The 576,716-nt window shown below is 45.7% G+C and overlaps 1 protein-coding gene and 1 long non-coding RNA gene across 2 annotated transcripts; one reads left to right on the top strand and one right to left on the bottom strand.

Moving 5' to 3' along the window:
• Positions 1 to 123,086: 123,086 nt before the first annotated feature.
• DACT3 (dishevelled binding antagonist of beta catenin 3) lies at positions 123,087 to 458,444 on the bottom strand. The gene is made up of 4 exons (XM_085625667.1): positions 458,157 to 458,444; positions 224,822 to 224,933; positions 132,873 to 133,031; positions 123,087 to 130,633 (listed from the first exon to the last, which is right to left on the bottom strand). Exons 1-4 carry the CDS (start codon positions 458,352 to 458,354, stop codon positions 128,844 to 128,846), a joined length of 2,259 nt encoding a protein of 752 aa, XP_085481793.1. The 5' UTR covers positions 458,355 to 458,444; the 3' UTR covers positions 123,087 to 128,843.
• LOC146798406 (uncharacterized) lies at positions 255,978 to 257,623 on the top strand. Its single transcript, XR_014968684.1, has 5 exons — positions 255,978 to 256,026; positions 256,213 to 256,312; positions 256,393 to 256,584; positions 256,726 to 256,835; positions 257,412 to 257,623. It is a non-coding gene; the product is annotated as an uncharacterized LOC146798406 (long non-coding RNA).
• Positions 458,445 to 576,716: the final 118,272 nt, after the last annotated feature.

Genomic DNA, 576,716 nt, shown 5'->3' with positions numbered 1-576,716 from the left:
TCTGTTGTGTCTCTGAAGCTTCATTCTCTTCAGTCTATAGAACTCTTTCTATTGTGACTCTATAGCTCAATTCTCTTCTGTCTATAGAAAGCTTCTTCTGTTCTTCCTCTAATGCTCTATTCTATATTGTCTTTAGTGTGCCTCTTCTGTTGTGTCGCTAGAGCTCCATTCTCTTCAGACTTTACAGTGCCCCTCCAGCCTCTATAGAACAATTCTTCTGCTGTGTATCTGGAGCTCTGTTCTCTTCTGTCTACAAAGCACCTCTTGTGTTGTGTCTCTGGAGCTCCATTATCTTCTGTCTGCAAAGCACCTCTTGTGTGGTGTCTCTGGAGCTCCATTCTCTTCTGTATACAGAGCACATCTTGTGTTGTGTCTCTGGTTCTCCATTCTCTTCTGTCTACAGAGCACCTCTTGAGTTGTGTCTCAGGAGCTCAGTTTTCTTCTGTCTACAGAGCACCTTTTCTGTTGTGTCTCTGAAGCTCCATTCCCTTCTGTCTACAGAGCACTCTTCCAGTCTCTATTGACACTTCTTCTGCTGTGTATCTGGAGATCCATTCTCTTCTGTCTATAACGTACCCCTTCTGTTGTGCCTCTGAAGCTTCACTCTCTTCTGTCTACAGAGCACCTCTTAAGTTGTGTCTCAGGAGCTCAGTTCTCTTCTGTCTGCAGAGCATTTTTTCCGTTGCATCTCTGGAGCTCTGTTCTCTTCTGTATAGAGACCACCTCTTGTGTTGTGTATCTGGAGCTCTGTTCTCTACTGTCTACAAAGCACCTCTTGGGTTGTGTATCTGGAGCTCCATTCTCTTCTGTCTACAGAGCACATCTGGTGTTGTGTCTCAGGAGCTCGGTTGTCTTCTGTCTACAGAGCACCTTTTCTGTTGTGTCTCTGGAGCTCCATTCTCTTTTTTATACAGAGCACCTCTTGTGTTGTGTGTCTGGAGCTCCGTTCTCTTCTGTCTACAAGACACTCTTCCAGCCTCTATTGACGCCTCTTCTGCTGTGTATCTAGAGCCCTATTCTCTTCTGTCTACAGAGCTCCTCTTCTGTTGTGTCTCAGGAACTTCATTCTCTTCTGTCTACAGAGCACTCTTCCAGCCTCGATATATGTCTCTTCTGTTGTGTTGCTGAACTCCATTCTCTTCTGTTTTGAGTCCTCCATCTGTTGTTTCTCTGTAGCTCAATTCTTTTCTGGTCATAGAGCGACACTTCTATTGTATCGATAGAGCTCCATTGCCTTCTGCCTATACAACATCCCTGCTGCATTTATGGAATGTCTTTTCTTTTGTGCCTCTTGTGTTGCCTCTCTAAAGTTCCATTCTCTTCCATCTATAAAGCCTCCCTTCTGTTGAGTCTATAGAGTGTTGGAAGGTGGAATCTGACTACATGGTTGCCCCCACTTTTTTCCTGGTGTTTTGATGGTTTTTGACTTAGTTTGGCTGGGAACCTGCTATTCAGGTCCCCAGCCTATCTGCTTTCTCTTACAAACTGATTCCATGTTCTTTAGGTACACACCAGATTGGATTCGGGGATACCCTTGTGAGAACCTAGTATATGGTATACTATGTACTCAGGGTATAGGTACCCCAGAGGCCTACCAGGGGCTGAAGCATGTATTGTGCCACCCCTGGAAAGCCCTTCAAAATGATACCACAGGTCTGCTACTGCAGCCTGGGTAAGGTGGTGCATGCACCCCTTACTGAGCTATAGGTTCACTATACCTCACCTAACACTGCACATAGAAACCTATCAGTCACCCCTATGGCAGGCCTTATCAATCCTAAAGGCAGGGTGCTTGGTTATATGTGAGAGGGTGCCCAGGCATGAGCTGAGCCCCTCTGCAGCCTTCGGAATCTCTTCTCCGGGGTTGTTAGTGGTGCAGCCTGACCATATACTCTTAAGTGCATTATAACTAAAACGGTTAATGCTAACTTTGGACTGGCTACACAGAAACATGTAGTGTTTGGTGTCAAACACCTTGGAATCATACCCCCACATCAATTCCTGATGTGAGAATATGATCCCACCCTTCTAGAGGGAGAGACATGGCAGAACTGATATACCCGGTAAAAACTTAACAGAGCCCTGGCATCACAAAATGGATGCTGCAGCCACAGACACGGGTCTGGCCTCCTGCTGCTGACCGAAACTCCGGCAGTGGAGGCCTGGACAAAAGGTTTCCTGTCACAGGAGGGTGTAACCACCTCCCAGGCAGGATGATGTGTATTGGGGCTGGGTGGGAGCACTCTCAGAGTGCTTTGAAGTCCTGCACTGGGGGCACATTTGGTGTCCCTGTGCATAGTCCAGCTCAAACCAGTTCAGGAGCTTCCAGCCCCTGCTCTGGCGCAAAACTGGACATATAAAATGGGTGTAGCCACCCCTCTTTCCAAACCCTCCCATAGGTGGGTCCCTAGAGCTAGTCCAACCCCTTCCTTAGGTATAAGTAAGGAACCCCTGGCAAAAGGACTTTATATATCCCTGGATGAAACTCTGAAGCTGAATCCTGGAACTCCAACGCTCTATTAACGACTAGAGGACTGAAGAAATCTCCCTTGGGGTCAAGGAGTGACTCCCCTGCTTGGTAGGCACCAACAAAGCATTTTGCCGGTCTGCATCTCCAAAGCTCCCGCCGGACTCCGAAGTATTTGCAGCCCAGGAAGAGGATTTCCAGACATCTCAGAGGCCGAACCGAGTCCCCAGCAAAGTTAAGACCCGCAGCCCTCGTGAGTAGCGTGGAACTGAAACTCCTGGTCACCGTGCACTTTTGCAAGTGCATTGACTTCTTGACGTCTCTTGAAGTCGTGCTTGGGGTTACTTGTAGCCCCTACCTCGAGCAGGGAATCCACTGAAGATTGTCAGCCTAGTTACCCCGAGTGACCCGTGGGCCGCCATTTTGTGTTTCCTCGCAAGACTCCTTCACGATCCCTCGTCCATCGAATGGTGGGTTCCTGAGAAGGCAAATTTGATTTTCCTTGGGCTTCCCTGGTTGCTCAAAATGTGCCCTGACTCCCTACCAAGTGGTGAGTCCCTCAGACCTTGCTGGTCTGCACCGAAGCATCTTTCTCCTTTCTACGTGGGTTGCTGTTGCCAAGGCTTGTTGGGTCCAATATGGGCACCAATGCAGCAGCACTCGACATCCTTTGTGGGACAGCTCGAATCCAGCTCCTGGCCGTCCTCAACGCCTCCTGGTCCTCGTGGCTGAAGAGTCAAGCTTCACCTTCTTCACCTGAAATACCCAACATCGGTGGGCATTCATCTATCGTGCCCCTGGTCACTGGCAAGTGACCCAGACTCTGTCCCCTCTGCTTTCAGGTTCTTCTCGACTTCGATCCAGGCTTGGATCTCTTCGGACACTTCTCATCGTCCCGGCAGCAGCACTTCTTTGCCAGCTCCCATTGAAAACGACGATGCAAGCCGACCCGACACCATTTGACACCTATGCACCCGGCTTCCCTGGGTGAGGTAACACGAGTACTCTGATGCTCCCATGAGTGTTGACCATCGAACTTCCTAAGTCCCAAAGGGTTTGGTCCTGACTCATTTCGAAGTGTCCCTAATCTTTAAAAATCTACTCAAACTACACACGGCCCCCGTGGGTCCCCTGTGTCACTGCCTTGGGTGGTTCCTTGGGGTCCCAGCAATTCTACAGGCTCTAGACCTTGTGTCTAGTTAAGTCGTGGTTGTTATACCACTATTTTAGTATATGGTTTGGCTCGCCCCTAGGGCCTGACGTGTATTTGTGCTATTTTACTGTCCTATTTGAAGTGTAACTTATGTGTTTTGACCTCTAGCCTCATAAAGAGACTAGGAGGGTGTGTTTAGAAATAAATACATATATTTTATATATATACCTGGTGAGGATGTCTTTCATTTAGCCATTCAAGAGATTATAGACTGGTAAAACAAGCTCCTTTACATTCCTTCAAGACTTAGCCTGAAGGCTGCTCTCCATAGCCACCACTAGTATAGCTTTCAATAAAGGTTGTCTTTAACCTATCATCAATAAGGGGTTGTTTGGACTGGTACAGGGTGCCCACTATAATTAGTGGACAGCATATACCAGGCCAACTTCTCACATAGAGCACCTCATCTGTTGTGTCTTTAGAGCGCCTAGCTGGCATGTAAAGAGCGCCTTTTCTGTTGTGTCTGTAGAGCACCATGCTTGCTTCTAAGAGGGTCTCTTCTGTTGCGTCTACATAGCACCTCTTGTGTTGTCTCTTTAGGATCCATTCTTATCTGTCTTTAAAGAACGTCTTCTGTTGTGTCTCTATAGTTTCATTCTCTTCTGTCGATAGAGTGCTCCTCCTGCATCTAAAGATGCCCCATCTCTTGTGTCTGTAGAGCACCTCGCTTGGATCTAAAGAGTTCCTCTTCTGTTGTGTCTAAAGACCACCTCTTCTGTAGTGTCTATAGAGCACCTCTTTTGTTGTGCACATAGAGCAACTCGCTTGCATCTAACGAGTGCCTCTTCTGTTGTGTCAATAGAGCACCTCTTCTGTTGTGTCTATAGATCACCTCTTGTGTTGTCTATAGAGCACCTTGCTTGAATCTAATGAGTGCCTCTTCTGTTGTGTCTATAGAGTACCTCTTTTGTTGTGTCCATAGAGCACCTTGCTTGCATCTAACAAGTGCTTCTTCTGTTGTGTCTATAGAGTACCCTGCTGGCTTCTAAAAAGCGCCTCTACAGTTGTGTTTATAGAGCGCCTCGTGTTGTCTTTCGAGAATTCTAGTCTTATCTGTCTTTAGAGAGCATCTTCTGTTGTCTCTATAGAGAGCTCCTTCTGTTATGTCCCTATAGCTCCATTCTCTTCTAACTATAGAGTACTCCTCCTGCAACTAAAGAGCACCTCTTCTGTTGTGTCTGTCGAGAAAATCTTCTGTTGTGTCTATAGGGCATCATGCTTGCTTCTAAAAAGTGCCTCTTCTGTTGTGTCCACTGTGCCTCACTTGCATCTAAAAAGTGCCCCATCTGCTGTGCCTATAAAGCGCCTAGGGTTGTCTGTCCAGACCATTATTCTCTTCTCTCAAACACTTCGCTTGCATCTAGAGTGTCTCTTCTGTTGTGTCTATAGAGCGTCTTCTCTGTTGTGTCTATAGAGCACATCTTCTGTTGTGTCTACAGAAAGCCTCACTTGCATCTAAAGAGCCCCTCTTCTGTTGTGTCTATAGAGCGCCTCTAGTGTTGTTTCTCTAGAGCACCATTCTCTTCTGTGTATAGAGCACCTCTCCTGCTGTGTGTATATACCGCCTATTCAGTTATAGCTATAAAACACCTTGTTTGTATCTTCAAAGCGCCTTGTCTGTTGGGTTTATAAAGCACCTCATTTGTTGTGTCTATAGTGTCCCTCTTCTGTTGTGTCTCTAGCACGCCTTTTCTGTTGTGTCTATAGACCGCCTCTTCTGTTGTGTCTTTAGCGGTCCTCTTCTGTTGAGTCTATAGAGCACCTCTTCTGTTGTGTCTCTGGCATGCCTCTTCTTTTGTGTCTGTAGAGTGCCTCTTCTGTTGTGTCTTTAGCACACCTCCTCTGTTGAGTCTATAGAGCGCCTCTTCTGTTGTGACTCTATATCGCCTTTCCTGTTGTGTCTCTAGAGCACCTCTTCTGTTGGGTCTTTAGTGTGCCTCTTCTGTTGAGTCTCTAGAGCACCTTTTCTGTTGTGTCTATAGAGCGTCTCTTCTGTTATGTCTACAGAGCGCCTCTTCTATATTTTAGCACGCCTCTTCTGGTGTGTCTATAGAGCGCCTCTTCTGTATTTAGCACGCCTTTTCTGTTGTGTCTATAGAGTGCCTCTTCTGTGTGTCTTTAGCGCTCCTCTTCTATTGTGTCTATAGAGTGCTTCTACTATTGAGTCTCTAAAGTGCCAGTTCTGTTGTGGTGCTAAAGCTCCATTCTCCGTCAATAGAGCAGTCCTGTTACCTCTATAGAGCGCCTCTTCTGTTGTGTTTTCAGCACACCTCTCCAGTTGTGGTTATACAGCGCCTCTTCTGCTGTGTCTATAGAGCGCCTCTTCTGTTCGGTCTTCAGCGCACCTCTTCTATTGTGCCATCAGCGCACCCCTTCTGTTGTGTCTATAGAGCGCATCTTCTTCTTTGTCTATAGAGCGCGTCTTCTGTGTGTCTTTAGTGCGTCTTTTCTATTGTGTCTATAGAGCATCTCTTCTTTTGTGTCTTCAGCGCACCTCTTCTATTGTGCTTTCAGCGCACCTCTTCTGTTGTATATTTAGCGCGCCTCTTCTGTTGGCTCATCAGCGCACCTATTCTGTTGTATCTTTAGTGCGCCTCTTCTGTTGTGTGTTCAGCGCACCTATTCTGCTGTATCTTTAGCGCACCTCTTCTGTTGTGTCTCTAGAACACCTCTTCAGTTGTATCTTTAGCGCGCCTCTTCTGTTGTGTCTTCAGCGCACCTATTCTGTTGTATCTTTAGCGCGCCTCTTCTGTTGTGTCTTCAGCGCATCTATTCTGTTGTATCTTTTGCGCGCCTCTTCTGTTGTGTCTTCAGCGCATCTATTCTGTTGTATCTTTAGCGCACCTCTTCTGTTGTGTCTCTAGAACACGTCTTCAGTTGTATCTTTAGCGCGCCTCTTCTGTTGTGTCTTCAGCGCACCTATTCTGTTGTATGTTTAGCGCGCCTCTTCTGTTGTGTCTTCAGCGTACCTATTCTGTTGTATCTTTAGCGCGCCTCTTCTGTTGTGTCTTTAGTGCGCCTCTTCTGTTGTGTCTTTAGTGCGCCTCTTCTGTTGTGTCTATAGAGCGCCTCTTCTACTGTGTCTTTAGCGCGCCTCTTCTGTTGTGTCTATAGAGCGCCTCTTCTACTGTGTCTTTAGCGCGCCTCTTCTGTAATGTCTATAGAGCGCCTCTTCTGCTGAGTCTCTAAAGTGCCTCTCTTGTGGTCGTGCTAGAAGAGCTCCATTCTGTCTATAGTGCGATCCTCTTGCCTCTTTAGAGACCCTCTTCTGTAGTGTCTCTAAGTCACCATTCTCGTCGTTCTCTTTAGGGATACGTCCTTTCTCTAGAGTTCCTTTCCCATTTCCGTCTCCATAAAGCACTCTCAGGCACACACATCCGCTCCGTAAATAAGTCGTGCACAATGCACGACAATAAAAGGCTGCTTTGTTGGCACGTCTAAAGGGCATAAATGTTTCCCTAGCCAGGCTGTACACAGCATTTCTTTCACACTGTCGGGAACGTTGCACACACACACACTCCCCTAGCGACCCTCACCCACCACTCCAGGGTTCCGGTCCAGGGAAAGGGGTTTTCTTGCCTCCAGGCATTGCATTCCAGAATAAAAGGGTCTTGTGTCAGCCCAACATCTGGGAGGAATTAGGGCGAGGCCAGAGCACCGCTGCACAGACAGGATATCCAGGAGGAGAGGCCCGGGCAGGGAGAGCCGGGTTTGCTTGTGGCTCCTTCCTCCTCCATCACTGGCAATGCACCACCCGCACTGGACTCGCAACAAGGCCCTCCCCACTCACCAATGTGCGCTGCATTCCCCATTACTCAGCTCTGGACACCCACCAACGGGCAGTGCCCTCTACTGGTCATTGTATCTAGGGCCTGCTCTAGGGCGGTGGCACTGGGGACTGACCTGGAGAGGGCCACTGACCGGGGGGGGGGGCGGCGCTGTGTTTAGCAATAACATACCATTTAAAAGCACCTATTGCAGAGTTCCTTGTGGTTCCAGTTTTCAGGCAGAAATACAAATGTCAAGATACCTCTTGTGATTAATGTTCACGTAAAGAGAGAGAGATCCTCAACATAAAGTAACGCAGAGGGTTATTATGCCTGCTGCAAAGAACATATCTGTATTGTATGTGGATAGCTGAGAGGATTAGTTAATGCAGCCTTTACCAGCGCATTAAAACAAATGATATGTATGTGAGAGAGACGAGGGGCACTTTTGATAGGTGGTACTGAGGGAATCCAAGTTGGAGGTCATGGAGGGGTGCCAAAAAAGACTGTTGCATCGGGGGCCACCAGAGCTAAAGCTGGCCCTGATTGTGTCATTGATCTACAGCACTAGGCACTGCACTGTAGCACAGTCTCCTGCAGCCCAACTTGACAACTTGACACTGCACATCACAAGCACTGGGCTCTGTATCCAAACCACTGGGTCAGATGTCATAACAACATCCCTCGAAATCCAAGGTGGTTTTAGTGCTGCATCACTGGCTGCTATTGCCTAAACAGTGGGTAGCAATCCTACATCACAGGGCTTTCATTAATTGCTAGTTACTGCACCCTTACTACTGGTACTGACATCATCTACAAGGAATTAATCCCCTTCTTCTCCAAATAATACTGCATATTCACTGCTGGGCTGTTAGACCTGTCAGCCTTAGGGTGGTCTTCCTACAACTTTTTGCCTTCCTCCCCCATTTTTCCTGATGTTATTTTTTGCTGGCCTTAGAATTCTACACATTTTACCACTGCTAACCAGTGCTAAAGTGCTTATGCTCTCTCCTCTAAACATAGTAATATTGGCTTTTCCCCAATTGGCACATTTAATTTACTTATAAGTCCCTAGTAAAGTGGTACTACATGTACCCAGGGTGTGTACATTAAATTCTACTAGTGGGCGTGCAGCAATGCAGGCCTGCTATGGCCTATGTGTACAGTTTTAAACTGCCATTTCAACCTGGCAAACTAAACCTTTTGCCAGGCCCAAACCTACCTTTTTATTGCTTAGAAGCCCCTGGCGTAGGCCCTGGACAGTCCAGAGGACAGGGTGCAATGTATTTAAAAAGCAGGGCATGTACTTTTAAGTTTTACATGCCTTGATAGTGAAAAACTCTTCAATTCGTTTTTTACTACTGCAAGGCCTATCTCTCCTATAGAATAACATTGGAGTTGCTTTCTTACATTTTATAAGTGCAATTTCCAAATGGGAAGAGATAGCCAGTTCATATTTGGTACCTCTAGAATCACAAGCTAAAATCCTAACTTATAGTGAAGTCAGATTTAAATTGCAATTCTGGAAATGCCACTTTTTAGAACATTGGCATTTTCCTGCCTTAGCCATTTAGTGCCTGTAGCCTGTCTCTGGTCACATGACTGGGGGTAGCTGACACTTGAGCTTTGTGTATTCATCCTAGACAGCCACACACAAGAGGGAGCTTAGGTGTGCCTGGATGGGCCATCAATGACAGGGTGGGAGGGAAGAGTTGGGCACAGCCCCACTTACACCTGAAGAGGCTGTGTTCTGCCTCCACACAAAGGGCTGTGTACCCCCTGTAGTTCGTCTGGAGCCTGGGCAGGGAATGCAGCATGTCTGGGAACTTCAAAAAGAAACCTCTAGAAGCCCTCTAGAAGCTTCTCTCCCACTTCAAAGGCACAACGGGGTATAAATACTATATTGCAGACACCAACTCCTTAGTACACTTCTGGACCGGTGGATACTCTGCCAGAAAGAAGGACTGCTGTGCTGTTGAAGGACTGCCACTCTGCTGGAGTGCACTCTGCTGGACTCCTGCTTTGCCGTGCTGACCTGCTGCCCTCTTGTCTGGGTGAGGAGGCCTGGACCTCTATCTCATTAACCCAGAGCCCAGAGTGACTCCATGCGGTAGTTGGTTGGTCTCCTGATCTGAAGCCTAAGCGACATAACTGGCTTCCCAACAATCTTGCATCTACACCTGGACTCTGCCATCTGTGAGTCTACACTGGCAAGTGGGGCCACTCCAGTCCTGGACCTGTGGAAGGGGGCTTAAGGTGCTTTTCTCAGCCTCAGTGGATCCAGCGAAACTGATGCATATCTCTGCTATATGGTGCAACCCCGAGCAGAACCGATGCATCTTTGCTACTATGCGGATTGGACCCGTCGCAAAGACTCAACGCCGCTGCAGCATGCATCACCTTGGGACCCCCCGCTGTATGACGCATCCTTGGTGCAGGCCCTTGCATCTCTCGATAATGGCAGCCTCAACGACAACAAACTCATGGACGCATGGAGGTTGAGCATCGCAGCCTTGCAACTCCTTGGAACCGATGCATCGCCTGACTGCAAGATGCATCCCTGACTCCGGACTTCACGTCGCAAGCCCTCGTTGAGGTATCCTCAAACGTCACTGCAACAGGACCTTGCACTGCAATCTCACCGCATCTTGGAACCGACACATCGCCTTGGCTGCACGACCCATCTCTGATGTGGATCAACGCAATACTTCACAAACCAGGATATAAGATACTCTGTTCAGCAGTTCTAACTGGGTCCCTGTTGCAGGCCTGCACTCCATCGCGGTAGGCCTGAACTTGTGGCTTTTTCCCAGCCCGGCACTACTAGATATCCACATTTGGTGCTCCAATCCTTTTGGCAGTTTTTTCAGTGAAAACTTTAATATTCAACATCTGCGGTTCTACTAATTGGATTTCTTGTGTTTTGGTATCGCTTTGTTTATTAAATTAAGATCTATTTTTCTAAACCTGGTGTGAGATCTTTTTGTGTGGTATTCTCACTGTTTTGCTGTTTGAAATGTTGCACAAACACTTTACACATTTCCTCTAAGTTAAGCATGACTGCTCTGTGCCAAGCTACCTGGGGTTGAGCATACATTAATTTGGGGTTGCTTGTGCCTTACCTTGACAAGCATTATGGTTGTTCTTTGACTAGGGCTCACACCTCAGTCATCCAGTAACCCAATTTCGTACACTGGTGTTTTGCGGTGAGGATTGGACTTGTGTTTGTGCAGTGCCATACAGTTATTTGGGGTACATTACCATCCCATATGTAAGACCAATTTGAGTTTAAATTCTCCATGATTGGCTTTTTTGATTTTTCAAAATTGTCTCCCTGTCTCTTGTGCCTGAATCCACCTCTACAAGCATGGAGTTTGAGCTGGCAAACATTGAGTCCTACACTGTGGCCCAGCTAATGGAGTTCTGTAGAGAGAGGGGACTTCCAACCAAGAGCACCACCAGGAAGGTGGAATTGCAAAAGACACTGAAGGCCTTAGCGGAAGTTCCCCAGTCACTTGCTACAGCAACTGAAGGAGATGAGGAGATGGACGGCCAAGGAGAGGATTTGGAACTTAGTCCTAAGGGCCATCAGCTTTCTGACGAAGATAACTTGACCCCTAATCTGGAAGTCCCTGCCACGGCATTGAGCAGTGTAAAGAGAATTGATTGAATGACTGACTATGGATTATCAAATGATGGTTCAGATGGATTGACGGTCCTAAAATGTTTATAACATCCTTCTTTTCACTTCTGTTAACATAGCAGACCCCATCAAGGTTTTTGTTGTCAGATAATTGTCAAGAGGACATCATTGTCAGTAGACCGTCATCTTTTGCACTTTATTTCCAGCATATTAGATTGTATGACATTCTTACCTGCTGATTATTTTTGCTTTTATGTGTTTTTATGGTCAACATTGACCAAATTAAGATATTTTGATGATGATGAGCCCTGTGTCTTCCCGTGCCCTATCCCCAGCAGAGCTGGCGGAGAGGAGGGAGGAGAGAGAGTCCAAGCTGGAAATGGTCAGTCTCAAGATGAAAGAGAAGAAACTGGCCATCGAGACAGAATAAAAGAAGGCTGAGGCTGAAAGGGCCTTAGAGGAGAAAAAGTTAATACTGGCTCATGAGCTAAGTTTGAAAGAGCTGGGTCTCAAGTCCACACACATACCTGCAGTGCCTGAACGAGAAAACAAGGTTTGCATCACCAAGGATTTGGTGTCCAATTATGTCGTGGGAGATTACATTGACAAGTAGTTTCTGCCTATGAGGTAGCTCTGAGGGTTCACAAGATCCCTGAAGAGCACGGGGGGGTTGTGGAAACACATGCCTACAGTGGGGCTGGACACACTTTATAGGTTGAGGACCTAAGTAGGTACTCTTCCATGAAAGCCATCTTGATAGCTAACTTTGGGCTGACCCCTGAAAATTACCGCCAAAGGTTCAGGGACAGTCAGAAGCTCCTCAACAAATCCTGGGTAGATACTGTGGACTACTCCAGCAATGCACTGAATGGTTGGGTGCGGGGCAGCAAGGTTAATAATTACAATTGGTTGTACAATCTACTTTTGAGAGAGCACCGGGTATGCCCGGATACGGGTCCTGGTCTCACAATGCCACGGGAACCAAGCTATACCTGCTGAAGAAGCCCTAACTGGGGATGAAAACGGTCCTAGGTTGCTTGTGTTCTGGTTCATGGAGGACCTGACCTGGCAGTTAAGACTAGACTGTCCCAAAGACTGATTTGCATATGGCTGGGTCCAAACTCAGGTGGCAGGGTGGGCAAAAAACAATGGATTGGGATGTGGCCGAGTGATTGCCAGTGACTGAGATTAATTAAAGCATTCCATCCATCACCTGGTAGTTTTTGCACTTTTAGAAAGTTGGCTCTTTCTTACTGTAGTTATTTAGTGCCTATAGCCTGTCTCTGGTCACATGACAGGGTGTAGCTGACAGTAATCTTTGTGTATTCCTCCTTGACAGCCTCACACAAGAGGGAGCTTAGGTGGGCCTGGATGGGCCATCACTGACAGGATGGGCGGTAGGAGCTGGGCAGAGCCCCACTTACACTTGAACAGGCTGTGTCTTGCCTAAACACAAAGGGCTCCCTGTAGTTAGTCTGGAGCCAGGGTAGAGAAGGCAGGACACCTGGGGACTTCAAAGGGAAACTTAAAGAAGCTTCTCCCCCACTTCAAAAACACACTGGGTATAAATACTGGACCTCAGACATCAGCTATTCAGTACAGTTCTGGACCTGTGGATACTGTGGAAAGAAGGACTGCGGTGCTGCTGAAGGACTTCCAATCTGCTTGACTGCACTCTGCTGGACTGCTGCTTTGCCATACTGACCTGCTGCCTGATGCAGTCTTGCCTGGGTGAGAAGGACTACACCTGCATCTCTTGAACTCAGAACCCAAAGTGACTCCAAGGGGTTGTTGGCTGGCCTCCCGACCTGAAGCCTTAGGGACATAACAGTCTACCAGAAACCTTGCATCTGCACCTGGACTCTGCCATCTGTGAGCCTACCCTGCCAAGTGGGGCCACTCTAGTCCCTTGAAAGTGGGCTTATGGTGCTTTGCCAGGCTCTGTGGATCCAGCGGAACCAACGCATCTCCTCTGCTGCACGGTGCACACCCTAGCAGAACATTTGCTGCATGGATTGGACCTGTTGCAAAGACTCACATTGCGGCTACAGCCCGTATCCCTTTTGGAACCGCCGCTGCGTGATGTATCCTCGGTGCAAACTCACGTATCTCTTGTCCATGTCATCCTCAACAACAACGGCGAACTTCGCATCACAGCTCCTCAGAACCGAAATATCGTCCTGACTACAAGACGCATCCTCGACTTTGAATCTCAAGCCCTGGTAGATGGAATCCACATTGTCTGCACAACAGGACCTCACACCGCAACCTATTCACATCTCTGGACATACACATCACTTTGGCTGCGCGACACATCTCCAACGCGGATCCATGCAATGTTCCACAAGCCAGGATTTAAGGTACTCTTATCAGCGGGTCTAACGGGGTCCCTGGAGCCGGCCCGCGTTCCATCATGGTTGGCCTTAACTTGTGACATTGTCCCAGTCTGCCGCAACCAGATAGACGTAGGTTGTCACTTTACACTTTTTGGCGCTATATTCCCAAAAACGTTAAATTTCAATATCTCCAGTTCTACTAATTGGATTTCTGTCGTTTTGATCTTGTTTTATTTAATAAATCATGATCTATCTTTCTAAATCTGGAGTGGGATCTTTTTGTGTGGTGTTTTGAAAGTTTTACTGTTTGAACTGTTGCACACATACTTTACATATTGCCTCTAAGCTAAGCCTGACAACTCTGTGCCAAGCTACCAGGGTGTTGAGCACAGTTTAAATGGGGATGCTTGTGCCTTACGTTGATAAACATTATGGTTGCTGCTTGACTAGAACTCACACCACAGTCAGCCACTAACCCAATTTCCTACACAGGCACTGCACCACACCACTAGACACTGTGGATAAATGACCTCTCAACACTAACAAGTACTGGCCATTTCGCACCATGCCTAAGCACAGCAGTACTAGCACTGAGCTCTGCACGCCCTGACACCTGAGTTTGCAGACAAACCAAAGTGCACTGCACCTTCACCAATAGCTGCTCGACACTGCAATTGTGCCACTGGATACTACAATCCCACCACTGAGAAAACACTTTATTTGTAAACAGGGGGCACTTCATCCACCCACTGGGACACTGCATCTTACTTCTGCATAGCCTTTCAGAGCCAAATATCTGGGCACTGCACCCAACCTTTGAGTGCTAAAGACTCACAATTGCAAACAAATGCTGGCCCTTGTGAAGTGCAGCCTTGCCAATGTGGAGGGAACAACATTACCGAACACTGCTCACTAAACTGTTGGTGGTGCAAAAGCCACCACTTGGTTGTGCATCCAAGTAACCACTGCCGGCTGCCCCAGGGGGCACCATGGCATCAACCCACTGCCTCCCACTACTAATTGGCATGTTACAGTTTTGAAATGAAAACAAACGATCTCATTGATAGTTTGTTTGCATGTTAAAGCTGTAATATTACCGTGTCAGCAGAAGATCGCTCCATTAGTTCTATTGCCCATTTGTCAGGTGGGGGCTGTTAAAACCTGGCCTCACACATACACAATACATATCTGACATGCTACACTAGCGCCATGTAGTTCACCATGTCAGATAGTGGAGCTTCAGGGCTTGTCAATCACGAGCCCTCTTGCTCTATCAGAAGCTGAAATAGGGAAAAAAAGTTTACCTCTGTACCTTCAACCCTATTCTAGCATCTGATTGGGTGGAAGCTCGTGGGTCTGCTTCCAGCATGCTATTCACAGGCGGTGAGTCAGAAGTCATGGGCCTCACCCATGAAAGACTGTGTGTGTGTGTTTCAAAGCCGGAGTGTGTGTTTGTGTGCTGGGGAGTGCATGTGTATATCTGCGTGTATGTCTTTGTGTGTGTGTGTGTGTGTGTGTGTGTGTGGTGCTGGTTAGTGCTTTGGGGTTTCTAGGAGCCCCACCAGTTTCATAATCCACCAATCGCCACTGCAAGTAACCCTGGACATTTCAACCCACCATGGGACACAACATCATCTCTGTGACTGTACTGTCCTGTGGAACCATCAAACATTTGGCAATGCATGTCCACCATTGGGCACTGTATCCTACCACTGTAGCCCGTCCACAAGGTCTGTCTGTCAAATAGTTTATTAAAGAGATCTGCAGGTTTTTGTTAAAATAATTTAGTGATTTTGCAAGTCACATCGTTCAACACAATAAAGATTGCATGTGCATTGGAAAATGGCAATACCCGACATCAGCATGGCAAGACAACACAAAATCAGATTGATAGAACATAATAATCTTTCCAGTGCCCCCAAATACAGCCATGCTTCTGAGGACGACTAGGGGCTATGAAAATTGGTTTCTCCTGGTGTCGCACATCAGTCTACCTCCTTACGCCAGCACCTGATAGTTGGTGGTGCCAGCTGTTTCCAGGCACGGGCCACATCCCACTTGGCAACTAAACAAGCCAGCCCCAAAAAGGTACGCTCTAACCTTGGTCCCCCCAATTCCTCTACTAACCCCAACAGCAGGGTATGCGGGGTAAATTCCAAGGGGCAGCCCAGGACAGCAGAAAGTCCTAGCCCCACTCCCTCCCAGAAAGGCCGAAGCACTGGGCAATCCCATGCCACGTGGAAGAAGTCTGCAGCTGGTGACGCGCATCTAACACAGGTGGCCGGGATTACGGGAAGAAGGTGCTGTAGATGCTGTGGGGCAAGATAAGTTGCCTGGAGATAATTGAATTGGATCATGCACAATCGCGCTGAACTTGCCAATTCCCACGGCACCATGCAGGCCTCTCTCCATTCATATCTGTCCAACTCACCTTCGCAGGCCTCCCACCTCTGTTTAGCCTGTTTCAGGTCATCTGAAGCGTGAGTCACCAATGAGCGGTAACGCCTTGAGGTAGCCCATTTGCCCAGGTGCACCGAAGAAGATCTTCGTCTCCAGCGGATCATATTCAGGAAGTTGCTCATCCAGGGTAGCGTGTGCCTGCAGGTTATGATGGAGCTGGAGATACTGAAAAAATTGAGAAATAGACAATGAGTATTTGTTAGACCTGTCAGCCCTAGGGTGGTCTTTCCCTGTATTTTTGCCCTTGCCTCATTTTTTCCACCCTCTTTTTCGTTGGCCTTAGGTCTCCGAGCGCCTGTTCACTGCTAATCAGTGTTAAGGTGCAGGTGCTCTCTTCCCCCAATATGGCTGCCACAGGCCCCTGCTACTGCGGAGTGGCCTTTTTAGTAGCACCCTAGTTGCCAGGAGCTGGCTGGGACCCTACAACAGTGTTGTGACACCAGCCCGCCTTTGGGTCCTATAGCTAGAGTGGGGAAGCTCCTGGAACTTGCTGAAACCTTCTAGAAGAAGGGTGGGGGTTTACTTTTGCCGCCTTAGAGGGTGGTCACCTGACCTAGGGATACTTAACCCCTTCGGTGCTCATGACGGAACGGTTCCGTCATGAGCCACGGTTGAGCTGTGCTCATGACGGAACCGTTCCGTCATGACCACGCCCGCGCAAGATTCCGTCAGCACAGCGGCGGAATCTGCGCAGCATGGAAGGGGTTAAGGAAGGGGGGAACATTTTTAGTCAGTTGGGGCGACGACGACCTGGGGGAACCTACGCAGGAGTTTTAGGCGGTAGGGCCTAGTCAGGGACTTATGCCACTGAAAGTGACAGGGCTTAGGTGCTTCCTTTTAAGTTGAGTGAGGGATCCTGAACTAGCCCACTGATCTGGCCCAGCGGGAGGGGAACCCAGGGGCAACCTACCAAGCCTGACTAAGAACTATCTAGGCACCAGCTCAACCTACCCCCCCCCCACCCCCCGCCAAGGAACCAACCTACCAAGGGTGCCAGAACCGGCAGGCGCTAAAAGGACAAAGAAACTTACCACAAGAACTTACTACAGAAACTTACCACAAGAACTTACCACCGAAACTTACCACAGAACTGCTGGGGGATCGACCAGGTACCTGCGCTGTGCCACTCCAGCGCTCTCTGACTTAACCTAGGCCCCCTTCCTAGCTTGTTCTGCCACTGGCGTGTGGCCTGCCACCTCCCAGCCCAACTGCCCCGAGCTGGGGCGTCACTGTGAGGAAAAGGGGGCGCTGGGCGTCAAATCAATCGCCACCCCCCACACTGCAGGCCAACCCTTAATTCCTACCCCCCACCCCCGCTGAGGGGGACCTGAAGAGTGCTCACCGTTGCGGCCCGGGGCCGGAAAGATTGCCCCCTCTGTCACCGGGGCCCGCGGAGAAGCCCGGGGCCCCCGTCGCGGCCGTTGCCGCCGAGCTAACGCGGCCCCCCCCAGGGCGGAGAAGGCCGCTGGAAAGTACCGAAGGCCTCGTTAGGCCGAGACGTCTTGCCGCGGCCGCGTAGGCCCGAAGCCCAAGACTCCAGTCACCTGACGGAGGCGGACTGCCAAACGCAGCCCCCGCCGTTGTGCCATTCGTTGAGCGAGCCGCGCCCTCGCAGACCGCGCTGTCATTGGCGGCTGCAGGCGCGGGCCTCTGAAGCCTGCAGGGAGTCCCCCGGAGCCGTCTCCAATCCCCGCGGAGCTCCCCGGCCACATCTGGCCCAGCCGGGAGCCCCGTACCTCAACCCCAACCACCTCGCTGGCCCACCGCTGCTGGGGAGGCCCTCGGTCCGGACATCGCCGGGAGGCCGGAGATTCCGCCGCGAGGTCCCCGCCGAGTAGAGTGTGGACTACCGGGAGACTCGTGAGGAGGAGGGATCCCCTCCCAACGTTGAACCCGGCGCAAGGGCCGAGAGAAGGCCGAAGACACAGGTAATCCCGGGGAGGAGGGCTGGAGGCCCACGAGGCCCGGAGCACGGCCCTCCCCTGAGGAGATCTATCGTGAGGCCCCCACTGCCACGGAGCGTGACTGAACTGGGCCACGGCCCCCTTCACTAGCTGTCTCACTGGAAGAAGGGACCAGGGTTAACACCCACAAGTAAAGGCCAGAACTGAAACGCTATTTTGGAATGTCATGACCTGAAGCGCTATTGATTGGCTATGAGCAGCGCTATGGTTAGATGCCAGTTTTGAAGCGCTAATAATTTGCTAGGGGCAGCGCTACGTTAACATGCCCTATTTGAAGTGCTAATGAGTTGCTATGTGCAGCGCCATGTTAACATGCCATATTTGAAACGCTATGGAATGCCATATTTTGACGCTCCCCAGGATCACCAGGTGTCGCGCTTGGTTGCACTGCCAGGTTTTGATGTTTTAATGGACTGCCAAATATCTTTGTAATGAAATGCTTTGATCCCAATGCTGAGCTAGATAAAGCTGTTGGGTTTTAATCAACCTACTGGTGTGGTGTTAATTATTGCGTGCGTTTCCTGTCTCAGTGGATGTGTGTGCTGTATGGTCCCTTTACAAGTATGCCTTTGGGTGCCTACCTGCTCGAGTCACGCTACCCCCATAGGGCCTGGTGAACCCCGGTCCTACAGTATTGGATCTGCAGATCCTGAAACGTTGCTAGTTTATCCCCCTTGTAGACATCCCCCAAACAGAAGATCCCAATCTGAACCCAGGGTACGAAGCCCCGCAGGGTTGACAGCTGACAGAGCCATGTTCCGCGCCACAGAGGGGTCATTCCAGCAAGCCGGCGGTCCCATCCCATAAGTGGGTGAGCCTTCTTCCAGCAGGTTAGAGACACCTGGGTACAAAAGGGCAGTGTTGCAGGCAGACGCACCCCGTATAGCAGGTCTAGCAAACTTTCTAAGCCCTGTAAGTAAATCTCCAGGCGGTATGCCTTGTCTTACCACCCGGCTGTAAACCATTCATTAATCGGCACCATCTAAGCCGCGAGGTAGTAAAGATATATGTCTGGTAGGCCATCAAAGGGAAATTTGCGCAGCAGCTGGAAAGCTACCCTTTATCTACCGTACAAGTTAGGCAATAAGGATAGTTACTGAGATCGAACAAATAGCGCGGCAGACATTTCATTTTAAAAAGGGCGGTGCTCCCAATGAGATTCAAGGGGGGCACCGCCCAACGACCCAAATCACAGTCGAGTGTTTGGGCCAGCCCTCGAAAATTAAGAGTCCAATACGGATCCGCGAGAGGGGACACATGGATTCCTAGGTATTTTAAACAGTTGCGTCGGACAGGGATGTTAGGACACCAGATCCACCTGTGGGCGTCTCTCCACACCTTGTCCAGGTGGGATTTACCCTCATTGACACAGAGCCAGGCGCATCACCATATAGCCGAAGGAGGAACATAGATCTGGGGCCAAAATGCAGCAGGTTTTTCAGAAATAAAAGGATGTGTTGCGATGCGATCTTCGAAGCCATTCCTCCACTGTCAGCCCCAATTCTGAGCATCGTATCCTATAAGTCGTGCCAGGGGCTCTATTGCTAGGGCGAATAGCAGTGGGGAAAGTGGACAGCCATGACACGTACTGCACACAATGGGAAATGGAGAAGACAGGACTCAGTTAATCCTAACCTGGGCCGTCGGGCGTTGTAGAGACGTACCATGCGGTGAATCTCTTTTCCCAGTCTGGCCCATTGTAAGACTCCAACTAGAAAGTCCCATGAGACGGTGTCAAAAATCTTTGTAAAATCCACAAACAGAAGCACTAATGGGCTGTCGAGGATCTGCGCCTGAGAGAGTGCTGCATGGACCCTCCTTATACAGTGGCATGTGCTGCAGCCCGGCATGAACCCACATTGACTTGGATGAATCGGATATGGCAGGGCCTGTGCCAGCTAAGTCACCAGGATTTTGGCATAGATTTGATGTCTGTATTAATGAGGGAGATTGGGATAGGCTAAACATTGGTCTCTGGAGAGGCCCTCTTTGGGTAGGACCACAATGGTGGCACAGTCTAGGTCAGGAGGAAAAGACCCCTGTTGTATGGCAGCGTTGTAAAAATTCAAAAGAGGAGGACAGAGGATATTGCAAAAACGCTTACAGTATTCAATAGGGTACCCATCTGGGCCAGCCGTCTTCCCGGACTGAACTGGCGTCACCACAGAGTGAACCTCTTCAAGCTGTAGATCCTGGTCTAGGTCCTTAGTTACCACAGATGGTATGGATGGCAATGGTATTCCATTTAGAAGACGGTTCGCGACCTCCTCAGGTGTTGTCATTGTGCTGCAAGTACAGCTCCTGGTAAAAAAAAACACGAAAGTTTGGGCAATGGTCGGCAACTCCTCCTGGAGTCATTCCAATCTGCAGTTTTTTTTACCAATCTGCTGATGTTCTATGGTCCTGAAGGCTTCTGAGGCCTGACACTTTTTGCCTTTTCAAAGTTCTCCATGTGAAGCGGGGGCTGTTTGACTGAAGAGCCTTCTAAATTCTAAAGTAAGGTTGGGTGGCAGGGGCGTAACGAAACTTGAGGGCCCCCCCTGCAGGGTACGTGGAGGGGGGCCCCTCCGGACTCAATCTGGAGCTCTCCAGCCAAAGTAAAGTGCTACGGGGGCCCCCCGCACCGCTTGGGCCTGTGTTACGCCCCTGATTGGTAGCATCCTAGCTCAAAGGAGATAGTGTATGCTTGAGCCGGGGCACTATCTAATACAGTTATAGTTACAATACTGTTCAGCCCCCTTCCAGTCTCACCAGAATGGAAGGTGGCTGATTGAAGAAAGTGGGTCTTAAAAGAGCAAGTGAGCGGAGCTGTGATTTTACTGGCCGAGCACACTCCCTATCTGCAATGAATTTTATTGTTTTGTTCTTCATCTACCCTGCCCTTTGTGTTGCGGTCAAGCATGTTACTGACTACCCAAAGCATAATACACAATGTAACTGTTTTTCAGGGCTACACTGTGCTAAAACCACACTCCTGAAAATGGACACTGTATGCTGTTTGTGATCATATATAACCTGGAAAACTGAAGCACTTCTGAACATGAGAAAGAATATATAGTTCATAATGGCAGATGCCCTGGTTTATCACTTGTTAGACCTGGCACCTTGGCGTGAGTCCCCCTCCCACTTTTTGATGGTGTGCCTCGACTGTTTTGCTGGTGTTGTCCGCTCAGGGCACTGCGCCACGGCTAATCCGTGCCGCAGTGCAAGTGCTCCCTAAGTAAAGTGTACCTGTAATTGATGTCCATGATTGGTTTATTGGATTCACTGTCAGTCCCCAGTAAAGTGCACCAGGGGTGCCAGGGCTTGTGAATGCCAATGCTGCTGGTGGGCTTGCAGCGCTGGTTGCGCCACCCACGGAAGCGGCCGTGTAAAGTGTGTCTAGGGTCTGCCACCGCAGACCCTGTGCGCGGTCCGGGACCGTCGCGCTGACTGCGCGAGTGCCCCCACTTGCCAGTCCCTAAACCTTCCCTTACCTACGTATTAGCCACCCCTCTGGTAGGCCCAAGGGCAGGGTGCATTGTAGGCATAAGGTAGGACATGCCCTGATGTGTGTGGCATGTCTTAGTAGTGAATTACAGCCATTTTCGTTCTTCACTATTGAAGGCTACCTGCTCTCCATAGGCCAGAATGGGCTGCCGGGATCACGCCAACGCTGTGACCCCAGTGGACTCAGAGAGCATGGTAGAAGTGTCAAGTTTAGTATGCCTGAACTCAGGATGATAAAATACGTCTTGTAGTCAAGTCTATTTTAATATCCTGGGTTTGTAAATACTACTTTTAGAAAGTTAGTATTTACTGACCTGACCATCTCAGTCCGCCTCTGCTGTATGTGTGTGTGTTCTGCCCAGCAACAGTAAGGAGCAGGGTTGGGGAATCCCCAGAGACAGGTTGGCTGCCAGGTGGTGGGTAGATAGATTATACCTGGATGGGTGGGAGGAGTACACCTTGACTCTTGAATAGACCTGTGCTCTGCCACCACAAAGCCGGCGCCACCCCCTGTGGGGCGGCTGATGTCTCTGCCCTGCTGCTGAAAGGAAAGAGCAGAGTCACCATAACAAAGTGCTCCAGAACTGGACTGAGCCAGGCCTAGGCCCCCTGGCGCTAAAGAACAAAAGAATCATGGTATAAAAGTAGGAGCCTGGCTCCTAAGAAATCAGAATCCTGTTTACCACAAAGAACCTCTGCCCGACTAGAAGGAGAAGGAGACGCTGGAGGAGCTGGCCTGCTGCCTGCCTTGCTGAGAAAGGAGAGGAAGAGACTTACTGAAAAGACTTTGCTACTTTGTGCTTGAAACATTCTCCAAGGGCTTGATCTGAGCTTGCCCCCTGAACTGAACCCCAGGAACAGTGGGTTCTCTGTGCTTCTTGCTCGTCCTCCAATTCGAGCCGTGTGGGCATCCCGCTGGAAAAGAGACTGCGCCCCTCATCGCCCCTCCTAGGGCCGTGACACTCAGAAGCTCGCCTACCTCCAACCCGTGAGAGCCCCGCTCCGTCCCGAGCCGCTCTCTGTTCCCGGGCCAGGCCGCCTGCATCCCTGTCACCGCCTGCTACTGGAGCGCGCTGACCGCGCTATCACCCCTCCCGCCGGAAGCCGTCCGACGACTGTGATCTACGCCGGGTCATCCAGCTGCACTGACTGTGCCCTGTGACCCCGCTTCGCTATCCCCGGACATCTCAGGCCGCGCCGCCCCCGCTGTGGAGACCCTCCTGCACCGCCGTGCTAAAGGGTCGCTGGCCGCGCCTGCCTACGTGCCCACACCTGCTGATTGAGGACCCAAGAACACTTCTTAAGCCGAGAGTCGCACCGACCTGTGCCGACTCTCCACATCACGAAAGAAGTTCCAGTATCGGGCTCGGGGCCCGCAACGCCTTATTTCCCCGTTCGCAGGAGCCGATCTCTGTGAGTACTGGAACTACAAGTAAAGAGACTACAAAGTATCCATTTGAAACTACGAACCCAGAACATTTGCCGGCTGTATAACCTGGTGGCATAGCGAAAACGTTATTGGTCTTGTGATAAGTCTGTTGAGATATATATACCTTATTTTTACATAAAGAATCGTATTTTTATATATATCCAAGTCTGGTGTCCGTTTCTGGGAGGATTGATGTATTTACTGTGTGTATGATTGTAAGTGCTTAACCAACAACGCCTGAGGAATCGCCTTGGCTGCTCACGCCACGCACCTAGAGGGTGAGCAAGGGTCATTCGCGAGGGGTTATCCTGCGCCCTGACGTGGAGGAGAGGGTTCCTGCTTGACACAAGGGCAACCTTGTGCCAACCAGAGATCCCCGACTCTAACATTGTTGGCAGCGGTTGGGATTTCGGATTTGCACTTGTAATTTGCATACAGTGAATTATTAATCACCAGATAGTGAGAGCAGACCAAATAACGCAGCCACAGGTTTTTAATTGTTGAACTTTGTTGAGACATCTGCCATTACTGCAACCATGCCTGGCTCGCACTCCGCTGGAAGAGCACTCTCTGTGATTTCTGGAATAGATGAGGTGGATTGGGAGAGACTGGAAGGCTACACGATGGAGCAATTGAAAGGCTACAGTGTACAATTCAGAGTCCCCCATGCTGGATGCAAGAGGAAGCCCCAGTACACCAAGGCGTTGAGAGCCTGGAAGGAGTCACGAGACCTACGGAATGCGGGGGACATCGTTCCACCCGACAACCTTGAGGAGCCCAGCAGAGTCCGGTCGCCAGAGGAGCTGGCAGACAGGGCAGCCGACAGGGCGCATGCAATGGAGATGGCAAAGTTGGCAGGACAAATGGAAATGGAGAAGCAGAAGTTGGCCCTGGAGGCACAACAACGCCAAATGGATCATGATATAAGATTGAAGGAGTTGGAGCTGAAGGCGAAAAGTTTGGACACCGCTCCTTCTGGTGGCAGCACTCCACCAGCGCAGGTAGAGTCCAAGGTGTACATCCCCAAAGATGTAGTAAAGGAGTATTTTAGAAAGGATGACATAGGGCAGTGGTTTAGAGCCTACGAGGTGGCCATGTCCTCACACCGGGTCCCTGAGAAAGACTGGGGAGCGGGGTTGTGGGGAAGGTTCCTTGCGGAAGGGCGGGACACACTGTTAGATTTGCCCTTAGAAGTCCAGACCTCATACCCCCATATGAAGGAAGCTTTAATGACCAGGTATGGGTTAACTCCTGAGCTATATAGACAGAGGTTCAGGGAGACCAAGAAGATCCCTAAGAGTACGTATGTGGAATATGTGACCTTTTTCTGCAGAGCGCTGGATGGTTGGGTGAAGGGTAGCAAAGTGAATGATTATCAAGGGCTGCTTGATTTAATTGCATGGGAGCACTTGTCCAGTCAATGTTTTCCTGAGCTACGCCAGCACCTGATAGATAGCAAGCTGTCCAACCCGAGGAAGCTTGCTGAGGAGGCGGACCGCTGGCTCAGCACCAGGGTCCACAAGGGTCAAGTGGGAGACTCCGCCAAAGGTGGGCAGGGTCCCCAGCAGAAGAGTGGGGGGGACAAGGGTAAACAGAAGGGGTTCCAAAAAGGCCCCTAAAGTAATTCCCAAGGGAACCAGCAGAAGGGTTGTCAGCCTCCCCCACCCCCGCAGCAGAACGGGGCCCCGACAGGTAGACCTGTTCCGAAGGGGCCCTTCAATTGTTATAGGTGTGGTGACCCGGGTCACATTGCCTCTGATCCTAAGTGTCGCCTGTTTGGTAAGACCGCACCCACTGGTGCTCCACCCCGGCAAGTAGCTAGTGTTAACTTTGGGGAGGAGGTAGCAGTCCAGGAGGGTGGGGGTCCCGGGCAGATGACCCTAGTCTCGCTAGGAGACAGTGAGATGGTCCCTGTAACCTACCTACCCTCTAACACTAAGAAATATGGGCAAGTAGTGACCATCAATGGAAAGAGGGTTGAGGCTCTTAGAGATACAGGAGCCAGCGTGACCTCGGTGAGGCAACACCTGGTGTCTCAAGAGCAAATTGTACCCAATGCCTACTGTAGGGTTGTCAATGCTGACAACGTAGAGAGTCGTTGTCCAATGGCTCAAGTTCCCTTTGAGTGGGGGGAGGTCTCTGGTACTCTACAAGTCGCTGTGAGAACTGACATGCCTGTAGACTGTCTGCTAGGGAACGACCTGGAGAGTTCCCCTTGGGAAAAGGTGGAGAAGACCACGCATCTGAGGATGGTGGGTCTACCCGACTGGGCGTGCGTGACCACCCGGTCCATGGCAGCCAGTAGGGGTGTTGAGAGGGTCCTGGAGCCTGAGGGAGAGGTCCAGGAACCGGCCTTAGGGAGAAGGCGCAGGAGGCGCGGGAAACCGGCCCCCGAAGTTCCCACGGCCCAGGAGGAAGTAGACCCTGAGGGGGATACTCTGGAGCCTACCGGGGAACAGATTGCCGAACTGGGAGATCTGCCTGAGCTGACCCATTGGCAGCAAGAAGGAGGTCCCTCCAGGGAGGAATTCTGCAGGGAGCAGAAAGAATGCCCTTCTCTCGTGGGTATACTGCAACAGGCTGCAGACCAGGCCACCGGTGTTCAGGCCAAAACACACTACGTGTACTGGGAGAGTGACCTCCTGTATTCCGAGCCTAAGGCTGCTGAACCTGGGTCAGCCCGTGTGCTGGTGGTACCCCAGAAGTTCAGAACCTTCCTACTGGGGCTGGCTCACGATGTGCCGTTAGCAGGACATTTGGGGATGGACAAGACCTATGACAGGCTTGTCACCCACTTTTACTGGCCCCAAATGCATAAGAATTCAGATTCCTACTGCAGAACCTGTCAGACTTGCCAGGCAAGTGGTAAGAGCGGAGGGAAGCACAAGGCTCCTCTGCAACCTTTCCCTGTGGTCGGTACGCCATTCCAACGAGTGGGTATTGATATTGTGGGGCCTCTGGACCCCAAGGCAGCCCTGGGCAACAGGTTCATCCTGGTCTTGGTGGACCATGCCACCCGGTACCCTGAAGCCATCCCTCTGAGGACAGTGACGGCCCCCGTGGTGGGACGGGCACTGATGGGAATTTTCTCCCGAGTGGGATTCCCTCTAGAGGTGGTGAGCGACAGGGGGACCAATTTCATATCCACGTATATGAAATCCCTGTGGAAGGAGTGTGGGGTAACTTACAAGTTCACCACTCCTTACCACCCCCAAGGAAATGGGTTGGTTGAGAGATTCAACCGAACCCTCAAAGGCATGATCATGGGCCTGGACGGTCCAATGAGGCGTAAGTGGGACGTCCTCTTGCCATGCCTGCTCTTCGCTTACCGAGAGGTGCCACAGAAGTCTCTAGGATTCAGCCCCTTTGAGCTTCTGTATGGTCACCCGGTAAGAGGACCTCTGAGTTTGGTAAAGGAAGGCTGGGAGCAATCTCCCAGGAAACCTCCCCAGAATGTATATAGTTACATGCTGGCCTTCCGAAACCAGACTCGGCGTTTCAGGCAACTTGCTGAGGCAAATCTGGAAGCCAGCCAGGAGGAGATGAAGCGGTGGTACGACCGGAATGCCACTCTGGTAGAGCTTCAACCTGGACAAAAGGTGTGGGTCTTGGCCCCAGTGGAGCCTTGTGCACTTCAGGATACGTGGACAGGTCCATTTGAGGTTGTGGAGCGCAAAAGTCCTATCACCTACTTGGTGGACCTGCAGACTCCCAGGAACCCTTTGAGGGTCCTACATGTTAACCGCCTTAAGCCCCACTTAGAGAGGACCGAAGTGGGCATGCTGCTGGCCACTGATGATGGAATGGAAGAGGAGACCGAGCCTCTTCCTGACCTCTTAGTGGCCTCTGAGAAAGATGGGTCAGTGGATGGAGTTAACCTCTCACCCACCCTGACGCCCGAACAACAGGAAGACTGCCGCCACTTGCTGGGACAGTTTTCCGACCGATTCTCCCTGGTTCCTGGTGTCACAGATTGGTGCGTCCATGATGTGGACACAGGAGACAGCTTACCTGTGAAGCACAAGGCTTACAGGGTAACTGACAGGGTCAGAGCTTGCATCAAGGAGGAGGTCTCCAAAATGCTTGCGCTAGGGGTGGTTGAGTCCTCCAGCAGTCCTTGGTCCAGCCCCGTGGTCTTGGTCCCAAAGGCTGCTGCGCCGGGAGCCACACCTGAACTCCGGTTCTGTGTGGACTACAGAGGACTCAATTCAGTCACGAAGACTGACGCGCACCCCATCCCCAGAGCTGATGAGCTCATTGATCGGCTGGGGGCTGCCCGGTTCCTCAGTACGTTTGATTTAACGTCTGGGTACTGGCAGATCGCCTTGACCGATGGGGCCAAAGAGAGGTCAGCATTCTCTACACCAGATGGGCACTTCCAGTTCCGAGTCATGCCATTTGGGATGAAGAATGCCCCTGCCACCTTTCAGAGGTTGGTCAACCAGGTACTGGTTGGGCTGGATGCGTTCAGTGCCGCCTACCTGGATGACATCGCAGTGTTCAGTGCCACCTGGCCTGAACACCTGCGCCACCTCTGGGAAGTGTTGATGGCGCTGCGCCGAGCGGGCCTCACGATCAAGGCAAGCAAGTGCCAGATCGGGCAGGGTTCCGTGGTGTACTTGGGACACCAAGTGGGGAGTGGCAAGGTGGCACCCTTGCAACCCAAAATTGAGACCATCCTGGCTTGGGAACCCCCCAAGACGCAGACCGCAGTGAGGGCCTTCCTGGGGCTCACTGGGTACTACAGGAGGTTTGTCAAGGGCTATGGAACGATCGTTGCCCCCTTGACAGAGCTGACTTCTAAGAAGCAGCCCCGGAACGTGATTTGGACTGACACCTGTCAGAAAGCTTTCGACACCCTGAAGACTGCCATGTGCACGGCGCCCGTGCTCTTGGCCCCTGACTTCTCCAAGGAATTCCTAGTACAGACAGACGCTTCAGAGCATGGTGTAGGGGCTGTTCTCTCACAGATGACTGAGGAGGGCTGGGACCAACCCGTAGCCTTCATCAGTAGGAGGTTACTTCCACGGGAAAGTAGGTGGAGTGCAATTGAGCGAGAAGCATTTGCTGTGGTCTGGGCGCTGAAGAAGCTAAGACCCTACTTGTTTGGGTCTCACTTCCGGGTTCAGACGGACCACAGGCCCCTCAGATGGTTGATGCAAATGAGGGGTGAGAACCCGAAGCTGTTGAGGTGGTCCATCTCCCTACAGGGTATGGACTTTACGGTGGAACACCGTCCTGGTACAGATCACGCCAACGCTGACGGTCTGTCCAGGTATTTCCGCCTTAGTGACGAGGAACCCCCTGGGCAAGGGTAGTTCTCCCCACATTTCAGCTGGAGGGGACACGTGTTAGACCTGGCACCTTGGCGTGAGTCCCCCTCCCACTTTTTGATGGTGTGCCTCGACTGTTTTGCTGGTGTTGTCCGCTCAGGGCACTGCGCCACGGCTAATCCGTGCCGCAGTGCAAGTGCTCCCTAAGTAAAGTGTACCTGTAATTGATGTCCATGATTGGTTTATTGGATTCACTGTCAGTCCCCAGTAAAGTGCACCAGGGGTGCCAGGGCTTGTGAATGCCAATGCTGCTGGTGGGCTTGCAGCGCTGGTTGCGCCACCCACGGAAGCGGCCGTGTAAAGTGTGTCTAGGGTCTGCCACCGCAGACCCTGTGCGCGGTCCGGGACCGTCGCGCTGACTGCGCGAGTGCCCCCACTTGCCAGTCCCTAAACCTTCCCTTACCTACGTATTAGCCACCCCTCTGGTAGGCCCAAGGGCAGGGTGCATTGTAGGCATAAGGTAGGACATGCCCTGATGTGTGTGGCATGTCTTAGTAGTGAATTACAGCCATTTTCGTTCTTCACTATTGAAGGCTACCTGCTCTCCATAGGCCAGAATGGGCTGCCGGGATCACGCCAACGCTGTGACCCCAGTGGACTCAGAGAGCATGGTAGAAGTGTCAAGTTTAGTATGCCTGAACTCAGGATGATAAAATACGTCTTGTAGTCAAGTCTATTTTAATATCCTGGGTTTGTAAATACTACTTTTAGAAATTTAGTATTTACTGACCTGACCATCTCAGTCCGCCTCTGCTGTATGTGTGTGTGTTCTGCCCAGCAACAGTAAGGAGCAGGGTTGGGGAATCCCCAGAGACAGGTTGGCTGCCAGGTGGTGGGTAGATAGATTATACCTGGATGGGTGGGAGGAGTACACCTTGACTCTTGAATAGACCTGTGCTCTGCCACCACAAAGCCGGCGCCACCCCCTGTGGGGCGGCTGATGTCTCTGCCCTGCTGCTGAAAGGAAAGAGCAGAGTCACCATAACAAAGTGCTCCAGAACTGGACTGAGCCAGGCCTAGGCCCCCTGGCGCTAAAGAACAAAAGAATCATGGTATAAAAGTAGGAGCCTGGCTCCTAAGAAATCAGAATCCTGTTTACCACAAAGAACCTCTGCCCGACTAGAAGGAGAAGGAGACGCTGGAGGAGCTGGCCTGCTGCCTGCCTTGCTGAGAAAGGAGAGGAAGAGACTTACTGAAAAGACTTTGCTACTTTGTGCTTGAAACATTCTCCAAGGGCTTGATCTGAGCTTGCCCCCTGAACTGAACCCCAGGAACAGTGGGTTCTCTGTGCTTCTTGCTCGTCCTCCAATTCGAGCCGTGTGGGCATCCCGCTGGAAAAGAGACTGCGCCCCTCATCGCCCCTCCTAGGGCCGTGACACTCAGAAGCTCGCCTACCTCCAACCCGTGAGAGCCCCGCTCCGTCCCGAGCCGCTCTCTGTTCCCGGGCCAGGCCGCCTGCATCCCTGTCACCGCCTGCTACTGGAGCGCGCTGACCGCGCTATCACCCCTCCCGCCGGAAGCCGTCCGACGACTGTGATCTACGCCGGGTCATCCAGCTGCACTGACTGTGCCCTGTGACCCCGCTTCGCTATCCCCGGACATCTCAGGCCGCGCCGCCCCCGCTGTGGAGACCCTCCTGCGCTGCCGTGCTAAAGGGTCGCTGGCCGCGCCTGCCTACGTGCCCACACCTGCTGATTGAGGACCCAAGAACACTTCTTAAGCCGAGAGTCGCACCGACCTGTGCCGACTCTCCACATCACGAAAGAAGTTCCAGTATCGGGCTCGGGGCCCGCAACGCCTTATTTCCCCGTTCGCAGGAGCCGATCTCTGTGAGTACTGGAACTACAAGTAAAGAGACTACAAAGTATCCATTTGAAACTACGAACCCAGAACATTTGCCGGCTGTATAACCTGGTGGCATAGCGAAAACGTTATTGGTCTTGTGATAAGTCTGTTGAGATATATATACCTTATTTTTACATAAAGAATCGTATTTTTATATATATCCAAGTCTGGTGTCCGTTTCTGGGAGGATTGATGTATTTACTGTGTGTATGATTGTAAGTGCTTAACCAACAACGCCTGAGGAATCGCCTTGGCTGCTCACGCCACGCACCTAGAGGGTGAGCAAGGGTCATTCGCGAGGGGTTATCCTGCGCCCTGACGTGGAGGAGAGGGTTCCTGCTTGACACAAGGGCAACCTTGTGCCAACCAGAGATCCCCGACTCTAACATCACTGTATTAATGTTGCACTGCTGTTGTATTGCTCTTTACAAATTGAACCCCATGCCTGCTTGAGATGTACACTTCCATAAATATATTAATATATTTATTAGGTACTATCACACCATTATCAATTAAAATACCTATGGACTCGTGTTCTGATATTAGTGATCATTACGGCAGCACTTATACACATAAACATTCAAACAATAGTAAACATGAAGGGACCTTCATCTGCTTCAAGTTACTGGACTTAATTTACAAAGGAAAACTAGCAGGTTACATCCCAAGGTAAAGCTACTACGTTCAAAACTAATACAAATCATTGCCAGCAACAGGCCCTGTACAGAGGAGACAGACTGGGCTTCCACAACTACAGGATGGGGAGATACATGAACGATCTGTTTGTCGTAAACCACACTAAAGAGTATACCGAAGGAGCATCATAGTTGGAGTTTGAAAGGTCCCTTTGGATCAGAGCCCCACGAACTCTTGTCAAAAGCAAAAAGACAGGTACTGCAGAGGCGAATGATGAAATGCAGCAATAATAAAGCTGCATCAGTGGTCGGGTACTTTTGTCCTTACATACCGCCTTTCTCGGGTTAGAATGCACCAGGAAACTACTTGCCACCAGGTCTGTTTATCTAATCAGCTGAACTTCCCTGAGTCCATCCACATTCCCACGGGATGTTCAGCATGACACCTCAATTGCTGCCTAGATAATAAACTCCGGGTAGCGGATGCCCCCATGTGTTTTTGACTCCTCCCATGGAGTTGGGAGAAAACCCAATATAAGTGAAGATCAAAGGAGTCAGCTTGGGCAATCAAAGGTTGCCAGAAGTCCGGTGCCTCACACAAAGCTTTTCAGGTGACCAAAAGCTCCTCCCGGGATGTCAGAGCTACAAGCAGAGAAACAATATAAGCATAGTTCTCCATGAAGTGCTGGCCATACCTACGGATATCCAAGAATGAGGAAACATGTCTGGGTGGTTGGGCTCTCCCAATTTAAATCTTGGAATTAAGAGCCTCCACCCTTCCACCACCCACATGGGGACCAAGGTTGCACAATATGGGCAAAGCTTACGTCAGGCACTTGGTTGTTTTAATTGTGAGGTTAGCTCACTTCAGCAACCACAACATCAGCTTGAGGGGAATCTGTTAATTGGCCCAGTGGTCATTCAGCAAATATGTTCTAGATAGGCAACACAAATGTTATGCAGGTCATTCAAGACATGATTCTCCAACTACTGGAAAAAATATATAATTTTTAATCCACAAGGCAAGGGTCTTATATAGCCCAGGTTCTCTGAAGTGGAGGTTAAAGTCTTCTCCTTGGAACCAGAGTTTCAGGCAATCTGTCAAAAGCCACTAATCAATGCATAGGCAGTCAAAAAATGAGCAGCACCCAACTTACTTATGAGCTTATCACGTAAAGGAAGAAGGTATGGCAACATTTAGCGCTCTCTAGTTCATTCAAAAGTGGAGGTGTGTTGAGCCCTACTCAGCACTAGTACAACAGAGTTTATCAACTGGTTTGAAGAGAGCTCAATGACTCCCAAGTTCAGCATTTTAGAGACTTCCACTTCGATGCAATCTGAAAAAGCCTGGCCCAGGTCTAATTTTTCTTCTTTAACCTCTCCATATGGTGTCACATTACTACCCGTACAGTAGGTATCATCTATCCACCCAGCTCTTATGGTGGTAGGTCCGTTTTTTCTCCAATGACATCAAGAAAGATGGACATCAGGGGTGAAGGAGGGCGGCAGGTCATTTCTCAATTCTCTCTTCTACACATACAATTATTTCCATTGACAACTAAAATGGCTACTAATGGCCAAAGACCTGCTGCATGTTCACCCTGAGATTCTGGCCACCTACTGTGTAGCTGCCCACCTACCAGTACCATGCAAGCACATGTCAAAGTAGTGTACCCTGTTAAGACAATGTTTTAAGTGCTTCTATGGTGTTTAAGTGAATGCCACATATTGTGGAGTTCTTACTGGGGAAATTTGTTCTTGGAACTAAGGAACACTAAGGAACTTTACTTAAACAGTTCAAATGCATCAAATAGGGAACTACTTACGCTGGCTATTTCTATTAGGGCTGGGAATAATATCAATCGTGCTGGAGTAATCAAACTAGTTTTGTTTAATTCCACAACACTTTTTAAGGAGAAATTACCAATAATAACTAGATTATGCCCGCTTACGTAATTAAGAGTAATTTAGGGGGGATCCTATGGCGACAGCACATTTAGAGAATGTGAGCAGCTGCTTGCATTGCAGTTTATGTTCTGTTGCATTTATAGCTATTTTCTTAGCGCAAAATACCCCCTTGCATCCATTTTGAAAGTGATGGTGCATTTTGTGATAGGAAACTAGCGCTAAATACCTTGAGTCCGTTGGGGGAAAATCTTTCTCCACTTTCACATTTACCGAATGGTAGCTCGCATTGTTATTAATGTTCTGTTGCAGTTAGTGCTATTTCTTAGAGAAAAATGCATCCTCGCGTGCATTTTGAAGGCGAGTGGGCATTTGTGCCCAAAGAAAATTGTGCTAAATGCTAAATTACACTAGCGTGATTCTGCGTAATCTCGCTGAATTTTTAGGTAATTCGGCAAGATTACACTACACAGAATTATGTGAGTTATGCCCACCCCTAATTTCTACATGCTTTATCATAGTTATTGAATTCCTTGACAATTGTCCATGTACAAGGGCCTTGCAATTTTGTGCCTGTGCTAGTATTTTGAAAGTTTGCTCTTCCTTGAACTCTGACACTGCTGGGTGAAGACTGGTGGGTTGGGTGGTCAGTGGATAGATGGTAGAGCGTATCATGCAATTTTTCTCTGACAGCTGTAGTAATGCGAAAATGTGGGGCAATAACCAGTTCTGGACTGCGGGCTAGCCAACTTTCTCCCATGTATATTACCTTTGTAGTGGGCACGAATGCTGTGGACCATCAACAACACCTGGCTGCATCAATCAGGGGTGATTTTATAATGAAACTGTGTCTCTCTTGTGTCTCGGATTACCGTTGGGCATTCCGTTATACTTGTGGTCACATTCAAGATCCTGGATGACACTGGCCTTGGGTAACAAAGCGTGACCCACATTCTGATGGAAACTCACTGGCTCCTCTTGTAGGTCAGCACTATCTTCAAAACCAGATGCATCATTTACAAAGTCATCATAACCAGCACCCATGCATATCTCGATAACAATCGCTCAGTCTCTGGTAACTCTCGGCACATCCGCAGCTAGGGCACCATCATACTGAAAGTAAAGATGTGGGGGGGGGAAAACAGCACGTGTAGATGGATCCATGCACTTCGGATATAGAAATACATTTCATATCAATCAGGATCGCCTCAGCTCTTCTTTCATTTAGTAAAGCTCTGTCTCCCCAACAAACACGTTTGTCAGAGTCGATGAAAAGATTCCATCTTTTCGTGATTCTACTACACACAAAAAAAACAACATTACATTAAAATTCCTGCACCTTCAAAGTTACAATGTATGAAACGTAGGCATCTGAAAAGCACACAACGCTGCATTTACATCCGAGGTAGTGATATAATCTGGAGAGGGAGGCCTGGCAATGGTTATTGACATAAAGTGAATGCTTCTATCGAAAGTGTTGACACTTTTCCTATCACCTTAATTGGAATTACATTTTCGCAGCACATAACTGGCACTAAACACCACTACATAATAACCCGCCAGCCCAGGCAGACTCCTCCACAAAAACGCAGAGGCCTGGCTTCCATTCCCAAACATGGACGTTTTAGGAACAGTAGTCGTATAGAATGTGGACTGTACAAGTGATGTACGGAATCCAACTGAACCGTCTGTTTGAATAAACGATATTCTACAAAATAAATATGTTGCCTTTGAATTGTCTTTACATAAATGTAACTTTTTATTTTCATTAAGGGGTCTTACCTTTAACTTAGTGGGGGGCGAGTCCCTGGCAAAGGAAGTTTAAAACATGAGGCTTTTTAGTTACTTTCTTATTCTTCATGCCCATGAAAAATTAAAATTGGACTGAAGTACTTCCAGAATACAGAAGGTGAGGCTAGTCCAGACACATAGTGGTACTGCTGGTGGAGAAGGGAGTGCACACAGAGAGAGCCACAGAATCCTAAACCCAGGTCTGGGAGGGGGCAGATTTTCCTCGTGTGTGGCAATCAACACGTCCGACACCGCCAACACTAAACACAGCTTCTGCAAATGCATCGGAGAGCTTCTTAACTTCCTGACAGAAAAAGTCAATAGGTGGACGGCTCTGAGATTTACTCCAGTGAGACAATCGTGCCCTCACACCGACCACTTGCAGCCCCTTTCTGCCGGAGCCCTGACCCCAACACACAATGTTGAGGCCTACTTATCCCTGTTGAAGGAACATTGACCCCCAACCACCCTATTCTCCCCATTCTAAAGAGCAGCAAGGGGCATGCTGCACAATGCCAGCCTGTGACCCCGCCTATCCACCGTCGCTCTCAGTCGAGAAAGTCGCCCAGACTGACTGCCAAATACAAGTGGAGCTCTCCGAGAAGCCCCTAACAAGCCCGGAGCACTGACTGGCCCCCTGTCCTGAGCCCTACTATGTCACAGCCATAAGACAATCTGTCACAATAAAAACACTTGTATCCCTGCCAGGACTTTGACCTCAATTAAGTTATGAATTTCAATCCGATAGACTGCCCCACTTACCCTGCTGCTCTCCCTGACTGGATTAATTAGCGTTGGCGGCGGCCAGAGCTCCCCCATTTACCACGGCACGATGCGCATGACACCAGCCCCACCTTAAGGATGAAGAGCTGGCGCAGACTTGGAGACAACTGCGTGCCGCGCACCATTTAATTTAAAAAGAGACCACGGCGAGGTGCAAAGACGGCAAGCGTAACGACGTAAGTTACGTAACCTATCACATTGAAGCATGACTAATGTGTTGTGCTTGCTGGCTGCGTGGCTGTGGAAGGGGCCCCTGGAGCGAGGGCCCCTCCGCAACACAGGGACTGCGGGGGCCTGTGTTATACCCCTGTTGGGTGGTAAATTCTGTTCTGCCGGGGGAGTTCACAGAGTTTTGTCTCTCCGCGATCCGCTTGGAGCTCAGAGTTCAGCACAAACTCCACCTCCGCTGTGTGGCGGAGTTTTACTGCACCCACACCTGTTAACCATGTCCCTACAAGACACCACTGACAGCCATGGTTGTGTTTAATTAACCTCACTTCGGCTTCCCGCCAATTTGAGTTCAACTTTGTCACATCAATGACCTCAGGAAGACTACATCTCCCGGCAGGTTTAGTGTACACTAAGGCTGTGGGCGGCCAATGGGGAGGGCGCAAACAGGTGAACGGCATCAGAGTTCGAAATGAACCAATCAGAGTCGGAGTTACTCGTAAGAGTTGCTCTGAAGCACAGTGTAGACTGTGTAGGCGGTGCAGTGAGAGCTCGGGCAAACCTGCATCTCTCCAGTCCAGAACCGGCCATGTCTGTGCATACAGAGCCCCAGCCTGCAGCCTCCCCAATCCATCCACCTTCTATCAACACACAGCAAACCGGGGTGACCGTCTCCCTTCTGTACAAAGGGGCCAAGTACCGGGGCCACCAGAAAAACAAGAGTAATCCCTATGATGTGAAGGTGGGACTACAGGTGAGGGGGTCATGGAAGGGGCATCAAGGGTTCACAGTTTAGGTTAACAAGAGATTGAGGTACCCAGTAGGCAATGACAATGCTTGGTACCAACAGAAGAGATGCTACTTTCTGTTATCCGCGCACATACAATCATGGCTCGTTCTTGTTACTAGTTATTTTAGTAATCATCCATATTTCGGAAGATCCCATCGCAAGAGTAAGAAGGAAGGTTATCAGGGCCGCATTGCAAATCACTGTAGATGAGTTTCATGATGATGACATGAACATCTCTACTTTTTGGGTTGCAGATTCACAATGTTTTTTGAAAACTTAAATTTTTTTGGTAGGTAGGATGTCTGCCTCAAATGCCAAAACTGGATGATGAAATTGTTATTTTACAAAAGAACAGGAGAGGAAGGAAATGTAACTGGTAATTGTCCCTTTTCCTGAGTAATATACAAAAAACACCGTGGACAAGTCTATAACAGGTTCAGGTCATGGTTGTCGACCTGTACCTTGGAAGAGGAATGAAGACAACAAGTGGTTGTCTTAGGAAACCCCTCACTCGCCTACCTAGGATGTGGCATTCTTCAACATCGGGGTCCAGCTGGATTGCCGAGTGCAATCCAGCTGTGCTTCAACGCCTGATTTACAGCGGAGCACGATATTTTGTGTTAAGTGAAGTGCTATGTGAAGTGAAAGTAAATGATAAAAATGCCTCTAGGAAATACCCTTATAAAAGTTTTAATTGCAGGGTCCTAGGACATGAGTAAAAACATAGTCGGGATACGTGTGAGGTAGGAATGTGCCTCAATATCCCTTAAAAAGTGTAGGTCTACTAGTTTCAGCCTTCTGCGATAATTGTGAGGCTTTCTTCAGGACCAATGGAGTGAGTGTGGCCAAAAAGGTTTTTGCGGTCACTGTGGTGTGTATATCAGCACACACCCTAAAGTGCGCTGTGAGTGTAGTGGGAACTTGTTGCTTACAGATACTGCGCAATGAGTATCTGAAAAGAAAAAGTACATTGCGATATGTTTACTTATATACAGTAATTCCGTAACATGCATGTCTTACGTATCTGCGCTCCTCCATGGTAGAGTGTTGGAGACATGGCTATAAGATTCGGATGAAGGCACCATGCATGTGACATCGTGGTTGCATGCATGATTGCTATCTGAAAAATAACCATGCGTGGCTACAATGTGCCGTGGGAGCACATAATTAGATGCGTGTCGTGGTTTTGCCCAGACTATTTCTTAAATTTTAATGCACGTTTATCAATATATGTCGACTAGTTTATGTCAAACAATATCGCGTTATGGCACATTAAGTGAAGTTTAAAACTTTTTATGCAGTGATTTTGGTTGCGCGTGATTTAAAAAGAGAACACATTGAACATGAATCAGTACACGGACGGGACAAACAGACAAACAACACATATGCAGGCTCACATTAACTCAGCGTGTGTATGGATTCATGGATCCAGTCACGCAGCGGAACTTCCTGTAATGGGGACCCTGCGGGGATAGGAATATGCGTGATCAAAGTTGCGGTAAAGAATATCACACGCACCGCGACTCGGGCGCTGTGGCATAATTGTGGATGTACTCACATTTGTCTCAGGATAGTGCCTGCTGTAACCTACAGTATGGACCGGATCCCGCCGATGTGGCGTGTTTCACGGTGCTTCATGTTTGTAGTTGCAGCGGGGGGCGTGGTCACAACGTAGTCGGTGACGTGGCCTCCTTAAGGTGCGTGAAAGACTAGAGTGCTGACTTAGCAGCGTCGTGTCCCTAAGGAGCATAACATGGGAATGTGCATGCGCACATTACAAATACTACACAATGTGTGGCAAAGTTGTTATTAATTCATTAAAGCAGCAGATAGACATCTAATGCACGAAGCTTAAAAATAGTTGAGCCGCTAAAAGAGCCAACCCAATGAGCAGAATATTAAGACTGGTTTGACTGCCGGAGGTCAAAATTAACGGGATAGAGGATCAGGGCATTACAAGAGTGTTAAAGAGAGTACCTTATATGTTATGCCACAGCTACCAAGTATTGCATTAAAGTAGTGGACATATTACGCTAATCATTGCGTGTCTAAGGGATTTGGTCAGTATACTAAGAGCAGCCAGTGGGCCAATTTGGTGATTTAATATTAGGCCAATATACTGAGGATGTCTAGTGGGAACCCCGATATATGTGTGTGCCTAAGCTCCCTGTATTGTATTCCATGGAACATTGTCATTAAGACCTGTGATATGAGTCAAGAGTCTGTACACCCAACGTTGCTCTTTTTCTAGGAGTAGATTCTGCAGATTATTTGTATGCATGTCTAATTGTTCTATGACCACCCAGGTCATATCGTTGGTCGTGTGTCCAGCAGTGAGAAAGTGATCGGTCATTTTAGTGGTATTGCGTTTGCACCGAATGTTGCTCCTGTGTTCGCATATCCTGGTCTTTATTTTTCGGCTGGTCATACCCACATATCTGAGGTTAAATGGGCACGTGATGCGATAAACCGCATTGGCTGAATTGCAGTTAGTGTGTCTTTTGATGTGCCATGTTGTTCCTTGTTCAAGGTTTAATGTTTTTGTAGTTTTGGTAAGATGGAACACGTTGCAATTGCCACAGGGAAAGTGGTCAGTGATATTAGGTAAACCCCATGCGTTTAAAACCGTGTTGTTTATAGGGATTTGTTTCCTGGGGCGTGTAAATACCAAACTGTCTCGTAAATTTTGTGACCTTTTGTAAGAGAATAGTGGCTTTTCCCATTGCAGTCTGCCCGATGTCACTATTCGCCAGTTACTTTGGATAATTTTGGTAACTTTGTTTGAGATAGAGTTATACGTAGTCACACAGGTAAGTGGGATGGTAGATTCGTTCTTTTCTGCATTCTCCAGTAGGCTCTCCCGGTTCTGATTTCTGGCTCTTTTTTGGGCTTTTTTGATGACTCTGTCAGGATAGCCCCTGTTCTTCAGTCTTCTGGAGAGTGAATCTGATTGGGATTTGAAATCCTTGCCTTCCCTGCAATTGCTTCTTAATCTGAGATATTGGCCGTAGGGCAAGTTTTCCCTTAATGGTCTAGGATGAAAACTCTCAAAGCGCAGATGTGAGTTTTTTGCTGTAGGTTTGAAATGTGTCTTAGTGGTAAGGATACCTCTGTGTGCCTCTATGTCCAGGTCAAGGAAGGTGATGCCCTACTACCACTATGCCCACAAGTCAAAGAAGCTCACTATAAAAAACATAATGACATCCTTTACAAAAATAAAATGCTAAATACACACTAAAAATGTATATGCATACCTTGTAGGAAACTAACTACTTTCCTACAGCAGAGTTTCTTAATCTTTTGACTTTTGTGGAGCCCAGCTCTTTCACGCCCAGGCAATTTTTAGAACTCGAACCTCGAAATAATAACCACAAATATAGAAACTATTATACATCTAACAAATCCACAAATCATTAATATTTTAATAAAAAATATGCAAAAATTAACATTTTAATTTTAATGGGAGCTTTGGAGCTTTTCAAAATGAAGTTTTAGTTTTAAAACACTGAGCAGTACTCAGTACTTACATCTATCCCTTTATCTTGTTTTTTGCACATAATGCATCCACTCTTTTAGTTGGCGCTTACCACTGCTTCAATTGAGGCCATCAACAGTGCATAATAGATTCCTTTGCTGTACTTGGGCTGCTTTCACGAATCAAGATTCGGACAGCAGCTACGCTTTTAGCCCCTAATTTCAAATTCTTTTACATTTACAGTGCGTTTTAAAACTTTCGGTTCCCAATTTTTCTTTATTATGAATATATACCTGCCGCGGTGAGTGCCGGTAAGCACGGTGGGGCGGAGGGGGATATAGACGGAGGATGGAATATGATTTATTTATTTAATTTTCCCTATTCCGTCATCTGTAGACTTCCTCCCCTTCCGCCTGCTCGCCCCACTACGCTTACCTGCACCGGCCGCCACTGATATATACTTCATTAATCTGTTAATATTGTTTGATGTTCTAAACCGTTGAGGGCCCATGAGCTGGTGTTATGGACAAAACGAAGTCCATAGACACCAGGTTACGAATCGCTGTTCTGCAGCACTCAACACTGTCAGTATAAGCCCACGCCTGAGCATTACCAGCTTCATAGAGAGGACAACTGAGACACAGACTTCACCTCTCACGCCACCATAATGTTAAGGTCTTCAATGTCACCCACTTGAAACGGCTCGGTTCCACCAATTAGAGCATACTCCTCTGTTTAACCCAATTTCAGAGCAACTTAGGGTCCAGAGTGAAGTGATAGAAAGATGTCGTAGGACCTCATTTACATGCTGGTGGATGCACAGCTTTGAGCAAAAAAGAACAGCTTCTCTGGCTTTCAACCGTGCGGTTTACCACCCTAGTTAGAGGTGAGGGAACTGTAGGGATCTGGAAACCCTCTACTGGGCAGCCTGCTCTCCACTGGACAACCAGGTCATTGCATTCCACTGCTGGGACCATATGTAGGGTATGTCAGTCCTGGGCAGGGAAAACAAACAACGCATTGGTGGATCCACCGAAGGCACAGAGGTCCCTGCTGGGCACACGGCATTGCTGTATATTCCGGAAACACCAAACAATACATGAAAAAGACCCTCTTCGTGCTCTACAAAACAACAAACATAAATAAAAACCAATGCATTTGAATTCCATTCATTTTCTTCTTTAAATCCTTTAAAATAAATTCTGTCCCCTAGCTACTCTGTATCTTCTGCTCTTGCAGTAGAGTACACTTTATCACAATTCCAAGCTTACTTAACTTTAAAATCGACTTTCTCTACAACACTACGTATTTATAGCAGCCGACCATAACGTGCATCCTATTTTCCATTTCCCTCAAACCACACAGGCATACATTAGAAGCTGGGACATGTTTGATCTAAATGTAAGTGCTGTCCTGCATAAATAATAAATTTAATCCCCGCCTTGTACTCCGGATTCTGCGTCTAGAAGCCTACATTTTCCCTTTATGCTAAATGTCCTGGAAGGGAACACAGAATGCTGCACAAATCTACAAAATGATGGTACGTCAGAGCCGTTTCGTAGTCTTCCAATGGGCCCTGTAGAAGAATTTTGCTTATTTACATCTTTAATGAGCTTGCAAAGTTTCGTTTTCAAAATTCTGTACTTGAGTGAGGTCAAAAGTGGTTAACTTAGCCATGCACATCACTCCTTGAATCCCGTCCTTAATATCAGGTCACATTTATGATACTGTTACTTTGCAAATCTTTAGTGTATTATGTACTAATAGATTTTAATCCCCACCCTGCACATCGGATAAGCAAACTGCACAATGCAAAAGCACCCGCACACCCACCCACCCCCACATGGCCTCAGCCTTCAGTAAGCAGGAGAGTTAAACTTATTCAAGCCCTTCCCACCACCCCCACCAAATCAGTCAGAAGCGGTCCTGCGTTGCAGAAAGAAAACAAGCATTTGCAAAGCAGGTGTCGCCCATGCAAGACCTATTGGCGTTGTCAATGTGTATTTTAAACATGTTGCACAGCAGAGCAGGCTGCTGTGCAACATGGCTAAAGTAAATAAAAACAATGCCCCATGGCGTGGCCAGCATTGTCCGAGTCATAGCGCATTTTTTGTTTACTTTAATGCATTTTGCACAGCAGCCAGTACTGCTGCGGCGCAATATCTCTACAAAACGTTAACAATGCCAAATAGCTCAGTTAGAGCTATTTTTCTTTGCTACCGTTTTTCTTGTGGTGGACACGTGGGCCAGAGGGGCATGTAGGGGATGGACAGTGGGAGGGGGAGTAGGGCAGGACAGGGAAGGAACACTAGGGGGAGTGAGAAAGGGAGCTGTTGGAGGACGAGGAACTGAGGTAGGAGGGCACAAAGAAAACAGACAGCGGGAGGGGAAGCGGCACAAGCAACATGAGGTGGGTGGAGAGGGAGGTATGGGCAGAACACATATGGCAGGAGGTGGGAAGGAGTCAGGAAAAGCACGACGGACAGTGGGGGGAGGGCGGGCAGACAGACCGCAGGCACATGCTCTCTTAGAAAGTGCATGTCTAAAAGTAAAAAGAAGTACCTCGGTAAACATGCGGCCAGTGGAAGGACAATGGCCGCAGACGGGAAACTGTAGTTGGTGTATGCTCCACTGCAGGAATGGAAACTAGAAGTCTAGGTGGAAGCAGAGTGCACCTGAACAATGAGAAGCAAGAAAACAAGAGCGATGTGCAAGCCAACCTATGGAAAGTAATGGACAGGCTCTAAGCCCCATTTAAGCTTTTTGTCTACAAGAGATTTCCACTATGGGCAGCGTACGTGCAGCCTGCAGGCAAAACCTAGAATGGATGCAGCAGAAAGGGCAAATGAGGAAGGATTGATGGAGAAGCCATTTCTTTTGGTACATAATCAGGTGGAGAACAATGAGAGAGCTAGGGAAAAGGGAGAGGTACGTCCGTATCCCCTGGATGTAAATAAGTTTTGTCAATGGTGGACGGGCCCAATGTGGTGTGGTACGATCACTGTGAGACAGTGTTTGGGAACCCACAAGGTAGGTTAAAAGACCCCTCACACACCAACCTGGTTGGTGTCATGCTTCATCATTGGGGCCCCAACCGGGTGGCCGAATGCCCCCCGGTTGTGCTGCGACGCCTGGCTACAGCGGAGCTGGTGTGGTGCAAGAGTGTGATGTAGTGATAGTTAAAAACATATATCTCTGAGAATCCTTGCCTTTAGGAGATTTATTACTGGCGGCTCAGGATATAGACTAAAAAGCAGGGTATGTGATGCAACTACGGAATAAATAATTATCTACTATTTGTCTGTGTTGTAGGTCTACATGTTTCAGCTCTCATATAAAAATGTGGAGCTTTCGTCAGGACCAGTGCAGTAAGTGTGTGGCAAAGTGCGTAGTGCCACGTGGTAAGTGAAAAATTAAAAAGGTTGTTTACCTCCACACTCGCTAAGGTGTGTGGACACAGTGTCAGCGCAATTGCGGACACTGCATCGCAAAACCTGTGGAAGGAAACAAGACAGCACAAAAACATATATGAGACTACCACTTGGTGCCGTGGATTTATAGCAACTATAAAATGCAATCTTAAGTGCTGTGATAAACCAAACCTGTCTTCAAGGATCGTACCGTGTTACTTCTTTCCTCTACAGAATTGACGTGAGGAGCGCCCCCCTCCCGTTTCCTGAACAGCGCTCTCACTCAGCCATAGTGTAATTATCCTTATGCCTTAACTCTTCCTTCCCTGCATTGCGCAATGTGCTTCTTTTTAGTAAACAGCGCCCACCACGAACTTCCAGCGCTTTACTCATGGCTCCATTCAGCCTCGACCTACCAGCGCTCACTGGGCCACTCACTGTGAACACACCTCGTTTGAGGTCTCACGGTTCCTCCTTAACCAGATCATTGCCGGTAAACTCACCAGGCACTATTTGTGTATAATTCACCATCTGCTATTCACTGTAGTAGTGCCGTGTTATTTACCACCTGGCACACATAGTTCACAAAGCGCTTCGCGTTGTACCTAGCATCTCTAATTGTCTTGCCTCCGTTCTTATACGCTTAGCAGCATGATACACCTCCATAGTGTGTGTGTCACCTTCGGTACGATCCTTGAAGACAGGTTTGGTTTATCACAGCACTTAAGATTGCATTTTATAGTTGCTATAAATCCACGGCACCAAGTGGTAGTCTCATATATGTTTTTGTGCTGTCTTGTTTCCTTCCACAGGTTTTGCGCTGCAGTGTCCGCAATTGCGCTGACACTGTGTCCACACACCTTAGCGAGTGTGTAGGTAAACAACCTTTTTAATTTTTCACTTACCACGTGGCACTTCGCACTTTGCCACTCACTTACTGCACTGGTCCTGACGAAAGCTCCACATTTTTATATGAGAGCTGAAACATGTAGACCTACAACACAGACAACTAGTAGATAATTATTTCTTCCGTAGTTGCATCACATACCCTGCTTTTTAGTCTATATCCTGAGCCGCCAGTAATAAATCTCCTAAAGGCAAGGATTCTCAGAGATATATGTTTTTAACTATCACTACATCACACTCTTGCACCACACCAGCTCCGCTGTAGCCAGGCGTCGCAGCACAACCGGGGGGCATTCGGCCACCCGGTTGGGGCCCCAATGATGAAGCATGACACCAACCAGGTTGGTGTGTGAGGGGTCTTTTAACCTACCTTGTGGGTTCCCAAACACTGTCTCACAGTGATCGTACCACACCACATTGGGCCCGTCCACCATTGACAAAACTTACATAATCAGGTGGAACAAGCGGAGTTCTGCCACTTCAAACGGCACCGCCATGTGTCACACAATTGCAGCTCTCTTCACACGATCAACAGGTGAAGTGTCAATATCCCACAGTGAGCACAGCGGATCTGTAAACCACTGCAAAGAGTTGGTTGCAGTATGTGCATGGAGGCTCTGCAGAGCGCAATCCATTAGAAATTTTGCACACTCCAGGGGAAATGTGTTAAGAAGATTTGTGTTTCTGATTGAGGCCTCTATCTGGTTCATTAGAGGTTTAAGAACGTAACCAGCTAATTATAGACAAATAGCTCTCCTTGACACCTCCGGGAATATTTTTGCAGCCTGCGTTCTGGAGCAAAAGACTGGGCTATTTCTAATATTGTGATCCCCATGACACAGGCCGGATTTCGCCCAAAACATTCAACGTTGGATAACATCGCTGTTCTTCAGACATTTCTTGATAAATATGTTATGTTAAATGCTCAAATACTATATTGTGCATTTATTGACTTTTCAACCGCTTTTGATAGCGTAGATAGACCGACTTTATAGAGAACATTGGAGGGAATGGGGATTCCCATTGATCCTATAATAATAATCTCCTTACATACGGCAACATACGGTTCACATCTCCTGAGGCGGAAAGCCGGGAGACGCTCTTTTTAGATTGTGTATTTTGTGTATTTTAAACTTTACCTGCTGCTATTTGCTTGGTTGCACCTCGAGGGCTCCGTGTAGCGGATCAAGCGCTCACGTGACGCCCTCCTGCCGGCTGGCCACGCCCACCTTCAGGCCACGCCCCCTTCCCGCCCTTCTTAAGCGCCAGTTCTCGAGCGCTCACTGGGTTCACATCTCCTGAGGCGGAAAGCCGGGAGACGCTCTTTTTAGATTGTGTATTTTGTGTATTTTAAACTTTACCTGCTGCTATTTGCTTGGTTGCACCTCGAGGGCTCCGTGTAGCGGATCAAGCGCTCACGTGACGCCCTCCTGCCGGCTGGCCACGCCCACCTTCAGGCCACGCCCCCTTCCCGCCCTTACGGCCACCTATAACAATGTGCCATTTTAGAACGCGCAGCGGACGAGCGCAGCGGGAGCGCCGACTTCGCGCCGAAGTCGCGCATAAGTCAAGCCCGTCTGCGCCCGTCTGCGCCCGTCCGCGGCCGATCGGGGCCAGGGGCACGACACCATGCCAAAATCCTGTCCTATTCGCCCAAGGACCTCATCGCCCTTCAAGGCCCTTGGCCACTCCCGGATTCCGTCCATAGACTCGTCTCTTCACTAGGCCTTGCCCCTACCCTCCCCACACCTCCGCTACCCCCGCTATGCACCCCCCTGTTACCCTGCCCCCCCCTCGCCGATCCCTGTCCCACGACCCCAGCACTGTCTGTCATCCTACTTAATACCAGGTCAGCGGTCAAGCACCACCACGAGTTGTACGCCCTACTCGACACCGAGAAACCGGACTTACTGCTCCTGACCGAAACCTGGTATTGTGACTCCTCCCTCCCCGCCCTCCTGGCTACCCTTCCGCCTTCCTTCGTGGCCCTACGTGCCGATCGTTCGGCGGGCAGGGCTGGTGGAGGGGTCGCCTTAATCGCCAGGTCAGATTTGCATTTTCTATCACTTCCTTTTCCCCCTATGCTCCCTGCTGACTTCTTAGTAGTCCGCTCCCTCTTATCCTCCCCTCCCATCACTTGCCTTCTCGTGTACCGCCCTCCTCAGCCCTCACCTTCATTTTTACCTGCTTTTCAAGACCTACTGGCCAATCTGGTGGTCAATTATGCCTCGGTTCTGGTGCTGGGGGATTTTAATTACTGGCCCTCAGACCCACACGAGTGCCCTGCCTCAAAGGAATTTACAGAATCCTTACTATCTTTCAACTTCGTGTCACATATAACTGTCCCCACTCACTCTCACGGGCACACACTCGACCAGGTCTGGTCTCTCAACCTTCCATTGGCCTCGGTGGCTGTCTCTCCATGCCCCTGGTCTGATCATGCCCTCATCTCCTTCTCCATCCTCCACAACCCACTTTCCAAAACCCCGCGTGCCAAAAACACCTGGGCGCGGAACTGGAACAGGCTGGATCTCCCCTCCTTGACCTCCCTGCTCCGCAATTCCATTCCCTCCTTCTCTGGCCTATCATCTGCCTCTCAAGCCAAGGCCATTAACACCTGGCTGGCTGGAGGCTGCGACTTAGTGGCTCCCCTACGTCGCATTTCCATTCGCCGACTCTAGGACTCCAATAGATGGTTTAACGACCACCTAAAAGAACTCAAACTGAGCGCCCGACGGGCGGAGAGGCAGTGGAGGAAAGATTATAGCCTTTCATCTAAAACCCACTTCCTGGCATCACTGGCTAAATATAAATCAGCAATCCTGGCTGCAAAAACCGACTACTTCTCCACGAAAATAACGTCTGCCGACAACAAACCCAGGGTAATCTTTGGCATTGTGAATGACCTGGCATTCTCTGACCGAACTTCGTCCCAAATCCCTCCCTCCCAGCCCCTCTGTGATCAACTCAATCACTACTTCTCGGACAAAATCACAACTATCAAGGCTAATATCCCATTACCCTCGTCTGCTTTTGTTGATCCCTCCCCCCCCACCGTCCAGAACCCTCTCACCCTCATCCCTCCCCTCACTCAGGAATCTTTTCTGGCAATACTTCCCAAAGTAAAGTCGGGGTCTCCGGCGGACGTCTGCCCCGCACGCATCTTACAGCAAATCTACTCTAGCTGCCCTGATCCCCCTATCGCCTTTCTTAACAGCTCCTTGGCTCAGGGTGTTGTGACCCCTGCACTAAAGGCCGCCACCATAGTGCCTCTGCTGAAGAAACCCGGCGCGGACCCTTCCATCTCGGCTAACTTTCGCCCCATCTCCCTGCTGCCCTTCCTGGGCAAGGTGATGGAACGCCATGTCACCGCGGTACTGAGCGCTCACATCGAGGCGAATGGGGGGCTGGCCTCTCGCCAGGCAGGATTCCGCCCCAGGCATTCGACCGAATCGGTCGTAGTCTCAGTCCTAGACAACCTCAGAAAGGGTATGGATGACAACAACCACCAGGCACTGGTCCTCCTTGATCTCTCCGCCGCCTTTGACACGGTGGACCATACCATCTTACTTGCCCGTGTCAAGGCGGCCGGCATCGGGGGATCAGCTCTGGTCTGGCTCTCCTCCTTTCTGAGGGACCGCACTCAGGCGGTCCGACTAGGCGATTTCACCTCCACCCCTCTCTCTGTCACCTGCGGTGTTCCCCAGGGCTCCTCTCTCTCTCCCTTACTCTTTAATCTCTATATCTTTCCTCTTATCTATGCACTCCAGCAGCTGGAGGTCACTGTTTACAACTACGCGGATGACCTCCAGCTCATCTTTGATCTGTCCCTCTCTCCTCTCTCGGTCTCTAATTTCCAGTCAACTATGACATTCATCAGGGACTGGATGAACCACAACCATCTTAAACTGAACCCTGACAAGACCGAGCTGGTTCTCACTGGCGGTTCATCCAGCCCCTGGAACTCTCTTTTCTGGCCCCCCTCTCTTGGCCCGGCACCATCCCCCTCCACCGTGGTCAAAACACTGGGTGTTAAAATGAATAATCAGCTCACTCTTCACTCACAAATCAGTTCCGTGGTTTCCTCCTGTTTCCTCACTCTCCGAACTATCCGCTCTGTCTCCCGCTTCTTCTCTCCCCAGGCACTTAAGATCATCATAGCCGCCCTGGTAATCTCACGATTGGACTACGCCAACGCCCTCTATCATGGCATTCCAGCGTACAGCCTGCGTAGACTCCAAACCATCCAGAACCAGGCGGCCAGGCTGATATACAGCCTTCCACGCTACCACCACTCCACCCCCCTTCTAAAAAAGCTTCACTGGCTCCCCGTGAAACAACGCTCCCTTTTCAAGATCGGATGCATGGTTTTTCAGGCCCGCCAGGGCACTGCCCCCGCTTTCATCGCCTCACTAATTAAACCCTATGTCCCCGCTAGAAATCTCCGGTCTTCCTCCAAGTCCCTTCTCCAGACCCCCCGCTTCTCACGCAAAAAGTGGGGCGGTTCTAACTTCTCAACTCTGGCCCCTACTTTCTGGAACTCACTTCCAGACAATCTCCGTTCTGCAACTCAGTATCTCTCCTTCCGTAGAGACCTGAAAACTTTCCTTTTCAGCCAGGCTTTCCCCGCCTAATACTTACTCCACCCTTCCATGGTCCTTTTTCCTCAGTTACTGAACCTCCAGCGCCAAGAAACCGCAAGGTGTAAGCCGCGCTCTACAAGTGTTTTAAATTAGAAATTAGAATTAGAGTCCAAATGGGGGGAGAAAAGGATTTAACTAAACCAATCCCCACTAAGAACGGTCTGAAACAGGGATACTTATTAGCTCCCTTACTTTTTTCTATCTACAGTAGTGACCTACCGGGGCACTTTTTCCAAATTAAGAACTACCCGCTGAAATTAGCACAAGTCAACATACATTGTTTAATGTATGCTGATGATATTGTCATACTGGACCGTACCCCAATTGGCCTGCAAAGAAATTTAAATGAACTAAATCAATATGCAACAGAATTTTTGGGGTTCCAGATACATCTAAAACTAAAGCTCTTCCTTTTAGCGGAAGAAGGAAACCTCTATCTTTTACATGGTCATTGGGAGGTAACCCCATCGAGACAGTAAAAGAGTATGTCTATTTGGGCCGCATCTTTAAGCATAATCTACAAGATAAAGCCCATCTCCAACATCTAGGGTGGAAAGCAGAATCCTGTGTCGGGGCTTTACAGAGATTTTACCACTCCATAGGAAATATACATTTTAATTCTCTATTGGAGGTTTTTGGTATGAAAATCCCACCGATATTATCTTATGCCATGGAATATACACAAATTAAAACATGGCAACAAATAAAAATAAAGGAAGGAATTATCCTTAGAAAATTGGTAAAAATATCTCCTTCCGTCCCAGTTCAAGCTCTACGTCTTGAGTTATCTCTTTCGGGAATAATCGCCCAAGTAATCTCCAACATTATAAGGTGGGCGTATAACCTTTTACACGCAGCTCCAGATACTTTAAGACATATGCTAAAACTGAAGACTTATAGAGTGGAAGCGCCTCAGTATACTTTTAATAGGAATCTGCTAAAAGCCCTTGAGGTATCACAATGCACTATAGCCCTTTTACAAGTTTGGTCCCCAGCGCATCTGAAGCTCTTTCTAAAACATATGGCCCCGAGAATCAGCTATGAAAGGGATAAAGAATACTGTATCCAACTAAAGCACTATAACATTTTTGCAGAAAACATAGCATTTAAAACCCCTGCTTCTTACTTACGGTTTCAGTTAGAGCATGGGGTAAGACGTTGTAGCCTTCTTTGACGCCTTGGTATTCTCCCATTAACAACATTTACAGCTAGATGGGATGACACAAATAACTTTAAAGGCATATGTGATCTGTGCAAAGGTGGACAGCAAGATCTGCATCATGTTTTATTAATTTGTCCAAACCAGAGATTGGTAGAGACCCGATGGCGATATATATTACCAATTCGCTTAAGACATAATGCTATTTTAGCTCAAGATTTAATCATGTTGTGTTTCTCTCCCGCTAATGAATTTTTATTAAGTGTATGTTGTACATGTAGATCAGACAAAATTACTACTTACTCATCTTATAAAGCGTTTTAAAAGTTTTATTATTATAATCTAACAATACTAATTCTATATGTCTGTATTTGGTGACCTCAGGTGAGGTCTGAATCAAATAAATAGTTATATATCATGGTCCATTAGAGATAGGCTGAGGCTAAATTCATGCCTGGAATTAAAAATTAAGTTTTCAAAGAAAATTATTAAGTAGCCTTTGAAGGAACAGATGGCCATTTGACAAATAATGAACTTAAACCTAAAAGACATACAGGTCAATGGATGTGATTTAGAATGCTAGTGGGATGATTGACTATGGGGACCATGAGGAGCCAGGTCAAGACTGACTTGCTGGGTCCTAACCGAGGTGACATAGTGAGCAAAAGAACCATGGATTGAATCCATATCTCTTGACTGCGGGTGAGTGGTTCAAAAGTTTCCACACTCCGTCCATCATCTTCTTGTGTTTGCTATGTTCGCCCTAAGTGGCCATGGGTATGCCCAGACAAGGGCCCTTGCTCGCTGTGCCACTGGATTCAAGCTAGCCTAGCTGATGAGAAGGTGATACCCCAAAACCAGTCCTTGGATGCTTGTTGCTAGTCCAGGGAGGACCTAGCCTGGCAGTTCTGGCTGGACTGCTCCCATGAGGCGCAGGGTCAAGACTGATTTCGATATGACTGGGTTCAAACTGGGGTGGCATAGTCAGCAAAAGAATGATGGATTAAACCCAGATCTCTTGACTGGGGGTAAGTGGTTAAAAAGTTTCAGCACTCCGTCCATCATCCTGTTGTGTTTGCTATGTCTGCCCTGAGTGGCCAAGGGTTTGCCCAGAATGCAGGTCCCTTGTTCTCTGGGCCACTGGATTCAAGCTAGCCTGGGTGATGAGGGATGATACCCTGAGGCCGGTCCTAGGGTGTTTGTTTCCAGTCGAGGGAGGACCTGGCCTGGCAATTCAGGCTGTGCTGCTCCCATGAGGAGCAGGGTCAAGGTTGATTTGCATATGGCTTGGTCCAAACTGGGGTGGCATAGTGAGCAAAAGAACGATGGATTAAACCCAGATCGCTTGACTGGGGGTGAGTGGTTGAAAAGTATCAGCACTCGGTCCATAATCTTATTGTGTTTGCTAGTGGGATGATTGACACCACCTTCTAGTTAATAATAGTTTACACATTAAAACTTTATGAAACAACACTAACTCTGAGTAAAATAGGGACTTAGAGACACATCTAAGAGAGTAAAGTTAGGAGTCCTAACTTTACTACTACTAAATGCTCTTTGTTAATACCAAAAGTAGTAAATTTAGGATTCTATCTCAGATTAGTTCTGTGAATCAGCCCCTAAGTGTATATTGTCGATAATTTACAAAAGTGCAGGCTGAAAGAAGAATTTGACTTAAATGCACGAAAGACTAATTGATGATCAAATAAGAGATTAAGTTAGTTCTAGAGGCTTTCCTTCACCAAGCATAATAAAGTATGAGTGATTGGTGTGCTTGAATAGGTATATTTTGTAATGTTTTTCTACTGTGAAACATCTTCAATAGATGTGCTATGAAAAAATAAATTATTAAAATATTGTTGATATTGTTTAAGCTTGATAAATAAAAGGCTGTATATAAAATCTTGATTTGTTAAAATGAAAAATTGATAGTTAATAATATATTTCTTGTCAGACCTTGATTGATTCTCGATCTGAATAATGGTGTAAAGTTGGAGTCAGTTTCAATTCAAAACTACAGATGCAGCAAAAACCTTACTAGAATGAAAAATATATCTTGGTATCATAAATAGCCCTAGAAGCTACCCTTAGCCCAGAGGTTCCAAAATCACTAAAATCAAAAAAGTACAAGAAAACCTACAATGGTATGCTAACAAGCACTGGAAAAGTCAGATGGTCTGACTCAGTTTCAGGAGTTTTTAAGTATTTTCTACTAGTTGGGTGACTGTGCGTGCGTTACCCCAGTTGCCCTAGAACAAAAATCCTGTAATGAAGCAACATCTTTGGGTAAAACAATATGGACCCTGGGAGTTCCTTTAATTAACAGATTTCAGTAGCAAAGTTAAGTTGTACTATCAAATAAAACAGTAAATAAATGGAGTCAGAAGATACACTATAAAAGGTCACATTAAAATACATACATAGCACACTATTGTTCCGTAAATACTGTTGGCTAAAGGGTATTGCATTCCTGCATCTTTAAGAAAACATATGTGGAAACACGTATCAATTTGCAAATAAAAATTTAAAAAAGCTGTTAACCTAACTCTATCATGACAGAACAGTAACAAGCCTTTGCAATGCAATAGGTCTCGCATTTATGTGAGTTTAAGCCATTGGCATTGTAAATGAGAATGACTTTTATTTATGTTTTAAAAACGAAAACAAAAATGAAAGGCATTGTCATTTGCAATGTCAATAGCTCAAACTCGTGTAAATGTGAGACCTATTGCATTGCAAATGCTTGTTTAGGTAAAAATACCTGCCTTTCACCACAACAGAACCAAACCTTGCGTGACCTGCCTGGCTCTAGCCCCGACTGTGCCCCTCAAGCAGAAGAAAACAGCAAATTAATTAAATAACCAAGCAAACAAAATATTTACTATGAAAACTGGGACGCGCCACAATAAAAGTACACATTTCATCTGGGACGTAAAAATGAGACACTACTAAAAGACATTGCTGTACACCTCTTGTGCGAAAGGCCCATGTGTGTGCCATCTACCCCCTGTTAACGAGTTTCTCTTTTTCTGAATTGGTTTAACCGGGAAAATAGATAAAAGGCAAATGCACGCACTACAATCGGTAAAACATGATGTAGAATAAAATCGAATATTAAGTTAGACATGAGGGACTGAGGTATCCTGAAGTCTGTTTACATTTGGTATACGCCTCTGATGTAGCGCCTAAAGGTTCGAAAATTGTAGGGGTGCATTATATTCACTGTTAGTCGGCACCCGCACATAATCAATGCATATTCAGATGTATCGTATACAATGTATTAAGAAAATGTATCAGTTATATTGTAACATAAAAGCATTAGAAATGTGAAACTACATTGTGAGTATATTCGGTGAAATGCATAACGATTAGTTCTTGTTTAATGCAATGTATTAGGCTAACGTGTAACCTGATTGAAGTAACTCATGTGGGTCGTTTATTCATGTATGTGAAAGTAAAAGTACTAAGGCCTAGGATGTGATTTAATAGTGTGTTTAACCCGGTGTTTCCTGAATGCACATATATCGTTAGAGAAGAGGCCTGGTATTTTCTTATGTTAGCTGAATGCGGTAGGCCGCAATGATTCATTTCGTTAGAAGTTTTAGGCCACAGTAAATTGTAAAGTTAAAAGATGCGAAGTATTTCTCCATCCCATGATCTCACCGCAGGTGCAAGGACAGTTGCTTCGTTAGTAGAAAAGGTCTTTGTCTAAGAGTTGAATTATGGAGAAAGCCAGACATGGGAGTGCATTGGAATGTGCCAATCGCAACTCCTCGGGCCGACGGTGTCTGGGACTCAAGGCCAAGCTGATGGACGATGGAAGATGGACAGCACGGAACGGAAAAGTACTGGAAGAAGACCTGATCGAGGAGGTGTGCCAGAGGGCGTGGTCTATGTTTTGGGGTTTCGTATTAGGGACAGCGCCCCGAGGGTTGAGCAGTCGAGAGTAGGGCAGCCCGAGCAGAACAGAGTAGTCCAGAGCAGAGAGAAGAGGGGGGGCGAGGAGCTAGAAGGAGTGCTTTAGATCGAACTCTCACTGAGTGAAGACTTCTTAGGGAGTTTCACTTCTGACACCATTCCATGATTTCTCGGGTCTCAAGGGAACGCTAAGTAGGGATGCCATCTAGCATAGAGTAGGGACAGAGATGTTTGGGTTTAATGATTCCTAATATCGACATTGGCTTGGTAGTGATCTACTTCATGCTTTTAGAATTTGTACTTTTGTTTATATTTAGTCGTATGCGGTTTCTTCATAGAGTAGCATTTGTGTTAGTGCCCATTTACCTGTTGAGCCTTGTATTGAGGTGCCTTTATCTGCAGATGTTTATGTTGATAATAAAATCCCGAGAACACTAGAGATTGGGTCTCGAGTCCTTAATTATGTCAAATTGTGGAAAGTACTCTCTGATAATTGTGTTTGCTCCCTCGACGCTATTGGGCAGGTAAAAAGGTTTAATCAGCCAGAGTGGGTTCTTGGAGATAAACGGTAAACAAGAAAATTGGGCCCCAGCAGTTGGTAGCAGAGACGGATGGTTACTTCCGATAGCGAGGGACGATTAGATTAAGATAAGTGATCCTTGAGACCCATATATGATAAGAGATGGTGAATCATCAGATGGTGAGCAGCAGATGACGGCAGATGGTGAACATTGACGGAGAGTAGCAGTGCGGCAGGAAGCAGCAGTCCTTGGAGTGAGTATGAATAGGATGAGATGTTGTAGATTGCGGTGTTGATTTGTTGTGTGATGTCTTGCGGAGTTGGAGTGAATGTTGAGTGTTTGTGAGATCAGGCTGTGAGCGCGCGCAGCCTGGGAATTGTGGTGTAGAAGACACCCGTGGTAGATTTTGTTGACCACCCAAAGGAGATCGTGAGGTACCATCGATCACCTGGACCGAGATAGGGGGAGCGAATGTGTGAGAGTATGACAACTCTACGCTGGTCATGGGTTGCTGTATGTGAAGTTGAATACTTGTAACCTATCAGAGGCGATCTGTCTGGTCGGACGGGGACAGACAGTTGCCAACCGAGGTCAACAATTTCGAGAGATTGTGGACCGACAGCCAGAGAAGTAACTTGTTTGGGACAAACGGTTATTTCAGCGTATGAATGGGACGAGTGAAGGCGTGAGACGCAAGCGTAAGGACAGGGAACTGCTGCGAACGAAGGAAGGTGACGTCAGAGAGTGCCGCGCTGTGATAGGCCGGTTGGTGTTAGTCGCGCTGTTATTGGAGGGTTTGACACCGAGAGGTAAAACAGTGAGTGGAATCGAATTTTGTTAATCATGAAGTGTTTTAAGGTTTTTCGAGAAATGTGTAGGGGCGACAAACATGTGGTTACTCGGGAGGGAGAAGAGGCTCCTCCTGAGGATACGCCAGCACATTATATGGCAAAGAATGTGGGACTGCATACGATAATTTGGCTTGAGAATTGGCATAAAATGACACAAGGTGAAGGGGAATTAGCATTCCCGAGGTATGGTTCGTTCAGGTTAGCAGTGTTGTACCAGTTGAAATCTGTGATGGCAGGGTTACGACCTATGCCAAGGCCAACACAGTTTGAAGCACTTCATGCGTGGATTAGAGCAGCGCATGATAGGGATAGAGGAAGGAATCAGGAGAGGTTGAAAAAGTCGATCAGGGCTTACCAGGATGCCAGATGGGACGCAGCGGAGAAAAGGTGGAGAGTGCAGGCGATAGAAGGAGATAGACTGTACCCCTTATTGATCACATCAGAGGGGGTAAAGAATGTAAAGCCAGAAGAAGAGGATGAGAGTGAGATAGATGATGATTTATTGGAAAGATTGTTGTCAGAGAGACCACCTCCGTATAACCCAGAGGTCCCAGAAGGGACATTGATTCAGATAGAAGACACTAGAGGAGTAACAGTCCACCCAGAGATGAGAGTAGAAGGAAGACTCTCGATAGGAACAAAGGGTACAAGGAGCCCGTCTGAGGCAAGCATAAAGGTCGAGAGAGATGTGAGGTTACCGGATGCCTTCAAGGTACCGGTTTACCATTGGACCCATTGTTTCAATTTACCACCCAGATACAGAGGAGGGCGAAAACCCAGAATGGACAGCCGAGGGGGTTAGGAGAGAGGTCGCGGAAAGTGGCCTAGCGGGTGCAATGGCCCAGACTCCGAACCCTATAGAATGGAGTACACCATTGCCAGCCATGTCAGATTCATCTAGCGGACAAGGAGAACAGAGAACGGAGAGGTCGAGGTCTCTGAGAGAGTCGGAATCAGATTTACGATCATGGGTACCACCCTTGAGGGTCCAAGACCCCAGAGTAAGGATAGCAGAGAGAGAGACGGTTATTTTTGGAGATCGACCCGCTCCCAGGGATATGTCAGAAGAAAGGAGGTCGCAGGACCAGGAATGTGAGGATGACGGTAGAGGAAGGGTGGTCTGTCGAGAGGTGTTGAAAGGAGCCCTAGGAGCTCGGATGATAGATGTAGTAAGGTTAAAGGCAGAAGTGGACGAGATAATAAGTGGAAGCTTACCCCTTGAGAGAGAGTGGTAACATACGGACCAGATGAATTACTTTTTGTAGTGAAGGATGTGACTCGGAAAGCACGAGTTGCACATGAGAAATTGTCAGAATTGGCTAGGCGATATGAGGTAGATTTGTCTAAAACTAAAACCTTGCAAGGAAACCATAGGTTGCAGTATAGTGACCAGGAATTGGAGGAGAAAAGGGTCGTCGGATTGAGGGCCCATAGCAGAGAGTTGATCCTAGCCATGCGTATATGGATGACGCTCGATAAATGGGAGGAAAAATGGTCCAGGAAGAAAAGCTCTAGGGGAATGATAGGAGGGACCCCACCTCCAGGTGGACGGCAGGTAAAGATAGGAAACTTCCCTTTGAGGGAAGTGCAGAATGGAGGATATGTGCATGTACCTTGGAGCAGGGGCAATTTGGCGGCGTTTACGAATGATTTCCCCCGGCTTAGGGAGAAGCCCGCAGAGTGGTACAAGCAGGTTGATCGCTTTGTAAAGATCTCAAAGGTATTGTGGATTGACCTGAATACCTTATTTGATATTGTAGTTCCGGGAGATTTGTGGGCAGCATGCAAGATTGCCGTTGATTGGCCGACTTACGAGCCTGAGAGAAACGCATACACAAATGGCCCGTCACCAGCGGTAATGAGGATGTATGATCGAGTGATCGCCTGGTTGAAGGAGAAAGTTTCACTCCAAGATATCGATTGGGTGAAGATAGACAGGACAGTGCAAGAACCTAACGAGACGGTGCATGAGTTCTACGAGAGACTTTTACAGGCTTTTAAGCAATATAGTGGCCTAGATGTCTTGGAGACTAAGGATATGGGACAGTTCGTCTCAAAGTTTGTGTTGGGATTGAAACCAGAGGTTAGTCTCATGATACAGCAGCATCTGATTTGTTGGCAGAACAAGCCCGTCGATGAGATTTTGCGGTACGCCCGATATTGCACAGATGAGATCGAATCAAAACATAAGAAGTTGAAAGATAATTTGCTGCTTCTTCAGATGCAAACCGCTCAGGGACAGCCTAGTGGGGGAGCGTTGGTGAGGAGACAGGGAAATTATCAAGCGGGAAATCAGAATGTTCAGGGGCAGGGAAGGCCAAGGCCAATAGACCCTAGAACAGGCATGGATGTGGCGACATTGAAAAAGACTACAGCATGTCATCAGTGTCACCAGGTCGGACATTGGAGACGCAAATGTCCCCTGAACCCATGGAATCAGATACAGTCGGAAGGGGAGATAGTTCAGGTCCCTGGTACGGAAGCGATACAGACAGTGATTAGACCTAGAATGGTAAAAGGGGGGACTGGTGTTCCGCAGGTGCAAGATCCCCAGCCACCCAGAATACAGAATGTACAGCAGGGAGCTCGAACTTATTTGCAAATGCCAATGTTTGAAGTGAGCGAGGAAAACGAGATTAGTCTGTCGGCATCGAAAGGAGATAAGGATTGTATCCTTAGAGCCATTCTAGAGGTAGATCAGAAAGGACCTTTTGTGGAAGCAGATCTTGACGGTCACCCTACAACCTTTTTGGTTGATACGGGGGCTACCAGATCGACTATAAGGTCGGCAGTGGTTCCACTGTTAGCTCTTTCCGGACAAAGCATCCAGGTTGTTGGTGTAGCAAATAAGAAACTGATTAGTCCACTGACGGAGCCAATTCTGATCAGGATAGGAAATTTCAGTGATCGACATCAGTTCGTGGTGTGCGATTCTAGTCCGGTTTGTTTGTTAGGAAGAGATTTATTGTGCACGCTCAACTGCACGATTTACTGTACCCCGAAAGGAGTGGAGGTAGAAACGAGAGATGATGACGCGACATTTAAGGTTGCAAATCAGCATGTGTGTGTGGAAATGTATCCAGCATTAACGGTGGAGGAGCTTCCACTTGACTTGAGGGACTCAGTGTCTATTGACGTATGGGACCTTAGTGGAGAGGAGATTGGTTTAGTCAAAGGAGTAGACCCAGTGAAGATCCAGATTAAACCAAATGTAGAGTTTCCGAGGACACCACAATATAAATTATCTCCTGAAACAATTGCAGGGATTAAACCTGTGATTGAGTCTATGATCAGGCAGGGAATACTGATGGAGATTATGGGTAGCCCATGTAATTCGCCTATCATGGGACTACAGAAGCCAAGTGGGAAATTTAGGATTGTGCAAGATTTGCGGAAAATAAACGAAATAGTTGTTCCATGTTGTCCAGTGGTACCGAATCCATCTGTGATCCTATTTCAGATCCCATGTGAAGCTGAATGGTTCACAGTGATTGACTTGTGTCAAGCTTTTTTCTCGATTCCCCTACATGAAGAAAGCCGATTTCTTTTTGCATTTCGGCTGGAAAGTCGTGTGTTAACATGGTGTCGTATCCCACAGGGGTATACAGAGAGCCCATCTATCTTTAATCAGATCTTGAAGAAGAACCTTGAAGGTCTTGTGTTGCCACAAAACTCTGTTTTAGTGCAATACATTGACGACCTGCTCGTTGCGTCCGAGTCGGAAGACGCCGGCAGAATTGATACTGTTGCTCTGTTGAACTACCTAGGAGAGAATGGTCACAAGGTGTCTCCGAACAAGCTGCAATACTGTTTAAGTGAGGTACAGTATTTGGGGCACCGAATTCAAAAAGGTAAAAGGAAGGTGTCTCCAGATCGCATTGATGCGATCCTGAGAATGCCGGTTCCCTCGACTCAGAGGGAAGTCAGAATGTTCTTGGGAATGGTGGGCTATTGCCGCCAGTGGATCCCAAACTTTTCCTTTGAAGTGAAGCCTTTACAGCGGCTGACGCGAAAGGATGTGAGCGATCCGGTACCATGGGACGAACACTGCTTAAAGTCGTTCTTGAGACTGAGGGAAGCTTTATGCAGTGCACCAGCTTTGGGAATGCAAGATTATAACAAGGCATTTGCTTTATTCTGTTGCGAAAAGGAAGGTTGCGCATTAGCAGTGTTGACTCAGAGTCACGGAGGTGTCCGTAGACCAGTTGACTATTTTTCAGCTACTTTAGATCCAGTAACATCTGCGTTGCCCCGGATGTCTCAGATCCGTTGCTGCAACAGGTGTCAGTATCGAAAGATGTGAGAGCATTGTGATGGGTCATCCGCTTACGGTTCATGTGCCACATTCTGTTGAATTGTTGATAACTAGGACTAAAACCCAGCACCTCACTAATAATAGGTTGACTCGTTATGAACAAGTTATCCTTGCTGCAGATAATGTGACGCTGAAGAGGTGTTCTGTTTTAAATCCTGCTACACTGTTGCCTATTCCAAATGTAGATGTAGATGAAGATTGTGAGGACCATGATTGTCTCGATGTGACTGAACTATGCACCAAACCGAGACCTGACATTGTCGATGAACCGCTCCCAGTTTCAGATGAGATTTTCTTTGTGGACGGTTCATGCTTAAGAGACAGTGTTGGTCGACTGAGAGCAGCGTTTGCTGTATGTACCATCACAGGGGTGGTTGAAGCCGCTTGTCTAGTAGGAGTATACTCCGCTCAGGTGGCCGAGCTTATTGCTTTGACTCGTACCTGTTTGGCCGCTGATAAGATCCGTGTAACGATTTACACGGATAGCCAATATGGATTTGGTGTGGTTCATGATTTCGGACAGCTATGGTCCCAGAGAGGGTTCATGACATCTTCTGGTTCACCTATCAGAAATGGGGACTATGTGCGACAATTGTTGGAAGCATTGCCAGGCCCAGATGAAATTGCTGTTGTCAAATGTTCTGCACACACTAAAGGGAATGATTTTGTGTCATTGGGTAATAATTACGCAGATGAAGTTGCTCGATTTTGTGCAGAGCAGGGATGTAATTTCACAGAGAGCTATGTTGTGGAAAGCGAAGAGATAACAGATTATGATGTGATGTTAGCTATGGCAGACTCATGGGAGGAACTGAAACAGTTGCAAGATGGAGTCTCTAATCAGGAGCGGGACAGCTGGATAAGAGCTGGATGTGAGAAGGGAGATGTAGATGTATGGGTTTCGAATGATGGACAAGCTGTGTTACCAGAATGTTTGTTGAACCCCATGGCGAGGTTGATACATGGTGCTGTGCATCTTGGCAGGGACGCGATGATGCGAGTGTTTCGGCAGATGTGGTACAATCCGAAGTTTCGGACAGTGGCTGAAGCTGTGTGCCAGAGGTGTGTCACATGTCAACAGATGAATGTAGGAAAGAGGACCGCTGTAACGTTGAGTCACACAGGTAGGTCAGGTGGTCCCTTCAATAGGATGCAACTAGATTTGATTGAGATGCCGAAGTTTAATGGGATGAGGTACATATTAGTAATAGTATGTGTCTTTTCCAGGTGGGTGGAGGCTTACCCGACACGTAGGTGTGACACACTCACTGTAGCCAAGTTACTATTGAGGGAACTAATCCCGAGGTACGGTTTCCCGACCTCTTTTGAATCTGATAGGGGAACGCACTTCCACAGTGAAATTATGAATCTGCTTTGTGCTGCTTTGAATGTAGATCAAAGATTGCACTGTAGCTACCGACCAGAGGCTTCTGGGATTGTGGAGCAAGTTAATGGGACTCTGAAGGCCCGAATGGCAAAAGTGTGTTCTTCGACATCCCTGAAGTGGCCAGATGAATTACCTTTGGTTCTTATGAGTCTCCGTAGTGTCCCTGATAGGAGGACTGGATTATCACCCCACGAGATCCTTATGGGAAGGGCGATGCGCTTGCCAGCAATACCTGCTACTGCTTTGATTAATATCTCTGATGATATGATACTGGACTATTGTAAAGGCCTGGCTGACGTGGTCCGTTTTGTGTCTCAGCAAGTGCAGACAGCAACGGTTCCAGCTGTAAGTGACCTGTGCCACGACTTGTGCCCAGGAGATTGGGTACTGGTGCGCAAACACGTGAGGAAGAGTTGTCTGGATGCTCGCTGGCGCGGACCATTCCAAGTCATATTGATCACGAATACAGCAGTGAAGTGTGGAGGACTTCCGAACTGGATACACGCCTCCCATACCCGTAGAGTTCCAGCACCCTTGGAAGAAACAGCCCCTCTCGAGAACGAAAACCCAGCTGAGGTGGCAGAGCCATCTGAGAGGGCAAGTCAAGCTGTAGGGGTTGCTGACGCAGCTGGCTGTGCACTAAACCAAGCCGAAAGAGGACGTGAAAGTAATACAGAAGCTGACTCGGAAGCAGAAGAAGAAAGGGCTGCACAGGGCAGTGCCGAGTCACATCCTGCAGAAGGAGAAAGTAGTGCACAGGTTACCAGTAGGGAGACTGGGGGTGCCACCGAAGCAGAAAGGGTTTGGCCCGTGAGTCAAAGACGGGTAAACTTGAGATCGGCACCAAGAACAGATCTCGCCCCAGTTTCTGAAGAATCGGAGGCAGAACAAGGTGACGAAGATCAACCCCAAGGTGTTTTGAGGCGATCGAAAAGAACAAGAGTGCCGTGCCAGAAGTACGCCTCACCAGAGTGGGCATATTTAGTGACTGGCGACAGGTTTACTGGCCACGGGACGGCTGAGATCGATCACACTGGTCAGCAATTCTCCGTTTCCAAGAGTAGAAGTGTTGTTGAAGATCCCAGGATTGGAGATCGAAGGAATCTTGACCATCAATATTCCGAATCCGCAACTTCTGAGCATCATCCGTGGTCTGATTTTGGAAACGCTGGACTTCCCGACTTATGCAGTTATCCCAGCTCCCCAAGAACTGACAACCCTTAAACTCGAAATCTTGCAAGGGGTCCTACAGCTGTTGGGACCCACAGTTATTCTGGATTGATTGAAAATTTGGCGTATATAGTTTGAAAAGAAGATAACCTAGGCCCGAGTGGAAGAAGAATAAATTTAGGGATTTTCCGTTGGAGGGTAAGGAAGAGTTAGGGAAGTCTTTCAGACCGAAAAGACAAGTGATTGGACTTTGCTAGAGGTTCCCCGATTGAAGAGAGTAGCTGAATTGAGCATTGCTGGATGAGAAAGAGACTTGTGTTAACAGAGACTGTACTTAACATTGAGAACATTTCCAAGATGGCGGAACCTGGAAATACACACCGTAGGGCTAAAAGAGTGATAGGCACATTGTTGGGGGTAGTGATAGCCGTTATATTTGCTGTAGTAGTAACTTCATACATGGTGGCCCATAGACAGGAGAGGGAGGTTCAGGGAACACCCACACCTACCACTCCGAGACAGGGAGGGGTCACTGGCAGAGATCAGAGAGCTCAGACGCTTGAGGAGAGTCGTATGTTCCATATAGATTTGTCTCAAGCTGATTTCAAACTCAATGCGTATGCGAAGCTGCTGTATGAGTATGTTGATGCGATGGATGCGAAGGATTGTTATGTGTGCATGCAGTTGCCTGCTTCAGTAGACGAAGGTATTAGGTATCATCATCTTCCATTGACATATGGGATTTCTTGTAGCTTATTGCTTAGTTTGTTTTATGACCGAAGACAGTTTGAGTATTTCTTTTCAAATTATGATACAGTACTTCCTGAAGTTCCGCCATACAAGCATTTGAATAGGTATGATTACTACAAGTCAGAAGATAGGCTTCGGAAGTACTTCATACCAACTGTAAAGCTAGATACAGCTTATGCTCATAGACATAATTTGACATGCTGGTTGTCCGAGACAGAAAAGAAGTTTATAGCTCAGAGAGAGGATAGGTACAGAAAACTGACTCAGACACGAAATACAGGAGATAGTCCAGTGGATTGGACGGATGACGAGAGATTGAACAGATCTAAGGGAAGTTATGGACCAATTGCATTAGATGAAGTACAGAAGGGGAAGTTGTGTATTGCTCGTCCTCAAACATATTATGAGAAGGTTCCAGTGGGACAGAGTACGTGTGATCATACTTTTACCAAGGAGGACTCTGCTAAGAATTTCTTGCAAGCTCCGGTACAGGTGATTCCGACCGTGTACTTTGTATGTGGGAAGAATGCCTATGTGAGATTGCCTGCGAATTGGTATGGTTCATGTTACTTGGCTATCATCTTCCCAAAGATTTATTATGCTGAGGATTTGAAGATGCTAGAGACGGGACGTCATTCTAAAGTACGTAGAGCTGTGAGTGCAGGAGTTGTGATTGGTGATATATATGGAGCGACTATACCTAGCTTGGGCGTGGTCCTGAATGACGTGAAAATAAGAAGGTTGGCGACAGTGGTGAATGAATTGGCAATGAATTCGGCGAGGTCACTGTTGTTGGTGAATGGAGAAATGTTATCGATACAGAATATGGTTTTGCAGAATTGCCTTGCGTTAGACGTGTTATTGGCAAAAGAGGGCGGAGTCTGTAAATTGTTGAAGGTTTAAGAATGTTGCACGTATATTCCAGACAATAGTAAGGATTTGGAGAAATACATTGTCAATATCACCACAATTCACAAGGAGATACAAGATCTGACAGAAGAGAATGTGTGGGAAAAGATCGGTCAAGGATTTGGTCGCGTGGGAACCTGGTTTGCAAATTTGGGGATGGGATTTCTTGGATCTGTGTTGAAGCCTATCATAATTGCAGTGGTATGTGTGATCTGTTTGTGGGGATTCGCAAGAGCGTGGAAATGGTACAGAGGGAATAGAGCCGAAAGAGCCCTCAGAGCGAATGAGCAGAGAATGGCGAGATTACAGGACCATCAATATCAGAATCTTAAAAGAATGGAAGGGATCCGACATGGTGGGATGATAGCAACTGCAGTATAGATCAGCTTCATTCCAGGAGGAATGAGAATGGTGGTGTGATGACAGTTGTCATCAAAGGGGGGGAACTGATGTAGCGCCTAAAGGTTCAAAAATTGTAGGGGTGCATTATATTCACTGTTAGTCGGCACCCGCACATAATCAATGCATATTCAGATGTATCGTATACAATGTATTAAGCAAATGTATCAGTTATATCGTAACATAAAAGCGTTAGAAATGTGAAACTACATTGTGAGTATATTCGGAGAAATGCATAACGATTAGTTCTTGTTTAATGCAATGTATTAGGCTAACGTGTAACCTGATTGAAGTAACTCATGTAGGTCATTTATTCATGTATGTGAAAGTAAAAGTACTAAGGCCTAGGATGTGATTTAATAGTGTGTTTAACCCGGTAGAGGCCTGAATGCACATATATAGTTAGAGAAGAGGCCTGGTATTTTCTTATGTTAGCTGAATGCGGTAGGCCGCAATGATTCATTTCGTTAGAAGTTTTAGGCCGCAGTAAATTGTAAAGTTAAAAGATGCGAAGTATTTCTCCATCCCATGATCTCACCGCAGGTGCAAGGACAGTTGCTTCGTTAGTAGAAAAGGTCTTTGTCTAAGAGTTGAATTATGGAGAAAGCCAGACATGGGAGTGCATTGGAATGTGCCAATTGCAACTCCTCGGGCCGACGGTGTCTGGGACTCAAGGCCAAGCTGATGGACGATGGAAGATGGACAGCACGGAACGGAAAAGTACTGGAAGAAGACCTGATCGAGGAGGTGTGCCAGAGGGCGTGGTCTATGTTTTGGGGTTTCGTATTAGGGACAGCGCCCCGAGGGTTGAGCAGTCGAGAGTAGGGCAGCCCGAGCAGAACAGAGTAGTCCAGAGCAGAGAGAAGAGGGGGGGGGGGGAGGAGCTAGAAGGAGTGCTTTAGATCGAACTCTCACTGAGTGAAGACTTCTTAGGGAGTTTCATTTCTGACACCTTTCCATGATTTCTCGGGTCTCAAGGGAACGCTAAGTAGGGATGCCATCTAGCATAGAGTAGGGACAGAGATGTTTGGGTTTAATGATTCCTAATATCGACATTGGCTTGGTAGTGATCTACCTCATGCTTTTAGAATTTGTACTTTTGTTTATATTTAGTCGTATGCGAATTCTTCGTAGAGTAGCATTTGTGTTAGTGCCCATTTACCTGTTGTGCCTTGTATTGAGGTGCCTTTATCTGCAGATGTTTATGTTGATAATAAAATCCCGAGAACATTAGAGATTGGGTCTCGAGTCCTTAATTATGTCAAATTGTGGAAAGTACTCTCTGATAATTGTGTTTGCTCCCTCCACGCTATTGGGCAGGTAAAAAGGTTCAATCGGCCAGAGTGGGTTCTTGGAGATAAACGGTAAACAAGAAAATTGGGCCCCTGCACCTCTGATCCTTGCTACGGTTCCAAAGCTGGGCCAGAAAAGTTTGGAGAAACCCCTGGATTTCCAACACCACCCTTTCATTCTGCCTGAAAACAGCTCCAACGAAAACTTATAACATAAACATTCAGGGATGTCTCAAGCCACCTCACTGTGGATGTCCCGGTCGTTCGGGCCACCTCGACTCTTCGTTAAACTTTTTTCTAACGAACATATTTGCCCGTGTGCCTTTCAGTCCCGGCCGATGACCCGAGCTGGCGACTTTGGAACTGGGGACTAAGTCCCACAGTCGGCTCGAAATAATGTGAAATCACTTAAGATTGCTGTGCCTAACAAAATGAATTAATCTGGCCTTGTGTAACCTTAACTTTGTGCTCTTGGAAGGTTCTCCAGCCGAGTTCACGCTATACGAAACTGCCCAAAAAGAAGCACGTATCACAAGGATCGACGCTGCAATGGTTGCATCAAGCAGAGCAGCTTCCAGTGGTGAAAGACAGACTGTAGTACTGCAGACCTCTGAAGGATGAACAGCTGCGAAGTGCGACCCGGCAGTCAAGGCGCATGCAGGGAAGCCTCGTGTAAACAAACTGGCGTAACCTCCTACCTCATAGCTAAATTGGTTTACATTAACAACAGATACCCGCACCCCTGACAGCTTTGGAAGACACAATACATGTATGTCATTGCGCACTGAGCAATTGTTTAATAAAAAAGATTTCCAAAAAAATACAAATGAACATGGAATGGTGATTCGTGAATATCTGTCTTTATGACCTAAATCATCCAAACGTCAAGCATTTCCTTAATAAAAATGTCATAGAATGTTATTCTGAAACCAAAGTGATTACACACACGGTCTCTAACTGATGCCTCATCACCAAAATATAATAGGAATACAAATGGGTACTTGTAACCATCCACAAAATATTATTGTACTTATTACTGTACTTTTCTGAAGAATTTATGGCATGGAGTCTTCCCAACAGCTATGGCTGTGTATAGTCCCTCCTAAAATGATGCAATTCCACAAAATAAATATATACTTCTTGAATGTATTAGACACCAGTGTGATTGAGAGACAACTCGAAAGAGGGACCTATAATTTCAATTTTCAAAAAGAGTCAAATAATAGCAGGCTAACTAAGAGTTGTGCTGTTGGAAGCTCAGTCCAATATCAGTGGGGAAGAAAGCATACATCTGCAAGATCTAAAACAGTGTGGAAGAGGACATAGATGTGTTCAATCAATTCCACACTGGCATTGATGTATCTGCTGCATTTTAGGCACTTCATCCCTATGGCAGAGATTTGTGAACTAAATCTATAAAAAACACTTTGTCAGCACCATGAAGGTGTCATTTATGTGGTGAAAACTTTGATGTGAATTCTGCCAAGGCCAGTGCTGGATATTAGAAATGTGCCTCCTTCTGGTGGGGAGTGTATTATGTGTCTTCTTGTAGGTAACCAAAATAAAGAAGCATTTCTCAACCTGATAGTGTAAACTTAATTTTAACACTACTTTTCACTGCTTTATATATGATGTCCTCAAAAATGTCCTTATTAAGTAATCCCTGTGCAGGCCATCACATTCTGCTTTCCTCCTAGTGAAAGGAATTTCGAGCATACCTGGGTAATGCACTCGTTGACTTAGTACAGCGGTACTGAACCTTTTGACTTCTATGAACCCTTAAAGAATCAACCTCTGGAAGCTGGGGATACCCGCCTATAGAACTGATAGGATTTGAACCTCAAAGCAATGCACAAAAATACTGAAACAAGTATAGGTCAAACAAATATACAAATTATTACATATTATATTTAATTTACAAACAAAAATTACAAAAATCAAAATCGGAATTTTAATGCTATGGTTGGAGTTTTGAAGCTTTTCAGTATTTGTTTTTGTTTGTAATTGACTAAATCATATGCTAGACTCTAGCATATGCCTTTGTCTTTTTTGCTCTTATGCAGGCACTCTTTTTGTCGATACACAACAGTGCTTTATGAGGTCACCAATCATCCATACTAGAAACTGTTTGAGGTACTTGTGCTGCTCCCACAAATCAAGTTTAGGATACCAACTCAAGTTTTATCCCCCAATTTCAAATTTCTTCACATTTACAGACCATTTAAGAAATTTCAGTTTTACATGTTGCTGTTTTATGCATATATACTGTATTAATCTAATAAAATTAGTATTCTAAACAGTTGTGGATCCCCGAGTAAGGGTTGTAGACACCCAGGGGTCCGCGGACCACAGGTTAAGAGGCGCTATCTTAGAACCCAGTTTCTAGGCTTCATACTTTTAAGTACACCAGGATAAGATTAAGTAATTCAGCTAAGGGACTCCATTATTTAAACAATACTGAGAAGAATATTCAAGAAATTACCATTTTTGAATTATGAGGCTTCCCGGTGGGCCCACAAACTGCCCAAGAGTGGTCTCCAGGTGCCAGGGGAAGGAAACAAAATATATTTTATGTTCCTGCAGCAGGAGAAAGAACTCTAAGGCATAAACACACAATCTAGCTTCTTGTGAAAGCTGTGGGAAGTGACAGCAGTAAACCTCCTGGACATTTAATTCTGAGGTCCAATTGGCTCCTGGGCTCTGCACGCTGACCCATCAGACCGTCATACATAGACTTTGTATTTACAACTCCTCCTACTTTCTGTAAATAGGTTGTTTCACAAATCTGAATTGTAATTGTCCAAAGTATTGCATTTTATCACTTAACATGTAGTAACTACGTTGACCTTTTGCTTTGCTGGGCTCAGTGTATCTTTAACAAATAAATTAATGTAAGGGGTGATGCAAGTGATCAAAAAACATTCATAAGTTGCGACGGAGGCTGATAGCATCTGCAGAGGGGCTACAAACTTACCTCGAACAGCATTGGCAAAAGTGTAAAAAGAGACAGAACCTGGTGTGGTGTTCGATTTAACAGGAACACTTGTTAGAGAGACAAAAATCCAATTGGTCGCACACTGCTCGTCCTGCCAGCGTGTTACCCCAAGTGCCTGCCATTGAGCCGGTTACTACACAGCACATTGTTGCTGAGGACAGAGATCTCCATTGCTGTATCTCTCCACAGCTTGGACTGTAACATATCAGTATATTGAAGCAATACCTTGGCGCATTGAAATGTGGCCCATCTGCACCACAGTCTAACTACCCAACAGCCGATCCAGGCAAGGAGCAGCACGCTCCAGCGCCCACTAAGTTTTATAGAAACCTTAACTGCAAGCGACCAAACCAAAAGCAACAACGCTGTTCTTCATTGTCAGTTTCCACTCTGACCTGCCATATGTGATACCCCTATGTCCTCAATTGGGGCGTTAAAAACCAGGCAAATGTTATAAATTTAGTCCTGAAGATGATCCCGTTAATCAATGAGCTTGGGATCGAAACGTCGACTTTTTAAAAATAGTGCCACAAATATCCATTGTGCTTACTCGTTGTGGTCTCTATTTTGTCAAACTTGCTACAACTTCATTTATGCCTGCAAGTTGCAACGGCTCTCAGTCTTTGCCTGTAACTGTTGTTTGTCCTAAACTGTCTGCATTGTTATTCCTTTTTTCCCCCCGCACGTTCCCCATGCTGTAGGGTGCAGGATTGTGCCCCACGATAAATGTAGTGTTTTCATTATCCTTGACCATATCCTTTAGTATCTGAAAAATAAAAATCCCCTGTCCGGCTGGACATCGGATGTGTATAGTAACCCATTGTGGTCTATATGTAATTTTATGTAAAATTTAGTGTCTGCTCAGGATCATTGTTTTCTACATATATAATTGATACCCGTGGTCCTTAGCCAGTTTTCGGGTTCCGTTGTTTGTATAAAATAGCGTGTTACCCCAAAGCATTGTGGTCCATGAAGTAAGCATCAGCGAGTGTGCCTCTGCCAGAGTCTTAAGCAAAAATCAATGTCGCGTTGGCCATCCCTGGACACGTGTTTCGAGGTTGTTACCTCTCATCAGCAGGGAATAGGCATGTGTGTCGGGTTGCTGCGTAGACTGCCAAAAAAATGTTCTCAGGTTGGGTACCACTCGTGGCATACTTGTTAGAGAGACGCCTCCTGAAAAACTTTGGTAACAGAGGGAAGAACACAACTGTAAAAAGAGAGGACTCTATCCTATACAGCATGGTTCTCCAAAGTCAGTCCAGGAGGGCTGGATCCATGCCAGATTTTAAAGATAACTTTCATTTATCTAAATGGGGATATGCTAAAAGTCTGGCATGGATCTGGCCCTCCAGGACCGACTATGGAGATCCCTGCTATACAGCATGGTTAGTACTTATTAGGATGCACTTGCCATCCAAAGGAAAGTGTCCCTGTACTGAAGGTCTTACATGGAACCAACCGTTACTGACAGGACAGTTGATCCAAATTCAAGGTCCAAAAGAGACTTTAAAGCTCAAGGACAGACACACACACACATTGTCTACGTCAGGAGGCCCATGTAGAGAAAATATCTGAGAACGAACTGCTATCCTGGTGCCTTCCTATCCATTGCCTGGATTTGTTCCAGGAGATGAAGTGTGGACAAGTTACACAGATGAAAAGACTGTGACACAGGCTGCCCAAACTCCACCTGTCTAGAGAAGTGAGTGAATATGCAAACTGATGTGCTAGTGAGTTTCTTAGTAAGAGAAGCCTCTTTAGACAAAAAGGCAGTCGTACCTGTATAAGCCCCAACTCTTGAAGAATAAAGGACAGAGTTTTCAGTAGTTTAACATCCAGCAGAGGGGCAGAAGCCCAGAGTGGTACTCACTTTTGTCATTATTTATATGTGTTGACTTATTTCAAGGGATGGCACTTTGGATGTGGTTCACAGAAGCATCAGTGTTACTGAGAATTGGGACAACAGACTCTGCTAGTGTGAAGGGTCAGAGTAGAAAGAATGTGCCTAAAAACTATCAGTGTATTGTTCAGTGACCCATGACCTAAGACAGGGTGAAAAGTTATGTGTAGTGTGGAAGGGGTGCTACACAAATCAATGCAGGATGACATTTGCTGAAACATCCAAACAGTTCATCCTGGAACATGACACCATGTCCTAATAATAAGCATAAGATGACTAATCCCTATCAAGAGCCCTTGCCCTCTGTGGGTCTCTCTAGTCCCCTGGGTCTACTAACTCTAGTGGGAAACTGAACCATTAAGTTTAAAGATTCTTCGAAAAGCAACTACCAGAAAGCTGGTGATCCCTGAGTAAACTAGCAATGGAATTGCACTGAGAATGGAAAGGCAGACAAGCTAGTGTCCAGCCAGATGAAAAGATGTACAACGGTGGGTGTGTCAAATACAGGCTTAAATAAGGATTCCACAGCAATGTGGTAACATCACAAAGTGGCAAGTCTTAAAGATGATTAACATATACTTCTGGGCATTGCCTGCTTCAGAACATTTTAGAATGTCAGTAAGACCCCTAAGTGGACTTTAGGGGGTTGATTACATTCGCTTTGGTATCTAAGGACTGCATCTCCCTGGAGACCACATTATAATCATACCCCTGGCATCAGACAGAGTGGAGCTTGAATTGCTGCTAGAGCATTAATCAAAATCTGTAGAGTGGCATGATCTGCCCACTTTATTGAAAAAGGATCCATGTATACAGTACAACTGGTCACAGTCCACAGAGATCACTCATGTGCAACAGATCTCAATGGATTGGCTACAGTGCTAGAAAAGGCCCTGGTTTCATGAAAGACACAATAACCGCTAAGCTTTATCTCGAGCTGGGCATGGGCAGAGAAGAGGAACACACTCCTTGCTCTGGATTAACATTTTGAGTCAAGCGATCTAGTGACCTCACAGAATTCTTCCGGAGCAGTAGAGGATCACCAAACCCTGCAGTTAGGTGGTCTGTTGATGTCATTAATCATCTGGGTAGGAGGCGTGAATTCTGTGTTGTGCTCAGACCCCTTTTCGATTGCATAGTCTGTTCTGCCCGAGAACAGTCACTTCCGGCTCACAGTCATGCAAGCAATGACTAGGGTATATGAGAACCATGCTACCGAGGTTCTCTTTTACCGCTGTGCACTGGGATAGAAAACTGGAGGACAGCTGCTGATGCTAAGGTTTGTAAACCTAACCAGGCTGCACCAACTACTGCACTCAAGATCTCATGAGATTTGGACTTCTTTAGGTGGTGCATTAATCCCTGAACCTGCACTTCCTCAGTGCTGGGAACCCAGAGATAACTGGTTCTCCAAAGTAATGTGTGGTATCTGTCCTCGCTGAACCTGCATCATTTCATCAAAGGTATACTGGCTTATCCTAAAGGACATGCCAGCATTTTTCCAGATTTATTGCCACCTTGAAAGAATCATTGGCTGTATCTCATGCTGACATATTTTTCCAATCTAGTCCAGGTCTCTCTCACTTGTCTTGTTATTTACAGGAGGAACTGGGTCGATCCTGTCGATCCTGGATCCATCCGCACCTTATGCTGTAGGAGGGCCAGCTGACCCTTCAGGTCAGTTAACACCTGTTCGAGTTGCCAGACCATCCCACAAAACTGTGCTACGCACTCCATTCTCAGTGCCATCTTATAGACTTCCCATTCCATCTCCCTCCTGCCAGTCATATTAGCATTTTGGTAAACAAAAAGACATAGCATACTCTTGGATATGAGTCCGGAACGCCTCATTCGTCAGGGCATCTACCAGCAACTGTCACAGCGGGATCCTAGGCCTATGCCACTACCGGCCCCAACGTCTCCAATAATGGGGAGTGATCAAAAAGGTACCTATTAAAATAGGCTGAGGACTTGTAAGCCTCAACATCCATTTTTCTCACTAATATATAATCTACTCGGCTACTACCGATGTGGACATGGGAATAAAAAGCATATGCGCGCTCCTCCCTGTGATGGTGTCTCCAAACATCCAGCGTTAGAGATCTTCCTTTGCCTCCTCTAGTGCCCTTTTAATGCCGGGTTTATGTCCCGGCTTCTGGTGGTGCCTATCTACCCACTAGTCCTGGACACAGTTAAAACCCCCTAGCCATATGATTTGCATCTCCATGTAGTGGGATATGGCCTATATTTTGTCAGGGAAGAAAGCTTTGCCATTCTCATTAGGAGCATATTTATTAACCACGCAGGTTTGAACACTGTCCAGGACCCCACTACCACTACATAGTGGCCTAGTGCATCTGTCAGGACCTCCTGTTCTAGGAACAGGACCCATCACGGCTATCCAGGTGTCCACCACCCGGGCATAATTAGAGTATGCTGCCGTGTACATGTGACCTCTCCATTTCTTACCTAGCTTGATTGCCCCTGCCCAAAGCAGATGGGTCTCCTTTAGCCTCGCAATCTGTACTTTGTATCTACGAAGGTGAATATACATTTTAAATTGCTTAGACTAGTCGTTCAGTACCCAGACATTCCTGGTTTCCAACTTTCTAGTCGCAGGAAAGACACCCCGTGGCTTCTCAAGTCGGGGTACAGAAGCTCTTACTCTTTCCATCAGCTGTGTCTGATGCAATGCTTTCACCTACAATCACCCGAGCTCGCTCACTTAACTGTCCCATCCAACAATTCTCAACTACCTGAAACCCACCCACCCATCCACTTCCTCTATGGCAGCACACGACCTCTCCCCAATTGTAGGACTGTCCAGGCGTAACATAATCTCTCTCACCTTGATATGTAATCAAGCACAATGTACCCTCTCGCCACCACATTATCAACTTGTAGGAACAACTCTGACTAATCAACCCACACAAATTAACAGATGTGTGTAATGCAATTGTGTGTGTGGGTGGGTGGCAAACCCAATCAGCTCACCACTACTGCTCCCAGCTCCCAGCACAGTCTATGATTGGGAGGGGGAAGGCAGTCGCTGCTGCACCCCAATAATACTAGCCGCCGAGACGCTCTGTCTGTTGGTGCCCTCTACCTCTGCCCCATATGTCAAAGATTCAACCCAGTACCTTGGGGTTCCGAACCCCTGTAACATTCTCACACCTCTAGTTTATCCTCTCAGTTACAGGTCCCAGTTGGTCTAGGCCTCCGGCAATGACCCATATCCAATTGAGTCCAGCGTGGTGGCCGGATCCTGAGAGGCCCCAAGCTCGTGCATCATTTTTCAGAACTCGGCCCTCCTCAGCCGAGTCAGTATTGTCCACCCCGGAGTCCTTCATTCGGAACATTGTACCATCCTTCTGGATCCTTATCTGGCCTCTCTCCTGGAATGCCACCTGTCGGGCACCCAGCTGGTGCCGGTCCCTTCTGCGCCTCACCTCTTGCCACTCTAAGTCTGTCTTATGTGAGCCAGCTTCTACAGCATGGCTAAGGGCAACATTATCCAATATCTTTATGCACGTCTATACTTCCTCTGGCCATTCCAAAAAGTCAGTTTTACTGTACGCTACTACTTTCAGGCAGGCTATAAAAGCAGCATATATCCAAAGTCCATGGCTTTGAGCTTCCACTTCACTTCAGCACATGACTTGTGCTGGGCCTGGGCCCTGCGGGTGTAATCTGGATGGATAGACATGGCATGATTTTCACAAGGACAGTTAGGTGCACCATGAGCCACCGCCAGTATGAAGTCTCAGCCTTTGTGGTGGAAAATCCAGGCTAATAGGGCCGATTGGGGTGCCCCTGGGAAGGTTGAGCAAATAGTTTTCTCAACCCTTTGGGCCACAGCACTTCCCAGGTCCAAGTCTAAAAAAATATCTCCAAGTTGCTTCCTTACGCTTGCTCTAGGAATCCCAGGAAACGTAGATTGTTGCTGCAGGAGCAGCTCTCTGCATCCTCCATTCTGTATTCCAATACCTGAGCAGCTGTGGTTAGGTGTGTCATTTGTGTTTTCAGCGTTCTACCTCTTTTTGGAAGTCTGACACCGGAACTTAAACTGTTTGCACCTGGTCCACCACTTTTCTCAAATCAGCCATCAACATGCTCACATCAATTGAGACTGCTCCATTATTCCTTTTTGGGTGGAATGTGACCCATGCATGGCCTCCAGAAGGGCCTCCCTGGAGTGCTCCCGTGTCCGGTGTGTCTAGTTGTCCTCTGCGGGTGGACAGTGGCATATTGTGCGATGATATTGTTTATTATGGTTCCATCCCAGTCTTTGCCCATGTCAACTCTGAGCCTGGCCACAGGTTTCACAGCCGCTTCTAATCAAGCTTTTTGTTCAACCAATGCAGGGCAGGCCCCCAGCTGGGGGGGGGGGGCACTCTCTCTCACTCATAAGGTATCAAGCAGAGAACAGTCTCTCCATGCACCATATTGGTGTGCCGTCTCCAGGAGGTCGCCATATCCCAGACACCTTTGTTACCTCAACGGAGCAGGGGAAAATTAGTCTCCCCCTTCACAGTCACATGCCATATGCCACTTCCTTACAGGTCTCTCCAGTTCTGTCCTGCCATTGGTATCTCAATCAGCGGCTCAGGCTGCAACAGTCGCCCATTTCAGTGCTCGGGCTGGGCCGGGTGGGTCTGTATGCTGCTGCAGTATGGTTGCACTCATAAGTCAGTCCTTGGGCATTCCAGACACAACGAGGGCCTGTTCTGTCCCCTAGGGCCTCCCTTGCTGTGGGCCACTCCCCACGCAGCGGCTGCTCCAATTCCTCGAGGTGAGCCTTCCCCACAACCTCATCCCGTGCGCCATTTGCCATCAGGTTACCTTACCTTCCGTCCAGTACGTTTTCGCAGCTGGTGGCGAGGCCTGCACCCTGCCGGGCATCCTCCTCATCTAAGATGCAGCACCGGTAGTGTTGATCCTCTTAAGTGCCATTTCTGATCTGGCGTACCCCTCAGTGGGGCCGACACGTTCCTGTTCCTCACTGGCCAATTCAGGTGAGTTCCAGCACCGCATCCACAGGTCCAGCATGCTCCCAAGGTAACTCACACTCATTGGGCCCGTGCAGCTCTCTAGGAAAAATTCGCACACCAGGCAAAGGTCCTCCACTAGCGCCCTGCCTGCACACGGCTTCTGCTACTGCATTCGGTCCTCAGGGGCCACTGGTGTCTCATCTCAGGTATCACACTCTCTCTCTGCTGTGTTTCCTTCGTTTGTCTCTCTTTCGACTCCCAGGTGTCAGGGAAGGGCTATCAGGATTCAGCATGGGACCAAAAAAATCACCAGGAAGTGTCCAGAAATCAACAGGATTTCTGCAGGGCTGGCAGAGCTCCAACAATTTACTCCTTGTTGGCCAGTTTGCCAGCCACACTTCCCCCCCTCAATTCTTGAATTCTGCAAGAAGCTGAAGACCTGGCTTTTTGAGTAGTCCCACTAGATGTGCCTAGACTCACATATTCTTACCGCCAAGATACACTCCCAAAGTGATAGTGCACTCTACAAATCTGCACAACGTAATATCCAATAAGAGGGCTGAAAACCCTGTACAAACTCTCTAGGCTGCACTTTTCTTTCAGCTCCTTTTCTCCTAACTCAGAATGCCTATCCATGCTTGAATCATTGATCCAAGTCATCTCCAGGATGGCTTTGGCAAGATTACATAGAGTCTACCACCGAAATGCCAATGTCTTCATGTCCAGCTATCCTGTACTAGCCTCCAACCTGTGTCCAGACATAAAACCATGTTATATTACATTACATTACATGGTTAACACCTGTGGACTGATTATGCCCTATATGGCAAAAGAGGTGGTATGCTCCATGTTGGGCTTTCTCTCTGGCTGGGTCTTAAACAAAATGTGTGACCTATGTGTGGATGAGGTGTTTTAAGGTGGTCTCTGCTGGGAGCACCACACACAGTTTTTTGACGATCTGCTAACCAATGTCAGTCAGTACGTCTGCCTAGATCCTTGGGAAATCTACTTCACACAGTTAGAGTGCTCTTTCGTGTGTTTTAGTGGCATATGCAAATGGATGTTTGAGCCTGATTGTGTTGCTGATAGTGTGCAAGTTGATTCTAATATTAGTATGTTGGGTTGCTGATAAGAATAATAAGAGAGTAAGGGTTTCACTTTGTTGCCTAGGTCTATCAATTCAAGTAAGCCTCTCTCTCTATACATATATATGATAGTGATTTGCCCAGAACAGCACTATCCAGATAATCTACCTCACCTAATATTGCTTGATCCAAGGGGGGGCGTGGCCTGGAGTCTGCCAAGATGGCAGCTTGGAGAGAGGGCTCCGCCGAGGTTGTGACGATAGCCCAAAACATCCTGCATTTATCATCAAGTTGCAGCGCTACAATTATCTGCAAGGCAGCAGGAAGCTAAAGGCTGTGGAATGTGGTCAAAAGTAGGGAGTTGCGCCCTGTACCTGCCAAGTTCGACGATGACAAAGCCGGAGGAGCGGATTTATGTGGAGGCCTCCGGAGGGGCCGGGAAGTGCTCGAGTAGCATGTAGCCGGAAACCAGAACATCCTGTTGCGCGAGGCTGGGGTGCCATCGTGTGGAACCCGTGGGCTCTCGAGCTGGGCTCCGAAAATCCTGTGCCATGCTGCCATACCCGCCCGGTAAGAATTGAGGTGCCGGGTGGAGAAGGGAGTTAGGCAAGGTTGTGTACTGGCCCTGTTCCTCTTCACATTATATACCAACACTTTGGAAGAGGAACTGGTGGCCAGGGTGAACGATTCTCCGATAATAAAGAACCAACAGATTGTCTCCCTTCTCTACGCGGATGATGCAGTGCTAATGGCTAGAACCCAGCTTGGCCTACAGAGGGCCCTGTCAATTTACATTGACTTTATGGACAATAGGAGCCTAAAAATAAATGTTACAAAGACTTTTATGATGTCCTGAGGGAAAGGAAAGAATAAGTGTAGAACTTTAGTAACAGGGGACGGCAGAATTGATTCAACTAAAACATTTTCTTATCTTGGAATTTATTTGGAGGACAGGGGTTTCTGGGGACCAGCCGTTAAGAGAAGAACGCTCCTATTTAAAAGGGCAGCTGCGGCATTGATGCTTTTCTCAAGGAAAATGGGGAAAAGGCCCCCGGGAATACTATTGAAAATATATCAAGCAAAATGTATTAGCATAGCCACATATGGGGCAGGGATTTGGGGTTTCCAAGACGTTGCACCAATCCAAGTGGTTGAAAATTATTTTTTAAGGTTCATTCTAGCCGTTCCTCTGAGTTCTTCCATTTTTAATTGTCATAATGAGCTGGGAATCACCCATATTTCCGACTTGATTAAAATCCAACCAGTCTTACTTTGGCATAGGATTTGGACCTCTCCTAGTTTAGGTTTGAACCGTGAGATCATAAAGGACTCCATGGGATTAGATCAGGCCAAAAAAATCCCCTGGTTAAACTACATAATTAATTTATCCCACAACTTATGCAGACCTGATTTTTATTCCAAACCAGACACTATGTGCACTTTATCGAGAAAGGAGCTTAAATCCTTATGTTTACAGCACTTTGAGTCCCTTAGATTAATGGTAGAGATAAGTAAATACTCTGTGATCCAGCATCAACTGAGCCTGTCTAGCTATTCCATCCAGCTCTATTTAGTATGCTGTCTACAAGAATTTGACAGATATATATTGACTAGGCTCAGGTTTGATTGTTTCCATCGCCTTGTTTCTTTTCCTTTTGTAAATGACTGGTCTAGGAAACTCTGCCCTTGTGACAACACTGCTTCACAAGCTACAATGCATGTTGCTTTATTCTGTAAATTTTATGTTAAAAAAAGAGCTAGATGGATTAAGCCTATTTTAAAGCAGGGAGGCTGGCAGCAATGTCGTCCGGCATTTCTTTTTTTTTAATTATTGGACAATGTGTACTGTATTGAAGCTATGACGGTGCTCTTGAAGAGTATAATGAGGAAAAGAAAAAGCTTAACCTGTTAATCCCTATGCTGTAACATTATGTACAATTGGAATAGCTATATTTTATCAAGATATTTTAATGCAATTTTTAAATGACCTGATTTTATTGAATTTTGTGCTTTTATGATTTTATTATCTTTTAAAATCGAATAAAGCATTTATTGATTGATTGATTTATTGAGGTGCCGGGTGGTGTCGAGTGGCTGAGGGATTACGACGTGACCAGCGGGGGCGGTAGCCCCCTGTGAGAGACCCGAGCATGCGGAGTGGATCGGACCCTCCGCACGAGGACTGCAATCTCCAGCGATGTCTGGGGTGAATGCGTGGGGCGGCCCAGCTATTGTGACTGACAGGGGGCACCCATCGATAGCGGGATATTGCCCCCGTGCTGCCTGGGCCTGTGAGGAGAAGAAGATCTGGCAGAGCTCAGCCACACCGGCCCGGTGGGGACTGAAGTGCCAGGAGGCATCCAATGGCGGCTGACCGCGGCGAGTGGCCAAGAAAAAGATATTTGGCTGACCCATTGCTTTGGCTCTGGGTGGGTGGGGAGGAGGAGCCTCCCCATATAGACAGTGGCCCCAACAACACTCGCGGAGGACAGCCAAAGTGCTGAGTGGCGTCCTCTGCTTCTGTTACAGTAATTGTCCTGGGGTCCTGAGCCCATGAGTGGGAGTGTGTGATCGTTGGGGCGGTGACCCCATCCGATGGCCTGCATGAGAACAGTTGGCGATTACGCCAAGGGCCTCCCTCGTAAGATTGGCCCTAGCGTTTTATTTCTTGTGTGAGCCCTCCCGTTTTACTTCTGACGACATTGCTCCGTGGCCCTCCTCCTTGGGTGGTACCCAGTTTGATCAGCGGGGCGCTGGCCCTATGTAAATAAGTGCTCAGCAGTGTGGACCTTGTGGCCCCTATACCCCGCGGTTATTTTGAGACAGCTGTGCCGATACCAGCAGTGGACGGGGCCCATCTGCGTATCCGGCCCACGTGGCGCACCTGAGTTTGCGCCCCGGCAACCTCCTCCAGGGGCCCGTTTGCCCGGTGTTGTCACCCTTGGTAACGCTGCAGCAGAAGGTATTGGCACTCTTGGCAGCACCATATCTGCCCCAGGAGGCGGACATCTGGGTCTGGTAAACTACACGGTACGGGGGAAACGTTCTCTCCCGCATACAGAAGCGGCACACTCCACTCTGTGGAAGGAGGGACTTGCCCCACACACTGCTCCGTTAAGTGATCATACTTAGTCTGCACTTTGTGGGGCAGATACCTATGGACTTGATATATCTGGAGGGCGTGTGAGTTCTGTGGTGGCCCCCCTCCTCCTGGGGTCTATACCTAGACGGTGGCACACCCTCGCAACCAGTGCCGTTCAGGGCTGTGGAGGGAGACTGGGCTGCGCTGGAGGTTTACTATAGGATGATTCTACAGCGTCTGGGACCTTAACACGACGAAGCCGAAAGGAGCCCCACCGGTGCAGTCGAATAAGTTGGACAAGTACGCGGTCCTGAAATAGTCACCTACGGAGGAGGTTGTTACAGGTGGTCAGGCTGAAACCTCGGAACCGTCTCTAAGTTCAATCATGTCAGCCATTCAGGTTCTGGGAACGCCACTGGAAACAAAGACAGCTAAAATTTCGAATAAAATGAATCTTCTCAGAGCTGATATGAACAAGACTTCGGAGCGAGTTACAGTGGCGGAGACAAGTATCATGGAGCTTCAATCTACCACACGTAAACTGGAGGAGAAAGTTCAACAACTGGTTCATCAACACCGCCAGGTGGCCCTGAAGTTGGAAGACCGAGATGGGTGGGCCGCTGGAACAACATACATGTGGTAGGGGTTCCAGAGGGGGCAGAGGGGCCCAGTATGGACCTTTTACTTGAAGACTTAATACTGAACCATCTTAAGCCTAAACAGCTATCCACCTTCTTTGTAGTAGAGATGGCCCACAGGGCCCCGGTCACTCCACCGAAACCTGGGGCTACCCATAGAATGATCATTGCCAGGATCCTCAACTATAGGGACCGGGATGCCATCTTGCAAGCGGCTCAACAATATGGTGACCTCCAGTATGAGAACACGATTGAGGTTTTTCCCAGACTTTAACTTAAAGGTGCAACAGGAGTGACACACTTTCGACGGAGTGAAGCAAGCCCTAAGGGATACAGGCACTAAAGACATGATGTTCTTTCCGGCAAAACTTGAAATCATCGCTAATGGGAGCTCCTGGTTTTTCACAACTCCTTCGGAGGTGCAGGCGTGCCTGGATGAGGGGCACTCACACAAAGACAATCTTCGTGTGGTGGATGGCTGGAGAGATACCCGTGAGCGCTCACCAGGCTCCTCAAGTGGGCGTGAAGGAATGGACATACGTGACCAATGTTCCCGGTGATCCAGATCAATGAGCCCTGTAATCTTAGAGACTCGCAGAAATTGACCACGCCGCCATAGACGCCTGGTCTCTGGGACTCATTGCTGTACCAAGTAATGTATATTGTCTGAGTTGTAAGTAGGAGATTGTACCCTTTATGATGATTGATTCTGCAGACTTGCTAATACACTGCAACAACATTATCCTGGACTTGGGATGGGGTAGGGCCTCCCGGAGCCTTGGGAAGGCGATGCTCGGCAGCCCCCTCATTGGTTGACTGTTTTTGGGCGACAGGCATTCTGCTAGTCGGGGGGATACAGTTCATGTTTTTTTTCTATATAGTTGTGTTCTACTTGCTTCAGATCATTGATAACATTTGCACTGACCTGGGTCCTAGGACACATGGTACTATACGGATACATGGGGTTGGGGGATGGCCGTATGCAGGGAGGGTAGGAGGGGGAGGTGATTCGACAGTTGTTCCTCTCAGATGACCTCACAGCATACTAAACACCTGAAGGTGCTATCATGGAATGTGAATGGTCTGGGTGATAAAATTAAACGGACTATGGTGCTACAATACATACGCAGACACTTTCCAGACGAGGTGCTCCTACATGAGACGCACCTGAAGGGGAATGATTATCTTGCTCTCAATAGGTTTGGGTACGCTTGCCATCCATGTGGGGTTTTCAACACGTTCCAGGAGGACTTCGATTTTGCTTAAAAATACGGTACCTTTGGTGATTGTTCGCTCATGGACTGATCAAATGGGGCGTAATGTTGCACTGTCAGGGACATGAGAGGGTCTCATCCTTAACATTTGCTCAGTGTATATCCCTCCTAGATTGCACGGGATTACATTCCCAGACTTTAGAGACGTCCTCCTAGATATAACAGTGAGCACTCTCAACCTGGGAGGGGACATGAATGAGACTATGGCGTTGGCCCTGGACGGCGACACTCGTTCCCACAGGGAACCGCAACCGCTAAAGGGGGGGGCCGCAACCGCTAAAGGGCTTTGCGACTGCAATGGGGTTAGTGGACCTCTGGAGATTACACAATCACGTGGCCAGGCAATATACTCAGATCTCCGCGGCGCATGGTAGTGGGTCAGGTTTAGATTTTATCTTTACAAATGCTGCTTCGACTGGTCTCTTTCAGGCGTATTGTCATAGGACCCGTGGAATCCCTGACCATTCCCCGGTGGAAGTACTCATACGTGGCCCGGCGAGTGACTGGACTCTACATCCGCGCTTAGACCCCTACCTATTTAAAGATCAAGAGTTAAGGGAACAGTTCGAGGAATATACTGAACTTTATTTTACTGAAACTACGGAATCTGTGTGCTCTCACTGCATATTATGGGAGGCATATAAGACAGTGGCCAGGGACCACGTACAAGCGGCAGCCGAGGTTAAGTGAAAGGAAAAAAGGGCGAACTGCAACAGTCTGGAACTGGAGATAGCACTACTCGACTCAGCGCTGGGACTGACTCGGGGGGGCGAGGCCTAACGCCTGCATGCACACAGACTCAAACAGAAAGAACTTGGAGATGTAGAGGAGAATACAGTCCGTACCTATGCCATAGCCATGCAACGACGTATTTACGACCCCGGCGATAAGGCAAATAAACGTATTGCACGGTTGGAAAGGAGAGACAGAGTTCGTAATTGGGTCTCTGAGATCTGGACTTCAGACGATGTGGCGTGGGGGACGGACACAGTTATAGCCGAGGTGTTTGCCAAATACTACGAAGGGATCTACCAGTCCCAGACGGACAGGGGTGAAGAGGAGTGTGCGGAGTTCTTGAAAGATATAGTATTGCTGACACTAACTGGTGGGGACCGGGAGGCGGCGGACTCAGACTTTACGATAGAAGAAATTGAGGGCACCATGCGAGATCTTCAGTCCGGGAAAGCAGCGGATCCTAAAGGCTTCCCTGTGGAATTTTATAAATGCGTGGCAGGTCAGCTGGCACCTCATATGCTCAACATCTTTCGCGAGGCAAGGACTGAGGGCCAGTTGCCTCCGGACTTGAGGACGGCTACAAGAGTTGTCATTCCTAAGAAGGGGAAACCACAGGATCTCTGTAGCTCGTACTGACCGATCTCGCTCCTGAACTTTGAGGCCAAAGTACTCGCTAAAGTGATCGCAAACAGATTGACTCCCATAATACAGTCTCTGATCCACCCGGACCAGTCTGGGTTCATGCGTCACAGAAGCACCAGATTGTATCTCCGTCGACTATACAGGGTTATGCACATGGTACGACAACGGCCAGATGATCCGGCAGCACTCTTGTCACTTGATGCCCATATGGCATTCAACAGTATCGACTGGCCATACCCATTTGCTGTTCTTGCTAAGTTTGGATTTGGCCCGGATTTCCGAAGCTGGATCGAGCTCCTATATGCTGCCCGATGGCACATGTCCGGGTTAATGGGTCGGTATCTAGAATTTTTTGACTTCATAGGGGCACGCAACAGTGCTGCACGCTCCCTTTACGCAGGCGATATCCTATTGTATGCCCATAGACCCAGACCGACCTTCCATAGACTTATCCATATTATACGATCGTATGGGCAATATTCTGGCTACCGTATTAACTGGGATAAATCCTTTGTATTCACCTTGACGGGGGAGCCACCAGCTCTGACGTCGGCATGCAGTGAGCTGGTCCACAAACATCTATTTAAATACCTGGGCATATGGTTTACTAAAACGAAAGAGGAGTTTATACAATTGAACGTACACTCACAGCTAGAACAGTTGAAAGGGGATGTTGCCCATTGGTGGTGTTTGCCGGTCTCCCTTATGGGGAGAGCAGTTTTATTTAAAATTATGGCTCTACCGCGTCCCTTGTATGCCATACAAAACACCCCATTCCAGATTTCAGAAGTTTTCTTTCTTGAGGTTGAGTCCGAACAGCTTATATTGGGGGGTATGGTTGCCCTAGGATAGCTCTCAAGAAACTGTAGAGGGGTGTTTAAGAAGGAGGGCTGGCGGTACCGGATATAAGGAAGTCTACTGGACATCGCAGCTGGTTAATGTTAATAGATGGGTCTTCTCACCAATCGAGGAACCGGCTTACCGGGTTGACTGTCATGCTATGGACAGGGGTATCTTTCTCTCGATCCTATACAGGGGAGAAAGGTGATTTCATCCCTCCCGACCCACACACAGACCGTGGTTATGGCCTGGCCGAAGGCGACCAAAATGATCGGATGGGAGGCCCAGTTGACTGAGGAGACCCCCCCCCCCCCCCTCTAGGGGGGGGGGGATTTCTTGAGCGAGGTTAGACGCCTTAGGGGGTTTCATGGCTGGAGCAGCATTGGCATTGATCTACTGGGAAATATTTGGAATAAAGGGAAAATAATTCCGTTTGATAGTCTCCAAGTGGAATTCCAAATGAAAACGACTGAGCGCTTTCGGTATTTACAGTTGCGGCATGCACTTCATTGTCACCTAAAAGAAGGAGTCTCGCTGCCGGTGTACCCACCACTTGGAGACAGACTCCTTCTTGACCCAACGATTGACAAAGCAATATCCCTTACATACAAAAATCAGACGTGGGTCTCCTGGAGGATGATGATTGGGGGGAGGCCCTACAAAACCCTAGAGAAATAGCTGTACAAGCACGATTCAGGCTGATCCAGCTCCGCATTCTACAAAATCTTATGCCTCACGGTGAGTACAATACTGCATGGGCCACTGTATGTCAGCGCAGTGTGTACGGGGCTGTGGGGAGACAGGAACGTTCTTTCATATATTGTAGGACTGTCCCAAGATTCAGACATTTTGGAGGCAGGTGGCTCATGTAATGGCAGCGGTAGTGGGTGAGTAGGTCCCAGTAGAGACGAGAAGGCATATCCTGGGGGTGACAGTAGGGTTACCAGGCGTCCCGGATGTGCCAGGACGGTCCCCGTTTTTCACCAGCTGTCCGGGCAGATTTGGAGAAATTTAGCTCATGTCCCAGTTTTTGGAGAGGGTCGACTTAAAACGTGTGGAGGTATTTTTTTATGTTTTACAAAGCAGGAATAGTTAGCAGTTGTTCCAAGAAAGCAATTTAATTCACAGGCAAGCTACTGGGTTTAAAAATTGCATTTTATGTGTGTTCTTACTGGCTGTTTTGTAATTTTCTACTGAGGAGCGCTGTCATTCTGTGCACTCGGTTGACGTAAAATTATAGTCCTTCTTCTATTTTTGTGAAATGTCCCTTTTTTTGCTTTAAAGAACAAGTTACTTACCTTCGGTAACGATGTATCTGTAAGAAACATTAGTTAGTTAGATTACTCACCTTAGAATATCCCCAGGCGTCAGACTGGATCCGGAAGATTTTTCGTCAGCAATACCCCTTGTGCGTCGCTAGGCGTCGTCTGCGGCTCCGCGTCCGTCGTCGGCGTCGTGCGCCGGAATGACGTCGGAGTACTTAGACGCCGCCCTCGCGCGCTGACGTCAGTTCTTGTACATAGCTTTCCGCGCCAGGAACGCAGAGCCATGCAAAGACCGACACTGGTGCCAAAAATAAAATCTAGGGGCCTGAAAAGGATAACCTTAACCCTAGATGTCAGTTCGCAGAACGGGGAGGATGGGTGGGTCGGTGAGGAATCTAACTAACTAATGTTTCTTACAGATACATCGTTACCGAAGGTAAGTAACTTGTTCATCTGAAAGAAATACGTTAGTTAGATTCCTCACCTTAGAATAGATACCCAAGCAATACCATCCCCGGTGGTGGGTCTGCGAACCAAGATCACACCAGAAAGTCCTGGAGGACAGAACGGCCAAAGAAGCCATCCCTCCGGACTTGGCTGTCAAGGCAATAATGCCTGGCAAACGTGTGTAACGAAGCCCACGTCGCCGCCTGACAGATGTCCTGCAAAGGGACTCCCCGTCCCAAAGCAGTAGTAGCCGCTGTGGCCCGAGTAGAATGGGCGCGCAGCCCAACAGGAGGGTCCTTTTTTGCTAAGGAATAGCAAATTCTGATACACAAAACGACCCACCGAGAGATGGTCCGTTTGTGCACAGCTTTCCCCTTCTTAGCGCCCACGTACCCAACAAAAAGCTGGTCGTCCACCCGGAACTGTTTTGTGCGGTCCAGATAAAAGGAGAGCGCACGTTTTGGGTCCAGACGGTGGACCCTCTCTTCCTCTTTGGAAGGATGCGGAAAGAAGGTGGGCAAGGTAACAGACTGCCCAAGGTGAAATGGAGTCACCACTTTAGGAAGAAAGGAGGGACGAGGCCGAAGGACAACCATGTCCGGATGAACAGACAGAAAAGGAGGCTTTGAAGATAAAGCCTGGAGCTCACTCACCCGTCTAGCCGAGGTGATGGCTACCAGAAAAGCAGTCTTAAGAGTCAGAAGACGAAGAGGACAATTGTGAAGAGGCTCGAAGGGAGCGCACATCAGGAATGTCAAGACCAGATTCAAGTCCCACTGAGGCATTACAAAAGGGACAGGAGGGAACGTGTGAGTAATGCCTTTGAGAAAGCGTGTAACCACAGGGGACTTGAAAAGAGAAGGCTGATCAGGAAGCCGCAAGAAGGCGGAGATGGCAGCAAGATAACCTTTCAGGGTGCCCAGGGCAGAGCCCTGCCGGGCCAGAGAAAGAAGAAAGAGGGGCGGAAAGGGGATCCACAGCCTTTGCTGTGCACAATGCCACAAATTTGTTCCACCGGCAGGCGTATACCGTCTTTGTGGAGGGACGCCTGGCTGCCAGAATGATATCACAGACTTCAGGAGGCAAGTCAAATGGCATCAACTGCCGCCGCTCAATCTCCACGCATGGAGGTGGAGGCTGGACAGGTTCGGGTGGAGGACCGTCCCCTGCTGCTGCGACAGAAGATCCTCCCGAAGGGGCAGACGTATCGGGGGATCGGTCAACATACTGAGTAGCTCGGGATACCAGTATCTTCGTGCCTAATCCGGAGCCACCAAGATGACTTGGGCCCGGTCGTGCCTGATCTTCTTCAGCACTCTGGGCAGAAGTGGTATAGGCGGAAAGGCGTACAACAGACCGCAACTCCACTCGTGACGAAAAGCGTCGCCGAGCGAGTGCCGCCTTGGAAATTCCAACGCGCAGAACTGCTGACATTGCGCGTTCTCTTCGGTGGCGAATAGATCTAACCAAGGCTCTCCCCACTGCTGAAAGAGACCTTGCGCCACCTCGGAGTTCAGACGCCATTCGTGATCCATCATGCACCGGCGGCTGAGTTCGTCCGCTCTGGCGTTCAGAGAGACCGCCAGATGTTGAACCACTAGGGTGACGCCCTGGTGTTCCAGCCACGTCCAGAGGCGCAGAGCCTCCTGACAAAGGGTCCACGACCCCACCCCGCCCTGTTTGTTGCAATACCACATGGCGGTGGTGTTGTCCGTGAACACCTGCACGACACTGCCCCTGACAGAGGGAAGGAAGGCTTTCAGTGCAAGTCGGATCGCTCTCAACTCCAACAGGTTGATGTGGAGACGAGACTCCGCCGGAGACCAGAGGCCTCTGATCTCCGCCTCTCCCATATGGCCACCCCATCCCAGGAGGGACGCATCCGTCACTACGACATGCTCCGGTTGGGGAAGGGAGAGGCTCTTGCCCTTGACCCAATCGCGGTCCGTGAGCCACCACTGCAACTGTTGTGCAGTGCCCTCCGAGATCAAGACATGGTCGGACAGGTTGCCGTGATCCTGGGCCAACTGAAACTTCAGGTCCCACCGCAGAGCCCGCATGCGCCGCCTGGCGTGATGCACTAGTAGGATGCAGGAGGCCATCAGCCCCAGAAGCCGCAACACTAGCCTGACCGAAACCCAGGATAGAGGCCGAAAGATGGGAATCAGGGCCTGTATATCCCGGACCCGCTGTTCCGGTGGATGGACCCGGAACTGCGCCGAATCGAGAACCGCTCCGATGAAGAGGAGCTTCTGAGAGGGACTCAGGTGTGACTTCGGCACGTTGATGGAAAACCCCAGCAAATGCAGGAGATCCGCCGTAGCCTGGAGGTGGGAGACGACTGCCTGGGGCGAGCCCGCCTTCAACAACCAGTCGTCGAGATAGGGGAAGACTGGAACCCCTGATCTGCACAGATGAGCTGCGACCACCGCCATCACTTTCGTGAACACCTGAGGGGCACTGGTGAGGCCGAAGGGGAGCACGGTAAACTGAAAGTGCTCTTGGCCCACCGTGAACCGCAGGTAACGCCGGTGGGCCGGCAGGACGGGGATATGGAAATATGCGTCCTGCAAGTCCAACGCTACCATCCAGTCTCCGGGGTCTAGGGCAGCTAGAACCTGAGCCAACGTTAACATCTTGAACCTTTCCTTTCGGAGGAAGGCATTGACGTTCCGGAGGTCCAAGATAGGGCGTAGGCCCCCTTTGCCCTTCTTGGGAACCAGAAAGTAGTGGGAATAACAACCACGACCTACTTCTGGACTCGGAACGCGCTCGACGGCCCCCTTGGCCAAGAGGGCCGAAACTTCCTCGCGGAGAAGATTCAAGTGATCCCCCGAGATACGGTGGTGCTGCGGTGGCATGGCTGGAGGGGTCGTCTCGAAGGGGAGGGAGTAGCCCCTTCGGACGATTTGCAGCACCCACCTGTCCGATGTAATGGACCGCCAGTGGAGCAGGTGATGGCGAACTCTGCCGCCCACTGGCGTGGAATGGGCCTGAAAGCTCGGACTAGGAGGGCTTTGAGGCGGATGCTGCCGGGGTGGAGGTGGGCTGACCACGTCGTCCTCCAGATCCGCCACGGCGGAAACCACGTCCGCGACCGCGCGCAGGTTGGTTCTGCGGCTGGTGGCTTGGCGTACGTGAGGAGGCGCCCCTTCCTTGGCCACGAAAGGGGCGAAAAGCGGAGGTGTGCGCCCGCGGAGCCGAGAGGCCCAAGGACTTGGCCGTAGCCCAGGAGTCCTTAAAGCGGTTCAGCGCACTGTCCGCCTTCTCACCAAACAGGCGAGTGCCATCAAAGGGCATGTCCATGAGGGTGTTCTGGACATCCCCGGAAAATGACGTGGACCGCATCCAGGCGTGGCGGCGGAGCGCCACCGTGGTGGAAATCGCCCTACCCAGCGAGTCCGTGGTGTCAAGCCCACATCGTATGGCGTGCCTTGCTGCATCCCTCCCATCGGCCAAAGCCTGGGTAAGACGTGTCCGGGCCTCCTCCGGACACAGGGGCAGCACGTCCTCCACCGTATCCCACAGAGAATGGGAATAACGGTCCAAGAGACAGGCGGTGTTCAAAGACCGCAGGCCCAAACTAAGGGACGAGAACAGTTTCTTGCCAAACTGCTCGAGTCTCTTGGAATCCCGGTCCGGCGGAGCGGTCGGGAAGGAGGATTGAGAGGTAGAGGCCTGGATAACCAGACTCTCGGGGGTGGGGTGTTGGGACAGGAAACTGGGGTCGCCCGGAGCAGGGCGGTGGCGCCTGGCAACGTACCTATCCACAGGAGGAACTGTGGAGGGCTTGGACCAGGTGCCCTGCAGAACGTCAGTGAGGGCCTCATTGAACGGCAGCAGAGGCTCAGTGGAGCTTGCTGCGGTTTGAAGCACCTCAGTGAGGATGTTAGTCCTCACAGCCACGGCAGGCAGCTCGAGCCCAAGGGCTGCGGCCGCCTTGCGCAGCACCACAGAAAATGCTGCACCCTCCTCCGAAGCCACAGTCGGAGGAGAAGTGAATCCAGTGTCCGGCGAGGTGTCCAGCCCACTGGCCTCCCCCAGTTCATCTGCCCAGTCCTGTGAAAGCTGTGACTGAACAGCCATAGGGTCCTCGAACCCCTCCCAGTCGCCCCCGTCTTCCGATTCCTGATAAACAGGAGAAATGATCGGAGCCGGACTGTAGAGATGATAGGTCTCAAGCGGCGCCGGACGCGGCGTCGGTCGACGCCGTTGCGGCGCCGGGTCCGGAATAGGGCTAAACTGGGGTTGGACGCCGTCCGGAGTCGGCGCCGAAGGCGTCGGCGGCGCCGGAGGTGTCGGCGCCTGCGCCGGCGGCGGCGTCGGTGGTTCAGTCGTCGGCGCCGGTGGAGGAGTGATTAGGTCAACCGGCGTCGACGGGGGCCCAGGCATGGGCCCCGCGGGGACCTGCGGCGTCGAGACCGGAGTCGTCGACGGCGCCGGGGCCGGAGCCGCCGGCAGGCAAGGTCGCCCAGTCGAGTCCGCGGGGCCCGAAGGCGCGCCAGCGGGCGTCGACGGCGGAGCCAGGCTCCTCATGGCCGAGAGGAAGGCACTGACCTCCGCCGGCGTCGCGTTAGTCCCAGGGACCGGAGGGTATGGAGACTTGCGCGACGCCTGCGGCTCCGACGGAGCCGCGGGGGTGGAACCAACCGGACCCTCGGCCGAGTCGCGCGACCGGCGAGGGGAGTCCGAAGAGCGATGTCGCCTCTTGGACTTCTTAGAGCGTTTGGACTTACCCGACGACTTGGAGCCCGACGATCGATGGTGGCGTCGGCTAGGGCTCCGCGAGCGATCCTTGGACCTCCTCCTGTACCGGGATCGCGCACGGCGCAGAGCCGAGTGGCGAAGTTCGAGAAGCTTGCGGGACCGCTCCCGCCGAGCCTTCGAAGTCAGGGCCTGGCAATCGGAGCACGACTCCGCGTCGTGGTCGGGGCCTAAACAGTAGAGGCACCGGCGGTGGTGATCGGTCACCGACATCAGTCGATGGCAATCCTCGCAAGCCTTGAATCCAGGCATCCTACCGGCACCAGATGTCAACAGACAAGGATCAAAAGTGATCAAAAAAGATTTAGTCAAAAAAGACTAAAAGGGACGATTCTTTGTATTCTCCTACCGAAGCTGCCGAACCTCCGGGTTGTCGGCTGAATAGCTGTGTCCAGATTCTTGAAGAAATAAAGGTTTTAATAAAAAAAAAAAAAAAAAAAAGACTAAAAGGGGTAGCTCTCCCGGATCTGCGCTTACTGGCGCGGAAAAAAGAAGAACTGACGTCAGCGCGCGAGGGCGGCGTCTAAGTACTCCGACGACGTCATTCCGGCGCACGACGCCGACGACGGACGCGGAGCCGCAGACGACGCCTAGCGACGCGCAAGGGGTATTGCTGACGAAAAATCTTCCGGATCCAGTCTGACGCCTGGGGATATTCTAAGGTGAGGAATCTAACTAACGTGTTTCTTTCAGATATTCTGATCACCCTAGGTGACAGGAGATATAGTTTGGCCTAAATGGGCCACAACGTGGCTAGCCCTAGCGGGAGTGGTGGCGTAGCGAAATATCGTCCGAGCATGTGGTGCCAGTGTAGCTCCAACACTGCACTCATGGGAGAACGATTTAGACTGGTGCCAGCGGGCTGAGCAGACAGTATACCAGAGTAGGGGTTGCCCACGTAAATGGGAGAAGATATGGGGGGCCTGGATGAACTACAGAACTGATCAGTCCACAATATAATAAGAAAATGTTTTGACATTTTGAGGTACACGGTGTGTGGCTGTACTCTCTGTTTACCTAGTTGGGAGGGTTGGACACTGGGAGGATTGAATTGCTCTGCATTTGTGTATGTCAATCTCCATACTATGTATACCATAATGACTTCCGAAGCAAATGTTCTTGCTTTTTTCCCTGGTTAATAAAAAGAATTAAAAATATATATATATATAAAAAAATATTCCTTGATCCTGTGTCTCGATTTTGTTATCCCGGGTCTCCTTTTCAAGAACATGTGATTTTCTGAAATGCTTGGGGGATTTGCACAGTACAGCGATTCCCCCAAAATTGTTATTTCTGTGAATTCTGTTCTACTCGGGTGAAGCAGGGCAGGGATTTCGAGTTAACCCGATGTAGGTTGTTCTTTTGGAGAAGGATTGAGCGTGGGTCTAGAGACCTTTCCCTGGTTTGAGTAAATACTGGTGGATGGTGAAGTAAGATGAGTGATTTCCTTATAGTGGGATTTCATCAGGTGGATGCAGCGCTTGTGACCATCCAATGTTATCAAGAGTGAGTCGGTTATAACTGCAGGAGCACTGTAAAGGCAGTCGTTAAGGACATTTTGCCTACTGCCTAATGTGGTTGAGCCATTGCATGGTTGCGTAGGAACTCACCAATGGAAGCAATGGGATAGATGGATGGACGGATGAATTCAGGAAGGTGGGCAGACAGAACAAACAAGTAGACCGATCAAAAGATAATCTGAAAGACCGTCATGCCTCTGCCCCAGAGTAGATCAGCCAAGCAAAACATATCTCAACTGTCTGTAACAAATTGGAACTAGCTCTGCTGCTTGTGGCAGATAAGGGGTGGCTTAAGCGACAAATAGCCTTGATATTTACAATTAGCAAGTGCTTCATCAGCTGATCAAGAGCTTTGTCTCTGCCAAAGTGAGGAATAGCAGATTTCTGGGACATGAGGGTTAATTGTGTTGTCTCACACAGGTTAGAGACAGCTCTGGTGTCACCATAGGGTGAGAAACTAATGAACAGGGCCGGCTTTAGGGCAGTGTGACAGGTGCGGCCGCACTGGGCTGGGGGCTTACCTGTGGAGGGACTCTGACCTCGGGAAGGGGGGGGGTGCTGTGTTTAGCTGTAACTTATGATTGAACAGATGAGGGGCATTCTGCCAGTGGTCATGAGGGAATCCGAGGAGGAGGTCATGGGGAGCAAAAATGATTGTCGCACTGGGTGTCACTAACGCTAAAGCCGCCCCTGCTGATGAAAGTACAGTTACGCTTTCAGTAGAAAGTAAACATTTGGCCTATTGTTTCGGTCGGTTTAGATGAGTTTATTCCCTCTCCTAATGCAGATGTGTTCTCAGAATTCTGGCCAGGATGAAATGCAGGGACAGGAAGGCCTTGCTGCTCCCTTCCACTAATCAACGCATTTTACCAGCTGGCAAAGACAGTGCCAGGAAAGCATTCCTTCTTCCTTTCGCAAATCAATGCCTTTATTTGTAGAACCCAGTGTTCCAAAGACTTTTGATGGCTGGGAGATGCAGAGGAGTGCCAGTTGCTCATTTTCCTACAGAGTTTGGGCTTCAGGTGAAATAGGAAATTCAGGGTTCAACACCAGGTTGCTAAGAGACAGACCAGACTTTGGGACTCTAACATACTAGGGCATAAGGACCTCTTCTGCCAGCACTTTCAACCTTACCCTGCTAGTGTGGCTGCTGTTAATTGTCAGCAAATGTTTAAGCCAACCAGGACTGTGAATCCACTATGACTCGTTGGAGATACGACAGAAGGATTGTACTTCGGAATATCGACTCTCAGAATATCTTGGTACAACAATATCGAGGATATCTTGAGGTACAAAATATCGAAAGGTAAGTGCATATAGGGAAGTATAGATTTACTAATCCTAACTCAACATGTACATACAGTAAAGAAATATGTACAGCACAAAAACATACGTGGAGTTAGATATTGAAAATCTAGACTTATCAATATTTTTTTCTATATTTTGTCCTCCATATTGTGACCCATGGATATTCTGGGGTAGATAATCAGGGTATCCACTAATAGAAAATGAAAGGTGAAGAACTTTGCTGCTTTCACTTTATACTTAATGAGAGTAGACATATGGCATGGCTAAAAGGGAGGGATAAAAGTTTGAGGAGGATGTTTGGAAGTTCATCGTAGTCAGAAAGGTTTGGGAAGAGTCAGAGGGAGAAGAGATAGCAAATAGCAAACTGAAAATAAGTCCTGTGACTGTATCAGAGATTCAAGAACTATTTATAGAACTTTTACTTTTTTTAAAAAATGTGAATAAAAAGTTATCAGTGTAAAGACATTATGGATAAAATGTACTGGTATAACAAGTAAAAAGGTTTTTTGAAAGAGGGTTTTAAAATGAAATTATTTTTCAATAAAAGAAAAAGCGAAAAATGTAAAGGTGTATGGGTTAATTAATATGTAGCTAGTTGATAAAGGCTCCCCACTGATGTGTATATATGATGCAAGGAACTGTTTGGGCTTAGGATGAGGGTGACAACAAGAACTGTGGTGAGTGCATGGACTAAGGGAGCAATAACAATGTCATAGTGCTGTCCTACGGCAGTCAATGTTAGTCAATGGCATTATGTTATCCTATGCAGTTTCCCCGGGGAACAACCTTTACAACGCAACTGTTACAACGCACTACACTTACAACGCATTTTTTACAACGCATAATCCATTACAACGCACTACACTTACAACGCATGACACTACAACGCATTTTTAAAAACTACCTTTACAACGCATTCCATTACAACGCCTACCATTACAACGCATAATATTACACTACACTTTCCAACACTTACCCTACTGTTGCACCCCCTGGAGTTAGAATAGTAATTTTTACCCCTATACTATCCAACACTTACCCTACTGTTGCACCCCCTGGAGTTAGAATAGTAATTTTTACCCCTATACTATCCAACACTTACCCTACTGTTGCACCCCCTGGAGTTAGAATAGTAATTTTTACCCCTATACTATCCAACACTTACCCTACTGTTGCACCCCCTGGAGTTAGAATAGTAATTTTTAGCCCTATACTATCCAACACTTACCCTACTGTTGCACCCCCTGGAGTTAGAATAGCAATTTTTACCCCTATACTATCCAACACTTACCCTACTGTTGCACCCCCTGGAGTTAGAATAGTAATTTTTACCCCTATACTATCCAACACTTTCCCTACTGTTGCACCCCCTGGAGTTAGAATAGTAATTTTTACCCCTATACTATCCAACACTTACCCTACTGTTGCACCCCCTGGAGTTAGAATAGTAATTTTTACCCCTATACTATCCAACATTTACCCTACTGTTGCACCCCCTGGAGTTAGAAAAGTAATTTTTACCCCTATACTATCTAATACTTACCTTAAATGCAATGTAATATTATGCGTTGTAATGGTATGCGTTGTAAAGGTAGTTTTTAAAAATGCGTTGTAGTGTCATGCGTTGTAAGTGTAGTGCGTTGTAATGGATTATGCGTTGTAAAAAATGCGTTGTAAGTGCATGCGTTGTAAAAGTGTGCGTTGTAACGTCATACATCCAGTTTCCCCTGAGTGTACAATCAGAGGGATTCTCCAAAACTCGTTCAGATGTCGGATAGTCTTTGAGATGCATATGCTTCCTGGATTTGAAAAACTAAACCATTATAGCAGTCTTGCATTACTCTCAGAAGGTTTTAAGGGTACTTGGCTGAACGACGGAACACCAATCCCAGAATCAAGTCGGTGGAGATGGGCAGTATTGTGTGTGTGCCTATATATAAAGGAAGTCCTATTACCCCAGTGGGGTTAAAGGAACAAGCCCTATTTTATTACATAAGTTTTATATAGCGCTAGCTAGACCCAGGGGTATCAGAGCGCTTTACATACATAGGTGCATAACATAGCCTATAGCCAATTCACTCTGAAAGTGACCTTAAAGTCCTTTAATGGCTTGAACACCATTACTACTACTGCTTTGCTAAATCACGTTAACAAAACAAAAGGAAAATAAAGGAAAAAATAAAAATGTAGAATTAAAATAATAAGAACAAAGACAATCTAATTATTTGTCCTACCACGGCACAATTAAAAATAAGAATGATAGTTTTCATCTTTTGGGGGACGTGTTGTATACTTATGCTAAGACTATATTTTAGGTGGGGGAGAGGTCAGGGACGCCATCCCACATTTGCATGGTTCCTCGCCATGTTATGGTACTGCAATTGAGTAGAGAGCATTTCCAGTTCTGGCTCGTGCGCCGTCTCATGTTAGGGCTATGAGCACTCTCGTAAGGGGCCTGGAGAATGTTCTCAGCCCTGTTGAAAGAACGGGGCTGGCCAGGACTGAACAGGGGTCCGGTTACATCCATGCTTTCTTTTAACATCTGGTTTCTATAAGAAAAGGTCTGCATCAACTATAAACAGTTGAATTTCTCGAGTCCAGTGAACAGCCAGCAGACTACAGTAACAAAAGAGGGGGGGGGGGGCGGTAAAGAGGCAGGGAATATGAGACCGAGAGCAAGTGGAAAGCAAAGGCTTCGAGGGAAGATGAGGCTGTGGGCAGAGAAAGGACAGGCAGAAAGGGAACGGTAGGTACGACTAGGGGAGGAGAAAAGGGAAGGAGGATATTTTTGAGGAAGATAAGATTGTGGTGAGCGAAGGCCAGGAGGAGAGGGTTGAAAAGATACGTCTATAGGAAGGAGGAGAGGAAAAGGATGAGAAGTCTGTGGGAGAGATAAACGCAAAGGCAGAAAAGAAACAGAAGGTACGAATAGAGGAGAAGATGGAGATTTTAAGGAAGAGGAGATTCTGGTGAGACAGAAGTAAAAACAAGCATTTACAATGCAATGGTCTCGGCAATATTATAGGTAGAGCTATTGGTATTGCTCATTATTTTTTTATTATTTTTCTATCCCTAAATAAATGGCATTCTCATTTCTATTGGCATTAGAATTTATTTTGCATATGTGATACCTATTGCATTAGCAGAGAGAGAGTGAGATAGTGAGATAGAGAGAGAGCGTGAGGTATTGAAATAGAGAGTGAGGTAGTGAGAGAGAGTGAGGTAGATAGAGAGTGAGGTAGTGAGGGAGAGGGATGTTGTGAGGTAGTGATATATAAGCATAGAGTGATGTTGTGATGTAGTGAGATAGAGAGAGAGGTACATGCACCAGAGTGAGACAGAAATAGATAACACTCTGTCACGGCAGCGCTCTGAAGAAGTCACGAGCGAGAGAATACGCCTTCAGGCGTTTTACTTCAGCGACCAGCAAATGAATGAGCAAAGCTGCTCCATACTGGAAAGCACATACACACCCTGTGATTGTGGGCAAATCACTAATCTCTCCTTGCTTATCAAAAATGAGTGTCTCCTTGTGTAGTGTAACTGGTGCTCATGTTAAGCGCTCCCTATGCCTTCGGGTCGAGTTTTTGCTATAGAAAACTGCAAGAAATTTAAAAAAAATCTGGATCTGTAGAAATTATAGCTAACTAAACGTCCCAGGAGGGGAAGGAGGCAGCCCAATCAGCCTGTTCGGAGGAGTTGGACGTTTTGAGCTACTGTAACTACCTTATGCAGTTCAAGCATCTCAAAGCCCAGACTTGGAGAAGTGTGGGGATTTGGCAGCCAGGCCACTGCTTCTCTTGGCCCTTTTTGAACAGGGTAGCTCATGCTGGGCAGAAAGTAGGTGGGGGCGAGCTCTCGGCCACGTGTTCAGCAAACATGACCTTGAATGTATATTTGAACCAGTCAGTCATACCATTAGTCTGGGGAGGAACACTAGTGCAGTGAGGATTAGTGACCTGATAGGCATACCAGTGGTTGTGCATAAGGTGGCTGTGAAAAGGAGGGCTTCAGTTGAGCCACCGCTGCAGCCCCCTCTGGTAATCATAGCCTACGCATCATTGGCTGTAATGCATCTGTAAAAGAGTGCAGGCGACTGCCCCATGGGACCTGAGAGCAGAACTGACTATGCTCAGGAAGGATCCATTATTTCTAGAGGATCGAAATTCGAGGGCTGGTGCCCGTCAGATAAAAGATCATAACGAAAACCAATACCCAAGAAAGCCTCTGCTTGTCAGCCCAAACTGCCTAAAGCAATGCAGGGAGGTAAAATATTACAAGCATTTGCAATGCAATAGGCCTCGCATTTACAGGAGTTTGAGCTATTGACATGGCAAATAACAATCCCTTTTATTTTTGTTTTTAAAATATAAATAAATGGCATTGTCATTTACAATGCCAATAGCTTAAACTTGCGTAAATGCGAGACCTATTGCATTGCAAATGCTTGTTTTTTATGTCACTGATTCTTTATTTGCTTGAAATATTTCCCACTCCTGCATGTGACATAGGTATGTCAGCTTGTTTGTAAAGATGTTTTTGCACTGCACCTTTTTGTAATGTGCCATACCCAGGGCCGCTAGAATTATGCGGCAGGGGAGGGCCAAATTATGCAGCAGGGTGAGTATTTTTTTTTTCTCCAAGAAAGGGCAAATTATGCGGCGTAATAATGCAGCACATTTTGTGAGTGTTATTTAAATATTTTGTCATGTTTACACTTAACACTGTCTGGGCATTGGTTGCACCTCCTTGATACCAGTTTAGAAGCCAAATATAGCAATAAGCAACAGAAACGTGGCATGTTAAGCTTTGCAAAGGGCCTTCCACAATCAAGCAGTATGTGTTGCAATGTTTTTTTGTAACTTTTGAACCAGAAACACTTTTTTTTCAGCAATCTTCAGATTAGGTAGCAAATGATCGATTATGTGGTAAATAAGTCAAGCCCATAGTTATGCGGGAACGTCCACGGCGTCGAAATGTCATAATTTCAGTGGTCCTGGGTATAGATGGGCCACGGTGATGGTTTATTAATGCCTAGGCAGGCTTTACACACACAGGTGCATGTAAAGTAAAAGCAAACCCTCTTTCTCTCCTAATAAGCCATCTCTCAGTGCATACTAACATTGTCCATTACAGGAAGCGAGGTTTATTCTCAGAGGATACTCAGTGCGTGTACTAACAGCATGGCCCTCTGTGCTGCAGACAGACGCTGCTGTCGACATGTTGCTGTTTTATTTTCCGGAATCGCAGAGCCTGATTTAGAGGGCACCATTGATTCTTGAAACAATCATCGGTGGTGGGTCGGGGTGATTGTTATTAAGGGACCCAGAGTCATTGCAGTCCTCAGTTGATCAGAGCTATCTGAGGACGCTCTCCAGAAGGACTGATATCTACATAAAGCCATGTCACGGGGCCCAAGGATCTGCGGTCACCACCAGGGGCCCAACACAGTTCAAGAGGCTCAGGCAGCCCCAGGTTCTCCATCGTCTCAGCGGCCAGTGGAGCAGGACTGGCGTTTCTGTGTAATACAGATAAGAGTTAGACTGAGCTTAGCTTCCGGTCACCGTTCTACACGTACACGGCCAGAGTACGAGTCACATTACAAGTCACTATCAAGATTCCAAATATCCCAGCCCGCATATGATCGACTTCCAGTTCAGTGTGCAATAAACGTATATATAACATATTAACATGTGTTCATAAAGCGCGGAGGAGGCATCCATGACGGATGAAATATGTTTGGGTATATATATTTATACACACATACATACATCCATTAATTACTGAGGTACAAACGACGAATTTGGGCTCATCACCGCAGTACAGCAAAAGTGACACCAGAAAGACCCTGTTTTGCGGCCTCTCCACTACCATTGTTGAGGGAGGATAGGGGGGCATCTCTTGAGTCATGAGCCCTCCCCATATTTGATACGATAACAAATAACATTACACTCTGTGCATAGACGTGTGCCTGTACCTGTGTGTCTGCATCTGTATGTGTGTGCGTGTGTCTGTAGGTAACAGTGTTAGTACGTGTGTGTGTGCATGCATGTGGGTGTGTACGTGTCTGTGCATGTCTGTGTGCGTCTGTCTTGTGTATGTGTGTGTGTGCATGCATGTGTGTGTACGAGTCTGTGCATGTCTGTATGCATGTGCGTATGCATGTGCGTCTGTGTCTTGTGTACGTGTGTATATGTGTGTGTGTACGTGTCTGTGCATGTCTGTATGTGTCTGTGTCTTGTGTACGTGTGTGTATGTGTGTGTGTGTGCATGTGTGTGTACGTGTGTGCATGTCTGTATGTGTCTTGTGTACGTGTGTATATGTGTGTGTGTGTGTGTGCATGCATGTGTCTGTAGGTGTCTACAGAGAGTGACGGCGAGACAGAGAGACATGTAAACACAGAAGTGCTGAGTATGTCTGCGTGCCTGCGCAAACATCGAAAGGTGTAGATTACAGTCTGATAACACAGCGGGGTGTTTCCCTCTGAAGCCCGGGGTGCTTGTAAACGATTGCAGATCCTCTCGAACGAAAGATGAAGGCGAACGAAAGATGAAGGCAAAACACGTCAGCCATTATGCACCTTTCGTTATGATTAGAACATGTTAACGTGTCCGTGAGATTGATGCAAAGGCTAGCGCCATTCCTTCGAATGACAGAAGTAACGTAGGTGCCTTGTGTATTTCTTTTAAGGTTGAAGTGACCCCCACATTAAACTTTAATCCTCGTGGTTTCACGCAGCGCCAGGGAGCAGTACTACGATTTTCAAAATATAGCTTTAGGAGAAATGCTATTGGGCCACCGCGGTGATTTAAAGAGACGCTTAAGAATGTACGTTACGGGCTACTACGTCCATGACGAAATCTGTACTGAACAAGCGCGGTACTGCAAAGGCAGCCCCATGATTATTTTCGCATCGCGCAAAAGTGAAAGCGCGATGCGAAAGTAAACACACTACTGACTTTGCTAAAGCCGAATGGAAAGACAAGAGCAAGACGATCATCAGGGGCAGACGAGACGAACAAACAGGCAAAATGCCTTACCTATACGCACAACAGCAAGAAGATCCTCACGGCCAGAGGATAGCGAAAAAATGGCGGATGGAAGCTTCAAAACTTTTTCGGATTCGGGGGCGTGTTCCTGCTGTTCTAAAAGGGCGTGGCTAAAAAGTGGAAAGAACAGCAAGGAACACGCCCCCGAATCTGAAAAAGACGGAGCCTATTTGGAGGGACGGCTCTCTCCTCCAATGGCGGGCCTCCGTTTAGGAAGCCAGCCAATGGAGGAGAAGCAAAAAGAGAGGCGGGCTAAATAGCCACTCTAGGAAACATTAAATCTTCCGACTTCCGGTTCTGCCTTCGGCAGACCGGTAGTCCTCGACCTAAAAAAAGGGGGAGGGTAGGAAACATAAGATATTGGGGAGGGAAAGGAAAAAGAAAAAGCAAACTGAGTAGGAAGGGAAGACGAAAGAGCGCGCCATTAGAAAAGAAATGTCATGAGGGTTTTGTGAAGAAGGAGGATGCTACTAAAGAGCGAGAAATGAAGAAGCAGGGAATAAAGAAGGCATTAGGAAGCAGCCAGCAAGAGATGCCCTGATAGAATTAGACAGTCAGTGGCACATCTCCATGCCAGATATTTTTAATGTACGTTAATTCAGGTCATTTGGCGCCACACATGACTTGGCATTAGTGGGCGACTGTCCGCAACTGGCCTGGGGGCTGTGAGACAGTGGTTTAAAGACAACGCGAGAGATGGACGAAAACAGAAGATGGGAGAGTGGGGGATTCGGAGGAAAAAAAGAGTGGAAGATACACCCTGGTGGAAAAGGGAGGTAAAGAACGAGGAGCACAAGATAATAATTAGGCATTAAGTGAATAAGTGAGGCATAGAATGAAGGCTGGGACACTGGAGTAAGGAAAGGGGTAGTAGCCATGAAGGGAAGGGAAAGATATGATAAATGGGCAGACAGGGAGGTAGAAAGGGTGGGGTAGATACAAGTTAGACAGATATGATCTAGAGAGAAGGGATGATGAGGCATTGGTTAACAAGCATTGGCATAGCCAATAGGTCTCGCCTTTGGGACCTTATAAGTGTTTAGCCATGCAACAGTTGCATAACTAAACACTTATAAGGTCCCAAAAGCGAGACCTATTGGCTATGCCAAGTGGCCGTGCGGCCGCAAAAGTGAAAGTGATCGCGATCAAACGCAAAAGTGAAAGTGATCGCGATCAAACATCAAAGCGGCCGTGCGGTCGCTAAAGTGAAAGTAATCGCGATAAAAGTGGCGCGTGCGCGCGCGCACACATGCACTGTAGCCCTAGGCTGGCCTGGTAGCACTTTTTGGAGCCCGCTCAATAAGTCTCGCCAGAGCAGCGCATGCGCTGGGTCAGGCGAGACCTAAAAAGGAACAAGGACCAGGACACATCACTCACTCACAGAGCAGAAACCAACATGGATAGGGAAACGGGAAGGGTCCAGTTCTATTGAGTGAATTATGCAAAGGAGAAGATATGGACCAAGAAGGGCCAGAGCTGCCATGGAGAACCAGGTTCGAGTCCCTGCTTAATTTTCAACATCCTATAATTCTGGGCAAATCACTTAATTTTACGATGCCTAAAAATGTGTAATGTCATTCCATGCTCATGTAAAGTGCTCTAATGACCTCTGGCCAAGTTCGCACTCTATATAAATGCACACAAAAAAGGGAGAACCCGGAGAAGATGAGGAGGGAGATTAAACCTGCAGGAGTGGTGGGGAGGCACAGGCTATGACTGAAAAGTCGAACTGGAAACCTTCCTGGAAATTCACATCCACGGCCCAGTGGTTTAAGAAAACACGAGAGATATGCTAGTTGAACTGCACCACAAACCAGCCTTAAAATAGGGAGATTCAGACATCTTGCACCTGCTCCCAGACCTCACTCGGGCAGGCTCCAGGCAGCGTGCAATTGAATGATCAGCGGCCTACGGATTGTGTGTTGAAGGCAAGTCCTGGCTGCGGCGCATCACGATCTAAACTCTGAGGGCGGGAGGGGGAATGGCTGGTTCCAGTTAAAAGTGGGCCTTGACGCTTGAATGCGCTGAGAGGCGTTCCTGTGTCTTGCCAGACCTCAATTCCATATGGCAACTGCCAAGACCACTGCGGATGGAATCTTACAGCCCTTAATTTGTGACGTGGCTGCAAATCGTAGGCACTGGCAGTCATTTTTGAGGGCCTCGACTTTGTTTTTTCATCGTCAGACCGACAACAAGAGAGTGGAAGAGAGAAAAGACAGTAAGAAGGAGGAAGGGAAAGGATGGAAAACAGCAAGAGAGCCAGAAGGCAGAGACGAAAGTGATCCAGCGAGATCGAGACACAAAGAGGCAAGAAGTGTAGGAAGAAAAATACACGAGTTGGAACAGGCTTGGACTTCGCCAACCCTGACATCTGGCAGTGGTCTTCTAAGGAGAACTCAGAGCCCCATCACTAATGAACCACCAGAACCCCAGTAGTCACAAGAAGGAGTTCGTTTGTTGGGGAGGAATGTGATCGCAAATACAGTCCATGTTGATGTCAAGAAGATCCTCATAAGCTCGAATGGCTAAGGGAAAATTAATTTGATGGAATACTACCAAATTCGCCCTACGTGCCGGGCCAGTAGTAATGCTCATCGCAGCAACCAAGGACCTATTTCTTTAAACGTTTACATGACAGAAGTCCATGCTTCTCTCAGGTTACCTTGGGGCTGAGACTGAGACCGATTGGCTTAGCCCCGACCTTCACAGCGCCTAGCCAATGGAGATGGTTAACCGTCAGTGCTGGGTGGAGCTTCCTCCATTTTCCAAGAATCTATGATGGGGAGTGCTGACACTGCCAGCAGAGTGGATATTGAACAGGAGCCCAGAGGGTGGCCCGCCTAGAGTCCGCCTTTGTTGGGGGAAGCTGAGGGACAGTTTGTGCATGCCCAGCCAGCTGCCACAGAGCAGCTCCAGGACTAGAAGCCCGCAGAGTGAAATTATCGGGTTTGACACACAAGTAGTATACAATCTTTAGATAATTGCTGTGGACGTAAAGAGACAATCCCAATTGGGATATGAAACCTACAGACATCAGTGGAGACAAATGCAATCTCATAGTGCTTAACTATGTCCCCAGGTAGCCAGCCAGCCAGAATCTGCCCGTTTGCGACCGGCAAAATGCTATTTCCGATGCATCAAGCCCAAAGGCATTCACAATGAAGGAAATCGCAATTTTTTGCGATTTCCTTAATTGCGAATGCAGTTATGGAATCGCAAATTGTTATTCCCTAAATGCGATGCATCATGCATTCACAAATTGCATTTTCACAATTTGGAATTGCAAATTACCATCAACTTCAAGTTAATGGTTATTTGCAAATTCTACGAAAAATGCATTAAATTGCATTTTCTAAGTGCCATGTGGTGCACACATGCCAAATTTGGGGGTGCAGCAGGGTGGCCTTTTGGCCCCCTAGCACCCTTTAAATAGCATTCACAATTTGCGAGTACCTATTTGGTACTCGCAAATTGCGAATGACCTCCCATTCATTCCTATGGGCCTCTAGGCCCATAGGAATGAATGGAAAGGCATTCCTTAAAAGCCAGTCGCAAGTTGCAAGTCGCTATTAGGGAATCGCAGGTTTTTTTTTAGATTCCTACATGCATAAGGAATTGCCATTCCTAAATAGCGATTCCCTAATAACCGCTATTTAGGAATTGCAATTCCATTCTTTGATGCATGTGGCCCATGTAGACTAGATAGGGTGTAGTGGTAGCCGAAAGGTAGTGTGAGTTTTGTCTGAATTTTCACAAGCTAAGCAATTCCTCACTTTTCTTTCAATTTCTAAATCCAACCCAGGCCACCAGTATGAACATTTCACTCAACTCTTTGTTTTTCCAATGCCCAAATGCCCTACATGACATATATCTAGAATTTTAGATCTTAAACATACTGTAGGAACACTCTACCATTTCTCATCACTAACCCTCCTTTAAAGGTTAGCTCATGCCTTAATTCCCAATATGTATGAAAATCCTTATGCACAAATTTGTTCTCAGGCCTAACTTCACAGATCTTTCTGCCCACCTCAACCAACATTGCGACCTCATTCTGGACTTGTGTCCCATCCTCCTCAGAAATACTAGGTACTTCTTTAAGAGCATTAGCTACACAAAAAGTATCCAAATCCGTTTCAGATTCTTCTTTCAAAGGTAAAGGCATGCGACTTAAAGTCTGCAACCTCATACCTCGCCCAAGGCACATACTGTACCTCATACTTGTAGCCTAACAATTGGATAGACATACGTGCAGGGCGGGGAGAAGCATTATGCAACCCTTTAGTAGTACGTATTTTCATGAGCGGTTTATGATCACTCCGTAGAGTATTTTTATGGCCCCAAATGTACTGTCTGATATGTTCCAAACAGAAGCTAGTGCCTCTCATTCTATTACTGAGTATTTCTCCTCATTATGGGTAATTGAATGAGATGCAAAAGCTATAGTCTTAACCATATAAATCGCATCTGGGTCAACACTGCTCCAATACCTCTCCCACTAGCATCAGTGGTGGCTACACTATGTAAGGGCGGATCAAAACCTTGCAGAAGTGGGGTATTGAAATATCTTTTTTGGTATTCACAAATGCCCTTTTACATTTCTCTGATGATTCAAATTTATTTTTCAATTTGGGTAGTTGTCTTAAAATATAGGTTTTCATAAATAAATCTTGAACAAACTTGGCATAGAATTCTACCAAACCTAAAAATGCCTGTACATCATCTTTGTGTTTAGGTGCATGAAGCTTCTTTGATAGCATCCAACAGTCATTTGTTTTGCTTTGATACCCTCTCATGTTATCTCATGGCCTAAGTAAGTGACTTTTTCCTCCGCAAATCTACAATTACTCAACTCAGCTGTAAGACTCTTTTCCTCCAGAATCTACATTACTTGAGAACATTTTCGATCATGTTCCTTTCTGCTCTTCCTCATTATGATGATATCGTCATGGAATATTATATAAAGAAGAAAATGCCCCCTGCGGGTAAATGAGAGTTCCTCCAGGCAAGAAAAATAGAAAATGTGCAAAAAAAGCCTAGGGCAACGCTTAAAGTCCATGATACAATAATGTTCCATAAGGGCTAATGATATATGGCAAAAACTTAAATTCAAAGAGACAGTCGGTGCCTTGGCAATAGAAATTCTTTCATCATCTACACCTGTTTCGGCACAGAGTCCCTTCTTCAGGAAGCCACTAGGAACACGTGTGGTACCAAAATGCCACCTCCCAAGGACTATGGAAGGGAGTCCTAATCTGATAATTAAGAATATGAGGATGCCTTAACGAACTCGCCCAGGAATGGGCAACGATACCACATTTTGAACATTTCTGCTTTCGTGCAGGATAGCTTTTTTCGTTGGCTAGGTGATACTTGCTACCACATCTAAAAAACTTTACCAACCAACATTTTAGATCTGTTCACATTGTCAAATTTACTAGAATTCATCTCCTTTGTGGACCTGCTAGAAGAAGTTTATGTATACTTTACACTGGCTACAACAAAATGTCCATCTTTAGAGCCTTTTGCTTCTCCTCAGTTAAAACAGTCTTAGCACATGCCCCTGTTAATTCAGCATTCTTGACATTATCCATTACTTCTTGAAGGAAAGATTCTCCTTTAGCCAAAAGTTATCTTGTATATATATTAGCTGCCTGCATAACTATCTGATCACAAATTAGTTCATCCTAAAGCATACCGAACTGGCATGTGATAGCCAATTTTTTAAGTGTCCCTACCAATCCTCAATAGATTCCTCTTTTGCTTGCTTCCTATGGAAAAATTAATAACGGTCTACTGCGACACAAACTATGGGCTTGAAATAATTGGTTAAATCTTCTAAAGCATTTACATACACATCCCGGTGGCCCTCCTGTCTTGGTTTTTTAATTTTACGATTGTATACCTTCAAACCACGTGCACCCAAACAATGTAAACGTATCTTCTTCCTTTCCTGCAGTGAGTTCTTCATCCTCCTCAAGCGCAGACATGTAGTTCTCAAAATACTCACGCCATTCTACCGATTTGAGTGTTGATTCACCTGAGGTTGATAAAAATGCTTGGGGAGCAGACAGATTCCATACATTGCCAGAAGCCAATTGAGCTCTTAACACTTCAAAATATGATCAACAACTAGCACAGTGTGACAATCTAATAGGAGTAGAATTACTAAAAATGGGTAATAATAATGATAATGCTCAATGACCCCCAGAAATGAATGCATAAAGAACGTTACCATAAACACATATTAAAGTGCACAGGGAATTAATAGTGGGTGCGTCACATTGCGAAGATGGAAGAATTAACAATAACACACAAGATCCGATAGAAGAGAGTGTGTCACTGTAAACGAAATTCAAATTGCAAGGTAAAGTGTGCGCATCACTGAAAGAAAATGCACATCCATTATACCAACGAGCATACAAATACTGTTAAAGAGAGTGATCGCCTTAAAATACCATGGAAAGTGTGCGCATCACTGAAATAAGACACGCAAAAGGCATTTAAAATCGTGCGCTTCTGTGCGTAAAACCTTGCTTTGAGGAGATAACACAAGATGTCTGCCAATGTAATTGCGTGCTACGTCTCTCCCGAAAGGAATTGGTATACGCTGCGTTCCAATGATGTCGAAATCACGCGCTGCGTTCAAACTAATACTGCAAAGGCTGCCTTGGATGGTTGGGCTCACCATAAGGTAACATTACTTTAAAAAATCTACTTACAATACTCCTTTGCCTCAGCAAAACAGTATTCAGGAACCGTTTGAATAACAGAATCACACAACAGATGAAATGTGAAGATAACCATTCCCTTTACAATTACGCTGCATTGCGTCAATTCCCAATAAATTCTCTGTTGCGCAAGTTCTTCCAAATGTCAGGGTGGAAGCAGTTCCTCACCAATTTTGTAAGGATGTCGCTGACACCATAATACAAAAGTACACTTTGTTCTCCTAACACCCTGACACACCAACTGGACAGTACACGTCCGTCCCGTCAGGCATCCAATCTCATCTCACCTGTCACCCATCCCCAAGCCTCCAATTCGGAACTGACATCGCAATGTCGGTGGCATAAGTGTTCGGCGTCTCGTTAGCTCATACCATTCCCTCAATAATGTTAAGAGGGCACACCATCAAGTACTGCCTATACTAGTGGTTGGGAAGAAAAAGCCGGGGCTCGCATGATGTAGGGTAAGACTCAGAATAATGATAACTGGGAAGCTACCTGGACATTGACACTTTGGAAGGATTCCTCAGCCCTAGCAAGCAGGGCAGCAAACATTAACAAAACCACAAACCACAATACACTGCAACACTCAAAATGTAATTAAACAGTATATGAACCCGCAGTGAGATGCTAATGCAACACAGCCACACCACTCTGAAAAAAGCCAGGGCTATACACATTCAGCTTCTAATTATATATTTAAGTGCAAGGGGTGGCTTGAGTAGCTGCCTTATTTATGTCAGTTACCATCACTCCGTGATGCTTCAACCAGGTAGCCTCAACTGATAAAGAATTATGGGGTCTGGGCAAGAAATCATTTTAGGGATACTCTTGGGAACAATTTTGAATTTTACTACATATCTTCTAATTTAAACCTGCATTGTAACAACAACAAATATTGACGTTAACAAGCTTTCAGAAATGTGATCACACAAAACAGTTGAAATAGGTCTATACCAGTGGCACTAGAAATCCTTAGCATTTAAATCGATAGGAAGACAGAGTAACAGGTAGAGGTAGGCTAAGAGGGAGAGGTTGAGATAGAGATCTATTCAGAGGTGAGATAGCGAGAGAGAGTGATAACTTCTTAGGGCCCTTGGAATGTGGGGGCATTTGACAAATGTCTTAAAACATCTCTAGGCAGATGAATCACGTACTGGGCCCTGAATCCGAATGCCTGTTTATTTGTGAGGTGCATTGTCAGAAGCACTTACTTTCTCAAACTTGCTTAATGCCCATGCAAATTAGCCCAAAGTAATACACACATCCTCTGATTTCCCAAATGATTGATCTAGGTAAATCTTTACCAGCCTCCCTAGATCTAGTTACAATAGGGCCACCTCCAGAGAGCAATAGGAAGGACATAAACTAGGCAGGACAATAAGCCAAAGAAATGTAGAGATAATCTTGGGAAAAAAGTTGGAGATGGAAAAAGGACCATCCCCTCCAGAAGAAACCTGGCAGTGTTACAAAACAGACCCCCTCCCCACAGACAGTGAGGATATATTGTGACCACCATGGATGCCTTCATAACTGTGAGTAGGGCCTATCAGTACAGTTTCACAACTTAACTCTAGGTTCAGTTAGCCTTATTCAGTACGAATTCCTTCCAGTCAAATGTCCTGCCTAAGAAGAACATGATGTCAAGCTGCAGCCAACTGGCTGCCTAGTGTGAGAAGTCTTTCCCAGTTAACCACTCATGAAAGCAATTGATTCATGTGGCAGCATGACAGCAATAAAATACCCACACACCGCCCATTCGTCGCACATCGGAAGCCTATCCTGGTTGTACTCTGGCAGGGAATCAATGGTGAATAAATGGTGAGCAACTGTGAAGCCTTCTACGCAAGGAAAATGGTGTAAGCTCCATTCATTTTGATAACCCAGCTCCCCAAACAGGAGATCACTTACCCTTAATGTACAGGGATCCCAATGTTACACCATCTCCTTAGTTAAGCAGAATGTGGATCAATGAGACAGAACCTTTCTGACTGGTGGGTTCAGATGGAGATGAGCCCAAGGTTCAAATAGCACACCAGGGGTCTAATTACAAATGGCCCGTTGAATTTCGATCCTGGCACAAACAGCTTCTGCAATGTTTATTGCACCCAATAATTACCAGGTGCAATAAAGTCCACATTAATGTGCCAGAATTTTACAGGGGGAAAAAGGCTGCTATTTAACTTCACAGGCCGATGTTGGTGCAGTAAGCACAACAATCAGTATGTCATTCCACAGAAAGTGGGAATAGGCGATAATTATCGCACCCAACAAATTTAGAACACCTCGGTTTCGGATTTTATTGGGTGCAATAATTATCTCTAATGAAAGCACCACAAAAGGTGCTAGTCAGGCTCTCTCCTAGACTAGCTGATCAAGTGGAAGGAGCTAATATCATAAGGGAGTCACTGTTCCTTTTTTAAGAGAGAGAGAGAGGGAGGGAGAGGAGTACTCAAGTCGTGGACTATTCCCTATGTGGGGGACAGTGTTTCCTCATCTTGATGCCCTCACACACAGGATGTCATGCTTCATCAACGGGCTTTTTCTCCTCGTTGGGCCGGAGCTGCAATGCCCTACGGGTCCCCCGAAGGGTCTCTTTATTGGAGATCTTTTGATGAAGCCTTATTGGTGCGTGGGTGTGAGTGGCTGTGAAGAACTAAAGTGTGGTTTAAAAAATGGCTGGAGGGAAAGTCAGTAAATTTATTAGGGTGATCCCTCTGTCATTATTAAAAACAGAGTGTGTGGTGCTGCTCTCAGGGATATTATGTCCCTATGTAGCTAAATAGATAATGGATATATTCACAGGTCAACATGTTTTGCGCTTATTGGTCTCAGGAGGAGATCCAGGGCTTTTCGTCAGGACCAATTAATTGATAGAAAGAAGTGTATGTACAATGACCGGATTCATCCAGTGTCGCCGGACAGTTAGAGGAAGTAATCCTTCCCTTAATTGATAGGGTAAGGCCCCATGAGATAAGCGAAAGTTACTCTAGAGGGCTCCTCGATGTATCAGGGGCCGATGCACCTGGGTGTTTCTCGCCGTTTCCGCCAAGTGGAAGGAGCACCTTTCCTTGCTGCATTTCAAAAGTGTGCTGCAACAAAGTTGGGTCGTCATAACAGGTCAATAGTGACTTTCCAAAGTTAATTGCCCAGTGGTGGCCAACAAGTTGTAGTACACCTTTTGAGTATCCACCACTGTGCGGGGGCTCGAAAAGATGCCCATATTGATAAATGACTTGGTTAGGGATGTAGCTGTAGTTCTGTGATATGCTCCCACTAATGCAACACTGTTGCAAATATTGGACGAGATTCCAAGGCAGCACTGTGAACTCGAAATGCTATCCTTCCGCCATGAACCTGAAAAACGGCTGATATCATTCCGTGATGAGTACGTGGAAATATGCATCCTTTAGGTCAACAGCCACCTGTTACCTTCCTGACATGGCAAAGGGCATATATCATATATTCTATATGTCTCCCTCTAGAATGGGACTGGCCTCACAGTGCTGTTGACTCTTAAGGTCAAAACCAGATTCTAGGTTCAAAAGACATTTAGATTAAATAAGAGGGTCAATAAAAACTGTGGCCTTGTTTGTAAAAGGAAAGGAACAATGTTTCCTTTCCTTTGAAGATTCTAGAACACAGACAGCAGAGCTTGATCTCCACAGAATTCTTGGGAATTTTGAGTTTTGAGTCTGAAGACTATGAGGAAAAGTGGTAGAACTCAATCAGATATCCTTGTCTGACTGTGCCTAGCACCCAGCAGTCTTAGATTTATCCCATGCGCCAACCCTCTCTGGATTCTCTAACCAGAGGCTGTCTTCTAGGAACTTATTGTGTGCTTCTGCCACAATTAGACAGCCCGCTTTTCCTCCATAAATAACAATTCTGTCAATAAACAGTCTTCTTCGAGTTGATCTCAAGCTTTAACAGGATGGTCAGGTTTTGCAGTCTGTAAGACTCATGCTTCAAGTAACAGGCATCTTGTTTCTTCTGAATTTAAAAGCAAGATTAGCATCCCCCACAGTTTGCTTCACCACATTCTCAATTGTGGCCGAACTAACTTTCTAGCTGTTCCAGGAAGAGCACCCAGAAAAAAAGCATTTGGAACATCAGGAATAATTGCTGCAAATCTAATTTCGACTTCCTAATCCATAAAATCAGGTTGGCTTAATTGGCCCCACTGTGGATAGTAGAACCATATTGAAAGTTTCTGTAGAAATGTCTGAAGTCAACTGGGTCTCCTTTTCCAGAAAATACTTTGCCATCTGTACTGTATCCCTGTATCAGTATGAATTGGAAAAGATGCTGCCACATACTCCTCTAGACATGTGTCCAGAAGGCATGGGGGAGTGGCCTCCTCTGGCTCCCCTAGGGTAGGATCAGAGAGACCAGAGAGAATATCAGTTTTCACTGCTTTGGGTAATTCCTGTTGACACCCCTTGATAGCACAAGCCGTTTGCCAAAAACGGGAAGCAAAATCAACCAGATTGATGGGACAAAGAGCATGTCTAACACTGATTACATAGCCTCTTGGATACGTATATATCCCACCGAAAGAGAAGAACGGTGGCCCCTCCTAAATATCCAAGGTTGTTCTTAAGTTGCTGTAGGTCATCAATTAGCTCTATCCAAATGAACGACCAAAAGGCATCTTATCTTTGTGCTCAATCCTCTAATTGCATTTCCTCCTCTGCTGAGACTGCTCCATCCATATGGTGAGACTTGGGCTTTGATTGAAAAGGGAACCATCTTGGTTTAGGCACACTGATTGAGCGTGCCATCAATTCTTTCAGATAATCCTCTGACTGAGCTCCAGCTGAAGGCCCAATTACAGGAAGCCCTGCCAGATTTACAAGGACCACAGGAACTGTACTGGAGGAACTTGGCTTACTGTCCCAACTTCGCAGTCTAGAACTGTGTCATCTGGATGGAGACCTCGCTGATTAGCATTTACAGTGCTAAACTTTGAGGTCCCTTTGAACCACTATAATCAGAGGATTGGGATCCCCCTAATTATGGAAATGAGGATGAGCACCTCTTTCCTTATAAATGCAAAAACATTCAGACGCGAGTCCTGGGCTCACTGTGCCACTGGAATCAAGCTATCCTGGCTGAAGAGGGGTGAAACCCCGAAACCGGTCCTAGGATGCTTGTTTCCGGTCCAGGGAGAACCTGGCTTGGCAGTTCGAGCTGGACTGTTCCCATGAGGCACAGGGTCAAGACTGATTTGCATATAGCCAGGTCTTAACTGGGGTGTCATGGTGAGCAAAAGAATGATGGATTTAACCAAGATCTCTTGACTGGGGGTGAATGTTTTGATTTGTTCAGCATTCCGTCCATCAATTGTGTGTCTTTTGCTTCCTCTTTCCTTATAAGCCACTGTCTTCAATTTCCCATTCAATATTCGCTTGCCTTACGCTCCTCCTTACGCTCCTCAAAGCTCGTGGCAGGAAGCTTACATCACCTTATTGTCCTCTAACTGCCCCCAGTAATTGCATGTGTCAGAGTAAAATCTCAAAGTATCAGCGCTCTGGCCTTGGGTTTGTGGCTCGCTATCCCTATGAGTTCTAGATGGTTAATCCCAGTCTGGCCAGTACCGCGCTCATAGAGCACACTTTTGTCTCAGCCAGCTCAGCAGCTCTTTTCTGGTTTGAGGTACCAAAGAATCTGAAGTACTTCATAAAGATGCTTTAGTCTAAATAGATTTCCCTTTATGAACTGGATAACATGGACATTTAATAATGAATTTTCGATATTTTGACTTGTACCTAAAGTATAGTATCAATTTACAAGCCTATAAAAAATGGAAACAATGGGCATGCCTTTCGACAATCATTTTCATTTAGTTATTTTATCATTCAAAGATGGACTCAAAAGATTTTCAATGCGACAGACCAAAACAATACTTAAATAGTTATTGATATAAATTACCCCATTTGTCAAATTACCGTCTGCTGTTGTGAATTGGACATGAAATATATATTTCATGAAAGTGAAATGCTAAAGCATTTAATGTTGAAATGCCTGAAAATGCCTGAAATCATAAATGTAATCAATGTAACTTTTGAGAGCATAAGTTCCAATAGTGTAACGACGTCCTTGGTGTTCCTCCAAGCTTAGAGGCATTGAAAGGGCTCTGTCTAAAGCCACAGTCCGGAAACTGACGGGTAAATGATGCAAAGCATATACTTATGAGTACACCCTGCATATTAAAGGATCCGGAATGCGGTCCAATTCAAACTATGTGACCTTAAACTGGTTATCAAACCATTGTTTTAAATAATATTTTAATTCTTTTTCATGTTTGATTGTCAATGGTTATCTTGCTTTAGCAACCTCTGTCTAACTCACACATTGTTCTAGCGCTGCAACCAGCTACGGCCGCTGCTGGTAAGAGCGGTGGGCCAGGTGAGGGGGGGATTTCGAGAGATGGCCACGAGGGAAAATTAATTATTTATTTAATTTCCCCTCTTGGTCGTCTCTCGAAATCCCCCCTCACCTGGACCCACCGCCCTCACCAGCAGCAGCCGCGGCTGGCTGCAACTCTTCCACTAATTTGTCACAGTTCATCAAGTAGGTTTTTAGATACTTCCAAAAGTCATTTTGGTTCAGGTTTGTCCTACTCTGGATTCCAACTGAGTGTTTGAAGTTAGCAAAATAAAAAGTCTCTCAAATTATTTTCCAAAACAAAATTCTTATTAGAGTTTGCCAGAGCTCGCTATCAGATCTAGAATTAAGATTCTGAGGCTAATGTTTTCAAAGGGCATGCAGAAATGCCACATGGCTCATATACATGATATCTAAAGGCATGTGGCACTGCAACGTCACTCCATAAATCTTGACCGATATAGCATGGAGATGAAATGCCTATATGAAACAGGGACAATACCATGAGCGATAGAATCCTTGGAAGTAAGTTTTGTAGGTGATCAGAAAGTGAAAAACCTTTTAAGAGTCCCCACTGCATAGTGATGGTATAGTGATGGCACTTTACAAGCTTATCTGATAGAGGCCACTGATAGCACAGAAATAGGTTTCTATGACACCCGTTTGCTTTCAATAGTAGCTAAAATACTTGTGAGACCACACTTATATTAACAAATTAAGATGCCAACATAGATGGAGTATTCTGACCGGAGGGTGCAGGTGCAGAAGACCCACAACTTGAACTTTAACAACTGTAAGAACCAGATGTTAAAAAATTCTTCAAGCCCCTGTAAATAAAAAGGACCTTGAAGGGTTCGCTTAGATAAACGAATAAGACATGTGGTACAAAAAGAAAAAGCCTTTCTTCATGAAAGAGAAACAAGTGAGTACTGTTTTGTCAAGTGTCTACAGGATGCACTGAGGCCTGAAGGAAAGACAACTGATGCTTGCGTAATTTTCAGGTTTTAGCCTAAAATCTACAAAAGACCTCACAGTTGCTGCTCAGGATCCAAGCAACTATACTCAACAATGGTAGGGATGGATGGAGAACTTGCTCTTCATTCAGAGATAGTATGTCCCCTGAAATGTTTGAAAAATTGGACAGACTAGGGGTGTATGAGAAACTAGACTCTGTGATGTCATGTTGGCATTCTTCCCATCGCACAAGGTTGCTACCGACTGACTTTAACGTTCGGTGGGGAACCGTTGAGAACTGACAGTTCTGCTGCGGCTTGATGAGCTGTGCGACTGACGCTCTTCCTCTTGTGGAAATAAAGAACTTCCCTTTTCACACCATGTCAGAGCCGTATCTACCACATTTTGGCGACGACTGGACCGCCGAGCTTTGTGTACTCTTCATTCGTTGGTTCCAAGTGCTGCCTTGCTACGGCCTAGTCTTCCTTCGTAAGAGCTCTGGCAGTGAGTAACCCGCCGGCAGCCGATCTTCTGGTGTTCGACCGCTGTATTAAGAGGGAGAGCGGAGAGCCCTTTCAGGTACTTTACGTTGTTTTGCGGGGAGGAGTTTGCCTGCTCAACGGCTTGTCGGCAATTGATCCTCCTACCAGCACTGAAGCTAAGCATGCGCGCTCGCTTCAACTACACTCCTGAGGAGAGCCGGCTTCATGTTGAACGAGGGCACCTGAAGTCGAGCTAGTTTCTTCATCTGTCGTGTCATGGTGACACGCACACCCTCTGTAATTCCTGAGGAGAGCTGGCTGCGTGTCACAGTAGCATGGCTGCAGGCAAGCTAGTTCATGCCTCTCGTCACGGTGATACGCACAGCCCAGGGAGAAATTCATTGCTGGTGTTAGCTGGCTGCACCCCGCACACTCTACAACAATTCAGTAATTTATTATTCAGTGTACAGTGGGGCGTATTTACCATTCAGTGACACGCACACTAGATGGTAGAATTCCTTTTAGGAATCTAGCGTGTTACGGTGATATGCACACCTTATTCTTGCTACCTGCCTATACCAGGCATTTCAAAACCAGTGACACTCACACTAGAGGGTATAAATCCTTAGAGGAATTAGGCGTGTCATGGTGATAGGCACACCTTATTGTTGCTACCTACCTATTCTTGGCATTTCAACACCTATCTACTGTGTGTGCCTAAACCCCTATCATTTATACTTAAGTATTTACACTATTGTTGTGTGAACTTTTCTGTACTCTGTCTCCATTGGCAGTTCTTACAGTGTGTTCTGGTTCAGCTATGTGTGACCAAATTGCTTCACTGACCCCTCCCTTACCATTCTTACCTGGGCTTGGGGAACCACAAATGAAATGGCAAGAGTGGAAAGACTATTTTATGAACTATTTATCAGCAATTGAGGAGGAGGTTTCGCAAGAATCTATTTCCTCATGATAAAAGAAAATTTTACTACACAGTCTAGGTGCGGAAGGAAACGCAGCTACCTCCAAATGGAGAAGAAGGCCAGATCAGCAGAGGAAGGAGTTGTTATTGTGAATGCAGTGGATGACTTGGATCACTATTACTTACCCACGGTTTGCGAAGCCATTGGCAGGTTTAACTTCTTCCAGAGAAAGCAAGGAAAGTCTGAGCCGGTTGAAGACTATGTGTCTGCTTTGAAAAAGTTAGGAATTACATGTAAATTTGGTACTTTATCTGATGAATTAATTAGAGACCAGGTCATCATGCACATTAATGAAACCAATGTATAGGAAAGACTTTGGGTGAGCGGGGACTCATGACTTAAGGACGTCGAAGCACTAGCAAAAAAGAGTGAAATATCTAAAAGAAGTGCAAAGCAGCTCAATCCTCGTCCACTACTAGTGAATCTAAGGAGGGAACATTGGTTTGCAAAGTTTCTAAAACTAAGAACTTTAAATCTACAGGCAGTTCTGTGACAAAAAAGAAACCTGCATTTAATTGGAAAAGTAAAAATCTTAGTTGCTTTAAGTGTGGTAGTAGGGAGCACCCAGCCAGTGATAAGAACTGCCCTGCAATTAAAGTGAAATTTTGTTCTGTGGTATGATGGGTCACTATGCCAAAGTGTGTAGGAGGAAGAAAGAAAGTATACAACAGGGTAAATTAGTGGATAACAGGTCAGACTCTGAATTGTCTGACGCTGGCCAAGTAGATGAAGATGACGGGGTGCTATGCATTGAGGGCTCCGTTCTACACCTTTGGAATGGGACTAGGAACACACTGTTGTGCAATGTGGACATTGGAGGTGTAACCATAAGCATTACAGTAGACTCTGGTTCACCTTTTACTTTCGCGAACAAAGCCGTATGAGAAAGTAAATTTGTGAATGTGGTGAATAAGCAACTAATTGAATCTTACATTAATCCTGTCACCTTCACAGGCGAGAAAATACCAATGTGCGGATATTGTGTATTACCCTTTAAATTCAAGAGCAGAATGACAGTGGAAAAACTGTACGTGTCTGAGGTGGGACCTGCAGTGTTGGGGTGGGTGGATCAGAAAGCCTTAAATATTACTTTAAACCCAAACAGCGTGAAACAAGTGCTGGGTGTAGATGACCCTGAGTTGGATTTGGTGAACGTGCTCAAAAGACAATATCCAGAAGTGTTTTGAGGAAGGATAGGGAACCTTAAGAATTTTGTGCATAGGATTGTCTTAAAGAAAAATGCTTTACCTGTTTAACATAAAGTAAGGAATATCCCTTTTTTTTGTATGAGGGCTGAAGTTACTAAAGAGTTGAAGGACTTAGAAAGCAAGGGTATCATAGAGGCCGTGGAGTGTGCTGAGTGGATGGTTCCACTGATTGTGTCCAGAAAAGGAAACGGCAAACTGAGGATATGCATAGATTTGAGGGACCTAAATAAAAATATAGTGTGGACAAATTCCCCCTACCTAAAATAAATGAATTGCTGGCTTTAACGAATGGAGTTAAGTGGTTTTCTAAAATTGACCTGGCTTGACTCTACATCTTGACAGCAGAGATTTCACAGCGTTCATAAAGCCAGTAGGGTGGATTAGATTTATACATATGCCATTTGGACTAGCCATGTCAGCTGCAGTCTTTCAAAGACTTATGCATAGACTTTTGAAGGATCTTCCTAGCGTAGCCTACTTCCAGGATGACTTGTTGATTATGGGGCAACAGCAAAGAGGAACTTGAAAGCAGACTTAACGGAGTGTTAGATAAATTGAAGGCCTGTGGTTTAACTGCCGAAATTAACAAGTGTTTGTTTGGAATAAGATCAGTAACTTAGGACACAAATTGTGTGGTAATGGCATTACCCCTAAAAAAGAAATCCTAGAATCAATTAGGAATGCCCCAGCTCCTACGTGTAAGGATGAAGTTAGGTCATTTTTGGGCTTGGCCGAATTTTTACTAAGTTTGTCGTGGGATTTGCAGAAAAAACGTATTTATTGAGACAGCTCTTACGCACTAGGCAAGAGTTTAAATGGAGCGAGGTGTGTCAAATGCAATTTGAGCTGATTAAACTTTGCATCTGTGGTGCATTACCTCTACAAGGATTTGACCATAGAGCCAAGACATTGATTACCACTGATGCCAGCGGTAATCGAGTTGGTGCTGTCCTGTCCCATTTTTCAGGTGAGGAAGTGGAGGGCATCATTTCTTTTGCTTCCAGGTCCCTAAACCCTCCTTAAGAAACATATTCCGCGATAGAACGGGAGATGTTAGCATATGTATAGGCTGCATCTAAATTCAGACAGTTTGTGTGGGGGTAAGGAGTTCACTATACAAACAGACCACAAGCCACTGGTGAAGGGGTTAATCGCTGAAGAATCAAACACTGTCACTCCCCGCATTGCTAGAATGTCACTTCACTTACTTGATTACACGTATAAACATCCCAGGAAGAAAAAATAGGGTGGTTAACTATCCCAGCAGGTCACCCTTGCAAAGGGATGGTTAAGATGTATGTGAATGGGATGACTACAGTGTAGCAAGTGTTGAACAGAATATGGAGAAATGTACACTGGCAGATTGGGGCACCACTTACAGGAAGGACAGTTTTTTGAGTAAGGTTAAGGATTGCACATTGCAAGGTTGGTCAGACAAGAATACTATTGAGAAGGAATGCAAGATTTTTTGGGAGCTTAGAGATTAAATATCTATCTCCAGTTCCGGATTCCTTCTAAGGAATAACAGAATCATTCCACAACAGTGTCTACGGGAGAGAATAGTAGAACTTACGCATGAGGGACACAAAGGCATTGTTAAGTCTAAGCATAGACTTAGTGTTCATATTGGTGGTCTGGGATGGACATGGTCATGGAACAATTTGTCAAAACGTGCGAACATTTCAGCAATTTGGATAAATCCTTGGTCATGTTAAGACCACCCTTGGGTAGCAGAACTATACCTTTGGGTCCGTGGGAGGATTTGGCCATTGAAGATCTGTGAATCTTCTGAAGCTACAAATGTTGTATTTCTTGAAACTGTATTCTTGAGGGAGGGCATCCCCAAATCGCTTTTGAGCAATTATGGGCCACAATTATGGCTGAAAAATTTACTTGTTTCATAAAAAGAAATGGCATAAAGGAAAGGAAGACCCCTGTGTATCACTCTGCTTGTAATGGTGCGGTTGAGAGGTTTGCCAGAGTCATTTTGGGCAGTATTCAAGCAGGCGTATGTGCTGGTAAGAATTGTGAGCAAAAACTCAATAAATTGCTATGGCTTGTATCGCATCAATTCTAGCGTAACAGGGAACCGCCCTTTCAAGATTCTGAGGGGTAGAGATCCCCTCGCCAGAGACAATTTGGCATGGATGTCTTAAGAATTGCAGTGCAAATGGTCACCAGGAATTGTCAAAACCAATCTTGAAAAAGCCTGCAACATGTAAAGGGAATATTTTGAGAAAAAGAGGAGCAACAAAGTAGTAACCATGGGTGAAGAAGAGTGGGTATGAGTCAAGTCTAATAGGTTGGTGAGGAAAGGGAGGAGCCAAATTTCTGAACCAATGAGAGTATGGAAGGTCTTTGGGTGTTCTGCTGACTTAGAAGATGGCAAGGTTTGGCATTTCAGCAAGCTGGCCAAATGCAACAAAATCTTGTCATGGAAGAGGGGCAATGGTCGCCCTTCAGGTTCATGGATTTGGGATGATAACATTGGTGAAGATGTACGTACTGGGACCAGTTCCAACATGGAGGGTTTTGAGGGAAGATCCTTGGTGCAAACTGATGATACACTCATGGATGGTGTACAGAGGGAGAGTGTGTCCAGCAGTGTGGGTGAGTCACCTTTGCCGCTGGGTACACAAAGAGCTCCAGTATTGGAATGGGGTTCCAAAGTTATGCGTCTGGAGAGACAGATCGAATTGCCTGCCAAGTACAATGATTACATTGTTGATTAATCATTACATTCATGTACCTGTAATTGTTATCTATCTTTTCATGCTATTGTGTTTTATGTTTCCTTCTGTATTGCACCTACATGTATATTTGGTTTGGCACACTATTTTATCTGTTTTTCTCAAGTTCTATTTCATTGTATAAAAAGGGGAGCTGTGTCGTGTTGGCATTCTTCCCTTCGTGCGAGGTTGCTACAGAGCGTGTGGGGAGAATGACAAGACTTTAACGTTTGGTGGGGAACCATCAAGAACTGACAGTTGTGCTGTGGCTTGATGAGCTGTGCAACTGCCGCTTTCCGTCCTGTGGAAATAAAGAACTTACACACCGTGTCAGAGCCGTTTCCACCACACGCGAGCCCACAGTAATCACCATTAACTTCTGAGGGCTCTCCATCTTCTGAGACGAAGAAGGAAGGAATTGACTATCGAGATTTTAAAGAAAAAAAACTACACTTTAATGCACCTTGCATTAGTCAGGACATGGACAAGAAGTCAGAAAGGCCTCCAATCACTTATGACATATTGTCACTATGATGTATATTGTCAATTAGGATAGAACTTAATCTTCGTCTTCTGGTCCCTGTTAGAACTTTTATCTCCTCTGCCCCTAGTACCAGTCCCACAGTCATGATCATAAGTGTTTGGTGGTGAGGACTGAAACAAATGGACACTCCTTGGTACAAGGGTGAAGAAGGTGATCAGGACAGCAGAATGACAGGCACCACCTTGGCTGGATTTGCAGACTGTTTAGTTGAAGTGGACAATGTCAGAGGCTGTGGCTCTGAAGCTGGAATTGGCATACGAGTACTAGAGGTCTCAATGGAGTAGTCAGTCTGAGTAATTATATCTTTTAAGTACTCTAAAGAGGCCTCCTTCATCAGGCAGGGAGAGGAAATGGACCCGGTGGAACAAACCCTTAGGGGTACACAGAGTCACCACCCCAGTGGTCCCACACACAAATTCACTTCATACAGTACTCAATACTTTACCATCCTGGGTGTCAAAGTACCCTGGACAGATGCATCTGCCAGTGAACTAAAATGGTATCCCTATTCAAGAGTTGTTACTCAGAGCCTGCCAACTACAAGAGAGCAGCGATGTGTTTCTGGCTGTCTCTTGTCTAAACATTCAAAGCAGACTATTTCGGGAGTCATGTGTAGTCAGATCATCCTAGCATTGGACAATTGAGAATTTGAAAACATGTCTCGTGGGTAGCCTTCAATTAATGGGATACAATAGTCTCTCTTTATGCAACAGGCCTTAACAGCCACTCGGAGCATCTGCCTATGGTAGGACTACATCTATGCCATACCTTGGAGCAAACCCCGCCACTAACAAATCCTAGTACAGCACAAACCTAGCCTCATAAACCAAGCTCTGGAAGAATTAGGCCGAGTAGGCACCTCAGGAGGACATCACTATTCAGTGTTAAGGTTTACACCCTCCCATTGAATGGGAATTCTTGTCCAAGTAAAACATCTCCAGAATGTGTAGTCAGTGGAAATTTAGTTTACTTACATAATTTGCCTGCTAACTTCAGCCGAAGAATAGAAATTCCAAACGTAGCTGAAATCTCAACACATCAGCCTACTGAAGAAAGTGATTTTTCTGAATGTGTAAATAAAGGGACTCGCTATGTATGCAGCTGGTGACTGCATATGGAAGGACTAAGCACTCCAGTCAGACACACTATGGGTCAAATGAAGCAAATGACTTGCAGCCACTTCAGAAATTCTGAGATCTGAAAGAAGAAGCCGAAGGAATGGAGCAATTTTCTGAAAATGCCACATGGGAGAAAAAGACAGTCATTAACAAGGCACTGAGAGCTAAGCAAAAACACAAAAGACCTCTACCAAATAGAGACAGAGATTTCAGAAAAAAAGCTGGAAGGAGCAGAAGGGTCTGGCCTCTAAAGGACCCCAAATTTCAAATAGAACCCATCTTAAACTGGGCAACAATGCACCTTAGTCTTCTGACTTTTTGGCAGGGACAGCCATTGAATTTGAATACAGAGGACTCCACGTAACAGTGGACACTGTGCTCTGAAATAGGCATTTCTGATCTGAAATCAGGGTCTTGCAGGCATTAGCTTGATGGTTAAGTGCCGGTGACCCCTCAAATCAGTCAAGTCAGTACAAGTGTCTTAAGTTTGTGAGGAGGGTTCTCCTTTATCGCTTGCTCAGTTCCTATAGACGATTAGAGGGTCTGTTTTGGGGAATTCCACCAATCCAGATCAAATGCTTTCATAAGGGTTAGAAATACAGCCACTGCTGTGGCTTTTAGCCGCACTCTGGCAAAACAGAGCTGCTCGGCCCAATCCATCTGACAAACAAGGTCCTCAAAAAGTCGTAAGGAACCTGGATGGTTGTTTGATATCTTACCTGTCGATTTAGGTTTGTGGATGGCACACAGCATGTGGGCATTTGATTGTATTGTGGTTTTGAGAGTAAAATGTAGTTGTTTACTGATGACTGCAAAGACAGAGAAGTATACTAGTCGCTTGGTGTTTGTAGAGTGTGGTATATGGATGGTCGTTATAATTTGAGTGTATGTCTGTTAAGGTGGAGATAGGGTGTAAATCAAATGCTGTACTGCTGCAGAGCTGGGTTTGTGGTTGTCCTACAGGTGTGATAGATGTTGGGCTTGGTTTAGGTTAGTCATGTGGGGGGGGGAGCATATGATTTATGCTTGATATGTAACAGTAATATGGGGCATCTAGTGCTTTCTCCATAATGATTTGTGCGTGGATAAAAGGTATGGTGAACAGTTGGGTATATGTCTGGTATGATGTATTGTTGGCTGTGTTGGTACAAATGGCCAGAATGGTGAAATAGATTTTATCTTGTAGAATTGGGCATGTATGTTTTGCCCGTACAGATATTCACTCACAGACAGATCCCCAATTTCTAGCCTCAATCACCCTCTTACTCGTATCTCACCTAACATGATCAGTGTTGTGCTAATCAGACTGGTGTGAGCTGAGGCGCTCGTAGCATGAGAGGAAGCAGAGTATCAATGTTGAAAATCAGTTGCGTTACCTGGGCTGGTGGGCATAGTGGAATATCCTGGACTCCCAGTGGTTCAAGAAACGTAAGTGCCAGGGCCTGGAGCAGGAGGCCACTGCAGCTTATACCTTTCATTGCCCCTGCCAGCGCTGCCAATGACAGTACCAACACAACCACAAACCCTCACACTCCTACAAGCGTGATAATTTAGACCATTTGAGGCCCCCAAAGCTATACGAATGGCTTGAGTTGCTCGTATTAGTAATTGTTAATGTATAGGGAATCAATAAGCAGCTGTTGTTGTGCTGATCTCTAAATTAGACAAACAACGTAACCATGTGGCAGACTGTCATAATAGTTGGCAATTAAGTGCTGATGCGGAGTACAGGAAACCATTGCTTCAAATTAAGCACTGTTAACTCTGCAGTCAGGCTTTGATTAAATGTTTACCCACTCTTCATATGAGAATTAAAAAAAAGAAAACAGGAGCACATCACCGGTGCACTGAATGCTTTAAACCTGCCACCTGTGGTAAAATCTCAGATATTATGGAAAAGATGTAACAAAATGTGAGGGATACATACAGGAGTGGCCCGTGCAGGTAAGAGCGATGGGGCTGGGTTGTGGATGGATCCGCCAGAAGACCATGAGGAGAATTAAATAAATAATTTATTTTCCCTCCCGATCTGTTGAAATCCCACCCATCCTGGCCCCACCGTTCTTACCTGCACGGGCCGTGGCTGGATACATACTGTAAATCGAATCAGCTTCTCCCAGGGTAAACCTGCACTGCACATGAGGGTTCCTGCGTGCCAGTATACCGGTAAGAGAACCGTTGGGATGGCTATGAAGATGCTTTTCTGAGGTCAGCATGTAGATGTCTGTTAATCTTTGTCCACATACCATACCAACACACTCTATCATCTATCACTGGCCGATTATTGACAAAGAAAATCAAGTTTTATTTACAAATGGGCACAAGATGTTAATACAGACTTGTCCAGAATGCTTTATGTACAGCAAAGTAAGTCCATGGGCCAATGCCCTATCACAATACAAAGTCAGAATAAATACAAAACAAGAAAGTACTTTTAGGTGTCGGCATGACAATATTCTCCCCACCCCTCTTCTTGTTCCCAACTCCCCACCCCAAATCACAGATATGTCGAGTCCTGATTGGGAAGGCAATATGCTTAGACCAACCCAAGAGTGCAGGAGCCACTTCTCCTGCCCCTTCCCACAGTGACCACAAACACTTTCCAAAATGGAGGGCACTTAGGCAGAGCAGACCAATGGTGTTTAAGGATGCAGCAAGTATTTAAACAAAGTGTATGGGTTTGTGTGTGTTTGTGCAGACGTGCACATGGAGACTGATGGATACAGTTGAATGATTCTATGAACTACCATAATATAAGCTTAATCAAGTGTACTCATTTTGAGTCCTGTGAATTTAGTATTTTAAGTCATAAGGACACTGGATGGTTCTTAAATATCTTACCTGTAGATTTAAGTTAGTGGATGTGGGCATTTCGTTGTACTGTGGTTAGGAGAGTGAGGTGTAGCTGTTCACTGATGACTACAGAGATGAAGAAGTACATAGCTTGCATGGTGTTTGAAGAGTTTGGTATTTGGTTGGCACATTTAGGGTGGTCTATATATCTTGGGTATACCCTGTTAAGGTTGGGGTATACAACAAATGCTGTATGGCTGTAGAGCTGGGTTTGTGGGTGGCGTAAAGGTGTCACGCATTTTAGGTTTGGTATATGGCACTAGGTAGGCATGGGGGGAGCATATGATATGTGCTGGATATGCAAATGGAATATGGGGCGTCTTCTGAATTCCCTATAATGAATTGTGTGCAGATATGAGGTACGGTGAGCAGTTGAGTATATGGCTGGTATGGTGGTTTGTTGGCTGTGTGTTGGTAGAAATGGCCAGGACAGCGACATTGATATGTTCTTGTAGAATTGGGCATGTTTCTGTGAATATGGCATGAAGACAGGTTGTTGGCGAAGCATGTATGTGGCTGGAGTGCACAATATTTACATTCTGAATGGATAGCTGTAGTACATTATGGTGCTGGCACGTGTGGATGTGAGATAAGGAGAGGGGTGGCTATGGATGTGTGCATATGGAAGACAAATATGGTATGGCTATAAAGATGTTGGGTATGCAGCTTATGAGGTAGGCATATGGTCGGATTTTAGAATAAGATGTTGGGCAGAGCAGAGCAAAATATGCAAATAATATTTGGAAAGTGGAAAATAAATGCTGCATTAAGGGCTGCACAAAGGAGGGGTATTGTAACTTATATTTTATAGTTCTTTCTGCCGATCTTAAAGCTTCACACAGGTTTAAGTAATATAGTTCAGATCACCCAATTACATAGTGCTCAATAATTTAGAGGGATAAAATGTTAAGGCAATGCACTGGGTTACAATCTGATCCCTTTGGTAAGTACATTAATTTACAACCTTATTGGCACATATGTGGAATATAAATTATGTTAATACATGTTGGATATATGAACATAGGGGAGGGAGTGTAAATGCTTTTAGAATGTGAAAAGCATCTAGTGTTTAGTGCTTGGCAATGGCATGCGGCTGGATTACACATTTAGTGTCTGCAGAGACAAATCTGTTTACAACACTATTTTGTGGACAGAAGTTTGGTGAATAGCTGCACAGTCGGATGTGTTTTGAGTTTTACTAATGTACTGGTGTTGCTCTATTCCATTTGGGTCAGTGTTCAGGAAATGTGAATGAAGGATTCCAGTGGACAGGATGTTACTGAATATCTGGATATTATTCACAAGAGTGTGTTTATAGTATGTGCCATATGGAGAAAGGTTTAGGCATATGGATGTGAAAATGGGCATGATGATGACACACAAGTGTCATGGAGCGGTATTATGGGGCTGACTGTAGGATTGCCTGTATTGGTAGGATGCTGAGCTAAGAAGATGCATTATGGATGTGTATTCTGGGTATATTTATAGTATAACATCAGTGGTATAGAGGCTATGGGGTTGCTACAGGCATGAATGGGTGACTGAGTGAGTGACTAACAGTGATAAGATCGCCATCCACAAAGACACAGAAGGGCATTCAGAAGATTATGTGACTTCATGACCAATCTGCAACTATACCAAAGGGGATGATCGACAAAGCGTTTGAGCAAATCAAACACTCACCCCCAGTCAACTGATCTGGGTTTAATCCATCATCATTCTTTAGCTCACTCCACCACCCCAGTTCAGACATGGCCATATGCAAATCAGTCTGACCCTGTGCCCCATGGGAACAGTCCAGCCTGAACTGCCAAGCCATGTCGTCCCTGGACCGGAAACAAGCATCCTGGGGTGGCGTGGTAAGCAAAATAACGATGGATTAAACCCAGATCTGTGACTGGGGGTGAATGTTTGACAATGTTCAACATTCCGTCCATCATCTTTTTGTGTTGCAATCTGCAACTATCACAACTAAGGAAACAGAAGTATTTCTTGAATGGAATGATCATATGAATTTTTCTCCAAAGCAACCAGGAGAAATCATGATTGGCCATGCTGGGACATGTATATTTATTGTGTGGGAAAGTACAATGGACCTAAGAGTAAATTCTAGTTAAAAGAGGAAAATTAGAATCAACATGTATGGTTTAACATTCAGCATTTTGTATCCTATGCAGGAAGTGAATCTGGTACTTCTGGAGTTGCAACACTGCATGGCTACAATGTCAATGTCAGGAATTCTCCGAAGAATCAACCAACACAAATTAAACTGAAAATGAAAGGCACATTCTAAGGATATACACATAGCTTGAATCATGGAACCACATTTTCTGCTACACAAAATATCTGATGCACACTATTAAATCTTTAAGATTGACTTACATAGGTGTGCCCAAGAAAAGGACATGAGTGTAAACAGCATTTGGAAGGTTAATTAAATGATATCAAGGAAATTGCAGATATGCTCTAAGTGGATGGCAACAATTCTCTGTGTCTGTGGAATGTTGGGCTAGGGATCCATTAGAGTGTGGGATTGGGGAAGTGGGATCTCAATTCAATGCAGGTTGGAGTGTATGTGTGGGTGGGGGTGTGGAATATAGGGTGCTCAATTGTGTATCCTTGGAACCTTACTCGAAGTCTGGAGCAGGTATTCAGTGAGGGCTATGGGCATGACAATCAATACCTCTGGGAAGTCGGTATTCTGTACTCGTGAAGGAATTTACAGAGCTACGGGTGTCCTTTCAGAAAAATAATGTATCTGTTACTGAGCATTTAAAGAGCTGATTGCCAGTAGTGCTTCTAGGCACTGGAGAATAAACATTGGGCCTTATTATGAGTGTCCTGGAGGATGGTTCATTACTATTTGCACCCAATAAAATCTGACACTGCAGGCCTCAGAATTTATAGGGTATGATATATAGCATATATTAAGAGTTTTGCTGGAAAATGGGCACACAATGCAGATTGTAGTCCTTTTCACACCAGACTCCACATGTACCTGGAAAACGTTTCAGGGGTGCCGTGTTTGCTGCAAAATATGTAATTATGATATGTGCGATTAACAGGATTTATTCTACAAATCATAGCTTACATAGGCACTTCTAAGAGGGGCCCTTGTGTTGGGTATTGACATCTATATGTAGCTGCATTTGAACTTGCACAGCTGTCACTTGAGGAGCGTGGCTAGATAATAACCTGCACGCAGACAAACACACACACGGTATGCTAAATGCTCACTCATTCAATTAAGAAACCTAGGTCTGTCACTTTACATTCGAGAGTCACAGCGATCACATTCGTACCAAATTCCTCAGGCTTTAAACTCATCTTGGCAGGACTCTACCTGAAAATTCAGATCCGAGGTGACCCATCAACCTGGCAGTGAACATGAAAATATAGATAGAGTCTTGAGAAGACGCAATTTCTCTACACCTCTGCTAAAACTTAGTCAAGAACTTGGTTCCCTTCTCTATACATTTCCTGACCTCAAATTACCTCTACACTTCTCTTCTATTTACTAACCAATCATGAAAGTTCAGTGGTTAACCTAGGCAACCAGGTTCCTTCCTAGTACTGGTCTTTAGCTTACACCCTGCAAGAGGCTTCCTTGAATGTGCCTTTTGGAAACAGAAAATACAAACTGCCACTCAATGAGACTTGAACATGAGGTTGTTAGTGCTAAGTATCAAGTGATCCAATATTAGCCCATATAGAGCATGTCTTTTGTGAAGAATGCAACCTTACTGTTAGAATACCTGGGAAAGGTCTAGCAGCAAAGATGATCCTACCTATTAAGAGGCTTATCTATCCAACTCTTTGCCAACATCCTCACAGACTTGGAAGAAACTGCTGGTCTACTAAACAGATTTCGATTAAGCAACTAATAGTTTAAAGTAAAGAAATCTTAATGGTTTTACATTCCATGCATGTTTTCTCCCTTTGTTCCCAGAACTGCTGGAAGTCTCTAGGCCATACTGTTTAATGAGATACATGAATATCTGGTTATCTTAACTAAAGGGAGTGTATGCTCAGCTTAGATGGTGAGTGAAGTTTTTATTTGAAGATTGTTCCTAGTTTTGATCATTTTAGGACCTATGTGGATGTTATGAAGAGTGTGGTTCAATCGTTTTCTGGGCACAGTTTGACGTGGCACTTATGCTGCGTGTATGACTAAAGGTGGTAATTTGTAAATGGGCAATAGAGTGTGGTAGCCAGATTTGGTACATCATTAGGGGTGCATATATGAACAGATAATAGGTGCTAATTGAGTGAAGCTTGGCTAAGTGCAAATGGTGTGTTTTTATATAATTATGTGTCGCTGCAGATGTGATGTTGTGATAGTGGACGCTGTGTGTAGTACATAGGTGGTGGGGGCACTAAAGTCCAAATTTAGATGTCATGCACTATCTAACAGGTTTGCAGCTTGAAATATAAATGTTAGATGAATGGCTCAACAGGTATATCATTTTATGGCAAGCAAAGGCAAATAACTGTTGTTTTTTTTAGGATGTGACAGAATGATGCTGGGTGTACAGGTTTGGCTTTATTGAAGTGGATATTATTTTTAGTGCAGTTGAAAGTTGCTTTTGTGAGCTGTGTGCAGCCCTACAGCTGCCTCGGTTAAGGTAGCATAAAGTAGTAGAGTGATGTTAGGGGCGTGATAATGGAGATATATTTGTTAGTGGTCTGTTGAATAGCAGCACTTAGGTACTGGATGTACTGCTGTGCTGTCAATCAAGTACTGTCATCAAGAGGTGGTGGACAATAATTTAGTTGACAGCTGTTGATGTGAGCGGTATCTTTGTGGTGGTAGATTGACACGGAGTGCATGGCTTAGCAGTGAGTTTGTGGCTGCATGGAAAATGTGCAGAAAAGTATAGAAGTGACAGCACTGGCATTCTGGAAACGTGGATGTGTTGCTAAAGTGCAGAGTGTTAGCTATGTGTGGCTACAGGCAAGATGTGCTGTGAATATTTTAGGTGAAACATACTTAGTTTACAAATACAGATCACACGGGCGAAAACGTGAGGCAGATCTAAACCATTCAAAAAAGTGTCAGTTGATTGGAAGATGATGCAAACTGGAGACCTATGACAGGCAATAATATAAAGATAGCAGATGGGGGCTGGAACTTGGCACTGAGAAGCAGGATGAGACTGAGAAAACACTCAAATGTTTAAGGTGGGGCTCACATTTCACACTGTTGTCATAACTTTAAGAGACCCTGTCCGGAACCGAAGAATCTTCTTTTTCAAGGCATGGGAGGCCTTGATCTTGACAAATACTTTTGGCTGGCCCCCATTGTTCCCAGCACCCGTAGTAGACACTACTCTGGGTGAGAGCTGCTGAGGCCACACCAGCCCACCGCTCTCATCTGAGTCACTCTCGTCTGTGTCGCTGGAGCCTGGAGAATCGGCCTCACTGAGGCTGGACTCACTCTCGCCATAACAATTGCCAGTGTATCCGCTTAGGTCCTCCTCAGGCTCACACACGGGGGCCCGTGGCACTGGTAGGCGTTCTGCTGAGTATTCTGAATCACTCCCGGTGTATCCATAGAGTATGTGACGGCCTCCAGGAGAAGCAGACCCTGGTGGGGGTAGCATAGCTTTGGTGGTTCTCTTGCTGCGCTTTGAGCCCCGATATGGGTCGCTGGGGGTTACTTCATCTTGACAAATCTCTGCTGTGGATCTCCATTTCCGGTATGCCCCAATGGGTGGACGGCGCTGCCGTGAACCCCTGCTTTGGGCTACTTCTTCTCGATCCACTGTATGATATTTTGTGACCGTCCTATCAAGTGAGGCCTGCTTGTTCATGAGACTATTCTCGGATTGTGACCGTGGCGTTTTTTTAGACCGGGGTGAGCCTTTCCTTAATCCGTGCTTGCTAGCTTCCCCACCTTCCTCTGGAAACCGACACTTCTTAGGGGCAGTGCCCCTGGTCCTCGGTGGGCACCGCTCTGGTGACAGTTCTACACTTCGAACCTTATTGAGTGGTGGAGGCTTCTTCTTGGCTGGTCGATGAGATGGTTGTGTGCGTGGTGCCATCTGGGCAGGGATGTAATGAGCATTTACCATCTGACAGCCACTGTCCTCAGCAGATATTGGGTGCTTTTGAAACTCGTCTCCATCCTCGTATGCTGGCAAGGGAAAATCCTTATCAGGTGTGGCAAGACGGGGAGATCCAGATAGGAATGGTGGAGGAGGGCTGCTGCTTCCACCCCCATGAGGTGAGGCTTCAAAATGCATACTGTCAGGGTAGTTGCTTGGGGAAGCAGGAGAATAATTCCTTTCATAGTGGTCCATAGACAAAGATCGAGGATGGGCCGAGGCCACCTGAAGTTTTGGTGGCTTCCTTAGGGAGGAGTGTGGTTGGATACAAATGTTGTTTGGTTGAGAATTCTCTTCTTCCATTCCACACTCCCAGGGAAGCCACATCTTGTTTGTCATTGCATTGCTTTCAAAACTACCTTGGGATACACCTGGGGAGGGCTGACTCTTCCGCTCTGGCTCAGAAGGCCTCTTGCACAGGCTGTTCTGCCGAGCCACACCCTTTCCTGGTTCTGTATTTATACTGGTGCGGGGTTTGCTAGCTCTCACCAGTGGCCCGCGCCGGTGGATCAAGTTCAGCATGTAGTTTTCCACCTTTCGCCACTGGGTGGGCTCAGGAAATGTCTGGTAGTCTTCTGGGGTTGTGCTATACTGATCCATCCCACTAGTATGCTTGCCTGAGTAGCCAGGGTACGCAGTATCCTCATAGTGTCGGCTCCGCAATTGAGACTGGCTGATGGTCGGGTTTTGCAGTGACACAGCATGGAGTGGGCTTGGGAAGAGAAAGGGGTCTACTTCACGGGACCGGCGATCACCATGGAGTCTCATGTGCGAGTCAGCAGAGTAGTCCTGGGAGCTGGAGTAAGGTGCAGAGAAGGAGCGGGGAACCATTCCTCGGCTGCCACGGGAGGGACTTGCCCCACCTAGTCCTATGTCTCCTGTGGAAAAATAAAACAAAGGATCAGGAATATATACTGTATCAGAGCTCAGCAGAGACTGAAAATGGAAGAAAACAGTCAGAGGAGAAAGTAAGGTAGGAGGGTCAGAAAAACAAGGAAGACGGGGAGAAGGAAGAAAATGAAGGGTGGGGAAGAAACAGGAAAAATGATGAAAGTGGTAGAGACTGGAAAGAAGGATTGACAGGCTAAAGAGGACTATGGTGAGTGACTCAATGAGACACATAGGGGGAAGATGGACAGTGAGTGGTGTGGAGGGCCACTTTTTTTTTTTACTAAGAATGGGTTCAGTAAAAGAACAATACATTTTACCTACAAAATTCATAATGAGATGTAAAGTGTGAAATTGAGGGTGTGTTGTTTGGGGGCTTGCAGAAAAGAAAAGCGGGGAAGAAGGGGGAAGAAGACCTGAAACTTGAAGAAGTGCAGGCAGGGATTTGGGTGGGAAGACGGCCGTTGATGTTCCAACTGAGGGTCATGGTTGTAGGGTTAGGGTTTATGCAAGGTTGGGGATGGATGGAGGAAGGAACAAGACCATGGTTGAACTGCTTCAGTAGAAGGAGACAGGATCTTGCGGTACTCTCTATGCCAGCCTGTGTGATGCCCACAGCAGCGGGTGGCTCTAGTGGTTGCCTGAACAGAGTCCTTTTGCATGGGGCTGGATCAAGGGATCAGGAGTCTGACGAGGCAGCAGTGACTGTCCATCTTGCTCAAGACAACAGTGGTTATGAGGGTCCTGTTCAAGTTAAGTGATGGTGAGCTGTATTTCATAGACCATAAGCAAGTAGCAGCAGTACAAAGTGAAGTACCATAGAACATTGCCTTGTTTCATTGCCAAGCAAAGATGAATTCTGAGGTTGCTTGAAGAAGGAGAAGAGGGAAATGAGTTGAGAGGATGTGTGAGGAAAGATGGAAAGATTTTGGGTGTAGCGGCAGGGTTGTGCATTAAGTAGAACATAGCCATCCTGTATGGTTAACAGACAGGTACTTAGTTATCGGAGCATGAGCTGACCCAAAAAGGGTGTCAGCAAAGAGGTGACAGGAGAGGCTAAAATAATTCACCTCAGGAGAAGGTGTAAAGGTTGATGAATAGGGTTCTGAGTACAGGCTCTTTGAAGATACCTACTGGTAGGAGTGGGGAAGTGGACTGACCTCCACGGGCCACAAGACTCTGAATAGAGTCAGCTTATTTTGCAAGACAAGCCAGTGTGAAAATACTTGGCAGAGTATATACTGTGGTCAACAGAACTAACGTGGGCAGGCAATCCAAGCAGGGTGAGGATGGGAAAGAAACAGTTGTGGAAATCAGAGATTATTAAATTTAAGACGTGTGTGTGCTTACTGAATATACAGGCGATAGTGCTCGCTTGGCTGCAAGGGATTACCGCATCTTTATCTCTGTGTGTCAAGTTATTGTCTCACTTTGACCAGCATCTATCTCCCATTATCACAGAGGCACTGTCTTGTCCCACAGTTCAAAATGCACTGTTGCTGACTGACAGAGGCATTGTTTCGCTATCAAGTGGGATTGTCTCACTGCAATGACAGCACTGTCCCTTACAGCTGAAGATCTTTTCTCAATAAGCAAAGCAGTATGTGGCTGTCACGTGGAATCACTGGTTCACAGAAGCACTGTCTCCAGTTGTCATCAAGCATCGCTCTGCATTTTCACGTGATGGGCTACGTCATGGTCACTGAAGCTTTGTGTTTAATTTTCATCACAGAACTGGCTTTCACTGCCTTACAGGCAGCCATGCTCGGTGCAGGTAAGAGCGGTGGGGCCAGGAGGGATTTCGAGGGACGATGACGAGGAAAAATTAATTACTGTGTACACCTGCGGCCCCACGCCCCACTGCTCTTACCGGCATGGGCCATGGCTGTACACAGGTGCCCTAAGCAGGGCTCGAGTCGGGGTACCACGCGGGTGAACAGCGTCCCCCCACTTATTTTACAGGGAGCTCGACAACTGGAGCAAATGGAACCGCACATTCACTCTTTAGCCTCTCTGGGGCGAGATCGGAGCTCATTCAGAACGTAGCTCACGCGCTGGCTTTTCTGATGCAATCACATCTAAGGGGGTGAGCGAGGGAGGGAAATGAGTCTGATGGTGCAAGCCACCTTTCTGTTGTGACGTCAGCGTCCCCCCACTTCTTTTTTTAGGACTTGTGCCCTGGCCCTAAGCCTATATTCTTCTCTACTTCAGTTTCCATCAAGCACTCACCTGCTGACTTGGGGCGCTCGCTGGCATACTGCATGCGGGCCTCCACATGATCTGTCCGTGGGAAGGCGTCAGGGACCGACTGGAAGCTGGGAAATCCATTGCCACAGAAAGATGCCGGGGAGTCCGGAGGAATGCCTGGGGAGGCGGGCTCATGGAAACCTGAAAGAGACAAAGGACTCCGTGAGATTAGTATCCAGGTCAAGCAGAAGAGCCTATGCTGCCTGAGGGCACGTGACTATCATGTGTGCATAGCAAAGAGACCCTACCCCCGTATTTACAAGCGTCTGATATCAATTCGAACACTAGGCCCATACTTCTTATTTGATAAGTGAGATATTTTAAGTCCAACAAGTATACCTGGAGTAAGGTCAAGGGCTCTTTGTGTCACTGGACTCAAGATGCACCTCGCTCTTGAGGCATACATTGGCCAAAAATGGTTTGAGGTTGCTTGCGGTGCCGTGAAACAGGGCAATTCTGATTTGTATATCGCTGGTTTCAGTCTAGGGTGGCACGGTGGGGAAAAAACTACAATGGGCTAGAATGTGGCCCAAATAACTACCAGTGGCTAAGTTTAAGTTAAACACTCCACCCTTCACTTTTTTTCCACATCAAAGAAGAGACCAGTAGATAATATACCCCCAGACCAGAGACTCTGCCTCACCTGCATCCAATGAGAGTGGACCAGGAGAGCCTGTATTGCCTGAACAGAGAATATAGTCAGCCATGCACCTCAAAAGAGAGCTGATCAGGCGAACCTGTGCCACCTGAGTTAAAGGCGCTACTGTTACCGGTACAAAGGTGCATGAGTGGGAAGGGGCCAGCAGATCATATGGCACCAGATTTAAATTAAAAAAACACGAGCTCCAGTGAGAAGGGCTTGTAATACTGATGCACCTTCACTGACAGCCATTCACATGACCCCCAGAGGAAAAGAAGAGGACCTGTGCCACCTGAACTGAATTTACTCCCATGAATCTGAGACTCCGTGCCAGTACACGTGAGGCTACTGCCTCACCCTGGCACACCACGGAATGGTTGGGCTACAGTCCCTGCCAGCATGTCTAAAGTCAAGCAGTGCGGTCGCGCCACTGAAAGGAGGGCAGGGCTCACCTGCGACTGTACGGCAGAGGCGGCAAGGTACCTCACCAGAGCCAGGAGATGGTCACCCATCAGTGAGAAAGAGAGAAAAAGAAGGGAGAAGGAGCGAGAGAAGGTGAGAGAGAGAAGAATAGCGAGGTAGAGAAACAGAAAGAGATAGAGGTGGGAGAGACAAGAGGTGGGAGAGACAAGAGGTGGGAGAGACAGAGAAAGTGAGAAAGACATAGCCCATAAGAGACAGAAAGAGAGAGATGAGCAGCGAGTCAAGATCCTACTCCCAAGGAGATCCCCACCTGTGGGAGGGGAAGTATACAAGGGTTCCTTTTGGAGCCTTCATACACTAGCTCAGAGTCTTTCCCCGACTTAAACGACTGCCTCCAGAGGGGCTATAGGTCTACTTGACAGCTATGCTATCAAAACCCAGGGATCCACCAGCAACTCACCGTCTGTGAGGAATTGGCATAGTTTGTTGCGGTAAAAGCAACCAGGAAAATTGTTCATGTTCACAATTAAACACAATCATTTACCCACACAATACGTGCAGTACAATCAAGCTTTAGGCTAAGGAATAAGACCCAGGAAGTTTCAAATATACTGGAATTTCTCGTTTTCCAGAATCTGTTTGGTGGTGAGAGATTGCAGATTTTCAAGCGCTGCGGTCGCGGGAAGGGACAGTCAAAATCCAGTTACGTTATCAAGATAGGTCACCACAATGAAATGATGAAAATGAGGAAAGCGAATACATAATGAGTTTCAGCAGGGATTATGGACATATTTGCGATGGATTCTGAATACACAACATGATTTTAGTATTGGACCAGCCCACCCCTTGATAGGCTCCCTCTGTTCTCTGGAGATGCATGCTACTCTAGGACGGTTCCTTAGTTGAAGAATGTCACTTTGGATCTGTTCTTGGCTGGACCACGTTATTCTAGTATTTTTCTTTCTTTTAACTTTATTTATTCATTTTCCGAAAGGCATACATACATAGATGTAACATAGGCTGGCATTACAAGGCGCGAAATTATCACATAGCGTGCAACAGGTTGATAGTGCTTCATAGCATCGTATTATCTTATTTGGTCATGCAAAAGGGTAACAGTGGTATATTCATATGTGTGTGTAGGAGTGATTCACAACAACAGTGGGGCAGCCCCCTCCATCCGAGCCCACAGGAGCCAGGCAGTATCAGGCGTCCCCATCAGCATTGGACGCGACATTAATATCCCTATCATACATGGGACCACAATCGCATTCATGCGGGTACCACAGCTCCACACACGCGTGCAATCCAAATTCTATACAAGCAGGCCCGACCAAGGCCAGCCCCCCCGGCATCAGCCAGGATTAAGTTGCGGATCCGGTATTAGCATCGTCGGCGAGGTCAGTATTCACCGTGGGATGTGACAGAAGATAGCCCTTCAGGGGACCCCAAATATCCACTGGTTTAGAGGCAGTAGGCAGAAGCTCCGCGTATCTAAGTAGCGTGTCCTGACAGTGTATCATGTCCTGTACCTATTCCTTAAATTTTGGGGCTCTACCTCTCCCCCATCGGCAGGCAACTCGTCTTTTCGCTAACAGAAGAGAAACAGTTATGAATCTACGGTACGGCCTCCTTATTGTTTTGGTATAACCTAGCAGTGCCTGGGTTGGAGATGGACTCAGCGGGGTGTCAATCATTTCGGAAAGGCCTGCGTAGACCTGCTGCCAGTATCCAGCAACACCACTGCATCCCCAAGCCAAATGTAAAAAGTCTGCTGCTGGCGCACGACAACGCCCACAGAGGTCATCCCCCCCCCCCCCCCCCCCCGAGACCAAATCTGCACAGTTGAGCGGGAGTACGTTATTCTAGTTATATCACTTGGTGGATGCGTGATATGCTAGCTTTGTTCTTTGGTTGGTGCATGCCACTCTATCTGTTTCATGGGTGATGCAGCTCCTATAGCTTTATTCCTTGGTTGCTGCATGGTACTACTGCTCTGTTCGCTCGTTGGTGCATACTACTTTGGCTCTGTTTTGTGGCTGATGTATGCTACTGTAGCTCAGTAGCCTTTTTAGGTGAAGCCTAAAGATAGCGTCTCACCGGCCTAGTGTAGTAAAAAATCATCAATACTAAATACAAACATATATATCACTCTCACACACATAAAGGGTCTTTTGGACAGCTCTCTTATTGGTAGGTTCATCTGTCATTCACAATTTGCTTCCACCCACAAAAGCATACAGAAAGGGGCAATGGGCCAGCCTACTTCAGCCACTGGTTCTGTTACACTGTATGAGTGACAGAATTTTACCTTAACACGTCCACAAACGCTTCAACCTAAATGCACATTTGTGCCTGGGTAGTGGGCCTGTGCTTTACTTTGGCAATGTTTTTTCCTTTCCATCCTGTGTCCTTTTTCTATTTTCTTTGCCATCCTAGTATATTTCCACACAGTCTTAAGTTACATGAATTCAAAGCCAATAGATCCATTTCTTTGCACCAATAAGAATATTTTCCAGTGATGTGCTTTACAAAATAAAAATGATTTCTATGCCTGCAAAGGACCTGAACTAGTCTATGAAAATTATGTGGGGCTCTGTCCCAAGATTTTAGTGAGTCTAGACAAGGGGTCTCCAACCTTTCTGTACTAAGTGCTACTTATGTTCAATAAAAAGAATTCCGAGCTACTAACAAATATAATCAGTGTTGTAATAGTGACCACATCAGACAAGAGAACATTGGTGTTCACCCTGTGCAAGGTTACTTATAGTGATGACCTTGGTGCATCAGCAGTGATGTAAAACATTTGTATCTTATTTGGAATGCCTCAATATGGACAATGCACAACAGCCATAGCTGCATGCAAGGCTTGTGGTACCAAGGTACTAATAGTAGAAATACAACTTCATTCTTTATTCTATAGCTTTATTCATATTCTGGAAATTCAACCATTATTCTTTATATACCAGCTTAAGGGTTCTGAAAATACACACATTTTTCACATTTGGTTACACATATATTAATAAAAACCAAGCAAAAGCTTCTAATATAATAGGTTGAGCTGCTAAAGGTAGAGCTACTAACTGGTAACTGGAGAGAGCTACTCTTTGAAAACCCTGGTCTTGACTAATCCCTTACTGCTCCGTCGCCCAACACTGAATGATACAACAATATTAACCATCTAATAAATGCTCCATTTATTTTGGGAGGGGATAAACAAGTGAGATTACTGAAAAAAAAGTGTTGATTGCCCCAAAAGAGAAAGGACTACTAGAGCTCCTTAGCTACATAAAGGACTCCCATCCCAAACATCTATATATTTTTTTGGGGGGGAAAAAACACAGTAGAAAATTGGGATAGGCTAACAATTAAGGAAGACCTCACTGACATTCCTGTCCCCCTTCATACCCTTAAATCTGCCCTTTTCAGTGATGGAGAGGGAAAGGTTTGACAAATGGAAAGTAGTGGAAAGTCTTACGCTAAGCAATATGATTATTAAGGTCAAATTCAGATCCTTTGTAGACTACAAAAGAAACCTTGGAATCACAGAACCTGATCGACTACAATATGCCCAGTTGAGACACTGGGCCATGCACCCACCAATAGGGCGGAGCAGTGGTCAAAGTGGACGGGATCGGCAGGGCACTGTCTGCCCCTACTTTTTCATTCTAATAGAATCCGTTCCCATACTTTTTTATTTTAAAAATGCGTCCAAGCCAAGGCCTATAAATAAGATTCACCTGTTTGTGGCCGCTCGGGGAAGGGCAGCGAAGGAAACAGACTTGTCTCTTCCTTCTTGCCCAAAGAAGACAAGGATAGTGTCCACTTCTCCTGCTCTTCCCATGGCAGCTGCCCCCTTCCTATCCTTCCCTCTTTCTGTCTCGCTCCTCCTCTTCGAGAAACGGCTTTTATGCTTTCTTTCCTCTTATTTCCTTCATTCATTCCCCTGTGAAATTAATCCAAAAAAGAAAGATACACTTTTGCTGGAAATTTCGTCTTTTTCTGACATTTTTCTATTCCAGAGTGCAGTCCCCGGAAGAAGATTAAAAAAAGTTAAAAATACGAAAAAGAACTAAATAAAGCAAGAAAGGCTGGTCGCAAAGAGGCCGCATTGGTGTCAACCTCCCCCCCCTCCCCAAAAAATAGTTTGCCAGTGAAGCGCTACTTTCGTTTTCTTGTCTTTCTTTGAACAACATTGTTTTCCCCAGGTGGAGAAGTGCACCATTCCCGGAAGTACTGCAATACCTGGTTGATGCCTGGAGTGTAAAACATTTTAGGGCCATATGTAGGTAGAACGTGTTTTGCGATTCTCTAATTGCAATTTTTAGGGAATCACAATTAAAGAATAGCAAAACGGAATGTAGGTAGGATTAGCAAATAATTTTGCGAATCCTACATATTCCTTAATTGCGAATTGCAAATTGCAATTCGCAATTAAGGAATACCTCCCCATTCATTCCTATGGGCCTAGAGGCCCATAGGAATGAATGGGAAGACATTCTCAATTTGCGATTCTCAATTAGAGAATCGCAAATTGAGAATGCAATTTCAAGTGTGCCAGGGTGTCAAAAGGACACCCTGTTGCACCCCTGAAATGAGCATGGGTGCACATGTGGCACACATACATGCCCTAAGAACATGTGTGTGCACCACATGCCACTTTGAAAAATGCAAAAATATGCATTTGTGAAAGAAATCGCAAATTACCACCAACCTGCAGTTGGTGGTAATTTGCGATTCCTTAAGGCCAAATTGCACTTTTTTGGTGCTTCTTACATTGCATTTAAGGAATCGCAAAATTTGCGATTCCATAAATGCAATTGCAAAATAAGGAATCGCAAATTTAGCGATTCCTTATTTTGCACGCAGATTTGCCTTCCTACATGCCACTTAGCAAAATTGCGATCGCAAACGCCGAAATTCGGCGAATGTCGGCGTTTGCGATCGCTATTTAGCTTTCTACATATGGCCCTTAATGTGATCCCTATCAGGTGTTTTTCTTTTTTTTTTTTTTTTTTTTTTTTTTTTTTTAAAAACCTTTATTTGTGCATAGTAAAAGAACAAATACGGGCCTACAACCATCAGGCCGGCCACAATACGGTTGAGCACAGAGACAAACAATACATCCCCTGTGCGTCAAGGTCAAGATTAGCAACGATTCAGGATTCATACACTGGAGGGATCCTTGACACCGGGGGAAGGAGAAGTGAAGGTTAATTTTAAGGTTTTCAAAAAAAATTTTATCAGGAAAAAAGTCAGTAAAGGATAGAAACAAGGAGATTCGAGTCCGCAAGTCGGCTTCATACACTGGAGAGCAGCAGCATCATTAAAACAGCCATAGAAAATCTCATACAGTAAGGCGATGCAATTAGATAACAGGATCATCACAGTAGTAAATACGCACCCCCTAAAAGCCGCCCCCACTCAATCCACCCCACACCCGGACCCCGAATCGAAACAAGTATAGCGCAGAGACATGAAAGAAAGAGGCCCATAGAACTAAAAAAGAAACAGTAAATTACCCCCCCACCCTACACCAATGCGGAGGCTATGGCCTACCCCCCCCCCCAGCATAGTGCCTGTCGCCCAATGAACCCGAAATATAGACGAGAGAGAAAGTAGGAATAGAGTAAAGAAACTAAGAGAAGAAAGAAGAAAGGAGGCGGGGAGGAGCCCACGTATCCTCAGGAGCGCCCGACACCACCGGCCAACCAAGCCTCCACACACTGAAACCCCACTACACCCAAAGGCGGTCGTGGGAAGATAGCATGTAACACCACGGAAATGAAGGCAGACAGATCGCGACGAGTGCGCACAACATAAGTAGACAATTCCAGTCCCAGTCCAGCCCGGCCGTGAAGCCATGATGATAGAAAGTAATCTAGCCCTGGCCCGATCGCGGGCGTACGATTAGACCCGCCCCCTCGTGAATGCCCCGCATCCCGAACAGACAAAGACAATATGGCCACTTGGGAGAAGATGGAGAAGTAGAGTCACAAAATGGCCGCCGATCATCTATTGAGGTCCCCTTGCACACCATATAAAATCCAGACCTGGCTTGTAAAGTACATGAGTTCCACATAAAAGGAGTCGTAGGCCACCGTGAACAGTTCCTCGAGGTCGCCAGGTGTAGTTCAGCTGGAAACTCCTGCGGGCACGGTGAGGCAGGCAACAACAAAGCCGGCAGCAATGACCGGGGAAACAAAGTATCTGCCATTGAGCAGGAGAGCGATTGATCCTGAGCGCCGGGAAAGCCAAATGCAGACACCAGTGTAGCACCGTTATACCCAGTCGTTGCTTCCCCGCAGGAGGACCACAGCACTGGCAGACTCACGTCTTGTTGATCACAAACGGGGCGCTCACGGCCCGCAGCAGAGTCGAACCGCTCACTCAGCGTTTGCAAGCCGACACACAATTGCAGACGAAAGTCCCGCAGGACAGCCAGAACGGAGCCGTATGTCAGCGGAAGCTGCGTCCCCCCAACGGCAGCAATCCGGGACGGCACTGGGGAGCTGGAGTCTGGTAGAGGGAGGGCGAAGCGGGCAGCGGGCGAGACCGGAGCATCACCCCCCAGCAGCGAGCAGGCAATCAGCGCCATGTTTTACCGTTGAACGGTACCGTGGCCAGGGGGGGGGATCGTGACAAGGAGGCAATTCCCAACAGGTCTGCGCCGCAACAGGTGAAAGCCAGCAGTCTCTTCCCCTCCCTCAGGCTCTCTTTGCAGCCGACTAGACCATAGAAGAAGGGGGTCTGCAGCCTTCTACAGCGTGGTCCACAGAGCGGGGTAGGAGACCCGCCACACCGGGGCTTACCCTCTGGCTCCAGCCCATCAGATGCAGGGTACAGGAGGTGTCCGGGCGTCTCTCTCCCGGCTCTTCTGGCGACCGTGCGTGGCGTGAGGCGGGATCGGGACCTCGGGCTCAGATTTGCACCAGCGGGTCCGGTGACTGCAACGATTCCAGGGGGCCGGCCGAGGCCACAGTAGAGCAAGGGTCCAGGGCGGGGAACAAAGGCACCAAAAACTCCGGCATCCGGGCGGGCTAAGACTTCGGGAAAGCGGCGGCGCAGTCAGCGCGTCGTCGCACGCGTTGCACCTCGAAAATCGGCAAGGATAGGAATCAGGATGATAGTCCGAGGCCAAGGGCCGACGGAGCCGGGCGCTCAAGCGACTGCTCCGGTCGCCATCTTGGCTCCTCCCTTCAGGTGTTTTTCTTATTTTAGTTTATAAAATGTGTACTGCTTCCTTTTTGTAAGGACATAAGCAATGGACATTGAAACGGGTCCCTTCCTGGCCCTGTAGTCATGTCCTTAACTTTTCAGGCAAAAACACTTGCTGATTTCTGAATAATGAGTGTAAATGCTTTAGGGTAAATGTTGGTTCTGCTTACATTTCACATGCTTTATTTAATTTTGCATTCCCTAGGAGTGTTTGCTTTTGCCAGGATGTTTTAACTTTTTCTTTAGGCAGCATATTACTCTTGTCTACTGCATAACTGGAATTCAGTTGCATCAAGGATTTCATAGCAGGGCACACTTGGGTTCTAGCTGAAGGCAGTGTGAGTTTCTCTCAGTGGGGCAGTATGTTCAGTGGGGGAGAGGATGTGGCACTAAGGCCAGAGGTGCAGAATTTGGAACTGGGAAACCAGGTTCAACCTTCATGACCAAGACCACTGTCTTGAGGGAGCACATGCCTATGCTAGACCTTAGAAGCCCCTGCTACACCTTAGAAGCCCTGGTGTCTTAGCAGTAGCAGGTGGGCCCTCGCGGTGGCAAGTCTGGGTTAACCTTGAAGGCCTGTCCACCACAATCCATACTGAAGTTCACCTCCAGTCATGCAGGCAGGCCTATGAAGCAGCACACCCTAGAGCAACAGTGAATGTCACTGAGGTCACAGGACCCTTGAGGCCAGTTCGTATCACCAATTGGTACCTCCATTGGGCTTGTTTCAGCAGTAGTAGTGCAACTCACCAGGTATCGGTACATGGACATTATTTGGGAGTAGTTAGGGGTTAGCAGTCGAGGGTCACAGCTGTGACCTCTAGCTTGCTCCCTGCTACTCTGGCTGCTTCCTTTGTGACCCCTGGCCTTAGAGGAGGCAATCGCCTCCTCTAAGGCCAGGGGTCGCAAAGGAAGCACCAGGAGTACCAGGAAGCAAGGTAGAGGTCACACCTGTGACCCTCGACTGCTCCCAAATTATGTGCATGGATCCGCAATGCAGGATTTGCACGCACACCAAACTAAGTTCACAAACTTCACGGTCTCTGCTTCATGCACAAGCACTTTTAACATGTGCTGCCTGCTTTGGGGGCACTGGAATTAAGCAGCAGTGGGGGACAAAATTATGTCACAATGTTGACTAAATTATGGAGAAATAAAGGCTGCAGTGTAATGCGGTACATTTTCTGATACTTTTTTTGTTTTTACACTTCTACACATTCTAACAGTCTCTGCAAAGTTTTTGCCTCATGTAACATACAAATGCAGCAGTGACAACGGTGACCAGTAAACCTTTGCAAAGAGCCCTCCACTTCACAGCAACACAAGTCACATTTTTTTTACTAACTAGTTAAAATCGTCAGATTATGCAGCAGATGATGTATTATGTGGCCAATATGGCGGAGCCATAATTATGTGGAAAACATTTGCAAACTAGGATATTTTGCCATTCATGCTTGAATTATTCTTGTGGAAAAAGGGAGGAGAAATGCTGATAACAGAAACTGCGTGGCTGGAGACAAATGGCTTGTGATTACACTTTTAAGCGTATATGGCAGATTCTGTGATTGGAAATGTATCCCACTTTGTGAATGTATTTTAATGTCAATAACTCATATTAAACCTTAAATAAACATGTGTATCCATTTGTTGAATTTACTAACATAGTAAGCTGCAACTGGTCAGTGAAATGACAAACAAATACTAAAAATTGGGGCGTTTTGCTCTTTCTGGCCACACCTCTGACTCCGCCCACTGACCCAATCATTGGGTTATTCCCGCCCTCTGAGTCACCACCCACAGTTCCGCTATTTCCACCCCCCCCCCCCCCCCCCCCTTTGACCACTGGGCGGTAGTCACAAGACAACTCACTACATTGGAAAAATGCTTAAGCATGTTTGACACCACAAAGGGCCTCAATTGTACACTACACTCTATCTTGAATAATGCCAAGACTTCTGATAAAGGGACCTATCAGACAAAATGGGAGTTCAAATTGGGAAGGGAGAACCCCAAAAAGATCGAGAGCAGGGATGGACAATAGTAATTTGAGCTCTAGGAGCTCCAACACACAGGGGAAGCAGAATATAAAGTGATGCAGAGATGGTACCTTACTCGCCAAAGACTACAACAGATCTACTCAAACACATCAGGTAAAAGCTGGGTTGTGGAGTAGAGGATACATTCATGCTACATGCACTATGGAGATGCTCATGGATTCAAATATTTTCAAAAGCTATTCCAAGTCACATAGATACATTTCTGGGCATGGAGACTGATCGCACTCCCGAAAATATTCTACAGCTTTGTTGTCGGGGGGGGGGGGGGGGGGGGGGGGGGGCGGAGGTGGAGATAGATTTCAACTAAATCACAAGTGTCATATGTGGTGGCTGCCAAGAGATTCGAGGGGGGTAAATTGGTTGGATTATAGTAGGGCAGAATAGAATGAAGTGGGGGTAGATTGGGGTAATTTGGAGACAGGCAGATTGGGGTAGAGTGAAGTGGGGAGATTGGGATGGATGGGGTGGGTTGGTGTGGAGTACACTGGGGTAGATTGGATTCGAGTAGGGCAGAGAGGAGTGGAGTAGAGTAGATTGAAGTGTGGCAGTGGGGTAGATTGAAAATGTGGTAGACTGGGGTAAATTGGAGTAGTTTGGGGGTGGAGTAGAGTACATTGCAAAGGAGTGGGGTAGATTGGAGTGGGATAGGATATATTGAGGTAGAGTGGGGTGGGGTAGATCGGGGTAGGGTGGAGTGGGATATATTGGGGTAGATTGGAGTAGAGTGGGGTAAATAGGGGTAGAGTGGAGTAGGATATATTGGTGTACAGTGAAGTGAGGTATATTGGGGAAGACTGGAGTAGGGTAGATTGGAGTGGAGTGAGGTAGACTGGTATGAAATAGATAGGAGTGGGGTACTTTGGAGTGACTGAGCAGAGTGGAATGGAGTGTGGTAGACTGGAGTGGGGTAGATTGGAGTGTGGAAGAATGGGGTGAAGGTGAAGTTGGACAGATTGGAGTGGAGTGAGATAGATTTGGGAAAGGTGGAGTCGGGTAGATTGTGTGGATTAGAGTAGGGTAGATTGGAATGGAGTGGGGTATATTGGTGTGGGGTTGATTAGTGTGTGGTAGATTGGACTGGAGTGGGGTGGGGTAGAGTAGACTGAAGCAGATAGGGTAGACTGGACTGGGGCGTGGTAAATTGGAGTAGGGTAGATTGGGGTGGAGAGAGGTAGGGCAAATTAAAGTGGGTTAGATAGGACTGGAGTGGGGTACACTATAGTGGAGTGGGATAGATCAGAGTGAAGTGAAGTGAGGTACATCTGGGTAGAGTGGAGTGGTGTAGATTAAATGGATTGGAAGTGTGGTAAACTGGAGTAAACTGGTGTAGATTGTGGTAAATTGGAGTGGGGTAGATTGAAGTGGAGTGGCGTAGATTGCGATCGAGTAGATTAAAGGGGAGAGGAGTTGGTTAGAATGCAGTGGTGTGGCAAAAATTGGAATGGAGTGGGATAAATTGGACTGAAGTAGATTAGAGTGGAATGGAGTAGAGTGGAGTGGGGTAGATTGGGATAGGGTGAGGTATACAGGGTTAGGGTGGTGTAGATTGGAGTAGGTGGATTGGGTGGATTATGGTAGGGCAGATTGAAGTGAAGTAGGGTAGATTGTAATGAAGTGGCGTAGATTGGAATGAGATAGATAGGAGTGGGGTAGTTTGGAGTTGAGTAGATTGGGGTAGATTGTAATGGAGTTTGGTAGAGTGGTGTGGGGTAGATTGAGATGTGTGGGGTAGACTGGAGTGGAGTAGATTGGAGTGGGGCAGATTGGATGAGGCAGATTGGAGTAGGATGAGTGGGGTAGATTTGAATGGAGTGTGGTAGACTGGAGTGGGATAGAGTGGAGTGGGGTAGATTTGAGTTGCGTAGAGTCTGGTAGAGTGGAGTGGGGTAGGTTAGAGTGGAGTGGGGTAGATTGCAGTAGATTGGAATGGGGTAGATTGTGGTGGGGTAGATAAGAGTGGAGAGCAGTTGGATAGATTGCAGTGGAGTTTGGAGTGGCATGGCGTAAATTGGAATGGAGTGGGGTAAACTGGAGTGGGGTGGATTGGAGTAGAGTGAAGTGGGGTAGATTGGAGGGGAGTGGGTTGAATTGGGGTAAATTGAATTGGGGTGGATTGAGGTAGATTAGAGCAGAGTCTGGTAGAATGGAACAGAGTAGGGTAGATTTAAGTGAAGTGTGGTAGATTAGGGTAGATTGGAGTGGGTGGGGTTGATTGGGTTAGGTTGGACTGAAGTGTGATAGGCTGGAGTAGATTGGAGTGGGGTAGATTGGAGTCAGGGCTGGCTTTAGTGCTGGTTGCGCCCCGTGCAACAATGTTTGTTGGCACCCCGCCATTCATGGTCGAAGTGTTGACCACCTGTACCACAGATTCCCTCACCACCTCCTTTTAACAGTGCCCCTCAAGTCTCCATAACCACTCTCTTTCAGATGCATGTAATTAGTTATATAGCGCCACTCATACCAGTGTAAGTTCTCAGAGCACTCTATATCGCACACATTACACAGAGACTTTCTATCATACATGTGTAAATCAGTTTATAGGAAATGTTACATAAGCCAGAGGACTACAAGGTGTAGGAGTGACATGTCATCCATACTGGTAGGCAGTATAGTTTAAGACTGCTTAGTCTGGAGAAGCACAAACTCAGAATTGAAAATGGAGCACCATAGTTGGGGTTTCACTTAAATAATAAGAATCAATTTCTACCAAATGAACCCTATTTACAACATTAATCTATGGTCTAATCTATACTTTGCAGTGTGCATGTGGTTCTTTGATGACGGTTAATAATTCACTATTCTATATTTGGATTTTAACTTATAAACTGCAAGAATAAAATAATGTCTGTTAGAAAAGGAGTAACCCACTGACCTATCTACATTATATGCACTTTGTGATCTGCCTGGTACAAGTTCTTTGCAGCAGGCATATTAATCCTCTGTGCTATTTTATGATCAGTCAAAGCCTCAACTAGACAAAACTCCGATCTCTCTCCAGAAAGAATATTAATCACCAGAATTATCTTTACATTTTTATTGTTGCCTGGAAATTGCTGGAGGCAAGGAATGCGGAAGCAGGCGCTTTTAAAACAAAAAATAAATTTGCAAACACAGCGCCCTCTGAAGTCAGCGCCGGTGCTGTGGCACAAGTCGCACCGCCCTAGAGAGGTCCTGATAGAAGTGAAGTTGGGTAGATTGGGGGAGTGTGTAGTAGGCTAGATTGGAGTGAAGTGGAGTGGGGTAGATTGAGTAAAGTGGAATTGAGTGTGGTAGATTGCGTTAGTAGATTGGAGTGGAGTTGGATACAGTGGCGTGGGGTAGGTAGGGATGGGGTTGGGTAGACAGTTAGGGTGGGATAGATTGGAGTGGAGTAGATTGGAGTGGGTGGATTATGGTAGGGCAGACTGAAGTGAAGTGGGGTACATTGGAGTGGAGTGGGGTGGGGCACATTGGAGTGAGATAGATAGGAGTGGGGTAGTTTTGAGTTTAGTAGTTTAGGGTGGAGTGGGTTAGATTGAACTGGAGTGGGGTAGATTTGAGTGGAGTTTGGCAGATTGAAGTGGGATAGATTGGAGTGGAGTGTTGTAGGTTGGAGTGGGGTAGATAGAGTGGATTAGAGTGCGGTATATTGGATTGGAATTGGGGGTAGACTATGGTAGATTGGAGTGGGGTAGATTGTGGTGGAGTGGGCAGATTGGAGCGGAGTGAGGCAGATTGAAGTGGAGATATGCTGGCTAGATTGAGTTTGTAGTGGAATGGCGTAAACTGGAATGGAGTAGGGTTCCTTTGACTGGGGTAGATTTGCGTGGAATGGAGCAGAGTGGGGTAAATTGGAGTGGGTTGGATTGGAGAAGATTGAAGTGGGGTAGACTGGAGTAGATTGGAGCAGAGAGGGGTTAATTTGAGTGGAGTGTGGCAGATTGGGGTAGATTGGAGTGGGGTGGGGTTGATTGGGTTGAGTGGGGTAGATTGGAGTGGAGTAGGTTGGAGTAGAGTGGATTGGGGTAGAGTGGAGTGAAGTAGGTTGGGTTAGAGTCCGGTAGATTGAAGAGGGGTAGATTGGAGTGGGTGGGATAGACTGGAATGGGGTAGGTAAAATTGGGGTGAGGTAGATTGTAGTGAAGTGGGGTCGAGTGGTGTGGTAGATTACAAATGGAGTAGTTCGGGGTAGATTTGAGCGTAGTGGGTGGGGTGGTTTGGGGTACACTGGAGTGGGATAGTTTGGATTTGAGTGGGGTAGAGTGGAGTGGGGTAAGTGGTGTTGAGTGCATGGGAGTGGAGTGGTGTGTTGTGTCATGGAGTGAGTGGCATAGATTGGAGTGGCACAGAGTTGAGTGGCGTGTCCTGGAGTGTCTTAGAGTGGAGGGGCGTGGAGTGGCATGCCGTAGAGTGGATTTTCTATTGAAATTACAATTACGTTTGCACCAAAATACTGTTTTACTGCACACAAACGATAATGTGTGCAAACCTCATCACCTAGTGTATTGATGTGTTTTGATCGTATTCAAATATTTGTTTTCACCACACTTCAGAATTACAAATAAAAATTTATTTCATTTGTACAAATTCTGAAATATTCTGTAACATCACTATAGTTAATTTTTTTGTGCTGTGTTCTACATAAAAACATTCTACAGCCTCTCCTCTTGCATGGATACTCAGCAGGATTATCTCACAAATTCTCCTGCTTTGAAGTCAGAAGGAGAAAATTAAACACCAAGCTCTCAGATGTGACTAGATAAGAACAAGATTTATAGGCCTGTTTACAGGAAGTGAGTTAGTGGAAGAGTACAGTAAATAAGGTTTGGGCAACGGGAGTGATGGACTCAAGCTGGACAGCCAAAAGCAAATAAAGGCAGCAAATGTGAGTTACAAACCTCAAAGTCAATGGTAAACAACGAGCGAAATGCTTTCCTAGGTCAACTTTCTGAATATTCCCATGATGTCTTTAGCAACCTAAACAGCTGCTGCGCTGTCTGGTAGGTTTCGACCTAAAAAAGGTGGAGCCCACTCATAACAGACCTTACAACCCAGGCCAACTGAGAGACTTTCCTCCTAAATTGAGAGCCATGCAACTTTTTGAAATAAATGACGATTACATGACACTCCTGTCCTAAAACCACCTGTGATTGAGGGGGTTGTTAAATTGTTAATGCATGTAGTGCAACAATATATGTTTTACCTTTTCTCATTTCTTTCCCTTATCATATGTATTTCTTCCATTTCCTTTAACCTTTCTCTCCCCGGATGCACGAGGGTGCGAGCTTAGAATATTGAGGATAGAACGTTAAGGGGTTGACAGTTGTGGATTAATATGCGGGAGATGAAGGCTTGATAGGACACCAGAGCTGCCATCTCACACGGTTCCACCATGTGTCATACAATTTCGTCTCCCTTCACATGGTCCCACAGTGAGGAGGAGATATCACACGGAGGTAGGGAAAACGAGTTAAAACCCACAGTAAACAGTGGATTTTCAGATCATTTTCCGAGGCTGTAAGCAGTCAATGTCCATAAAAGGTGTGAAAACACCCCATGACATCGGCGACAGCCTTGATTACGCTTTATTGGGGGGGAAGGCGGGGGGCTTGGTGAGGGGTAGAGTGTCTCTCAACTCTTGGCACCAGGCCCGCCCCCTAAAAGGCCCCATCCCCTCCTCACAAGGTGAAAATATTTTGTACATTGTCAGGTATGTGACACCTATTTTGTCAATCATCCTATTGAATAAGGGAGTTGGGTAAATGTATTTCTGATTACCTTGAGCGCTATCCAAACAGGGGAGGCATTTTATGGATGGGTGATTTTAATATCCCCACCTGTTCCTTTGGCGGGGTGAGAGTGTGTGGGATCACTAATTGTATATACGAGGATATGGCTCATTTTATTCATACTACATATGGGGATGCCTCGACTCAGTGTATAACGACATTTAATTTAAGTTTTGGTTTGGACTTTTTTAATGTTAGTGGCATTGCCATGCCTACTTCTATAGGTAATGGCAAAGGCTCGATAATTATTTGATTATGGTTCCTTCACCTATTGTCCCATTCATTCAAGACGCCTTTTTTGTTCCGAATCTCTTAAGTGACCGCAATTCTAATGTTTTAGTATTGTCCTGTCCTTCTTTAAATCCGCAAAGGTATAATTACCCCTCTGCCCTAGAAGTTTTCAATAATAAGGGCATTCGACTTAAGTGGAATAAAGTGGACCAAAATGAATTTTTACATAAGCACGTATCTAGCCTTCTGACAGGCCGACTGCCCCGCAGCCCCCCCCCCCTCCCCGGTCCTTTGAAATGGTTCAACTCCAGCAGCACTACAATTTTAATACAGCTAAAGCAGGCTTTAAAGGTGTGCCCCCGTGATATGGCTCTAGTTAGATCTCTTAGGGGTTCGTACAAAGGTACGTTGGAGCCCAGAAAATTGGAGATTAGAAAGCAGGCTTGGGATGACCTCCAAGAAGCTGCCACTACTAGGGATTCAAGGGCATTTTGGGGAGTCGCTAGTAGACCTTACTTCTCTGATGACAATCAACCTAAATTAGAATGCCTTATCCCTCCTGATGAATGGGCTGCACATTTTTCTAAAATCTTTAGTGATGGGGATGCACACTGCAGCAGCCCCAATTCTGTCTAGTCAATTCCACCCTTGTCTAAAGTAATGCTATTGATATCAATGCAGTCATCAGAGCCATTTTAAAATCATTTCCAGGGAAGGTACCAGGCCCGGATTGGGTTACTGTAGACATTTTCAGCGAGAACCCCTCACTCTGGGCGTCCCTGTTGACTATTTTCCAAAAAGCGGTAGGTGGAGATCTCCCAAGACCCTGGCAGGAATCAATATTGGTTCCTATTTTTAATAAAGAGAGTAGGAACCCCTCCTGCTACAGGCCCATTTCTCTCCTAGATTCCTCAATCAAGATCTTGGGGCGAGTCATTCTCCAACTTCTAGAGGACTCGGCCCTGGATAATAAGTTCTTTTCTGAGGCTCAGTATGGTTTACGCCCAGAAAGAACCATTGAACAAACATTGAACCTACTTATGATTGGGGGTAAATATGTTCAGTCCAGAGGTGGGGCACTCACTCTGGACTGGTAATTGACAGAGATCAGGAGGCGGACCACCCGTGTGAGTCTCCCGAGTCTCGCTAAGATCGAAATTAGAAAGTAGCCTCTTAAAGTATTTTTACTGTGTTTAACTGTGATTTTAAAACGTGATTTTACTTGCATTTACTTAATCACTGTGTGGGGGGGAACAGAGCTGTGTTCAATGCTCTGAGCGCGCTCCCTTTGCCTCACTTCCGCATCACAGTAGCGCCAGGCAGCATACTAGTGGCTGGACCTAGGCGCCTCCCTTTCCCCTGGAAGCTTAAAATGTGCGTGAAGGCGCGCACAAGGCAAGCCCGTCTGCGCCCGTCAGCGCCCAACAGGGCCCCGGGGCCGGAACCCCTGTCTCTCCTCCACTGGAGCAGCATTACTACTCTTCGTCGCAGCTTAAACAGTTCAACAAAGCCCCTGATACTCGCTGCTTACACTCTATTGCCCCGGAAAGATTTCTTAGACACTGCCCAAATTGTAAATCCACCCTTTCAACTACTCCAGCCGATTCCTCTACTGACACCGCCCACTTCAGATTTTTATTATTAAATTGCAGATCACTCCCAAAGCACTCCACGGAGATTTCAATGCTCCTAACAGATCTCAACCCAGACGCTCTATTTCTTACCGAAACGTGGCTAAATTCCAGTACAGAACCAGATATTATTCAAGCCCTCCCTCAAGGATTCACTATTCAAAGAGCTGATCGCCTAACGGGAAAGGGCGGAGGGCTAGCAATTATTTATAAAGACACCTACACCTGCCGATTGTTGGGCAATCCAGTCACTGACTGTGAGAATATTCAATTTATTATAGAATGCTCGCCTCGTACCTCCTTCTCCGGTATTCTGGTCTATCGTCCCCCGGGACCACTAGGCTCATTTCACCATTCCATCTTAGAAGCTGCGTCCAACTTGGTTAGTTCTACACCCAATCTAACCGTACTTGGAGATTTTAACCTTCACTTCGATGTAGAATCGGCCACTCACGCTACCGAACTCTCCAAGGACTTCACTATGCTGCAACTTACCCCCAGAATTAACTGCACCACCCATGTGAAAGGCCATCTTTTAGATCAGGTCTTCTCCAGCTTAGGAAACCTTCAGGGATCAGATCCCTTGCCTCTTCCCTGGACAGATCACTCGTTGATCGACTTTACCTGGACTATACAAAACGACAAAACTCCTTTATCCTCTTCCTGGAAACTAGGCCGACGTTGGTCCAAACTTCCCTTAGCGGCGGAATGGATCCAATCGCTGGAACAAACCAGGCCGGAATTCAATCCCTGCCCAACCACGGCTAACAATGCCTTTCAGGATTGGATAGACCAATCTCTGGACTCAGTTCTCCCCAAAGTTAAACTCAAAAAAACAGAGGGTTCGCATAACTCACCTTGGTTCACGCCCAACCTTCGAATCCTCAAACAACAATGTAAAATAAAGGAAAGACAGTGGAGGAAAGATTTCCTCCCGTCAAACAAAGTTGAATACCGATCAATTATTCACAAGTATAAAGCCGAGATCAAAAAAGCACAGTCCACTTATTACGAGGACAGGATTCTTAAAGCTCAGAATTCATCAAGGGAAACCTTTACCATAATTAATAAACTTCTGAAATTACCGGCACAGCGCACCATGTCAGACCCTACTGGACAACATTGTAACAAACTGGCACATTTCTTCTTTGACGAGGTTAAAACAATCGTTGATTCCCTTCCACAAAAAGATTTAGACCCAGAAATGCAAAATTTGCCTAGCTTGTGCCCCTTCCCTAACACCGCCCCTTCTCTTGAGTCCTTTCCTCCTTTGTCGCGGGAACAGCTTTTGACCCTTTTAATTTCCATAAAAAGCGGCTCTCCTAAAGACCCAGCCCCTCTGAATATTTTGAAACAGGCAATCGACACACTAGCCCCCATTATACTCCAACTGATTAACTCTTCACTCAGCTCAGGAGTGGTTCCCTTGAATTGGAAAAGTGCTATGGTCAGAGCCCTTCTGAAGAAACCTAGCCTAGATCCTACCGATTTAGGCAATTACCGACCCATATCCCTTCTCCCGGCCATTAGCAAAATAACTGAAAAATTTGTCAACCTTATCCTTTCCGATTTTCTTGAATCCAACAACCTCCTTCATCCATCACAAACTGGATTCCGCCCCCATCAGGGCACAGAGACCGCCCTGCTAGCAGTCACTGAGGAATGTAGGAAAATTCTCTATGTAGGAGGATCCGCTGCTATTATTCTCCTGGACCTAAGCGCGGCATTTGATACCGTAAATCATGCAACCCTCATCCAGCGCTTGAAGAAAATTGGCGTCACGGGTATCGCCTTACAATGGCTTCGCTCCTTCCTAGAAGGAAGATCTTTTCAGGTCTTTGAGGAAGACATTCTTTCCCACCCAATGCCTCTACCTAGTGGGGTTCCACAGGGCTCGTCACTTAGCCCGACTCTCTTTAATGTGTATATGTCACCCCTGGCTGACATTGTAGCCCCCTTAGGCATCCGCATAGTAACCTATGCGGATGATACTCAACTAGTGGTGGCTCTGAATCTTCTCAATCCCCACGCCAATAAACTCCACTCTTGTCTGGAAGAAATCTCCAAATGGATGGATCTATCCCAGCTCAAATTAAATGGGGGAAAGACTGAAATCATGGTACTAGGGAATCCTCACTGCTTCCAGCCACTTCTCATGTGGCCCTCCGTTATGGGTCCCCCTCCTCCTCCTCCCAAGACTGAAATCAAGAGCCTGGGCATTTGGCTCGACAAGGACCTAAGTTTCAGAGTTCAGGCCAGGAAAACTGCAGCCATCTGTTTTGGACTACTGAGAACAGCGCGCAAGGTTCTTCCCCTTTTGCCCCCCTCAGCAAAGAGAGTCATGGTGCAGTCCCTTATTCTCTCACGACTGGACTATGGAAATGCTCTGTATCTGGGCTCCCCGGCATCTGCCATTTCCAACCTCCAACTGGTCCAGAACTGCGCAGCCAGAATTCTTACAGGCTCCTCATCCAGACAATCGGCTAAGCCATCAATTAGATCCCTTCACTGGCTCCCCGTGCGGGATCGCATCAACTTCAAGTCTCTGTGCATTGTGCACAAAACATTACATGGGACAGGCGCTCCCATCAACTCATCCCTTATTAGTCGCTATAAAGCCACTAGGGCACTAAGGTCCGACACTCTTCATCTGGTAAAAGATCCCAGAATATACAAGACTAAAAGGGGAGGAAGACTGTTTTCCTACAATGCCTCCAAGCTCTGGAACTCTTTGCCTATCCAACTCCGGACAGTTTCCAATCATCTAGCTTTTCGTAAAAAATTAAATACTCTGCTATTTACCTAACCGCATCCCCTGGTCACTGATCAATTCCTTAGCGCTGGGACACTTCCGGGTAGCCATGCGCTCTACAAATGTCTTTTCATTCATTCATTCATGGACCTGTCGAGTGCCTTTGACCTAGTGGACAGGGGCACGCTATGGATTATGATGGGGAAGGCTGGGATTAACCCTGCCTTGGTTGACCTACTAAAATGTTTGCATTGGGGAACTACAGTGCGGGTACTTTATAATGTAAATGGAGTTTGTACCTGTGCTTTTAACTCCAACACGGGTGTAAGGCAGGGCTGCATATTAGCCACCTTTTTATAAAAAAATGTATTAACGCCCTTGAGATAGAAAAAGACCTTCCCATATTTGGTAGCCTCGTTGTCCCGGTTTTATTATACGCGGACGACGCAATTTTAATTGCCCGTACAGCAAATTGCATTCAGCTCTTGTTGGATATTTTTTATGATTTTATGGGGGACTCCATCTGAAAATTAATTATAAGAAGACTTTTATTATTATATGTGGTCCCAAGAACACTCGCTCACTTTCCTATCACATTACAGGGATCCCCATGGCTAATGCAACCAATTTTTATTATTTAGGGGGTTTGATATCTTCAGATCTTGGTTGGGGTAACCTTTTGCCCCAGAGAGTAGGCAAATTCGAGGGGGCAATTGATGCCATTTTTAATTTCCAAAAAGACTCGGAAACAAACCCATTAGAGAACTTATTACTCTTTATAACAAGCATTGGCATAGCCAATAGGTCTCGCCTTTGGGACCTTATAAGTGTTTAGCCATGCAACACTTGATGTTGTTGCACCAAGGATATTGTGCTGGGTAACTAAACACTTATAAGGTCCCAAAGGCGAGACCTATTGGCTATGCCAATGCTTGTTACTTGACTGCAAGAGCCCATCAGAGATTGTGAAAAGGGGCAGGTACCGGAGCAGTTGGTGGCACTGACTGGGGAGGGGGGGTTCATATTTGAAGAAGTACAGACTAAATATTTGAGGCCCATATTAGGCTAGTCCACTCGGTAATCCCATGTCATATATGTGGCACTTTAAACTTGTCCGCCCTTTTAAAAGTATAAGTTACAAAATGCAGATGTCTTATTAGGTGTTAAGAAATTTGATAGACTACATGAACATGGAGCGGTTTGGTGCTCTTCTCACAGGTAACATCGGGATTCACTAATATGCCAAGGATACACAAATCTAGTCTCCTCTGCTTCAGACATCCAGTGCCTCAAACACTGCCTGCACATCATTCAAACCTGGATGTTCAGCTCCTACCTGAAGCGCTCTACCCAACCAAGGCAGAATCTCTGTTATTTGCTAACAACAACACGCAAAACACCAGTACAAATCTCTCTCAATTGCATGAACCTTGAAGGTTTCGAACCCCAAGTTGCACTGAATGCCAAGTCACTACGACACTGAATATGAACTTCCCCCTCAAGGAACATATTGCCAAAAAATAAATAAAAATAAATTTGACCCGGTACCAACTCTCTCTTCTAAACAAAGTAAAACCATTTTTTTCAGGAAGCAATTTCAGAACTCCTGTTCAAGCCTGCAATCTCTAGCATCTAGTAGGTGGCAATTCCCTGCGTCATGCCTTCCAGACTCCACACTGACACCTCTTACAAGCATCCAACAAGCTGCAGCATACCTCATACAGAGCCTGAAAAAATATGATCAACTAACCCACATTCTGAACGGCACTCCCTTGCCGGTCTCCACCATCTTTAAAAACAGGGGCATCATTTACACAGTCATCACGACCACACCCTGGCTTAGCTTGCAGACAAGGTCACCGTCTTTGTTGGTTCTCGACACACCCACAGCCAGGGCACCATTAGACTGCAGCCTAAGAAGTGTAAAAATCCCAAAACAGGAAAGAACTGAAGACACACTTCTTTAAAGAACACTACATCAAGATGCACACACTGTCACAACCCAGCTACCTCTTCTAACAGGCACTGACTTTATGCTTGTCTTTGATCCTGGAGAGAGCTCTGCTGTTTTAGTTAGGTGCACATTATAGAAACACCACATTCATACCTATACACAAACAACATGCATTTCTGCCAGTCTGTAGCGCCTATGACTTTTTAGGCATCGCAGTCTCATTCTGAGTGTCACTGTAACTTTGGAATTAAGTACAAATGGGGTCTACGTCAGATTTCAAATCACATGTAAATTGTGCTTCATCACAGGGTTTGTCCCCCCAATTTCCACCAGCTAATAATTACCCTCGGAAAATGGTGTGATTTGTGTGACTAAAACAGTGAGCAAAGTGAATGTGGAAAAGAGGTTGTGATGGCCACAGGTGTATGCTATTCCGAGAGAAGGTTTAGAAATAAGTACAAAGGTGGGCTGGGACCGTGTGCTAATGTTACTTTCCTTTGGTAAGTGTTCCACACAATTGTCTCACAGGACTTAGAAACAGAGAAGGGCTACTTATTTTGACTTCTAACAATGAGTGCCCAGCGCTAAAACGACTGATTTGTACCCCTGAGAGTGCTCCAGGGCTTGATGCACCGACTTGTAAGTGTGAGCATTGCTCCAGCGTTAGATAAACTAACTTCTAACAGAGACAGTGCTGCAGGGCTTGATGTACTGACTAGTAACTGTGAGAGAGCGCTGGCGCTAGATACGCTGACTTACAATAGCAAACATAAACCCAAAATAGCTTCTAAGTTAGATCTGACAATGGAGGGAAATGTGGAGTACCGACTAGAGCTGACCACTGTGGAACTCGGAATCCAGGTTCGAGTGAGTCAACATCCTGCCATTCTGGGCAAATCACTCCTCCTCGGCTAAACTAAACATAAATGTGACCTTGCATTAACTAACTGATGCTCATGTAAAGCGTTCCAGTTCCTTCGGTTGAGTTCCTACTACATTTAACTGTAAAAAATAATAATAATAAATATAACCAAGCTATACCCCAGTGTACTTTAGAAATGTCCTTTCCAGGAGGGAAGAGCTCCGTCTCAGTTATTAAGTGTTTGTTAGCAGTATAAGATATGCTTTGTACAAGATGCAGGAACAGTCACTTGCAAGTCAAAGATGGACGTCAAGAATGCTTGTGTTCGAAGTTTTCAGGAAAGCATCTCTCGCCTGCAATGAATCTGTGCTCGATCTCCAGCCGTCACTTCCAATGCTGTATCCTCGGTCCAGGTCTCCAGTGTCATCCTTGGCCCCCGCCCAAGCAAAGACAGACGCCGAGTGATAAATAGCTCCCGGGAAGCCGAACAAGCTCTTGTCCTATTGCAGAGACTGTTTTCAGATAAGTTAAACGACCCCCCTCGTATGCATGCTTTTGAACAATGAGGCCTCCAGCTCTGCTCTCACCCGGATCATTATCGGCCACTGATAGAATAAACTATGACTCGAAGGGCCACTTTACTGGGGGAATGCCAAGTGCTGGCTAATGTTTAATGCTGCGGGCAAGATAGTTTTATGACTTTGAGATATGATTGTGAGAACTTCATAGGGGAAGCGGACAAGACTGAGCAGCAGGTGGAGAATGTAATGGAAAAGTGTGAGGGAGCAATTGATGCGTTTATTTAGTTCACTGTGACATTTATAGAGACAAGGTGGATTACTCAGGATGCAACTTAATTGAAGAGTCTTTTCAGAGGACATCAGCATGCTGCCAGAAGTCTGCATCAAAGCACTAGCGGAAAATTAACTCCAATAGGTACAATAGAACAAGCATGCGCGCCTCGCGCACAACGTAAAAAAAAAAAAAAAAGTTTGGCGAGAGGCAGCAGGGGGAGGGGAGAGAGGAGGGGGCCTGCACCTGTTTCCCTTACGTTTCCCTTGCGGGGAGCGAGCAGGGCACCATATGTTTGCAAGTTAATTACAAACATATGGTGTCAAAGCTCGCTACCGCAAGGGAATCGCCAAACGTGCACATGTTGCCTTTGAAAGCAATGCAACGTGTGCACGTTTTTAGGGCAAAAACTGAATCGATTCCAAAAGGTCTCCTCCTATGCAGTGGATGCGCACTGCGTAGGCGAGACCTAAAAATAAGTACATTTCCCAGGAGACTTATGGGGCAGACATTTGGGGCTACTCTCGGACGGGCAACCTTCAAACAATTAAAAATCAATTCCTCTGTAGGTTACTCGCTGTGCCAAGGAGTACGGCTACTTTTATTACTCATTTGGAAATAGGATTGGCTTTTTTGGAGTATCCAGTTCAGGTTGCCCTGCTGTTGCTATGGTTAAAGATTTGGCGCTCGCATCACACATTGTTTAGTCAAAAGATTCCCGGAGACTGTTTTAAATTAGATCATGCATCTGCAATCCCCTGGCTTGCTTATGTCCAAAAGACATTTATAAATATAGGACTGTCTTAGTTCTTTCACAAACCATAATAAACTAATGGATGCTCGAAAATATTTGCAAAATCTTATTTCACTTCCTATAGACTGCATTCCAGGCATGTAAAACGTCACTCTATGACCTCAGTCGTCCGTTATTTACATCTAAACAGACTGGGGGCGAGGAATGCTACCTTACCAGGATTACAAATTTGGAAAGCAGATTTTATCTGACTCGTTTTAGATTGAGTACTTTGTATTTCTTGGTAGCCCATCCTAAGCAGGGATTGTCGTTCTCTTTTTTACCTCCCTGTCCTTTTGAGGGGTTTTCTAAGCAAACACTGTCCCATTTTATGTTGTTTTGAAGTTTTTAATCTAGACCAAGGGCGTTTTTTTATGTCCATTGCTGCACTCTTTTAGTTCTAGCTCTTTCTCGGTCTGCTTGCTTCGTCTCCAACTCTTAGAGTATGAATTTTGTTGTGCATCAGTATTGTGTTATATTCGTCAATCACTTAAATCTTGAAGACTGTGATCTCTTTTATAGACTAATGCTATGTTTACTCACTTTGTATTGTTGAAGGGTTTTGATAACAGTATTGTGGATGGCTTGAGATTCCACTGTAATGTTCTATTCACTTTAACAACATGCATGTATGATATTTATTCTTTTATGGCCTTGTGCCTAAAAGTTTTTTGAATCGATGTGACCCCTAAATAAAGAGCTCCTCACTTCACTTTATCGCTGTTTGTTTTCACTTACTTTATTTATAACAAGGGTTATGTACCCTTTCGTACTTCAAAGCTGCATTAAAGAGGGCGTAGTGGGAGGGGAGGAGTTACGGGTGAAATGGGTAAGGGAGGTTCTTTGTGTATTACAAAGAAATAACTCAGTAGGAGAACCACAAGTTCTATATGACTTGTATAGGTTTTGTTTTTCTTTCGTTTTTGTTAAGATCTAAAATGCAGCAGTTGGTTATTCCCTTTGTATAAAATAATAAAATGTTCTTTAATAAATAGATCAAACACACCAAAAAAATCATAAAATGTTTTACACAAAAAAAATATGCATATGGCCGCGATGCTTAGGCCCCGGCATGTTTTCTTTTCTTTTTCTTTATATTTATGTAGTATCTGCAAACGATAAAAATAGAATTAAACCGAGGGGGTCAGATCCTTCGCCTATCTCCAGGACACTTACGACCTGGCGCGCACGGAATATTTTCGGTATCTACAGGTCCGTCACTCCCTCCGAACTAATATCCCCTTGGGCACCAGGCCCCCGCAGGCCTCCCCGTTGGAGGACAGGTTGCTGGATGGCCACATGCCAGAGCACGCCATCTCGCTCACATACAAGAAATTGGTTAACAACCCCCCTGATCCTCTGGACTCCCTGAAAGAGAAGTGGGTGGCGGATGGCCTGGAGATTGATGACGAGGAGTGGACCATCGCTTTGGCATCCCCTAGGGAAGTCGCGATCTCGGCTAGACTCCGTTTGGTGCAGCTTAAAATACTGCATAGGGTATACATCTCCTGCACCAGGCTACAGGCGATGGGGCGGGGAGGGGAGGGGCTGTGTCGGCGGGGGTGCGGAGAAAGGGGCTCCTTCTTCCATGTCTTGTGGGAATGCCCTAGGGTGCAGCGGTATGGGAGGCAAGTGGTGTCCTGCATGGGTGAGGTATGGGAGACTCCTATTCGCACTGAGGCCAAGAGGTGCTTGCTTAACATTTGGGAGCCTACGGACTTGACCCAGCGGGGGAGACTCTGGGTTACACTGGGGCAAATGGTTGCAAAGCGGAACATTGCTCGTCTGTGGGGAGCATCGACACCGCCTAAACTGGTGGACTGGCAAAACGATATGGACTGGTGCATGCTACAGGAAAACGCGGTATATACGGCGCGAGGATGCCCGCGGAAGTGGGGGGAGGTGTGGTCACTGTGGAACACCTTCCGAGGGGACATAGTTGAGCCTCCGCAGGCCCGGCTGTCTGGCCTCGAGATTCCGGTATAATCAATGGCTGGTGCCCGACGTCAAGCATATTGGTTTAGTCCTCCTGCTGTCTCTGTAGGTTCCCGGTGCTGCGACACCCCGGATGTGAATGCACTTTTAAGACCTGTCTTTTGTGACCTGCTTTTGTTATGTTCTGTTATAAAATCAATAAAAAGATTTTACAAAAAAAAAAATTGTATTAAACCAGCTCGCCAAGGCCAAACCTACTGGCTTTACCAATGTGTATTATTTCACAGCAAGGAATGTGACTGGGTGCAGGGAGTCTGAAGGAAACCCAGAGCTTGACACTTCCCCACATTTATAAAAGTGTTTGTATTTGTACAGCCAGTGCGGATCTGTATAAATCAATGGGACTTTTCACACTTGCACAAAGGCCATGTTGTTGACACTTTTTTGTCATGGAAAAAGACATCCTTTGTGCAGAGTGCTTTGGTACAAGGCACGCGTCGTGCCTCAGCCTGGCTCCATTAAAAGTGGAACATTCCATGCTCATATCTTTTTTTATTATTTTATGTGGCCATGTGTACAACAAAGAAATCTGAATAAATAAAGAAGAGCAAATTACGTTCAGATTAAAGCATCAATCTATGACTTTAATGTTGGAACTCGATGGATATTTAGATCGCTCCCTTGTTCTAATGAGGTTTAAATTTGGACCAAGTCCTTTCAAATGTCTTGGAGTTCAGGGAGTGCTGCAAAACTTTCCTCAAAACACTTAACACATACATACTTCATTTCAAAAACGACCAAAATGTTGGTGGTTCCTCATCTGTCCATTTCCCTCTGTCCATTTCAGAGCGAAGCCCCAACAGGCAACAAGCACTGGTTATACCCAAAAACATGGCTGTAGTATCAATGGACAATTTCCAGCCGAGCACTGAAATCGTCTACCGAAAAATAGTTTGTCAATACTGCCCTGCTTTTTTTTTAACCCTGTTTACACTGCCTCATTTGTATAACAAAATGCGGGGACCCTAGGTTTTTCTTTTGACTTTGCCACCAGTTCTGCAGAATGCAGGGTTTCCGGTTACCAACGCTGCGAGGCCGATGCTAGTCTTTATTCCACCTCATGCCTTTTTCTCCCACTTCTATGCTTTCTGTCTTTTTATTTCATTCATGCGGGTTGTTTTTCATCCAGGCTTTCTACGTCTCCCATTGTTTTCCTATCTTTCTCTTACTTCCTTACATGCCTTTCCCTGTCTTGCTCTGGGTCAAAGTTTCATGATGCAGCTACTTACACCAAGCAAGTAATGAACACTTGAAAGGGTCTAATTAAGATATGTAATGTAAGAATAAAAGTTAAATATAGCAAATTTAAAAAAAATTATTACTATTCTCATTTTTGTTATCATCTTCATAATTACACCGCCAGCTCTCAGTCCCCTTCACAATCCATTTAGATATTCCTGCTTATGAGGAAACATGTTGCTTGCCTTGACCTGCTAAAATTGAAAATGAGATGCGGTAGAGATTAATCTAGATTTACCAATAAATGGGTGAAAATGTATCCACTCTATGGTGCTGAGTGATAGGAAGCTCAAGCCACAATTACATTTTGCCCACCCATGTCCGGTTTCATCCAAGATTCCTTGCTATAAGGTTAAGATACAAGCTATCTAATTACTGGGCCTCAGCTGTACATAAAAGGTTTAAAAATGCTTCTGTAAATGGATGGCGCATATCAAACTCCCTTATTATCAAGTATTTTACGTGTAGTGCCTATCTGAGTGATTTACTTAGATGTGTTATTTTCACATAATTAAAAGATTCTACCAAGAGGAGGGATTTTCTGTGTCTTCAGTTGGCATTATGGAATATTGCAGCAGAATTTCAATTAAAACAATGTTGGTCTCTGATAATTGAAGCCCCATGTAAGTGGGAAACTGTAAAGTGTTACATGATTATCCCAAAGAATGCAGACAAACACCTACATCGAATTTTATCAGAAATTGGAAAATTTAAAAAGTGTTTCCCATCTACCAGACTCTATACATATATCAAAGAAGGATGTCCTGAAAACAACAGGCTATAAAAACTACCATTGCTATAAGCAGGCCTTTGAGTGGGCAATATGGCAGTGAAGGTGGAAGTAGGCTGGGAGGTTGGAAGGACTGAGGTGAGGTAGAAACACTGGAGGCAAACAAGTAGACATGGCTATAAGCTGCTGTAGTTGCCTTGTGCCCTCATCATGCTCATAATCAGCGTGCCCTAGGTTTTTGTGCAGGGTATTGTGCATGTTTTGACAGCACAATAGCCAATGACTGTGGTAGACAAATACCTTGATGGAACATGCATGAGTAAAACAGAATGACCTTGGGACATTTATTTAATATACAATGAGGGAACAAACAGTTGATACCATCTGTTCAACATAATTTTAAAACGCCTTTAAATTCAAAACATAATTTCTTTTGAGTGGCCTGGCCTTTTTTGGGTGTAGTTCATTCACAACTTTGTCAAGCACTTTGTTAAATTTTCCTAGAAGCAGGTATCTGATTTAGAGCAACAGCTGTTATTGTATTGTGTTGTAGAATTTGTATAACGCTTCACAACCCTAGTGAAGCCACAAAGAACTTCAATTCTCATCCAACTCCCGGCGAACATTTGGAGTGCATGGTTGATAGGGTCTGAAATACACATTGGCTTGTATGGAGGTGTTGGATGAGGTGCACAGGGTTCAGAGACATGCTCCAAAACTGGCGAGGCAAACTGGTAACTGTGCATATGTATGATGTGTTCCAGCGAAGGGGGGACATATTAGCCAAGACAGCAACCTAACACTACTTTGTGGTCTGCATCACCCAATTATGTAGACAGGAAGAGACAGGTCTTTTTTTAAGGTGATTCACAATTTATCTTCATCTTGGATGAATCAAATTCAAGCGTTTAGCCATCTGACCAGAGAAGGAGCTTACATAGAGATGACCTAGAACAAAGATATCTTGTTTGGTGGTAAATATAAAGTTTTTGTTGAATGAAGGACAGCCCTGTGGCATTGATTACTCCGTATAGAATGTACATTGCTTTAAATGTGATGTATCTGGGAACTGGCAGTCAGTTTAGTATTTTTCAGAGGCAGCGAGATGTGAGGACTGACGGCGGGTTGAGGGGGTGCCTTGCTCTTGTACGCTGAATTCTGCAAAATAGGAGGAGAGGGCTTTGAGTAATAATCCACTGCCACAGATGAGGTTGGAAAAAACATGGTGATTTAATTGTCTAAGGAGAAATATGGGGGAAAATCGACATAGGCACGCTTTACTTGTAAAGATTATTTACTTGCGGTGCATGGGAGGGACTTGAATTCATTATCACTCTTAGATTCCTAACATAGTCCGTGTAAATTAATGGTGGACCTAGGTCATGTGGCCAGATGGCTATAGCTGGTCTATTTCCTGCATGCAAATATATTTGTTTTCAACATGTTTACCCTTAGGTGGTTGGATAGCATCCAATGGCCAACGGCTTGAAAGTATTGTATGATGGTACAAAAGTCAAGTCATGATAGATTTTTCAGTATTATTTGCATGTGATCTTTCTAGTTATCGCAGTCAGTGTGAAGGAAGAGATATGGCAAGATAGGAGGGTAAAGGAGACATTGAAGAGAAGTGTGACAATTGTCAAGCTTTGAGGGGCACTGGCTGCTGAGGGGAATGGTGCTCAGGAGCATTGCAGATGAAAGAGCAGTCTGTCATCAAGGGGGCAATCCAGTGAACAATAGTTTCTTGGACTCCTATCCTGTCAATAGTCTGTGGTGATATAGGGTTATTAACAGTATCATTGGCAAGGGATAGATAAGTACGAGAAGTGTTGCTACTCACTTTGAGTTAACCGTAGGCTTGATCTCATTCCTAGTAGAGACTAATGGTGTGTCCACACCCCTGCCAGCATAGAATCCTGACTGGTACTCGGAGAGAAGATTATGTTCATCTAAGATTACTTTTATTGTCTAAATGTGGATCTTTCATTAGGTGTGCCTAACACCGGTGGGGTCGAGGTCATTTTTTAGAAATAGATTTCATGTAGGAAGTTTTGACTTCACTAGGGGAATTTGCCTACACCAAGGAAAAATGCATCTGGCTGGGATGGCTAAAGAGCTATGAAGGAGAATGGTCTTGAATGTAAAGGCAGAGCATGGGCATGCTGGTTTGAATGATGAGTCACAACCTTTTGAAATGTTGAGGAGAAAAAGGGATGGAGAACAGCAACATGGTGGGCTGCACAGTTTTTTTATGTGAGTTTGGGTAGGTTTATTTATCCTTTTGTAGTTTTGTACCCAAGATGTTTTCCAGGTCTTTAGAGTAAGTGATTTTCCAGAATGTCACATAGAATTCAGAAGTTATTTTGTGAAGTTCCCTTAGTGGATCAGTAAGTGGCTTCTGAAATGAGGGTGTAGTAAAGGAATCTCTGTCTTTTTGATAGTGAATCTAAAAATACTGGTCCAGTTTAGCAGTGCAAGTCTGTAATTAATGTTGAAGGATTTCTTCCAGTGATATCACAGGATCATTTTATGTTTTTGGAGACTGATTTACGTTAAGATGTCACTGAGCAAGATTTTCTACAGCATTGAGTAGTTGAAGTCTTGAATTGGGTAATGTTGTTAAGGACAGCAGTCAGCCCAGGCTGGAGGCGCTCAACTCTTGTTCGGAAAGTCATTTGCAAAGAAATTGGTTGCTTGGAGGTAAACAAAGGAATGTCAAGCTTCTTTGAAGCTCTACCCATATTTTCTAGCTTGAGGGCGTAGTAGTCCTTGGTGACGATGAAATTAAAATGAAGTGAATCAATTGGCGGTTAGCCCAAGTGACTGGATAGTTTCAGATCACAGTGATAATATTAAGACCAGTACATTTAGCATCGTGTATGGGCCCTGCTATATGAGTGGGACTGTACACCAAAGGATGAAAGTTAATCAATCAAATGTTTGAGAGGAGACATTTACTTTGGTAAGTTTGCATTTCTAAAATCAGGCATGGAAATAGCCTTGCATGCAGAGATTGGGGTGCTTTAAGGCCAGCTCAGATACCAGGTCGGGAAAGGTTTTGGCAAATTCTGGGTTGTTTGAGGGATGGTCTGTAGATCAGGAGGAATTAGCAAATAAAGATTGGAGATAGACATTAGTTGAGTAGTAGAGATTGGTAATGTGAGGCCGTGTAGCCCTGTAAATATTTAATTGCAAAGGCTTTTTTAAATTGACAGCTAGAACACCTCTAACCATAGTCAAATTATTTCTGAAGAACATTTTTTGCCTGGGGTTATGGCTTTCTGTAGATATGAACCACATCCTCAGTTAACCAGATTTGTGTGACGAGCAGCAGATGACAGCTGGAATCTGTTGTAGGTACATTGATGTTCAGAGGATTGTTGTTCATTAACCTTGCATTCTGAAGTATACCAGAGAGGACGTGGCTAGATTCAAGAGGTAGGGCTGAGCTTTTAGCGTCTGAAATGTTAGTGATAAGGGAAGGAGAGGGATGGCAAATCACTGTCTGGCATGAATAAGGGTTAGAGTGAAACGAGGGAGATTGCACTTGTCAGAAGGAAAGCTCCATTTACAAGTATGGACAAAATCAATGCATGAAGCTCACGCAGAGTGTAAGGTTGTGGTGGAAAGAAGGAGAAAGCAGAGGCAGCTTGTAGCTCCAGCACAGAGTAAGAAGTAGCTTGCAAGATAGATTGGTGATGCACTGTGACAGTATGAATGGACTGGTAACAAGAAAAAGAATATAGGATAGAGGCGAGGATACTGGTGGTGGGAAGGTGCTGCAAATTACTTGAGGAACAGCGAACTTAAACATTTACATTTGTAGAATGCACACTATGGACTGAGCCCTCTCTGAACACAGGGCATTGATGGAAGAGGAGAGTGGACAGATAGCACAGTTGAAGGTATTTGTGTTGGGGCACAAAATGGAGGAGTGGCTATGAGCTGCGGAGTCTGTGGTCTCGGTTTCTTTTGGTCTGATTTTACAGGGTTGATCTCAGGAGAGCTGGATAGCAGAGGCAAAGTTATGATTCAGACATGGAGATGCTACTAGTAAAGATGGTGGCCAAAATTGGCATTCTGCCTTAGGGTATACCAATGGGACAACATGACATGGACTTGACTGGAGGCATTAATCTCCCTTCAATATGGCACTTGCTTACTGCAGTATAAATATGAATATAAAAATCCCAAAATGGCAGACAACATTATGGTTCCAGTTACAGGTCCCAGGGAGGCAGTGTACACATGCAAAGAGCCCCTTCAGTTCAGTCATCACCAACCACTAAAAGTGTAGGTATGTTCTCCCACAGTTTTCTTTACTTTTCCATAAGGGCCCCTATCTGGGCACATTCATTATTTTCTAATGTTCCTTTTGGGTTTCTCCTTAGTCCTTTCCCCATGAAGAACATTGCCTTAAGAGACTGCACAGAGATTTTATTGGTATTGTGTTTTGGTTATTTCCCGCTGGTTTTCCAATTTGTTTCACTTGTTGCTTCATTGGATGACATCTGTCCTTCTGAAGGCTCTGCCTTTTTCTGTCCTGAAGGCTGCACGTTCCTCAGACGGATGGTTGCTTAGTGACCTATATATTTATATTCAGAGGGTGAAATCTTGCAACATCATTGATTTTTTGGGCTGAGTGTTTTATATGTGTATCTATATCTCAGGACACTGACTAGCAGCTTCCCAATGTTACTACCTCTACTTCCCTTTCTTCTCCGGTGTCCCAAGATCTGATCTTCAAAATGGGAAACTCTTACAGTAATGAGTGTCCTAGACTTGTACGATACATTGGACAATCTTCTCACATTTCTACGTCGCAGAGGTTGGTTGTGACAAGGAGAGACATTGAAGTTCTTAATAGGCATTAATGCTGGGATTTCTGGTGAGGTTTCTGTCTGGATTTTGACATGATTCTATTTCTCTCACATAGTTTCTAGTTGATTTTGCAACAGAGAAAGCACAGCCTTCATGTTCTTTGCTGTAATTCGGTCTGATGGAGGTTCCACGCATTTGTGGTGAACAATTCTGGATCCACACAAGCTCCGCTATCAGGACTGTTTGGTGTCTTTTTTATGAATCAGGAGAAAGGATGTTCCAGTTGTTTTTAGAGTCAGTTCTCTAACTCTGGCGCAATTGGGATTGAGCAACCTGAACTCCTCTGTATCTTTGTTGTAATTTAGCGTGATGGTGAGGTTTCAGTTATTAGTATTACAGTGTTATGTTTTGAATCTGGAGCTGCAGAAGCCCAGGTACAAGGAACTCTTTCATTCTCTGTTGTGATTTGATGATCCAATTGAGGTTCCAGGTATTTGTGTCTGGTTGTGGGTTGAACTCAGTAGCAGCGGAAGCTCAGCTACTTCTTTTGCTGGCCTTAAGGTCAGATTAATTGTCTCTGAGGGGCGTTGCCTTAATTCTAAAGCAGTAACAGTTCAGAGTCCAGTGACCACTAGTATTGTTCACTGGAAATCTTTAAATAGTGTTGCGTCACAGCATGGGGGCAGAATCTAAACTGTAAGGAATTATTTTAAGCTTAGATCTTCTGTGTCTATCTAGGAGCAACAAGTTGAGCCACCCAGCGGTAGTGAATTGGACCTCTGTGTTACATGCTAAGAGGGTACACCCAGGACCGATATAGAGGGACTCCACCAGGAACTCAGTTAACAAGCAGACCTACACTTGGGTTTTTGTCTGGGTACCGTTGAATAATCTTTAAATCTTTCCTTGATTGTTCAAAAATATAATAAGTCCAAAAAAAGGATGTGTCCATCTCGCAGACTAGGAAGTTTGAATTGCACCTAGGTTCCCCCATGTCACACTTGCAAGTTTTGGGTGCTTAACAGGGTTACGCTTGGTTGAGAACTTATGGTCTGTCTCAATGGAGAGGTTTGGAACCCTTAAGCCACTGCATGCCCAGACTTTCCACAGAGAAACTAATGTGCACCAGGAAGAAGTTGCATTAAATTACGTAAAAATGGCTACCTGGGTGCTGTTATGCAGCTTGGAGCCACGGCCGCTGCTAGAGAAAAGGCTGGTACTACATGCTGAAATGGGGAAGCAATGTAACACTGGCTTGCTCGTGAAGCTCCGCTAAAGCAGTTTTTCACTTTATTAGAAATTTGTTTAAAGCGGAACCATCACACTTTCGGCTCTTGGAGCATTCTTGCGTGTAATATCAAGGTGAAACAAGTTATACAAAATAATAATTTTTAATATGCAAATTGATAAAAAATGATAAAATTTCAAACTAGATTAATTAAAAAAAAAGATCACAATACACTAGCTACATCACAATACATTAGCTACAAATGTACAGCAAAACAAGACAAAAAATCCTAAGAAAGTAGGTATTAAGACCTATCCAAAACCTCATCAGCACAGGACTAGAATTTTGATCAACTATGGGCTAGATGTACGACCCTTCTGTGAAGGATGGTAAACTGTGACTGTTTTGCAACCGTAATTGCGGTCGCAAAACAGTCATACATGGCATTAGGGGTAGCTATTAGTAAGTGAACGCCCCTTCCTAATGGCAAATCGCAAAACACTATTTTGCTAGTCGCAAATCTTTGCGACTCGCAAAATAGGGTTTGTACATGGCCAAAGGGATTTTTGCATGCGCAAGCCGGTCTGAGACCTGTTTGCGCATGCAAGTATTGGTCGTAAATCTGGCCCTAAATCCACAGTATACGAGAGTGAGAACATTTTTGCGAGACTGGCAGGACATACGGAGTGACAAGTACAGCTATCTTCAAATGTCAAGCTGAAAGATAACATACCACACCCTCATGAGCAGACGCATTCTGGCCATGCTGGAAAGGTCAATGGCAACATATGATAAAATATCCAGGGTGCAGAACCCCTACCTTCAGGAAATAGAAGCAATGCAAAAACAGACCAGGCAGCATGCCTCGTCCATGCAACCTGCAGCAGATGCTTTACATAAATTCGCAACGTTTCTACAATAGCATGACCATAGACTGGAGACAACAGACAATATCTGCTACTTCATCTCATCCATGAGTCACTAGCAGAGGAAATGGGTAATCCATCTGTGGCCTGCGGGAAGCAACTTGGAGCTGACACGAGAACAGAATGTGATCCACATAACAGAGGCAGAACTTGGAGGCAGTCTCTCCAAATTGAAAAAGTCAAGAATTCATCCTCAAATGTGACAAGGATATTACACCGGGCCTAAAAGCCCGGTCCTCACTGTGACCAGAAGCACAAACCTTTAGAGTTTTAGAAATGGAAATCCCCCCCCCCCCCCCAAAACAAAACAAGCATTGGCATCGCCAATAGGTCTCGCCTTTGGGACCTTATAAGTGTTTAGCCATGCAGCAGTTGCATAACTAAACACTTATAAGGTCCCAAAAGCGAGACCTATTGGCTATGCCAAGCGGCCGTGCGGCCGCAAAAGTGAGCGAACAAACATCAAAGCGGCCGAAAGTGAAAGTAATCACGGTAAAAGAGGCGCGCGCGCCCGCGCACATGCACTGTAGCTCTAGGCTGGCCTCGTAGCACTTTTTGGAGCCCTCTCAATAAGTCTCGCCAGACCAGCGCATGCGCTGGGTCAGGCGAGACCTAAAAAGAAGAAGAAAATAATTGCCCTAGGAATTACAATTTCAGGCATCCAATGCAAAGGCCAGAAAACATACAACAGGAATAAACAGTATGTGGAACAGAAGAACGCATGGCCTGAAAATTCAAGGACTGCTTACTGTGCGGAACAATATCTACATTCAAAGGAAGGACAAGAACATAAGGAAACCGAATAAAGCAGTAAAAGCAATCATTATTTCAGATCCTTTGTACACCAGGAAATGAAAAGGGTGAGATCAATTATACGCCCACAATAGCTACATCAAAAAGTGAACTCAGCAAGATACATTGTTAATTCTTTGCCTTTTCAAAAAAAAAAATTACAAACAAAAGGTGCCAGGTTTGACTTTGACACTGATTACCCTGCAAAATCCATCTTATTACATCAAAAACCTGTCTAAAAAAACCTAACTCCTTCGCCAGCTCACCAAACCGGTGGAGATCAAGAATAGACTGAATCCCTAAGACCAGCATCACACTGGTTAACATACCAATTAAGGAGGACACTGAGTGAGCAACTTGTGGACCCCAACATATTTACTTCACATCAATCTTATGATGTACAGAAAGATCCTGGCTGAACTAGATTAGTGATCACTGGAAAAAGAGTTTTAGATCAGATCAGGATAATCCCACAAAGAGTACAAGCAGACCACCTCAGAAGGAAGATAGCTTTGATCTGGAACAGAAACATAATGTGTGACTTCCTTTTCCCGTCGTCACGCAAGCCGAGAAAACCTTGGGTAGGTTAAAGTTTGACCCTTTGCACTACGCAATGCATCAGGATTTCCAAAATCATTTGTGAATTGTATAGCAGCTCTATCTGGGTCGCCAATGGCTCCAAAAATAGGACTTCCTTGCTCTTCCCAGAAAGGGAGCTTTTGCAGGCTATGAATTTTAAAAGATATATATGAGCTGGAGCACCTAGTGATGTAATTGCCGATAAAAGAAGAAAGGGAACGGCCAGGATGCTATATTCAAGAGACAGTGGTCCTGATGTATTTGGCCGGGAAATTGGCTTCCCTGGGGTTGATCTCGGGGGTCAGCGCCACTTTGCCATCCAGTGACGGACAGGGGCACTCTGCCCACAAGTTGTTGCAGATTTCCTGGTCAAGCGGTTTTCGCTACCTTCTTCCCATATAGATGGCTACTTTTTTGGCTGGGGCCCATTATGAAGAGCGAGGGTAAAAAGATCTTCTGGGTCCAGCATTTCGTACTCCTTGTCACGAACATCTGTATCTTGTGGGGATCCCCACTGGGTGTGTTTGCAGACGGACGCCATGGCTTCTCAGGCTCAGCATCCACGTTGGACCCTGTTGGGGAGTCATCACCATCTGGAGGGAGGAAAACAGGGGGATCAGCACTATGCGAAACAGGCCCAATTAAGGCCGCTGATGGTGGGAGAGGGGAAGGTAAGGGCTCCAACAACGGAGTTTCGCTCATAAATGCCTTTTTTAGTCTGGCAAAGGTGTCTAAATCAACCCTAGGGTCACGTGTGCATTTACGTTTGGTCTCAAGGGCTCATGCAAAAGGGTGACCTACCGGGTGAGGGAGCAGCGGTCTTCCCTCGGAGGCTGAGGTTTAAAGCATCTTTCCGCCAACTGTAATAGCTTCTGCTCTAAGGGCGGCACCTCGTCGGAGACCGCTTTATGGACATAGGCATCCATAGCCTCTCAAAACTCGTCAGTGATTGGAAAGTAGGAGATGGACTCCTCTTCCATACATGAGTTCTCAGACTCTTGCATCCCTCTAGAGGGCAAATGGAAGTTGGAGGGTCCCCGAGATTTTCTTTTTTTTATTGGCCCCAAGGCCGGTTATGGTCAGAGCACAGGGACACCACATGCCCGCTAGGATAATAGGGCTCAACAGCATGTGCATAAACAGTATGCTGCCTGGGTCAGTGTCACTGGCTGTGCTACAGCTGGTTGTTTGGTCCAAACCCCAGTGTACCCGAATGTGGCTAGTTTAGGTCAATTGCTTGCTCATAGTGGTACACTAAGATCTTGTCGGTCTCTGTCCTCTAATACTTGTGTACTTGTGCTAACAATACATTTAAAATGTGTCTACTGAGCTATCATAGCATGTCTTAACAATATAACTCCTGGCACATGTTAAAACCAAAAGGCATGTGTTGACCCAATATTATGGAGGCCGACAGGTTTCACTGCTGCACAGTTTTTAGCATTTTCTTCAGGACAGGAGGACAACAATTCATCAACTGTGTTGTTATTATGCTACTCATGTAAGAAAATGAAAACAGTACAATGACAGTTGTGTACATGTACTGAAGTAATAGACAGCATACTGGTGAGTATTTCAGTTCTATGTCTTTCTTGACAGAATTTCATATTTCACCTTCTTGAGATACCTAGAGCTCTGCAGCCCGACAGTCCTATTCTTGTGACAAGCCATAGACTCTAGACAAACAACCAAGTTGATTTCAATACTTTCTGCATCACCCATTGGGGCATCCGTGGATGCACCACAATGAGACAACAGGCCAGAGACCTCTACCTCTGCACAGAAAACCAAGAGTTGCAAATATCATGAATTCATCAAGTGACAATTTGAATTTAAGGAACTTGTCTAGGCACACTTGACCTGCCGACAAACAGTCTGAAACATGCAAAACAGTTTTCTGAAAAATATGTTCTATCTTTATGAAGGGCCACTGGAATTATGTGGCAGCAGAGGACCAAATTGTGTGCCAGGGTTGACTAAATTATGTATCAAGAAAATGAAATTATGCGGCGTAGTGTGGCCCATTTTGAGAAAGTATTACTTCATAACTTTGTCTAGAATGGACACGTGCAAAAAATAAATAAATAAAAAACTTACTGGGCGAACGCGACATCCTCCGCTCCGGACCTCCACAGGAATTGGAAGCTGGAGCCTGGAACTCCCTTGACCAATCAGGGCGCTGCTCTCATGCTGTTAGAGCAGCGCCCTGATTGGTGGGAGCGGCTTCACCCGGTGCTCCACAGCGCCCTGGAGGCTTGCACTGACTCTAAAGCAGCTGTCTTAAGGCAGCGTGATTAGAGATATTTAAAGTGTGCTTGTGTGGCAGGCCGTCTCAAAATGGCCAGTCAAAAAAGACATGCACATTTTAAACATAAGTGCATACACAGCCCACCCTCCTCCCTGCTGCATTCGCCCCATCCTGCCGCTTGGCTCTGGACGGGGATGAAAAATAAAATGGTAATAAATTACAATATTATTTTTCATGGGGTTTTGAGGGGATTTTAAGTGGGGCGACGCTTCAATGGAGGAGCCGCCCATGCCAGGATTAACAAGAGATTGTTAACAGACCCATAAAGTGGCACTGCAAGATAGTAACACAAAGAACGAACCGAAGACCATGGTAATACTGTTGAGGATCATTAAGAAGACCCAATGGTGACACATTTGCCCCCAATGGAGCCCCATCCCATGTCTTAACCAATATTTTAGGGCGAGCTGCTACACTACCTGAATTTCGGCTTATTTCTGACAGGCAATTTGAATACATCTGTGAGTCCAAGGATGGACCACAGAAATAGGGAGACTCGTGGAAGCAGCAGCAGCCTCCTAATTAGTAGTCAAAGAAATTGACAGATCATTATGCACTGTTAGCACAAAGCGTGCAGTATGTGGGACTGCCGAAGACAGGAATATGCTTGCACGCTGTTTCCCTCAACGCTTTGAATACTTAGGAACATTTGCTATAGCAACAAAGCAGGTTGAACTGGGGATCACAATTTAAAGAAAACATAATATGATACGTAAAAACTCCCAACACTCAAGCGATAAACATAGTAAAAGAAGGACTTCATTGCTTGGCATTCAATTGATAATATATACCCCGCATTATCTAAGGCAGGGTTCATATGAACTATGAGTTGTTTAATTACAGGACAGCCCTATGTGCCTTGAATGTGTTTGGTTTCATTTTAGGAGGATTGTGAGTGACTGTGTTTGACTTAGTGTTTTAGGTCTGCACTGAGAACCAGCCACGTGACCCTGCCACAGACCAGTGCATGTCTCAGTAGAATGATGAGGTGAGTTTAGGATGATTCACTTAGAGGTGGGAGCCAGATGAGGACACTGGTGTAGGGTGTGCTCTTGACTAGTTTCTTGAGGTACTAGGTCGGCAACTCTCTTGGTTTGCAAGGGTGCCCTCTGACTCGTACACGTCTGAACCACGACTGCGACTCAATGGCTTAGTGAGTTCTTCAATGATGATACTCTAAGTGATTTATTGAATCATAATAGGCACTGCTGAATTCCCGAGTACGAGCAAGGACTGATGCATGACAGTGTGAATGAAACTTGGCTGCTCCCTGCTATTTGACAGTGCGGCAGAACCTTACTCAGTGGTAAGGAAGAGATGCGAAACGGTCTTGGTAGGTTCCATCCGCTCAGAGAAGGATTTCCCATAGGTCTGGGAACGGTAATCTATCTAAGGTACCACCAGAGGAGAAGGGTCCATTCCTTTCTACGGGTATTTGTTACTAGAGGTTGCAAGAGGGAACGCCCAAAATGGAGACTAATAAGGTGCCCACAGCTCCAATTAAGGGTTATTAAAAGGATGCGTTAGTAAGGACCTCACTGGTTCCAAGACCAAAGCAATTTAGCAAAGAAAGGGGTTTAGATTCAGGAATGGAAGTAGTGTGGTGTCGCGTATGGTTGTTTTCACTTAGCACGCATAATCCATCAATACAGATTATGATTCCGGGGAGGGATTAACCCCCCCCCCCGATACTGACTGACTGACAGACAGACAGACAGACAGACAGACAGACAGACAGACAGACAGACCGACAGACCGACAGACCGACAGACACACACACACCCCCGTCTTTAGTAATCTTAGAGGTGACTCAAATCGAGCCACTGATGTCAGACAGAATTGTTTCCGGTTTCACATTGAAGGGTGTTTTCAAAGTGCACCACAGTGTTTACATCTCAGATAGGAAGTAATAGGGAAAGGGAATGGCACTCTGAAGGGAGTCAGTGTATAAGTAGAGCAGAAAGAAAACGTAGCAGCCATCAAAATCTCATCACCACCAGAAGACATTTGGCAGACGAATACAAGACTCTGCGATAAAACTTGCCGACACTTCCGCAAACCAAATAGGCCGCGGGTTGCAGTCAATCACAGCGCTCACCTTGTGATCCAACCTCAACTGTGACAAAGCGTCACACATCAATAAGAAAATCTAAACAGCGACTAAAAAACTCAAAATGAATGTGGAGTAATGAGGCTATCGCCTCGGTATCCAAAAACTCACCACTGTCAGATGGAATCTGACAGGCGAAAACAAGACTCACAGTCGTAACATGTTATTGAGAAAAAGCAGAATGCCGCCCTGTGCTCCCGACAATAATCCCCTTATAAGGAGGTAAACAAGCATTTTCAATGCACTAGATCTCACATGTGCAAACGTTTAAGCTATTGGCATTGTACATGACAATGCCTTTTTATTTATGTGTTTTTAAAAGCAGCACATATACAAGAGGCATTGCCATTTCTAATGCCAATAGCTCCAACTCTCGCAATTGCGAGACTATTTGAATGGCAGATGTGCCCCTTTCTTTAGATGCTGCTCGCCGTATTCAGGTTACAGTGAGCAGCGTCTAAAGAAAGGGGCGCAGCCAACATTAAAGTGAAAGCGCGGTATGGGGCACATTCACCCAAAAAGAAAAAAGAAATAACTCAAGAAAGGTTCTGTAGCGCGACCACTAAGGTGAAAGTAGACCGCGCTGTAAATGAAATAAATAAATAAGCGCCTCTGCTAAAGTGAAAGCTGACTGCGCTGTAAATTAAATAAATAAATTAGCGTGGCCGCTAAAGTGAAAGCAGACTGCGCCATAAATTAAATAAATACATTACTAATAACAATATAGAAGTGGGCGGTGGGTGGAACAGAGGAAGATCATTAAAGAAAATAGTGCTCACCGACTACATAGAGCAGACTGTGTAACAACACAAGTAAAAAGTCCAGTCCTTATGGGAGGTTACAAATGCAGACAAGGCGGTACCAAGGAGGGCATACTAAGCTTATTCACGAATGAAAAGCTATGATTTAGAAAAGACAGTAACAGGAGCCAATTGAAAAGATGGGCGGGAAATGAGCGGAGCTTCTATTCCATACCTGAATACAGTTTGCCTCGCAGAGCAGCGCATGCGCTACCCAGGCGTGACCTGAAAAGACACAAATGGTAATTAATTCTTTGCCTAGGGATGGTGGCCTGGAAAGTGCTTAATATGTGACCCTAGGTTTCCAGCTGAGAGAAAGCAGAGTTGTGTGCCTCTGATAAACAAAAACTGTTCAATGTAAATAAAAGACGTAATAATGTAGCCCAAGTAGGCAAGTGGACATTGTGGGAGAAACTTTGTACGATGAACCTATGATCTGGTCCAACAACCCTTAGCCCCAGTACACAGGGCCGGACTGGAGAATCTAAAGCAGCCCTGCCAAAAAAGCTAGCACCAGCCTCGCTCCCTGCATCTCCTCTTCTCTATCTCTGATCACTTTCTCTCTACCTTGCCCTCCCTCTTTTCCTCTCTCTCTCTTAGGGAGCTTCCTTAAGCCTGCCCCAATAACGTTCTGGAGCTGGTAATGTGTTGGAGGCACCAGGTGTTGCGCTGTGCTTTCAAAGCCGGCCTCCCAGGACTCCAGCCCATCGGGGAAAGCCCGATGGAATGAAAGGCCTGCCTGCCCTGCAGCACAGACATGAGGAGGGGTGGAGACACTAAAATTATACAAACAAGGATGGTGTCAAGGGAGAAAACAATTTAATTCTATACCCAGCCCCTACCACCCCCCACACGTGTGTTTAACTGATGGGGTCTTGATAGTCAGTTACACTAATGCAGACAACTGCACACTTGCAAAAGGACTCACGCAGCTGATCTTGGCCATGGCAGGAAAGTGACCACCGCCCTCTCTTAAAGTTCTGAAGCCTATGTACAGAGCAAAGTAGGAGGGCTGGGAAATGCTTGGAGGAATGACCACCATGTAAGGAGCACAAGGTTGCACTCACAACACTTAAAAGGATAGCGAAGTAGGTATGCGTCATTCTTCAAAAATAGATTTGCATTTTAGGGACCTTGAAAGGGCTGTGTATCATGAATCAGAAATGGGACCAAAGAAAACAAAAGCATCAGTGAAATGCTTAAGATTGGGCGATGTGAATGAGACACCTAGGATGGGCATGCACACTCCTTTCAGGAGCCTACCTGGGGCACAGGAGATACAACGACAATCGATTCAGAGTTAAACCATATGCTTTTCCACACACATTTCCCATTGGCTGAAAACAGGTGGAAAAAAAGTTTGCAATTGAGGATTTGCATGTGGAAATGGATCTATTTATTCCAGGTCCTGCACGTTATTCCGCATTCTCGGCCCGGAAACTTGTGATGGGCAACAGCTAGTGTTGGGCTACTGACTGGAATCGGTAGCTCCAGGCCAGTGCTTAATTTGTAAAATATGAAGTGCAGGTGCTCAAATGTTTGTCGGAGGCCACACCCACTTTTCTCTGGCTACACCCACTTCCTCAACTGGCTCCACCCACTTACTATATTAGCTCCACCCACATCTTCAACTGGCACTGCTAAAAGTCAGACCTAATATATACCTGATCAGAATTTCAGCAAGGGAGCCTTCCTCATAGTAAGATTTTGATAGGAGGCTACCCTGCCCTGTGAACATTTTGAAAAACAGTAAATCAAAAGTGCATTTAAAAAATAATATTGGAATATATTAGCTAAAATCACGAATGCATTTAAAAAGGGACAATTTCAGTGCTGTATGAGCTAATTTGGGAAAAGGACAATACTGGGGTAGGGTATGCCATTTTTAACAGAGTCTATAATTTCAAAGACACAACTTTTACATAGCTTATGTGGCAAAACAAACCAAAATGTTGTGAAAACACTCTAAACAGATAAAGTGAATAAAATCATGCAATACACTTGAATGAGTCAGTCACTGTCACTTCCAGTGGCCGAAGGGGTGTCCAGGCCCAGTGACTCTCCCTACAGTTACTAGCCATCTTACAATGAAGCCACCAACGCGAGAGCGATGCCCCCAATGGGAAAGAGAAACATGGGGTCCGGGACAGAAACCAATGGGTAATTGGACATGAGGGCAAGGATTTTCAGTCAGCAGAATATGGACATTTGGTTCGGGAAAATCAGATGCGCACACAGGCAACTAGACATGAATAGAAGAAAACAAGGACAGACCATAAATGGGGAAAAACAGCCTTAGGTCATGGACACACACACACATCAATACCAGGAGGGGCGAACACGGGACATCAGGTATGGTAAACATGGGTATTGAGATGGAGAAATGCAGGAAGCAGCACAGAAGAAACAATGGGTCAGGGACAGGAAAACACAGATACCAGGCCATGAAACAGAGGCACTGGGATTTTAAATACAGGCACCAGGACATGGAAACCCAGACATGAACACTGAGAGTATGGAAAGTGGGGCATGGGACAGGAAAACTTAGGTTCCAGGGTAAGAAAACACAGGAATCAACAGGGGAGAATGTATGCAGGATGGACAGGAAAACACCGGTACCAAGTCAGGGAAACTCAGATACCAGCACTGAGAAACACAGCTACCAGGACAGGAAAACACAGACACTAGAACAGGAAATCATAGGGAGCAGAACAGGAAAACAAAGGCACCAAAAACAAAACAGCACAGGAACATACAGATCCCATGACACTGACACACAGACATCTACATTGTAAGTGGGTAACACGGGACACTCAAAGAAAGTGACAAATCACTAGTACCAGAAAACACAGTAATCAATACCAGAAAACATAGGTGCCCGGTCAGGAAAACACAGACACTAGAACAGGAAAACAATGCACCAGTGAAAGGGGGCATGAAACGGGGAAAGACCGCACGTCCCTCGCAGGAACACACTGATGCTTCGACAGGGAAACACAGCTAGTGGACAGCAGAACTAAATGCCGGGCCAGTCGAACTAGGACTATATTAAAACATGCAACCACCGACAACAAACATTCCCTGTAGGACGAGGTATAACAGACACTGGCACACAGAAAACCATACACTAGAACAGCGAAACGTGCACGCTGGGGATGAGAAGCAGAAACATTTGAGTAGGCAGAAGGGAGGAAGACGACATCCCGCTTTGCAGGAAACACTAACCATGCATAAAAGCCACCGCCACACAGCCAGTGAGGCCACACCGTGCAGAAGTGTGCTACAAAAACACCAAGCAACATATCTTCTCATAACAGCCTTCTGGCAGCGCTCCAGGACCAGGTGGCTTCACTCAAGAACTGCTTCTAATCACTAAAACACCGATTATTCCCCAATCCAGGCTGTGCTCTGACCCCAATTTCATGATCTGAAGAGGTAATTCCTTACCACATGACTACAGGCCTTCTCTATTGTTTCTCTTGAAGCATGAAAAACTATTTTTCTGTTAAACTTCAATTGAACATTTTCACAAAAATAATTGCCAGATGCCTAAAACAAGGCCTCCAGTTTGAAATCCCTTTTTGCAGGCACAGCACTTCCTGTGCTTGGGCGGCGTGGGTGCTCTAGCAGGCTGCACAGTTTGTGTCCAATTCGCCCGAAAAAAACATAATCATAATTGAAAGGCTGCAGCAGCACTTCTCCTTCTGGTTGCATTTTCTAATTTTTGTAAATCTCAATAAATGTTCATTGGCAGACGTGAGGAAGTTTACATTCGGAGACACTTTTAAAAGTCTAGCACGAACACTGGTGGATGGCACACCCTCATCTCATACTTGAGATAAAATGTTTAAAAAAAAATTAAAAAACAAGGGAACAGGCCTTCTCCATTTATGCACCCACGACGTGATACAACATCCCTGTATCCACCAGGAGAGCCCCAACGCTTCCCTGATTTAGAAAGAGTTGGGAGCCCACCTATTTAACCCCTTCGCTGCGGCGCGAATTCCGCCGCAGCGCTGGGGGGGTTTGGGGGCAGCACGGTGGCGCGGTGCTCATGACGGAACCGCGCCGTCATGAGCCACGGGCGAGCTGTGCTCATGACGGCGTGGTTCCGTCACGACTCCGCCCACTCTCTAATTCGCCCGCACAGGCGGGGAATTCGAGCCGCGTGGGAGGAGCGGCCGCTCCATGACGGAACCCCGCCGTCATGAGCACACGGTGCCCGTGGCTCATGACGGCGTGGTTCCGTCAAGGGCACACAAGGGGTTAAAGAACACTCTATAGGGCGACCAGGTTTTGAAAACAAAAACCCGGGACCTGAAAAAACATAGAAGCACTACAGTTTTACATCTTAAAAGGGGCACAGAATGACTGCGCTCTTTAACAAAGAAACACAGACTTCGCAGTACTAAGGAAATAAAATGCAATTGTTAAACCTACCATCTAACGTGTTAATTAAATTGTTTTCTGATAAAAGCTTCTAACTTGTCCTGCTTTAGAATACATAAAAACGTGCCTTCGGCTGTTTTCAATCACCCTCTCTGAAAGCCAGGACTGGTCCAAATTTGTTGAAATCTCGAGGGGCAACTAATGAAAACCAGGGACTGTCCCGGCATGCCCGGGACACCAGGTCACGTGCAGTAACAGTCCGATCACCTCTGCTCTTGGAACTGCCTCTCCCAGCACTCACTGACTGTATGCTGCCCTTTGACCTTGTACAGCGCTTCGCTGCCTTTGGATAGGTTGGCTCTCTACAAGTGTCACATACATAGATAGAAAACAGAAAGCTAGTAGAGAAGTCGCAATAAAGCATGTTATTACTGTTTTCTCTGGCAATACCCCTTTGTTTTGATCGGATATGCTTTAGGATGAAGTGAGTGGACTTGAACGTGTAACATGAAAGGCAAAAGTTTCAATCCCGACCAGCCCACTGACAAGCTCATCCTACCGTGGTCGAGAAAATGGCGACCTTAGAGCTAGGTAATGATGCCAAGGGTTATCTGTGCCTAGTGCTGTGGCACCTTAAGGCAGCCGCTATACTAGTACATTTTGTAATACAAATTAAATGAGACGTGGGGTGCTGCATCAAATTGTATATTTCTTTTAAAGCGATTTAACTGATAGACATCAATAAGATTTGTAGCAGGAAGACTGGGTTGGACAACAGTAGATGATTTCCATCTGTCTGGACTGGGAACTAGGATTCCCTCACCTCCTCCTTGAAGTTTAGTTGGTAGGGAGAGCTGGCTATGTAGCAATGTGATGCCACACTGGTGTCTAAGGCCCCACCAGCAGGGTGAGGCAGAATGCCCCTAAAACCAGGGGCAGCCCTCGTTTCATGTGGGTATGCATGGCAAAGTTACATCATGCCTTAGATGTCATAATTTGTTTTCGCAGATTTAGATTGTTTTGTGAGGGAACCAAAGTAGGAAAAATGGGCATACTTACTGATCAGTAGCTGCTGACAATTTCTTGGTTTAAAAAAAGTCAAATTCTTAAAAAAACTGAGCACGCAAGTGAAACTTGTATGCACAGAAAGTTGTATATGAACCCACAAAAGACAGACCCTGGTTATCAGAATCAGGATAGGCACATTTTTAGGTCAAGCATTCAAGATCTTTTGTATATACTTTAGCATATACTTATATGTGTATGTACTTTGTGGGCTCTGGAGATCGGCCCTAGGACTTGTCTGCCTCCGTAGGGAGTTTTTTTCTGTTCAACTGTCTGTATTTAACGGTTTTGCTAGAAAACGACCAGCAGAGGTCAGTAAAATACCAGAATTGCTTTCTGCTGAGGGACTTTCATTTTTCTGCTAACTGCCTCTATTTAACTTTCTTGATGGAAAACGGCCAGCAGAGGTCAGTAAAATACCAGAATCACTTTAGCATCCTCTAGATTCCAGTCCGTAGACATTGTCTTCCCAAAGCACCCATAGACAATAATATTTTTTTTCAAATCTGGTCTTTTCAGTGATATGACCACCAAAGGCCCTGCTTTTATATTAAAAACAGAGCTTTGAACTATACCATTTCCCGCAGAAAGGCAACATTTCTCTCCATGTGTTCACATACCTGGCGTGTCACGCAGTTTGGTGCTTACTTTCCCTCCATGTTAAAGAACAGTAGGTGTTTCAGCACCCAGGCTAATGTGCTTCAAAGCTAAATACATAAAAGGTCCCAAAGGCGAGACCGATTGCATTGCAAAAGCTTGTTACAGTTGAGAGAGGGTACTGCATCAAATTTGCTCAGGCTGGACTTTCCTCAGTCGTACTCGGGGCTTAAACTGATCAATAGGGGATACCACAGTTGTGCCATTACACAAGACTTTGCCTTATGGTATACACCTACGAAGAAATGAGCCTGAGTATTCATAAACACTTGCTTTGCCTTTTCCCCACTCTTCTTGTACTTCTAAACTCGTCACTTTTAAAAAATAAGACCAAGTACAGCAATAAATGTAGATACACCAATTTTTTTCAAGGGCATAAGGGGGGAGATTTCTTCACAATGAAAAATATTTTTCATAAAAAGAATAAATAAATAAATGTACAACTCCGTACTTCGGCCGACCCGATAAAGTGAAACATCTATAGGCGTAGGAGTTAGTGCTATGCTATTGAAACTCCAAAAGTCGTGGCTTTTGATTTTAATTTAAAATTCCATGCCGATCGGATCTGTACACCCAGGGCATTAAAGATTTATTATTTTTTATTGTGAATCGGCCCCCATTCTTCTACATATACTGTTACGTCATTTACTTTTGAAGACGGATAATAGTAGCCTCTAACAAGCACATAACGAAACAAAGAAATAAACAAACTCTACAAACCAGAACCAGCTTGTGATAATCTACCCGTCCCCTTCCCGGTCTTCTCTTAATGCATAGACCTAACAGTTTTTCTATTGTCCTCACATTACAACTAGTTTTTTTAATCTCTTTTAGTGCTGTTCTGAATAATAATTTTATTATTGATAGTTTTTGTTGATTTCTAATCTGTGTCGATTGCTTGTAGCGTTTGATAGCTCTGTATGATAATCTTAACTCAGTGTCTCATACTCGGCCTCCCACGCTGCATCCACATCACACCACACTTCAGGAAGCTTCACTGACTCCCCATTCACAAGCACAGCCAATTTAAACTTCTTTCGCACACATACAAAGTCCTGCACAATGCAGGACCAGAATACCTGAACGACACCTACGATCTGCCTCACTCGCACGCACTCCCTGCAACCGTATAACCAAGACTGTAGGTCGCTCATTCTCCTACAACCCACCCAAGACATGGAACGACCTCCCTCAACACACCACAGCCTCCTTCCTCTTCACTTCTTGAGTTCCGCAAGAAGCTGAAGACCTGATTCTTTGTATAAGGGCCCTTCGTAAAAGCACCTTGAAGGCCAAACATCTACACACCTGCCCAAGTGCCTAGATACCCTCTCGGATGATTAGTGCGCTATACAAATCAACATAACCTAACACAACAAACCTCAATCAAAATCTAACTTTTGCAATTGTAATGGTTTTTATTAAATTGTCAATACAGTAGAATCATAACGTTGTGTTTGCTCCATGCATGAGGACTTACTTTATATCCATCCATGCCTTTCGCCGAAATTGCTATTGGATTGAGGTTGTTTTTAAATGTAATTTCTTATCTGTAACAAAATCCTCTCTTTTTACTTGAACACACAGTAGCTTTTAACATTGTTCACCACCTTGCATAGACTTAAGGAACTCACAGTCAGTCAAATTCAAGGATCACCTTACTCTGGATAACACTGCTCACATCATCCAAGTCTCGAATTTACAGTTTTCACTACTAAAGCAGACACCCCTCAAGTGTCCACCTTAATGCCCGTATTCTGCAAAGCCTACAGCAGCCCATGCACCCTGCACACATTCAGGAATGACCTCAAGACCTGGCTCTTCGACTGATCGGGAGCTCTCCCCCTTTCCTCCCCCAGCGCCTTGAGACCCTCACGGGTGAGTAGTGCGCTTTACAAAACCCTGATTGAGTGATTGATTGATTCCGGATAAATAACCTCGGCTCCCACCTTCTCCTCCTGCCGGCTCCGGTACTGAGAAATCCAACTGCTTCTAGGCCTATGACTTTGGGACCACATCACCCAGCATAATGAACACTGTTCTGACTCCCAACAGCCAGCCAGATAAATCCCCCCTAAGGTACTCTGTATCACACATCCTACCACCAAGGGAATAGGCTTCCTCGGTTTGAGCATAAGCTCTGGGTATACCATCAAAAGTTGAACCTCAAATCAGTACCCCGCCTCCCTCAAAGATGCGGAAATGTTGGAAGGATGGCCCCGCTTTCTTGGTGCACAGCACCAGAATCTGGAACGTACTCCTGTCCTCGGCGAAGAAACGGGTGGATCAGCTTATATTCAGGAAGACACTAAAAAACATGCTGTCAGTTGAACTCTCTTCACGATTACTAAAGAACATGAAACACACTGGTATTCTTTTCCATCACAGCAATCTACATCACACATGGTGGTATGTATTTAATAAAGCACTACCGTATCCTCCAGACGTTCCTAGCACATGTATGTGCAGAGTCACACCAGGCAAGCCAGTTTGGAGCACCTCTCTTTCCCTCACACACAACCTCAGCACCTCCAACATATGCTACACTGCAAACATTACATCTATCAAAATCAAGCAAAGCTCAACCTTACACTAAAAGAGACAGGGCAAACAGACAACAAGGCTCCAGCTATCACCAAGGTAACCATCCTCAGAAGCTCCTGATTGCACAAAACTCAGGCAAGGTCAACACAGCACTAAAGGACCACACCAGTGGCAGGAGCATAACACAGAAATTCCAGTATGACTATATTGTGGCTGCTGATTTTAGAAGTACTTTTCCGCTGAAAAGAACTATCCTCTTTCAATGCTTATATTCTTTGTAAAATTGAATGTCTTTTTCTTACTCACTATACCTTTATATATGTACTTTTAGGTCTGGCATTGAAACGTCATCATCTGTCACACCAGCCTCATGTTGGGAAATAAAAAAACACATGAGGCTTTTGCTTAGCCCTCTCCATCCATTGTCTGCTAAGTGTTGTTCACATGCTTACAGCTCTCTTCACTGTGAGTGACCGCATTTCTCTCCTGCATGTGCGCACATCCACCTCGTAAGCAGTCCACGTCAGTTCTAGAGCTGTCAATCTTATTCTCCATTTTCCAAGCCGAGCCATGTTTGAGGGCGGGGCCACTGTTTCTGACTGGCAGTAGGGGAGTGGTGATCACTCTACCAGTTGGCCGGCTGTCTTGCGACGGCCAGCCTGACATGTGCACTATAAACCATTCCACTCAGCAGTCTTAGCTGTCTTAAACAGCAGGTGGAATGCAGGTACAGGCCCCCCAGTGCCTGCAGGAGCTTCGAGGCAGCCCACTCCAGCCAATCCCGGCGCTGCTCTCATACTGCTGAACATTACCAGCAGCATGACAGAAGCATCTGGATTGGTGTGAAGGTTGCGCTCTCCCCTCTTTGTGTGCACCACCAGTAACAGCAATACGCACAAAGAGGGCGTTTTGGAAACAACAGTTTTTCCTGACCTTGCAGTGAATGTCCGAAAGAAAGGCATCACTCGGACAGGGGTCAGCGTAAAGAAGAGCTACTGAGTTAAGGCAGCAGCATGGGTCACCAATCCTCCCCCTTTCCTCAAGCTGCTCATGAACCCCCCCCCCCCACGCCCGCCTCCCATCGTGTGTCTCAGCCCGGGCTGCTGAAGCTTGAGGTGTCTTGAGGTGTCGTGGGCTCGGCTGGGTAGTATCTGGAGTCTTATCTTCACCACGACCGAATATTTCACAGGCCTTTAAAAGACCATTCACAAGCCTTTGTGAACTGGTTAACGAGGCTCTGTGCTTTTTCACTGGTTCCAGTACCCCCTGGGTGCTCACTCTGCCTATTCCTTACAATTGTATTTTATTTTTACTGCCACAGTGGGAGATCAGCACATAATTCACACTTCATTATTTCATTCTCACCGCTCACCCTTCACTTTCATGTTAATCCTGCACTCACTGTGATCACACTGCACACCATGCATTCACACCATTCAACCTCCGCCTACCCTGCACTCACATGAGCACCCCACTCACCATGCATGCACATAGCACTCCCCTCACTTGTTACTTTTACCCCTCACCCTGCACTCACCTGTTGCACTGCACCCACAACGTTCATCCTCCTCTTACCCTGCACTCACACAAGCACATCACTCACCCTGCACTCACAGCGAGCACACTGCACTTATGCCCCTTGCCATGAACTCACGCCATTCTCCCTCGACTAACCCTGTGGTCACATCAGCACACCGCTCACCCTGCATTTACAGTGATCACACTGCACTCACACCACTCACCATACACTCATGCTTTTCATCCTGCACTTACATGAGCACACTACTCACCCTGCATTCATGTGACACTTTACTCACCTGTCACTCTCACTGCTCACTCTGTAATCTCACTCAAGCAAGCACATCACTCACCATGCATTCATTCCTCCCACTCTGCACTTTCACCCGCACCCAAACTCATGTCACATCACTTGCCAGGCAGTCACTCCTCTCACCCTACTCTCACACTGTCGCATCGTTCACTGTGCACTCACATAGGCACTCCTGTCACTCACACAACTCACCCTTCAATCACATGGGCACAGCACTCAGCCTGAAATCACACCATGGAAACAAGCACAACACTCACCCTGGAGTCACACCACTCACCCTGTGCTTGCTCCTCTCACCCTGCACTCATATGGACAAACCTACAGCCTGCATTCATAGAGGCACTCTGTTCATTCTTCCTGCACACAGGGAGAATAATCTGCCAGAACTCATAGGGACACACCACTCACTCTGCACTAACTCCTCTCACCATGCACTCACCAGTCACTCACAGATCACCCTTCACTCTCACCGTTAACCCTGCACCACACACACAGGCACACCATTCACCCTGCATTTACACCGCTCATACCACCCTGCACTCACTCCTCTCACTCTGCACGCACTCCTCTCACCCGACACTCACATGGGCCCTTCTCTCACAATGCATTCATGCAGCTCACCTGACACTCACATCGGCACATTTTTCACCCTGTATTTGCACAACTCACGCGGCACTCACTCACACTATTCACCATCACCCAGCACTTACAAAAGCACACCTCTTACTCTGCACATATACAAATTTCACAACTCTCATGAATATACACATGTTTCTACAAAGGCATACACAGAATATCTGCACTTTTCGTAGTTCTAGATGCCTACTTAATTCCATCTGTAACAACGGGGCTGGTGCAAGAGGGGAGAGTAGACTGAGAATGTGGGATGGTGCGAGGAGTGAGACTAGGGCTGAGGTTTTGGGGTATGGTGATGGATTAAGGATTGTGAGACACATTCAGGCATTCTTAGCTTTCCATTCACCACAATGCTTCATTCCGAGACCTGTAGTTTTTTAAATATTGTAAGTTGGGTCTCAAAAACCTAAAAATACAAAATGTTACTGGATAAAAACCATGGTTGTCAAAGAAGTCAAACATTTCTTGGGATCAGTTGAATGCTGTGATATTACATGTTAGAACATGGATTGGTTAATTACTAATACTGTAACTGCTTGAGGCACACGTGAAACTAAATATAAGCCCTGTACAGCTATTTTAAGGAAGCATACTTTTAATTCATATCATACTTGTAACAAACATTGCCAATGCAATATATTATTATTTTTGAACAGTGTATAGAGAATAAGTTTTTATTAAGCCTCACTAAAAGGCAAGACACATATAGCGGAAGCAGCAAGGCAAGCTTTTCTAACACAAACAAGGCAGATTGACTAATGGAAGCGTGAGTGGCAGTCTGTATATATGTGTGCCAGAGTACAAATGTACAAAAGAGTGCAAGAGATATAGTGAGAACTTGTGTGTGTGAAAGAATGTGTGTGTGGTGTGTGTATGTGTGTTATGCGTGCAAGTGTGCGGTTGATCTGGAATACTGGAGGTTATTCTTGCCTCATGGACCAGGGCACTAATAGAATATTGATGGGAGGAGTAACCTATGGCAAACTGCAGGCCCTGACATGCTTCTATTAAGACACCATCATTGGCTCGGGGGACTCGAACTGTCTAACTGAGAAAGTCGCTAGCCCAGTTATTCCCAGCAGCAGGGACGCAGAACACACAACACCACACCTGGCCGAAGGCCCTGACATGATGCATGTACAGCATATGGAGTGGATCCATAGCAAAATGTTGGATCTGATATTTGAGGTAACTCTTGTCATAAGATTTCCTGTATTAATTTTATAGGGGCTGTCAATGGCAAAAGTCTGACCCTTGTATTCCGGAGTGAATTTTTAGAGGTACCCATGGCTGTGGCTGAAGTATCCATGGTAAAATTCTGGCACTGTCATATTGAATGTACTCCTTGACATAAGGGGCTCACGCAAGAAAAAATGATGACCTTGGTATACTGGAAGTAATTTCTGACTTAAGACATTTGAAAAAAACAAGGTCTACTCCTAGGAAAGGCCAGGCTTGCCAGGTGCACCATGAAAGTACTGGAATATTTCAAGAAAGCCCATAAGGATCTGCGGTGTTTTAGCAAATTAGATTGCAAAAAGTTTCAGAAAATGATCAAGGGAAAAGTCAACTCTCCCTTAAATCATCTACAAGAAATCTGTAAACTTGTTTTGCTTGCTGGAATTTGGGGGAAATACCCAGGGCCGGACTGGCTGTAGCGGGCACCAGGCATTACCACGGTGGGCCGAAGGGGTGGGACCGGATTTGTCACTGGGGGACGGTTTTGCAGTAATGCTGCAATATCGGCCCCCTATAATAAAAGCGGGAGAGGTGCTTCTTGCTAGCACCCCCCCTCCTCTGCTCCACACCCCCTCCCAGGGACGTCGAGCAGCAATCTGACAGGGTTGGTTGCTGTTCCCAGTCTGGCCCTGGAAATATCACTCCTCACCACTAAGATCTTTTCCCTCATATAATCGGTATGAGGTTACCTCTCACCTTCCATTTCTGGAAATGCATGTCCTGCCCCTTTGCTGGGAGCAGGACTGGCTTTATGGCGGTTCTACTGGTGCAGCCACACCTGACGTTGACTTTGTAGGCGGGTGCTGTGTTTCAAAAAATGTTTTGGTTTAAAAGCACATGAACTTCCTTGTACATCAGGTAGTTTTCAGGAAACAATAAAAATATCAAGATAACTAGTGAGAGTTCAGAATTTTGTCTAGTTGCAGCGTTGGCTCATCGTAAAGTAGTGAGGCGGGTTAATGTGCCTGCTGCGAAGAAAATGTACCATGCAGATCACACCACTGAGCGTGAGTGAATTATGAGTAGCAATATAAATAAATGAAATGTACGTCAGAGAGAGGCAGGAAACAGCCTTTACAACGAGGTTTTTACCACGTTGTACGTTTACCACGCATGGTTTTAGAACGTACATGCTTTTACAACGTATGCCTTTACCACACATTTAAGGTAAGTTGGGGGGATTGGGGGGGTCTCTCCACACAAATAAATTTTTTATGTATATATAAATATATATAAACAATGCATGGTAAAGGCATACATTGTAAACGCATATGCGTTCTAAAAATAAGTGGGGTGAAAAATGTGTGGTAAAGGCATGCAGAGTATTTCCCTGCGTTGTTCCGTCATACAACAGAGAGAGGCAATGAAGAGATGAGGTGTACTGTTGGAGAGGGGTAGAGAGGGAATTCATAGAGAAGGAGGATATCGGTGTGGGGAGAGCCAAAAAAGACTGTTGAAACGGCCGTCACCAGTGCTCGAGCCGTTAGGAGTGTTTTCAACTAGGATACACTGTGTGTGGCAAACATTTGACTTTTGTAGATTGTGGCAATGTGTACAGTAGCAGTCCTAGTGATCAGATCATGTTCCCTGCTTTGAAGGTTCCCTTCCTTCGGAACCCATTGCCTGGGCTCAGAAGTTCAACCTGTCCACTGTGCAAAGAATGCTCATGCACAAGCTGTGCCAAGGGGCAGATGTACATGCCGCTGCCAAAGAAAGTTGTGAATATGTGCTCTTCTTCGAAGTGCACAGTTCGAAATGTTTGAGGGAAGAACCCCCTTAAACCACCCAAATGACGGTCAGGGTCTCATCCGCAACTTTTACACCCCACTACTTTCAAATGTCACCATCCACCACTGCTTTTATCTACATTCATGCAGACCATATAGCGGCAGTGGCTGCTTATCGAGAGCAGTATTACTACTGGGTATTTCGCTGGGTTCCTTGGGTCAGACGTTTTCCCCTCTCTGTTAATATCACTCTGTTCTTGCACCTGCATGCTATAGGCGGGTTGTCTGGCCTGCTCGACTTTAAAGTGCCCTGTGTGAAGACGCCCCCTGGCTCCCTCCTCTTGCCCCTGTTGTGTGCCAGCTGGGTTCCTTCCAAAGTTGTGCTTCCTTTGATAACTCACAGCTAGGTGTTGGCAATGAATTTTTTATTTTAGGCCTGCTTTATGTCAAACTTTGTGGCTGCTTCTCTGGTGATATGAAGCATTGTTCAGCTGCTTCTGGCCACAGTTTGTGGTCATGTTCCATGTCAATATCTGTTGTAGTTGTTCTGATATAAGTTTACAACTACAACACTCCTTTTTACGTCTAGCTTAAAGACAGCTTTCAGTATCTCGCCACCTTGATGTTTTCAAAAAAAATATTTGAAAAGTGTATACATATCTATGTCACCCCTCTTAATCAACTACTAGATTATAGTGCGATTTACGTTTCCTCTCGCTCATCAAACTCTACAGCATGGGGCAGTTAGTCAGCCCACTTCAGGTTTTGTCTCTCTGCACTGTGAGGGACAGCATTTTGCTCTTGCACATGTGCATGTCCATCTAAAAAGTAGTTCACTTCAGTGCCAGTGCTGGTAGGCCACATCTGTTTTGATTTTTTAATTTCTGCTTTCATTATGTGTTTTTTTTATTGTTTATTTGGGTGAAGCCTCGGGTTTTGTTTTGCAAACATATACTCGTCACCTATAGATTGCAGGGTAGGCCCAGATGTGGTTCCCTTGCTCACTTTGCCACTGGATTCAAGCTAGCCTGGCGGATGAGGGCTGTTACCTCGAAACTGGACCCACAATGCTTGTTTCCGGTCCAGGGAAGACATGGCTTGGCAGTTCGGGCTGGACTGTTTCCATGAGGCACAGAGTCAAGACTGATTTGCATATAGCTGTGTCTGAACTGGGGTGGCAAAGTGAGCTAAAGAATGATGATGGATTCAACCCAAATCTGTGACGGGGGTGAGTGTCTGAAAAGTTTAAGCGCTCCGTCCATCATCTCCTTTAAAAATGTTAATGTTTTATTCCATAAGATTGCAATAAAAATTTTTAAAAAATACTGCAGGATTGTCAAGGTCAGACCCATTGGCTTTGACAGTGGTTGTTTTGGCGCTTTTCAGCCCTCTGCCAAGAGTGCTTCTTAATAGAAAGTCAAGAATGTTCTGGATTTCTTTTTAGGTCTTGGGCAGGCAAGACCTTCTGATCCACTAAACGTATATAAAATAAACTTACATGTAGGGGCTTTCAGCCAGCCCTCTAATCCATTGGTCTGTTATTGTGTCATTCAAACTTTTCTTTTGCCCACTACCGCATACAGAAAAGGACAATAAATAGGTCAGACAACAACCGCCACTGGCTAACTTCACTGTTGGTTACAGAATTCTGATCGCTCATAAGGGTCACATCAAGTCACAAAGTAGTTCCTTTAAGTGGGAGGGACAACATGTACTTTCTGGGACTAAAACTATTTTTGTCTTTTATCCAATATTTTTTTAATATTGATTAAATTATGGCAGTTTCTCACATCTTGACCAACAAACGTATATCCCCAAAATATTTGTAAATGTTTTCTCTACTATGTAACAAGGCACTTAAAACCAAACGGAAACGAAGTGCCTCTGAGTCCGAGCCCCACCGAGTACCAAACATTACAAAAGATCTAGAGTTAATGTTCAGCAGAGATGAACAACTAAAGGTCTTTCACACAAACAGTTGTAACTGCATGCACTCACCCAATATAGCACAGACCCTGAGTAGAAGAAAACTTAGTGGACGAGAAGCAGATGTCAAATGGAAGCCCCAGCAAGCTGCAATGGTAATCCATGGAAAGATGCCAACATACAAGACCAGTCCTAGTTTTAACATACAGCACCAAGCGGACAATAAATTCTTAACTCCACATTGTTAATTGTCCTGCCTAGGCCAAGAGACCGGGGGTAATGTGTTCGAACCGTTAGGCATTCAGAAGAGGTTTTCAACCATTCCTCTACACACGGGGCGGACGCATACCGGGTCGCTTTCAAGGTATTTATTTAATTATGTATATGTTGCAAACACTCTTTGGGTCACAATTTAGGAAACATAAAATATATATTTATTTATGGTTTTGTTGTTTGTTATAGATATCATCCTTGTCCAAGTCCTGAGGAGAATCTGTGAATTTTGTGGATTCGAAACGCGTTGGCTTTTCTGAGCTCGGGGGATGTAGTATAAATTGTGCCTTGAGGAATATAGTAACAAAAATCCTTTCCTCGTGTGTAGGCAACATCGTTTTGAACACATTACCCCGGTCTCTTGGCCTAGGCAGGACAATTAACAATGTGCAGTTAAGAATTTATTGTCTGCTTGGTGCTGCACGTTAAAACCAGGACTGGTGTTGTATTTTCAATGTTAAATGTCATTTTTTATGAAAGTTTGTTACACTTGTTATTTGTTGTGTACATACTTTTTGTTTTCGATTGGAATATAACATTGTGTATAAATATGTTTTTGTAAATGTGGTGTTTGGTGAATGGAAGGTCTCCTTTCCAATACAGGAAAACATATTGAATGGCTTAGCTGATCCAAATGATTTGAAATAAGCAAAATGAAGCAATAAGAACCCCAGAATTGGTAGTCTGGGGAATTCTCTTTAAACCGTGCGAACTAGTCCTTCTGGACACACTCTTTTTCTTGTGTATACAGTGGTCCAGTCCAGGAGGTTTAGGACCCGAGCCTTCTTTTTTCTCAACATTCAAGACCAGGAATCACCCTCAGAACCGCTCAGAAACTATGCAAATAAATGCAAGCGTCAAATATGCTTGTAGTAAATTGCTTCAGACAGGTTCAGTGATAAGAAGAAACGTTTATTAACACATCCCAAAGTGCCTAGCCTGGCGCTCCTCAGTACACCTCTCAACATTCTAAGGTGCACTCCTAATACCTAAACCAGGCTGTACCAAGGTAACCAAAGGGGGGGGGGGGGGGGGGGGGGGGAGGGGAGATACCAAGTGGTGGTTTACAGTGACGCAGTGTGATTATAACAATGTTGTACACCTTATACAACTGATTAAACACAACAAAATATTCAGGAAAGATTTCACAGACATTGCTTGTAATGTAGAATCGTAATTAATGCCTAATTTGATCCAAGCTCATGGACTCTAGAGGAGCATCTTTTTAAGGATCTTTTTCTTCTAATGCTAGAAGCTAATTCAAAAAATATGCTACACATACAGAAAAAAAAGTATTAATTATTCAGAGGAACTTTAAAATTTACACTGAAGCAATTTAAATGTTCATTTTGGATTCCCTTGTATTTGTGGCGGTGCTTTAGAATAGTTTTCTGCCAACTTCTTAACCTCTTGAGTGCCCATGACGAGATGGTCTCGTCATGGGCCGCGGTTGCGCTGTGCCCATGACGAGACTATCTCGTCATGAGCCCCGCCCGCTAATGAAACGCCCGGCACAGGGCGTGGAAAGGGCGGGGCACTCAAGGGGCTAAACAGTGCACGCCTTGACAAAACACTTCCCACCATAACAACCAATGTGTGCCTGCTTTCTCTGATCTTTAGGTAGCTGGCCACTAGGGTGGTAAACTTGAATAATCATGTTTTCTTGAATTCATTTTCCTATGAATAAGCTGGTCTTCTCTAATCATGCTCTTCGCCGTTTACAAAAGTGATGTATTTATTTTATTTAATCAAGACTTCTCAGCATTAAACGTTGGTGTCTAGAAGGGGTCTATGAAGTGTCAAATGGCCATGTACAAAAAACATGTTCGTGCTTCTTGCCTTGGGCGATGAAAAGGTACCAATAAACAGCAGAAATAGTTATTGAACTCAACACAGCAACAGGCAAGATATACTAAATAAGGATGAATACTAGTGAATGACAAGACATGGAAAGGAATTATTATTAATATTACTAAAACGGCTGATTCGAGAAAGAAATGTCAACTTAAACAAATACCATACATATAAGCTTTTTAAAATAGGCACTGCTTATTTTGTAGAAAGAAATGTGTGGGAAACCAAAGGTTTTACTTGGCCACTCTCTTCGGCGCTGCAGAATGACAGGGTTGCTAATTCGTTATTACAGCTCATGCCTCTCTCTATTGCCACCCTACACTTCACGTTCCTTATCACTCACTCTTGCAGGTTCTTTCTCATTTCTTCTTGCTCCCTATGTCACTGTTTTTAGGTCTCGCCTACGCAGCGCGCATGCGCTGCATAGGAGAGAGACCTAATGCCATCGGCACAGCTTTGGGGGCAAAAACGTGCACGCGTTGCGTTGCATTGCTTGCAGTGGCAACGCATGCACATCTGGCGATTTCCTTGCGGGAGCGCGCGGCGCCATATGGTGGTGCCATATGGTTGCACGCTCCCGCAAGGGAATCTCGCAGGCCCCCTCCCCTGCGCGATTATAGCAAAAGTAAACAAGCATTGGCATAGCTAATAGGTCTCGCTTTTGGGACCATAAGTATGTTTACTTTTGCTATAATCATTGCCATAATCGCGGCACGTAAAGTGCGGGTGCCACGATTATAGCAACAGTAAAGAAATAGAAAAAAATATCTATTTCTTTACTTTTGCTATAATCGCGGTGCCGCGATTATAGCAAAAGTAAATATACTTATAAGGTCCCAAAAGCGAGACCTATTGGCTATGCCAATGCTTGTTATTTCGTTGTCTCCCTCCTTTTTAGCTCAAGATAAGACCGATTGTCAGATTACAAGATCTTACAGTGGGCTTAAAGCATGCCCATTACTTACCATTGGCTGCCATTATTGTTACTCAAAAACAACGGGAGAGGAAGGGAACACACCACGACTACTCCCCTCGAGGAATTAATCTCAAAAACAACGAAGTCCGTGTGAATTCAACAGAACCTCTTTGGGTCAAAGGAGCACGGGTCAGCTGACTCAAAGCAACCCTATATATTGTATAGGGAGAAAGGAAAAGCAACCTACATCGGTTTTATAGGTTTGGTATAAAGCCCTCACTCGCCAACCTGGTTGGTGACATGCTTCATCATCGGGCTCCACTGGGTATGGCCGAATGCCATCCCAGTGTGCTACAACGCCAGGTTACTGCGGAGCGGGGTTCGTGTGAGGTGACAGTGAATTTAAAAACATCCAATTGAGTCAAAAAGAGAAATTTTATTAGTTTTGTTAATTGGAAATATTAAAAGGAAGAGTGAGGGTCAAAAATTAGAAGACCGGATTCACTCTGTGGCGGTCAACATGTTTCTGCCTAGATGTATGGTAACAGGCTTTCATCAGGACCAGAGTGGAAGTGCAGAGTCCCGGCGGTATGAGTGCGCTAAGGCCCACCCTACCGAGGACTATAAATGTGAAAAATATATACAGTGAAAAATCCGCCAACAAATTATAGTGGTGTAGAGGAACGAGTTTATTCTTGTAGTTGACAAACACACAATAAAAGACAAAACATGAAAGAATTATAAGTATTGATGTAAAACTCGTAATCAATCGCTGTCAGGTCAGCCAGACAGCCAACAGGGTGCTCAATCGATGATGTGCCATTAAGTAATACCACAGGTGCACTAATTGTGAGATCGGTGCACCTAAAAATATCAGGGCACAAGTGTCAGGCAAGTAAATTAATACTTGTCCTGAATAGCGTGTCTAGTTCGGTATATCGAGACACACGTGAATGCTGTACAATGTGTGAACACTATTATAGCATATGGGCAGGGGGGGAACGGAGAGACGTATCCCGGTGTAAGTCGTAGGTAGCAACTTAGCATAAAGGTGACGTTAAAAACAACCCAATCTTACTCGGAGGCATATCCTTATGAAGCCTCAGGGATCCCGGGAGAAGGGTGGGAGCATATGGCACACCCTGGAATTAGGGAGAGAGAGGAAAAGAGGGATGAGAAACAAAGAGCAAGGTATCTCTTAGAACGCTTACCGTCATAATGGAGAGAGGGGGAAGGGACGGGGGGACAGAATTCTACTCACGCCCTCGTTGCTCGGCACCCGTTTGGTACCTACAGAACGCCTCTCACACCCGGGTCCAGAATAACACAACCCGCGGTGAGGGGCTCCTATATGTGGCAGCCGAGATAACGAGCGTCGCGGTAGGCGACGGAGAAAAGAGAGGGACATGACGATTGGTGTTGCTATGCCCATGCTGATGCGTGATTGGGTATGTTGTAAGCTGGGGAGCCAATCAAATCGTGGTTAGGAAGAACACAATACCGTATAGTATATGGAACCTGGTCGTGGGAGAGACAGGTTTTTTTGTTCAGGCAAAGCTTAATTGAGCGTGGGAATCTGACATAAGCCCCCAGTGAGTGGTTAATATGGAGCTTCGTCTGGGAGAGGAAGGATTTTTTTGTTCAGGCTAAGCTTGATTGAGCGTGGCAATCTGACACTAGCCCCCAGTGAGTGGTTAGTGTGGAGCTTACTTAGGGAGAGGCAGGTTTTTATGTTCAGGCGAAGTTTAAATGAGCGTGGTAAACTGACACCCGCCCATATAGAGCTTCGTCAGGTTAATGACAAATCCCATGTATATAGTTGGGACTGTCTATGAAAGTGGAGCTCACAGCGTATAGTGTACGGAACCAAATCGTGGAAGGTTTAATATGTTCAGTCAAAGCTTTATTGAGCGTGGGAAAATGACACTCGCCCCCAGTGAGTGGTTAATATGGAGCTTCGTTTGGTAAATGACAGGGCCCAAGTAGATAATTGGGACTGTCTGTGAAAATGGAGCTCACAACGTTAACCAACGCTATATAGAACAGTAGGACATGGCGCATGTGCCGGGCAGTAATTGTATAATATCGTGTTGCTCACAACGTTAGTCTAATTTGCTTGGTTCTTATTCAACGGGTTGCCTTGCCAATTTTGTGTCCGCCCATCTGCTAGAGCACAGCCTCTTTACTTGTGTCTGGGCATTTGCTCAATTTTAGGGAACTACTTTGTTCTTTTTGCTTAAGAACTCCACAAGAGTGCATGTGTTTTTTTTAGCTGTCTCCCCCATGTGCTTCTCTCCCTGCCCACACGCGTGTTGCTCTGTCTCACCTGTGTGATTCTCTCCCCGACTGTAGCTCTTTTACGTGTGTGCTACCTATCCACAGCTCCATGTCTCTCGGTTTCGTTCGTCCGTGTGCTTTTCGCTCCATACTACACATTTGCATCTTCCCCTGCCATCTATGTTGCTTCCCCACCCTCTGTGTCGCTTCTGCCTTCCCCCATGTTGCTTCCCCACCCACAATTTCCATGTTGCTTCCACCAACCTGCGCTCACCATGTTTCTTCCTCTTACTCGCTTTAGGGGGAAAAGAAGGAAATGCTTTTGAGTTACTTTTTTTTTTTAATTTAGTGATCTATCACAGATGGAAAATAAAAATAAAGAAAAAAAAGTACCTTTTTACTTCCTCTTAGGCATACCACACAGCATCAGGGATGATGTCCAGTCTTGTTAATATTGGTAAAATCAATGCCGATGTTCATAATGATACATTCATATGTAAGAACGAAATTGCATCTCTATTATCGAATTTGGCCGTCATGAACTCTCCATCAACCCCAACTCAAAAATACATGGTCATGCAGGTGCTGAGACCTAGGCCTAGGCCTGAAGTTACTAAAAGACAGGTCACAGGTGGGGTGGCACGTAGCCGGTAGACAAACGCACGAACAGGAAACTCAGGTCAATTTCTCAGATAAGCACAGCAACATCACAATGGTCTGGGATTTGGCCCCAATAAAGCACATATGGCCAGAGGGGTGCACGCATTCCCAAAAACACGACAAAGACAGATGGAAAATGAAATTAGGAACACACAGCCAATCAGGACACAGCACACACAGTACACGCACCGATCACGGGCCCCTCATGTCAGATATCTGGACACGTTACCCACTGGCCCCCATTGTGTTCAAGCAAGGTTAAGGCTCACCTGCATTTGTTATCAGGGGCCTTATTTATGATTCCAAAGACAAGGCCCACATTCGTTTACCAAAAAAGGATCAATGGAAGCACTTTATGATACCAAAGAAATGTATAAAATCTAGTTCAGATTGATTGTACTTTGAGACAGACCTTAAAACTGCATCTGTAACTGAGCTTCAGGCAAAAGTGTTTGATAAACCAGCTGCTCATGTTTTGCCAGACGCCTCTTGTCTTTTGTTTTTTCCAAGGTAAATTCATATTTGAGCAACAGCCTTACTTAACCAGCATAGGCACAACCAATAGGTATTGGCTTTTGGACCTTATAAGTATTTAAACATGCAAAATATTATCCTGGGTGCTGTGCTGCTAGGGATTGAAGAGCTATATAATTACTACATTATGTTTTTTTAAGGGTGCACTTTTCCAGTGTGTATGGCTTATGCCTGACTGCACTAAGAGCAGCTAATGAATAATGCATTGCTTACAGTCTGGCGGCAATGAGCTTATGATATAGTATTTACTGAGTGTGTATACGGTGCGCACATGATACCAATTGTCCAGGATTAGGCCAATAAACTTTCCACAGGCTTACAGTCTGCTAAATCTGATGGTAGCAGCAATAGGACATATCATCTAAGATACCAACACTTCTACTGGAAATACACGTCACATAGACCACAACATGGAAATGGCAAAACTAAAGAGTATGTTTTGCGGAGGCGCACTATGCCCATCCCCCAAACGTGAAGTGCTTACAGCATCTTCCACTGAGGAAACATTTACCTAGGTAGACACAGAAACACAATAAGTCTCAGAAAAAGCTGTCTATGGTTACATATGCACAAACCAATTGCTTACTATGAAAAAAGAAAAGAAAAACAATCTTAATTACTGAATGTCTATTATAATTCATTGGATAAATCACTGAAAACAAATACAGGTATGCATAGGCTTGCCTACTGATCTGACCAATGGGGAGCTACAATAAAAGAGAAATAAAGGCTTTGTAATGAGCCCGCACATTTGCCTTGTTAAATGCTGTTTTTTTAAGAAAAAGAATAACTCTGGAGTTCGTATAGCAGTAAGTGTTGAACCCCATGGGTCAACATAAGGCAGCTAGAGGATTTTGAGGGGGATGCATGAGGAAGTAGAAAAAAAATGCTGGATGGGTTCCTTTGGGGATAGCGTGAGTGAAGGTGCTGAAGAGTGTTTAGCATCGCTCCCGCAAGACCCAAACTGAGGTCCGCACTGGATGTCAGCTTTGCGTTGCACTGAAGACAACGCCCTACGCACCACTATGCTCTCACTCAACTCCTACACCCAAAAGGATCAGAGTTATCCATCAAGTGATGTAACACTCAAAAGGTTTTAACAATGGATATTCAATGTATTGGCTACACGAAATATACAGGTTGATGTCAAATAGCCTACCAGTCCTTTGGGTGACACAGAACTTTAGCTCACACCTCAATCAGAAGAGCTATCTCGCAGGTAAAGACTTTAGATGTTATGTTAATACATTTATAGAGTGCAGGTATACCCAGAGGTATCTTGGCTGGCTCAGCAGGGACAGAGATGGACTAAATGTTAAAAAGCCAGGTTTCAAGAAGCTTTCTGAAAGTTAACAGAGTGGGGGCAGTCTGTGTAAACTCAGGCTTCAGAATGGCTAATGCGGGTAATAGCACAAAGCGAGGTAGGAGGTGGGAAGAGACAAAATACAGGGTCCATCCGATTCACTAAGACCGCTTTGAATGGTCTATTTACATGTTTCTGTATACCACCAACATCACTATTTCCTCCTGTTACACAAAAGCACACGCAAACACACAAACATTCCACATAATGCATAGCAAAGACGTGGCAACGGGGATATTGGTAGTAACTCCTTCTGAGGCTTTGGAACCCTCTACCACTACAAACCAGAATGAGGGTGAAGTAAAAGCATTTAAACAGACTTGTAAAAACATGTTTCTTCTAACTTCAGGTCTCTGGTACGGTCTGTCCTGCTTAGGTAACGGTGAGCTTTAAAACCCACTCATTAAATTCAAGTGGAATTGACCATTATCCATTGCCTTTCAATTTCAGTGATTTCCTAACTGTTAGCGCGTATACTACCATCTCAAAGACCTCCCAACTCACCAGCAGTTCTATGAGGGTTCTCACCAACTCCACAAGCAGGGAAGCCTACACTGGAAATGTCAGCATGTGAACATAGCACATGAGTAGTAACACGCATGTAGCAGCCCAAGCTTGAGGTGCACATGTGTAAATGCGGGCACTGTCTTTCAACAGCTGGTCATATTCGTGGAGACAAAAACCGTGCAAAATATACATGGGAGATTCACTGTCTTGTCAACTTGCAGACAAAATATAAGACACAGAAAATGTTTTGCATAAATTTTCCATCCAGTAATTGACATAATTATTTGAACCTTTGTAGATATTCAAATTACTTCACAAGTATTGAGTATCAAGTCAAAAGTGTCACTTTCTGAGAAAGAAAAAAATTCTGCGTGGCTCTGATATGTTTGTTTTTAATGTACCGTGGCTACCACCGAGTTTTGCAATGGCCATGCTTAAGCCTTCTTGTGCGTTGATAAAATCGACTAGGGTGTTTCTGTTCAGGTCAGGCAGAGACTGGTCAGGCAGAACGCTGCTTGTTGATTGTAAATAGTGGCCATGTACAGGTCAGGCAGAGATTTTTTTGCAATATGGAACGTTGAAGGCACAGCAACGTTCTTGTCTGTCCCTAAGTTAGCCACTGCTTGTGACTCAGTCCACTTTGGCTGTCCAGAATTGATGAGGTCCTGTGCACAAGAGTGCTGGGTGATGCTGTCGACAGCATCGCACTAAGGTAAAGGAAACCAGCCTACCTGGCATGCATGCTTTAGCTTTCCCGTTGTTTTATAACATTACATTGTCACTGTACTAATAAATGTTGTACATAATATTAAGCTATATGTTAAACCAGCAAATGTGCAGATTACTACGAGACTGACAGTATTCTACGTAGCAGAGGGGGAGGCCGGTGTGTGACGAGAGACAAGCCAAACTTCCTGAAGCCTTTTCTGGCTTTCCGGCACAGAGAGCAGCGCACCTGAGGTTGGCCGGTGTGCACTGGCAAAGCTGCCCCTTCTCCCCCGCACATTTCCTATGCCTGCTGTCTGCTTCCCAAGCAGCCATAACCAATAAAATGCAGATAAATATAGCACGGCCATGCTGAAGCTGTGTTCTCGACACGGGACCAATGCAGTGAAAAAAGAGTGCGCCAAACAAACAAAAAATACAATCAGAGTGTAAGGGGACATGTAATAGGGGCAGTCACCACAGACTGAAAAACACACCCAAAGATGGGCCAAACAGCAACGTTTTACCAATAAGAAGAAAGGACTTCAAAAAGGCACAAGAAGAAACAAATGGAAAGAGGTGGGCGTGGTCTAAGCACCCCGGCTAGATACAGCATGACTTAGAAAGCAGTGCATGCGCGCTGCTAGGCTCGACCTAAAAACATTGGCACAGCCAATAGGCCCCAAAGGTGAGACTTTTTGGCTTTGCCAATTTGCTAATGCCCGTTTCTCCTGTCCTGCATTGCTCTTTGTTGCTCTGGGTCAAAGCCGAATAGTGAAAACTAAAAATACCAAAAATGAGTGCCAGTGCCCATCACCTGCAACCACTGACACAAATTAAGAACTGAACCACAAATACTCACTACAGATTTTAAGGATCATGTGAAATATGGTTTTAGCCCTCTCTGATGAATCCTGTTCACTGAAATGGCCAACTGATTTTGGGTGTGTGAGTACCCACGGGCAAGCTTCCTGCTCTGAAACTAAAGACACTTATTGCCATTTCCTTCCTGCTTGAGATGGCAGGGGGTGGGTGGGACATGCTTTATATTACAGGACACTTTCTGCCCCATCTTCAGGCTGCATTACTACTATAGAGAATGTTTCTCTTCCCTTGATTTTTAGGATTGCTTTAGCTGCCTTGCCAAACATTCGTTTAAAAAAGAAAATCATATATAATATACATATTTAGTTGGGCTTTTGGTCAGCTGGCTTTATCCACTGGTCTGATAATTATCAATCACATTCTGCGCATCACATCAAACTGCATGGAGCAGAGGGTCAGTACACTTTACTAAATGGCTCCCTTCACATCACCTAAAAAGAATTCCTTTCTTTTCATTTGCAAATCTGGTTCAAAGGGCGCTTATATATGTTTTATATTAACGTTAAATACTGGCTAATAATTCAGCATGCAATTTGGGTGTTCAGTTTGATGGTGGTTTATTTTCCCCCTCCTTTCGAAAGTTGCTATTATAGAGTTATAAGCTGTTAATTGGACATTATAACATTGTAGCTGCATGCGATTTGAGTGGTTGATTGGATAGAGACCAATTCTTGTCTCTTTCACAAATAATAATAAGAAAATGCATGGCACTCTAACAAAGGCTTGTTATTCAAAAATGTACACAGGAAAATTGCTGCTTCAGGGAATATAAAAAAAACCATTTTATTACAAGCATATGGCAGCCACCTTTTTTAGATGGTGGTATATTTTCTTTCTTTTTATTTTGTGAGATGTGCTTGCAATAAAAAAGTAGAAGAACAATAAAATCACACCCTCTTGCCAAAATAAAAGACCTACTGGTTTTGCTAATGCTTGTTTAACTGGGCATTTACCCTTAAAGTCAGTTGGGATTTTGATAACGGCCAAGAATAAGACTGTGCTTTGTGGTGTGAGACTCAAACCGAACAAGTAACCTCTGAATATCTGAATAAATAAGACCGCAAGCAGAATCCGAATCCTGCTTAGGAAATCTAAGAAGCGATTATGAAGAATATTGTCAAGCAGCTGCTTACCTCCATTGGGATCATTTTGAGATTTGTCGTGTTGCGGCATCAGTAATTTTCTACCTCAATTGACCAATACTACTGGGATCTGTACTTCCAGGATGAAAAATGACCGTAGCATTACCAGTTATCCCCAACCGAACACTAGTGACTGACTCACTTTGGAATTCTTCAGTACTTGGATTAAAGGCTTGTGTCTTTTGGTGTAGATGCTGTACCATACAGTCTGCTGCTTTTTCATTTATTGTCATAGAACATGTGTCATTCCATGATAATCCCAGGTTGGGCCAGAAGCAACGTCACATGTCCTATGACTAACCATTGACAAGACATGTAATGGACATGAGAATCAAGTCATTAGCGGAGTAGTAATGGAGGGGGTTGGACTATGGCTGAGTCACGGTCTCTCCCTTCTTGTTTGAAACATCATTTATTTATTTAAATATTTATTTATTTATTTAGTGTTTTATAGAGCGCAAACTTGACCCGTTACGGTATCAGAGCACTTTACAAGGATAACAAGTTGTATACAAAGTTCGGAATAGGCGATATAATAAGCAATTACATAGGTAGGGATAGACGAACGTGCATACACTTGGAGGAATAACAGGTCATTTACAATATTCGGAACAGGCGATCATGAGAACACTTTGCAGAGATAACCAACTATCAACACTTGGGGCATGTCTTGTTAAGTATCTTTTCTCAGTGCATTCTTTTTGTAAATATATTGCTTTCATTACATAATACATAAATCAGCTGATATTTTATTGGCAAGGAATTTTATTTGGCTACTCTCTACTGTGCAGAACCTCTTTGTCTTTGATGTAAAGTCTGATGTCAGTGTGTGCTTTGTTATTCAGGATTTCACATAAGACTTTCCTCGGGTTGCTCCTTACACACATTCCCCTGTACATATTGGGAACCAGATATTTGGCGTTTTTTCACAGAGTGGAGAAATGTCACTACAACAATGCTGCTCTCTTTTTCGGAATATTTATTTTCTAAAGTTCTTCTCTGAGCTCTCCTCTCCACTTTTCCAGTGTTCATCCTAACTACTACTCGGTCTAGGGAAATTACCCTTATTCTGTGCTGGCTCTTGTCCTTGCCTCAGCCCCTTTTCCTTCACCATTACCTTTTGTTTTCACACCATTTTCCTTTTTCAACTCTCCTTTCTATTAATCCCCCCTTTCTTTTTTCTTCTGTCTTTACTCCTCACCTTTACGTTCTTGTGTTTGCCACTCTCTCACCTCTTCACTCATCTCCTCATTTCTTCCACTCGCCATTCTCCCTGGATGCCCCCACCACCCTTCTTTCTGTTCACTCTCCGCTCCACGACATTTTTTTCTCATCATTCCCACGATCTCTTCTCATGCCTACTTCTGCCCTCTCTGTTTCCCCTCTTCCCATCTCCACCTCACTTGCTCAACTTCTACATTCCTTTCTTTCCTGTCCTCCTAAACCCAATATATTTTTCACTCATCCACTGAACTGTGCTCCGGTGACATCCTGCATTCACATATCACCATATAGTTTCCTGTATGGTGTGCACACACAGTGTGGTCAGACAGTGTTTTAAAAAATGCTCAGAAATAAATTCGGTGTGACTGCACTGTTTCTATCGACCTACACCCATTGAAGAAACACCATGACACGCCCCTCAAATACCCACTCAGCAACCATAATGAGAGACTAAGTGATACCTACTTCCAAATGTCAGTCCTAAAATCCTCCATGTTACCCCCCTGCCTCTCTCAGGTTTAGGTTCTGAATCATCCTGCCCAGGATCAAAATATTTTGAGACAAATCACATACATTTCTCACACGCATCCCACACGGTCCATCCTCCCTTGTTTGATTCTTCTGCAGACCATGCCCCCACAAACTCATCTATCCCCAGTGAAAGGATGATCAGCACCCAGCAGATAACACAAAAACAGCAGCTCCTCGTCTTGCCTCATTCTGCCCATGGAAGATATGATCTGGCTGTAACAAAGCAGGATTGGGACTACCAACCTTGACTCCCACTCTCTTACCAAGATCCCAAGGATTGCATCACACTGGCAATAGACTGTGAAAACAATAATAACAAAATCACAGGCTCCAAAAACACAGGCTACTAAAATCTTAATTATTCATAAATACCTCCCGGCATAAATAGCAATTTGCGCTTAATCCCAGCACCTGCCCACAATTATTCTAAGGTGGGAGTTAGCATTTAGAATTAGCGGAGTCCTAAAGTATGGGGGGCGTGCGATTGGCTGGTAGGAAGATATGTATGTATTGATGAGATTTTGTCGCTACGGTTTGGAGTCTCCGTTTTTGAAACATATATTTTGCATTTGAGGTCTACATATGGAAACTTCATCCCCAGCAATAATGCCTGCACCCAATGGACTGTGTCTCCCTATTTCAACACATTTTCATCACTGCTTACAGTGATATACTGCTCTCCATGAAACAATTAATCTGAACTCCGTTCTTGAATCCTTTCTAATAAAATCTCCTACAGTGCTTAATTTGGGCAGGTGGTTGTAGGCATTGGTCACGGCACTCACTTTTGAGGACCGGGACCAATTTTATATTATCACACATTGACCAAGATCAAGAGAAAGGCAGAAAAGGGAAACAGGAAGAGAAAGACAATGATAGCAAGATAGTGACAAAGGGAGAAGCAGGGATGAAAAAGGGCCAGCATGAGTCAAAAAGAGACTGAAAGTGTAAGGCAGTTAAAGACCACGGGATGAATTGGAATCAACTCTTGGTATTCAGAAAATCCAATATTCAACAGCATGGGCCCCTAAGAAAAATATTGGGCCCCCGTCGCTATTTTTCCGGTATCATAAATCTTAATCTGAGCAACAAGCATCAATAAACTTTATCATTAAATAAAAATCAGACCCCCTTTTGAGCAGATTAGCACTTAGAAGAAGGGGATCACTTCTTTCTCAGCAGCACTCATTTGGGCCATATCCTTTTCCTGACTTGATGTCCTGAATCGGCCATCTAAATCAAAATCTTGAATGACCCTTAATCAAAGTACGTCTAGAAATGTTTATTTCCAGCACAGATACCATTCATCGGAACTTTCCGCATCTCCCATCAAGCCATCGGCAATTTAGACTCTTTCCTTGCAGGCCTACCTCAAGCATGTATTCGCCTTATTAACCCTTGCTACTTACACTCTGATCAACCCACCAAGACAAGTTACCATCATATCCTGTTACCAGACTGGATGCCTATCTGTCAAAAACAGAACCCTATACGTATCACTGACATAAGAAGTAGGGTCTTGCATGTAAATGTACCCAATTATATCACTGAGACCGCTTCTGGCTAGACTCCTGATAAAAATGTCATCTCTGCTACCTTAAATGTACTTTTCAACCCAAATTCCCATTGAATTGCATTGATTCTTCAGCCTCCTGGGGCTCTTCCACGCACAGTATTTGCTCGATGATCACATGAGCAACCCCAAGGTTCCTCCTGCTTAAGACAGCCCTAAAAATAAACCTCCTTCATTGGGACCCTCACAGCAGCTGATCACCAGAGGACTCTACTTCCAAATTCCTATGCCTTAATCATTTCTTTTTGCATTTTGTTCCAGATAAACATGATATATTTTGGATATTACGATTATATTTATCATATTATACTATGAATGTACCGTATGGCATAAAGTCACTGCTTTGTCTTCCTTCTCCGCCCACTCAGAATGACATCAAGTTGTAAACCCAACGAGATTTTGTCTTTAAGCACCATGCATTACCATGTGCAGTATTTATGGGAGAAAGGCTTGATCGAAATATATAGAAAATACAAATAAATCCCGATCAGAATATGGACTTTCCCACGCGTCCACTTCTCCCAACCCTCGTCCACAGCGTATCAACATCTATCCTAGGGAGATTTGCCCCTCTTAGATCTTCCAATTGGGTGGAGTTTATTGATTTCATCACTGATATATGTTATGACCAATAAATTCATGATTGCTGAATTAAGGCTGTGCAACACTTTGATGACGTTTCCCACATTCCTATCAGTGTGTGAATGTTCTGCCTGTATATTTTATCCTCATGCATTCTTCGCGCACACACATACTTAAGGCCAGCTACTGGTTCAGGGTTCTATAAACTGCCCCTACATCCTGCTCTTTCAAGCTGAATTTCATGCCCAATTATTTTGTTTTTTTTCTGGTGCTCCTCTTCCTTTTTGCTCTCGTTCATCTTCAAACACTTCAAAATGACTTTGGGTGAGGCTTTATATATTGTCCCCACTACTTTTTCAACTATCTTTCTTGTCCTTTTCGGCCCTTTCACTCTTCTGGTCCATCTCACTACGACATTCTCCCTTTTGCCCATCTAACTTCCGCTCGCTCCCTTTATGTCCACCTCTTTTCCACTAAATCACTATCCTTCTTTCTGCCCATCTATCTTTCTACATCGACTCCCTTGCTCTTGTTTTATATGTAACTCTTGCACTCTATGATCACCCTCCATCCTCGTTTTTTTCTTCTCCTCTTTGTCAAGACCGTACCCTACACAAATAATTTGCTTGCGGACCAGATAATCATTGCCAATGGATTTTAACAGAGAGATTGACTACATAAAGTGAAATATATCTGACAATAGGAACATTGCCTTTTTATGCGGATTCCCGTGCATGGTGCCTTCTAGTGATACTCAAATATATTTTACTTCCTTTGCAGTCTCCCGTATTTCCCCAAGGATTAGCCGGTCTTTTGGATTTTTTTGTGTAAATTCCTAAGGAAGCCTTCATTTTCTCTGCAGATGGTAAAGAGATGTGCCAACAATCTTTTGATTTGGGGAGGAGTAGGGAAAAGTGCCTGTGCTTGTTCCAGATCACAAAATGGCAGACTCTAGCCTATGCTTCACTCCGCCATTTGCATTCTCAGTGTGCAGTATGCAATTAGTCATACTCAGGGACACTAGAATTATGCGATGCTGCAGCTGTGTTGGTGTTGTCCCCATAATCATGAATTAGCCATATAATCCATCATCTGCTGCATAATTGGCAGATTTTACACTAGAAAATGCTATTTCTAGCTCAAATGGATGAAAAGCAACTAAAACGCAGCAACACGCGTTGCCGAGCAGCAGAGAATCCTTCAGATGGGTTGACTGGTCTCAGTGTTTACAAGGGTAAAAAAAAAAAAAAAAATCAATGAAATAAAAAATGTATCACAAAATGTGTCGCATTATACAGCATAATATGACTTTTATTGCAGCATAATGTATCTCTCCTTCCACATAATTGCAGTGACCCTGGTCTTACTTCATTTGGTGCACTTTACCTGTAGTTTGCGTTTGGGGCAAAGGCGAGACATTCTGCAAGTTTTAGGTCCCCTATTCTGCAGCAACTGTTGTGTATTGTTATACTGCCTTACCACGGGCTCCTGCTATATTGTGTGATACAACATTGGCCTCTTTTAGGTTCCACAGCATCTAGTCTTGGGGGGGGGGGGGGGGGGGGGGTAGGACCATGACATAAGCAACAGTGGGAACATTCCCAGTTCTGCTCTGCGACCCTTGTGCCACCCTAGCCCCACCCCCTGCCTCGCGACCGCCACACAAAAGCACTTTAAAGCCAGCATGGGTGAGAGTTCCATGAACTCGCCCTTCCTCGCGCTGCCCTTTACCAGTCTCTTTGTTCCCACCGCTCCCTTTCTCTGCCCCCCTCAATGTCAGACCCCCAGTGGGGCGCTCTACGGACAGCCCCTCTCTGTCTTCCTTTCTCAGCCTCTGGCAGCGGGAGCGGGAGCCGGGACACCTCTATTCAGGGTCCGCAGGCCAGATCAGTATGAGGCCCTGGACACATGGACAGACAGCAACAGCGGCAAGGCAGACCGCGGGTCACAGGATGACCCCTGACCTCGGAGATGGGGAAAGCAGGCACCCCTCAACCCCCTTCATTCCTTCAGTTCCGCTCAGACTGTGCCCAGAGCGCAAAAAGCTTGAATGCCACAGCGGGAAAAAGAAAACATTCGTGGTTTCTCGGAAGAAATCCTTTTACACCGGGCAGCATCCCGCTTTTATGCTCGCCTTCAGCTCACGCCGCGGCTCTGAGCGTCACCAGTGAAATGGGGGTAGGTGAGGTAGGTTTATTGCAAAAGGTAATTAAAACTGCGTCATGCATACAAGAACATTATGCTACATACTTAAAATAAGGATTAAAAAGTGTTGTGCACCTAAAGAAATGCAGAGATTGAAAAGGATAATTAGTTACCACGATGTAATCCGGGATTGAAATGGAAAAATAGAGGTGCAGGTACTCTGTAACAGAGTATCTGCGTGTTTCTGAAAAGTGCCGGTACTCTCCAATCAAAAGTATTAGGCCACTCTTCAGAAGTGCCAGTACTCTACCTTTCAAAATAAAAAAGTGCGGGCACTCCGTACCGGACAGTACCGGCACTCCGTACCGGACAGTACCGGCCAATTTAAAGTATCTGCTTCTATACATAGAATTAAAACTGAAATAAAGTACGTCACTACTATTATCAATCACCTATCTCGGTACTTGAACCTAAAACACATATTTATGCCTCGAATTGGGCCTCATAGATTAATTCCCTTGAATAAAGTGGGGATTAAACCCTTGGAATAGGTGAGTAGCCTCAAAGTCCCCCTTTTGATTTGTTTAGCTGTATGACACTGTATGAAGAAACTATGGAGCCTCACACAAAAGTTTTGTTCGGTCACTAACAACGATTAGAATTGCTTGGTGCCATAAAAATGTTTAATATTTACAAACCCTATTTTAGGAGTCAGTAAATTATACTGACTCCTAAAAAGGGTTGGTGACTCCTGCAGGAATCGCTATTTGGAAGGGTATGTTGTAGGCGTCCCTACGAAATACTGATTCATAAGGTATGTATCAATGTTCATGACCGACATTCGGTCATAAAATATAAAAAATTTACTGACTACCGAGTTGAAGTGGTAAGCCATTCGCAAAATAGAAGAAGGTACCGTTGGGACTTCTCCATTCGAATTTAGAAAAACAATATTTTGGGGGGGAAGACAGGGGTCGAGAGGTCCACTGCCAACTCTTAAACAAACTTTAAAAAATACATAAACTTGGCTTGAGCAAATTAAATTAACTTGGGCAAGAGTAGAAAGCTAGGCTTAAGACCATTATAAACTCATTCTATGAGACAGACCAATGTTTTGATTAGTCTGCAGTAGCGGCTGGCAGGGAATGAGGGTGGGAAGGGGGGACGGCAGGTTACAAAATAAATAAAATTTAAAAAATACAACTTACCTTTTTCTACCGGCCGCGCCTCTCCTCCGGAACCAGGAAGCACACAGGATCCCCATAGCCAATCACAACGCTGCAAGGCAGCGTTGTGCTTGGTCTGAGCACTGTGGATCGGCGCTCAGAAGGGGACTGGGGCCTGTGCATGTTCCCCATCAGGCTGTGTAATGCAGCATGATGGGGAACATGCAAAGTGCGCATGACTGTTTGGCCAGGCCAAGACATTTGGTCAAGCAGTCATGGCGCTTGAGTGTGCAAACCACTCCTCCACATGTGCCTCCAACCCCGAACCTACAAAAAATAAAATGATAAGAACATAGTTATTATCATGTTATTTTTCCTGCTCAAAGAGCAGTGGGGAGACGCTCCTCCACCTTAGCGGAGGTGCCCCCCCTGTTAGGCTGAATTCACACACAATAGTGCTCACGTAATGTTAACAACCACAGCAGACTTTTCCAGAGGAAAAAGTCCATCCATTTGATCTGAAGCTGTGCTGGAATACACCGTAACAGAATAATATTCCCTCTTTATTAGCGAGGTAACAGTTGGCCAAGTTGGTTAATGCCATGATGTCAACATGCTGTCTCATCACATCCACACAAAGGATGCTTTGATCCAGAAAATAACACACTCTTGTGCCATCAAGTTTTTCAAGACAAATAAGAAGTGCTTTGTAAAGATCTTCAAGTCTGTGTCCAGCAAGGCTATCCGAGGAGGAGGATCAGTGTTCTCCCCCACTTCCCCACTCCTCGAGAATGCTGGATTCTCCAGTCCTGAGAACCTGATTAATTTCAGGTGCAAACCACTGGCGCAAAAGGTCAGAAAAAATGTCATTGGTACTTATTAGTACATTATTGAAGAAGCAAATATTAGTTCTTAGTACGACTCTGAAAAGAGGGGGTAGATAAAAATATAGGAAGGAAGGCTTCCCTTCAAAGTACTACTCACAAGGATTGGTCCAGCAGAGCCCTGGTTTCCTTCTGTAGCCCTGTGTCCTCTGTGCATGGAGCCCCATGTCATTAAGTCTCCGTGTGTGGATCTCTTCATACCCCCATTTTTCCTGATCTGTACTTCCCAGCAGACAACGCTACCCAAAAATATGAAATAACCTGAGCGTTCGCCCGACCTGTAAGTTACCCAGCAGTCCCTTCTAAGGTGCCCGGAGAGCAGGCTGTACCATATCTCAGGGCAGTGCCTGCTTTGTTAAATAAAACAACACACACAATGTGACTGGGGCCAAAGTTCTTCCTGGTAGCCTGACTCCAGAGCTGAGGAATGATGGGTTTGCTGAATACCAATGGTTACCTAGCCTTGATTTCAGCTCAAGGCTCTTTTTTCCCGCCACCCTACACTTGCTGTCTCTTTATATCACTCTTGCAGATTCTTTTTCATCCATGTTTTCTCACTTTTGTCCTTTTTTTCCTGTATTGCTATCTTTCTCTTCCTTTTTCCTTCCTTTTTAGGTCTCGGCTAGCGAAGGCTGCGCTTGCGCAGTCTCGCTCGCGAGATATAATGACATGGAGAAGAGGGGCTTGAACCCGCCCCTCTTCTCCCCTGGCTGGCCTCTTGAATGCTGGCCAGCCATTGGAGAAGAGGTTCGTCACTCCGAACAGGCCCCGTCCTTTTCGGATTCGGGGGCGTGTTTTTTGCAACTTTTCGAATTATCTCCTCCAGCCAATGGCAAGAGGAGAACACGCCCCCGAATCCGAAATCGCCGCTGCCTTTCTCCAAGGCATTTCTGCTTCGCCTCGGAGAAAGGCAGTGGTGTGCTAGTTTTCTGCCAGGGGACAGGAAGCCGAGCACACACCGGGCAGCTGGTAATACACGGACAGTAAAGCAGGCGACATTTTTTGTACCCCTTAAAACCAGAAATACTTCAAAATTAACCGCCTCGCCCGCGCCACCCTGCTTTGCTTCTTAAGACCCACCATGTCACATTACATTCACGTCCCTCCCGGCTCCCCCGACGTGCCCAGGATGAACCTGACTGTAGATGAGCGCGGGTGCCGCGGCTGCTTAAGGAGCTGAGGCCACATTGGAAGCCGGAGGAAGTGACCACGCAGGTAAAAAAAAAAAATACAAACTATTTGCCGCAGACTAAAACGCAGGGGGTGAACCAGCAGCCCGTTGGATATTTCCGAGTTGGGTTACGTGTAAACTGGAAGTCTCGGGCACAACCAGATTAGGGGCGCCACGCCCATCCCCCAGCAACCGCAGAGAAGTGTCTACTTGGAGGCCCTACCTCTCGAGTTTGCAGCACGCATGTATAGGCAGCGACAGAGTATTTTTTTAAATCATTGTTTTTTTATTTTGTCAAAGGCAATTGTAGAATAATAATAATCTATCCTCCACCGTGGACACGTTATCAATTTTAACCCGTTTTTGTAAAAAATATTTAGGCATTTATCCGGAAGCACCGTCTAGAGGGTACGTGTAAAAAACAAAAACTGTAAAATGTAAGATTAAAGACGGATGCGGTTTCTAATAGTAATGAGTCGGTGTAGCGGGCCGACTAGCAATGTTATGGGCGTGTGAGGGCAGTGAAAAGGAACTGTGCTTTCACTTCCGCCTTAGTAACATGTTGGACGGTGACGTCTTCTGAAAGCCCCAGCCGTGTCTTGGTGTCGATCCCCGTTGTGTTGAAAAACGTTTGCTATGTTAGTTTAGCTCGTCAAGTTTACTGTGTATGAAGTGGCATGTTTTCAATGTATTACGTGTTAAATCACTTTTAAATCCCCGAACTCCGTCCCGATCGTGGGTGCTGGTAGCAATGTGAATGTAATGCATTTTGGTCAAGTAACCTCAGCACCATTTTGTTAGTTATTTTGCAACCATCCGATAAACGAAACGCTTTTATCTAACATAAAGACTAACCACCCTACCTAATTGGACTCTTTTATGGGTACTGGACTAAGGATTTTGTCAAGTGTTGCCGCCAAATTGTACTTTTTGTTGTATTTTTTTTATACCTGTAGCAATGCTTGATGCTGAAATGCAAAACTACAAGCAGATTCTTTGTGTTTTTTTTTTATTCTGATGCCTAATAATCGTACATTGCTCCCCACAGACATGGCTGGCGCTAGGCACTTTAATTACCTGCTGATTTGCAGCAGAATGGTTCTCATGTTGTCCATTTAAGGATGTATGCCATAGATGTTGCAGTAAGCTATCTTACTGGATTGCCTTATTGGGGTAAGATACATTTTGTTTTATTTATTTGGGGCTGTTTTAAAGCGCGGGCTTATTTCCAAAAGAGACTCGAAGAAACGCCAGAACCACCTTATTTATTTATTTTATTTAAGCGTTTTATATAGTGCTGGCAAGACCCAAAGGTATCCGAGCTATTGGCATTGCTCATGACATTATTTTTGTTTATGTTTTTTTAAAGCATGTAAAGAAACGGCATTATTATTTACAATGTCAATAGCTTAATCAGTGTGTGTGTAGGTGGCTCTGTGTGTGGGTGCAAATGCAATAGGTCTCGCATTTGAGAGTAATTAAGCTATTGCATTGTAAATAACAATGCCGTTTCTTTAACCCTTTCACCGCGGCGGGAATTCCGCCGCGGTGCTGGGCGGTGCGGGGGGGGGCAGCGCGGTGGCGCTGTGCTCATGACGGAGCCGCTCCGTCATGAGCCACGGTTGGGCTGTGCTCATGACGGAACGGTTCCGTCATGACTCCGCCCAGTTGCGTTGTCCCCCCGCACAGGCGGGGAAACAGCGCCGCGTAGGTGGAGCGGCCGCCAACGGGCGTGTCATGACGGAACCGTTCCGTCATGAGCACACGGCAACCGTGGCTCATGACGGAGCGGCTCCGTCATGAGCAGGGAAGGGGTTAAATGTTTTAATAACAAAAACATAAACAAAAATAATGTCATGAGCAATGCCAATAGCTCTAACTTTACCAATGCCGAGACCATTGCATTGTAAATGCTTGTCTGCCTTTTCTTTATCTTGCTTTGGGTCCCAGACAGAAGTCGAAGTGGGCGGGATCAGAGGGGCACGACGTGCCCATTCTTTGTTTTAATTGAAGGAAAACTGTTCCCCTGCTTTATGTGAAAAGATAACGTCCTGGGGAGGTTAATTCCGAGACCTGAAATGCTTCAGCTGCAGTGTAAGGCAGGGAGGCTCCTGTGCTGTGTATCCCAGGGAGGGGCAGACAGCTAAGCAAGCCTTCTTGCCAGGGTGCCCGCTTACCTGAAAGAAATAAAAATGTACACAACAGGTCAATCTGCAAATGTAAAGTGAGCTCGGAGGCGGTATGAGCTTTAATTAAACAAATCACTTGACACTTCTTGATGACACCGATTAATTCTTTTTGAGTGGAGAAGTGTGGCTCAATGATTAGAGCGGCAGACCCTGATGCAGAGGTCTAGCCTGGGACCAGGGTTCAATTCCCCGCCTCGGCGGGTTTTGGGCTCAAAAATTCCACGGACCTGATAATTCTCGCCTCGGTGCCTATTCCAATCATGGAGTCCCACTCTGCAACTCTGGGCAATAGCTTGCTTAATCTCCACAACGGCCCCCACAACACTAAGGATGCCTGGCCTCCACCTTGGGGGTGCCCAGGAGTGGACGCCTCACAGGGAAAGCCAGGATGGGTTCCACAGCGGTATTCGTACAAGCGCCTTGAGACCCTTGCGGGGGAGTAGTGCGCTATACAAGTATCAAATTTACATTTTACATTTGAATGGTATTCGAAAGGAGTTACCAGCTGAACGGTGAACTGTGTGCTTTTTAAAGGACACAGGGCCCCTAGCTATTCTCCACTGCTTCAACCAGCATTCAATTCAGTGGTTACATACACCAACCTCTGCAGTGCATTAACTAATAGCGGTTTCATTATGTATGATAGTGAATTTCCCAATGATTAACTTAATTGCATTTATTTTACATCTGAGCTGTGTGTTATTTTATATTTACATACCTGAAGATGAAAGACCTAAAAAAGTTACAGCATATTAAGTTTTTTTAGCCACGCCTTTGACGCCGACCCACGTTAACACGTCCTGCCCCATTGTGCACAGCATCGCAGTTGCCTTACTTTTTCTAATGCACTTCGACCGCTGGTCCCATAATCAGTGCTGGTACTTACCAGTCACCTGTAGCTAATCAGACAAATTAAGTACTGCGTTTATTGTAACCTGATTTGGAGATCTTGCTCAAAATCCTTTAAAAAAAAAAGCGGGTTCTTTTGACGATGCATGGAGGCGCCCACGCCTTCTCCCTGTGCTTTGAATCAAGTGCTAAACGCTTCCCCCTCAAACAGCAGGCTTTGTGGTGGGTCAGCGTGTGTTATTTGCCATGGCCAGCTTGTCTAACCTTCTGTACGTTCCGTTCCAAAAAGCCAGCCATTTTATGCTAAATATTTTCCGAGCGTCCTGCCGTCGCAGTGAAAGCACCTGGCCTCTGCAGACCTGTGCGCAATCTCGTCTCGAGTGCCTGAGAACATTTCTAGCGGCAATAAAAGCCATTCTTGTCAGAAAACGTTTCCATTCCTAATATGTTGTCTGTAATTGTGGGGGTTATAATGAATCTATAATGGAACACTCGGAAAAAGATGACTCCGATTCACAACAGCTCATTTCCTCAATAGGAATCTGGTGGGTTTTTCTTGATGACGTAAAACCATTTACAATGAGCAGAGGCTACACTGGAATAAACTCTTGGCTTCCTGTATGTACCTAGGGGCAGATTTATGTTGCACTTGCGCCACTTTTGCGCCGCCGTTGCGTCACTTTTGTGACGCAGCAGCGGCGCAAATCCTGCGCCATGGTGCGGGGTATTTACAACGTGACGCATCTGGGAGATGCGTCACGTTGTAAAGCCCTGCGCCACATGTAGGCGTTCCAGGGCAGGTGGGGGCGTTCCGGCGCAGGAACGCCTCCTAAAAGTGGCTGAGTGAAATCTACAAGATTTCACTCAGTCACTTTTGAGCCCATGCTGCGTCAAAACCCTGCGCCTGCTTGAAGCCGGCGTAAGGATTGACGCAGCATTGTGCAGATAGGGCCCCCCAGAGCCTTGCTGGAGCTGCGTCGCGCTTGCGATGCAACTCCAGCAATGCGCCACTTTTACGGAACAGATGCGTGACGCATCTGTGCCGTTTTTGCCCCATGGTGCGCCGCATTATAAATGCGGCGCATTCATGATGGCGGAGCTGGGGCGCAAAATAACTGGCGCATCCCTGCTGATATGCAGGGATGCGCCAGTTATTATAAATCTGCCCCCTAGAGTTTAGAGATCAGAAAGCGATATGGTCCATGAAACTACCTGAAGCCCTGACTTGCAGAGAAGTGCAACTCGCTGCATCATGCATCTTCAAGTGTGCTACTCACTGCATTATGTGTTGCCCAAGTGAGCAAATACCAGCTTCATACATTCTCCAAGTGTGCACCTAACTGGTTTATACATTTACGTAGTGTACAACGCACTGCATCAGTTTAAGAATTGAAGAAAACAATAAGCGACTGAAACGTCATCAGTTCACCTTTGTCAATGGTCTGCTATTGTGCCATTTTTTTGTGGCTTTTTAAAAAAAAGTAATTGTTGATCCATTTGAACTAGAAATCATTTCTTGAGCAAATCTGCAAGTTATGACAACACAAAGAAAGAGGGTAGAGGCTATAAGAATCTGCACCCAACAGATGACGAGTGTCTTTAGGTCCACACGATAGCGCAAAGAACCAAGGAGTACTCCCCTCTATACTCCTTATTTAGGAACAAGTCCTACTTTACATCAAATACACAAGGGTTCAGCACTATATAATGTACATTTGTTTGTCAAAGTTCAAGATTCACACCAAAGAATGAATTATCCCAAGTCTTCATTTCTTGAAAAAATATATTTTCTTCTTTATTTCTCTTTAAAATGTTTTCTTTATTTACCACTTGAAAATAAAGAAAACATTTTAAAGAGAAATAAAGAAGAAAATATATTTTTTCAAGAAATGAAGACTTGGGATAATTCATTCTTTGGTGTGAATCTTGAACTTTGACAAACAAATGTACATTATATAGTGTTGAACCATTGTGTATTTAAATCTGCAAGTTATGCAGTAAATGGTGTATCATTTGGCAAAAACACAATCATGCAGAAAATGTCGCCGTCCTAGAATGACATAACTCCAGTCGCCCTGGCAATAAGTGTCAAATGGTCCATAACCCGCTCCTTGATCCCAAAAATCCTAAATTGTTCCAGAAGTACGGCTGATGAGGATTTGTTTCTTGTCCGGGAACAAATATGTAGCAGTGTTTTTAGGTCTCGCCTAGGCAGCGCTTGCGCTGTCTCTTACATGCTGTATTCAGGATATGGGCATAAAGCTACACTCACTTTCTGCGCATCTTTTTAATTGCCTCCTGTCCCTGTCCTTTGTAAATGGTGGCTTTTCATTGGTCAATAGGCTTAGTAGTCTCTCCTTAGTACCGCCTTGTCTCTTCTTGTAACGTCCCCTGAGGACACCCCCTGTTACATGTATTGTTACTCCGTAGGTTTTAATTACAGCCTCAAGGCACTATTTTCTTAAATGGCTTCAGGCAAGACACACACTTGGTCCTAAACTACTTCACTCACTCACGAGAACATCTCACATTTATATGAGACAGTCTATAAATTTCCCTTCATCAGCTCCACACAGAGTACAACCTAATCCGAAAATAATGTATTAATTCTTTTGTCACTTTTCAAAGCTACTAATTGTATATATTGACATAGCTATTTGAATGTACTCTTAGTACTGTCTTGCAACATGGCTAGGTAAAACATATTGCCATTTATAATGCCAATAGCTCCAACTTTGTAGACATGCAGTGCTGGAGACTTGCTCACTAGGGACCTCTAGGAGAAGCTTGCGGTACTGCACCAAGACATGCAGGGCTGGTGCCTTGCTTACTAGGGACCTCTAGGAGCAGCTTGCGGTACTACACCTAGACATGCAGTGCTGGTGCATTGCTCACAAGGGACCTCTAGGAGCAGCTTGCGATACTGCACCTAGACATGCAGTGCTGGTGCCTTGCTCGCTAGGGACCTCTAGAAGCAGTTTGCGGTACTGCACCTAGACATACAGTGCTGGTGCCGTGCTCGCTAGGGACCTCTAGAAGCAGTTTGCGGTACTGCACCTAGACATGCAGTGCTGGTGCCTTGCTCACTCGGGAACTCTAGGACTAGCTTGCGGTACTGCACCTAGACATGCAGTGCTGGTGCCTTGCTCACATGGGACCTCTAGGAGCAGCTGCGGTACTGCACCTAGACATGCAGTGCTGGTGCCTTGCTCACTAAGGAGCTCTAGGAGCAGCTTGCGGTACTGCACTGAGACATACAATGCTGGTTCCTGCCTCACTACGCAAGCATTTGCAATGGACTATGTCTCGCATTACTGAAAGTGTTAGCTATTCACGTTGCATTATTATTTACAACGCCAATACCTCAAACTATCAGTAATGCGAGACCTATTGCATTGCAAATGCTTGTTCACTCTAGTTGAAGGATCAGATAGAATACCGCAGGGCAGTTTCTTTGGCAGTTCTGCTCGGAATTCATTATACTATCGTTAGTTCAATACAGAGTACAAAAGACAAGACTATCTAGCCCTTAAGCTCTAAACAGAAAACCGACCTCTGAGAGGTCTAGAATAAGACTATTCGTGGCAGGAAAAAAGACAAAGCTGTAGTGAGAAAGACAAACAGAGATTACTAGGAATGTAAATAGACAAACCTACTGGCAGTTTGTAACAGAAGCTTTTTGGAAAGAGATACCTGGATCAGAATAAAAAAAAAAAAAATCATATATTGAGATAGGTGAACAAAAACGGCAACCTTTGATCGCTGAGTTATGTGGAGTGATTGGTCTTCAGAATTATTAATCTATTTTCTACTTCTCATTCGGATCGTCTGGCTATCACCACATCCAATATTTCGTCCCTAATTAGATATTTAAATTTTTTTTAGCTCATGGCCAAATTGGATTTTCAGCGCTATCCTTATATCAAAAGGGCCAGCCCGTCTAGCCTATTAAGGCTTTTTTTGAATTACGTGTTAAGTGAAGATTGTCCTGCTTCTTGGTCCAGTAGTAGTACATTAATCCAGATATATAACAAATGTTCAAGAAGTGAGTCAAACTTTACTGGCTGATTGTCATTTAGGATATGGAGGGGAACGTTTTTGCCGAATACTTATTACATTCTTTTGAACACTGGCTACCTAGTGACCATATCCTTCATCGGGTACAGGTACAATTTCTATCCAATCATGGTACTTGTAACTGTCTTATGGCTCTAAATAGGACTATGGGTAAGGAGGTGAATTGAAAAAAAGGTACTGTTTATTGTTTTATTGATTTCAGACATACAGAGAGAGAGAGACCAGGCTAATATACAAGTGATACATACGAAACCAAAGCTATTGTACTTTATTTGTACATTTTATGAGCATTATAAAATACAAGTACAAATTGGCAATGTATCAGAGCTCATACGTCAGTTGAGTTAGGAATCAAACCAGGTTGTATCTTCCTTCCTTGACTATTTCACAGGGTCTGTAATAGAAAGCGCAATACTCTCTCAATACTGCTAGTTCCTAGGGGACCTCAATCTTCATAAAGAAAACTCCAACATTATCTCCTTTCATGCTCTTAAAATGAGAATGTTGAACACATTAATACTTATGCTTCTCATCAAAAAAGCTGAGTGCAGTATCTCATCACATTAGAAATGTGACTTTCTCGAAGATGCCGATTGGTCAAGTCACCATCTTACCTCATTCTCATTCTTCTTCCAACACTTGCAAAGTAGAACCCTAGTAAAACACAAACCATCTGGAAAAGTCTACTCTCAAACCAGATGAAAGGCGCGCTCCAAGCTGAAGCGCTGAAAATGATAAACACAGGCAGTAATAGAGAAGCAACTGACTGCACTGAGACCATACTTGGCGCTGTGACGGACCATGGAATTGTTTAACTTGGCTAATAATCTGCTGGAAAATAACAAGTCAGATCTGAATCAAAGATACATTAAAATTGTCAGAGGGCTGAGAGGACACTCAAGGAGTCAAGCCAATAAATAATTAGTGACTAGGATTAACCACAGTGGAGGCCGCGTTTGAAAAGTAGTGGTAGGGCTGGGGAAGGGGAGGGGCTCGAATAAAAAAAAGAAAAGTTTACTTACCTGGAAGGCAGCTGCCTCTCCTCCGTCCGACTCAGGCACCAGGAAGCACACAGGCTCCCAGACTCCCCAAAACCAATTACAACACTGTTGTCACCAGCATGACAGCAGCGTCGTAATTGGTCTGAGTGGCCTGGTTCGGTCCTCAGACAGGGAGTGGTAGCCTGTGCATGTTCTCCACCCGGCTGTGTAATACAGCCGGGTGGGGAACATGCTATGTGTGCATGAGGATTTGGCCGGCCCAAGATGGCCAGCCAAACTGTCATGTGCACTTTAGTGCACAATATACCACTCTCCCTTCCTCTCCTGTGACGCAACGCAGCCCCACTCTGCCATAACCTGGCTCGAGCTCCGCAGAGAAAAAGAAAATGATAATAATGTAACATTATTAACGTCGTATTATCATTTTACTTTTCGTTTTACACTCAGTGGGGCGACACTCCTCCACCTTAGCGGACTAGCTGCCCCTGATTAACCAGACCCACTAGGGATAGCTCTGATTTATGAGGCATAGCGATATAGACACTTCACCTACATCTAATCTCGTTCTATCCTAAAGGAGCCATGAGCAGGGTTGTGTGTATATATTTTTTATACCGTGCTAAGAGGAAGTTGAGTGCAGCAACAATTTGTGAAATGTTGATGATTTGCTTTCACATGCCATAAATTAAAAACAAGGCAGGAGAATTTGAACAAACAGCCCTGAACCACAGACTGCCACATCTGTTGGTACTTCATGAGGTTCATGCAATTTGTGCTGTTCAACCTGGACTATGCTTTTGTTAGATGAGGAGAACCAGGCAAACTCCACACACCACCTGTAAACACTTGAAATTCACTGTTTCTCTGGTCTGCCTGCAGGACACAATTGGTGGGTTTTATAGACAATTTCACTAGTTTAGGAAATCCAGAATTTTTTTTTTTCCAGACAGCTTTGACAGGAGGAGTATTATTCACATACATCAAGCTGAACCATAAACGTATATGTTAAAAACTATAAGGGAAACCGATAATCCTTAATCAACAACAAAAGACATGAACTCGGATGAAGAACAGTAAAGCTGAAGGTGAAGCTGCTAATAACAAATGTATCCCCAGAAGAATCAAGACATCACAACACTTGTCAGTTGCCTCTGAAAAAGTTCTCCAGACAATCCGGGAGGCCGCATGCCCAATAGTATGAAAAGTGGTGAGTAGAACTAATAACAGAAAAACATGCTGGCCTGACTATGTTCTCTTGCCACAAGAAGCTCCAATCTTTATGTTCCTAAGAGCAGTGTCTATAGAATGACAGGGTCAACCATCAGACCCAAAAGCATCTAATTGGTCATTATTCTCCAATTGTGGGTTGAAATGTGATATTTTCCACAATATGTGCAGGAAAATGTGCGCTAGATATAAGCTACTCATTAGATAGCATCTCTGGCTAAGCCAGATGCATTTTTATGGTGGGTGTCACAATGGCAGGCCTTGGGAATGGTTTTACAACCAACATTGCATTCTAAATAGGATTGGCTAGGCCACTGATTGTTGTCCCAAGCACATAAGTCTAGTCTTTAACTACTGTGGTATGGTGGACATCCAAAGAAAGTGGACAGACTACGTTTTCAAAAGATCCCTGTCATACAACATGTTGACTTGAAGAATCTACATTGTCATGCTGCTAAATAGCTAGAGGAAGCTGGGCTGTTCAAAGCTGTAATGTCGTGGCACTGGGAGAGGTGACTTAGAAGAAAAGGCTTGCCAAAGCAGGTATGTAGCTTTCAGAACCAAGTTTACGCTCTTGCATCAAGGAGGCTTGGCATGCCATAGAAGAGTCTCTTGGAAAAATCCAACGATTCATCTTGGTTTAGTGGACTGGATGGTTAAGATGTTGCTTGAAAATGACAGGAAGATATTTGCTGGAGCATTCCTGGCAGCCCCGCTCTGGAGGTAGATTGACCTCGGTCTACAAAAGGGCTCTATGGTTCGCCATCATAACTGTGAACTTGACACTCTTCAACATTAACAACTGGTGATGTGCTTGGAGGATTGGCTGCATTCCGTGATTGCTGGTGTATTGAGTTCGTTTGGCTTTTTTCGCATTGACAGCGGTCGACTACCCACTTCTTAAATAATCCAGTGCACTAAAATACGTTAAAAAAATTGCTATATTACTTATGCTCTCATTCATACATGTATGCAGGTGATGTGGAGATCTGATTTGTGGATTCATACAATTGTTGCTGGAATCATGCCTGTTTTACCACTGCATTTATTTTACTTTCACAAATTTAGGGAAAGTCAAATAAACACTACCACATTTCTCTTCACTTCAGAATGGGTTGAAGCAGAGCCAAGAACTGGAAGATAGAAAAATGGACGGACGTGGATGGAATGGTGTAACTGATCGTCAACGTCTACGTTTTTAGCCCACTTCAAACCAAGGTTGTGGCTTATGTTCAACAGTGTCCATCCCCTAAGCACACAGAGAAACTGACGTGATGGGAAAACGGGCCTTTCCAAGTTCGAGATTCATATAATGCAATCATCATGCAAGCACAGAAGCATGCTGGAACGCCCTACAAACGAATGCTAAATGTGGATTTGATATCAATGGGGTACTGCTTTGGAAACGATGGAGAGAGTGGGAAAGTCCATTAACTGATCTATAGATGGTCAAAACTATTAGTAGAAGCACCTGCTACCAATTTAAGGCAGTACATAAGTTAGTACAAGAGCTTTATATTAGGACAGCATATAGTATCACAAAGGAGTATAGACCATTAGCAAGTTTGTGTTTAGTGCACAATGTCACTTTCATACAATTTATATATCAAAAGTATTCAAACTACATTCATAGTAAGTAAGGATCATGGAATATAACACCGTTGGCAACTCCCTAAAATCCCAGTCCTTCCATGTATATAAGTCTTTACAGTTTTCCATGCATTGTATTTGTTCTGTACCCCTTCTCATATGGTTGCCAGAAGTAGTCTTCTTCATAGAGCATTATCAGAATACTATTGCCAGAATATTGTCTGAAATAAACATTGTGTCCATAATAAAGTTTACAAATATATTGACCCACTGGAATTAATATTTGAAAATCTACAACCAATGGGTCGATTTAGCAAACAATATTTAGGGCACGATATTTAAGCCAGATTATATTTCTGCATCCAACATCCTGACATAAAGCCCTTTTTAATGTATTTCCCTACAGTAAGATCACCATTTCTCATGTAACAAGCAATTATCTTATCTATGTTCCTTATGCAACTCCAAAAAAGTTGCATCTCTTCACCACATGTAATTGCTAGCCACCCTGACTTTCGTCCAAGGTGACTCCCACTTTGAGCACAGAGGGCGTCTACATAACAGTGAATCTAGTTAAAGCCCTGGAGGCAGCAGCCCTGGCACTCCTTAAGGCTGAAGAGTTTGGTTCAAATTAACAATATGAAATGTTCTAACTTTATTCCTCCTTGACTGCTCAGGAATTTTGTTTTGGAGATGTTTTATATCAGAGCTAGGATTGTTTTACCACTGCATTGTAACTGTGTGTTCTAAGGTTTATAGGTTTAATATAAAAAAAATTATATCCCGAATACTGTTTGAGGGATTGCATGCTTTTAATTAATTTGAGGTTCTTTACATAGAAATTGAGATCGATTTTAATCATTGCACGTGCCACATATGTTTCACAGATTTTAAGTGATTGTATAGTTTTAATTATTTTCATTATAAAATTACTATTATAGTAGGTACCTTTCGAGAAGCCGGTACTCCTATACCAGGGTATATAAATGTTAAAGACTGAAGCAGTAAAAACAAGTGATACTGATGTATTAACTAGCATCTACCAGACAAGGGGTAGTAGGTAACATCTTTGCCATTAAAGACTGGGTGGGGCCTACTCTAGGTACCAGCTGGAATACTGTAACAATTGAAGACACAGAAGTGCACAAAAAAACGAAAAACAAGGTAACAGGCCTTCTTAATCTATGCACCCAGAACCCCCATGTATAGAAGTACCACTCATACCCGACTACAATTTAGAAAAGAACAGAAGACCGCCCTTTCGAAAGAACACTACATGTCCATGCAATAACCATTCACTAACTTGGCTGTATCTATGTCTTTGACAATGTAAAGCACACAACTGCTTTTTGGTTATGTCAACGCTATGCAAGTATTACTTACATACATGCTATTCCATTTTTTCAATATACATGTGTGGCGTTCGTTTGACCATGTGGCAAGGACGTTGCCATATAAAGACCTTTATTCCATGATTTCCCTTACTGTTTTTGATGCACAGCTGTAAGGTTAAAGTACCTGCTGGTGCTCTGAAGCAGCTGCAAGGCTTCATGTTTGCACTATATGAACCTAGCCCATATCCCTTTCCACCTACAATAACCCCTGTCACCGCAACACTGTCACAATCTTGGACTGTAATCTTGGCCACTGGCCATGTTCCGCCGCCCATTGTCCCAAGGCTATGTCCGGGTCCTACAAATACCCACACATGGTAGTCATACAAACACAGCTAAGTATTTGTCTAGGTGGTATCTCTATAATGCAGACATAGCCAAAAGGCAACAAATACACATTCTTCCGAATCATAATCAGAAATATAGGATTTCTGAAATATATTTCTCTTCCATGCTTGTTCGATCCTCTTCTACCTGCTCTGGAAACCTCCTTCCTCGAAAATGACCCAACACCATTCACTCTCACTCACTGTCCACAGTGGTACTTGCCTGAGCTGGGCCAACTGTCCGTCTCTGCCATGTCACTGGAGGTGCCACCACCATCAAGCCGCAGACCGCCAACTTGTTGTTCCAGCTCCCACATCATCTCAGGCAGAGAGTCCTGTAAGGAGAAGAAAGGCAAGGAGGTCTTACGCTGACGCGAAAACAATCAAACCTGCACCACATATACCAAATAAAATCGACAACGGCTCTGAATATTCCAACTAATCAGTGTAATAGAAATTATTTGTTTCACACATTTTCCATGTGGTTGCATCTGATATAAATTACAGTTACACTGTAGTTGCATATAGCGGCTTTATAGGCAGGATCATACAGCCGTGTTCCAATGAAGCCCAGCACATGCACGTGGCCACTTTCAATATTGCCCAGCAACAAACAATACCAGTTTTCATCATAGTCAACTTACGCACATTGCCAGTTTCCATCACGCAGCTGTTCTAAAATGTCCCATTAGTACAACAGGCAACTTCCAAGATGGCCTGAAATGGCTACGTTCTGGCATGCAGAGGAGAGAAATGAACACTAGTGACTACCAAATCAGGTGAAGTTTTACCTCTTGATGGAGACATTTTATGAAATCAGGGGGCTCGTGGACTTAAGTGTTGTGGAACTGTATTATGAAGGACTTATGTGAAAATTTCAGAAGGAATCATAATAAGAGAAATTGTAAAATACAGATTAAAACAATTCACGAAAAAGCTCAACGAGAGATTTACCAATATTTTGTTCCCCCAAGAAGTGGGGAAAGTAACCCCAACATAAGTCTATTAGCTTTGTAATTTAAAATGGTATCTGAAGTTTAGAGGGGCACCAGAAAATTTGGAGGAAAAATTAATGAGTGGCGAGGTGCCCAATTTTCTGCCTTTTTTTTGTTAGTGTATTTTTTTAAGTTTTTGCCTGTGGTACACGTGGACGTCCGTGCATGGAATGTAGACAAAGGTGGGACTGTGCAGACAGAATGTGAACAGGCGCAGAAGTAGCCCACCGGGAAAGGCACGGTTACAGAACTTCTACCTGCGAATCATACAAGATTTAGCATCTGTAGCACTGTTGCAACCAATAGATGTCCACAGAGCTCAAAGGAGTTTCAGTGCGAGCCAACCAGTGAACACCTTGAAGTACAGCAACATTACAATCCCCCTTTCCTCCCCTTAACTCACTAATACACAGCATAAATTGACTGGTAGAACCTGCACCCTCACCCTCCAAACAGAAAAAACACAAAGAGAAAACAAATGTACTCTCTCGACTTCATACAAGGAAAGGAAATATTGCACTGAAAATGGAGTCATCTTCTGGGTCAAACAGGTAGCCTAAAAAAAGTATCTAGGTGCTGCGCCTGAAGTCCACTTTCAGTTTGTAGGTGCTATGTGAGAGCTATGACGCTGGAAATTATTAAAACCATGCTATTTTAGGGTCTTGTGTTGTAATGGCCTTTGCGCAGACCCTATATGAACATTATGGTACTGTAGGATCTACGATAGTTTAAAAAACAAAACTTCTCATCTTCAGTTCTGCTGTCCTCAAACAACCTTTCAGAGCATGCACACAAAGGTCCAACCTGATATGAAAACATTAATAACTGAAGCAGAAATTCTCAAAAGACATATCACTATGCCCCACAGAATATGTTGCACCGTGTGCGGAGACTCAGCCTAGCTGCATCAAGTGCCTAATAGCTTAAGAGACAATTAGTAGAAATATTATAAAGTGTTGGCAGCTGGTGATGCACCCAAAAAAAGAAAATCAGACTGCCTTCCACTTTTTCATATCAGCTCGATTCAACCGAAACTCCCCACAACTAGGAGCCTAAGATTACAGTAAAAAACTGACACAGGCCACACTGCAAAAACTAAATAAAGAGTACTTCAGCTACAAGCTAGGACCTAACCCCAGAACTGCAAAAGAAGCCATGAGTCAATAAGAATTAGTTCAACCTGTGATATGCGAGGACAAACTACTGCGTCTATGCACACAGACATAGATCTAGCTAAATAATACTGGCCCGTCTTGATCGAGTTGGATGTCAAAAACTCACAAGACATTGATTCTTTGCACGAGTTGATGTGCTCAAGTCAAGAACGAAGGATATACAAGACAGAATAGCGAATGGGATCTCAATACATTACCAACGCTAGCAAATATTTACATCAAATCTTAAAAGGAAAGACTTGCTTAAAGCCCTGAAGAAGTCCATGAGGATGAAACGCGTTGGCTAATGTTTTTTAAGAAGAAATTAATAAATAACATGTTTTGAGCTAAATCTCATCATAGTCTTTGAATTTGTATACAATACATGTGCAGACTGACACAATATTTGCGTCATCACTGTTAAAAGTAAAAACTAAAATGAGACATATATTGGTGTAAATTGGTGCTGAACCATTTGAATTGTAAGAAAGAAAGTATGAGTTTAGAACCAAGAATACATGATTTATAAGGGAAGTGTAATTGTGTGTAGAAAAAAAAAGTATGGTCGGCACACATCAGCAGATACTCTGGATAGATTACATTCTGCAGTGGAACATTGTTTTACACTGCTTTTAAATTGCTTCATTTAGCCAGTAAGTTTGGCCCCTGTGGGCCTGCAAGCTTGCGAGAAATTAACTAAAGTAAGCAAATTAGATATCAACTTGCTGCTTTTCCTAAAAAGCATACAATTTAAATATTTAAATAAAGAAATAACTCACCATGTACTTGGGATTTTGGCCCAAACCAAAGCTCACTGCTACAGCTAAATATATGTATGATATAGAGATGAATGCACAAAAAAAACCACACAAAAAAACCATATTAACAAAGTAATTCAACTGTCAACCAAAGGAAGCAACTTACATGCCCAGCCAGAAAGTCTCGCTTAGTCCCAGTCAGAAACAGATAACCTGGTCAATACGTAAGGACAAGACCAAGAATATGCATCACTAGCAATAACTACCGACCAACCCCGAATAATAGTCGGGAATTAAATGAAAGGGGAGGATGAAAAGAAAATGGCAGCATTAACTAAATCTACCAGCAAGAGAAGGCAAATATATGGCAATTATGAGGCACCTCTTTCCATTAAAAAATGGCTCTGCAGCACGGTATAATACATTTCAAATCTATATTGTGCGTATTTAACTAGGGGGTACTTTACTTTTCAAGATATGGGTTCTTAAAAAGAGATTCAACATGTCTGGGTGCCTTTCTGAAACTATTCCTGCTTTCTAAACTGTATAACTTTTACATAATTAGTGAGATAAAAACCTATCATGAAAAACAAGTAATCATTCATCCACCTTGTTTGAGTTATAGGCTCGCATTTAAGGGTTTGTTTTTTTGTTGCAGACAAAAGTTGCTAACATTACCTGGGCAATTTTAAATAGTTAACAGCAATTAGCACCCGAAGGTAACTTTTGAATTTCACAATGGGCCTTGCGCAATACTGCAGCCTGTGTGCAGAAAAAAAGCTTTTGCTTCGTTGAAATTAGAATTTTTTTACATTTGAAATATCCAAATAATGCAGCAGATGATATAATAGAATCCGTGAGTGGCTTATGTACATATATTGCTGAAAACGTGGCAACTGCACAATTGCCTTTTCCAGGACTCTGCGTGTACTCACTCCCTTCACCGACAGGAGCAACATAAATGCATTGCAGTCCAACAACTACGTAGATTCAACTATGAGATAGGACCAAATTCTTAGTTCTCCAAAAATCTTCGCGATTCAAGGCGGACAACCACTTGCCTACACCTACTAACCTAACAAATTAGGCATGCACCAATAAACTAAAATCTCCACACCACCCCTGGCCTAAAAACAAAGAATTCCAGACAGTGCCTATGCAAGAGGAGGGGTTATGGAAGACTAGAGGTTTGGGGTTTGCAAATGTAGGATGGGTGTCTGAGGTGGGGTGAAGTTCTGGCACTAAAGCAAAGATGCAAAACTGAGACAGTTAAAGTGATCAGGGTGAAATGTTCTTCATCCTATTGTGTGCATGAGCGACACTGAATAAATACTGCCCATCAACATCATCAGGGAGAGCGACCAGGGTGAATGCTTCATCCCATAGTGTGCATTAGCCACATTGAGTAAATCCTTGCCATCAACATCATCAGCGGTCTCTGACGGTACATCTATGTGTACGCCGGCACTATACACGCCACTGCAAGGACTTTTACATCATCTTGCCCATTGAGGACTCACATTCCTGTCTCAAAAATCTGTGTACCTTAGCAGAGTGTGCTTCATGTAGACAGTCTTTCAGCCAATCAGTGTCATTAATTGACAAAACACTAAGGTGCAGCTGGACAGCATCTGTGCATTGATGAACAGAAATGGGGTTATCGAGTAGAAGGACCCTCAGTTGTTCCGTGCATAAATTTAATAGGACATGGAACAGGACTAATCTCTAGAGAGAGCCACCGCTCTTATGGAAATAATGGAATATTCGGGACTCAGTCTGAATAGATCACAATAAATCCACAAGAGGAAGGAAGAGGACCAACTCACAATATTCTGCCACAGCCTCATGCAAGCAGAGACTAAGGCAAGTGTGCAATGCAGACCTTCCAACTTACACAGCTCAATTGTGTGGCACACAATATTGACTCCTTCTACAGTTTCCAGGTGAACGGCAGACATTGCATGGTAAAAGGCAGGAAGCTCTGCTGGAAACCCTGGGAAAAGAAGGGTTTCCAGTCTGTCATATAGTCTCTGCACTGTTGAAGTCCATCAGGGGTTTTGCTAGCTCCCTAGACCATTGATAGCAGACTTCGAAGCTTCTGTCAGTGTTTTGGGGGAGGGTCCAGTCAATCCGTCTGGGACCCTAAGCCAGACTTGTTCACCTTGGCCTAAACCCTCCGTTGCTAGAAGGGCAGTGATTGGCTCAAGGCTACGCTACCTCTCCAGATGTCAAGCCCTCTTGATCCACTCACACGATCAAAATATTTTTACGTTTGGCGGATCTGAGAATGGTTGATTAATACTTCGGGGCAATCGGCCACGAGCACACCTCTGGAATCATCTTTGTATAATCATTTAATTGCATTTACAATTTGCCTCATATGTTCTGAAACTTATTTTCTACAACTAACTGTGGATTACCGAGCCATCCGATTCCAGGAACGTCCCCTCAAAGTGCCCCTCTCAGCTAGACCTCAATGTAGTGCAGAAACCTGAGCATAGGCAGAAGTTTGATAACAGGATGCTATAGAAAGTGGTTTTGTCTTTCAGGAAATTTCCACAGTCTACAGCCAACTATAAGAAGTTCATATTGAGAAAACAAAAATAGGGCATATGGAATACAGCCAATGAAAGTACAGATAGAAAAGAATCCGCATTATTTTGGGAGAACATTCTGAAAGGCCTTTCAGTAAGTGCCCAGTTAGCAAAAATGAACATCAATTCTCAAACATGGTGAAATCATTTTCCTTTAATTTATAACAAACAAGGCCACATATGAGCTTAGGAAATATTTCCTTCCTTATATAATTGTGCATGGGCAGCTCTGTAAGCCTTTGCGCTAGTTGAAGAAAGGCCAAAAAATACATACTGTGGTCGGGGTCAGCACGATTCCAACAGACCTATTCTTGCAAGACCTAACATTATGTAGGTCTATTTGGCCATGAAAGTGAATGTCACAGTAGAGCAAAAACAGGCACAATTCCAGAGCCCTAGGGCGCCAAACGAAAAAGCTATCTACAGGCCTATCAACCGCCTTAATGTACTTTTGAAATTACTTGGCAAATTGATAGGCAGCAGATCCAACTGTGGCTAAAAGAAAAAAAGATTATATTTCTGATATTTAAGTAGGCTTGCTCTACAGCGTAAGCACCACTGTGAAATGTTTTTGATTGATTTTTGCAAAAAAGCAATGTATCCAATGCAAAAAGGTTTCATTTTGTTTGGTATTTAGGTGACTAAAGGTTTCTTGTTCAAGCAATCAGATCAAATCATGTACTGCACTGTGGGATCTAGGTCTGGATGCTTAGAGGATCAGACTGCTGCAAGCACTATACCACAACAACACTGAAGTATACAAAAAAGTGATGGATGGAATGCTTGAATTAATCTCAGCCACTGGTAATTACTTGAGTCGCATCTCAGTCCATCGTTATTTTGCACACCATGCTACATCAGTTTGGATGCAGCCATATGCAAATCAGACCAATGGGAACAGTCCAGCCCGAACTGCCAAGCCAGGCCCTCCATTAACTGGGCACAAGCAACCTATGACCAGTTTTTCCCAATTTAGGGCTCATCAGCCAAGTTTAGTTTAGTTCCAGAAACACAGTGAGCATGGGACCCATGGCTGGGTATACCCATCACACCAAAGTATACAAAAAAGAGATGGATGGAATGCCTGAATTAATCTCAGCCACTGGTAATTACTTGGGTCGTATCTTAGTCAATAGTTATTTTGCACACCATACAACCTCAGTTTGGAGGTAGCCATAAGTAAATCAGTCTTGACCCTGCTCCAAAGGGAGCAGTCCAGTCCGAACTGCCAAGCCCTCCCTGAATCCGAACACAAGGAACCCAGGATCTGCTTTGCCTTCGTTATGGCTCATCAGTCAGGTATAGCTTGGTTGCGGTGACACAGTATTCACAGGACACACTTTGGACTAAGTAATTACTAGTGGCTGAGATTAATTCAAGCATTTCAGCCCTGTATGGTAGAAGGGTGACACCACAGTGGTCTTCTCTGCTACTCAGAGCATTAGCAGGCAGGACCAGGAGAGGAAACAAATCAGGCCCTGGCAAAACTGCTAGAGTGAGCCCCATAGTACTCTTTACAAGTGAGTGCACTGAGTAACACCCAACCTCCTACCCCCATCCCTCTCCATTAGTTTTGCTGGTGAGAGCAGCTTTCGTCTATGTCTAAAGAAAACTAATCAAATGGTGCAAACTGGAGCACAATTTTTCCAATACCTTGATGTTGGACTTGATCCACTCTGCAGGGTCACCCCTAAATTTTCCTCCTTCGCCCCTCCTGTTTTCTGAGCCTGTCACTGTTTGCTTTAGGACTTTGTGCACTTTACCGCCTCTAACCAGTGCTAAGTGTGTGTGCTGTCTCCTTTAAACATGGTAAGTCCCTAGATAAGTGGTAATAAAGGTACCCAGGGCCTGGAAATTAAATGCTTCTAGTAGACCTGCAGCACTGATTGAGCCACACACTTATGTATCATTTTAAAACATGTCAGTGAGTGAATCTTTATTTCGATGGTTAAAAATCATCATAAAAATACATTTGATAAAATCATGTAATTTACATTTCTGAACTTCATTAGGATAAAAAGCAAACACCAAACAAAGCTGATACAATTCATGCAAAAGAGGTAGAATATTATGTACATCATTGCTTAATCTCTTGTGTTCCTTAACCTTACTGCTACTTTTAAAAAGCTTATTACAGAGCATAAAGTGCGCGTGTCATTTGCTCTTTGAAGAAACAGTATCATTTTAAAACATGTCCCAGGCCTGCCACTGCAGTCTGTGTGTGCAGTTTTAAACTGCCATTTCGACCTGGCAAAATAAATCTATACAAGGTCTAAACCTTCCTTTTTAATGCATATAAGTCACCCCTAGGGTGGGCTCTAAACAGCCCGTAGGGCAGGGTGCACTGTATTAAACAATTTGGGCATGTACTTTCAAGTTTTGCATGCCCTGACAGTGAAAAACTCTAGAATTAGTTTTTCACTATTGCAATGCCGACCTTACTACATTTAATAAGTGATACCTTTTGATTGGGAGCAGGCAGGAAAGTCATGTTTAGCATCTGAGGAATTTTAATTTTAAACCCTCTTTGATGGTAAAATCAGATTTCAAGTCACAATTCTAAAAATGACACTTTTAGAAAGTTATAGTACAAGCCACAGGAGTAACCCATAAACCCAACAAAGACCTGGGTAATCTTTCTATCAGATATCAATGTCCAAGAGGTCATCAATAGGGAAAAACAAATATATAAGTGCTTACAATACAGGGAAACTGTATAACCCACTGAATTAGGCTACAAATAAAAGGCAGATACAGATATGGCCAGGCCAAAAGAAGTTAAATAAATTCAATCAATTGTATATATGTACAACTAATAGCAGTATCAATTATGGATCATACAATTGCTCAAAGTGCAAGGTGAACAAGTTGTGCTTGTGAAAATCATGTGACTGAAGCAAAATGAAACAAAACAGAACTGAAGAATGGCAACAATAATCAATAAATATTGTGCATGAATATGGTAAGTCAAATATTTCTCTATCATATTATTGCACAATAAGCATCCTTTTTCTGCCGGTGAATGTCAATGGCGTTTTGACCTTCCACAATTTGACACGTCATCATCAGGACAAAATGGGGAAAATGAACATGCTTGCTGCCCGAAGGACAAAAAAGAGAGGAAGCAAATATTCAGCAAGGAATTAGGTTGTAAATGATTGTAAAAATAAAATCAGATGGCCGTACCGGGAACCATTCTAGGAGATCTGCACAGCAGTAGAGGGTAACAACAAGAATTAACAAGGTAAAATGTGGAGTGCCCAGATAACACAGTGGCAACGGAAAACAAAATAAAATAAAAACACTCAAGGTTCACTGCCAATGTATCAGTCCCAATAGGGATGAAAAGGTAGGTGAGGGCAGAAGAAAGGGCTTACTGGAGGCGGCAGAAAAAGGGGTTATTTGAGGTGCCAGAAAAATGAGGGGGTTAATAGTATCAAATAGAGGCAATTATAAAGGTAAACTAATGTAAGCAAACAGGCATAGAGCGTCGTCAACTGATAATTTGCAGACCACCAAAGTATGAAATTTCGGATAAGAATTTCACAGAAGACTGAACATATAAATTATAACCAAAATGGTTTAGTTAGCAATACCTGTAGGGAATCGAATTCCTCCTACAGGGTACGGAGCAACAAATAATGAAGGAACAGTTATTCCGAGTAGGTCACAAACAAATAAGACAAAAAGCAGAAGGTGGACAGCAGGACGTACTGTGTGAGCTGCATCAAAAACTGGATTGCGCACTTCAAAAAAAATCCCTGGACATTGGCGTAGGCCTCTGGGAACATATGGAGACTTATAAAGGGATTATTGACAATAGTGGTCCTTGAAATATGGCACAACCCACGAATAGACCAGTAAATGCCATAGGGAAGACCTGGGAGTTTTTCAGGGTTATAACCAGAAGAACAAGAACTGACAAACCTCATGGGTCTTGCCTTTAAGGACCTATTGGCTTTCCCAATGCAGCATCAGAAAAAAATAAAATGCTTTTTGTGTGCAGATTCGGTGCACCATGAGCTAAAAGCACAATTTTGCCCATGCTGCAAAGCTGCAGCATATCAAAAAAGAAGAAAAAATAGGCCCCATGACATGACTGTTGTTGCCAGTCACATCATTCTGTAGTCACACACACATGCATCACCACATTTGCACGTGGCAACAGAATGAAGCGGTGTCATTTTCATTTTTTTTTACTTATTTATCCAAGATGACAGATGCCACTTGGATGGGAATTTAAAAAACAGAAAATTTGCGCTAAATCAAAACGGGACCATGGTTGTGGGATTGCAACAGAGTAACAAGAGGGGAAGGATGGCAAAACCACACTGTCTGGAGAACACAATAAAGTGCAGGGTGGAAGAAAAGCACATGAAAGAGTGAGAGAGACAAACACATGAGGGAGACAGTAATAAAGGGGCGAGGGGTGCTGGTATTTGAAGGGGAAGAAGCACACAAGAGAGGGAAAACACGCACACTCATGTAGTGCTTAGCCAAAAATAAAAAAGTAGTTCTCTAAAAGTGAGTAGTGGAAGGATATTTCAGTCAGTCAGGATGGTAGCAAGGCTATGCTTTAGGGGAAAGGAACACAAAAACAGCAAGGCAAACCATTGAATAAAAAGCAAGCAAATGAGAGCAATAATAAATCCAACCAATGCTAATCAATAGGCAGGATTTAAGCCCAGTATAAATTCACAATATGTCTTTTCCATCCACGGGCCGTATTATGGAAGTGCCCCAGGAGCGCAATGGGCGTTTCTGCCGCCCCCCCCCCCCTCCCCCCAGGGCACTTTGGTATTACAGAAGGGGGCTGCAGATGCTTGTGCGTCCCCTTCTGTAGTACAGATAGCAACCGACAAAATACGGTGGCTAAGACTTACTACCTGCACATCTACCTCCAGTAATTGGCTTCAATGTGTTCACAGTAGAACATATGTAAATTCGGTGGGGCTAAAATGTAATACACCAAACCACCGTTAGTGCAAATCGCTCACACTTGGAAACAGTGCAGACCTACTAATAATAATATAGAACATTCAAGCGCACACACAGTCCAGTACACGTTTGTTATTGATCTTCTTTACAAGCCAAGCAGCTCCCTCGTGTACATGACGTCCAAAGTTACGTGATAGTCAGTACAGATACTTCTAACAGCAGGCTTATCAGGGACCTGCTTCCTGTGTTACTTTGAATTGTGGTACACAAGTTGACTGCATATACTTCAGCCAGAAAAACATAAAAGTTGGGACTGAAGGCATTAGAAGTCGAGAATCTTCCATTGGCATATACATCATGGGATAAAAGGACAACATCAGAGGCTGGACTGAGGACTACGATCGTTATTCATCATTACTATAATAATACGGCCTTCTTCATTTGGGACCTTCCCTTACTTGCATACCCTTGAAAAAGTCCAGGAGGATGAAACACGTGTTGGCTGTGGGAGTTGTTGGATGATACTGTTTGCATATCTGCACTTGAAATATAAAAAAAAGAGTTTCAAGTACCTGACCTTGTGTCAATTGGATTCATTCCCTACTAGTAACCAAAGAAGATCAATACAAAACTAGTACTGGACTGTGAGTGCTTGAATGTTCTATATTTGTATGTAATGCAGATAGAATTTGCGCATATAAAGCGCCAAGGCTCTCATCAGAGGGTGTTGCCTCATTTGAATAGAGGCATGGCCCCCTGCAAATGAGGAAATCCCTTTGCCTCTGCGCCCATGCCGTATTGCAGATGCAAGTGCAGACAGAGGCAAATAAGTTGTCAGGAGGCACACAGAGTGCGCCACCTAAAAGGTCGCATACTGTTAGAGCTCCCCCTGGCTGCAGCCCTCTGGATGGGGGCAAGGGGGTCCCATGGACCCCCCCAGACATCTACTTGCAGGTGTGTGCAGTCACTTACTGCACCCGCCTGCAAGGGGATCTCTAATCCCCATTAAAGTGCAGGCGGGTTGCCGCCTGCACTGTGAAAAACGGGGCAGATTCAAAGCAGCCGCTCCATTTTTCACATGTTTTGCACAAGTTCGCGGCTGTCCTGGTGGCAGCGCATTCATCCGAATACGGCACATTTTCCTTGTTTGCGCCGGGCTCACCTTTTATAAGGTATGTTCGGCAGAAACAAGGAAAAATGCGCCGTATGTATGATATGGCCCCAGGTGGCATTGTCTGGTTGGCAAAACCTAAAAATGAAACCAAAACTAAGGTGTAATTGCAGCTCATTAAACTACATTTAGAAATGATATGTGATTAGGGCACAAGACATCGCAAGGGTAGTGGCGTTTTCCTACCATGAGATATGATTAGGGAAAACTAATAGGTCCTTTAAAGAACATGACTTTATTACCTATCCACAGGTCAAAATCCTCTATAAATTCCAAAGATAGCATGGAAGTAACTATAAAAGTTGGTCAAGGGATTGGAATTTATTAATTGTATATCCCATACAATGGTTGACAACAACTACTTTATAAATTACACTCTCTCTGCGGAGTAATACCACCCAACAATGCTTGCTCTGGGAACTGAGTATGGGTAAAAAAAAATCTATCATATAGCAAAGCCTAAATCCTCGACAGACAGATGGTTTTATGAAACAAGCATTTGCTATGCAATAGGTCTCGCATTTAGGCGAGTTTAAGCTATTGGCATTGTAAATGACAAGACCTTTTATTTATGTTATAAAAACCAAAACATAAATAAAAGGCATTGCCATTTACAATGCCAATAACTCAAACTAGCGTAAAAGCGAGACCTATTGCATTGCAAATACTTGGTTGGGTCAGCCGCATGTCTCGTTGCGTGCGGCTGCTATTATTTAGCATGTAAATAAAACATTTTTTAAAACGAGTTGGGTGAGCCACACGGCCGCCCTTATTTAGCAGATAAATAACTTTTAAAAAGCATTGGCGTAGCCAATAGGTAGGCACCACGGACAACGGGAGGGAAGGCGGGTGTAAGCTAGACATCATGGGCAACAGGAGGGAGGGCGGGATTAAGAAGGCACCACGGACAAAGGGAGGGTGGTAGGTAAAGAAGGCACTGACAACAGGTGGGAGGGTGGTGTTGTAAAGAAGGCACCACGGACTGAATGTAAGCAAAGCAGTTATTACTGCAGTAAGAGAAACTCGATAAAGAAAACATGCTTACAGACTAAATAACAGGTACCGTGTAACAACCAAAGTAAAAGGGTCAGTTATCAGGGGAAGTTACAAATGAAGACAAGGCGGTAGTAAGGAGGGACTAACAAGCCTATTTACGAATCAGAAGTCAGCATTTAGGAAGGACAATGACACAAGCCATTGACAAATATGGGCGGAGAATGGGCGTGGCTTCTATTCCCTACTCCACTACAGCAAGTCTCGCAGAGAAGCGCATACGCGCTGACTCTAGGCTCGACCTAAAAACACTCAAAGGGCAATATACCTCACTTTTTTAAGAACTGATTACCACAGGCAACATTTGCCAAAGGGAGACTATGAGATCACATACTGGAAACTGGTTGCCACTAGATCATAAGTCAAAGCATTTAGTCAATGATGCTACAGAGAAGATGCTGTATCTTAGGAATGCACAGAAACATAATTTGTTTGGCTTAGTTTGGTCTAGTGAGTAACGTCTGCACTTTACAAAGTTAGTGTAATGCTCCAACCAGCATCTCATGGGTAATAAATCATAGGGTTTGCTAGGATTTTCTCCTGCATAACAAAACTACAAAGTAGATGCATTCACCCCCTTTTTAAAAAGTTACAAATGTCCTTAAGTTTGTGGAGTTAGCAAAATTTTAAAAAGCTGAATTTGGAGCACGCAAAATTTCACAACTTTACCTACTCCCATTTAAAATGGTGAATCACTTCTTCCATTACTAGCAAGGATAAAACTATTTCAGAAAAGAATTGCTACAGCCCGGCGTATCTTTGAGTTTTACTCTCTCCCTTCACCCTTGAAAGGGACCAAAAGAGCTAGCACCTGGGCATCGTGGCAGCACCTATTCATTTCATTTTAACCCTAACAATGCTTTATTAAGCTTTAAACAGATCTGAATAGTTAATAATCTCCCAAAAGGGTAGACCTCTTCATGGGCACATACGCATAGATAGCGGGCTGCCTACAGCACCTAAATACAAGCTGTGTTTCTGTGTTCTGGGACATATTAGATGAGAGGAAGGCACTAAACCTTTACACCTGGAGTATCTCTCCTTTTCTATCTGCCTTTAATGGGATGAAAAAGTGTACACTTACAATGGGACAGGACCCATATTGGAGATAGGATGTACGGCCCCTGTGGTTTGCTCCATTAACTCAGTGCGTATGGCACAGACCATTACAGTACACCATATCATAATGAATATGCTGTCCCTGGTGCAGCAGCTAACTCGTGGCTGCCGAGAGGACAGCAAATCAGTGAAAGAGGGACCAGCTGGTTGAAAAACTGCCAGCCCACTTTTCACTGTGCAGGCAGCAGCGCGGCCTGCCACTGAAAGGAGGGGCAGACCCCTAGCAGCCTCTTTGCCACTGTGCCTACGTGTTTAATACAGCGCGGGTACAAAAGGAAAGTTGTCCCCTATTTGCATGGGCCCTGCTCCCATGCAAATGAGGAAAGGCCCCATTGAGATCACTCCTGTGCTACATTTACAACCTGGTGATTTGTACTATAAAGAGGTCTGCAAACGTGTGAGGCCTCTTCTGTAATACCAAAGTGCCCTGGAGTCACAGACAGTGAGTGCACAGCGATGTGCTGAAGAGCACTTTTTATAATACATCCCCAGGGCTCCTGACCATAACGAAGATTTTCAAGGCAGTGCTTGAAATGGAAAAATAGAAGTGCAGATACTCTGTAGCAGAGTACCTGATTGTTTCTGAGAAGTGCAGGTACTCTCCAATTAAAAGTATTACTTCTCTCTGGAGAAGTGCCGGTACTCTCCCTCTCTAAATAAACAAGCACTAAAATGCAATAGGTCTCGCCTTTGATTAAGTTAAAGCCATTTGCTTTGCTAATGGTATTGTATAGCGCAGCAAATGGCTTTAACTTAATCAAAGGCGAGACCTATTGCATTTTTTTTTTTTTTTTTTGAAAAACCTTTATTGACATTTCAACCAATAACAAGTATGGGCCTACAACCCCCGGGGCCGGCCGCTAAGCAGTCAGAGTAACAGAAATCAATATTTATAACAGGCAGCACCTCGGGGAGCAGAATTTCCATGCTGGTATACTCTCGGCCACTAAACAGCCCAAGTAGGAGACCATGATACAAAAGGTTTTCATTTTATAATAAGGGAGAATGGAAGGATCAGGTGCCAAACAGTTTCCCGGCAGCAAGAAATGGCAGGCAGAACAATAAACGTCCACAATAAACAGCAATTTATCTAGTCAATGGCGCTGAAACAAGAAGTTCAGGATGTGGAGGAATATCACGGCCATTTGCACCTGCAGTCCCCTGCCCTAAAACCCAGAAAACACCACGGAAATTGTGGCACACATGAAAACGCAGCGATCAACGACGAAGGAGTTCTACCATGCTGATCCCAGAAAAGAAAGACAAAGAAGAAATAAGAGAAGAAAAAGGAGGCCATGGAAAAAAAAAAGGGTTAAAGACTAAAGGATCCCCTCCCCCAACCCCCCACCCTGCACCTCTGCAGATGAGTACGGCCCCCCCCCCCCAGCAGCGTGCCTGTCGCCCCGGAACCAGACCCGAAATATAGAAGAAACAGAGAAAGAGGAGTAGGAAAAGAAACCCCACCAGACGGGGGGGTAGAGAGAATATTAATAAACTGGAGGAGGGCCTTCAAAACATGCCCCCGGCTTCTCCCTCCCGCACAATTTGTTTTCCCCTAAAGCAAACATTAAGCAACACAGAATCGACCAAGTCAAAGAAGAATGGGGAGCATTATGCGCCTATTACACTAACAGTTATGCCGTGAGAGCACGCAACCCCTGAACCCGCCCGCCTATTAGATGACCACCTCTGAAGGATCAGCCTTATCCTTGGCCACTCTTTGCGAATCTACCCATGCATACCCATCGACCCAGTGCCATGTCCAATGCTACAAAGAAGAGGAGCGTCCAAAAGAGAACAGGAAGCGACACACACAGGTAGGGTGGAAGTCTCTGATCACCAACACAGTCAGCAGTATGGAGAGTCGTCTTTCCCAGTGCTGCCCCAGGATCTGCACCGCACACAAGGTCCAAGAAAGCGAAATCAGCCAGAGCAGGCGACCGTTGCTTGAATGTTGCCTGGGTTGCCGGAGGCCGCGCACGGGACAAGGCCACCACCCCCCACTCAGGTCCAATACCTCCGGAACAGACCAGACCCACAGCCAGCCGATCACACGTTAAGATACTGTCCGGAGTTGCCAGCTGGTCACTATCCACAGGGGCGGCCACGACACTGTCCTCCTGTGTGCGGTGTAGGAAGTCCCCGTGTACCTGGGGACAGGGAGGCAGCAACTGTTCCAACGCTGATGTCACCCCATCAAGCTTACTCCCCAATACCCAGGCGCCGTGAACCAAGGTGGAATGGAGGGCACCGAGAGCCTCGAGAAGATCACCATACCCCAGCACAGCTCTCGGCGCTCGCTCCGCGACGCTCCTCATAGTCGCACACTTCCAATCGTGCTGCGACCCAGTGTACAGGATAGTAGACTTCGTCCTGTCAAGATGGCCGCCGGGTAGGTCCAACCCAGATTGGGACCAGGACTCAGGGACAAGCGCCTCAGGTTCCATGTCACTGGAATCAGGGTTTCGGGGGCAGGCAAAAAATACATCCGGCGTGTGGTCACGGGCAACAGTCATCCCCTCCACGGACCTGCGCCCGCGAAAATCCGGGAGCAGTCCGCAAAAAACAGGGGGCGAGTTACGGGCGGCGGCCGGGCGGCTCACCGGCGAAGGCTGAGACAATCACCGGGGAATCTTGGATTAGCCACCTCGGGCATGCACTCGTTCCGCTACGCGTAGTGGTAGGAATGACCACGGCGAAATGTAGGCCGATATTCGCACCGCTCCGGTTAGGCCGACTCCACCCAGTCATCAAAGGCCGCTGTTGTTGAACTGCCGCCCGGCCATGTTGTCCACTCGAGGTCCCGGTTCCAGGGTTGCACAGGCCGCAAACTTCAACTGGACATTTCTCCGGCGATACCGCCGCCAGAAACTTCGGAGTCACACGGTCGGTTGCCGCTCTCATTCACCAACACGGGCATATAGCGCAGGCTAAGGATCTCATGCAGGATATCTGTGCGGGATGCGGAGGTTCACAGAGCCGGGAGCCTACGCTGCCGTCCCGGTCGCCATCTTGGCTCCTCCCCTATTGCATTTTTAATGCTTGTTACTTATGCTACTGGTAGTATATTTTTGGACAAAATTTTTTCAAAAAGAACAAATATTAACATATGCAATGCTTATAGCTCAAACATTCACTTAGACCTATTGCATTGCAAATGCTCGTTTTCATCTGCTGTCAGGATGAGTTAGATTATGCGCACCGGGCACTCTTTGCCACTGCTCCTGTGGGGGAAGATTGTCAAACAAGTGATTTTTTTTGTGTCCGTTAGTCAGACGGGGAGGGCTCCTAGACAACACAGCCACAGTGAGAGCCAGGTGTAGGGTGAACCAGACGTCCCGAATTTCCACACAATCGCAGTTTTTTTCTAACTTCTGTCCGAACTTCCAATACTTTAATCAAAATTAAAAACAGATCCCAGTTTCGAGTGATAAAGCTAGGGTTAGCATGAACACTACAAACAACATGTTGCACATGCTTTCATCCCCATCGGACCCTCTCGCATGCAGTGTGATACAAAGATCTCCTCTCTATATGCATCGCTGCTGCATTTTCTCACCTCCTTCACCGGGGAAGTAATACCATCCCAGCTTGGCATGTGCTACAGTTTCTTTTAGTTGATCAAACTTTTGTGACCTGTTTGCATAGATGTATTTTATTGCATCCAAAGCAAGTGCAATATTTATAGAAACAAATGCTGTGTGTGTGGCCGGTAGTTTCACCAGCTCAGCATCTCCACATTGCCCTCGATCACGATACTAAACCTTTTTCCTTCTTTCTCTAAACCTTTTTCCTTCACTCTGCAACTCGTTGCCATAGGTCTTGGCCAAACTGCGCATATTTAAAGTGGACCACAAAGTTTACATTTATTGTTTAGCATGGTATCTTACGACATAAACATCAGTATTATGTGAGCTGAATATATTGTTAGGTTTCAAAAGTGGTACACTCATGAATTATAGATGCACAGATGCCCTGTCGTTCGTCTCTCTCTCTCTCTCTGTATAAATATATATATATATATATATATATATATATATATATATATATATATATATATATATAATTGTTTTGATCTTTAAAGTTTTTATATCGCGCCAACTTGGCCCAAGGGCAATAGAGTGCGCTTCAGGAACACCAGATTGCATGGTCATATATATATTTTTTAAATATAGGCAGGGAGAGATTACGTTATATGCCGGCAATCACAGGTTGTTGAGCCGACGACGGGACTTCCAACTGGTTCCGAGGTAGCCTGCTCTGGTCTTAGTCCACCTCTCCTGCCCTGTTGGTTCCTTTCTCCTGCCCTGTACATGGTTATCGAGTCCCCCTCGACGATACGTGAATTGCGCGCCACCCAGCTGCGCAGCAGGAAGCTGACGACACAGGGAACATATATTTTTCGTGTAAAATAAAAATACGTAATTGGTCTGTGTATTTTACTCTGATGATGCTTTTGCATGATTCGGTCGACATTCAAAAACAACTCGGACTTTGGCCTCAACGGTTTACGCTTGCGTCACCAAACCTCATTCGTTGCATCATTTCACAGCAAGACACACTGAGCCGTTCTACATCCATCCTTCCATTCATCCATGCAGGACCCCACCCATGGATTCCATAAGTCCAATAGTTCATGCTTTTTTAATTTTCGCGCTTTTATGTGTGCTGCTTTTGTTTAGTCTGATATCGACGTGAAACTGTTACGGAAGAGTCTATTGCATCTATGATAATCGGATTGCGATGAGATGTGTTTAGCCTCGAGGTAGCCAAGACTTCCACCTGACCGCTGTTGGCTTAAACAAACCATTGTTTTGCCTGAATTGTGCATTTCTTGAGAGGGATAAATGTGATGCTTTTTCCTCCCAAAACGCCTTTGCTTGAAAACAAACCCACCTTTTATTTCCTCGTTTCGGTTTGGAAGCCTTAAGTGTCCTCCCTTTTATTCTCCCTCGCCCGCGCCAGAAAAGGCAATTGATAAAACAAAACAGATTATGAGATTAGCGCCGGGCATTTATTCATATTAAGGCCAGCGGAGAGCATCTAATGGGTTTGTAATTGCAGAGCCTTTTTGGGACGGTGGGGTGGAAACTGTAGCCTTTCTACACCAAAGGACCCCCCCCCCCCCCGGCAAGGTTTTCACATCGGAACTTGGAGTAAAAAAAAGTAATTACGAAGCCAGCGCCATTTAAATGTAAAACCTCTGGTCTTTATTCAAGGACTGCCATTTTAACAAGTGATTGTCATTGAGGGAAGGCAGCCGCTTTTTATTTTTGCAGCGCGCTTTCACGCGTGGCGCCCTGTCTCCTTTTGGGACGGCCCATCCGGACTGGATCTCACGGCTTGTTTAAAAAACAGGCCTCCTTGAGATAAGAAACTGCTTCACGACAGCCTTGAAGCAGGCGATCAAGTCTGGATGGGCCGGACCAAAAGGCGAAAGGGAGGCAACGCAAACAGCTCAGTTCCAATGGCAGGCCACCGTTTAGCAAAAACGGTGACGCCAGCCAATGGAAATGAGGTGCGGGGCTTCAAGCCCCCTTCTGAAATCCCTCTCTCACAAAATCTCTCGCCGAGGCAAGCAGAGCTTTGTGCTGCAACGCCACGCGAGACCTAAAAAGTGCCAGTACTCAGTACCAGCCGTACCGGCCCATTTAAAGCACTGATTCAAAGGTAAACACAACATTGGTCTCTATGGGGCAAACATTCTCTACCACCAAAACCCTGGAGAAAATAATTAAAACACAGATTTGATGCATTGAAAATCAAATTCGAAATGAGCAGAAAAGGTGCTAGATGCAACTTGTAGCTTGTTGTCCTTAGCTTGAACTAGACACAGTGTTCACAACAGACACCAATTGAATTGAATTTCATCGTAGTTCAATCTCATAATGATGTGTTCACTTTGACACTGTTCTTTAACTTTGGTAGAGGATGTAACAATTGGAGTTTGAAAGTATAAGAAAAAGTGAGGGGAAGTGTGAGAGAGATCGAGTGTGGGGTGAAAGCAGTTGCAGAGACCATGAAAAAGAATGGGGGGGGGGGGGGGGTGGAATGAAGGGCAGAGATTTAGTTTTATTTTCAATGTCAAAAGTTGGAAATTAACCTTAAATATTTTAGAAATGTATATTGTTTATAATGAAACGTGTGTGTCTTTTAAATGACTACTATCGACGTAAATTCAATATAACAGCATTTTCAAAATAAGTGATGCAATTGGTCATAAATGATGTAATTGATCAAACGGGACACTGACAACGAAGCAAAGCCTTTGCCACAGAATAAGCATTAGCAAAGCCACTAGGCTTCACCTAAGCGTAAGCTATTGGCTTTGCCAAGATCTTTTAGCAATGTTGTAAAGCAGCGCGGCTCTGCAGCATGGCTAAAAATAAAGGTACATAAAGTGTTCTCTGATGCTATGTTACACTCCAGACTCTGCCCAGCAGAACAGTTACGTTTTCAAAGTTCTGGGACTGAAAACTGAGAATGCTGGGCTCCATCCCAAATCAAATGGGTATTGTATGACCCTAGCCAACTTTACTAGGCCACCAGGTCTCAATAATATGAGCTATACAAGTATGGCCAGCAAGTATGTCAAAGAGTAAGCAAAGTTTTTAATGCCACAGATTTGAGTGCTGTAATGAAAAAGTGCGATTTTCATCCCAAACATCTATGCATACACGCACAACTTCACTGATGTTATCTTGGGTAGAGAACCTTGATTCTACCATAACAGTTTCATGCTTGTAGAGAGGACATGCAGCAGGCTGTTTAACCCATTGAGCTATCTCATGCCTAGTCTTTGCTTTGTGAGACCTCTTACACACGGTGGTCGTCGGTGAGTTAGATGGGATCTGACCACGGTATTTGGTACTTGGGCCTTGGCTGTTGGGTCAAACATTTGATTAGCAGAGGGAGACTATGACACCATGTGAATTCACGCCTGGCACGTGTCTAGTGTTGTGTTCTTTTATTCACCAGTGCCGCTGGGGGTGGGCAACACGGACAACAGGAGGGAGGTTAGGGGATGGTGGCATGGATAACAGGAGGGAGGGTGGCAATGGTAAAAAAGATGCACTATGATGTGGCCAGAACTGGCCGCGTAATTGCACTTTTTTGCTTAGGGCAGACAGGAAGGGGCAACAGAGACAACGGAAGGGTGGGAGGGAAGGGGCAACAGAGACAATGGGAGGGTGGGAGGGAAAGGGCAACAGAGACAACGGGAGGGTGGGAGGGAGGGAAGTGGCAATGGAGACAACTGGAGGGTAGGAGGGAAGGGACAACAGAGACAACTGGAGGGTGAGAGGGAAGGGACAACCGAGACAATGGGAAGGTGGGAGGGAAGACACAACAGAGACAACAGGAGGATGGGAGGGAAGGGGCAACAGAGAAAACGGAAGGGTAGGAGGAAAGGGACAAGAGAGACAACAAGAGAGTGGGAGGGACAAGGCAAAACAGACATGGTTGGGTGGTGGGTGAGAGGGTAAAAAGCAACATGGACGAGAGTGACAGGTGGGAGGGGAAGAAATAACATGGACAGGAAATAAAGAAAAAAATGGTCATAATGAGCAGTGAATAAACAGTAGAACTAGACTAATTAAAGTAAATCAATGAGAACTTGGTCCATGCTCCACACCACAGAACAGGAAGTGACATCGGCAAGTGCTGCAAAAATAGGAGGCAGCAACTAAGAGTGGCAATGAAGCCAACAAATTGTAAGCAATAAGTGGGATCCAAGCTTTTTATCATTCACAATAGGCCTCACAGCCACAGCGCATTCCTTGTTGGTAGGTGAGACCTAAAAAATAGGTGGAACTTAGGTAGCGTAGTTAAAATTGTACTGTTACTATATCACTGTAAAGAGCAGACTACGTACAGAGCTGCATACGTATGAAAAATGAATAATCCACTTAGTGCTTATGTCTTCGTTTTCTAGAAATCTAGGGCCAGGTGTATGAAGCCTTTTTACGATCACAAATGGTCAAATTTGCCGGATCAGGCTAGTTGTGACTGCAAAAAGGCTTTTTGGCATGTATGATACCCAAATTGTAACTTGCTAACACGTTACCGAATCTTAATTTGGGTTTGCATCCAATACCAAGTTGGTATTTGCAAGGGGTGTGTTTAGGGCATCCCTTTAAAAAAAAAAAAAAAAAAAAAAATCGGAATAGTATGTATTAAGCACTCAACAGCTGAGGCTTTTCCATCTCAACGCTGAGCCCTTTTTTGGATCTTTTGGATACTCGGCGCTTATACCTCCATAACTTTTTCCACCTAAGGTATACATGCCAAATTTGCGTCCTTTGTTTGCCAAACTCATAGGGATCATAAGGGTACCCCAGGGTGTCTGGATACTAATGCAGGGGACTGAGAAAATAGCCAAAACATAGATATATTTTGGGGCTTTGAAGAAAAATGGGAAAAGGTGTTGTGCATGAACATGTCTGTTTTTTCCCTAAATATGGCATCAACAAAAAAATTCCTGAGCTAATATCCCCAACTTGCCAGCTTTCAGGAACAAGCAGGGCTAAATTTAAAAAGTCAACGTTCCTAATTTTTGAAATGTTAACCTATTTCCAGTTTGTAGTGGAAACAGGAGTAAAACCCACGGGTGTACATGGAAAGCTATACTTTTCTGAAAAGTATTCAAAATTGTGAATACAGCAAGGGGTCATTTGTATAGATCGCACAATGTTTTCCCATCTGTTGAAATAAAAAATACTAAAAATGAGTAGGAAAAAATACCCAAATGTGGCACCATTTTCATCTCTAACTTCTTGTCATAATGGCCGAATTACAAAAGCAATATACCTTTACGTCCGCTAGACCCTTCTGGTCATGGAGATTTATAGGGTTTATGGGTTCTCCAAGAACCCGAGGTGCACAGTGGCAGCAACTGAGCTGCGCCTTGCAATGGTTTTTCATTGTGTACCAAGCATAGAGAAAATTGGAAGGTAAAATATAAAGGCTGAAAAATGGGCATGAACTTAACCTATGTATTTCTGAAATGTACATCAGATACTTATTTTATAAAGCAATGGTTATTTGTACATCTCTGAAAATATTGGTACACATGCGGGCATGTGACTCAGAAGGCATTTTGCAAAATGTCTTCTTCAAAGCACACTGGCTTAAAGTTGGAAGGCACCAATGCGGAAAAATCTAATTGGTAAAGACAAATGTTCTACTATTCTGTATTCCAACACGTCTTCAGATAACATTTATACCTCACTTGTGTGGCTGGGCATAGCACCTGCAACACAATACATCCCAAAACTCGACTTGGAGACATCATATTTTACCAAACAGAATCCATGCGTTTTTTTTAAATATAGGTAGCTGCGGATTTCGGCCCCTTGCTCAGCCGCCACCTAGCAAAACCTACCATATCAAGACATATCTAAAAACTATACAACCAGGGGCGTCCTGCGCGGTGTCACTTGTGAAGTTCTAACTATGTTTTTTACCTAGAAGCTCTTGCAAATCTCAAACTTTGCCTAAAACCGCACATTTTCCTCATATTTCTGTGATGTAAAGTTTTGGAATCTATGTGGAGCCACAAATGTCCTACCACCCAGCATTCCCACAAGTCTCCCGATAAAAATAGTACCTCACTTGTGTGGGTGGGCCTAGTACCTGTGACAGGAAAAGGCCAAAAACGCAACATGGACAGATCAACCTTTTTCACCCAAAAACCAACCCTTTTCTGTAATATTGGTGGCTGCAAAATTTGGGGCCTAACTCAGTCAGCACCCAGGAAAACCTACCACACCTGCACATTTCTAACAAGCATTTGCAATGCATTAGGTCTCGCATTTACGCGAGTTTGAGCTATTGACATTGAAAATAACAATGCCTATTGGCATTGTCATTTACAATGCCAATAGCTTTAACTTGTGTAACTGCGAGGCCCATTGCATTGCATTGCAAATGATTTTGGGGCCTGTAGAGGGCTTAATGAAATGTCCGAGACGAACAAAGTACAATAGAGGCTCGGGTTCTAATGTTTCAGTTCATACTGCAACTCGTATAATTCTTGTGTCTATAAGCTGCAACTGAGACTCACGTCCTGCGGATTTAATTAACACTACAACTCCCATAATTCTTAGGGTGAGACTCTGGCGCTTGATTGAACATGTCTTAATTTTTAAAGCTACTGAAGCAAGGCGCCATGTTTTGACGTCCTAATTGGAATGAGCCTTGGCAGCGAATCACGGATCTAGTATCAGAGAAGTAAGAGCTTTAACAGTCCTTAGCTAAGCCGTATGTGCGTTTCTTTCACATTAATGTCAAGAATTTAGCTGCACCAGGGTTAAGTCTGCTTATACATTTGAAGTTAACCGGCTGAATAAGACTAACAAATTCAACAGCACGGTAATGAAAGTCTTGAAGTTTTCCCCGTTGTGTGCTTACAAATTTATGACATGTCACGGACTTTCCATTAAAGACTCTAGTTGCGAGTGTATTTGGTCTTTCGTTCACACAGCGTGTGTGAAACAATGTATCAATCTCGTGGACGGTACGAGCTACTGAAATAATCCTGTCTAACAAACGCATGCTGATTACGAAACAAATCTTGAGCCTGCATTCTTTTTCTGAAGCGCGCCTTTCATGAGAGAAGAAACGTCTAAACAAAGCTCCTAGGCAACAAGCAGGAAGGGGGTGGCAAATGGTGTTGACGGGCGCTTTGATGTCCTCAGTGGCCGCGCGGCTCACTGAAAACATCAAAGCGCCCGCGAAATGTAAGTGATCGCAATCGCGATCACACTTCAAAGCGCGGCCGTGTGGCAGGCGAAAGTGAAAGTAGTTTTGGAAGTGCAAACAGTGGCTTTTCAGGCCGCCAAATGGTGCGCGCGCCCGGGGCACATGCACTGTACTTGGAGGCCTGAAATGCCACTGTTTGCACTTCCAAAACTCGCTTACTATAAGTCTCGCCAGAGCAGCGCTAAAGCGCTGTCTCAGGCGAGACCTAAAAACTCCTACTGAGCCTTGTTTGATCTGTTCCTTTCCTGGGCACTAGACCCAGCCACGCAAGCGCGACAGCCTTTTTATGTGAACAAGTGGTGAAATGATGGGTGGTAGGAATTTTGTGGATCCCTGCAGACTTCTGAAGTTTGTCACAGAAATGGAATTAAAATTTGTGATTTTAGGCAAAGTTTGAGGTTTGCAGGGCATCGTGGTTAAGAAACCATCCTGGGATCCACGTGAGGCACACCACACTGGACACCCCTTAGTGTCAACTTTTCAGAAATTTCTGGATTGGGTAGGTTTCCCTGGGTGGCCGTCCAGCCCTGGTCCTAATACCGCTGCTACCCCTATTGCCAATTTCTCCCCGTTTCGTTTGTGGGCCTTACCTGTTGCAGCAGTTAGGGTAAGGCCCACATGTGGGTTACCATTTTTATCAGGACAAGTGGATGAACGTTGTGTGGTAGAACATTTGTGACTCCCCAAGGATTTTGGAACTTTCCTTCAAAGAAATGTTAGTAAAATGCATGATTTTAGGCAAGGTTTGAGGTTTGCAGGGCATTGCTGGTAAGAAACCATTGTGGGATGTATGCAAGGCATACCATCCTGGCATCCCCTGGGAGTCTAGTTTTCAAAATGGCTGGGTTTAGTTGCGTTCCCTGGGAGGCAGAGCACGGTCTCGATTAATACAACATATAACCATGCAATAGAATAAAATTTGGATTTACTACTACTCTGCCGCTTTATATGTCATAACTAAGGTCAAAAGAATCAGCATATCCTCTTGCATGCCATGGGAATAGTCCTAAGGAGAGTTGAAGATTAATTATTTTAAAGGAGCAAAAAAAAATGTTTTTTTAAATTAATAATGTACATAGGGACATAATTCAGTTCATGTGAAACATTTATTTCCACAACAATAGAATTCAGGTGCTCACACAATAAGTGAAAGAGGCGTGACGTGCAGAGTGATGGTGAAGTTTAAAATAACGGGTGAGCAAGCTGAATTGATGCAATTATTCGTAGCGCAAGGAAGAGCAATTGAGGGCTTCGGAAAACAGCTGAGGGTAGACGAGTTCACCCAGATTAATTTGCTGAAGGTACGAGCGTGAGAATAAAATGTGTGTGTAAACTTGTTTTCTGCTTGCTCACCTGTTATATGTCCTGATGATGATCTCGAACAGTTGAGATCGAAACGCTGTTGACCCTTTACAACAAAACTCTTCCTATTCTATAAAGTTGCTTGAGGAGTTTTACACTATTGTTGTCAATGCGATACCGTTATTTTAAACTTCACCATCACTCTGCACGTCACACATCTTTCACTTATTGTGTGAGCACCTGAATTCTATTGTTGTGGAAATAAATATTTCACATGAACTGACTTATGTCCCTATGTACATTATTAATTTAAAAAAAATTTTTTTTTGCTCCTTTAAAATAACTAATCTTCAACTCTCTAACCATAAGTGCTCTCCTTAGGATCACTTTATTATTGGACCTTTTGGCCACACCCGAACCATTGTTTTTTACCGCATATTTCACCCCAGGTTCACGTATTGGGGTACCCTTGTTTTTCTTAAAATTTGCCATGGGAATGGAGCTCTGTGTCCCAGGTGGGCAGAAAGACTCTTGTGGATTTAGGACTGGGGGACAAGTCCCATACCAGGGTGGTCCACACACACGTCATATAATTGATTCATTGTATAGTGGGCTTGCTGACCACACCCTCAGGCATGACAGAATGAGTATGAATGCTCCATCCAACCCCCAGAGGGGCACAAAGACTTATGAGGCCGGCGGGGTACAGGTCCATTCCCTGGTGGGCTGCTGCCCTCATCGCAATAATTATCTTTCGTGTCTAGTCGGTTAATACCTCCTTGGGGATCGCCCTCCTGTTGTGATCTACAAGGAGGGATCTACTAGGGAGGGATATCATTGGATGAGGGCGAATCTCCCCTTTATAATGATACATCTCCAATGCAAATCGGTGCTTGGAGGGGTGAGATATGCCCTCAAGCACAGATTCAGTAAAAGTGAAATGAGCAGATCTTTCACTTTCAGTGAAAATCCGAAACTGATGTCAGCATTTTAAAAGGAAACTCTCTGGTGTGAGCAGCCGTCCCCTCTGTCGGAAAATGGCCGACGGACGCACTGGGGAGGGAGCGCTGGCGTCAGCCAATGGCCTATGACGGCGTCTACAAGTTAAATGTTTTCCAACATAAATCCAGTCACAAAACATTAATACTTTATTAACTGTAAACATGTAGTGGTACCCTATTCCCAAAATGGAATGGGCCCACAAGGAACCCCTTCCCCTTTGTGAATGTTGACAAAAACATTTTTAAGAGTAGCCAGTGGTCCCAGGAACCTACTCTTCAAAAATATTCGATTTGTTTTTTATTTTAATGCATCCTGTTTTCCTTTAAAGAAAACGGGTTGCATTTAAAATAAATTGCTTTATTGCTTTTATTTACCTCAGCAGGCCACCATCATTATGATGGCTGAGATTAATAGTGGGTCGCAATTTGTGACCTACGTTATTAATATTGGGGCCAGATATACTAACATTATTGTCTGAGATTACCAAATAGCTAATTTTTTAGATTTGCTCTTTGATAATCACAAACACTATTGTACTAAAATGTGTTTTACACTTTCAGTGATTCCTAGTGGGTTGCAAATAAATCTACCTCATGAACATTAATGATATCAGTTTCCGGACAATTAGGAATTGCAAAAATCACAGGGATAGTGGCCTGCTTACGTCAGCAGACCACCAGGTCTGTGATTGATTTTAAATACAGCAAACATTTTTTTTTTTTAATGCAGCCTGTTTTCCTTAAAGGAAAACGGGATGCGTTTAAAAAATAAAAAGTTTTATTTTCATTTTTGAGGAGTAGGCAGTGGTCCGTGAGACCACTGCCTACTCTTAAAAAATATTTGTTTTCCATTCTCAAAGCCATTTGTGATTGGGTTACCACCAACTTTGAGCTGGTGGTAAATTGCAAATGTTTTGCGACCGTAATTTGCTTGCAAAACATTCATACATTCGTGAATCGAAAAATAGGAAACTTATACAAAACACACTGAACTCGTATACAAACAAAATGTGATAAATAAGTACAAACATGTATGATGTTATCTCATTGACCAATTATGACCTCAGGAAGACTAAGTTGTTTCTATCCCTTTATTATTTATTTATAACTCTATACATTTGTTTATGGACATATGTACCATCAATCATTTCATTTTTCTCAATATCTTCTTTTTGGTATAAACAATCACTGTTGTGGGTATTCTATCAGTGCATATTTGGTCAACTGGTTACATATTAATTTATATACACACAAGAAGAAAGATTATTATTAAACATGGCTGTTGAATCTACGCGCGTTTCGGCGTTCAGCCTTCTTCAGGTAGCCATGATTTCTTAGCTCCTATAACATAATAAGAAAGGACAACAATAAACTCTATATGTTTGTATACATCAGGTCACTCAAGTGCACAATATATCAGAAAGAAACTAAACTAATCCATATATACATTATTTACATATTAAAAACAGTGTATCTCTGTTAGACCTGTCAGCCCTTTGGGTGGTCCCTCCTCATCATTATTTATTTTGTCCCACTTTTGCCTCAAACCCTGTTAGTATTTTTCCTTTTTGGGAACCACCAGACTTTTTAGTGTTGATGCAGGGTCAGGGAGCCATTTTCCCTACCCCTGGAACTTCTGTCTGAGGGCCTGAAACACAAAATGGTGGCCACCCATTGTCACCTGAGACATAGCTGGAACCTACTAGTACCTTCCAGAACATTCTAGAACCCTGTGACAGTGTGAGGCAGGTTTAGAATGTTGGGAAGCCAGCTCAGAGTTGGCAGTTGGAGTAGGCAGTTGGCACCTGACTGGTGAAGAGAGAGGAGCACAGAACTGAAGGAGGAAGGAGTGAGGCAGCAGGGGTGGAAACTTGTGCCTGGAGTGGGGTCCAGAAACCCACCCTTGATACTAGTCCCTGCTGACTTGAGCCCAGCCTGGAGCCCTGTGTGGGAGAAAGCAAGAAAAACCATCTTAAGGACCTGGACAGCCGGAACAGGCCTTAAAAGTAAAGAACAGCAAGTTCCTGACCTGGTTACTGGTAACTTCCTGAAGTCCGACGTCGAGAAGCCTGGAGACCTGGAGCCCGAGGTGGAGAAGCGGCGCTGACTGGAAAGCAGACGTCGTACCCGGAGCCGCCAGAGGTCGAGAGAGGGCGCCGACGGAGGTCGTGGAGACACCAGAGGTCGAGGAGGAAGTCACCGGAGGTCGAGTGTGCGGCGTCGACGGGGGAGTGAAGTCCGCCCTCCGGAGTCGCCGGAGACCGAGGTGAAGCGTGCCGGAGGTCGGGAGTGGAGATCGCACTCCGGAGTCGCCGGAACCTGAAGAGAATCGTGCCGGAGGTCGGGAGTGGAGGTCGCACTCCGGAGTCGCCGGAACCTGAGGAAAGGAGCACCGGAGGTCGGGAGTGGGGATCGCACTCCGGAGCCGCCGGAAGTCGACATCGAGCCAAGGCCGCCCGACGTCATCGAACCGGAGCCGCCCGAAGTCGACATCGAGCCAAGACCGCCCGACGTCATCGAACCGAGGCCGCCGACATCGAACCGGAACCGCCTCCCGGCGTCGACAAGAACTGTCATTGAGCCGAGGCCGCCGACATCGAACCGGAACCGCCTCACGGCGTCGACACGACTCCAGCGGCGTCGGAACTTCATAAAAAGGGCAGTAAGTGGAATAGAGGGCGCCTAAGGCCCTGTGAAGCCCTAAGATACCATCCTAGAGGCTAGAGAGGTGCTGGAACCAGCTTGATAGTGCCAGGGGTGAGCTGAGACTAATACAGAGGGGTTGTGTAGTGTGGGAGAGCCAGATCTCTAGATTCCCCCTTGATCTACCTCAGTTTAGGCCCCAGCCTTGTCCAAGCCAGGTAGTACACCCCTCAGGTCATCCAAAACTCTACAAGCTGGGATTGGGCCAAATCATCCCATAGTACCTCAGGAATGTGAACTGATTTTCAAGTGTCACTGTTGGCTTTTATTATTTATTGAGAGCACTGTATTTATTGTATTCATCCTATTTATTGCCTCACAGTATTTATTGCCTCACAGTATTTATTGTTTCACAGTATTTATTGTCGCACAGTATTTATTGCCTCGCAGTATTTATTGCCTCATAATATTTAATTGCCTTTTATGTAATGCCTGGATTATTTATGATCTACCTTATTTATTGAATCGTTGAAGTATTATTTATTTGACTTACCCTTCCACAGGAAAAGCCTTGTCTACTGTGATTGTATTATTATTTATTTAATCAGCAACTAAGAGAAAAGAAGATAAAGAGATATATTTTCAGTATAATTTTTAAGGTGCAGTGTCATTTTTGGAACGGATGCACGCATGGTTATTGTGTGGGTATGACGTATGCTTAGCACGGTGCCTGATCCCTGACCACTCGAGCCAAGCTACCACAGTGTATGTCTGGGAGAACACCACCACCCTTCCGGTGTGGGAGTGTTTTTCTAACAATCTCCAACTGTGTTACTCAATACAAGACGCTTCTGAAATCATAAACTGTTAAATCGAATAAGCCTTTCATAGGTCCAATAAACGTTTCATAGGTTCAAGGATCACCTATTTAATATGTTCAATAGTCTGTGTCTCTCATGGTATGGGGTTTAATATAATTGGAACTTACTCGATCGTAGTTACATATTTGATAACTAAATTACTAGAACTGTAACTTCAAAAACATACATTTATAGATGGACATGTTCTAAAGGCAACCTAAGGGGTGACAGGATCTAAGAACTATCCCATAGAGCCGTGTATAATGTTCATGTGGTGTAAAGGACAACGAGTTAAGAGATAAAACAGAATACCAGTATGATCTGATCGCAACTAAATGTCCTTAATTAACTGGGTATCATTTATAGTAACAAAGGACAACCCAAAATCCTACCTTTTCATCTCCGATCGTGAAGCGCCGGTAAGGATTTGTATCATTAGACTGGGGATGTTTAACGTAGTTTGTTCGTTCAAATAAGATAGCTACAGTGTCCCGTAGTACATCTGTGAACGAGAGATCAGTCAGCCATACTTAGTGTTTTTATTACTTGGTGGGCGCATAGATTCCATCTCAGACTAGCTGAAGTTACTTTGTATTGGTTTAATACATTTGTAGAGGTCTACTGGATATTTTCTCTAGACACATATAAAAGAGGGCTCAATAACGAGATCCCATGGAGTCAAGCCATCCGTTTTAATAATTAAGGGACTTCCGGTATTTTCAGGAGCCACACCTCTATAATTATATCAGGACTGTGATTTACATTTTGAGCTTTAGTTTAACTACTTACAGATCTATGAGTACATCAGTAGGCATCTAGTCCTCATATCGACATCATGTTTTACTTATCATCATGCCCATTGAGAAGGATCTTCAATGTGTGTGTATCTCTTTAAGAAAACAAATGGCCCGTATCTTAGGGTAAATATCATTGGATGCATCAGGCCAATGTCCACGGTCATTGACCAACCACCTATGACTTTAGGGACTATATAAGATCCAGTGTTTTAGTCCCGTTTTTGGTTCGACTCTCTATATTGAAGCAAGCGACAACAGTACGAAGAAAGACTAACGGGAAAGGTAAGCTCAGTACGATTAGACCTGGGGTGGATCCTTTAACATTAGAAGTATCCTTAGGCGGGTAATTTTTCAGTAACGAGACCGAGTTACGAGACCCTCGTATTATTACAGGCACCTGCATACTGATAATCTTTTCAGTTCGTATCACTAGAAGGCAGCTTTTATCAAATGCGTGTTTTTCTCCAGATGGCGCGAAGACCTCTATGAAAATGAGTGGAGAATTCACACTCCGAATTATACGGAAGCAGTTAGATGGTTGAGAATTGGTTGTTAGAAGTTAACACCAGTAAGTGCTCTCTATTAGTATTATCTTCGTTCATAGGCCGTATATTATTGGTACTATCCTTTGCCTTCTGTTATTTTCAGCGTTTTAAAGATACCTGTGCCTTTCATACCGCATTGGCCACAGTCCGCGAGTTACATCTGATCCCACGTGACCACAGTCATATCCGCCACTAAGACTGAAGCTTAGGACGTCCCTAGGAAGTATTAAGGATACAGGAACCCGTCACGATTGAAAACGGGAACTTTAAGCTGCAAAGCTTCACAGAATCAAAGGTAACACTTGTAGCACTACAAATTTCTAGCTACAAATGTATTAAACCAATACAAAGTAACTTCAGCTAGTCTGAGATGGAATCTATGCGCCCACCAAGTAATAAAAACACTAAGTATGGCTGACTGATCTCTCGTTCACAGATATACTACGGGACTCTGTAGCTATCTTATGTGAACGAACAAACTACGTTAAACATCCCCAGTCTAATGATACAAATCCTTACCGGCGCTTCACGATCGGAGATGAAAAGGTAGGATTTTGGGTTGTCCTTTGTTACTATAAATGATACCCAGTTAATTAAGGACATTTAGTTGCGATCAGATCATACTGGTATTCTGTTTTATCTCTTAACTCGTTGTCCTTTACACCACATGAACATTATACACGGCTCTATGGGATAGTTCTTAGATCCTGTCACCCCTTAGGTTGCCTTTAGAACATGTCCATCTATAAATGTATGTTTTTGAAGTTACAGTTCTAGTAATTTAGTTATCAAATATGTAACTACGATCGAGTAAGTTCCAATTATATTAAAACCCATACCATGAGAGACACAGACTATTGAACATATTAAATAGGTGATCCTTGAACCTATGAAACGTTTATTGGACCTATGAAACGCTTATTGGATTTAACAGTTTATGATTTCAGAAGCGTCTTGTATTGAGTAACACAATTGGAGATACACTGTTTTTAATATGTAAATGATGTGTAAATAATGTATATATGGATTAGTTTAGTTTCTTTTTGATATATTGTGCACTTGAGTGACCTGATGTATACAAACATATAGAGTTTATTGTTGTCCTTTCTTATTATGTTATAGGAGCTAAGAAATCATGGCTACCTGAAGAAGGCTGAACGCCGAAACGCGCGTAGATTCAACAGCCATGTTTAATAATAATCTTTCTTCTTGTGTGCATATAAATTAATATGTAAACAGTTGACCAAATATGCACTGATCGAATACCCACAACAGTGATTGTTTATACCAAAAAGAAGATATTGAGAAAAATGAAATGATTGATGGTACATATGTCCATAAACAAATGTATAGTTATAAATAAATAATAAATGGATAGAAACAACTTAGTCTTCCTGAGGTCATAATTGGTCAATGAGATAACATCATACATGTTTGTGCTTATTTATCACATTTTGTTTGTATACGAGTTCACTGTGTTTTGTATAAGTTTCCTATTTTTCGATTCACGAATATTTGCTTTAAACCCTGAGATAGGAAACTAAATTAGGGGTACCCTTGATATACTACAAAACATTCATACATCCCATTCAGATTCGATACATGGGAGGGATGTCTTAAACATGCCCCTTCCAAATACCGAATCGTAAACACAAATTGCGATTAAGTAACACATTACTTGTGTTTTCTACATATTTAAAAGCATTTTTGCAGTCGGACACGGCCCAATCGGTCGTTTCCGACCGCAAAAATCCTTTGCAGATGTGGCCATAAATGAGGTAGTTCGAATTGCTATAGGTCTGTTTGCAAACCAGCACTCTGGCCGCAAAAATACCAGTTGCAAATCGCAATCAGTATTTTGTGACCAGTCCTTCAAACATTTGTCACTTATTTCAAATGTGTTACTATTCAACCTACGCTTGTTCAAAAAAAAAAAAGTGCGAGTGCAAAATGAAACTCTAATAAATTCAAATAAAATCAAAAGCTTTACACTACTTCACCAAACTTAAAATGCTTCGTTTAAAAGATTATACTTAGTTCACAGTGCATAGTGAATGTTTTGGCGAACTCCCTAACTTTTGCCATTTGCAGCAGGGCAAACAAAACAATTTGTCACGTACAACTTCGGCCTACTGCATACATATGAGCAGAATTACACTACAGTGTTTTCACAAAAGACGATGCCCAATTTTTCCAGGAAAGTTGTCACTAACTTTTTATTACAACCCCTCAATTCGAGCCTTATTCTCTAACCAGATAGAGCTGCGATGTTTTGTTTTTAAAATCTCTTCGAGCTGTTAGCGTTAGGGTTTGAATTGGTCTAATGGCTTTCACTTGCTGTAGGAAACGGTTTAAAACATCCAAATAGATAGGAACCCCCCACTGTTTAAAAAGAGTTCAGTAGGATTCCAGATGGTTGCGCTATTGATTAATTCTGAACGCAAGCTGTCGCTAGGGGCTACTTTTGATTCAGATCAACCGTTATCACAGTGCACAGATGCCACTGCCTCTTTATCTCGCGTTTGAAAATTCCAGTGGGCTTCTAGTTTAACCACAATTTCGTGTTTTCAGTTTTTTAAGAGTTGATATGAATTTTGTCTCAAAGGGTTCAAGCCTGCTTTGATTTTTTCCGCTGCCCCCGGATCAAATGCTTTAAAGACCCAATATGGCGGCGCGCGCCATCCGTTACTTCCTGTCCTCCCAATCTTTTTCAAGCTGCGCCATCGCTTCCGCATCACGGAATGAGTCACCTGGAAGGTATTGTGTATCACCAGCTTTGTTTGTATATATAAAGGAATGGAAATGTTAAACACTGCATGTACCTTTTGTTAAGCCTCAAAACGTGACAAGTTATGCACGCTCTCGGTTTTACTGAGGTAGCTCCCGCTGGTAGAGCAATTTGTGGTGCCAGGATCTAAGTTTAGCTCCCACCCACGAAACCCTCGTTTTAATCCATCGATATGAAATCAACTCTCTACATCTCAGGGTCTCTCTTTTTAAGCGCTTAACAGTAGGACGGTCTCTCCTTTCCTATCTCCCTTCAGTAGGGCGAGAGAGCGCTTACCCTCAACCTGGTAGGACAACCGGGTAATGTCTGATGTGAAGGGCAGCACACACAATAAGGCAAGTGAAGTTACAAGAAAGTAAACGGAAAATACATTTAGGTAACAACGATGTAATCAAAAAGTACTATAAACAATCCTTTTTTCCTTTATTTTATTTCAATGTCATACTTTAACTCAAAGCAGTCAACAGGTTTCGACTGGACAACTTTATCAAGGCTGCAATGTAGACAATATGAATACAATCTGAATATAAAATATATATCTGTTAGGTGTCTACAGAAAGAAAGTTTAAAAGCAAGACCCCATAACTAGATTTTAAGGTATTTCTTAAAACAATGACAAATGGCTAAACAGTAGGGTGAAAATTGTTCCACAACCAAGGCCTTAGTTACGCAATGTCACCTGCTAAAAGAAAATACACATAACACTAAGACCAGAATTAAAAAACGTGTGTGTTTTGTCAGTTAAAATGTGCATGTCTGCATCTTTATCTCTGTGCCATGATTTGGGAGAGGAGTGATCCCTTCACAAACACCTGCATAGTTGTGTAATGTGCAACTCTTTTGCAGTATAGACTGTGTATTTTGTGCTACACACCTCGTTTTAGAACGAAGCCTACCGGAGAGCACAGTTGTCTAGTTTGCTAAAGACATCTTGGGGACACTCTTAAAGCTTCCCTGGGAATGCATTCCGCCCATTGTTACCATTGGCTTTGTGGTCTGTAACTCACAATTGCTTCATGGCTTGAGTTTGTCCCTTCTCTTGGCCAAACCCAATTTACTGTATGCCTCCACCAGTACAGAGTTGTTCTTATCTTATCACATTTGCTCTGCATTCAAAAACAGAGTTGAAATGTCAGGCTCCATTTTCCAGGAAGCTTGGTGTTTACTTTTCTTTCTTTGACTTTAAAGTGAGAGGATTATTGTGACAATCATGCTGCGTACTTGGGTGTGCTGTACAATTTTTATTTCCTAGCACAAAACAAAATTTAAATGCGTGTAAATGAACTGTGCAGATATTTCAAAATATGGAAAAACACATATTAAGCAAACTTTTGGTAAATCTGAAGTTGGGTGGAAACAAATATTTTAATACGATCAAAACAAATCCTTACACTAGGCGATGACATTTCCACACATTAGTGCTTGTGGGCTGCATACTTTTATCAGTAAAACTGTAGGTCAGTGCAAATGTAATGGTAATTTTAAGTGGAAAAGCCTTGTCTGTAATGGTAGTATGCTACCACACCATGCATACTCCACTTTATCCCACTTTACTCTACTCTTTGCCACTCCATGCCACTGCACTCTACTCTGCACCACTCCACGCTGCGTCATTGCACTGTACTATGCACCGCTCCTCTCTACACCACTTCACTTGACGCCTCTCTACTCCACATTACTCCATGCCAATGCACTGTCCCCAAACTACTCTACTATGCATCACTGCATTCTATGACAATCCACTCTAATCTACTCTGCACCACTGGACTCTAACACTTTACTCTATGCCACTGCACTCTACACCACTCTACGCCACTGCAATCTACCCTGCACCACTCCACTCTACTCTACCCCATTGCACTATGTCATTCTGTTCTACAATGCTGCACTCTACACCACTGAACTCTACTCAAAACCAATTCACTCTACGCCACTGTACTCTTCGCCAATCTATTCTACACCACTGCACTGTACGCCACTATGCTCTATTCAGCAACACTCTACGCTATGCCAATGCACTCTATGCCACTCTACTCTACACTATTGCACTCTATGTAATTTTACTCTGCACCACTCTATGCCACTGCGCTCTACACTAATGCACTTTACATCACTCTACTCTGCAACACTGCACTCTCTGCCTCTGAACTCTGTGCCATTCTACTCTGCGCCACACTGCTCTGGGCCACTGAACTCTATGCCACTGCATATCCTCTGCACCAGTCTACTCTACACCACTCTACTGCACTCTACGCCACTCTTATCTACTTTGCGCCACTGCACCCTATGGCACTTCCCTCTATGCTGCACCACTCTACTCTATACCAGTGTATTTTACCCCACATTACTATGCACTTCTGCACTCTCCATCACTCTACTCTACGCCAATGCACTCTACTCTGCACCACTCAGCTCTATGCCATGCTACTGCACTCTACGCCAATGCTCTGTATGCCACTACTCTACGCCACTCTACTCTGCACCACTCCACTCTACACCACTCTAATCTATTCTACACCACTGCACTCCACACCTCTGCACTCTACATTGCACCACTCCACTCTACATCACTGCACTCTATCCTGTGGCACTCCACTCTGATGCTCCACTCCAATAAATTCTGCTCCACTTTATGCCACTCCACTGTACAACACTCAACTCCACTCTATGCCACTTTACAACACTACTCCACTCTACAATGCTCTTCGCAATTCCCTCTATGCCACTTTACTCCACTCAATTTTACGACAGATTACTCCACACTCCCCCACTTCACTCTATAAAACCCTACTCTACTGTATGCCGTGTCACTCTCATACACTACTCGACTCTACGACAATCTACTTCACTCTGCATCATCCCCCTCTTCAACTGTCTAGCAATACCCACTACACCACTCCACTTTGCTCTGCAGCACTCCAGGATGCTCTATGCCACTCCCATCTACAACACTCTACTCCACTCTGAAACTCTACACCAGCCGCGGTCCATGCAGGTAACGGCGGTGGAGCTGGGTAAGGGGGGACTTCGAGGGACGATGCTGAGGGAAAATTAAATAAACAATTATTTTTCACTTAGCATCATCCCTCGAAATCCCCCCTTACACGGCCTCACCGCTGTTACCTGCACGGACTGCGGCTGCTCTACACCCTTCCACTCTATGACAGTCTACTCCCCCATGACACTCCACACCACTCCACTCTACACTACTCTACACCTCTCCATAACACTCCACTCTACTCTCCTTTATCCCTCTAACTTTTAATCATGCAGAACAGTACCCACACTGGTGTACAAATGTAAATGTAACTGTCCAGTATTTGTAAAGCGCGAACAATTACCTAAGGGTGTCAAGGCGTTGGAGCAGTCGGGAAGATTAAGCGAGCTATTGCCCAGAGTCACATGGTGCTGGGCTGATCTACCACCGGCCCCGGGAATTAAACTGTGAGCCCCCGGGTTGCGGTGTCAGTCGCCCTGCCCGCTGCGCCACACCTCTTCCCCCTACCACATGGCTAAAACATATCAGCAAAGCCAATAGCTCTTCCATATGCGAGACCTATTGACATTGCCAATACTCGGTATTCTTGCTCTCCACTGGGGCTGTCTGAAATGTGTCCGCCTTTGACATTTTCATCTTTTAGGTGACGCTGGCTTTAGATTGACATCATTTAGAGCTTTTTTCAGAGAGTTGAAAATCACCTGCCCTCAAACCTAACCCTACTTAATATCGCTTTTGCCTTGAGGGTGATGCCATGCGGGTCTGTGTGGTGTAATGCTTTTTATGCAGACCGTCAATGTTTCATTCTAATACCATGCCAAGTAGAGGGCTGTGTTGGTTGGAGGGGGGATATGTAGGAGGAGGGCGGGCAACCTATTATTCTCGCTTCCCTCTTCTGACCTTTGGCAGCTCAGGAACCGACACCATTGATCTTGAAATGAAGTTAAAAATCACGCGTTTCCCCGAGTGTCAGCTGTGGTAGCCTGTCTGCGCCATGGCGCGGCTGACGGGCCTGGAGTCAAGATGGATGGATGGGGGACCGTTCTCGTCTAATGCTTCCCCCCCCCCCCCCACGCTCCCCTCTCACCTCCTGTATTACGGGAGACATGCACAGTGGGGTGGGGTGCACAGCCACACCAAAAAATAAGATTAATGTGCGTTACGTACAAAGTGGTGTTCATGTACATAGGAGCTTGTGCATAAGAGAAAAATACCCCCAATCGAAGGTATATGTACAAAAAAATGGGTGCACAAGCAAATACATCTATGGGATCGGCGTGCGAGAGCATGCAAAACAGAGGTGTGCACACAAGTTGCGTGTCTGCTTTTGAACATGGTTAAAACAAACAAACACACCAAACGCACAAATGCAGACGAACCGGGTTTGCACACACCAAAGACTGACTGTTAGGCGCACTTGCACTGCAACAGAGTTGCGAAGATATCCACCCCATAGGGCAGCATTTCATTGACTTGGCACACAGACATGGCATTTTGAGCAATAAGACAGCGCTGTGCACGCATTTCACATGACACTGGCATTTCCATATGTAAAGATTATGGGGCTCGTTTCCTGTAATAACAAAAATGTGTATTCTTAACTCAGGTGATGGTGTTCTAGTAATAAGAACCTGGTTAAGATAATTCCCATTGGTCAACCTTTCAAATACCCGGCCTCGCACAGCTCGTGTCCCTGGCTTCTGCGGGGCACATGGGGCGTTTGGCCCTGACATGGGGAGGGGACCAGCTGGAATATGCAGACGCTCACTCTAGGCTCTGCCTGGGGACGACAGGCTTTCCTGCCCACGAGACCATGGCGGCTCAGCTGGCAGAGCCCCGGGGGACACTGCCTTCAGCAGAGCATGCGCTGTTCTTTGTCTGACAGGAACGTGGATCTGGATTTAAGGCATTTACTTTTTTTCCCTCCAGTTTTTGTTTTATTCGAGACATTTCTCCTCCATGACCCTGCTCTTGTGGTAGCAAAGAAATAAATGCGCTATTACATGACTCACAGGCGCCCGTCTCCCATAAGAGTACATTCAGATGACAGTTTTGCACAGGTTCCTCGGTGCACACATTCGCTCCCTGTCTTTGGCGTGTGAATGGTTCTGTGCTAGGATCAGGACGTTGTGCAGTGACCTAAGACCGGAACCAAGGCCTCCTCTCCGTCTAAACCCCCATCTCCCGATCCCAGGGCTGGGACCGCGGCACCTCCAGTGGTGGGTCGCTGCTCGTCTGCGGCCTGTCAGGGGCCTATTGTCAGGCCCTCACCCTCTCCCCTGAATGAGTCTGAGACCCGCAACTATTGTTTGCGTCCCGCACCCATCTGTCTGAAGGTCAGGGGTCTCTGGTTGGGCCCTGTTTTCTCCCACGGACAGACAACTTCCTTTAGACTCCCCTACGCGCCTCTTTGCTCGTGGCTCATCACGTGATCGGTCCTAGAAACTTCTTCCTCCAGCCACGAGACGTTCATAACCTTTCAACTTAACAAAAGCTGCAAATAATTCTGTCGGTCAGTCAGAGACATCCTTGTTCCCCATCCTCGCCGGCCTCTGTGTAGTTTTCACTGTGGTCTTCACAACCTCTCATCACCTAATTTGCCGCCCCTCATTGCAGCTCTTACCGGTCCCATAGAACACCCGAGTTTCATTTCACAGAGAGAGCTCCCAGTCCTTCGCTGAGAAGGGCACAGCCTTCACCGAAGTACTCACCGCGACGCCGACAGACCATCTCCACAATCCTCCCTGCTCTCACCACAGTCCTCATAGCCCTGGACTGCACTTCTCACAGCCTCTCGGCTTCTGATCTGGACTTCTGTAGTTCAGTTCAAGTTGGCTTCTCTATAGAGCCGCCTGGCTTCTGCTCAACAAAGTTGCATGCACCTTGTAGTACTTCTCGGGGGTGGGCACGCCCAGAGAAGATAAATAAAGGGGCTGAAGACCGCTCGGGGTCGTCACCCACACACAGGGGCGTAACACAGGCCCCCGCGGTGGGGAGGGGGGGGGGAGCCAAGCTCCCGGACCCCCTCGCACAGCACTCTGGCTGGAGAGCACCTGTGAGCTGGAGGGGGCCCCTATTCTTGACTTGCAGGGAGGCCCCCTCAATTTTCGTTACGCCAGTGCCCACACAATGTAATACTGTGTGGGGTCTGTGTGTGCATTATGCGATGCTAGGCCTAGCTGCGCACGAAGGCCAGGCCGGGAGGGTCACCCCGTCCTCTACGGCTTCTTAGCCTCAGGACACCGCGTCACGGGTGCTGCATAAGCTTTCCAAAAGTCAAGCTCACTTTTTTATGACAAGAAACTTCGGGTACCCACCTGGCTTTAGTGGACAAGAGGCGGGCAATTTTTTAATGCAACTAAAGCAGTGTGGTAGCGCACTGTTGTTTACTAACAGAAGATTTTCCATTGAAAAGGCCACTAAATTTGCACAGACATACAACTTTAACGATAAAACTATATTGCACAATGATGATGGTGTCTGGAAATCGTGTTTCAGTGAGTATCATGTGTGTAACACCAAGTAAATTGTCTTGATTTGTTTTGATCCTATCAAAATATTTGTTTCCATCATTCTTCAGAATTACAAAAAACGTGCTGAATGTGTGCAGTTCATTTATTACATTTTATTGTGCATTACTAAAAACGCTGTCCTACAGCCTTTCCTTTCACACTTCTTGTACCCCAGCAAGATAGTCGCATAGTTTACTTTACTTTCTTTCTATGACTGCAAAGTGAGAGGCGTTTGTAAACACCAATCTTCATGTTAAAAAAGCAACAATTTGTCAAAAGACATAGCCCAACACATGACCTGTCTTTGAAGTGCAGAAAATGTGACAAAATAAATACCGAATTTAACCCCTTCAGTGCCCATGACGAGATAGTCTCGTCATGAACCCCGCCCGCTAATGCAACAGCCGGCACAGGGCGGGGAAAGGGCGGGGCACTGAAGAGGTTAAAGGCAGCTCGATTTTTTGCTTTTCACCGTCACGAACCACCACAAATCGGCTTCTGACAACCCTCAGTTTGGGAAACCCGCTCTATACTGATTTTTTTTAAGTAATAGGGGATCACTGTCCCATTTCTGGGTGCTCCCTGCGTGGTCTTCTATGTTGTAATGTGTAGGCTCCTCTATTTTGAAATGTCTGGGCTGCCCTCTGAAGTGCCACAGATTGCCCTCACAAATCGCTGTAAATACCCTAGCGATGAACATAAGTGCCCAATAACGGCCATGAATTGTCCTATAAAAAGAGACTGGGCTCACTTTGTGCCAGGAAAGTATTCAGAATCAACACCATAAAATACTGCTCATCTGCTCAGCATCACGTGACATACCCGTCGTTCTTCAGAACATTGAGTGCAAAAGTGTATGTGCTGTTAAGATACATAGGGAATTGTCCATCAGTGCCTCAAAAAGTTGTCCATCAGTGCAGCAGAGCACATTGCCCAGTGTGCTACAAAATGTCTTCCATCAATATTACAGCATAACTGCCAGTCAGAGTGCCCCTTGTGGCATTCTCAGTCAGTGCAACAGTATTCCTCCCTACCAGTGTAACTGAATATTATTTTCCTGTTTAACAGTAAGCTTTTCTATCACTGCCCCTTAATATTGCCTTCCCTACAACTGTAGCAAGGCCCATCTTTGCAATTCAATATCGTTTTTCAGTCTAATAGTGCGCATGTCCATCCTTGCCTGTGAATATGCTGTTTCAGTGAAACAATATTCCTGTGAATCATTAACCCTCAACATTGCCTTTCAGTGCGACAGTAGACAAAGCCAATCATTGCCACTCAGTTTTAATTTTCAGTGCAATTCACCCCTCATTATCCTTAAATGCTGTCTTTCTGGGAAACACTATATCTTCCTATACTAGTCAATAAATATTTTCATTAAGTGTAACAGTATGCATGCCCATTATTGCTACTGAATATTGTATTTCAGTGCAGTAGTATACCGTCCCCTCATTGCCACTGCAGATTACCCTTCAGGGTAACTATATACCTTCCCATAATTGCCCCAGAGATTTTTATTCAGTGCAACAGTATGCATGTCCCAAAATTGCCACTGAATATTGTCTTTAGGTGAAAAAATTTACTTAGCAAACATGATCACGTACTATTTCCTTTCTGTCTAACAGTATACCTTCCATAATTGCCATTAAATATTGCCTTTCACTGCAACCGTTTGCATGTCCCATAGTACCACTGAGTGGTGTCTTTAAGGGCAACAATGTACTTAGCAAATATTTCCACCAACTATTGCCTTTCCGTCTAACAGTATACCTTCCATCATTACCACTGAACATGTTCTTTCAGAGTAAAAATATGCATGCCCCTCACTGCACCTGAATATTTACTTTAGGGCCAACAATTTCGTGGCAAACATCTGCACCGATACTTGCCTTTCGGATCAACAGTATGCTTCCACAATTACCACTGGATATTGCCTTTCGATGCAGTAGTAGTACACTTGCCCATCATTGCCGTCGTACATTTTCCACCACTGGATAATGTGTCTCAGTGCAGTAGTACACGGACCTATCACTGCAGCCGCACACTTTCCACCACTGGACATTGCCTTTCAGCGCAGTAGTGCACGTGCCCATCACTGCTGCTGCACACTTTCCACCACTGCACATTGCCTTTCAGCGCAGTAGTGCACGTGCCCATCCCTGCCACCGCACATTTTCCACCACTGGACATTGCCTTTCAGCGCAGTAGTGCACGTGCCCATCACTGGTGCCGCACACTTTCCACCACTGCACATTGCCTTTCAGCGCAGTAGCGCACGTGCCCATCCCTGCCACCGCACACTTTCCACCTCTGGAAATTGCATTTCAGCATAGTAGTGCACGTGCCCATCATTGCCACCTTACATTTTCCACCACTGGACAATGCCTTTCAGCACAGTAGTGCATGTGCCCATCATTGCCACCGCACACTTTCCAACAATGGACATTGTCTTTTAGTGCAGTGGTACACATGCCCATCACTGCCACTGCACACTTTCCACCACTGGACATTGCCTTTCAGTGCAGTAGTACACATGCCCATCATTGCCACCGCACACTTTCCACCATTGGACATTGTCTTTCAATGCAGTAGTACACATGCCCATCATTGCCACCGCACACTTTCCACCAATGGACATTGCCTTTCAATGCAGTAGTACACATGCCCATCATTGCCACTGCACACTTTCCACCAATGGACATTGCCTTTCAATGCAGTAGTACACATGCCCATCATTGCCACCGCACACTTTCTACCACTGCCACCTACTGCTCTGTGCACATCCTTCTTTCATGAGTGAAGCATAGTCCTTCCGTCTCCCACCTGTGCAGCTAGACAACAAAGGACTTCTGCCCAGCAGCTGCCTGAGCCTCAGGAATGGATTTGTAGAACAGCAATGTAGCTCCCCCTATCGCCTAAAGCAAGTGCCATGAATTTGGTATGCGCGGTTACAATTTTCCGCACAACAACAGGCGACTAGATCACCCCCTTTTGGCTTATCTTGCAAAGACTTTTTTAGGCTTCCAATATTCACAGATGTTTACTTGGATGCAAATAAATAAAAGAATCTCACCTAATTCCCATCTCTTGCCAGGTATGTTTCATTATAAATATGTGTGCTAGGAAGACCGGGCTAAACAAGGCCTCTTTTCCCACTCCTATCGGGGTTGGATTAAGATAAAAAAATCGGCCCTGGCACACCAAAAAAAAAAAGTGGCCCACATTTGCGTATTGCATTTTCACAAAACACTGCGTCAACGAAGTTTTATGAAAAGAAAGGGGTGGGGGGCATGCTTTATTAACTTCACTTGGATAAAAAAAAAATGCGCAGATTAGTTCACACTGCTGAGCCACACATGAATGCAAGTGAGACCACTTCTGCTCAGGCTCCCTGCCCCCGCTCAATCAACATACATTAATGGGCCGGCCCAGGGAGAGAAAGAGAGTGATACCTCTGCCCAACTGCCGCTAGAGAGGCCACTCAGGCACCCACTGGGCAGCTGGCGACATCCTAACAGCACAGACAGCCCCCAGGCTGCCCCAAAAAGCGGCCCACAGCTAGAACTCTGCTACCGGCCCTTCGGCTATTTCCCAGGGTGCCCGCGTAACCAATCCAACTGTGCCTTCTATAGTAATTGTAATTGCATTTATATAGCGCTTACTACCCCTGTCGAGGCGTCAAAGTGCTTTTTCGTCGAGTAGCACACTACTCTGGAACCCAAAAAGTATTAGTGGTGAATTGGTATTAGGAAATATATGCTCTCTGGGGGTTCAGATTTTGTTTTATTCATGTGAAAATGAGGGCGACTCAGCCGCAAATGTCATTCAAGTGATGTAAAGTAACATGCAAGACTTCACTAGTGGTCGTCACTGTTACGATGAAGTGAACAGAGGCTTCTATGCGCTACGCTATAGGAAAAACAGTGATGCTCATACTGGACGCAGAAGTGGAATAGTCTTGGTATTGGTATTTGGTAAGCGTGTAGATCACCCGTAGGTCTCATAGCGCTAGCAGATACTCAGAAAACCAGAAGAGGTGGCGCGACAGAGCTAAAATAGCCAGGTTTTAAGGGCTTTGCGGAATCTCTTATGGTCGGATTCCGATCGGAGATGTAGAGGCAGGGTATTCCATGTTTCAGGGGCAATTTTGGAAAAGGATCTACCCCCGTTCCTTACTGTGCGGACTTTTGGTACCGTTAGGAATTGTTTACTGGTGGAGCGAAGGGTTCTGGCTGGTTGGTATTTATCAGTTTCTTAGCTAGATATTGTGGCCCTTTGCCGTTAAGGGTTTTGTGGACCAGACAGCAGAGTTTGAAATTGATCCGCTTTCTGATGGGAAGCATGTGGAGGGTCTTCAAACTGGGCGCGGAGGGTGTGCAGGGGAAAGTTTATGGCTAGCCTGGCCGGAGTGTTCTGCAGGACCTGGAGTTTTGTCAGATGCTCTTCATTTATGGAGGCAAGTAATGCATTTCAGTAGTCCAAACGGCTAATGATTAGTCCCTGTACTAGAGGCATGCAAGAGGATAGGGGAATCCATTAGAAGATTTTCCTGAGATTACGCATTAGACCGTAGCTGGTATGTACTACATTGTTTATGTGGTCGGCCATGGAAAGTTTCTTGTCTATTATTATACTAAGATTTTGGGCTGCTGGGGGGCAGGGTCCCAGAGAAGGCGGCCACCAGTCATCTGTCCACAGTTTCTGTGCATCACCGAAGAGCATGATTTCAGTTTTGCTTGCGTTGAATAATAGGTGGTTGTTTGTCATCCAGTCATTTATGGCCGTCATGCAATGTTTGTACCTGTGTTTAGTGTCAGTGGGATTGTCCAAGGGTGATTAGTAGCGGTGTGTCATCAGCGTATGACACCGTTATAAACCCATGTGCTCTGATTATTTTTGCCAATGGGGACACATATAAGTTAAAGAGTGTGGGGCTCAGTATGGATCCCTGGGGAACTCCCTTATCAATTATCTGTCTCTTAGATGAAAAATCTCCTGTTTGGACCTTGGAAGACCCATCCGTCAGGTAGCTCTTGAGACAGTTCAATGCAGGGCCCTCGACACCAAACTTCGATAGGCGCTCCAAAAGGATGTCATGTGAGATGATGTCGAAGGCAGCCGATAAGTCAAGTAAAATCAGGATGGCGGATTGTCTTGCTTCAAGAGAAAGCCTGATGTTGTCAGCCATCTCTTGTAAGGCAGTTTCGGTGCTGTGAAAGGCCTGAAACCCAGATTGAGATGGTCCAGCAGAATATTGCTTTCTAGATGTTTATATAGTTGATTGTTGACCAACGATTCCATGATTTTACCAAATAGGGGTAGGAGAGAGATTAGTCGGTAGTTAGCAAGCTATTTAGGGTCGGCTGTCGGCATTTTTAGGATTGGTCTGATTATGGCTTCTTTCCAGTGTAAGGGTACGGTGGATTGCGATAGTGAGAGATTGAAGATTCTGGTCAGATTGGGGAGAAGGGCGGGTCCGATTTTGGATGGAATCTGAGAGGAGGCCGGGTCGTCCGTTGATCTGGATTTAATCTGGTTTAAAGTGAGGAATACTTCTTCCTCTGCGACAGTGTGAAATTCTCTGAGGGAGGTTGTGTGCCAGGGAGGAATCTTAGTATGTATCGGTTTAGACGGTGTGTCAGTTGACTGGGGAAAAAGTTTATGAATGTCGTTTGTCTTGTTTACAAAAAAGGATGACAGGGAATCGATCCACTCCTGGAAAGCAATATGCGATTGCTGGCATGCGGGGGGATTGGTGAATTCCTTCACTATTTTGTACAGCTCTTTATGGGAATTGGTGGCCTGATTTATTCTATTTCCCAGGTAGACTTTTTTAGCTGTGGCTATATGATCCATATAGAGCCGATGTGTTGTTTTGTAATGTCTGTTGCGTTTTTTTGTATGTCTCCATTTGCGTTAAACCTTTCTGACGGCAAGTTTATAAATTTTTAGGTCTGGGGTGAACCAGGGCGAGAGTTTATTAGGGCATCTAATTGTCTTCTTAGGGGCGATTGTGTCTAGGGTCGTGCTGATAGCTAGTTCAAGATATTTGTCTGCCTCGTTTGGTTGGGCTATCTCCGAAGGGGAGAGGGGAATAAAGTGAGTTGAAAAGGATTCTAAGTTTATCTTTTTCCAAGGTCTACTTAGTTTAGGTTCTCTCCTGGGATGAGGTTGAGTCGATATTCCGTGTATGAGGAACCTTATTACATGGTAATCAGACCATAGAACTGGGAGTAATTGGTCGATCTCTACATTGGGAGAGTTTGTGAATAATAGGTCTAAGGAGTGACCAGCGATATGGGTGGGTCCTATCAGCAGTTGCTTTAGGCCCAATGTATTTAGGCTGGTGATGAGATGGTTTGTGTGAGGGTCCGATAGCGTGATAGTTAAAATCCCCTCGTAGGAGGGAATTATACGCGGCCAGGACGTGTGGCGCAATTGTCTCAGTAAGATTGCTAGTGAAGTGGGCTTTGTTACCGGGGGGGCTGTAGAGGAGGGCACCTTTCCAGGACTCCTTGCTGATGTGCTCTATTGTGAAAATACAGATTTCGCCCCATTCTGCCTGAAGGGATTCTACAGTATGTGTTTTAACCCCTTCGCCGCGGTACAAATTTTGCCACGGCGCTGGGGGGTTTGGGGGCAGCGCGGCGCCCCCATGCTCGTGACGGAACCACTCCGTCATGAGTCACGGGCGCGCTATGCTCATGACGGAGTGGTTCCGTCACGACTCCGCCCACTGCGCTAATCGCCCGCACAGGCGGGGAATTAGCGCCGCGTGGGCGGAGCGGCCGCCAACGGCCGCAGCATGACGGAACCACTCCGTCATGAGCACACGGCGCCCGTGGCTCATGAAGGAGTGGTTCCGTCATGAGCAGGGAAGGGGTTAATATTTGCTCTGAAGGCAATCGCTATTCCACCACCTCATGGAATCTACAGACTGAAAGGGCACACTCAGAAGGTGGGCCCCGCTGACAGCAGGAGCTCTTTCCAGCACTAGCCCACCGCTGTAAAAGTGGGCAGGAGTGCCGCTAACAGGGGGCAGAGGGGTGGGCGCCACCACCTCCCCTCATTTCTTGTCGGATGTGCCGCCTCTCCAGCGCCTGGCAAGGTCAATGCCATTAAATGCATTTTACACGTGAACTTAAAGCAGCATTTTATTTGCATTAGCATAAACAACTAAGAGGCAGCGTGACTGTATTTTTCCAGAAGATCTGTTTTCATTACAAATGCAAAATGCTTCACAATTCATCCTGTTGGCCTATTTGCAAGGAGGCTCAGACAGGAGTTAATATCAGTGGCAGGGAAATGCTGGCAGAGATGCAGCACTGTTCTGCTTCTGGAGCACGACCCTGGCAGGTCACCAATCACTGCTTTCAGGCTTTGCTCATGGTGGTTTACATGCTATGCTTTATTTTGCACAGAAATTACAATTTCTCCATGTTTTCGATGCCCTTGTGTGCTTCTTCGATGACAGGAGCATCTCATGTGGACATGGAGGAGCCCGCCTGCTCCACCGGTGAGCACTAGATCACACAGGGGGCGAAATCTGTGGGCGAACTGAATTTCATAAATTTATATACACTTATGTTTGAGGCTCAAACAGGTAAAACAAAGTTATATTTATGGTTAGGTTACCTTCAAGGAACACTCAGACTTCATTCACTTGCTAAACTTCTGCCAGTGCTTCATATCAATGGGACTTCATTAGGGCAACAGAGCATGCATGGATCTGGGTAATTCATTTAAAATGCTAAAAAATATTACACCTCAGCAGTTCAGTGTCATGAAATCAGGAGCGAGGGTGCCCCCAAAGACAACAAAAGAAATCCACTAATGCTATGACCACGATCCATCCTGGGGTATTTTGCAGGAAATAATACCGGTGTTCCCTGCTTCCAACCCCTCAGGGTCTAACAAACGGTTTCAAAACCAGACTCGGTATTCACAGCTGCATGACCAGCACTGATTGCCACTGAGACATAGGGGCCCATTAGGATGTAGGGCGGATCGCCACCACCCGCACGGCAGTGGCGATCCGCCCTACATCCTTCACCGCCCGCCACCCATTCCCCCCGCCATATTAGTATGGCGGGGGTACCGCAGCGGACGGGAAGACCGTCCGCCGCTTTTCCCCCCGGTCGACAAGTCGACCGGGCGGAAAAGGGTTTAATATAGTGGTGGTGTTTGCTAGACACCGCCATCCATATCAGGATGTAGGCAGGAGGCAGCCTTTCCTTGGTGGCAACGCTGCCACGGAAAGGCATGCAGATTTTCAAGTTGGGGGCCCTTTGCGGGCCCCCAGGATGTTGGGGGGGGGGGGCACATGGGGGGTACCTATGGTACCCCCCTGCATGTGCATGCACAACATGGCAGGCACCGCGCGGTGCCTGCCACGTTGTGCATGCATATGCACAACATGCACTTTTGGCATTGCGGCAGGTGCTGCTGAAAGCACCGCCTGCCGCAATGTTAAAAATGCGCGATGCGCCCGCCAGTGTGGCGGGCACATCCTAATATCCCCCACGGGACCGCCGCACATATGGCAGGCAGTCCCGTTTTCCGTGAGGATGGCGGGCGGACATCCTAATGATGCCCAAAGAGTTTCAAACATGCACACACAATTAGCCCCCCCAAATATTAAAGTTACATGCCATCTGTTACCTAAATAACATAATTCTCAACTAAACACAACCTATGTGTTACACAGATGCCTATCCTAAAAAGTGTACGACGAGGGAAAATAAAACAAAAGAAAAAAGAAAACCACTTACTCACCTTGCGCCCACCGCATCGACGATGCGGTGAGTGCAAGGTAAGTGGTTTCCTTTTTTTATTTTCCCTTGTCGTAGTCTGTTGACTCTCCTTCATGGCTAAACTGGCAACCCAAAGCAGCCTTAGCACATTTTTCAGACCAGCCCCAGTACGGTATATTAATCACCGGAGTTATCTGAGCACTATTATTGTTGCCTGAGAATTACTGGATTTACCAGGAACTCTGCAGCAGGTGCTTTCAAAACTGCTGCACTGCTCAAAAACGACCCTCTAGTAACAAAACCGGCCCCCAACCCTCTAGCCTACTGGGGAAACGCCCGCTGCCCAACACAGCCAGCCCCATGCTCCCCTTCATGGACTTCGGCAGTTGAAAGCCTCCAAAAGAGCTGAAAAGCCACAGTTTGCATGGGTTTTTCAGCTAATTTCCCCTGCCACCCTGTGATATCAGTTCCTCTCCGGGTGACCATGTGAAGGGAGCCGATACCGTGTCACATGGTGGCATCGTGTCAGCTGGCAGGTCTGAGAGAGGAATCCTGCCATGACAAAACAAGCATTGGCATAGCCAATAGGTCTCGCCTTTGGGACCTTATAAGTGTTTAGCCATGCAACAGTTGCATAACTAAATACTTATAAGGTCCCAAAAGCGAGACCTATTGGCTATGCCAATCGGCCACGCGGCCTCGAAAGTGATCGCATCGCGATCAAACATCAAAGCGGCTGTGCGGCCGCGAAAGTGAAAGTAATCGTGGACTGTAGCTCCAGGCTGGCCTGGTAGCACTTTTTGGAGCCCTCTCAAAAAGTCTCGCCAGACCAGCGCATGCGCTGGATCAGGCGAGACCTAAAAACCTGTGAAGTAGGCATTTGTTACAATGCTGCTCATTTTCATGTGACTCTCACAATTAGTGCACCATCTGAACTAACACGTTAACCCTTTATAAATCAGCCGTTGAAGGCCTATGAGAAAGAAGGATCCACTCTGGGCTGCACGTGCTAGCCCGCCAAATCCCGGCCTTCCACTCGACCACCTCTTATGGCACAGGGGGAGCATGTGTAAATGCTCCCCTCTGGCAAGTCACAGCTTTCCCTACCCACCACTCAAACGAGCCCATCTACTAACTACATAGGCCAGGAAGTAAATAGGAGAGTTAATCTACTGGAAAAGGGAACACCACGCAGAATTTCACCAGAAAAGGACAGATCCGCATGGTTATTCCCCGTTCTGTGCTGATTAACTCGGAAAAGGCAAATTTATTTTAGATTTAGAGATACCAGCCAGAATTATTCATTTCGGCCACGTGGTATCTTTGCACAAATTGTGTCCGAGTCCCAAATGTAGGCGTGTACAATTTATGCTAGAAAAATGTAGTGTTCAATTAGGGTTGTAAGCTCACTCAATGTATCCCAAAACAATATGTATCTAGTCCTTGGTTTGAATCAAAAAAATGCACACATTCTGGGAGGTCTAAATTTTGTTGCAGTCAACTGACACAATTGAACTAACAGATTTGATAATGATTTGTAAATCAAAAACTCTTGACTGGATACGTGCTCTTTAGAATAAATGGAAAAATCTGGCAACTCTAACTGCAACATATCAGACAGACTTCGACACAGGTCACGGATTTCAGTACAACATGTATAATTGGTCACGAATTTCAATACAACATGTATAATTATATTAAAAAGGCCAAGGATGGAATGAGCATGTACAGGTGACTGCATTATTATAGATTTTCTCCACAGCAAAAGTGATTACCTCCAGAGTGGGGATAAATATTAGGTGAACAAGTAGACAGAATTTCCCCAGCACCAGTTAAGTATGCACTCTTCAATCCGTCTGTCAGTTTGTGCAGCTGTCAGTCAATGAATTCCTGCCTCTATACTCTCTACTTGAGCGCTGTCGGTGACTGTGCGATGGTCTTTGTTGCCACTTTCCGGCAGGCCATATGCTTGTATATTTCTTTGTGTATTCGTGGCTGACTGCTTGTCTGGCAGTTGGTGTATATGGGTGCACATAAATATGATGGTCTGTGTACATGATTTGTGTATCCGGCACAGGTGTGTCTGCTGGCCTGTGTGCATGTGTATGTGCATGTGTATTTGATGACGTAGGTGACTGTACTTCACTTGATTTGTGTGCCGGGTGTATGCATGTAGGTCAGGTGATGTGTGCACAGGGATATCTGTAGAGCGAAGTTCGGCTGTGTGTGCACGGATGTACGAGTGTGTGTTGGTCTGTCTACATATGTGCGTCTTTGTGCATATCAATATTATGTGCCCTGGTTGCATGAAGTGTACTAAAGCTTTCCTTTCATTCCCCATTCAAATACAAGCATTGGCATAGCCAATAGGTCTTGCTTTTTGGACCTTATAAGTATTTAGTTAGGCAACTGTTGCATGGCTAAACACTTATAAGGTCTCAAAAGCGAGACCTATTGGCTATGCCAATGCTTGTTCTTTCTAATTGCGGCACCGGTGCTTTACTTTTAACATTAAAAGTAAAGCACGGGTGCCGCAATTATAGCAAAAGTAAAGAAATAGATGTTTGTTTCTATTTCTTTACTTTTGCTATAATCGCGGTGTGGTAAATAAAAATTCCTTTACCGGGACTGAATGTGATACAGAAACATTATAAAATAGCTCAGTAAAATGAGAGGCAGAATCCGTGATATTAGAGTTTCGGAATGGGCTTTATTCCAATGATCGATTATAATCGGATGCTCCAAGTTCCATCACCTCGGGGGTTCAGGAAGTGAAGTACATACTTTATTGACAAGAAGTAACTTTTATAGTACATACATTATAATGAAGTGAATACAGTAGGCGTAACAATTGATAAAGAAATTGACGTTTGGTCTGCGTAACCGAAAATGGGTGTAATAATGAGTAAAAAGGAACATGATTGGTTATGATGTCATACATAGGTGGATCTATAAGATAATACTTGGCCTAAATGCGCGCGCAGCAGTATGACGTGTAATTGACGTGTAACTAGGGGGTGACGGGGACTTGACATTTAGCTCTATATGTGGAGACGAGAAGTCTGGGGGGTCAAGTCAACCTAATCCCAAATCATATCTAACATCCTATGTTTAAAGAACTATGTTATCCACAAAAGAAGGGCTCTTAGACAGAATCTATTCTATACTGACTGTGCGTGCGTGTACAAGCGTCTAAGTGTCTACACTGAATGCGAGGGGGTAGGAATATTCCATGGTAACAGGGCTATGAATTACTTGCATGAGGACAGAGAAGCTGGGCCTTTTTGCTTGGTAACTGGAAGAATGTTTACTTAAACTACTAGGCAGGAATGCATCGGCTGAGGGGGAGGCAGATAATTCGAAGGTGAAATACAGTTCTTGGCAGAGAATAGACTGATGTCAGGCTTCGTGAGCCGCGCAGTGAATGAGACAAAGTTCATGGTCACAGATGCAGGCTCGGACTGGAGCTTTCAGAGGCAGAAGGCAAGAGGAGTTTTGATGACAGAATCAGGGCCTACTTGCCTGGACTGTAAAGTGGCATAAGTGAACCATATAAAGCCGGTGGCCTTTCATATTTAGGAATGGAATATCCGGCCTATTCATGGCGGATCTGTCAAAGGACATGTTGACGGTGGACGCACATGTATTTGCGTCTTCATAACTGGAACTGGAGGGAACATACATGTACTTGTGACATGCACATGAAACCGTTGGGGTCCAAGATAGGGGACATAACTGACCAGAAAAATCCATATTTCCACATTCCCTCCTTGTCCCCTACTTGCCCTTCAAGAGATATCAATCTTCATCAATCCATTGATCTGTTCATATAGCATCATTTGTTCTTCTTTCTTCTTCCGGGATCTTGAATGAAAATCTTGATGTGGAATGCACGATGTGGCACACAGACCACAAATCGCTGGTCCACATTGTAGACATAGACAGCAACTGAATAGTATGAGAAGGCCAATACCTAGGAAGGATAAAACTCTCCATCCCCAGGCTGATACCGCATTCCAAAACCAACTGGACCAAGTCCAAGTGCCTGGGTTCTGGTGTATCTGGCTTACAATCTTATGAAGGCGAGTGATGGCTTTATATACAGATGGCGAATTTTCTGGTATGAATACGCAGCAGCTTGATCCGATGACCCTACAAGCTCCGCCCCTATCAGCCAGGATGACGTCAAGGACAAGACGATTTTGAAGCACTACAATCCGCATAGCAGACTGCTCTTCCGTTAAATTGCCTAAGGCGGAAATAGTCTCATTCACTACTGCTTCAAGGGTTCTAGTTAATCTACGTATCAGCTTACTATTAGTAACAGTACCTATATAGGGAAAGATGCCTTTATTAAAATCTACATACTTGTCCCATGCCGTCTCAGTGTAATCGACAATGGGGAGATCTCTCCGTTCTCTTTTGTGTACTAAATGAATATTTCTGTAATAATCAGGAGGAGCTAGGAAAACAGGTGGCAAAAGGAATGCAATGTAGCAGGTACCATCCCAATCTAGAGGTAGACGCATATATGCAGTCTGACCACATATAAAGTAGGAGTGGCGAGAAGCTCTAAATGAAGATTTGCCTTGATCACTGAATTCTACTATAGAAGTGCATTTACTATGGCCCATATGTATGGAACCAACCTTTCTTACACACAATTCACCCTTCGCTGGGAATACTGACATGGTGGGTAAGACTAGTTCAACTTCGGATACAACATTTAGAATCATGAGATTAGGTGTAAAATTTCCTAATCCATATACTTCATTTTCTAGATCAGTTCCTGTTCTTTTGGGGCGACCCTCCTTGTCAGGATAGCAGACCTTGAGTAAAACTAGGTTCAGGTTTCCCCATACCCAATGATCTTGGTAAACTGCGGTGTCTGAGTCCATGGAATTGATTAAACTAAACCATGCTCCACAGGAGCCATTATGTGTAAATGGATGTGGAAAGAAAGGCAAGACTCCTTCATAATTCTGATAGGGAGGGAGTCGGCCACACACCCAACAATTGGTGGCATTACTAGTCTGATGGGAATGATGTAACATACTAATGAAAGTGTTATTGCGCAGCGCAAGTCTATAAGACAATTCATGCGGAGGTAAGTCACTAAAAGAATGTTCAGCAGCAACATTATAAACATGTCTAGAAATAGGGTAATATATGTGCAACAACATACTTGTAATAATTATTAAAAGACTCAATAAAAACAAAATTAATAATGTCACTATGCAGTGGCTACGCAGTGATTTACAATACGCCTGTCGTTTCAACATTTTACGGGTATTTTCTCTACTCAGGTCCAAGGGATACATGTCAGAGACAATTCAACCGCTTCACCTTGGAGAGGACTTAAACAATCAAATTGCTCGACTTATTGGGCCTAAGCTTTAGTTTGTAATTTTCAGATTTGTTCTGTTCAACAAAAGGGAGTTTTGTATCAGTCTGTGAGGGAGTGCAGGGCACAATGTCTATATCCGAGGATAGTCCATGAAATTTCTTGATATGGCTTGAATGAATCCAGCCCTTGCGGCCCTCGATCTTCACGGCTGTTCTTGTGGTCAACAGGACCAACTTGGGTGCTTTCCACCTGGGCTCCAGCTGAGTCTTTCGGTCGAAATTCCTCACAAAGACAAGATTACCCGGAACAACGTCATGGGGTTTCACCTCAGTGTTGTCGGGAAAGGCTGCAGCTACCTGTGAACGAGAAGATTGTAGTGCAGACATCAAGGAAGCCAAGTAATCTGTCAGCATATTACAGTCAATATCAGTTATTTTGCGTGGTATAGGCGTCCCCCACATATTTGGTGGTCTACCGAAGATCACCTCATACGGGGATAGCCCTGTTCGAGAGTGTGCTACCATTCTCATGTAAAAGAGTGCAACTGGTAACGCTACTACCCAGTCGACACCTTTCTCTCTGCATATTTTGGACATTCTGATTTTCAGTATCTGGTTATGTCTTTCTACGAGACCTGCTGCCTCGGGGTGTCGGACACAGTGGAATTTCCACTGATATCCTAACAGAAGTGAAACGTGTTTCATTAATTCGGATGAGAACGGCTGGCCGTTATCTGAGTGAATAGCACGTGGTAAACCGTATCGTGGGAAGAATTCTCGAACCAACTGTTTGGCAGTAGTCGGGGCAGTGTAATCTGAAACCGGGTATGCCTTCGTCCAACGGGACAGAGCGCAGACAACTACGAGAACATATTTGAATCCTCGACATCGTTCCATCTGGATATAGTCCATCTGGAGTACTTCAAAAGGATGATTAGGAGTATGAAATCCACCCTGTTCTACGGGAACGCTTTTTCCTGGGTTGAACTGACAACAGATCATACAGGTACGGACCTTTTGTTTTGCTGCTGCTCGTAAATGTTTATTGAACCAAATGTGTTGAATGCTGTCTAGCATAGCTTTTTCTCCTAGATGTGCTGGACTATGTATAGTGTTAATTATAACTTGGACCATTGAATCAGGAAGGAACCATACAGACTTTTCCTTCATCATCCATCCTTGGTCCGTTTGGATCCCTCCTAATTCAGTCCATTTCTTTATTTCGTCTGGTGTAGCATGTGTCTGTATGTCAATTACGTCAAGAGTAGGATCTTTAACTGTCATACAATGTGTCGGTGTCGGGACTATTGTCTTTGTCATGTCGGGGGTTTGAGTTTGAGCAGTCAGTTTAGCTGTTCTGTCGGCTAGATCATTGCCTTGGGAAATGATATCAGTAACCTTCGTATGGGCCTTACATTTCATAATTGATATTTCAGTGGGTAGATGTATTGCATCTAATAATGCATGAATGAGGGGTCCGTGCTGAATGTGGGCACCGTGGGAAGTTAAATAACCTCTCTCTCGCCACAGCACGCCGAAGTCATGTACAACTCCGAATGCATAACGTGAGTCAGTGTATATGTTGACTTTTTTATTCATGGCTTGAATACAGGCTTGTGTCAAAGCGATAAGTTCTGCGGCTTGAGCTGACAAAGTATTTATACGATTAGTTTCAATGACTTCAGTATCTGTTGTGACTGCGTAGGCGGCTACTAACTCTCCTGTACTTGTTCTCATGCATGAACCATCTACATACAAGGTCAGGTCTGGATCTGACAATGGGACATCGGTTAAGTCTTGTCTGGGTTTTGTTGTTATTGTAATAACTTCAATACAGTCATGAGCTAGTGGGTCTGTTCCGATTACAGGTAAAAGTGTGGCAGGATTCAATGTGTTACAGCGTCTGATTTCTATATGTGGCTGAAACAATGTAAGCTCGTATCCTGTAAGTCGCGCTATAGTCAAGTGTTGTGTTTGCGTTCTATTTACAAGAACCTCTACTGCGTGTGGTACTTGAACTGTCAATGGATGTCCTAACACTATGGCATCGCTTTGTCTGATTGCTAAAGCTGTCGCTGCTACTGATTTCAGGCACGCAGGCAAAGCCTGAGCTACGGGATCTAATGTACTAGAAAAATAAGCACATGGTTTGTGTGCTCCTGCTTGTTCCTGTGTGAGTACTGACAAGGCAGTACCTTCGCGTTCTGTAACAAAGAGTGTAAACTGTTTTCTGTAACATGGCGTTGCTAAAACGGGTGCTTGACATAAAGCTTTCTTTAGGCTTTCAAAAGCTTGTGTGTGTTCCTGAGTCCAAGGGAGAACAGTCGATGTGGCTGCCTCCTGTGTGGTTAACTGAATGAGTGGTTTTGCTAGAAATGCATACTGAGGGATCCACTGCCTACAATATGAAGTGAGGCCTATGAAAGCTCGTACCTCCTTTTGTGTCTTGGGTATTGACATGTTAGCTATCAACTGAATGCGGTCGGGTGTAAGCTGCCTTCCCTCCTTGGACAGCGAGTGTCCAAGATAAACAACTCGCTGGACACAGAATTGCAGCTTAGAAGGGGACACCTTGTGCCCTTTTTCGGCTAGAAATTGTAAAACTGTCAGTGATGCTTTCTCACATTCCGGTTCGCTTCTCGCGGTGATCAGCAGATCATCGACGTATTGAAGCAAGGCGGTGTTAACTGGCATGTGGATACTGTCAAGTTCTCGTTTCAGTGCTTGGCTGTAGATGCTGGGGCTTTCTGTAAATCCTTGAGGTGCGCGGGAGAATTTAAAGCTACGCCCATTTAAACTAAATCCGAACAAATATTGGCTTTCCGGATCTATTGGGACGCTGAAAAAGGCATTTTTGAGATCAATTACAGTAAAGAATGTTGCTTCGGAATCAATAGCTGTCAATAATGACGAGATATCTGGGACCACGGGAAATTGTGGCACAATACATTTGTTTAACTCGTGCAGATCAATAACCAATCGATATACTGGCGGAGCTGTAGGATCTGTTCGTTTAAGAATCGGAATTATCGGTGAATTACATACATTGGAGTCTGTTTCTACAACTACTCCTTGGGCAATAAGCTCGTCAATGATTTGTAGTAAAGCCACTACAGCATCTGGTGGTAACTTGTATTGTCGCATTCGTGGTAGCACCACTCCTGCCTTTAGTGTGACTCGATATGGTGTAATATTCATGCAACCAACATCAGTAGGGCCTTGTGCCCATAGATGTGTAGGTAAAGTCTGCAGTCGGGGATCCATGTCTCTAGATACATAGTGACCTTTAAAATCACGTAAAAACACCCTTACTCCTTCCGGAGAACAACATATTATGGCTCCTAGGGCTTTCAGGGTTTTAATTCCTAACAGATTTTCTGGGCATGATTTAGTAAGCAATAAATCTGTAGTTCGGGTCAGAGGTCCTATCGTAAGTGGAAGAGGCTGTGATACTTCATTAACAATAGGTTTTCCTGAAAAACCAAGGGAAATATTCTGAGAGCCTGAGAGGGGTGCCCCTGGAACTTCACTACGTTTTATAGTTGTTCGACTTGCCCCTGTATCGAGTAAAAATTTTCTATCTTGACCTAATAATTCACTATGTACATAAGGTCCTTCTTGATCTACAGGAATCTCGATAAGGGGTAAGTCAACTTCCCTCTCTAGGCTAGTTCATGCGTAACGCTGATACTCGGGATATTCATACTGTGCGGTCTGATACATTTGTCGTGTTGTTGTCTGTGTGGCAGCAACAGGCAACGGTGGTGCAGCTGGCACAAACTGTATTGGCTGTTGTGCGGCTGGCATGGCCTGGGCAGGCTGCATAGCTCCTTGTTCATTCTGATCTTGTCTTAGTGGCCGTGATCTTTCTTGTGTTTTACCTATGGCGATATTATGTTTTAGCACTGGACAATCGTGTACGTAATGACCTGGCTTTTTACAATAATTGCATGTCCCTTTTACAGGTCCTGCTGAATCGGAATGTGTCATACCCTTTTTATGTCCTTCAGCTGGAACTGTCTGGGAAACTAGCATTTTCATTTTCGTGTCTTTCATGCGTCTGTGTTCATGTTCTTGTTCCTCTTTAATTCTATTGTGGTGATACTGTAACATTTGTAACATTTGTGTTGGAGTGTTACCTTGCCAGGTACTCTCGAATTTTAATACTCTATTCTTTACTGGGGGCAGGGCATTTTCCACTAATTTTGTTACAAACAGATGCGGGTATGATTCGCTACTTGCTTTTATGCCACTATTTATACCAAAACATTTCTCGAATCGGGCATAGTAATCGCTAGTGTCTTCATCTTGCTTCTGTTTACAGGCTGAAATTGTACCCCAATCTTCCTTTTTCGTAGTTAATAAACGTGGCAGTACCTGTACTAGTAGACCTGGTAGTGCTTTAGTTTTGTCCCCAAGCCCCGAACCTGGACCTCGGGCCCTTTCTTCTGCTTCTAATGCTGACCATTCTATCTTTTGATCTCCTACCTCCCACTCTTTTTCCTTGAGTTTCTTATAAATGCCAGCAGGCATCAACACCTTTAATATTGTCATAATGTCGGGGTAGGTATACTCTCCCATGAGTAACATGTCTTTAATTTCTCGGTGAAAACCCGCTGGGTCTTTGTCATGACTGGGTACCACTTTCTTCATTTCTAACAATTCTATTTTCGATATGGGCGTATATACAAATACACGTTTAAACTGATTGTCCTCGCCTTTTATTGGGTGTACTTCTCGTAAGGGATTCTGTCTATCCAGGTGATACGTGGTTCTTTCCTTGACAGGCAATGAGACATGCTCTGAGCATACAAAAAGAATATACTGCTTTCTTGATACTAGAATTTCTTTAATTAATTTAGTACCTGGACCTCTCCATTTATTCATAAGCAATTCAGTCAATATGTCAGGTAAGGGACCAGGGTCCGAATGCTGACTCTGATATAGTATAATGAGTTGTTGAATCATATAAATCCCAGCTAACCTCTGCTCATCTGGGGTGAGATACAAAAATGTGCGTACTACTGTAGCATCACTATATTTTCCGGGACTGTCCACCCAGTGGACAGCTGCCCTGGCTAAATCTTGTTCATCCATAGAATCGAGAAAATGATAACCCCTTCGTTCTCGGAGTAGTTTGTCGGCAGTTTGGAACGAATGCTCGTTAGACCTTATGTTAATTATAGGTATTTGGAAATTCCTGTCATTATCTGGACATATTGGACGTATTGAGTCAGTATGACATCTAGTCTGATCCCTATTACAAGATCTTCCTCTACCTACATAGGCTATGGTGTCTGACTGTCCGGCGGGCAGTCCTGACCCTTCTTCCTCGCTTTGTTCGAACTCATCTGCCTCTAATCTCTCTTCGTGTAGGCGTTCTATTTCTTTACGGATCTTTCGGCACATGGCTATTATACAATTTTGCTTATCGTGTCTCCCTTCTGATATATTCTGGCTCCATTTTGTAAGAATTTTCATTGCTTCCGGATCTACCCCCGGTCGGTCTTGATTTCTGATCACACAGTTTATGAGGAAACGTAACAGTTCCCCCTGTATCTCTACTTTCTGGTATTCCATAGCTCTGTTAATACATTCTGGATCTCGCCCTGTTTGAACAAAATGATATATTTTATCTAGATGCGCTTTCATTCCTGGTAGCTTCGCTAAATACCCTGCGGCTCGTCTGATACGTAATGATGCCAGGATCATTTCGTCCTCTTTACCGAGCACCGGGTCATATCTACAATCTATAAGAAGTTCCTTAAGCGTACGATCACTTACGAATTTGGGTGTACGAGAATGCGCTGACTCTTGAAAAATAAGTTTATTTATTCTAGGTGGCGTAGAAAAAATATTGGTAGCACCTCCCGTGGCCCCGTCTGGGGCGTCGGGTGTGAAAGGATTCGTCGAACGTGACACAGCAACTATAGGTGTGGACTCAGCTATAGAAGTACCTGTAGGAACAGATGCAGAAACAGATGTGCTTGCCGGAACTTGTGACTCGATTTGTTGCTGTAGGGATACGGGTGCTGGATCTTGGCGTTGGACCTCCCTGGTATGCGGTCTACGTGGGGCGGAATTAGCATACTCGGGAGCTGCGTCATCTAAATATGAGGAAAGAAAAACATCTTCTGCGGTTCTAGGATGCCCCTTAGGATGTACCTTGATTGGGAATAATGGGGGTGGCAAGTCTTTCGGTATCTCTGGAGTAGCCTTAGGTAATCCTTCGGCCAGAAGGGGATACATACCATTCATAAGGGCATTTCTTTGTCTGTCTACTTGTTCTGATTTCACTCGGATACCTTCCTCAATTAATAGATTTTCTTGAATTTTGCTTGAACTTTCTTTACTCTTCTCTTCCTGTCTACGTGCTTTTTCCGTACGTCTATGAGATTCTTTACGCCATAACTCAACGGCGTCTTTCTGTGACTGTCTGACTTTCCTTTTCCATAACTCTTCCTCGACTTTCATGATGCATTCTGCATCCCAGGTTCCCGCTGCGGGCCATCTCTGACTTTCTGGTAATCCCTTGGTGTAGTCTGCCCATAAATCAAGAAATAATATAGCGTCTAAGCCATGTTTGTGATACATGAAGTGCCCTGGAGTATCCCTAGGAGGAATAGGGACGGCTTCTTCAAGTACCCCTTTTCTAGTAGTGATCTGTCTTAATTTCGAAAAGAGCGGCATATTGACAACTGATCTGATACTTAATCTTGAACACACTTAATAAAAAAGCACACTTAATGAACAACCATTCATACCACAATATGCAGGACGTTTAACACATTAAACATTGAACATTAAGCATTTTTAACCTTTAACATAAACAACAATGATGATCGTCTGCATAACTGACCACCAAGCATAATTCTTGACAATAACTAGATACTTCGGAATACTTGATATACTGCTAAACAGCACAGATACACTGCTAAAACAGTGCAGACCGGATTTGTGTACCCAAACCCGTCTTGACCGGCACAACCTATGTGCACGTCAGAAAATGCCTCCCCAGTAATGGTACTCACCGGGTAGCTTCGGAAACGGAAGGCCTCGGTAACTTGAACTTGAACCGGACTGGACTCGACTCGCCTCGTCGGAAACTGGGCTTGACTTCGAACTGGTGGGTCTCTGTATACCTCGGATCTTGCTCTCTCAGCTAGGCTCTGGTCGGGATACTTCGCACTTCTCACCGCCTCGTCTGGGTGTTGATCGCAGTCTCAGTCGCCCCCGCTTGACCGGAGGGAGATACAGGAAATCCTGCTGGTACGCGTTATTGTCCGTCCAGCTGTGGCAGGAGACCGGGCCTGCTACTCACCGCCGGCGCGTGAGATGAGAAAGTGTCCCTGTTCGGGCGCCATCATGTGGTAAATAAAAATTCCTTTACCGGGACTGAATTTGATACAGAAACATTATAAAATAGCTCAGTAAAATGAGAGGCAGAATCCGTGATATTAGAGTTTCGGAATGGGCTTTATTCCAATGATCGATTATAATCGGATGCTCCAAGTTCCATCACCTCGGGGGTTCAGGAAGTGAAGTACATACTTTATTGACAAGAAGTAACTTTTATAGTACATACATTATAATGAAGTGAATACAGTAGGCGTAACAATTGATAAAGAAATTGACGTTTGGTCTGCGTAACCGAAAATGGGTGTAATAATGAGTAAAAAGGAACATGATTGGTTATGATGTCATACATAGGTGGATCTATAAGATAATACTTGGCCTAAATGCGCGCGCAGCAGTATGACGTGTAATTGACGTGTAACTAGGGGGTGACGGGGACTTGACATTTAGCTCTATATGTGGAGACGAGAAGTCTGGGGGGTCAAGTCAACCTAATCCCAAATCATATCTAACATCCTATGTTTAAAGAACTATGTTATCCACAAAAGAAGGGCTCTTAGACAGAATCTATTCTATACTGACTGTGCGTGCGTGTACAAGCGTCTAAGTGTCTACACTGAATGCGAGGGGGTAGGAATATTCCATGGTAACAGGGCTATGAATTACTTGCATGAGGACAGAGAAGCTGGGCCTTTTTGCTTGGTAACTGGAAGAATGTTTACTTAAACTACTAGGCAGGAATGCATCGGCTGAGGGGGAGGCAGATAATTCGAAGGTGAAATACAGTTCTTGGCAGAGAATAGACTGATGTCAGGCTTCGTGAGCCGCGCAGAGAATGAGACAAAGTTCATGGTCACAGATGCAGGCTCGGACTGGAGCTTTCAGAGGCAGAAGGCAAGAGGAGTTTTGATGACAGAATCAGGGCCTACTTGCCTGGACTGTAAAGTGGCATAAGTGAACCATATAAAGCCGGTGGCCTTTCATATTTAGGAATGGAATATCCGGCCTATTCATGGCGGATCTGTCAAAGGACATGTTGACGGTGGACGCACATGTATTTGCGTCTTCATAACTGGAACTGGAGGGAACATACATGTACTTGTGACATGCACATGAAACCGTTGGGGTCCAAGATAGGGGACATAACTGACCAGAAAAATCCATATTTCCACAGCGGCACCGGCGCTTTACTTTTAATGTTAAAAGTAAAGCACCAATGCAGCGATTAGCAAGCTAAAATTGCTACTGCCGGCCACATCTTGCAGTGCATGTGCGCGAGTGGTGCGCGCGCAGCAGTAATCACGCCATATGGCGCCTCTGCTGAAGCATGCGCCCGCGCACATGCACTGCAAACTGTAGCTGGCGGTAGCATTTTTTAAAGACCTTACTAAAGTCTCTACGAGCAGCGCATGCGCGCTGACTCAGCGAGACCTAACAAAAACTGGTGGTTACTGCGCTCGAAGTTAGATTATTGCAATGCACTTAATGTCCACCTACAGCTGAGACTTCTAGACAAGCTGTAAGTCTTTCAAATGCTGCTGCTCGATTTGTCCTAAGAATTTCTAAATACCATTCAGGTTCACTCGCTCTAGCCCAGCTTCACTAGTTGCTGATACGTAAGCGGATAATTTTTAAATCCCTTTGAATCACCTTCAAAGCTATTAATGGTATTGGCCCTGAATACCTGATACAAAAATGTATTCAGTACTGTCCATCTAGAACTTTGCGTTCCTCATCAGCATGTAATGTCATGGTTCCAACAAGCATTTACAATGCAATGGTCTCGGCAATGTTAAAGTTAGAGATATTGGCATTGCTCACGACATTATTTTTGTTTATGTTTTTGTTTTTTACAATGTCAATAGCTTAATCTCTCTCAAATGCGAGACCTATTGCATTTGCACCCACACACAGAGCCACACACACAAAGCCACCCACACAGAGAGCCACCCACACATAGCCACCTACACAGAGCGAATCACATAGAGCAACCGACACACAAATAGAGCCACCTACACACACAGAGTTACCCACCCACGCATAGAGCCACCTACAAAAAAAGCCACCCACACAGAGCCACACACATACACACACATAGAGCCTCCCACACACACACAGAGCCACCCACACACACACAGAGCCACACACACAGAGCTACACATACATACACAAAGCCACATACAGAACCAGACTTTAATGAAAAGATCCAGGCTATACCTTAAAAAGAAGTACCTGCCTGGGAGGGAAGCTGGAGAATTTGCATGAGGAGCTCTGCACCTGATGTGTGTGGGGTGGGACACCCTGCAATTGCTGCTCTGTCTGGAGGAGATGAAGGACTGGGGACTGAGTTCAGTCCGAGGCGCTGGTGTGTAAAAGCGGTGGTACATGCATGTGTTCAAAAGCAAATCATTATACTTGCCTGGGGATGTTGAAAACAAAATGTGCATACCGTACTGCTCACTCTTTCTGACGCGTGTGAATCACGTGCATTTTATTTTTAAATATTGCACAAAATACAAATTGGTTGTATGCATGTCTGTTAGTGAAACCGTTAGATTGTGCATTCTTTAACACTGGTCGACGGTGGCAAAAGCAGTAACGGGCTAGGTAGGGGTGACTCCTAACTCTGGTAGCCCAGGGCGGCGCATTCGCCCCTCAGGGGGGAAGCAGCAAAGGGGCAATAGAACATCAGCATCTCTCAAATCCTGGGGACCACTTAAGACAGGAACACTATACACACCCTTCAGGCGCACACTGTGGCAGCCCCGGTGTGGGACTGTGCTGAAGCCTCACCTTCTGAGAGTCCATGGCGATGGACACCATGCTCCGCAGTATCCTCCAGTGACTTGGGTAAGTGACTTCAGCTGGGTGAGGACTAAGGAGCGGCGGCCGAGGGCCTGTCACCGCGCCCCGCCCCGCCCTCTGCTGCTGTCAACCGTCCCTCCGCCCTCAGGGCCGGGAGCCAGAAACAGGAAAGAAGGACTACAGAGGCAGGCAGGCAGGCTGAGCGGGGGGGTGGGGGGGCTCGATTCAGTGAAAGAAGGCGACCATTGCGCAAATGTTTTTTCTCAGTATGATCTGCCAACTCGAGGCATCAAATCGGTAAAATATTGAGTTTGTCCCACGTAACTGCTATTACAGTTTCAGTTGCTAACTACTAATAAATATAGGTGGTCATCACATTGATATGTATTGATGTCATAAAAACAGAGTTATACTCACACTTGTTCAACTATGCGAACAAAGCTTTATTTATCAGTTCTTACTTAAACCTAACGATCGTCCCTGTTCACAGATCCAAAAGGAACGCGTGTATGTATATAGAAACAGAAACTAAGCTCTAAGGGCGGTCCAAGAACTGAAAAGACAGGAGTATTCCATAGTGTTCAAGTCTTGGTGACCTGTGACTCCTATACCACCTCATCATTTGATGTAACATTTCCCATAGCCCGATTCACATACGTACGATTAATTGGCTGTGTATGATGGTAAGTGCTCTGACACCCTACACTGGTATGAGTAGCGCTATAAAACCAAATGACATGCATGTGAGAAAGAGGCAATAGAGAGAAGAGGGCCAATAGTGGCGTTTGGGTTTGGTTGTGTGTGGGGGGGGAGGGGAAGAGAGAGAGGGCAACACAGCTTGTCGCACTGGGAGCCACCAGCGCCAAAACCGGCTCTGTCCTTAATTGAAGGTTTCCTATTCTGTAGACTTGCCGTCGACCTCTCAAACTAGTCCAATCCCTATAAAGAAGACATCAACACACTCATTCAAAGAAGTCCCTCTCTGCCGACTTCTACATGGGGCGAGCAGATGACTAGAGGAAGCATGTTTCCGCGACATCACTTGTCCTGTCCAATGCGTTGGTTTACCGAAGTAGTGCCTGCTGGGAGATGTAGTCTTGGTTCTCTTAATTGCATCCATTTTACAAAACATTTTCTCCAGAGCAATGAATAGAATACCGTATCTGCACTGATGGTGCCCAAGTGAAATGGGACATTGCAAACACACGTGTATCGGGGGTGACTTACCTCGGACTTGAATGTCACCGTTTCTGCCATGAGAGTGGCGTCCTCCGAGTCTTCCTTCCTCGGGCCGGTAAGAAAGGGCGCTCCTGCCGTCAGCACCCTGATGGGGAGTCGCCGTGTGCCAACTACCCTGCGGCCTCCCTCCCTCTTTCTAAACTGAGCCTGCCCTCCTCGGGTGCTGATCTAAACTCTGTGGGGGTTACTCACCCCTCTCCCCGCTGTGTGAAGAAACTTAAGGGTTCCTCCTCTCAGCTGAAACCGCCGGAGGGCCTTCCCGCTCTGCTGGCCTCAGTAGTTCATACTGCCCTCCCTCCACTCGCCGCAGCGCTAAGTGCACCAGAAACCACCTCTCCCCGCTAGCTTTCGAGTGGCTCTCCACTCCCTGCTCTATTCAACGCCCCAGGCGGAGTTTCTTCTCCGAGTACCACCGGTATCACTTCCTGCCTCTGACGGAGTGTCTCTCTCAGGTGAGGTCGGTGGTCAGACAGGTTTTCCCGATTTCACATTTTTGTCCCTTAAAGGCACAGAGCCATTTTCAAAGACTCCATCATCCTGCGTGTGAGGAGCACGCCTGTCAGTTTGCGGAAATGAGAGATGGCCCGGGGCACCCGTGGCCACACATCACCTCTGTCACGCCCTTAAACCAGGGCCACTGGAACCATGCGAGGGCAAGAGTGGGTAACCCGTGGTGCAAAGGTAGCTCGCCGACTTTGTAACCATGTTTCTCCGAGGTCAAGCAGAAATGCCTCAGAGAAACAGCGCGTCTTTTTCGGATTGGGGGGCGTGTTTTTCTTTCTCTCCTCTTGCCATTGGCTGGAATGTTTACATTCCAGAGGAGAGAAAGAAAGTAAAAAACACGCCCCAGAATCCGAAAAAGACGGGGCTTGTTTGGAGAGAGAATGCTCTTCTCCAATGGCTGACCAGTATTTCAGAGTCCAGCCAATGGAGAAGAGGTAAAAAAAAAGGGGCGGGTAAAAGCCCCACTCCTAACATTAAATCTCGGAGCGAGACTGCGCAAGCGCAGCCTTCGAGCCGAGTCCTAAAAATCAAAAAAGGTAACGGAGGCGCGCAGAAGTTTAATCTATTGTACTGCTAAAAGATGGAACTCCATGCCTCTGTCCCTTAAGGCCAGTTCAAGCCTTCATGCTTTCAGAAAAGACCTGAAATGTGGCTTTTTAATCAATGCTCTCTTTTAGGACCGGTCCTCTGCTTGGTACAGTTGTCTTTTTCATTTGTTTCCTCTACAGCAGGCAGTGCCTAGATGCCCTCGCGCAGTAGTGGTGCTATATAAATAATTATTTAATTTAATTGATTTTATCCAAAGCTAAATCTGTTGGTTTTACCAACACTTGCTTCCTCTCGGTTCATTTTTCACCTATTTTCGCTACCATGCCCCCATTCCTCAGATGCCCTCCTTCTCCCCATGCTATTCCCCCGCTAGACCCATCTCTGTCTACCATCTACTTCTCTCTACCTATCTATTCCCTACTCCACCTCACTCACTCTAGCCCCACTCTTGTTTCTGTGAGTTGCCCTCTCTCTGCCGGTAAACCCCACCATCTCTTTTGCTCTCACGCTGTTTTCCTCTCCTCACCCACCATTGTTCGGCTCTATTTTTCTCGGTCGCCTTCTTTGTTCCCATTTGTTCCTCTCGCTGCTTCAGACCCTCAACATCCATTTGTCTCTCTGACAGTCTCCCAGTCGAGACCTCCATTCCTAGCTTCACTGCATCACCCCCTTTGTTCCTTTTACCAGTTATTTATCTTACTACATCCTATTTTTCCTTTTTCTCTAGATCTCCATTCCTTTCTTTGAATTTGCAATTTTGCTGATCCTCTATTGCCATCCCATGTTCAGCATCTTACCCCGCCTTCCTCTATTGTTCACTTATTAGTTTTACTGTTTATTAAGATAATTGGAAATGTCATGATAGTTCATCTAGCACAGCAATTGTTGTGCCAAGCATAAAAGAATTAGTATTAATTCATGACATATTCTCCCCATGCTATTAAAATCAGTGTGTTGCTTCTGCCTTCATCTGCTGTCCAAGTAGGTTTATCTCACTGTGTGCTTCCTCCTTTCTCTTTGCTTCTCTGCCTTATTTTAGGCCTAAGACAGCTGCGTGCCTCTGATAGATGTATTGTTAATCATACTAAAGCCTTAGTGGGCTTAAAGCCCACCTATTGCTTACCATTGATTAGGTTTATTCCCACTCTCTTAGGCTTGTTTCTTCTTCAATGGCTTGCATTTCTGTTCTCGCGTTTGCTCGGCCCTAGAGCATAGCTTCTTTACCATCCTTTTGATTGGCTGACTTGTCACCCTTCCACTGCTCACATACGGGGAGCTACTTTTTTTGTTAAGCTCTGCCTGAGTGTGCATGAGTACACTTACTCTTTTGTGTGCTACTCCCCCGTTAAATACTTGCCCTTGGCGCACTTAATGCTACACCCTCCTCCCCCACCCAGACGTTTGCCCCAAAGGGCTTTTTTCATGCATTTATTTAAAATTCATTTTCCCTACCCCGACCTCCCCTTGTCCACACCCTTGTGCTTCCCACTACCTGCTCCTCTGCTGCTCCCCCCTACCTCTTGCCATCTTGGGATAAAACACTACAATATTTTATAATTATATGGAAGGCCCTGGCTGTTGCCATTTGGCTAATGGACCATTCTGTTTTCACAAAAGCACTTTCTCAAAAGTAATTTTTTTTTTTTACCACTTAAAGTAGCTTCCGAAAACTTGGAACAACAGATCAAAAAGAAATAGCACGCCCCCCTTGTTTTTCCATAGTTGCGCGCATGCAAGCAAATGTGTCTTGGAGTGACACAGTACCATTGGATGGAATGGAATGGATGTGGATTTATAGAGCGCGAATTGCTGCCCGAAGGCGTCCAAGCGCTAGAATAACCAGGGACCTGCAGAGGGGCCTAACTGGGGTTAGTGGGGCAGATTAAAAAGAAAAGTTTTTAACTGTTTCCGGAATGTGGGCAGATTGCAATTGGCTCTCAGGTGCAGGGGGAGGTTGTTCCATGCCATGGAAGCGTTGTAGGCGAACGTCCTGCCGCCAGATCTGGATCTTTTTATTCTTGGTATCGTGGCCAAGAAAGTCTGGCTGGAGCGGAGGTTTCTGCTGGGGAGGTAGTGGGTAATTAGGTCCCAGGTAATCCTGGGACCCGTATCCCAGAAGGCCTGATGTGCAATGGGATTCCTGAGTAAGTGTATGCATAATTCGGTAAAGGTTATTTCAGTGCCTCACTAGACTTCTGTTTAGATATATTCACTCCTACCAAGGCTTTTCCATTTGTAAGTCAACAAAATAGGAGGGTTGAAGGCAAAAAGTTAGGAGAGAACCACGCCAAGGGTGCCTGGTCTAACAATATACATACACAGGAGGGCTTTCATGCTTTGCATCTGCCCACCACACAATGCTGCATGGGACAATAGATGAACCCATGTATCAACTGGCTCACGTCACTTTAATAATAATTGCACATAGCCTCTGCACATGGTTTACTTCTGCCTTTAAAAAATAGTTCCTTTCTCTTCAGTGACCTTGTCGGTTAGAAGTGATCCTCTTATATTAATAACTTTAAATACTGGCTATTTTGCCTGCACTTCAGGTGTCCAATTAAACGGTGATTCAGTTTCTGCCTACTGTTTTAAAGCAGCACAGATTGTCATTCGAACATGGTACCTGCCTGCAATTTGAGTGCTCATTTGGCTGGTGAGTCAGGTGATGAAAGCTCATTATTTTTTAAATCACACTTTCATGAACATAAATCAAATTGCCAAATCAGTGAATCATTTTTACATTTAAAATTTGTATTGCAAGCATATGGAGGCCATGTTTAGGGGATGGCATTTTTTGGTATATGCTTGCCAAAATTAACCATTGCACCAGCTTGCCAAGGCTTGAGCTATTGGCATTGTCAAGGTTTGTTCTTTTCTCATTGTCTAGCCTGCATACTCTACTTCTTTTCATCTCCTCTTATCTTCTCTTTTTTCCCCCCTCATGCTAAGTAATTATTTACTTTCTATCTCGCGCTCTATTACACACAGTCTTTAAGCATGTACATGTGTTGGCGGTGTCTGAGCCTATGTACCCCTCTATCGCAGTAAGCGTGCCTTCACGTTGGGGGGGTTTCCCTGCCCTCTTAAAGTGAGAGCGAGTGAGGGTGTATTCCTTGTCTCTTTTAACTGGTTTCCAAATCTACATTTTATACACCTGCCTGTCCTGTGCATAAGGGTCACTGCCTCCATTTTAAAATTTTCCCTGCCTAATACGCATTTTTCCTGGTCCTACAGTCAGTGTATTCCCTCTCCCATTGAGTTCCCTGTCCCAATGTCAATATATAGTCCCACTGCCAGTGTGTTCCCTGTCCCAGTGTAGGTGCATTCCTTGTCCCAATGGTGGTAGGTCTATGTCCCGGTGTCAGATTATTTCTGCCCCAAAGGAACAGTTCTTCCCATCTCAATATTTTTGTCTGCCGCAGTCGCCGTGAATCCCTGTTCCAGTGTACTGTCTTACAATATCAGTGGCCTTGTCCCAGTTACTGTCATATTAATTTGTGTGCCTCAATCCCCCTTTTCCCGACACCATGATAATTTATGGGATGATGTACTCTTTACCGTACATTAGAAGGCTGTTGCAGTCCCCAAGGACTTCTCTGACCCTATAGGTTCCTTCATAAGACCATGGAACTATGAGGTGACCTACAATATCCTTTTAGTGTATGAATGGCAGAGTGTATTTTATTCCTTCTAGTACAAGATCATACCACTACTCTTCCCTTATGGAACTCTAAATCCTTGGTCTTTTGCTCGTTTATATAGAAGAGATAATGTAGTTGCTATTATGTAAAATAAACAGGGATTCTGAAGAGCGAAAATACACATACCAATATGCAGCTAGTCATTTCTTGAAGTAAAAAAAATATAATGCATTTTAACGTCACTTATTAACCATACACCACTGTCTGCTGGGCTATGTTAATTGACCAATGCATGTAAGATGATCTATAAATTCTTGCAACTGGTGCTGGTTCTGGCCAGGGGCAGAGTGGTCATCTCCTGGATGGGTCAGCAAGCCCCAGTGGTTGAACAATGGCATAGGGATGTACATGAGTGGGCACTGGCCGAAAAGGTGCACATGAAGCTGAGTCAGCGGAATGCTAAACTGGAGGAGGAGGAGGACATCCTGGCTTGGAGGGATGTGTGAGACACCATTCTAGACCTGCGTGAAGACACAGAGTCTGCTGACAGTGATGGCACGAGGGAAAGTGTGGGTGATGATACTGGGGGGGGAGGGGTTGGGGAGAGGTCTAGGCGCAGCAGTGCTAGGGTACTTATGCAGCCTGCCTGGTGTATGGTCTGGCAACACGGAGGGATGGAGAAAGATCGCCCAAGCGTCAGTTATTTGAATTATGAACCCTTTCATCAGGACCTAATGTGTCCAATGTATAATGCTGCCCTTAATGCTGTCTGTTGTTTCGTAAAACTGAAAAATAAAGGTTTTAAAAAAAAAAAGTCACTTAAAAACAGGTTTCGTTAATAAGGTGGGCAAACATGCAAATACATTTCTACATTCACGTTTTGTACTCCAGCAGTGAAATAATTTGTAGAAGTGGCCTTTTGAATGAAACCGTGGAGAAGGCCCGGAAATGGACGGTTTACGTAGCCAATCAACAGTCGTACCAGCCCCTCTTCATGGCCTGAAGGACTACTGATGGAATTATCTTCCATATATTTTTTAATGAAAGGGAGCCATATTAAAAACCAGTGAGACCTAGCGTACCACTTTAATTAGGAAACGGACGTTAATCCGCAGGTTTTAAACTTTGTGGACCAGAGCTGCTTTTATGGGGACTGGATTTTTTTAAACCAAACTCTAAAGGACCATGCACCACCGTGACCTCGAAGGGGGAGAGGAGGCGAGTTGTTTTAAAATAATTATTAACCATATAGTCCTCTCAGGCCAAAAGACAGGTGGAGAATACAATTGTTTCTTCATGGGAAGGGGAGCTAGATAGCCTGTGAAACCAGGTCTGACGCAGTGGATTCTCTTCCTAAAAGCAGGGCCATTCTGACGTTTGGCCGGTCGGCTGAGCATGGAGGCGGTTTCGGACCTGGATGGCTCACAATAACCCTTTCATGAAAGGCCCAACTTTTCCATTTTATTCATGGCTTACAGCAGTATGTGGCTGGTTAGATCAATTTGTCAGAGTTGATTTAGTTTTCCACGCTGTGTTTAAGAGGCCGTAAATTTTTTTTTTAAAGAACAAACCAAAAAAAAAAAAAAAAAGAAAGAAATTCAGCCAGCTACAAGTGTTTGATTCCCTGGGAGGGCTGAAAGTGGGGGCCCACGAATGGAAATGGGGTCCCCGTACTGCAGGGCCAGTAGGGTGTCTTGCCCCTAAAATGAATATGGGGACAGTGGTGCAGACCCTAACACTGACTGAGAAGCGATAGGTAGTGTTGTATTTACATGAAAAAATATTTGGCCCTGAAGGTGACTTGTGACAACCTCACTTATTGTTCTGGAGAAATCAACTGCAGGTCGCAAAATACCCTATAACTGTAATAAAGCGAATTTCATCTTAAACAGGGAAAAAGGACTATCTGTTCCTTTCAAAAAGAGAGATGTGCTCCCAATCAAGTGTAGTGGTCTGGAAGGTTTTAAAAGGGACAAAAAGGAAAAATACACAGAGTTTTTAATTATGCAAGGTATTTTCGCTTTATGCTTGCTTCTTTCAAATTTGTGTAAAATGACATCTGGTGTTTTGTATTATTTTAGAAATAGAAAATTGTTATTTCGTACCTGATCCCATGATTTGTAAAAGGTTCACAAGTTTCTTGAACTTTATGGTTATCAATAGTACACTCAGTATTGTATTTGATTTTTGACACTATTCCAGTGACCTTCACAGCATGAAAAGGTGATCACTGAGCCACAACTTGGTTTTAATTACTTTCCCAAATGTCAAATGGTTTGTGAGTGGCAGAAATGGAAGGAGGTGACCGTTCCACCATGTGGATCTCAACATCAAGTTGTCCGGTACTCTCCTAAGTGGTTTCTTAAATCTTTGAATGAGAGCTGAAGACTAACTACAAAGATCTGGATATGGTATTTCTAGCGCCAAAGTGGGCAGCAGGTCTAGAGATCTATGTATCATAACACAGTATCCTATGGAAGTAAGAGATGTTATCAGTCATTAAGAGGGATCCTACAAAACCCACAAATTGACCCCTGGATTCAGAACATCGCTAATTGAGCAAGAGTGAAAAAAGTTTAACTCAGACTCAGTTGTCAATTAGAATCATCTAACCTAATTTGGAAGGAGTGTTTAGAGCACTATAATTATCCAAGGATCAACTCTGTAGAATCAATATAGTTACTGTTAAATCATTTATTATTCAATTCAATTCAAAATATCTTTATTCGAATATAGAAGATCCATAAAAGCACAATAAAAAGAATAAAAACAATCCGTACATAGAAGCATATCAAGGCAAAAAGGTACAATTCATTTACAACAATGACTAAAATGGTCCACAATTTACGGGATGTATCATATATTCAAAATCGATAGGGTGCGTTTAACAACATTACGAAAATATACAGTTCTGACAACCTTCATTGGGCACACATAGATCTGCGTGACCAAACAGCTGACTTCAGGGATGAACCAACGAGGAAAATGAATTCATCATCCTCCAGTTTGAACACTTCCATGTAGGCTGCCCTGAAGTCGAAAATAGCGCGTTTTTTAAAAAGAGGTATCAAAAAATCTTTTGTGAATTTAGAATAAAAACTACAAAAGAATAAAAAATGCAACATTGTTTGATTATTATGTGCGTTGCATGGGCAGGGCAGTACATCGAGACCAGCAGTATAGCCCAGAGGTAAACATAGTAAATATTTCATAGTGCCTGTCCGTAAGCGAAATAGCAGCCCTCTTTCCCAGTGTCCTATAGGTTTTAAAATGTATCTGGGAAGCAAGTGAGAACAATCCTTTAAGGGTATGTACCTTGCAGCTGAGGTTTTCTTGATCTCTCTCTGATATCTTTCATCACTATACTTTTTATACAGTGCCTCTTGTATCATCTTTTTATTAATTAACTCGGATTGAATTGGGTTTAAAAAGATGCGCAGGTGGTTCACGCTCTTATGGCTCTTTTTTACAACAGCGAGCCCTTGTATGTCCCCACCCCTCTCACATCTAAGGCAATCAATTATTATGTCTCTGGTTAGAGTTGCTGCACTGTTCTTCCAAATTGCAACCCAGAAAAGTGATGGACGCGCCCTAATATAATCTTCCATGTAGGAGAGTTTAAGTTCTTTGTGACACATATACAGAGGAGGAAATCGGAGCTCCCAAAAGTTTCCTGCATAGTCTGTTTTCTTCACTTTGGATGCTACTACATTTCGTAAAGCCCCAGATGTCTGCTCTATAAGTTGCGGGGGGGGGGGGGGTCACACTGTAATTCTTAAGGGCTAAACTACTTCAGACCTTTTGGGTTGGGGTAAACCCAAAATTGTGTTAATACTACGTGACAGCTTACTTCTGCTGTGTGTCACGTGGTCGGACCAGGAGCCATTTTTAGCGTAAACTAGCCCAAGATAAAAAAAAGTGCAAGTGCTTTGTAAACTATCCGAATTAACAGTGATTTTATTAATAGGGAGCTTTTTCGGGCCGCAAGCCATTAAAAACAATTTTTTAAAATTAGTCCTCAAGTCTAAGACAGCCATAAAATCTACGAAACCTCGTACTAAAATGCGTAGGGCATTTGGGGTGCGTGCCATTAAAACCGCATCATCCACGTACAATAAGTCGGGGAGTGTATTACCGTTTATTCTCGGGACATCGTGGGTGAGTTTTACAAGTGAATCATGTAGATCATTAATATATAAAATAAAAAGAAGGGGTGCTAGAATGCACCCCTGTCTAACTCCTTTATCAATTTTGATGTCACTTGATGCGTCCCCGTCCTGGCTGATCCTCACCCGGGCATGCAGATCTCTGTGCAAATACACTAAAAAGTGGACTAGAGCTTCATCCAGGTTTTGTTTTAAAAGGAGTGGCCATAGTCCTGACCCTATTGACGAGGTCGAACGCAGAAGTAAGGTCCATGAAGGCGAGATATATAGGGGATTTTTTGCAACAGTGTATTTGCTAATAATCAAATTTAGATTTAGGCACTGTTGCACTGTGCCTACTTTACTTCTAAACCCCAGTTGACACGGCCTTAAAATGTTATCTCCCTCTGCCCATGACCTTATCCTGTTATAGAGAATTCTTCCCAGGATTTTCAGGGTGTTATCGATGAAAGAGATAGGTCTATAACAACTGGGGTTAGAACGATCGCCCTTTTTAAAATTCGGTACAATGATACTCATAGACCACGTACTCTGAATTGTAGCGCAAGTTAAATTATTAAAAACATTCAATAAAAGAGGTGCCCAGAAATCTGGTTTGTTTTTAATAAGATTGAAGGGCAACCCATCAGGGCCCGGGGCTTTATTACCCAAAGTTTGTTGGATTGCATCCTCCACTTTTAGCAAAGTTATTTCAACTGGGGTGGGAGCATGATCTTCATATGAATCCTCGTTTCCAATTGGGACTGAGTAAATTTTGGAAAAATCAGCCACCCATAAGTCGCTAGATATATTGCAACTAATAGTGGTCAGAGGATGTCCCAATGTCCTAAGCTTTTTAACTTCCGCCCCAAAGCCATTTCCATTTTTTGAAGATTCACTACACGCTAAACTATCCCAGTGATTCTTTAGGATTTCATCTTTCCTTTGTGTGATTACTGTCTTGTAGTAGTGCCTCAGAGATTTAACAAGAGCCCGGTCTCTAGGGGTCATTGACAGTGCCTTGCGAAGCTCTCTATTAGCTAGTGAGCAGTCTCTATTAAACCATCTCGGTCCCGTTCGAGGTTTTGTAGTAGGCCTTGACAAAAAACGTTTAGTACCTTCACACAGTTGGGTAAAAGCACCGATTACATCAGGGTTATGGTCTTTAAAAGACAAACAAGTGGCGAATAAGCAGTTAACATATTGACAAATAACTTGTTATTGTCAATACCTCGCCAAACTAATCTCAGATTATCTGTGGAGGGTAACAAGTTCATAGCGCCACACTCCTTATTGTTTACAGGCTTAGGAGCAATTTTCAATAATATTCTGATAAGATTGTGGTCGCCATGATTGGTCGGTATGACCTCTGCACTTAACAGGCAGTCTTCTAAAATGGAGGAAATAAAATCATAGTCAATAGTAGAGGCACAACCCCTGCCTCTATATGTCGGTTCGATACGATTATCTTTATCGGGACGGCAGCAATATCCATGACGTTAACTAGGTTATGGTTATGTAGATAATCTAATAGTTCTGTCCCCCTAGTGCACCGAGACAAACTGGTAGTCGGGAATATTGTTAAGTTGTTACCCATTGGAATCCTAGTATTAAAATCTCCCCCCACACAAATACCGACAACATTAGTTAAAACCTTGAGGTTTCGTAGGGTTAAGATAAAATTAAACAAATTATTAAAATTTATATTTGGCACAGAATAAAAATCATTATTATAAAAGTTGATTAAACATATGGAAATTCCCCTTGTATAGATCAGCGCTTGTATATTATCATTTCGTGTGTCTAAAACATTTACAGTACCTCCCGTTAAAATGTTCACCCATATCGAAAGTCCACCAGATGGTCGTCCTACCTTGGGAACCGGCACAACAATATTAAAACATTAGAACCCTTCTAAGTGAAGATCCTGGGTGGCCCAGGTTTCCTGCATCATTATAATATCCTGATTTTCAACTATTTCAAACCAGTCTGGTAAATCCATTTTAGACGCCAGCCCGGCAACGTTTCAGCTAAGTATACTAAATTTACAATCGGTATCAGTCCTAGTTGGATTTGAACGTCCTCCCTGCATCAGGTAGCCTATTGGCTTTATTTAATAACCTTATGGGTGCAAGTCAGTCTTGGTTATCTAAAGTAGACAAAGGCAGGAACCTATTATGCCTCAATAAGGGTGCACCATCATTCGTCTGTGGGCTAAGAATTGGTTTATAAAAGTATCCCAACCACAGCAAGCAAATATTACTGGGGCCCATGCATACGACTTCCTGTACCTTTAGTAGGAATTTGGCCATTGCAGGGTTTCGAAAGTTAACAACAATACAGTCCCCCTCTATATTTTTGACCGTGAAACCACCCCAGCTTACCCTACGAACCATGATGATATTATTTGCGTCAGCCACCTTGTATCCAATCAACGCATTTGTTGCGGAGTTGGTACCATGTCTCAGTTTGATTTTTCTTAAGGGCGTGTACACCTGCAAGTACGCAGACAAATGGGCAGGATGCAGGTGGGAGGTTCAGTATGTCTTAACTAGGTTGGGTATTTACAGTATTTGCTTGGGTTGGGGCCCCCACAAATGTGTTACCGTCCCTCAGGTTAGGTCTCTCTGTATCAGCGTGCAGTGTGCAGCTAGGAACTAACCGTGTGTGTGAAGGTATAGCTTGGAGAGTGTTTGACCCTGCAGTATTAGGTAAATTCCCTGGTGTAACAGTAACTTTTACTCTAAGACATTCTTTTACCTTCTTGCAGGTGGGACATGACCCAAAAGGTAATGACAATGGGACTGTTGGGGCAGAAACATGTGATTGGGGGGCAATGTCATCTAATGTTGGACTTAATTCCTACCCCTCTGATGTTGCAGGTCTTACATTTTTGAGTTGGGAACACAGTTTATTAGACATGGTGTCCAGCCTATCGAGCCGTTTCCACAGAGCACAGAGTCAATCAGGTCTTTGATGCGCCCAAAGATACTGTTCATGACAGTGTCAATAAAAGTCTCGCCCAAGCTGTGATATGGGAGTGAAGACAATGTGGTGCCAGTCTGGGTACTAACGGTGTTCCTTAGCTCTCCATGGTGCGTAGAATCTACAGGTGCAGGATTCTGAGCCTGAGTCTGTAGGGGTGTGTGTAACCAAGAACTCATAACAGAGCGGGTAGAACCAGTACGGGCGGTTGTTTTCTCTTCAAAGGGGCCGGCTTTGCTGTTTTCCAATTTCCACTTTGCACATGCAATGGCGCTAGCCATGGGAGAATCCTGATCAATTGCAATTCTCGTCTCCTTCAAGTTCTGAGTGAGAATAACTTCATATCCAGGGATAAGACCTGGCCTGGAGGTTGATATAGTGGCAGTCAGTGTTCTGAGCGTTCTGGAACAGGGAATGGCCAGCTGTGTTAACTGATTCAGTCCCTATCATAGGACCATCATACAAAGCCCCAATACCAAGGGACAGTCTCCTCTCCATAAGATCAATTTCATTAGACACATGTTCACCACCCTTTCCAACATGCTGTCAATACTTGTAATGACTGGGCGGGACGGTATTGTATCTGTTCTCTTCCCCATAGTTGAGGATTCTTTGGGCAGCTGGTATACAAATATTCAAAGGGCAATGCTCACCTGGTTAAATGTCACCGGCGAAAGAGATGGCCTGGCCTCTATCGGACACGGACGGGCCCGCCCTTGGCCCGGGCACTTCCCACGTTGTGGGAGGCTTGCGGCGAATATATTGCGCCTCCAGGCGTGCTGGCCTGCGTCAGATCGGGCGACAAGGCAAGGTTTGCTGGGGGATGAAATTCGGATGAGCCATTCCCCTCATGGCATAATATTTTTGATATTTTGCAACTTTGAATTATTTAAGGGGTAACAAATATAACTTTACGTGCTTACATTTCTTATGAATTATGTCACGCTCTTGTCCATCCTATGAGTATTTCTTCAATTTGTTTAATTATCACTTAACTATGTTGGTGGAACCTGAGCCTCTAGAGGTATTTGATTTCACACTGCTTGCTTCATTTTAAACGGATATATTTCTTGTACTTGATAGAATGAGTTATTTTGAGCAGTGAAGAAAGGATCCCGACAATCGTCCACTACAATACTAACAGCATCACCTACAGCACCATTCCTGCAACCCAAAAGAGCCTGCAACAAAAACCAAGACAGGCACGATGAAGCAGATGGAGTTGCATGGAGAAGAGTATATCCTGGAGTAGAACAACAGCTAGAAAAATCGGATTCCTAGGCATAGCAAAAGGATAAAGGAGGAAAAACACAGACTAGGTCATTGGCCAGGATTAGGGCTTTCAAGATTGTACAATAAGTTAGCCAATATTATGCGAATTATACACCGCAAAACAAAGCACCAGAATACAACAAACGTAATAGCCTGCACCGGAAAGCAATAGACAAACTGAATATACCAAGACAAATCTAAGCTTTCATTTCAATCATTTAGGGCCCATGAGCAAATCAATGTTTTCTTGGCTTTCAACCTCAAATAGAATAAGTCAGGAGACTGAACCGAGCAGTAATCAAATCACCTACTGCAATAACAATGGCACAAAAACCAGGCTCCCAGTACGACTACAGCGAAAAGTAAGAAAATATAATAAAGAAGGTGCCACAGCAAAGAATGTACATATTGTTATACTGAGGGCATCTCAGTAGTTGCCATTAGTAGTAATTTGTTGACAAGAGGGTGGGCTGAGAGGTGAATTTGTTTCACTTACTCAAATTAAACCTCCAAATCAAACTATGCAGTTCCTTTAATAAATTCTCAGTCCTCAAACAGCAGAGGAGGAACTCATAGTAATAACTCCTTATACTCTCTGATGTCATGAAGAGAGTTGATGGGGTTTGCATGGAAGCAAAAAATACCAGATGGTTTGCTGGTGGACAGGCTGAAGCCCAGGCTCTTATAAATGTACGAGGAACGAAAGAAGGGACAGGGAATATCACTATAGTATTCAGTCAGGAGTCGGGTCTCGTAGGGAATCACCCTACTAAGACCACAATCCAGTGCACCGGTTACTTTTAGGGGTACGAGTTTGGCATGATAGGGAGTCTTGACTGAAGTGGTTTTGAGGGGCTGGTCTGTCATTCTGTGGTGATTTTAAACATAGTGCGGCCCAACGCTTATCTTTTTCATTAAAAAAAACTATTTAAAATGTTTTAAAAAGCCTAAAGCCTTCTGATGGGCTCTCATGGGGTTTCACATGTGGAGGCAAACTAGGAGCCCATTGTGAATTAATCTTTGACAAACGCTTGCTGAGTGGGGCGGGGGATTCCAGAATAGATTAGCACCAAGAGATACACCTGTTGGCCACCTTGCAATTGTGCTTAAATGACCATGGGGTACGTCAATTTAAATATCAGTATATATAATGCAGGTTAATGAGCTTTTCTCTCTCCGACTCTTACTCCTGTAGCGTGGCCCAGGCGAGGATGTTGATTTACAAGAATGTCTCTGGGATAGGGAAAGTGACATTATAAACCATTTGATTTCCCTGCGACCTTGCCTTGACTTAGCACGGCTGACCCATGTCCTACCTCAAATACCTACCAGCCTCATGTCTGCTGCTAAGAGTCTGGAGAATGGCAAGTAGATAAAGTTAGGGATTAAAGTACAACTCTCTTACAGCCTGGTTTGCTTTCTGTCTCTGGTGCAACCTCCATGACCCTTGAGAACAGTGGTAGCAACAGCATGGCTAAGGGTGCCAAGGAAGAAGCTGTTGTCCCTGGCTACCCATAGTTACTGTTGATGGCCACAAGACGTTCAGCTTAACTACTGTTTCAACTTTCAAACTCATATTTACAAACTGGTTAATGCCTATTCTATTTGGGATTTCCTCCCTTGGATAGTTTCGCCTTGGCTGTTCCACGACTAGACATGAAAGTATGCAAGTGGCTCCTCTGTCTTTCTCTACCCTTGTTCCTCTTATAGGTTTTTCCTGTTCTGTGACACCATTAACTGCTGGTGCATGTACATTTTATCACACAACCCCTGTCTTCCACCAGTTAGATTGGCTCCGTTTAAGAAGCCAAATTATGTTCAAACTTGGCTGTATATCCAAACTCCTTTTCAGTAACCTGGGTCTTGTTGTGGCAAAGTGAAACATGGCCAGGTTCTGGAGTGCGTCAAACCCCCCCCCCCCCCCACAGTGCACGAATGGGAAAATGCGATGGACCCCTATATGGCAGCCAAAAGGGTCACACATAAGGCTAGAGGATGTCCAAGGAAGTTCACTAACGTGTGGGGTTCCAGGATACAGTACTACGGTATTGACATGGGGAGCAGCGAGGAATAAACACTGTTTATACATCACCTGTAACAAAAGACAGATCAAGTGTAATAATACTGTCCAATAACTGTCTGGTCATTACACTTGAATGGCTATTGAATGTATTGCGGACATTGAAATGATAATGCTTTCCCTCCCATGTGTCTATGCTTTTTGGTGTATTCAAGCTTGTTGCATTGCTTATAGAAAATTACAATAAAAAAATATATATATGTATGTTTTAAACTTGCCTCTATAGTCTTCGACGCACTACTAGGCAAACGCCCCAGGTTTCGAAGGTCCACTCAGAAGCATCCCCAGCATTCAGCGTTCAACATAATCAAGCAAAACATTACCATAAAAGTATCTGTGATAAAGAAAAAGCCCTGGGCACCCTTTTTTCTTACAAATGGCATATAAATAATGTATTTCACTCAATGGCCTTCTGATAATGTACTGCAGAGTCTGCCTTTTTCGATTTAATATTCTTCTTTTCACTGCCAGTTATCCTCTATTTTTATATGAACTGTGAATTTCATATCCTTAGTTCCTGAACTCTCTCGCAGGTCTTCATTTTTATTATATCAATATATATTTTATTAAATTTCACAGCACACTACTATTCCTGTCCCAGGGTCACAGCTGCAATCTTTAAAAAAACACTTAAGTAATGAAAACAACACTTCTCCCTCACAATTAAATTATTCCACCTATGATCTCCACAGAGAAGCAATGGTTTCCCACATCAACTTGTTTAACTATTGCCAAGAGTTAGGTGTAAAACCACGAAGATAGACCTTGATAGTTTTTGAATATGCTTAAGAAAATATAAGGTAACAAGGACTGCGCTGGGAGCGAGCTGCTCACCTTCCTTAGCTTTACCATTCTTGCAACGACATTATTAGAATGAATGAGAACGATCTGTGATTTCAGACGGACGGAGCGTTGGCCCAAGATCACACTAGATGTCAGGGTTGAACTCAGACAGTATGAGTGCTGTTGTTACTCTTCCCCTAAGAGCTTGATGATGTCTGATGATGTGAAAATGACTTCAGAATTATTTTTTAAAACTGTATATTGTTGCTCACCTGTGAAACATCGTGTTGGTGCCCCCCTGGTCTGTCACGGCCTGTGCCAATTGCGCGGAGGGGACAAGCACCATCTTTGCTTTTAAAAACTCACTTCCCCCTGACGTTGGGTTAGTGCTCCACTCACGCTGCTGCGGTCCCGCCCACTTCCTGCCTTAAAAGCAAGTGCACCGAGCGGACGCACGCAGCAGATCTCATTTAATCTATCGCCGGAACCAAGACAGGTCATCGAGAACTGACTCAGTCAGAATTATTTTTAAAAACTGTATATTGTTGCTCACCTGTGAAACATCGTGTGTTGAGCAGCCCTGGTCCGTCACGGCCTGTGCCGATTGCGCGGAGGGGGCAAGCACTATCTTTGCGTTTAAAAACTCACTTCCCCCTGAAGTTGGGTTAGCTCTCCACTCACGCTGCTGCGGTCCCGCCCACTTCCTGCCTTAAAAGCAAGTGCACCAAGCGGACGCACGCAGCGGCGCACCGAAGGCAAGCTCGTACGCGCCCGATCGTCGCCAGACACTCTGCCCATTTTACCCACGAAGACCTCCTCACTTGCCCCTGATGGCCATTCTCCAATACACCAGCCAGGAACTCCGCTCCTTAAACAGAGCACTCCACAGCAAACCAGGCTATGCCCCCACTCCTCTCACCGCGGATCTCACAGTTCATGAGCTCCCTCCACTCAGCAGGCAACGCCAGACAGTCCACTGCAAAACCAAATTTCCACAAGTAAATCTCACAACATCAAAGTATAAAGACCTGACTTGCTTATACTGTAATGCATGCTCCCTCCCTAAACACGCATTAGAAATCTGGTCCCTACTGGACTCCGGAAAGCCTGATCTACTCTTTATTGCTGAAACATGGCTCCAAGTCACGTCACTACCGGACATCGCTGTGGCCCTCCCCCCGGACCACCAGCTGACCAAACTAGACAGAAACAGAAGAGGAGGGGGAGTAGCAATCGCCTTCAGAGCAAATACTAAAATACATATTACAGATTCCCACCAGGCAGAATGGGGGGAAATCTGTATATTTAAAATTGAGCTCGCTAGTAAAGAGTCCTGGAAAGGTGCTCTCCTTTATAGGCCCCCTGGAAACATAGGGAATTTCACCAACAAAATAACTGAGACGATCGCCCCGCACATCCTGGGCGCAGGCAATTTCCTCCTATTAGGAGATCTTAACTACCACGCCGATCTAACATCGTATCCCCACACAAACGACCTTATCTCTAGCCTAAATACATTAGGCCTAAAACAATTGGTGATAGGCCCCACCCATGTCGCTGGCCACTCCCTAGATCTTTTATTCACAAATTCGCCCAATGTAAAGATCGACCGGCTACTTCCAGTCATATGGTCTGACCACCATGTGATTAGGTTTCTCATACACGGCACACCGACTCAACCTCAACCCAGGAAAGAACCCAAACTGAGGAGACCGTGGAACAAGATAAACTTAGAGTCTTTTTCCACTCACTTTATCCCCTCTCCCCTGCGGAGATAACCCAGTCTAACCAAGCAGCACTAGATTTGGAACTTGCAATCAACACAACCCTATGGACAATCGCCCCTAGGAAGATAACAAAATGCCCTAATAAACTCTCCCCCAGGTATACCCCTGATCTAAAAATCACTAAACTCGCCGTCAGGAAAGCCGAACGCAAATGTCAACATACAAAAAACTTACAACACATTGGCTCTATATGGCCTATATAGCCACAGCCAAAAAAGTCTATCTGGGAAGTAGAATAAACCAGGCCTCAAACTCACACAAAGAACTGTATAAAATAGTAAAGGAATTCGCCAATCCCCCTTCATGCTGGCAACCATTTACTGCAACCCAAGAGTCGGTCGACTCCCTCTCAGCCTTTTTTGTAAACAAGATAAACAACATTCACAAACTGTTTTCCCAACCAACCCACACACCACCTGAACAGACAGTTAATAAGCCTCCTCCCTTGCACACTAGTGCCCTCAATAAATTCCACGCCATCACAGAGGAAGAAGTAGGCCTTGCTCTAAACAAGGTTAAATCAGGATCCCCAGCCGACCCGGAATCCTCTCATACTCTATCCAAAATTGCACCTGCCCTTCTCCCAAATCTGACCAAAATCTTTAACCTTTCACTACCGTAATCCACTGAACCATCCCACTGGAAGGATGCTAAACCTAGACCAATTCTAAAAAAGCCGACAGCAGACCCAAAACAGTTGGCTAACTCTGACCAATCTCTCTCCTGCCCCTATTTGGCAAAGTCATGGAGTCACTCGTCAACAAGCAATTATATAAACATCTTGAAGACAACAACCTATTGGACCCATCCCAATTTGGGATTCGGGCCTTTCATAGCACTGAAACGACCCTACTAGAGATAGTTGACAACATCCAGCTCTCTCTTGATGCTAGACAATTCACCATCCTGATCTTACTCGACCTGTCGGCTGCCTTCAACACCATCTCACATAGCATACTCCTGGATCGCCTAGCAGAGTTTGGCGTCGACGGCCCAGCCTTAAACTGGATCAAGAGCTACCTGACAGATAGGTCCTCCAAGGTCCAAATAGGAAAACTTTCATCTAAGAGCAAGAAAATTGACAAAGGAGTCCCCCAGGGATCCATACTAAGCCCCACACTCTTGAATCTATATGTGACCCCATTGGCAAAAATAATCAAAGCACACGGGTTTGCAACAGTGTCATACGCTGATGACACGCAGTTGCTGATAACCCTTGGACCAGATCCCACCGATACTAAACTCAGGTTCAAGCTGTGCATGTTGGCCATAAACAATTGGATGACAAACAACCACCTAGTACTTAATGCCAACAAAACTGAAATCATTCTTTTCGGAGATGCACAAAAACTATGGACAGATGACTGGTGGCCGCCTGCCTTGGGACCCTGCCCTCCGCCAAAAACTGCAGCCCGAAACCTGGGTGTAACCATAGATAATAAACTCTCTATGGCGGACCACGTCAACAATGTAGTACGCACCAGCTATGGGTTTATGCGTAATCTCAGGAAAATCTTCAAATGGATTCCCCTATCCTCGCGCATGTACCTAGTACAGGGACTAATCATTTGCCATCTGGATTAGGGAAATGCACTACTTGCCTCCATAAATGAAGAGTATCTGACTAAACTGCAGGTGTTACAGAACACTGCAGCCAGGCTGGTCCTGAACCTCCCTTCTCGCACCCCCCTCCGCGCCCAGTTTGAGGACCCTTCACTGGCTCCCCTTCAAAAAAAGGATCACATTTAAACTAGGCTGTTTAGTCCATAAAACCCTTAACGGCAAAGGGCCAAAATATCTAGCTAATAAACTGATAAAATACCAACCAGTCAGAACCCTCCGCTCTACCAGTAAACAACTTCTAATTGTACCAAAGGTCTGTACAGTAAGAAATGGGGACAGATCCTTCTCCAAAATTGCCCCTGAAACATGGAACACCCTGCCCCCATATCTCCGACTGGAACCGGATCATAAAATATTCCGCAAAATCCTTAACACCTGGCTTTTCTAGCTCTGCCTAGTCACCTCCCGTGGTGTCTCTGAGTATCTGCGGGCGCTATGAGACCTACGGGTGATATATGCACCTAACAAATACCACAAAAATTCAACAACAAAAAATACTTCTACAGTAGCTGGATGGTCATCCAATGACTCGGGGATGGCTTCTAAAGTAATCCGGTTTGATACGAGTAGTCTGTACTTAGGAGCCTGCTTGCGTTTGCTGATTCATTCCACCCAGTGCGACAGTTACCAAACCCATATGTGGGGAAATAGAATTTGTGCTTCTTCCGGACCAGCCCATAAATAAACTGCTCTGACGTCTCTCCAAAAACCGCATAACTACACTAATACACCATCTGCGTTCAGGGTAGTGTACGTAGTCCAGTTAGGAATCCATATTTAAAACTAAAAGTCTCTCTCACTCATTCAATATGAAGTGCTTTGTCTACACAGTGAGGAAATCTGCTACTGGCTGACGTTAGCATGGGGCAGATCGCCATTTTGAATGACACCAGTATTGCAAATATGCAGATTGATTGACTCGGACAAACGGCTTCGGAATCCACCAAACACCACATGCGTTTATTCCTATCTTTGTTTGAGACCAGAACGCAGCAAGAGCTTCAGGCAAACAAACAGGCAGTCCCACTGGATGCAAAGAGACTCCTTGTTCAACCCCTCTACTCTGGGGCACAGAAGGCCCAGCGGTGGGGTGGATGGGGTACTTATGGGAAGCCAAGGAGCAAAAGACAAAGGTCTGAACAGGTTGCACACTCCTTTCTCCAGGGATGATATAGGGAGGAAAGTGGCACAGGGCAGATGGTGGCTGCCCCAAGTGACGCCACGCCAAGCTTTGAGGAAAGGAAGGAAAATCAGTTTTGTTTCACGATTCAAGGGAGTAACAGCTTGGGGGCATCTATCATTCAATAATAACTTGTGACAGCAACCACATGGTGTCTAGGAGAGAATCACAGTGCACTGGACAAGGATGCAGCTACAGTATCATGAAGAGCAAGGAAACGCGGATTCGCTGCTACAAGCTAGCATTATGGACATGGGGCAGGCAGTAGAGAGCAGCAGAAAAATATTCGACAATCTTTGGAGAAAAAAATTCACATTTCTGTAGGAAAAGGAGGGGAGGTCACAGGAAAAGGAGATCAAATTTGCAGAAATAACGTCCGAGAATGCTTTTTAGACCAAATGCCAAAGTAACTGAGAAACTTACTTGAAATAGTACATATATTACTTCTTTCCAACATTCCTGAATGTGTAAATATCAACCTAACTGAAATATGTAGTTTGTCTATCTACCCCAACCTCTCCTGATGCCAAGGTCTCGGTTTCTCTCAAAGATGTCCCCTGTGCACTCTGCAAGCTTTCTGTTTCCTGATCACAAAGACCCTGCACCCTTACACACCCTTTTCTCACCTTTTCACCCCCTGGGGACCCTCCTGGTGATCGTGCGCTCTACAAATGTGCATAACAACACTAATTATTCCAGTGCAAAGGCCAAATACAAGTTTATTACACCAGTACAAAATTGTACTAAAGTGTATAAAATTGACAAGTAAACATAAAAAATGCACGTAAACTTGAATCTCGCGAAATGGTGAACAGGTACACGTGGGGGGGGGGGGTCAAAACAGGAGTTGCATGTGTGGAGAAGCAACACAGGGAAGGAAACAACACAGGAGGGGCAGAGAAGCACACAGTGAGGCAAACCAACACCAGGGAGCATAGAAGCACACAGCGAGACAAAGCAACACTGAGACTGAAGATGCCACATGGGTGATGGAAACAACACAGGAGGGGCAGAGAAGCACACAGTGAGACAGAGCAGCATGGAGACGGGAAGCACAGAAGCACAGGGCGAAACAGATCAACATGAAGACTAAAAGTGAGGTGGAGAGAGAAGCACAGACTGAGACCAACCAATATGGAGAAGGGAGGCACAAAAGCACACAGTGACACAAAGCTACAAAGAGACGGCGGCACAGAAGAACATGGCGAATTAGAGCAACATCGACTCAGTGGCAGAGAAGCAACGTGGAGACAGTTGGAAGACACACACACTCTTATGGAGTTCTTAACTAAAAATAACAAGAATTTGCAATGCAATAGGTCTTGCATTTGTGAGAGTTTAAGATATTGGCATTGTAACTAACAATGCCTTTTATTTATCTGTTTTGATAATTAACACATAAATAAAAGGCATGCTCATTTATAATGCCAATAGCTCAAACTCTTGTAAATGCGAGACCTATTGCATTTCAAAGAAGCAGCCGCCATTGTCCCAGGCTGCTTGGAAAGTGAAAGCGCACATGGAGTGCTGAATGTTGCAGGAAAGCATATCGTGCCTGCAGTAGCAGAAACTCATTAAAGAAAATAGTGCTTCTAGACTAAATACGATGTACTGTGTGACAACCAAAGAAAAACAGCCAGTCCTCATGGGAGGTTACAAATGAAGACAAGGCGGTACTAAGAGGGACTAACACGTCTATTAACGAATCAGAAGCCAGCATTTATGAAGGACAATGACACAAGCCAATGACAAATATGGGTGAAGAGTGGGTGGGGCTTCAAGTCCACACTCGAATACAGCATGCCTCGCAGAGCAGCAAATGCGCTGCCCAGGCTCAACCTAAAAAAGAAGTATAAAAAATAACGAGCAGTGTAAAGACAATGTGATGTTTCCATGTTCCAGGGGAGGGACAAACTCATGACATCGAAGTAAAGGCCACACAAGTCATCAAATAAAAAGCAAGCAAATGAGAGTGACAATGATGCCAAACACTGGTAAGCAATGGGCGAGCTCAAAAGAAAACAAACCAAATGTCTTGCAACAGACCACACATGCTCTATCTTAGATGAGATCTAAATAGTGGATATAGGATAGAGTTACCCTTAACTCTAATTCTGATGTTTTAAGAATATTCGAGATTTTTTTTTCATTTTACTTAGGTTAATGAATTATAAACAATATATACACTGAGTTATGGTTTCTGGCTCAAAAGCGTAAAACTACTGAACTTCCGCAATTAAGGTTACGAATCCATACAACAAATCTCATCCTCATCAAAATCCCTAAACAAGTTTCCTATTTTATCTGTTAGCGCATAGGGTGTACTGAAAGCCCTGTCCTGGCCAGGTTCCATTTGATGCAAATACAATGTAACTGACCTACAGGAACAGGCCTCCGTTTAGAGCAGCTTTTATTTTTCAAGAAGGTCCATCTTGAAGTACCACATATACCCCTTTAATTTAAATGTTGCGTCACTTATTCAATTAAATTATAGATCCTAAAAGAAGAGCGTAAAATACAATTCAGAGCTGCAGGACTTTTAGATTACAATTCAGAGGAGGCGAGGTCATTTAATAAACTGATCTCACTGTGCATGGGAACATGCAAAGCACAGCCAGAATTAAAGTATTCTGAGATGCAAAAGAGCAAATCCATGTAACCTTAAAAATTGTAAAGGAAAATATATGGTACAATCAGATAATATATCAAACCAATATTTGTCAGTGTTATTCAGAAGCTCCCATTACTTTCTGCCTTATTTAGATTCCGAGATATTAATTTCTGCCAATCTGTCTGCTACAGGAGCGCGACAAATAGGCAGCTATGCATGTTTTAAAATGAGAACATCAAAAACAGCGATTTAACGTACTGCAAAGTTTAGAGGTCCTTCAAAAACGCCAATTATGCATCAAGATGGCAGAAGAAAAGTGTGCAGTCGAAATAAAAGACACTTTTCGAAAGGATAAAGGCAGACTCAGTCTTGTAAAAAGGGAGTGACAGAGGTGGGGTTTTGAAATGGGACAATACTCATTCTGAACAGTCCCAGTATCCAATGTGAAGCCCACACATGCTTCAGGGATGAACCATGACCACCCGATCACTTCAAGAGCTAGGCGCTGTGCAAAAGGGTGATGAAGCATACAAAGAGATGACACTGGAAAATGAGCACACACTTCCATTCTTTTCACACTCTCTCTGCCATACAAAAAGGACTTTGCGGCGCAACAATAACAATAGAACTCCTGTCCACAAAGAACCGGCACTAGAACTAACTCTAGAACTGTCCAAGGAAACAGGGGTGCTCTTTAAAGAACAAGCAGCTGCCGGGTAAAACGTGCATTGCTAAGCAAACGTCTGAGTGGGCATAGCTACCAGCTGCAATCTGTGATGTGGAGACACACTTCTTCACTCTATTTTCCTGCACTTCTGTTTTCAGCATGAGACCTTCAATAGAAAGAATTTGGGTTTTAGATACTTTCAACCCCTAAATCTGTGGGAGCAATGTCGCGAGAAAATGGAAATTCTGGTTATCATTTTGGTATGCCTCGGAGAGAAGAATTTAAAAGACTCACTGATGAGGGACGGAATGCAAAGCAAATCAAACATTCACCCCCAGTCAAGAGATCAGACTTAAATCCATTGTTCTTTTGCTCACCATGCCACCCTAGTTTAGACCCAGCCATATGCAAATTAGTCTTGGCCCTGTGCCTCATGGGAACAGTCCACCCAGAACTGCCAAGCCAGGTCCTCCCTGGACTGGAAACAAGCACCCTGGGACTGGTTTCGGGGCATCACACCTCATCAGCCAGGCTAGCTTGAAGCCAGAGGCACAGTGAGCCCGGGACCCATGCCTGGGCATACAAGGCGCACTTAAGGCGAGAAAGCAAAAAGACACACAGATGATGGACAGAATGCAGAAAAGTGCATTTTCAAGCAAAGCTCTGAGTGGGCATAGCTAGCAGCTGCAATCTGTGATGTGAAGACACACTTCTTCACTCTATTTTCCTGCACTTCTGTTTTCATCATGAGACCTTCAATAGAAAGAATTGGGGTGTTAGATACTTTCAACCCCTAAATCTGTGGGATCAACGGCGCAAGAAGCTGAAATTCTGGTGATCATTTTGGTGTGCCTAGGAGGGAAGAATGCATAGCATGATTTCATCAACTTTTTTCCCTCTCCCCCATGTTATCGAAGTATATAATTTTATTTCTGTTTTCTAAATTAGATTAAAGATATCGCACTTCAATTCTGTGTGAGGCTTGCGTAGCATATATAATTGGCACTCACTTAGTGACCCAAAATGTAACACTGGCTATTTAAAATACAATACATTAATTTGAATTCCTTTGTCAGCTAACCTTACCACCATTTCACATTATTAGCATTAACCGTGTTCTCTATTGTGCTGCTTTTAAGAAACCATTGTGTGTGTACATGGAATCGGCTATGTTATGATCTTGATCTGACAAACCATAATCTTAAAAGTAGATTTGAAACTGCATGAGCTTGTGTATACTATAATCACTAAATGCATTGTGAAAAAATCTGAGTTGGATACTAATACTGGCAAATCATAGAAACTACAAGTCATTGTAACTGTAATTTAGGACTCCACAATGCTAGAGGAGAGATTTGAGTAGCTCTTGCATTTGTGTTAATTAGGTTATATCAGCTATTGTGTATGTATAGAATTACCCTTGGAACTCAATAGCTTTAGCAAATGACAGCTTGGTTGAAGTACAAATTAATGTGGATTTCACTATTTTTAAGTTGTCTTTTGTCTGTGCTGATTAGTGAAGGTTTCTGAGTGCCGCCTATATCAGTATTATGCTGACAGCGAACACAAGAACAGCTTGCAAACCAGTCCTAAATAACCGAGGATTGAGCAGCGCGCTTAATTAGGATGACCGTACCAGCTTATCAAATATGCTCATTGTTTTCCCAGCATGTTAGGGGCACAATACCCACTGTTCACAGAAAGCTTTCAACACTTCTCAGAGAGATCTTTCACGGGCTTAACTCTGTCAAAGATGGCGGCAGACCTGATATTATAACAGCATAACCACCGCCATCTTTGGCAGATATAGCAACACACTATGGGAGTCCCAGTGATACAAATGGAGAGGTCTCCACCCATGGGATGTCCACCTTCAAGCCACCTTTGTACATAAGCCAGTTTGACTACCAAAGACTGCTTTTTTGGCAAATGAGAATTTGCCATGTTACTCTAAATCAGGTCTTAAAACATGCTCTTTTTAACCAGCGGGCATTACCGAGACTTCACACCTGCGACTAAAAAGAGCTACATAGCCGAGGACCCAATAATAAGCAAGGGCCACATGTATCAACACATTTCCCCATAGACACAGAATGGACAAAACCCTTTGATACATCTGGCCTATAATCTTTTACACTTATTATTGGTGAGTGTTGAGACTCCACAACTACACCCAACACTGCATTCTTGGAGATTGTAGAGTAAACAGGAGAATCAAGAATCAACTATAGGAGAGATGAATTCAAAACCTTTTTCATCCTTCCCAAGCCTACCAGCAACAGCAACAGCAACTGCTCAACAAAAGCACCCAAAACACACATCCACAGGCTGGAAAACAGAACCAGTTTTTATTCAGTACTTGATACCTCACTTCTGTGATTTATAGATTTACATATTTTACAAGGTAAACAATTAGCCTACCCTCTCTCAAATCAGCTGGAGTATTTAAACTCGAGACCTTCAGATCACTGCGTGTTTCAACACTGAAAACTATTGAGGCTCAACACGATACCTGTTGCGGACAAGAACTAGCACCCTAAAGGTACCATCCACTGAATGATATCACAACACATTGTCTAACCCAACCTGAGATCATCAGACAAAATTGTATTCTTAAAAGGATTTTGCAATCGCAAACCTTACATTTCACAAACTCACTGGCGCTGTGACTACAAAATGCCTTTGTACATAGCCCATTTTACAAGTCAGAAAAGTTTTTCCAACTAGTTAAATGGATTTTGCGACCAATATTGAATTTCAGTTGGGAAAGGGCGTTAAACAGGATATACCACCCAAACTGTGATTTGCTATGTAACGTATCAATGGCTCACAAAAGCAATTCACCCACTGAACAGCTACCAGTGCTGCAAAGGAGGTTTTGACTTATTCGCAAAGGGAAGGGGGATACCGAAAGAAATTGTATTGACAAACTCAGGAGGTCTGGGTGGTTGAAGACAGTGGCCCAAAAGCCCACTGCCTTTTCCCCTAGATGCTTTTCCAAATGGAAAACGTGTGTTTTTCAAAGCAGCATTGGTTCTTGACTGCTTTGAAAAATAATTCTGCTCAAGAATGCAAACACAGGGATGACGGTCTGCTGTCCCTTGTGGGTCACTATACCTGTGCTCACTGCAAACCACAAGAAGTCACAAATTGAAACCCATATAATTAATATTAATTACGCAGATCGGTCTGAGACCCCTATGATTGGTGATTTTATGTTGTAACCTATTAATACATAGGTCGCTTTGCAAAACCACAGTGTGCTGGAGAAATGTTGGTGTGCAATTTGCAATAACTTTTTGCAAACAGACTCTTAGTACATTTAACCCTAGATTTTTTTTATTTTGACTGGATGTCCCTTTAATCTGAACACCACCAATTATACACCACTAAAGGAGGACATACTCAAACTTTACACTCAGAAAAAAACTCATGAGCAAAATAAGTTTCCCATATTGTTTGCTATTTTTCACACCCTAAAAATGTTTAATGTAATCTGACCCATTAGTCTGAAATGGCCAAGTAAGTGGCAGAAGTAGAGCTGTCACGGCATTGATTTAACACAACCGTGGGGAGCCTTTATGACGGTGAGGATGATGCATTGCAGGATTAGACAAGTTATGGTTATTAATATACAATAAGTATAGGATGTACACTAAATAACCTGTTATGAAAATGCCTTATGTTGTAGTATAGGATAAGCCAGAAATGAGCATGTCGATGACCAATGCAATCCTGAGAAGTGTGTACAACTTATGATGTGAATAAACTGCGTGGCCGTTCGAGCACCACAAAAGGTCTTGGTGTACATAATTGATGGAGAAAAAGGGAACAGCAGGAGAGCCCGTGAGTTGCTCAAACAGCTGTGGGGGGGGGGGGGGAGTTAGAGATCTGGAATTCAGAGAGGTAGGATAGATTAAATGGATGAAAGAAGAGATGGAGGGAGATAAGAGAAGGGAACAATAAGGGGAAGATAGAAGAGAGCGAAAGAAAACGAAACAGGGTAGGGATGAGGGAAAACGGGAGAGATTCGTTGAGAGTGGGAAAAAGAGCAAACATGAAGGTAATAGAGAACAAGATTGAGGAAGATAAGAGTTAGGAAAATCATAAATGAGGAGAAATATAAAAGTGAACACGGAAGAAGGGATTCGGAGAGATGAGATTCAAGAGAGAAAACAAGAAAAAGCACGATGGACCGAAATAAATGATATAAAGGCGGGGTGCACTGTTAGCATAAGCGGCGGGGAACCAGAAACAATGCACAGAGAGGGTGAAAGACAATGAACGGAGGTGGGGAGGTACGTGAGAAGGAAAACGACGGGACACTGGGGATTGGTGAGCAAAGGGAAGGAGAGAGAATTCTGGCCTGAATGGAAGCACGTCAGACGTGAGATGAGGACCAGTGCCCACGGGTTGACGAATGAAAACGACTAGTCTGGAAAGCAGACGCCCGGAGGCGGTTATCTGGGGGAGTTGTCAAAGGGCTAATGGGAAATGGAATCCAATTTCTCGCGAGCTGCCCCGAGTATGAAGAAAGAAATGCCGCCAGCGCTAGGGACTCTCCAGAGAATCGACAAGTCCCATCCCTGGGAGATAGACAAAAGGCCCACCATTCTCTGCAAAGGGAACCCAGGAGAGGCGGGAACCGGCGGCACCTCTGTCAGGCTGCGACTGACAGCAGGAGATGCCGGGAACAATGAAGGATGTACGGAAACGGGGGAGGGGTAGCTCGGAGAAAACAGATGAAAGGAGATCACAGGAGGCGCACCCTCGGAGCCCAGGTGGATGAGACACACCCTATGAAAAGCCGGGGGTAGCGGACGCATCCTAAGAGCACGCGAGGACGGCAGAGAACACAGGGGAATGCACACACGCACGCACACCTCCACAATACGCAGGAGCGATAACGCGCTCAGAGAACAATGGAAAGGTGCACATTGGCAACACACCATCAGAGCACAGGGGGAAGAGACGAGGCACACCCAGGGAAGTAGCGGGGGAGAGTTACAACTTTACAACCCAGAGAGAAGAAGCACACGCAGTGAGAGCCGGCCCGAGTTCGAAACCACGATGGGCCCAGGCAAAAATGTTGCGGGAGGCCGCAAATAACATGATGCCATGGCAGCCAACCCAGCTTTGAAAGCAGCACCTTAGTGCCCACTGGAAAATTACCAGAGTGGCAGAACGGCCTTCAGAGCCATAACTGACAGGGCACTATTTTCACTCGGCGCGAGGAAGACACGATCCTCAGAATGCAAGGGAGCACACAAGACACACTCCTCGTGCGCATGCGGAAGGGGCGTAGGGACACCATGGAAACGGGAAAGAGACACCCAGCTTTACAACACAGGGAGATTGTTGTAACTTAGGTTTCCCTGCTGCTCAGCCAGAATGAGTGTGTTGTGGAATGTTGGATGGATGGAATGTTGGATGTCAGTTGGGTATGGGCTGAGCAGCAGGACAGCTGCTCCTGGTGGGGTTTTCCTGATTTATACTTGTAACAACTTAAATAAAGAACTTAACTAATCTACGCTAGAAGATCATATCTTCTTTTGATTACAACAGAGATGCAGCAGCACACACCCAGAAAACAATGGAAATGAGCATAGGGGACTGAGCAAGGAGTGATTGAGGGACTGTGGACACACTCTGAGAACATGACAGGAAGAAACATGGCTTCACAACACGGAGAAATGCAGCACAACTGAGAAGACAGTGTGAAGGAGCAAACGGGCGACTCGCCTTCAGAGCACAGGCAAAGAAACAGGGGGCCACACAAAGATACTTTACGATAGAGGGGAATGGAGAACATTCTAAGAAAACCAATAGGGGACACACTCAGGGCACCACAGTAAGGGGTAGGGTGGCTCTGCCAAGGAACCCCAGGGGAAAAGACCACCCAGGACTTCAAATGGGATCAAAACAGGGGGTGGTGGGTGTCCCTAAATGCGGCAAGGCCAAAGAGGCGTGACCAGGAATCCTTTACAATATACCTGGTTTATGTAATTAAGGGCATGACCTAAATCAAACGAACCTACTGTCTCTCTGAAAATGTTAAAAGTGAACATGATGCCTGAGAAGTTGGAAGTGCAAGGGCACCACAGCGCGGTCCAGAACCTGAACATACTAAAGACAAGGCTGAAAAAATACCGCCAGAGATCAGAGGGGAAAAATACCTCGTCCCCGTTGAAAAAGATTCGTACTCAGTTTGCTCTTTTCTTTTGAGACCCGGCCACAATCCTGCTACAAAGCGTGGTAGGAGAAACCATGAAAACAAAAAACAACAAGCATTGGCATAGCCAATAGGTCTCTCCTTTGGGACCTTATAAGTGTTTAGCTATGCAACAGTTGCATAACTAAATACTTATAAGGTCTCAAAAGCAAGACCTATTGGCTATGCAAAGCGTCCGTGCGGCCGTGAAAGTGATCACGATCAAACATCAAAGCGGCCGTGTGGCCGCCAAAGTGAAAGTAATCGCGGTAAAGCGCGGCGCGCACGCCAGCGCACATGCACTGTAGCTCTAGGCTGGCCTGGTAGCACTTTTTGGAGCCCTCTCAATAAGTCTCGCCAGACAAGCGCATGCGCTGGGTCAGGCGAGACCTAAAAAGGACATCTATTTCCATTATCGATATCCTACTCATCTCTGTATAGGATCCAGACAGCAATGCTAACCAGACTGAGTTCTTTCTTTCCCAAACACATTATTTACCTTCTTATCCCATGCAGGGCGCATAACGGGCACAGGACCACCTGCCTCCTGTAGCTGCTGGGTGAACCCAAGAGAAAGCCCGTCTCTGTTCCTGTTATTTCTCAAATATAAACACTTCCTAGCAAGTCTATGTGCATCTTCTCCTGTGTACCACAGTCCCCTTTGTACCGCTTTGTTCGCCATAAGTTGGCAGGGTATGCTTAGACGCGAGTCCCTTGCTCACTTTGCCACTGGATTCAAGCAAGCCTGGCTGAAGACGGCTGAAATGCCAGAAACCGGTCCTAGGAAGCTTGTTTCCGGTCCAGGGAAGGCATGGCTTGGCAGTTCGGGCTGGACTGTTCCCATGAGGCACAGGGTCAGACTGATTTGCATATGGCCATGTCTGAACTGGGGTGGCAGAGTGGGCTAAAGAACGGTGATGGATCTGTGGAAATATGGATTTTCCTGGTCAGTTATGTCCCCTATCTTGGACCCCAACGGTTCTATGTGCATGTCGCAAGTACATGTATGTTCCCTCCAGTTCCAGTATTGATGACGCAAACACATGCGTGTCCACCGTCAACATGTCCTCTGCCAGATCCGCCATGAATAGGCTGGATATTCCATTCTTAAATATGAAAGGCCACCGGCTTTATATGGTTCACTTATGCCACTTTTCAGTCCAGGCAAGTAGGCCCTGATTCTGTCATCAAACTCTTCTTGCCTTCTGCCTCTAAAAGCTCCAGCCCGAGCCTGCATCTGTGACCATGAACTTTGTCTCATTCTCTGCGCTGCTCACGAAGCCTGACATCAGCTTACTCTCTGCCAAGAACTGTATTTCACCTTCGAATTATCTGCTTCCCCCTCAGCCGATGCATTCCTGCCTAGTAGTTTAAGTAAACATTCTTCCAGTTACCAAGCAAAAAGACCCATCTTCTCTGTCCTCATGCAAGTAATTCATAGCCTTGTTACCATGGAATATTCCTACCCCCTCGCATTCAGTGTAGACACTTAGACGCTTGTACACGCACAGTCAGTATAGAATAGATTCTGTCCGAGAGTCCTCCTTTTTGGATAACATAGTTCTTTAAACATAGGATGTTAGATATGATTTGGGATTAGGTTGACTTGACCTCCCAGACTTCTCGTCTCCACATATAGAGCTAAATGTCAAGTCCCCGTCACCCCCTAGTTACACGTCAATTACACGTCATACTGCTGCGCGCGCATCCATGCCAAGTATTATCTTATAGATCCACCTATACATGACATCACAACCAATCATGTTCCTTTTTACTCATTATTACACCCATTTTCGGTTACGCAAACCAAACGTCAATGTCCTTATCAATTGTTACGCCTACTGTATTCACTTCATTATAATGTATGTATTATAAAAGTTACTGTTTGTCAATAAAGTATGTACTTCACTTCCTGAACCCCCGTGGTGATGGAACTTGAGGCATCCGATTATAATCGCTTATTGGAATAAAGCCCATTCCGAAACTCTAATATCACGGATTCTGCCTCTCATTTTACTGAGCTATTTTATAATGTTTCTGTACCAAATTCAGTCCCGGTAAAGGAGAAATATTTACCACATGATGGCGCCCGAATAGGGACACTTTCTCATCTCACGCGCCGGCGGTGTGTTGCAGGCCCGGTCTCCTGCCACAGCTGGACGGACAATAACGCGTACCAGCAGGATTTCCTGTATCTCCCTCCGGTCAAGCGGGGGCGACTGAGACTGCAATCAACACCCAGACGAGGCGGTGAGAAGTGCGAAGTATCCCGACCAGAGCCTAGCTGAGAGAGCAAGATCCGAGGTATACAGAGACCCACCAGTCCGAAGTCAAGCCCAGTGTCCGACGAGTCGAGTCGAGTCGAGTCCGGTCCGGTTCAAGTTCAAGTTACTGAGGCCTTCCGTTTCCGAAGCTACCCGGTGAGTACCATTGCTGGGGAGGCATTTCTGACGTGCACATAGGTTGTGCCGGTCAAGACGGGTTTGGGTACACAAATCCGGTCTGCACTGTTTTAGCAGTGTATCTGTACTGTTTAGCAGTATATCAAGTATTCCGAAGTATTCCGAAGTGTCTAGTTATTGTCTAGTTATTGTCGAGAATTAAGCTTGGTGATTAGTTATGCAGACGATCATCATTGTTGTTTCAGTTAATGGTTTAATGTTAAATGTTTAAAGTGTTTAAGTATGTTCTGAATATCGTGGTATGAATGACTGTTCATTATCGTGTTTATTGTATTAAGTCTGTTCAAATTCAAGTATCAGGTCAAAATCAAGTATAAGGTCAGTTCTCAATATGCCGCTCTTTTCGAAATTAAGACAGATCACTACCAGAAAAGGGGTTCTCGAAGAAGCCGTCCCTATTCCTCCTAGGGACACTCCAGGGCACTTTATGTATCACAAACATGGCTTAGACGCTATATTATTTCTTGATTTATGGGTAGACTATACCAAGGGATTACCAGAAAGTCAAAGGTGGCCCACGGCGGGGACCTGGGATGCAGAGTGCATCATGAAAGTCGAGGAAGAGTTATGGAAAAGAAAAGTCAGACAGTCACAGAAAGACGCCGTTGAATTATGGCGTAAAGAATCACATAGACGAACAGAAAAAGCACGTAGACAGGAGGAGAAGAGGAAAGAGAATTCCAATAAAATTCGAGAGAATCTATTAATTGAGGAAGGTATCCGAGTAAAATCAGAACAAGTAGACAGACAAAGAAATGCCCTTATGAATGGTATGTATCCTCTCCTGGCCGAAGGATTACCTAAGGCTACTCCAGAGACACCAAAAGACTTGCCAACCCCATTGTTCCCAATAAAGGTACATCCTAAGGGGCATCCTAGAACCGCAGAAGATGTTTTTCTTTCCTCATATTTAGATGACGCAGCTCCCGAGTATGCTAACTCTGCCCTACATAGACCGCATACCAGGGAGGTTCAACGCCAAGATCCAGTACCCGTATCCCTGCAGCAACAAATCGAGTCACAAGTTCCGGCAAGCACATCTGTTTCTGTATCCGCTCCTACAGCTACTTCTATGGCTGTGTCCACACCTGTAGTTGCTGTGTCACGTTCGACGAATCCTTTTACACCCGACGCCCCAGATGGGGCCGCGGGAGGAGCTACCAATGTCTTTTCTACGCCACCCAGAATAAATAAACTTACTTTTCAAGAGTCAGCGCATTCACGTACACCCAAACTCCTTAGTACCCGTACGCTTAAGGAACTTCTTATAGACTGTAGATATGACCCGGTGCCTGGAAAGGAGGACGAAATGACCCTAGCATCATTGCGTATCAGACGAGCCGCAGTGTATTTAGCGAAGTTACCAGGAATGACTGCGCATCTAGATAATATATATCATTTTGTCCAAACAGGGCGAGATCCAGAATGTATTTACAGAGCTATGGAATACCAGAAAGTAGAGATACAGGGGGAACTGTTACGTTTCCTCATAAACTGTGTGATCAGAAATCAAGACCGACCGGGGGTAGACCCGGAAGCCATGAAAATTCTTACAAGATGGAGCCAGAATATATCGGAAGGGAGACATGATAAACAAAACTGTATAATAGCCATGTGCCGAAAGATCCGTAAAGAAATAGAACGCCTACACGAAGAGCGATTAGAGGTAGACGAGTTCGAACAAAACGAGGAAGAAGGGTCAGGACTGCCCACAGGACAGTCGGACACCATAGCCTATGTAGGTAGAGGAAGATCTTGTAATAGGAGTAAGACTAGATATCACACTGACTCAATACATCCGATATGTCCAGATAATAACAGAAATTTTCAAATACCTATAATTAACATAAGGTCTAACGAGCATTCGTTCCAAACCGCCGACAAACTACTACAAAAACGAAGGGGTTATCATTTCCTCGATTCTATGGATGAACAAGATTTAGCCAGGGCAGCTGTCCATTGGGTGGACAGTCCCGGAAAATATAGTGATGATACAGTAGTACGCACATTTTTGAATCTTACCCCAGATGAACAAAGGTTAGCTGGGATTTATATGATTCAACAACTCATTATACTATATCGGAGTCAGCATTCGGACCCTGGTCCCTTGCCTGACATACTGACTGAATTACTTATGAATAAATGGAGAGGTCCAGGTACTGAATTAATTAAAGAAATTCTAGAATCAAGAAAGCAGTATATTCTTTTTGTATGTTCAGAACATGTTCCATTGTCTGTCAAGGAAAGAACTACGTATCACATAGATAGACAGAATCCCTTACGAGAAGTGCACCCAATAAAGGGTGAGGACAACGAGTTTAAACGCGTATTTGTATATACGCCTATATCGAAAATAGAATTGTTAGAAATGAAGAAAGTAGTACCCAGTCATGACAAGGACCCAGCGGGGTTTCACCGAGAAATTAAAGACATGTTACTCATGGGAGAATATACCTACCCAGACATTATGACAATATTAAAGGTGTTGATGCCTGCTGGCATTTATGAGAAACTCAAGGAAAAAGAGTGGGAGGTAGGTGATCAAAAGATAGAATGGTCAGCATTAGAAGCAGAAGAAAGGGCCCGAGGTCCAGGTTCGGGGCTTGGGGACAAAACTAAGGCATTACCAGGACTACTAGTACAGGTACTGCCACGTTTATTAACTACGAAAAAGGAAGATTGGGGTACAATTTCAGCCTGTAAACAGAAGCAAGACGAAGACACTAGTGATTACTATGCCCGTTTTGAAAAATGTTTTGGTATAAATAGTGGCATAAAAGCAAGTAGCGAATCATACCCACATCTGTTTGTAACAAAATTAGTAGAAAATGCTCTGCCCCCAGTAAAGAATAGGGTATTAAAATTCGAGAGTACCTGGCAAGGTAACACTCCAACACAAATGTTACAAATGTTACAGTACCACCACAATAGAATTAAAGAGGAACAAGAACATGAACACAGACGCATGAAAGACACGAAAATGAAAATGCTAGTTTCCCAGACAGTTCCAGCTGAAGGACATAAAAAGGGTATGACACATTCCGATTCAGCAGGAACTGTAAAGGGGACATGCAATTATTGTAAAAAGCCAGGCCATTACGTACACGATTGTCCAGTTTTAAAACATAATATCGCCATAGGTAAAACACAAGAAAGATCACGGCCACTAAGACAAGATCAGAATGAACAAGGAGCTATGCAGCATGCCCAGGCCATGCCAGCCTCACAACAGCCAATACAGTTTGTGCCAGCTGCACCACCGTTGCCTGCTGCTGCCACACAGACGACAACACGACAAATGTATCAGACCGCACAGTATGAATATCCCGAGTATCAGCGTTACGCATGAACAAGCCTAGAGAGGGAAGTTGACTTACCCCTTATCGAGATTCCTGTAGATCAAGAAGGACCTTATGTACATAGTAAATTATTAGGTCAAAATAGAAAATTTTTACTCGATACAGGGGCAAGTCGAACAACTATAAAACGTAGTGAAGTTCCAGGGGCACCCCTCTCAGGCTCACAGAATATTTCCCTTGGTTTTTCAGGAAAACCTATTGTTAATGAAGTGTCACAGCCTTTGCCACTTACGATAGGACCTCTGACCCGAACTACAGATTTACTGCTTACTAAATCATGTCCAGAAAACTTGTTAGGAATAAAAACGTTGAAAGCCCTAGGAGCCATAATATGTTGTTCTCCGGAAGGAGTAAGGTTGTTTTTACGTGATTTTAAAGGTCACTATGTATCTAGAGACATGGATCCCCGACTGCAGACTTTACCTACACACCTATGGGCACAAGGCCCTACTGATGTTGGTTGCATGAATATTACACCATATCGAGTCACACTAAAGGCAGGAGTGGTGCTACCACGAATGCGACAATACAAGTTACCACCAGATGCTGTAGTGGCTTTACTACAAATCATTGACGAGCTCATTGCCCAAGGAGTAGTTGTGGAAACAGACTCCAATATATGTAATTCACCGATAATACCGATTCTTAAACGAACAGATCCTACAGCGCCGCCAGTATATCGATTGGTTATTGATCTGCGCGAATTAAACAAATGCATTGTGCCACAATTCCCTGTGGTCCCAGATATCTCGTCATTACTGACAGCCATTGATTCCGAAGCGACATTCTTTACTGTAATTGATCTCAAAAACGCCTTTTTCAGCGTCCCAATAGATCAGGAAAGCCAATATTTGTTCGGATTTAGTTTAAATGGGCGTAGCTTTAAATTCACACGCGCACCTCAAGGATTTACAGAAAGCCCCAGCATCTATAGCCAAGCACTGAAACGAGAACTTGACAGTATCCACATGCCAGTCAACACTGCTTTGCTTCAATATGTCGATGATCTGCTGATTACCGCAAGAAGCGAACCTGAATGTGAGAAAGCATCACTGACAGTTTTACAATTTCTGGCCGAAAAAGGGCACAAGGTGTCCCCTTCTAAGCTGCAATTCTGTGTCCAGCAAGTTGTTTATCTTGGACACTCGCTGGACAAGGAGGGAAGGCAGCTTACACCCGACCGTATTCAGTTAATAGCTAACATGCCAATACCCAAGACACAAAAGGAGGTGCGGGCTTTTATAGGCCTCACTTCATATTGTAGGCAGTGGATCCCTCAGTATGCATTTCGAGCAAAACCACTCATTCAATTGACAACACAGGAGGCAGCCACATCGACTGTTCTCCCTTGGACTCAGGAACACACACAAGCTTTTGAAAGCCTAAAGAAAGCTTTATGTCAAGCACCCGTTTTAGCAACGCCATGTTACAAAAAACAGTTTACACTCTTTGTTACAGAACGCGAAGGTACTGCTTTGTCAGTACTCACACAGGATCAAGCAGGAGCACACAAACCATGTGCCTATTTCTCTAGTACATTAGATCCCGTAGCTCAGGCTCTGCCTGCGTGCCTGAAATCAGTAGCAGCGACAGCTTTAGCAATCAGACAAAGCGATGCCATAGTGTTAGGACATCCATTGACAGTTCAAGTACCCCACGCAGTAGAGGTTCTTGTAAATAGAACGCAAACACAACACTTGACTATAGCGCGACTTACAGGATATGAACTTACATTGTTTCAGCCACATATAGAAATAAGACGCTGTAACACATTGAATCCGGCCACACTTTTGCCAGTAACCGGAACAGACCCACTAGCCCATGACTGTATTGAAGTTATTACTGTAACGACAAAACCCAGACAAGACTTGACCGATGTTCCATTGTCAGATCCAGACTTGACATTTTATGTCGATGGTTCATGCATGAGAACAAGTACAGGAGAGTTAGTAGCCGCTTATGCAGTCACAACAGATACTGAAGTCATTGAAACTAATCGTATAAATACTTTGTCAGCTCAAGCCGCAGAGCTCATCGCTCTGACGCAAGCCTGTATTCAAGCCACGAATAAAAAAGTCAACATATACACTGATTCACGTTATGCATTCGGAGTTGTACATGACTTCGGCGTGCTGTGGCGAGAGAGAGGTTATTTAACTTCCCACGGTGCCCACATTCAGCACGGACCCCTCATTCACGCATTATTAAATGCAATACATCTACCCACTGAAATATCAATTATGAAATGTAAGGCCCATACGAAGGTTACTGATATCATTTCCCAAGGCAATGATCTAGCCGACAGAACAGCTAAACTGACTGCTCAAGCTCAGACCCCCGACATGACAAAGACAATAGTCCCGACACCGACACATTGTATGACCGTTAAAGATCCTACTCTTGACGTAATTGACATACAGACACATGCTACACCAGACGAAATAAAGAAATGGACCGAGTTAGGAGGGATCCAAACGGACCAAGGATGGATGATGAAGGAAAGGTCTGTATGGTTCCTTCCTGATTCAATGGTCCAAGTTGTAATTAACACTATACATAGTCCGGCACATCTAGGAGAAAAAGCTATGCTAGACAGCATTCAACACATTTGGTTCAATAAACATTTACGAGCAGCAGCAAAACAAAAGGTCCGTACCTGTATGATCTGTTGCCAGTTCAACCCAGGAAAAAGTGTTCCCGTAGAACAGGGTGGATTTCATCCTCCTGATCACCCTTTTGAAGTCCTACAGATGGATTATATCCAGATGGAACGATGTCGAGGATTCAAATATGTTCTCGTAGTTGTCTGCGCTCTGTCCCGTTGGACAGAGGCGTACCCGGTTTCAGATTACACTGCCCCGACTACTGCCAAACAGTTGGTTCGAGAATTCTTCCCACGATACGGTTTACCACGTGTTGTCTACTCAGATAACGGCCAGCCGTTCTCATCCGAATTAATGAAACACGTTTCACTTCTGCTAGGATATCAGTGGAAATTCCACTGTGTCCGACATCCCGAGGCAGCAGGTCTCGTAGAAAGACATAATCAGACACTGAAAATCAGACTGTCCAAAATATGCAGAGAGAAAGGGGTCGACTGGATAGTAGCATTACCAGTTGCACTTTTTTACATGAGAATGGTAGCACACTCTAGAACAGGGCTATCCCCGTATGAGGTGATCTTCGGTAGACCACCGAATATGTGGGGGACGCCTATACCACGCAAAATAACTGATATTGACTGTAATATGCTGACAGATTACTTGGCTTCCTTGATGTCTGCACTACAATCTTCTCGTTCACAGGTAGCTGCAGCCTTTCCCGACAACACTGAGGTGAAACCCCATGACGTGGTTCCGGGGGATCTTGTCTTTGTGAGAAATTTCGACCGAAAAACTCAACTGGAGCCCAGGTGGAAAGCACCCAAGTTGGTCCTGTTGACCACAAGAACAGCCGTGAAGATCGAGGGCCGCAAGGGCTGGATTCATTCAAGCCACATCAAGAAATTTCATGGACTATCTTCGGATATAGACATTGTGCCCTGCACTCCCTCACAGACTGATACAAAGCTTCCTTTTGTTGAACCGAACAAATCTGAAAATTACAAACTAAAGCTTAGGCCCACCAAGTCGAGCAATTTGATTGTTTAAGTCCTCTCCAAGGTGAAGCGGTTGAATTGTCTCTGACATGTATCCCTTGGACCTGAGTAGAGAAAATACCCGAAAAATGTTGAAACGACAGGCGTATTGTAAATCACTGCGTAGCCACTGCATAGTGACATTATTAATTTTGTTTTTATTGAGTCTTTTAATAATTATTACAAGTATGTTGTTGCACATATATTACCCTATTTCTAGACATGTTTATAATGTTGCTGCTGAACATTCTTTTAGTGACTTACCTCCGCATGAATTGTCTTATAGACTTGCGCTGCGCAATAACACTTTCATTAGTATGTTACATCATTCCCATCAGACTAGTAACGCCACCAATTGTTGGGTGTGTGGCCGACTCCCTCCCTACCAGAATTATGAAGGAGTCCTGCCTTTCTTTCCACATCCATTTACACATAATGGCTCCTGTGGAGCATGGTTTAGTTTAATTAATTCCATAGACTCAGACACAGCAGTTTACCAAGACCATTGGATATGGGGAAACCTGAACCTAGTTTTATTCAAAATCTGTTACCCTGACAAGGAGGGTCGCCCCAAAAGAACAGGAACTGATCTAGAAAATGAAGTATATGGATTAGGTAATTTTACACCTAATCTCATGATTCTAAATGTCGTATCCGAAGTTGAGCTAGTCTTACCCACCATGTCAGTATTCCCAGCAAAAGGTGAATTATGTGTAAGAAAGGTTGGTTCCATACATATGGGCCACAGTCAATGCACTACTACCGTAGAATTCAGTGACCAAGGCAAATCTTCATTCAGAGCTTCTCGCCACTCCTACTTTATATGTGGTCAGACTGCATATATGCGTCTACCCCTAGATTGGGATGGTACCTGCTACATTGCATTCCTTTTGCCACCTGTTTTCCTAGCTCCTCCTGATTATTACAGAAATATTCATTTAGTACACAACAGAAAACGGAGAGATCTCCCCATTGTCGATTACACTGAGACGGCATGGGACAAGTATGTAGATTTTAATAAAGGCATCTTTCCCTATATAGGTACTGTTACTAATAGTAAGCTGATACGTAGATTAACTAGAACCCTTGAAGCAGTAGTGAATGAGACTCTTTCCGCCTTAGGCAATTTAACGGAAGAGCAGTCTGCTATGCGGATTGTTGTGCTTCAAAATCGTCTTGTCCTTGACGTCATCCTGGCTGATAGGGGCGGAGCTTGTAGGGTCATCGGATCAAGCTGTTGCGTATTCATACCAGAAAATTCGCCATCTGTATATAAAGCCATCACTCGCCTTCATAAGATCGTAAGCCAGATACACCAGAACCCAGGCACTTGGACTTGGTCCAGTTGGTTTTGGAATGCGGTATCAGCCTGGGGATGGAGAGTTCTATCCTTCCTAGGTATTGGCCTTCTCATACTATTCAGTTGCTGTCTATGTCTACAATGTGGACCAGCGATTTGTGGTCTGTGTGCCACATCGTGTATCCCACATCAAGATTTTCATTCAAGATCCCGGAAGAAGAAAGAAGAACAAATGATGCTATATGAACAGATCAATGGATTGATGAAGATTGATATCTCTTGAAGGGCAAGTAGGGGACAAGGAGGGAATGTGGAAATATGGATTTTCCTGGTCAGTTATGTCCCCTATCTTGGACCCCAACGGTTCTATGTGCATGTCGCAAGTACATGTATGTTCCCTCCAGTTCCAGTATTGATGACGCAAACACATGCGTGTCCACCGTCAACATGTCCTCTGCCAGATCCGCCATGAATAGGCTGGATATTCCATTCTTAAATATGAAAGGCCACCGGCTTTATATGGTTCACTTATGCCACTTTTCAGTCCAGGCAAGTAGGCCCTGATTCTGTCATCAAACTCTTCTTGCCTTCTGCCTCTAAAAGCTCCAGCCCGAGCCTGCATCTGTGACCATGAACTTTGTCTCATTCTCTGCGCTGCTCACGAAGCCTGACATCAGCTTACTCTCTGCCAAGAACTGTATTTCACCTTCGAATTATCTGCTTCCCCCTCAGCCGATGCATTCCTGCCTAGTAGTTTAAGTAAACATTCTTCCAGTTACCAAGCAAAAAGACCCATCTTCTCTGTCCTCATGCAAGTAATTCATAGCCTTGTTACCATGGAATATTCCTACCCCCTCGCATTCAGTGTAGACACTTAGACGCTTGTACACGCACAGTCAGTATAGAATAGATTCTGTCCGAGAGTCCTCCTTTTTGGATAACATAGTTCTTTAAACATAGGATGTTAGATATGATTTGGGATTAGGTTGACTTGACCTCCCAGACTTCTCGTCTCCACATATAGAGCTAAATGTCAAGTCCCCGTCACCCCCTAGTTACACGTCAATTACACGTCATACTGCTGCGCGCGCATCCATGCCAAGTATTATCTTATAGATCCACCTATACATGACATCACAACCAATCATGTTCCTTTTTACTCATTATTACACCCATTTTCGGTTACGCAAACCAAACGTCAATGTCCTTATCAATTGTTACGCCTACTGTATTCACTTCATTATAATGTATGTATTATAAAAGTTACTGTTTGTCAATAAAGTATGTACTTCACTTCCTGAACCCCCGTGGTGATGGAACTTGAGGCATCCGATTATAATCGCTTATTGGAATAAAGCCCATTCCGAAACTCTAATATCACGGATTCTGCCTCTCATTTTACTGAGCTATTTTATAATGTTTCTGTACCAAATTCAGTCCCGGTAAAGGAGAAATATTTACCACAGATCAAACCCAGATCTGTTGACTGGGGGTGAGTGTTTGATTGGTTCTGATGCTCCGTCCATCACCACCCCCTTTTGTACATGCTTCCTTTTGTTACATCACGCGATGGCCCTTCCTCCCTGTGCTCCTATTAGGTGTCCGTAGTAATGTATTTACACCGCATCAGTGAAAACAAAGTGTTCAAAACAGATCACTGCATCATAGTTTATATTCGCAAAGCTGTGTTAGTAATGGCAAATATAAACACTTCCTAGCAAGTCCATGTGCATCTTCTCCTGTGTACCACAGTCCCCTATGTTCGAAAACATGCACCCTCATCCCCTTCACCTTTCAACAGCTTCTCCGTCAGCTGGTTGAGATAGGCAGATGATGTTGGCCCTTTGGGTTTGAAAATTAGGAAGAGACCACTCACAGCTAGCAGCCGCGCTGCTGCACTGCAAAGAGCATCCCCGTGCTGGAAGCACCTGCCAAAGAAACAGAGTGGTCCGTCTAAGCAACTTCTTCCAGTTTAGAAAGACCCATCCATCTTCTTTGTCAGTGTTAGAAAGGATAGACGGACCGGGAGGGTCGGCCGGGGTCAGGAGGAGAGGTCTCCGGGGAGAGCCGTCTCCAGCGATCGTACAGACAAGTAACTTCCCCCCCACAGACAGATACCACACACGGATAAGGTTCAGTGTTCTTTATAAGCACTTCTTAAGGTACGGTTGACTGGTACAAGGAGGTCTGGACTCAGGGGTCCCCTCGGTTCAAGTCTCTCAAAGCAGGGTAAGGGGTAGCGGGACAGTCTGTCTACCAGTCAGGTAGTTTGGATGAGATGATGATTAGCTCACAATCCTCGAGCTTAGTTGGTACGGGCCGCGGCAGCGCCAGCAGGTCCCGGAAAGATGGTCGATGTACGGTCCGCGGCAGCGCCAGCAGGTCCCGGTGAGGATGGTCGTTACAACGGGCCGCGGCAGCGCCAGCAGGTCCCGGAAAGATGGTCGATGTACGGTCCGCGGCAGCGCCAGCAGGTCCCGGTGAGGATGGTCGTTACCACGGGCCGCGGCAGCGCCAGCAGGTCCCGACGAGGATGGAGGTTGTAGAAGGCCGCGGCAGCGCCAGCAGGCAGGACGATGGTTCACAAGAGCGGGCTACGGCAGCGCCAGTAGTCCGTCAAGGCTGAGTTCTGTCGGTGTCTCTCGACTCCAGGATACAACTGCCTTCCTGCTCCGGAGTTGCCCCAGTTATAGGGCAGGCGCCCTTTGATGTCCGGACCCTCGCACTTGGAGGTCGGAGGGCCCGGGATGAAGGTGTCCAGACACCCAGCAGGGGGTGGAGCCAGCGCCTGGGGGAGCTGGAGGCGATCGGCACCTGGCGGGGGAAGAGCTCTTGACACTTCGTCCTCCCATTGACCTGCCAAGTGGTCCGCTCACCTCCCGGGTGGATGGTGGTGCCGGGATGTCGGGGCCGGCCAGGCCCGGGGTTAGGGTCGGGGCGAGGCCACGCGGCCTCGTGGTGCAGGGCCCAAGATGGCGGCTTGAACCGGCCGGGGGAGCCGGTGGGGCTGGGCCCCGTGATGAGTAGAGGTCCGAGGGCAGAAGATCCGTCGGGAGACGGGGTACAGGTGCTTTTCGTGGGTTATGCCTGGTGGGCCGGAGCTCGGGCCCTGTCGTGCGGGGAGGGAGCAAGCCCTTCGTGTGGCCTGTCCAACATGCGTCCCCCCCAGCTGAAGGCGGGGAGAGTCACCCATCTCCTTGGGGACTCTCTTCGTCGAGGCGGAAAAAGCGGGACAGGCCATCCGCGTTGGCGTGGTCTTGGCCTGGTCGGTGCTCCACAGTGAAGTCCATTCCCTGCAGGGAAATGGACCAGCGCAAGAGTTTTGGGTTCTCCCCCCGCATCTGCATCAGCCACTGCAGGGGTCGATGGTCGGTTTGTACCCGGAAGTGGGTACCGAAGAGATAGGGCCGGAGCTTTTTGAGGGCCCACACCACTGCGAAGGCCTCCCTCTCGATGGTGCTCCAGCGCTGTTCTCGGGCCAGGAGACGTCGACTGATGAAGGCCACCGGCTGGTCATGACCTTCGGGGTTTAACTGAGAAAGGACGGCTCCGATGCCGTGGTCGGAGGCGTCGGTCTGTACCACGAATTCCCGACCGTAATCGGGGGCCTGGAGCACCGGGGCGGTGCACAGGGCGGCCTTCAGCTTCTCGAAGGCCGCTTGACAATCGGGGGTCCAGTTAATCCGCTTCGGTTGGTTCTTGGACGTGAGACCCGTGAGGGGCCCCACGATGCTGCCGTAGTCCTTCACGAACCGCCGGTAGTAGCCGGTGAGCCCCAAGAAGGCTCGGACCTCGGTCTGGGTGACGGGGGGCTGCCAGGACTGGATGGCAGCAATCTTAAGTTGTAGCGGGGCCACCAGCCCGCTTCCCACTTGGTGCCCAAGGTAGGTCACAGACCCTTGGCCAATTTGGCACTTGCCGGCCTTAATTGTGAGGCCGGCCCGCTGGAGGGCCTGTAGGACCTCTTGGAGGTGACGGAGGTGGTCGGGCCAGTGGCGGCTGTATACAGCGATATCGTCCAGGTAGGCAGCGCTGAACTCTTCGAGCCCCGCCAAGACCTGGTTCACGAGGCGTTGAAACGTGGCGGGGGCATTCTTCATGCCGAAGGGCATGACCTTGAATTGGTAGTGGCCATCGGGGGTAGAGAAGGCTGACCGTTCCTGAGCCCTGGGTGTGAGGCCGATCTGCCAGTAGCCCGCTGTTAGGTCGAAGATACTGAGGTAGCGGGCGGCCCCCAGCCGGTCGATCAGCTCGTCTGCTCGGGGGATCGGATGAGCGTCGGTCCGGGTGACAGCGTTCAAGCCCCGGTAGTCGACGCAGAATCTCAGTTCAGGTGCGGTGCCGGGGGCAGCGGCTTTGGGGACCAATACAACCGGACTGGCCCAGGGACTGTCCGAGGGCTCGATGACCCCGATTGTGAGCATCTTGGCCACCTCCTCCTGTATGCATGCCCGTACCCGATCTGGTACGCGGTAGGCCCGGTGTCGGACAGGGGGACTGTCCCCGGTGTCCACGTCGTGCAAACACCAAGGGGTGACCCCGGGGGTGAGGGAGAACAGGGTAGCGAACTGCAGCAGGAGGTTCCGGCAGCCCTGGCGTTGCTCCGAAGTGAGGGCGTCAGAGAGCCGGACCCCGTCCACGGAGCCGTCATTCTCCTGAGTCTTCAGAAGATCCGGGAGGGGTTCGGAGTCTTCCTCTGCCCCACTGTCCGTAGCCATCAGGAGGCTGAGTTCTGAGCGCACAAAGTGTGGTTTGAGTCGGTTGGTGTGGAGGACCCGAAGGGGGTTCCGGGAGGTCCCCAGGTCGATGAGGTAAGTGACGGGGCTTTTGCGCTCGACCACTTTGAAGGGCCCCGTCCACTTATCTTGCAAGGCACATGGTTCGGTGGGGGACATCACCCATACTTGTTGTCCAGGCTCGAACTCAACGGAGGAGGCATTGTGATCATACCACTTCTTCATGTCCTCCTGGCTGGCCTCGAGGTTCGCCTTGGCCATCTCTCTGAAGCGCCGGGTCTGATTGCGTAGGGCCAGGAGGTATTTGAAGACGTCTGGAGGGGTCTTTAGGGGGGCCATCTCCCAACCTTCTTTTACTAGGCTGAGGGGCCCTCGCACAGGGTGCCCGTACAGGAGTTCGAAAGGGCTAAAACCGAGGGACTTCTGGGGAACTTCGCGGTAGGCGAAGAGGAGGCACGGGAGTAGTACATCCCACTGGCGACGGAGGGGCTCTTCCAATCCCCCAATCATCCCCTTGAGGGTGCGGTTAAAACGCTCCACTAGTCCGTTCCCTTGGGGGTGATAGGGGGTCGTGAATCTGTAGGTGACCCCGCATTGTTGCCAGAGGGACTTCATGTATTTGGATATAAAGTTCGTGCCTCGGTCGCTGACGACTTTTCGGGGGAAGCCTACCCGGGAGAAGATCCCCATTAGGGCCCGGCCAACCACCGGAGCGGTCACGGTCCGTAGGGGCACCGCCTCGGGGTAGCGGGTGGCATGGTCCACCAGTACTAAGATGAACCTGTGTCCTTGTGCCGTGCGGGGGTCCAGAGGCCCCACGATGTCTATCCCCACCCTCTCGAACGGGGTGGTGACCACAGGGAAGGGTTGCAGAGGGGCTTTCAGTTTCCGACCACTCTTCCCGCTGGCTTGGCATGTGGGGCAAGATCGGCAGTGGTTCAGGACGTCGTTCCTCATCTTCGGCCAGAAAAAGTGGGTCACTAGGCGGCTGTACGTTTTATCTTGGCCCAGGTGTCCAGCCAGGGGGACATCGTGGGCCAGGTTGAGCAGAAAGTCTCTGAAGCGGAGAGGTACCACCAGTACTCGACCGGCCCCCAGCTCGGCGATTCTTTGCTCGCTGTATAGCAGGTCGTTATCCCAGTAGACCCAGTGAGTTCCGGTGGAGTCCCCTGCGTTCTGGGCGCTGGCTTGTTGGCGGAGTCCCTCGAGGGAGGGGCAGGTCTTTTGTTCCTGGCGGAACTGTGCTTGGGTGGGCCCCCCCTCTTGACGCCACTGAGCCAGGTCAGGAAGGTCCTGGGGTTGCGCGTCCCCTTCGGCCGTCGGGTCTGGGAGGCTGGCCTCGTCGTTGTCTTCTACTGGGGCGACTGGGGGCGGAGGTGCTGGCCATTCTGGTTCTTCTGATCGAGGGACGGCACGGGCGGCCATGGACCGGGTGGTTATGCAGGCCCAGTCTGGGAGGCCCAGCATCCCCAGGTGCTCTCTTCTCTCAACGGTGGCCCACGGGGAACTCTCGAGGTCATTCCCCAGGAGGCAGTCCACGGGGGCATCGTCCCGGACCGTCACCTTCAACAGGCCGGAGACCCCTCCCCATTCGAATGGAACGCAGGCCATTTGACACATACTTTCAGAGTTGTCTGCCGAGCGGACGGGGCAGAGAATGTTCGGCAGGATCTGCTCGGGCTTCACCAGGTGACAGCGGACGGCCGTCACACTGGCGCCTGTGTCACGCAAGGCCTCGGCTCGCTGTCCATTAATGGTCACCCACTGACCGTATTTCCTGGTGTTAGCGGGTAGGGGAGCCCGCGGGACCATGTCTCTTCCCCCTAAGCACGCCAGGACCATGGCGGCCGGTTCCCACTCTTGCTGGGCCGGCTCATACTCCTCTGGTTCCTCCAATGATCGCTTTTCCCCCAGGGCGGCGGCAGCTACCTGGCGGGGCTTGGGTGTTTGGTTCTGCGGGCAGCTCGGGTCATTGGCGTAGTGGCCGACTCGCTGGCATCGGTGGCACGTGACGTTGGCTCGGACCCCAGGACGCCACGGGGGGTTGCCCCGACCGGCCGGAGCCGGGGTGCTGGCCACGGGTGTTGCGGGCAAGGCGTCTCTCCCTCGCCCCTGGCCCCCTCCTCCTCCCCGAGGACGGTGCTGGCCTTGGTTGTTTCTGTTCTGTTCGTGTGGCCCCCTCCGGCCCACTCGGGTGCTTTCCCATCGGTCAGCTTCGGCGGCGAGCTGCCGGGGGTCAGTCAGCTTACTGTCGAGGAGGTGCTGCCTGAGCTCGACGAAGCAGTTGTTCGACAGGTGCTCCCATACCATCAGGTTAAAGAGTTGTTCGTAGGTGGTGACCTGGCTCCCCTTTATCCAACCCTCGAAGGCACGGCTGAAATAGTTCACGTATTCTACCCAAGTTGTACCTGGGATCCGGGTGCAATCTCTGAACCTCTGGCGGTACATCTCGGGTGTGAGGCCGTAGCGGGTGAGGAGGGCAGCCTTCATGTGGTCGTAGGACGACATTTGGTGATCTGGGAGCTGCAGTAGGGCATCGCGCCCCTCGTTGATAAACCTCCCCCAGAGCCCGGCTCCCCAATCACTCCGGTCGATCCGGTGGGAGGTCATGGCGATCTCGTAGGCTTTAAACCACTGTTGTATGTCGTCTTCTCGGACATACTCGCGGACAACATCCTTGGGGATGTGGACTTTTTTCTCGATTGGCCCCGGGGTGTGTGGTCGCTCAGGCACCCCCAGTTCTTTATTCTGTTTCCGAAGTTCTATTTCCGCCAGTTTGCGCTCGTGCTCGAGCGTTATTTTTTTCTCCTCCAGCTCTCTCTGTCTCTGCTTCTCTTCTCGTTCATCTCGGAGCCGCATGTGCTCGAGGTTGAGTTTCTGTTCAGCTAACTTGAGTTCCCCATCCATCTTGAGTCGTGCCATTTCCAACTCGTGCAATCTGGTTCTTTCTCTTTCTCGGATCTCCTCCTGCGAGAGGCCCGTTCCCCGCTCCTCGGGAGCCGTGGCGTTCCCCTCTGGTGTGATGCTGCTTTGGTCGGAGGGTCCGGCGACCCCAGTTTCTGTCCACGACTCTAGGGCGTGCTTTAGATCATCTTTGGTACTCAGGCCGGTGGTAGCAATGCCAAGTTCTATGCAGAATTGTCTCAGTTCGCGGTGGTTGTATTCTTCTAATTTATCCATTTGGAAGTTCTCGGTGGAGTTGCTATCTTTGGCTGACATCGTGTTGTTGTCGTGGGGTGAGCTACTCTCTGTACGATTACGCGTTGATTCGGATCGCGCCGCTGGCCACCAATGTTAGAAAGGATAGACGGACCGGGAGGGTCGGCCGGGGTCAGGAGGAGAGGTCTCCGGGGAGAGCCGTCTCCAGCGATCGTACAGACAAGTAACTTCCCCCCCACAGACAGATACCACACACGGATAAGGTTCAGTGTTCTTTATAAGCACTTCTTAAGGTACGGTTGACTGGTACAAGGAGGTCTGGACTCAGGGGTCCCCTCGGTTCAAGTCTCTCAAAGCAGGGTAAGGGGTAGCGGGACAGTCTGTCTACCAGTCAGGTAGTTTGGATGAGATGATGATTAGCTCACAATCCTCGAGCTTAGTTGGTACGGGCCGCGGCAGCGCCAGCAGGTCCCGGAAAGATGGTCGATGTACGGTCCGCGGCAGCGCCAGCAGGTCCCGGTGAGGATGGTCGTTACAACGGGCCGCGGCAGCGCCAGCAGGTCCCGGAAAGATGGTCGATGTACGGTCCGCGGCAGCGCCAGCAGGTCCCGGTGAGGATGGTCGTTACCACGGGCCGCGGCAGCGCCAGCAGGTCCCGACGAGGATGGAGGTTGTAGAAGGCCGCGGCAGCGCCAGCAGGCAGGACGATGGTTCACAAGAGCGGGCTACGGCAGCGCCAGTAGTCCGTCAAGGCTGAGTTCTCTCGGTGTCTCTCGACTCCAGGATACAACTGCCTTCCTGCTCCGGAGTTGCCCCAGTTGTAGGGCAGGCGCCCTTTGATGTCCGGACCCTCGCACTTGGAGGTCGGAGGGCCCGGGATGAAGGTGTCCAGACACCCAGCAGGGGGTGGAGCCAGCGCCTGGGGGAGCTGGAGGCGATCGGCACCTGGCGGGGGAAGAGCTCTTGACACTTCGTCCTCCCATTGACCTGCCAAGTGGTCCGCTCACCTCCCGGGTGGATGGTGGTGCCGGGATGTCGGGGCCGGCCAGGCCCGGGGTTAGGGTCGGGGCGAGGCCACGTGGCCTCGTGGTGCAGGGCCCAAGATGGCGGCTTGAACCGGCCGGGGGAGCCGGTGGGGCTGGGCCCCGTGATGAGTAGAGGTCCGAGGGCAGAAGATCCGTCGGGAGACGGGGTACAGGTGCTTTTCGTGGGTTATGCCTGGTGGGCCGGAGCTCGGGCCCTGTCGTGCGGGGAGGGAGCAAGCCCTTCGTGTGGCCTGTCCAACAGTCAGTGTACACCGAATTATCGTCCCTTTTCTCTGTCTCTGCCCCTCAGAGCTTCACTGTACCTGCGCACTCGCAAAATACGGAAATACGTTTTCTTCTGTCTTTGATCACATCAATTACCGGAATAGAGACTTTCTTTTCCAGAGTTAATATAATCGAGGTAGACTTTAAGTCAGCATGAAAAATTAAAATGGAAACTGCAGATACCTCATTTACTCTACTGTTCAATAGCTGTCAACAGACTAAATGTCATTAGCAACCAGAGACACACTGGTTATTATAACGTTTAGGTACCTGCTTGTGACAGTGAACTACCAATCCAGCCTCCTAGCATGCAACAATGTGTTGTCTGAAAAGCAAGAGTAGGTAAAAATCACTCTCATAACAGCTGTTTAAGTGTATAAAACAGTTTGGGGATCGTGATCCTGTGTGCCATGGGGACAGGGTCAGGGAATGTGTTGAAGGCAGAGACGTGGATGAAAAAAACCAAAATATTCTGCAACTATTTTCTTGGCCTTTAGGTAATTACACAAAATATAAGGCAAGCACCTTAAATGGAAAATTAACAGAAGTTAAATTAATCGATGGGATCAATGCAGATTTGCCTGCAGGGGTGAACTGGTCTCAGATGGAAGGTGCTGTACCCTCACCCATACGTGGGCCTGCAGGGGTGCACTGGTCTCAGATGGAAGGTGCTGTACCCTCACCCCTCCGTGGGCCTGCAGGGGTGCACTGGTCTCAGATGGGAGGTGCCGTACCCTCACCCATCCGTGGGCCTGCAGAGGTGCACTGGTCTCAGATGGGAGGTGCTGTACCCTCACCCATCCGTGGGCCTGCAGGGGTGCACTGGTCTCAGATGGAAGGTGCTGTACCCTCATCACTCCGTGGGCCTGCAGGGGTGCACTGGCCTCAGATGGAAGGTGCTGTACCCTCACCCATCCGTGGGCCTGCAGGGGTGCACTGGTCTCAGATGGAAGGTGCTGTACCCTCACCCATCCGTGGGCCTGCAGGGGTGCACTGGTCTCAGATGGGAGGTGCTGTACCCTCACCCATCCATGGGCCTGCAGGGGTGCACTGGTCTCAGATGGAAGGTGCTGTACCCTTACCCATCCGTGGGCCTGCAGGGGTGCACTGGTCTCAGATGGGAGGTGCTGTACCCTCACCCATCCGTGGGCCTGCAGGGGTCCACTGGTCTCAGATGGAAGGTGCTGTACCCTCACCCCTCTATGGGCCTGCAGGGGTGCACTGGTCTCAGATGGAAGGTGCTGTACCCTCACCCCTCCGTGGGCCTGCAGGGGTGCACTGGTCTCAGATGGGAGGTGCTGTACCCTCACCCATCCGTGGGCCTGCAGGGGTCCACTGGTCTCAGATGGAAGGTGCTGTACCCTCACCCATCCGTGGGCCTGCAGGGGTGCACTGGTCTCAGATGGAAGGTGCTGTACCCTCACCCCTCCTTGGGCCTGCAGGGGTGCACTGGTCTCAGATGGAAGGTGCAGTACCCTCACCCCTCCGTGGGCATGCAGGAGTGCACTGGTCTCAGATGGAAGGTGCTGTACCCTCACCCATACGTGGGCCTGCAGGGGTGCACTGGTCTCAGATGGAAGGTGCCGTACCCTCACCCATACGTGGGCCTGCAGGGGTGCACTGGTCTCAGATGGAAGGTGCCGTACCCTCACCCATCCGTGGGCCTGCAGGGGTGCACTGGTCTCAGATGGAAGGTGCTGTACCCTCACCCATCCGTGGGCCTTCAGGGGTGCACTGGTCTCAGATGGAAGGTGCTGTACCCTCACCCCTCCTTGGGCCTGCAGGGGTGCACTGGTCTCAGATGGAAGGTGCTGTACCCTCACCCCTCCGTGGGCCTGCAGGGGTGCACTGGTCTCAGATGGAAGGTGCAGTACCCTCACCCCTCCGTGGGCCTGCAGGAGTGCACTGGTCTCAGATGGAAGGTGCTATACCCTCACCCATACGTAGGCCTGCAGGGGTGCACTGGTCTCAGATGGAAGGTGCTGTACCCTCACCCCTCCGTGGGCCTGCAGGGGTGCACTGGTCTCAGATGGAAGGTGCAGTACCCTCACCCCTCCGTGGGCCTGCAGGAGTGCACTGGTCTCAGATGGAAGGTGCTGTACCCTCACCCCTCCTTGGGCCTCCAGGGGTGCACTGGTCTCAGATGGGAGGTGCAGTACCCTCACCCCTCCGTGGGCCTGCAGGAGTGCACTGGTCTCAGATGGAAGGTGCTGTACCCTCACCCATACGTGGGCCTGCAGGGGTGCACTGGTCTCAGATGGAAGGTGCAGTACCCTCACCCCTCCGTGGGCCTGCAGGAGTGCACTGGTCTCAGATGGAAGGTGCTGTACCCTCACACATACGTGGGCCTGCAGGGGTGCACTGGTCTCAGATGGAAGGTGCAGTACCCTCACCCCTCCGTGGGCCTGCAGGGGTGCACTGGTCTCAGATGGAAGGTGCAGTACCCTCACCCCTCCGTGGGCCTGCAGGAGTGCACTGGTCTCAGATGGAAGGTGCTGAACCCTCACCCATACGTGGGCCTGCAGGGGTGCACTGGTCTCAGATGGAAGGTGCAGTACCCTCACCCCTCCGTGGGCCTGCAGGAGTGCACTGGTCTCAGATGGAAGGTGCTGTACCCTCACCCATACGTGGGCCTGCAGGGGTGCACTGGTCTCAGATGGAAGGTGCAGTACCCTCACCCCTCCGTGGGACTGCAGGGGTGCACTGGTCTCCCGATGGAAGGGGCTGTACCCTCACCCATCCGTGGGCCTGCAGGGGTGCACTGGTCTCAGATGGACGGTGCAGTACCCTCACCCATCCGTGGGCCTGCAGGGGTGCACTGGTCTCAGATGGAAGGTGCTGTACCCTCACCCCTCCGTGGGCCTGCAGGGATGCACTGGTCTCAGATGGAAGGTGCTGTACCCTCACCCCTCCTTGGGCCTCCAGGGGTGCACTGGTCTCAGATGGGAGGTGCAGTACCCTCACCCCTCCGTGGGCCTGCAGGAGTGCACTGGTCTCAGATGGAAGGTGCTGTACCCTCACCCATACGTGGGCCTGCAGGGGTGCACTGGTCTCAGATGGAAGGTGCAGTACCCTCACCCCTCCGTGGGCCTGCAGGAGTGCACTGGTCTCAGATGGAAGGTGCTGTACCCTCACACATACGTGGGCCTGCAGGGGTGCACTGGTCTCAGATGGAAGGTGCAGTACCCTCACCCCTCCGTGGGCTTGCAGGGGTGCACTGGTCTCAGATGGAAGGTGCAGTACCCTCACCCCTCCGTGGGCCTGCAGGAGTGCACTGGTCTCAGATGGAAGGTGCTGTACCCTCACCCATACGTGGGCCTGCAGGGGTGCACTGGTCTCAGATGGAAGGTGCTGTACCCTCACCCCTCCGTTGCCCTGCAGGGGTGCACTGGTCTCAGATGGAAGGTGCTGTACCCTCACCCATACGTGGGCCTGCAGGGGTGCACTGGTCTCAGATGGAAGGTGCAGTACCCTCACCCCTCCGTGGGACTGCAGGGGTGCACTGGTCTCCCGATGGAAGGTGCTGTACCCTCACCCATCCGTGGGCCTGCAGGGGTGCACTGGTCTCAGATGGAAGGTGCAGTACCCTCACCCATCCGTGGGCCTGCAGGGGTGCACTGGTCTCAGATGGAAGGTGCTGTACCCTCACCCCTCCGTGGGCCTGCAGGGATGCACTGGTCTCAGATGGAAGGTGCTGTACCCTCACCCCTCCTTGGGCCTGCAGGGGTGCACTGGTCTCAGATGGAAGGTGCTGTACCCTCACCCCTCCGTGGGCCTGCAGGGGTGCACTGGTCTCAGATGGAAGGTGCAGTACCCTCACTCCTCCGTGGGCCTGCAGAAGTGCACTGGTCTCAGATGGAAGGTGCTGTACCCTCACCCATACGTGGGCCTGCAGGGGTGCACTGGTCTCAGATGGAAGGTGCAGTACCCTCACCCCTCCGTGGGCCTGCAGGAGTGCACTGGTCTCAGATGGAAGGTGCTGTACCCTCACCCATACGTGGGCCTGCAGGGGTGCACTGGTCTCAGATGGAAGGTGCAGTACCCTCACCCCTCCGTGGGACTGCAGGGGTGCACTGGTCTCCCGATGGAAGGTGCTGTACCCTCACCCATCCGTGGGCCTGCAGGGGTGCACTGGTCTCAGATGGAAGGTGCAGTACCCTCACCCATCCGTGGGCCTGCAGGGGTGCACTGGTCTCAGATGGAAGGGGCTGTACCCTCACCCCTCCGTGGGCCTGCAGGGGTGCACTGGTCTCAGATGGAAGGTGCTGTACCCTCACCCATCCGTGGGCCTGCAGGAGTGCACTGGCCTCAGATGGAAGGTGCTGTACCCTCACCCATCCGTGGGCCTGCAGGGGTGCACTGGTCTCAGATGGAAGGTGCTGTACCCTCACCCCTCCTTGGGCCTGCAGGGGTGCACTGGTCTCAGATGGAAGGTGCTGTACCCTCACCCCTCCGTGGGCCTGCAGGGGTGCACTGGTCTCCCGATGGAAGGTGCTGTACCCTCACCCATCCGTGGGCCTGCAGGGGTGCACTGGTCTCAGATGGAAGGTGCAGTACCCTCACCCATCCGTGGGCCTGCAGGGGTGCACTGGTCTCAGATGGAAGGTGCTGTACCCTCACCCCTCCGTGGGCCTGCAGGGATGCACTGGTCTCAGATGGAAGGTGCTGTACCCTCACCCCTCCTTGGGCCTGCAGGGGTGCACTGGTCTCAGATGGAAGGTGCTGTACCCTCACCCATCCGTGGGCCTGCAGGGGTGCACTGGTCTCAGATGGAAGGTGCTGTACCCTCACCCCTCCGTGGGCCTGCAGGGGTGCACTGGTCTCAGATGGAAGGTGCAGTACCCTCACTCCTCCGTGGGCCTGCAGAAGTGCACTGGTCTCAGATGGAAGGTGCTGTACCCTCACCCATACGTGGGCCTGCAGGGGTGCACTGGTCTCAGATGGAAGGTGCAGTACCCTCACCCCTCCGTGGGCCTGCAGGAGTGCACTGGTCTCAGATGGAAGGTGCTGTACCCTCACCCATACGTGGGCCTGCAGGGGTGCACTGGTCTCAGATGGAAGGTGCAGTACCCTCACCCCTCCGTGGGACTGCAGGGGTGCACTGGTCTCCCGATGGAAGTTGCTGTACCCTCACCCATCCGTGGGCCTGCAGGGGTGCACTGGTCTCAGATGGAAGGTGCAGTACCCTCACCCATACGTGGGCCTGCAGGGGTGCACTGGTCTCAGATGGAAGGTGCTGTACCCTCACCCCTCTGTGGGCCTGCAGGGATGCACTGGTCTCAGATGGAAGGTGCTGTACCCTCACCCCTCCTTGGGCCTGCAGGGGTGCACTGGTCTCAGATGGAAGGTGCTGTACCCTCACCCATCCGTGGGCCTGCAGGGGTGCACTGGTCTCAGATGGAAGGGGCTGTACCCTCACCCCTCCGTGGGCCTGCAGGGGTGCACTGGTCTCAGATGGAAGGGGCTGTACCCTCACCCCTCCGTGGGCCTGCAGGGGTGCACTGGTCTCAGATGGAAGGTGCTGTACCCTCACCCATCCGTGGGCCTGCAGGAGTGCACTGGCCTCAGATGGAAGGTGCTGTACCCTCACCCATCCGTGGGCCTGCAGGGGTGCACTGGTCTCAGATGGAAGGTGCTGTACCCTCACCCCTCCTTGGGCCTGCAGGGGTGCACTGGTCTCAGATGGAAGGTGCTGTACCCTCACCCCTCCGTGGGCCTGCAGGGGTGCACTGGTCTCAGATGGAAGGTGCTGTACCCTCACCCATCCGTGGGCCTGCAGGAGTGCACTGGCCTCAGATGGAAGGTGCTGTACCCTCACCCCTCCTTGGGCCTGCAGGGGTGCACTGGTCTCAGATGGAAGGTGCTGTGCCCTCACCCATCCGTGGGCCTGCAGGGGTGCACTGGTCTCAGATGGAAGGTGCTGTACCCTCACCCCTCCGTGGGCCTGCAGGGGTGCACTGGTCTCAGATGGGAGGTGCAGTACCCTCACCCCTCCGTGGGCCTGCAGGGGTGCACTGGTCTCCCGATGGAAGGTGCTGTACCCTCACCCATCCGTGGGCCTGCAGGGGTGCACTGGTCTCAGATGGAAGGTGCAGTACCCTCACCCATCCGTGGGCCTGCAGGGGTGCACTGGTCTCAGATGGAAGGTGCTGTACCCTCACCCCTCCTTGGGCCTCCAGGGGTGCACTGGTCTCAGATGGGAGGTGCAGTACCCTCACCCCTCCGTGGGCCTGCAGGGATGCACAGGTCTCAGATGGAAGGTGCTGTACCCTCACCCCTCCTTGGGCCTGCAGGGGTGCACTGGTCTCAGATGGAAGGTGCTGTACCCTCACCCCTCCGTGGGCCTGCAGGGATGCACTGGTCTCAGATGGAAGGTGCAGTACCCTCACCCATCCGTGGGCCTGCAGGGGTGCACTGGTCTCAGATGGAAGGTGCTGTACCCTCACCCCTCCGTGGGCCTGCAGGGATGCACTGGTCTCAGATGGAAGGTGCTGTACCCTCACCCATCCGTGGGCCTGCAGGGGTGCACTGGTCTCAGATGGGAGGTGCTGTACCCTCACCCATCCGTGGGCCTGCAGGGGTGCACTGGTCTCAGATGGAAGGTGCTGTACCCTCACCCCTCCTTGGGCCTGCAGGGGTGCACTGGTCTCAGATGGGAGGTGCTGTACCCGCACCCATCCGTGGGCCTGCAGGGGTGCACTGGTCTCAGATGGAAGGTGCTGTACCCTCACCCATCCGTGGGCCTGCAGGGGTGCACTGGTCTCAGATGGAAGGTGCTGTACCCTCACCCATCCGTGGGCCTGCAGGGGTGCACTGGTCTCAGATGGGAGGTGCTGTACCCTCACCCCTCCGTGGGCCTGCAGGGGTGCGCACTGGTCTCAGATGGAAGGTGCTGTACCCTCACCCCTCCGTGGGCCTGCAGGGGTGCACTGGTCTCTTATGGGAGGTGCTGTACCCTCAGCCCTCCGTGGGCCTGCAGGGGTGCACTGGTCTCAGATGGGAGGTGCTGTACCCTCACCCCTCCGTGGACCTGCAGGAGTGCACTGGTCTCAGATGGGAGGTGCTGTACCCTCACCCATCCATGGGCCTGCAGGGGTGCACTGGTCTCAGATGGGAGGTGCTGTACCCTCACCCCTCCGTGGGCCTGCAGGGGTGCACTGGTCTCAGATGGGAGGTGCTGTACCCTCACCCATCCGTGGGCCTGCAGGGGTGCACTGGTCTCAGATGGGAGGTGCTGTACCCTCACCCATCCGTGGGCCTGCAGGGGTGCACTGGTCTCAGATGGAAGGTGCTGTACCCTGACCCCTCCGTGGGCCTGCAGGGATGCACTGGTCTCAGATGGGAGGTGCTGTACCCTCACCCATCCGTGGGCCTGCAGGGGTGCACTGGTCTCAGATGGAAGGTGCTGTACCCTGACCCCTCCGTGGGCCTGCAGGGGTGCACTGGTCTCAGATGGGAGGTGCTGTACCCTCACCCCTCCGTGGACCTGCAGGGGTGCACTGGTCTCAGATGGAAGGTGCTGTACCCTCACCCATCCGTGGGCCTGCAGGGGTGCACTGGTCTCAGATGGGAGGTGCTGTACCCTCACGCATCCGTGGGCCTGCAGGGTGTCATGGAGTGACTGGTGTTACTCCATGACGCTGTTCTGACACTCTCACAGGTATTTGTGTATGCTGGAGCTATAGATGGATGGGTTTGTTTCTGTGATTATTTTCTGTCCCTCTAGCTGGTTTAAAGTAACAAATTGGTCTGTTTGAGATTAAAATATCCTTTGTTTGCCGCGGGCGCATAGCTGCATACTTCCGCTGGCCTTATTTATCTTTCAGTGTCTCAAGATTGTAAAGCACAAGCAAGAAAATCATATCTTTTGCTTATAGATGCAAACTGTCAGATCGCTTTTAGATGGTCTCAGCAATTATACACAACCTCACAACCGCAAATGCCCTGTATTCCCTTACTCAGGGCCGGACTGGGACCGAAAACCGGCCCTGGCAAAGTTCTCGGCCGCCCCCCTCCCCCCTGGCGGGTGGTTGGTGGTGCCACCGAGCTCTTTGCCAGGGCCGGTTTTCGGCTGATTTTGTTATAGGGCCGATGCTGCAAAAACGGCTTTGTAACAAAAACGGCCCCCAGGGGCCCAAAACCGGCCCCCACCCGTGCGGCGCACCGGGGGATTGCCCGGTGACCGCTACGGCCAGTCCGGCCCTGCCCTTACTACGAAAAGGGTTTGAAAAAGGGCATCTCTGTGTCGATGCACTACTAAACTACGCAGAGGGTCTACAGCAGTAGGTTTTGTGCAGTATACTGGGCACCAGAACTATTAGCAGTGTCTAGATCGAGCACTTGGCAGCTTGTCATCAATCCTTTGTGCTGGTTCCTGAAGTGCATCACCAGACGATAGGAATGCAGATCATTCTATCTTTATATTGGACATTGCACACGTATATGGCCATACTTATTTCATGGCGAGTACTTTTTAAAGCTGTGTATAATGTGCCTATTAGTGTCAACGCCTGAATGTTAAAGAACAGTAGATGTTGCGTAATGGTTGAAAGCACTGTGCAAATGTCCATTATAATAATACACCCACACAGCCTCAGAATCAGTACCGGGCCTCCCATTTATTCAATTGGGCGGTCTCCAGGTGGGCTGAAGCTTTTTGAGACCGGTTTTTGAAGGCAGAGGACCGCTGCTGGTGTCGCAGATACTTTCTCAAGCTACCTCAGATTAGCTGCAGAAGCCACAGCGGGTGCTTTAGAGGCGTCAGAAAGAGAAAAATGAAATAAACAAGCACTGACAAAGCCAATAGGTTTCGCCAACGCAAGATCTATTAGCTTTGTCAGTGTATTTTTAAGACATGTTGCACAGCAGCTCAAACTGCTGTGCAACATGGATTCAAGTAAAGAACAAGCATTTGCAATGCAATAGGTCTCCCATTTATAAGAGTTTGAGCTATTGGCATTGTAAAATTACAATACCTTTTATTTATGTTTTGGTTTTAAAACAAATATAAGGCATTGTCATTTACAATGTCAGTAGCATAAACTCGCATAAAAGCAGTGTGTGGAGTGCAGCAGTGTGTGGTGTGCAGCAGTGTGCGGTGTGCAGCAGTGTGCGGCGTGCAGCAGTGTGCGGCGTGCAGCAGTGTGCGGCGTGCAGCAGTGTGCGGCGTGCAGCAGTGTGCGGCGTGCAGCAGTGTGCGGCATGCAGCAGTGTGTGGCGTGCAGCAGTGTGAGGCGTGCAGCAGTGTGAGGCGTGCAGCAGTGTGAGGCGTGCAGCAGTGTGAGGCGTGCAGCAGTGTGCGGCGTGCAGCAGTGTGTAATGCAGCAGTGTGTTATGCAGCAGTGTGCGCAGGAGTGTGTGGCGTGCGGTAGTGTGTGGCATGCAGCAGTGTGCGGCGTGCAGCAGTGTGTGGCGTGCAGCAGTGTGTGGCGTGCAGCAGTGTGTGGCGTGGTTTGTAAACAACAAGAAAAGCGGACATCAAAGGAAGGGTGGGAGGGAACGAGCATATGGGGTGTGAGTTATAACGAAAGTTCTGGCGAAAGCAATCTGCTGCTTTCTAGTCCGATGCCAGATGCCAGCTTCGTACTTGAATGCCTCACATGCACTGGCCATAAACCGCATTCCTAAGGTCTTGTGCCCCTTACTAAATCTCTCTGAATGCGTGAGGCGGCGCACGCGCAGGAAGTAGCTGGTGGGAAATGGAATGCGCGTGATTGTGCGCGTAACCGCCACCCGATCCGCCTGGGAAGCCTTTGGGAGCATTTTCGGAAGCCCCTACATAAGTCTCGCTGAGCGATCGCTTACACAATAGCCAGGCGAGACCTAAAAAAGCGCTAGGACGCTTCCAGCAAAGACCGCGTCATAGCGCTATTATTTTCAGCCATGTTGCACAACAGCACTGTCCCTGCTGCTGTGCAACATAGGTAAAAGGTAGAAGAAAAAAATGCTGTGGCACAGCGAGCGCTGGCTGTGTCATAGCAATTTTTTATCTAATGGACAGGGAAGGGCAAGAAAGAAGGATTAGGGGCCGGGGGTGTGAAGGGCAGGTCAAGCAAAAAGGTTGCCGGAGAGAGAGATGGAACACGCAAAAAGGTTGCGTAAGGGGTTGGCGGGGACAGGGCAAGTAACAAGGTGTGGGAGGGAGGCGACAAGCAAAAAGATCATGAGAGGTTTTGGGAGGGGCGGGCAAATAATGGTGGTGGGAGGTGCGGGGGCAAGCAATGGGGGTGGGAGGGACAGGGCAAGCAACAAGGTCACGGGAACGGGCTAGGAAAGACAGGGCATGGAAAAAGGTCGCAGGAATGGGACACGCACCAAGGTCACAGAGGGAGAAAGCTAGGATGACCAGAATTTTAAAACCAAAAACTGGGACAGGCTACAGACAGAAGTAGGACTATAAAATGGCAGTAATTGCGTAGGGCACATTAATTACATTTATAAATATAGGACTGTTTCAGAGACATTGCTACACAGTATTTACTTGTAACACTATTCTGAGTTCCCAAAACACATTGGTGTTTCGTGGTAATCACACATTAAAAAGTATAGGTACATTTTTTGTTCCATGTTAAACGTGCATGTTTTCGCAAAGACACAAGGCAACAAGTTGCTGAGTGAAGAAGGGTTTAAGTTTGCGAGCCAGGACAAACCGGAGATGTCAGTGACAGCATTGGCTATATTTGTTCTTTTTTGTGTGTTTTTTTGTTGTTTTTGTTTAATAAAAGTGAGACCTGCTTTGCATGCAGCTGAACTGTGGAGAAGTGTGGCTCAATGATTAGCGCGGCAGACCCTGATGCAGAGGTCTAGCCCGGGACCAGGGTTCAATTCCCCGCCTCGGCGGGTCTTGGGCTCAAAAAAATTCCACGGACCTGATAATTCTCGGCTCGGTGCCTATTCCAATCATGGAGTCCCACTCTGCAACTCTGGGCAATAGCTTGCTTAATCTCCACAACGGCCCCCACAACGCTAAGGATGCCTGGCCTCCACCTTGGAGTGGACGGCTCACAGGGAAAGCCAGGATGGGTTCCACAGCGGTATTCGTACAAGCGCCTTGAGACCCTTGCGGGTGAGTAGTGCGCTATACAAGTATTAAATTGACATTTTAACACATTTATGCAAAGAGGTCGTAGTTTGATAAGACATGCTGTGCTGCATGTCAAGCTGGGCCGTTACCACTACCCTTAGACAGAAGTGGAGAAAAGGAAGCAGCGATGCAGGCAGAGAGATGCCTCCTTCGTATCATGCTGCGTGTGAGAGGGTGTAGATGAAAGCATATGAAACATCTACTTTAATTTTTTTAATTTTTTTATTTTAAGAGTTTTACATAGCGTGAACTAGTCCCGAAGATATCAAGTATCAGATCGCTTTACATGAGTGCCAGTTTCGTTACAGATGGACGCATTCATTTTATGTTTTTTGTTAGGCACAGGGAGATTAAGGGATTTGCCCAGAATCACAGGATGTTGAGTGTCGTTGTCAAGACTCGAACCCAGTTCCCCAGCTTCAAGGTCGCCCGCTCTAGCCGTAAGGTTACATCCTCTCAAAGTGCTAATTCTCAACTCAACTTTCCCACAAAACCAGGTGATATTTAATTTTGGTAAAAAAGTGTTAAAAAAAACCTGTGATCATCTGGAGGAATCCTGGACATCTGCACCCTAGAGAAGAAGCACAGTCACCCTCAGAACTCATGAAGAAGCCCACCACATCCCCCGGACATAAACATCCAGGCTTCCTTTACAACAAAAGGGAGCATGGCTGCAATCTGCTCACATCAGAATACAGGGATCAGAGCGTATATCCCTTACAACACAGTAACATGCGCATGGTCGCGTTCGCTTGGATACAGACTAGTGTGGTACTGTTTATATCACAGCAATAAGGCCACTCACAATTGTGAGTGGCCTCATAATTACGATGGTGCATGAAATGGAAATAGAGAAGTGCAGGTACACTTGCCTTTTAAAGTATTTCACCAGTGGTGTGTGTGCTAGTACTCTCCCTTTCCAGTGAAACAAGTACTGGTCTCACCTTCGAGACAAGAACTATTGGTTTTGTCAACGTTTAGCCATGTTGTACAGCTGAGAGTAAAAAAATACATAAATATTAAGAACCATGACGTGGTTAGTTCTGGCCACGCCACATCGCTTTTATTCTAATGCTGGCAGGAGGGAGACCACATTGACAACACAGGTTGTGTGGAAAAATTGTGGTATGCCGCGGCCAGCGGTGCCCTCGTCACAGCTCATTTTTTGGTTATGGTGCATGGGGGCAAGAAGCAAGACAGGGGAGGGAGGGGTAAGCAGCAACCCAGATGAGGGAAGGTGAGGGTAAGCAGCGACGAGGGAGGGAGGCTTGTGGACAAGCAGCAACTGATGAGGGTGGGAGGCGTGGGGACAAGCAACAACACGGATGAGGGAGGGAGAGTGGGGCAGCAGCAATATGGCGGAGGGAATGAGGGTAGGGGCAAGCAACAAAGGAGGGAGGACAGGTGAGACAAGCAACACGGATGAAGATGGGTGGGGACAAGCAACTCAGATGAGGGCAGGTGGGGACAAGCAACACGGATGAGGTCAGGTGGGTGAGGACACGCAACATGGATGAGGGCAGGCGGGGTCAAGCAACACAGATGAGGGCGTGTGTGCGGGGGTCAAGCAACACAGATGAGGGCAGGCTGGGGTCAAGCAACACGCATGAGGGTGGGCGGGGGTCAAGCAACACGCATGAGGGTGGGTTGGTGGGGGTCAAGCAACACAGACTAGGGCTGGCGAGTGGGTGTAACCAACACAGATGAGGGCGGGCGGGTGGTGAGGGGGTGTAGCAACATTGATGAGGGTGGGGGTCAAGCTACATGGATGAGGGCGGGTGGCGGTCAAGCAACACTGATGACAGCGGGCGGTTGGGGGTCAAGCAACACAGATGAGGGTGGGTGGGGGTCAAGCAACACAGGTGAGGTCAGGCTGGGGTCAAGAAACACAAGTGAGGTCGGGTGGGTGGGGGGCAAGCAACATGGATGTGGGTGAGTGAGGGGAAGCAACATGGATGAGGGTGGGCGGGTGGAGGAAGCAACACGGATAAGGGTGGGCAGGTGGGGGGCAAGCAACACGGATGAGGGTGGGCCGGCAATCAACACGGATGAGGGTGGGCGGGTGGGGGGCAATCAACACGGATGACGGTGGGCGTGTGGGGGGCAAGCAACACGGATGAGGGTGGGTGGGTATGTGGAGGCAAGCAACACGGATGAGGGTTCAAGCAACACATATGAGGGTGGGGGGGGGGCAAGCACCACAGATTTTGTCTTGCACCAGGAAAAAAAGCAGAGAGAGAGTCTACCTGTGAAATACCAGGAAGAAATCAGGAATAGCGGGGAGATCTGAAACAGAATTAGAAATGTCTCCCAATAATGCCATATTTCTAAGGTCCCATTTTTAATCGGATGGTAACCCTTGCAACGCCTCCCAACACCCACACTTGTATTGCAGACAGAACTGCCAAATTCAAATAATTTTTCAACATGTGAGGCTTGGCCGGCCTTAGGGGGTGGGAATTGAAATGGGGGTGCAGCTTTTTATGCCATCACATCCTGAGATGGTAGATGTAGGGAAAAGGGAGGGATGGGGCTTGGAGAAGGCATAGCCAAGTCTTCTCCTTGCCACAAACACAATAGTTGCATGAAGCAGAATGCTGTGTGTCACCCGCAGAGGTTTTGAAATCTGTAATGGAATTTAAAAGTGCAGACCCTCCATGCACGAGCTGGAAACCCTTACTCATTGGGTTTGCAGCTCACTTGGTGCTCACCAAGTGATATTGGCTCTTTACCAGGTGACAATGTGAAGGACTTCGATATGGTGAGAAGCACAGAGTTGGCCAGTCTATGCAGGCATCAGTAATTACTTGGATCGGTTCCCGGACATAATATAGGGACACTCCCACAGACTTGATGCCTTGGATAGTCCTAAATTCACCTCATGCCTTTTTAATTCACCACCAGACAGCCCCTGCCCCTTAATTTCACTCTTTCCAGCTCTTCGTCATCACTGATTTCTTTTTTTCTTTCATTGACACACTTTTTTCAGTCTTTCTCTTCCTCCTTCTTTCCCGCTTTTTGTAATGTTCGCTCTCTTGCTCTGGGTCAAGGAATGATGAGAAAAACAAGTACTGGTCCCTGAAAATAAATGCCACTGGATCCCACCTGAAACCAGCAGCTCAAATTAAGCACTGGTGGATGCTGTTGATTGCTAAGAAAACTTTTGGGGTATAAGTTGCGTTCTACAACTCACATGATAACGAAGAAAGCAAAGGTCAGAACTAGTAGCCACAGTGAAATAGAGTCACCTAGCAACTCTGTGAGAGCTGAATATATCATTACCAAATCACCAACTGAACATATTTGAGATGCAAGTTCATCTCAGAACTAGCGGCATCAGTCCGTGAAGGGCTGGCCGCTCACTTAGTCGGAAGTAAAACATGCCAAGGATTCTACCCACCATGACTGAAACTGTAGTCTACTAGGCCTTCATCAGGGCTTTATAAAAATTTTAACTGAAAAGGGTCTCATCTACCCTAGGCCCCCTATGTGATAGAGAGAGCTGGAGCTTGGAGCTCCAGATACAAACTGCCTCTTGGGAGTTGCCATTCGCAATTAACAGGCTGCCCTTGATTTCTTCATTCTTCTTAACCTTTAGTTTCATTTCCTGGTTCTTGTGTTACTTATGTTATCTGTAATACGCCCCAATCCCATTTATAGCTAGGTTTGAACTATAGAAATACTCAGAATAAATCAAATTGAGACTGTAAAATGCCACTTTAGCCAGGGTGCCAAGAATACTTGTACTGGCCCAAGACAGTCGGTCCACAAGAATCTGCTATCTCAAGTGGTTTCACTGGAGTCTAGGAAGTATGTAACTTATTTAACAAAGGGATCCCCAAAGCTACTAAACACATAAAACAATAATAACACGCACTTGATATTTTATATACTGAGTGTTTCAACGGAGTCAGTAGCTCCATCAATCTCTCAACAGCTGAAATGTTATCAACTTGGGAATAGTGAAAGTTTGACTGGATTCAAACCGAGGTCTGGTACATGCATGCAGATCTCAGGAGCAAACATGACAAGCCACTGAACTATCTGTCTGGATTATTTCCTATTTCTGACATCACATGATGTTCAGCTTTTGTTTCACACAGAACAGGACCTTGGTAGTGATGATGGTTACTAATTCAATCCCCATCGGAGCCACCCCTCCACCCCAACAGCAACAAGCACATGATACCACATTCCTGGGGCAAAGGTTCACCCCTCTGCTGCCCTGCCCACAGACATTGTCCTACCCTCTTTGATTTGAAGACCAGAGAATGGACCAGACTCCTTCTGTTGTCGGACGAAAGAAAAATACAACACGACTTCTGTTAGCAATATAGTATAAAGTTTATATCAATCGCACAGGTCAGTCAGCTCCGTGGAACTGGAATCTGAGCTGCGGACAGTTTCTTTTATACATTTGTGAGCACAAATACTTCATACATTTGCATATTCAATATAGTAGTTACTTAAGCACGACATTATATCAAAAGGTAATACTTTCGGCAAAAAAAAGTTAATAAGATTATGGAATGTGACCTATTGAAAAACTTGTTATTTGTTACACTTCCATACAACCGGTTGTACTACTGGTTGTCCTTGGCTGGTCTCTTCGAAGCCTAGCAAAACTCTACTCCCCATATATCTACTATGCCACAAGGCCTAATCTCCCAACTATCCTGTGCCTCTGTGCTACTTTATCTACATATTTTCTTAGAGACGTGTTTTCGCAATGCAGGCCTGTTTACTTTCCAGTTCTTCTGTGTCTAATTACATTTATCTATTCTTTTGAAGCCTATGTCTACTTACCTCCCCCCAGGACCTGATTACATTTTGCACTGCTTTTCTATGCTACTGTTGCAGGCAGCTTAGGCCTGTATTTCTCGTTCAATACATACATCTGTAGATGTCTTTCTGCTGATGCTTGCATTGACATGAGTGGGCCTTTTTCATTTTCTACATGTCTTCGAACATTCCTCCCTTTAGTTGATTTTTCAACTATTGCCTCACCTTCCCTTTTGCTTGGAGTCATCAATATGTATACATTCTCCTCAACAGCCTGCATTTTATTGACCAACCTATTAGTGGACATCCCTCCTAATGTCTGCCTAACATCTTTCAACATCCTATCACTATCTAGAGGACAAAGAACATGAAGAGCAATAGCACAAGAACAGACAATAAGGTCTTAAATGAACAGTCCTGACATCCGTGATGGTACCCACAAGATAACCATTTGTCAGGGGTACCTTCCTCGTCCACCATCTTCTTTTGCTAGGTATGCAAAGCCTGAATGGATTCTGTGAGTGTCCCGTTTTTGGCGTCATTGGCCAGGATATACGTGAAACAGGCAGTTTGAATCTTGACACATACCCCTCCTTCCATAGCCGTCATTAAGTCCAACACTAATCTGTACTGCATAATCATTACTTTCATCACTCACAACTCTTCCTTGATCGCATTGAAGCCATCTTCAGTGGCGCTGATGGCTTTCATTAACTCCCAGCAGGTAATATGGAGCCAAAGTGCAGTTGCTTTTGCTTGGACGAACGGCATGCTTCTGAAAATGTGTGCTCTTGTGGGACATCCTTCCAGGCTGTAGTACCATAATACTCTGCACCTCTCTTTCTCAGATGATGGTGCAGCAAGGTCGTTGGACCACAGTTCTAGTACAAATTCATTACACTGGAGGTGCCCCATTGCATGTCGGCGTTATATCTTGTGACATTGCAATTGATGTTCTTTCCCACGGGACCTTTCCATTTCCCTTGAAGCACAAAAAGATAAGAATGGGTTTTCTACCTGCTCAAAAAGTTGTAGGTGTTTCTACCCAAGTTAGTCTAGATATATTCTCATCCCTCACTGCCGGGCACCTTAGTCGTGTGATAGTCAATCTGGTTCCCCTTCCATAAAGAAAGGGCCCTGCACCCAAATGAAGCTCCATGGTGCCAATGACCATGAACGTAAACTGATCCATTTACTCGGAAATATGGCCTTTCCTGACAATCGTGGGGCCTGGGTGTGGAGGAGTAATTCTTGCAGAAGAGCATAGGTCAGAATATCCCTAAAAATTGCAACTGCAATATTTTAGCTCTCCAAGTTTTATCCTTCTTCCTCATAATCCTTGTCTTAGCCATTGCATCTAACTTCACCACTAGCTCTTTGCGGTCTGTTAGGACACTCATTACATCTGCTAACTCTTTCTCATATTGCGTGGTGCTAGCTAAGAATGTTTCCTGTTTGACCTACAGTGGTTGCATCTGCGTTCCTATTCTACAAAGGACTAGATATGAGACACATGGTAGTATTTAGAGGTCCCTCCTTGGACGAATGTAATTTATCTGAGTCCATGGCATGTGGAATCAAAGAGCAAGCAAAGCAAGTGGAATTAAAAGCTTGCATAACCATCTCCTTCATATGTTGATACAACATATCATCTAATAAGCCAGCATGAATACTATGGGATATATTTTTCTGTTTGAGTACCGCTCACTGCAAGCACATTATACTATTACATAATCCCATAAATGAAGTAAAATACAATTTCAATGTAGCTGTCAGATTAAGAAGACATAAAAATAAAACAGCAACACATAACTGTCCATTAGTAAAATCAACAAAATACTCCCCTCGCGCTTTAAAGGGAGACATTGTTACTCTTGTGTCTAGTTTTCTTCCTCTTATTCCCTTTCTGTCTGTGGAAATATCTACGGCAAGACAAGGTCTAGTCACACACCCTTCATATGGATCCATGGTTTCCTGCTATCCACTTTCACGGCAGTGGGAGTGTTAATCTAATTGAGAAGGGGCAGCTGTAATTGGAATCCTTCCATTGTCGGATAAAATTCCCCACATAGACTTGCTGGCCAACAGGTATCGGACTGGTCTGCTCGGCTGAGGTGGTCTTCTCCTCTCGCAATACCTGCTTAGAGAAGAACTTGAATGATTTCATAAACTCAGACAAATAACGAATCTCATACCCTAAAACTTCAGCTGTCTTATGAGCACCTGACTTTTGCCTCGCTATCGTTAAAGGGGTGGACAGGGGTGGTGATCGCTTCCTGGTTCATACCTGAAGACGCACAAAGCTAGTACAGGCGTTTCTCTTGCAGGGTAGCACATAGTTTGCTTATTATATTCTTAAGGCAGCCATTCAGGCGATCTACTATTCCATTACCTTGGTGGTGATACTCAGATGTCAGTTTCTATTTTACTCCTAGCAAATTGCAAATGTGTTTAAATGTAACACTTATAAAATGGGGCCTGTTATTAGAGTAGATTGCTTCTACCATGTCCAACCTCGGTATCGCCTCTCTTATCAGAAAATTGGCAGCTGCCTTAGTATCATTATGTACACAGAGTCCTGCCTCAATCCATCATGAGAATGGACAAACAACTACTATAAGATACCTGTAATTGTTACACCTTTCTGTCATGTCGACAAAATCTAGATATAGCTTTTAAAATGGACCTGTTGGGCATGGTATTGTTGAAGTGATCACCTCAAAGTTCGGCTTGGGACTATACTGTATACATATTGTGCATTCTGCAATATACATAGTGTTCGTTTCAAATAGTTGGGAAATGAACCAATCTGCCTGTAATGTAGCAAGAATAAACTATTTTGCGGTGTGTGGTGAGAGGTATAGTTCCTCCAGAGCTGTGTACAACAGGGCTTGTGGCATTACCGGCTTGCCTGTACTCTCTTGCCTATAAATGGAATCTGATGGTGACTGAATACAGCCTCGCTGTTCCCACAGCTCCCTTTCGTGAGGTAATGCTTGTTCTTGCAATTCATGCAAATGTAATTTTGCTGCTTCGGTATATTGGCCAGCAATTCCGTAGCATCCTGTTGTCTGCTTGCCATCATGCCTAATGCGTGTTCATCACATTATTGTAATTTGGAGAAGCTTTAGCTGCTTCTTTTGTTGCCCATTCTGCCAGAGTATTACCCCTGGAGATAAGGTCCTGCTGATTGGTGTGCACCGCACACATCATCACCGCGCCTTTAGATGGAAGAGTTAAACCTTTTATTAATTGTGCTCATAAATCTTTATGCATCACGGGGGACCCATCAGATTTAAGAAATCCCCTCCTTTCCCAGCTGTGAAGGCTAGAATGTACAGTGGTGACGTATGCTGAATCTGAATGAATGGTGGCCTCTAGTCCCTCCGCTCGCTGTGGGGCATCAATGCGGGCCACTAATTCAGCCACCTGTGCTGAAAAATAAGAAGGAAGTAGAATTGGACTTACGATTTGTAATGTATCAGATGATCCCTGCAGTCCAGCTCTTACAACTGTTGCTCCTGAATGTCTAATCCCAGTTTCCTGATCTATGTAAGAGGACTCACCGACAAAGAGCAACATGCTCCCTGAGAATAGGTCCTCTCCTTCTTCACTTTCTTCATCTGGTATGTGATTATCACAGTCATATACTTGTTCATGTTCAGTAACTGGCAGTGTAAAGAATGTGGCTGGATTGACTTTATGACAGCGAACAACTTGTAAAGTTGGTACTAAAGTATTACTTCATACCCAGATACCCTCTGAGTTATAAGAGTGCTCTTGCTTATTTATAAAATAGAAGATACTGCATGGTCTACACACAGCTTTAAATGTGATCCCATCACTATTGTGGTGCTTTTCTGCACTGCACATACTGCTGTAGCTAGTGCTTTGTTTCATGGGTAGTGCCCTTTCATGACGGGATCTAGCAGCCCACTGTAATATGCAATTTGTTTGTGTCCCATGGATGTTTTTTGAGTTAGTACAGCAGTCATTGTCATTCCATAACAATGACAGAAGAGGAAGAATTGTTTGCTGTAGTAAGGCCTACCGAACACTGGAGCATTTGTAATTGCATTCTTCAGCTCCTTAAACGCTGTCTCTCTTTCATCAGTCCAGTTTATTTTGTTTCCATTAGTATGGAATTCTTTTAGAGAGGCCAAAAGTGGTGCAGTTAGGGTGGTATATTCAAATATCCACGGCCTTATATAATTGCAGAGTCCTAGTAACTGCTGCATTTGTGTTGTGGTGGTGGGCTTGGGCATATTTCTAATGTTCTATGCTCTATCAGGTGTCACCCTCCTTCCATCTTCCATCTTTGCATATTATCTGCCCTTAATAATGAACTTTTTCCTGCATATACTGCAATTTGCATTTGTCCACTTTGTATCCTTTTTCTGCAAGCATGCAAAGGAGACCAATAGTATCCTCACTGCATATGTCTTCAGTGGGGCTAAACACCAAAATGACGTCCACATACTGTAAAAGGGTGTTTTTACATTTTACGTTTGAAAAGTTCTTTTTTACTGTCCTGTGAAAGATACTCAGAGACTCACAATAGCCCGGAGGGAGCCTTCTATAGCATTACTGTGTTTGTCTGTACATAAACCCTGTCATACACCGACTATCTGGGTGCAGCGGCATGTTGACAATAGCATTTTTCAAATCAAATACTGAAACATTAGTGGCATCCATTGGAATGTTTGTCAGTATGACTGAAGGGCCTGGTACCACTGGAAATTCTGGAATTACTAAATCGCTCAGGGGTGGAACTCTTGAATCATCCTCCAAGTTGCCCCTTAGCCTTTTTTATCAGTAAATCAGCGTATTACTACAGTGTGATGCCCTCTCATATCACTCCCTGCTTAGTGTGAAAGATGCCTTTGTCTGCTTCTTTGGATAAGGGATACTGACGTACCAAGGACAGTATTGCCCCAGGTTTCAATGTTATTTTCACTGGCTCAGCTCCTCTTACAAAGGTAAAATTCCAATCAGGGTTGCCCTTTCCCTGCCATATACAATCTTTGGCAGTTGCAAAATCGACGGGTTGAAAAGATCCTTCTCGGGCCATTGCTTCTTCCCCTTCTTTTTAGGTCTCGCGAGCCAAAGGCTCGAAGAGACATTTTATATCTGGGCTTTTCAAAGTGCTGCCGTGGCCTAAAGCTACAGTGCACGTGAACGTGCACGCGCGCAGCGCCATGTGTCTTTCCTCCGTAGCGATCGTAATCACGATCACTTTCACTTTCGCGGGCTCCTCTGTTGCTGGCATTCCCCCCTCCCTTCTCGCCCAGCCCTTCTTGTTCTTCGTGCCTCTACTCTCTCTGCCCCCTTCACTATCTCTCTTTGTTCTCTCGTCCTCCCGTCTCTCCACCCGCCAATCCGTCTTCTTTCCTGAACTGTGGCGTTTGTCTGAGACTCACCCGACCCCTCCCTCTCTCAGACCCTGTCTTGAAGAGAAAACCTTTTCATGCATTGCTGCGCCAGCTTGTTTGAGGTTCTTCGTGACAGCTTAAAGGCATTGTCTTTCAGTCCATTTCCCTTATACGTAGGCGCTGCTTTTTGTTTTAACCCTATGCCCCCGTCTGTTTCTTGTTTGTTCTTTCACCCTGTGCTGCTCTGTTGATTTTCCAAAGCCGTCTGAAATTCGTCTGTGTGTTGAGCACCTCCTGATTGTTTCATCCATTGCTGTGTTTCTGCAGCCAGAGCTGTGCTTGTAGTCGGTCTGTGCGGAGTTCCTGCAGTCAGTCGTCATGCTCCTGCAGTGAGTGCGGCGCTTCTAAAGTCAGTGCGGAGCTCCTGCAGTCTGTGTCATGCTCCTGCTGTCAGCGTGGAGTTCCGACGGTCTGTTTCAAGCTCCTCCTGTCAGAGCAGAGATTCTGCAGTCTGTGTTATGCTCCTGTAATCTGTTTGGAGTTCCTGCAGCCAGTGCGCAGTTCCCGCAGCCAGTGCGGAGCGCCTGCAGTCAGTGCGGGGTTCCTGCAGTCAGCGCGGAGTTCCTGCAGTCAGCGCGGAGTTCCTACGGTCTGTGTTAAGATCCTGCAGTCAGTGCGGAGATCCTGCAGCCAGTGCAGGGTTCCTACTGTCTGTGTCAAGCTCCTGCAGTCAGTGTCAAGCTCCTGCAGTCAGTGTCAAGATCCTGCAGTCAGTGCGCAGATCCTGCAGTCAGTGCGCAGATCCTGCAGTCAGTGCGCAGATCCTGCAGTCAGTGCGCAGATCCTGCAGTCAGTGCGCAGATCCTGCAGTCAGTGCGCAGATCCTGCAGTCAGTGCGCAGATCCTGCAGTCAGTGCGCAGATCCTGCAGTCAGTGCGCAGATCCTGCAGCCTGTGTCCTGTTCCTGCAGCTAGGGCGGAGCTCCAGCAGTCAGTGCAGAGTTCCTGCAGTCTGTCATGCTCCTGCAGTCAGTACAGAGATCCTGTAGTCTGTCATTCTCTTGCAGTCACCGTGGAGATCCTACCGTCTGTGTCCTGTTCCTGCAGTCAGCGCAGAGTTCCTGCAATTAGTGCAGCGTTCCTGCAGTCTGTTTCATGCTCATGCAGCCAGTGCAGAGACCCTGTACTCTGTGTTCTGCTTCTAAAGTTTCTCCTGAAATCTTTTACACTATGCTCTTGCAGTCATCATAGTGCACATGCAGTACATCTTGTGCTCTTTCAGTCATGCTATGCTCCAGTAATCTGTGTCAAACTCTGCAGTTTGTGCTGCAGTCCAGCAGTTTTCTGTGCTTTTACAGTCTCTGGAAAATAACAGTATTTGGGCACACAAACAAAACTGATGGACAATCAAAGGCCGAGTCTCCGTAAAAAGGCTGATCAACAAGAGAGGAGGTAAAGATCCTGTTTGTACTCCTTTTTTCGCTTTCTGGTTCTGGCAACAGACCGCTTTAGCCGTCTCTCAAATATTCTCACTCATTTTTAAATAAGATAGAAGAGGATTCAGAGGAATACGCCTTTCCCCTACTTTGCTGCTAGCTGGCAGATGTCAATTCTGCCTCTAAGAGAGTTCTTGTATTGAAATGTATTAAATAATAATGAACGTTGAAGATATCTTGAAAAGAAGCGTTCTCCTACCAAAGGTACAACCTGGTGCATGTTAGGCATAAACCTGCTTGAAGTATGGTTATAGATCAGAATACGGTCAGGTGTCATTTGCAAATAGTTTTTTCTGGATGTGAAATAAAAAAAGGTTACATCAAATAAACAAATTACTTTATTTAAGCAAGCATTTGCAATGCAATAGGTGTCGTTTTTGTGAGAGTTTAAGCTGTTAGCATTGTAAATGACAATGCGTTTTATTTATGTTTTAACCAAACAAACAAAACATAAAAAAAAAAAAAAAGGATTGTCATTTACAATGCCAATAGCTCAAACTCGCGTAAATGCGAGACCTATTGCATTGCAAATGCTTGTTAGTCCATTTTGTCAATTTATACGAAAAAGTTTGGCAAAAATAACTACCCTTCTTACATTCTATTACCTCTATGAGTGTCAGATCTGACCTACTCTTTTTTAAGATTGACTTCTTCCATGTTTGTGAGATGTCTCTTACTGCCATTAATGACCCCTGCAGAGGACGTAGGTAGAAATTATATTGTCTCCGGTTAGTGTTCTGTTCATTTACACCCCTGTTCAGTCTGTCTTCCTACTCCTCATATTTCTGTGCTCCCCCTAAGTCTGGTGACTAATTTGGAGGTTCATGATATTGTGGTGTCTCTATGTCCAACTCCCGTCCTCCTCCTCCTCTCATACATTCCTCAGTTGCCTCTCTCAAAGTCTCCACAGAGGTGTCTCCCAGCCTAAGAACAACATGTCCCATAGTCCATTGTCCTTGAAGGGAAACAGGGCTTCTATAGCACTCTGCCTCTCTAACAGTGTGCTGCAATTCATTTATTAGTCTGTCCATGGAGTTGTGGGGGTGAGGTCCGAAGGTGACTAGTCTCCTTCTCTGGGGAATGTGCCCCTTTAGTTGCTGTTGGTTTCACGTTTACTTTTCCATTACAGGATATCCGCCATAATGACAGGTGGCTTCCCTTATCTGTCTTTTCTTTCTATTATACTTAGAGCGAATCAAAGTCAATGTGTAGTCCGTTATGTCTTTGTCGAAAGCCCCTTCTTTTGGCTATGGCAGGGCATAGTTTTTGGTACCTTTGTACCATTGTTTACAATACTTTTGTAACTTCTTTTTGCCTGTAGGGAAAGTTTTTATCACGTGTTCTTGAGGGGTCTCCATGGTCCCCTACAGATGTGTGCGTTTCCTATGTGTGTGTAATAGAAGTGTCACTTTTACTCCCTTGTTAGTTTTCCCACTAACTTATGTCCCTTTTGGACCTATCTCGTTCACTAATATTTTTGTGTTCAATCAATATCGCTACCCTAAAGCAATGGTGAACACATATTGATCTTATGCAATGGCACCTCACTTCACATATACTACTGTGAGACCAAAATGATGAACATCGGCACCCTTATCACTAATCGGTATAACACTTCTTCCATGGTTATATCTGGAGCAGCTGTATATATGGGAGTTTTAAAAGAATTTGTGCCAGACGCAATACATGTTACAATATTACCATGAATGTACACAGCTATTTGCGGTGCACATCCATATTTCAAACTCCAGACTCGTAAATATCTGCGAAGAATGAATCAAGAAGGGCATTTAATATGATTGGTGCTCTGTTATTTTATGAATTCAAGGGGTATTTCATGGACACAGGGGTTCTCCATGGGCCCATATAAATGTAAATTCAAATTCAATCTCATCTGTTACCTGCCACGGTGAATTATCAGTCTCACTCATAAGGAATTATTATTAATCTTTGGGCTTTACTTGGGAGGTTTTATTCTGATTCCCTATGTTTTTATCTGAGATAATGGTTCCCTACTTCCAGGACAGCTTAGAGGTTTGTACTGAAATAGCAAAAATATCAGTAAGATTCTGCTGCCTTTCTTCCTTGCTTATACTAACCAGACTGTAAGAGAACCAGTGGGGAACCCTGCCATTTCTCTATTATTTGTTCATTGTGATTACGCAGTAATGTACTCTTAATGTTGTCGTCCTTATTCATGGAGGGATATTCACTTTCAACTAACGCGCTTATGTGATTCGCAACCAAGGGTCTGGCTGTGCTCAGGGCAAAGGCAATTGACACCAGTGATTCGCTGTGCCGTTATCCAACCGGCAGGATTTCTAACTGATGCCACAGCCTCGATCGCTCTTCCTCAAAGACTCCTTCCAGATATCTTAAATCTGGGAATTTGGGAGACGGGGTCTGACATATTCAGAGTAAGGCCTACCAGCGCCGATCGAATGACCGTCTCTTTACCACGTCAGGCTTCACACACTTGTTTTCCAGTCCCATCTCACTATTTCTACACTAGCCCACCAGATCTAACCGGGATACCAGGGGGCACTCCCCAGAGGAATTATCCTTCCAGAAATTTCCTTCTGGGTAATGCACTATTACCTGCTAGATCACTCTGAAGGAATGTCTCTCCCAGGAGCTGTCTCCTGGATAATGCACTACTGCCTTCTAGATCACTTCCCGAAGGAGTGTCTCTGCCAGGAACTGTCTCTTGGGTAATACACTACTGCCTACTAGATTACCCCCTGAAGGAGTGTCTCTTCCCTTCTATTTCAAAGGGGAATTCACACTAGCTAATCTTCTGCTGTGTACCGGGAATCACTACATTTCATTTCTCATATAATTGCATCCTGACAAATAAAAAAGGAAAACCGCATGCATGCATTTCCATACTATAATAGCCAAAGAATCATGCAATTTTAAATTTTAAGGTATGAAGTTTGATCTCTCCTCCCCCTTATTACGGCAACATAGGAACCTTACCTGCCCATCTTTTGAATAGGCAGACTTTAGTATAATAATTGGTGTCTGCTTACATTATATTTGTGCACTTTATATTTAATTGAGAGAAGGCAGCATATCCCTCGGGCGCAATCTGGGACAGTCGAGATGAACTCCTGGCTGGCTCACCAAATGTTGCAGGATGAAAGAAAAAGATGACAACTTCTGTTGGCAAAACAGTTAAACGTTTATATAAAGGGCAAGGAAGGTCAGTCAGTTCCGTGGACCTGGAATCGGAGCTACAACTTACGATGTGACAGCTTCTTTTATACATTTGTGAGCGCAAATACGTCATTCATTTGTATATTCAATATAGCATTTACTTAAGCAAAACATTATATCAAAAGGTAATACTTTCTGCAAAAAAAACAGCTAATCACACGTTTATGGAATGCGACTCGTGCACGTCTCATTTGTTACGCTTCCACACCACCACTTGTACTACTGGTTGTCCTTAGATTCTCTTTTTGATGCCTAGCAATGCTCTACTCCGTACATGTCAACTGCTCTATAAGGCCTAATCTCCCACCTATCCTGCGCCTCTGTGCTACTTTATTTACATATTTTCTTAGAGACATGTTCTTGCAATGCGGGCCTATAACTTTCCATTTCTGCTGTGTCTAATTACATTTCTTTATTCTACTGAAGGTCATGTCTACTTCTCTCTCCCCGCAGCGTACTCCATTTTGCGCTGCTTTTTAGGTCTCGCCTGACCCAGCGCTTGCGCTGGTCTGGCGAGACTTAAACTAAGGGCTTCAAAAAATGCTACCGCCGGCCACAGCTTGCAGTGCATGTGCGCAGGCGCGCGCTTGAGCAGAGGCGCCATATGGCGTGATTACTGCTGCGCGCGGACGACTCGCATACATGCACTGCAAGCTGTGGCAGGCGGTAGCATTTTTCCACCGCCACGGCAGTCATTTCTCGAAGCGGGCGCTTGCTTTTTTTTCTTCTGTTTATTACTTCTATGTAGTAATGGCGCACCCGTGCTTTAGCTTAAACATCTTAGGCTAAAGTCAGGTGCTGAGATTGCTTAAAAAGTAAAGAAATAGACAATTCTTTACTTTCGAAGCAATCTCGACACCTGACTTTAGCTTAAGATGTTTATGCTAAAGCACGGGTGCCGCCATTACTACAGAACAGTAATAAACAGAAACAAGCATTCGCATAGCCAACAGGTCTTGCTTTTGGGACCTTATAAGTATTTAGTTATGCAACTGTTGCATGGCTAAACACTTATAAGGTCCCAAAGGCGAGACCTATTGGCTATGCCAATGCTTGTTTATTCTACTATTGCAGACATCTTGGGTCTTTGTTTCTCCTCTAATACATATGTCTGTAACGCCTTTCTGCTGATGCTTGCATCATTGATATGAGTGGGCCTTCTTTATTTACTATAACACTTTACATGTGGACCATTTACGTTTTTGAGATACAAATGGGTATCATGACATTTTTTGGCTAGGTGTACACTAGTTCCCAAACATAAATGGCACACCCATTCAGAACTAGACTGAGATCAATCATCCAATTAATTTCATATATTCAATAAAGGAGATCAGGAGAGACCTGTACACCTAAAATTTACCAGCCCCTAAAATGATGTCAGTCTGTGCTGAGTCACAATAATTTACTTCTTACCAGATAATAACTGATGTACCCTGTTTACCACTTCTTAGAGAGGAGCCCAAATGTGGAATTAAAATCTCGCACTAACAGAAAGCATACAAGGCCCAGCAAACCAAGCTTTCTTCCAATCACGAGATACTATAAATAGGTGTAGCAGGCAAGTCGTTAGGATGTAGTTAAAAAACAAGACTAGAGGAATCGTTAGGAAGTATAAAAAATACCTGGATGAGTCATTAGGTATTTAAGAACAAGCACTGGCAAAGCTAATAAGTGAGGGATTAATGTACTAACACATGCAGCACTAGCATATCGCAGCACAACACAGCGGAGAGAGCCAGCATGGGAGGACAGAAAGGGCTATCACAGCCAAGTAATCCCCCATTCAGTTCTATGCAAGTCGTCAAATGAGGCCAGAAGGATACACCTACACACTCGACATTGGTTGAGAGACAGAATAGTCAACTGGGCTGAGCCAAAGCGTGACTGACAAAGTCTCAAGCTAACGGCTAAAAAAGGCTGGTTAAAGAATGTTGTTGAAATGAGCACATCCAAAACCCTATATTGCTAGCTGCAGGTCTGTTTGACAGCTGATATTGCAAAATATTTTTCAAAATATGATAGGCCATTAGTATTCCAAACCAAGAAATGTTGGTACCCAATCTTGGAGTCATTTCCTAGTCTTTGTGAAGCTAAAAATAAGCATTACATTTTGAATGTGCCCTGACTAAGGCTTTGTTTGGGGTAAAATGCCTTTTAACCTCTTCAGTGCCCATGACGAGATAGTCTCGTCATGGGGCACGGTCGCGCTGTGCCCATGACGAGACTATCTCGTCATGAACCCCACCCACTAATGTATTGCCCGGCACAGGAGGGGGAAAGGGCGTGGCACAGAAGGGGCCAATGCTGCACAACACGCACTTGGAAGCCACAGCATCATATTGTACTTCTATGCTTAAATCCGAGTAAAACATAACTATTATAGAACTGCACTTGAAATAATGTACAGTACAAAGAAGATGAGAAGAAGTTTCAGGTGAAAATGCATAAGAACGATTCACTGACACAATGATTCACTTACATGGCAGTGGAACTTCCACTATGCCATCATTGGAGAACAACTTGGACACGCCGGAAAAATAAATTAATCTTTTTAAAGAGTCATATACAGGCTCACCACCTCAGCAAGAAAGGTTGTAGAAGGAACCCCTTCAATACTATTTACAGAATTCAGGCACGTAGACAAACAGGCTTTATGAGAAACAGTTGCACTTCGGTTTCCCAAAAAAAGAAGTTTGAAAGCAAACGAATGCATTAAAACCAAACCATTTACTAAAAGTGATACTATGATATATTAAAACTGACACATACTTCCAAAATCCTGTAAAACGAACCACAAACAAAACAAAAATGTCAGCCAAAATGAACCAAACACAACCTAAAAACAAACAGACACACACTCAAAATCAGCAAAACTATCCCAAGCACACGTTTTCCAAAGTATAATCACCAACAAAGACAACCTCAAAAAAGTCAACAAAACTAGCCACACACAACTCAAACATCACAATAAACAAGCATTGGCATAGCCAATAGGTCTCGCCTTTGGAACCTTATAAGTATTTAGCCATGCAACAGTTGCATAACTAAATACTTATAAGGTCCCAAAATCGAGACCTATTGGCTATACCAAGCAGCCCTGCGGCCGCGAAAGTAATCGCGATCAAACATCAAAGCGGTCGTGCGGCCGCGAAAGTAAAAGTAATCGCGGTAAAGCGCGGCGCACGCGCCCGCGCACATTGACTGTAGCTCTAGGCTGGCCTGGTAGCACTTTTTGGAGCCCTCTCAATAAGTCTCGCCAGACCAGCGCATGCGCTGGGTCTGGCGAGACCTAAAAACGACTTACAGTCTCATCGCTTGCAAATCCACCAACTAAATTACTCGCAAACACAACCACAGTACCATCGAACCTACCAACAAGCAAAAACTCTGAACTGGCATAAGCAAAACCACACCGGCAGAAAAAAATACTCCGGAATATACCTACAGAAAAATACCCACAAATACAACCTTAAACCAGAAAAACTGCAGACAACTACAACCTCAACACTAGCAAAAATTCTATTAACACTATATTGGTGCAATCCTAATCACAAACAACCACACAACCAGAACTGAAAAGCAATCAGCATTGCGAAATGTACAAGATATTATCGTAGACAGAGCAGATGGAGGGGAAAAAATGACTCAGACATTTCTGACATTAAAGAACCACTGTATTATTTATGCAAAGCCATTCATACTTCCAACCCACCACTGAATCTGACGTGCAGTTAATCTATTTTCTGGGAAATGCGCACACTTACTGTTAACAGCAATTTTGTTCTGCAAATCGTTATTTGAAATGCACAGCATCGACACAGTCATCAATTGTTATTGCATATTTTGTCTTTGTTTAGATGTTACTGGAGAAAAATAAATGTTGAAATATCTTAGCAAAACCAACAGCATCGTCTCTTATGCCAAACTCTGCAGGGGGATAGAAGCTGTTTGAAAGATTATCTCGATGTTTTAAATGACTTACTGAAAATCTGGCTATTTTTTTTTATTTCTTTGTAGAGCCATCTAGGCCTCAAAGATGTTGGACACTGTGTAGGATTAATGAGCACAAATACACTGATAAACACACACACACACACACACACATATATATATGATGTATATATAGAAAATATATATATGAAGTGTGTGTGTATGTATGTATGTATATATATTTTTTCTTTCAGTGAAAAAAAACAAAGATTAACGTGATATTACAGTTACGTGTTGAAATGAACTAACATTTAAAAAATAAAACAAAACCCACTGAAATTCAGATGTTATAGTATACTGACCTAACTACAACGTGCGTCCCCAGCATGCACCTCTTATGATCTTACATACTGCACTAGTAATGATATGCTAAATGACATCATTGATGACATCACTGATTACATCTCAAATGACACCATAGTCATAGTCATATACAGCACAGTCTTATTGAGTGTATTCACTTGTGGGTGCATAGCATCTAAATAGCTAAGTCCTGGAAGCAAGTGAGGTGAGCATGTTGAAAGTTACATGGTGCACAGATAACAAATCACTAAAGTTTGGGGTGTAATTGGAACGCCATGGTAAAAAGATAAAAGGTGACTGCAGAACCTGATGTGGGCTGCAGAGGTATGTTTCAAAGCAGGTTGCGGAAAAGCCAAAGCCTGATGCAAAAAAATCTGTCAGAGAGACCAAAGCTTCTGTTGACATTAGATATCCACCAGTGGATATCTGGGCATGTGCCCATCTTAATTAGTTGTGATAAAGCGCTATAAACAAATAAAACAAGGACATGTTTATGGTGTGGATGTTCATTTTCAAAACTTCACTGAAGTTTCTGACCCACTGCAGATTGATGATTATTATTTAATGTAAGGGTGAAACAGTTAGGGGTGATTATCTAACACAGCAGTCGCACACAAGGCTTAAGGATTGTATCCCACTGTGCTCATAATAGGAATGGGTGTACTATAATTTACCAAACTACCAAGAGTTGTCCACAGTGCCTGGTAAAAGAGTCTTACCAGTTGCAAATGCATACCAGGCCTACCTCTTGATTTAAAATTGAGAGTCATGTGAAATCTTTAAGAGTATAATTCTTGTATAGTGATTAGAGTACAAACTCTTGTTTGGAAGTGTGATCAAGGTTTGAAAAGGGGGGGTGACCCAACTAAAGTCTATGGAGGCACTTTGCTTGTTAGGTAAGTGAACACCAATAAAAAGAGAATTGCATCCACCAAATGTGGGTGACTTGACAGATATGCTATGTGCTAGGTGATCAAAAGTTTAGCACATGACTGGAGTTAGGAAATTGGCCACGGTTATGGTGTGTCAATTTACCTTAAGTCAACTAACCCTATAATCATCAATGATTAAATTTACTGAAGTCAACAGTGATATCATCAATGATGAACATGTCATGATTAATGCAATATGTCAGATCATAAGCAGTGCATGGCACAGGCACAAGATATAATTATCTTGGTAAATCTAAATGTTAGTTACTACTGCACAGGCCATGTGCCCAACACCCAAACCCACCGCAATCAGCCACACTCTCCACCCAATGGCAGCCAACCACCAGCTGAGCACAGCCTTTTAACGTGTTTAGCGGGGGTTGGCTGCATGACCTGTCCAGCAGCCAGGCTCCGTCCCCTACACCCCTGAAGACAGCCAACGTCCCTGCTGCAGATAACCAACCCGCCGCTGTGTGTGGCCTTTGGCCTTGCATAGTGAAGGGTTAGCTGTAGGGCCTAGACGCACAGGCCCCAACCACATTTCCTTATGTCCTCACAGGAGTGCCGCATTGGATTCCACATGAGAACTGCAGTATCCGCCGTCCAATTGTTTTTATTTCAACCTCTACAGAGGTCCCTCTGGGTCCTCCTCACAAGTGCCTTTGGATCATGGCATCCTTACCCTACCATCTTATGCCTTTACAAAAATAATTTTTAAGGACATGGGGGTGAATCTAAGAGTCCTGTAAAGGCAGCCACATCTATTTCTTCAGGGTTGCAGCAAACCAATAAGATCGCTCAGTACCACGGTCCCGAAATAGCCAGCAGGAAATAAAGCTAACTTGGCCAATCGGAAGGCCTATTATTTTTTCTGTATCAGGTACTGCAGGACCTACCATTCAGATATACATAACCTTTTAATCCTTTCCTGCTTAATCTAAGCCCATCTTAAAATGCTCATTTCTGGAAAATGGGTAAACTGATTTACACCAAATAACAAAAAGCACACTTTCTCAATAAAGTTCGAAATGCTTGACAAACTTGGTGTATTCACCCAGATTTTTTTTAATTCTTGAACCAAAGAAATGTGCACTTGTTTGAACATACACAAATGATTGACCAAATGATGGTCTGTCAAGAGCACAACATTTTCTTACTTAATTGAGATTTTTTGGGGCAATAATGTGTAACTTCAATGGGAGTTTCTTTCTCACCAAGTTTTGCAAATCCCGAAACGGGCTGGTGGGAAATATTTTTGGGTTAGGAGAGAATGAAGACCTGATGAATAAGATCATAATTGTATTCATTATTTTTGATTGAACAAAGAAGAATTGCACAAAGATCATCAGAAATTCAAAGCTAACAATCTGAATCTCAAAGTTACCTATGAGATACGTAACAAGAGATTATTTTTTCAACTGTTCGCTGCATGTCCACATCAATGAACAATTGAATACATGCTAAGAGTTTTCACCAACAGTCTCTGAAAGACAGCATGCCATGCACTGAATTCCTGAGAATAAAAAGAAACTGCTCCACAAGTGAAGAATTAGATAAATGAAATAGGGAAAAGGTTAGATTTCTGAACAGTGATACTGCAGAACGTCAATAAAAGCTAGTGCGTAGAGAGTATCAGCACAGAACAGACAAAAATTGTTGAATAAAAAAAAGAAAGGAAGAAAACAGTGATGCAAAGAATAGTACTATAAGAAAGATAGTGATACAACTAAGGATTCCACCCATATCAGACCGATACTGTGAAAAAAAATGGACAATATTGAAGAGTGGACCTACACTAGATAAAACCTTCAGAAATATCCCAACAATAACATACAGGAGATTGAGAAGCATAAATGATACCTTGGTACAAAGCCAGTTCTGAAAAAAAGGAAAGAGGCTGATTGAACACCCAACAGGGCCTTCTTTAAATGCAACCATTGTAAAGTGCGTCAGAGCGCCAAAGAATTCAAAATGAAAAATGGTAACAAAAGGGTTACCAACAAAAGAATAACGTGTAAAAGCAAGTATATGGTTTACATCTGGAAATGTCCATATAATCATGCTCATATTAAGAGCACAATGTGTGATTTAAAATAGAGAGTCTTCAGATACACAAGAGCAATAACAAATACAGATAAGAGTACCCCAAGACACTCTCAACAACCGCCTGAGAGTGACTGAATGAAACTGAGAGTCTCTGGTATTGACATGATGGAAAGAAGTGAAAGAAGGACAACAGAGAACTGACCCTATGCAAATTGGAATTGTGGTATATCCTTATTGTTGGAACAACGACCCAGAGAGGACTGAACCAAGATGAAGAAATGCATGTGCAGCTGCTTTGACTCATTTTAGAAGTCTGAGTTTGAGTATTAGGATTACATGAGTATAACATGATGGTAAATCAGGTGAGGAGTAGTGATATAATGTTGTGGGAATCCCCAACAGAGAGGCTATTGTAGCGAAAATCAAACAATGAATGTACCGGACTGGAAATGATGACAACAGTAATGCAGCTTCTGATTAAAGAAAAAGAAGGGAATACGCCCATCAAAAGGCCAAAATATAAAATACCTGAGTGAATGAGAAATAAGAATTAAATATGTTAAATAAATGTTAAAATCAAACAGTATTAAGATGAACACTGCATCTGATACGAAAGCACACATGCAAACCAAGTATAAATCCTTGACTCACTGTCAAGAATTCCTGTCATGCGAGGGGAGGAAAACGGTAACCAGCGAAAACGGACTACATCTCCCAGGATGCTTAGCGGTTGAGACCTTATGTAAACAGGAGAGCTGTTACATAACTCAAGGAAAACACGCCCTTATGTAAACAGGAGAGCTGTTACATAACTCAAGGAAAACACACCCTATAAAGGGAGGAACCGGGAGGTACAACGCTGTCGGATATTGTGTTTACACCGACGTACCTGCTTAGTGAAGAGCAGTGTTCCGGAGTGGTGCTCCAGTAAGGCAAGAACGGAGGTAGGTCGAGTCGTTACTCCCTGGGCCGTGTCTTGCCCCATCGTCACCTGTGAAGGACCCGGAAGCTCTACCGGATAACCATTGAGCTTCGCTTTTTGACTCGGCTGAGTCAAAGCGCAGTGGCGCTTTTGCTGGTTGGAGTCGTAACTCCCAGCCCGACCAGAGATACAGGGACTGCCAGCTGTAACGCACACCAGGAGGTGTTTGCCGCGTTACAGACTCGGAAGTCCACGGGATCGATCGAGCGGCTGCTCTCGGTTCAGTCTTCTTTGCTTGTGATTGGGGTATCGGTGACGCATCACCAGGAGGTGACTCCGCGTCCCGGTGCAGTCTGAGGAAGAGGTTGAGCGGCTGCTCCCTTCAGGTAGAGACCCCGGCTGGGTGTTTCCCTGACTCCTCGATTCTCCCCAACACTCTTCGTGCCCCTCACAGCCTACCGATTGGCATTGTCGGCCATTTCATTTCTGCCCTCTGTTGGCATACGCCGGGATCGGCGTATATGCAGAGGACGGTTAGGACCATCCGTGCTGTGGGCTGGTAACGTACTTAGCCTGGAGGATTCCAGTGACTATAACCTTTGTTTATTCCTTGTATTATTTTTGCCTTCATTAAAATAACTAAACCTTCACAAGTGGTTGCGTTCTCATTATCGTGTCTGTTAAACGATCCTGAGACGTTCAGGGCGTTACACTCTCAGAAAGCAAGAAGTGTATCCTTCCGTTTAGGTGACACAGTAAAGACAATTATCGAGTGGCTGTTTGTATGCACTTAATGAACACTCAGGATGTATATATTGAGATTGAAGTACATCTCCCATAATACGTTGGGAGTGAAATTACTTCACACAAATAATCATTCTCGTTTGAACGAGTAAAGCACACTGTAAGACCAGTAGAAGTAGAAAAAGGTTTGTTTTTGCTTGTGCATTTCGCTGTATGAAATAAACATTTCACAATCTAACACAAATGCGTCTAAACTTTTGTCTGTAGATAAACTTGGAGAAGTATACCCCTCACACTAAAGGATATTAAAGTGATTAAAGTGGCAGTTTAAACAACTGAGAACTGGCTTTTATTTGTTCTGATCTGTTTTTTCTAAAAACAAACAGTGAGCAATAGAAAGGGGATAGGTTTTGACAACATGTTTATTTTTTGCAAACTATAGGTCATTACAGGAAAGATAAAATCCTTCTGCATGTTCATAAACATTCAGAGCTACAGCATTTTTTCATCTGCCTTCCATTACACTGATTATAATATTTTTTGCAACAAATAAGTAAATACTGTTTGGGGTGTTTCATTTCACACTACAGATTCTGCTTTAACTCTTCACATCTGCACCTATACTATCTCTTTCATATGAAAGAGGAAGGCCCAAGGATTTACATGGTTTGCAGGAAGGGTGATCTTGTCACCATGCATACCATGAATTAAATCGAATATAAATAAACCTGCTCCTACATCTAAAAAAAGATATAGAAAATCAGAGCAGAGTTCCATGTCCTAAAAAAGAACTCAGCCTTTTCCATACCTCTTACAGTTGTCATCTAAACTTCGGTGGAGGACGTAAGGCCTTCAACCAGATAACTTGGTTAGCATCTGACAGCACACATTTACCTTCTCTTTGTCATCTATATACTGCTGCCTAAGTGAGACGGAAAACATTTAAAAAGGTTTTCAGCTCGTGCAGTTTCGGTACTGTCCTAATCCATTGCTTGCTTTGCATCAGCGGAAAAAAAGTATTTATTTTAAGGTCGCAAATTAATTTACATAAAATCATCTCAGGAAAACTCAGGAAAGTTACAATTGATATCTTCTTGCAAAATTGTATACGTTTCAATAAAATTGTTGCTCTTTATAGGGAAGGGTAAATGTTGCTTCTCAGCAGGGCTGTACTCTAAAGACCCAACCACCCTAAGACACTTTCCGTTCTCCTTCGTAGTGTTACACAGTAAAATGTATTATTAGGTTGACAGATTTAGACCCAAAAGATCTCTCAAGATTTTTGAAAATCACATTTCACAATCAATTATGATCAAAGATTCATCCATCATGTTTTTTGTTCAAGTGGTACCTTCGTTGTACAGTACTCAAAATCCGTTATTTATCATCTGCATCTGCAGTTTAGCTGCTATTCCATGGATGAAACAGGAATGTAATCTACCAAGAAACTGGCCTTCTTTTCCCAAAATCCTAAACCTAGAGGACTACATATTTTTCCCAAAATCCTAAACATAGAAGATAAGTAGTCTTTGATAATTTCCCCCGCAGTGCGTGAATTGACATTCAATCATTACATTTGCTGTCTGTGGCAATGTGTGAATTTATAACCAGTCAAGAATTTTTGCAATCTCTGTGATCCATTCCCTGGGGTGACTCACCAAGTTTATAAGCAACTTGTAGAGCATATACTTTTAAGGAAGCTTTCATCAAAAGGTCTTACATTTTCTGGTAGGAACTAATAAAGGGTAACGGTTTGCATCAACCGGGGAAGTTGCTAAACATTTGGGAAGTGGTATCCAGTGAAGTGGCAGTTGACATGAGAGGACCCTGTCCTGCATGGTCTTATTGTTCTCAGAACAGGACATCTCTCCCTTCTAAGAGAGCAAGCATTGGCAAAGCCAGTAGTTATAGCGGTTAAATCTATGGTTTTTAGCCAAAGCTTTAATTTAACCTAGATGCAGGTGGGAATGCCACACTTCATGGATAGCTGCCTTTGAAAAATAATTGGTTAAATATTACAAAATGCTCATTGTGAATTTCCTTACACTGGCATATGGGAGGGTCCACATTGGAGACAGTAGAGGAGTATAGGTACCTGGGGGTAATCTTCGACGGAAAGGGCTCATTCAATCAGCAAAAGGACGCAATAAAACGGAGAGGCACCAGCGTAGGGATTACATTAAGGAACCTCAAAACAAAAGCAGTCGGCCAAAGCTTCACACCCCTGCTGCAAGTGCTACAGGCAAAACTAACATCGGCCCTGACCTACGGAAGCGAATGCCTCCGAGGAAGGGACGCCCAGCAACTGAACAACACAATAGCGAAGGCCATGAGAATAATCTTTAGTTTGCCCAACTACACTTCCCAGGCACAAATCAGGCTGGAATTCGGCCTGAGAAACCAAATTCTAGAGCAAATGGGTGCCTATGCCAAAAGATGGCACAAGATACAGAGAGGCGAACCCACAAGCCTAAATCACCACCTATGGAAAGAGATGGAAAGTAAAAGCAAGAGCGCGGCTGCGCTATATCTTAACCACTCCTTAAATTCCTTGAGTCTTCAAGAAGCCTGGAAGAGCAGCGGATCCCATAACACCTTTAAACTATTAGTTAACAAATCAGTTAGATTTACGTCGCTAATCAAGGACAAAGCAAGCCTAGCAACCCGGGCCCATGGCTGGACTGTCATTCGAAGCTACACAACCAGCCTCTGCCAAACCTACCTAGGAGTCGGGTTTACCAGGCGCACAAAGGAGAAGTTCCTACGTCTACGGCTGGGCCAACTTCCAGTACAAAACCATCTCCCCCCATGGATAAGACCCAAGGAAACTATCAACTGCAGAGTTTGTGGGAACTCAAAGGAAGACATCCTGCATCTACTATGTACCTGCAAAGGTCTGGATGAAGAGCGCAGATCCCTTCTAAAAAAGCACTTCAACAGGCTGGGCACAAGAACACGCCAGCAGGCAGTAAAGGCATGCTTGGACGGAACGAACATTCAATTAGCATGCCACGTCGTCAAATTCTAGGACAAAGCAGAAAAGAAACCCGAATGACAGAGGGTGAAAACAGGCCGACGCCAACTAATGAAGTGAAACCCAAAACTGATAAGGAACCATTTCTCTTGACACGGGTAATGGCCTGATATCTGAACGGTAAAATAGGACACAATAACACTGCAGGGGACTGTTATGCCCCAACAGACCCAGCTATAAATATCATAGTTCGGCCAACATCCAGGCGCAAATCAAACATACAATCTCTCTTTTTTTCTGTATTCATTATAACTACTCTTTTTATTTGAAGCCAATCTTGTTGTATATACATATCTGTCATTTTATCTTTTAAATACCAATTGTATTTAACTTATGGTTTTTATATGTTAACAATTGCAATGGTTTTAAGTAACTGAGCAATAAAGACTTCTTCTTCTTCTACAGTGGCTATTGTTCAATGTATTTGTTTTATTTTAACAATCCTGTTAAAAAATGGCAGCTTTGGATGCACATGCATTTGTGTTGGCCATCTCTGAATGGGATGTGTTAAAATACAATAGAAGCTATATTAATATATCCTCTGTGCATGCAAGTACAAGTGAGGGACAATCTTGGAATGGTAATATCAAATAATTTAAGATGGCTGCCTGCCAATAGCTTGGCGAGGGGCAAAATATTACCAAGGTTTATGAGGGTAAAACGTGGTGGATGGGAGATGTAAAAGGGCAGGGGATCGGGTGAGAGAGAGAGGGGGGGAAGGGGACTAGGCAGAACAAGACCAAACAACCCTCCACATGCACTGCAATGCAATGTTCGAAATCAGCAATGGAAGAATGCATCAACTGATCAAAACACAGTGAGACGTTGCTGGGCGGAATAAACATAAGAACTGGGAGAAGAACCATTGAATCAGGAGCAAGTAAGAGAGACAGACAACTAAGCCACCCAATTATGTGTAAGGGGCTGAACCAGAGCACACTCCATGTATGTAAAGTTCACTCTATATGTCATGAACAGGAAACAACAAGGCAGCAACAGATCGCTAAAGTGTTCTGTAGCTGAGACTAAATAAAAATGACACCTCTCTAGCCTGAAATCATGACCCAACAACATAGCAATGTTTTTGTCAATTTTCACAAACTGAGGTGTGACAAATTGAATGATCATGTTTTAGTAGAGATACTCCTTTGGGCAGTTGATGCATGATTTAGTAGATTAGAAAATTATCTTTGTGCAGGACTTCGATGTTAGATTTTTTTAGTTACTCAAGTTAGCTTAGCATGCTTTTTTTATTGTGTCAATTTTACTGCACAATAATGTCATGCGGATTAAATGATACATTTTAATTTACATTTCACAGCGTTTTTAAGGTGATACAATAACATTCAGCTACTTGTTAGAGTTATAATCTTCAATATTTTCTACAAATTGTTTTGCTCCTCAAGTGTCTTATATAATGAAGAATTGTGTTTGAACACAAACTATTTCAAAGAAGATGGTACCAAGCCATCTTTTTTGTACCTGTAATGTAGCTTTTTGGTGTTTGTCGACTAAATCAGACATCTTCCATCTGACAAAAGTGTTAGTGAAATGATGTAAAATTTATTTTAAAGGAAGCTCGGGCACATTGCTTATAAAGATCCTAGTTTCAGTCACTTGTATTAATGTGTATATGAGCATTTAAAAACAAGAAGTACTAAATCACTTAAACCTATATGGGTTTTTGCGGGAAAAGGAACATCTGGCTCTAAATGTTGTCCCACAAGTGCATTAAGAAAAAATGAAATAAAAACAGAAAACCAGAAGAATCAAATGTTAATCCATAGTAAACAATGATAATGATGTTTTAATCTCTTAGGCCAAAAGTGAAAAAAGTAAGAAAGGAAAACGCTGAGAAACAAAAACTGAGAAAATAAAAAGTGAGAAGCATTTAGTGAGAAAAATGTTGGAAAGAATTAGTTAGGGCAACAAATAGGATGAGGCTAAGCTAAATTTCCAATAAGGCAGGGGAAAGTCCTTAAGCTAGAGGTATAATAATGGATACAAAATAGGCTTGTTATAGTATTAGATTGCTGCAAGAGATAAGGGGTAGCGTTAAGGAGCAGGGTTAGGTTTAGGGATAAGCAGAGGGATAATATGAAGGAAAAGCTATGAAAAGGGCTGAGATTACAGATAGAAATAAGTTGGATATAGACCTAGGCTTTGGTACAATATAACGCTAATAATTGGGTTAGGATAAGTGTTATTTCATAGTTTAGGATCGGGATTAGGGCTACACCGTCTCACTCAGGAAATACATTTAAGAGGTAGCGGAAAGTTGTGCAGTTACAGCTGATTGTTGCCACTTTTTTTTTCTCCGGTTTTCTAATTCAAGTTTTACACTATTGGTTAAAAGGAGGCGTTTCTCATGTAAAGTTACTCACTTAAAATTTCTTAGTAAAAGTTTCCCCCTTTTACTTAACAAACGTCCTACCTAGATGTGTATTAAGCACCCGGGATGACAAAATGAAAGATGCTTCATAGTGGCAGATCTTCAAGTGGGTGTCTTACAGTGCTACACTGAGACTCTGAACTATTATACTTCAAGAAATATTATTTATAATTTGTGGATGATACAAATAAACAAATGGAACTATAGCAACACCCTTATAGGATCATTATACATACTTGTTCACTATACATACTTTTTCACCCTGCTTCCATTTACCATGACATATATTATATGTCACTGAACTACTTGCGCTCTCCATCTCATATTGTGACCTATCGTACTGGCCTTTAATGTTAGAAACATTTTTCTGCAGAGAGGGCTGGTGCGGTGCCAACACTTCTTCCAGGATGTCCAATCTCAGACCTGGACACAATCAGCTTTAAAAAAAATCAGCAGCTTCAGCCAATGACAGTCATCCAGCAAGTCTCTCCCCTACCTCGTCCTCTCCCCTTTCTCCTTATTGATCCATCTACTACCTTGCTGTTGCTGAACTAAAATTCTTTTCGGTAAACATATCTTGCATATATAACCAGTGTTTTCTGTAAACTGCTCGAATATCTTCAGTGCAGTGGCGCTATAGAAAAATATGAAAATAAAAGTAAATATAAATAAGTCTCACCTTAGACCTGCAAGTGCAACTACAAAATAAGTAGCTCTCAGCTTTCTAAATGACCATCTTGGAAATCCCATCTCAGACCTGGAAACACCAGCTTAAAAAACAATACTCACAACTCTGTGATAATCACCCAGCAAGTCCCATCCTAGAACTCGAAATGCAGCTGCAAAAACCATATCAGTTCCTTATCTCTGTCTCAGTCATCCTCTAAAGGTCCACTTCAGATCCAGATGCTCAATGCGCATTACAAAGTTAATCTCCAACTCTAGTAACTAAGCTTAAACAAAGAAATGTATCTTCCATCAGAACAGGCAACAAAAAAAATCTTGAGGCGTCAGAAGAAAAAGGGGGAAGATGCTAAAACGTAGTTGGATTTCATCTTTAACTGCAATGGCAATACATTATTTAATATGTCTGAAAATCTTTTTCTTTATGTTTTAATGACAGATCAATTTGCAAGAGTTGAGTTAATCCCTGTACAGAGAAGCAGCACAATACATTATGCAGTAAGTAACTGTAATTCCAGATTAGCAAATGTATTCACAGTTTGAAAACAATCCAACCTTTTACATCACAATATAATTTACATTAAACATCTCAAGACAACTTTATAACTAGTACACTTGCATCAAATTTGTATAAACAAACTGGGAACCACTGACTAGCAACCACAACAAGTAACACAAAATAGGACTGTAAATCCAAATTTACAGGATTACATAGAGTGCAAGGGTCCCAAAATTGCTTTTTGTAGTGCTAACATTGCCTGCCTTCAATTTGCAAAAATATTTAAAAAGCGATTTGAAAAACGTCTGCCATTTCTAGGAAAGACCTGCTTAAGCCAAACCATTGACACAACCTGCGTATCACTGGTAGACCTTGTAAACCTTTCCACAACATTCTGAATAAAGGTATAAAGGTACACAGTGATTTCAGATCAACAACGGTCCACACAACAGGGAAGTTATCAATTGTAAATAAATTGATACTTGTATAGCGCACTACTCACCCGCAAGGGTCTCAAGGCGCTTGTACGAATACCGCTGTGGAACCCATCCTGGCTTTCCCTGTGAGGCGTCCACTCCTGGGCACCCCCAAGGTGGAGGCCAGGCATCCTTAGCGTTGTGGGGGCCGTTGTGGAGATTAAGCAAGCTTTTGCCCAGAGTTGCAGAGTGGGACTCTATGATTGGAATAGGCACCGAGGCGAGAATTATCAGGTCCGTGGAATTTTTTTGAGCCCAAGACCCGCCGAGGCGGGGAATTGAACCCTGGTCCCGGGCTAAACCTCTGCATCAGGGTCTGCCGCTCTAATCATTGAGCCACACTTCTCCAAGTTGAGGGCCGCCCCCTCTCCTGACATAACAGCGCTGACTCCATCACCTCTTTACAAGGACTGATCAACACATGCCAAGCAAGGAAGATATCTGGATCATCCAAAGCATTTGGCAACATTTGTTTTTTGGACTGAATTGTGATTAAGGTATGTTGGCATTCCAAAAGCATTATAAACTGGATGATCTTTATAAATTTGCTTTAAGATACAAATCAACCACATGTAAAGAAGACAAGGCAAACTTGGAAGTCCTGCCAATGGGGAAACTACCACCATTTGAAGTCTTATCAGGAGTTTTTATTCTTTTAACGGCGAGATGAATGGGAGCAGGGAAAATAAAGTGATTAAGGTAGTGAATGAGAGTGCCTTTGTCAAACAAATCAACTCTGGGCACATAAACCTGGACTGTGAAAAATGTAACGCCCTTGTTTGGACTGCCACTTCAACCACAACAATACTTATTTTGGAAAAAAAATAAAGCCTGAGCTCATCTCATGCCTTGCCTACTTTCGTCCATTTTATGTGGTCAGTGAGAGAAAGGGCGGCTCTAAAGCTTTTGAAACTGCAGCGCATGGTAAAGCAACAGACTGGAGCCAAGCCCCCCAAAAAACTGCAGATTCACTATCACAGAGGCTAAGAGGGGTCATACAAACACTATATCAATTGTTAGTGAGGGCATTCATCAAAAGGTGGTGCAGCCCAAGTCACGTATCCAACTAGAAGGGTCCATCTCAGAGGGTAAGCAACAAGAATAGGATTACATATAGATTCCAATAAAAATATTATAAAGAATTACACCAAAAGAAATTCTGTTCAGAAATGTTTAAAAAACGTTTTAGCTGTCAGGGAAGTTACTACTGTAATTCCTCCTACTTGAGGGGGTCAAAAGCTCATCAATACAAGGATTGTCACAAAGGCCTGCAAAAGTAATGAGTTCATTAGTACAGTATCGGCTATTTAACAGCGCAGCCACTCAGTGTCCGAGCATGAAGAACGGTGGGAATTTGTTCGAATGCTACACTTACATGACTCTTTGCACATTTTAGCTGCACTTATGCTAAAGTGAAATGCGTCACTAGGTCCTTTAAGAATAAAACAGAAGCCTACCCAAAACTGTTGTGTTCTGTTATGAGAAAACGTGTTCTGCTGGGAGCCTGGACGTCAGCAGATTTTGTGACAGGGAAGTAACTCTTTCATTTCAATTACTTAGATGGAGATGTCTTTCTCTTCTGTCAACATGTAATTTAAAAAATGTTTCTCTTCCTATGGCTCCACTAGAAAGAATGCCCCTGCAAGTCAGTATCTCTCTCGGTTTCCCTTTCTCTTTCTTCTTCATTTTTTACTGTAAATAGAATGGGAACCACATAATGACATGGGGAGTGAGTATCAAGCCACTGTGCTGCCAAGAGTAGCCTGAACACGACTAGCTTGGAGTCCATGTCATTAAACCCTTTTACTTCAACATAGTCCCAAAACATGATTCTTCCGGAAAGGAGAAAAGCATCCTCTATGTTTTCAAACTGGAAGGCCCAGCAAAACAGCTGAAAATCAGGGAGAGTTGAACTACCCACAACTAGCTTCCTTCTCAGTTCCTACCAATATAACCAAACCACTTTGGAGGCCCAAGGAAAAGAAGAAATTCTCACCTGTATCTTGTTTAGGCTATACCTATCAAAAATAAGTGGAATACTATAGCCTTAGAGCCCAATCTAGTGGGCTCTACTGGCCATTAAAGGCCCACTCCAGCGTTAAAGGTCCGAGGCGAGGGCCTTTAACAAGGGAGTGAGCCTTTAATGGCTGGTAGAACCAGCTAGGAGGGCTCTAAGGATATTGGAACATTCCACCCCTAGAGAGCAGAATGTTCTAATTAGTCAAAACAAAGGCTTCTCGGAGCCCGAGGAGGTTTAAATCCACACAGTCTCCGAGAGGCCCTTGTTCACAGCAGCAGCTGTGAAAGGAAAGGAACATTGGAATGTTGCTCTCTGGGCTTCTACTAGCCAGTAGCAGCCCAGAGCACTCCACTGTCTAAAATGGAGTGATCAACATTCCAGTGTTCTAATATCGATTAAGAAGGTAAACTTCGGCAGGATTACCATCTTCACAAGATTAACTCACGCATATACCGTGAGAGGCAAAGACTGTCTGTTTCCTTCTTCACCTTCTCCAAGTTTCTACAGACAAGGTTATCAAAGTTATGAACTATAGTTATTCCCAGATATCTGATGACGTCCTTAATCTCCTCGCCCTTCCAAACCATGTTCCACACTATTATTTCTGCCTTAGCTTCATTCACTTGATATCCTGAAAAATGTTAGGAGAGGGTACAGCTGAAGGGTTCCTCCATAAATTCGGGGCTCCCAAATACTATAAGAAAGTAGGGCTGAAGTGTTTGCGGTCAGCAGCCAGGCTATAGGCTGGTGCGAGAGTGTGATTATCAATCCCATAGTACAATAAATGGTCGCCAATTTGAGATTCTCCAGGAAGCCCCTAATGTTTAAAGGATTTCTCCAAAGTAATCTTGCACAAAGCAGGAATTATGAACTAGGGACAGTTGAATGTGGAAGACAAGTTAATGCCATGGGAAGAATGGGCTAAATTGGTAAGGATGGGCATGTGCAGATTTGAGTACTTTCAGTTGGCTAATTGGTTTAGAACAAAGGACTGGACAAATTATGAGCTTACTGAAATCTTCAATATGGAATTGCATGTCAATAAGGCACTGAAGAAAGAAGTAGCTTAGTGGTACTTGCATTTAACAGAGGCAGCTGAGAAGAACATGAAACCGGCATTTAGTGTGTGCAAGGACTGTATGCAGTAGGAATAATTACAAGATCTCTGGCAAGTATACTTTGACTTACTCTACTCCACAGTTAATTCTGCCCCCTTAAGAAAAATCACGTGTTTACTTTGCACAGGATCCATTGGTCTCCAAGAAGTTGGCGAAGATTAGTAATACCAGGAACTCCAGCTGCTGAAGATGTGGAAGCCTGGATGCTGAGGATGTTCATATGTTCGCCTCTTGCCCTGCTCTGTCCCACTTTTGGCATTTTTTGGTGGGTAAAACACTGACAAGTACCTTTGATTGGGAGACTGAGGTAAGCACAAAGTTGATCATATTTGGAGTGTTGGACGAAGTCGTAGAGAGGGGTCAGGTTGCGGCGAACTTTTAGAAATTATGTTTTTGCCTGCCTCTATAGGCAAGGTGAGAGATTTGAAGGAGGTAGTCCTGCCCAGAGCCCCCTGAATGGTCTGACTGAGGGGATCTTTTAGCAATCGGGGTATTTGGGACCCATAGGTGTAATGTTGTAATCTGGCAGGGTCCTGTGATTATACCTCTTTGGCTAAAGTCACCTTAGAGTCTTGGATCTCGGTGCAAGACTGCTGGCCTCAGATCATATCTGGTGAGGACGGCAGGTGGCTACCTGCTTAAGGCTCCTTCAAGGTTGTATGGAGACTCAAAGAAATTCTAAAACAAAAAAACCCTTTCACTTCTACTTGGTCTCAAGCTGGTCCAACTTCCACATCTATACATTTGGGCAACAAAGGCACACCGAGCATATTAAAACACAGATAATGGTCTACCAACTATTCAGCAGGGTTAATTTGTTGATGAGGTTGCAGATGGTGGGAGTAGGCACTGAGAACGGGGCCTTTTTTTAGCATAAGACTTTGATTCAGAACAAGAGAAAAAGGCATAACATAGATAAATAAAGGGTAAAAGAAAGATTAGAACCAGCAATATTGGAGAAAAGGGGGAAGAAAAAGAATGTGCAATGGTGAGATAAAGAGACTCAACGTGTAGGACGATGGAAGAAAATGGCATGAGACTGAATCAAGACTAAGTATCCTTGGTATTTTTTCAGCAATCCTAACCTTTGGCAGACTCCGCAGCGGCACATAAGAAAAACTTTAACCCCCACATTTTTTTATTATTAATATTATTCTTAATTAATTACTGCCCATTTAGTGACATTTCATATTTCCATGCACCGTTTAAACCCTCCTAATATGACTTCTTGTTTAATGTCCATACAGCACTACTACGCAAATTATTATTTTCTGCTAAAAGCCAATAACATAGCAAGCATTGTCAAAGTCAAAAGTTCTTGTCTTGCAAGCTGGGGCAATGGGTATCCATTTTTTATGTTTCAAATCAAGTATAAGCTGCAAAAGGGAAGAAAAAAAAAAAGCACGCCATGCTGCTATTACATGTGCAGGTCACGTGCATGTCATAAAAAACTTAAATTGAAAAAAAAAAAAATCAACCATCACATAGAATTTTAATGGAACAGTACAGGTGTTCAGCGGAGTGTACTTGGACAGGTACATACACCTTTTCAGTTTTAATGCACGCCACAGGAAAATAAGATACATATTGGTGCAAAAGAAATATACTATTAGATTTGACTTGCTTTTACCTGAAAGCATAACTTAAACACACAAGAATGACTAAAAATAGAAAAGGATAAAAAATTGAAACAAAATGCTAAGTAAACTGCTGGCCATCAAGCCCTGCCACTTCTTTCTATGCAGATGTACACGTGTTCAGATTTTTAAAAAATCACTCAAGGACTGAAGAAGGCTAACCCTCGGCCACATGAGGTATGCTGCAGTGGGTGGAAGCAAAATAAGAATGACAGCTGAACAGACCAATGGGTGAAGAGGGCTGGCCCAAATAGCCTCTATTTATATAAATGTATGAATGTGTGTTTTTATTAATGCATTTTTTTTATAACATGAGGCTAGACTGACAGCCACAGCAGTCTCTAGGCTAGACCTACAACTATGAAATACTGGGCAGTCCATGAGTGAGCAGAAGGATTATAGTGAACTTTCGACATTAAGGAGCCAGTTGGCACAATAGAAACAGAGGGGTAGTACAGTGCTATTCAAAGCTTCGGATCCTCCGGTACAATACTGTGGAGCTACTAGCTGAATTTCTTAATTCAGAGGAGTGGTGATTTAGCATGACTGCATTGCAAAGTTAAAATACCCACCGAACTCGAGTGTGCTGGATGGAAATTGCTAAAGGGCCACATGAACAGCCATTTGAGAGAAAATTGCTTCTCAACCGTCTGGTCTATTATTACTACTCTGTAACGGTAGGCAGGTTTTGCTGCTATTTTTTTTTAGCAAAAAAATTATAATTTTCCTGTCCTCCATGAAGTCAGGAGACCGGACGAGGCGTTATTGTCACAAGAGAACAGCCATCTTTAACTCATCCTAAACACTCTGCATGGGGGCAAACAGCTGAAGGGTCCGGGCACCAATGCCAGTAAGGTGAGAGAGTGAACTAAACCAATTGTGACGTAAAGAGGAAGCCGCGCTGCTTGCAAGATCAAGATTATGAAGCTGTGACCCGGAAACAATTCCGCTTGTCCTTTCACAGCATGTCCTGCAGGGAATTACTGCCAGAGATGACAACAGTGGCTGTACGGGCTATCACTAACAAGTCATTAAGGAGATTAGGCTCAGGAAATTAAACCAGGGCATGCGATGTCAGCAGACCACCCACTGGAACACAGCAACAGAAACCCACCATACCAGACGGTTATAGATCACTCAAAATACACCAAGGCCCTGCTGCCGGCATCCCCTCGGTCAGGAAAAATCCACAGAGCACAGGTGTAAAGGAGCACAAAATCGGAACCCGCAGTAGTCAGGATCTGCAGACACAGACAGGGGAGCGATGGAACGCGAGGGATTTCCTCCCCCAATGACATTGGTCACCAGGCGGTTCAGGATGTTTGCATAGTTGCCATATTTGTAACAAGCATTGGCAACGCCAATAGCTCTCACATACATACACGTGATCGATTGGTTTGTCAATGTTTTTTAGCCATGTTGTACAACAATGCAGCTGCTGTGCAGCATGGGTGGAAATGTAAAAAAAAAAGTGCTCATATAGTATGGTATTGTATGGTATGGCCAGTGATTGTATAGTATGTGTCAGAACCTCTTTCAGAGGGCCAGGGGGGCACGCAGGGGCTACTGGGCCCAACCGTAGGGGTTGGGAACCTTTACTTCTGATGTCCCACGGCCCAGCCTACTATGAATCCTGAGCAACCGGGCCAAGTACCCCTTCTTCGTTCGACTCTCAGTGGGAAACGTGGTCAAGCAATTCAAGGCTCCCTTGGTGAGAGGTGTGGATATAGATTAGTGAACACAGGCTCACAAATCAAAATGTACACAGCCAAATACTCTTATGAAAAAAATAAAATTATTTTATTTCTACTGCCTACCAACACAAGGGAAAAATACAGCATCCACAAACAATTACACAATCCCCAATGAGGTCAGGGGTCTAGAGTTTCAATGGCAATCATCTGTCCCATTCCCTCCTCGCGTTAGCTTTAGTGGTTATTCCCCATTCACAGTTGGCAACATCACGGGAATGCCCGAATAGCAGTCCATACCTCAAGAGTCCACTCGGACTCTTAAATTCAAGTCAAAAGTGTCCTAGAGCCACAGCACTCTCACCAGTGACTTCCCCAGGAGCGGTCTTAGCCACTCCGGCAGGAGTGAAACGAATAGTCCTGGAGTGCACCCTGTCCGTGGCTGCTCGCAGCGACTCAGGTAATTTTTTAGGTGAGTTGGCTGCACGCAGACTCAGTGACTGCTTTGGGAGGCGCAGGCTCTCTCTTGCTTGCTGTCGCAGTGATTGGAGGTTTCCTGCACTCCTCCTATGAAGTAGGTATCTCTGCGCTTCCAATGACGGGAGATTCCAGTCCTCAATCCTGGACTTGGGTGATGAAGCTCCCATGGCATCCACACTTGTTCCATGTGGTCAGACCCCGGTGGCATCCCTCGTTGCTCTCAGTGACCTACGGGTCACCACTGCTTGCAGTCTACAGACTCCAGCATGATCAACACGGCACAAGTATTCCCGGCAGCCCCTTCTGGAAAATGGGGTTGCTACACAGCTGCCACACAAGGCTTCGACCCTTACTGCACGGCAGTCTTTACCACAGCCACCCCTCCAGGCCTATAGGGTTGCCACAAAATTACCGTGCTAGCATTCAGCCCTTCCCACACAGCAGTCTTTTCCATGGCTATCTTCACGGCTGCCCTCTCATGGCATGCAGGGGTTGCTGACTCAGTCCAGCACACGGGCAACACCCCGATCGGTGCAGCAGCCATTTCCTCACACATCACACAGAGAGTCCACTCAACAGGGTTCCCCACTGGACCTTGCTCCCTCCAACGATCTCTTCTTCCTCACAGGGCACACTGGTCTTGGCAACTGGTGCTACAGTGCAGGTGGTCTTGGATTCCTGGGGTGATGTTCCCTTACCAAGCAGGGAGACTAGCAGGCCTTGGCCCCCAGTCCTGGTCACAGGCAGAAGTCTTGCCCACCTCACACAGCCCATCTGGATGTTTGGAATATGACACCTTTTGCGGTCTCAACCTCCCCTTCTTATAGTCCATTTCCAGACACTTAATGTGATTTAGGTCTATTTGAACTTTTATGTTGGGGTTCTATTTCTTTTGAAGTATGAACTTCTCTTTTCCCTTACGCTTGAAAACCAGTCTGCCACAGCAGGAGTGTCTTCAAAGATGATCCCAGACCATGACTGATTAGAGTTCACACCTAGATGTCCCTCCACAGTGGTATGTGTCTTTAAAGGTTAGCTCAGGTCTCCCAGCCCCACTCTTTATGATCCTCTTATCAGCCCCATATCCTTCCTGAAACATTCCCAGGCCCCTTCCTTTGACTTCTCACTCAAAGATCACCTTTTGAAATGGACAAGGGAGGCCTGGTTCTTCCCTCCCCAGTGTGTGCCCCACTCAATTAACAGGAATGCAGCAATCCACAAATCTGTCTTGAGGAAATCTCTCTAACTAGACTTCCTGTGTCACCATGCAGACCTGAGTCTACTAGAATGGAGCCCAGATCCCTACATGTATTGTACCATCCACATTCCTCCATGTATTGTACCACTCACATCCAGGATATGCATTTTGCATGCACACACTGCTCAGCACTGTATTCTTTATGTACTGTACCACTCACAGGCACACATACATCCAGCTTGTGCATTTAACATGCACACGCTACACCCTTCATATTGCACCACTCAAAGGTACACATACAACCAGCATATGCACTTATCCAGCACACACTGCACAGGTACTATACCACTCATAGGTAAATACACCTCCACCACATGCCTACGCCATGCATGCACTACTCAATAGTACATTATCCCCCTATGGCACCATACCCAGGCTAACATACACCCAGCGCATGTGCACCAGTTCGGTGCACACAATGCCAACCTGATGTAGGCCAAGGGTGAGTGAGCACACAGCAGCAGAACCTTTAAAAAGTTAGCCTATAGGCCTTACTCCTGTGACACAGTTTAACAAGGATCTGCTAACTCCTACTAATCACTAGACATTATGCTGCCACCACCATGCTCGTGCTGCTTAACTCCTGGCTAAAGCAGTAACCTTCTACCACTGAGGGCAGCACGTTGGGCACCCCTTCCAGTCAGACAAGACCACAATCCATGAGAAATTGCCTATGTCATGGCGCACACACAAGATCCGTGTTTAGGGATCCAGTCATCAGTACAGTTGGGTACTCAGGTCAGGGTGCACATCCATTACCATGAAGAAGACTTTTTACGTCCCAACCGAATGGTATGGTATGGCCCGTCATGGTATGATATGGTAAGGCCTGTAATTGTATAGTATAGTCTGTAATTGTATCGTCGGGTTTGATATGGTATGGCCAGTCAATGTAAAGGATGTTATGGCCTGTCATTGTATAGGATGGTATGGTATGGCTTGTTGTTTTTATAGTATGGTATGGCTTATTATTGTATAGTATGGTATGGTATGCCCTTTCATTGTAAAGTGTGGTATGGTATTGTATCATATGGTATGCTGTTCTACGCTATAGTATTCTATGGCCTGGTCTGTCATTATATTGTATGGTATGGTATGGTATGGTATGGTATGATATGATATGGTATTGTATGGTAGGGCCTGTCATTGTATAGTATAGTAAGGACTGTCATTATATAGTATGGTATGGTCATGTCATTGTATAGTATGGTATGGCATGTCATTGCATAATATGATATAGTATGGCCTATCACTGTATATAGGACGGTATGTCACTGTATAGTATGGTATTGTCTACATATGGTATGGTATGTTATGGCATGGTATGGCTTGTCGTATGGTATGGCATGGTCTGTCATTGTATAGTATGGTATGGCTTGGCATGGTATGGTATGCTTTGGGTTGTCATTGTATTGTATGGTATGGTATGGCCTGTTATTGTATAGTATGGTCATCTTACTACGTACACATTAAGATGTGGGAGGTAGCGCAAAAGGGGTGGCCAAAAAAGCTAAAAAGTGCTTTTTTATATATAATGTTTTTTCATACAAGGATGCTCTATCCAGCCAGTAATTGTGCAAGCATAACCAATTTAAAACACACACTGTTTTTTTGCATAAACCATTTTAATTATGCCCAAGACATCCTAATGATCAGGGCTCACCAACCTTTTCTGTAACTAGAGCTACTTATGTTCAATGAAAATTAATCTGAGCTACTAAAATGATGGGGTTTGTAATAGAGACCACATCTGACAAGATTGTATTAGTGTTCACATTAGTGGCAAGGATCACTTCGGTGCATCAGGCAGGGTTGCCAGCAGCAACTTGAAAAAGTCTTTGTCAATCTGTAATCCTTTTACATAGGAAATATATAACGGTCCTAGCTGCAATGCCCATTGCAACAGGGTAATGTTTGTAATAAATATCCAGAACGCCACATGGCTTATCACTCAGCTATAAAACCATTTTATAAATTCAACCATTTCCCCCCAAACATCATCTTATGAGTTCTGAAAAAGCACACAATTTCGTCTCGAATAAACACTTGTCAATTTTGGTATAAATATATTAATTCATCAAAGCAAAACCTTCTAACATGCACGACACAAGTCACAGAAAGTGGAAAGGAGGTTCGCTTTCTTAATGCTGCTCCTCGCTAAACGCTGCATCGCTATGCATTGGAAGATGCCGGGGGGGCCCCCAGTAGCAGCATGGGTGGGAGCGGTCAAGAAATGGGGCAAGGCGGAGGAGACTACACTAAGAACGGAGGAGGCCCGAGGGATGCGCAAACACCCGATCTCCATGCCCTGGGCCATGTTATTGCACGCCTTCACGCAGGAAACAGCGGCTGCGGCGCGTACACAACCGATTGACCCCCTGGGGGCGCCAGCGACCCCGGAGCCCACCCTGGGAGCGGCGCGGGCAATCCACGCACCCGGTGCCTCGCAGAGGCAGGCGTCACAGGCCCCACCGCCAGATCCCTCATAGGCTACGACCGATATCCCAGCCCATCCGGCCCCCCCTCTCTGCATCCGTGACCACCCTGAACTCCCCCCTTTTTTCTTTTTCTCTCACGCTGATCCAGCTCTGGAGTGCATAGCCACAAGCATTCCTGATAGACGACATAGTGCACCCCCATCCCCTGGTTCCATGCCCCCAGTTCGTTCATGGTTACTCATTGGCGGCACTTCTTTAGCCCCCGAGACGCCACCCACAGGGGTTCAATCACATTGCACAGCGCCCCTGCGGCACAGCGATCAGGGCGCGCTTCGGTAGGGCATACCCAGCGGCTGATCCCGGCCATGCGCCTGCAGCCCTACTTAGGATAGGGTCGGATGGCCTGAGCGCCCACGAGACTGTGAGATCGGAAGGGCTGCGATTGGGCGCTCTTGCTATGTACGTCTCTGTGTTAATGGCGATACCACATGTGCATATGTATATTATTACCTATAAATGCCAATAAAAACGTTTTTCAAAAAAAAAGCAAAACCTTCTAAGTTAGTAGGGTGGGCTGTACACAGGAGAGCTACTCAAAGGTAGCTGGAGAGCTAGCTGTAGCTCCTGAGCTACTCGTTGGAGAAGCCTGCTATAGATCATGGAATACATACCAAAATAAGCACATTGTTACAAACTAAATGAGCGACTACTTAATAGTGATAGCATCAAAGCATTAATGTATTTTGAAATAATTGTTTTAAAAGTGACAATTACAACCTGTGAGCTGCTGGTGTAGTTATGCTAGGGGAGAGGATGTAAAGTAAAAAGGAACAAACCTGAACATGAGCAACAAGCGGGTGAGAGCAACAAGAAGCAAAACCAGGAGGAAGACAATCTAAAAATTCATTTGAAAATCTTATCATTCTGCTCATTTCTCGCCCATTGAAAAATGACATGCTTGCAAAATGTACGTACTTTTTCAAGTTATGGAGAAACACCATAGCATCAAATCTTTTTTTACAATGTACACATTAAGCTATGGGAGGCCGTGCAATTGGAATGGTCAAACAAGCATAAAAGAGCTTTGCAATATCATACAGTTTCATGCTAGAATATCCTATCCAAACCTTAATCCTGCAAACATGTCAATTTTAAACACGCCTTGATTTTTGCATAAAACATTTTAATAATGACAAAGACATCCCATAAATTATAAAACACGTACCAAAAAAAGCACTTTGTTGCAAACTAAATGAGTGGCTACTTAATAGAGACACTGCAAAGCTATTAATGTATTCTTAAATCATTTTGTAAGAGCAACACTAACAGGCAATGCCCTGCTGGTGTTATTCTGCGCTAAAGTGTAGAAGTGGAGAGAATATAAAGTAAAAGGAAGCAAACACCGGAAAATAACTGGTGAAAGCAACTGCATGGAGAATAACCAAGAGCAGCTAACCTAAAAACACATGCACTCTTAATAAATGTTGCACGCAGAAGGAAAAATAGACGGAGACAGAAAGTGCAAGCAGTGGGCAGATTTTTAGGCCCTTGTAAGTGAAATAAAATGTCAGTTTACTGAATTCAACTTTCTTCCAAATGTAATCTGGCAATTATCTGTGCATGAGACGTAGAAAAATAAAAATAAAGTACTCACACCAACATTAGTGAACTCATTTCTAAAAAAGAAGGTTGCTAAACCCAAGACCAAATATCCTGGTCACAGCAGTCCCTTATCAGGCCTTTATAGTACTTTAGCAATAAATATTAAACACAAATGTATACATCTGAATATAACGTCTTCAAACTGGACTTAAAAACATTGTATAGTCCAAGAGCCAAGTCGGTGGGAAGCATGTCCCATCACATAACTTGACATGATACACTATCCTATTAAAGCAAATAAAATCATGTTTATCTATTTGGTCCAGTGATGAAGTGGTTCTTGTATAGCTCTAAATACAATCTGCATATATACAGAGACAGAATTCTGTACCTGAAATTAAGAACTCTCCAAATCAAAAGTTACACAGCAAGATGGGAAACCCAGGGAGAGCGAACCTGCACTCTATGCACTTTAGGTCTTACTGAAAACATTGCGTATATCCTCTTCTTATGCCCAGCGTTTGACAGGGCAAGGAAGAACTGGATTCGCCCTTTGTGCAATAGGCTGGGAATCAGGAAACGCCAAGATGCCCTAAGAGTGTTGAAATACAATACAGTACCGTATATAACATTTGTTACATCACAATATCTGCTAGCAGTAGGATTTATACAAAGCAAGATGGGGCTAAAGTTGTGATGTTGTAGTGAATAACACGTCCCACTGCTTGTAATTTGCACTTCGATTTTATTGTAAATATTTTATATTGTTTTTAATATTGCTCCAACCGATATACATGAACAAGATGGGGATTAAATTATGACACTATAGTGAACAGTACACTTTTTCGCATTGCAAATTTTGCACTAAGATTAATGATAGTTTTATTGCGATATTGCTTATATTGTTTTGAATGTCTTTTAGACATTAATGTTTTAAAGAAATCTACCCTCTTTTTAAAGATTTAATGATAGACTCATGGACGGCATTGTTTTACTGGTTTGAATACCTGGTGTGAAATATAAACAGAAATACCAAGTATGATATCGCACTATGAACAATATAGAGCTGGATGCTAAATATATATATTTTTTTTAAATGTCATTTTACTGTGAAACTTTTATGGCCCATGGCCAAAAAAAAAGTGATCAAGATACATACAGAGCCAGAGTGTAATATTTATTTTATTACCATGGATGAGAGTGATGAGGGGCCATGACAAAATAGGCAAATGAAAGAGGTTAAATCCAGGGATTGGGTAACAATCACACTGAATAAAGCCTTGCACAGTTGTTTTCCTTTTTAACTTGTTAAAAATATTTCTGTGAGACAATAAGTATATATACGCATCAGTTACACTGACATGACATTTCAGTTGTTATAATTAGGCTCATATTTCACTCATAAAAAAACAGCGAAATACAGCAGGTACTGTTAGCGGAGCTGAGCTAACTATAACTAACGCCTCTGCAATGCACTGGTTATGACTTCACATATAACATCCCCCCCCTCCTTTATTTTATTTATTTTGATGGTTTTGTATAGCGCGAACAAGACCCTTGCGGGTATCAGAGCGCTTTACAGGGCAGATGTCAACAACAAAAACAAGTTTAGAAAAATATAGGTGAGTCTAATACAAACTAACATCTAATACAAACTAGCAGTTATATTACAAAAAATATACATAGTTCATGTAAATTTAGCTTCTGATGGTGCATGGTCTGGGCCCGGGGAGGTGGGGGTCCTAGGGGCCATCCATATATGACCCGGAAGGGGGGGCCACGTGGACCCCCCACCTTCATTTTTAAAAAGTATTTGGCCCAAGGAGGTGGTGGTCCCCAGGGCCGGGGGTTAGCGCAGACCCCCCTTTGATGTATATTGTAGCCCCAGAGAGGTGGTGGTCCCCCGCTCGGGGAGTCAGCGCAGCACCCCCTTTCAGTTTTTCTACTTATAGCCACTGGGAAGTGGTGGTCCCAGGGGTCTGAGTGGCCCCCTTATTAACATTGCCATGAGCCCCAGGGAAGCAGTGGTCCCCAGGGCATGAATAAGCCCTAGGAGGGGGCCTTGTGCACTCCCCTTCTTATTCATTTAGGACAGCATGCCCCTGAACCTGGCCCACCCAGGGGCAATATTAAAAGCGAGGAGACTGCCCTTCTTTATTTTTTTAATTTACACACGATATTTGGGAAATATTTGTGAATTTTGCTGTGAATTAAAAAAAAAAAGCTTTTTTACCCTGTCTGGGTCAATCTGGGACCACCCCCTTTTTTATCATTTTTTTGTGACTCAGCTGAATTAGAACTCCCCAGATCTCTGCAGGAGTTTGTCATTATTCGAGAAGGCTTCATGGCAGTAGATATACAAATTTGGATTTTCTTTAATTTCTCGCAAACTACTGAACGGGCTTACACCAAATAACTGAAAGAGTAATCTGCAAACCAAAATCTACGTTTCTTCCAAATTCTGTGCAATTCCGTCCAGCGGTTCGGGCTGTAGTCTTGTTCAAAACCCCTAGGGGAATTAACATGAAAAACACACTTTTTTTACGACCCTTGACGGATTGGCCCAAAATTTTCCATGCACAACTGGAATCACTTTTTTGGGGAACATTTCGTGAAGATTTGTCAACAGGTGCCAAAATTATAGGTTAAAACGCTTTTCCTATGGAAGCATAGTCCTAACTACAACTACTAGTTATATATTAATTCCTTGCCCCATGTAAACTTTAAGTCAATTACGGCTGCTCTTGGAAACATTCTTGGATATATATATATCAGACTCGGAGTTGAAGGGTGCTCCATAGAAATGAGCTGCTCTCCATCTAAACTTGAGAACTACCCAGTCTCCCCTGCTTCCAGTTATGTAAGGTATGCAGCACTGCAAGTCTGAAATGGCATATCACATATATATTACCCACTGGTAGGTAGGTAGGTATAGTTATGACCTTGTTTCTATTCAAAAAGCATTTTTTCTTTTGTCAATATCTTTGGCATTGTTTGACAAATCTTTGTTAAATTTTCAAAACAAATGGGGTGGTCAGATCAGCTGCTGTGTTGAAAGTTTCGGGGTGATTCGTCAAGCGAGGGCCGGGAAAAACGGGGGGTCCCAAAACACGTTTTCTTCATGTTCATTTCCATAGGAAACTTTAGACATGGCTACAGCCCGAACTGCTGCACAAAGTTTGGCAGAAAGGTAGCTCTTGGTTCAGAAAGCACTCTTTTTGTTAAATGGTGTAAATCCGTTCAGTGGTTCCTGGGAAAGTGAAATATTTCTCAGATATCCAAATATGGAAGCGGGAGATCCACGAACAATCCAGATCTCGGCCAGAGATCAGATTGGCTGCCAAAACCTCACACTAGGAAGTGTTGGCAGCCAACTTGTGACTCGGTTGAACCATTTTGTTAATAAAGCATTAAAAAAAAACGCAGCCGTTTCCACGCATACCCTTAACCACACATGCATTGCAATGCATGCGTAGTTGTCATGCATAGCCTTTACCACGCATACCTTTACTACGAGATACGTAGTAAAGACATGTTTGTTAAAGGTACAAGCTCTCGTTTGGATGACAGCAATGTTGAGTGCACCTGTGACATTTAACAAATGAATGGTGGTCCCGGATACTAAGTAAAGGTGCCTACCAGCACAAAATCATTGATTGCCTTTAATTATCAGCTCGCCCTCATTTGGAATGTAACCCCTAACCTTCACTTCCTGAACAAGCTAATGGGCAAAAAATGCTGACTTTCATTCACTTCTAAATGATCATTAAAAAGAATTTCCATTAAAAAAACGCAGCTCACCAGCATTCTAGGTGTTTATTGTCTGCTACGTTCCCTGCTATTCAAATCCACACAATATGATCATTTCACCTCTTTCCGTCGCCTTCACAGACGCAAATCATTTATTGGTGAAAGATGTGGAGGCTATCGGCGTCGCTAGAGGAAACGGAAAGGCACTTCTGCTTCCTCTTTACGACGTGCAGCGCACCTCGGAAGAGCTTGGAGAGGAGAAGTCGTGGAGAGGAAAGGGGAATTTTAGTTAAAAAAAAAAAGAATTTAAGGGCTGAGGGGGTTGTGTCATGCAGGGGTCCATTTTTAGGGTTCAGGGGAGGGGTATTTGTTAGAAGGGTTTGGGTGCATCGCGCAGGGCAAACGTTTTAGAGTTCCGGGCAGGGGTATTTCTTGGAAGGATTGGGGGCTGGGGGTGAGGGGGGTGGTACAGGGGAGGGGTATTTAAAAAAAAATCTTAGAGCTGGAGTGGGGCGGGAACAAGGGAGCAGTTATAGGAATTGGGGCAGGGGTCTGAGATAACCTTTACCATGAATATGCCCTTACCATGCATGGTTTTACAACGAAAATCGTTGTAAAGGTATGCGTGGTAAAGGTAATTTCGTGGTAAAGGTTATGCATGGTAATGGCATTTGTGTTGTAACACATGCGTGGTATAGGCATGCGCTGCAAGGGAATGCGTCGTAACGTCATACAACCCGCTGGGAACCACCACCTTCCTGGGGCTTTAATACTGTTGGAGGGTGGCCGTGCGGCGCCCCTTGTGGAGCCGTAAATGGCCCTGGGGACCGCCACCTCCCAGGGCCCACTCCAGCAATGTCCCGGAATGTCCACCCCGGGACATTGCAGTTTGCTATGGGATGGCGGGAGCACTGCTCCCGCCATCCCATAGCAAACAAGTTGTACACTTGGAACAAGCGAGAGCATTTTGCTCTCACTTGTTCAAAGTGGAGCACTTTGTGTTTTTACCCCTAGGAGCTGCATCTCAGCAGCTCCCTGGGGGTATAAAGCCATGCCAGCTCCCATAGGAGGCGGTAGCCGTCCGGGACCGCAAGGGCCTTCAGGCTCCGCCTGCAGTCCCCGACCATCTGGCCATGCCCTGAGGGATGGGCTCCCGGGGCCGCAAATGGGTCGAAAGGTGGGCAGCTCAGTTCACCTCTTTTTGAGAAAGAAAAAAAAAAGGAATGGTTGGGCCCCGGGGGTGGGGTTTCCAAGGCCGAAATCCGCCTGGGGTGGGCGGCCGCCCGGTCCCCCTCCCTTGAATTTTTTTTAATGGTCTGGCCACGGGAGATGGGGTACCCGGGGCCAAAGTTGGTCCGGGAGGAGGGGCCGCGCCGCCTCCCTTTTCATTATTATTTTTTTCTATAGCTCAGGCCCCTGGGGATGGGGTCCCCCTGGCCCTAAATGGTCAAGGGAACGGGGCCACAAAGCCACCTTTCCTAAAACAAATTACAAAGGAAGACGGAGGCCCCAACCCCTATGTCAACTACTCTGTAAACGCTCCTCCTGGTGTGCTGGTGGTTAGGGGTTGAAGTCCCCTTCAATGCTGAGGGTCCTTAGGGGCCACTAGCCCAGCTGTTACCTCCAGTAATCCCCACACAGTGGAATTGCTAAGAGGTTGTGGGAGGCCATGCCCCTTTTTACACCACTCTGCAAATGCACCTCTTGTTGCACTGCTGGTGGACCTCAGGACTAAAGTGGACTTCATCCCCCATACAGCAGTGCACCAGGAGGCATGTTTGCAGAGTGGTGGAGAAAGAGGGCATGTCCTCTGACCACCTCTCAGCAATCCAGCTGTGTGGGCTTACTGGGCCTAGGCTCTTACCAGGCCCTGTGGCCACTCACCCCCAAAAGAGAGGGAGTAACCCTATTGCAGAGCAAAGGGACAGGGTTAGAGTGACACTGTAAAGAAAAAGAGTCCCTATTGTTACAATCAAACAGGAGGAAGAATACTCTCCTACGTACTTGTGCTTATTGTTATATTTAAATCCTGATAATTGAGGAAAAAGTGAGCAAGAGCTGCAGTAAATCAGGTGTATCAATATACTATTTATTAAAACGAATTCATCCTAAGCCACTTTGTATTAGGTCAGTGCCTTACAAATCCTCCTCTACTAGGTTACAATCTAAAAACCATAAAAAGGACAATGAGGACTGTCCACTGTTGAATATACTCAATATTAAAATTTAAAAACATCAAAACATCATCACAATAGTACATTTGTTGGATATAATCAATACACATAAAAAAACAATCAAAGACAATATTAATCCAATTCGTAGTGTTGTTAAAAAGTCGACGCAGCGTTTCGGTGATTTCTTTATATTAAACACCTTCTTCAGGACTAACAACTCTATACAAAGATCTGTGTGGCAAAAGAAACTAAAATTAAAAACCCTATCTCAGATATCATACATTTTTGCAGCAATTACTTCTTCGTCTTACTTTTTCCTGTAGACCCCTACATGGTTTTTGGCAGTACTTTCTATTCTTTTCATTAATCTTACTACTTGAGTATCCTGTGACTTAACCTTGAGAATACTGGATAGACATTGTTTATTTATACAATTCATACAAAGCCCCCTTTCGATATGCTTTTTTAATTATCCGCCTTTGTTTTATTAATAATGGGCAGATAATGTTAAGTTATCTTGTTCTGATTGCATAGTTTATATTTTTTTGATTGTTAGATGAAATTCATAAAACATCAAAACTTTATAACATTTATGTATTATTTGATTAATTCAAAATGACAGTACCTTATGTTTCTAAACGAATTTTTTTTTCTTTTTTGGGTATCTGCGGGTTTCTAATTCTCCCGGTTATCTGCCATATCTTGGTATGTTGAAAATCTAAAAATTGAAATGTGGTTCTTTTTAATTGACCATCACTTGGGATCTCAGAGTGATCTAGTTCATTATACCAATTTGATTAGTTACCTTTAGGCAATCCATGCGTGTCTCTATTCGTTAGAGCCACCGTAACATGTTCCTTTCAGAGAAATGATGTACAATTTATCGATCTCTTTTCTTCTAGATGGGAGACATGAACATAAATATATATGTTTTTGTTTCTATCCCTTAATTCTCAAACACGGTTATGGTAATTTCTTCCTACTTCTTACCCTTAGAGATAGATCGCTTATTGGTGGTATTTCTCTTATTCTTCCCCCATTCAGCTTGTGTTTATAAAGTGGCGCTTTTTCAATTGGCGCTTTTGTTGCGTAAATTGGGCGACGGTCCGTTAGTATCCAATCTGCGAAATCAATGATACGTTTCTATTACTACTTTTGTCAGTTGAAGCATATTGTTTTCTGTTTGTTTCTTTCTGTACTGGACGATTATGGGGATAAATCACCCTGATAAATCACCTTGTGCTGCTTTTCGGTCTATGTGTCATCATTTAATGTGGATATACTTCCTAGTTTCTCTAACATTTTGTACATATACTAGATAAATGTAGAGATAAAGCTCGTTATAATTATATATCTTGCCCGCTATTTGTGTGTGCTCCAATACTGAAGGCTATCAAAATATATTAGCGTATTGTTTAAAACATGAGTGTGACCTCCCCACTAAAATGTTAAACAATCATATTAGCCATATGTTGGTAACGGGGCGTCTACAATCAAATTGTTTTAGTTTTACCCTTCTAATGCCGGATATTCTATCTCCCGTAAACAAGGGCATATCCCATGGAGGTTACATCAGTTCTTACCGGATCGCGTCTCTGCGGCCTCCCTGCTCTAACGAATTTCCGGGGTCATGCGTGTGACGAACTTCCGCATACTCGGGCTTTTTATGCCATGCGACACGCCTACTATTGCGTTAATTAACTTCATCGATATTAGCGAGCAATATTGTATATAAAGTCACTATTTATATCCTTCAAGATACCTAAGATTATGGAAAGCTAATATTATTATATTCGTCCAATTCCATTCATTATGTTCTATGCTAATCTGCAAAAGCGGCGGCCATCTTAAGATGTTTCGTTCGTCCGCCGGTTAGTCTACTATTCAATACAGATGCCTGTTTGTTCATATTGTGATCGGCGATATCATCACATATCACCCGAATATTAAGTGGCATTAAACCGCATGCGGAAGTAAAGATTTTTATTAATGATTTATCTAATGGTCTAATCGTCCAGAGATAATATTAATAAACATGTTTGGTATTAATGAAACACCAAGTTATATGTTTCGTGCTAAAGTTAATCAACCTCCTATATTTTCGTTTGTTGATTAAATCAATCTCTCCCACTCCTCTTTATTATTCAGCCCGGTTTTGTATGTATTAAAACGGGACATGTAGAATTGTTCTCGTTTTTTCCTCTTAATATCGTGGTTTCCCCCACGTGCATTTACTTGAATAATTTCAAGACCACACCATTTTAGATCCTCAATTTTATGGTTATGCTCTATCCAATGTTCTACCAAAGGTGCTGTTTTTTTCTTAGTCCTTATGGCTGATTTGTGTTCTGTGATTCTTATCCTAATTTCTCGTGATGTTTCTCCAATGTACCCTTTGTTACAAGGGCACATTATAAGATAAATCACATCCTTCGTTCTACAGTTGATGAAGCTATTCAATTTGTGAGAGATTCCCATACATGTAATCTTATTGCCTTTGATTATATTATTGCAATTTTTACAGGAATTGCATGGAAAATTTTCCACAGGAAAAGGGGCATTAGTGATGCTTTTTTGTTTACATATTGGCTCTGTTCTATAAGTGTGTACTACATGATTCCTGATGGTACGATTTCGGCTGAATGAAAACATAGGTTTGGGGAGTGCAGGGTTGTTTTTATCATTCAGTAAGTGCCAATTTCTGGTTATGATGTTTTTTACTTTATTACTTGCACTACTAAAGTTCGTTACAAAAATGAGCGGAAGTGATGGTTTCGCCTCCTCTGGGTTTTTAGGGGTAAAAAGAGATTCTCTATTATAGTATTTGGCTCTTTTATAGGCCTGTTTAGTTAGTTTCTTAGGGTATCCTCTGTCTAGCAGCTTCTTAGTTAGGATGTCTGCATGGTAATTGAAGTCTTCCATATTTGTGCAGTTACGTTTAATCCTCAGGTACTGTCCAAAGGATATGTTATCCTTCTGACACTTTGGGTGGTTACTCTGATAGTGTAGCATTGTGTTGCGGTCTGTAGGTTTCGTAAAAAGCTCTACCTGTAGTTTGCCTCTCTCTTGTTTAATTTTGATATCCAAAAAATCACAGTAGTCTTTGTTAATTGTGGAGGTGAACTTTAGGTTGGTATCTCCTAGATTTAACCATTCGATACACTCTCTTAAGAGTTCTATTGGACCGGTCCAAATAAAGAAAACATCATCTATATAGCGTGACCAACATGTGATGTTTTCATGAAAAGGTGCCACTTCATTATAGACATGTCTCTTTTCAAAATCAGCTACGTATAGACAAGCTAGACTAGGAGCACAGGTTGCGCCCATGCTGGTACCTTTCGTTTGTTTGTAGAACTCCGTTGTAAATAGAAAAATATTGTTCTTCAAAATAATTTCCACACATTCCAATATAAATATAGAATGGGCTGATAGATCTCCTATTTCTGTAGTTAAGAGACCCTCTAGCATGCTTATGGTGTCATCTTGTGGTATGTTCGTATAGAGAGCCTCTATATCCATAGTCACCAGCCATTGGGTCTCCTGATTGAATGGTAGATTCTCGATTTTCTTTATCATTGCAGTTGTGTCTTTAATATAGGCTTTTTGTTGTATTACCATTTTTTGGAGAAATCTATCTACGTATTTACTAAGAGGTTCTGTTAGTGAATCTATGCTAGATACAATGGGTCTCATTGGGGGATTAGCAAGGTCCTTATGTACTTTAGGTAAGCCATACATGGCAGGTATTTTAGGATTGGTGTTTTTTAAAAAATTGTATTCTTCTGTGCATATTACATTATCTTCCTTCGCATGATCCAGTAATCTAGTAACTCTGCCTATTAGTGCCATCCACTCCTCTCTATTGGACTTTTGGTAATGTGCCGGGTTATTCAAAAGGGTCAGCATCCTGTTGTTATAGTCTGCTGTATCCATGACCACGATGCTCCCTCCTTTGTCCCCTGGTTTGATGGTTACATCAACACATTTCTCTAGATTCTTTAATGCCATAGTTTCGGAGACAGTCAGGTTCTTTTCATACCATATGTTTTTTGTCAACAGCTCATCTATGCTACTCTCTATTACTCTTTCAAAAGTATCTATATTTTTGTTCACAAGATTAATGGACGGTGTCCATGAGGATTTGGGTTTTAGGCCGGATTTATTACTACTCTGTCCACTATTTGAAACTTTTCCTTTAAAGAAGTCATTGAGACGGATTTTTCTAAAAAAGCACTGTAAATCTCTCTCTAAATTGAATTTGTCTACGGGTGTGCCTATGGCAAAACCCAAACCCTTCTCTAAGACGGATGTTTCTTCCCTTGATAACATCCTACTCGAGAGATTAATAATTGGGGCTTTAAGTTCTAATCCCAATTTGCTTGACTCCTTGTTCTCATGTATGGGCGTTTTTGTTGAGGATTCTGGGAGTAATATCCCGCTCTCCCTCTTCCTCTGCCCCGGTTTTGATTCGTATGAAATTGTCGCTGTTCTAAAAAAGAGAGATTATCCCTGCTTGTGCTTGGTGTAATTTCTGTTTCTTTTCTATTTTCTTGCTGGTTTTCGTTCTCTGACTCAGAACTGGTGTATGATGTGTCTAGAAAAGTGACCCTTTTTCTAGGGAAAAATTTCTTTGGTTGTTGCCAATTGGTCCTATTATAGTTATTGTAGCTATCCTCTCTGGGTCTGTCATAGAAATCCTTTTGTAAATACGGGTAAACGTGTTCTAAATTATATTTATTCACGTCCTTTCTTAGTTTGTTAGATTTTTTATTTAACAAATAATCTTTGTAACCGGATATGTCATTGTGAATTTCTTCTAATTTCTTTTTGGCGTCCTCTAGAGAGGTATTTTCCTTAAGTTTGTTTTCCATTTCTTCTATTTCCCTTCTTTCAATTATTAATACTTCATGAGCTGTTTCTATAATTAATAACATCCAGTCTCTACTGCATCTATTTGCAATGAATGTCCAATTTTCAATGAATTTAGTATTTTTTATAAAGATCCCTGGTTCGTTTTTAATTTGTAAACCTCTGGGTATTATTCCTTTCTTACAGTATTCAATTAAAAAGTCAGCATGTAGTTCCGTTCTGATAGTTTTCTTTTTATTATTCCATAGTTCTCTCCATTCTTCTTCATTTAAATTATTAGGAGTAAGGGAACTAAAGCTTTTGGATGTACCACCTATTATCTTATTAAATTGTTCTTCAGAGAAGCCATATGTCTTTAGGGCATCCATAATTGGATTGGCTTCTGCTTCCTTATTAATTAGGTAAAGTGATAGTAATAATAATTATATTGTTCTCCCCAGCTAACAAGCTGTGCAATAATTTCCAAAAGAGAGGGAGTAACCCTATTGCAGAGCAAAGGGACAGGGTTAGAGTGACACTGTAAAGAAAAAGAGTCCCTATTGTTACAATCAAACAGGAGGAAGAATACTCTCCTACGTACTTGTGCTTATTGTTATATTTAAATCCTGATAATTGAGGAAAAAGTGAGCAAGAGCTGCAGTAAATCAGGTGTATCAATATACTATTTATTAAAACGAATTCATCCTAAGCCACTTTGTATTAGGTCAGTGCCTTACAAATCCTCCTCTACTAGGTTACAATCTAAAAACCATAAAAAGGACAATGAGGACTGTCCACTGTTGAATATACTCAATATTAAAATTTAAAAACATCAAAACATCATCACAATAGTACATTTGTTGGATATAATCAATACACATAAAAAAACAATCAAAGACAATATTAATCCAATTCGTAGTGTTGTTAAAAAGTCGACGCAGCGTTTCGGTGATTTCTTTATATTAAACACCTTCTTCAGGACTAACAACTCTATACAAAGATCTGTGTGGCAAAAGAAACTAAAATTAAAAACCATATCTCAGATATCATACATTTTTGCAGCAATTACTACTTCGTCTTACTTTTTCCTGTAGACCCCTACATGGTTTTTGGCAGTCCTTTCTATTCTTTTCATTAATCTTACTACTTGAGTATCCTGTGACTTAACCTTGAGAATACTGGATAGACATTGTTTATTTATACAATTCATACAAAGCCCCCTTTCGATATGCTTTTTTAATTATCCGCCTTTGTTTTATTAATAATGGACAGATAATGTTAAGTTATCTTGTTCTGATTGCATAGTTTATATTTTTTTGATTGTTAGATGAAATTCATAAAACATCAAAACTTTATAACATTTATGTATTATTTGATTAATTCAAAATGACAGTACCTTATGTTTCTAAACAATTTTTTTTTTCTTTTTTGGGTATCTGCGGGTTTCTAATTCTCCCGGTTATCTGCCATATCTTGGTATGTTGAAAATCTAAAAATTGAAATGTGGTTCTTTTTAATTGACCATCACTTGGGATCTCAGAGTGATCTAGTTCATTATACCAATTTGATTAGTTACCTTTAGGCAATCCATGCGTGTCTCTATTCGTTAGAGCCACCGTAACATGTTCCTTTCAGAGAAATGATGTACAATTTATCGATCTCTTTTCTTCTAGATGGGAGACATGAACATAAATATATATGTTTTTGTTTCTATCCCGTAATTCTCAAACACGGTTATGGTAATTTCTTCCTACTTCTTACCCTTAGAGATAGATCGCTTATTGGTGGTATTTCTCTTATTCTTCCCCCATTCAGCTTGTACTTATAAAGTGGCGCTTTTTCAATTGGCGCTTTTGTTGCGTAAATTGGGCGACGGTCCGTTAGTATCCAATCTGCGAAATCAATGATACTCCAGAAATAGATTTCTCCAAAAAATGGTAATACAACAAAAAGCCTATATTAAAGACACAACTGCAATGATAAAGAAAATCGAGAATCTACCATTCAATCAGGAGACCCAATGGCTGGTGACTATGGATATAGAGGCTCTCTATACGAACATACCACAAGATGACACCATAAGCATGCTAGAGGGTCTCTTAACTACAGAAATAGGAGATCTATCAGCCCATTCTATATTTATATTGGAATGTGTGGAAATTATTTTGAAGAACAATATTTTTCTATTTACAACTGAGTTCTACAAACAAACGAAAGGTACCAGCATGGGCGCAACCTGTGCTCCTAGTCTAGCTTGTCTATACGTAGCTGATTTTGAAAAGAGACATGTCTATAATGAAGTGGCACCTTTTCATGAAAACATCACATGTTGGTCACGCTATATAGATGATGTTTTCTTTATTTGGACCGGTCCAATAGAACTCTTAAGAGAGTGTATCGAATGGTTAAATCTAGGAGATACCAACCTAAAGTTCACCTCCACAATTAACAAAGACTACTGTGATTTTTTGGATATCAAAATTAAACAAGAGAGAGGCAAACTACAGGTAGAGCTTTTTACGAAACCTACAGACCGCAACACAATGCTACACTATCAGAGTAACCACCCAAAGTGTCAGAAGGATAACATACCCTTTGGACAGTACCTGAGGATTAAACGTAACTGCACAAATATGGAAGACTTCAATTACCATGCAGACATCCTAACTAAGAAGCTGCTAGACAGAGGATACCCTAAGAAACTAACTAAACAGGCCTATAAAAGAGCCAAATACTATAATAGAGAATCTCTTTTTACCCCTAAAAACCCAGAGGAGGCGAAACCATCACTTCCGCTCATTTTTGTAACGAACTTTAGTAGTGCAAGTAATAAAGTAAAAAACATCATAACCAGAAATTGGCACTTACTGAATGATAAAAACAACCCTGCACTCCCCAAACCTATGTTTTCATTCAGCCGAAATCGTACCATCAGGAATCATGTAGTACACACTTATAGAACAGAGCCAATATGTAAACAAAAAAGCATCACTAATGCCCCTTTTCCTGTGGGAAATTTTCCATGCAATTCCTGTAAAAATTGCAATAATATAATCAAAGGCAATAAGATTACATGTATGGGAATCTCTCACAAATTGAATAGCTTCATCAACTGTAGAACGAAGGATGTGATTTATCTTATAATGTGCCCTTGTAACAAAGGGTACATTGGAGAAACATCACGAGAAATTAGGATAAGAATCACAGAACACAAATCAGCCATAAGGACTAAGAAAAAAACAGCACCTTTGGTAGAACATTGGATAGAGCATAACCATAAAATTGAGGATCTAAAATGGTGTGGTCTTGAAATTATTCAAGTAAATGCACGTGGGGGAAACCACGATATTAAGAGGAAAAAACGAGAACAATTCTACATGTCCCGTTTTAATACATACAAAACCGGGCTGAATAATAAAGAGGAGTGGGAGAGATTGATTTAATCAACAAACGAAAATATAGGAGGTTGATTAACTTTAGCACGAAACATATAACTTGGTGTTTCATTAATACCAAACATGTTTATTAATATTATCTCTGGACGATTAGACCATTAGATAAATCATTAATAAAAATCTTTAGTTCCGCATGCGGTTTAATGCCACTTAATATTCGGGTGATATGTGATGATATCGCCGATCACAATATGAACAAACAGGCATCTGTATTGAATAGTAGACTAACCGGCGGACGAACGAAACATCTTAAGATGGCCGCCGCTTTTGCAGATTAGCATAGAACATAATGAATGGAATTGGACGAATATAATAATATTAGCTTTTCATAATCTTAGGTATCTTGAAGGATTTAAATAGTGACTTTATATACAATATTGCTCGCTAATATCGATGAAGTTAATTAACGCAATAGTAGGCGTGTCGCATGGCATAAAAAGCCCGAGTATGCGGAAGTTCGTCACACGCATGACCCCGGAAATTCGTTAGAGCAGGGAGGCCGCAGAGACGCGATCCGGTAAGAACTGATGTAACCTCCATGGGATATGCCCTTGTTTACGGGAGATAGAATATCCGGCATTAGAAGGGTAAAACTAAAACAATTTGATTGTAGACGCCCCGTTACCAACATATGGCTAATATGATTGTTTAACATTTTAGTGGGGAGGTCACACTCATGTTTTAAACAATACGCTAATATATTTTGATAGCCTTCAGTATTGGAGCACACACAAATAGCGGGCAAGATATATAATTATAACGAGCTTTATCTCTACATTTATCTAGTATATGTACAAAATGTTAGAGAAACTAGGAAGTATATCCACATTAAATGATGACACATAGACCGAAAAGCAGCACAAGGTGATTTATCAGGGTGATTTATCCCCATAATCGTCCAGTACAGAAAGAAACAAACAGAAAACAATATGCTTCAACTGACAAAAGTAGTAATAGAAACGTATCATTGATTTCGCAGATTGGATACTAACGGACCGTCGCCCAATTTACGCAACAAAAGCGCCAATTGAAAAAGCGCCACTTTATAAATACAAGCTGAATGGGGGAAGAATAAGAGAAATACCACCAATAAGCGATCTATCTCTAAGGGTAAGAAGTAGGAAGAAATTACCATAACCGTGTTTGAGAATTAAGGGATAGAAACAAAAACATATATATTTATGTTCATGTCTCCCATCTAGAAGAAAAGAGATCGATAAATTGTACATCATTTCTCTGAAAGGAACATGTTACGGTGGCTCTAACGAATAGAGACACGCATGGATTGCCTAAAGGTAACTAATCAAATTGGTATAATGAACTAGATCACTCTGAGATCCCAAGTGATGGTCAATTAAAAAGAACCACATTTCAATTTTTAGATTTTCAACATACCAAGATATGGCAGATAACCGGGAGAATTAGAAACCCGCAGATACCCAAAAAAGAAAAAAAAATTCGTTTAGAAACATAAGGTACTGTCATTTTGAATTAATCAAATAATACATAAATGTTATAAAGTTTTGATGTTTTATGAATTTCATCTAACAATCAAAAAAATATAAACTATGCAATCAGAACAAGATAACTTAACATTATCTGCCCATTATTAATAAAACAAAGGCGGATAATTAAAAAAGCATATCGAAAGGGGGCTTTGTATGAATTGTATAAATAAACAATGTCTATCCAATATTCTCAAGGTTAAGTCACAGGATACTCAAGTAGTAAGATTAATGAAAAGAATAGAAAGGACTGCCAAAAACCATGTAGGGGTCTACAGGAAAAAGTAAGACGAAGTAGTAATTGCTGCAAAAATGTATGATATCTGAGATATGGTTTTTAATTTTAGTTTCTTTTGCCACACAGATCTTTGTATAGAGTTGTTAGTCCTGAAGAAGGTGTTTAATATAAAGAAATCACCGAAACGCTGCGTCGACTTTTTAACAACACTACGAATTGGATTAATATTGTCTTTGATTGTTTTTTTATGTGTATTGATTATATCCAACAAATGTACTATTGTGATGATGTTTTGATGTTTTTAAATTTTAATATTGAGTATATTCAACAGTGGACAGTCCTCATTGTCCTTTTTATGGTTTTTAGATTGTAACCTAGTAGAGGAGGATTTGTAAGGCACTGACCTAATACAAAGTGGCTTAGGATGAATTCGTTTTAATAAATAGTATATTGATACACCTGATTTACTGCAGCTCTTGCTCACTTTTTCCTCAATTATCAGGATTTAAATATAACAATAAGCACAAGTACGTAGGAGAGTATTCTTCCTCCTGTTTGATTGTAACAATAGGGACTCTTTTTCTTTACAGTGTCACTCACCCCCAAAGGCAGGCAACCCGCAGGTACCTGGGAATGTACATGACTGTGTGGGTCTGAGTGGGTGTGTCATTAGCTGTATGAGTGTGTAAATGGTTGTGAGAGTGGTTTCTGGGTCTCTGACTGGGTTTGTGAGTGGCTGTATGGGTTTGTGAGTGGCTGTATGGGTGTGTAAGTGGTTGTGTGGGTGTGTGCGTATGTGAGTGGATGTGTGAGTATTTGAATGGGCTTGTGAGCATTTGGTGATTACCTTTGTGGGTCTGTAAGTGGGTGTGTGAGCGGTTCTCTGGGTCTGAGTGGAGTTATCAATGACTGTATGGGTGTGTGAGTGACTGTATGGGTGTGTGAGTGACTGTATGGGTGTGTGAGTGACTGTATGGATGTGTGAGTGACTGTATGGATGTGTGAGTGACTGTATGGATGTGTGAGTGACTGTATGGATGTGTGAGTGACTGTATGGATGTGTGACTGGCTGTATTAGTGTATACATGGGTGTGCAAGTGGTTTACTGGGTTTCTGACTGGGTGAGGGCCTGTGTGAATATGTGAGTGGTTCTCTGGGTCTCTGAGTGGATGTGTGACTGTATGGATGTGTGAGAGAGTGTGGGAGTGTCTGTATGGGTGTGGGAGTTTGTGAGTATTGTTCTGTGTCTGAGTGGGTGGGTGTGTGAGTGTCCGTGTGGGTGTGTGTGTGTGTGTGAGTGAGTATGTGAGTGATTGTATGGGTGTGTAAGTGGGTGTATGAGCAGGTGTGTAAGTGGCTGTGTGGGTCTCTGAGTGGTGTGTGAGTGGATGTATGGGTGTCTGAGTGGGTGAATGAGTGGTGTTGCTGTATGGGTGTGTGAGTGGGTGTGTAAGTGACTGTATGGGTGTGTATGTGGCTGTGGGTGTGTCAGTGGGTGTGTGAGTGGGTCTGTGGGTTTCCGGGGGGGGGGGGGTGTGAGGAGCTGTATAGGTGGGTGGGTGGGTGAGTGGGTGTTTAAATGTGTGACAGAGTATGTGAGTGTGCGTGAGTGTGTCTGTGAGTGGTTGTATGTGTTTTTTAATTGGGGTCTGGATCCGCCATGGATGCACAAGGGGGTCTGCGCTAAGTGCCATGGTGGATCCTCGTTCACCAAAAATAAAATGTTTTTCGACAATTTCTTGCCTGTAATGGACCCTTAACAGGCCCCTCCATCAGTTCTATGGGTTCAGGATACCTCTATTCAGACCTTCTATGTTCTATTTAGTCTTTATTTCTCCCCTTCCCGGCGGGATCCATGTCCCGATTCACAAAATGGTGACCACAACTTTTCTCTCAGGTTGCGGCCAGCCAAGCAAGGCATTGCTGTTGGTGTGTGGATACGCTGATCGACAGCTGTGGATCTGCATCCCTAGATATACATAAATCTGTTTTCCTTAATTTCTCCATAAGTACTGAGCAGATTTACCCCCAAATTACAAAAAGCACTCTTTCTGGACCACTCTTTCTGGACAATGATCTAGCTTTCTGCCAAATTTGGTGTAATTCTGTTTAGTGGTTCGGACTGTAGTTGTGTTTAAAATCCCTAAGGGTAATTGTATGGGGAAAATGCTTTTTGGAACCCACCATTTTTCGAGGACCCAGCATGACGAATCACCCGAAACTTCCCAGACAACAGCAGAAGTGACTGGCACACTAGTTTAAAAAATTTCTCGAATATCAATCAAATGGTGCCAAAGTTATTGGCGAAACAATAAACATGGAAACTAGGTCCCAACTATAGGGGCGGCTCCTCCATAAGGGCAGAGGAGCGTCGCCCCACTGCTTTCTCACAGTGTGAGAAGCAGAAACATAAAATGGTAATAACTACCCATTATTACCATTTTATGTTTAGTTGCGGGTAGGCGGGTCTGCTCTTTGAGCAGGGGAGGAGTGGTGTGCCCACTCCTGAGGGCGCAATGACTGTTTGGTCGGCCCTCTGGGGCCACCCAAAGCAGTCATGCGCACTCTGCCCTTTCTCCATGCAGACTGCAATGCAACCTACATGGAGAAAATGGCCTCTCCGTAAGCCCCTGGCTGGGCGGCGTCCCCACCAATCACCATTGGAGCTTTGTGATTGGCTTAGGGGAGTGGAGGAAAGCTGCCTGCTTCTTGTTCCTGCCAGAAGCAAGAAAGCAGGAACAGGAGCCAAGAAAACGCAGGACCCTGGCGGCGGACAGGTACGTTTATTTATTTTTAAATTAAACCCCCTCTCCCCACGCGACTCCCCCACTCACGATTAATGCAGGCTGTGACTGTGATTATGTAAAAATGCATTAAATCCAAGGATATTCTAACCTTCAAAATATACAGTGTCTTCTATCAAGCAAAAAAGTATGCCCATTTTCAAGTCTTCTTATATTGCCACCACACAATGTACGGTACAATATCTTCTTATCTCTCACCTTAAGTGACATGTTATAACTCATGTAGAGAGCTCTTGGGAGAAGAGCTAAACAAGAAGAAATATATACATATGCACACAAATTCATGGAGCCACATATTTGCTTCCCTTCTCAAACAACTCAGCAAATTACATTTGCAAAACCAATGACCCTAAATCCACACTCATCCGTACCAAGGTGTGCCTCTTACTCTTGACCTGAACGTCGCCCTGTTCTTATTCACTCGTGCCACATCTTCTTTTTATCAGCCATCTAGTACTGTCCCAGATCTAGAAGATTATTCACAATTTAATGCAGGGTTTTCCCCTAAATTTTACTTGGCTTTTTGGACATTTTAAGGGGTTTTCACTTACCCTTGCCTTAACTTTAATTTACAAGAAGCAATTTCATATTCTTCTCCCTAGTAAGCATAAAACAATTTTAATTAACATTAGTAGTCATCATCAAGATAACTTTATTTCGGTCATCAGACCATAAAAGTACAATAAAATATATACACGTACAAGAATAAGACCATAAATAGAAGTTGATTTAAGACAATTATTAAACATTAAGTTATCATTGAGAACTAGGTAAATCATTCAATTAGTTAAAACTCATCCTTCTCCGCCACATACCATGTAAAAAACGGGAAACAGCATAAACAATGGGAGGGTTAGTGTCATACGTCAGGACTCTACATGCTTTAGCACACTGTCTAAGGCCCAAATTTTTGCACAGGGGGACAAGCCAGCATTTTCGGATTGTACAATAAACTGGGCAGAAGAACATAATGTGAATAATGTCCTCATGGCAGGTTTTACAGGCTGGACAAGTACCCTCCTTTGTTTTATCCCATCTGGATATTAATTCCCCGATTGGCAATGACCCATGCCTCAACTGAGTGTATAATTTTCTGGCTAAAGGAGGCTGAATTAAATCCAAAAATGTCTCAAAGGCAGAATCTGTTTTCACCATTAGGAACTCAGAGGTCAGCCTCCCCAGAGAGGTAGAGCAGCATACTTTTTTAGAATTATAGGATCTTACAGCTGCCCGTATCTCTGACTTCGGAGTCCTCACACAGCTTATAGCCGGAGTATCCCAAAGGTGGAATAGACCGACTAAGTACAGGGCAGTCTTGATATGGAGAAGCCATGGTATTTCCTTGTAATTTAACTGTCTTCATACCGCTATGAATTCCTTTCTAAAAGTTGTGAGTTCAGGGACAGACCACAACCTTTTCCAGAAAAGTAGTGGTCGTAGGGCCGCCAGGTCACTTACGGATTCTAGGTCCATATCCAAACGTAATGGTATTAGGGGAGTGCTCTGGGGAAGGCCAACCAACCCGCGCATAAAAGCATGTTCTATCTTCTTCAAGTTAGAAGTGTTTGTATGGCCCCACAATTCAGCGGCATATAAAGCCGCTGACCTCACCTGAATTTTATAAATTTCCATCGCAGGGGTGATTGGCTTAAATATGGAAGTTCTATGAGACCTTCCAATTCCCCCCGCTATCTGCGAGAGTCTCAGGGAAGATTTAGCTACATGAGCATCCCATATAAAGTGCTCAGTTAGAGTGACTCCCAGATAGGTAAAGGTCTTGACTCTTTCTAGGGGGACCCCAGCTAGTGTAGGGTTTGGACGGGTTCGCCTAGGGGGACTGAAGATCATGAACTTAGTTTTCCCCAAATTAATCTCCAGTCCCCTCGAGGCACAGAAGATCATGAAACCGTCCAAAACCCACTGGATACCCGTTGATGTCCGCGACAACAACAATGTGTCGTCAGCGAACATCAAAGCGGGCACCCTGCCAGAGGCCAAAAACGGTGCGTCACTATCCTTAATGTTGTTTAGTTCCTTAATCAGGCCATTTACATATAAACTGAACAGTGTGGGAGCCAGTACACATCCCTGTCGAACCCCGCGAGTTACAGGAAAGCGGGCTGACAGTTCCCCATTCTTCCCGCACCTCACCTGTGCGAAGTTCCCTGTGTGGAAGCGAACCAGGACGTCGAGAAGAAGCATTGGTAAGCCAAGTTCCCTCAGGACCGACCATAGTTTCTCCCTAGGGACCAGATCAAAAGCGGCTCGCAGGTCCACAAAAATGAGATAGAGGCTGCCACCCTCCACTCTTGTGGTTTTCCAATAAAGGACCTGGAGCCGAAAGATCTGGTCAAGGGTAGAAACTCCTGTTCGAAAGCCGGCCTGCAAAGGCGTCAGAATTTTATTCGTTTCCATCCAATCAAGTACTCTATTAAGAAGTATTCTACCCATCAGTTTTTGGGTGGTATCCAATAAACTGATGGGTCTATAATTGGATGGGGTAAGTGGACAGCCCTTCTTAAATAGTGGAACAATCTCGGCTCCAAGCCATGTCTCTGGCAGCGCTGAACCTTGCAAGACCGCATTAAAGAAGACGGTCCGGTATGGTGCCCAGATTTTAGGTTCGGAACGAAAAAGGTCCCCAGGAATCTTATCAAGGCCTGGCGCCTTGTTTAAGGGTAGACCCTTGATTGCAGATTCAACTTCTTTTAGGGAAATGCAATCAGAATAATAATCGACCCCATTTCCATCTGTTAAATCACCTGATGTCCCTGGTCCTAAATTACTCTGGGGTAAGGAGGGATCTGGAAGAACAACCATCTCTGGGGCTGGTATATAGTTCTGGGCCAAATTGTCGGTGGTCCTTAAATCAGGAGTGGAATAGAGTTCACTGAAATATGTCTCCCATACCATAGGGGCAATATTGGATACCCCCTCCTCTTGGTCGCCTTTCGATGAAAGAAAGACAATATCCCAGAAATTCTTATAGTCCTTAAGGAGTGCCTGTCTCATTTCCTTCCATCTGGTTTCCTCCCACTCTTTCCTAGCCCTATTCAATTCCTTCTTGTAGGCCAACCTAAGTGTTCTAATATTAGAAATAACCTTTGATTTAATTGCAGCAAGCATGTCTTTCTTTGCAATTTTACAGGCATGGTCATACCAGGGATGAGATTTAGCCCTTGGGCACCGAAGCCTGGCCATTGGATAAAATATTTCTCCGAGGGTCGTAGTCAATTTCCTATGAATTACTACAGCCTGGGTAGGTGAGGGAAGGTCCGCCATTTCACTGATTAATGGGGTGGCAGTCTGGTAAATTTTAGCGAGTCGTGTTGGTGAGTTCAAGCATATTGGCCATTTAACCCTTCTCCTATTATTAGACAAGATATATGGTAGGGGGGCTGACAATGTACTTAGATCTGTATTGAATAGACCAAAAGCACCGGGCTTAAGTGATAACACCAGGGCATTATGGTCGCTATCTTGCCTATTTACAATGGTGAAGTCTTTGAGCTTGTCCCAATGTTTGGCTTCTATTAAAATATAGTCTAGGATAGAAGTGCTATTGGATCTGTTAAATGTTGGTAGGCCAGAGCAAGGATTGTCAAACCTTCCATTGCATGCCCATAAGGACAATGCGAGTGTGAAGGATTTGATTTGTAGAACAAGCTTGGTCCATGCCCTTACTGGGGCTATCGCAGGGGATGGAATAGATCCCGACGAGTCCACTTCATTGGAATCATCACAATGAGGGATACTCAAGGGTTCGAACTGGCAGTTGAAATCACCGGCCAAAATAATCGATATAGTGGGGTCAAGGGACTGGATAAAGGAATCAAGAGTGGTGATAATGTTTGACTCATTTCCATTTGAAGTGGGTCTGGAATAAATATTTATAAGAGCCACTTGTGACTTGTCTGGTAAAATCAGTAGGACACATTGGATGTCTAAAGAGTTTGTTCCAAGTGCAACAGCTTGAATCCCCAAATGTGTTCCTACCCAAATAGACAGGCCACCAGAAGGGCGGCCCTTGCCTGAAGATACTGCAAGGATGTCAAAGGTCGCAAAACCATGGCATAAACTCCCTTCCAGGGCCCAAGTTTCTTGCATGATGCAGATATCGTGGTCTATCATAAAGGTAAGCCACTCTGGGTCCAATAATTTGTTCCTTATTCCAGCAATATTCCATGATAGAATCTTCACACATCCCGGTTTCCTTTTATCTAAGCCATGCACCTCCTTCCCCTGTTCTATTAGGGGAGTTTGCACTAAAATTTCATCAGTTCCCTTTTGTGCCCTCACAATATCATTACAAAAGGAATCAGCGCCAAGGGATTGAAAAGAAGTAGTCACCGTCGATCCAGAGCCACCCCTCTGGTCACTATGAGTGCATTCCGTACTAGGGGTTTCCCCATGGATCAATCAATCTACCTCCTCTAAGGCGCTGAACCTATTCCTATGGGCATGTATCTGAAGGGGGGGGGATGGGATTTAAAGTACCTTCCATAAATGGCTTCCACTGACAGGTCCTGTTGGATAACTGGAAGTGATTTCTATCGTCTTGGGGCCTCTGTGCATAGGTTAGATTTGGGCTTTGGATGGGGTAGAAGTAAGACAGATGCAGGGGAAATATCTGAGAATTCCACCAAGGAGGGATTCTACAGATATAATCCACTACAACAGGGTCCCTAAAATTAATTATTATGACATCTCCTGCCACTGTTTTGGGACCCCTTCCAATCCAATCAATTCTTCTCACCGCCAAAATTTCCCCTGTCAAATTTGGGGGGAGAGGTCTATTTTTACTTAGCCATTGGAAACATTTATTTTTCAGATCACTGTCATATTCTTTTTTCCCCTTGGAGAGGGTTGGAACACCTACTAGAACCACCACATAGGGTTGTGCCTCTGGGGGAAGATTAATAGAACACAGTTGAGGAATACCAGCCCTAGGCTCCTCAGATGTCTTTGCCATAGATGGGACGATTTTTGGAAGCGTCACGTTCTCTTTATAATGTGGCCTAGGATTAGTAGAGGAAGTCCCTAAGGGCTGGGAGGTGGAGCTCGCTGCCACTAGAACAGGGGGGAGTGTAAACGTTGGGTTTCTGTCTTTATCAGTACTTGTTAATCTACCCTGGTTTAAGTTCTGCACCACTCGGTTATCATCAGTTACTGCCCTCAAACTATCAGATACAGGTGATGTCTTGTCCTTAGCAGTTGTAGGCTTCACTATGCCCCCTTCCAGCTTATTTATCAAAGACGAAATTCTGTCTAATTTGGAAACAAGTGGTTTAATATGGGAGGCTATGATTCGCTCCAGACATGTCTGTAAATCGGTCACCATATTGGAGACCCAACATGGCACCCCTACTTGGGGATGCAGTGAGCTATCTAGTGGGGTCACCAAATTGTGGTTGGCCTGCGGTTTTTTCCCGGGTTTTCTGGGTTTTTTTGGGGGACATTTTTTCCTTAGTTTATAGCCTGGCTTCCCAGGTTTAGCAATCCCTATAGGGGAGGAGGAGGGAGGAATAAGGCAGACGTCCGCAGCATCATTAGATGATATCACGGCAGCCCGGACCAAGTCCTCACTCCTCTCGTGTTCTGGGGATATCTGTGTACATGGGAGCTCAGCGTAGCTAGGAACAAGAAAAGAATCAACAATCGTAGGGTCAATAGTGGTAGCAGAACGATCCCCCCCATAGTCTTGCAAGCATAAAGTAGGGGTAATAGAAAGTCTCCGTTCTGTGTTTTCTATGGCAGTGGCTACAACTCCAATAGTCTGTTGAAGCATTTTGTCGATGGCCATAAGTGTCGGTAGCGCTTGAGTTGTAGTAGAATGAAGTCTGGTGTTAGGGCGGGCAGTTACAGACTTCGATACTTTGCCCAATTTACTCATGGTGAAATTAAAGTTCTATGTACTCTAACAAATAAAACCACTATAAAGTACCATGAACCAAATTATGTCAACAAATCAATAGAGGTCACATCAATAAAGTGATGGCTCAATTAGCCCATGGCCAGTACCTTCATTATGCAGCCAGCCGAAGGTCAATGTTCGAAATCCACTTCCAAGATGTCTATGGCTGGATGAAAAAGATGCGGCCCAGCCCTGCCTCTGTCTGCCCCTGACGGCCACAGACGGCCCGCCCTCTGCCCGGGCTCAGCCCGGCGCCGCCCGCGCGCGTCCCGCGACGCGGAGGGAGCCTCTGTTTTAAGTAGCGCCTCCGGGCGCGCTGGTGTCCGGCAGGAAGTCCGGTTTAGAGCAGGGGATGACATTAGTAGTCACATCTATACTCGTACGGTATCACAAATGTAAACATCAATTAAAATGCATTAGGATCGTCTGCTTTTTTCTCCAGCACCTGTTAAATATTTCAATCCGCATTCTAACAATCAACACGTGCTTCCTCTACATCTCATTATTAGTTATGCACATAAACATTACTTGGGGGTTCATTTTGCTTTCATCGGATATTCTGTGCTGTTAAGTTAGCTCAGTGAGCTAAGTGTTCCCTGTTGAGCTCTAGTTGTAACCTGCAGGGCACAGTTTTGAAGCGGACAGGCTCTCGTTCTTCCTTTCATGCCAGCTAATAAATCGAGAAGCAGAACTCTGGGGAAGAGTCCCACAATTTCAAATCTATTCCCAACAACAAAAATGATTTTGCACATGATGAATAAAAAAACTATGATTATTCTTTTATTTGTATTCTTTTGTTTGTATCCTTTGTATGTTTAACAGCCGAGTTAAATCATATGTTAGATTTACTCTCTTTTTAACAATGCCGCTACCTTTCAATCAGTTTAAAAAAAGTTTCAAAACCACTTCGTTTGAAGTCAATTTCAGTTCTTGCTTGACAGTGCAGTGGTCTGCAAGAACTAGTTATTAATATTTTAAAATATGCTTAGATAGGGCCCTGGATACAATAAGAGGAGTATTATTCCGAGGAAGTGTTTTCCCTGAAATATTTGAGGGGGGGATTTAATATCCCAAAAGTACACTCAATTATCACACTCTCACATTCAATTCGATATCTCCCACATGCATTCTAGCAGAAAATAATCGTTTCTCGCTACGTTTTTCCAGGTTCAGCCGAGCCAGTAAGACCAGCCTTTGTGTGCTAAAGCGTAACTGCGCATGCATCATATGTAAACAGCATTTGTGAAAGCCTGGGTTTACCTACGTTTGCACCACCTAGCTTTGCCAATTCTTGTTTGACAGAGCCCAGTATTCATAAAAAGAGCTTGTCGTGATAAATTTATATCAGTTGGCATTTTGTGATTTGATTTTTATTATTTTTTTAATCTGTTTTAGCAAATTCAACATTCATTCTAACTGTAGATTTAGTTGGCATTTTGTGATTTTTTTTTTAAACTGAGAAAATTCAACATTCATTCTAACTGTAGATTTACTGTTTCCATTTCCCGTGTTACTTGAGCTAATGAAATATTTATTTATGGTGTGTTTATTACATATTTAGCGATTCGTTTTTTCAACCTGCGCTTGTACTGCAAATCTTATCCCGTTTGGCATTACCAGCTTCAGTTCTGCTGGCTGAATGCCTTATCCACAAGGTGCCAGGAAAAGCTGTTCTGGGAAAGACCCAGGATCCTCGCAACCTTCACTCTGATGCAAACCACCTCTGAACCGTGATTGAGGATAGTTAAAGTCACCAATTATGATAACTGCTTGCTCGCTCTACCAGCATCATCTAGCTGCTTCACTATGGCAACCATTATTTTACACATACCATTTGGATACTGTTAACCTATTCATAGGATTGAAGGCATACAGCTTTTCTTCATCGCAGTCTGAGTCCATAATGGTTTATCTCCCTCAACTGTCCACTACAAATGTCCCTTCTCGGACTCTGTCCTGGATTTTGATCAGGCATGATGTGTAGGCGGTCTACTCATCTATTTCCCTTCTAAATAGCCTGCCTGTCCAATACAGGGTGACACAGCCTATTGTTTATAGGCCCGTCAATCACCTAGCCTACCGAGTTCCTGATCAACCCACTGGCATAAATTAGGGCTACCAGGGCTAGCAGCTGAAACCTGCTTCTTGTACATTCGGGCCTCTGGCATCATCCATGCTGTCACCATACCTTAGGGGGAAGGAAGGGATCCGAAGGAACAGGATAGGAACAAGACTCTAAGAGCCCATTTACTTTCTCCAATACCAGTCCTTGACCCTACCGTACCACCCCAAGCCTACACAGAATGCCGTTATGGGCTTACTGTGGGACAAGGAGTCAACACAGTCATGTTATTTTAGGTAAAAGGGCACGTGGTATCACACAAAATCTAGGATTGGGGGGGATTATATCAACATCTACAAGCTCTGTAAAGTATATCAAAATTTACCACCAATTTATTGCTAGTCGCACTTCTCCCATTGCATGACATACACGATATCTTGGAGTCTGTTACATTCATCTCATGTTTTGTATGTGCAGTGCCACAGCATGCCGGAATGGTGAGGTTTAGGCTAGCCGTGTCTATGTACATCAGGGCTTCCTGCCACAGGTTATCCAAGTAAAATAAATGTTCACTCATTGAAGCGTAACAGAGATCATTTACACGATCATTGGTCTTCTTGCCAATCTGTCAAGAGACTGACCTACCGGAGCATCCGTCGAACAACCCTGACTTAAAGGATTTGACGTAGAATGTTTAGATTATTGTATGTACAGATATTCCTTGTGGATACCCTGAAGATCTGACATGGATTACACGCTTCAAGACCTACACAGGGCACCAATGATGCAGACTGAGTGCCTACTTCTTGTAATTCACCTATCGCCCAGCTTCACCCAGGACCGCACTGGCGGTAGCGGGCACTGGGCATTTCCCCGGTGGGCCGCCAGGGTGGGTGCCGGTTTCAACCCCTGGGTGGCCGTTTCGGTTACCGGGGGTCAGCAATTTCGGCCTCCTGTAACAAAATCGACCAAAACCGGCCCTAGGAAACAGCTCAGCCGCCCCCCTCCCCTCCCCTCCCAGGGGGGCCGGCCGAGCAGTTTGCCAGGGCCGGTTTCTGTTCCCAGTCCGGCCCTGGCTTCACCACCCTCCAGTCCATGACACTCAGTGTAATGAACTGTGCATAGTTGCTTCATCATCCCTCCCGTCGTCCTAGTTTACACTCCTCACTCAGCTACCCGCCTCCCCTGAGCACCAGTGTCGCCTTCTGTTCGGATGCTTTCCATATGGTCGATGTACATGGCCTCCATCCCAGAAGCATGCTATTGTTCCAAGAACTCCCACCCCTCCAGCTTGCACTATGTTCTCTGAAGCACATTCACATCTCTGGTCTCCTGATGTCTTGCTGACTCGATGGTAAAACACTTTTCTGATAAAAGTGAGGGTGATGAAATGAGGGTCTCAGTAGAAAAACAAAGAGAAATGGAGGAAATAGCTTCAATTTATGCTGCATCCGGTCAACAGGTGACACGTAAAACTCTACCGTTTGCATCTATACGTTATGGCATGCATGTATGTGCATCGGTATACAATTTACTATATAGCATGTATATAGATGTGCAGAGTGCAAATACCATTGTTGTGTGTGACTGACAACAGGAAGCCTCAACTGGACAAGATGCACCCCTCCCCCACTCTCAGTAATTGCCATACATAGAATATTGCACCCTATGCATTAATATATATGATTTATGCAATTACATTTTTATATAAATCTGTCGTTTTAAAAAGGTATTTAACCTAAACCAGGATGCAAGGGGTTTTATTCGTGCAGTGAAGATGAATCGTTTGAAAGCATTAGCTGAATGTTTTCAGGTGCAATGTAATTGTAACGTCACCTGTGAAGCATTAAACCGTATTATTCTCATGCAGACTTTGCTGTCCCATGTGAATAACTTGGAGTTTGACCTTTACCTAGACAGACAGACAGACAGACAGACATTCTGCTTTTGTGGTTTAATACATCACCAGAAAGCCTTGTTGACAATTCTGGATCATGTTAGTCCAATACTGCCAACAAGGGGTTCTTCTGGAGGCATCTTAAATCACAAAGCGGAAGGCAGAGTGGTTTGTAAATGTTAAAAGAACCCCAAGATGGCAATATAGGACAATATTCCCTGTTCTGTTGTTTTTTTTAATAGTATGTTTATATTGTGAGGTGGTTAGCTTGAAAAAATGTTTTTCTCAAATACATCTAACAACAGGTACTACTTGGAATTAGGATGCTTAGCTTTACCATTCATGCATGAACAAGGGGCACTGGTGAAGGCTAGTAGATTTACATGATTCTGTGACTGAAACCTTCACCATATAATTCTGGATCTACCACATTTGACACATAATTTGAAGATTTCACACAAATGTTCTTTCTAGGTCAAGTAGATGAAAATAATATTGCCAGAGAATGCCTGCCTTAAATTGCATTTTTTGCCATATAATTATAATAATTACACCACGTAATATAGATAACTTTACTGCATGATCCTGGTAGCCCTGACAATAGCACGATATTAATGGTCTGCTCAGAGGTTTGGGGGAAACTCATCAATATGATGAAACCCATATTTCACAGGGCACCAGGAAATATTTCCCATAGTTTCCGGTCTCCTGTGAAATGTGGGTTTTATACTACTGCCTTTTGTGCAATAAAAGCACCCAAACATACAATATGTTTATGTATGTGTCTTATATATGAAATCCAGATCAGTACAGTTTATATGGTCACAAATGGACTTCATTACTGCACTGCGATGATTAAGTTGTAATGCATACCTTCACATATCTGATACAGCTGCTACTAAGCTAGGCCTCAACTGCTTGTCCACATCTATGTGGAGGCGTGGACTTTCGGTCACAAAATGAGTACCCAGAGTTCCAGTTAGTGGGGTACACCAGCACTTCCACATTTAATAATGGTTGGTTCCAGTCTAGTGGAATGCCTTGCTTTACTCAGTACATCCAATACAAACCCCACACCCTAGTGAATCAAATACATGCATGTGACAACTCTCTGTACATACAACATCCATTTGTGCATCCAAACACCACTCTCTGAATCCTGCATCCAACACCCACTTGCCATTAAGCTATCTAAAGGCCCACCAGAAATCATTTGATATATCAAGTACTCCATGCTGCTTCATATATACATTGGTGCATCAAACATCCCCTCAATTTCATACACCATGCATCAAATACATCTGCCATGCATCAAAGCATAAACTTCAGTGCATAAGATAGGCCTCAGTCCATACGACTTCTATCAACTGATCAAACAGTTCTCACTACATCTAACAACATTAGTGCACCAAATAGCCCTCAGACATCAAAAGTCGTTCAGTGCATCCAATTCCCCTTCAGTGCATTAAATACTCAGTGTACCAGCTATCCATCAGTAAAGCCATTGAGCATTATAGCATGTAAAACCGCTTCATTGCATTACCCCGACTCCCAAATACCCATTCCACACCTCAAAATCCCTTTCAGACACCTCTTCGTGTATCAGACAACCCTAGATGCAGGAGACCCACCAATGCATCAAATACCATACGTAGTATGACATTTCCCAATAACATATAAGCATCTGAGGGCAGGTGGAACTACAGGTGTCCATAAGCCAGGCCAACACCCAAATGGGCTCCAAAATAGAATCAACTCAATACAAGAATAGCTTCACAGAAGTCCCTAAGATGGGCAATCAGCATTTCTTCTCTAATATAAAACTCTTAAGATCCAACCCAGTACATACAGATCTATCAAGAAGAAAATCACTAACCTGAGTGTTCATGAAGGTTTTGAGCAAAGAAGCTGTTTTATGGACAAATAGCAAAGCAGAGGTGGTGGGAAAACAAGCTTAGGAAATTATACATGATACCCTATTAGCCGCTTTGGTCGAGCATGCCTCACTAGTTGTTCTGTATTTCCAAGTCTCTTAAAATTACTATTAAAGAAAGACTTTAACTCAGAGTGTGGGGCAGGCTAAAACTCTGGGGCAGCAAGTTCTAATGTTAGAGCATCACAGGAGCCACAAGAACTCGCCAAAGAGAACAAGCACTAGCAAACCAAAAGGTGTACGTATGCATAGCTTAAGGATCGGACATGCACATGTCGCACAAACATCACATATTTTTGCGTTACCAATGATTGCTTTCATAGCAGCACTGGGAGGCATGCATAGACAAATACATTTGGAAAATTGAACGTTACCAAAGAAGCTGCTTTCGCTCCTGCAGCATCCATTTTTGAGATGCGTTTGGCATCATTCACTCCCCAGTGAGGTCCGGTCGCTTGTTTAGTAATTACAAATATGGCAGCCATCTAGCAACAGTAAAACAATCGAGTGTGTGGAATACCGCTTCAAGATGGCAGCCACGTTGTTTATATCAGTAAACAAACGGGGCACCCAACACTTACAAGATCATCTAAAAATAGATGCTACAGGAACTACACCAACCCTTTTTTGTAGCATCGACTCTCTAAATACCTCTGCCAGCTCACACTTCCCAGTGCTACTAAGCTGCGTGCTGACTGATTCCAGATTCAAAATAGTCGCTAATGCATTCAATTTAACGTGGTACGACACATCCACACAGACAACCGAAAAACAGGGAGACTAAATTACTCTTGTGACCTGATCCAAGGCTTGATAAATAATGTTTGAAACCAACGGCTTCAGAAGTCAATGGGTGAATTCCCTTTAAGCAAGTGTAGAATACAATATATTGGAATGAATCCATACATGCCACACCTAACAAGAAAGGGGAACTTTCAGAGACGAAGGAGAAATGGTGGGGATGGCACAGCTGCACCGTGAGTCTGTGGCACTGGATCCAAAGAGTGGTTCTGTATGCACTAACAGGGATCATGTGCACTGAGGGTGGTTGGTTGCATGGAGAGGCATTGATAGGTACCAGTGGAACAGAAGAGCATCAGATGAGGCACAGAGGAGAAGCAGAGGCACGAGGCAGAATCTTTATGCACTGAGGGGGTATCCAATGCACTGATCCATATCTGATGCATCGAGAGATCTCCAATGCACGGGAAGAGTAAGAGATATCTGACACACCACAAGGAGGGTTTGGGGGGCAGCCGAGCACCGTGAGGCCTGCCCCCCCGGGCAGATTGGGAGGGGATGCGGCTGGCCGGGTAGCGGCCATGTTGTGGGGCTTTGGGCTACATTGGGATTAGCCCAATTGTAGCCCAATATCAAGTTTATAGCCCAAAGGTATATGGGGCTTTTTCGCGCCTCCCCAGCCACCATTTTAGATTTGGTGACCTGGTGGCTGGGAGCGCTGCGCAATTTAGCTTTTTGTCTGGGCCTAGTGGCGGTTATTTGGTTAGGATCACATCGTTTGATTAGGCTTTTCAAGAGTTAGCAGTATGCCTGGCGAGGATTACCGCGTGTTGGAGGCGGTACGTTTGCTCAGCCAGCTGGATTTGCTAATGCCGGAGGCCTCGAGTGGCGCACGCCCGGTGAGGCGCGCGTCGGCATAGGTGGCTGCTGTCGCAGTAAAAGGGAAGGAGCGTGGCCCCGTCGGGTGGTTCTGCGGCTCGTGGGAGCGGGGGGGGGGGGGGGGGGGGGGGACTGCGACACCCGCGATTAAGGGCAGAGGGCCCAGGCGGGGAGCACGTCTCGCATCTCCCAGCCAAGGTCGCAAGAGTCTAGGGGCCGCTCATACGTTAGGAGAGCGGCCCGCGAGGTGAGGGAGTTTCGGGGCCTCCGCATATAGACGCGCTTGCTCGCAGTGGCAGGAGCGTTGCTCGGCGGGGAGGGCGGGCGGGCGCTGAGGGAGCTCCTGGGCGGCAAGGGGTAGAGGTAGGTGTGCCCCTGGCGCCCCTGCAGAACACAGAGCAGTTGGGGGTCGGTATTGGGGGGAAAAAGGCACCAAAAGGCCTGTGCTTAGCATCTGGTGGGGCCATGAAGGCGGTGCCGGCTATGGCGGCTGGGGGCTTTGGGAAGGAGGTGGAGGGCGGGGTAGGTGTGTGGGGGGGCACTGGAGGTCGCTCTGAGACAGGGAAGGTGGGGGAGGTAGCGGGGGGGCGTTGGGGGAGTGGTGCCTGGGTTGTAGAGGAGGTGGTGTTTTCCCCCTTTTTTTGGAGTCTGATGGGAGTGAGAAGGATTGGGGAGGCCTGGAAATTTTCTCTTCGTTGGCTAACGAGGTTTGAGGTACTCAAGGGGGGGGGGGCAGTTGGAGAGTTGCTGCTGGAGGGCTGGGTCGGATGGTATGGGGGGGGAGGACAAGGGGTTTCCAGCACGGGGAGCCAGCGGGGGGGCAAGGGGGGAGTCAGGGGAAGGGCGTATATGGGCGTGGAGGCCAGGCCGGGGTGCAGGGTGCAGCGGGCTTGGAGTGGAGTGACGAAGAGGGGGATCAAGGGGAAAGTGAGGAGGTGGTGGATCTTAGCGTGGTGGGGCGGGCGTGGGCAGCCAGCACTTTAAGGGTAGGCAGGAAGCGGAGCTGGGATGGGAGAGAGAAGAAAAGTAGGCCCAGCACACCAGACCATGCTTTTCTTTGTCAGGCGGTGGAGCAACGCTGGGTGCCAGACTTGATAGGGCTGGGAGCAGCCGAATGGCACCAAGGAGAAGGGAGGGTGGAGCCTTACGCGGCGTACCCAGTACCAGCGGGGGATCCCATCGCGGCTGACATAAATAGGCCCAAGGCGGGCTCGCCGGCCCCAGCACCCACTGGGCCTCAATGGTCCAGGGACACTGTAGAATGAGGAGCACCGAGAACGACCTTTTGAGTAGTACTAGGAGGGTGCAGTCTGCACCCCCTGCTGTGAAGGCCTGTGGTTCCAGGCAGGAGGAACTAGATTATGATGTGGATAGCATAGAGGAGGGCGAGTTGAGGGACATGGAAGGCGAGGGAGAGGAGGGGCCGAGTAATGTTGTGCATAGTGTTTTGCAGGTGTCACGACGCCAGGCAGAGCCCACGGGTCAGACATCGTGCTGGGAGGAGAGGTCGGCCCCCTTGGCAAGACGGCCAGCAGAGCGACGGGTGGAATCATTAGCGCCAGGTAAACAGGAGGCAGGATTGCGTCCCTTAATGGTGTCAGTGGGTGTGGGAGGGGTTGACAAGGAGGGGGGGCAGGGGGTAGGTTGCGGAAGGGTACGTATGTGATGGCTGTCGGAGTAGGTATGGATGAATCAGGTAAGGGGTCAGCAGAGGACGCAGGTAAGGCGTCCGGGTGCGCAGGCGACAGCGCGCCTGACAAGAAAGGGACGGTAGAAATACCGACAGTGGAGCCCGAAACCAAATTAGAAAGTAAGAGTTAAAAATAAAGTGATTGCCTTACATGGGCGTCACTAAGCCATTGGGCGCGCATCTAATGTTGACCACTAAAGAACGGATATGGAAGGGCGAATATGTGGAAATACTTAAACTTCTTCACAGAGAAGTTCGGGCAAAGGAAGGGTCCAAGGAAGAGGAGTACGAGTTGGCCAAAAGGCCGAAAGTACCTCTTACAATAGAGAAATGGATGGCGGCATTCCTAATATATGCGAGTGTGTACTGCGTGAAATATCCGGAAAGGTGTGTGGCCATGTTCAAGTATATGGATGTGATCAGGAAGGCCCAGATTACAGGGGCGGGGGTTATGCATGAGCCCAATATGATGAGGAGTTTAGAGCACGCATGGCGTGGGAACCAGAGGCCAAATGGGGTGAATTGGATACAGACTTATGGCAGCATACGATGGGGCTGGCAGAGTCGGGTAAAACCATATTTACAGCCAGCGGCCTCCCGCTCATGTATCGGCCCTTTCAGGGGCGCCCCACCCGGGGAGGGGTGGGTGGCACAGGAAGAGGACAGGTGGGAACAAAGGGGGCCTGCTGGGACTTCAACAAGGAACTGTGCACCCAGGAGTACTGCAGGTTTAGGCATGACTGCTCGAGTTGCGGAGGCAGACATGCGCTGGTCAACTGTTTTGGGGGAGGGCAGGGGCAGCAACAAGGGAACCAGCAGTGGCAGTCAGGGGGGTTTAGGGCGGGGGGACAGCAGCAGCAGCCTCTCTCAGGCAGACAAGGGGCTAAGGGGCCTGGGCCAAAAGGCTCGTACTCTGGTTAGGGCGGAAAACTTGATGGCAGCCCTACAGAGGTATGGTAACGTGGAGGCTGCAGAACGATTGCGGGTGGGGTTTCAAGAGGGGTTTCGACTGGGGTATGACAGACCTAGGACAAGAAGGTGGGCGGACAATTTACAGTCAGCAAAAGAGCACCCGGACATAGTGCAGGAAAAATTGGATAAAGAGGTGCGTGAGGGCCGCATGGCGGGACCCTTTGAGGATTGGCCTCTTAGAAATTTGATTGTGTCATCCATAGGAGTGGTGCCGAAGAAGGAACAGGGCAGTTTCATCCCGATACATTTGTCGTGGCCAGAAGGGGGCTCGGTGAATAATTTCATTGACGAATGTGAAGCTACTGTGTCCTATTCATCAGTTTACGTGACCATGTCACTGGTAGTGACCGCGGGCGCAACAGCGATGATGGCAAAGTGAGACATAAAGTCAGCTTTCCGGTTGCTTCCAGTCCATCGGGATGATTGGGATCTTCTGGGTATCCATTACAATGGGACATGGTACGTGGACAACGCATTACCGATGGGTTGTTCTATGTGTTGCGCACTTTTTGAATGCTTCAGCACGTTCCTTCAGTGGTTGTTTACGGAGCGGACGGGTCACCAAGGTGTAACACACCAACCTGGATGATTTTTTCTTTGTGGGCATCTCAGACTCCATGGACTGCCAGAAGGTGCTGGACAGTTTCAATGAGATCATGAGGGAATTTGGGGTGCCGTTGGCACCGGAAAAAACTATGGGCCCTGCATGGCGCTGTCCTTTCTGGGCATTGAGTTGGACTCTCAATTGATGGAGACACGCCTTCCAGGGGACAAAAAGCAGAAAATGCGGGGGCTGCTGGCGACAATGTTGTCGAAAAAAAAAAAGGTTACTGTGAAAGAGATTCAGGTGCTGTTGGGCCACCTGAACTTTTCTTGTAGAGTGGTGAGAGTAGGGCGGACATTTTGTTGGCGACAAGGCAGGGCACTAGCAGGACAGAGACCTCATCATCATCACATGTGGCTGTCTGCGGGTATGAGAGAAAACTTGCGAATGTGGCAGTTTTTCTTACAGAACTTTGTTGGCATTCCCTTGATGCGGGCAGGTGACATGGTTTGGGATGTCCAAATTTTTTCTGATGCAGCTGGGAGCAAGGGCTTTGGACTCTACTGGCAAGGGAAATTGTGTACGGAGCAGTGGCCACCAGAGTGGGTGGGGGGTAGGAGCATAGCCTTTTTGGAATTGTTCCCTCTGGTGGTAGCGGTCTCGCTATGGGGGAGCAGCTGGCACACAGGAAGGTAACTTTCAGAATTGACAACATGGCGGTGGTGGAAGTCGTGAACCGCCAGTCGGCCAGGGACGAACAAGTTTTGAAATTGCGGAGAGTGTTTGTGTTGGGCTGCTTACGACACGATATTGCCTTTCGAGCAGCGGATGTGTCAGGTGTGGACAATGACATAGCGGATGCTTTGTCTCGTTCACAGTGGGGGAGATTCCGTGGGCTAGCCAAGGACGCAGACAGGACCCCGACCAGCATGCCGCAGCAATCATGGTACGTAGGCAACACAGGATGTTGCAGCTGGTTTTAGGGTCGCTTGCGCAATCCACAAAGACAGCGTACAGGACAGCTTGGGAGGAATTTTTGCGCTCTAGTGCTAAGCGGCGGGATGCGGGAGGTATGTTAGTTACAGTTGCACAAAGGCAGGTAGGGGTTTGGGTCATTGGAGGATAAGATTTGTAAATGCTATATTGTGTAATATTGTGTAAGATTGTGTAATATGGTTGTTATGTAATGTTATTTTGTATTTGGCAGGGTGGGGGATTTGATGTGGGGATCTTAGGGGTGGGGGGGGGGGACAAGGGGTCAGGTAATCAATGTATAGTGAGGTTTTATTTTTGTAAGGCAGTTGCCAGTATTAATAAATTGTGATATGCACCGGTTTCAATAAAGCAGCCTTTTACACACACAAAAATTGGTTTCGGTTTGGCTTGCCCCCCTCCCTCCCAATGAATGGATGAAGTGCGGGGCACCTCGTAGGATGAAGGACACGCGATGCACTAATATCATTCAGCACTGAGTGCTGTGAGCATTTGATACCTGATGCCATGATGGACAGCTAACAAGGACTGGGGCAACTTATGAACAGAGGGGCAATTGACGAAAGAGAGGTAACTGACAAGCAGAGGGGCAACTGATGACAGAGGGAAAAACTATGACAGAGGGGCAATTGACAAGCAGAGGAGCAATTGACGACAGAGGGGAAAACTATGACAGAGGGGCAACTGACAAGCAGAGGGGCAATTGACAAGCAGAGGGGCAATTGACGACAGAGTGGTAACTGACAAGCAGAGGGGTTACTGACAAGCTGAGGGGCAACTGACGACAGAGGGCCAACTGATGAACAGATGGGCAACCGACATATAGAAGAGCCACTGAACAACACAGGGTGAACTGCTCAACAAAAAAAGCAACTTACCAACTAAGGTGTAACTGTAAAGGGCGAACAGAGGAGTATCTGGTGAACAAAGGAGAATATGACGAACAGAGTAGTATATCTGATAAACTGTGGCATTGTAAATGTTGATGGTATTGAGACGGGATAGTACATAATTGCACACACGTGTAGAGTTTGCAGATTTTAATACATTTTTAGAAGTTTTGATAAGGATGCGTCTGGCCCTTCACGCCATCCATCGCCTACCTTACTCTCAAATATACAATCTGTTAATGCAGTGTTCCCTTTGCCTAAAGCGGTTTCTACAGCAGACTGTGGCATCTGCAATATCACCATAAATAAACTCAACGTTTATTGGACAAAATGCTCTGAAATGTGCGATTGCCCTCACCTTCTGCAAACAAGCATTTACTGAGAAGCCCCAAACCACCCATAATAACCGGGGCTCCAAAATCTAATCTATTTAGACCAATAAAATGGGAACAATAATATCTTTCGTTTATGTGTGAAACCCGGAGAGGAGTTGATCTGCAGCCTCGGGCTGAATTTCGAATGAGCCCCTCGAAGCCCTTGTTGGGGGAGGAGGCGGAAATGATTAAGTGACCTGGGCTGAAATTGGAAGGGCTGCGAGGCGATATTAGGAGGCGGGGGAGGGGTGGGCAAACGATATGCTGATTTTGAAAAGAATAGATGCATGATGCGGAAACGACATTAGGAATGAATGAATAACTAAGAGCTCCTGCAACAATACTTAGAGAGAAATAACTGACGCGAAACCGTTTAAACCAATTTTTCAGAATAAACAAAAGAGCGTTTTTTTACAGCCAGGGAAGCATCGAAAGTACCCGGCTTAGGAATCTGAATCCTCGTTGCATTTTAATAATATATTTTTTTAACTAGTCTCCAGCTATCATGGCCAACTGTATTTTTTCTCAGAACTACATTAGATCCAAAATTCTAGATATAGGGTTTACTTGTTCCATTCTAAAAATTCGAGACAGAGCCTAATTGTTTACATAACAGATAAATGTATGTATAAAAAAAAACATATGTTACATTGATCGTTCAGGATTTTCAATATGGCAGTGGGAAGCAAAACCAATGGCTGAACATGGGCCTTAAAAATACAGATAACTTATCTGCACCTATAATTTTGAGGTATTAGTCAAGCGCCACATTCTTTGCTTTTATACTTAGTTGTGATTCTTATGTGGTCTTTGTGGAGTCCTTTGAGCTTCTAGCAGGGCTTGGAAATATTTAGGTGATAAAGTCCATACCTCAGTCCTATGTCAGTGCCCATTTAATCAGATTCTTAGCATTGGAAAGTAGCATGGCTTGCCGAAGCGATCTACATTTGTCCGCAAGGGTTGGAGACATGTTAGATTTTTTGGTTATCCTTTGAATATGTAAAGAATTCTTCTTTAGATTATTTCTAAGAACATTTTTCACATGTGCAGATCTTGAAATTCAGGGAAGGATCCAATATTTGTGAACCCACTGACTCCATCATTGATTCTTTTATTTAGGGAGTGTTCAATTAGCTCAAGATGTGTTTTTGCACTGAATAAAAGAGGCAGAAAAGAAAAGAGTAAAAATATAAGTAGTATTTGGCTCTAAAAAGCCATGTTTTGAGCTGCCTGCAAAAGGCGAGATGGTAAGTTTGTTAATGCAAAGAGGGCTGGAGGGAGTTCCACCATTTGGTAGTCAAGAATTAGATGGTGCGACAACGTTACGAATTTTGGAGAAAGAAGAGGAACATATAACTCTGGCAGGGGAGTATGAGGTGAACTAGGTCTGCACTAAAACATGGGCTTGGGTCCATGGGCAGCCTCGTGCCAGATGCAGCGATTTGCAAAAGGCCACACGTGGGTACCAGAAGCCAGTGTAGCTTGGTTAGGTGGTGCAGGATGGCTGCATGGGGATGGAGGACATGCAGGCGAAGGGGCATTCTGCACAAGCTGCAGGCAACTACCTAAATACAAAGGGTAACAGCAAAAAGGCGAGAGCTGATAACCAGCCTGGGTTACAGTGGAGTGATAGGGAGAAGGCGGGAGGTGGATTACTTTCCTAAACATTACTATGACAGTGATTGACCGGCAGACCAAGAAAGCAAACGCTAGGAAATTATTGTAATTCAGATAAACTACATGTAGCAATTCATCATACCGCTGTCTTACATGGTAACATGAAGGTTCTTTCTTTCACTTGTGAACGTATAGGAATTTTTGACTAGTGAAGGAGATTGTAATACTATTTGCCCAGGATCACACAAGCTGGTTCAGGGGGTTGGTGGAAGAACGGGGCTGACTAGGGGCCGGGTTTCGACCTTAGCGGATGGGTACTCGGTCACAATCGTGGTACATATCGCGTCTGCCTTATTACAAGTGCATTATATTCGAATACACTTTTAATAAAAGCACATTTGTGACCGGGTACCCGTCCGCCAAACTTTCTATCGGGCCCCAAATTAGGTGTCCAAAGTGTATTTCCAGTATTATACATGTTGAATATCTTAAGCTGTTCATGTGCTAAACGAGATAGATCTGTGAGACTATATATGAAAAGACCCTTTTTTGCATATGCTCACCCTGTTGTTTTTTGTATGCAAGGTAGGTCTTCTATTTTGATCCAGGAATGCTAGTTCGATGCCAGATTTTTAAGAGAAGTGCTCGTTATGCAGACAATACCCTTTTAGATCGCTTGTATGCACGTTTATTACAAATGGATATCCTGAAAAACAGGCACGGCTCCAGTCTTCATGGACTTAAAGCGAGCACGCCAGTGTTATGTTACACTCCCTTATGATGTGTTAAGTCACGGTGTTCTGCTGACACTATTCTGGAAAACAGTATTTCCTTTATGTATTTGTCATTTTGTGTAATGTAAATACCAGAGAACTTTTCTGATGACTTTGAACTTGAAAGTACATTTGGCTTCCCCTTCCCACCACTGCTCCCGGGCACTGATGGCCTCCAGACGGGGAGGCCGACAGCCGCAATTCCCAAAGATGGAAAAGGAGCGGCAGCAGGAAGGAATGTCTGACAGCACAGCTCCAGGGAGGGGCCTCGGGGATGCCAGATCTGTGCACAGATTGCTGGGGAGGGGCTGGGGTGCAGTGTGCACTGCTTTGGACAAGGGGTCCACTGTAACAGTTCAAGAAACTACCCTGGCCTTAACCCATCCCCTCTGGTGCACCCCACTTGAAGCAAGCAGTGTGCATTTATTTCACAGCTGCCTGGCCCCTTGCAATACTACCTTTTAGGAACGTTTGAAAACTTGTATAGGAGCCTTTCTTCAAAAATCAGGATATGTAGGAACCTCTCCTCTCAAGCTCCTCAGGTCCATATGCCAAAACCCAGACAAACCAGGTTTTCTTTTAGGTGTTTTATATAGTGCAAACTAGACATGAAGGTATGGGAGCGCTCTCCATGACCACTAGTTGCATTACAGAGGGACACGAGGAGAATAAGTGATATGCCCAGGTGGTGAGCGTCCCTGCTAAGACTCGAACCCGAGGAGAATAAGTGATTTGCCCAGAATCACAAGATGCTGAGCGTCCCTGCCGAGTCTCGAACCCGTTTCCCCAGCTTCGAGGTCGACCGCCCTAGCAGTTGAGCCACATACTCTCTTCTTTCCATTCCGAGACTTGTGGCCCTTTTGATACGATTATAAAATTAGGATTTTATGTCCCAGAATGCAAAAGAAAAAACTTGGACACCATAATTTGGGAAACTGGGTAGCTCTGCAGTGGCCCATGGCACGTGCAACATTTCATCCAGAGCTAGCTTTTAAACCAGTTTCCCGTGGATATGCATGGATGTCTGGGCTCATATTTATGGTACGGAAAGCAAAACTACAATACCCAGTGATGCTGCACGTTTAAAATCTGCAATGCCACCCAGGATGGTCTGCAACGGACAGCGGCAATAATTTCTAAGGTTTGTGCTGGACTCAGGTATCCCTTGTTGTTATTCATCTGTGGCATTTGTGTCATAGATCACTGCGATACCAAAGGGGATGAGGGACGGAGCGTTTAAGCAAATCAAACACTCACCCCCAGTCAACAGATCTGGGTTTAATCCATCATCATTCTTTAGCTCACTCCACCACCCCAGTTCAGATATGGCCATATACAAATCAGTCTGACCCTGTGCCTCATGGGAACAGTCCAGCCCGAACTGCCAAGCCATGTCTTCCCTGGACCGGAAACAAGCATCCTGGGACCAGTTTCGGGTTCATAACCTTCATCAGCCAGGCTATCTTGAATCCTGTGGCAAAGTGAGCAAGGGACCCACGTCTGGGCATACACTGCCAACTTAGGGCGAACAAAGCGATACCAAAGGGGATGATGGACGGAGCGTTTGGCCATGTCTGAACTGGGGTGGAAGAGTGGGCTAAAGAACGGTGATGGATCAAACCCAGATCTGTTGACTGGGTGTGAGTGTTTGATTGGTTCTGATGCTCCGTCCATCACCACCCCCTTTTGTACCGCTTTGTTCGCCATAAGTTGGCAGGGTATGCTCAGACGTGAGTCCCTTGCTCACTTTGCCACTGGATTCAAGCAAGCCTGGCTGAAGATGGCTGAAATGCCAGAAACCGGTCCTAGGAAGCTTGTTTCCGGTCCAGGGAAGGCATGGCTTGGCAGTTCGGGCTGGACTGTTCCCATGAGGCACAGGGTCAGACTGATTTGCATATGGCCATGTCTGAACTGGGGTGGCAGAGTGGGCTAAAGAACGGTGATGGATCAAACCCAGATCTGTTGACTGGGTGTGAGTGTTTGATTGGTTCTGATGCTCCGTCCATCACCACCCCCTTTTGTACCGTGTCATAGATCACTAGCACCAACATGCCAACAGGATTAACTATAAAATCACAAGACAGTAGGTTTTGAAACAAATTTCTCAATGATATGATTGAAGACAGAGCTCCCTGGGGAATCCAAGCCCTTCTCCGACAGGCAGGTGCTTTGGAAAGGTAAGCAGCACAGTGGAAGAGTCAGCCATAAGTCCATCCTGCGCGTTTCCGCCACAGCGTATTTGGGATACCACTTGCTCCATGAAAACGTAACCACATATTCCAGTCCCTGACATCCATTTTGCAAATCATTGTTTCCAACTGTTCTAGCTCCATTGGTTCAACTAAAATGCACCACGATTTCCTACTTCCTAAATGCATTAGGCTGTTCAACTAAACCTTAGTATTGGCAGATGCTGTACCTGGTAACATTGAACATGCTATAATTAAGCCAACATTTTGAAATACCGCTTCTCAATCACAGTTCTCAAAATATGTCAACTATGTGGATATCCAGAGAATATCCAGAAGCAGCTTGGGATACACCTGCCCCAGCTGATCATCAGGCAGTTCTTGCTTCATCCCGAACGCCCTAAGCATGGTGGGACCTGTCGATTTGCTTAGGGCTGTGTATTGGAATAATTTGGTTTTATGTAATTAAGCCAATTTTCAGAAAAATGCAAAAAACACAAGTGCCACAAATTGAGGCCACTCTCATTTTGGCCATTCGCGTTGACTTTTCACTGGGGCCTAGTTTTCCCTTTCCCATTGTAAGTTAGGACCTACAATTCCAAGCATGCTAACTGTTGTTGGCTGCAAACCTAGAACAGGCTCATCCCCCTTATACGATATGGAGAATTGCTAGGTAGTGTGATTTTTGCACATTATTCAAAAACAACTCTGTCTGAAAATGCTAAATTTATAGCAGAGTTGTCTTAGACGCCGCTCCAGTGTTATGAGCTTCTGTGGTAAACAGTCTTGAACTCCTTGAAGAATATTTGCATAAGCCACCTGCTATTGTTCTCTGATCCTAGGCTGAAAAATCGATGCAAAATATGCTTACAGAGGTGGCAGTTGCACTGACGACTCTACTGCTGTTGCAAATACGTCACACAATCCATTATTTTTTTCATCAAAATAAGAATGTATTCCCAAAAAAATATACCGCAATGTTTTTCTAAGAGAACCGTTCACAAATTACTTTTCGGATCATATATTTTAACTAGATCCTTTCACAATATAACATACAGCCGTTCTAGACTGTTCAAAGTCCTTTAGAGAAAAAACAATGTTTTGCAGATGTGATGAGGCAATAGGCACCCAAATGGAGGGAAGTAAGAAACTCTTGAGTTGATGTCAGCGCTGGGGAGCAATCTGGGATCTGAAGAATATATTGTAGCACTAGTTGGCCTCCCTGTAACCAGAAACTCTTCTGGGAAATTGCCAGAGTACCCTAATAGTCGAATCTGCCCTTGTGTGCAAAGTGTGACAGACTCAGCAGATGCAGAATGAAGTCTCAGGTCAAATAGTCAGGCCCAGAGAGCTACAGATGGCTTGCTGAGCACATTCCAAAAGGGCCAGGCTAGGATTATGTCAACAGTTAATAGGCCTGGATATTGCAGGGCAATCGGATCACACAGCTTGCCTCTGCCATGCGACTGGTCGTGTATTTGTATGGGGTTCTCCCATGCCAATGCGTTTCTGACTCCTTAAAATGCCGGTCTCCTGGTCTCAACTACTGCTTTCAGATTAAAAGGCCAGCTAGCGGTGTTAGGGAAAACACCACCCAGAATTAGACCAACATATTGCTGGTCTAAATCTGGGCCGTGCATGCAAGGGGCAACGGCCAGTCACCTGAGACTCAACGGCGAATGCTGTGTGAAGGGTATTCTTAGGGACACAAAGACCACCCTTGGAGAGGAGAGAGTCAAGATGCCTTGACTTTGAGGGAGGGGGCGGGGGCTGCCCAATTCTGGAGGGGGCTCAATCAGCATCACTTCCAACATTGTTGGGTATATCACACAGCCAGCTGCTGGAAATCAACAGGGTTTTTTACCCTGATAATCTTGTAAATTGGCCTTTGGCATACCTGGGTTTTAATGCAGAGCCTGCATCTAATATCAGTTCTGATGAATGCTAATGGGGCAAAAGGATTGCTTTACACATATGATTTTTCCATCTTCAATGAACGCCTGCACGATTGATAGATATACCACTATTTGATAAAGTATCTGGTCGATTTGTTAACAATTAAACACAATTGGTAAATTTCAACAATCACACCCCTCAGTTTCAGCTGCACATCCCCTCAACCTATATATACACATTTCCCTTGATTTAGAGCGTTTTAGCCTCTACTCTGCTGTCATAATGTTAGTACTCGTCTTCTTGAAATCTCACATTTTAAGCACCAAGGTCAACACAGGTCCTTCTTTAAACATCAGTTGCTATTTTCCTCAGTCCGTGAATTAACTCCACCCAATTTCCTGATTCACCACAAAATTCCTCAAATACCTTCATCATACCTATCTCAAAATCTACATATAAATTCAACAGAAAATGGTGTCACAAGTCACGCGTGGCTTTGCATCCCAACCAGAGCTTTAATTTCTCTGTATTGCATTCACGCTTGGGGTATAATTGAGCGGAGAAACAACAAAACAAAAATACAGGACATGACAATAAGAAAAAAAAGAATCGAGCAGACTTTAGATGTATCTACTATATATGCTTGCAGTTTTTACTTAAGCTTTCAAATTCTGGGTGGGAACAAATCTCAGTTGCAATGTCACCACCACCACCACCACACCTACACATTATTTCCACTCACATTTCAGCATCAATCTCTCCCAGGCACAGAATTATTCAGCCAAATATTAGTACCAAGTTCTCCGTATTTATTTGTGCAAATTTCAGCATCAATCACATCAAATCTCAAGATGTAACTGTGCAATTCCAACATTGAGCCCCAATAAATCTGAACGCCAGTCTCTCATATCTCAAAACTGTTTGCCCCCAAGTCCAAACATACATTTCTCCCATATTTCAGAATCATTATCCCAAATACCGGCACGAGTTATACGATTAACCCCTTCCCACATTTCATCCTTGCAATCTGAACAATGATTACTTTCAATCACTTCATCAATTTCTCCACATCTCAGCATGTGTTGCCTTCAGCTTCACTTCCCACCTCAACACCACATATGTCCATTACCTTTTTGGTGAACGCCCTTGAACCAATTAAATTATAGATGCAGTTCCAGTATCATCAACAATATAATAAGTCTCATCATTGACTCATTACCAGTCTCATAACAGTCACTACTGTCTCAATTTCACTTCCCCTTCAATTAGCGAAATTCCTTGGTATAACTACCACTTCTCAGAACGCTAAATCATTCCTTCCTCCTGAAGATTTCTCACAAGTCATTGAAGCCAGTATCCTTTTACACATGAATTCAGCAAAAGATATTCTTACTCACTAAGAAGCACTCTTGTAAAGGAAACTACCGCTAGAAGAGAAAATATAGCCCCCTGTATTACTTATAAATATATATTTCTCTGCCAGCTTGCTTGATTAAACAATAAAACATCATTACAAGAGGTGATGGTGTAGTAAGCATTAGAGAATGCCTATTTCTGAGAATCCCAAAATAAATTAAAGGCTAAAACAACCAGCTAAGCATTCTCCTGTTAGATTCTTTAACCCCTTCCCCACTCATGACGGAACCACTCCGTCATGAGCCACGGTCGCCGTGTGCTCATGACGGAGTGGTTCCGTCATGCTGCGGCCGTTGGCGGCCGCGCCGCCCATGCGGCGCTAATTCCCCGACTGTGCGGGCGATTAGCGCAGTGGGCGGAGTCATGACAGAACCACTCCGTCATGAGCACAGCTCAACCGTGGCTCATGACGGAGTGGCTCCGTCATGAGCACCGCGCCACCGCGCTGCCCCCAAACCCCCCCCAGCGCTGCGGCGGAATTCCCGCCGCAGCGAAAGGGTTAAAATAGGGCACTGTGTTACTATCAGCCGTGTGACACACATCATTACTGTTTTCCTTCCTCAAAGCAGCAACAAATTCACCTCTTTAGCGAAACCTTCTTAACCCCTTCCCCGCTCATGACGGAACCGCTCCGTCATGAGCCACGGTTGCCGTGTGCTCATGACGGAGCGGTTCCGTCATGTCACGACCGTTAGCGGCCGCTCCGCCTACGCGGCACTGTTTCCCCGCCTCTGCGGGGGGACAACGCAACTGGGCGGAGTCATGACGGAACCGCTCCGTCATGAGTACAGCTCAACCGTGGCTCATGACGGAGTGGCTCCGTCATGAGCACAGCGCCACCGCGCTGCCTCCCCCGCACCCCCCAGCGCTGCGGCGGAATTCCCGCCGCAGCGAAGGGGTTAAAAGATCAGCTGTAAAATCTTTCCACTCTTCTGATTGTCTTGGTCAAGTGACCTCTCTAACTTCAAGAATCATTTCACAATTAAATGGATTGTATATCACTTGGTTGGGCTGCACTCAAATATAAATCCCGTTGTAAAAGTCACTTCCATTTCACCCAACACTCTTCGTAGACTTTCTCCGCCCTGTCTCACTATGAACACCACAGTCTCATCACAGACTCAACAGTCATCACAGACTTACCACCAAGACTCAGCATCTGATCTGTTACGATATCATGATGGACTGTCCGAGGTCTTGTTCTGAACTGTACACCATCCTTTGTCATCATGGGCTCCTCAACACTTGTCACTATCTGGAGATCTCCATTAGTCATGGACTCCTTTGATATTTAGACTTAAATTCCCTCATGATGAGATAGGGCCTTCCCAACATTCAGTCTTATCTGGAACTCTGGTTATACAGTCCAAGGACATATTTATCCCAAACACTGCTAGTTTAGTCTAAATTTCAGTATCTGTTCCCCAACAATGCTTTCTGAGGCATTAATATAAAAGTTGGGATTCAAACTTTCTGTAATTAGATACACACTTCATCTGACAACCTGGAAACAAAATCCATTCTCTATTGCCACGAATTCTAAACGGTTAGATATTTGGCAAAAGCACCACTCCAAATCACACCATTATTTCATGTGAAAATAAGCAAAAAACGTATACTAAAATTCCACAATGGAAAATGTACCTCAAGAGTCCAGCTAATACACCCCTTTACCTACATTATTTATGACAACGGAGAACCTCCATGACTATCCCTGCTCATCAGTTCCCCCAAAACTGTGGTACTGACATCCATTTCTTAGGATCATCAAACGTCAGTCCAGGCACTAAATTCTCCTGAAACAGCAATACTTCTTCTGACGTTGGTCCTATGCTCCTTTCATTGAAATGCCTCTAATCAACTCCTCTCCATTCAGACCCCTACTATTGCCACTTCAACCCACACATGCAACTTCACTGTACCATCAAACCACTTACTCATTAGGAGTGCACAAGGTCTCAAATAACCACTTTCATGCTATTGTACAGTGAGTGCGACGGGGTGTCACACCAACACTTACAATGTATATTCCCTCCTACTCACTCTAACACAAGGCTTAGTTTGTTCTCATATACCAATTGAGTACTCTTTTGCGTTTCTTTTCTTTTATAAACAGCCTTATGTCCGGTAAACAATTACTGAAGTCTGCTTTTAGGATTCACTAGAGCCAGCTTTAGCTATCTGCTGCAAGAGCTCCTCATAAATCTAGTATAAAGAAGAATGCAGAGAGCGAGGTTTGGCTCAGCCCTGCTTAGCCATTGGCTTTCATGAGTTTTTCATGGCTTGCCATTGCTTGTAAGGGCTGTCAGTCAAGATCAAGGGATACTGAAGATGGTTACATAAAGCAATCCTTTCATCCAACTGCAAATGTAACACTGTGTTTACGTTTATCCAGTTAGTGTTCTTTGATATAGTTTTGTTGCTAGTGCATTGACAATTTAGTTGCCGATTCGGTTTGGACACCTAACTAAGCCTGCCATAAAATGAAGTCACAGCACAGGACAATTCCGTAATTGCCTGTGCGTGGCGATTTCTTTTAGTTTGACAGCATAATAGCAGGTAGGATTTACATTTTTGTTTATTCACAGAGTATATCTGTACAGGCACTTAAGCTTCTTAAAGAACAAAACACGTGTTAGTGTTATTTTAAGTGTCTACGGTGCAATATTTTGCTGTTTATGTCTTTCAAAAGTGTTAATTGCAGCTGTTAAAGTGCATAAATATGGGAATGCATATGCTTTTTTTACACACAGAACGAATTATTGGTTTTGTCAACGCTTGTTTGATTTACATTTCTATCCGTCTTCTGGTTACCCTGTGGCGGCTGCAAGTGTGACACAGAGGGACGAGGGACGGTAATGCGGTGTTAAACAGCTGCAAGTGTTTTTTACTCTTAAAGTCCATGCCGGGGAACCGATGCACTAACTTCCTGCTACCACCATTCTCCTCATAGATGTTGACCAATCAAAGTAGGATACAGAAGCTGAACAGTAGTTTTACTGTAGAAACATATAGAGCCTGTTTTGTGATGGCCGGACCCGAAAAAGTATCTGAGCAAAGGTCTCCTTGGTCTGCCACCACTTTCACAAACCACCTTCACGTTTCGTGGCTAAATCGTGTGAGCGATGGGAACCAAAAATGTGTGACCATGCACTACACCCCGGAATGCAGCGTATAGTACTGCACCGGATAACGGGAAAGGCAACCATTGTGACGGCATCCCTTCCACAACCAAACTTGTAAGATGTAGCTGTCTGCATGTTGAGCAGTCGCAGGTGTCTCGTGCATTGTGCTTCCCAGTGACTATGAAGGGCTCATGAATGACTCCTTTCTATGAAGGGTGCATATGTGGGTCTGGATGTGGACAGAATGCCACAGGGAATGTCCACGCCCAGCATCAAGATGTGCGATATTTGGTGGTGAGGCCAAGGTCTGGGCAGCATTTTTCTCCTCACTGGCACGTATCAAGATCAAAGCATTCCATGCTTTTCTCCTCTATTGCAAATCTGCACCCTTTTCCTAGGCCTGTCTCGTGTCGGGTACTGTATGCCCTTTGGACTGTTCTGCACCGTGACCATATGGGCCAGACGCATGCAACCAGACAGCTGCTGAGAAAATGTGGGTGGCTGCGTTACACTGCATGATGGTCTAGAGCCTTGCACTGCCACTGCTGAGTTGCAACCACTGAGTATTTGACTGCCATTCATTTATTTTTGGAGTGGGAGTACGGTCTACAGCACTGGGTTCTTGATCTTCTCCGCAGGCTACGATGAAGGCCCTACATTTATTTGTGTTCTTACCAATGTGGATGACCAGTTCTACCACTAGAAACTCACCTTGAAACAAACTGGCTGCATGGATATTGTTTTGCTGGCCGCCATTGATTGGAGCAGACTTTTGACAGGGGTCACCATGGCTGTGGTAACTGCGCCATATGTCAGCGGTTCCTCATATTGCAAGTCCGCTGGAGAACCTAGTACATGTAACATAATTTTGGTCTGTAGCCACCCCACTGTCTACCTGAAGCTTGTCATCTCTTATTTAAGTTGTAAGTCCTGCGAAGCTCCCAAACAGACATGTGCAACATGACTTAAAGTCAAGAAAAAAAGAGCTAAAACGTGGCCAGCAATGACCGCGTCTTATAACTTTATTTCTTTACCTTAAGCCATGTTGCACAGCAGCGTGGGTACCACACTAGGGCACTCCACTCCACAACACTCTACTCCCCTCTTTGCCTCTCCACACTAAGCTACTCTATTCTACGCTACTCTACTCTACAACTCGACGCTCCACCCCACCCCACCCCACTCCAATCTATGCCATTCCACACTAGGCCACTCTAGTCTACTCCGTGCCACTTTACTCTATACCACTTTAGGACACTTTATTCCACTCTATGCTATGCCACTCCACTATATGGCACTTCACTCCACTCTGACACTTTCCTACAATCTATGCTCCTCCACTATACACCTCTCCATTTTATGACACTCTGCTTTACTCCACTCTATTCCACCCTACGTCACTCCACTGTATGACACTCTACTATACCCCACAATACTCTATACCATTATATGCCACTCCATGACTTTAATCCACTCCACTTTAAAGTTCTACTCCACTCTACGCCGCTCCACGACCCTCTACTCTACAACACTTTATTCCATTCTACACCCCTCCACGCTATGACCCTTCACTCTACCCCACGACAGTCTACTCCACTACAGTCCACGACATGATACTCCACTCTTCGACACTCTACTCCACTTTTCACCACTCCACTCTACACCAATCCACTCTATGCCAATCCACTCTACGTAACTCACTTTTAGCCATGCTGAGGGGCAGCCACGCTGGTGTACAACATGAATAAAACACATTGGCAAAACCAATAGCTCTTGCATAGAGGAGACCTATTGGCTTTGCCAACGCTTGTTTGGCTATAGAAGTGCAGTTTTTGAATAGCAATGGACTTACTCTTTTGAGGGTGGGTGCATTTCCCTCACTAAACCCCTCCCTGGCCCCCTCTTAACCCCACCATACTCTTCCCTCAATGCCTCCCATTTATTCATCAATATTCTCCATTTATCAGTCGGAGGTGTAGCCTTCCGCATGTAGGTTAGTGAATAGCATTTTGCAACGCGTTAAAAGTACTTTTCTAGCACAAGTAAACATTCTACAAAATGCAATTTGTGAATAGGCCCAACAGTTTAAAACAAACCTGCTGGTTTAGGAGCCGTCAACCAGGGGCTGCGCCCAGGTACATAAATGTTTTCAATTGAAGACATTTTCTCTCTATTAATTAAAAAAAGTCCTCCTTATGGTACCACTCAACTACCCCACCAAATGTGAACAAAGCATCATGCCGTGTTCCATAAGCAGGCGCGATTATCAGGGGTGGTAGATGCCAGTTTGCTACAACGGTGACAGAATGCTTAAGTGAACACCAGGGCAGATTGCGGCTGATCACGTCATCGGGCCTCTCCAGCGCTGCTAGTTGTTGATGTCATCGCACAGAATAAGCCACAGTCGCGAGACACAAGCACTAGGCAGCTACATGTTATGTGTACGCGCTGTAACTAATCATGAGCCGAACATCTTGTTTATTATACACTGCAATATTTTATCTTGAGTGTAGTAATTTCGCAATTTATTAAGAACATAAGTAATCCTTAAATACGAACACCACCAACACACGATTGTATTTATATGTCCTGCACTTGAGTGTTTGCAAAGCGGACGACTGTCTTCATGGGGTGCGCAGCAGGGCAGCACGTTCACATGTCAAATATTCTCGACGCCCTTTGACCCTGCAGCAATCCGTCAATGCCTTGCTCTGCCCCTTGGTCTCTCAAACCCTCCTACACCCATTAAACCATCCCAAGCCACAGCCTGGTTACCAGACCTCAGCCCCATTCACTTCAAGGCTAAATCAACCCGCAATCGATTCGCTTATGTTCTCCCCGTCGACTTTTCGCGGCTCTGTTAACCTACACGCGATGTAACCTTCCTCGCTCCTTTAGGTTTCTCAGTTGGCATACGATACATTTTTTTATATTGTCAAATAGCTTTAATTATGCGGCGCTTAGCGTTCTGAAGACCCAAAGTGTGCAAGCGGGATGAAAGGGGGGGGGGGGGGGGGGGTGCGGGGAGGGGGTCTTTAAACAATAGGCGTGTTCTAAAAATATTTGCTGTAAAGAAAGCGGATGCCTCGTCACACACAAGCGGTTATTTGATGTGCAAATTAGAACATGTCGCGTGCGCACTACTTTCCTTACCATTGCCGCATCTAAATCCTACTTCCGTTATGTTGTTCAATATGGCTCCTAAATTCACAAATAGGGCCACTAACTAATTGCTGTTATGGGACGAAAAAGTGGGAGAGGGTGTGTGCGCGCGCAGGCTAGGGTAACCCCCCCCCCCCGGTTTTTGCTTGGCCTGATCTACACCTAACTATGAACACACTTGAGAGATGCACCGAAATGGCGTGGGATAACAACAGCGGGCTTCTGACTGTGAAAGTTTAAGTTCAAGCTGCGGAGCAAGATGCGGTCAGGCAGAACTCATCGGGTTCGAATATTCAGTTGAAAACCCCTGCTTCCTTTATCGCTGTTTCTCCTCTTTTCCCCTTTCCCTCTTTAGCTCTGGATCAAAAGCCTGATGATGAAAACATGAATGCTGGTCTCCAAAAATGAGTGTCGGTGCTACCCCTGTGGCCATATTTGGCACCGTAACTCCTGTGAAATGCCTTTGCAGGCATCACTGAATGGCCCTTACCAGCATTGTCCTTAATCTTGGCTCTGTGTCCCCCAGAGGCAACGTTACTGATTGGGCAACTCACTCTAAATGCTTCTAATGAAATGCTTCCGACATGCAACCATTTGCATATGCACCAACAACAACATCCAGTCACCCGAGTGTTTGTGTAGATGGTGAAGTGTCACCTCAATACTGCAACATCTACAGAGCTGCTAATTGGCGCTCACCTGGCCCTGCTCCAATTCCCTCCTTGACAACGGACACAATATATGCCTTTGTAACGAGCACCTATGAGAAGAGGACTGTAGGAAGCGTAAAATACAAGGTGCGCCTGTTGCTTCCAATCTGTTGTCTACATATTATGTTTCTGTTACGCTTCTGAAAGGGCGCATGGGTTATCAAACACGAGCCCGATAGATCGGATCCACCAGCTTATCCGGATCTCCACATGGGCTATGTTTACATACATTGGTAATCATTTGCCTTACAATGTGAGCCAACGTGGGCAGTTGTTTTAGAGCCACATAAACTACTGCTGCATTCCCTATATCCTGTTTTCAAGCTACCAGGCCATCATTTCCGCGCTCCTCACAGAACCTCTGCCAGGTTACTGTATCATTGGTAAAGTGATCACCTTAGGGAAAGTGCATCAACTGTATGTGTCCTACAATCATGGCCTTGTCTTGCTTTCTTGACAGAAACTTTAATTTCTTGCTTTATTTGTTTCAAAATTTAGAGGATAGGGGCAGGGCCGGACTGGGAACCCAAAGCAGCCGTGGGAGTTTCTCAGACCAGACTCAGGGGAAGCACTGCCTGGCCCCGTGACGCTAAAAACCTATGCTTGCCGATTTCGTCACTTGGGGACGATATTGCAGCACCGCTGCCAAACTAGCCCCCGTAATACAAGCGGCCCCCACCGCTGAAAAACCGGCCCATACCCTTCCAGCCTCTCGGGCAAACACCGGACGCCCGGTACGGCCACTCCGTCCCTGGATAGGTTTGCCACTGAAAAGCCTTCTTCATCAGCAAAGCCCCAAACAAGGCCCTGTATCATTAACATCCCAATCCTGACCCCGGGCCACCTACAAGGGTAACGCCTCCATCAAAGCCATGGCTGGGTGCACAAGCCTAACTGTAATTAATACCTCTGTCTGGGAAGTTATTCCCCTACGTACCTTTACCAGAAGTTCTAGGCTCTAATATCCTTGGGCAATAATGCATACAGTCTTAGCAGTGGCATCCCTATATGTGATTGCTTCCAGTCATTTGAGTGTTGCCCAATTGTATTATTTCCACCATCTTTAGCTTTCAGGTCACTAGGCATTAATGGTTCCAATCCAGATGGTGACGTGGAATAATTTAAGGGCCAGTCAAGCGAGAGGTATCCCTGTGCATGATAACTCGCAAAGTCTTGCTAGTGATGCCTCTTGCATTGTCGTAACAGAAATGCATCTATGCAGAACTGTCCCCCTTAGTCTGCGGTGACAACTCACTGAAGTATTACCAGCATTCCTAGCAGGGACGCAACTATACATTCTTGCACCATAGCATGGGATGCCATACCACCCTTTACTCCAGTTCTGCAAAAGGTGTCCCTATGAATTCTTATTTGGAGCTGGTCTGAGGTACCCTGTTGCATTACTACCTCCACTACAGACAATGGTCTTACAACCATCTTTCAATTCAGCAGTTTGACATTATAGTAGTTATGGTCTTATGTATTTATGGCTTCAGTTCCGACAGTGATTTTCCCAAACATTAAAGGCATCAGATTCAGCAATAACATACTGGTAGACAACAGCCACCAGAAGGTATTATGGTCACCAGTTCCTTCATTAATGCCCTTAAGCATTGTTGTTTCTTGTCCTGCAGTGATGCTCTATGTGCGATTGAGTATGGCTCCAATGCAACGCCTCGATGGATTAGCATCCCAAGCCCTGTCAAAGATACTCTTAAACTTTACTGCCTGGAGTCCGGACAAGGATTTCCCTATGAATTATTGTCCGCAGTAGCAACCCATGCTGGCAGTGATGTCACGTGCATTATTACCTTTACTCTGCCTATAGAGTACTGTTGTACTATTGCTTCAATGTCAGGCAAGCCCCTGTTTGTTATTGGGTCCAGCCCTGGCATTTCTATCTCATTACATTATTGTCAATACACCAATGCAACAATTGGTCTGACACCAGCAGTTATTCCCTATGCACTGTTTTTGGTCCTGTCCGCGAAGTGCCCGGTCCCCTGCTCTTTGCCATCCAACCCTGGCAGTGATTATCCTGCATTTTTGCCTCACCCAGCACAGGCTGTTATGCATCCATATACAACTGCCTCCTTTGCTAGCAGTGATTCCTATTTGTATTATTGCCAAAAAGCATAGGATCCAACACGACTAGTACTGCATTACTGGAAATAATAACCTACAATTTCTAAAGGGGATGATACGTTACTGCCTTCAGTTCTGGCAGAGATATCCGACACGTTGGGGCCTCCACACCGGGCAGTGGTATTTCCAATCTATTGAGTGACATTCTTTGTAGTAATGCCCCAGCAGTTTCAATAGTAACGTCGTATGCATTATAACTTTCGGCCCTGGCAGTGATTCTCTCCAGTTCTGGCAGCGATGGCCTATGCATTATTAGTTCCAGCACTGGCAGTGCCGGGATATGCATTATTACCTCCAGGTATGGCAGCGATGGCCAATGCATTAATCCTCGAGCTCTGGCAGTGGAGGCCTATGCACTATTGCTTCGAATTTGGGCAGCGGTGGTATTTGCATTGCTAATTCCACTTTTGGCAGTGGTACCCTGTGCAGTAGATCCTCTGTGGACTGCCAGTGATGGTCTTTGTATTATTGCCTCCACTTTTAGACAGTGATGACATGTACATTATTACTTCCAGTAATGGTTGTGATGGCATGTGCATCATTACCTCAATTTCTAATGGTCATGGCCTATTCCTTAAATCCTTTAGTACTGGAAGTGGTGGCCTTTGTATTACTGCCTCCATTTCTGGCAGTGGTGGCCTGCCCATTACTGCTTCCAGTTCTGGCAGTGGTGGCCTGCGCATTACTGCCTCCAGTTCTGGCAGTGGTGGCCTGCGCATTACTGCCTCCAGTTCTGGCAGTGGTGGCCTGCGCATTACTGCCTTCAGTTCTGGCAGTGGTGGCCTGCGCATTACTGCCTCCAGTTCTGGCAGTGGTGGCCTGCGCATTACTGCCTCCAGTTCTGGCAGTGGTGGCCTGCGCATTACTGCCTCCAGTTCTGGCAGTGGTGGCCAGCGCATTACTGCCTCCAGTTCTGGCAGTGGTGGCCTGCGCATTACTGCCTCCAGTTCTAGCAGTGGTGGCCGGTGCATTACTGCCTCCAGTTCTGGCAGTGGTGGCCTGCGCATTACTGCCTCCAGTTCAGGCAGTGGTGGCCTGTGCATTACTGCCTCCAGTTCTGGCAGTGATGGCCTGCCCGTTACTGCCTTCAGTTCTGGCAGTGGTGGCCTGTGCATTACTGCCTTCAGTTCTGGCAGTGGTGGCCTGCGCATTACTGCCTCCAGTTCTGGCAGTGGTGGCCGGTGCATTACTGCCTTCAGTTCTGGCAGTGGTGGCCTGCGCATTACTGCCTCCAGTTCTGGCAGTGGTGGCCGGTGCATTACTGCCTCCAGTTCTGGCAGTGGTGGCCGGTGCATTACTGCCTCCAGTTCTGGCAGTGGTGGCCGGTGCATTACTGCCTCCAGTTCTGGCAGTGGTGGCCTGGGCATTACTGCCTCCAGTTCTGGCAGTGGTGGCCTGGGCATTACTGCATTCAGTTCTGGCAGTGGTGGCCTGTGCATTACTGCCTCCAGTTCTGGCAGTGGTGGCCTGGGCATTACTGCCTATAGTTCTGGCACTGGTGGCCTGGGCATTGCTGCCTCCAGTTCTGGCACTGGTGGCCTGGGCATTACTGCCTCCAGTTCTGGCAGTGGTGGCCTGCGCATTACTGCCTCCAGTTCTGGCACTGGTGGCCTGGGCATTACTGCCTCCAGTTCTGGCAGTGGTGGCCTGCGCATTACTGCCTCCTGTTCTGGCAGTGGTGGCCTGCGCATTACTGCCTCCTGTTCTGGCAGTGGTGGCCTGCGCATTACTGCCTCCTGTTCTGGCAGTGGTGGCCTGCGCATTACTGTCTCCTGTTCTGGCAGTGGTGCCCTGTGCATTACTGCCTCCAGTTCCGGCAGTAGTAGCCTGTGCATTACTGCCTCCTGTTCTGGCAGTGGTGGCCTGCGCATTACTGCCTCCTGTTCTGGCAGTGGTGCCCTGTGCATTACTGCCTCCAGTTCTGGCAGTAGTAGCCTGTGCATTACTGCCTCCAGTTCTGGCAGTGGTGCCCTGTGCATTACTGCCTCAGTTCTGGCAGTAGTAGCCTGTGCATTACTGCCTCCAGTTCTGGCAGTGGTGCCCTGTGCATTACTGCCTCCAGTTCTGGCAGTGGTGGCCTGCGCATTACTGCCTCCAGTTCTGGCAGTGGTGGCCTGTGCATTACTGCCTTCAGTTCTGGCAGTGGTGCCCTGTGCATTACTGCCTCAGTTCTGGCAGTAGTAGCCTGTGCATTACTGCCTCCAGTTCTGGCAGTGGTGCCCTGTGCATTACTGCCTCCAGTTCTGGCAGTAGTAGCCTGTGCATTACTGCCTCCAATTCTGGCAGTGGTGGCCGGTGCATTACTGCCTCCTGTTCTGGCAGTGGTGGCCTGTGCATTACTGCCTTCAGTTCTGGCAGTGGTAGCCTGCGCATTACTGCCTCCAGTTCTGGCAGTGGTGGCCTGCGCATTACTGCCTCCTGTTCTGGCAGTGGTGGCCTGTGCATTACTGCCTCCAGTTCTGGCAGTAGTAGCCTTTGCATTACTGCCTCCAGTTCTGGCAGTGGTGCCCTGTGCATTACTGCCCCCAGTTCTGGCACTGGTGGCCTGGGCATTACTGCCTCCAGTTCTGGCAGTGGTGCCCTGTGCATTACTGCCTCCAGTTCTGGCAGTAGTAGCCTGTGCATCACTGCCTCCAATTCTGGCAGTGGTGGCCGGTGCATTACTGCCTCCTGTTCTGGCAGTGGTGGCCTGTGCATTACTGCCTCCAGTTCTGGCAGTAGTAGCCTGTGCATTACTGCCTCCAGTTCTGGCAGTGGTGGCCGGTGCATTACTGCCTCCTGTTCTGGCAGTGGTGGCCTGTGCATTACTGCCTCCAGTTCTGGCAGTAGTAGCCTGTGCCTTACTGCCTCCAATTCTGGCAGTAGACCCTGCAATTGTGGGTGTGCACCGAGGCATGTAGCATGGATCTGCACCTAATCAAGACACCCTATGCATTACTGCAGTCCGTTGCCTGTCCATGTAGTTATGTTCTTACCTAGGCCATGTGTCCTGCAGTCCTGGCAGACAGGCCACTTTGCACTGTTATTGCATATGCAGCGCGCAATTTATTTGGCACCATACGTACACTTCTATCCATATATATATATTTTTTTTTATTTATTTATTTTTTTTGTTTGTTTTTTTTTTTTTTTTTTTTAAAGTCACCGGAGGTTAGGTTCATCGTCACAAAAGTCTTTTAAAATTATTCAAAAGCACCACCTTCAACAAACTTCATTAGTAGTTCATTACACTATCTAGCCAACTCTTAAGCATCACTCCTCTGAAAGTGCAGAATGCTGCACGTTCGGGAAGCAAAACAAGCTCAAATGTTACATCAATATTCACAAATGTTCCCAAAATGTAAAGAGGCTCGTTGAAGGTGCCCTCAACAAGCACAAAAATGCCTCATCTATCGTCCTCAATAACTAATACAATTACAAAACCGCTTGAGATAGTTTTCAATCGTCCTAGCTGTGCCCTGCACAGTAAGACGGCGTGGTCAGTGCTTATTTTGTGCCGATGGTGGGCACCAACTCTCATTATTGCACGCAGACCTGGCTGTGATATCCATAGATATTATCTCCTGCACTTCTGGCAGTTATGTGCTTATGCATCATTGTCTCCACACCCGCCAGTTCTTTCCCTGTACGTGTTTCACTTCAGTACTGGCTGTATTGTGCTGAACAGTTTTATCTCCAGACCTGGCAGTAATATTGCTGTATATTAATGTCTCGAATCCGGATACTGGTACCACTATGCATTACCAATGACAGTGCTGGCAGAGATGCTCCTATGCATTAATACTGCCACTTTGGTACTCTCGTCCTAGTCACTAAAGGCTCCAGCGAAGCCTCTTGACATCGTTTCCTAGAATCCCTGGCATAATGCACCTATCTATGCATTACTGCAGGCCTGTCCATGGTGTGATAGGCCCATGCATCATTCCTTCCTTCAGCTGTGCAAGGTATGTCCCTATGCAAGTTTGCCCCTACCCGGACAGCAATGCCCCCTATGCATTAATACTTCCTCACCCGGCATGATATCCTATATTTTATTTGCCAAAACTAGCAGGGATATGTCTTCATATCTGGCAGGGTCATTCCTACATCTGTGCCCTCCTTCGTACGTATATTTAAGTTCCTCTACATTACTGTCTCCAGTCCCAGCGGTAACACCCATTGCATTAGTAGTGCCAGTCCTGGTACAGATCTTTATTATATGCACTGTGCATATAACTAACGAGATTGGAGGCAACCATGTATATGCTATCATAGGCTTATTATAACTGCTAGGACTGAAGGGAATAAAGGCTTCAGCTTTGTACAATAATGGTTTAATTCCTAGTAGCTATGACTCTAATCATTAAAAACATCAGTTCCGGAAGTGACATCCTTTAGCTCGGCAATGCATTGGACCACTCCCGCCGATCATGCAATGCACACCTGCGTTATTGCCCCTACTCCTGTGCATGCTTTACTGCACCCAGTCCTGGCTGCGATGGCCCCTTGCAACAACTGCTTCACTCCTTGCAACAAGGTTCTCATGCATAATTGCTTCTCCTGGGGGTTATGTCCTATGCACTGTTGCCTTCAGTCCTGCTGGGGATGCTCATGTGTTTCTGGCAGTGATGTACATGTCCATTTGTTTCCACCATATCCGGTAGTATCCTCTCTATGTATTATTCCTGTAGTCCAGATGGCAACACTGTATCCATTACTGCCACTGGAACTGCAGCACGTTCTTATGCATCAATGGTACCAGTCCTGGCAGTGAAGATGCTATGCAGTGGTGACTCAAAGCCAATTGCTGTTTCCAGAGTCTGCATCAATGTCTATATGTTTAGTGGCTTCAGCCTTGGCGGTGAGGTCCCTATGCATCATGTCCCTGAGTCATGCACGATGCCCCTAAGCATTAACAACTCCAGTCCTGGAAGGTAAGTCCCTAATCATTAACGGCTCTGGTCCTATAGCTGCACCTATGCACTACCGTCTCCAGAGCTGGCTGTGACGGCCCTGCCCATTATTGCGGTAGTCGCTGCAGTCCCTACACATATCTATGACCTTGTATTCATTATTACCTACTGTCCAGATTAAAATTAACCTGTGCACAGGACCACTGGAATTAGGTTATTCGCGGCCACAGCATTTTCCTCATAAATATGAATTTACATCACTTGCCATATAATAAATCATCTGCTCCTTTGCTCGCCAAAAGTAAAAAAAGTACGGGTCTTTTTCAAACAGATCAAAAGTTACTATAAAGGCAGCGTCCCACAAGGTGACATGCGGTGTCCAACCCTTTGCAAAGTTGAACTGGGCAACTTTCAATTGCTGATTCAGGTGATAAGAGGGAAAGAATGAGATGAAACATCTGCCCAAACAGCATTAATGTGCGTTACAACAAGGCAAAAGCACAATAATCCTGCTACAGAATGTGTCCCATTATGGAGTATAATCTGCCCTTTTCTCACAGCACAATTTAGTCAACCCTGCACAGAATGTGCCTGACACAATTCCAATGGCCCCATCTAAGCATTAATAGTTCCAGATTAAAAGAGAAGTCGATGTTCATTAGTGCTTGCAGCCCTAGCAAGACATCTCAATGCATCACTATGACCATAATAAAATGCATTGTTACAATGTGATCATATGCAATATTTCCTCAATTAATGGTGGAAGACATGCCCTGTTCTTTATAGCTCCTTTCCTGACAGTGGCCCCTATATGCATCACTGTCTTGTATTCTGACAGTTCCAAAATCTATGCATTGTTGCCTCCAGTAGTGGCAGTGATGTCCCTGTGCATTATTGCACAGGGACATCACTGCCAGTACTGGAGGCAACAATGCATAGTCCAGAGAACTGCGTCCAGGCATTATTGCCCAATAACAGCTGAGAAAATCCAGAGCGTTTAAAGCCTTATCTTCACCATGAAAAACTTTTGATAGAACAAATCTAATCCAGACAAGAATTAATTAACCTCCCTTAGACATTATTATCTTCAGTCATAGAAGCAATGGACTTCACCTTATATTATTTATTTTTACGCTGCGTTTTATTTTTAAGCATACTCTGAAATTAGTGCTGTGCAAACTCTGTAAAGCGCTTTGATACCCTCGGCTCAAGTCTGAGTATATAAAACTAAAAAAATAAATACAAATAAAATAAAACAATATTCTACAGTTGTAACATTGATGATTATGCATTTTTGCCTTAGAGCTTTGTAAGTGATAACCCTATACATTACTACCTACAGACGCGGAAATCCTGACCTAGTCTTAACAATGATCTTATGCCCATTATTCCTTCAAGGAATTCTACTGTATAAACTATAATACCACTTATGGTACAAACAGTATGTGCATTGTTGCCTCCAGTAGTGGCAGTGACACCTCGAGTCAAGGCCGCAATGGCCTATGCGTTATAGTCTTACGCACAGGCTGTGACACTGCCAGTTCTGAAAGTGACGGCCTGTGTATTATCAACTCTACCTTGGCCATGCTGTCCCAGTTCTGGCACTGATGTCCTGGTCTGTATTCCCTTCAGACCTGGCAGTTATAATAGGCCAATGAGAGCACATACATGGGTGCCTCCAACTTCGTTAGGGGTGCTTTCATTTCTGGCAATCAAAGTCTGTGCACTAGTGCCTCTGGTCCGGCCTCCAGTTCTAACAGAGGCAGCCTAGCCCTTCTTGCCTCCTGTTCTGGCAGTGATCGCATATGGATAACAGCATCCAGGCCTGGCCACGACACTGCCACTTCTCGTAGTTCACAATGCATGACTGAATCTAGTCCCGGCAGTGACCCTTCCAGCTCTGACATTGACAGTCTACACATTAATGCCTTTGGCCCTGGCAGTGTCAGCCAGGGCACTATTGTCCTCGGTCCTGGCAGTGAAAGCCAGTGCATTATTGCCTCCAGGAATGGCAGTGGGGCCTTTCTTTCTCACAGTGGCCCATGTATTATTGCCTTCGGTCCTGGCAGCAGCAGCTCTGGCTTTTTAGCCTTCAGTTCTGTCTTGGATCACTTTTTCTCACAGTGGACCCTGCATTGTTACCTTCGGCCCTGCCAGTGATGGCCTAGACATTACAGCCCTCAGTCATGGCAGTGACAGGCTATGCATTATTGCCCCCAGTCCTGGCAGGTGCTAATAGTGGTATACGCATCACTGCCTTCAGTCCAGGTAATGAGAAGTATGTATTATTGCCTCCACTCCTGGCAGTGACACTTTCAGTTCTCACAGTGCCTATGCATTATTGGCGGTGGTACTGGCAGAGGCAAAATATGCATTATTGTCTCTAGTCATTACTGCTACTGACAGCAGAGGCATTAATACATCCAGTACTGGCAGTAACACACCCAGTTCAAACATTGATCAATTCATTAAACCCGCCGGTCTTGGTAGTGACACCTCTGGTTCTCACAGGGACCTATGCATTACCGCCTCCAGGCCTGGAAGTGACATCGCCAGCTTGCACAGTGACGTGTGCCACTGCCTCCAGCCCTGGAAGTGATAGCTTCAGTTTTCACAGTGGCCTACCTTTGGCACAGGCAGCCTGCGCATTAGTGCCTCCATCCCTGGCAGCAACAGCCTAGTCATTACGGCCTCCGGTCCTGCCAGTGCCAGCATAGGCATTAATGCCTGACATTTACAGGTCTCATAGGGTTCTATGCACTACCGCCTCCAGGCCTGGGAGGCCGTCACACCTCCAGTTCTCACAGTAGTCTATGTATGCATTATTGCCTCCAGTTCCGGCAGTGATAATATTATCTGCACGAGTTCCTGAAATTAGGGACTAGATAGCCAATGCATGTTTGCTCTCAGCAATGGAAGTGACGCCTACTCCGTGCACTAATGTTATGCAATATCGTATGCAGATGTGAGAGAAATGTCACCAGAGTCTAGTAGTGCTCTGGTTTTGTTTGGCACCCTTAATTATGGCAGGAATATTAAATTATTAAAAGGTCCAATCCAGACAATTATATCCTTTTAATTAATGTTCCTAGCTGACAGTATGTGCATTGCTCTGAAGTATAATGCAAAATCCGCTATAATGTCAACGCCCGCCAGCTCACGGCAATGCCACAGAGGTGTCCACTCAAAGCCCAATCGGAGGAAGAACCAGTGTTGCTTGGAGCTCACAACCCCTTGCATATCACACGGACTCACCATTTGCTCGGCGGCTTCCAACGCCGCCTCCTCCTCATCCTCTTCGGTGGTCTCGCTTCCGCGCAGAGCCTTCCGCACCCGCAGCTCCTGGCGATCACGCAGTAGCTGCAGCTCGCACAGACCAGCCAGGCTGCCCCGCAGCCATCCCCGTAAACGGCTGCGGTCCCCACCGGGGCTGATGGAGAAGGCGCGGATCATTGCGGCGCTCCCGGGGGCGAGCTCCACGTTGCTTAGCGGCTACCACCAGACTACAGCCTTCTCGGTACAAGCAGCTCTGCCGCTCCGATCTCGTGCACAACCTGTCAGCAATTCATCTGAATACGCCCTTCCCATAGGCCCGCCGGACTGCCTCGGAATAGGCACGCCCCTTTTCCGCGCCTACATTGGACAGCACGCCTGGCATCTTTGCATAAACGCGCCCTCAGTAACGTTTTCCTTTTTATTGAGTCTTTGACAATTTTAATATAACCCTGCCCTCCTGCGCTGTCATTGGAAGCGGTAGTTTATTATTTTGCATATTTGTGGCAGACTGTCATAAGCACAGGAACGTTTGAAGTAGGCTAGGGGATCTCTACCTCGCCACGCCTTGGCTCAAGGCCATTGGATGAAGGAACCGTGTGCTCTGCAGAGCCGATCAAAATATGGAAATCCGAGACCCAAAATAAACAGAGTCGGCAGGATGCACAAATGGATGACTAGAAAGGTACTTCATCGAAAGAAAAGAGAGAGTAAGCTACAGACATCTCCATGGAAATGAAAGATTCGATTGCGAGACGGAAGAATGTATTTTTGAATTACCTCCATCGAAAAGAAGAACGGCAATCGGAAAAATGCCTAAAACGTAGTAACGAAAATAATGTTTTCCTGTCCTTTCACAGTGTGCCTAGATGACATACCCTCATTGGGTTAAATGGCGCGAGCACAAGAAATACGCCTCACATAATGTGGAGGAGGCTAATTTAATAAAGACTATGTGAATTACAAAAGCATACCAATACTGGCACTTGCCTAACAGGCAAAACACTTTACCTCACTATAAATAAATGCGAATATGTCCATGAGGGTCCACCTGCCCCTAATCCTACCCACTCCAATAGTCTTTTCCCTAACCCCGCCACCCACACCTTTCCCTGTTAGCCATGTTGTGTACCAGTGTGACTGCTGTTCAGCATAGTTAAATGTTAGTGGGGAAGAGTGGTGTACACTGAAGTGCGCAGATTGGGGTACTCTGGAGTGGGGTTGATTGGAGTGGGGGTAGAGAGGGGTAGGGTAGATAGGGGTAGAGTGGAGTGGGGGCAAATTGGAGTGTGGTAGATTGGGGTAGTTTGGGGTTGAGGGGGTGGATTGGAGTGTGGTAGATTGGGGTAGAGTGGGGCAGAAAAGGGCATAGATTAGGGTAGGCTGGAGTGGGGCAGATGGGGGTAAAGAGGAGTGGGGTAGATTAGGTATAGAGTGCAGTGGGGTATATAGGGGTCGAGTTAAGTGGGTTAGTTTGGTGTAGACTGTGGTGGAGTTGGGTAGGTTAGGTTAGATTGGAGTAGAGTGGGGTAGATTGGAGTGGAGTGAGGTAGACAGGAGTGGAGTAGCTGGAGATAAGCGGAGTACGGTAGATTGGGGTAGATTAAAGTGGAGTGAGGTAGATGGGAGTGAAGTGTAAGGGGGTAGACTGCACTGGGTTAGATTAGAGTGGGGTAGATTGGAGTGGGGTAGATTGGAATGGGGTACATTGTGGTAGATTAGAGTGGAGTGGGGTTGATTGCAGTGGAGTGGGGTGGAATGGGGTAGAGTGGAGTGGGGTAGATTGGAGTAGATTGGAGTGGGTTAGATTGGGGTGGAGTGGAGTAGGTTAGATTGGTGTGGGGTAGACTAAAGTAGAGTTAGGTAGATTGGAGTGGGGTAGATGGACGTGGAGTGGGGTGGATTGGAGTGAGATAAATCGGAGTAGGGTAGATTGAAATGAGATAAAGTGGGGTGGGGTATATTGGGGTGGGGTAGATTTGATTGGAGTGGGATGGATAGGTGTGGATTGGGGTAAATTAGGGTAGATTGTGGTGGAGTGAGGTAGATTGGAGTGGACTGGAGTAGATTAGGGTAGATTGGAGTGCAGTGGAAAGGAGGTGGGTAGATTGGGGAGGATTGGAGTGGAATGGGTTATATTGGGGTGGATCGGAGTGGGGTCAAGTGGAGTGGTGTAGATTGAAGTGGGGTGGGGTGCACTGGTGTGGGTTTTGGTGCCTTTGGGTAGGTTGGAGTAGATTGGAGTGGAATAGGGTGAATTAGTGTGGAGTGGGATAGATTGAAGTGGAGTGGGGTAGATTGGGGTGGAGTGGAGTGGTGTAGATTGGGGTTGAGTGGGGTAAAGTGGTGGGGCATGGGGTGGGGTAGATCGAAGTGGAGGGGTTAGATTGGAGTGGAGTGGGTTAGATTGGAGTGGAATTGGGGTAGACTGGGGTAGATTGGAGGGAAGTGGAGATGAGTGTGGTAGATTGGGATGGAGTGGAGTGGAATGGGTTAGATTGGGGTAGGCTGGAGTGGGGTAGAGTAGGGTGGGGTAGCTTGGATTGGGATCTATTTGGATGGGGTAGATTGAAGTGGAGTGGGGTGCATTGTGGTGGATTGAGGTGTATTTGGGTGGATAGAGGTAGATTGGAGTTGAATGGGGTAGATTGGTGTGGAGTAGGGGATTGAAGTGGAGCGGGATAGATTGGGGTGGAGTGGAGTAGTTTAGAATTTGGTAGATTGGAGTGGGGTGGATTGGAGTGCAGTTGGGTATATTGGAGTGAAGTGGAGGGGATAGATTGGAGTGGAGTGACAATTAGAATGGTGTGGGGTAGATTGAAGTGGAGTGGGGTGCATTGTGGTGGATTGGGTTGGATTTGGGTGGATAGAGGTAGATTGGAGTTGAATGGGGTAGATTGGTGTGGAGTGGGGGATTGGTTGGGGTGGAGTGGGGTAGATTGGGGTAGACTGGAATGGATAGATTTTGGTAGATTAGAGTGGGGTAGATTCGGGTGGACTGGAGTGAAGTTGGGTATTTTGGAGTGAGTTGGAGGGGATAAATTGGAGTGGAGTGACAATTAGAATGGAGTGGGGTAGATTGGAGTGGAGTGGGTTAGATTGAAGTAGAGTGGGATGGACTGGAGCGTTGTAGATTGGAGTGGGGTAGATTGGGGTAGACTGGAATGGGGTAGATTGTGGTAGATTGGAGTGGGCTAGATTGGGGTGGAGAGGGTTAGATTGGAGTGTGGTGGGCCAGTTTGGAGTGGACTGGGGAAGGGAGGAGTGTATTTGGGTAGATTGGACTGGAGTGTATTGAGGAAGATTAGTGTGGAGTGGGGTAGATTGGGTTATATTGGAGTGGAGTGGGTTAGTTTGGAGTGTGGTGGGCTAGTTTGGAGTGGACTGGAGTAGAGTGTGTTTGCTTGGGGTAGATTAGAGTGGAGTGGGGTAGATTGGAATGGAATAGATTGGGATAGATTGGAGTGGGATGAAATGGGATAGATTGAAGTGTAGTGGGGTAGATTAGAGGGGAGTGGAGTAAAGTAGGTAGGAGTGCAGTGTAGTGGGGTAGATTGTGGACATTGGAGTGGAGTGGGATAGATTGGGGTGGAGTGGGGTAGATTGGGGTGGAGTGTGGTAGAGGGGGTTGATTGGAGTGGAGTGGGGTAGACTGGTGAAGATGTAAGTGGAGTGTGATAGACTGAAGTGGAGTATTCTACATTGGAGTGATGTGGGGTATATTGGAGTGGTGTGGCATGGGGTACATTGGTGTAGATTGGAGTGGAGTGGGGTAGGTTGGTTTGGGGTATATTGTAGTGAAGTGGAGTTGTGGGGGTTGTGCTGAGTGGAGTGAAGTGGGGTAGATTGGAATGGTGTGGAGTAGAGTGGAATGGAGGGGCAGACTAGGGTAGATTGGAGGGGAGTGGATAGATTGGAGTGGAGTTGGGTAGATTTGGGTGGAGTGGGGTAGACTGAGGTGGAGTGGAGTGGGGTAGACTTAATTAGATTGGAGTAGAGTGGGGTATACTGTGATGGAGTGGGATAGATTGGGGTAGAGTGGAGTGGGTAGATTGAAGTGGAGTAGATTGAGATGGAGTGGGGTAGATTGAGGTGGAGTGGGATACACTGGAGTGGTGCGGAATAGAGTGGGGTTGAATAGAATAGGTATATTGGAGTGAAGTGGGGTAGACTGGAGTGTGGTGGGTAGATTGGTATAGATTGTAGTGGAGCGGGGTAAATTAAGGGGGTGGCGTGGATTGGGGTAGATTGGAGTGTAGTTGGTATGATTGAAGTGGAGTTGAGTGGCGTAGACTGGGGTAGATTGGAGTGGAATAGATGGGGTAGATTGAGTGGAGTGGAATGGGATGGAGTGTTCTGGGGTAGAGTGGAGTGGAATGGGGTAGACTGGGGTTGATTGGAGTGGTGTAGGGTAGATTGGATTGGAGTGGAGTCCAGTGGGGTAGATTGGGGTGGATTGAGTGGAGTGAGGTAGAGTGGAGTAGGTTGGAGTGGGGTGGGGTAGAATGAAATAGAGTGGGGTAGATTGTGGTGGCCTGGTGTTGATTGGAGTGGAGTGGGGTAAATGAGGGGGAGTGGGGTTGATTGAAGTGGAGGTAGTTAAGTTAAGTTAAAGGATTTGTAGCGTGCATAGCTGCCCCAACAATGGGGCTTCCCAGTACTAGACCTATAGAACACATATCTGCCAAACCCAAAAGAAAGGGGGAGAGAATCTAGAAGGAGAAAGGCCATGTTTTAAGAGATTTCCTGAAAGTAGATGGTTTTGGATGTTTCTATAGGAGGAAGTACGTTCCTAAGAGGAGGGGCCAGGGAGTGAAAGGATTGGGCCCCCGCTCTGACTCTCCTGACTTGAGGAAAATTGGCCAAGTTGAGGTTGGCTGAACGCAGAGAGCATGTGGGCCGATAGAATGAAATAAGATGGCTGAGGATCGGGTCCCCTGGCAGTAAAGACTCTGGAGTGGGGAATATTGGGGTGGAGAGGGGTGGGGTATATTGGAGTGGGGTATATTGGGGTAAATTGGACTGGGATAGTTTGGGGTGAATTGGAGTAGAGTGGAGTGGGGTAGATTGAGGTGGAGTGGGGTAGTAAATTGGGGCGGAGTGAGTAGATTGGAGAAGTAGACTGCGGTAGATAAGAGTGGGCTAAATTGGAGTGAAGTAGAGTGTGGTAGATCAGAGTGGAGTGGGGTTGTTGGGAGTGGAGTGAGGTAGATTGGAGTGAAGAGAAGTGGGGTGGATTGGCGTGGGATATATTGGAGTGGGGTAGAGTGGGGTGGGGTAGACTTGAGTGGGGTGGATTAAGGTAGATTACGGTGAAGTGGGGAAGATTGGAGTGAGAGGGTAGATTGGAGCAGAGTAGGGTAGAGTGAAGTAGACTGGAGGAGCATGGAGTGGGGAATATTGGAGTTGAGGGGGTAATTTTGAGTGGAGTAGAGTGGGGTGAGGTAGATTTGAGTGGGGTGCAGTGGGATGTATTGAGATAGATCGGGGTAGATTGTAGGGGAGTGGGGTAGATTGGAGCAGAGTGGGGTAGACTGGAGTATATTGGAGGAGCATGGAGTGGAGTAGATTGGAGTAGAGGAGGTAGATTGGGGTAGAGTGGAGTGGGGTAGAGTGGAGTGCGGTGGATTCTGGAGTGGAGTGGGGTGAATTGGGGTGGATTAGAGTGACGTGGAGTAGACTGGGGTAGATCAGAGTGGGTCAGATTGGAATGGGGTGTAATGGGGTTGGGTTGAGTGTGGTGGGTGCATTGGGGTGCATTTGGGTGGATTGGGGTAGATTGATGCGGAGTGGGGTAGATTGGAGTGGAGTGGGGTAGATTGGAGGAGTAGATTGGGGTGGAGGGGAGTGGAGCGGGTCAGAGTGGGCTAGATGGGAGTGGGGTGGATTAGTGCTCTGTGTATGTTATTGCCAATCTTACTTTAAGAACAGAACTTTGGAATTTTTAGCACTGATGGTTCCTCGTGGAGGTTCCAGGCTTGAGTCAGTTTCGCCAGAACTGGAAGCAGCTGTGAGGGAACATCGCGTTCTGTCTTTAGTCTTCCGCATATAAACCAATTCTAATTACCACGCTTTAGAACTGCACACTTTTCATCTGCCATCTACTAGGTGTGAACCCTACACATTTTGGCAATGAGTTGGTCCATTCAAGGACAACACCTGCAGTACCCTCCGCAAGATTCCCGTCATATGTGGTGATCCAAATGTATTTTTGTTGGGAGGTAAAAAAAATTCACTCTGAAGCAAGTGCCTTATTTTATTCTTTCCTGCTCTGATTGTGAGAACCGTTAAGGAAACAGCAGTGCTAATCTCATGCCTGTGCCTGTACTCAGACAAGTTTCACTCGATCCTTGCCAGCGCAACCTCCGAATGCCACTGGTGCCTTCTGCATGGCCCTCATGCCTCAAAGGAAAAGAGGGACTTGTGCTATTGTTTTAAACACCAGGAAATTTTCTTGGACATCACATAGGATGGGAACCAGGACAATTGTTTAATGTACGGTAGTGCACAGGCGCTCTTGCCATGGTTGGAGGTTTAACAGTGCTTTTAACTGGTGCTGCACTCTTCCTGATAGCAGTTGCTCCTTCTTCATGGGGGGCAGGTTGTTCCAAAGCTGCTAATTGGGTTTCAGTTAAGTTGGACATTTGTGAAAGACGCTTATTCATTGGCTCACGCACCAGTTCTTCTGATATCACACCTCTGAATTGAGACGATGCAGTGGCAGCTCCTCCGCTATGGCTTAGGAGCGTCACCCCACTGCTTTTAAGCAGTGCCAAGTAGAAACATAGAATGATAATAATTTAAAGTTATCATCATTTTATGATTTGTGTCCTGCTGCTTTGTGGGCAAGGGGGTGAGTGGGGTTGCTCTGCTCTCGGAGCAGGGGAGGAGTGGTTTGCCCACTTCTAAGTGTGCAATGACTGTTTGGTCGGTCCTCTAAGCCCGACCAAACCAGTCATGCACACTTTCCCCGTTCTCCATGCAGGCTGCATTATAGCCTGCATGGAGAACATGCCCACCATTCCAGCATGTGGCTGAGCGCCATGTCACGACACTGACACCAATCACAACACTGCATTGCCAGAACATGTTAAGGCTGTTGCTGTTAGGCCCAAGTCCCATGCTGATACTGTTAAAGATTGTAAAATCCTGATACGTCATGCACAAATGGTTGTTTCAGGTGTGGTTCCAATCTAGCCAATTTCAAGAGGTGTTCAGCTGTAGGGAAAGTCTCTTTAAAGTGTAAGAAGATCAGGCACTTTGCGAGAGTGTGCAAGACAACTCACAAAGTAGCTTTGGTTGTAGAACATGATAATTCTACTCGTTCTAAAGAAATTGCTCATCAAAATGATAATAGAGTCATCTTGTCTATCAAGCTGGTAGAAACTTCACAAAACCTGTCTGGAGGTGGAGATCCAATTTGTTTGGTTCACATTGGTGATGTGGAAATCCTGTTTACGGTGGATTCGGGGTCTCCCATTACCTTTGTTACTGACAATTTGTATTTCGTAGAATGGAGAGCAGTTCAACTTCTAACTCCTGACATGCATACAGTGGCTTTTGGAGGCCACGATATCAACATAATGGTGTATTTTCCTGAAAGGATCTCATACAAGGACAAGTCCATTTTTACAAAGGTGTATGTAGCCAAGAGAGACTGTAATATTTTGAGTTGGAAAGATCATGGCGAATTTGAAAAGGCTTTAAGACCAGGTATGTCTAGTCCTATTTCTCTGGTGGAGATCCCAACTCAGATTGATTCACTTCACTGCTTAATAGAAAAACATAAGTTATTGTTTGAGAATAGACTGGGGAATGTAAGGGCTACGAGCACAAAATCATTCTAAAAAAAGAAGCAGTTTATGTTAGTCACAAGGTTCATAACGTTCCTTTGAGCGATCAGATTCAATGGAAGTAGCACTTGGGAAATCTACATGCAGATAATGTTATTCAACCAATTGACTCCTCCCATTGAGTGTCAAAGAAGAAAACAGGAGCTATAAGACTTTGTGTTGACCTTAGGTCTCTTTACAAGAACATCTTAGTTGATTGTTTTCCTCTACCTAAAATTTATGAGATGTTGGCTCAGTTGGAGGGTGCTAAAGTGTTTTTGTCTATTGATTTAAGAGCAGCATATCACCAAGTGGAGCTGGCAAAAGAGTTACAATCTTTGACAGCATTTAATAATCCATTTTTGTACATTCAGATTTCTATGGATGCCATTTGGTTTCGCCCCTGTGGCATCAGTTTTACAGAAACTGATGTTCAAACTGTTTGGTGATTTCAAGAAAGTGTTTGTGGTACTTGTAGGAAACTGGGTCGAGGAGGCTTGATATATTTTGCAATGGGGTCTATTATTCAGATTTAATTACAATATCAATATGCATAAGTGTCAATAAATATATTTTCAGAATATGATTTTTGTCGTCTCCTCTTTTCCTTCTTGGTCTTCAGGTGTGGCTGGGCCCCCTGGATTCTTTGCGGAAAAAAGAAACGAGGGTAAGTAACTATTTATGAGCCTAAATAAGGATTTTTCCGTCACCAACACCTTTGGTGAGTATGTGGGAAAGGAAGGCATGTCCCAGTGAAGGAAAATTAAGGGAAATAGCGTGACTGAATTGACATTCAATATTCTTCTGATATAGGAAAATACTAAGTTCCCTTTTTTCCTTTTAATTCCTCTCTTCCGTACATGAGATATAAAGAGAGAAAAAATATACCCTTAATCCTTGGGATATTCGGTAATTATAAACATGGGCGTGTTAAAATACAATATCATATTCAAGCACTTGTTCTAGTCCCTTTTGGTAAGATGAGTAATATGGATTCAAATCTCCATTTTCTGTATTTGGCCCCAATGCCATATGAGATTCGTAGTTAAATAATAGAAGCATACTTTTTGTTTTAAGGTTTCTGTTAGATTTGGGGGTCTCTAGTTGGCAGAGGTAGGTACCCTTGACCAAATAGGGGCCCTTGCGTCTAGTCAGGGTATGGGGGTACACTCCTAAAATAATCCCTGCTCACCCCTTTGGTAGCTTGGCACGAGCAGGCAGGCTTATCTCAGAGGCAATGTGTAAAGCATTTGTGAACGCATACAGTAATACAGTGACAACACTACAAATGAACACCACACAGGCTTTATTATAAAATATAAGTATCTTTATATAGGCTTAACACAAGACCACAAACGACAAAAATCCACAATACTGTACCTAAAAAGTGGCAGAAATAGCTTAGTTCTCTTTAGATGTTTACAGGACTCCTTCTTTCCTTTGACAGTGTGGGCCAGGGACATTAGACGCACCTCAGGAGGTGGAGCCAGCATTGTGGAAGGCAGGCACAGCCCTATTCAGGTCCCAGGTGCAACTCCTCCCACCACTCTACATGCAGATCTTTCTATTCAGCCTTGTGCTGACTCACCCTGTCTCCTGAAATCCCCCAGCCCCTGTCACTCAAACTCCAGACAAGAAATACACAACCTAGCAGAGACAGGCTTGGATAGTTAGGCAAGAAAATACCTACTTTCTAAAAGTGGTATTTTCAAACACAGAATGATAAAACAAACTTCACTAAAAGATGTATTTTATCAGGCATACTAAACTCGAATTTCTACCATGTTCCCTGGGTCAGTTAGGATTATAAGGTGTTATAACCAAACTGCCCATTCTGGCCTATAGGGAACAGGTAGCCTTGCAATAGTGAAAAACAAAAATGGCTGTAATTCACTATTAGGACATGCCACACACACCAGGGCATGTCTTACCTTTTACTTACAATGCACCCTGCCCATGGGCCTACCTTAGGGGTGTCTGATATGAAGAGAAGGGAAGGTTTAGGGACTGGCAAGTGGGTGCACTTGGCCAGTCAACATGGCTGGACCAGACTGCACATAGGCTCTGCAATGGCAGGCCTACTACACACTTTACAGGCTGCTTTGGTGGGTGGTACAACCAGTGCTGAAAGCCCACTAGCAGCATTTGATTTACAAGCCCTGGGCACCCATGGTGCACTGTACTAGGGTCTGACCAGTAAATCAAATAATCCAGTCATGGAGTCACTAATCCATACATCAAATTACAATAGAAAGCATATGCACTTTAGCACTGATCCGCAGTGGTAAAGTGCCCAGAGTCATAAAACAGCCAACAATAGGTCAGAAAAAATACAGGAGGAAGGCAAAAGTCCAGGGATGACCCTGCAAAAAGGGCCAAGTTCAACAGTTTCCTTTTGTTTTAGAAAAGAAAAGCAAGGGCTAAATCACTCGACCCTTCACCAACACCACCTGTGTCCTGTATTCCCTCCCACACCCTCCTCCCTCTTCCCGTCTTGGTAAAACCAACAATTTGGCCCGGGTACTCACTTGCTATGCCTCGACTCTCCAGAGGTGCGGCGGCTTACCTGCATCCTCTCGGACAATCCACCATTCCTCCATGCCGGACTCGTCTTCCTCTTGTTGCAGTAGTAAGTTTGTGTCCAACTAGCTTCACATGCCATTTGCTTCTTCTGGCAACCTGGTCCAAAATTCCTCATCATACACATCTAAAGCCAACACTCTAAATGTTATTTGGGACTTCCTTATCAAATCGATGTAAGTAATTAGGGCAACACTGCATTCAGGAAATTTCTCATAGCATACGCAAGGGTATATTAAAAATGACACTGTCCAATTCTCAATGTTTATTGGCCCTCTAGGACTCTGAGGACCAGTCTTCCTCCTACAACACCTCTTTAGCCCTTATTTCCCGATGCAGTAATTTGAAAACTCAATATATTCACCCTTACAAATCTTCAAATGTGCCAACAACAACTTCATAATACCCACATAAGGGAATTTTTATGCTTTATTTCATTTCTCACCTTCAATATCTCTTACCTGTCTGACCCCTCAGATGTGCCGATTGCTATGTATAACAACTTACTCCAAACACCAAGACATCTTCTTAACTGTGGGACTTCTTGGTCGGTGGATTGTGTAGGGTAATGGCACTCCTGGGAAATACGCAGTGAGTATATACTGGTGCACAATTATGATTGCGGTGCATAAGGGTGGGGAGAGTCAGCCTCCTCCCCAAAGTGTGGATAACCACATCCTATCTGCACAAACTTTCCGATTCATGTACAGAATCCTTGTCCGGTCACCTGGTCGGACCATCTTATAACCTATTTTTACTGGGAGGTGTCCAAGGCGGAGCCTTTGGCACACCCGAGTTATAATTCAGCCTTGGGCAGAATTGATCCCTTTGAGTTTAATTTGGTTTTGGCTGCCTCTAAACCCAGACTGGTTGGGGAGCTCAAGAACCAGGTCGCAGGGTTCTCCAGCTGGCTCTCGTCCACAGTTGCCATGGTGGCTCCTCCACGCACTACTAGACGGGCTAGAGAATCTCCATCTAAGCCCTGGTTCAAACCTTTTCTTAAAGATCTGAAGCATGACTGTTATACCCTTGAACGGGCATGGAGGAGGAGTGGCTACTGTCCAGTTGCTAAGAGCAAGCTTAGAGATAAGCAGAAGATATATTATGCCGTGATTAAGCTGGCTAAAGGGCAATTCTACTCAGCCCGTATCAAATATGCCAATAATAACGCCAGAGAAATGTATGCAATTGTCCAGAGTTTTATGTCTCCTGTGGCCCAAGCAAGTGTGATGCCATCCTCACCCTCTCGGTGTAACACTCTCTCTGTTTTTTTTAGAGATAAGATTTTGGCTATTCAATCAACCTTTATTCCTTGCAGCATCCATGTGGAGGCCTCTTTGGAGTGTCCCTCGGTTGACATGGGTTACTCATTGTCAGAATTTAGGCCAGTGGATCCTCTGGAATGTTTTAAAATCCTTAAAGGTTTAAAATCAGGTTCACCTTCAGACCCTTGCCCCGCGAGGACGTTGGCAGTGGCAGCTGAGGGTGCCAACGCGGAAGTGAATGCCATCATCAATCTCTCCCTTCAGAAAGCGGTGTTCCCTGTGGCTTGGAAGGAGGCCAAGATCCTGCCTCTTTTTTGAAAAAGCAGTCCAGGGAACTAATGGCCCATTTCCCTCCTCCCTGCATTGGCAAAGGTATGTGAGAAGGCGGTTAATAAACTGCTTACCGATTTTGTGGAAAAGGAGGGACTTCTTCGCCCAGTGCAATCCGGGTTCCGGCCGTCACACAGCACCGAAACAGTGCTGGTTGAGGTGGCAGAGGCCATATGGGACTGTCTGGATGCAGGCGCTTATTTTGCTCGACCTCTCAGCCGCGTTTGACACGGTTGCGCATTCTTTGCTTCTGTCACGTCTGGCCAGTATTGGTCTGTCGGGTGCTGTGTGGGGCTGGTTTTGCTCCTTCTTGGAGGGGCGGTTTGAGCAGATCTGGATTCCGACTTGCTCCTCCTCTCCTCAGCTAGTTACAACGGGCATCCCACAGGGTTCTTCCATTAGCCCCCTCTTATTTAATATCTATATGACTCCTCTGATATATTTAGCAGAGGAGCTGGCGGCTAAGGTGCTGGCCCATGCGGGTGACACCCAGCTGCTTTTCACCTGGGCCAAAGGGGCGGATTCGGTATTACGGGCCCAACACTGCCTGTCATCCATTTTTAAATGGATGGCAGAGGCACAGCTCAAGTGCAATAAAGGGAAATCAGAGATTCTGCTTTTTGGCTCATTTCCTGCGAATTTCAGAGAACAGCTTTGGCCTTTTGAGTATCCACGACCGACCTCCACTGGGCAGCCAGCAAAAAATCTTGGGGTCTGGTTTGACGAAGACCTCTCTTTCGCTGTTCACATCAAGAAGCTGGGCCGTGGCTTCTTCGCCCTGCTGAAATCTTTTAGAAGTTATTTTTCCCATCTTGCCACCTGCAGCAAGGCAAATGATCACATGTGCGTTGATCTTGTCCCGGCTCGATTACACGAATGCCCTTTTTGCTGGCATTCCAGGCTACCTGCTGAAGAAGTTACAGGTGGTCCAGAACACCGCTGCCAGACTGCTATCAGGTCTGTCATCCAGGGACAGTGTTCATCATCAGTTGCGCTTGTACCACTGGCTGCCTTTGGCAGCCAGAGTGAAATTCAAATTATTGATCATGGCCCACCGCACGCTCCATGGGTGTGGCCCTCTTTATCTGCAGAAGCGTGTTTCTTTCTATGCTCCTACTCGTATGGCATAGGCCCAAGTTCTTCGTTTCAAGCGTCAGAGGATAGGGGGTAATTCCTTTTCAGTTAAAGCAGCAGTTGCATGAAATGCACTTCCTTTGGCCCTGCGTACCATCCAGGATCCAGGCATCTTTAAGAAAAAATTGAAGACCCATCTATTCATTTGAGGCCCATTACCGCACCCTGTTGGTTTCGCGCAGGGACACTCACGAGTAGCCGTGCGCGTAATAAGTTTATATTATATAACATAACATAACATAACATAACCACTGATAAACCAAAACCACAGCCCCTTGTACACGCCAACAGTTTATATTATGTATCATTGACAGTAATAAAAAATACTCTTGTTCCTCCGTTGAAACATTCCCTTCAGTTTAATCCTGAGACCCTTAGTCAACAAGTGTTTCATCACGCTTAATTGTTGTGCGCAGCGACTTCTTCAGGGCTCTAATCTCTTTGTATGGATCCTCAGTTCCGGTTGTATTTCCGACCCGGAATGGGTTCTAGTACTCCAGTGATAATTGCACAGTATAGGGCAACAGTGATTAATGTGTCCAAGATTTAGTATATTCCAGAATTATTTTCTTAAGTTTGGATCTTGTGTGTATAAGTCATAAATCCATCATGAAGAATGACGACGTGGTATAGTAAAACCACTCATTGGGGGCTAAGTGAGTCCCTCTTACCACGTCGTCATTCTTCATGATGGATTTATGACTTATACACACAAGATCCACACTTAAGAAAAGTATTCTGGAATACACTAAGTCTTGGACACAGTAATCACTGTTGCCCTATACTGTGCAATTATCACTGGAGTGCTAGAACCCATTCCGGGTTGCTCAGTCATTTTTGCATATTCAGTTACACACATTATATTACATGTTGCTCCACTATCAAGAATAAATGGTGCTTTTTGAGAACCCACCATTAAATCAACTGATGTTGTCTTCTGGATGTCTTCTTTTTTTATCATATTGAGTTGCTGAACTTCATTTCCTTCTTGCATCATATCTAGCCTTTCAGAATGTTCAAATTCTTCTTCAGAGCCTCTTTCTCTTTCAGTTCTTTCCATTTCTCTGATGTGTTTTATATTTTCTTTTTTCCATCTGAACTAATTTGTTTGTTTCCACTCTCTTTCTTTGTACAATTTTCTATCTTCTCCTTCTTTAATCTACAAACACTGGCAAAGTGATTATATCTTCCACATTCCTTACATTGTTGTCCCATTGCTGGGCAGGACCTTTGATGTGGACATTGAAATCCGCACCTGTAACACAGCTTCCTTCCTTTAAATTGTGACTCTATTTTTATTCCAATGTTTACTTTTCCTGACATTTGTCAAACATGTTCTAGATTTTTAACTCTTCCTTCTTCCATGTTCATGGCATGTTTCTCAGCTTGCGACTCTGTTCTTGCCATACGTAAAATTTCTTGGAGATCATATGTTTTCTCTAAGAGTTTTTTTCTGAACTTTGTTGAACTGCAACCTTATATTACTCTTAACCTTATTGCTTCTTCAGTGTTGAACCTGTTAAATTCACAAAATGTTACTAGTTTTTTAAATCTTGTAACAAAATTATCCACTATTTCATCTTCTTTTTGACATGCCATATTGAAATTGTATATCTCAAAAGCTAGATTTTTTTGAGGGTCAAATTTATCATTTAACTCCTTCGCTGCCAGGCCTTTTCCCCTCCTGTGCCATGCCCTTTTTTGGCTATTTGGGGTAGTGCGCGCTGAGGCCCCTGTAACTTTTTGACCACATAAGGTATCGACGCCAAATTTGCATCCTTTTCTTCCAACATCATGGGGATTCTAAAGGTACTCAGGGTTTGTGGATTCTCCTAGAGGGGTCACAGAAATGAGCCAAAATATAGCAAAATTTTGGTTTTTTTCGGAAAAATTGGAAAAACGGGCTGCAAATGAAAGCATCTGGGTTTTTCCCTGCAAATGTTATCAAAAATGGGTTTGTGGGGTTGAAATCACCATTTTCCCAGCTTTTCGGGGATACCAGACTTTTGTCAGAAACCCAACATTTTTTACACAGTTTTGGCATTTTTCTGGGACATAGCCTAATTTTGCGTGCTTTTGACCTCCTTCCAGTTAATGGCTGAAATGGGTACAAAAGCAATAATGGATCCTGGAAAGCTATACATTTTTGAGAACAAGACAAAATTCTGAATTCAGCAAGGGGTCATTTGTGTAGCTCCATCAAGGTTTTTTTTTATAGAAACTGACAGTTGAATATAGGATAAATTGAAAATTAGTTGAAAAAAAAAGCCTTTTGTGTCAACGATTTCACCTGTAACTTCTGCTAATTATGACAGCTCTTTGAAAGCAATATACCATTACATCCGCTGGACATTACTGGTTGTGGGGATATATAGGACTTGTAGGTTCACCAAGAACCCGACGAACCCAGAGCCAAAAACTGAGCAGCAACTTGCAATGGTTTTTTATTATGTACCGGGTATATAGTAATTATTCTGTAAAAATGTGTACATGGAAAAATCGGTATGAAAGACACCTATGTATTTCTGAAATGGGAACAAAATATAGAGTTTAGAAACAGTAGATATTTGCACATTTCTGAAATTGGGAATGCTCATACTAGCATGAGAATTATCAGTCATTTTTTAGAATGACTTCTTTTTTACACAATGTCTTTCATTTGGAAGGCAGAAATACATCGAAAGTCAATAGATAATAACAGTTTCTTTACAAAACTGAATTACCCTAAGTCTTCCGATAAAAATTGTACCTCACTTGTGTGGGTAGGCATAGTGCCCGCGACAGGAAACGGCGCAAAACGCAACGTGGTCACAACTCAATATCGCAGTGAAAATTTACCCTTTTTTGGCAAAGTGCCTAGCTCTAGTTTTTGAACCCTAGCTCTGCGGGCACCTTGGGAAACCTAGCAAACCTATACATTTTTGAAAACTAGACACCCAGGGAAATCCAGGATGGGGTGACTTGACTGCCTCCCACTAGGGTCTGTTACCCAGAATCCCTTGCAAACCTAAAAAATTGTCAACAAAACCACATTTTCCCCACATTTCTGTGGTGGAAAGTTCCGGAATCTGTGTGGATCCACAAATTTCCACCCACCCTGCGTTCCCCAAAGTCTTACGAGAAAAACTGTACCTCACTTGTGTGGGTCGGCCTAGTGCTCGCGACAGGAAACGGCGCAAAACGCAACGTGGTCACACCTCAATTTCGCAGTGAAAAATGACCCTTTTTTGGCAAAATGTCTAGCTGTAGTTTTTGAACCCTAGCTCTGTGGGCACCTTGGGAAACCTAGCAAACCTATACATTTTTGAAAACTAGACACCCAGGGAAATCCAGGATGGGGTGACTTGACTGCCTCCCACCAGGGTCTGTTACCCAGAATCCCTTGCAAACCTAAACATTGAGAAAAAAAACACATTTTCCCCACATTTCTGTGGTGGAAAGTTCCGGAATCTGCGTGGATCCACAAATTTCCACCCACCCCGCGTTTCCCAAAGTCTTACGAGAAAAACGGTACCTCACTTGTGTGGGTCGGCCTAGTGCCCGCAACAGAAAACGGCGCAAAACGCAACGTGGTCACACCTCAATTTCGCAGTGAAAAATGACCCTTTTTTGGCAAAATGTCTAGCTGTAGTTTTTGAACCCTAGCTCTGCGGGCACCGTGGGAAACCTAGCAAACCGATACATTTTTGAAAACTAGACACGCAGGGGAATCCAGGATGGGGTGACTTGACTGCCTCCCACCAGGGTCTGTTACCCAGAATCCCTTGCAAACCTAAAAAATTGACAAAAAAAACACATTTTCCACACATTTCTGTGGTGGAAAGTTCCGGAATCTGCGTGGATCCACAAATTTCCACCCACCCCGCGTTCCCCAAAGTCTTACGAGAAAAACGGAACCTCACTTGTGTGGGTCGGCCTAGTGCCCGCAACAGGAAACGGCGCAAAACGCAACGTGGTCACACCTCAATTTCGCAGTGATAAATGACCCTTTTTTGGCAAAATGTCTAGCTGTAGTTTTTGAACCCTAGCTCTGCGGGCACCTTTGGAAACCTAGCAAACCTATACATTTTTGAAAACTAGACACCTGGGGGCTTCCAGGGAGGCATGGCTTGCGTGGATCCCCCAACGTTTCCTTACCCAGAATGCCCTGCAAACCTCAAATTTAGCTGAAAAAATCACCTTTTTCACACATTTTTGTGTGGGAAAGTTGTGGCATCACCGGGCTGACACAAATTTCCTACCACCCAGCGTTCCCCCGGGTCTCCCGATAAAAACGGTGCCTCACTCGTATGGGAGGCCCAAGTATCCGTGACAGGCAAGGCCCCAAAACGTATTGAGGCGACATGAAAATTGCCTACCTCAAAACGACCTGGTTTTGCAAGGGGGGTCACCTGGGTTTTTGGCCGGTGGTCGGCGGCCACCTAGGGGAACCTATCAAACCGACACATTTCTGAAAACTAGACACCCGGGGGATTCCAGGGAGGTATGGCTTGCGTGGATCCCCCAACGTTTCCTTACCCAGAATGCCCTGCAAACCTCAAATTTAGCTCAAAAAATCACCTTTTTCACAAATTTTTGTGTGGGAACGTTGTGGCATCACCGGGCTGACACAAATTTCCTACCACCCAGCGTTCCCCCGGGTCTCCCGATAAAAACGGTGCCTCACTCGTGTGGGAGGCCCAAGTACCCGCGACAGGCAAGTGTCCAAACCGTAGTGCGCCTCAACAGGCAAGGGTCCTAAACGTAGTGCGCCTCACTACGTTTTGGGCCCTTGCCTGTCGCGGGTACTTGGGCCTCCCACACGAGTGAGGCACCGTTTTTATCGGGAGACCCGGGGGAACGCTGGGTGGTAGGAAATTTGTGTCAGCCCGGTTATGCCTCAACTTTCCCACACAAAAATGTGTGAAAAAGGTGATTTTTTTTAGCTACATTTGAGGTTTGCAGGGCATCTGGGTAAGGAAACGTTGGGGGATCCACGCAAGCCATACCTCCCTGGAATCCCCCGGGTGTCTAGTTTTCAGAAATGTGTGGGTTTAGTAGGTTCCCCTAGGTGGCCGCCGAGCACCGGACCAAAAACCCAGGTGACCCTCCTTGCAAAACCAGGTCGTGTTGCGGTAGGCAATTTTCATGTCGCCTCAATACATTTGGGGCCTTGCCTGTCGCGGGTACTTGGGCCTCCCACACGAGTGAGGAACCGTTTTTATCGGGAGACCCGGGGGAAAGCTGGGTGGTAGGAAATTTGTATCAGCCCGGTGATGCCACAACTTTTCCACACAAAAATGTGTGAAAAAGGTGATTTTTTCAGCTAAATTTGAGGTTTGCAGGGCATTCTGGGTAAGGAAAGGTTGGGAGATCCACGCAAGCCATACCTCCCTGGAATCCCCCAGGTGTCTAGTTTTCAGAAATGTGTGGGTTTGGTAGGTTCCTCTAGGTGGCCGCCGAGCACCGGGCCAAAAACCCAGGTGACCCCCCCTTGCAAAACCAGGTCGTTTTGAGGTAGGCAATTTTCATGTCGCCTCAATACGTTTTGGGGCCTTGCCTGTCGCGGGTACTTGGGCCTCCCACACGAGTGAGGCACCGTTTTTATCGGGAGACCCGGGGGAACGCTGGGTGGTAGGAAATTTGTGTCAGCCCGGTGATGCCACAACTTTCCCACACAAAAATGTGTGAAAAAGGTGATTTTCTCAGCTAAATTTGAGGTTTGCAGGGCATTCTGGGTAAGGAAACGTTGGGGGATCCACGCAAACCATACCTCCCTGGAATCCCCCGGGTGTCTAGTTTTCAGAAATGTGTGGGATTGGTAGGTATCCCTAGGTGGCCGCCAAGCCCGGGGCCAAAAACTCATAGGACCCCCTTTGCAAAACCAGGTTGTTTTTTGATAGGTAATTTTGATGTCTCCTCAATAGGTTTTGGGCCCTTGCCTGACGCGGGCACTATGCCTACCCATGCAAGTGAGGTACCATTTTTCTCTGAAGACTTTGGGGAACGCAGGGTGGGTGGAATTTTGTGGACCCACGCAGATTCCAGAACTTTCCGACAAAGAAATGTGAGGAAAATGTGTTATTTTGAACACATTGTTAGGTTTGCAATGGATTCTGGGTAACAGAACCTGGTGAGAGCCAGTGAAGTCACCCCATCCAGGATTCCCCTCTGTGTCTAGTTTTAAAGAATGTACAGTTTTGCTAGGTTTGCCTACGTGCCAACTGCGCTAGGGCCCAAAATCCACAGGTATGCACATTGCTAAAAAGAAATCGGAGCCCAGTGGGCTTTCTGCCGCCCTGGGGGGGAATCGGGGAAGGGGGTTTCATCCTGATATGCCCTTAAAGGGGCAGAAAGACAGTGGCTACTTTTTGTGGGGGTGGGGGCATTGATATGGCCATTTTGGGCAGCCTCCACCCCCACGCATAAAAAAAGCCTGCATACTCGCTGGCGCCTACTGGGCTTTCTGCTCCCCCAGGGGGCTGATCAGGGGCCACTGCCACCATCTGCCCTCCCGGGGGGCCAGAAAGACTGGAATTTCTCTGGGGGTGGAGTGGGGTATTGTCATGCCCATTTTGGGGAACCCCTACCCCTACACTAATAAAACAAAAAAATCCATGGTTTCTAGTGGGCATTCTGCGCCCCCAGGGGGGCCAGATTGGGGGCTACAGCTCCCATCTGCCTCCTGGGGGCAGAAAGACTGACATTTTTGTAGGGGGGAGAGTGGGGGCATTGGCGTGCCCGTTTCGGGCAGCCCACACCCTAAAAACAATTGCGCAAAAAAAATCCCTGGTGTTTAGTGGGCTTTCTGCCCCCCCCCGGGGGGGCAGATTGGGGGCCGATGCCCCATCTGCCCCCCGGGGGGGGCAGAAAGAATGTAGTAATTGGGGGGGGCATGGGTCTGCCCGATTTGGGCAACCCCCACCCCTATTTTTTTTTTTACAAAACCTCCCTGGTGTTTAGTGGGCTTTTTACCCCCGGGGGGGCAGATTGGGGGCTAATGCTTAATCTCCAATCAACACAAGCAGCATCACCTTCATATAGTCAGACAAATAATGCAGAAACGCATTGGCAAGTATCCTGAAAGCATCACATTTCAGATGCTTTATAATGCATGGCCACACGTTGATATGGTGTTAAAGGTTATGCAAGGTACTAATTTGTGTCCATGTCTCAGCACCATTGTTGGAGGGTCAGGTTCTGTCTGGATCCCCAGTGACGAGCTATATTTCTTTTTGCCAGGGTCAGACCAAGTGTCACCCAGTCCTGGTCCGAGTGACTGAGGTCTGTTTGCTCCCAAACATTAAGCAAACAGCATTTTGGTTCCGGGAGGACTAGTATCACTGTGACCTGTGATGTGGTGGTCATAATTGATGCCCAATATGGCCGGTGGATTGGACAGTCCCAGATCGTATGTATGAACGTACCCGGGAGGTCGCATTGCCGCAGACAGAGCGGTGTGTCAGTAGTTCCAGTTTATGTAATAATGTACGTGTATAGTATGTCCTATGTAGGATTATCAATTGTAATAACCGGAGCCTCGAGGGTATTGCTACCTCCCGTGGGGATACCAATGCTTCCTGCCATTCCTCCTCATCCATGGGGCCCAGCTCCATCTCCCACCGTTCCTTAAGGGTTAACGTGGGATCCGGTTGGTTGTTCACTATTTTCCGATATACATTGGATGTCGCTTTCTTGTGTAGATGATCCGTGAGAAATCTATCCTCTAGTGGCGAGGCTTCTGGTAATGGAGCGTCTCGCGGCAGCGCCTTATGTAGTGCATGTTTTACCTGCAGATATCTAAACCTCTCCGCCTGTGCAAGACCATATGTGCCCTGTAGTTGGTCAAATGAGATGACCTCCCCTTTTTTCCAAAGATCCCCCACTTTCGATATACCTATTAGATCCCATTGACGGAATCCTTTTGTGTTGCTCAATTTGCCCAGCCGTCGTGTCTCCCATATAGGTGTGGCCTGAGTAATGACCCCTTCCCAACCCAGCGCTCTCTGTGCCTCAAACCAGATCTTAACCATGTGAGCCTTTGGGCCTGTAAGTGTGGGCCTACGTTTCTTATTATACAATGTCCCCATGATGCCTTCCTGGTCAAGTAATTGCCGATCCATGCGAAATGCTGGCTCCCCCTGTGACGCATGCAACCATTGATTTATGACCGTAAGTTGAGCAGCCCAATAATATTGCTTGATATTAGGGAGGGCAATGCCCCCGTCGTAGCATCTCTTCATTAGTTTTTGTATTGCTATCCGACTCGTTTTCCCATCCCATAGTAGTTTGCTCACATCAGAGTTAATTGCTACGAAATACATGGGCGCAACCGGGAACGGCGTATTTTGGAGAGCGTATAAAAATCTAGGGAGCGCCATCATTTTATAAAGGGCAGCCCGTCCCAGGAGCGTTAAAGGCAAGGATCGCCAGTGTTTGACATCGTTTTGGAGTTTTACAAGCGGTTTCGTGAGATTCTCAATAGTGAAGTGCTGTTGAACGTGGGTGATATAATTACCAAGGTATTAGAATCCCTCAATTGCGACCTGAATGGTGCAGTGTCGGGGGAGTTTAGGCACGGAGCCGTGCAATACGTAGAGAAGAGATTTCGTCCAATTAATCGTGTAGCCTGAGGCGCATCCATATGCCGCGCAAATATCCAGTAGGCAATATATGACTCGTGCTGGGGAGGCCAAATAGAGAAGGATATCATCGGCGTACAGTGAGATACGATCTTCCCAACCCGCTGCCTACCGCAGCCCTCGGATGACCGGATCCTGGTGGATCCATGCTGCCAGAGGCTCCAACACCATTGCGAAAAGCAACAGTGACAGAGGGCAGCCCTGCCTCGTGCCCCTCCCCAATGGAAATTCTGTGGAAATGCGACCGTTTACGACAACCTGGGCCAGTGGTTGCGTGTACAGCAGTTCTATCCACGCACAAAATTTCGGGCCAAACCCCATGCACTGGAGCACCGCAAAGAGAAAGGGCCATTCTACTATGTCGAATGCCATACGGGCATCCAATGACAGTATCACAGTGTCTTCTTCGATCGTGTCTTTGCGTGCCATCACGCCATTTAATCTGTGCAGGTTGAGTGCTGTATTCCAGTTGGTCATAAACCTGCATTGATCCGAGTGGATCAAGGCCGGAAGGTGTGCCTAAAGTCGTGTGGCTAGTGCTTTGGCTAGTATTTTGGCCTCCGCATTGATGAGGGAGATTGGCCTAGAGGAGCTACAGTACTCCGGGGACTTCCCCGGTTTGTGGATAGCCACTATTGTAGCCAAGCGCTGGTCCCTCAGTAGTGACCCACTTTGCAGACTAAGTGTAAACATGCGGAGCATATGAGGCATGAGTTGTGGCCTTTTTATAGAGCTCCACTGGCAACCCGTTAGGTCCCAATGCCTTCCCCGAGTGTAGGGCTCTTACTACTCGCTAAAGTTTGTCACTAGTAAGGTCTGCCTCCAGCTCTAGGGCGTCCTCCGGCGTAAGTGCTGGCATTTCTACGTCTTTAAGGAATGCTATATTGTCCTCGACCGTGCCCGTTGCAAGGGGTGTGTATACCTGTTGGAAATGTGCCGCCAGCGTCTCAACAATTGTTTGCAGATCTGTTGTGAGGTCACCCGTCAGCGTCTTGATTTCCGCCACCCATCTGCCTGCCCTTTCTTTTTTATCCAGCCACGCCAACAGTTTCCCTGCCTTATCTCCCATCTTGTATACAGTATTTTGAGTGTCAGCATTTTTAGTTTTTGCTTCTTCCCATGCATATGTTCGGTACGTTTGTTGGGCCAGGTGCAGCCTATGTGGTGCAAGTTCCCCCGCCACCCCTACACATTCTGCCTCCACCCGAGAAACTTCCTGTTCCAGCGACTCGACCTGGTGCCGTTTCTCACGTTTGTGGTTAGCGATCAGTGAGATGGCCTGCTCCCTTATCACTGTCTTGTAGGATTCCCATAGGGACACTGGGGTGGACACTGTGTGTTCGTTCTCACTAAAGAAGAGGTTCGTGGCCTTTGATAGTCCTTTACTAATTGTGGGTTTTTTCAGGTAGCCAGGGTATAATAGGAAAATGCGTCGTCTACCTGGGGAATGGGAGATGTACGTGAGCCAGACAGGCGAGTGGTCAGAGATGCCTCTCGAGAGGTGTGTGTGTGATCTCCCAACCCTACCAATCCCAGTTCCCAATGTGAATATGGTAATCAATTCTGGAGAGACTACCGTGCACCCCCGAGAGAAACATGTACTCCCTCTCAGTCGGATGTTTGACCCTACATATATCTATGAGGCCCAGCGCCTCAGTGAAATCTGCCAGCTTGTTGCTCGTCCTGTCGGTGTCCCTGGGGGGTTGTCTATCAAGCGACGTGTCCATCACGGTGTTAAAGTCCCCTTCCATGATGAGTTCTCCCACTGGGAGTGATAGGAGAAATTTTCCCAGGTTTGGCAGTGTTATGCCGTGTAGTGCAGGGGGAACATATATCGAGGTTAAATTGTAAGTGCGTCCTTCCCTTTGGCAGGCTACATCCGTGAAACGTCCCTGTCCATCAGTCCAGGAGCCCTTTATTATTATGGGGAAACATTTATTACACAAAATTCCTATTCCCCGTGACCCAGACGTGAAGTCTGAGTGGACTACCATCTTGTATCCCCATCTGTCTAGTGCTTTGCAGGCAGAGCCCACCAGATGTGTTTCCTGTATGAAAGCTGTCGCAGGACCTTTGCATTTTATATATTGTAGGACAAGGCCCCTTTTTATTTTGTCCCCTAGTCTATTTACATTCCATGAAAGTATAGAGAAGCGGGGGGCGGATTATGTGGTAGTGTGTCATTCGTGTGAGGATCGTTCGCCGATGCTGTGGCCGTCAAGTGTGCCGTCATTCTCCTGGGATTGGGGGTTTGTCATCTTTAAGTGTAGTGTGCTGCACACCTGTGTGTATAGAGCAGTGATGGTCCGTACCGTAATAGCTAGAAATAAACAATAACCACCTGAAACAACCCTTGTTCCCCCTCCCTGCCTCCCATGCTGTGCAGAGTTAGAACTACCCACCACCCCAACTTAGCAGAGTGCTTCTGTCCCATAACTATATACTTGCGTCGAGGGTGGAGAGTCATCGCGATCATCTGGCACCAGCCCATATATTACTCCCAGTCTGTGGCGGCATACAAGTCCTATAAAAAGATTCCGCCTTGTTGCCAGAGCACATAGTGATCTCGCCCAGTCCTTTTACACTCAGTCTAGCATCTCCGCGTGCTATATCTATCCGTGCCTGTCGGTCTGTGTTGTTCTTGGATTTTAGTATCTGCCGTTCTACTCAGAATCTGCACTGTTGTCCTGTTGTGCGTTGCGTTCCAATTCTTTCCGCCGCGCTGAAGTCGTCACCTCCAATGCTGAAAGCTGGTGCTGCTTCTTCCGATCCTGTCGTTTCGGGCCCGGGGCCGGTCTCCAACCCTCGAGCCAGTTCTGTGCTTTCTCTGGGGTCGAGAAGAACCAGCTCTTCCCTTCTGCCTCAACCCGAAGTTTTGCAGGAAAGAGCATAGCATATTTCAGTTCATGATTGCGTAATTCTTTCTTGATGTCCTGAAAGCTTCTACATTGACTGGTAACTGTCGCAGTATAGTTGGGGTACAAAGACACTGTGGTATTGTCTACCTGCAGCGGAGGGGCCACTTGTGCTGTTTGTAGATTCATATCTCTATCGCGATAGTTGAAGATACGGGCCAGTATAGGCCTAGGGGATGCCCCTGGTTTGGGTCTGCCACCCGGAACCCTCTGCGCCCTTTCCACTGAGAAAAAGCTGGACAAACCTCGTGGTTGCAGTTGATTCTTAATTAGGTCTTCCACGAATAAGTCCAGTGCCGACCCCCTAATACTCTCCGGCACCCCAACCAGGCGTATGTTGTTGCGCCGTGAGTGCCCCTTCTGGTCGTCGAGCTTGGTGACTAATTGCTGGGTCCGGCATTCCAGTAGTTCTACCTGTTTCTGCAATGCCGCTGTGTCTGTGGTGAGCCCAGCTGTTGCGGTCTCAACATCTGTGAGTCTGGTATTCATTTTGGCGAAGTCAGCACGCAGAAACGTTACGTCTGTGGATATTGTTCAGATGGACATTTGTACCTGCTGTAGTGTGGCCATTATGTCGTGTAGCGTAATCTCTTTTGGGTTGCCAGGTGAAGAGTCAGCCGCGGAAGTCGTTGCCAGAGGATCAGGTTTACTTAATTGTTCCTTGCTGTACGCATACTTGTCCAGTCTATTTATTTGGACCGTGCGCTCCCCATGGTTGGCCATGTCACCGTGTGTTTCACCGCTCTTATGCGTGTTTTTCAGCAGGGGGGCGAGTACTGTAGTCACCGTTGCCTGACCACGGGAATCTGTTCCACGTGCGGCCTTCCGGTTTTCCGTATATGCCCACCCTCTTATGCCAGTTATGCGGTGCCTCTGTGTCCCTCGTGATGTGGGCTCGGGCGCAGGTGTACAGGTGACCACCCAGGCAGTGCGTCCAGGGCCGAGGCCGGTGAACTTATGCTGCAGAGCGCTGTGCGCCGGTATTGTTTCTCGGCCGATTGGGGCAGGCAGTTCCACACTCCTATCTTACAGACGTTCAGCCCGGTTCTGGGCCTCCCAGTGGCGTAGCTATCCTATTGTGCGGTGCCGGCATCCTGGTTCCCAAAATGTTGTGGTGTGCAACGGAAGCACAGCGGGGGGGCCCCCGCGCCTCCGCCGAACCGCCACAGGCACTCGATTAACTCCCGGTGTCTAGGGAGCGGAGCCCACACGGGACAGTATTCAGAGAAGAGGCCAGCCGCTATGAGCGAGCCACCGGCCGACTCCCCGCACAGCTCCTACAGCACCTAAAGGGGCCCTCAGCCGCAGCTCCTCACCTCCACTCCGAGGCCTGTCTGTGATGTCTCAGTGCCGCTGCGCAGCTGTGAAGGGGCGCCTGGACCTGGCGGGATCTCGTCCCTCTCCGAGTGAGGAAGGGCGCCCAGCTGACCCCCCAGAGTTTGCACGCGAAGCGGGCCTGCAGGATGGGCAGCAGCCGCCGGTTAGCGCTCTGTTGTGTCCCCCGCCGGGGGTGTCCAAGCTCCAGATGGAATGGGTCCGCGACGGCTGCTTATCCGGACCCGTCGCCTCACTCTACCTGCGGCCTCCATCCTCAGGTGGTTTTTTCCCGGTCCCGTTTCCGGGTGAGAGACTACGTGAGTCCCCGGCTTCCAGGCAGGGTCTAGGCCACAATAACATTACGCGGTGCTACTGGATTGTCGTACCAGCTGCAGAGTTCGTTTCTGCACCGGAGAGTACAGGACAGTGTCCGGATTCAGGGCCTCTGTTTCTTGCGTCGTAAGTGCCAGGATTAATTACAGGATAATCTGGTTTCTGTGCCTCCGATCGCGGAGCACTCTCAGGCTGCGGCCATCTTCACTGGCTGCTAGCCAGGCCCCCATAGAAGGTTTTTTAAACATTGGAGAAACAGAGTATTTTCCTATTTTGGGGATTAGGAAGCTGAATAACCATGGTTAAATAACTGAGTTAAAAAAAAAGAATTGGGAAATACTGAGGAAAAAAACACTGAAATTCACACAAAAAATAAACACGGAAAACAGAAAAGACTACCTATTATTCTTGTCCTCTTCAGGGCCTTCTGGTTTTCTGACAAGTCTGTCCACTGACTGGATCAGGTCAGCCCATTGATGTGCTGGTATTTTCTACCTGCGCCTTCAGGTCCTCTGTCAACCACTCTCTCCCCCGCCCTCCCCATCTTCTTGTACTAATTCTGCCTATTGATCAACTGGAAGTTTCCTCAATTGAACCTACAACCTGTTCAGCTAGTGTGCCTGCTCATTGAACGAGTGCTACTAACCCAATTACAAGTTTTTCTTAACATTTGCCTACCAGTACGCATACAAATCTGCCTTGTCATTAGACCAGTGCTGCACCATTATCTACAGGCCTTTTATCACCTAGACTTACCGTCCTACAGGGGTGTGTTGGGACAGACTGTACCTGCATGGCTCCGGAGAGCGTGCTTTCCTGCCTTATGTTGTTTTTATCCTGTGCATTCTCAGTTTTTTTTTTATTTTTGATGCAGTGGGCTTGACAATTATGCAAGCTCACTGAGGACCCACCTTTTAAAAGACTGAGCCCCCTGACCATTTCTCAGAGGTCGACTGTGCACCTCCTTTGTAAGAGTGCTACTATTGTATCGATAACCTTGCTTCGTGATACTGGCAGTGGTGTCAGCATAATTTTACCTGTCTTCTGTAGGGAAGGCACCTACTGACCACTCCATGAATATCAATCAATCAGGGGTTTGTGAAGCGCGCTACTCATCCGTGAGGGTCTCAAAGCGCTGGGAGAAGGGGGGGTGCAACTCTGGGTCAGTGGAAGTGCCAGGTCTTGAGTCTCTTCCTGAAGGTGTTCAGAGGGGGGGAGTGTCGATGTTGACTGGAGCTCGTTCCAGGTCTTTGCTGCGATGTAGGAGAAGGTTCTGCCGCCTGCTCTGGTTCTGCGGATGCGTGGGGTCACTGCCAGGGCGAGGTCGGTGGAGCGGAGGTTCCTCTTGGATACGTGGAATCAGACTCATTTGTTGAGGTATTTGGGTCTGATGTTGTGGAGGGATTTGTAGGTGTGGATGAGTAGCTTGAAGGCTACCCTCTATGGTTTGAGGTTATGACTCTGTCAGATTCTTTTATCAAGGTGTTTCAGTTTTATATGACTGAGATGTGCATGGAAGGACATATACACTTTGTACATGTCTCAGGTAAAGATTGGGAGGAGTGTGTGTGTGTGTATGAATGTTTGTGTGTGTGTTTGGGTGTGTGTGTGCATGTGTGTCTGTTGATGTACTCAGGGACATCCATTTTGACTTCCGTGCATTTGTGTCGTAACCTGGAATAGTTGAAAACTTTGTTTGAGCCAACCCACATGTCCCCTGTCCTGGGAGAATACCATTTACATTTGTTCCCTTCATAGTGTGGCAGGGGCGGCTCCTCCACTAGGGTGGAGGCGCGTCGCCCCACTTCTTTCTCGCAGTGCAAGAAAGCCAAAACAATAAAATGGTAATAACTAAAAGTTATTGCCATTTTATGATTTCTGTGCGCATTGTGGGCGGGCAGGGGGGTGGGGCTGCTCTGTTTTTTAAACATGACAGGGGAGGAGTGGTTTGCCCATTCCTGAGTGCGAAAGAGTGTTTGGTCGGCCAAACCAGTTATGCGCACTCTGCCCATCTCCATGCAGGCTGCATAGCAGCCTGCATGGAGAACATGGCTACCCCATTAGCCCCTGGCTGGGCGTCGTCCTGACCAATCACAACACTGCGTGCAGTGTTGTGATTGGCGTAGGGGAGGGAGTCTGGCTGCCTGCTTCCTGTTCCTGTCAGAGGCAGGAGAGCAGGAGCCGAGAAGACGTGGGACCCGGTGGCAGAAAGGTAAGTTTAATTATTATTATTTTTTTTATTTCCCCACGACACCCCCCGCTATTCCCCCCCGAGACCGCTCACGCTCGCGCCCCCCACCCGTGAGCAATGCCAGTCACAACTGTAGTCTGGTATAGTTTAGGGTGATATTTCGAAGTGGGTGTTAGCTCCTTTGCTGGGAGGCCTGCAACAGTACCTCTCCAGAACACTCACAGCTCCACCCATATTTCCTGCCTGATATGCAAAGCATGTGGACTGCTGACTGGACCCAATAAAAGTCTGCACCTGGGCCAGTTGAAACCAGCCCCATTGAAGCTCCCAATTGTCCACTGTCCTGGCTTGAGCTGATCATACAGCTGCCATGAAATGATTTATAGAAACCCGTACAACACCCCAGAATTTGAAACATGCAAGAGTGCTAATTGGCAAGCTTTGATGATAAATACTGGTTTCTTTGACCAGAGCACTTTGGTCCAAAATCCCTAATAACCAAGGCAGGGACTGTACACTAGTAATGCTGAGGAAGATTGAGTTCCAGGAACGGATCCTGGCAGTCCGCTGGTTTCCTCTGCCAGGCTGGGACAAGTGTGGATTAAAAATCTTGCTAAAAGTGCTGTTGGATTGTTCTGTATTGGATTTGGCCTTCTCTGCAGGGTCATCCCCAAACGTTTTGCCTTCACGCCTACTATTTATACTGAATTTGCTTTTGTTGGCTTTTAGCATTCTGTGTCTGCTCTTTACCACTGCTAACCAGTGGTAAACTGCTTGTGCTCTCTCCTTAAAATATGGTGAAATTGGCTGACACCCAATTGGTACATTTAATTTGCTTGTAAGTCCCTAGTAAAGTGGTAGCATAGCTACCCAGGGCATGTAATTTAAATGTTACTAGTAGGCCTGCAGTACTGATCGTGCCATCCACTTAAGTAGCCCTTTAAACCTGTCTCAAGCCTGCCTTTGCAACCTGTGTGCGCAGTTATGAACTACCATTTCGAACTAGCAATATAAACCTTTCGTCCGGTCTAACTTTTCCTTTTTAATACATATAAGTCACCCCTAGGGTAGGCCCTAATCAACCCACGGAGCAGGGTCAAGTGTATTTAAAATGTTGAATATGTACTTTTAAGTTGTACAGGCCCTGGTAGTGAAAATCTCTTAAATTAGTTTTATCACTACTGCAAGGCCTACCTCTCCCAGAGGATAACATTGCATTGCCTTTATACATTCAATAACTGATAAGTTTTGATGGGGAGTAGATAGGAATGTCAGGTTCAGTCTCTAAAGAATTGTAATTTAAAACCCTCGTTAATAGTAAAGTCGGATTTTAAGTCACAATTCTATAAATGCCACTTTTAAAAAATTTAAATTTTTGTGTTCTCACTATTTTGTACCTGCAGCTTGTTTCTGGGTCACTTGTCTGGGTGTAGTTGGCAGTTGGCCTTTGTGTATTACTCCCAGACAGCATTTCAACAGTGTACTCTGGCTATACGGAGGGGGGGGGGGGCAGAGCTGTCACCTAAAACACTTGCACTTCAAAGGCACTGGCCTAGCTTACGCAGAAAGGACCTCTCACTACCCTATTGTGTTCGCAACAGACTGGGACCAGGCAGGGAGACAGGAAATTCCAAACACCTCTGTAGGGGGGCAACTCCTGAAGCTTCTATTACGTCAAAGGGGGCACCAGGTATAACAAGCATTTGCAATGCAATAGGTCTCGCATTTACGCGAGTTTCAGCTATTGACATTGCAAATAACAATGCCTTATATTTTTGTTTTCGTTTTTAAAACAGAAATAAAAGGAATTGTCATTTACAATGCCAATAGCTTAAACTCGCGTAAATGCAAGAGCTATTGCATTGCAAATGCTTGTTCCAATTGTCCGATCAGAAGGGGTGGGGGAGGACACACATCTCAGAGCTGATTGAGGCTGTCAGAAATTACACAGTTTATTGACCTCCGCTGACCAGGTATGTGGCTGCTGCACAGGGGCGGCTGGGGAGGGCCTAGACACGGTGTGGGAGGAGGGTGGCTGGAGAAGCGAGGCACTGTCAGACCAACGCAAGAGCAGGGAAAGAGACACAGTATAGGGGAGAAGCGAGGCAAGACTAAAGAAAAGACGAAAGAGGGACGAAAGCCTTGGGGCAGGAATTCAATAGAAGAAAACAGTAAAGGTGGAGAGATATACGAGTGTGAGGCGAAAAGGGGGCTTGGGGGGTATGTTTTTCCGAGTACTCTCCAGCGGCACTTCGCTATTAGCAGCTAGCCACTATTAAGGTGAAAGCACGCATTTCGCGCTCTGTATACAAATAACGCCCGCATTGACCCGCAAGTGCTGGGGGGGCGGTGTTGCCCACTATTAAAGTGAAAGCGTGCATTGCGCGCTCCGCGTGCAAGTAGCGGCCGCCATTGTCCAGCGAGTGCTGTGTGGGCTCGCTGCAAATTCAAGCGCCGCCATTGACCATCATTGTTTACTGAAGACAATAGTGCTCGCACACTAATTAAAGCACACCTAACGGCCGCATTGTCCTGCTAGTGCTGGGGGGGGCGGTGTTGGCCACTAGTAAAGTGAAAGCGCGCATTGCGTGCTCTGCTTGCAAGTAGCGCCTGCCATTGTCTAGAGAGTGCAAATTCATGTGCCGCCATTGTCTCACATTCTTTACTGAAGAAAATAGTGCTTGCACACTAATTAAAGCATCCCGTGTAACGCAGCAAGGAAACGATCCAGTCGGGATGGGCGGGGCCAAAAGGAGAGAGGGAGGTAACAAAGAAGCCTCATTTTCAATCGGAGGCCAGCGTTTAGCATAAATGATGACGCCAGCCAATGAAAATGATGGGCGGGGCTTCAAGTCCCTTTCAGAAATCTTATCGATTACAAGACGCCTCGCAGAGCGAAGAGCGCATGTGCGCTTCAACGCTAGGTGAGACCTGAAAAGGTCAGACCCACTCTTGAGGTCACTTGACTCTGCCAGGAAGAAGGAATACCCGGCTGTGAAGTCTGCCCTGCTGCCCAAACTTTGCTTTGCTGACCAAAGAGTGCTTTGCTGCCCAAGGCCTGCTGTTGCTGCACCAGGACTCTTCTGCTGCCTTGATCTGCCCTGCTGAATCCAGCATGCCTGTGTGGACCCAGGACTCCAGGAAATCTCCAAGGGTCAGTTGGCTGGCTCCCTGCTTAAGCCACAGGGACATAACAGGCCTCTTCGACGTTGACACAACTGTTCGCATCCCAGCGCAGTGCGAACATCACAGGGCAAGGCCCTGCAAGCCTAGACGGCTTCTTCATAGATGACGCAGCTTGATACTGGCATCTTGTCTTGAGCGCCGATGCAGCAGAGCGCAAGTCCTCTCAATAGCCTGTCGATGGCTTCCTCGACGCATACCTCGCATCTCAAGCTGCATCTTTGACTCCCCCCCCTGTGCAACACATCTCAATTCTGGACCTCACATCACATCTTCTCGTCGATGACTCCTTGACGCTGGCCCACCCAACTAGGGGAAAGGATTCCACATCTCTACGCTCAGTCTACAATGTACCTTGTCAGCAGACTGAACTCAGTCCTGTATCTGACCCGTGCTTAATTGGGATTAGCCTCAACTTGTGACTTGGACCCGGTCCACTTCGACCAGCTACCCGTAGGTTGCACTTTCTGCTTCCTAGCACTTGATTTCTTCAAAACCTTTACATTTTCATACCTCTACTTCTACTGATTAGATTTTTGCTGTGTTGGTGTCAAATACGTTATTACTTTTTTCCTCTGTTATTCTAAATTGATGAGGGATTTGACTTGTTTTGTGTTTTCATTTTATTACTGTTTGCGTGCTGCATAGATACTTTACACATTGCCCCTGAGTTAAGCCTCGCTGCTTTTGTGCCAAGTTACCAGAGGGCTAAATACAGGTTAAATTGAGGTTTGCTTGTGTTTCACCATGACAAGGATTGGGGTTGCTGTTTTGTAGGGGTTTACCCCCTCAACCAGTAACCCAATTTCTCACACTCTGCAAGGAGGACAACCCTACCTACTGTGGTAGGGTACACTGGACTACATCCTACAGAGGAGAACCTGCCTAAAAGACAAGGAGAGAACAGACCACATCCTGTATGAACCTGTAAGGGCCATCATGTGGTCTCTGCCATTCCAGGATACAAGTTTGCCCAGCTGCTTAACTGGAGGAGAAGCTTACAACAGCTCATCAAATGCATTGTGGTTGGTGAACTTGCTTTGTGTTGAATAGAAATCTGTATATCTAAGAACCTTGATGACCTTTTCAGTTTCAATCAAGGGCCTGAGTAAATTTGCGTGGTAATTAAGCAAGGCTGGGCAGATTTAGGAACTGTTGACCATGTAGAGATCCGTTAAGTGAGTCCTGTGATATCAGCTTTGAACATTGAGTCTCCCATCATCAGTTTGGCTTGGCCTTCAGTGTTGTTCCCCCAGATATGTGGCCCCCGCTGGCCCTGATGTTATCCTACCAGGACTGGCAGTTTAGGAGTTACAGGGCCTTCTAAATACCTTGGTTCCTTTTCAGGGATTCTGAAGAAAGGGCACTAGGACCAACTTTAGTCTGATCTCAGTCACCTTTGGGTTAGTGGACTCCTTTGACTTTTGCAGCCATTATCAAGTTTTGTCCTCTGCTCCTGTATCCCGGTTTGAGTGACTGTTTGCTTGCCACCCATTTGAGTGGGCACTATGCTGCATCTTTTTTTTCTTTAATGTTTTTATTGGTTTTAACATCAGCAAATATCGCCACACGCAACAAAATATGAAAAAATGAAAACTGCAGTAGGGTTTAGCCACACAGAGGAAAATAGCAAATTAATGACATATATATGGTGTAATACCAGTCTTTGCAATATTTCAGGTTTGCAGCTGTCCTCACGGAGCCAGTCTCAGTTTGTGCGATACAGGGAATGATTGTAGTGTTCATATAGACGTTAAGCACACGCTGACTCACATTTCCCTCTCCCCATAACCAGGCGACGCCCTTGGTGGCCCACCTCTATATATGTGCTAAGGGGGGCCCATATGTTATGGGGGTGAGCTGGTGCTGAAATTAAAGCCCAGAATTCGTCAAGTTGCTCTTGGCAGTAAGTCAAGTTCTTTAGCCAATCACTCTCCTATGGGGTCAAGTGTGCCTCCCCACACCCTCCACCTCCCCCCCCCCCCCCCCCAGTGCATTGCCACAGTTCTCTTGGTCATGAGCAGGATCATGGAAACAAGTTTGCGATAGATAGTTGGGGCATCAATTATAGTAGCGTGACCATGGGTTCTCTACGGATGGCTCAGCCCGTTACATCCTCAACACAGTTGAAAATGGTGGTCCAGAACTGAGTCACTCAGCAGCACTCCCAGGCCAGATGTAAAATGTCAGCATCCTTTTGCCCACAGAGGACACAGCATGAGTCGTTCTGCAATCCCATTTTGAAAATCCTTACTGGGGTAAGGTAAATTTTGTTTAGGTAGGCACTTGATATGTAGCCTTTAGAGCTCTCCCTAGTCGGGAGTACTAGGGCTGCGAGCAAACTGTGTTCAGCCATCATTTCTGCTTGTTTTTAGAAACTGAAATATCGATTTTAAATGTGTGAATTTTTATGTTGTGAAATATCCTTGGGGGCTTCTAATTAGATTGTTCTGTAGCGGGAATTGAGGTTAGGCACACTGACACCTTTCACGCTTGACCTACTTTCTTTCTGCCTCGCCTAGCCGCTTGTTTGCGTGAAAGGCGGCGGCGGGCGCCATCTTGGGTGTGGGCTGGGGCTGCGCTCCAGTCGCGCCGGCCTCCCGCCCTCCCTGACTATTTAGTTGGGAAGCACTCGTCGCTCGCTGCCTTTAGAGCTCTCCCTAGTCGGGAGTACTAGGGCTGCGAGCAAACTGTGTTCAGCCATCATTTCTGCTTGTTTTTAGAAACTGAAATATCGATTTTAAATGTGTGAATTTTTATGTTGTGAAATATCCTTGGGGGCTTCTAATTAGATTGTTCTGTAGCGGGAATTGAGGTTAGGCACACTGACACCTTTCACGCTTGACCTACTTTCTTTCTGCCTCGCCTAGCCGCTTGTTTGCGTGAAAGGCGGCGGCGGGCGCTATCTTGGGTGTGGGCTGGGGCTGCGCTCCAGTCGCGCCGGCCTCCCACCCTCCTCACGCCCCATATATTGGAACCATGGCCAGACGGCGCAGCGGGCTGGCGCAGCGGGCGCGCGCCGAAGCCGCGCCAAAGCCAAGCCCGTCTGCGTCCGTCCGCGGCCGGACCCGGCCCAGGGCCACCACCCCTGGTTCCCGACTGCTGTACACTCCCCGGCATCTACTAGAGCTAAATCCCGGTAAACCATGTCAGGCCTGTACGAGTGCCGTCCTGACCGCTGCGATACCCACTCGCCCGTTTATATGCCCAGGCTGTAGCTATCAATTTTCCCTAACTTGTCTACCAGCCTACTCGGATCCAAACCATGGCATACCATATGTCAGAGAGAATACAACTCCACATGGTTGTCGAGCTGCGCTTATCAATGCGCGCTCGCTCCCATGTCACAGTTTTTACATTAGTGAGTTTATTGTTACCCATGACGTGGATTTATTATTTGTCACTGAGACCTGGGCAGATGCCGGGTCAGGCCCGGATTTCTGCAACGCTACTCCGGCTGGATATAGTGTCACCAGACATGACAGGCCTATAGGACGAGGTGGGGGCCTTGCAATTATTTACAAGGATAAATATCGCACCACACTCGATCCTATAAACTCGGTTAACTGTGAATCAGCGGTTTTTGCTATCAGTATTAATCCCAAGCGGGCACTAAAGGGTATAATACTCTATCGATCCCCTGGCCCCCGTAACTCTTTTCTCTCTACCCTCTCTGACCTGAGTGACTATGTCATCTGTTCAGATAAATTTACTATATTGGGAGACTTCAACTTCTTTTTGGAAGATCAGGACAACCCAGACACCGCCCAACTCACGACTGATTTTTCCAATTTTGGACTGCACCAATTAGTCAAGGGTATCACACACCAAGCTGGACACTCCCTTGACGGGCTATTTACTAATGATCCTGACATTACTGTATCAGACATCATTCCAATTACATGGTCAGATCATAGGGCTATTATTTTTCAACTAGATACACGATTTTCTGCCTTGCCGCACCCCAGACCTCGCACTAAGATAGGTACCCGGGCCTGGAAAACTGCAGATCTCCCTCAGATGTTGCATTCCTTGGCCTCCTCCTGTCCTCAGGGAGGAAATAGCTTGTCACCGTCAGCTTCAGAGTTTCAGGACTGGATCCGAAGTGCCGCTGATCTAATGGCCCCAGAGAAATTCACGCAACCCAATAGAGTATCTCCTTCGGCCCCCTGGTATAATGAAGATCTCCGTCTACATCGCCAACATTGTAGGAATTTAGAAAGGCGCTGGAGGAAAGCTTACTGTCCCACAGCTAGACAAACTTATAAAGACGCTCTTATGATTTATAAAAAGGCGATCTTGGCCCGAAAAACAGTTTTTTACTCAGCACAAATCGAGACTGCTGCCAACTCTGCCAGAGAACTTTTCTCCGTCGTCACCACCTTGTCCACCCCCTCCATTGGGCCTGGAGTGGAGCCCTCACAGACTTTCTGCAATGAATTGGCCATCTTTTTTACCACTAAGGTTGCAGATATTTACGCTTCATTTGAAAATGACATCAGAACTGAACATAGAGGTGACAGCGGGAAAGAAGTACTGTCGCACCCTAATCCTGACTCCTTCCCTTGTTTCTCACCTGTTTCACATCAGGACGTGATTAAAATCATCTCCACTATTAAATCAGGCTCCCCCTTGGACCCCTGTCCTCCGTCCGTGATGCAGAAACTCACAGAAGTGATCTCCCTCCCTTTGATGGAAATCTGCAATAATATATTCCTAACAGGCCAATTTCCTAGTATATGGAAGAAGGCTGTTATTAAACCCCTCTTAAAAAAACCTTCCTTAGATCCTACTGCTGTCGCAAGTTACAGACCGATTGCGTGCCTGCCCTTTCCTGGCAAAGTATGCGAATATCTGATGAATCAGCAGCTCTCAGAGTTCGTCGAGACCCACCAACTTCTCGACGAAATGCAGTTTGGGTTCAGGAAAGGGCATGGAACAGAGACTGCCTTGATAAAGGCCTCTGATGAGATCAGGACGATCATGGATCAGGGAGGGGCGGCTGTTCTTATCCTTTTGGATCTGTCAGCAGCCTTTGACACGGTCGACCATGTCACTCTTGTCGACCGTGTCATAGCTCTGGGGATAAATGGTCGGGCCAAGGATCTTATTTCATCCTTCCTGGCAAACCGTACCCAGACAGTAAGGCTCGGAGACTTTTATTCTCCCATCTCTGCACTCCCTTGTGGAGTCCCACAAGGCTCCTCGCTAAGTCCTATGCTTTTCAACATCTATGTAGCGGACTTAGCGAGGATAATAAAGGCCTATGGGATACAGTTAACATCGTACGCAGACGATACCCAGCTGGTGCTGGGTATCCATAAGGATGGCCTTACTGTAGCAGCCAACTTCCAGAAAGCTATGCTCGAGGTCAGTACTTGGATGGCCTTGAATTGCCTCAGGCTTAACTCGGACAAGACCGAGATCATGACCTTTGGAAAACTTTCCCCTGAATGGTCCCTCGGTTGGTGGCCAGAAAAGCTCGGCCATCCACCTGTCCCAGTGGAAAAAGCCAGAAATCTGGGAGTGATTTTTGACAACAAGCTGGTCTTTGACCTCCATATCAATAAGGTTGTGTCATCTTCATTTTACATCTTGAAAAAGATTAAGAAGCTGCTACCATATCTCCCTCCGTCAGCTGGGAAGACTCTGGTCTCTACCTTAGTCTTCTCAAAAATAGATTATGGGAACGCTCTCTTCCTCCATACTCAGAAGCGTGTCATAACGAAGCTGCAATCTATTCAGAACGCGGCTGCTAGGATTCTCCTCAACATCCCTCGCCGCAAATCTACCACCCTTGGTATTCGTCAGCTTCATTGGCTGAGAGTTGAGAGCCGCGTCAAATTCAAGGCCCTCTGTATTGCTTATAAGGCCATACATGGCACTGGACCCAGATTCCTGATCGAAGCTTTTCAGTTCTATACCCCCAGAAGGCAATTAAGATCGGCCAATACCAGCCTTTTGCCGGTGCCACGTACAAGATCAGTCTCCTGGGGTGACAGGCGCTTTCTCGTGGCCACTCCAAAACTTTGGAACCTCTTGCCAATTGCCATTAAAGCCGCTCCGAATCTGATTAGTTTCCGTAGGCTTTTGAAAACATGGTTGTTTAACCAGTGAGAAGACGGTAGGATGATGAACTTTAGTTGCTCCACAGCGCCGAGACACCTTCGGGTATTTGTCGCGCTATAAAAGTTGCGTAAATAAATAAATAAATAAATGTACCAATCCCAGCCTGTAACTGGGAGAGATCGCCGCCATCTGGATTCTACAATACTTCCAGCATTTGTCAGTCAGTGTGGACCCCAAATCCCGTCTCCAATGATTAACCGTCCCAGGCACTGTTACAGGTACTCCGTCTTGCATTGACAAGCGGTGCACTCCCAGGTCCAAGTCTGTATCTCTCGCTTGGCGATAAAGGTACCATCTTAGTACAGACCGCCCATGTCCTTAAGGTCCTTACGGGTCAGCTGTGTCTGAGCCCAGCCCTCCACGGTGAGGGGTAGCATTGGATTACACTCCAGCTGTAATTCAGCTGCGTAAAGGCAATCCAGCTGCACCAGTCATCGTAGCCATTCCCAGGCCCATATGGTGCAGCAAACCTTGTCTACCATGCCTTTGGGGCATTGTGGCAGCTTGCATATCAATGTAACTAGGGGAATCGTAGATGTATTATCCGCCTCTACTGCTGGTGTGTGTCAGAAATGGTGTGGGGTGGAACCAATGATGTGCATGCTGCGCCTGTGCACAATAATAATACAGCTCAAAGTTGGGGCACAAAGGCCACCCTGCTGAAAAAGTGGCCTCAGCACATCCTACGCCAATCTAGGCTGTTTGCCTGCCCAGGTTAGTCGGGTCATCGATCATAGAAGGTGATCAAAGAAGCTCTGGTGAGAGGGATAGGGATATTAGTGAAGAGGTAGAGGAGCTTAGGCAGGACCACCATCTTGGTGGTAGCTATTCTTCCTGCCAGTGACTGCAGCAGGGCGATCCACACAGGAACCTTCTCCTCCAGCCACTCAATCACAGTGCCATAGTTGTCCCACGACAGCCGGTCCAGATTAGTGCTGGCCCAGACACCGAGGTTTCGAATAGAAGCTCCATCGCATCCTGGGGGAAGATGACAGACTTGAAACCAATTTATGTTAATTCCGGTGAGCTCACTGAATGCGTATGAACTCATGGAGCACAAGCTAAATGTTAACAGCCAGCTCTTGTATGTAAAGAATCACATCATATGCATACATGGACACTCTCATTCCTCGTGCTGTAAAGGACAGTCCTTGTTCAGCATGGTGGTGTTGCAGGTAGGCTGCGAGCAGCTCCATTCCATTGGTGTACAGAATTGGAGAGAGTGGATAGCCCTGTCTTGTGCCTCTGTTAATGGCTGTTGGGGGAGATACGGCACCATTAATGCAGAGTCTGGCCATGGGGAGTACGTAGACGATCCTGATCCACTGGAGGAACAAATGGCAGATGTCCAACCTCTGGAGCAAGGCGAATAGAAAGAGCCACTCCAGGCAATCAAATGCTTTTGTTGCATCTAAGAACACTGCAGTTGCCGGGAGCTGTGGGTTCAGTTCATGAAGCAGCAAAAATAGAGTGCATAAGTTATTTGTTGTACACCTCTCAGGGGTGAATCTCAACTGGTTTGGTTGGACGATATCTGGCAGGAGGGGCAAAAGCCTGGTAGTGAGCAGTTTGGCAAGCATTTTATTAACATTAATCATAGAGAGAGGCCTATAAGAGTCGCACAGATCTGGCTGTTTGTTAGGTTTAAGGATACTGACTATGAAGGCCTCCCTCAGTGGTGTGGGTAGGCATCCCTTGCTCCATGGCACCTCATAAATCGTCAATAGGTGCAGGGACAATATCTCTGCATATTCCTTATAGAATTGGAAGTTAGCCCATCTAATCCAGGGACCTTGTGCCCAGACAGCCCTTGAATGGTTTGCACTATGTCTTCTGCTTTGAAAGTGACATCCAGGTACTTCCTATGTGCATCATCCAGCCACATCACCTGAATAGTGTCAAGGTACCCAGTGAGTCTTTATCTCTGAACTGCCCCCGACAGGGAATACAAAGTGTCATAATAGTCCCATAGTCTCTGCATGATGTTGTGCATAGTCTGGGAGGTCGAGCAGTCATCGGGCACCAGTTCCATGTTATAGAGCTACTCTATTTTTTATTTAACAGAGGTGCCAGCATCTTGCTAGCCCTGTACCCCTCGCCATACACCTGTTGGTGGCTTCCTCATGGAGAAATCTGATCTCCTGTTCAGCAACCTCCTGATATTCAGATGGTTTCTCCCAAAACCATGCCAGCAGGAGCGGCTCGCCCATGTTGAAGAAGTGAAGATCCAAGTCTTGTAAGACTCATTCCAGGTTGGCCCAGGCAAGACATGCCCAGTGGTCTCTGAGTATGCCAGATTTTTTGGCTATGCAAGTTCCTCAGATATAGGCTTGAAGGCCTCCCAGAGCACACCAGGCGATTCTTCAATGTTGGTATTTGTTTTGAAGTACTCCAGCACAGCTGTCCGGATAGCCACACGGAAGAAAGGGTCTTGGAAAACGGAGGGTGGCAGTCTCGATGCGAAAGCCCGGCTGCGTCCATCATCATGGGACAGTCGCAGCAGCGCAGGCATTTGATCAGACAGTGTTCACGATGAGTGCTCAACAACAGTGACCCACAGCACTGCAACCCTTTGCAAATAGGTGGAGTACGTCGCCAAATGTGCCTCCCCAAGCCAGCAAGACCATAGTCTATGTCTTGTGGCCTCAGTCAGATCCATTTCCGTCAGATCCATTTCCTGCAGGAGTGCTATGTCTACTTTGTGACATCGGAGATGCCCAAAGAGAAGCTGAACTTTTCTAGGGTGGTATAGACCCCTGACTTTCCATGTCAGTAAGGTTATGATCATCATATTGATAGGAAGGTCTGAGGGGCCTGTACCGTGTGGTCCGTGAGCACTGTAACACGTCCCTTGACAAGTACTGAGCTAGACACCCTTGGCGAGTGAAGTGCAGAATAAAGCGTGCCCGGCTGTAATAGTGAGAGAAAAAAGAATCAAAACTTTCAGTAACCCCTCCATCCCTCCCACTTCATCCACGCCAACCTGTTGAAGAACATGCCCCTTCCCAGAAACAACAAAATAAGAAAACAACTATATATAGGAAAAATCCTCGGAGTAGCACAGCGAGCCAGGAGGGCATCTGATGCAGCGCGGCTATCATAAACCTTTCCTTATGACACTAACCCAGAAAACCCATACACCATTTGTTCATCGGTGGGGGCCCGACACCGAAACACACATTCACTCAGTTTTCTGGATCAGTGATAAGTAGACGAGCTGCAAGACACCTTGTTAATATTTTTACCTAAATAATAACTATATACATTTGATTTTGGAATTGTCGGTTCTAAACATCAAGGTACTCCACTATTTTGGTCGATGGACCAACTAGTAGGAATCAGTTGATGGCGATTAAGTCCAGCTCAATCACAATTTAAAACCTTTTAACAATTATTGAGCATAGCTTTAATTTTAATAACCACAGACTCAATTTTAGTTAGCATGAAATTTTAACTAAATTCATTGAATAAATTGAATAAGTAAAGTTTTATTAGACAAATATTCTAGACATTATTACATAAGCGTTTAAGTAAAGATTGAAATAGAAACGGAAAATAATCATTACCCTTGGCCTTAGGGCGATGTCGAGAATGGTTCACCAGAACATGAACCGAAGATCACAGGATAGGTTCCCAATACTGACTGACTGTCCCTCTAACCTTCTTGGACGTATTCCCTCCCAAGATAGAATCGCCGCAATGGTCTAGTTCCTTTTCCCCATCAAAGTTCGAAGTCCAAAATTGACAAAGTCTTTTTCAGCATCAAAAGGAAAATCGTCTCAACAGACAGCGTGTCGTGTTGAATAGATCTATGTAGAATGAGCATGCACACACATCATTGTAAGCACAAGCTCTTTTATACCCTTTACACTAATTTGCTATACCCAAATTTAAACCTTTTTAGGGGCTACCTTCATTCTGATTGGTCCATTGGAGGGGTGGTGATGGTCACCTCATTGTCCTCCTTGCTCGAACCGGTTCCGCAAACAATCAATACATTCAACAGTTTTCGTGATTCATCAAGTCCAAATGTACTTTAACTTTGTTAATATATTTGCAACATTACTCAACAGTTATGAATTAGTTCATCTTCTGGAGTTCGAGTCTCCCATTCGTTCCCATGCATTCATGCTGAACTCTTGGCATAACTCTTGTTTTAGGTCAGACTGGCCTTGACATCTCTCACTCCAGGCATAGGCAACACACTCGTGACTGGAACTTCCACTCTGCTCATGCGCGGGGGCCATCTTTATTCTGCACACACAATCACGTTTCTCTGCAGCAGCCATTTTCAGGCGAGGCCTAGCAGGCCCGAACGGAACTAATATGAAAACAACATAGCAGAAATTAGACATAGAAAATAAGCCCTTCTGTTTACCACCCACCATTCTAATGACCCGTGTTAGGTGTTACCTAGCATAAGCGACATTTAAAGCCATTTTACTTACCATCTGCATTCTTTGCCACAATATAATTTTACAGCAAACAAAATACATGCAATTTACTTCTACTTTCTACACGAATCACAAACCTATGTTAATTTAATTTCACATTTTGTAAATAAATTAGATTTTTGCAATGCCGGTTAGTTTCCCGCGTGTAGTGTCTAATTAAAGGTGCATTTGTTGATTAATACATGCATTCAAACAGTTAGTATTTTTAAAGTTATGAGGTCATTAGTTTCGAAAGGGGTACAACATTTTTTTTTGTATTTCCCCTGCTCCATCACATCCCATCTCAGATTTCAGAGATGGGTGGCCCAGTGTGCTGTTGGTGGGAGCAAAGGTGGAAGGCAATGGTGGCCTCATGTCAAAAAGTGAATAGGTCCTTCCGCATCTGGGGCTGCATCCATTTGCTTCATGTCTCCATCCCATTGCGAGGGTCAGCGAGTCGTCAAATAAGTCATTGTCGCTAAGATTGTTTGCAGGGCCCTCCTCGGCAGTAGAGTGTCTATCAGGCTGTCTGCGTGCATGCTTGCAACAGCATTTAAATGCGAGCTTAGGATCTGTAAAGAATTGAGCCTTTGCATCCATCGTAACTCACAGTTTTGCCACAAGGCATATGGCACTCCCAACTTCAGCAACACACATTTCGCGTTTCTGCTGCATCTCTGGGTGGTGAGTAATTCTATGTGTTTGAAGAGGTTTTGTAGGAAGTATCTCAAAACCTTGTAAAACTCTTACACACACAAAACAGCAAAACAGACCTCAGTCTGCACCAGCAGAAAGATAAATCATGCCTTTAAAGTGTAGCAACTGGAGAATCTGTTTGCAGATCTGCTGCCAGTCAAGCACTGAGATTGCCAGCATGGTGGTATAATTAAGGGCGGATTGGAATTCAAGATTCCTAAGAGGCTCAAGCAATTGGAAACTGAATCCTCTAGTTTTCCAGAGAATTCAAGATTTATGGGGCCCATTCGAAATAGATCTATTTGCCAGCAGACTGACCTTCCAGATAGATCGATTTTTCAGTTGGAGACCAGACCCCTTAGCAATTGCGGTGGACACACTTCTCCAACCTTGGAACACTCTCAGTTGTTATGCCTTCCCCCCTTTCACTCTAATCCAGAGAGTTCTTCTGAAAGTCCGTTCGGATCGCTGCCACATTGTTCTAATTACTCCCTTTTCGAATTCCCCAATTTGGTTCCCAGGTGTGATGGAATTGGCGATGGAAGTTCCACGTCTTATTCCAGGGAGTTTAGATCTCCTTTGGGTCTAGAAGGAGAAATACATCCTCTTCTTTTAGAAGGAAACATGAACCTTCTTGCCTGGAAGATTTCAGGGGTTCTTCAAGATACTCAGGCCTTTCTGGAGAGGCTAAAAGCATGGGAGGGCAAAAGCGATCGGAGAGATAAACTCCGTATCGGTGTGTGAAGCGGAGGTAGGCACGCTCAATTTAAAGTGTGTCTAACATCCATGAGAGATGTTTTTTAGATTCTTCGAGTTGATAGTCAGTCTTCGCGATGTTAAAGGCGGATGACTCCGGGTAAACAAATTATTGTTATTACAACTTTAAACTTAAATAGAAAGGCAAGGAAAGGAAGGAACCCAACCATAAATTGGAAGGGCAAGTAAGAGGAATAAACTTACCTGAAAAGGTAAAAATGTTTAATAAGCGTAAAGGAGAAATATAAGGTTACTTACCAAACCAAAGATACTGTTGAAAAAATTGTAAGATTAGATCATAGATTTACATCAAAATACAACAAAATAAAAGAGGAAGATAATTAGTTGCCATGGCACTTTGTTATGCTGTATATTATGTTTTTATTTATGATGTCATTGTTACACTTTAAAGGGCTGCATACCTTGAGCGGCAATAAAAGTTATTGCATAATGTCAGCCTCCGTTATCTTTAATAAAATCAAGATTCTCTCTGTATGATAATTGGAGAATCGTCATTTTCAACACAACTGAATGCTGGTCAGGCTGCATATGGGTACAAAAGTTCTCGGCACAATTCAGGAGAGATCAAAAAAGTATCACTCCTGATGACTCAAGGGCCTATTTAAAGTTTGGCCGACCTAGGCTATCCTGTCAGGATGGCAGAGTACATTTCTCCCGCAATTCTGAGGGACCTCCGCCCACCTAAACCATAGTTGTCCATGAGCCCTGCTGGCAACTTCCTAAAATTGACAGAAGCCGCCATCATGTCGGCTACTGTCAATGCTCTATAAGTTTGGTGGAAAACTCTGACAAACAGGAGAAGAACCCTTCAAACCTTTACAAAGTTTTTCATTTTTGAAAAACAAACTCCCAAAGCAGAAATTTGTTTTGAAAAATGAAAAAACTACATGGGAGTTCCCTCCCATGGTGCGTGGGCTAATATTTATTTTTTAGTGTACCACACTGCCAGGTTTTACCTAGTGGTGACAGACAACAACAAAAAGCCAACCAATCGACCACTCTACAGTGGACGAGTGGTGGGATGGCTAACCTCTAATGGCCTGTACTCTGCTGGAATGTTAGAGGAGTATGTCGGCGATGGAGTCGGAGTAGGATCCGTGGTTGACATACCTTCGGTCCTCCAGCCTCTAAATCAGACTAGCAGACCATAGGAAAGTGCCTCTTTTGACATGGTAAGCCCCCATTTTTTGCCTGGAACATGATGCGATTTCGAATGAAAGTGCACTTGGTATCTGCTAACCTGGTTCTCAGTGCCAGATCCCTTTCTCAAAACTAAACTACGATTGGAACAACTTCAGCAACCCCTGTAAGTCCCTGGTAAATACCCCTGGTGCCTAGGGCATTGGGACTGAAGAGGATCCACTAGGGCTGCAGCTCAAATTGTGCCACCCTAGAGACCCCTCACCAAGACCATGCAAACTGTCATTGCAGGCTGCATGTCTTGGTGCAGAGAAAACCGAAAAGTTGACATGGCACACATCCCTGTGTGCCATGCCCCCAGACACTGCATGAGGGACAGGTAAGTCACCACTACTGCAGGCCTTATTGCCAAAGGGTGCACTATGTCACATGTTTGGTCATATCTGCTTGAACAGATATGACATTACAATATCTAAGTCCATTCTTGGATAGTGTAAGTGCACAGGAAAGCCATAGAGAGTACACGGGCTGAACACCCATCATTACGAGTTCCCCAGCACTACGATGGCTTCACTGTACCCAAGGATGTTTGCTACCAAACATCTCATCTATATAAATCCACACTGATGCCAGTGTTGGATTTTTTAATGAATGCACACAGGGAAAACCTTAGAGGGTCCCCAGAAAACCTACTAAACACTGGTGTGGTCTCTGACTAGTCTTAACCAGCCTGTCACTACCAGACATGTTTCTGACCTCATGGGGTGAGAGCCTGCACTCTCAGAGACCAGGAACAATGCCTGCCCTGGGTGGAAGTGCTTCAAACCTCACTAGACCGGAATGGTCCTCAAAGGCGGGAAACTTAAAAGGCGATGCAGCCTTTGAAATTCACCCAGTCATCTTTAGATAGTGAAGGATGCCAACCCCCATGTCCTGCTCCACCTTTGGCGGGAGTGCAGGCGGGAAAGTTAGTTAGATTAAGAGGTCGACCCCCATTCAGCCAGCATCACCCCTAAGTTGGGGCAGGTGATGTGGACCCCACTTTTCAGTGTACTCCATCTTGTTCGAGGGAATTAGGCAATTATGGTTATACATTTAGTATTTAGGTGGCACCCCTGGACCATGAAATTTAGATTAGATAGACCTAAGAAGACAATGGACAAAGAAGAGCTGCTGACCTGAGGACAGAGTGCCTGCTCCAGGATTGTGCAAAAAGAACAATTGATGGACAGAATGCAGAACAATGTCATAAATTCACCCCAGTACAGAGATCTGGGTCTCAATCCATAGTTTTTTGCTCACCATGCCATTCCAGTTTGAACCCAACCATATGCAAATCAGTCTTGACCCTGTGCCTCCTGGGAACAGTCCAGCCCAAACTGCCAGGCCATGTCCTCCCTGGACTGGAAACAAGCATCCTAGGACGGGTTTTGAGGTTTCACCCCTCATCACCAAGGATAGCTTGACTCCAATTGCATAGAGAGCACAGGACACACGTCTGGGCATACCTGTCTCACTCGGGGTGACAAATGCAAAAAGAATAATTGATGGACAGAAGGCAGAAACAAAATCTGGGGGAAGCAAGATGGCTGCCGCCTGAGGCCGTTGTAGCGAGCCTGCCACCGAAACACCGTGAAAATGGACTTGGGATGACGGGGAGAAGAAAGGATTAACTGGCACATGCATCAAAAATGTCATTTGGGATTCCTAATTAGCGAAAAATAGGGATTCACTAATAAGGAATTGTAAATGCCTATGCATGTAGGAATCCCTTAAAAAATAGCGATTCCTAAACATTCCTTTATTGCGACTCGCAAATTGCGACACGCAATTAAGGAATTGCTGCCCATTCATTCCTATGGGCCTAGAGGCCCATAGGAATCAATAGAAATTGCATGCGCAATTTGCAAGTACCCAATAGGTACTTGCAAATTGCGCATGCAATTTCAAGGGTGCCAAAAACACACCCTGTTGCACCCCTGAAATTGATATGTGAACACATGTTGCGCACACACATGCCCCAATGTGTGTGTGTAATCTGGAACTTTGAGAAATGCACTTTAGTGCATTTTTCAAAGTTTTTGCTAAGTGCCATGAGGTATAATTTTCAGGTAATTAGCGGACCCTAATAGCAAAATCGCTATTTTAAATGGCATCTTGCATTGCATTCAAGGCATCGCAATTTGCAATTCCTGAAATGCAATCGCAATTTGCGATTTTTGCAGTTGGGATGATGCATCCCAAATGCAAAAATACCGGTCGCAAAGGGACAGATTCTGAGAATCTGCCCCTTTGCAACCATTTTTTTCCTTGATGCATGTGGCCCTAAACGTTTATACGTACCGGCGGGAGCGCAATGACCCTGGATGCTGTAATCTCCAGCGCCATTGCCGACTCCCGATCAGGGTTTGGAAGTTGCCCGGGGCCCGCACTGCTACAAGCGTGCTGTGCGGTGCTCGACCAGCTGATGAAACTGGTTCTCGCTTATACAGGCTGTCGGTGCTGCCGAGTGAGAGCGACCGCACTGATGGGCCTGAAGACCGTCAGCGCCGCAAAGGGGAAGCCTGCTGTGCCCCCGACTGCAGATCCAGCAGGCGGCAAAGGCAGACAATATCCAAAACGGATGCCACTCTCAGCGAGGCCAGCGCCGGAGAACGAGCCGGCAGCAGAGAAAGGAAGAGGCAGGGTTGCCTCAGGACGAGGCCTCCCTGGTGCTACAGTGTTGGGGCTGCTGTGTGCTCCAAGTGGAAAACAAGCTGTAGGAGAGTAGGATCTGCACTTATGCTGCCCCCACTTTTTTTGTGATGTGTACACTGGTTTCTGGCTATAGTCTGGCTGGGTCCCTGCTAATCAGGGCCCCAGTCTCTCTGTTCTCTCTAAACGACTTGGTGTGCATATTAGATGCACTAGTGCTTGGATACTGTCGTAACTTGTGAGCCCCTAGTATATGGTACCTTAGGTACCTAAGGCATAGGCACTTCACAGGCCTACCAGGGGCTGAAGCATGTATTATGCCACCCCTGGGAAGCAGACTCAATCTGACACCACAGGTCTGCTACTGCAGCCTGGGTGAGGTAGTGTTAGCACGCCTCACAGAGGTATAGGTTCCTATATCTCACCATACACACACATATAAACCTATCAGCCACCCCTATGGCAGGCTCTATCAATCCTGAGGGCAGGGTGCTTGGTTTACAATGTGAGGGGGTGCCTCTGCATGAGCAGGACCCCTCTGCAGCTGGCAGGGTCTATTCCCTGTGGCTGTTTGTGGATGCAGTTAAACCATATACTCTTAAGTGCATTATAAATGCTAACTTTGGAATGACTGCATCAAAATATGTCGTGTTTGGTGTCAAACAACTTGGAATCATACCCCCACATCAGTCCATGATGTGGGAGTATGATCCCACCCTTCTAGAGGGGAGGACATGTACCTACTGTGGTAACACGGTAGAAATCTGAAAGAGCCCTGGCATCACAAAATGGATGCCACCAGCACAGACACTGGGCTGCCCTCCTGCTGCTGACTGAAACTCGCAGTGGAGGAGGCCCAACAATAGGCATCCTGTCACAAGGAGGTGTCACTACCTTCCAGACAGGATTTAGTGTATTGGGGCTGGGTGGGTGCACTACTAGAGTGCTTTTAAGTCCTACACTGGGGGAGCAGTAGGCTCCTCTGTGCATATGCCAGCTCAATCCGGTTCAGGGGCTACCTGTCCCTGCTCTGGCGCAAAACTGGACAAAGGGAAGTAGGTGTAACCACCCCCTACCCTGACCCTCCCAGAGGAGTGGTCATAAAGCTAGTCCCTCTCCTACCTTCAGTATAAGATAGGAAAACCTTGCCATTGCAAGTTAGATAACCCTGGATGACGCTTTACAAGAAGAATCCTGGCCCTTCGATGTTCCACTACCCTTGGAAGACAGAAGAATCTCCCTTGGAGTCAAGGAGTGACTCCCCTGCTTGGCAGACACCAGAAACTCTAATTAACGGTCGCAAACTTTCCCGCTCCCGCCGGAGTTCGAAGTCCCTGCAGCCCCAGAAGTGGATTTCCTGACTTCTCGATGGCCATTTTGAGTCCCCAGTAGAACTGAGGCGAGTGGACCCCACGAGTGACGAGGAACAGCAATACCCAGGTACCATGCACTATTGTTGAGTGCAACCCCTTCACGACATTCTTCGAACTTGTGCATTGGACCATTTGTGGCCCAAGCCTCCATCAGGTTTTGCAGTGAAAATCAGAGGCCTACCCCATCCCGACTGACCGTGGGCTCCTATGAAGTATTTCCTCACGAGGCATCTTTGCAATCCCTTGCCCGTTGGCTTGTGGGTCCCCCGAAGACTTTCTAATCAAACCAAAGGACTCGCCTTGTTGCTCCAGGCCTGCCCTCACTCACCCTTGCTGGGTGAGTCCCTCCGACCTTGCTGGATTGCATCGCTGACTTTATTCACTTTCCACGAGACTTGCTGTTGCCAAGGCTTGTTGGCTCCAATCCGGTTGCCAACACATCAGTAAGCTGCAAACGCTGTGGGGCACTCCGAATCCAGCTGCTGGTCATCTTTGATGCCTCCTGGTCCTCGTGAGCGAAGAGTCAAAACACCATTGATCACCTGAAATCACCCGACATCCGTGGGCATCCATCTTCCTGGCCCCGGGTCACTGGCAAGTGACTGTGAACACTATCCCTTCTGCTTTCGGGTCATCTTCATCTTGACTCCAGCCTTGGATTCCACCGGACACTTCTCCAGTCTTCGCAAGTAACAAATCTTCTTTGGTCTCCATTGAAAACAGCGATGCGACCCGACACCAAAAGACACCTATGCACCCGGCTTCCCTGGGTGAGGTAACTCGTGCACTCCGGTGCCCTAGTGTGTGTTGGCCCTCGAATTACTTACCTTGTAAGTGGCTTGCTTGTAGACTTCTTCAAAGTACCCTTAATCTTTAAAAATCAAACCGCGACTTGCCCAATTTGAAATTGGCCCAAATCTCTGGGGGAATTTTGAAGATGTATCGGGACAGCCCAATAAAATTAATTGGCCCGCTCGTAGAGGTTTACAGGGTGCAGGCTAGAGAAGCGGCGACCTATGGCGCTGAGCTTTGGGGCCATAGTGCTGCCCAATCCTTAGCTAAGTCAGAAAACCATTTTATGAGACAACTTTTAGCTTTACCTAAAAGCACCCCCCTACAACCTCTGAGGATGGACCTGGGAATCCGGCCAATAGTTGATCTGGTCGCCTCCAGACCGGTTATGTATTGGCGCCGTTTGTGGAGCACACCAGAACTCAATATCTTCAGAGAGGAACTAAAATCAATCATGATACTCCCAGGGGCTGGTTCCATTTCATGGCTCGCTTATATTAAAAAGCTTTTAGGAGAAATTGGTAGGGAGGACCTATGGTACAACCCAGAGGCTTGTGTCTCCCTTCCGAAAAAACAGCTGGCAATAATGATTGAGGATCATAAACTGACCCAAATTTTACGTTCTGATTCGGGTGCTAACTCGACCTCTGTATTCCTAGAAATGAAACTAAGCTACAGCTTCGAGCCTGCACTTGATATGATCCAACCTTTGCTTGCCAAGAAACTCTGTATACAATTCAGGCACGGGTCCCCTCCCCTATTTTGTAGGACGAATAAATGACTAGGCTCAATAAATCGTGCTTGCCCAGGGTGTAGCTCGAATGAGGAATCAGAGGTCCACGTGTTATTCTTTTGTAAGGCCTACACAAACCCACGTAAAAAATGGATCATTCAACTAGCGAAAAACATTGGGGTAAGCAATTACAGAGACCTATATAGGGTAATGAAATCTGATACCTCCCCCCTATTTGTCACAGTCACTGCGAAATACCTCTTTTCCATGTGGGTAACAAGAAAACATTTAACACTGTAATGCCTTCTTCTTTTTATATTTTAAGTTGTGTTTACTTCTTTTTTGTGCTAAACATTTTACATTCTTTTAAAGAACACTTAACAACCTAAATTATTGTTTTATGAGAGGTTTTAAAGATTATTGAGTGTATATGTAGAATCTTTTTAAATGTGATGTATGCACTTTTATGGTATTTTTACCGAAATAAAGTTTTCTGACTGACAAAAAAAAAAAAATAAATAGGGAACCCGCGGCTTTGTTCTTACACTGCACGCGTCTCCCGTGGGTCTTTTACTTACCTGCTTTTGCTGCATTAGTGAAGCCCCAGCGATCCTACAGGCCCTAGGCCTTGTCATTCTGCAAGTCGACTTTCCTAAACCTCTTTTTTAGTATATGGTCTGGCACGCCCCTAGGGCCCCAGCCATATTTGTGCTTAACCTATTGTGAAACTTTGATATTTGAATGTTTTCCTGACTTCTAATCTCATAAAGAGATTAGTAGTGTGTCTAGAAATAAATACATATATATTTGATATATATACCTGTGTGGTGTCCTTTCATTTGGTAATTCAAGAGATTATAAGGTAAAACAAGCTGCTTTACATTCCTCAGAGACTTAGCCTGAAGGCTGCTCTCCACAGCTACCACTAGGATAGCTTTCTTTAAAAGTTTGTCTTAAACCTATCTACCATAAGAGTCGAATTGGACTGGTGCAAGGTGGCCACTATAACTAGTGACCAGCATATGCCAGGCCAACTTCTCACATTGGTGGGCAGCGTGTGGGATTCCAGATTGCCATTGTTTTACCAGAAAATCTCTATTTGAATTACTAACTGAAAACCACTAAAGGGACTCAAGGTACATATAAATGTCAAGCTTAGTATCAATAAATTCTACTGAACTTAGAGTTGTTTGTGAAGGGATAGCACACCCTTGCTACAGCACAAGCTAGGATCAGTAGGCCACAAACTAGTGTAAGTAGTGCAACACTGCATAACACTAGAATGTCCTCAAGGGATGGAGCCAATGGGTCCACCCAATCTCAGTATAAGGACACGGCCTGAGTGTTGCAAGACACCTGGGGTTAGGACAGAGTCCCTCCACACTACACCTGATAAATCTACTGGTAGCAGATGATCTTCGACTAGCTATAGGAGCTAGTGGATCTGGATCAGGGGGTGGGTCAGCCATAGTCTCTGGGTCAGATGATGAAAATCAAGATGACCTGGAGTCTGTGATTGAAGGGCCAGACCCAGAAAGGTCTGAACAGGACAGAGGAATTCTCCCTAAGAGAGCTGACAGAATGACCCACTCCGATCCCGGTATCGGAAGTGAAAAATCTGGGGGTATGGCTGGATGCGGGCCTCTCCTTTGTAGGCCACACTAAAAGAACCGCGGCCTGTTGTTTCGGTCTCCTGAGGGGCTTGAGACCTGTTCTCAAGTTCTTTGACGCCCCGACCAGGCAACTGGTGATCCAGGCTACTATCATCTCCCGCCTGGATTACGCCAGCTCTCTCCTGGCTGGGGCTAATCAGTCTGAACTAACCCGTTTACAACGGGTTCAGAATGCTGCGGCAAGGGCGATCGTTGGCCTGCCCAGATTCTGCTCGGTGACAGGTGTCCTCCGCTCCCTACACTGGCTTCCGGTTAGGAAGCGCATCCTCTTCAAGGTATTGTGCCTTGCTTTTAAAATCTTGCGAGGTACAGGCCCGGAGATCCTGTCGAGTTGTCTGTCGTTCTATGTTCCTGCCCGCAGCCTTCGCTCTCAGGGTCTGGCCCTTGCGGTGGTTCCCAGATTCAGGCTTAGCCGCATGGGAGGCCGCTCGTTCAGGGTAATGGCTGCGTCAGCATGGAACTCCCTGCCTGTTGAGATCCGCGTGTTGGAGGACCTTCTGACCTTTCGGAGGGCTATAAAAACTTTCTTGTTTTAGCTCTCTTTTAGTAACCTGTTTTTAGCCTGTGGTTGTGTTACGTGCTACCTTGTCTCTGCGCCAGGACGCTCCTTGGCTGGTGTATCTGTGCGCACAATAAATAACTGTAACATAACATAACAATGAAAGAGAGGCCTAGGTCCCCTTCAAGGGAATCTAACCACTCATATCACTCTGACAGAGATTCTGTTCATCAGAGGAACTCATACTTTAATAGAGAGACCTCCTCTGAAAGAAGGTACAAGATGCTCCAGTATGAGGAAGCTAGGCTTGCCCTCAGAACCAAGCTATTGGCCTTAGATAGAGAAGCCTTTGAGCTCCAGAGAGCTTCTAAGAAAGAGGGGTTGGAACCCCCTGGTGGCAGCAACAGTGTCCCTAGAGGCAGAGATTACATTCCAGACCATAGGAACCTGTCCAAGGTTGTTCCTCCCTACCAGAGTGGGGATGATATCCACAAATGGATAACTGCTATTGAGAGGGCCTGTCAAGTTCAACAGGTCCCCCAGAAACAGTGGGCAGCAATCTTGTGGCTCTCCTTTTCTGATAACGGTAGAGACAAGGTCCTCACTGTTAGAGAAGAGGATGCTAATGACTATGAAGCCCTGAAGAGTGCATTAATAGATGGGTTTGGCTTAACCACTGAACAGTACAGGTTGAAGTTCAGAGACACCCAGAAAGCACAGACTCAGGATTGGACTGACTTTGTTGATTGGGCAACCAAGGCTCTGGAGGGTTGGCTGGTTGGTAGTAGAGTTACTGATTTTAAGGGATTGTATAATCTTATGATGAGAGAATAGATCCTTCATAATTGCCAAAACCAGTTGTTGCATCAGTACCTGGTGAACTCTGATCTGACCGCTCCCCAAGAATTGGGAAAGAAGGCAGACAAATGGGTCAGAACCAGGGTGAGGCAGAACACCCAGAACCAAGGGGGTGACACTAAGAAGCAGGATCCTAACGGCTCAGATAAAGGTGGGGATAAGGCAAAAGACCAGAAGTCTTCACAAGGGCGCCAACAATCTGCATCTGGTGGGGATTCACAGTCTACAAAGGGAAAAGGCCAAAAGAAGCCCTGGTGCAAATTCTGTAAACAGAAAGGGCACTGGACTTCTGATTGTACCAAGTCCACAGACCAAACCACCACCACTCCTGCCCCTAAGGCAACTGTTCCCCCTAGTACAGCTACTGGTGGGGGTGGTAATCAGAATATGGGTGTAGTAGGGTTGACCCTGGGTTCTGATGTGGACTCTGGCCTAGTCAGAGTACCAACACAGGCATTGCTGGTTTGTGAGGGAGACCTTGATATGTCCTTCCTAGTGAGACCCAGTAATATGGGCAAGTACAAACAGCAGCCTATAATAAATGGCAAACAGGCTTTGGCATTCAGGGACACATGTGCTAGTGTCACCATGATGGCAGAGGATCTAGTGGACCCTGCACAGATCATCCTGGGTGAAATGTACCAGGTTACCAATGTAAGCAATGTCAGGACCAACCATAGTCTGGCAGTTGTGAATTTCTCCAGGGGAGGGGTAACTGGTCTCAAAAAGGTAGTAGTCGGTGCAGACCTCCCTGTCAAATGTCTATTGGGCAATGATCTGGAGACGTCAGCCTGGTCTGAAGTGAAGTTATGGACTCATGCTGAGATGTTGGGCATACCTGCAGAGGTATTTGCTGTGACCAGGTCACAGGCCAAAATGCATAACGCTGAACCAGCTCTAGATCCTGAAACTATGGACCAGATGTTACCCAAGAGGAGGAGCAGTAGGGTTAAGGCAGTGCCTTCCCCTCTGTCTCAGATCTCAGATTCCCCTCCTGAGGGAGGAGAAGCAGAGCCTGAAGAAGGAACTGCCCCAGAGGAACTTGAGCCTGGTCAGGTTGAGTTCTTGGGGGCAGGGGGACCTTCCAGGGAAGATCTGAGTAAGAAGCCACAGTGCTGCCCCTCTCTTGAACCCCTCAGACAGCAAGCTGCTGCTGAGGCTGCTGGGAGTGCTAGTGGGCACCATTAGGTTTATTGGGATGAGGGACTCCTATATTCTGAGGCTAGAGATCCTACCCCTGGAGCCACCAAGAGGTTGGTAATACCTCAGAAGTTTAGGGGGTTCCTCTTGACCCTAGCACATGATATCCCATTGGCAGGACACTTGGGCCAAAACAAGACCTGGGACAGGCTTGTCCCTCATTTTCATTGGCCACACATGTCAGAGGACACCAAAGAGTTTTGTCGCTCCTGTGTCACTTGCCAAGCCAGTGGAAAGTCAGGTGGCACAACAAAGGCCCCCCTGATACCACTACCTGTGGTGGGGGTTCCCTTTGAAAGGGTAGAGATTGACATTGTTGGTCCCCTTGACCCTCCAACAGCATCTGGGCACAGGTTTATCCTGTTGGTAGTGGATCATGCCACCAGGTACCCAGAAGCAATTCCCCTCAGGACCACCACAGCCCCTGTGGTGGCAAAAGCCCTCATTGGAGTCTTCTCCAGAGTGGGTTTCCCTAAGGAGGTTATATCTGACAGAGGTACCAACTTCATGTCAGGGTATCTAACTGCAATGTGGAAGGAGTGTGGTGTAAACTACAAGTTCACTACTCCATATCACCCACAATGCAATGGGTTAGTTGAAAGGTTCAACAAAACCCTAAAGGGAATGATTAAAGGCCTCCCAGAAAAGCTTAGGCGAAAATGGTACCTTTTACTTCCCTGCTTCTGTTTGCATACAGGGAGGTCCCACAGAAGGGGGTTGGCTACAGCCCTTTTGAACTTCTGTTTGGGCACCCTGTCAGAGGTCCATTATGTTTGGTGAAGGAGGGATGGGAGTTACCTCTTAAACCTCCCAAACAGGATGTGATGGACTATGTACTTGGTCTCCACTCCCGGATGGCAGAGTACATGAAGAAGGCAACCAAAAACCTTTAGGCTAGCCAAGAATTACAAAAAGATTGGCATGACCAAAAGGCTGTCCTGACTGTTTACCAGCCAGGCCAGAAAGTATGGGTATTGGAGCCTGTGGCCCCAGCAGCTCTCCAGGACAAATGGAGTGGCCCCCATACAATTGTTGAGAAAAAGGGAGAGGTCACCTACCTGGTGGATCTTGTAACTCCCAGGAGCCCCCTTAGGGTGCTCCATGTCAACAGATTAAAGCCATATGTGGACAGGGCTGATATGAGCTTGCTCATGGCAACTGATGCGGACCAGGAGGAGGAGAGTGACCCTCTCCCCGACCTGCTCTCACAGAACCCTGATGATGGATCAGTTGACGGTGTTGCCTTGGCAAGCAGCCTCACTGATCATCAGCAAACTGAATGCAGACAAGTTCTGCAACAGTTCAGACATATGTTTAGCCTGACCCCAAGTCAGACTTCCTGGTGCACCCATGAAGTGGACACTGGAGACAGTCTGCCTGTAAAGAGTAAAATCTACAGGCAACCTGACCATGTCAGGGACTGTATTAGGACTGACGTCCAGAAAATGTTTGAACTAGGTGTGATTGAGCCTTCAGATAGCCCTTGGGCTAGTCCAGTAGTCCTTGTGCCTAAACCTCATACCCAGGGTGGTAAGAAAGAAATTAGGTTTTGTGTTGACTACAGACGCCTCAATGCAGTCACCAGGACTGATGCCTATTCAATCCCCAGGGCAGATGAATTAATAGATACTTTGGCCTCCGCCAAGTACCTCAGTACATTTGACCTAACAGCTGGCTACTTCAGAGCTGGGTATGGGAGCTGTACTGTCTCAACTTAATGATGAAGGTCAAGACCAGCCAGTAGCTTTCATAAGCAGAAGGCTGACCCCTAGAGAGAAATGTTGGTCAGCTATAGAGAGGGAGGCCTTTGCTGTGGTGTGGGCCCTGAAGAAGTTGAGGCCATACTTGTTTGGCAGTCACATCATAGTTCAGACTGACCGCAAGCCCCTCCTATGGCTCAAACAGATGAAAGGTGAAAATCCTAAACTGCTCAGGTGATTGGATACTGTGATACCTTATGAGCCCCTAGTATATGGTACCTTAGTGTAGCAATCACTTACCTGAGGGTCGGGAAACAGATAGTGCACCGCAGGAAGCATACACCCACACTAGAGCTTAGATACAAGAAAAGAACCGCGAATTACAATTCCCAGAATGCAGAGGGGCGAGTCAGAAGGCGGACCATTCATAAGCCCCTCCTCCGGAAGCAGAAAGTGCTTGACAATCTCGTCGTCAAAGCTACCATCATGGCGGATGGTGCTCCCCGCCGGATCCCAGCATGAAGACCTTGCAGCGTCGCTCCAGTGCAGCTCCTGAAGAAACTTCACCTGAAGCCGTTTCCCGATGCCCAGAGAACGAGTCAACCCACGGTACAGGTAATAGGGGAAGCCGGCGTGCTTCCGTCCTGTACCGTTACTTCTGTTTTAATTTCCAATCGCGCTAGCAACGACGGAACATTCCTCCCGCTAGCGCGACTTGTTAGTTCCCGCCCAGTGCCTATGCTGATGTGTACGGCCGACGCCGGAGTGCGCAATAGGCAGCCCGTGACATTTGAGTACAGGGCTCAAACATCGGCTGAGAGTAAATCAGCCCACTGACACTTAAAGATAGCGGAAATCAATGGCTACGTATTAATTACAATACGCGGTAAGCGTATCTATCTTTTCTTTGCCTGTAAACATTGCCCCCTAAATACTAGTATTCGACACTAGAGGGAGATCAGTCCCTTTGGTGTCGCACCATTTCAGGATTAACGTTGTACTCGTGGACACCTTAGAGACTTTTGTGGTAGAACGTCTAGTCTTCTGGGGATTGCTGAGAGGTATCCGTGCCCTTGAAGAGGAGTTCTGCCTTTCCTCAGTTAACTCTTCAAAGTGAGGAAGCCTCCTGATCTTCCAATTGACCCCGCTATCCCTTTTCAGATGTGTGATGGATGGGGATGCCTGGGTATGGCTTTCATGAGTTCTGGTGAGATAACATAGGAGTTGGAGGGGGTACACTTAGTACAGTTAGTTAAAGTGTTCCTACAACTGTTGTGTTTTCTCATTTCCTTACCTGCAGGTTCTTCTCCTTCAAGAGAAGTCCCAGTGTCATTGACCAGACCCTACAGAAAACGAAGGGGCACAGTTTGATTGTTATTTTATCCCCTTCCCTTTTTCCCCTGGGCTCTGTCTCACGCAGGTGGGCCTCCGTCCTTTGCTGGGGATAGCGTTCGGGGGAATTTGGGGAACTGTTCAACTGCCATCGTCTCTGCTGGTCACAAGTGGCAGGTTAGTGGCTGTGGGTATTCTTGGGCTACTAACAAACCTGACAGCACCTGACAGATTGTCAAGCCCACGTATATACTTCCAGCGCGGACGATAGATACCAACGTGGTGTTGGCCTCGCTGCTGGAGTGCCTGACAGCTCTGCAGCAGGAATTCCAAACCTTGCGCCTCGAGAACCAGAACCTACAAAGAGAGATGGGAACACTGTGTAGAGAGGTCGCAGGACTCTCCCGTAGGGGTTATGGGGAGAGCTCTTACATTCGGCCAACCACCTTAACCCCTCCTGTATCTACCACACCCCCCCCTGCTTCTGTCCCTCCTAGGGGGGATTTTTTGCTGCTACTCCCTTTCCCCCCACAACAACAGACACCATCCCCACCGTACATGTGCTACAGAACACCGGCATTCCTATAGCACCACCTGAACATTTTTATGGGGATCCACAAAAGTTTGAGACATTTCTAAATCGGTGTTGGCTTCATTTTTTGTGTAAACCTGCTGTATTCCAGGAGGAAGCCGCCAAAACGGCGTTCATGATGTCCTACATGGGAGGTAATGCCGCTAGTTGGACCATCCCGCTGATGGAAAGGAATGATCCTATCCTGCACCATTTCGGGGATTTATGCCTTGAGCTGCGAAAATTGTTCGATAGAAAATCGCACATGATGACGTTGGACAGAGAGCTTCTCACTTTACGGGAAGGGTCCCAAGACCTGTTAACGTATATAACCACCTTCAACTGGCTAGTGGTTGAGACGGAGTGGCCGGTTGAGAAAAGAGTCACCCTGTTTTACCAAGGACTCCGTGGGGAGCTCAAGGACGTGCTATCCCAAGTGGTTCAGCTACCCTCCACGTGTGAAGAAATGATTGCGTTAACGGTTCAACTAGACCATAGACTCCAGGAAAGAAAAGGGGGCTCGATATTTCACCAAACTCGACCTCAGAGGGGCCTATCACCTGGTACGGGTTCGGAAAGGCGACGAGTGGAAGACCGCCTTTAGAACCAAGTTCGGCCTTTTCGAGTACCATGTGATGCCTTTTGTTCTATGCAACGCCCCCGCGGCTTTCCAGTTTTTCATGGATGAGGTACTGCGAGGTTACCTGGAAACATTCTGTGTGGTATACATCGATGACATTTTAATTTACTCCCCCACACTCAGTGAGCACGTATCTCATGTAGAGGTGGTTCTGGAACGCCTCCAACTACATTCCTTATACGCCAAGCTCGAAAAGTGTCTTTTTCATGCCCAGGAAGTAGCATTTGTGGGCTATATCATTAATGCACAGGGGTTCCAAATGGACACAAGAAAGGTCGGAGCCATCACCACATGGAAGACCCCCAGAACGTGAAGTCTGTGCAAAGTTTCCTCGGCTTCGCTAATTACTATAGGCGCTTCATTCAGGACTTCTCTAAGATTATATACCCTATCTCTAGCCTACTTCGGAAAAACGTTCCTTTTGTGTGGGGAGATGAGGCTGCTCGATCTTTCCAGCTACTAAAAGACAAGTTCACGCAGGCCCCCATCTTACGCCATCCTGATCCACAACTCCCTTTTATCTTGGAAACTGACGCCTCGCAAAACGCAGTGGGAGGAGTGTTGTCCCAACGCCATCCCGAAACTGGACAGCTACACCCTGTGGCATACTATTCAAAGAAGTTAACTCACAGTGAAGTCAATTACACGATCTCTGACAAATAGTTGCTGGCCATAAAGAGGGGTTGTGAAGAATGGCGACACTATCTCCTGGGAGCACTGCATACTGTTGAGATCTACACAGACCATAGAAATCTGCTATTCCTGAAAACGGCAAAGGCCCTGACACCCCGTCAGTTACGGTGGACTCTCTTTTTTTCCGATTATGATTTTATTATAAAATACCGACCTGGACCACAAAACGGAAAGGCAGACGCTCTTTCCGGTATGGATGAAACAGGAGAGGCAACCCTGACTAGTCCTCCAGAACCACCGTTCATTCTAACAGAAAAAGACCCTCCTCCGGGAACCGTAGCCCTCCTTACTTCCCAAGATTTTCTTGAAGACGTGCGAGTAGCCTTGGCGAACGTGGGCATACAGGCCTGGATTCAGAAGGAACCAGAACACCGCTCAGTAAAAGGGGAGTTAGCCTATCATCACCATGCGCTGTACATACCCCATAAGACCCTGCAACAACAAGTCCTGACATGGGCCCATGACTCAGTAATGGGAGGTCATCTGGGAGTGTACAAAACAATAGCCTGTGTAGAACGAGCATTCTGGTGGTCCGGGTTACGTAAAGACGTCCAGGAGTACCTCAACACCTGCGCTGTATGCACGCAAGGAAAAAATAAGCATGCCAAACTTACGGGCCTACTCTGCTCCCTGCCTATTCCCCCATGGCCTTGGCATACCATATCCATGGACTTTATCGTGGAAATGCCCCCCTGTGACGGAAAGACGGTCATACTGGTAATCGTCGAACATCTAACTAAGATGGGACATTTCATTCCGTTAGTAGGTCTACCGACGTCTTCAGAGCTCGCCTTGGTGTTTCTCCAGCATGTGGTCAGAGCTCACGGGATCCCTTGTGTACTGATTACTGATCGGGGGACTCAATTCACTTCTCGTTTCTGGAAGGCCCTCTGTAAAACACTGGACCTGGAAGCTCGCCTTTCTTCTAGTTACCATCCCCAAACGGATGGTAAAACCGAACGTCTGAATCAGACCTTGGAGCAATATCTCTGTTGTTTCACGTTACAAAACACCCAACACTGGGCTACATTGTTATGGACTGAAGAATTAACTTATAACAACGCTACACATTCCACACTAGGCTGCTCTCCTTTTTTTTGTGTCTATGGTCATCATCCCAATATGCTCCCTTTTGAATGGCCGGTCCACTCCCCGTTGCCCAGCATACAAGAACACCATGCTCATCTCCGAGCAGTTTTGATAGAAGCCAAAGCGAATCTAGCTACAGCCCAGTCAGCACAGAAACAATATGCAGATAAGAAAAGAACACCAGATCCCCTATACCAGGTGGGGGATAAGGTGTGGCTTTCTACCAAAAACCTGCATCTTCGGGGTATAAACAAACTTAAACCTAAATACATAGGCCCCTACAGCATTGAAGAGGTTATCAACCCTGTGGCCATGAGGTTATCTTTGAACCTTACCTGGCAGATCCATCCTGTTTTCCACGTGTCCCTACTCCAACCCTGTCCGGCTGAGATGAGATTACCAAAGAAACCGCCCCCCATAACCATAGATGGTCAGGAAGAGTATGAGGTGCAGGAGGTTTTGGATTCTTGCCTAGTACGAGGACGGGTCCATTACCTTGTAGATTGGAAAGGGTTCGGGGTAGAGGATAGAACATGGGAGCCGGAGGAGAATCTCCATTGTCCTGAGTTGGTGGAACAATTCCATGACGACCACCCAGGTAAACCCGGCAGACCGCCGAGACGTCGGTCGTTGAGAAGGGGTACTGTAGCGATCACTTACCTGAGGGTCGGGAAACAGATAGTGCACCGCAGGAAGCATACACCCACACTAGAGCTTAGATACAAGAAAAGAACCGCGAACTACAATTCCCAGAATGCAGAGGGGCGAGTCAGAAGGCGGACCATTCATAAGCCCCTCCTCCGGAAGCAGAAAGTGCTTGACAATCTCGTCGTCGAAGCTACCATCATGGCGGATGGTGCTCCCCGCCGGATCCCAGCGTAAAGACCTTGCAGAGCCGCTCCAGTGCAGCTCCTGAAGAAACTTCACCTGAAGCCGTTTCCCGATGCCCAGAGAACGAGTCAACCCACGGTACAGGTAATAGGAGGAAGCCGGCGTGCTTCCGACCTGTACCGTTACTTCTGTTTTAATTTCCAATCGCGCTAGCAACGACGGAACATTCCTCCCGCTAGCGCGACTTGTTAGTTCCCGCCCAGTGCCTATGCTGATGTGTACGTCCGACGCCGGAGTGCGCAATAGGCAGCCCGTGACATTTGAGAACAGGGCTCTAACATCGGCTGAGAGTAAATCAGCCCACTGACACTTAAAGATAGCGGAAATCAATGGCTACGTATTAATTACAATACGCGGTAAGCGTATCTATCTCTTCCTTGCCTGTAAACATTGCCCCCTAAATACCGGTATTCGACACTAGAGGGCGATCAGTCCCTTCGGTGTTGCTCCATTTCAGGATTAACCTTGTACTCGTGGACACCTTAGAGACTTTTGTGGTAGAACGTCTAGTCTTCTGGGGATTGCGGAGAGGTATCCGTGCCCTTGAAGAGGAGTTCTGCCTTTCCTCAGTTAACTCTTCGAAGTGAGGAAGCCTCCTGATCTTCCAATTGACCCCGCTACCCCTTTTCAGATGTGTGACGGATGGGAATGCCTGGGTATGGCTTTCATGAGTTCTGGTGAGATAACATAGGAGTTGGAGGGGGTACGCTTAGTACAGTTAGTTAAAGTGTTCCTACAACTGTTGTGTTTTCTCATTTCCTTACCTGCAGGTTCTTCTCCTTCAAGAGGAGTCCCAGTGTCATTGACCAGACCCTACAGAAAACGAAGGGGTACAGTTCGTTTGTTATTTTATCCCCTTCCCTTTTTCCCCTGGGCTCTGTCTCACGCAGGTGGGTCTTTGTCCACTGCTGGGGATAGCGTTCGGGGGAATTGGGGGAACTGTTCAACTGCCATCGTCTCTGCTGGTCACAAGTGGCAGGTTAGTGGCTGTGGGTATTCTTGGGCTACTAACAAACCAGGACAGCACCTGACACTTAGGTACCTAGGGCATAGGTACTTCACAGGCCTACCAGGGGCTGAAGCATGTATTATGCCACCCCTGGGAAGCAGACTCAATCTGACACCACAGACCTGCTACGGCAGCCTGGGTGAGGAAGTGTTAGCACTCCTCACATATATCTCACCATACACACACATATTAACCTATCAGCCACCCCTATGGCAGGCCCTATCAATCCCGAGGGCAGGGTGCTTGGTTTACAATGTGAGGGGGTGCCTCTGCATGAGCAGGACCCCTCTGCAGCTGGCAGGGTCTATTCCCTGTGGCTGGTTGTGGATGCAGTTAAACCATATACTCTTAAGTGCATTATAAATGCTAACTTTGGAATGACTGCATCAAAACATGTTGTGTTTGGTGTCAAACAACTTGGAATCATACCCCCACATCAGTCCATGATGTGGGAGTATGATCCCACCCTTCTAGAGGGGACGGCATGTACCTACTGTGGTAACACGGTAGAAATCTGAAATCACAAAATGGATGCCACCAGCACAGACACTGGGCTGCCCTCCTCCTGCTGACTGAAACTCGCAGTGGAGGAGGCCCAACAATAGGCATCCTGTCACAGGGAGGTGTCACTACCTTCCAGACAGGATTTAGTGTATTGGGGCTGGGTGGGTGCACTCCTAGAGTGCTTTGAAGTCCTGCACTGGGGGAGCAGTAGGCTCCTCTGTGCATATGCCAGGAAACCGGTTCAGGGGCTACCTGTCCCTGCTCTGGTGCGCAACTGGACAAAGGGAAGTGGGTGTAACCACCCCCTACCCTGACCCTCCCAGAGGAGTGGCCCAAAAGCTAGTCCCTCCCCTACCTTCAGTATAAGATAGGAAAACCTTGCCATTGCAAGTTAGATCACCCTGGATGATGCTTTACAAGAAGAATCCTGGCCCTTCTACATTCCACTACCTTTGGAAGACAGAAGAATCTCCCTTGGAGTCAAGGAGTGACTCCCCTGCTTGGCAGGCACCAGAAACTCTAATCAACGGTCGCAAACCTTCCCGCTCCCGCCGGAGTTCGAAGTCACTGCAGCACCAGAAGTAGATTTCCTGACTTCTTGACGGCCATTGTGAGTCCCCAGCAGAGCTGAGGCGAGTGGACCCCACGAGTGACAAGGAACAGCAATACCCTATTGTCAAGTGCAACCCCTTCACGATGTTCTATGAACTTGTGCATTGGACCATTTGTGGCCCAAGCCTCCAGCAGGCCTACCCCGTCCCGAGTGAATGTGGGCTCCTGTGAAGCATTTCCTCATGAGATGTCTGTGCGATCCCTTGCCCATTGGCTTGTGAGTCCCCCGAAGACTTTCTGATCAAACCATAGGACTCCTCTGGTTGCTCCAGGCCTGCCCTCATTCACCCTCACTGGGTGAGTCCCTCAGACCTTGCTGGTCTGCACCGCTGACTTTATTCACTTTCCATGAGACTCGCTGTTGCCAAGGCTTGTTGGCTCCAATCCAGTTGCCGACACCTCAGTAAGCTGCAGACGTTGTGGGACACTCTGAATCCAGCTGCTGGTCATCTTCGATGCCTCCTGGTCCTCGTGAGCGAAGAGTCAAAACACCCTTGATCACCTGAAATCACCCGACATCCGTGGGCATCCATCTTCCTGGCCCCGGGTCACTGGCAAGTGACTGTGAACACTGTCCCTTCTGCTTTCAGGTCATCTTCATCTTGAATCCAGCCTTGGATTCCACCGGACACTTCTCCAGTCTTCGCAAGTAACAAATCTTTTTTGGTCTCCATAGAAAACAGCGATGCGACCATACACCAAAAGACACCTATGCACCCGGCTTCCCTGGGTGAGGTAACTCGTGCACTCCGGTGCCCTAGTGTGTGTTGGCCCTCAAATTACTTACCTTGTAAGTGGCTTGCTTGTAGACTTCCTCAAAGTACCCTTAATCTTTAAAAATGAAACCGCGACTTGCTCCATTGAAATCAATAGGGAACCCACGCGTCTCCCGTGGTCTTTTACTTACCTGCTTTTGCTGCATTAGTGAAGCCCAATCGATTCTACAGGCCCTAGGCCTTGTCATTCTGCAAGTCGACTTTCCTAAACTTCTTTATTAGTATATGGTCTGGTCCGCCCCTACGGCCCCAGCCATATTTGAGCTTAACTTATTGTGAAACGTTGATATTTAAATGTGTTCCTGACTTCTAATCTCATAAAGAGATTAGTAGAGTGTGTCTAGAAATAAATACATATATATTTGATATATATACCTGTGTGGTGTCCTTTCATTTGGTAATTCAGGAGATTAGAAGGTAAAACAAGCTGCTTTACATTCCTCAGAGACTTAGCCTGAAGGCTGCTCTCCACAGCTACCACTAGGATAGGGGCCAAGCCAAGGGCCGTCCTAGTCTTTTTCGGGAACTTTCTTTTAAGGCAGGGGGTATGTGAAAAAGCTAGACCTGAGGCCAGGAGAAATGTAGGGGAATTCTCATTCTTTGTTAGACCGGACTTTTGTCACGCCACAGTTGAGAGAAGGTGGCAACTCCGGCAGTTAATTAAACCCTTCCAGGATAAGGGTGCCAATGTATTTCTTAACAATCCGGCTTCCCTAAAAGTGGTCTGGCACGGCGTAACAAGGTTTTTTACTTCAAAGATAAAAGCCAAAGAGTTTTTGACAGGGCTGAATCCAGAGCACCCTAATGTCCTTAGGCTAAAACCAGATTAAGGGAAGTCAGGAGAGATCAGGATGGGATCCTGGTATCCGGGTAGATCTATTTTCTGTCAGCGGGGAAGTTGCTTTCTGCCCCTTTTTTTCTTTAGTCTCCTTTTTTCTCTTCTCCTTACTATATAAACATAGTATGCATTATAGTTCACGGTGTTGGCTATTCGCTCTTCATCTTCCAACAGACCGATGTGCAGTCTGGATTGTTCCCGAAGAGGGGGGAAGGCGGGGGAACATGGGGGGTGAAAGGGAGGGGCCAGGGTGGACAGGGGAGAGGTGAGGTAAGGGGGTGGGAGTTCAAGGGATTTCTTTGGTTGGGGGCATGAGGGAGAAGCGGGAAAAAGTGGGGTAAAAAACTCAGCGAGGAAACGAGGAAGGTATCAAAGCAAGATTGTAAACTAACAAGGATAATGACAGAAATTGTAATAAATTGTCCCCTCCAGGTTTGGAGGAAAAGGCTTGGAGTTAAAATTAAGAAGGTCTACTCATTAAGACCAAATGGGCCAGAGCACTATTTGTTAAGTCAATGTAGGGGGCCTTGGGGATAGGAACAAGTGGTCTAGGGTTGTGGAGATGATCTATCGCCACAGATGTTGTCTGTCTCCAAGAGACGCATATACCGTGGGATAAAAGGGGACTAATCACGGCAAAGGGGTACTCTCTATTGGCCTGCTCTTCTCAAAGCTTTAACATTAGAGGGGTGACCATTTTAGCCAAGAATAAAATAGGATCAGCTAAACGGAGATTGGTTGATGCCAGTGGAAGATGGGCCTTGGTAGAACTAGAGTTGGGAATAACTATAGGTACGGTCTCCGGCTCAAATCAGGATCAGCCAAAGGTATTAGAGGATCTGGAACTGGAGCTTGCATCCTGGCCCACCCCCTGACTATGTGTGGGGATTTTAATATTAATTTAGGAGTTGGGAGCTCTGTGTAAAGCAGATATCAAGGACGGAAGTCCAAAGTATACAGAGCCTTGTCATCACGTACGAAAAGTCATGGATTAATAGATATATGGGACTCTAAGTTTCCTTCAGACCCTGGGTTCACCTATTTTTGAAGCCCTCATAAGAAATATGTCCGGTTGGATTATTTTTTTATTTCAAACCAGATTTTGGGTGGGGCAGGGATAGAAATATTGCCGAAAATAATGTTGATCATAATCCCCTGATTCTAGAGATAAAGATTCAGCAAATGCAATTGCAGCAGTGTCAATGGACATTTGATCGGAAGCTGTTGCTAAACCAGGACTTTGTTGGACACTTTAAAAAGTGGCTAACAGATTTTTTTTATATGAACAGATATAGCGCCTCATGCAATATGGTATGGGATGTGTTCAAGGCAGGGTTGAGGGGGAGATGGTTAGCTTTGTCTCGGACCAAAAATAGCAACAGGAGCTGAAGAGTAAGCAGTTGCGAGCCAAGCTCCAGGACTTAGAAAGAGAACACCTCACTAAGATATTACGGGGGGGACGTGGCTACGACGCAGCTAGATATCACAGTGACTAAAGTGTAGATAGACGTGTATTATTCTCAGAAAGCAGCAGCAGGGTATCAGACTCACAGGGCTGAGAGGTATGAGTTTGAGGAAACAGTAGGGAGACTTTTTGCTTTAAAGACGAGACAAAAATCGGCGAAGAGTCAGATATCTTCAATAACAAGCGGGGGGGTCACATATGCAGACCCGGTTGACATAGCTACCGTGTTTCATAAATTTGATCAAGATCTCTACACCGAGGAGGAACAGGGCCACCAGGGAAGTCCACAGGTGAGGTCTCAAAATCCAGAGGGCAGGAGGCTGGGTGGGGATGAGAGGGATAAGCTGGATTCAGAATTGGTATTGGATGAGGTGCAAATAGCAATACAGCAGAAGGCCTCAGGAAAGGCAGCGTGCCTGGATAAGATTCCGCTGGAATTTTATAAAATTTTTCAAGTGGAGCTGGCTCCCTTGTTGCTGGATTTATTTTTGGGGGTGCATTACTCTGGAAGCCCGCCGGATTCTTGGAGGGGCACTAATATTACTATCTTCCCAAAGAAAGATAAGCCACCCGACATTCCTACTTCATATCGATCCATCTCTTTAATTAATGCGGATGCAAAAATGGATTAAGAAATCCAAGCAATCCACCTTTGGGGGGGTCATAGCCAGTCTTGTATCGCCTTGGCAGCATGGTTGTATACCTGGCAGAGATACAACAGATCATATAAGACGAGCTGGGGCTCTGTTTCACATCGCTAAGGAAACCAACGGGAATCTAGCTATGATCCTCCTGGACGCAGAAAAGGCGTTTGATCGGGTGCCATGGGAGTACCTATGGGGAGTTCTGGCTGCCAAGAGTGTTGGCCTAATGGCCATTACAGTAATTAAAGCAGTGTATAGGGCACCATATGCAATGCTCCAGCTGATGGGCAAATAATCCGATATTATAAGAGTGGCAAGGGGAAAAAGGCAGGGGTGCCCTTGCTCCCCAATCTCATTTGCTTTATACATTGACCCATTTATTCTACAGATCATAGATAATCAGGCCATCATCCCGGCTGTAACCCAGGGGTTCAAAAGCAAAGTGTTAACCTACGCAGATGACATCGCGGCATTAACACCTAACCCAGATATGGCAATAAAGGAAATAGAAGCCATGGCTATCACATATGGAAGGGAGTCGGGGTACCTACTGAACAAGTCTAAGACCCATATAATATGCACCAAAAATATCATCTTTTAGGATAACCAGCGAGTACCCACGGCTACTTACCTTGGGGTCAGGATTAATCCGGATGTAGATCGCATCACACAAATTAATTTTGACCCAATGATCAATAAAATAGCATCGGACCTCAGACAAATTAATTCATTACATCTGACCATCAAAGGTAGAATCAATGTCCTCAAGATGGTAATGCTTCCCAAGATACTATACTTATATAGGGCACTCCCAGTGGAAATTGAAGGGTCAATAATCAAAGCACTAGATTCTATATTTAGTAATTATATTTGGCAATATGGTAAGATTAGGAGATCTTTAAAATTTCTTCCTTTGCCACAAACATGGGGTGGCGGGCCACTCCTAATCTTACTTTTTACCAGTGGGCAGCGTTACTGCAACATATGAATATACTTTTCTTTGAAAAGGATGGTAGGGATGGCATTGTAGGGGCTGAGCGTCTCCCAACAATCTATGAGTTGGCACTCGGGGAAGGTGCTAGAGCGCTGTTGCTTTGCCAGCTTGAACCCAGTTATTTTAAAAAGGAACAATCCAAAATCATTAGGAATGCCTGGAAAACCTGGTGAAAAATCCCAAAAAACATGAGCATTGAAAAATGTACAAGGTAAACACCTATTTGGCGATCGTCCTTTCCGCCCCAGCGTTTTACGATGCTATTGGGAAACAATGGGAACAGCTCGACTTGAGGATAGTGGGAGATATTCAGGCAATAGATCAACTATATCTTTTTCCCGACTTGCAGAGAGAGTATGGAATCCAATGGCAAAGATTTCATTGCTTGAGACCCTGGGGGGACCTGTCTGTAAAATAAAAGACTTATATGGTATTATGATGGAGGAAGCCCCTGATGACATGGAGAAAACGGAGATGAAATGGGCCAGCAGATAAGAGAATGAAGAGATAGAAATGTCATTGGTGCTGGCCAAAAGAACGCTTCTATCAGCTAACCTAAAGGCGCAACATTTCCAGATGATTTTTAACCTATATTATACCCTTGCCATTATATTATTCAATTGGGGAAAAAGGGAGGATGATAAATGCCCCAGGTGTGAGATTGGACATGCAGAGGTGATACATATGTTTTAGGGCTGCTCCAAGTTAGACCCGTTAAAAAGGGAATTGGAAAACGTTTGGGAGAAGATATTAGGTTGAAGTATAGGCCTAACTCCCTCGCTTATGATGGTGGGGCATGATAATAGCATAGGGCTGGACCAAGGCCAGATCGGTATTGTATTTATCTCAGTTACGGTTATCAGGCTAATAATCGCAACTAGATAGCAGGAATCAGAGCCCCCTGGTTTCCATGAGTGGCTGGTGCGTTTAATTGCCATTTATAAATTGGAACAAGCACTTTACGAATATAAGGGTCATCAGGCTAAAAAGTGGGGGAAGAAACTTTGGTTCCCAATAACAAACTGGTTGCTTGGGGTAGGGTAAATGTGCCAGGAATATGAGAAACTGGGTTACAATGAATTTTATATTTATGTTTGATCTGTCATTACTTGATTCTCTATTTAAAATACGAAATGAATTGTGATGTTAATGGAAGTAATTGACATTGTATAGTGAATAAGCAATGGGTGTAATTATTCCTTGGTTTTAAATGGATAAAAATGTTAATGGGGTTGATTGGAATATCACTCTTGACCCATTGACAAAATGGGATCTATAGACAGATCTAATGGTGATGGTAGAGCAGCAATGTATGACATAATGAAAGATCATAATTTTGTAGACATTTGGCACCTCATGAGTCCACCCCTAGGAGACTACACCTTCGTTTAAGCAGCACCTGGCACATCATCTAGAATACAGTACTTTTTTATATAGGTACCCTCCTTCCTTAAGTACTGGACTGCCCCATACTAGAGGACAGGATGACAGACCACTGTCCAGTCCACATATGTTTGATTGCTAGGTCCCATATTTTAAATCAGACAGTGGTAAATTAATGTGAATACAGACAGGACTCCAGAAAAAAGAAAATGACAAATTATGTTAACAACTATTTGACAATGGCGGCCGGTACTATTCGCGGGTGGTAGGGAGGGTGCGGGCGCGCGGGGAGGGGGCACGATGAGCATTAAAAATGAATAAAAGCAAAACTTACCTTGCCGCGCCGGTCCGCGTCTCTGTTCCTGCTGTCCTCGTCAGACCGAGGCACAAGAAGCAAGGAAAAGGCTCCCCTGACCAATCACAACGCTGAAATACAGCATTGTGATTGGTAAGCACCCAGGCTCCCCTGGCCAATCACAATGCTGCAATGCAGCGTTGTGATTGGCTTTGAGCATACTGGTTCGATGCTCAACCAGGGAATGGGGGCCTGGGCTTGTTCTCCATGCAGGCTGTAATGCAGCCTGCATGGAGAATGGGGAAAGTGTACATGACTGGTTTGGGCAGCCCAGGAGGGCCGACCAAATAGTCATTGCGCACATAGGGAGTGGGCAAACCGCTCCTCCCCTGCCCTGCTCTGAGAGCAGAGCAGCATCCCACAAAGGAAACATAAGATTATAATAACTTAAAGTTATTAGCATTTTATGTTTCCTTTACTTCACTGCTCAAAAGCAGTGGGGCAACACTCCTCTGCCATAGCGGAGGAGCTGCCCCTGTTATTAAACATTAACACAGATTCTGTCTTCTTCTCTCAGATACTATGGGTGGCAGGAAAGGCAACCTGGTGCGGTGCTATGAAGGGGTACTTTGATGTTGCGAAAGAAAGGCCAGGAATCAAGACTTAATGGTAGAGTGAGAAATGAGGGATTTAGCCCAACAACATCACTCCTTCCAGGATCCAGACCTGAATGAAAGCTAAAATCGGTAAAAATCACCCTAAACACTTTCACTCCAATGTAGCGGAATGTAAACTAGTCAATTTAAAACTTTGTCACCTCATGAGTGGAGAAAAAGCTTGCCACAACCAGCCGTTCAGTTACACCAGAGAGAATCCCAAACTACATTATCAGAGGCAAAGACCAAGTTACTTACCTATGGTAAAGCATTATCTGGTAGAGACAAAATCTAGCTGTAGATTCCGTAACTTTGAATTCCTCAGCGTCAGGCTGGATCCAGATCTTTTGCATGTGCAGTATCCCTGCATGTTGTCGGGTGGCTCTGTTCGGCTCCGTGTGACGTCTTCATTAGTGTCACCTATATAGGCACCACCCAGGAGTGTCAGTTCCTTTTCACTTTTCCCCACCAGACGCGCAGAGCCATGAAGTGAACTGACTTTTATGTGTTACAACTAGGGCCCTGAAAAGGGAGCAACCCTAGCCCTATCAAATGAGTCCGCGGAGTGGGGAGGCATGGGTGGGTCTGTGAGGAATCTGCAGCTAAATATTGTCTTTACCAGGTAATGCGTTATCGAAGGTAATTCATTTGTTCATCTAATAGACTTCTAGCTGTAGATTCCTTACCTTTGTACAGATACCCAAGCCATACCATTGTGACGGTGGGCTGTGGAAAGATCTTCTTCACTAAAAAGTCCTGCAGGACCGAACTTGCGAAATGCCCATCCCTGCAGACTTGACTGTCCAGGCAGTAGTGCTTGGCCAATGTGTGCAGAGATGTCCATGTTGCTGCCTGACAGATGTCCAGGACTAGGACACCCCACGCCAATGCCATGGTCACAGTTCTTTCCCTGGTAGAATAAGCTTGTAAGCCTTCAGGAGGTTGCTTCCTAGCCAGGATGTAGCAGATGTTAATTTACAGAACGACCCAGCACGAAATGGTTCGTTTCTGCACTATCTGGCCTTTTTTAGCTCCCACATAACCCACAAAGAATTGATACTCCACCCGAAACTCTTTTGTACGATCAAGGTAGAACAACACGATTCTTTTTGGGTCTAGACGGTGGAGATGTTCCTCTTCCTTAGAAGGATGTGGGGGAGCACAAAAGGAGGGCAGCTAGATTGATTGACCCAGATGGAATGGGGTCACCACTTTTGATAAAATGGAACACAGATGCGAAACACCACTTTATCCACAAAAGTCGTCATGTAGGGAGGCTTGCATGATAAAGCCTGGAATTCACTCACCCTCCGGGCAGGTGTTTATGCCACCAGAAAGGCTGTCTTGATGGTATGCAGCTGGAGGGGACAAATATGTAAAAGCTGGAAGAGAGCACACATACGAAATGTTAAGACCAAATTAAGGTCCCACTGAGGAATGACAAAGGGCATAGGTTGAAACATACGTACAAGCCCTTTCAAAAACCTATTTACAATTGGGGAATGTCTTTTTAATTGGGAGTTTTATATAGCACAAACTCGACCCAAAGGTATCAGAACACTTTACATGAGCACTAGTTGCGTTACCGTCAGACACATACATTTTTGTTAGGCACAGGAAAATTAAGTGATTTACCCAGAATCACAGGATGTTGAACTTCCCTGCCTAGACTCTAATACGGTTCCCCAGCTTCGAGGTTGACCGCTCTAGCTGTTAGGCAACATCCTCTCCCCTATTTGAGTAAAGAGGGTTGGTCCGGCAGTCGAAAGAAAGCGGACAGAGCAGAAAGATAACCCTTGGGAATACACAAAGCAGAGCCTTGCTGGACAAGTGTAAGAATAAAGAGAAAAATTTTAGATAGAGAAACAGAAAGAGGGTCTATAGTCCATTCTGTACAATATTTTAACATTTTTGCCAACAGCAGGCGTATATCATTTTAGTGGAGGGCCGCCTGGCCGCCAAAATGACATTACATACTTCAGGAGGAAGGTCGAAAGCTATCAGCTGTAGCTGCTCAATCTCCATGCAAGAAGGCGGGGAGTTGACAGGTTCAAGTGGAGGACCCTCCCCTGCTGCTGCGACAGAACATCCTTTTGAAGGGGCAGTTTGATCAGATGATCGATGGTATTGAGATCTTCTTAGAATGCGCATCGATCCTCCAATCAGGCTGCCCCTTCGGGAGGATCTACAGGTGACCCTCCATGCCCAGTCCGTGGCCACAAGAATGACTTGGGCCAGGTTGTTCTTGATCTTCTTCAGAACTTTCATCAGAAGTGGTACGGGCGGAAAGGTGTACAGGAGGCCTGAGCTCCACTCGCGACAAAAAGCATTGCTGAGCAATAGCCGCCTTGGCGCCTCAAGCACACAAAACCTCTGACATTGCACGTTCTCTTTGGAGGTGAACAGAGTACTGCTGAAAGAGACTTTGAACCACCTCAGACTGGAGACACTATTCAGGATCCACTAGACATCGATGGCTGAGTTCATCCGCCCTGGTTTTCAGAGAGCCTGCCAGATGTTGAACCACCAGAGTTATACCCTGCTTTTCCAGCCATGTCCAGAGATGCAGGTCCTCTTGACAAAGGGTTCATGACCACACCCCACCCTGCTTGTTGCAGCACCACATGACAGTGATGCTGTCAGTGAACACCTGCACTAACTTCTCCTTGACAGAGGCAAGAAATGATTTCAATGCTAGTTGGATTGCCCGAAGCTCCAACAAATTGATGTGGAGCCACAGCTCGGACAGAGACCAGTGTCCCCTGATCTCCACCTCTCCCAGATGGACGCCCCATCCCAAGAGTAGCACATCTGCCACTACTGTGAGATCTGGTTGGGGAAGGGAGAGGGGTCGCCTCTGACCCAATCGTGGTTTGTCATCACCACTGCAGGTCTTTTGCGGTTCCCGCCGAGATCCTGACCACATCGGAGAGATTCCCCTGATGCTGCACCCACTGGAATTTCAGGTCCCAATGCAGAGACCGCATATGCCATCTGGCATGATTTACCAACAGGATGCAGGTATGCCATGAATACCAACAACTTTAGAGTAATTCTCACAGAAATCCAGGATAGAGGCTGAAACATCGGTATCATAGCCTGCATATTCCTAACTCGTTGCTCAGGAGGATAAGTCCAAAACCGCACTGTGCCCAGAATAGCGCCGATGAAAGGGAGCATTTAAGAAGGGGTCAGGTGTGACTTTGGCACATTTATAGAGAACTCCAGCGAATGCAGGAGGTTCGCCGTAGTCTGGAGGTGAGAGCTGACCGCCAGGGGAGAAGGCGTTTTCAACAGCCAGTCATTGAGATAGGGGAAGACAGACGCCACTAACCTGCACAGATGAGGAGTGACCACCGCCATCACCTTAGTGATCACCCGATGGGCAATGGTAAGGCCAAAGGGGATCACAGTGTATTCAAAGTGCTCGTAGCCTACCTTGAACCGCAGGTAACGGCTGTGGGCCAGCAGGATGGGAATGTGAAAATACGCATCCTGCAAGTCTAATGCTACCAGCCAGTCTCCTTGGTCTAGGGCAGAGAAAACTTGAATGAACGTGAGCATCTTGAATTTCTCCTTTTGGAAGAAGTGATTGACCGGTCTGAGGACTCAAATAGGTCGAAGACCTTTGTTCGATTTGGGTATCAGAAAGTAGCAGGAATAATAACCACTGCCTACTTCTGAAATCAGAACCTTCTTTATAGCTCTCTTGCCCAGGAGAGCTGTAATTTCCACTCAGAGTAATGCTAGATGATCCTCCGCCAGCCGTTCATGAGTTGGTGGTAAAGGAGGAGGAAAAGAAAGAAACAGAAGAGAGTAGCCTTCCTGAATGATCTGCAAGACTCATTTGTCCAAAGTTATAGACTTCCAGCGGAGGAGATGGTGTTGAATTCTTCCTCCGACTAGAGTAACATGGTCTTGCAGAACCAAACTAGGTGTGCTTGGAGGCTGCAGCAGTCGAGGGCTGGGTGACAGATGACTTCTGGCTACTATTCCGAGGTCAGAATGAACCACGTCAACTTTTTCGCACAACTTGGGGAGTCTGCACAGGACAGTGGCTGGGATATGGCTGATGCAGTTGAAAACCCCTTCTACTGCCATGAAAGGGACGAAAGCTAGACTGGCCACGAAGTGTAACTGAGAGGCCAAATAATCTGGCCATAGCACAAGATTCCTCGAAGCTCTACTAGGCTGAGTCTGCTTTCTCACCAAAAAGACGAGTCCTGTCAAAGGGCATGTCCATGAGGTTAGTCTGGACATCACCTGCAAAGCCAGATGTTCTCAGCCAGGCGTAATGCCCTAAGGCCACCGTCAGTGAGTCAGTTGTGTCTAAGCCACACCTAATGGTGAATTTTGTTGCATCTCTCCCATCCTTCACTACCTGGGAGAGCAGAACCTGGGCAGCCTCCTGGGACCTGTGGCAGCACTTGTGCAACCATTTCCCGAAGGGTGTGCATGAAACGGCCCAATGGGCATGTGTTATTCAATGCTGCAATGCCAGGTTGGTAGATGGAAACATTTTCTTGCCAAGTGCGTCCAGCCTCTTCAATTCCCTATCCAGAGGAGCGAAAGGGAATGTGCCATGGGATGTCGAAGTCTGAACCAACAAACTCTCAGGGGTGGCGTGTTGGCTGAGGAAACTTGGATTGCCCGGTGCAGGGCAATGGCGGTGTGCAATTGGCCTGTTCACAGGACCCCTGTGCTAGACTTGGACCATGTGCCTAGAAGGACATCTGTTAGTACTTCAGTATAGGATAATAGGGGTTCAGATGTGGAAGCCCCAGGCTGAAACACCTCGGTCAGAAGATTTGTCTTGAAGTGCACAGAGGGCAGCTCCAGGCCAAGGACCTCTGCTCTCCTCCTCACCACCATGGCATAAGATGCCCCCTCCTCCGTAGCCACACTATATGGAGAGATCATACCAGTATCTTGGGATATGTCCAGACCACTGGTTTCCCCAGGATCCTGATACCAGTCCAACTGTTCCACAGTAACGTCTAGTTGTTGTTCTAAAGGACCATAGACCCCTCCCAATCCTCACCAATGCCTGAAACTTCCTAAAAATGCAGAGGCAACAACGCAGAACCCCTGGGTTCTGCCGGAGTCAATGTTGAGTGTCATCTATCCGACTCGTATCAGGGTGCTGCTGGTGGAGCCGGAGGAATCGACTCTGGGTCCAATGGTGGGGAATGTTTCGTTGGCACGACCAGCATCAACCCTGATCTGGAATCGGATCCATGAGACCCCATCGGCATCATGGCTGGAGCTGATGGTGTAGAACCTGGTGAGGCCTCCTCCGACCCCTGGGGCCCATAGGCACACCTGAGGGGTCGACTTGCTCAAATACATGGCGTATATATGAGCAGGGGTCACTTCGGCTCCCAGAAATGGAGGGAGGTGCAGAGTCGAACCTGGCTCTGACTCCTCAGAACCGTGCCTAGAGTGTTGATGTTCCTTACCTGCCTCATCGACGGACGACAGATGAAGTGAAGTTGAAGTCCCTATTGGTCTTCTTCTATTTGTGCCTTTTCCCTGAGTGTCCCGAGGACATCAAATAAGAAGAAAAGGACTTGGGGCTCTTGAACCGGTTCAGTAACCTTCTCTTCCTCAAATGGGGCCGGGATCTCCTAGGAGTCATGCACAACGGTGTCGACTGCTGGGTGCATGGAGCTTCATAGATTGCTCCTGCAAAGCCTTCGGAGCCACAGTCCGGCTTACCGAGCACGACTTTGTTTGGTGGTTGCACTGGAGGCAGCACAAGCAGACGAGGTGGAGGTCAGTTACCAAGATAGCGCAGTGACAGGTGCCACAAGGTTTGAACCCTGTATGTCTAGATGACATCCTCAACACACTAAGAAAATAATTCCATGATAAAATGTTGAAAAAAGTCTGTCAAAAAGAGACGGAGGGTTAGCTCTTCCCCTGATCAGCGCTTAACTGGTGCAGAAAGAAAAGAACTGACATCCACGTGCCTGGGTGGTACTTATATAGGTGACTGTGATGTCATAACCGACGCTAATGACACCTACAACAACACACGGAGCCGGTGGAGTCACCCTATGGCGCACAGGAGTACTGCTCACGCAAAAGTTTCCAGGTCCAGCCTGATGCCTGGGGAATTCAAAGGTAAACAATCTGCAGCTAGAAGTCTATAGCAGATATCTGCAAATTAAGTCCTACTATAATAATGTCTTTATTGATTTTCATGAAGAGAAAGGAATAAGAAAGAAACAGCACAGGAATAGAGTGCAACATTGCTTGCGAATATATCTCCAAAATGACATGAGTCATGCTAGTATACCGTGATATATTTAAACAACACAATCAATGTTCATAATATCAATAGGAATAACAATCATGAGACAGTCAGGGCAGGCGAAGAGCCCCAGGGGAAGGCAGGAAAGGGGGATAGTCAAGGGGTCGTCCTGCAAAGACGGAAGGGAGGCGGTACTATGGTGTGGCATCATGTTCTAAAGAGCTAAGGTAATCATGTAGAGGTCCCCAGATATCTTTAGGGCGGGATGATGAGGGTTGTCAGTCTGCATAATCTTCGCTAACTATTTTGCAATAGGACATGCTTGGAGTCAGGCAGGAGCAGCAGGAGCCGCAGTGCCACTCCAATGTAGCGCTATCTCATGCTTACCTAGGAGGAAGCACATGGAGACTAAGTGGCGCACTGGGCGCTGAATATCTTTGGTATAACTCAGTAGTGCTAGAAGAGGGGACGGGGAGAGCTCTACCTCCACCATGGCGGAGACATGCGCAAAGACAGCAGCCCAATATATCTGTATCGCAGGGCATGTCCAGGTTAGATGGGCGAAATCAGCACCAGGGACATGGCATTTCACGCATCTGTCTGATTGAATCAAATTCAACAACATGGGAGGGAGAGAGATAAGTACGATGGAGAATTTTGAAATGCAGTAGTTTTTGCCTATAGTTACCCGAGACATATTTAATCTGCGAGCAGCAATACGTCCGCATTTTGTCCGTAAGAGGGACACCCAATTCATCAGCACATACCCGCTGGACCCTAGTGGTGGAATCTGTCTTGAGAGTGATGCAGGTGTGATATAAGTGGGAGACAAGTCGATCTCCGTCTGCGTCGGTCATAACAAGCGTCAAAGGGAGGGACTCCTCAGGGGGCAGTGGGAATGAAGGAAGTAAAGAGCGCAGTGTATAGTGGAGCCTTTGAAAGAGGAACTGGTTGCAAATGAAGTCCTGCAGGGGCGGCCTTAGGCATGTGCAAGCTGTGCACCTGCACAGGGCCGCCAAACCCCAGGGGCCACCACGAGGAATCGGATACAATACATATTCGTGGCCGCCCCTGGCAGGGATTTGGCGGCCTCCGGCTTCCGCCCGGACCCCCTCTTCCGGGGCCCCCTACCTACGCTCCCTGCACAGGCCCACCATGAGCCTAGAGCCGCCCCTGAGTCCTGCTTAAGCATCTAGTTGACATAGCTGATAGGTTTGCCTTATTCTATGAGCCATTCCATCACTCTGCACAGTAAAACAATAACACCACATTTCTTGTATCAATTGAAACTCCATTCCCTACTGGGTGATGGTAGGACACTCGGTGAGCCGAAAATCACCAAGCATGACTTCCCCGGAGAGTTTTACAAAGTTAATAAGGCCTCAATAATCTCATTACTATATAAGGCCTTCAAAGAGGACAAAACAATGGATTCATTATGGCCACTTTCAAATAGGACAGTTATAGCATTAGTCCCAAAGCAAGGGCAGGATGCTCTGGAATGTTCCAGCTATACCAATATCACTTATTAATGTAGACCTCAAGATACTGGTTAAGATCCTAGCCACCAGGCACAAAATATCCTTTCATCTAAGATACATGAATCCTAGGTGGGATTAATTCTCATCAGAGCCTCCAGGAAGCCTATGCACATGCTCTCTAATCATCTGTGGGTGGCTAGGGACATGAAGACAGAGCTGTTTGCCCTCTGATAGAATAGAATGTGGTTAACTCTTCAGTATCCTTGAGAGGCCAGGACTTCATTTCTAAAAGTAAAGTCACTGTGTGACTCCCCTACCACATGCAAAAGCAGTGAAGGGCATGTTTCCAGACACATAAACATTCAATGAGGCACCAGGCATGGTTGTCCTCTGCCACCCCTCCAGTTTGTGCTTGCCCTAGAACAATTGTCCACGGCCAGCCGATATTCACCAGAGATCAAGGGCATTGATATGCCTATGGACACAATATCTCTGTTTCTTTACGTAGATGATATACTGTTAACTATACACCCTACCTCTCTATCCCTTCATTCATGTCCCTAATCCAAGCTTTCTCTCACTGCTTGGGCTACCAAATAAATTGGAAATACAAAGCTCTCTAATGTTACCACGAGAGCTGCATTCATGATTACCCTAGTGGACTAACATACCTGGGAGTCAAGGTTAGTAAGGGGCTTGACAATATGACAGATGATAATTCCAAACATATATTATGTGTATATTCCCAGTGCTTTGAAGTGTTTGATCAATTTGTTTCTGTATGCCTTTAGAAACGTTTGTTATGAAAGTACAACATTGGACCTATGACTGTGCAAACATCATGTTTGGCGGCCTAGAACAAAATCAAGAACCTTTCTGATTTGTAAAATTACAGTTCTCTGGGCTTCCATCTGATCAAAAATCAACCCTAAAGTTATGGCAGTTGTGTTTGCAACCTCCTTTAATGCTTTGGCTAATTGTTGGATTTCAGTGCTGGACAGCTCCCTTCCTTAACTAGGAAAGAGAATGGCAAGGAAGCAAGCAGTCTCCAAAACTTCTCTAAGTACTCTGTTATGAAGAGGAGTAAGTTTGCCTGGAGTGTGTCTTATAGCAGGTACAACACAATGAGTGTAACAGGATCTGGACTACTCCCTTGGTAGCATGTCTGCTTACCACAGACAAAAAGTGTCCCCAGATGATAATGAGTGTGGCCACAGGTACAGAGTAGTGGTTCTCAGCATGGAATCCATGGACCCCTTACGGTTTGTGATGACTCATCAGGGGATCAGCAACTGTTTAACATTTTTTAGTAATATAAGCTGGTAAATAAAGTATATATCCAAAAGTGTACAAATTAATTTCTTAAAGCTCCCTGTAAGTGTGAAGGAATTTGAAAGTGGAGGCTAGAAATTAAGTTGATGTTCCAAAAACTGCGCCATTATGCCTGCTCAGTAATTAATAGTAGTAGTTTGGAAGAAAATGCTCTAGTTGGTGCAGGGGAAGAATGAACAAACAGAGCATGAACAGCTGCTGTTGTATTCTGTTGCAGTTAGATATATTTTCTTAGTGCAAAATGAACCCTCTCATCCACTTTGGAGTGGAGCATGTATTTAGCGCTATTTTCTGACCACAAAATCGACCCTTGTGTCCATTCTGGACGCAATGGTGTATTTTGTGCAATGAAATAGCTCGAAATGCCGGATTACGATTCTTGCATAATTATGTCTGATTTCACATCATTTCCCAAATGTTTGCATAATTATGAGCTAAAAATTAGTTGAATTTCACTTTAAGTCCTAATCCTTAGCTTGACTCATGGGAGCAGCACAAGTACAGCAAACAGAATTTAGTATAGATGACAGATGGCCTCAATTAAATCACTGGTATTTGCTGATAAAAAACAAAGATTAGGAGCAAAAGGACAAAGTGATATGCTAGAGTCAAGTTTATCACTTCATCTTTCAGAAATAAAGCTTTTGAAATGCTCCAGCCTTCCCATCAAAACTAAAATTCTAAGTCTAATCATCTTTTTCTTTGTGAATGAGATACAATATTTCATTATTTGTGTATTTGGTGTATTATGTATTTTGCATCTTGTTTAGAGGTTCAGATTGTGAAATTTGCTTAGGCAGCAGTACCGGGCTTCCAGTAGTGATTCAGTGGTTGTCCGCAGAGTAAAAAGGTGAAGAACTGCTGGTACCTGTTGTAATCTGTGGTTGTTGCTATGCATCTTCTCTATAGCTCCCAGTTCCCTGCTGCTCAGCCATTGTGAGTGTGATGTAATGGAATGCTAATGAGTACTTGGTTGATACATATGTGAGTTGGAGAGAGCGGGGTGAGCAGCAAGGATGCTGTTCCTGGTGGGGCGTTTACTCTCAACCTGTAACTAAGATATTACTTCTACAATAAATCTTCATCCATATTCTATGAGACTTGTCTACCTGACAGTTATCTACAAAGAAGCTTCCATATATTTATTTTAACGCTGGTAACGACTGGAAAATGAATCTAGGCAAAAAAGGAGATTAAGGATAAAGTCTAGTATAGAAACATAGAAGACATTGAACATTTAAAAAGAGACAAGAAATGCCCTGACGCCGCACCAGTGTCTTTCTCACCAGACAACCGGCAGTCACCAGCAATCTTGGGTGTTTGCCTTGCTTGATTTAAAAGTGTATCATGATTTAAGACTATACTGTATGGCCTTTCAGTTTAAAAACTGTAGAATTCTCTTAGGTACACTGGGGGCTTTGGAGTAGGGTGGGCTATTGAAGGAAATGGTAAAGGAGTGGGGCTCAAAAGGGTATACATTTGGGGCAAGGAAATTCTTTTAAAAAGTTAGACTAAAGATGCTTAAGGCAGCCCTTAACCAGTGGGTAGGGATAAGTAACATACTTGGAATGGGGTATTTCTCGGACGGTGCACCAATATGGGATTCACCAGGTACACCAGAGTGCCTGCAAGATCAATTAAGTATCCCATTAAGGAGGGCGGGAATTGAACTATGGAGAGATCTCTTGGTGATGAAGGAGGTGTTGCCTTTGGAGATCTTGATGGCAAAGACGGGGGTGCCCTCTCAAGGTTCAAATACCTGCAGTTGTTATCCTGGGGAGAGGCAAACAATAGAGAGATCGGCGGAATCTGGGAGTTCGAAAGTAAACTACAGAATGAGGCCCTGAGAAGGAAGGAAGTCACCGACTGGTACTGGACCCTGGGGCTCTCGGAAGACAAGAAGTTGAAAGCACCACATGAGATCTGGGATGGTGTTATTCAGATGATGGAGCCGCAGAGAATGTGGCAACAGTCTTTTAAACTACTCTATAGGTTGGTTGAGCCAGCAAATCTGAAGAGGAACCATTTCTTTACAGTCAATAGGCTTTTATTGGACAAAATGTGTTACAGTTGCAGTCCCATGATGCCATAGATGTGGTATGTTAAGTGCGGATGATTGACATATGTTTTTTGAATGTCCCCTGCTACAGGACTATTGGCTTTCGGTTGAGAAAGTAATCAATGAAATCCTGCACACCAATATTAAAATGAGCTTAACGTTGATCTTGAAAGGGCTGGAGGATCAGCCAACCTTGTCCTTATCAGCGAATAGGCAGGCCCTACTTTTCTCTTTGATCCTTCTCGCTAGGGGAGAGATTTGCAAAAAATGGATAGATTCTGCACCACCTCATGGTTCGGATTGGCTCCAGGCGGTTAAAACCATCTGCAAAATGCACATAGGAATCGAGGGTGGCCCATGTACTAAGAACTGTGATGACTTTTTGATTTGGAACGAAATAATAAGAACCTTAATCCCTCGTGGAGCGCAGGACTAAATGTTTAATTGCAAATAGCCTGGGGCGGTACAGGTCGGATGTCAGGCTTGACTTTGCAAACAATGGTGCTATGAGGACAAAAAAAAAAAAGCATGTTTTGGTGTAACTTTGATGTAAATAAAAGTAAAAAGTAAAATTGGCATATACTGCATTTCATTGCTTTCACAGTACATGCCGGTGAGTAGGGAACCAACGGCAAGTGGGCATTGGCCTGCGTAATTTTCAAGTGTATGCTGTTTTATCGTGAAGCAAGTAAAGATCATACTTGCAGTAAGTGTAGGAGTCAAGACAATCAAAGGGCAGTTATAGGGTTTCATTACATGCCTGCTGCCACTGTGAGAAACTTTAAAGACATGTTTTTGGCCCCCACCTCATGTTAAACAATTGGGGGGCACAGGTATTTGGATGTGCAAGTATGTTTTAATGTTATCAGGGGCTGGCATATGAAGCGTGTTGCCAGGGGAGGCGTGTGCATGTAGGTGTTACTAGGAACGCATTTGTGCTGTAACTTTATCATGGGTAACTGTCTCCAAGCGCTAGAATCATGAGTTGCACTCAGGAAGGCCGTCAGGAGGAAGGCTGCGTGGCAATCATCCGTTGTGAAGCATTGATATATCACATCACTTTAAGTTTGAAATGTGACTGGCAGTTCTGTTGGAGTTATTTGGGAAGTACTCGCGCAGCACGGCATCCTCTAGGAAGTGTTTACGGTGCATGGGGGAAAAAGGCGGGAACGCGTGTTGAGCCACAACAAGGTATTAGACCGGCGAAGTATGGAAGATTAAGCCATGTTGTGCGATTTGAGGTTGCTGCAAGAGTTACTAAGACTTTAAGCATCAGTGAGCATTTTCATCAATACCACCCCTAAGAAGAATTTATGGTTTATCAGTGAGTGAGGGCTATATTAAGAAAAGGACCCCTTTCCCCTCCCACCCACCAAAGTGGGTTGGTGAAAATCTGGTGTAAACTTCCTTGGTGCCCCTTGTATTTTTATTTTTCTGGAAAGAACCAGTCTGGTTCCAGAAGAGAAGGGATACTTTTTTGTTTTCAGATATATTCCATAGGGAGGACGTATCTCCTCCTACTTCTTTAGTGAAGACTTCTCTGCCTTCCCAGGGGCCTTTCCTGGTTCCCTGTTTTGTGTAAGAGGTCGTGTGTTACACCCTAGTGTTACAAGTGTCCTTCCTAAGGGGCTATGGAGAAGTGTAGGGGTCATGTGTTGCGCCCTAGTGTTCAAATGTCCTTCCTAAGAGTTCAAGGAGAACTGTAGGATGTGCATTGCACCCCAGTGTTACAAGTATCCTTCCAAAGGGGTCAAGGAGAAGTTGCAGGGGCATGTGGGCTGCACCCTAATGTTGCTGGTGTATTGCAATATTGGGTGAATGTGTGTGTTGCACCCTAATGTTCTAGTGTGTTGAAGTAAAGGGTGAGTGTGTGTGTTGCACTCTATTGTTCTAGTGTGTTGCAGTATATGGTGAGTGTGTATGTTGCACCCGTCTGATTTTGTGAGTGTGTTGCTAAGGGGTTAAGGATTAACAGTGGGTAGTAGGGAGTGGTATTAGTTCCCATAGTCCTTCAGAGGATCTGTTTGTTTTGATTAATCGCAGGTTGAATATTTATAGAACAAATTGATCACTTTCTTCCATCTTTTGTCCTTTTGCAATTGATGATTTATGAGTGTGGTATACTAATGTGTTATTTTATTTACTGTTTCTTTAATTGTGTAGAACCTTTTAGTTAAGATTCTAGCTATGTCACGACTATTCTATTAAGGGGCAGTTGCTGTTATCTTCCCATCTTATTGGTTGCTGTTCCCGTGGGTTCTTCCATGTTTTCCTCCACTATATCTGCATTGGAATAAAATAGTGGATTATATGCAGCCAGCTTCTTTGGATTTATTTAGCGTCTCCCTGCATACTACAATTGGTACCAGGAGTGGGGTGAATTGCTAAAATTCCTGATGATTTGGTTGCCGAGTTCTTGAAGCCCACCAGACCATTGCTGTCGTGTTCCTGTGGATTTTCTGCTTTACTTCAACCTTTTAAGGTTCAACTTAAGGTTGGTGAATTGTATTTTTGGATCTCCCAGCCTCCAGGATATGCGAGCGCGAGACGCAAGAAAGGCATTTTTGAACGTCGCCTACCTGCTCGCTCCGCCGCTCGTGTTCCAGTCTCGTTCCCCTGCTGCGCCTCTGCCATTCCGATCATCTTCAGTGCCGTCATCAGATTCCTCCTCCCATCAGCCCTGCGTGAGCGTCCTGACATCACACGTTCAATGGTGGCCATATTGGTTGGGTAATGAAGCGTTTCCACCGTCAGTTGTGAAAACGAAGCAGCGTTTCTTTTGGTGAATCGTTTACCACATCGCTTCTGCTCGGTGTGACACTGGTATCGGTGATTCACACACCTTTTACCGGACCTGTTGCTTCACAGTGTGTTTTGCCTACAATTTGAAGGAAAAATGATTACTTTTATTTGGCAACAAATATCTAAGTCTTTAGCTTTACTCGCTTATGGGAATGATACAATTACAATTTCTTTACATTACATCTGCAACTCATTTTACGATATTCGCCTTGCTAACTTACTTTTGGGGATCATTTACTGCCTGGTCTAGTGTTATAATGGCATCTACTCAAGGAATGATCCAGCCAGCACCTTTCTTAGTAAAACCTGGCAAACCTGAATTGAAATGGTCTGAATGGTTGAAAGATTTCGAGAACTATCTCACTGCCAATGACGCTGACAGTTATTCTCCTACAAGGAAACTGTCTCTTCTAGTCAATCATCTTGGCACCGCTGGTCGCAGAGTCTTTGACAACCTTCCACGTTACCCTTCTCCCGCGACCGAAGACACTGTATGGAATGTCTTCATCGAAGCCAAATTGCGTATGGGTAAACAGTACTCTGATGCTACTAGCGTTCTCTTAGAGAGATTTAATTTTGCCAAGTGTAAAGAGTCTCCAGAAGAGTCAGTGGAGGACTACATTGCAACCTTGAGGGTTTTGGCAGAAAAATGCGAGTTTGGACCCAATGTAGATATTTAAATTAGAGACCAGTTGTTTTTTTGGTGCCACTCTAAGAAAGTTCAAGAACGTCTTCTCACTTTTCCAAATCCAACATTAGCTGAAACTATTGATGTTGCCAAGAGTATTGAACGATCAATTGTCACATCTAAAGTACTGTCCGGTCATGTTAATCAAAATGCAAATGTTTTTTCTCCTACAGAACCTTCAAATGTGAGCGTAATTTCCAATGATGATGCTGTATGTGCTATAAATACAAACACTAAACAAACATACAACAAAAAACTATTTACCAATCAACCATTTAGAACTCAATTGGTTTGTTTCCGCTGCGGTTCTAGGAACCACATTGGAAACAATCCTAACTGTCCCGCCATAGGGAAAAAATTTACTAAATGCCCAAAAATTGGACATTTTCAAAGTGTTTGTAGAAGTAACATGTACAATGCACCCTCTAACAGAGTAAAGATTTCTACCGTTTCTCTAGACTCATCAGACACACAAGAATACAATCCTCCATTATCAAACATTGTGGTTACTATTGAAGTTCCTGAATTCTTCGAGAAACCTATAAAAGGGCCTTTAGTTAACATCTGCATTGATAACAAAACTATCCTAGCCATGGCTGATTCAGGAGCACCCGTCACAATATTGGCAGAAATTACATTCTACAAACATTGGCCCAACAATACACCTCTCATTAACCCTGATATCTTCCCCAAAGCCTTCGGCGAACAAGACATAGATCTCATAGGGTTTTTCTGGGATAAACTAGAATGTCTGGGCCGATCAGTCAAAACTAAAATATATGTAGCTATCAAAGGTAGAGATATCATTGGATGGAAAGACCTTGCGCTATTGGGCATTATTTTACGTCCTGGCCAAGATCCTCCAATTGTTTTAGGTGACTTACCTTGAAGTATTCTGTTGATCAATGACTCTAACTCAATGGTTGAAGACCTGTGCAAACATTTTCCTGAAGTTTTCAAGAATTCTGTGGGCACTGTCAAAGGCTATGAACACACCATAGTATTAGAAAAAAATGCTATCCCCATTACTCATAAAGTTAGACCGGTACCTATTAGCATCAGAGATGATCTTAAATCACTACTTACTGACCTACAAACTGAAGGTATCATCTATCCCATTGATTCATCAGAATGGATTTCTACGGTTGTTTTACGGAAAAAAAGATGGCGATTTAAGGTTATGTGTGGACTTGAGGTCTTTAAATCAAAACATATTAGTTGACTGCCACCCTTTACCTTTATTACATGAAATGCTCGCCAATATCGGTAAATCCAAATTCTTCTCAACAATTGATCTACACTCAGCTTACCACCAAATTCAACTTACCACTGATTGCCAAGCTCTTACTGCTTTTGTAACTCCTTTTGGAGCTTTCAAATATTTAAGATTACCGTTTGGTCTTGCCTCGGCCGCAAGCGTGTTTCAAAAACTTATGGATAATTTATTTGGCAACATTCCCCAAGTACAAGCTTTCCAAGATGACATATTAGTTCACACCGAAACCAAGGAAGAACATTTAAAAATACTCAATGAAGTATTCAACATTTTACGTGACAGAGGCATGACAGTAAAAGCCAATAAATGTAAACTTTTAGTCAATGAAGTTGAATATTTAGGTCACACTATTTCTGTTAATGGGATTAAACCAAAGTTTGTAACATAGAAGCAATACGCAATGCTCCTCCTCCATATGATAAGGATTCTTTACGTTCATTTCTAGGGCTATGTGAATACTATGCAAGATTTGTACCTGGCTATGCTCAATTAGTTCAACCTTTGAGGTGTCTTCTCAAGAAGGGCGTTAAATTTGAGTGGGCTGACAATATAAATGACACATTTGAAAAAACTAAATTATTAGTTATTGATGTCCCTGCACTACAACCTTTTGTTTCCAATGCTAAATCTTTTGTATCTGTAGATGCCAGTCAAAAAGGTCTTGGAGCAGTCTTTGGACAATGGGTCGATGGCAAAGAAAACACTATTGCTTTCGCCTCACGTGCCCTGACTGCTACTGAGTGCAACTACAGTACTATCGAGCGAGAGGCCCTGGCTATCTTATGGGCAGTGCAACATTTAAAAAAAAATACATCTGGGGTAATCAATGTGAAATTTTCACTGATCACAAGCCTTTAGTTTCATTACTTTCTGGCAATGGTCTAGGTATATCCTCTGCAAGATTGGTCAGACTGCTTTCCAAACTACAAGAATACAATCTTATAATATAATACATTCAAGGAGGCAAGAACATTCGAGCTGATTGCCTTTCCCGAATTCCTCTATCTGACTGCAGTGATGGCGAAGATAATACTTACAAAGATTGTGTAGTTGGTTTGGTTGATGCTATTTCTTCATGTAATGGTAGCATATCTCAAGATGAATGGGCATCTGCAATGTCATCTGATGAAACCCTTAAGAAAGTTGAAGTGTTCATCAAAAGTAAATGGCCTAGTAATAAGAATTTAAGTGATGATCTGAGACACTTCGCACAAATCAGTGAAGAGTTATATTTTGAAAATGGAGTTTGTATAAGAAATGGGTTGTTTGTTCCCCCAACTTCTCTCAGAGAAAGAATCATAAAAATTGGGAATGGGGGGCATCCAGGAGTTTCTGCTACTTGCAAGAAATTAAAAGACATTTATTGGTGGCCAGGTATAGATAAGCAAGTGGCTACATTTATAGACAATTGCCCAAATTGTGTTGTCTCTGATAAGCATTGGAAGACTAGTAAGCAACCATTACTGCCAGTTCCATTTCCTGATTCTTCATGGGAAAACATCGCATTAGACTTTTCAGGACCTTTTGTCATGTTACCAGATGATAAAAAATACTGTTTGGTTGCTATTGATTATCATTCCAAATGGATATATTATTCTTTCACACATGCAGCAAATTCTTCCACTGTTATTTCTTTTCTCCAAAGGTTGTTTAGAATCGAAGGTATTCCCAAATGTCTTATTTTTTTTATTTTTTTTATATTTTGTTTCTTTTTATTTTTTATTTATTTATTTATTAATTTTGTCCTCATTTGCCAAACCCACAATGATGGACAGGCCGACCACCCCACTCGTACACAGATTAATGTAATGGTGGCCTACCAACTCCAACATCCGAGGGGCTTTCACCAACTCCATCTAGGCATGTTACAGCCTGCAGGACCATTAGTGGACCAAGACAAACAAAAGCCCGGTCCAGGGAGTGTTCATGGCATAATCATAGGACCCGGGGGAAAAAAAAAAAAAAAAAAACCCGGACACTATCGCCATTCCATCAGCAAATTCCAAAAAGTTAGATTGTGTTTACTGCATGATCTATTAAGGTCCGCTCTAGATGTTTCGTATAGAGATGAAAGCCACCCTGAATGTAATGGGGCTGTTTTCTCCGTCCAGTGAATACAGATTTGTCTTCTGGCCAATAGCATTGCATAGAAGAGGAAGGACCGTGCCTTGCCAATGATGTTGTCATCCAAACCAAAGATGACAAGTGGTAGGGTTATTGACAAGGATACGTTTAATATGGAATTTAGGGTGTTCTTCACTTCTTCCCAAAAGCCGGCGATGACCGGGCAGTCCAAGAACATATGTACATCGCAGGCCTCGCTGTAATTACATTTGTTGCACTTTTTATCTGGGAGAAATTTGGAGAGTCTCAGCGGGGTTATATATGCACGATGTACTGAAAATAGATGATTTCGTTTTAGCCATGATGGTTTTACAATTTTATGAAGTAAATCAAAGGATTTTAGCCAGAGCTCTTCACAATGTAGGCCAGACACCCCCCCACCCCCATAGCTGGTCTGGGAGAAGAAACTCTCCATCACTTTCCTCCATCAACTGCCAATACCATTTGGCTACTTCTTTCCCTCCCGATGGAAATTCCACTAGTTGTTGCTCTAGGATGCTTGCCTTCCCTAGGTGAGGGTCTGTACGAATTTGGGATCTAGCCCAACTTTCCAATTGAATGAATTTGAATCTGGAAAGTCCGGGCCCTACACATTCATATAGTTGGGGCCAAGCTATTAATGCCCCTTCCTTAAATAGCTGACCCCATCTCCTGATACCAGCTTGTTGTATTATAGCAGACAGACTATCCTTCAGACATAGAGGGAGGCCTGGCGAGTCCCAGATTGGGGAAAAATCCGAATAGTAAGACAGCCCTAGTCTCTTCCTAATGCTGAACCAGGTTTTAGCCCATGAGTGTAGAATTTTTAGCTTGATTTTTTTGAAGAATTTCTGGCTCCCAAATTTGAACAAAAACCCCTCTGCCCACAAATTCACCCCCATTAACATTGCTTTGTATATCGACCCAGGTTGAAGATTAGATGGCATTTTTAAAAGCATCCTGGAATGTGCCAACAGGAATGCCCAGGCGTAATACAGTAGATCTGGCAAGGCGAGCCCACCCTTCTCCCTTCTTCTCCTCAACTTCTTCCAAGCTATTCTGGTTGATTTATAGTTCCATATGAAGGAGTTTATTTCTTGTTGACATTTTTCAATTAATTTGGGATCAAATGCCAGAGGGATCGCATTAAAAATAAACGTAAATTTAGGGAGAATGGACATTTTTACCAGGTTCACCCTACCCGTTATAGAAAGTGACAGATGAGACCAAGATTTTAAACGTTTTTTAGTCTCGATATATATTCTATTTAGATTGGTTTGTCCTATACTGTCCATTTCTTGAGTAATTCTTATGCCAAGATATCGCATAGATGTGGAAATATTTACCCCCAGCTGTATATCCGGTAAGTTCCAGACCATTATTTCGCTCTTTTTTGATAAACAAGTTTTTATTGTTTTTAGCAGTACAACAAAAAGAACGTCTGGCCCTCCAAGTCCCCACCCCGCATCACCTTGCCACCCTCTCCCCAAACCTTCCCCCCCCACCCCAACCCACTCCGCTAAGGTATATTGCCTAACCATTTCCCCCACACCTTCCGGTATTTCTTGGGACAGCCGCGTGCCTGATAGAGAGTCCGCTCCTGCGCCGCACACCAGTCCACCCCGGCGCCCCATTTAGCTACGGTTGGCGGCTGTGGCTGCTTCCATGCCGCTGCAATGTCTCGTTTAGCCACCATCAAGGCCGTCATGAGGAACCGGTGTTCTGAGCGCGTGCCATCCAATCCATCCGTGATGCCCAATAGGGAATGTCTAGGTTCATGTGGCACCTCCCACCCCAGGACCTCCGTAAGCTCGGACTCAATGCCCCTCCAGAACCCCTCCAGCTCCGGGCAGGACCACACCACATGAAGAAAATCAGCCGGCTCGAAGCCACAGCGGGGGCAAGCCGCATCCCCGGAGAGGCCCGCGCCGTGCCATTATTTCGCTCTTACTGGAGTTTATGTCGTAACCGGAGATAAGACCAAACTCTTCTGCTCGTTTGATGACTGCGGGAAATGCCTTTACTGGATCTGAAGTAAAGATCAAAATGTCATCCGCATAGAGAGCCACCCGTCTTTCCCACTCTCCAAAGCTAAAAGATGGAATATTAGCCTCCTCACGCAAAAGCTGGGCAAATGGTTCTATGTATAGGTTGAATAGGAGAGGGGAAAGCGGGCAGCCCTGCCTCGTACCTCTGGTTATATTAAAGGAGTCTGTCAAAACCCCATTGATCAATAGTCTGGCCGAAGGAGTATTATAGAGCTGCTTTATAGTTCTACAAAAACCTTCCCCACAATTAAATTCTGTCAAATGCTTTAGTTGCATCCAGAGTTAAAGTGGCCATAGGTAGGGAGAAGGCAGTAGCGATATCTATAGCTCCTATTAGTTGGTGTGTTAAATCGACTAATTGTCGACCTTTGATGAACCCTTTTTGATCCTGATGGACTATAGTACCAATAACACTCGCCAGTCTAGCTGACATGATTGTTGCAAAGATTTTATAGTCGTTATTTAAAAGTGATATTGGTCTATATGACCCGCACTCGAGGGGAGATTTCCCCGGCTTCGGGATAAGTATAATTGTGGCCTCCCCCCAAGATTTGGGCGGCGACTCCCCATCTATTAAGATACCATTAAATAAGGACATCAATACGGGGGCTAAGACATTCTCCAGGGATCTATATATCTCCCCTGGCAGCCCATCTGGGCCAGCCGCTTTCCCTTTTTTTTGTTGATGGATGGCTTTGATTACCTCCGCCTCTGTGATATCGGACTCCAAGGCCTTACTTTGAATTATCGAGAGAGATGGGAGGGTAATAGCTTCCAGCCAGCTGTCTCTTGCTTGCTGGTCATTGGGGAGAACCTCCTTGTATATTTCCTCGAAAAATTCAAAGAAGGCTCTCCCTATTTCTAATTGGGTGGATCTTGTCACTGCCTCGCCTTCTATCCTAATTTCTTTGATGAATTTAATAGCTTGATCTGCTTTTATTTTCCAAGCTAATACTTTTCCTGCGGCTTCACCAAATTCAAATTGGGAGGTTTTAATGCTTCCCATCTTTTATTTACTCTCTCCTGTAAGATGTTATTGAGTTGTGAATTTAGATCGGCCAATTTATCTTGATCCTGTATTGTTCCTAGGGGAGAATCAATCCTTAACACTAGATGTTTCATCTCTTGTTCAAGACTGGCGACCTGCTCTCTATATGTCTTCCGCCTAAAAGACGCTCTGTTGGTAATCTGACCTCTTAAAAAGGCCTTAAATGTTTCCCAGACAGTGGTAGAGCCAGCCGAGTCCCTATTGATATCAAAAAAAATTAAGGACTCAGTTGTTAAAAATTTAACCTCTTCATCTTCAAGCAAGAGAGTCCGGTCAAAGGACCAGGATGAGTGTTTTGTGGAGTTTCCCCGTTTTAAAGAAAATGCCAGTGCAGAGTGGTCTGAGAGGTGCGAGGGAAGATAATCTATCGTAAAAAGAGTGTCCTTTAGGCAATAACTGAAAAGTGCGTAGTCAATTCTTGACTTATGTTTAAAACGGCTATTCCGAAGGGACACCCCTAATTTATTACCCGCCCTCTCTCTCCATACGTCCGCCAACCCAAGTTGTGTCATAATTGTTAGGATGGAGCACCTGGATTTAACAGAACTACAAAATCTAGATTTTACCGATTTGTCCAACCTAGGATTGAGAACAATGTTAAAGTCCCCCATCCAAATTACTGGATCTTGAACTAATATTAGATGGTTCCTGATCACATCCAGATATGATGGGTCATCAGAGTTGGGGCCATAATAGCCAACTAAAGTATAAATCTGAGCATCCAACGCAACTCTCACTAATAGCCATCTCCCTGAGTGATCTTCTCTACATTCCAAAATTTGGGCTTTGGCAGTTTTTTTAAAAATGAATATGACCCCCCTAATATTGGCATTATGATCTGTTGAGCAAAATTTGTCAACCCACTTATGTTTCTTTAACAAAGCTGTGGCCTCTGTTTTAAGAAGGTGTGTCTCCTGAAGAGCTATCACCTGCGCCTGAGAGTCTCTCAGATATTGTAAAATACAGTCGCGTCTTCCTCTCCCACGCAGGCCATTAACATTCCAGGAGATGTAATGTGTTAATGTCATTTTATATTTTTTATTCCAGCACCTTCGTTGTTTCGCTCCTCCCTATGTTTAGTATTTAGATTAATAAATTGGAGAGTCTTATATAAACAAAGCTTGGCCTGAGAAAGTAAAGACGCTAGACAAATGAGGATTTTTGATGCGATACCCATCCCCCCCACCACCACCCCCAGTCCCGCCCCACCCCCCTGGAAAAACCCACCCCAAACTATTCTAGCCTGATGACTGGCCAGATTACGCCCACCTACAGCCTTACCCTACAACCCCTCCTACTGCTTAAATTGTATACTAGCAAACGACCTGTGCCAACTATTGTAAATGCAAAAGAAGAAGAATCCAAAATCCAGAAAAAAAATTAAGTGACAAAGAAGGATCTATTAAACTTACACTTTCTAAGTGTTAAAAAGTCACCCCCGTGTATATATATATATATATACCTTATTCTAAGCTCCGTGGAGGGGAGAGGCCAGAAGTTGAAATTGAAGGCATCACCATTAACACTTATGTGTGAGGACCCGGAAAAACAAGAAAGGAATTTCTCTTAACCCATCATTTTGTATTCTGGGCCTGTTCCCTAATGAGATTTAGTAGATCATCAGCATCATGAACAGAGCGAATATTGTGCATTTTGTTGTTATGCATAATCCGTAAAAAAGCCGGAAACCTCATCTGCACTGTGGCTCCTAAGGACTTGAACTTATCCATGCGTTGCCCCAACTCCCACTGTCTGTCCAGTGTGGTTTTGGACAGATCCGAACGAATTTCGAAGGAGAAGTCTGCGCACTTCAATAATCTAGCCTTCAGAGCAAGGTTTAAGATCTTTTCCTTGAGTGCATAGGTCAAGAAGTTGATTAGCACCTTCCTGGGTTTGGATCTCGCCGGATTTAAACGGAAAGGGTCTCTGTGTATTCGCTGAATGTCCTTGTCTAATTCTTCCGCTGTTTCTACTAAGTTAAGGGAATCCTTCAGAGATCGGATTATGAAGCCTTTAAGATCTGCTCCTTCTTTACCTTCCGGGATTTTTAAGAGTCGGATGTTATTGCGCCTTGAGTAATTTTCCAAGACCTCAACCCTCTCTCTCATGTCATCCCCATCTCTTTGAAGGGCTTGTATTTTGGACTTGGCAGCCTGTAAATCAGTTGTTAGAAAACCAACTGAGCTTTCCAATGCACCAGTCCTTTCGCATAGGCCCTCCACCTTTTGACCTAGGAGCTCACAAGTTGCCCTTATGTCATTCTGGTTAGACTTCGACACTGCAAAGTCATGCCTTATTTCTTCCCTCATTGCATTAATTGAGCTGACTAGAGCCTCCAGCGTGTCTCCCCCCTTCAGAGGTTCATGACTCCGATCCATTCCATCCTCTGTCCTCACCTCCGTTACATTTGATCCTGGCGTTCCTTCTGATAGCACCTCAGCTTGTTGGTTAGAGAGTTCATTAAAAATAACGGTCTCTGAACTGATGACCACAGCCAAGTCTGATGAAATAGCTTCCGATGGACATTCAGGTAATGCCACCTTAGCAGGAGGCCCAGAGGAGGGACTTACGCTAGGGGTAACGTTGGGAATAACCTGTTGCTTATTGGATTGCCTATTGCCTCCCTGAGATGTAGCCATTTCCTGCGTGACCTCTAATATCTGGGGTAACACTTTAAAATAGGAGCGCAATGAGGGGGCTATATCACCTGGTGCTCTCGAATTCCTGTTTTTGGTTTTTTTTTGTATAATGATTTTTTTTTGTTCGTTGATTGACCCCCCTATAGTCTCACCCGAAGTTGACTTAGAGACCTGCCCCAAGGTGCACTCTGGGAGCTGTAGTTTGTTTCCGTCCAGCCTAGGCTCCCTACCCTGACTCTTATTCCTACTTCTTATACACCCTAGACGAGGATTAACAGTATTTTTCCTACTCTTATTTGAACCCGTCTTGCTCACCCCCCCACTTGGAGCGGAGACCTTACTTTCTGCCAAGGCTGTATCGCCCGCTAGTTCCTCCGGGTCTGCCGCTGCTTGATCCGCCTCCGGTTCCAAGGTCTCCCCCACAAGACGGAACCTACGCAGCACTTTGTCCCTCGACTTCGTTACCGGGGAGATCCCTGCTCCTGTTCCCCCGCCGAGGGAAGACGCTGTGAAAGTTCCCCGAGCAGCGGCCGCACGGCCGCGCCTGAGCTCCACGGCTGCCCGTCTCCAATTCGGGAGGAGCACCGGAACAGACGCCGGTTCTTGAGAATTCACCGGTAAACACATCCGTCAGTGCCTGTGATCGTCAGAGTATTAACGGATTGCACTGATTTTCCAAGCCCGTTTGTATGTCGGCTTTTCTCAATAAAGCAGCAGGGGTCTCAGGAGGCTAGTAGGAGCGCGCGAACCGCTCTAGCTGGCGGCCGCCATGTCTTCCCCCTGCCTATAGCTCCTAAATGTCTTATTACTGACAATGGCCAACCTTTTCACTCACACCAGGTTTCTAACTTTATGGAAAAGTGCGAAATTAAACACTGTCAGGTGGCACTGTATAGTCCTTCCTCTAATGGACTTGTGGAGAGGGCCAATAGGTTCTTAAAGGAAGGAGTTCAAACTGCTTTGGCAGCTAATCTTGATGTGGGAGATTTTTTACAAGAGAAAGTATGGAGTTATCTCACAACACCTCATTCGACTACTGGTGTTACACCATTTAAGGCCTTGAGAGGCAGAGAAGCTAGATCTAAATTGATGCCACACTGGTTCTCTAACTTAGCTGCAGGTTCAGCTTTACAGAATAAGAGGAATGCCGCACTAGATCCACAAATTATAAAATACAGAGTAGCTGCTAAACAGCTAATACAAAAAAGAGCATATGATGGCCCTCACATATCATCTAGTCCTGACCTCAAATTTAATGATTGGGTTTTGATTAAGAAACCTTACAAAATATACAAAGGCCAATCTAAATTTACTCTTCCTGTTCGAGTCATCAGAGTCACAAAATCTTCAGTCTTTCTAGAAAATAAAGGTTGGTGGAACAAAAAGAATGTGGTGAAAATTACTGAGAATCATCTTAACATATTTAACAAAGTATATGCCAATAAATCTGACATTAATGATTCTCACTTTAATTTTGGACCTGATTTTAATATTTCTGAAACCGCAATTACGCAAAATGCAAACTCCAATTCAAATTCTTCAGTAATCTCTTCCCCTAGTCCTCCTAGTGATTCACTCACACCAATCTGTAATTCACCAATATTACCATCACGTGATCAACGAGTCTGTAAATTACCTGTCAAACTTCATGATTATGTGTTATATTAAGTTTTGTGTTTCATATATGGGGAGGGGTGTACGTTTTGTTTCATATATGGAGAGGTGGTGTGTGGTATACTAATGTGTTATTTTATTTAATGTTTCTTTAATTGTGTAGAACCTTTACTTAAGATTCTAGCTATGTCACGACTATTCTATTAAGGGGCAGTTGCTGTTATCTTCCCATCTTATCAGTTGCTGTTCCCGTGGGTTCTTCCATGTTCTCCTCCACTATATCTGCATTGGAATAAAATAGTGGATTACATGCAGCCAGCTTCTTTGGATTTATTTAGCGTCTCCCTGCATACTACAATGAGTTTGAATATTTAGGGGACTGATTCATTGTTTGATTCGATACTAAGTCTGTTGGTATTTTCAATTGTTTCTCTAAGGGGATTGTTGCTATGCATCCTCTCCATAGTTACCAGTTCCCTGTTGCTGAGCCAGTGTGAGTGTGATGTAATGGAATGCTGATGAGTGCTTGGTTGGTACGAATGTCCTTTGGAGAGAGGGGCCTGAGCAGCAAGGTTGCTGATCCTGCTGGGGGGTTTACTCTCAACCTGTGACCTGTACCTAAGATTTGTTTCTATAATAAATATTCTTCCTAATCTACATGACTTGGCTACCTGGCTGTTATCTACAAAGAAGCTTTCATTTATTGATTGTAACAGTACCTCTGAAGGGAATTTGAAGAAATAGAAAGATAGTGCTGAATCGATCAAGAGGGTAGGAAAATTCACATTTGCTGTGACCTATCAATATACTACCCCTGCTGGTTTCACAGGCCAGTTCATCAGCGTTGCATACAAGATGAACCGCAGTGGGTGACATTTGCTAGATAGGAAAATTGAAGACTACAGTTGAAAGGAGGATGAGGACAATAGCATTGCCACATTCAGAAGTATAGTGCCTATACAGGTACAATTCTAGGCATTGGTCATTGCTGAAAGGTTTAGGAACAATGGCCATCCTCCCCTGAAATCAGTGAGTGGCTGGCAAAAACATTTAGCATGAAAGAAAGTTTGAGTTTCTGCTTATACTACTTTAGAAGAAAGAAAGGTATAGTCGCTGTAAAGCGAGTGTCAGTTTTGGAAATGAGCAGCAGGTTTACTGCTGGTCTCTTCACACCTGCCACCCAGCCCTTCCAAGCAAAGCCACATTGTTAGCCAAACAAAAAGGCTAGCACTGAAGAAAGCTGACAAGACATATGAAGGGATCAAGTATCTGGGACGCATCCCTCTACCAAGGTCACACATTGTAGCCATGGGCCACAGGGGGGACTGTATTATGGTGAAGTCTATGCAATGGGCACTTCTGCAAGGCAGCACTTCTAGGTGTCGGAACTGAGGCACATCGATCATCTGGAGCAGGAGCAGTCTGCATGGCAGGTGCAGGACCCCCAAACACTCAAACGTTGATGGGAGGATGCTTATAATAAGTCTAACCACTGGCAATTGCTCAAAATAGCATTCCAACCCATCATTCTTTTGCCGACCATACCAGCTCAATTTGAACACAGCCATATGTAAATCAGTCTTGACCCTGCTCCAATAGGGACAGTCCAGCCGGAACTGCCAGGCCAGTTCCTTCCCGAACTGGAACACAATCAACCCAAGACCGGTTTCTCCCTGATTGGAGCTTTTCAGTCAGGTGTAGCTTGGTTTTAGACGTACAGTGAGCAAGGGACCCATGCCTGGGAATATCCTTGGCCACTTAGGGAAGTATATCAAACACACAAAAGTTGATGGGAGGATGCTTGCAATAAGTCTAACCATTGGCAACGGCTCAGGGTAACATTCAAAACCCTTATTCTTTTGCTCTCCATGGTTCCCCAGTTTGTATCCAGCCATATGCAAATCAGTCTTGACTCTGCTCCAGTAGGAACGGTCCAGGGGAACTGCCAGGCCAGCTCCTCCCTGAGCCATGGCAGAATCGACCCCAGACTGGTTTGGCAGGACCCTATCAACTGTCAGGAGCAGGTGCAGGGGTAACTTGGTCAGCAGGTCTCTCCGCTCGGTGGCACACTTCAAGTATGATGAAAAAATACAAGCGGGCCGTCTATGACACTTCATATCAGTGTTCATCGTGAGCAGGATCTGGTAAGGACGTCTTCATTGAGGAGGGACGGCTAACTTTCGCTGACAAATCTTTGCATGCAACTCTGAGCTGTAGTTCATGACAGTCTCCATCAGTGCATGTGAGCAGGGCAGCTTACACCTGAGAATGGAGTCTGTTGAGAGGCCAAACCTGTTGTTTGCAATACTACTAAGCTACATCAACTTTCCAAGTGCAAATCAAGTAACATTCGACACTTTCAAGAGGTAGAAGAAAGTATAATTGGGAACCCCATTATAATTTCATAGTGGCTCAGTTTTGTCTTTTGTTTAGGAATGGCTCGAACTGACCAGTGTGCCAAAGCTACAGTGTCAGGCCACCTAAGCCATATCTCATGACACTCTTAGTTATCTTGTTTTTCAGGGTCCCATTAATAATACCATCTACTCTTCCCGAAGACGTGGATGGTAAGCATAATGAAGGAGTTGTTGCTTCCTAAGGTTGTACATATTTTGTGAACTACAGATGACACAAAGTTAGCACCATTGTCTTTCCAAGTCTGAAGTGGAATTCCTAAGCGAGGGATTCAACCTCTTCAGTTTCTTGGCTACAGTGAATGCATCAGCTTGAGCAGATGGCCAGGCTGCACTTCCACCAGAAAATATTCTTACAAGATACAACACATCTAGTTGGATCTAAATATAAGAACAGCATGAAGACCTTTGAATGTAATCAATTTGTGTTTGGGCAAAGGAACCCCTTGGATTTGAAGGGTACCTGGGATGGTTTGGATACCCTTCCTAATGTTGTGGGCTTGGCAAGTGACACATGTGTGATAATACTGTTGGGCTACAGAAGGGAGAAAAGGAATGAGTGTAGGAGAGTAGGATCTGCTTCACATGGGTACCCCCACTTTTTGCTGGTGTTTCACTGTTGTTCAAGCTTAGTCTGGCTGTGGCCCTGCTAATCAGGACCCCAGCCTAGCTGCTTGTGGTAAATGAAGATACGGGATTCTTTTTTGAAAGCTTTATTGTAAAAGTCAATGACACCCACAGCCCGGCGCTCCCGCTGCGTACCAGGATCTCCAGCAACTGACTAACGTTGAAGGAATCCTGGCACGCATCGTTCGCAGCCAGACTGTAGAACCACAGTCAAATGAACACGAGCTCTCGCTCCCTAAGCACGAGAGCATGTAAGCACATACCTCATACTACAACTTCTCTCCTTCTAACAAACAGAAGTGAATGGATAACTAATAATACAGCAATACTAATTGAAATTATTAAGACAAAACATAGTCATTAAATCTTGCAGGCAATCTTCTTTGACGTGTATCCAAAACAGTAGGTGAAGACAATGCATGCCCAATACTATCATGAGGAACCTCATCAACCAATTGTCCACCCATAGATTCACCAGCTTCCCTCTGATGTGAACCATCATGCAGCCAAATTGTCCAATCAGATTGATCAAACTGTTGCTTGGACAGTTTCAATAAGGATGAAACCTGTGAATCAGTTAGTCGGACAAGCGATATCTTGTTCCACCACCCTTTATACCCAAGGAGTGCTGAACCTTTGTGCACATCTGTAACCTGCACTGGAGAAGAGAACTTGGACAAACCTTTTGCCACTTTCTTTGGATTTTTGATAAGAACCCAATCATCAATTTTTAAATCAACATCATTAAAACTCTTCTTTTGATCATACACCATTTTCATGTAAGATTGTTTTTCTAGAATTCGTGAAGCCAGATTAATATCTTGAGGCGTAGTCTTACTTTGTTTATCCTGCAACCAACCAGGGCACAGTGTAGTGAGAACTTTCCTACCTCTCAACAGGGAAAAAGGCGGAAGACCTGTTGTACAATGTGGTGAAATGTTGTATGACCATAATTTTTCCTCAACAAATTCCTGAACATTCTTTTTTGATGAAAGAGCTACTTGAATGGCATCTTTGACCACTCTGTTAGCCCTTTCAACTAACCCATTAGATGATGGTGAGTACAAAGCAACCTTGAAATGAGTGACATCCTTTTCCGCTAAAAATTCCTCAAATTTCTGTGAAACAAAGTGTGTACCATTGTCACTAACGATAATGGAGGGCGAACCTTCAATAGCAAACACTCTCTTCAAAAATCTAATGGCATTATTGGAACTAGGTGAATCACAAAACATATGATAAATCCATTTGGAATGATAGTCAATCAACAGAATTAAAAATCTCAACTCGGGAGATAAAAGATCATAAGGACCTGAGAAATCCACCGCAACCTTTTCCCAAGGTTTGTCTGGAAATGGGACCGGATGTAAGGGTGTTTTCATGACCCTCCATTTTTTGTCTGACAAAAGGCACTCTGAACATGAATCAATGTAAAACTTGACTTGTGATTCTAAAGATGGCCACCAATAATACAACTTAATAAGTTGAGAGGTTTTTGAAATCCCCAAATGACCCTGATGTGCACACTTAATGATATCCTCCCTCAAACTCACTGGGGGAACAAAGGATTCATGTCTCATAACCATCCCATTGACCAAGGAAAGTTCAGAAGCCACCATGGAAAAGGCTTTTAACTCATTTGACAGCTTTCTATTTTCTGGCCAACCCTTTACAATATATTGCATGACCAATTTGAGCGTAATATCCTTACTATAAGCTTCCAACCAAGTTTGTTCAGTAATGTTAGGACATTCTTTGATTGCGTCAAGTGCAGCAACAACACACTCCGTGTCCTCAACAACATCTAAATCAGGAGCATCATAAGATGCCATGCGTGAAAGACAATCAGCCCTGAAATTTCCCCCACCAGAAATGTGTTTGATGGTAAAATGAAATTCTTGCAATTTTGACAATAGCCGAATCAACCTGGCAGAGGTCCTACCAAACCCATCACCATCAAGTAAATGTGTAAGAGGTTTATGATCGGTGAATAGTTCAAATTCACGTCCCCAAATGTAGTTCCTGAACTTCTCTATTGCCCAAACGCAAGCGAGTGCTTCGCGTTCAATTGTGCTATAATGGGTCTCTGCAGGTTTGAGCATTCTGGATGAAAAGGCTATAGTATGTTCTTTTCCTGCTACCCACTGACCAAGAACTGCCCCCAAACCTGTCAGACTGGCATCCACCATAATGAAACATTTAGCATCATCTTGAAAAGCATGAAGAGCAGGAGCTTCAACAATCATTTTTTTTGTTTGATCAAAAGAAAATGAGACCTCCTTGGACCAAAGAAACTTTGAACCTTTACGCAACAGGGCACGTAATGGCTCCACGGTCTGGGCATATCCTTTAACAAAACGGGCATAGTACTCTGCCAAACCTAAGAAAGACCGAAGCGCATCTTTATCTTTGGGAGGAATAGCCTGACTGATGGCCTCGACAAGCGAAAACTTAGGTTTTATTCCCTGACAAGACAACGTATGACCTAAGTAGTCTAACTGTTGTTTCCCAAATTGACACTTGTCAGATCTGATAGTCATGCCCGCATCATTCAACTTGGATAGAACACAAGTAAGATTTTTTACATGTGTTTCCCAGTCATTTGCAAAAACCAGAATATCATCTTGATAGGCTTGGACTCCTGGCAGATCTTGAAATAAACTATCCATAATTTTTTGAAAAACACTGGCTGCAGATGCCAGGCCAAAAGGAAGCCTAAGATATTTATAGACACCAAAGGGTGTGACAAAAGTGGTAAGCTCTTGTGAATCATCTGTTAAACAAATTTGGTGATAGGCTGAACGAAGATCGATTAATGAAAAATATTTTGCACCCCCTAAACTAGCAAGAAGATCATGAATCCTTGGGAGCGGGTGACAATCAATTAATATGTTTTTATTCAAAGTGCGCAAGTCCGCACATAGCCTCACCTCACCTGATTGTTTGCGGACAATAACGATGGGAGAAACCCATTCTGAAGAGTTGCAAGGTGCAATGACCCCATCATCACACAATTTTTTAAGTGTAGATTTGAGTTCATCCCTAGCACTGAGTGGTAAAGTGCGAACCTTATGTACAAAGGGTTGAGCATTTGGTTTTAACTTAATCCGATGTTGGAAACCTTTGACAGTGCCAAGTTTATCGGAAAACAAATTAGGAAAAAGATCTAGAATCTTTTTGAGATCATGTGAATGATCCGTGACATCAACACAATCTACTGAGCTTAGTTCATTTTCTGTCCATCCGGCTGGAGAATAACCTTGGGGTGGATCACCACGCATAATGGGATTATCATAGCCAGGGACAAGGTACAGCCCCATTCTAGCAAGATCCTGCCAACCAACTATATTGCGTCCCCTAACTGCGACATAGACTTTAGTGTATATTGATCTTTCGAGACACTCCAACCTAGAAATGAAATATCCCAACATCTCTATGTCAAATTCACCAAACGCTTTTGGATTGATGTCTGTTTTGGTCAAGGTGATGGAATTCTTCCATTTCTCCAAAAACATTACATCTGATAAAATGGTTATAGGAGAACCTGAATCTGCCATGATAGGAATTTCAATTTTACCAAATAGTGCAACACCTATGGGGCCTTTGACATAATGTGAATTGAAAATTGAATTACATTCAATTGAGACAATCATGTCATGAAATTGTTTTGTACAATCCTCAAGGGATTCCACAACTTCTATGCTATTAACTCTGGTAGGTCTCTTGACAGATTTACAAACACTTTGAAAATGGCCAATTTTTTGGCATGAAACACATCTTTTCCCTGACGCAGGACACATGGGATGATTTCCAAGATGTGAACGAGAACCGCATCTGAAACATATTGTATTAACCTTTCTGAAAGGCTGCTTATAAATTTTGCGAACATTAACGGCATTGACAGAATTCACAGATTCGTTTGGAACCGAACTGAAGGAGTTAATAGACTGGTCTTGTTGAAGAACTTTTGAAGTAACAATGGACCTTTCAATACTTTTGGCAATATCAATTGTATCTTGTAAGGATGGTTTTCTACAGCTGAGTAGGCGTTCCTGTATTTTTCTGGAAAAGCAAGCAAAAACAAACTGGTCACGTATATAAATTTCTGGATCTGCCTCAAATTCGCAAGTGGAAGCAAGAACGCGTAATGCAGCAATGTATTCATCTACTGTTTCATCCTCACGCTGTTTCCTCTTGTGAAAATTATGTCTCTCAAGCATAATGTTTGGTTCTTGGTCATAATGTCTTGCCAAACGAGCTAACGCTTCTTTATAAGAATTCCAATGTTGCGCATCTCCAGCTTCCCCAGGTGGTGTTGGGAATTTTGGTAAATTCTCAAAAACATGTTGCGCTGCCAGACCCAAACAACCATACAGAATAGCAACTTTGCGATCATGAGAAAATTTAACAGCATCTATAGCTACAATATGATTTTCAAAGGCTTTAACCCACTGACGCCATTGAATTTCAGGTTTGCCAGGTCGTTGTAAAAAAGGAGGAGGTTGAGCAAACTGCTGAGTAGAAGCCATGACCAAAATGGATTATTGATAAATTATAATTGACACAAAATTTAAGCAATAAATGACTTATTATGCTGTTAAATAGAACAATTTTAAATCACTAATACATATAAAAAAAATAAAAAATGAAGTAGTTCTTTAAAAAGTGACCAAAATATCCTTGGACTAAACTTGAAAGTACATATGAGAGGTGTGCCTGTCACCGTGAAAAGTGCAGGCTGAAATGTGCTTGAGACAAAAGTGTGCCTGTCACTGTGTTGAAAGCGAAGGTTGGATCCTACCTGGGATCAGAAGAATAGTGTTGAACAGCAAGATAATGCCTCAGCGCGTGGCTGCCTTCGAGTGTAAATAAATAAGCGTCGATCTTCCTGACTCGAGCTTGTGGGCGTTGCTAGGAAACCTTTGCGTGTGATGTCAGCGAAGGAAGCGTCTTGGCTTGCCCTCCCTCGTTGCTAGGAGACAGCGCGTTGTAACCGCGATGTCTCCAATCACGAGAAAATGGCCCAGAATGCCTTCAGCATAACATCGGTATGCAGGAAGCAGCTACAAAAGAGACGACCAATGAGGCTGGCAGCAGGAGCGTGAAAACGTAACGAGGCGGAGTCTTGTGAGGAACTGCTGCGCCCAAATCTTCGAAATATGCTGGTGGGTGTCAGACGCGTCGGTCCGTCCTTCTTCCTTGTCGCCAATGTGGTAAATGAAGATACGGGATTCTTTTTTGAAAGCTTTATTGTAAAAGTCAATGACACCCACAGCCCGGCGCTCCCGCTGCGTACCAGGATCTCCAGCAACTGACTAACGTTGAAGGAATCCTGGCACGTATCGTTCGCAGCCAGACTGTAGAACCACAGTCAAATGAACACGAGCTCTCGCGCCCTAAGCACGAGAGCATGTAAGCACATACCTCATACTACACTGCTTCCTCTCTAAAATGGTTTCCATGTACATTAGGTACATTTCTAATTGGATTCTGGAGTGCATTATACACCCCTAGTATATGGTATACTATGTACCTAGGGCGTAGGTACCTCAGAGGCCTACCAGGGGCTGAAGCATGTATTATGCCACCCCTGGGCAGCACTCCAAAATGACACCACAGGTCTGCTACTGCAATCTGGGTAAGGTGGTGCTTGCACCCCTTACAGTGGTATAGGCTACCTATATCACTACCATTGCACACACATATAAAACCTATAAGTCACTCCTATAGCAGGCCTTAACAATCCTGAAGGCAGAGTGCTTGGTTTTTATGTGAGAGGGTGCCCCTGCATGAGCAGAGCCCCTCTGTAGCATTCAGAGTACCTCCTCTGATGCTGTTTGTGGTGCAGCTTGACCACATACTCTTAAGTGCATTATAACCTCGCTGTAAATGCTAACTTTGGACAGGCTGCACGGAATCATGTCATGTTTGGTGTCAAACACTTTGGAATACTACCCCCCCCCCCCGCCAGTTCTGGCGGCGGGGGTAGCATTCCACCCTTCTAGAGGGAGAGACATGGTCACATTGGTCTAAGCCGGTAAAGACTTTCTACAGCCCTGGCATCACAAAATGGATGCCACTGCCACAGACACGGGTCCGGCCTCCTGCTGCTGGCCGAAACTCCGTCAGGGGAGGCCTGGACAATAGGTTTCCTGTCCCAGGGAGGTGTAACCACCTCCCCAGACAGACAGATGTGTATTGGGGCTGGGCGGGAGCACTCTCTGGTGCTTTGAAGTCCTGCACTGGGGGCACACTTGGTGTCCCTGTGCATAGTCCAGTTCAAACCGGTTGCAGGGGCTACCTGCCCCTGCTCTGGCACGAAACTGGACAAAGGAAATGGGTGAAACCACCCCTCTTTCCAAACCCTCCCATATTTGGGTCCCTAGAGTATGTCCAACCCCCAAACTTTGTATAAGTATGGGAACCCAGTCCTTGCGACTTTAGATTACCCTGGACGAAACTCTGCAACATATATCCTGGACCTTTGATGTTTTACTTTGCCTAGAAGACTGAAGAAATCTCCCTTGGGGTCAAGGAGTGACTCCCCTGCTTGGCAGGCACTAAAGAAGCAACTGACCAGTCTGCATCGCTGAAGCTCCCGCCAGACACCAAAGTCTTTGCATCACCAGAGGTGGATTTTCAGACTTCCCCGAGGCTACCCTGAGTCCACAGCAAAGCTGAGGCCCATGGCTATCGTGGGTGGTGTGGAACCATGACCCCTGGACACCGTGATCTTTTGCTGATCCATCATCTTCCTGGTCTTCCTTGAAATTGTGCTTTGGGCTCTGAGTAGCCCCAGCCTTGAGCACCTCCTGCACTGAAGATTGCTGGCCTCCACTCCACGAGTGACCCATGGGCCAGTTTCAAGTGCGACCGCTTGAGGCTCCTTCGCGATCGCTAGCCTGTTGGCTAGTAGGTCCCCACGAAGGCAACTCCTCTTCTGATTGGGCTTTCCTGGTTGCTCCAGACATGCCCCGACTTACCCTTGCTGTGTGAGTCCCACAGACCTTGCTGGTCTGCACCGACGTCCTTTCTCTGATTCTAAGTGACTTGCCGTTGCCAAGGCTTGTTGGGTTCAATCTGGTCGCTGACACTGCAGCACTCGACAAACTTTGTGGGACAGCTCGAATCCAGCTCCTGGTTGTCATCGGTGCCTCCTGGACCTTGTGGCTGAAGAAGTCAAGACACCCATCAACTCACCTGAAGCACCCGACACCTGTGGGCATCGGTCTATCGTGCGCTTAGTCACTGGTAAATGACCCAGACTCTGTCCCCTCTGCTTTCAGGTTCTTTCCATCCTAGATACAGGCTTGGATCGCTTTGGACACTTCTCCTCTTCACGGCAGCAGCACTTCTTCGCCAGTTCCCATTGAAATCGACAACGCGACCCGACACCAAAAGACACCTATGCACCCGGCTTCCCTGGGTGAGGTAACACGAGTACTCTGGGGCTCCCGTGGGTGCTAGCCCTAGAACTTCCTAAGTCCAAAAGGGTTTGGTCCTGACTCATTTCTAAGTGTACTTAATCTTTAAATTTCCAACCGCGATATTGCCCATAGAAGCTAACTGGAACCCGCGGCTGAGTTCACACACTGCACACGGCCCCCGTGGGTCACCTGTGTCACTACCTTGGGTGGTTCCTTGGGGTCCCAGCGATTCTACAGGCTCTAGGCCTTGTGTCTAATTCAGTTGTGTTTCTTATACCACTTTATTGGTATATGGTTTGGTACACCCCTACGGCCCAAACGTGTATTTGTGCTATTACCGTTGATTGCTGACTTGTAACTTAAGTACTTCGAACTCCAGTCCCATAAAGAGACTAGAGGGGTGTGTTTTATCTTAAATACATATATTTTAAATATATACCTGCTGTGGTTGTCCTTTCATTTGGTCATTCAAGAGATTATAGACTGGTAAAACAAGCTGCTTTACATAGACTTAGCATGAAGGCTGCTCTCCAGAGCTACCACTAGGATAGCTTTCAGTAAAGGTTGTCTTTAACCTATTCACCATAAGGGGTTGTTTGGACTGATACAGGGTGCCCACTATAACTAGTGGACAGCATATATCAGGCCAACTTCTCACATTGGTGTGCAGCGTGTGGGATTCCAGCTTGCTATTGTTTTACCAGATAATCTCAATTGAATTGATCGACTGAAAAACACTAAAGGTACCTTAGGTACATATAATATCAAGTTTAGTATACAGTAAGTTCTACTGAACTTAGAGGTGTGTGTTAAGGGATAGCACACCATTTCTACAACTCAAGAGAGTTTAGTAGGCCACACTAGTGGAGGTAGTGCAATACACCACACCACACTAGTAATGTCTAATCTGCCAGGAACCAGTGGGTCCCTGCCAGAAGCCAGTGGGCTTCTCCCCTATAAATATGAGGATCTCTCCTTTGCACAGCTTAGGGCCTTATGTTCCATTAGGAAGCTGAAGACAGGCAAAATCCCAAACACCCAGCATCTCTTAAAGATACTCAGGCTGGATGATCTCTCAGGGCCTAGTGGGCCTGAAGGGGTAGGCAGAGTGGGTGGAACAGCAGGTGAGGGTGGACCTAGGGGTGGAAACTCCCCTGACCCCACCTCTACTGCTGACCAGACTGATGACAATGATCAGGATCTGGTGAACCCAGCTCCCCTGGATGAGGATGAAGAGGATTACAACAATGGTCCCCTCTTTGTTCCTCCAGGAAGAGTTGAAAATATGGTTAGAAGGAATAGATCTCTCTCAGGGGAGTCTGTTCAGTCTACCTCATCTGTAGGGACCTCTGTCTCTTCTCACAGAGGGAGGGAAATCTCCCAGGAGAGGAGAGAGAGACTGCTGAAGTATGAGCAAGATAAGTTAAACCTCAGAAAGCAGCAGATGGCCCTAGATAGGGAAGCCCTAGAGCTCTACAGAGCTAGTAAAAAGGAGGGACTAGAGTCCCTTGGTGGCAGCAATTTCCCTAGAGATAGGGAGAGGTCTTATGACCATAGAAACCTAGGTAAGATTGTCCCTCCCTACCAGAGTGGGGATGACATCCACAAATGGATAACTGCCTTGGAGAGGGCCTGTAAAGTACAGAAGGCCCCTCAAGGTCAGTGGGCAGCAATCTTATGGCTCTCCTTTGCAGACAAAGGTAGAGATTAGCTCCTCACTGTGAGAGAAGAGGATGCTGATGATTACCAGGTCTTGAAAAGAGTACTGATAGATGGGTTTGGCCTAACCACTGAACAATACAGGTTATAGTTCAGGGATACCCAAAAAACACAAAATCAAGACTGGGTGGACTTTGTTGACTACGCTGCTAAGGCTCTGGAAGGTTGGTTATTGGGCAGTAAAGTGTGTGACTTCATAGGATTGTATAATCTGATAAGGAGAGAGCAGATTCTTAATAACTGTCAAAATAAGCTGTTGCACCAGTACCTGGTAGACTCTAATCTGACTTCTCCCCAAGAATTGGGAAAGAAGGCAGACAAATGGGTCAGAACCAGGGTGAGGCAGAAGGTACAGAACCAAGTTGGTGACCCAAAAAAGCAAGATTCCAAGAACTCTGACAAGGGTGGGGAAAAGGGTAAAGAGCAGAAGTCTTCTCAAGGACCCCAAAAATCTACTTCAAATGGAGAGTCACAGTCAAACAAGGGAAAAGGCCAAAAGAAACCTTGGTGCAAAATCTGTAAACAGAAAACTGACGGGACCAGTCCAACAAATCTACTCCAGCCACCATTGCCCCTAAGGCAACTGTTCCCCCTAGTACAGCTACAATAGGTGGTGGCAATGTCCAGAATAAGGGTGTAGTAGGGTTGACCCTGGGATCTGAGATGGACTCTGGCCTAGTCAGAGTTCCAACTCAGGCTGTGCTTGTCTGTGATGGGGGCATGGATATGTCCCCCTTTGTGAGTCCCATTAATCTGGGCAAATACAGACAACAGCCTTTAATAAATGGAGTAGAGGCTTGGGCATTCAGGGACACAGGAGCAAGTGTCACAATGGTGACAAAAGATCTTGTGGATCCTGGGCAGATTATACTTGGTGAAATGTACCAAGTGACCAATGCTAGCAATGTCAGAACAGACCAGTCTCTGGCAGTTGTTAACTTCTCCTAGGGAGGGGTAACTGGCCTTAAGAAGGTTGTGGTAAGTGCAGACCTACCAGTACAGTGCTTGCTTGGCAATGATCTAGAGACTTCAGCTTGTGCTGAAGTGGAGCTCAGGACACATGCTGAAATGTTAGGGATCCCTGCTCATGTCTTTGATGTGACTAGGTCACAGGCCAACATGTCTAATGCTGGACAGGTCCTGGATTCTGGAAAAATGGACTAGGTGCCTCACAAGAGGAGGAGCAGTAGGGTTAAGGCAGAGCCTTCCCACCTGACTCAGAATGCTTACTAGTCTCCTCAGGGAGATGATCTTGAGCCTGAAGAAGGAACTGTGCCAGAGGAGCTTGAACCTGACCAGGTTGAGTTCTTGGGGACAGGGGGCCCTTCCAGGTCTGATCTGAGCCAGAAGCAGAAAACCTGCCCATCTCTTGAACCCCTCAGAAAGCTAGCTGCTGATAAGGCTGCTGGGAATGCTAGTGGCACCTATAATGTTTATTGGGATGATGGACTCCTTTACTCAGAGAGTAGAGACCCCAAGCCTGGTGCATCCAGGAGGTTGGTTATACCTCTGAAGTTTAGGGGCTTCCTATTGACACTAGCCCATGATATTCCCCTAGCAGGACACCTGGGCCAGAACAAGACTTGGGACAGAATTGTCCCTCACTTTCACTGGCCCCACATGTCTGAAGATACTAAGGAGTTTTGTTGCTCCTGTGTGACCTGCCAAGCCAGTGGCAAGGCAGGTACAACCACAAAGGCCCCCCTGATACCACTACCTGTGATGGGGGTTCCCTTTGAGAGGGTGGGGATTGACATTGTTGGTCCCATGGATCCTCAAACAGCATCTGGGCACAGATGTATACTGGTGGTGGTGGATCATGCCACCAGGTACCCAGAGGCAATTCCCCTAAGGACCACCACAGCACCTGTGGTGGCAAGAGCTCTCTTGGGTGTATTCTCAAGAGTAGGCTTTCCTAATGAGGTAGTATCTGGCAAGGTTTGCAAACTTCATGTCTAGTTACTTGACTGCTATGTGGGAGGAGTGTTCACCACACCCTATCACCCACAATGCAATGGTTTAGTTGAAAGTTTCAACAAAACCTTAAAGGGCATGATTAAAGGTCTCCCAGAAAAGCTTAGGCGAAGATGGGACATACTGTTGCCCTGCCTCTTATTTGCATACAGGGAGGTGCCTCAAATGGGGGTTGGTTACAGCCCTTTTGAACTTTTGCTTGGTCATCCTGTCAGGGGTCCATTGTGTCTGGTTAAGGAAGCCCCCCAAACAGGACATAGTGGACTATGTACTTGGTCTCCGCTCCAGGATGGCTGAGTATATGAAAAAGGCAACCAAAAACCTTGAGGCTAGCCAGGAATTACAAAAAGCCTGGCATGACCAAAAGGCTGTACTGGCTGTCTACCAGCCAGGACAGAAAGTGTGGGTGTTGGAGCCTTTGGCCCCAGCAGCCCTCCAGGACAAATGGAGTGGCCCCCATACAATTGTTGAGCAGAAAGGGGAGGTTACCTACTTGGTGGACCTTGGAACCCCTAGGAGTCCCCACAGGGTACTTCATGTCAACAGACTTAAACCATATGTTCACAGGGCAGACATGGGCTTGCTCATGGCTACTGATGGACAGGAGGAAGAGAGTGACCCACTCCCTGACCTGCTTTCTCAGAACCCTGATGATGGGTCAGTTGATGGTGTAGCCTTGGCAGGCAGCCTCACTGCCCAGCAGCAAACTGACTGCAGAAACCTTCTCAGTCAGTTCACACATATATTTTCTCTGCCTCCAAGTCAGAACACCTGGTGCACTCATGAAGTGGACACTGGGGACAGTCTGCCTGTGAAGAATAAGATCTACAGGCAACCTGACCATGTCAGGGACTGTATAAGGACAGAAGTCCAAAAGATGTTGGATTTGGGAGTGATTGAACCCTCAGTTAGCCCTTGGGCTAGTCCAGTAGTCCTGGTACCTAAACCTCACACCACAGATGGCAAGAGAGAAATGAGGTTTTGTGTAGACTACAGGGGTATCAATGTAGTCACTAGGACTGATGCCCATTCCATCCCCAGGGCAGATGAGCTAATAGATACTTTGGCCTCAGCCAAGTTTCTAAGCACATTTGACCTGACAGCTGGTTACTGGCAGATCAGAAAAGCTGATGATGCAAAGCCAAAGACAGCATTTTCTACCCCTAGTGGGCACTATCAGTTTGTGGTGATGCCCTTTGGTTTGAAGAATGCACCTGCCACTTTCCAAAGGTTGGTGAATACAGTTCTCACAGGTCTGAAAGCCTACAGTGCAGCTTATCTAGATGATATTGCTGTCTTTAGCTCCACCTGGGAAGATCACCTGGTCCACCTAAGGAATGTTTTAGAGGCCCTGCAAAAGGTAGGCCTCCCTATCAAGGCCACCAAGTACCAGATAGGGCAGAGTCAGGTTGTGTACCTGGGCCACCTTGAAGGTGGAGGCCAGGTTCAACCTCTGCAGAGCAAAATCAGACCATCATGGACTGGGTTGCTCCCACTACCCAGACTCAGGTGAGAGCCTTCTTAGGCCTGACTAGGTACTATAGGAGATTTGTCAAGGGGTATGGATCAATGGTGACACCCCTGAATGACTTAACTTCTAAGAAAATGCCCAAAAAGGTTCAGTGGACAGCTAGCTGTCAAAAGGCATTTGATGACCTGAAGCAGGCCATATGCACTGCTCCCATTCTACAGAGTCCTGATTACTCCAAGAAGTTCATTGTCCAAACAGATGCATCTGAATTGGGGGTAAGGGCGGTACTGTCACAATTGAATGATGAAGGTCAGGATCAGCCAGTAGCTTTCATAAGCAGAAGACTGACCCCTAGAGACAAACGTTTGTCAGCCATTGAGAGGGAGGCCTTTGCTGTGGTTTGGGCTCAGAAGAAATTGAGGCCATACTTGTTTGGTACTCACTTCCTAGTTCAGACACACCATAAGCCCCTCTTATGGCTAAAACAAATGAAGGGTGAAAACCCCAAACTGCTTAGGTGGTCCATTTTCCTACAGGGGATGGACTTTACAGTGGAACAATGACCTGGGAGTAACCATGCCAATGCAGATGGACTCTCTAGGTATTTTCTACTTAGAACATGAAGACTCAACTGGTCAAGGTTAGTTTTATGTCCCTGGGTTGGGGGGGGGTTGTGTAGGAGAGTAAGATCTGCTTCACATGGGTACCCCCACTATTTGCTGGTGTTTCACTGTTGTTCGACCTTAGTCTGGCTGTGGCCCTGCTAATCAGGACCCCAGCCTAGCTGCTTCTTCTCTAAAATGGTTTCCATGTACATTAGGTACATTTCTAATTGGATTCTGGAGTGCCTTATAAGCCCTTAGTATATAGAATACTATGTACCTAGGGCATAGGTACCTCAGAGGCCTACCAGGGGCTGAAGCATGTATTATGCCACCCATGGGAAGCACTCCAAAATGACACCACAGGTCTGCTACTGCAGCCTGGGTAAGGTGGTGCTTGCACCCCTTACAGTGGTATAGGCTACCTATATCACTACCATTGCACACACATATAAAGCCTATAAGTCACTCCTATGGCAGGCCTTAACAATCCTGAAGGCAGAGTGCTTTGTTTTTATGTGAGAGGGTGCCCCTGCATGAGCAGAGCCCCTCTGCAGCATTCGAAGTACCTCCTCTGATGCTGTTCGTGGTGCAGCCTGACCATATACTCTTAAGTGCATTATAACTTCGCGGTAAATGCTAACTTTGGACTGGCCGCATGGAAACATGTTGTGTTTGGAATACTACCCCCCGCCAGTTCTGGCAGCGGGGGTAGCGTTCCACCCTTCTAGAGGGAGAGACATGTTCACACTGGTCTACCACGGTAAAGACTTTCTACAGCCCTGGCATCACAAAATGGATGCCACTGCCACAGGCATGGGTCTGGCCTCCTGCTGCTGACCGAAACTCCGGCAGGGGAGGCCAGTACAATAGGTTTCCTGTCCCAGGGAGGTGTAACCACCTCCCCAGACAGGCAGATGTGTATTGGGGCTGGGCGGGAGCACTCTCTGGTGCTTTGAAGTCCTGCACTGGGGGCGCACTTGGTGTCCCTATGCATAGTCTAGTTCAAACCGGTTGCAGGGGCTACCTGCCCCTGCTCTGGCGCAAAACTGGACAAATGAAATGGGGGTAACCACCCCTCTTTCCAAACCCTCCCATAGGTGGGTCCCTAGAGTATGTCCAACCCCCAAACTTTGTATAAGTATGGGAACCCAGTCCTTGCGACTTTAGATTACCCTGGACGAAACTCTGCAACATATATCCTGGACCTTCAACGTTTTACTTTGCTTAGAAGACTGAAGAAATCTCCCTTGGGGTCAAGGAGTGACTCCCCTGTTTGGCAGGCACCAAAGAAGCAACTGACTGGTCTGCATTGCTGAAGCTCCTGTCGGAGGCCGAAGTCTTGGCATCACCAGAGGTAGATTTCCAAACTTCCCTGAGGCTACCCTGAGTCCACTGCAAAGCTGAGGCCTGTGGCTATCGTGGGTGACGTGGAACCGTGACCCCTGGACACCATGATATTTTGCTGATCCATCATCTTCCTGGTCTTCCTCAAAGTTGTGCTTTGGGCTTTGAGTAGCCCCAGCCTTGAGCACCTCTTGCACTGAAGATTGCTAGCCTCCGCTCCACGAGTGACCCGTGTGCCAGTTTCAAATGCGACTGCTTGAGGCTCCTTTGCGATCGCTAGCCCGTTGGCTAGTAGGTCCCCACGAAGGCAACTCCTCTTCTGATTGGGCTTTTCTGATTGCTCGAGGCGTGCCCTGACTTACCTTCACTGGGTGAGTCCCCCAGACCTTGCTGGTCTGCACCGACGTCCTTTCTCTGATTCTAAGTGACTTGCCGTTACCAAGGCTTGTTGTGTTCAATCTGGTCGCCGACACCGCAGCACTCGACAGACTTTATGGAACAGCTGGAATCCAGCTCCTGGTTGTCATCGGCACCTCCTGGACCTCGTGGCTGAAGAGTCAAGACACCCATCAACTCACCTGAAGCACCCGACATCTGTGGGCATTGGTCTATCGTGCCCTTGGTCACTGGTAAGTGACCCAGACTCTGTCCCCTCTGCTTTCAGGTTCCTTCCATCCTAGATCCAGGCTTGGATCGCTTCGGACACTTCTCCTCTTCACGGCAGCAGCACTTCTTCGCCAGCTCCCATTGAAATCGACGAAGCGACCCGACACCAAAAGACACCTATGCACCCGGCTTCCCTGGGTGAGGTAACACAAGTACTCCGGTGCTCCCATGGGTGCTAGCCCTAGAACTTCCTAAGTCCAAAAGGTTTTGGTCCTGACTCATTTCTAAGTGTCCCTAATCTTTAAATTTCCAACAGCGATATTGCCCATAGAAGCTAACTGGAACCCGCGGCTGTGTTCACACACTGCACATGACCCCCGTGGGTCCCCTGTGTCACTACCTTGGGTGGTTCCTTGGGGTCCCAGTGATTCTACAGGCTCTAGGCCTTGTGTCTAGTTCAGTCGTGGTTCTTATACCACTTTATTGGTATATGGTTTGGTACGCCCCTATGGCCCAAACGTGTATTTCTGCTATTAATGTTGATTGCTGACTTGTAACTTAAGAACTTCGAACTCCAGTCTCATAAAGAGACTAGAGGGATGTGTTTTATCTTAAATACATATATTTTAAATATATACCTGGTGTGGTTGTCCTTTCATTTGGTCATTCAAGAGATTATAGACTGGTAAAACAAGCTGCTTTACATTCCTTCAAGACTTAGCCTGAAGGCTGCTCTCCATAGCTACCACTAGGATAGCTTTCAATAAAGGTTGTATTTAACCTATCACCATAAGGAGTTGTTTGGACTGATACAGGGTGCCCACTATAACTAGTGGACATCATATATCAGGCCAACTTCTCACAATGAGCAAACTCTGAGTGTCTGCGGCATAGATCATGCTATCTCTGCTAACATGAGTGCAACACCATGGTACAATTGGGTAAGTTTTGTGTGTAGTACTTTTGGCACAACCATATTTTTAAAATACACGTGGAGCAGATTCTTCTAATTTAGCAAGATCATTTAAGGTGGGTATGAAAAAACTCATCAATCTGGGACACATATAAAGACTCTCCACAAATGGGAGACAAAGTCTTCTAGTAGTGTTACACGCAAGGACATTCCCTCGAAATATTTTTTCTTGCACAGGCTGGTGATCGGCACAAATACCAGCAACAATTTTAGACAGCAGTTGAAGGGCTTCAAGCTAATTCTTTACAAAGTATCCATTTAAATAGGGACTCCAGCAGTGGCGAGGCACCCACACTGCATCCAGAGACGTCTGAAGTCATGGGCAGCCCTCAAGGCATATTTTGAATTGGTGACTATAGTTTCTGCCTTCTGAACAGCTGAAATACAAGCACCAGTAAGAGCAATTAGTTATGACTATTTTGATATACTTACCTTTTTTGATGTTCTACAGTATGTTTGAACAAAATTTGGGAACTTTAAATACCAAGGGTCTGACAGTCTTATTACAATAAAGGATGTTGGATTTGAAACCAGCCAGATGGACCAACTGGCTTCCTACGGGCTCAAGGAGCCCCTCGGCCAGTCGGAGGCTGCTCATAATCCCCTCTGTATGGTATTTACACCGTGGTGATTATGATGTTGGTTTCCTACAGGCTTATCATGCCGTGCTTTCCGACATGAAAAGCCTGTCAGAAAGTGGCTTTGAGGGCCCCTAGCAGGGGCTCCTTGCCACAGCAGGTTCCGGTTGGAGGTCAAAATATGTAAATTCGATTATTTTTACAACAATATTTTTGGCATGGCAGTCTGGTGTCATAATATTGTAGTTCTTGATATTCTTTCATAGAACCTGCCTTTTATACTTTAAAGAAAAAACTTGTGGGTTTAATTAACACCGGGTAAGCAAGCTTAGGCTGGGTGCATATCATGAAACACCACATCATCGCAAACCATTTGGCTAAGAATGGTCTTTTAAAAAGAAACAAGAATATGGATCTTGTTTATTGTGTGGAAGACTGGGCTGGGGACGCCATTAAAAATGTGGCTGATGTTCTGTCCACCAAATTACAAGATCATTATGACCTATGGCACTTGTAATACAGCAGATAGGACATGCACCACATGTTGATGGAATACTGAGGTGGCCAAACTCTAAATAAGTTTCTCAGTGCCATATTATGAGTACGGCAGTCCAAAGGACCGGCATACTTGAGATGGGGGTCCGACCACCGCCACACTGCGAGTGTGGCGGTTGGACTGCCATAGGACAGCTGCATCCGCCGGGTAACCAGGATCCCGCGGCAGCCGTGTAGCAGTCAGGAGCAGGCATATGCTGGTTGTGCCGCTCCGGCACTGCCGAACATATTCTGAGTTGCCTGTCCACCGCCCTTTTCATGGTGGTGAGTCTGCCATGGAAAGGATGGCAGAGAGGCAACTAAGAGAGCCCTAACAGGGCCCCATGTTGCTACTGGGGCTGGGGCTGCATGCAGGGGGCACATGTTGAGCCCTCCTGGAATTGCACCCCTGTTCCTGCACAGTAGGCATGCATGCCACACCGTGTTGGAACATGATGCAGGTCATGTCAGGGTGGCGGGCTGCATTTTAGGCTCTCCTATGAGTCTAACAGCCCACCGCCGTAAGACCGTCGCAGCACCGCCCATCCGTCATTTGGCAGTCCTCCTGCAGACGGTGCAGTGGTGGCGCCGCAGGAGGACTGCCAAACTCTTAATAAGGAACTCGGTATTTTGATCATCCCAATGCCCAGTGTATTCCAGAGCTTACATTCAGGTATCAAAAACTTTCCATAAAGAAAAAAAGGTGCCATGCAAAGAAAGAGCAATGTGATGTATTTTGTGCTGCTGCAACAATTAACGATGCTAAAAACATTTGGAAAATAGTTTTCAACAGTTGTACAGAAAAGTCTTTGTTGCCACGGTTGACTGACAAAAATATTGAAGTCCAAAATATTGACCTACAAAATCATCGAGACAAAAATATCAACTACCTATACTTAAAAAGGTAAGTACAAAAATATCGAAAAAAATATTGTTTTAAATAATATTGCTGTATTTAATTTTGATTTTTAAAGATATATTAATTACAAATTTTAAAATAAAATATAATAAATACTAAAATTAATTTATTAGAAATTAAAGACATTTAGGTGCAGAATCCGATCCGTTAAAAAAAATTACCGTCCAACTCGCATCCGGATTTTTTTACGCACGAATCGTACAAGTACCGTACAAACGGCGAAGTACGATTCATACATGAAAAATCCACATGAATGACTTCGAGAAAAGTCTACGAGACGTCCCCGGACATTTTTACATACCCGTACCGGCCGTCCGAAACACAAGCGCATGGAAAAGGCTCCGTACGGATCGAACGCCGTACCACTCGTATCTGGGTAAACTTGTGCCCGGGATACGAGTCGTACAGCCCCCCTCCCCCCCACATGTCTGCATCGTACCCCCCAATGTCCGCACTGTACCCCAGCCCCTATACGTGTACGCACCGTACCCCACCACCGTACCCCAGCCCCGTGCTTGTACGCACCGTACCCCAACACCGTACCCCATCCCCATACTTGGACGCACCGTACCCCACCACCGTACCCCACCACCGTACCCCAGCCCCGTACATGTATGCACCGTACCCCACCACCCTACCCCAGCTCCTAACTTGTACGCACCGTACCCCACCACCGTCCCCCAGCCGCGTACTTGGACGCACCGTACCCCACCACCATACCCCACCACCATACCCCAGCCCCGTACATGTACGCACCGTACCCCACCACCCTACCCCAGCCCCTTACTTGTATGCACCGTACCCCAACACCATCCCCAGCCCCTTACTTGTACGCACCGTACCCCACCACCGTACCCCAGCCACGTACTTGGACACACCGTACCCCACCACCGTACCCCAGCATCACGTCTGTACGAACCATACAACAACATCGCGTATGTACGCACGTTACATACGCTAAAACGACTCGTACAGAACCAGGACACTGCAAAACAGCACAAGGAGGGTCAATTCGAATCGCACAACACCACAAAACACATCTACAGTACTAAAAACATCTAAAACACTGACCTGGTACATCCAAACAGGCAAACAGAGGCCCAAACTCACAACCATCTCTTATAACACACCCACAAAAATTTCAAACCCAGCCACACCCAAAAATGGACCAATAAAAAGGGCCCACACTCACAAACCATGAGCCTTTGCAACAGA

The sequence above is a fragment of the Triturus cristatus genome, chromosome 9 (genome assembly GCF_964204655.1).
Source record: "Triturus cristatus chromosome 9, aTriCri1.1, whole genome shotgun sequence".
NCBI lineage: Eukaryota > Metazoa > Chordata > Amphibia > Caudata > Salamandridae > Triturus > Triturus cristatus.
Note: the sequence above shows the minus strand (reverse complement) of the source record. Positions and strands in the feature narration are given on the sequence as shown.

Bases quoted from the DNA above. Each gene is read 5' to 3' on its own strand.
- DACT3 (XM_085625667.1), bottom strand. From the start codon at position 458,354: ATGATCCGCGCCTTCTCCATCAGCCCCGGTGGGGACCGCAGCCGTTTA. The intron at 133,032-224,821 runs GCAAGTACCACT...TGTCTCTTTCAG, and splicing joins GGACAGTTGGCCCAGCTCAG to GTTTCCATGAGCCCGCCTCC. The intron at 130,634-132,872 runs GTGAGTGCTTGA...ATTTTTCCACAG, and splicing joins CGAGCGCCCCAAGTCAGCAG to GAGACATAGGACTAGGTGGG.